The following is a 534191-nucleotide window of genomic DNA, read 5'->3' as shown; positions in this document are numbered from 1 at the left end:
CGCTGGCACTCCTCATCAAACCAACCATTTCGTTGGCGTCGCTGTGCAGTGCCTAACACTTCCTGCGCTGTTGTAGTCACAGCTTCGTGGATATTTTCCCACAATCTGTTGACGTCGCCAGATCCGGTGGCACCTTCTATCCGCTCGTCCAGCTTCTGGTGGTACTGTTCAGCAACTCCTTCAACTGACAAGCATTGGATATTGAAACGCATCGTTTTGTTGTTTCGTGAATTCGTGACGCTTAAAAGTCGCGCTCGAATTTTTGCAACTACAAGGTAGTGATCCGAGTTGATGTTCGGACCTCTGAAGGACCTTACATCTATAACATCCGAGAAATATGTCGTCCGTCGACCAGTAAATGGTCTATCTGTTAGCAAGTGTCTCCACTCGGATATTGCCAGGTGTGTTTGCGGATATTCTTACGTGCGATCTCTCTAGCCATCTCTCTAGCAGCAGCAAAGGTTACAAGTCGCAGACCATTATCGTCCGTACTAATGACAGGGCGAAAGAAACTTTCTTTTCCGATCTGCGCATTTGCATCCTCGATGACAATCTTTACATCGTGTGTTGGGCACTCTCCATATAGGCCTTAACAAGGCTCTCATAGAACTCATCCTTCACGTCATCAGGCTAATCGTTCGTTAGGGCATAGATGCTGATCAGGCTATAGAGTAGAGTGGGGCAAGAGTACGCAATTAGTTTTCAATCGATCATGTGGCCCTTATGAAGCAAGCTTCTGCATATCAAATCAGTGTCGATGATTCATATACTCTTCCTTTATGTTACCCAGTGGAAAAAATATTGAAATTATTGAGATTCGTTTTAGTAGATTATTGCGAGACAAGTGAAAAACGCACTCTTACCCCACCGGTGGGGTAAAATTGCGCATCGGGTGGGGTAAGAGTACGCATTTATCCAATCATGTGCTTTAAGTATATATTAACACAAATAAGAGTTAATAACATTTAATTGATGTTTAATGAGCATATATTAGGGAATGTTTAAAGATTACGTAACTCTTAAACGGGGAGGGGGTCCTAAAAATTTGCAGTTTCATACGAAAAACCATTGTTTTTATATATACAAAAAACTACAGAGGTAAAAATATATATATCAGGTTTCGCGTGGCGTATACAAAGGCATTTTCCTTAAAAAAAAGTCCACCAATCACGTAACGTAAAATTTGGCTATTTCATCACCCCTCCCCCTTATCTTACACTATTTGTATGAATCCTCTAAAAATTATATGGATCTTTGCTCGCTAAGTCCTTTCTAACACCGAATTATTTCAACTTATCCTAAAAACTGGTGATAATTTCGAATTCTGTCCCTTTTTCTTAGTTGTGGATCTTTACGCTTTGGAAGACGTCTTTTTTCGGCCGAAGATACGGGTTTGACATCATAACTTGAAGATTCATATGCGTACTCTTGCCCCACCGGTTCCTGCGTACTTTTACCCCACAGTCCCAAAATTTATTCAGGTAATGGTTTTGACTTCTTGGAAAACCAACCGGATTGGTGCTCTGCACCATAAAGTACTCTATACAATTATCGAAATGGTATAATGTTCACTTGATTGAACGTATAAATGGTAATGAAATACTAGTTGCGGAAATCCAATTATTTTTAGCAAAATGACCAAAAGTTATCTAACTCCAAATCTCTTCTTCTTCTTCTTCTTCTTCTTCTGTTCGCGGCTGACTGTCATATCATGCCGCTGGTTAAAAGGGCTAGTGACTTAGACTATATGCCCTAACTCCAAATCTCCCTCGTTGTTTATTTAAATCGTTTACAATTACACATGATAATAGTTGGCCAGAATACCTGTCAAACTGATGCAGTGCTGCTAGTTTATCTTTTTTTATTACTTAAAAAAATCGAAAACGTACTCTTACCCCACGCGCACTCTTGCCCCACTCTACTCTAGTTGAAGAATTTGCCCTTCATTCTCAACATGCAAATGCGGTCGCTTATCGGCTTCCACCGGATAACACGCTTCATCTGCTTCCCGATCACCATGAAGCCAACTCCTCGTTCTGCTCTGTCACCGCCGTTATAGTAGATGTGGTACTTGAATGAAGTGTTCGCTATGGGATCCACCGCCCGGAATTCACGTTCTCCAGTTCTGGGCCACCGTATTTCCTGGATGGCTGCCACACTCACGCCGACCTTCTGCAGCTCACGAGCCAGGAGCCCAACACGCGCGGGTTCATTCAAAGTTCTCACGTTCCAAGATCCGACTTTCCAATCGTTCTTCATTCGTTGTTCCATTCAAGTTGTTCCATTTTGCATGATTTGTCGAGAAATCATAAAACTTTTTACACGGATTTTCAAATTTTGAACTGAAAACTTTTTACACGGAACGCATGCCCCGTGTAAAAAAAGAATCGGGTGTAGTCGTCAAGCAAATTAAATTTTTACGCCATCATAGTGGAAGTGAGCGAAATATGGTTATCACTCTTAAGGACACTCCTAACGGAATCAAAATTTGAAAGTAATCGCGTTTTCAAGGGCACACCACTCGATACGGAAGCAACGCATAACTGTCATTTTTATAATTTCAGATTGGTTGCGTCGCAGCATACTAAAATTATAAGAATGACAGTACTTCGAAATTTGGATTCCGTGATAAGGACAAACCTGTTTTTTTTCCTGAAAATTATTTCTCGGCGAAGATCTGCGTGAATGAGCATTCTCTTCTCGTGAGAATGAGTGAAAATTACGATCATTGGATTAGCTGAACACCTACTTAATAGCCTATTCAGATTACGATCTTTAACGAGATATTTGACATGATAATGAGAATCTTGATTTCAAAGTTCACTCATCTTATTTTCATTTCATTTCTGATTGTCAATTATCACTTCAAATACCTCGTTAAATGATCGTAATCTGAACAGGCTATAAGAAAGATGCAGAGAACTCTACGATTTATCATAGGTTCCACGGATGTTTTTGGAATTTTTAGTGATACAGGAACAACAGTAGGATCGTTTTGGTAGAAAACGATATAAAAATTATGAAAATTCATGTACAACGAGCCTGGGATTGAACGCTCGACCTCCTGCTTGTAATGAGGTCCATGCTCTCTGAACTTTTAAATATTTTTACTCCAAACTATGCAAATTTTCCGACTTGCTGTGCGTAGGGATTTTTGCTATCCGATTCGATTTGCGATCAATTAAATCTGCTAAACGAAAGTTTGGGCAGAAAAAATGGGTAATTTTTCGTTGGCGCTGGGTGCATTTTGGCTGAACCCCGACCGAATTTAATGTCAATGTAAATGTTATCTCAATTCGTCTATACGGCTTCAAGCTGAATATGTGTGCTATACATATGATCAAGAACTTCTATTCAATGCTTTTACCAGCAAATCTGGCGAATCTATTCAGCTGTTTTTGACGTGCCTGCACAACTATTTTACAGCATGTTACACATTTTTTTCTCAATCTTTACTAAACCATTTAGTAATATGTATAATTCGCTTCAATGGCGCTTATTCAGATTTTTTGAATCTGTTAAATAAGTTTTATACAGCCACTGAATTTAATTTGAATAAATATTATTTGAGAGGAGAGTAAATTTCGGAAGTTTATTCAATGTTTTTTTTTTTGTGAAAACTCAAATATCAATTTTGTTGCTACTTAGATTCGAACTCCTGATCTCCTGATTCAATGGCTGCTGCTCTGTCATCACCGTCACTTTGACATATGTAAATAACAAAGAAAATTATGGATGTGCTTCTTCGCATACCCTATAGGTAGTTTTACTAACGCTATTTTCAGATTCATGCTGTATAAACGTTAGAAAGAGGCCTACATGCTGCTTTCAGCACATAAGTTTAAAAATTATGCTTTCAGCATTATTTCAACCATTATTCAAACATCTATCAGCATGTTCTGTTGGCTAACTTTTATGCATCATCAATCGCTGAAATTGTTTTTAGGCAACATTTTCTCGATCTGTATAGATGCTACTCTGCTGCTAATCGTTTAACAGTAGCCGTCAACAGAAATATCGCTTGTAAATGGCTTGTTTTCTTACGCTATCTGCTAGCATTAATGACAACGCTTTGTCAGTTGCTATAAGAGCATTACAGAAATCAATAGCTCATACATGGCTCCGGCAACAAAAATCAAATGTAAACATTGCGGTTTTGACGTTCCATACTGATAAGCTATTAAAAGAAGCAGTATAAGGTTTACTCAAACGTTGTGTAATCTTCAAAGATACAGAAGTTGCCTAAAGCTTCTGTTCGATCACGAACTGCGCTCACCGACGTAGCTGCTGTTGAAGCACGACAGTGCAGCGTGTGAGCTGCTATTCATGTGTTTTTTGTTGTTCTCTGTTCTCGCGCCAACTGCTCGCGTTATGTGCGTAGCAGTTGGCGCGCTTTAAGTCCAATTAGAATTTAAATTTGAATGTTTGTGCACACGTCCCCAATAATTATAATACATAATAATAATTGTTTTGCCGTACTAAGAGTCGCCTATAAAAGGCGATTCTACACTTCATGTATCGTACAGTATTCGTTATCGTAACCTCCGAGCTGGCACGCTGCCTCTCGGAGGTAATAAATCAACAGTTGAAGTTCAGTCTGCAGTCGTTTTTACTTGATCGCCGCCCGGAATCCCAATAGAAGTGAAACACAACGTAGGGTCGTCCCACCCTGGACGAAACATTGATGTTGAATTGATCCTCAGGTAACATTTTAGCGCTTCGGTGAATTGAATTCTATTCCGAAGTGGTGAACGGCGATGATGATGGAACGGTTCTCGCGCCAATTGCTCGCGTTATCAATATGTTGGGGCAGGTTCGCGATTTCCGGTGAAATTTGAACGGTTGACAAATTGGGCACTGGCTGTAATGTAGCTCCTACGCTCAGCGGGGTGGTGATATTAGCTAATGCACTACTTCACAAAGTTTCCACTATACGCCACTAGGAGAGTTCTTCTTCACGAATCAAACTAGTATCGTCGCTTTACACATAGTTCATTTTTATTACTTAAACTAGAGTAGAAGTATAACTTTTGGGACACTTTCTTTTAGGATAGTTCAATTCGGAATTATTTATTTGCTGATTTTTAGGTCTAAAGAAATCTCCTTCGCTACTACTACCGTTCCATTTAAATTGAATTTCATTAGTGTATAACACTACTTGTTCTGGACCTATACTACGAGTGGACTGTATGCTTGAGTTTTTAAGGTCCAGAGCTACACTTCAAGGTCATCGACCTGACCTGTTCACTTGACATGCACTATCGGATACCGAATAGAAAAGCACTTGTTTAGGTGAGACTAACAAACAGTTTATTCGACCGGGTTTCAAAGAATACTGATTTTTATTTTGATTTGTTCGAGCTACCGACCCTGTATGACCAGCGATCTTCCTACGGTACCTACACATATTGCTCTAGCGTCGAAACGATCATCCACGATGCATTGATTGAGTTTAAAATTAAAGAGAGAGTTAACTGTGATACTGATAAAGGGCAGCGGGGCTAACTTGGTTTGGAGATTACAGATCATACCGCCCCCCTTGAAAGCAGCTGGTTTCAATCAGAACTTATTTCTAATTGCTTAGATTGAATTTAAATTTTCTCGTAGGTAACATGTTTAACTTCACAAGATGCTACTGTTGCACATGAACTTGGTTGCTGTAGTGCTTGCTTCTGAGTTCCGTCGTCGTTCATTGATGAAATGGTCTTGTCTCGTTGCTTTGGGTGATACGCGTACTTCGATAGAATAGTCTTCCTTCTTTGGCGACGTTGCAGTGCTTGTCGCCACCGTGGTGTGATGTTGTCGCAACGGTGATATCCTCACATAGGCAGTTAGGGTGCCTGATGCTCCTTCTTTAACTAGCGCCTGGTGGGTAGAAGTTCGTCGGATGTCTTCAGGATGTGACTTGTCCTCGATCGAAACGATTAGAGCTGGGCCGGGCCCTTTGCCAACCGACTGGGAAACGAGGAGTTTGGAGAACCATGGTTGTCTCCAGGCGATGGGGTGATAGCGGTTGTAGTGCTACCGAATACACAGGAGGGATTAATGATGAGCTTAACTGAGCAATGACCAAGTGGCCAAAGCGGGTGCCGTATGCACCGAGATTAGGAGTAGATGCGTTCTCCTAAGCTGAACTGAAGAGCTTCAGCCTTACCGTTACCAAGACAAGGGACTTGGACAGACACATACAGACGATACTTGACGAGACTTGACCTTTTACCAATTGCAGACTGACGGGTTCATCAAAATCACGAGGTTGGTGATACGTGGATCAAAATGAGTTGCACCTGGAGAGTGCCCTTTAATTGGAATTTTGCGGCAAATTTTCGTTGTCCCCAATAGGTAGAGGACAGACCTTCGTTATGCCTCTGTCGAAGCATCCATTTTGGGTGCGGACTGTAACGACTCGGATGTTGCCGTCGGTCCTGGAAAAACCTTCACCACTCTTCCCAGTGGCCACCTCAGTGGAGGTACGTTTTCTTCTTTGAGAAGAACCATCGTCCCTATAGCGATATTGTTCTTCAATTTCGTCCACTTCACGCGATTCTGTAGATCGGACAGGTACTGCGTCCGGTACTTTTTCCAAAACTGCTGGACGAGGCTTTGTGCTTGATCCCACATTTTCAATTGATTGATCGACACATCGTTGAAATTCTGGTCTGCTACAGCTGTTAACGGACGCTGAACTAAAAATGCCCCGGTGTTAGGGCCTCGTAGTCGGATGGATCACTGCTGATTGCTGTCATTGGTCTTGAGTTCAAAACCGCCTCAATTTGTGCTAAAGCTGTCAGCATTTCGTCGTTCTTTAGCGTTCGGAGCCCAACTGATTTCTTGAGATGGGCTTTAAAAGACTTTACCTGGGCCTCCCACAGCCCGCCAAAGTTGGGCGTACGCGGGGGGATGAATTTAAAAGTAATGCCATCGTTTGCAGCTTCTTTGATTACTGGATCTTGGAATTCTCTTTCGTTAAGCTGCTTGTAGAGCTGCCTCAGCTCCCGGTTTGCACCAACAAATGTTGTGGCATTATCGCACATGATGAGTTGCGGTCTGCCACGTCGCGAAACGAAGCGCCTGAGTGCCGCAATGAATGCTTGTGTTGTTAGATCCGCCACAAGTTCCAGATGTATTGCCTTCACTGATAGGCAGACGAACACTGCGACATAACATTTCACCGGCTTGGCTCTCCGGTTCGGGTAACTAATAAAAAAGGGACCGCAATAGTCCACGCCGACCTTAAGGAATGGAGCTGACGGCGTGACCCGCTCTGCTGGGAGATCTGCCATTAGTTGCTCTAAGACTTTCGGCTTGCTTTTAAAGCATGGAATGCATCCATGGATGACCTTTCTTACCAAACTGCTGGCATTAGTTGGCCAGAATCTTTCACGCAGAATGGAGATGAGTAGCTGTTGTCCAGCATGGTAGAACTTGTGGTGATAGTGCCTTGCCAAAGCTAGCGCCAACGGGTGACGGTGGTCCAGGATAAACGGATGTTTTCTATGTTCGGAAACAGGTGCATTGGCAAGCCGACCGCCCACACACATTACACCAGATAGCAGTACTGGACGGAGTGACTTGATTCTAGACGAGGATTTGACCTCTCCGTTTTTGTTGAGATTGGCAAGTTCTTCAAAAACTGTCTTGCTGCGATTGACGCACTAAGGTCATCATGGCTTCTTCTAGTTCTTCCGGAGACAGCGGACCTGTGTTCCTCGAATTCCGATTTGAAGGTTGAGTGTTGTACCTGAAGCGTAACAAGAGTGCTACCATGCGCAGAAGCTCCTGGTACGACCATCGTAGCCCGAAAACTTCACTCGACGTGGTTCCGTGGGTAGATAGAGCTTGTGTGGACCGTTCTTCAAGTAGTGTCGAATCAACTGACTCCGCAGAAGATTGATTTGATTGAGGCCAGTACCCCTGGTCCTGAGATAACCACTGAGGACCTTCGAACCAGCGCCTCTCGTATTGGAGTTGGGCTGGCGACATCCCACGAGAGATCAAGTCGGCCGGATTTTCAATTCCAGCCACGTGATTCCAAATTCCACCTTGTGTGAGATGCTGTATCTCGGATACACGATTGGCAACAAATATTTGCCAACGAGAAGGAGCTGATCCTAGCCAGTGCTTCACAATTGTGGAATCTGTCCAAAAGAATGCAGCAGGTACAGGTTTCACTTGACTGAATTTTTCGTAGAGGTGACTCAGTAGCAACGCACCTGACAGCTCGAGACGAGGGATAGTCAGTTTCTTCTTTTCTGTTCCGAAGACTCTAAAGGAGCTACCAGGGACTTGGATGTGATTAGCCGCACAGTGACAGTACCGTCTGAAGCAAGGCATCGAAGATAGAGACAGGCTCCGTATGCGACAGACGACGCATCACTGAATCCGTGCAGTTGGACAAGAGCACAATCGTTGCTGAATCCTATCCAACGAGGAACTGTTAGAGTTTCGAGCGCCATGAGGTTCTGCCGGTATTCTTTCCACATTTGTTGCATCGATTCGTCCAAAGTGTCGTCCCAGCCGCATTTCAGCCGCCAAAGCTGCTGGATGAAGAGTTTTGCTTGCACGACGACTGGGCCAACTAATCCCAAAGGGTCAAAAAGGCAAGCTGCATCGGAATGAATGCTTCGCTTGGTGATACTCGCAGCATCCGACTTCCATTGGGGAAAGCTGAATTGAAATTCGTCGGCCGTCACATTCCATTGCAATCCTAAAGTCTTCACCGTCGTACTTGATGATTGGAGGTCTAGCACTGAACGATCGTCCCGCATTTTCTTCGGAATACTGCGGAGCAGCTCCGGAGAGTTTGAGTTCCATTTTCGGAGAATGAACCCTGCCGAATTGGTCACTTCTTCCACTTGCTTCACTAATAGCTTGGCTTCCTTGATGTTATCTGCTCCCGACAACATATCATCAACGTAAAAATCGTGCAGGATGACGTCAGATGCTACTGGATGCGTTGTTGCACAATCTTCACCAAGCTTCTTCAGGCATCTTGTTGCCAAGTATGGCGCGCTGGCGGTCCCGTATGTGACTGTGGTGAGTTCGAAGATTTTGATAGGCTCCTCCTTCGAATCCCTCCACACGATTTTGTGGAGAGGTGGTCTCCCGGCTGAGTAAGTACCATTCGGTACATTTTTGCGACGTCGGCAACTGCTGCAATTCGATGGAGGCGGAATCTGACCAGCATAGCCAGAAGAGGGTCCTGAACAACCGGTCCCACCATTAATGCATCGTTCAGAGATAGCCCTGTCGATGTGCGACATGACGCATCGAAGACTACACGAAGTTTGGTAGTCGTGCTGTCCGGGCGAAGAACTGCGTGGTGTGGCATATAATACACTGGTTTCTCGGAACATTCCTCCGGAACTTGCTTCATGTGCCCCATCAACAAATATTCATGGATGAATTCAGTGTACATTGCCTTAAGCGGTGGGTTGCAATCCAGCCGTCGCTCCAGACTCAAGAACCGTTTGATGGCAATGTTTTTGGAATCTCCCAGTTTCTCCATGATGTGTTCCTTCCTAGGCAATGCTACCACAAATCTACCGTCTTTATTTCTAGACGTCGTTTTGTTGAAGAATTCTTCACACGCTGTTTCCTCAATGGACAATGTGCTGTTGACGTGACATGTCTCTAGTTCCCAGAATCTCGCTAGAAGTTCTTGTAGATCTACCATTGTACTAACGAATGTTGATGTTTCTGGGATATTCTCAGGAATTGGAGATGTACGGCCGGACACGATCCAGCCAAAGACTGTTTCTTGTAGGGTTGGACCATCGTCAGAGAGCTTCATACTTCCCGCAGCAAGAAGGTCCAGATAGAACTCGGCTCCGATAATCATATCGATGGGGCCAGGTTCGCCGAAACTAGGGTCTGCTAGCACAATGTCGGTTGGGATCTTCAATCGGCTCACTTTCACTGGACTAATCGGCAACGCACGGGTGATCTTCGGCAAAACGTAGAACTGCATATCTTCTTCGAACGCTGAGATTGCTGGAACTCTTGGCTGGATTCTTGCTGCCACCAACCTTGTCGATGTGACACTACCGCACCCGATTCCTTGTACCTTCAGGTACACTGGCGTTTCCCGAAGCTTGAGCTTCTTCGAGAAGGTTGACGTAACGTAGCAGAATTCCGAACAGGAGTCCAAGAGTGTACGAGCAAAGGAAATATTGCCGAATCGGTCTTGTACTCGAACTATTGCGGTTGACATTAGCACTTGTCGAGGGAAGATTGCATGGTTTCTGATTGCTTTACAGCTTTTAGTGTAACAGTGGCGTGTGAATTTGTGGTGGAGTGTGGGGAATGTGCTGAGAGCTTGCTTGGATCACGGGATAGGAGTTTGTGGTTTGTGTGGCTGGTTGAATGGGTGTTTGTGTTTGACTTTTGATGTAGCTTGGCTTAAGTGTGGCTGTGACTGTCCTGCTACCCGAGTTTGATCTTGCGTTTGTGGAACGGATGTTTTAGACGCACGGAAACTCGATGGTGCGTTCTCAAAATGCAGCATAGTGTGATGCTTTCTGCTGCACTTTGTACAGGAACCTCTGGAGCATCCTTCAGCATAATGTCCCGCAGACAAGCAATTGCGACACAAGCGCTTCCGATTGGTCTCTTCCACACGCTGAGCGACTGACAGGCCTTTGAATTTGTAACACTTGAACGGAAGATGATACGGTTCCGCACAAAACACACAATTTCTTGCAGACCCCGCGGACGTGTGTACAACTGTGGACCTTTCTCGTCTCTGAGTGGAATCAGTCGATTTACTTGGCGCTATAGACTGCAGCACAAGGCAATGGTCTCTAAGGAACTCAATTAGCTCGTCATACCTAGGCACGTCCTTGGAATTGTGGTGCGATTCCCACAGTCGAAGAGTGGTCACATCCAGACGAGAGCATAGCGAATGCGCGAGAATCGTTGACCAATTCGCTGTGTTTTCTCCGATCTTATTCAACATTTGTAGATTCCTGTCGAATTCATTGATCAGATGATTCAATGCTTCGAAATTTTCTCGCCTTACAGGCTCCACTGCAAAGATAGCGTCCAAATGTGCTTTGATAATGAGCTTCTTATTTTCATATTTTTTCTCTAGAACCTTCCAAGCTGCCTCATAGTTGTCACCGTGCATCACCGAAGACAGATGACCGCAGATAGGTGAATTTATCAATGGCTGTAAGCATCAGGCTGCGAAACGTGTCTCTAAAAGTCACCCACTCCTTTAGCTTACCACTGAAGGAAGGAAGCTTGATGTCCGGCAGCTTGACTCGTGACATCCCATGCCCTGCCGCAATAGAAGTTGTTGTAGCTAATTTTGATTCCACCTTCAGTGCTCTCAGAGATATCAAGTCGGCTTTAGTAGCGAAATACTGCTCTTCCACTTCCCGGATGATTGCTTCATACTGATCTACGCGTATTATTGCCAATTTGTCCAAACGCTTCTTCCGCTCCTCTGTGGTTTCTTTCACATCTTCTTCTGCGTCAGTTTCATCGATTGCCATTTCGATCTTACGACGAACACTATAGAAGCTTTTCATGGCATTCTCCAACGTTTCCAACCTCACGTCGATTTGATTTTCCTGAGTTGACCTCTGGAACTCACTGACAAACTTTGCAATGGCTTTGATGGAATTTTTCAGCTGCCTCTCCTGCTTTCCGAGCTCCCGTAGTCCGATATTGTCAACCATTTCGCACTTCACTTAGCTATAATTCAAAGCTTAAAGCACTGCTCACACCTTATAAAGTTCAATGTTCATTCGTCGCACTTTCACTGACGTTCGTGTGATTTACATTCGCAATTAATTGCAGCAGTGCAATAAACTGAATTTTGAGTTCACTTTTTAATCACTTTTATCACTCACTACTCTGCCAATCAACTGGAACACTGCTAGGTGATTTACTCGACGCGACGTTCCACAGTGACGTGATTCGTATTGACTGACTAACGACCAAAGACAGCCGACAAGGAGGACTAGCAGCGAACAATCGAACCAATAAACCAAAGCCACAGTCAGGGACACAATTGATTGGAACCAGGCCACAATTCCGGAATGAAACTCCCATGCGAGTAGATTTAAGAATTTATTCAAGCCTTTGTTCACCCCACAATTACCCACACATGGAGACGCCACATGCAACCACGCCACCAACAACATGCAATCAACTACTTTCCTGATTCTGTGCTATATGCCTGCATCTGATTAACCGCTGGTACTTTTTTAATCCTCAGCATCACAGTCATCCAACAGCAATATAGCTCCTCAGCTTCAGATCGGCATGACACGCACCATATCAAAAAAACAAAGAGCGGGAATGATGGTTTCAAGCAGCAGCACTCTGAAGCCGGCAGAACAACTGGAATCACGATGTCGCTGCTACCACACAATGGCACCGATATGATCTTCGATGGCGGGAAGATTTTTGTTCGATATTAATCCAAATTGCACACGCGATTGTCACCGGTTAGTCGAACTGTTCACACAACGCTTGTCCGATTATGTGCACCGATTTAAATCCGGCTCGAAGGACCATGTTCTGGACCTATACTACGAGTGGACTGTATGCTTGAGTTTTTAAGGTCCAGAGCTACACTTCAAGGTCATCGACCTGACCTGTTCACTTGACATGCACTATCGGATACCGAATAGAAAAGCACTTGTTTAGGTGAGACTAACAAACAGTTTATTCGACCGGGTTTCAAAGAATACTGATTTTTATTTTGATTTGTTCGAGCTACCGACCCTGTATGACCAGCGATCTTCCTACGGTACCTACACATATTGCTCTAGCGTCGAAACGATCATCCACGATGCATTGATTGAGTTTAAAATTAAAGAGAGAGTTAACTGTGATACTGATAAAGGGGCAGCGGGGCTAACTTGGTTTGGAGATTACAGATCACTACTACTGCCGCATAGCCTATATTTGAAGTACTAGATTAAGGGTGGGTTCGGCGCGAAACTATAAACGTTTTAGACGAGAGAAGTGAGATCAATCATCGCCGCCACCTGAAATTCCTAATTTCAACACTGGCTACTCTGCTGCATGAGCTGTACCTACTTCATTGTTTACAAAAGTTCATCAGAAACGCATGCAGAAAATGATTTACTTGTACATTTTTACAAAATTATTAGCAAATTTTAACAGTTTTCATTAATTTCAGGTACATAATCTTCATAAGGTAGAAGGCAAACCTTGGTAACAGGTCGCTTGATGGTCCCTTTGCTGGTGTTAAGTGTTACAACGCGGATTAGTCCATCTCTGCCTGGATGTGCTTCGGTTATTCTGGCTAGCGGCCATCTTGCAGGTGATAGAGACTCGTCGACCAAAATCACCATTCGTCCTGGTTGAAAAGAAGTATTTGGTGTTGTTCGCCTTCCTTCTTTCTGCATCTCATGCAGATAATCCGTTCGCCAAAGATGCCAAAACTTCTGGACTCGCTCCTGAAGTTTCTGGTAGTGATCCAGTCGGTTGAGTGGTATCTCGGTAACGTCAGCTTCAGGTAGAGCCAACATAGCGGAGCCGATGAGAGAAATGTGCTGGAGTGAGGATTGCCAAATCGTCTGGGATCTCCGTCATCGGTGTGAGAGGCCTCGAATTCATACAGGCCTCAATCTGCGACAGGATAGTAGTCATGTCTTCGAAGGATAATGCGGCGTTGCCAAGTTGTCTGTGCAGGTGCTTCTTCGCCGTTTTCACTGCCGCCTCCCATAGGCCGCCAAAGTGGGGGCCTTCGGAGGAATCATTATGTGCCATTGGATTCCGTCGGTCGCGCAGATGGTGGAAATTTCTCCTGATGCTTTTTCCCGTTGCAATAATTGGTACACGGATACAAATTTCATCCATTTGCTTCAAAATATACATGTTTATTTCCAAAATGGTAATATGTTTGAATCAAACATATTTATTTTTAAAACCATATTGAATTCCTGTTTGCTTTATACATACACTAGTGGACAGCCCTCGCTCGTTCTTGCAAAAATAAACAAAACCTCAAGTTCGGATCGGATCCGATCGGAAGTCAGCAGAGGAGCAGGAGCAAAATAGAAGCATATGTTTTCTTGCTTCCAAATTGAGGATAGGGATGTTTTTAGGTACAGAAAGGTAAGTAAATGAAATATGAACGTTTGGAAATGTAAAATCTGGTAGTCAAATGCTACCAGAATATGAAAATTGGTAGAATTGATAAGAAAATATTATGAGGGGTCGAACCAAAACAATAATATCTATGTTTGCTTCAAACATTTAGCTGGTTAAAACAACTTGAAACGCACATTTGATTCAATAAAAAGTTTTTGTTCGCTTCAAATGCAACAATATGTTTGTTCCAAACAGATTTATTTTTGATGCCAGAACAAACTGAATTTATGTTTGGATTTACCTAGAATATGTTTGTTTTTAACGTAGTTTTTTCTGCGTGTATAGTTCCCGCAATTCATTTCGTGCTCCCTCAAAATTCTTGCCGTTGTCAGAGTATATGTGGGTCGGTCGACCACGGCGAGAAATAAACCTTCGAAGAGCTGCTATGAAAGCAGCGGTGGAGAGGCTACTAACCAGTTCAATATGCACAGCTTTCGTCGTAAAGCACACAAAATGCTTATATATGCCTTTGATACTCGATGCCCGTTTATGTGGTGGTTTCAGGTACACTGGACCAGCGTAATCGACGCCGGTGACGGTGAATGGTCTGCTTGGTGTAATTCTTCGCTGCGGTAGTTGCCCTGTTTGTTGTGCTGCTGGTGTTGGAGATGCTCGCGTGCATCGAAAACAATTGCGCATGATGCTGTTCAATAACCTTCTCCCCTGAATCGGCCAGTATTCTTACCGCATTGCAGCTAATGTTACACGGCCGCCACCATGCAACAGTTTGTTATGGTAGAAGACAGCAACAGAACGTGTGAAAGGATGGGAACTGGGAAGTAGGATTGGATGCTTCGTGTGATAGGGCTGCTCTGAGAGATTTAGTCTTCCCCCGACTCGAATGATTCCGTCTGAATCGAGAAATGGACTCAATAGGCGCAAATTTGATCGTTTCGATACTGGCTTCCCTCTACCCAATTCCCTAATTTCTTCACCGAACGAATCGATTTGGGCCAGCTTTACTAGCTTCATATGAGACAGCGACAATTCCTCCACGTTGAGTACGGTACTTCCTTCTAGTCGATCTGATGATTCTCGTTGACGGCAGACATTGATGAACCGTAGGCAGTAGGCCGTTACACGAAGCAGTCGTTGGTAGGATTTGGTTCGCAAGAAAATTTCATTCACGGTTGGTCGATTTTGAATGGCCGCCACCATGATGCGTCGCTCCAAAACTTCATCGGAATGGTTGCTCACATTGGTTGTTGTTGGCCAGCTTTCCCTATGCAGACTAAGCCAAGATGGACCGTGGTGCCAAAGATCACTGCTCAGAAATTCATCCACTTTCATTCCCCTCGTTATCAGATCAGCTGGATTATGGATTCCTGCGACGTGGTTCCACTGCGATCCGTGGGTGGTGGTTTGAATTTCGGATACTCGGTTGGCAATGAAGGTTTTCCAAACATGCGTAGGAGAACGTAACCACTCGAGGGTAACTGATGAATCGGACCAAAAATAGGATGCAGATATGGCCATATCGAGGGCTTCGAGGATTTTTGCGTGTAATCTGGCGGCGAGTACGGCAGCTGATAATTCCAACCTTGGTATCGATAGACGTTTGAGGGGAGCGACTCTAGATTTTGCAGCTATCAGATGAACACGGATCTGGCCTTTGGAGGAAATTGACCTGGCAAAGGTGCAAGCGCCGTATGCTTGCTCAGACGCATCAGCGAACGTGTGAAGCTCGTAGGTAGAGTTTGGAAGAAAAACGCATCGGTCAACTGCGTAGGAGGATAGCTTTGTCAAATCGGAACAGTAGGATATCCACTTCTCGTTGACAGGATCAGGAACTTCGTCATCCCATCCACATGGTTGCAGCCACAGCTCTTGCAGGAGTATTTTCGCGCGAATGACAACTGGAGCAGTGATTCCAAGAGGGTCGAAATGCTTGGATACACCAGATAGAATCGTCCTTTTTGTTGAAGCACTAGTGGGATCGATGGAAGCAATTTCAAAGCTTAATTTATCTGGTTTGGGCTCCCATCTCACGCCTAGAGTTTTGACTGCCTTTTCTGTTTCGAGATTCAGAAATGCTTTCGTTTCGATTTGTGACGGATCTAGACCTTCAAGTACCCGTGAATCGTTGGATGCCCATTTGCGGAGCTGAAACCCGCCTTTCGCGAGCAGCTGATTCAATTCAGTTCTGGTATGGATTGCTTCGCCGATGGATTGGGCACCTCCTATAAAGTCGTCGACATAAAAGTTTTTCACCAGGGCTGGTCCTCCGAGCGGAAAGTTGTCTCCTTCATCTTTACACAATTGGCTTAGGGTGCGAGTAGCAAGAAAGGACGAAGACGCCAAACCGTACGTTACGGTTAACAATTCGCACGTTTCGATGGGGCCATCGGGTTGAAAACGCCAAAATATTCTTTGCAGAGGGGTGTCTCTTGGGTCGACCAGTACCTGACGGTACATTTTCTCGATGTCAGCGACGAGTGCAATAGGGTACTTGCGAAAACGAAGAATTAAGGTGAGCAATTCGTCTTGCACTACTGGACCAACTTGTAGGGTGTCGTTCAGGGAAAATCCGGTAGTGGAGTGTACCGATCCATTGAATACCACACGGACTTTTGTGGTGATGCTTGACTCCTTCACGACGGGATGGTGCGGAATGTAGGAGACCTGTGGCGGCTCGGGTTCATTCGCAGAAATGATTCGAAGGTGGCCTAACGATAGATACTCGGCGAGAAAATTTTGGTATTCCTGCTTCAAGTTCGGATCGCGCTCCAAGCGTTTCTCCAGGGAATGGTATTGGCGCATGGCAACAGCTTTCGTATCACCCAGCATGTGATCGAAATCGGGATGGCGTGGAAGACGCACCATATATCTTCCTTCAGAATTTCGGGTAACATTCTCTACGAAATGTGTCTCGCATTGCTGTTCTTCGACGGAATAGTTTGGCTTGTTATTGATCTCTTCCATTTTCCAGAAGCGCTCAATTGCATCATGGAGGGGATCTGATACGGACACGTGACAGGCAACGGGTTCAACGACGGGTGAAATTAGGTTTCTACCAACGACAATCCATCCAAAAACACTTTCGACAAGCAAATGCTGCTGATCTTGCTCAATTCTCGTACCAGGGTTGACGAAGGAATAGAAATGTTCCGCACCTAGTAGCAAGTCAATTGCTCCAGATTTATTGAAGCTGGGATCGGCCAAGAATAAATCTTGTGGTATACGCCAATTCTGGGCCGAGAATGTGACGGCGGGGAGGTCAATAGTGACTCTTGGGAGAACCAAAAAATCCAAATCCATTGCAAAATCGTTCTTTCTGGATTTTATGACCGAGTGCACGCTGTGTCTTACATTGGAAGCTGATTCCCCCACACCATGAACAGGAATGTTCACTGCTCGTCGTTTTAGCTTCAGAAGCTGACACAATCTCTCGCTCATTATGTTGGATTGAGAGTCGCTATCTAGCAGGGCGCGTGCAGGGTGAGTGGATCCATTTGAATCGACGACTAGCAGCACGACGGTGGAAAGTAGCACATTTGAGTTTGATAACGGTGATGGGTTGCTACTTTGAGAGCGCATGTGTAGGTAGTCGTTGTGAATGGAGTATTGTTTTGACTCGATGACGGTCTGGCTTGATAAGTAGCTTGATTGGCGGGGCGTTGTGCAGGTGGTTGAAAGGATGATTCATCGAAGCTGTTGACATTGTGCAGCATAGTATGATGTCTTCTTTGGCAGTGTCGACAGGAGTATTTGGACTGACAGTTTCGAGCAAAGTGATCGTGGCGGAAACAATTCGCGCAAAGGCGATTAGTATCGATCAGTTTCATACGGTCTGCAACGTTCATTCTTTCAAATCGAGGGCATTTGACGAGAAAATGATACTGGCTACAGGCATAGCATTTAGGCTGTTGTTCTTCAGCGACAGTGTGGGAGGCAACTCTTGGGAAAAACGGTCTGCGATTGGAGGGGAAATTGCTTACTGGCATTGGCGAATAGTGCGACTGGTGGTTGACGGACATCGACTCAAGAACTCGAATTCTACGTTGTAGAAAATCGACGAGGCGAGCGTAATTTGGTTCATCGACGGTGGTAGCGAAATCTTCCCATGCCTTGAGGGTCCCATCGTCAAGGCGAATGCAAAGCAAGTGTTCGAGCATCGTGCTCCATTGGTCGACGGGCTCTCCAAGTTGACGAAGAATTTTGGTATGGCGTTGGAATTCATCAACCAGACTATGCAATGCTTCTGCAGATTCTCTCATCATGCGGGGGCAATCTAGTAGTGCTTGCAAATGACGTTTTTTGAGCAAGTAGTCGTTTGCGTAGCGCGAAGTCAATGCTTGCCAAGCAACGATCAGTGCTAATTGCAATTGATTCAATTAACTGGGCGGCTTCTCCCTTCAAAGCGGCACGGAGATAATGAAACTTTTGAACTTCGGGAACATCAACATTGGAGTGAATGAGGGCGACAAAGGTATCATGGAAAGCCAGCCATTGATTATAATCGCCATCGAACTCTGGCAACGAAATGGTGGGGAGCTTGATGCCAGCTAGTGCATTTGCAGCGGGGTTAGGGATTGCGCTTGGATTTTGGGTATTATTGGCGGGTAATAGGGATCGTAGAGCAGCCTTTACTTTGAAGAAAATGGATTCGAACTTGGCACGGGTTTGGTTGTTCTGTTCAATACCTTCATCGGTGGTTTCACACTCCTCTAACTGCGTCTGTACTTCCTCCAGTCCCATCCACATGCTATCTAGGTTCTCGATTCGAAGTGGCAGTTGAGCTTGGTCTCGATTGGCTTGGTATTTCGATGCGAACTGCTCAGCTCTTCCTAGCGAGGTCATGAGGGCCGTCCGACGGTTGATTAACTGCTGCTTGCGTTCCTCGTCCATGGCGCGAGATCCGGCGTGGGTTACGGCGTAACAAAATGGCGGTTCTAGACAAAAGAACACAGAAAAGACCCGGTAGAGCCGGACAAACGGAGTAGGGAGGTTGGAATACTACTAACCTTTTCAAGGCTAGGATAATGCCTTGTATTTTATATAATGCACCTCCGGTAACGGGAACGTACGTATTGCTGGCCAACTCAGCAAGATGGATTACTGGATCTTTCGGGTAGGTTTCTCGACAATCGGTAGCACTCTCAATGGCGGGAAACGGACAATAGCACTTCTCTTCGGCAACGGAAATCCTCGATGGATGGACGGAGTCACTTGGAATGAAAATCAGAAACAAATCTCAAAGTACCCGCGGATAATCCTGCGCGCAATGGAATCACACGTACCGTGTGCCTGATTAGAACAGGCCTTGTATTTTTCAAAATCAGGAACAACGGGAACAATTTTGCACTCTGGAATCTTCTTGGGAGGAATGGCGGTTTGTTGCCCGAAAACGATGGCGGAAATTCAATAGCGACGTCTTCTCACTATGGCGCTTGGCTTGATTTGGATCACGAACACGATGACGGAATGGAAACCTTTTCCTGGTCACGGCACCAATATGTTGGGGCAGGTTCGCGATTTCCGGTGAAATTTGAACGGTTGACAAATTGGGCACTGGCTGTAATGTAGCTCCTACGCTCAGCGGGGTGGTGATATTAGCTAATGCACTACTCCACAAAGTTCCCACTATCCGCCACGAGGAGAGTTCTTCTTGATGAATCAAACTGGTATCGCCGCTTAACACATAGTTCATTTTATTACTTAAACTAGAGTAGAAGTATAACTTTTGGGACACTTTCTTTTAGGATAGTTCAATTCGGAATAATTTATTTGCTGATTTTTCGGTCTAAAGAAATCTCCTTCGCTACTACTACCGTTCCATTTAAATTGAATTTCATTAGTGTATAACACTACTACTGCCGCATAGCCTATATTTGAGGTACTAGATTAAGGTGATTATACAATCAAGCCATGTGGTGAATTTTAAATTCACCACACGAGTTTCTACTCCTATTATCAAATACTCAAATCTAGCGTAATAATTGTCGTGCTGCTGAAATTAAAGTCGATTGTTTAGCATGAGTAAGGAAACGATCTACGAATGTTCCATCCCCATGGGCGTTGTGGTTCTCTCAATTTGTGCTCTTGAAAAATCACTAGAAAAAGCACGTGGTTTCCAAGATGGCCGATTTCTGACTTGGTTGTATAACCACCTTAAGGGTGGGTTCGGCGCGAAACTATAAACGTTTTAGACGAGAGAAGTGAGATCAATCAGCTTCGTTAGTTCATTTATAGCGCCATTGCGCTATATTGTTAGTGCTATAACAGCAAAAACGTTTTCATAGTGAATGCTACTCACCGTAATATGGGAAGTGGCTAACAAGCAACTCAATTACATACATGAGCTCTTAACCGATAAGCTTTGATGCTAATTCAGACAGAGCTGTTTTATGACTACATGAACGCTGCACAAACAATACAAGATTAAACATATTCGGCACACTGACTAGCTGATAGATATTTGGGTAATAGTCGAGTTGAAATTTAAGGGATTATTTGCGGAAGCTTTTCTTTTATTCGTCATTGACTGCTTTTATTCAAATATTATACAGCCAAAGGCTAGAAGTTGAAGCTTTTAGCACCAACATTGTTAGTTGGGCATTTAGCATATTTATGGATTTGTGCTGTGAAAAAATGGTAGCATTTGCTCATTATTGGGAGAAGTTGATCTAATTTTGCGTGGCCACTAAAAACATCTTCAGGAGGAACAAAACACAGTAAATAATAGAGTAAATAAGGTTGTCAATTAAAAAATACTGGGGTCCTGTAGTGTAGTTGGCCACACTTTCGCCTTACAAGCGAATGGTCATGGGTTCGAATCCCAGCCCCTCCACCAAAACCTTCGTTAGTCGCCGGATGCGCCACCCTCATTTTGAGCTTATTGACAAGTTCTATCATGTAAAAGTTATACGATCTTTAAGAGGATGCTCCACATATGCATCAACATGAAAACTGCATTAAAATTCAATTCAAACATAAAAATACACTTGAAAATCTAAATTTTCGCTGCATAGACAAAATTATTATAAGATTTGAAGTTTATAAATAAGGTTTTAACACTAAACTGATTAAAATACAGGACAATCCAAAGATATATTAAAATTGAATATTGTGCACACATGTTTGTATTGATGCAAATCTGAATTTATCATAAAACTTTATTTTCCCAAAACCAGTCTATATGGGGCAATATGGGCATACCTGCACAGAGCCAGATATCAGGCCTTAAAATGCGAACATGTTCAAATTTCAGTAGTTAAATACAGTGTTGGTAAAATCACTCATAAATCTCAATCAACGAGCGCTCCCGTGCGAACGAAATTCTCTGCGATTTTAAAGGAATGCATCACACTTGAATTTTTCATGCTAAAACGCATCATTTCACTCATTTGCCAAAAAATCATTTTGGTTTAAAAACGCATTAGAAATCACTTTGGGGGCAATTTATTGCTTATACATAAAAAAGTGTTTAATGTTTTATGCGACAAACGTCAATTCACTGTTTTTAACGAAGGAGAACAAAAGAAAACCTACGATGATTCAAATGGATGATTCAACTCATCCATGAGTTTTTAGGTGCTGAGTTGGGTGCGTTTCAACTCACGCTTGATTTAAATCATCCATGAGTTTTGAGATTTTGAGTTTTTACCAACACTGGTTAAATATAAGAATATTATCATATATGTAAGATTCATTCCGGAAATTACAACAGCGCATTACTGCGACTGAAACAGAAAAAATGACCATTGACCAATTGAAATGTGGCTGTTCAAACGGTAAAGAGTGGCAAATCGTTCCAGTCCGCTGTTGTGCGGTGGCCCATACTGCCCCAAATGGTAGCTCATATTGCCCCGTATAATCGGGAACACACATTAATGTCAATACCTTTTTAAAAAGTGCATTCCATCAATTTCCAAATGCATTTTTCATCATTCATCGACGTAATATGAAAGGTAACACCCCCTAGTATAAGTCAACAGTATTTGAATGGTGATTGTTTTAGCTTTTCAGCGCTTTTAGGAACGGTTTTTTTAGGTGACCCATATTGCCCCGATCACCCCTATACGGTGGCGTATTGGGGAGCGCCCTTGCCGTTATGACTGCTCGATGACGACTGACAAATTGTTCTTCTCGGAGGCATTCCTCCAACGTACCCGGATAAATGGTAACCGAACAATGCGCAACGATCATTGAATTCACGACATGGAAAAATAGACGCAATGGACTCATAGTGAGATGGACCAGCAACGACAACAACAATGAATAATGAAAAATCTAAAAATAGATTCTGTGTGGATTATGGATACCGCAGTAGATCTCGGCACAGTAGCGGTTAAGTAACACAGAGTGCCTACCAATAAAAGAAAGGAATAAAAAATAACTCGCCGCAAAACGATCATTTATCTAGAGGATCTATTATAAAAATACGCTATAAAAATACTACTTTACTGCCCATGATCACATGTATTTTGGTTGATATTGTAAACCGTTTGTCAATCCTCCCCATAAACTCAATCATTTCCAGCTTACCACAGATAAGCACAAATTCACAGGCTTTTTACAAAATGAACAAAAATGCGAATGTTACAAACATGCGATCATGGGCAGTTTAGTTCTTGGTAAAACAGGGGAGAATCAAGTCTCCCAAGGAATCAAGTCTTCCCACCTTCCCCTACTGCATAAGGTTTGAGTTTAAAAAACTCGAAATCGACAAGTCTCTTGCTTACATAACTGTATACCTATTTATAAACTGTGACGTAAAACACCTTCAATTAGCTACTGGTGAAATGCCAACAAGAGCAACGAGTTAAATGGCTGGCGTTGTTTCAGCGTGATCATTTTTCCAAGATCCGTAATTTCATTTCCACCATGAACAAAGCATCTTCCGATGGATACATAAAGCTTTATAAAAAATCTTAGTCAATAGTTTCAAAATAGTTGAAAAAAGTGACTTTTTGAGAGAAAAAATGACTTTAGTGACTTGAGATCGAAAAAAGAGACTTTTTAGTGACTAGCCCGAAAAAAGTGACCAAGTCACACTGACCCGCTACCAGGCCTGGAACAAGGTCATCTCCAGGATTAAAGTCGCCTAACCTTTTAAAAGGCAGTGGCAACTATATTGCCACCAACAAATTATGTGTTTTTCTATTTATTAACACGAGCTCTAATTATTGTTTTCTATGTAGTGGCTTTATTGGCCACCTAGTAATCCCCCAGATGAATTTGAGCCATAAAAAAATGAGATGTCAATTTGAGAACAGTTTTTTTACGAACAAATCGTAAGTTTCGAGTGGAAGAAGGATTTCCATTTATAATTCGTTAAAACGACAAAGATATATATTTTCTCGTTGGTATTAATTATTTTGATTCTCCTGTGTTAGGTTATGGCGTAATTAGCGTGAAAAAAGTTTTGCCTTTCTGTATATTTGGTTTTTAGATGTTTGATGAAATTGTGTTGTGTTGGGAACAAAAGCGCAAAAAAAAAATTCACGTATAATGCGTTTTCCGACTCGGATTCTTCATTAAGAAATGTAACGTGCCTTGATTTGACTGATTTTACGTAAAACCTATAAAGGGTTAAAATGTATTTCAAAAGATCATCAAAATAGTTTCTGCCTGAATCAAAGATGTATTGAAACAACGGATATGGTTTTAGGGCCAATTTCTTCACCTCCGCTTAACTCTTAAGCGATGCTTACCCATACGTTTAAACCTGGTTTAGCGCCTAAGCGGGGGTGAAGAAATCGACCCTTAATCGTACAAAATTAGGTTTAGGCAAATTCAGATATTGTCATAGAGCCAGTGGTCAACAAATCAACATGGAATACGATTCAATCAAAGTTAATTGCCTATTTCCGGGGATTAAACCACCCGACTTGGACGTTAATTTACAATGTTATGGAAACTTATAAGTGAATATGTACAATTATGTGGAAGATATTGATTTGAAAATTTTCAAATCAATATCTTCCACATAACGTACATATATACTTATGAGTTTTCATAACATTGTAAATTAACGTCCAAGTCGGGTGGTTTAATCCCCGGAAATAGGCAATTAACTTTGATTGAACTAAACCTGTGTTGCGTGCTCTTGCCTACGCAATCCGGTCTGGTCTGAGCTTGACGACCGACTGGCAAATAGCTTACACAACCTCACTTGATCAGTACAGTTGCTGATGAAGAATGTGTACAGCCGCCAGACATTCTAAATACTCACGCTCCTCTAATGTGAACGTGTACTATACACATGTGGTAGTGTTGACTTGGGAAATGGATTGCGAGTGATTTGACTATGTGTCCAATTTGGGAATCTCGAGCTCGTTCAGTAGCCGCTAGGTTGCGAAGGCCGACGGAGGTCCTTCGTAGCTTAGTTGGTTAAAGCACCAGTCTAGCGTACTGTAGGGTCATGGGTTCGAGTCCCATCGAAGGGAAAGTGGTTACCTCCAATACATTTTTCAAATCAATATCTTCCACATAATTGTACATATTCACATATGAGTTTCCATAACATTGTAAATGGAATACGACATTTTCAAGCGAAGCATCATTTGAACATAATCTCTAGAAGTGCAAGAAAATGTGTCATCCGTTCTAAATAAATTCAGCACACTTTCGATATAATTAATTGGTCCTTGTTTGTCTTGCCCCGAGGGGGTGACCATATCGCCATATGGTAAATATAAAATGGACAAATCAGCAGAATTCGAAGGAATTTCACTATTTTATAAGGGTTACCGCTTAGCGTGACCATCTTGCCCCACTTACAAATCCCAGAAACTGTTATGTCATCATCACAAAAGAAGCACCAAATCCCTTTCCTTTTCTTGGATTTTATTCCTTTTTTTGTTCACAACTCTTCTTACTCGTAAAAAGTTTGCATTTTGTTGTATTTTTCCTTTGCTTCGTTATCATCAATATTTACCATCATCAATAATGTTCTTCGATTTTTTATGTTTTTTTTTCTGCCATTTTAAGATTTGCAATAGTTCAGAGTGATAATAATAATAATAGTACATTTGTTTTTTTTTCTTGTAATCTTAAAGATTTTAAACTTTTTCTTCTTCATAACTCGCAGTTTTCTCCACATTCGTCTTTTTCTTCGTTTTCGTGGTCTACTCCTTCCATTTTCTCCGTCTTTTTTTTTACTCCTTCCTCCCTTCCGCAGTTTACATTACACAATGGGGCATGGTTGGTTTTGCTAGATTTTTTTTTCGGTTTTCTATTTTCTACTGTTTGTTCTCATTTTTTGTTTTATGTTTTCTTGATGTTCCGGGGGTTAACGATTATTCTGTGTTTTCTTTTTTAACTCTCCTGCCAGCAGCTCTCCATCTCTCGTCGGTCGACAGTTAGCAATAAAAGAACATGGTTGATTCCGTTTTTTTAGTCTTTTGCCTACCTGTTCGCTAATGTGTGTGAGTGTATGGATGTTTGTGAGTGTTTTCGTGTTACTATCTCCTCTCTCGTCGTGCCTCCATTCCTTTGGTACGATTTTTTAAATCGCCAAAAGTGAATTTCGGTTCCTGAGATGTGAGAAGGTTACCTTCTCTTGCTTTCGCTGATTTTGTTTTGGTAAGTACCTTCTAAGAACATGTTTTTTTTTCTCCTGGTTCTATCGTTCGCCATTTCTTCTTCAACTTTGAGCACTTAGGAATATTAGAATTGTACGCTTCGTAGCGCCGCACTGACTGTCCAACTCTGGGTAGATTTCTCGCAATTATACTTACGAACTTTTTTGGTCACACGAAAAATGTGTTTTCTTCAATTTGTAAAAATATCGCTCCTCTCATCTTTAAATTAATCGTTTGTTTTCGTTTTAAAGGTACTCTTTGCATTTTTGTTGTTGCTTTATTCCGCTCTCCTACCGCCATCTAGGGGTCTTAGCTTGAGTTAAAAATTACTGTAAGTAGCGTTATGTTCCGTCTCTTCTTTACCTCCGGTTTGTTAGTGTGTATATAAAAGGTGAACAAAATGCGATAAACAAAGTGACAACGTTATCATAAAACGATAACACGATAATAGTTGCTTCATTGTCAGGCTTCCACGACTTGATTTGCTCGAAGAGTTTCCGGTCCTGTGTCCGGGTTGACCGTTTCGGAGCGTCGAGCGAATTTCGGTGAAACGACCCAACCCGTGCAAGTTTGGAGAAATTCTTCCCGTTTTCCTTTAGTAAATGCGAGGACGGCTAAGGAAACACGGCTTTACACGGCCGAACCGGAACTTTATGAAACTTATAAAGAGTTTTCCCATATTGTAGTTTTTCTCCTTTCAACATGCTTCGTATTCGTATTACTAAAATTTCGCTGCCGAAAAGCAACCTTCCGGGGTCGGGACGACGCGGTTGCTCCAAATCCCTAGTCCTAGAGAGGAAAAATATATATGAACGTTGCCTCCGTTAGTTTTTGTTTGTTAATTAGTTCTCCTGCTTTCCGTACTTTTCGTTCTCTGCTTCAAGATTTGGCTGTTATCACAGTTTAAAAAAGAATAACATAGCTTGAATCGTGTTTTGTGTGTGCCTATTCTCCTGCTCTCCCGTTTTGCGTCTTTGCTCTCGTTCTCCAGTACTGATGCAATTCACTGGTTGTTTGTATTTATTAGGTCCGACTGCTCTCTGCGTCTCATCTCTCCGTTTCTTCTGGATCTGTTAATTATGTTTCCTCCGTTTCTCTATCTCCGCGTTTTAATCTGCTTGTTCGTTTTGTACGATTACATTTTGCTTTTTTAATATATAGACGTTTATCGACACTAAAATCTGGATTTTTATTTTCTTTGCAGTGTTTATTAGATTCATAATTTGTCAATCAATTGTATTTAGTAAATATTTTGCTTGCTTTATACTAATACGACGCAAAGATCTATGAGTTTTGTATTTTTGTAATGTTTCTCGTTCCAATTTGTAAACGTTAATATTTCTTTCCTATGTTAAACTTAACTCTTGTATTAAGTTTTGTGTAATGTGGATGTGTGAGTAATGATTTGGGAGGACTGGTCAGAGAATCAAACAATAGCTTAAGATAAGTTGATTGGTTGATCGGAAATTTTCCAATGGTCATCATTCAGCACATGTCTAGAGATCAATCCTTGAAATTTAATTATTGAGATCTCCTGTGCCCATCGTCACCCTGTAACTATCTTTAAAGTAAAAAAATCGAGAGGTCTGTAATGTTTTTGCTTCATTCGGATGATCGCACCTCTATTTACTTGTAGAATCAGAGTTCAAATGCTATGAGAAAAAATAACTTACTGTTTCTAGGGGATACAAAAAGAGCAAGGAAGGGATTGGAAATTGCAGAATCAAGAGAGAAGCGATTATCAAAACAATAGTTTTGGGAAGTACGAATGACTTTCATTTTAATTTTCTCACAGGATCCATTTGGTTATCTCATGCTTGAACGACTCTGCGTATCATTTTCCAGTGCGATCTTTAATCAGTTTGGAACTATAGCCCGAAATGCGTATAAAACTAATTTACTCTTTAAATAAAGGGATTATTTCGGTATGATGTTTTCGCTTATTTGGCATCATCCACAAACCACGTAACTATTTTTAATTTATCTCTTCCTTTTCTCTTGGTCTTTTATGCCTTATTTGTATAACATTTGGAAAATAAGGACGTGTTTTTTTTTTACTTTTCAGTTACCAGACCAGAGACGTGAGAATAAGCACAAATACCTAGAAAATCAACGTAGCTTGCTTCTCCAGAGTTCTCCAAATCCAGAATCACCATTATGTACCAATGTTACTGTGTAGCATGTATAAAATAAAAGTGGGTGGTAATAGATTGCAGCAATTTTACCACAAACACTTTGAGAGGAATACAGCGGAATTACGCATACTTGTATACATTTGGAGAAGTCAATGATCCTGATCATTCAGCAATTTTTTCCCAGTTTTAAGTGGATCAGGAGGCATTTCTACTCCACGTAATTATTCAAGGAAGTGGGTAGTTTAAGCCACTATCGAGACATCAAATGAATTTAACCACGCTAAAAGACCACAAGATGATTTGAGATTTTATAAAGTTATAATCACGAGATTTGTGGATGGCTAATAATACTCTCGATTTATCGACAAACTACATCGCCAATGACCGTTTTTGCAAAAAGGGATTTCCTTGTTGAATTACAGCTAAACAAATCAAAATCAATTTCCGATTTTTCACAATCGAGACAACACTTCCGTTTACTGTACCATCCTCAACCTTAACTACACAATTACTACTACAATAGTAGGAAAATGATAAATGGAAATGCGAACGAAAAACAAACGTGCGTCGTGTAAACCTTCCAGTGGGGTTTCTGCTCTCTCCAGGCCTCGTTTATTTACTCTCTCCATACGATAAAAAAAAATGAATATATAATTGTAAGGGGGTATAATTTAGGTGGCTTCGTATAGCGTTGAAACAACACGAAAAAAACAAGGTATAGGAAAAACAATCTTCTCCGCCTCCTCTCCTAAGTGAGTGTTTATATTAATGGTTGGTTTCTAGTGTTATGTTTCCATTGTTTAGTTTTGTTTGTCTGTGAAAGATAATTTACTCCTTGCTGTTGCTTCCTTCTTTTTTTTTTCTTTTGATTTCATCAAACTTTTCTTGTATCATTCGTTCAATTATTATTTATAATCATTTTTATCAAAGTGAATATTATAACTTGAATCGTGGTTTGCTTGCGTGAAGGGTGGCAGCAGCAGCGGCGGCGACGACGGCAGCAGTAGTCCCTCCTCCTCCGCCACCCGTTCCGGTAGTTCCAGTGTTGGAACAACCCACGACGGCGGCGGTAGCAGCGGTGTAATGTCCCAGATGGGCCCCAATTGGGGACGAAGCGCTATTGTAGTAAGAGTTTTTGTGACGCTGCTGCTGTTGTTGATGTAGCAGGAAGGCAGCATTCTGTTGCGGGCTCACTTTTAGCGCATTATCGGCGGAATAGGTAGTAAACTGATGATGATGGTGTTGGTGATGGCCGGTTGAATGTTGCTGCTGGGCATGGGATTGATGAAGATGGTTCTGGAACGGAGTCAGGCCACCAAATAGGTGTTGTTGTTGCTGCTGCTTCTGTTGTTCTGCGGCAGAATGCGGGGGCGGCAACGGCGGAGGTAAGCGATAATATCCAGCCATCGCCGCACCGTTGTTGTTATTGTTGTTGGTATGATTATTGTTATTGATGTGGTTCAAACTGCTGCTGTGGTTCAAAACGTTGCTGCTGCCGACAGTATTGTTGTTATTATTGTTGATGTTGCTGCTGCTGCTGCTGACGCACCACGACGACGCATAACCCGACTTCTAATCGCGTCCCTTGTTCTCTGTGCAGTCGCGACTCAAGTGACCAATCTTACCGCAGCTGTAACAGCTCTTGTCCCCGGTGGGACAATTTCGCGAGATGTGACCACTTTTGTTGCAATTGTAGCAGGACACGTTCATGTCCCGGTCGCTTTTCTCCGGACAGTTGCGTGCCAGATGGCCGCTCTGGTTGCAGTTGTAACAGCAAGAGTCATCCGGTGAGAGACTACAGTCGCGGGCGATGTGGCCACTTCCTGGAAATAGGAAAACAATAAAAACAAATTAATAATCAATCAACTTTATTATAATAAATTATTTTATTTTATGAATAAAGCTTAAAACAACTGAAAAAACAATTTGCTTCTTGTATCTGGTCAAAAATTATAATAAGGCATTTTATGAGACAGATCGAAACAGCTGTTTTTCTCGTGTTTATCTACTTTGACAATTAGTGGGAGCCCGTTTGTTTGGTAATTTCGCGCCGAACATTCCGATGGGTCCCATCATCAATTCTGCCTGTTTAACTTTTCGTCTACTAGGGTTTTAGTACATAGTTTTTCATATGATTCTTAAAATGTATCGTTAGATAATTGCATTCTAAGCATGAAATGCTGAAGAAAACACGAATGAAAAGTAAAAAGTTACAAAGATTATTTTGTGTTCGGACCTAACGGAATGTTCACGCAGAATCATACCAAAACAAAACATTAGAAGTAAATAAACGGGCCACCGCGAAACGTCTCATAAAATGCCTTATAATGACGTTACATAAAATAAGGATTTTCGAAGGGCATTTTATAATAATTTTGGGTTATTTGAAGTTCAAGCCAAGTTTACATGATTTACAAGTACTTTTAACTTAATACTACTTGCTATGGCACATTTTTTTGCGAAAATATGCTTTTAAATGCACTATTGACGATCCGGGGCAAAAGAACACCTCTATCAGGGGGAAAAGGGTCACTATTTGAATCGCACTTTGGATTGGAACATAACCTCGAACACAACTGTCAAACTGTTGTTGTTGGAAACAATGGCCATCCGCAGCATGACCGCGGCAATAAAAGCGTGACCGAGTCCGACATGTCTATGAAGCGAGCAGCCACCCAGCACGGTGTTCCTCGTCGAACGCTGAAGAAATATTTGAAGCAGTCGGATAGAAATTTTGACACTTGTGGCTTTGGTTGCTTCGAAACAGTATTTAAACCGCAGCAGGAAGACGAGTTCGTTCAGCACATATGCAACATGGAACTTGTTTCACTGCCAATTCTCGTCTTCAGGAGCATAGAGTGCCAACTGACGGTAAGGAACAAAGTTAAACATCCGTCTAACAAAGAGTTCCAACTGGTCGGTGAAGATTGGTAACACGGTTTCCGACAACGCCACTCTGAACTGTGCTTACTTATTCTTGAGGCAACTTTATTACACCTTCATTTCGAAGTGTCCTTTTTGCCGCTGTGAAGTGGTCTCCTTGCTACGCTCCTTTACATCCAATGAATATATTCGATCATTGGATGTAAAGCCGAATTCGATTCCCGGTGCCGGTCGAGGCAATTTTCGGATTGGAAATTGTCTCGACTTCCTTGGGCATAAAAGTATCATCGTGTAGCCTCATGATATACGAATGCAAAAATGGTAACTAGGCTTAGAAACCTCGCAGTTAATAACTGTGGAAGTGCTTAATGAACACTAAGTTGCGAGGCGGTTCTGTGGGGATGTAATGAAAATAAGACGAAGAAGAAGAATAAACCATCAATCCATAACTGGTTTACCCTTATAGCCGACTTAGGAACACTAAGGTCATAACTGATACATAAGTTTTAGAAGAAGACATCAAATGATGTTTTTCTCGAATAATCAAAATCAATCCATATTGGAATTAGCTAAGAGAAAAAGATATTTTTAATTTTCCAGAATTAAATGGTCAAGGTTCAGCCAAAGCACACCAAGCGCCAACGAAAAATTACCGATTTTTCTGCTCAAACTTTCGTTTATCAGATTTAATTGATCGCAAATCGTATTGGATATCCATCAACCCCGTAACTGAGGATATCCTACTGTAAATCTATGCTTAAATTGATATGAAACAACTTCCGTTTTTCTTGACCAAACAAAAAAACAAACAGTCGAAAAGCCGCTTGGTGTGGTTTGGCTGAACCCCAAATATTAACTGGAAAACATTTCAGTTCCTAATAAGCTTCAGCTATGGGCCCTGTGCAACATGAATGTTGGAAAGGGACGACTTGAAATATCTCCTTTCTGAGCAATGTCCAGCTAGCGCTTTAGCCTCGTACCAAGTTAAATTTCGTACGACTTGTGAGAGTTTGAACGCATCTGAATTCAAAAGATTTTTTGAAACAAAAGAGAAAAATTGGCTGTTTATTGTTTTGTTAAACCTTTCTAATTTTTATTCTAATATTTGGGTGACAATAAGTGCAATATTATTCGCGGCCGCGAATACAACGTGCCCACACATCGATTCTATGACACTGCCCCGCCCCGAATGGCCCGCCCTGCTCCGGCTCATTCATTTATTTAGTCTACATCTAAACAGATAACACTGAATCAACAATTTGACGCCACAATACGCGGTTCGAGGCCGCATCTCTCCATCCTCGCTCGCCCCACGCTCGCCAAGTCGTTCTGCACCTGGTCTGCCCATCTCGCTCGCTGCGATCCACGTTGTCTCGTCCCTGCCGGATCGGAAGCGAACACCATCTTTGCAGGGTTGCTGTCCGGCATTCTTGCAACATGCCCTGCCCATCGTACCCTTCCGGCTTTAGCTACCTTCTGGATACTGGGTTCGCCGTAGAGCTGGGCGAGCTCATGGTTCATTCTTCGCCGCCACACACCGTCTTCTTGTACACCGCCAAAGATGGTCCTAAGCACCCGTCTCTCGAATACTCCGAGTGCTTGCAAGTCCTCCTCGAGCATTGTCCATGTTTCATGTCCGTAGAGGACTACCGGTCTTATTAACGTCTTGTACATGACACATTTGGTGCGGTGGCGAATCTTTTTCGACCGCAGTTTCTTCTGGAGCCCGTAGTAGGCCCGACTTCCACAGATGATGCGCCTTCGTATTTCACGACTAACGTTGTTGTCAGCCGTTAGCAAGGATCCGAGGTAGACGAATTCCTCGACCACCTCGAAGGTATCCCCGTCTATCGTAACACTGCTTCCCAGGCGGGCCCTGTCGCGCTCGGTTCCACCCACAAGCATGTACTTTGTCTTTGACGCATTCACCACCAGTCCAACTTTTGTTGCTTCACGTTTCAGGCGGGTGTACAGTTCTGCCACCTTTGCAAATGTTCGGCCGACAATGTCCATGTCATCCGCGAAGCAAATAAATTGACTGGATCTGTTGAAAATCGTTCCCCGGCTGTTACACCCGGCTCTCCGCATGACACCTTCTAGCGCAATGTTGAACAACAGGCACGAAAGTCCATCACCTTGTCTTAGTCCCCGGCGCGATTCGAACGAACTGGAGTGTTCGCCCGAGATCTTCACACAGTTTTGCACACCATCCACCGTTGCTTTGATCAGTCTGGTAAGCTTTCCAGGGAAGCTGTTCTCGTCCATAATTTTCCATAGCTCTACGCGGTCTATACTGTCGTATGCCGCCTTGAAATCAACGAACAGATGGTGCGTTGGGACCTGGTATTCACGGCATTTTGAAGGATTTGCCGTACAGTAAAGATCTGGTCCGTTGTCGAGCGACCGTCAACGAAGCCGGCTTGATAACTTCCCACGAACTCGTTCACTAATGGTGACAGACGACGGAAGATAATCTGGGATATCACTTTGTAGGCGGCATTAAGGATGGTGATCGCTCGAAAGTTCTCACACTCCAGTTTGTCACCTTTCTTGTAGATGGGGCATATGACCCCTTCCTTCCACTCCTCCGGTAGCTGTTCGTTTTCCCAGATTCTGACTATCAGTTTGTGCAGGCAAGTGGCCAGCTTTTCCGGGCCCATCTTGATGAGCTCAGCTCCGATACCATCCTTACCAGCTGCTTTATTGGTCTTTAGCTGTTGAATGGCATCCTTAACTTCCCTCAAGGTGGGGGCTGGTTGGCTTCCATCGTCCGCTGAACTGACGTAGTCATCTCCTCCGCTGCCTTGACTTTCATTGCCTGTACTCTCAGCGCCATTCAGATGTTCCTCGTAGTGCTGCTTCCACCTTTCGATCACCACACGTTCGTCCGTCAAGATGCTCCCATCCTTATCCCGGCACATTTCGGCTCGCGGCACGAAGCCTTTGCGGGATGCGTTGAGCTTCTGATAGAACTTGCGTGTATCTTGAGAACGGCACAGCTGTTCCATCTCCTCGCACTCCGCTTCTTCCAGGCGGCGTTTCTTCTCCTGAAAAAGGCGGGTCTGCTGTCTCCGCTTCCGTCTATAACGTTCCACGTTCTGCCGGGTACCTTGCTGCAGCGCGACCGCCCGCGCTGCGTCCTTCTCCTCCAGAATCTGTCTGCACTCTTCGTCGAACCAATCGTTCCGTCGACTTCGACCCATATACCCGACGTTGTTCTCCGCTGCGTCGTTAATGGCTGCTTTGACTGTATTCCAGCAGTCCTCAAGAGGGGCCCCATCGAGCTCACCCTCTTCCGGCAACGCTGCCTCGAGATGCTGCGCGTATGCAGTGGCGACATCAGGTTGCTTCAGTCGCTCTAGGTCGTACCGCGGCGGTCGTCGGTACCGAACATTGTTGATGACGGATAGTTTTGGGCGCAGTTTAACCATCACCAGATAGTGGTCAGAGTCGATGTTAGCGCCACGATATGTCCTGACGTCGATAATGTCGGAGAAGTGCCGTCCATCAATCAGAACGTGGTCGATTTGTGATTCTGTCTGCAGTGGTGATCTCCAGGTGTACCGATACGGGAGGCTGTGTTGGAAGTAGGTGCTGCGAATGGCCACGCTGCGCCCCGGCTATGGCCCCGAATAACCCGTTACCCCGAATTATCATTACCCCGAATTTTCCAAAAAAAAATGTACTCACTTTTTATCACCTCATTAGATTGCGTTTCAATAATGAAATTGAAAATAGAAACTAATCAGTCAAAAATAACATATTCAAAATTTTTGAAGTATGAGTCATTTACTGACCCCGGCTTATTCCGAGCTACCGCGCTGTTCAAAAGAAGGAAACATTTACTTTTTCGCCTCATCCCGGCCAAATGCATGCTTTTAAAGAAGTTATTTACTCTTCCTTCTAAGTCCGGGCAAATGCGTGCTTTAAAAGAACGAGGCATTCACATTCTCTCTTTCGCATTATTCCGGGCAAATACGTGTTTTTAAAAAATGAAGCATTCGTTTTAAAGAAGGGAGCATTATTCCGGAGAAGCGAATGCTTTAAAAGAAGGTGTCATTTGCTCTGTTGCATTATTTCGGGCAAATGCGTGCCTTTAGCCTCGTCCAACGATTCACCACTTCCTAAACGACAAAATGCCGAACAACCATAAAAATCTTCGAATTGGACACCTCAACGTTCGTGGACTCGAGTGCCACACAGACGAAATCAAAATTCTACTCAACAAGAACCAGTACCACTTCTTCGCAATGACTGAGACCAAACTAAAAGCATGCAGCCCTATAGGAACTGTTAGAGTCCCATCGTACAACTTCCTATAGCATTGTTTACCTGCAAACAGAGGCAGAGGTAGCAAGTCATGCAGTGGATTAGGACTGTATTATCTCAAAGAACTGAAGGTATCGACAGTAATCCGGTTGGACACCGGACTGAATACCTTGTTGTTAACACAAAATTAACGATATCAGCATCGGCATCGCTACATTTTATAATCCCAGCAGTATCAATCCGAACTTTTCGACAGAATACGAAAAACTACTCTTCGACATCCAAGACCAGCATTTCGATAGGCTATAATCAAGGAATGTAAAATAACAACATTGCCAATGACAACAACATTGTCCTCTCTTGTAAATGTTGGGACAAACTCAACTCGCAATAAGCGTTTGTCCCAAACTGCAACAGAATAGGACAATGATCGCTTGCCGTGCATTTTGAGAAGTAGTCGGTTTTCGATGATGTTTTTGGTTATATATATATCAGTTATCATAGTTTAGACATAAACTTAACCATCTGTTTTCATGATTTATGTTTTACCTCTGAAATATACAAGTTATCGCAGTTTGAAAAGTTCACAACAATTACTTCTCCATGTTTGTTGCAAATAAAATAGAGCGCAACAATGTCTTTATCCTCTGCAGATGAGGACAAAGAGTTATCGCTATTCTCTTTTGTCGCTTGTTTTTTGCATTTTTCAGCGACAATTACATTCCTTGGCTATAATACATCCTCGGAGATTTCAACATCAATGTATCTTCGACACTTCCCTCAAGAAACCATGCATCACTTTTGCGTATTCATCGAACCTTCAAGCTTTCCATCTTGCCAACGTCTACCAGGATAACTGATAGATGCTCCACCACTATCGATCTACTGATCACTGACAATCCGCAGTCAACCGTTGCTGCCAGAACCATTACCAACTCGTTCTCTGATCACGAGACAATTTGTTTGATCTCGAATGTACTATGCAGAAAATCTGAAACACAACGCCTAACTGTAAGGGACTTCAAGGGCATCAACATCACTAGACTGCAAGCAGATTTTCAGGGTAGAAACATGGAAAACATCATAAACATAGATGTCAACATCAAGGCTCAATTAATCACGACTGAATTGAACAACGTGATGGATCTGCATGCACCCGAGAGGATCATCACTGTGAATGATAGACGTATACCGTGGATGACAGAAGAAATAGAACAAGCAATCTCTATCAGAAACCTAGATCATGCACATTTTCTCGTAATCCGAATAGAAGACGCGATGATGCGCATTGGGGAGATTACGTTAGTAAACGGAATAAAGCTACCACTCTCATATCAGAAGCCAATAAACGGTACGACGAACGTTACTTCTCCCCGCATCTTCCAGCTAAGAAACTTTGGAGCAATCTCCGAAGAGAAGGTGTTCGCAACAACAGCAAAAATAATCCACCTTCTGAAACGTCTGATGTGGATCAGCTGAACCACTTCTTTTGCGAAGGACACCACCAACTACCGACAACGTCACACCGATGAACGACCAAGATAATATCCGAAGGACTGTCGAAAGAGATAGAGCTCAACGTTTCAACTTTCGCTACACAAATGCTGATGAAGTCTCCAGGAAAATCGCGATTCAAACGAATGCCACTGGTGTTGACGGTATCCCGATATCCTTCGTAAAACTACTATGTCCTTTCGTCTATCCGGTTCTTGTAAACCTTTTCAACTCTATAATCGATGACAAAAGTTTCCCATCGTTATGGAAAAAAGGAATGGTAACCCCGATTCCCAAAGTTCCGAATCCAGTTCAACCAAAGGATTTTCGCCCTATTACATACAGTTCTCCCTTCCATCTCCAAAATACTCGAAAAAATTCTGCTGGATCAGATTGTTGAACACATTGATGGAACAGGCTCGCGGTTGTTAGCAAAACACCAATCAGGATACCGGAAAGGGTACAGCACAACAACTGCCCTGGCCAAAATCACTCATGATATCTATAACAGCTTCGATGGTGACCAGTGTACTGTTATGGTGCTTATAGACTACTCACTAGCCTTTAATTGTGTTAATCACCGTGAGCTAAGAAAGAAACATGCCGAAGAATTCCATTTTACCCTAGATGCCTGCGAGCTTATTTCGTCGTTTCTAGGACTTCGTAGCCAAATGCTAAAGCTAGGTTATACGATATCCACGGATTATCCTCTCACAGACGGAACACCCCAAGGGTCTTGCCTGAGCGCTCTACTGTTCACTGTGTACGTTAACAGCTTGCCCAATGGACTGCAATGCAATTACCAACTGTATGCCGACGATTTACAAAATTACTTGCCCAAAGCAAGACATCGACAAGCTCATAACAGAAGTGAACAACGATCTCCAGTATATAGAAAGATGGGCAACAGAGAATTCACTTTTCCCAAACCCTAAAAAAACTCAAGCCATCATATTTTGCAAAAACGGAATCACTACACCAAATACCGACATAACGTTTTGCTCTGAATCTATCCTTCCTTTGTCAGGAAGTGAATTTAGAATTTAGGCTTACAAATGGACCGAAACCTGCGATGGTCGACTCAGGTAAACGACGTCACGCGGAAAGTCTTCGGAACCTTGGAAATTGTGGGTTGTGACCTAACAACTTACTACCGAAATAGAATTTGCTGTTTTATGCGCCAAAGTTATACGGAAAGCCTACCAGACTACTTGCTTCAACACCTACAGCGTGGGCAGCGGGAATGTTCTCGAGCTTTTACCATCCCATTACACACCACTTCCCAGAAGAAAAGCATCCTGATTGCTGGTGCTCTCACCTGGAACAGCATTCCTCTACACATCAAACAAAACACAACATTTAAGACTGCTATCAGGAGTATGTCATAGCTATGCACATTTAATGTTATCTTTAGTAATAGAAGAACTTTAATCCCGTACAGTCAAAACAATACAAAGTGTAAAATTTCCTTGACCTGGAATAAGGTGTAACGTACAGGGTATCGTATGATTAATAAATTACAATTACAGTGTGCCAAACGCAACGCAAACGTATCATGTGTGCGGGCCTCTTTATTCTGGCCAAGCACGTGTTCTAAATGGTGTCATTTACTCTCCCACCTTATTCTGGGCAGATGCGTGCTTTAAAAGAAGGAGAAACTTACGCTTTCGCTTTATTCCAGGCAAGCGCGTGCTTTCAAAGAAGGTGTCATTCATTCTCCCTCCTTTTTCCGGGCAGATCCGTGCGCTTTAAAAAAAAGAAGGCACTCCCTCGCATTATTCTGGGCAAGCACGCTTCACAAGAAGGTGACATTTACTCTCCCATCTTATTCCGGGCAAGTGCATAACTTAAAAAAAATCCTCTCTCGCCTTGTTCCGGGTAAGTGCGTGTATTGTATTTAGCACATTAACATTATTTGTTGCTGAAGATATCTATATCTGATCTATAGACAGGACATGTATTAAAGAAAAAGAAATAATTGCTTATACTGAAAGTCACATCACGTTTTCATAAATTTATCGTGAAAGTCGTAAAGCCAGAGATTTGCTTTCATTCTCTCCGCTGGTCTCTATATGAACACCGTCTCTGGCATTCGCTCTTTCGCATTATCCCGAGAGTACCCGGCTCAAATATAAGTATAATTGTTAGCATATGCAAAATTAATAATTAAAATTATTGCGTAATATATTCATATGATTTTCGGGGTAATGGCCTTTCTGGGTATTGGGATATTCGGGGTAGTGACCTTTCGGGGTACTGGCGTTCGGGATAGTAATATTCGGGTTAGTGTCATAGAACCTTACACAATATCATCTATTTATCGACTTCAGGTTGATCAAGGCGACGATGAAACGGGTGATGTGCGTAGTTCGAGTTTCAGGAGCATTCTCGAGTCCCTTCGAAACGCGCAGAGGGTTACGGCAAGGTGATGGTCTTTCGTGTCTGCTATTCAACATGGCTTTGGAGGGAGTAATACGAAGGGCAGGGATTGACACGAAGTTCGTCCAGTTATTTGGTTTAGCCGACGATATTGATATCATGGCACGTAACTTTGAGAGGATGGAGGAAGCCTACATCAGACTGAAAAGCGAAGCTAAACGGATTGGACTATTTATCAACATGTCGAAGACGAAGTGCATGATAGGAAGAGGCTCAAGAGAGGTCAATGTAAGCCACCCATCACGGTGATGACAATTGTTGTCAATATTCGGTCCGAAGTTGCTTCGTGAAAGTGATTATTTTATGCTCTGCTTGGGCTCACTGGTGACCGCCGATAACGATACCAGCAGAGAAATTCGGAGACGCATCATGGCAGAAAATCGTACGTACTGTAGTGCATGGGTTTAAAAATGATTGGCGAATGCAGATCCCGTAACTACCTTGACGTAGATCCCGCTTCACGCATTCGAACAAGCTTCATCCGGATAGCTTAAATATTGCAAACTCCTTCATGTTCCGCTTTTGATGCCAGTAGCTAGCAACTATTTATTGTCAACGCTGTCCCCACTTTTATTTTTCTCATCCATATTTCGTATCAGATTATGGAATCAATCGAATAACGTTGAACAAAATGTAATTCTGTTCAAAATTATGTCGGGGTGTTCTTGATTTAGTGTCTTAAGATGGTTTCGTAGCCGCTGCTGGCATCATTTTACCGGAAACTGTTAGTTGACAAGTGTGTAATATCTTGTCATCAACCTTCGATATTTTTTCCCTAAAATACCTGACCAATGTTTGTATACACTGAAGTTTTTTTTACGCGGTTTTTTTTTGCGCGGTTTTTTTTACGCGGATATTTTTACGCGGTACCGACGTAAAAAAAACCGCGTTATTTAAAAAAAACGACGTAAAAAAAAACCGCGCTATTTTAAAAAAACGACGTAAAAAAAACCTATTGGGGGACTTAGAAAATTTTATATGTTGGTGCCTACTGGGGACTTAGAAGATTTTTTTTATGCCGGTGCCTACTGGGGACTTAGAAAATTTTAAATTGGGACTTATAATGGACGAGGCTTCTTCCTATTTGTTTGCTAGGTGATGTTTGTAGGTCATAGTACGCTAGTATGGATCGTGATATGGTACATGGTTTTTGTGACATGAAACCAAGAATGTGTTCCGATCTATGCTCAAGCTCATCCAAGAATCTCCTGAAATAAGGCCTTGAGATCTATGAAATAAGGCCTTGAGATCTATAAAGATCTGTACTCTTGTTTCAAATATGGTGCTTGCTCTGTGTGACTCATAGAACAGATTGTGTTCAAAGCCTAAGTTATTGGTCATCCAAATAAATCCCGAAGCAAGGCCTTTAGATCTACACGCGTAACCAAAGATCTGTCCGCCTGTTTCAAATATGGTACATGCTCTGTGTGACTCATAGAATAGATTGTGTTCAGAGCATAAGTTCTGGGTCATCCGTAAAAATTCCGAAGTAAGGCCTTTAGATCTATACGCGTAACCAAAGATCTATCAGCCTGTTTCAAATATGGTACATGCTCTGAGTGACTCATAGAAAGAATGTGTTCAAAGCCTAAGTTCTTGGTCATCCAAAAAAAATCGAAACAAGGCCTTTAGATATACACGCGTAACCAAAGATCTGTCCGTCTGTTTCAAATATGGTACATGCTCTACATGACTCATAGAATAGATTGTATTCAAAGCATAAGTTATGGTCATCCAAAAAAAATCCGAAGTAAGGCCTTTGGATCTATACGCGTAACCAAAGATCCGTCCGCCGGTTGCAAATATGGTACATGCTCTGTGTGACTCATAGAACAGATTGTGTTCAAAGCCTAAGTTCATGGTCATCCAAATAAATCCCGAAGCAAGGCCTTTAGATCTACACGCGTAACCAAAGATCTGTCCGCCTGTTTCAAATATGGTACATGCTCTGTGTGACTCATAGAATAGATTGTGTTCAGAGCATAAGTTCTGGGTCATCAAAAAAAAAAATCCAAAGTAAGGCCTTTAGATCTATACGCGTAACCAAATATCTATCAGCCTGTTTCAAATATAGTACATGCTCTGAGTGACTCATAGAAAAGAATGTGTTCAAAGCCTAAGTTCTTGGTCATCCAAAAAAAATCCGAAACAAGGCCTTTAGATCTACACGCGTAACCAAAGATCTATCAGCCTGTTTCAAATATGGTACATGCTCTGAGTGACTCATAGAAAAGAATGTGTTCAAAGCCTAAGTTCTTGGTCATCCAAAAAAAATCCGAAACAAGGCCTTTAGATCTACACGCGTAACCAAAGATCTGTCCGTCTGTTTCAAATATGGTACATGCTCTACGTGACTCATAGAATAGATTGTATTCAAAGCATAAGTTATGGTCATCCAAAAAAATTCCGAAGTAAGGCCTTTGGATCTATACGCGTAACCAAAGATCCGTCCGCCGGTTGCAAATATGGTACATGCTCTGTGTGACTCATAGAACAGATTGTGTTCAAAGCCTAAGTTATTGGTCATCCAAATAAATCCCGAAGCAAGGCCTTTAGATCTACACGCGTAACCAAAGATCTGTCCGCCTGTTTCAAATATGACACATGCTCTGTGTGACTTATAGAATAGATTGTGTTCAGAGCATAAGTTCTTGGTCATCCAAAATTTTCCGAAGTAAGAGAGTTCTGGGTCATCCAAAAAAATTCTGTAGTAAGGCCTTTAGATCTATACGCGTAACCAAAGATCTATCAGCCTGTTTCAAATATGGTACATGCTCTGCGCGACTCATATAATAGATTGAGTTCAAAGCATAAGTTCTTGGTCATCCAAAATTTTCCGAAGTAAGACCTTTGGATCTCTGGATTCTGGAACCCATTTTGATGAGCTCAGCTGCGACACCATCCTTACCAGCTGCTTTATTGGTCTTTAGCTGTCTGATGGCATCCTTAACTTCCCTCAGGGTATGGGCAGAATTTCGGTGTGTAGGCTAAACGGTGATTATGCTTAAGCTGAAAAACCAATCTTTGATCCTCAACCTGCACATTCTCTTGTGAATCGGTCACCACCAGATCGCGCCTTTGAATATCGCCCATCACTATGGGGACAAGAAGGCGAGGTACGCAGCGAGCAAGATAAATCGATCAGTTGAAGATAATTTGACGACCCTCCGTGAACTGTAAGGCTGGCGACGTGCATCTACTGACCGAACTGAATGTAGAAGGATTTTGTGTACATACAATACTTTGTGAACCACAAAAAGACGAGTGGCCTAGTGGCTACCGCTTCTGCCTTATAAGCAGGACGACATGGGTGCATTTCCAGGTTCTTTCGTTTCCGACTGTATTTCTATCTTAGCTGTTTCTGTGTTTCACGTTTTACCAAAACGATTCCTACTGTTTTAATCTTCCACATTAACAATTCCAAAAACCTCAAGTGACACACATGGGAGGTCGTCACTGCATCTTTCTTAAGTAGGTGTTCAACATACCATCCATCCCCTTCCTCAGCATTCGCAAGGACGTGGCCAAGACAGATCTCGACTATTGAAGAGTGCATTGCTTCCATATAAGAGATAGTGATTAGCCCCAAATCAATATATGTGGTAACGGATGAATGTGAAAGTGCTACTCCTATACAATAGTCCAGGCTTGTACCACCTACGAATTTGTCCGAATTGCTCAATACTAATGCTAATGCTAATAATAAAGCTAATACTACACCACTAAGAGCATGTAGCATATATTAAACATGCCGATAGATCTTTGGTTACGCATGTAGATGTTAAGGCCTTACATCGGTACTTTATTGGATGGCCAATAACTTATGCTTTGAACACAGTCTATTCTATGAACCACACAGAGCATGTACCATATTTGATAAAAGCCGATAGATCTTTGGTTACTCGTGTAAATGTAATGGACTTACTTTGGAACTTTTTAGATGACCAAAACTTATGCCCTCCTTAGCCGTGCGGTAAGACGCACACGGCTGGGTTCGATTCAGTGCCGGTCTAGACAATTTTCGGATTGGAAATTGTGTCGACTTCCTTGGGCATAAAAGTATCATCGTGTTAGCCTCATGATATACGAATGAAAAAATGGTAATTTGGCTTAGAAACCTCGCAGTTGATAACTGTGGAAGTGCTTAATGAACACTAAGCTGCGAGGCGGCTCTGTCCCTGTGTGGGGATGTAATGCCAATAAGAAGAAGAAGAAGAACTTATGCTTTGAACACAGTCTATTCTATGAACCACGAAGAGCATGTACCATATTTAAAACAGGCTGATAGATCTTTGGTTACACATGTAGATCTAAAGGCCTTACTTCAAGGATCTCTTGGATGATCAAGAGCTTATGCTTTGATTACAATCTATCCTATGAGTCACATATAGCATGTAGCATATTTGAAATGGGTGGTTAAATCTTTGGTTACACGTGTAGATCTGAAGGCCTTACTTCGGAAGTTTTTTGGATGACCAAGAGCTTATGCTTTGAACACAATCTATTCTATGAGTCACACAGAGCCTGTACCATATTTGAAACAGACGGACAGATCTTTGGTTACGCGTGTAGATCTAAAGGTTTTTTTTGATGACCAAGGACTTAGGCTTTGAACATAATCTATTCTATGAGTCACACAGAGCATGTACCATATTTGAAACAGGCTGATAGATCTTTGGTTACGCGTATAGATCTAAAGGCCTTACTTCGGATTTTTTTTTGATGATCAATAACTTAGGCTTTGAACACAATCTATTCTATGAGTCACGCAGAGCATGTACTATATTTGAAACAGGCGAACAGATCTTTGGTTACGCGAGTAGATCTAAAGGCCTTGCTTCGGGTTTTTTGGATGACCAATAACTTTGGCTTTGCACACAATCTGTTCTATGAGTCACACAGAGCATGTACCATATTTGCAACCGGCGGACGGATCTTTGGTTACGCGTATAGATCCAAAGGCCTTACTTCGGAATTTTTTTGGATGACCATAATTTATGCTTTGAATACAATCTATTCTATGAGTCACGTAGAGCATGTACCATATTTGAAACAGACGGACAGATCTTTGGTTACGCGTGTAGATCTAAAGGCCTTGTTTCGGAATTTTTTTGGATGACCAAGAACTTAGGCTTTGAACACAATCTTTTCTATGAGTCACTCAGAGCATGTACCATATTTGAAACAGGCTGATAGATCTTTGGTTACGCGTATAGATCTAAAGGCCTTACTTCGGATTTTTTTTGTATGACCCAGAACTTATGCTCTGAACACAATCTATTCTATGAGTCACACAGAGCATGTACCATATTTGAAACAGGCGGACAGATCTTTGGTTACGCGTGTAGATCTAAAGGCCTTGCTCCGGGATTCATTTGGATGACCAATAACTTAGGCTTTGAACACAATCTGTTCTATGAGTCACACAGAGCATGTACCATATTTGCAACCGGCGGACGGATCTTTGGTTACGCGTATAGATCCAAAGGCCTTACTTCGGAATTTTTTTTGGATGACCAAGAACTTATGCTTTGAACACAATCTATTCTATGAGTCACGTAGAGCATGCACCATATTTGAAACAGGCGGACAGATCTTTGGTTACGCGTGTAGATCTGAAGGCCTTGTTTCGGAATTTTTTTTGGATGACCATGAACTTAGGCTTTGAACACAATCTTTTCTATGAGTCACTCAGAGCATGTACTATATTTGAAACAGGCTGATAGATCTTTGATTACGCGTATAGGTCTAATGGCCTTACTTCGGATTTTTGTTGGATGACCCAGAACTTATGCTTTGAACACAATCTATTCTATGAGCCACACAGAGCATGTACCATATTTGCAACCGGCGGACGGATCTTTGGTTACGCGTATAGATCCAAAGGCCTTACTTCGGATTTTTTTTTGATGACCATGAACTTATGCTTTGAACACAATCTATTCTATGAGTCACGTAGAGCATGTACCATATTTGAAACAGGCGGACAGATCTTTGGTTACGCGTGTAGATCTAAAGGCCTTGTTTCGGAATTTTTTTGGATGACCAAAAACTTAGGCTTTGAACACAATCTTTTCTATGAGTCACTCAGAGCATGTACCATATTTGAAACAGGCTGATAGATCTTTGGTTACGCGTATAGATCTAAAGGCCTTACTTCGGAATTTTTACGGATGACCCAGAACTTAGGCTTTGAACACAATCTTTTCTATGAGTCACTCAGAGCATGTACCATATTTGAAACAGGCTGATAGATCTTTGGTTACGCGTATAGATCTAAAGGCCTTACTTCGGAATTTTTACGGATGACCCAGAACTTATGCTTTGAACACAATCTATTCTATGAGTCACACAGAGCAAGCACCATATTTGAAACAAGAGGTCAGATCTTTATAGATCTCAAGGCCTTATTTCATAGATCTCAAGGCCTTATTTCAGGAGATTCTTGGATGAGCTTGAGCATAGATCGGAACACATTCTTGGTTTCATATCACAAAACCATGTACCATATCATGATCCATACTAGCGTACTATGACCTACAAACAACACCTAGCAAACAAATAGGATGAAGCCTCGTCCATTATAAGTCCCAATTTAAAATTTTCTAAGTCCCCAGTAGGCACCGGCATAAAAAAAATCTTCTAAGTCAAGGCACCAACATATAAAATTTTCTAAGTCCCCCAATAGGTTTTTTACGTCGTTTTTTAAAAAGCACGGTTTTTTACGTCGTTTTTTTAAATAACGCGGTTTTTTATGCGGTTTTTTACGCGGTACATGGAGCGACGTAAAAAAACCTTAGTGTATTCTTGTTCTACTCATTAGCATTACATCCCCCACTAGGACATTGTCACCTTGTAATATTCAATTCCAGCAGTTCCATATTTATTAACTGCGAGGATTCATTGCCATGTTAACATAGCATTCGTATATCATGACGGTCTAACATGATACTACCAGAGTGTATGTAATTAAGAGTGGCGACATGTGCCGCATTTAACAGGTATCATGCTCGATTGGAACACGATTTTGTATGGGCATGACAGATGAATTTTGTTCCAATTCTGACAGTGTCGCCACTCTTAATTACATACACTCTGGATAATACTAATACTAATACTACACGATAACATGCTCAAGGCAGTCGAGAAAATTTCCTAACCCTGACAAGGAATCGAACCCAGCCACCTTTAGCATGGTCTTGCTTTGTAGCCGCTCATTTTACCGCACGACTGAAGAAGGCTACTTCTGCAATAAATGACATTTATTTTCATATACCTACACCCAATATTTTTTCTACACAGTTGGTATTCTTCAATTTCTCAGTTAACCTGACCTTTCACACAGCCTTTTAAATCCCACCTGAATTTTCTTTGATTTTTTTGTGAATTTTTTCATGGGGTTAACTCATAGTTTCATTAACGCTGAAGGTTTTAATCGACTAAAACCTACCCGTGTAAAAAAAGAATTGGGGTAACGGTACCAATAGTGGAGGTATTAGTAGATCCACAAAAGAAAATATTTTTTAAAAATTGATAATTATGGGAAATTTAACCCTTAAATGCGCAATGTTGTTTTAAAACAACAAACCGAAAATACGTTTAATGTTAATCATTTCCATGGTTATTTACGTTAAAAATATTTCCAACGATTTCTTTAAAAAACCGCCTTGCGCCTTTAAGGGTTAAAGCTTTAATATCTTATTGAATAGAAAACTAATAAATTTGCTAACAAAATGAGGTAGATGTCATTTAACATCAGCAATTACCAAATATTGCTTGCACGACTATGGGTACACTGTTCCTTTAGTAGCGGTAAAATTAATTTTGGTTCCCATAGTGGTGCTATCCATTGGTTTCTTATGAGACTCGCCACTATTGGTACAGTTGCACCACTATAGGTGCAAGGGAGTCAATTTTGTTAAGGAAAATCATTGTTTTCAATAGTTTTTCAAGCGAAATTTTAAGATAAGTTCCATTTAACAGGATATTTAAAGCACGACGCATCAACTGAAACCATCGTAAAGTCTATAAATATGATAAATCTCATTAAACCCCACTACACTCACAAAAAACTCCACATTATATTCATGAGTTCACACATGGATTTTTGCAATGGGGGTAGCGAAATGGATTCCATATTTTCGACATATATATTCCATGCGCCCACATTCATTCCATGTGTGTTTACTCATACTATCCATGTGGGTTATAGAATCCATGTGTGAGTTTGTATGCAATTAAGTATGTGCCGACGCATGATATGCATATTTCAAAATACATGGATTTTTGCCATAAAGTATGTGTCGATTTTCCTGAGTGTACCTCCACTATTGGTGCTACCTCCACTAAGGGTACGGTTACCCTGGGTGTATTCTGTGTTTATTATTATTGCAACTATTCCATTTTTGACTGTAGATGCAGAACATTAAATGTTGTATAAATTTTATCTATTTGGTTTTAAAAGAAAGTAATATGAATACCTCGGTAAATACTATATTTATCACCGCACAAAAAATACATCGAAGTGAATACTTAAATTTTTGTATTTGTTTATTGAATAATACGTTAGCCTGTAGTAAAAATTAAATAGCAAAATAAACATTATTAAACGAATTAAAAAATAACATTAATCGTGCATTTATTTCATGAGTGGGTTGCACTTAAAACTGAAGAGTCGAAAAATCTGGAGTTTTATGTGCAAGAACAATATTGTTTATTTGCGAAGCTTAATTGCAAAATTCTATGTGCAGTGCACAATGCACAATAGTTAGATGGTAAATCAGCTCAGTGCTCTTTTGTTTCCAAATAATATGGATATTATCTGAATTTGTCAGCTGCTGTTTGTATAAGTTCATCAAACTGGCAGCACTATACTGCCGTCATACGCATATCTGTCCCATGTTTGCTGGGATTTCCTATGTACATGGGACAATTATGCGTAGAACGGCAGTATAGAAAAGCGTCGAGACGTCCAAACACAAAAATGAGTGTTGTTTCATCAACGGCCTGCACCATCGTCTAGAGAGGATTGTTTCCTGCCTAGCGTAGTCGCTGCTCTTTCTCTCTTAGCGGCATAACAGATCACAAAGTTGTTTTCTGTTCCCTTCCCATCCAACACATGATTATCCGTCAAGCAAATCAGCGGCACTGGTAATGCGGCGAATATTGATTGGATGTGATAATCCCAAACTCTGCTGGAAGGTGACTTTATGCAAAACAAACTTTATAATCGATTATATTCCCATTGCTAAAATGAGTTCTCGTACGTTTATTCGGCTTGTTGACCAGCAAAATAAACACGCACTTCATCAACGTGTAACGCAAAGTTCTCGGAACCGGCAAACCTAGAGCAATGACTACTTACCGTTACAGCGGTAGCACCGGTCCAGATCCTCCTTGCAGTCACGTGCAAAGTGTCCCATTTGGTTGCATTTGTAGCACTTCTCGCGACGGCCGCCGCCACCACCGCCGAACTGTCTGTCGCGGGGTCCTCCCGGGCGACCACCTCCTCCACCAACATTTTGGCAATCGCGGGCATAGTGGCCCGGCCGGTCACACTTGAAGCACGTATTTCCGGACATTTTGTGAAGGGTTCCTTTTTCTTTTGCTACTGGTGAAATAGAACCTTTCCTGCCACAATCTCGCTCCGCTCTCCTCTACACCACACACTCTCTGCAGGGGGAAATAAAGTGATTATCATTCAGCTGAAATTTTTCCTGCACTAATTTTGCACAATTTTTTTTCTGTCAAATGCGGTCCCGAAGCACGACGCACAAAATCAAAATGTCGATTTTCCACACTGCCCACACGATGTACCGTTTTTCAAATCAATTTTCTCGCGCTAATTCACCAGAAATCACCATGCAAAATAGCGCAAACCGTTGTCCGGATGTTGAACCAACCGATTATAAAATAATTTCTGGTATTTGACACGAATTTTTACCTTTTTACCACCGCAAAAACCGTCCGCGGGCGCACACTCAAGAGAGCACTTCTTTTCTCACTCACGATGTGATCGAGTCTTATTTTTTCTTGCATGGCCGTCTTCAAGCGCGACGTCGGCTTTTCAGTGTGCCCAAGTCTATTTAATGAGGATCATCTATTAAAGTTTACCTTTTCTATTATTTTCATGTTTTTAAATGATAAATAAAATGTGAAAAGTTTTTATTTCAATTTAAAATTTGTTTCAAATCATTTTTACTCGATAATCAGACGGAATAACCGGAATAATCCGATTTAATTTTCCTGGATGGATCGAGGCATCGCTGATTCAGGCATCACTGCGCTCTTCGTAAACGGACGACGTCGGTGTTGAGTTTTCGCAACGTCTGCGTGGCGTCCTTATCGCACTGCTACATTGTTTGATGCATTTCAACTGTTGGCACTTGAGTAAGCAGGAGGGATGCATAATCAAAATAAATTAAGTGCACCGGCGCATAGACCGGCAATGACAAACACCGCTTCCGGTTTGGGTGATGACAGGCTAGTGAATTCATTTTCCGCTGTGTTCCCATGCCGGTCTCTCGCGTCTTTCTGGTCCGCATGCACGATCATAAAAAATAGACTCTATTCGGTTTCAAAATTTGGGGAAATTGTAAACCCATTTGAGTGAATCTGAGTACCTAAATATTCTTTTACTCAAATCTCTGCCAATTTTCACAGAGATTTGCATCAGTAGCAGATTTTAATTTTTAATCTATTATTGTACTTCCAGTTGAAAACCAAAGTGAGCTCTCGCGACACTCAAGTTTTCTCCTGTTTCCTTTTGTCGCAACTACGTCGCGACTAGTGCGCATCATGGCGCACGACGGTGGCATAGATGCGCACTAGTCGCGATGCAGTTGCGACATCAGGAAATAAGGAAAAACTCAATTGTAGCGATAGCTCACTTCGGTTTTCAACTGGAAGCACAATACAACCCAACGAATAATCGATTCAATAATTGACAAGAACCGATAGTAATCGATTATTTACAATCGATTAATTTGGATTTTACTATCCAGTTTTCCGCGAGCGGTAATGGCCGCCAACTTGCCTGCGGGTTAGTCTCTGATTTGACATTTCTGGAGGTCAACTGCACCCACCGCTCCTAGCATTCTGACCAATGTGTCATAAAAGAAGGTGCTGATTAAGTGAATTCAAACCTTTTTATATACCACATTGATTAAAATGCTCGAACGGTGGGTGCACTTGACCTCCACAAATGTCAAATCAGAGACTAACCCGCAGGCAAGCTATCAGCCATTACCGCTCGCGGAAAACTGGATAGGTGGTCATTGTTCGAGTTATCGGATTTGATCTTTGCAGGATGTGGTGGGGTTTGACAGTGGGCTCTCCCTTTTTGTGGCACAGACCTGTTGGTCCATATCAGGGGACTGAAGAGTAGGCTAATACGCCTACCCACCATTCATTCAATATGGCGTACAATGTTTTTGTTTTAATTTCGTTTAATTCATGAAAACAAAACTTCGGAAGTATCGGCAACCTATTTTTGACATAAAGAAGCCATACAAACACAAAAGGCTTGAAGTAACACAACTAATTGCAAGTTTTCGCCAGGAGAAGTTAATTGCCGATAATTAGCATTAACTGCGTACGAACCAATCACCCAAAATGAGCGCTTTATTCGGGTATACTACCCAGAAAATGGGTACCAAAAACAGAAGTACCAAAAACTTTTTTTTTTTTTTTTTTTTTTTTTTTGTTTATTAAGGAGACTTTTCGCCCGAGGCTGGCTCGTCTCCGAAGTACCAAAAACTATGTTGGGTAGAGTGCCATTGTACCGCGGATGACAGGCGTTTCACCCTCCTGGTCCATATATGACAGTGGGCTCTGTTGTACTTCTGTAAAAAGCTTCATAATGCAGAGTACACACCAGTCAAGCAGTTTGACGAACATCGACTTGACAATGATAGTCGAGTCAAGTACGAGACACTGAAGACGACCGATCAATACCGAGGTCGAAATACGTATCTGTCAAGGTACAATCAAGTGGTGGTATTAAATGGGAAGGTACAAACTCGGCTTATGACAAGGTGCTTAAAGGAGTTAATAAAGCACAAAAAAAACTAGCAATGGGTAATGTTTTTAACATAATCGCGAGTCGACGTAGGACTTATATAAACGCAACGTATTTACATTTGACTTCTAACTTTGATTAAAGGTATTGATATTAGTAACGACAACTTCCATGCTGTGTAGAATTATTAGCAATATGTTTATTCAAAGCTTCTGAAAATAAAACTAATTAATAAATACATAATTAGAATTGCTTTGTTTCTAACTATTAAGCCCTTATTTACTTAAGCAAATGTAGGGCATCTATAGATTTCTTAATGATAGTATTTGATGTTTTAAAATTCTATCAATAAAATTTTCAGACTTGGGCAAAATGTGTTATTTTAGGGGAACCCTTCTACCAAACAAAGAAATACAGCACAAAATTTCGTTGCTTCTTTTTGCTGACATGCGTGCTTACTGCTGAAAAAAAAACACAACAATAAGAAATAAGTCAAGGAGCAGTAACCCTACTAAAATAGAGGAGGTACTGTAAATACGTCAACGAAAAATTATTTAATGTTTTAATTCCAAACTTCAAGTCTACGTCAACTTTAGTAATATAATTTCGCAGAAAATCAAAAACAAAGAATAAGATAATGTTTATTCAAATATTCTTCTGGAAATTATTTATTGCGGACTTTTTCAAAACATTTACATGTAATACAGCGAAATTTTCTAACCTAAAATGGATATTACCTTTTTTCTGATTGTGCATCTTCAATTGCTAATGCCTTCGGCGCATAAATGAAAGTAATTATTTTAATCCAATTTTTATTCTCATCATTGTAGTTGATTTTTTTTGCTGGGAAATCAGAACTGTCATAGTACAGTGATCGTTCGCTAATTGGGGCACGACCTCACCCCAACTAGCGAATGCCGTTCGCTAATTGGGGCGGTTTGACAAGCGTCAATGTTGTTTACTTTTTGCATTGAACAAAAGAAAATTTTACGCGCCAGAAAATATCGATCCCGCCAAACACGGAAACAAAACGTCAACGCGTTTTTGACATCACATTCTGACGTTTAGCTGCTTTTTAATTGGGTTTCGCCCCAATTAGCGAACCCCCAACTAAAAAGCGCCCCAACTAGAAAAACCCCAATTAGCGAACGTTCACTGTATAACCATGTTTTAATGTACGTGTCGTTTAGTAACAAGCACAACTTAACATATGGTCCGTCATATGCCATGACTCGTAACCATCCCGGGATCATGTGGATTATTAAACCAATCACTTGTTATGGATGAGTAGACCAAATCCCTCTAATTTTATTCTTCATCCACCACCGCTGCCCTCGCTGCCTCAGCCATCATCGGCCACTAGCCATGAACTCCGAGCGATGCGATGGGCGATTGCATCCATCGCAACCGACACCACTGCATTCGACCATCATCAAGCACAGAATGACAAAAAAATGCGCCCACTTCTTTCATGCATATTCGCAGACCCACCGGCAGTTCTACTGCTGGCGACTGCATGCTGTGTACGTAAACAAACACTGCGAACGAACGAACGAAACGAAGAATGCGCGAGCAAAAAACACGTCAGTACGCGTTGCTGTCACAAATTGAAATGGCTCGCACACGGCAGGCACTGCTTCTTTTATACACGAAGAAAATCTTCCACTAGACCCGAAGGCCCGTGACATACCGCATTCTGATGTCCGTGTTAGGAATGCACGGGAATGATTACATATGAAATTTTTGCTGGCTTTGACAAGAATTGAAATTTTCAATAGTCTATCGTTAAGAATCTTAAGTTTCAATGAAATAGGCAAATTGCTGGAGAGTGTCCGAGTCGATTGATATATAAATATTAAAAATCCATCGAAAGATAAAAGCGCTAGTATTGTTCAAAATCTTCCCTTCCAGCGTAACGCTCTCGATTTCCAAAAATCTAAATGACACCCAGTATAGTAAAGAAAGACGTAAGTCCTACGTCAAAATGGAATTTGTGAACCATGTATTCAAGGAAGGCAATGCAGAGAACCTTTTAATGGTACTAGACAACGTGCGACTCACCCTCTCGAGAGAATACACTCAGATGTCTGTGGTCAAAAGATATTTTAGTTACCAGATAAAGATTGTCGTTTCTGTTCCCTTTGTTCTGCTGTCTGAAACATGTGTGGTGCCCAAGGTGGTACCTAACTGTCAAATCGTATGTATTTTTCCTTCATTGACTTTTAGATCCCCTATCCTCGCCAGCAAAAGATGTTCCAGACAACGACGACAGCGACAATGTTTATCTGGTAACTAAAATATCTTTTTTGTGGTCCCATTGACCCACCGGCGTGGGACGGTTCCCGGTATTTTGTCAGCTTTATCGACGACTACAGTCACTTTGCGCAAATCTATCTATTTTTTTAAAATTACTTTATTAAAGTGATTTTTCTTAAATGCTAGAGTTCATCACTTCTATCTATTGAAGAAGTGATCTATTAAAGAAGAAGTCGGAAGTTTTTGAAAAATTTAAGGAGTACGAAGCTGCAGTGATGGCAATGATCGGCAAGCCCATTTCCCGGATGACCGTACTGCCGTAATTTGGAAAAGTGACGTAACAGCCATTTTACAACATGCATGTTTTCCATTTTTCTGTTAAAGAGCTCGATGAGTAGTACTCGTTAAACACCATTTTTGGAAAATGGCGTTTACGTCACTTTTTCAGATTACGGCAGTGTAGATCAAGGTCAGGAATATTTTTCGTCAAATCAAAAAGACTACGTCAGCCTTGCCTAGTGGTGCCTCTTCAGAACTGTTGGTTGGGTTCGCAGATGCCGACTGGGTATCAGACACTATAGATAGAAAGTCAGTTAGTGGTTACATTAGGTTTTCGGGAACTTGGTTTCGTGGTAAAGCAAAAAGCAAACAACAGTTGCCACTTCCTCAAGCGAAGCTGAATATGTGGCCCTTAGTTCTGCGGCATCTGAAGGGATATGGATCGCTGGAGTTCTTGAAGATTTACAAATAAAACAAACACAAGAAGCCTTCGTCATATATGGAGATAACCAAGGGTGCATAGGAATGTCTCGCAATTTTGAATCAAAGCGTTCAAAACACCATGTTAACACGTTATTAATAAAATCTCCATAAGTTCGTTTGTTACTAAACGTGTTTGTGTCTTCACTCGAAGTATAAGTCCCTCAATAATAATATATTATATTTAATCATATTTATGGTTGAATATATGGAAATGTGCTAAAGAAGACAAAATATATAGTTGGAGCAAACGAAATAACTGATCACATTGAGAGTCACTTTAAGGTCTTACAAATTTCTATGCTGCCAATCGCACAGGACCCCAAACAGACATGATACGACAGCCCTCCGACGAGACAGGAGGTTTAAAACCAACCATTACGAACAACATAGAAGATAATACGACTCGATACAGTCGGCAAAGACCTAGGCGTCGAATAAAGAATCACGATTGGAAGCTTGGATCATGGAACTGCAAGTCGCTAGGTTTCGCAGGTTGCGACAGGTTGATCTACTATGAATTACATCCCCGCAACTTCGACGTTGTAGCGTTGCAGGAAATCTGCTGGACAGGACATAAAAGGTGGAAAAGCGGGCATCGAGCGGCTACCTTCTACGTGCTTCTACTGAGTCTGTAGCATCACCCGGAGACCCGGCGACGACAAAGAAGCGTTCTATGCACAGCTGGAGCAGACATAAAGATGCCCACTGCGAGACGTCAAAATCGGCATCGGCGACATGAACGCTCAGTTAGGAAGGGAGGAAATGTATAGACCGGTCATTGGACCGGATAGTCTGGATATCGTATAGAACGACAACGGCCAACGATGCATAAACTTTAAAGCATCCCGTGGAATGGTAGTCCGAAGCACTCTCTTCCCCCGCAAGAATATCCACAAGGCAACCTAATTAAGAAACGAAAAACCAAATCGACCACGTTCAAATCGACGATAAATTCTTCTCCGGACGTTTGTGATCGTGCGCACTTACCGCAGTGTGAATATTAGTGCTGTCCAATGAGCAGCTCGAAGTAGCTCGAAGTTGTTCCCGTCCTGCTCGTTATTTTTTGTCAACAAATGGGCATGAGCAGAACAGGGAGAAACTTCGAGCTACTTCAAGCTCTCATTGGACAGCACTATTGAATCCGACCACTACCTCGTTGCGGTATAGGTATGCGTGCGCGTGCAACATGCGTCAAAGCCGAACACCGCGGCTTAACATTGGGTGGCTACAAGACGAGAGACTAGCCCAAGACTACGCCCAGCAGCTGGAAGTGGCACTCCTAACGAAAGAGCAGCTGGGGGCAGCTTCTCTCGAAGATGGCTGGAGAGATATTCACCATTGGTATTGCACCGCAATCGCAACCGCAATCCGAGAAATGACTGGTATGACGGCAAATGTGAGCAGTTGATGGAGGAGAAGAATACAGCATGGGCGAGATGCTGCAACATCGCACGAGGGCGAACGAGGCACGATACAAACGGGCGCGGAACAGACAAAACTCGATTTAGGCGCCAGCAGGAAGATCGAAGTGGCAGCAGGGGGAGAAGGCGGAGCACTGAATCCCTACCCCAACATGTACGACATCTGGATTTGGTTCTAAACTGTAAACAACAGTGTTAATTCTCTACCACCTTTTTGTTATGGCGAGGCAATTTTTATGCACACTTTTGTTTTCGATATTTTATCAAAATTAAACACTCAATCATGCAGCAATTTAACGATGTAATATGCTTGAGATACCTGCTTGATTATAGGGACTCGAAAAAGAATTTATTTGCAGTATCTAACCGAATATAAAAATGTTCACATTAACGATTGCGCCCTAACACCGGTTCTAAGCTTCGATGCAGAGTACACGAGCTTTGTTCGCCAGTGACAGGCGTATGAGGCCCTTGAGTGGCAGCAGCACTACGCAGTGCATCTGAATGGCGATGTGGTAGAGAACAAGCAATGGCGGCATGGTGGAGAACTTGAGAGTACAAGCGCGATCTCCAAGAAGTCCAGGAGGAGATTGGCCGGCTGAAAAACAATAAAGCCCCTGGGTTCGACCAACTATCAGGAGAGCTGGTGGTGAGGCACTGGCTAGAGCGTTGCCCTGGGTAATTACCAAGGTTTGGGAGCATGAAGTACTGCCGCAGGAGTGGATGGAAGGTGTCGTGTGTACTATCTACAAAAAGGCGATAAACTGGATTGCAGCAACTACCGCGCAACCACATTGCTGAACGCTGCCTACAAGTTAATCTCCCAAATTTTATGCCGTCGACTACCACCAATTGCAAGAGAATTCGTGGGGCTGTACCAGGCGGGATTGGGCGAACGGTCCATCACAGACCAGGTGTTCACCGTATGCCAGATATTGCAGAAATGCAGCGAATACAACGTGCCCACTAGAGGTGGGCATCCTGCTCGTGAACGGTTCAAAAGAACTAGTTCTTCTACGCGACTGAAAAAGCGGCCGCTCCTTTTTAACGAACGGTAGTTCTTTCGCTCTTTCCACACAAACGCTTGAAACTGCGCCACACTAACGAACGAATGAATGAGCGTGAAGCGGGAGCGCAAAAAGAGCTACTTACCCAGCACAGTCTGACTGAGCCGAGGAAAGGGTTTTTTTAACGAACGAACGAACCAAAACAAAAGAGCGTGGAGCGGGAGTGCGCTTTTTACACAGTGCAGATCTGACTGTACTGTGCTGAAGAATTGGTTCTTTGAATGAACGAACGAACCAACAGAAATAGGTTCACTCAAAAAAAAGAGTGGAGTGCAAGCGTGCAGTCGATGTGTTCCAGAACATCGGCGTGGCCCACGGCGCGTTGGGTGCTTAGCAGTAGCTTGAGCGTATATGTAGTGTAAGCGCGTTTCTGTTTCGTATCGGCAAACAGTTCGAGAGCGGCAACGATGGAAAAGGAAACACATGAACGGGCTGCAAAGTCGAATGGGAAACAGCGAAATGCGCGCAATTCTAGGTCGTCGATTGTAGCAAGCGTGTGCTGTGCGAGTAATGAAAGACTAATGCTATGTTTAGACAAGGCAGTGAAGTGAAGAATAAGTCGCTTGAATTGAACGTCTAAACGCCTTCATTCAACTCACTTAAACGAAAAGAAAGTTGAACAAGTTCAACTTTTGGCAAGTCAATCGAATTCAACTGAATTGTTCAATTGACTTGCCCTGTCAAATCGTAGCATAAATTATTGTGATTTATGACAGCGAATAACAAGAATGAACTTTGTAAGAATAACCTTCTGTCAATGATTATTGCTTGATAAATATGTCCTTCATATTATTTCATCTGTCTAATTTATATATGGATGAAAGTCAATGGAGACATAAGAAGAGGCAGTAAGACAGACAGGCGTTGTTAAAAGGAGTTCTGGTGCACTGCAGCTTATGCGGTAAAATATTATAATTTTATTAGGGTAATTAAAAAACATGCGTTGTTACGATAGAAGCGAAGTCTCAACGGAAATAATCTATCTCTTATTGTATTAATACCATAAAGTAAATAACCACTGAACTGAAAAATCTATTATATTTCGCTTTATTAAAAATACTTTATAAAATGTAGGGAGCGGATGAACCGTTCAGATGAGCTAGTTCTCTTTATTGAGCGGAACGATTCCGGATCGCTCAATAAGGTGAGCCATTTTGCCCATCTCTAGTGCCCACACATCATCTATTCATCGACTGCAAAGCCGCATGTGATACAATCGATCGGGACCAGCTATAGCAGCTAATGCACGAACACGTATTTCCGGATAAACTAATACGGTTGATCAAGGTGACGATGGATCGGGTGATGTGCGTAGTTTGAATTTCAGGGGCATTCACTTCGAAACGCGCAGAGGGTTACGGCACGGTGATAGTCTTTCATGTCTGCTATTCAACATCGCTTTGGAGGGGGTGTAAGTTGACGTGGTCTGATTCGCGACGACAAGGTGGACAATCCCCTGAACACTCAACCGTCGAAGAAAGGGGCAAAAACTGGCAATTTCGGATTGCGATTCGATGCGGAGTACGCGCTAGGTTCGACTTTCGTGGACCAGTGATCTTTTCCAACTAAACTTTAATCCATTCGTATAGGTATCTGATTTCATTGTGATGGTGTGAATTGGGTCTTTAGAGAGAAAAGAGCTACTCAGTTTCTCGTTAGGGTTTACAAAACATGATAAATTCGCAAATTCTTTAGGTACAAAATTCAAATTAATTGATATACGTAATAGTTCAAATTTAGAATAACTTAAGGAATTTTATCAATAATAATAAATTCATCTCCAAACATTCCGGGCCCCGTTGAAACGGTCCGTTTCAACGATTATTTTTCTTGCGATTCAGGTGTTTTGGGTTGTTCATCATCGGCATCTATAGGCAAAGCTCTAACTTCGGTTACTGCTCGTTTGTATACGCCGCGGTGCATACGCACAAGAATCACACGCACCAATCCGTCAGGTCCCACGTACACATGCTCCAACCGTCCGATGTTCCACATGAACGGAGGAAGATCCTCCTGTTTTAGAAGGACCAGAGCTACATTGTTGATGCTTAGTGCAAGATTCTTCCATTTGGACTGCTGGTGCAACTGGCTGATGTAGTCCCTAGACCAACGTTTCTCCACAGAGCGGCGCAGTTCTTGAAATCGAGAGAGACGAGTCACGTGGTCATCTGTAACGTCCGGCTCTGGAATGGAGAACATCGGTTCCCCGACCAGAAAGTGGCCGGGCGTAAGCACTGCGAGGTCATCTGGGTTGTCGGTGAGAGGGGTGAGAGGCCGGAAATTTAGTATGCTCTCAATGTGGGCCGTTGCCGTGGAAAACTCGTCCAATGTATAAGAATTTCGTCGAAAATGAAATTTGAACGACTTAACCCCGGCCTCCCACAAACCACCGAAATGTGGAGAACGAGCAGGGATGAAGTGGAAGGAAATTCCAGATTCGTGGCAATAGCTCCTCCATTCGTCTGATTTGAACTGATCGAGGTACTGGCGACGCAACGACTTCAACTCGCGGTCAGCCCCGACGAAGGCTGTAGCATTGTCGCAATGCAGCTCGATTAACCGACCGCGTCGAGCTACAAACCGTTTGATCGCGTTGATACACGCCGCGGACGTAAGGTTCGGAACGATTTCGAAGTGTACCGCTTTTACCACCAGGCAAACGAAAACCGCGACGTACATTTTTACGTTAGCCCCCCTCCCATACAACGGACGAACGTTAAATGGCCCGCAGTAGTCTAACCCAGCTTTTGAAAATACTCTAGAGGGAACTACTCTTACTGCAGGTAGTGGAGCCATTTGTTGGTGGTACTCAGCGGGACGACAACGGAAGCTAGTAATACACTTCCGAACAATCTTTCGGGCCAACTCACGTCCGCGTACTGGCCAAAATCTCTGACGCATGGTTGCTAGCAGCAATGTAGGTCCCGCATGGGCTGTTCTCACGTGTATTGATCGCGCTATTAGGAATCCTAGCTGATGATTGGCTGGAAGAACCAGCGGGAACCTCGTATCGTATGGACCAACAAAATTTCTCAATCGACCATCCAGGCGCAAAAGATCCGACTGATCAAGGAAAATGTTTAGGTTTTTTAAAGGAGATTTGCTATCAAACTCTACTGGTTGGGAGGGATCAAGTTTATGTCGTTTGATATGCTGAATTTCCCTAGGAAAACAATTCGCCTGTGCTATTCGTACGATCGATTTCAATGCTCCGTCTATTTCTGCAGGGGTGAAGTTTCCGAACACTCGTTGTTCCTTCGGACGTCGGCAGTTGAGGCCAAATCGTATACACATTGCCACTATCTTTAGCAACTTTCCTAGCTCTGAAAATTTCTCGAAAAGGCTTTCGTCGATTTTTGTAGCAGCTACTACGGCGATTATTCGTTTCTCTTGCTTGGTGTCTTGTTCAATCGAAGAATACAGTGGGAATTTCGGCCAAGTGTCACTCGATTGCGTTAAGAAAGGTGGTCCGTGCCACCACAGTGTATCACCAATAATTTGATGTGGGTTTGTCCCACGGGATATACGATCCGCAGGATTAAGCTCGGATGGGACGTAATTCCAGTGTTGGCTTCGACCAAGACGTTGTACCTCGGCCACGCGATTAGAAACAAAAACTTTCCACTCATTTGGCGGTGACTGAATCCAGTGTAAAACAACGGTGCTATCCGACCAAAACACCGCTGTGCCTCGAAAATCGGTAGTGTTCCTCAGGTTATGAACTAACTGGCAACCAAGGACGGCAGCACACAGTTCCATTCTTGGTATTGATAAGCCACGCAAGGGAGCGACTCGTGACTTGGCAATAAGCAACTTGCTTTCCACCTTTCCTTTGTTATCCGGCCCCACGACATAGACACAAGTACCATATCCCTTGGAAGACGCATCGCAGAAACAATGAAGTTGATAATCTTGGTGACAATTCGAGATTACGTGTCTTGGAATTGCAATGACACTCAGTTGAGCCAGTTCGTTTCGGTATACTCGCCACCATTGACTTTCTTCACCAGGTAACTGTTCATCCCAAGTGAACCGTTTTGACCACAATCCCTGCACAAATATACGAGCACTGATGATTACCGGTCCCAGAAGAACAAGAGTGTTGAAGAGCCTTGACTTTCCCAAAAACAACAGATCGTTTGGTGATGATGGATAACTCTCCAAATTCGAGAATCTGGAAACTGGATTCCAAAGAAGCCTTAGAGCTTTCGTTATAGTACCACGCCCTGTTTCTGTTGGGCCGAAGGTACCGCAGAGTTCCTTGGGGATGTGACGCAACACATTTGAATGGTTAGTGCACCACTTGCGAAGAGTGAATCCCCCTTGGGCGAGCAACTCTTGTAGTTGATGGCATGTTTCAGCGACCTGGTCAAGGTTGTCGCCTCCAGCAAGACAATCGTCCACATAGAATTCCTTCATAATCACTGGCGCAGCTAACGGATATTGATATTGATCCTCTGCGAGTTTGTTGAGTACACGAGCGGCTTGAAATGGTGAGCAGGCAAGTCCATACGTCACCGTCTTCAACTGATAATGCTTCAATTGGTGTGACGGGTCAGAACGCCAGACTAAAGAGAGAAGATTTCGATCGTCGGGATGCACCCACACTTGCCGAAACATTTTCTCGGCGTCGGCGCAGTATACATACTTCGGCATCCGGAAATTAACGACCACTACAAGCAAACTAGGTTGAACCGTTGGACCAGTAAAAAGAACTTCGTTTAGCGACAGCTGTCCATGAGATTTGTGGCTAGCGTCGAAGACTACCCTAGTTTTGGTAGTTGTACTCTCAGGCCGACGAACTGCGTGGTGCGGAAGAAAAAACTGCGGGCCCGCGACGCGTGAACACTCTTCCATATGCCCCAGCTTGATATATTCTTCCATGAACTGCGTATACTCCACACGTAGATCGTTGTCCTTGGCGAAACGTCTCTCCATCATTGAGAAACGATTTACAGCCGACCTGTAGGAATCGCCAAGGAGTGGGATTCGAGATTCTCTGAGCGGTAATCGTAACACGTAACGTCCACTGTTGTCACGGGATACTGTGCGAGTAAAATGATCTTCAACATATTGCTCCTCTTGTGTTAAAGCACGTCCAATGTCGAAATCATCGACTTCCCACATTTTCTCCAGCTGAGCATTGAGATCTTGATCTGTAGCCACATGACACACCACAGTTTCCAGCTCCTGTGAGTTGGCCTTTCCAGAGACCACATATCCTAATACCGTTTTTTGTAGAACAGGATACCCTTCACCAAGGGTTAATCTCTGAGATTCGAGAAGAGCGTAGAACATCTCCGCCCCTATAATAAGGTCTACTCCATAAGAAATGTTGAATCTCGGATCCGCTAATGGAAGATTTCGAGGAATGGTCCACCGAGTTATATCGATGTTACGACCAAGTTGGACTAATTGTCAATTTCGGAAGAACCAGGCAGTTTATCTGTTGCTCAAATCCTCCAAATCGTGACGAAAGAGACATATTTACCTTGTAGTGAACGTTTACCGTTGCTTGTCCGATACCGCTGACCGGAAGATTTATTCGGGTTCGCTTCAGGTCTAATTTTTGACACAGTGATTCGGATACAAAATTCGATTGGGAACCGCTGTCCAAAAAGAGCTCGTGCATAGTGAAATACGTTGTTGACATCACGAACTCTAATGATGGCTGTTGATAGAAACACAATGCTCTCGAATGTATTGTTCGCTTGCGTTAGCGAGGCAGCAGGTTGCTGGGGGCAGTATGAGGGTTCAGGATCGATACGATAATTCGAAACAACCGGCGACGGAGGAGGGGGGCTATCGACAACGACGAGAGGCGACGCTACGTTTTGCGAAACTGGCGCAGCAGCCTGGGGTAATGTACGCGTGAGCACCACCGGTGATGCCTTTGCGACCGAATACGAAATCTCCGTTTGAGATGTAGTGGTTGGTGTAGAACAAACAACTGTGCAGGATTGGGAAGTGTTTGATGATTGTTCTTCATTTTGAGTTGCGGCGACTGCTGAAGTCGACGCCGGCATTGGTAGATGTAGCATGCTGTGATGCTTTTTCCCACACATACGACACAGACTACTACGGCAATCCCTAGCCAAGTGCCCACCTCTTAAACAGTTTTTACACAAACGATGCCTATACACATATATGCCGATGTTTATACACAAACGATCGAGTCTATTGTTTGGGCTCAGCTTGCTAAACGCCTCACACTGAATCAAAGGGTGAGCTTGTTTGCAACTCGGACACTTCACTACATTTTCGGAGGCAACGTGAGAAGAGGTGGTTTTGGACTTTGCCGGTTTCGCTTGAGTATAAGCAGGTGAACTAACACACACTGTATTGCACTTTTGTAGAGTCCGCGATCTTTTTCGAATAAACTCCAGTAGTTCAGTATACTGTGGAGTTTCTTCTTCCTTGCACTGGGTTTCCCACTCGAGCAGAGATTTCTCATCAAGTAGGCTGCTCAATCGTTCCACTAGACAAGAGTTCCAGTGGGCATTTTCCTCTTCGAGCTTATCGAGTATTCCAACATGGCGATTAAACTCGTCCGCCAATTCAGACAAGGTAGAAGCTGACCCTTTCCGAACAGCGGGAACACGGAAAAGAGCGGACATGTGCTGTTTCACTAAATAGCTTGTGTTCTCATAGCGATCACAAATGATTTTCCACGCGAGGTGATAATTGTCCGCGGTGATAGCAATTGACGAAATGAGTCGAGACGCGTCACCCTTCAAACTGCTGCGTAGATAATGCAGTTTTGAACTGCAGACAGGTGTTGATTCGTATGAATCACGGATTTAAACAAATCGCGAAACTCGATCCACTGGTCCGGTTGGCCATCAAATTCTGGCATCTTCAGCTCCGGAAGTTTAACGGACATCACTTGATGAACCGGCGGCGCGACTATTTGCGGTACTTGATTCACTGGTATAGGGTCATTTCGAGGTAGTTTACCGTTCAACGAAGCTTTCAACGCGAAATATAGATCATGGAATTCTTGCCGTGACTCCGCGAACTCTTCTTGTTCGTCTTCGATCACTTCGATCTCGTCTTGCACACTTTCGAACGTCTTCCACAGCTCATCGAGACGAGTGATTCTTAATGACACTTGATTTTGTTGAGTTTCAGGATCATATTGTTCATCGAACTGCTGGATTAGCCTGGCTGATCCAAGCACATTGTTTCTTCGTCGCAAAAGCGTTTTGTGATGGAGAGTATTTTTGCGTAACGACGATCTCTTCATTTTGGAATGAAGTGCAATCTCACACCAAACACTTGGACTGTTCCCACCACTTCACTAAATACACTGTACTACCTCGTCGTTTGAGGTTAGTACCTATCACCGTCGGATTGACGGTTACTCGACACAATGGCCACACTAAACTTTCTCCGGCAAAATAGTCACCAGTGCCCACCAGAACGAACGATAACGAGGGTTTTCGCTGAATGTCAGCAACGACAAGCAGGAAATATGATTATTTCGATAAGGTGGCACTGTACGAGACGCTCAACGTGGTGGTTCACACAAGCACTTCTATGGGATTTCCTCCCGGGTTTCGGCACCAATTTGTAAGTTGACGTGGTGTGATTCGCGACGACAAGGTGGACAATCCCCCGAACACTCAACCGTCGAAGAAAGGGGCAAAAACTGGCAATTTCGGATTGCGATTCGATACGGAGTACGCGCTAGGTTCGACTTTCGTGGACCAGTGATCTATTTCAACTAAACTATAATCCATTCGTATAGGTATCTGATTTCATTGTGATGGTGTGAATTGGGTCTTTAGAGAGAAAAGAGCTACTCAGTTTCTCGTTAGGGTTTACAAAACATGATAAATTCGCAAATTCTTTAGGTACAAAATTCAAATTAATTGATATACGTAATAGTTCAAATTTAGAATAACTTAAGGAATTTTATCAATAATAATAAATTCATCTCCAAACAGGGGGTAATACAAAGGTCAGGGATCGACACGAGTGGTGCGATTTTCAATAAGTTTGTTTAGTTATTTGATTTTGCCGACGACATAGATAATAGTAACGTTGAGAAGATGGGGGATGCCTACATCAGATTGAAAAGCGAAGCTAACCGGTTTGGCCTAGTTATTCAACACGTCGAAAACGAAGTACATGATAGGAAGAGGTCCAAGAGCAGACCAAGGTGAATATAAACAGGTGTAGCAGTATGCCAATTTCATGATTCAGTCATCTTGGATTTTTATATGGGGCAGCCACCGAGTTTGTTTATGTTTTGCACTGAAAATGAATTTTTCACCCCCGCGCTAGTCTCTCCCATCTACTGTCGAAGTGAGTGAACCCTGATATAAGAACCCTGGAGCAGACAACGTGAGCCACCATCTATATCAATTGAATAGTGAATTTTGATGTCAAGCTACTCTACAGTGGTGTTCGGAATAATAGCAGCAGCGGATGATTTTGGGTGTGATGCCAATAAAAATTGAGAGAAAGATGCTCTCATATGATGTGTTGTTATATTGGGATTATTTCGGATATCTATGAACAGAGAACATTCATTTCAGACACAGTTTAGTTTTTTACTATTTATATATATTTTTTATTTCCTATAAAAATATTGTTTTTATTCTCACCTAGTAATAAATGTAACAGAAGGAATTTGTCTCGTAAAGTTTAGTTTGTTTGGTTTGTTCAATGATCCTAAATTAAAATATGTTCACTGTTGTTTGCTATATAGTGGTACATATTTGTTTGAGGAAAAGCGAAAAAGTATAATTGTAATGTGGATAAATAATACAACAAAATCCCGAACAATCATTAGGAGATCAACACAGTATACCCGATTCTGCTTTTATGCGGTTTTTTACACGACCGTGTTGAAAAAATTCCATACTTATTTTGAAAAGTTGCTCCTTTTTATGATGCGGTACGAAATCACAAATCTTTTTTTACACGTACTTCCGAATTTTAAACTAATTTTCTCCTACACGAAAGGCATGTTTCGTGTAGAATAAAACAATCATGAGCACACAGTGTTTGTGGGCCAAGAAACATTTTTTTTTCATTTTTGATCGTCTCCTCGATTTGCATATGAAGTCAAATAACGATTATCAAGGGCGTAAATATGGGTTTCTATGAGTCATAATATAAATATATAGATGTTTGCTTTTCCAACGATAACAACGTTTATGCTTAATCCGATTAAATAATTTTTGCTTCCACACGCTGTATAGAATTAGGATATTCTGCATTCGAGCTCCATGATGCGGCTAACAAAGTAGGTTTGCGAGTTTGATTTTCGAAGAGTTTGCCTTCGCGAAGGCTCACGTGGGAGGTACTTCATACAGACACAATTGAGTACGATATAGGAAAATATTGCATGTATGCTTTGCAATTTTACAAATAATATAAAACATTTAACAACAATTGTATGAATGGTTTGGTTGTTTTGTGCTTTAATTGTGTTTTTTTTCTATGGCTTTTTACGAGAAAGAAACGAATTTTGTTTTATTTTCTACGATTATAAATCACACCTAATATGGATGTTCTGGTTTTTGGTTGTTGTCCGTAACGTTTATATGGTTACGGAATGGCGCCTACTTTGTGTGTTCTCAGGAAAGAAAAGTTCGATACGGAAGATTATTTTTGCATATTCAATGGATGTGGATTGTGGATTCAGTTTTACGGCTTTACTATGACGGATCCAGCAATTGATATAAAATGGACATAAAACTTAAATGTTTCGCTTGGTTGATCGCTGCCATTTTGATACGGCTATTTATATAAAAACGCTTAATTACAATCATTGACAACAATAATGGTGGATTGGTAACTCGGTGTTGCTTGCTTTCATTGGCGTTTGCGGTGCCCATTTCAGCCTGAAGAAATGTTTGATAAGATTATGAAGTCTGTTTTTAAAGTTCCAGAACTAACAAAGAAAATAGTATGAGCTTTGGCTTCGATTTTCTTTCCAGTAACAGTCGTTTATTATATCGTAATATATTTTATTCTTGTTTTTGAATGCTTTCTGTGATCTTCTATGACTATTCTTTAAAAGTTGTGATATTGATGTTTATCAAGTACAACAGTTGGTCATTTTATTTATCTGAAGTAAGTTAGAGAGCTTTGAGTATGATAAACGAAGGTATCTGATAAAATAATCCATACTTATAATGTAGTTGAAGATTTTTCAAATCTGTTAAGGCCATTTCGAAGGAGAATCTACTGTAGTTGATGTGCTGTTGATGGATAAAATTGTATAATTGTCTCATAAAACTTCATTCCTCTATATGTTAGAAAACTACAAGCTTGCCCGGAAATTTATATTTCGTAGAAGTAGTTTAAAAGCCGTTTGTATAAAATTATGGGATCCTCTTAAAGATGGTACAAAAGTTAACTTTCATTTCCACGTATTTTTTTATGTATAGCAACATTGAATCCCATTACAGTTTATGACATTAATTTCCAATGTTACAAATTGAACAAACAACACCGAGTTATGTTTAAATTTTTCATATATAAATTTACATTCAACAAAGTATAAAAATTCCATCTTCTCAAGACGTTTGTGATTTTATTACAACAATTATCCACTGTTCTTGCACTGTATCACACTTGTATTTTTTTATATAACTATTATTTTTTAAATGTTTAAGGTAATTTGTATAAATCTTCATATTTTTCCCTATAAGAAGTCTATGAATCCAATTTTTCTTATTTTTAAAGAATCTTCTTCTTGGTGTACGACCACAATAAACCTTTCCTTCAAAAAATATATAGTAATTAACAAATGGAATATGTATAAATGTATATTTAATTTTTTACTATATGTATGGATGTGTATGTTTCATGTGTGTAAATGGGTTTCGAGTGTGAATGAGTGAGTGAGATAAATAATGAAGCGGGTATGCTTTTTGTGTGTTTATGTCAATGCCTATTACAATTATCTTATAATTAAATTTTCCGAAAGAAGTGTTCCACACATTCTCCGCAATTTGGATTAGCTATTTGAGTTTTAGAACATGTCATCTTTTATTGGTTTTAATTTACAATTTTGTTTGATGTGATGCAGATGATGAGTTGAAGTCTAAATTCAATTTGCATTTATACAACAATTCAAATGAGAGGTGAGGGTTTCTATCACTATTGTAGAATCACCGTAACGTATAAAAGGGCGCTGGATTGAAATCCTTTTAGTTTAAGATACATCTTTGAAAAACTTTTCCCTAGATTTCCTCCGTTGGAATCGATCTTTTACTATACACGTGTCCATTTAACAATTTACACTCTAACATACGAACGTCGAACGAAGGAACGATGAGCCGTAGAGTATGAACAGAATAACAAACCGACTAACAGTGAGAAAAACGACTCAAAAAGGATTTTTTTCTTTCAGTTGATTGCTGCCGTAGAAAATCACCAAAAACGTCCAACATTTCCGAACGGGATTCCCTCGGATGAACTCCGTCGGATGAACTTCTGTAGAAACTCCTTAAATAATTCCTCCTGGAAAATCCACCAATCAGATATGTCAATTCAAATGCTGAAAAGATTTTTGACGGGAAAGGTAAATTTGTTTCAGAATTTGGCGGAAATCTCGGTTCCCTGTCAGGATACCAGATTCCGAAAGAATTTCTTGCAGTAATTCTAGGAGATTTATTAAGAATTCCAGGCCAAAAATGTTAATAGGAATATGTAGAGGGGTTGCAGAAGTATTTCCAGGAGATTTTTCAGAAGTAACTCAAAAAGCAGAGATGCATTTGAACATGAGCTACTCGTGTTCTGTTCAAAGTGTTTGAACACGAGCACAGTGTTCATGTTCAAAATTATGAGATTGTTTGATCATAGTACACTGTTCAACGCGAAGCAGTTTTCTCTGTCATCCGGTGCATTTGGGAAGCCAGTTTTCACTGTTATTTGTTAATGAAATCAAAAGTATAATTTAGCTAGTTAAGGTGCGGTGTGATCTGTGATATAAACTTGAATTTATTCGCAGTTGGATAATCATACGGAAATGTCTGGCAACAAAAAAAAATGATGAGATGCGAAGAGTCTTCAACAGTTATAAACGCTCAATTCGAACATCTCCAGGATTCAACCATTAGATGTAAGCACTGTTGAAAACTGCTATCTTGTGCCAAAAAAAGAAAAGTAACATGAAGCGTCACTTGATACCTTAGACCTTATTCCGAAGACGTTAGTTGAAATAGATATAATTTTTTTTTTCGATATCGTATATGTGTCAAGATGGTAACCGCCGGTGGGCTCACTTTCAAAGTTCTTGAAAAACCTGGTATTGAAGATGTCTTTCGCCAAGTAGAGAATGGATTGAAAATTGAGCACATCAATCGGAACAATATTATCAAGAAGCTGGATTGCTTATAAAAGAAGGTAGGTTTTTGTCGCTTAAGGCTGATTCGGCAACTTACAGAGGCAAGAGTGCATTGGGCTTAAACTATCCGGAAAATTTCACACGCCTTTGCATGCTCACTGCAACTCATTTTGATCGGCTGTAGCCATCGTAGATGCTTTTGCGCATAACACGATTCGCTCACCGATTCACTTATAAGGTGGTAGAAATGTGATTTTTCATTTTTTTCATTTGAATTTATAAAGGAGTTCTGTTTGGACAGAAGAGAAATTCCCATAGATAATGTTTAAGGAATGAAAATTTAGCTTTAGATGGCTATTATGACCGGATACTGGCAATAAATACGATGGGAATCAATAATAGAGGGGCAGAGATAGAATGACATTTAACACTTAGAGCCTATTGTACCTTAGAGGTAGGAAGTAGAATAAATAACCAATGATATCAAACGATTCCACGTTTACCAAGAAAAGGCAAAGTAGAGCAATCAGATTCACCGGCAACCAATAAAGGACTTGCAGATTCACCTTCTGTTCATTGTGCGAAGAGATAGAGGTAGATCTAGTGGTGTTGAAACTGAGGAAGTGCTTGATGGGAATGTGTTTGAAGTTGAAGTTGCTGAAGAATTTGTTTACCTTGGAACGCTTGTGATACGTGACACAATGACGTTAGTCGCAAAATGTAAAGACGTGTTGCTGCTGTGAATATGGCCTTCTACGGATTGCGTAGCCAGCTTAGCCCCCGAAACATGCAGATGGAAATCAATTGAATCAAAGTTAATTGCCTATATTCCGAGGATTAAACCACCCGCCTTGGACATTAATTTACAATGTTATGAAAACTCTTATGTGAATATGTACATTATGTGGGAGATATTGATTTGAAAAAATGAAGTGGAGGTAACCACTTTCCCTTCGATGGGACTCGAACCCACGACCTTCAGTACGCTAGACTGGTGCTTTAACCAACTAAGCTACGAATTGGACTACGAAAAATTGGACGCATAGTCGCAATCCATTTGTCAAGCCAACACTTCCACATGTGTATAAATTTGATCTGTTTAAAACTCATATTATATTAGAAGCCCTTTCGCATATTGGGAATCGTAAACACAGCAGACTTCAGTAGGCTGACCACTTAGAGCGAATGTCAGAAGAAAGAGTAACGGAAACAATACAGTCAAACCTTCATGGGTCGATGTTCCATGAGTCGATATTTTCCATTACTTGAAGATTTGCTTAGTACGTTCTGTTTCTCGTATAAACGTACCCCCAAGAGTCGATATTTTCATTACTCGATACGTGAGAGAAAATATGCCAACTAGCAGAAAGGTTAAGTGTTACCGATTTTTAAGGCTACCTTATACCTCGAGAAAATTTTCCGCCATATTTTGGTTCCTGTTCATTTTATGGGGCCGGGATTTCATTAGTGGTGGTGGTTGCGAAATGGTGCTGGATGGTGAAAAATTTGAAGTGGTAAAAGAATGTGTGTATCTTGGAACATTAGTGACGTGCGATAATGATGTTACCCGCGAGGTGGAAAGGCGTATTGTAGATACAAATAGAGCTTATTACGGACTTCGTAACCAGCTCAAGTCTCATAGTCTGCAAACGAAGACAAAACTCACGCTGTATACTACTCTGATTCTTCCGGTGACTTTATACGGCCATGAAACATGGACGTTAAAGGAGGCTGATCGGAGAGCTTTCGGAGTGTTTGAGCGTAAGGTGCTGCGGACAATACTCGGCGGTAAACAGGAGAACGGTATCTGGCGGCGTCGCATGAATCACGAAATGTACCAGGTGTATAAAGGTCTGGAGATTATTAAGCTTATACAACACGGCAGACTACGGTGGGCTGGACACGTTGTTCGTATGCCGGAAGAACATCAACCGAAGATAATATTCTGTAGAGAACCTGGAAGAGGCCGCAGGCTTCGTGGAAGGACGCGTACACGATGGCCTTTTGCAGTTGAAGAGGACCTGAGGGCGCTCAATGTTCAGGGCGACTGGAAGCGATTGGCCCAGGATCGAGTCTAGTTGAGAAGGATCCTCCATTCAGTGTAGGTTCATCGAAGAGCTGTAGCCCATAGAGTATCAAGTATATTTAAAAGAACCATCCGGACATACCAGTTCTGGATGCAATCATATTATTGTTCATATTATAGTATGGGCAGTAGGGGCCCTCCTTAGCCGTGCGGTAAGACGCGAGGCTACAAAGCAAGACCATGCTGAGGGTGGCTGGGTTCGATTCCCGGTGCCGGTCTAGGTAATTTTCGGATTGGAAATTGTCTCGACTTCCCTGGGGATAAAAGTATCATCGTGCTAGCCTCATGATATACGAATGCAAAAATGGTAACCTGGCTTAGAAACCTCGCAGTTAATAACTGTGAAAGTGCTTAATGAACACTAAGCTGCGAGGCGGCTCTGTCCCAGTGTGGGGATGTAATGCCGATAAGAAGAAGAAGAAGAAGAAGAAGACGACGAAGAAGAAGAAGTATGGGCAGTAAACATGAAACCAGATCCAGATACAATCCAGAATTGCTTCTGGAAGGCTGGTTTTATAGTTGAATATGTCACTGATAACGATAATGAGAAAAACGAAACTCTAGATACTTTAACAAATGAATGTCACGATCAGGGTTGTAAATATTCGGCAGCACTGGATGAAGGTGATGTTATTTTATATCATTTTTTTATTTTCTTCCTGCTTTGAAATCAACCTCACATTCCCGGAGAGGCAGAAAAGTAAACAACAGAACTCACATCACCCACAGCGCCGCGAAGATGAAATTTACCACAGCAAAATTTACACATTCACCCAGCAAATTGAAAAAATTCACCACGCGTTTAAATGGGCCACTCACAGTCATACGGTAAGGCGCGAACTGAGCAGCATGTCAGAGCGACTTGTGAGTGGCTGAATGCGAAATTGAATAGTCGGTGTTGGAAATGATTTTTCGGCGGCACCCAGTCGCACTCACCACGGCGGCGATGAAGGCGACAGCAGATTTTACTGAGATCCATGTTTTTCACTGCATTGACTGTGAAATATTTCTACCCTGGTCACGATATGAAAACTACCGTGACGATAAATTTAAGGACGATGGGTTCAATTCTACAGAAAATGGAGGAAACGTCATTTGGCTGAAATCATATCTTCTTTATTGCTTGGAGCAGGGAAAAGCCCCTGGGAGTGGTATTCATTTGAATCACTTCTCCCTAAGGCATAAAACCTCCTCTTCTTTTCAAACCTCTTTACAATTTCGGTGCACTTCCAATGAGAATTCATTCTCTTTAAAGGAAGTGCAAAAGCCATTTCGCCAAATGCCACTAGGCCGAACATTAGGCTGAAACCCATATGGGCGTAAGTCATTCTGCTGGACGGGTCATCCGGCTGAATAGGCCATTTGGTCGAATAGGTCATATGGATTATGGGAAATATGGGTCATATGATAATTCGGCCGAACGACCTGTTCGACCAAATGACCTATTCGGCCAAATAACCTATTCGGCCAAATGACTTTTTCGGCCAAATGGCTATTCGGCCAAATGGTCTATTCGGCTAAATTACCCTTTCGGCTAAATTACTTTCGGCCAAACCACTCGGCAAATTTCAGTGGGCTGGGCACTTAGTGCAAATGTCGGAAGACATTTAATAAAGAGAGAATTCAACAGACAACAATATTCAAAACTTGCCAAATATAAATCAGTGTCAAGCGTGGCATTAGGAATGACTAAGTGAATGAAGAAGCTGCCTGTGTTATTAAATGTTTTCAATAATCATTCGATGTTTGTCACAAATCGGTAAAAAGATGCTTCATGAAATGAATCTTTCAGGTCAATATAATACACATAATTTAATGTGATTGTTATGTTAAGGCGGTGTACAAATCCTTCAGTCCTAAATTATTTTGACAAAAATCTAATAGCTGAGATCTCGTTATCCTTCTACCGCTTATAGTATTATATTATAGAAATTTAGCAGAATTAATTTTTATTGAGATCTCGGAAACCATTATCAAAATCTCGGCCAAGTTCCAATAATTTGGCATTTCTTCCAAACTTGTCTAAAAGCACTACATTAAAAAAAATGTGATCAACGATTAATTATACTTCGTAAATGATCATGCGGTGTTCAAAACCCTAATGAAACTTTCAAACACCAGTGGTATATAGCCCGGACAAAGATTGGCAACCATCGATGGTTTGTGGTTTCCGGAAATTTTCACTTTCCCAGGGCAGCAACCAACCGTAGAAAGTAGGCACCGTTTTCGAGTCGATTCCTTCCCCCCTGTGCGACCTGTCTACTTTCCCTACACAGCTAGTCGACTAATTACAGCGTTTCTTAACTTCTATAATGGAAAACATTTGGTTTTGTTCTTAAGGTTACCCAGGGATTGACTACGAGCCTTCCGCAAATGATCGCCGCCCGTCGAGACCGCAGCCCCCACCGTCGCCGCTTGATCCGGCTCCGGTGCTTTGTTTTTATCTACCTTACTATGCTTCTTATCAACTACTTCTACTACTTTGGCACTATCGTGTTGCGTTTTTAGTTGGTCCTCAGTGTGTCTGGTTATCTTTATCTCTTCAGCATCTAGGTTGATGGGTTCCAGTTTCTGCATGGAGTAGCGAGTGGGCAGGTCAATCACTGTAGGCCGAAGGTCCAGCTGCTCCAGAAGTACTGCCTTACCACTGGAGGAGTCCTCTTCATCGTACACCGGACTTCCCGAATAGCTGGCGGCACGGGATTCTGTTTCAGCCCGTGAGAACAGTAAATCGAATTCCTTTGTGATCTCATTCGTGAAATCCGATATCGTTGGGTCCACCAAGTACGGTTCTTCGTCCAAATCGATTATCGTGTACTCGCTTGTCGTTGGGTTGGTCATCACTGACTGATCCGTTTCTGGCCCCTTCACTACATTTTCTCGAACTTCAGATCGAGTTTGTTCTTCACTTTCCTCCGCCAAGTGAGCTTTCAATATCTCGTCCATGGTCTCATCCGAGAACGATCCTTCCGGGGTAAGGGTAAAGTCTTCGATGTTCCAGTTCTTGATCTGCTTAATCTCTCCAGACCCATCACTAGCTCCATTCGCAAGTGTTTCTTCGAATATCTCACTCTTCAGCGATAAACTCAGACGCGACGTACTACAGCTATCTAAGTTAGCGTTTTTAACTGTATCAAATGCGTAATCTGTTAACGTAGATTTATTCAACGTGCCACTGGAATTGCTCAGAAGCTCCAATGATGCAGTTCGCTCCAGCGCTGTCAGACAATCTGACTTCAAGAAATACGGATCGAGTGACGAGCTCAGACCAATGTTGTCCAAGTCGCCTTTCGAGCTCAAGATGCTCTCTTTCGAGCAAATCTTGTAAATCGTCAGTGTGTCTTGATCTTTACCCGTGTCGATCGGCTCTAAGTCGTCCTCCGATACATCATATTCATCGCCAACATTATCAAACTCATTATTACTATGGTGGAACAAGAAATCATGTATAATCAGCTTCTTTGACTCATTCTCAGGCATCAAGTAGATCTCATCACAGTCTGAATCCATCGATGTGGCCATATCGATTTGCGGTGGTTGTAAGTTCCCATCAGCTATCGCTACCCCCTGTTCGCAGTATTGTTCTTCGTCTTCTTCAACATCCTCCTCATCCTCCTCTTCCTCTTCTTCCACTTCCTCTTCACCTTCTTCTTCCTCCTCTTCCTCTTCCTCCGTTTCTTCTTCACCTTCCATCACTTCCTCCTCGTACTGATACGCTTCCACTATGGTACCGTCTTCCCTTACCAAATTCCCCCGATAGTAAATATTCTCTATGCTAAGGTTTTCTATGTCTTCCTCATAATACTGCTCGTCGTACAAAAACTGATTATAATCCTCCACCTCGAATTCGTCCTTGTGTTCCTCATCCGGGTAGCACGTATCGTCATAGCTGTCTTCATTCTCGTACAGGGTGTCGGTCCTGAACGAGAACTTCGGTTCGCTCTTCTGTCGCAGCAGCTTGAAATTGCGTCGCTTGTACTTCCGTATCGCACCCAGGCTTCGGTTCGGATCGTACTGTCCCGAAGCCGATCCGTTCGGGCCATCTTCGTGATCGCCCCGCACCGCTTCATGCTTGTACAAACCGCTGAAATCTTGCGAACAAAACTTCTCGTACAGCTCCATAGCACTGAGTCGAACACTTCCGGTTGTATTGTAGAACGCCTCCGATAGGGGAGAGGTGCATGTAGTTTCCAAATTCAGGCACGCTGTGCTATTGTTCTTAAGCGATTTCTTCGAACCCTTGGTAGACTTGGTTCGGAAGTAGCTGATCTCGTTGTTGGACTTGGACTTGCTTGGGGAGGTTTTCGCATCGCCATTGCTGGTGGTGTTATTACTGGTGGAAAATGGAAACTTCTTGCCCTTGAGAGTGAACACGTTGCTTTTCTTGGTACCGAAGAGGGAAGACTTGGAAGAAGTGATTGACATCTTGGATTGCGAATGGTAGGACTTGACGGGCGATCGCCCGGCTTGTTCCGCGGTCGCCTTCGTTGGCGATGCTTTATCTTCAAAGAAAATAGTTTCCTTGTAGTTGGGTTTGCTTTTCTTATCGTACAGTGCAGAAGTGCTGAATCGTTTACACTTCAGCAGTTTGTTCATCTTCTTGAATCGGCCTAGATTTTTTTCGAAGATGTGACCAAGGGAACCATCCACCGACGGGTGTTTGCTACCGTCCGACGAGGTTCCTAGCTCTAGCTCCGTCGGCCGGTCTGCACTTCGTTTGGATTTCAGATCCGTTTCGCTTGATTTTCGTGTAACGTTTGTCTCCACGCTTCTTGATCTTTCGGTTTCTTTCCCAGAGTCCCCTTCAGTTTTCGTTACATCTTTTGAGGAGCTCCCGCTTTCGTCCGGTTCTTGCTCTTTCTCTTCGAAGATGTCAAACGTATTCTCGTAGCTCTGATTCTTCCACGTATTGTAGTCTGGTTGCTTTTTCCCCACCTCGTCCAGGGTATCGCTGTCGCTTTTGTATTCTCGCTGAAGGTTATTTTTCAAATGCATTTTATAGTCAGCTTCCATTTGTTCCAGCTCCATCGTATCGGAGAACACTGTGTCGATTTCGTCCGTTGAAATGTTTTTCGAACTTTCGTCGGTCGATTTGTGTGTTTCCGAGGAGGGATTGCTACTTCGATAATCGGCAAACTCACGTCGTTTTTCGACGTGCGTTGGCGTGTATTGCGAGCTCGAAAGGCTCGACTCTTTTTCGTAAATGTTACCCTTGAGGAACTCCGAATCGGTACGAATGATTTTCTTGGACTTGCGCAAAATCGGTTTGCGCAGCGGCGAATGCGACTGGTTGAGCTTCATAGTTCTACTATCTTCTAATGACTTGTTCTTCGGAATTGTATCTATCGTCTTTTGCGCGTTCTCGTTCAACTCGGAATTGCTATTGGATTTGATAATCTTCTCTATGCTAGAATGAACACTCGATTCTTTAGTAATGTAGGAACCCGTACTTAGGCTTCTGCTTTTAGCGACTTTCTGTTGCTGCTGTTGCAGCACTAGCGGATGATTAGGTGGCAGATGATGGTGAGGCGACAGGTGGATGATTTCGGCGTTTTGCTTCAACAGCGTCGGACCGTTACCTGGTCGTGTGACTCCGCTGAACTGTGGTGGTTGTTGCGGTTGAGTGTTAGTTGTATCGATGCCCGGATTGGTCAGGGTAGATCCGAAGATATCCGTTGCTATGCATGGGACCAACCCGGCACAGATACCACCGGCGGCACTACCGATGGCAGTGGTAGTGACCTCGTCAACGGTCTGGGCAAACAGTTGGTTACCGATGATGCGTTCGTTCAGGTTCATCGTTTTCTGGCTGAGCCGCGATATCTCGTTGGTGATGTCGAATGTGCCAACGGTCTTCAGCCGGTCCAGCCGGCCGCGATTACATTTCCGCGGTGGTTCGTTCCCACCCAGGCTGTACAGGCGGCCCTTCTTCTTTCGCTCGCAAATCTTTCCGTTCTTGTCGATAACAAACTTTTTGTCGTCAAACGATTGACAGTGGTCGTAGGACTCTCCTCTCTGTAGTTTTCTGATTGACTTTTCCACGATTACACGACCTGCGTTCGATAGTTCTTTGGAGAGTTCGGAATTCGAGTACTCGGGGGTCAGCGGGATGCTTTTACCCCGGCCGAATTCGATAAACCTGTAATGAGATGGAGAACAATAAATATTAGTAGAGGAAGCATTAAACTGAATGCAAGCGTAAAGCATATTTACACAATATTTATCACAAGCATATCAAACCGTGTATTTATGTTAGGCTGAACTATAAATGATGTAATTTTCAACACTCTATGTAGCTGAAGCATGGCTACTTGGGATAGTGGTTCTACAGAAGTGCCAAATAATTTCCTTGATTCGATTAGAACGTATCGAGTTCTACCGCGGCGAATGACTTTATTAATTGAGGTCAAAACTCGATTTTACTACATACTAATCAAAGCTCACGTTATAATACTTATGAAAACTCATATGTGAATATGTACATTATGTGGAAGACAATGATTTGAAAAATGTATTGGAGGTAGCCACTTTCCCTTCGATGGGACTCGAACCCACGACCCTACGGTACGCTAGACTGGTGCTTTAACAAACTAAGCTACGAAGGACCTCCGACGGCCTTCGCAACCTAGCGGCTACTGAATGAGCTCGAGAGAGAGATAGTCAAGTCACTCGCAATCCATTTCTCAAGCCAACACTTCCACATGTGTATAGTACACGTTCACATTAGAGGAGCGTGAGTATTTAGAATGTCTGGTGGCTACACACATTCTTCATCAGCAACTGTACTGATCAAGTGAGGTTGTGTGAGCTATTTTCCAGTCGGTCGTCAAGCTCAGACCCGACCGCATTGCGTGCTCTGAACCTGAGTTGCGTGCTCTTGCCTACGCAAGATCGCTATCGAGAAGTTGTATCACCGAGTAGTTGTCTGACATATTAGCAACGTTCCCTGCTCACTTATGTCATATGTGTTGTGTTGTACTGTCTCCGGAAGTTTTTTGTAATTTTGTGTTAGTCGACGGAATAACATTTGGGAGAATACCTAGTAGAATCAACAGTGTGATCGCTTGATCAGCGCTACAATACAGCATTTCGCCCTTTCTCTAGATGGGACATACGACTCTTTTCATCCATTCCGCCGGAATCTCCTCCCCTTAACTCTTGGTAATTGCCCGGTGTAGTGCTCTAGCCAGCGCTTCTTCACCGTGTTTATGTAACTGTTCTGGTAGTTGGTCTGCCCCAGCGGTTTTGTCGTTTTTCAGCTGGCAAATCTCCTCCAAGATTTCCTGAAGATCTGGAGCTGGAAAACTTATGTTCGGTGCGCATGCTCCCAGGTTCGTAACCATATCGCCTTCGTCGCCTGCCTTATTGGCGATCAGGTGCGCACCGTGGTACAGCCATCACCTGTTCTGTAGTAGTGTTCATGTTTGTAAGAAGGCTCCGTTTATGTCCCTCACATGACTATTACTGATCCCGTTACGCAGGGGATGTAGACACGTAGTGCGTAATGGTGTTAAACCCCTAATCCTACGGTATCAAGCGTCTCTTGCCAAGGTGATTCATGACCTGAGAGGTGAAAGCAATGGCAATTGCCTCTAAAGACTCTAAATAGAAATATAGTGAAGAGGAGAGGCTGACAATAGCGTGGATTCTTTCGCAAGATGAAGTGCCCTCAACAGGTTGCACCAAGAGTCACCAGGAGTAAGCGACAATGAAATACATAGCAGATCAGAGGATGCCCCCATCGACATTCAGATGGATTGGGCTACTTTGACCAAGATCATCAAGGACCTAATAATGACCAGTCACAAGCTTCACAGACGAGATTATGTCGTTCCTAGATAGCCAATGGATTAGCAGGGACTTTCGTTATGCCCCGTTGGCCCTCTGCGACTTTGTCGTGGAAAGGAAGGCCCTACTGGAGGTGAATAGAAGGCAGAACGAAGCTTAGACATCTTACTGAGGAAAAAGAGAACAATATTTGAATAGTGGCACGAAGCTTTTTTATGTTCGGGTGTGCCATTGCAACCAGTTATTAGATCTACTGTAGACCCATATCCTTAGTGTATAATACCAAGTAACAATTTCCATGCTTGTTGGATTTATTTAATTCTTATAGTGGATTTATGACAGCAATCACCATGGTTTTATTATTGCTCAGTTTTATTGGCACTCTTATTGCTATCAATAAACTTCTCATAAATCTTCTGGAAAGGCTTCATATGCCGATTGATCTTATGAGCAGCTCTACAGTTGTGATGAAGGCCGTAATGAGTCCTATTTTCAAAGCTCGATCAAAGCCACAATTTTTAATCGTAATGTGGTCAAATCAGTGGCGTAGCCAGGGGGGTGGTTTTGGGCATAAAACCCCCCCCAGAGACAAAATTTTCAAAAGAAATTTTTTTTTTCGAAATTTTTTTTTTCGGAAAACCCCCCCCCCGGACCAATTTTCTGGCTACGCCACTGGGTCAAATGAATAATCCTCAAAAAAATATTTGCATTGCCAAGAGTTTATAAAAGTGTTTTTTTTAAACTAAGTATAACGGTGTTTAATAAAAGCAACATTTCCTTGACCTCAAACCGAGTTTGAAATTCGAGTCTTCCAACCATCTGCAGGGTAAAGTTAATTATGTTCTATTTCTGAGACTGCTGTTGGTAACGAGGAATAAATATGAATAATACGATGAATCCTCAATTACAGAGTGCGTGTTTTCTCTTGTTTCGGACAGCATAACGATCGCGCGATTTGCCGAAATATTGTGTTCTGTATTGCGCGGAAGTAATAAAGTAAATCAGTTCAGTGCGTGTTTTCTCGTGTTTCAGATTCTCCAGTAAACAGAGCGATCGGCCGGTCGCCGAAATTTTGTTTTGCTTTGTGCGGGTGAGTTAATCAGAAAGTGAAAACTTTGTTCGCATCTGTGTAGTGCGGTCGATAATTAAAATATTTTTCGTTTTTCGCGTTTTTCGATTGTTTTTGTTTTAAATCAAACTACACGCTGTACACGGCAGACCTTTTACCAAAACCCTGCCACACTCCCTACCCCATATATCCAACATCCCAGTTATTTCTCGTGGAAGTGCAGATGACTCGTCGGCTTCTATCAAAGCGAGTATCACGTCAACAATTTCCTACCTATTCCTTAATTGACCTGCATTCGGATACGGCCGGCGCTGGTATTGCTTATTTTTGGGTCACCAGTTCTTACACTCTTCATCTATTGGATCTCTGTGTAATTACAGCTGACCTAGCAATAACGGAGTAGCAACCGTGGGCGGTCAATAGGGTGGCTCAAATTAGTATGGGAAAAACCCTTTTAAATTTTTTTCGATGCTAAACTCGTTGGAAGTTTATATGCAAAAATGTATGCAGAAACAACCAAATACAATAAATTGCAGCTGGACTACACAACTAACGATGAAGAACTATGATACTCATTCAGATCTTGAAGAATTTAATACAGAATGTTATGCAGAAAACCGCGAGAAGATTATAGTTTGCCTGGCTAAGTTATTAATATTTCTCTGAAGTGGGGTTTAAGCAAATTTCGTTTCTTTTACCTTTTAAAAGAAATAAATTCACCCCTACATCACTCCAGTAAAATGCTAACATTTTTGCATAATAAAATCTAATCTTCTCGCGGCTTTCAGCATAACATTCTGTAATTAATTCTATTAGAACTGAATGAGTATCATGGTTCTTGATCGTAAATTGTGCGTTCCAACTGCAAATCACTGATTTTGGATATTTCTGCATACATTTTTCCATATAAACTTCCAACGAGTTTAGCACCGCCCAAACGTTGACCGATTTGGCTGAAATTTTGGCCAGAGCATCAGGGCATCAAATAGAACCGAATAAAAGGGCGGCCCATCAAAACATTTGAAAAAGTGACTGCGAGACAGTCGGTTTTACCTCGGATTTTCCTGGACAGTCAGGTTTTTGCCGTAGGTTTTTGTTTTTTCAACCGAATAATCGAAGTTACTTTTCAGTGGAGCAGTAAGGTTTTCCGTTAATTACAAAGCAAAGTTACATTTTTGCATTATTTATCGACGTCCATCGGCACGCAAGAGAATGTCTTCCAGGGCTCATGTTTGAGGCCCCTGCGTTGTAATTTTTACGTCAGAGACATTGATGAATGTCTCATTAGAGTGGCCCAAGCTTATATGGAAAAAGTGAAAAGTCTGGAATTTCAAACCTTGCACCCTTAAATGACAGTTTGGGGGTCCCAGAAGCTCCCCTGAAAATTTCAGCTCATTCGATCCAGTGGTTGGCGTGCGCAAATGGCTCAAAGTTTGTATGGGAAAAGTGATCCAAATGTGTGCGGAAACGCAACCGTTTCAGTTTTTGCTTCTAGGTGGCGCTGTAGTCGCCGGATTCCTGTTGTGGACAAAACGTAGAACCTTTTTATATAAGGAAGCGACTGGTGAAGACCGGATGTAAATCCCTTTGAAATTGGCCAAGTTATAAGCATCCAAAGTCGAGGGTGTCGAGCGTGTCCCCAGGGGTGTTTAAAATGAGAGCAACGTACCACCGACCATTGCGGCGGCGATGCAGGCGTATTCTGTGCCGTGCGAAATTAAATGCATGATTATCACGCAATCTCGCGAATTTTTATCCGATTGGTAAATACTTGCCGTGCTCTGTACAGTACTGTAGCTAGAGAGAGGAGGGTGACTTACCACTGAAGCCAACGAGCTGAAGTTTTTTAGGGGAGACAAAATTCATGAAATATTTGTAACGAGTTGTTTTCGGATATCGTGATGCCCGTTGCATCAATTTTAGAACGATATGGTATAATCGTTACAGACAGAGGGACAGAAGGACAGAAAGACAGAGAGACCTGGGATATTATATAAGTTATATATTTTTCAAACACCAATTTTAATGTTTATAGCATAATTAATTAACTGTATAAAACTACAAAGTTATCAACAAACAACACTTATACCTATATCAATTATTTATTTCAACTGCTAGGCCTTCCTTCATAACAGAGCGAGTGCAACCTGGAAAATTTTGCCTATGCTGTTGAACAACTTTGAGAAGATATTGAAGCTGTTCTTCATTTTTTGTCAGTTTTCCACAAATATCTTGAACTAGTTTAACTCCTCTTTCAGCACAGTCATTCACTATCAAAAATGAATTAATTTTATTTCTACTTTCACCAAATTCTTCCAGTCATCCCATATACTAGGATCTTCTTTGAGAAAATTTGCAAATATTCCAGAAATTTAAAAAAAATCATCGTATTTTGAGAAACGAAATCCGAAAGCGTACAAGAAGTCAACTTATCGATCGTAGATACTTTCAATTTTATTTTTCTTACTTCATCAATCATCACCCTTACAAGATTTTAAATTGTGTGCCATTTCTTTTCTCTCATCAGTAGATATTTCTGGGTCGAAAAAGCCAGAGCGACTAGTTCTTCACTCAAGTACCATAGATGATTTGCAAATCTTGAAGCCGCAGCCATATACACATTTCTTGATTGATCAGGAAAGCATTTCGTAAAGTTATCAATTTTTTGCCAGGTTTAGATCATTTCGTGCTGCTGATGAGGGTAAAGGAGCTTCAAACCAAGACAAAATGTAAACTCGTAAAATGAAAGCACACATTACTGGAATTTTCGCCTTTCATCATCGGTCATGTCAAATTGGCCTCTAAACAGCCATATTTTAAGACAATACATTGCTTCCGCCATCCATCTGGCATTGCTATGTGCTCCTGGTGGCGAAAATTTAATTCTTTTCACACCAAGAAATGCTAAAGATAAATTTAGCAACTCTTTATAGTCTTGTCGTTGCTGTTGAATATTGAGTTGGTTTTTCAAAAATTCAATCGATTTTTCTGAATACCCTATATTGAAATTGGTCACCATAAAGGGGAAATAATAAAATGGGTCAAATATTGTTCTATAAGGAACGATCCTACCAAATATAAGGTAATTTTGAGGGATCATATCAATAATGTTGGAACTGGATGGCTGTATATTTTTATTTGAGGCTAACAAAATAAATGGAAGAAGTACTTAATTTATTTCGTGTATTTACATTCACGCTTCGAAAATTGAACTCTAAACTATAGCATAAACCAAACTTGACAAAATTTTGAGTTCTTCAATTTATGTCAATTTTGAGTAAATTTTTTCAGCGTGTTAGCTCGAAGATAAAATGACGCCAGAAAATTGCGAGATTAAACATCGAACAATATCCCGGATGTGTTTTTCTACTAAAAAAAAAAATCCACCCCTTGCCCCTCTTATTCACCCCCTCCCTCTCTAGCTACACTACTGTACAGAGTACGGAAAGTATTTACCAATCGGATAAAAATTCGCGAGATTGCGTGATATTCATGCATTTAATTTCGCGCGGCACAGAATACGCCTGCATCGCCGCCGCAATGGTCGGTGGTACGTTGCTCTCATTTTAAACACCCCTGGGGGACACGCTCGACCAGGGTTGCCAAATGAAAATCTGCGTTTTTTACCAAAAAAATCTTTTCATCTGTATTTCTCATTTAAAAAATCTGTATCGATATCTGTATTGAAATCGAACTGGTAAAATTGAGGGTTGCAAGTGATGAAAATTTAGTTTAGTGGGCGCAAAGTGTTTCAATGTGTGTTTGTTTCATAACAATTGTTTATGAATTTAAAAAAATCTAATTTTCTGTAAATTTTCACATTTATAATAAATAACTTATAAATAAACAATATCAACAGATTGCCGCAAAGCTCGAAAATAAAAGCATTCATCGTTACAATCAACTCAAATTTAAGCAATATGTCACTTATCCTAGTTTTGACAGGGAAAGTGAATTGATCAACTCTGTTGAATTTAATCCGCTCGAACTCGTTCAAGTTTATTTTCATTCGAATCTTGAATGGAGATGTTTAGACATTCAATTCGAACCGCTTGTTCAATTTACTTACCCTGTCTAAACGTAACATGACACATATCTGCTTCCAACTCCATTATTTCCTTTTTCAACTAATTTGTTTTTACGTCTAGCTATCGATCAATAGAAAAAACTATTCAAAATATATCTTATAATTATATTATTATAATGATATTATGATAGAATGGCATTTCAATCAACCCTAAATTTACCATTTGGCGGCGAATGGCAACCACGTAATGAACCATTTTCATTCCAAGGTCATTTCCGCAACAGAAAATTCCATAAATTCGGATAGCAGGTCTATGAAACACCAAAAAGAAATTACAGGCAGTTCACGGTACTGTTCAATAAAATTCAAAATATCTGTACATACAGATCGTGATTCAAAAAATCTGTATATCTGTATATACAGATTCTGTGTTTGAAAACTAGTCAAAAATCTGTATAAATACAGATTAATCTGTATTTTTGGCATCCCTGCGCTCGACTTTGGATGCTTATAACCAGCGATGCCAGATTATTTCAACATCAGTTCCGTAGCTTTGCTCAAAAATTTTGGACGGCCCAATTCCGGTGATCAGTCACAAATCTTCCAGTTCCAGTACAAAAATGAAGTAGGATCTGGCGTTAGTCAAATTTCCTCTCGTTTTCAGATGTCACAATTGCCATGTGCTCCATCATGTGCATTACTCATAACAGTCGCGGCAACCGAAAATGGGAACAAAATCAATCACAATTTGTGAGCAATTGAATGTTATGAACCAAGAACAAAAGTGTGCTCCGACCGACCACCATCTTCTACTTTGATTACTTTGACTTTCGTTGGTTCTTTATATATTTTTTCCCACATAAACCGTGGAAAAATCATTTGTAACTATTACAAATAAAGAAGTCAACAGAGTACCCTAAGTCTCTAAAGTATCAAATGTTGGACTTGAAGTAGTTCTAGGTGACTATATGTTTTGTCTTGGTAGATTTTTGGCTTCGCAGTCTTGAAAGGAATTGAAAACTATGTTTTTAATCATTTCCGACGTTTCGGTCCATTCAAAAGCAGAAAAGCAATGGTAGAAATTAGCAAGTCCAGGCACCGAATTTCGGATATCAGAATTTTATTCAAATTTCCCGATACTAAATTCGTACGGACCAAATTTGAACCATATAGCTCACATGACATAGTACGTTACACAGAAACATATTTGACGAAGAAACTTAAACAAATCGACCCCTTGAAAAATGCCCTGAATGGACCGAAACGTTGGGAAAAGATTAAAAACATAGTTTTCAATTCCCTTCAAGACTGCGTTAGGACATTCTGCTAGGAGAGTTAAGGGCAGTTTTATGCAACGTGGTGCATCACGCCACGCCGCGCTACAAATCATGTGTTGGGCTGAGTAAAATGCGCAAGGTAAGCATAAATAATTTTATAGTAAGTAGTCAATAAGTGAAGTGCGCGGATAAAGTGTTTTAAAATTTAATTTTTTTAAACTGGTTCGTGTCAAAGGAATCCCTAACTCTGCGAAGCCAAAAATCTACCAAAATAAGTTCAATAATACAGTCGAGTAAAAAACAAAAAAAAGTTTTTTGCTAAATATGTAGAAACGCACGTAGAAAATCAGAGCCACAGAATATATTGTAGCTTGAATCACAACATCAACGAATGTACAGCGATGAATACATAAAATTGTATTCACTGGATATACAGTACAGTGGATTTTGCTGGAAAATAAAATGTGCTGGAGTACAAATAAAATGTCTGTCAAAGTTCAGCCGAAATGAATTGCTGAATAAATTACTCAATTTTGGGCATGGCCACGTTAATCTCTATTTAGGTCCCTATCTCTATTTCTGAGTCTTATATAAAGATTCACTTTTACACCGGTGGTATTTAAACGGGAATGGAAAAACATAAAATAAAAGTATCCGCGAGTTCCTAAATTTAGCGTCCTGCAAAACCAGTTTGCCGAGGTTGGGATTTTGCCTGTTTGTGAATCGTCACTTTCGTATTTTTGTCTTAATACACTGAAATATTTACAGCGAATTCCTCAACAAATTCCCATATGAATTGTTACGTAAGTTCTTCTATGAGTTCTCAAGGAGCTATTCTACGAGTTCATCTAAAAATTATTTTATGAGAGATGTGCCCGGAGTTCTTCTAGCAAGAGTTATAGAAACCTTCCAAGAATTTCTCCGGCAGTGTCCGTAGACTTTCAGGATTCTTTTTCAGAAATATTTCCTGGAGTTTCCATATAACCTTCTCTATGATTCGAGTTCTTCCATTAGAATTCTTCGAGGAATTGTTTCGGTTGTTCTTAGAGCAAATTCTCCGGAAATTCCTCCAGTACAAATGTGTGGGAGAATTTCTGGAGGAAGTACATGCATCGAATTTCTGGAGAAATCCCAGGATGGAACTCTTTGCAGTTAAAAAAAATAGGCAGATTTATAGAAAAACCTTTGCACTAGAAGTCCACCATACAACACATTTTGATACTCAGCTTCTGGAATGAGTTATTGACAAAGTACTTAATGATCGAACGCAAATTACTAAATGATCGATAACATCATTGTCTGTCGATATCTAGTGATGTACAGAAAATCAAGCCATTTGGTTGGAACGCGCTCGAGTTATTAACGTTGCGGGCGGGAATAGGGGGTGCTGCCTAAATGATCCCGCTCCCTATACTTATACGTCGGACAAAAAAAATTCACTAGCAATGCACGTTGTGAGCCCAATATATTTATGAAATTGCTAAACTTACGAGTACTCAACTGCCGCTAACCGCAAGTCGAGCACATCTGTATATGGCGTCCATATACAGATGTGTTCGACATGCGGTTAGCGGCAGTCAAGGTCTTCAACAAAAGTCATGAATAACGTGTCGTTGAATTTTTTGTAGGGGTGTGTGAACAAGTCACCAGAAAACCATAACAGACTAAAATGAGATTATGCCCTTATGAATCAACGAATAAAATTAAAATTGAGAAAAAAAATCCGTAGATTTCCACAGAAATTTTCGATTTTCCGTAGATTTTATCTACGGATCCGTAGATCCGTAGAAAGCATTCAATTCCGTAGATCTACGGAAATTTCCGTAGATCTGGCATCGCTGCTTATAACTTGGCCAATTTCAAAGGGATTTACATCTGGTCTTCACCAGTCGCTTCCTTATATAAAAAAGGTTCTACATTTTGTCCACAACAGGAATCCGGCGACTATAGCGCCACCTAGAAGCAAAAAACTGAAACGGTTGCGTTTCCGCACACATTTGGATCACTTTTCCCATACAAACTTTGAGCCATTTGCGCACGCCAACCACTGGACCGAATGAGCTGGAATTTTCAGGGGAGCTTCTGGGACCCCCAAACTGTCATTTAAGGGTGCAAGGTTTGAAATTCAGGATTTCATGCATTTTGGGCCAGTCTAATGTCTCATGCCAAATTGCTCGTTGAGACAGCTTGCAGATGATTGTGTTGTATCCGCTTCGGAGTCAACAGCAGTCGATTTGCAAGGACCCGTGCAAGATACTGTGGACAATTTTTCTACTTGGGCTTTAAAGCTGGGTATCGAATTCTATCCGGAGAAAACTGAGATGGTTGTCTTTTCAAACCGGCAAAGTTCCCGCTCCAACTGATGGGTGAGACAATCACTCATAGCATGTCTTCAAAATACCTCGGGGTCTGGTTCGACTCGAAATGCACCTTTGAGAAGCACATTGTGTATCTGACATAAAAATGCCAGCAACAAATTAACTTCATACGAACAATAATGGGAACATGGTGAGGAGCGCACCCCGAAACCTTATCCCGTTGTACCGAACAACCATTCTGTCGGTTCTCGATACGGTAGTTTCTGTTTTCAGTCCGCGGCAAAAACACACATGTTGAAGTTTCAACGCTGTCTCCGTATCGCGTTAGGTTGTATGGATTGGACTCATACGATGAACCTGGAAGTACTTGCGGGAATACTGTCTCTGACAGATCGTTTCGCGGAATTATCGCTTCGGTTCCTCATACGTTGTGAGGTTCTCAATCCATTGGTCATTGACAACTTCGAAAAGCTGCTCGAACAAAACTCTCAATCTCGATTCATGAGTATTTACCACTGGTGTATTACGCAGGAGGTAGGCCCATCTTTGGTTGACACCAATCGTGCTTTTGATCTGTCCATGAAGCAGGTAGTTCATGGAATACGAGCTTTTCTTCCTGCGGAGGTCATACCTCCATTATTTGCAAGAAAATACAGGTACGGCAGCGAGGAGAGAAGTTTTTTTTACAGACGGGTCCAAAATGGATGACTCTGCTGGTTTCTGTGTTTTTAACGTTTTTCATAACAGCAGGAGTTAGCTGGAATCTGGAAGAGACTAGTTCTGTGTATACCGCTGAGCTAGCAGTTGTACACTATTTACTTAAGCATATTGCATCCCTTCCTCATTACCTCTTCCTTATCTTCAACGTCAGTTCCTGTTCGGGCTGATCGGTCCGGTTAAGCAATCAGCGAATTATCTAACAGGGTACGGAAAGCTTTGAGTGCCTTGGATCCCTTCTCATTGCTCGATTCCGAGAAATGAGAAAGCGGACTCTTTGGTTAAGGTGGACGCTGTGGAAGTTGATATTTAGGGTCGAAAAATCACTTTCGATTATTTTTTCACATTAGTTCGTCAGGATACCTTGAACGACTGGCAACAGAAATGGACAAATGGGGAGTTGGGTAGATGGCTGTATTCAATTCGCCCGCAGGTGTCGAAGCGTCCATGGTTCAAATTGAATATGGGACGAGACTTCATTCGAACCATGTGTCGTCTAATGTTCAATCACTACTCTTTAAATGCACATGTTTTCAGAGTGGGGCTCTGGGAGTGGGAGAAGGTAATTTCTGTGTTTGCGGCGCGGATATTGACCATGCTGTGCGGGCGTGCGAGGACCACCATTGCCCCAGATCTATGCACTTAAGTGAACATCTTCTGGTCCGAGAGAAGCAGCCAAAGCCGATTAGAGAAGTGTTGGCGGGCGAATTTTGGAAAGTTGTTGTTGATACATATTAGGTTATAATTTGGGGCCCTCCTTAGCCGTGCGGTAAGACGCGCGGCTACAAAGCAAGACCATGCTGAGGGTGGCTGGGTTCGATTCCCGGTGCCGGTCTAGGCAATTTTCGGCTTGCAAATTGTCTCGACTTCCCTGGGCATAAAAGTATCATCGTGTTAGCCTCATGATATACGAATGCAAAAATGGTAACTTGGCTTAGAAACCTCGCAGTTAATAACTGTGGAAGTGCTTAATGAACACTAAGCTGCGAGGCGGCTCTGTCCCAGTGTGGGGATGTAATGCCAATTTTCTCCGTTACAGATGTAAAACATCGCCAAGGAGATCAACTATGTAAACATCAGCATTGTAATTAATTGAACACCCTGAATTCCCTTCCTTTCCTATTGTGTTTTTGTCAACCCTAACCTCGATCAAAATTGTGCTGTGCGGTGAAGAACAGTACCCCAGGAGGTATGATGCGACAGTGAGTCTTCATCAGAATCTGGATGCACAGCTTCCGGGCCCGTGACTTTCTCGACGTATTTTGCCGTTTGTCAGTATTTGGAGCCTTCTGCACTTTGTACGTATGTTCCCGGTCCTTGGCTCTCTGAATGAAAGACTTGGAGATAGATTCAACCAACGTTCAATCACTACGTCAGTATAGATGGAAGAGATGAGGCCCACGTGAAACATTTATTTTTTGTGCAAAATGTAAACAAACTCGCTGGCTACCCCTCACAAAAATCCAAGATGGCTGAATCGTTAATTCGACAGATTGGAACACCTGATTGAATTCATCTTGGATTCAACTGTTTGGCCACATCCCTGACCGATTGGGATTCCGTTTAAAAGCTTTCACGACACGTTTGTGATGCTGATCATCAAAAGAACAACCATTCTGTCCGCATTTCTGCTTTCGTTCCAAGCTCAGATTTTCGTAGTTACGTTCAGTCACGCGACCGTTGACTGCATGATTCCTAGTTGTTTTCCGATGTCGTGATAAGAGAGTCAAGGATTTTCCAGGTGCTTGCACAAAACTCATTTGCGACGTTGCTTTTCGAGTAACGCCATTTTCAACGATAAAAATACAGTGTTACAATACACTCTAAACCACTTCTAAAAAAAAATTCTACAGAAAATTTCGTGATGCAATTTGATGTGGGACACTTTTCACAAATATACGCCAGGAGAAGTTGTCAACCCAAAGGAACAGCAGAAATCAGTGCCCCTGTCGAAGAGAGTTGCTGAAGTTCACCGAGAGGAAAGCCTGGTCTGAGTGGCGATTGTGAATCCCAAAAACGGGAAAAGATTTGGCCTTTATTAGTTAATAAAATTTATTCTATTATTATTATTATTATTATTATTTATTCAGACTAAGGCCGAAGTGGCCTGTGCGGTATATAAGAGTCTTTCCATTCGGCTCGGTCCATGGCTACACGTCGCCAACCACGCAGTCTACGGAGGGTCCGCAAGTCATCTTCCACCTGATCGATCCACCTTGCCCGCTGCGCACCTCGCCTTCTTGTGCCCGTCGGATCGTTGTCGAGAATTTATTCTACTATCTTATAATTTGGCCCTGTCAGCAGTGCGAAAACAAAATAAAGGCATATAGGACTTCAATTTTACTATCAATGCTTATCAAAACGTTAAAACACATTTTAGCCTTTCCTAGCTTTATAGCTTTCCGGGTTAGAAATTTGATTTTGTTTTAGATTAGCAATACGAAAGTTGAAATATTTTGGTTTAAAAAACATGTTTTCAAAGGTAGACTAACATTTATTTTTCAAAATTCTAACACACGTATCCAAAGATTTTTATTATATCACTGTTAATGACATTTTAAAAGTATTTTAAAATCTTTTTTCTAGACTTCACCATGTTAAATACAGTTTCACGCACACGTCCGTCTGCATCAGAGTTGGGGAAGGAGGCAATATACCCTAGCTAAGCAAAGGTTGCTTTGATGTTTTAGCTGTAACGATTGTCACGGATATTTTTGCCTAATGCAACAGTTAAACAATATAGCTAGCTGATCCTATCTTAAAATTGTAGAAAATCTGAACCATATTTATTGATAATATTATTTAACATTTCCAAAAGTGGTGATATTTTGATATTTTCACTTATGAGGCAGAACTCCGTTTAGCTAGCAGCTTTTAGGGAACAACCCACCACGCGTCGGCGAATCAGAATTTTTGTCTAAAAAGTGAGTGGAGGCGATTAGGGTAACGGCTGTATTTTGGACCGGGCTCATATTTTGGACCACCTAGCTGAATTTTGCATTTATATCACACAAAACTAAATAAAGCATGCAACATTTCAACTTTATTGCAAAAAGAAACTATCCATAAGGTATCTCCTACATTTGTTTCTTATAAAATATAGCAATTTTGAAAAAATATTGTCACGCATTTAACCATTCCGGCTGGATTAGACCAAAACCAAGACGCCATTGTAAAATTTAAGTCAACTTTCAAAAGCTGTAAGTTTATTTGTACATAGATTTAAAACATGTGAATGATGTTGTTGACTTATTAAAACCTAATTGAAGCAGTTTCATATCTCGAGCAAAACATTGTGAGTTTAAAAACAGTATTCTGAGGCATGTCGAAAATAGGTTCATTTTTCATTGAACCGAACATATTTTCGACATACCTTTATTTTTAGTTCAAGATCTCTTAAACTTTTGTTTTTGTTTTTTCTCTAGTATCAAAACATTCATAAATTAATGTTTATACTGTATTTATAAATTACCGTTCATTGATGTATGCCCTAGGAAAATGTGTATTAAATCAGCATGTAACTATTTTCATTATTTCCTCACGATCGTTTGAAAAGAACGTGCAAGGAGCAAAGAATAACCGGGCAACCCACTATTATCAATAACACAAATGGAACAGATCTGGCAAACTACACAAAAAATATGGCAGGGTAGGAGTAACCAGGTGCATACATCACGGCCATGGACAGAACGTTTGTTTTGCTTCGATGATGCTGCACCGAGTGGTACTGAAATTGATAATAGCTTTAATACCCTTAGCTGGTAGATATTGTTCTAAGCTTTAAAGTGGTTATAAAAATGTATTGCTTAACAAGGACTTTAAGGATAAACGCCGAAAATGTTGGAGATCACTAGCTTGATCTAATAGTAACATAACTTTGCAAGCATACAAAATTGTTCGAGTGGTCCAAAATATGTTCAACAGGTGGTCCAAAATAAAAACAGGTGGTCCAAAATTAAATCTTACATATCTTCAGAATTTATGATTGTTTGGTTCTTTCGGTGGGATTTACAACATTTTTACCTACAAATCCTACTAGCATTCACCACATTCACCACTTACAAAATCCAACTTTTATTGGAAAAGCTATTCGGCCATATCCTAAAAAATCCTGGTCCAAAAGGCCTCCCTTACCCTAATATATTGTAGGTTAGTCTTACTAGGGTGTTTTGCCTCACCAAAAGGTTAGATGTTTCATCAAAATGAGGAAATTTTTGGTTTTTCTCACCTGCCTTTCGATTATTTTGACACTTTTTTCGGCTATCGGAAGATTCCAAATCCTCCCGAAATGTCAACGGGAATCTTCCAGGGATACCAACGGGAACATTGCAGAGATCCTGACGGGAATGTTTCGCGGATTCCAATGAGAATCTTCTAGAGAATTCCGACGTGAATGTTTCAGAAGTTCAAACGGAAAAGTTCCAGATATTCCGTCGGAAATCCTCCAAAAATTCCAACGTGAATGTTTGAGGGATATAGAACCAAATCGTAAAAGGATTCCAAAGCAATCTGTCGAGAGATCCCGAAGCAAATCGTCGGGAGGGACTTTGAATTAATCCTTCAGGGATGTTGTATCAAATCTTTGAAGGATTCCGAAACAAATCATCGAAGGATTTCCAAGCAAATCGTGGAATGATTCAGAAGCAATTCGTCAAGGGATTTCTAAGTAAATCGTCAAGGAAGTCGGAACTAAATCTTTGAGGAATTCCGAAGTAAATCGTCAATAAATTCCGAAGTGAATCGTCGAATGATTCCGAAGCAAATCGTTGAAGTATTCTGAAACAAATGGTCAAGGAATTCCGAAGCAAATCTCTGAACGGTTCCGAAACAAAACAAATTCTGAAGCAAATCAAAGAGATATACAGCAGGAGAAACAAATCCTCTATGGATTATGAAGGGTATTCCCCACAGATTCCCAAGGGTATCCCTCAACAAAACCGAAAGGAATCCAGTGCGAATTCTTTTGGATTCCAGTTGGAATGCTTCGATGATTCTGAAAGGAATTCTTCAGAGATTCCAATGAGTATTCTTCTCGGATTCTGTTGGGAATTCCTCTCGGATGCTGATGGGAATTGTGGAGATTATCATGCTGCTAGGCAAGCGGAAGTCTGCTGGAAAACTGTCACTCCAGTCCGTGATAAATGACGACCATATGTCTTTGACTGCGAAATACCACGATTGCTTTGATTGATATTTTGGTGGCTCTCCGTTGTTGTTCATATCAAGCTCAGTTTGTTGCTTTCAAATCAATTAGATAGGGTTTCTCACCCCATTCCCGGCCGAACATGCGCACCAGTGGTGCGAATTATCAATCTCAGTGACTGAAATTTGTTGAAATTGATACCATATCCTCTTCACACTCACTTCCTAAAAGTGAAAACTGAAAATGGTTAGCAGCAACAATCAAAGAAAGAGTAAACAAAGACCTCACTTCTCATTTCACACGCAGCCCGCAGTGACAGTCCATTCAGTTCACTCGCTGCTGCGTGAATGCGACAACCCTATATAAATGCATGGGTGAATACTATCACTTGAAAGACAGTGACAGGAAATTTGTGCCAATTGATCATCAGCTTCACCCCGCTGTTGGCAAACCGAGTAAGCTAATCTACTCCTGCCAGAGTCTATTATATATAGAGTTACGCAAAGAGTGAAGCCAAATCTACCTATTGAACTGTCAAACCGTCTACCTATTGAGCAAAGTAAACAAATGCTTGTTGGTAAGGCGGAAGTATTGTTATCAGAGGGGTCAACGGATTTTTTATCATATGGAGTTTGGCAAGTATGACAGTACCCTCTTTTTTGGCGCATAAATTTATACTCCAATGTTAAAATGCTCATATACTATTATAAATTGTGGTGGTATTTGTAAAAATTTGTATTGTTTACCGTTTTTACAAGAGAGAGTGGTGTCGAAAGCACATTAAATTAAAGATAGCAACGAACAAAAATACACCAAATCCGTAAATATGTAGTGTTTTCACTTTATTCTTTACGCGAAATATGCAGATAAATAATTATGTTGGTAGAAGAAACTGTGTGCTGAGCAGAAACAGTTGTTTCTTGCATTATCCAAACTTTGTGCGTTTCAGAACATTCTCACTCACTGCAGTGTTTATTTTTCATAGACTACGGCTTGGTGTTAGTGTCGTCGGCATTCGCTCGATTGGTGGCAACAAAATTTGACAGCTTAGCACCCGCCTGATTGTTATCGCCTAATGATTATTATGGCGAATTAAAACGCATGAATTGAAATGTATTAGATTTGTTCTAGAAACAGCTTCAAAAAACTTCAATACACCCCCCAATAAAGTAGCAACAAGAAACTCACGTGTTTGCACTCTGTGGGTGACTTGGCTATCGAATTAAAAAGTTTTAGCAGTGAACACTCCCGTGAAGTCACTTTAAGGGTTGAACAAAAATGAAAGTTGCAAACAGAATAACAAGAAGATCATTCAGAATAAGTGTAAGAAGATCCTCTTTGCGCAACTCTATATAATAGACTCTGACTCCTGCTTTGTCTTACTGACTGAAAGACACCGTCATAGGCGAAGAGGAGCAGAGAAAATACAAAACAAAAGAATCACACTCAGCAGGCATTGTTGATAAATTGCACCACTGATGCGCACGATTGCATTATTTAATTGATATTTATGACTAGGGGCAACTTTTCTGAATTTTGTGGGCCGTGTAATATTGCGACGGGGTTCACCTCTGCTTCAAAAATAGTTATTCTTGCTAAACACCGCTTGAAAAAGCTTTTATTTGATTTAAATTAACATGGTGCAGCACTCATTTCAGTCATAGGCGATTGCTTATCCGGCATACCCCAAATCTCCTCGGCATACGCAATATTTTACTCAATCTCTCAACATCTTACTCTCATTCTCTCTCTCGGGACGGTAGAAAATGCGACGTAAACAAAAATATGCACGTTCCACGACAACAAGATGCCAGATGGTATTATTCATAATCATTTTTATTTGGTTGAGAAGATATATTTACTCATCCAAATTTCTTCCAAACACTTAAAAACAATATCTTTTCCACCTTTTGAAATCGAGAGAATTATAAATAACATGATAGCGTCAACGTATTAGACAGTTTTCCTATTAACGATGAAGGATTATCTTCATACTAAAATAAGACTTACGGCCTTTTGGCATCACTGTACAGCTAGAAGTTCTTGGGCCGAGGTGATTTTTTGTTCGGTTTGAGCAGTGGTCCCCAGCCTGCTTACCATCGAGGGCCACACAGCAATTTTGAACTGTTGAAGCGGGCCGCGGTTTATTTGCAATATTTGTTTATAAATAATATGATAATTATCATTCCGAATTGAATTTTGAAGTATAATACAAAGTAATCAGAGAATCTGTTTAAAACATACTTTTAAGGGCATTACATTCTACAGCGTAGCTGAGTTTTAGTTCATATTATTACACACTTCTGCAATAGCGGACTTGGCGTAAAATTTTAGTTTCGCAACTAAATCTCCTCTGCTTTACCAAATAAACATCTGTCGACCGATTTTAAGAGTTTGAACTGCTTTTATCCTCGATGATTATTGTTCAATGAAAGTTGTTGCAAATAACGACAGCATGTTTGAAACGTGTTTTGAAGCCATGTGAACTTACCAGCAGTACTTATTTTCTGACTTTTGACGTATAATTACGTCTTTCGGTAAGATAGAGTCATTCCAAAGTTTCAAATTTCAAACCGTCACGAAAAGAGGTCAGGAAGTAAAAGCCAATAACCCATCCGTTTTTTAACGGATTCTGGATATTTTGGTATGAATCGAGCAATTAACTCTTTAAGATTTCATACAACTAATGTAAACAATTGATAAAATACATTTAACTATTGAAAATCCAATTTTGACACGTAGTGTAGTAAATTGCCTACATTTCAGCTATATCCATCCGCAATGAACATGCACAAAATAATTGAATTTCGCATCCACTATGGAACTATACGTAATTCTATGTTCAATTTGCGCAACCTTCTACATTTTCGATCTGAGATATTCAAACGGGATTATACCTGCATTGTCCGACGTGTCGACTCGTTTATTTAATCTTATTTCAGGAAAAATACTCATCAGGAAAAAGACTCAGTAACGGGCCGAAACGTCGGACTCTGCAAATGTAAACCCGTTTGAATATCTTAAACTAACAAATTCAGAAAATGAGAACAATTATCCCAGTCGAACTACAATCACTTATCAGCAGTATTGAATAGATAATTGAGTAAATCTGAACTCTGAACTGTTTACCGTGTTTCCATTATTTCTAAGTAATTGAATTTTCTGGAAACCTTTTCTTCATCATCCCAAGTAATCGCAACATGACAAAATCTTGATTTCGTTGAACATTTTTCTTAGTGTGAAGTACGTTAACATGACGCATTTTCAGGAATTATAAATCAAACAATTTTCAATCGAATTTTGCCACAACTTAACTTATTTTGAAAAAGGTAAGAATTAATATTAGGGTGCAATGTATGACAACATTATTTTTACCTAAGAACGTAGTAAATTCAGCTTCGTTAAAGCGCCAAAAATACCATTAAAGTATGTTGCCGTTAGCCTTCATAGCATTTTTTTTCCTGTTCGGGTGTGCCACTGTGACCAATTATTAGATCTATTGTAGCGTTACCCGTATCCTTAGTTTTTAAGTGCATGTCGAATTACTCCAGTGCTATTGAGAAGCAATGCAGTATCGGTTTCGATACAGTTGTTGTTTTGTTTTCTCAAGACCACCATTACAAGGTCCCGCTATTTAGACCCTTCATAGAGAGCAATCCCATTGAAGGCGGGCCCTTATCAATAGAAAATCATTATATTTCTTGAGAAAACAGAACAGTAATACTGTTTTTTGCCATGCATCGGAACCCTAGCCACATCCTTGTCTTGCTTCTAGAATATCACCAGTAAAACTCTTAAAACCATGGATTTAGCTCTGTCTACAAGACCCTTTCAAGCAAGAGAATTTGCTCAGTAATAAGAACTTCCGTGTGTTCCTCTCACTACCATTGTTCATCAGTTCAAGAAGAGTTAGTACGTATTTAAGCCCCTAACTCGATTTTTCCAGCAGTCAGTTCAGCCTAGGACCGGGTACCGAGGTTTTTTAACTAATTGCTTGAAAAGTTGTTTCCGCTGCATACAGTTTAGCCTCAAACAAGAGTAATTCGAGTCTTTCAACTGTCTGCAAGGTAACATTGATTATGTTTTATTTCTGAGACTGCTGTTGGTAGCGGGGACTAAATACGATGAATCCTTAATTACCACAACTTATTGCCCTGGCTGGAAAAATAGATTAAGCTAGGGCTCTGTTTGGTAGATCTTACACCGCAACACACTACGTCAAAGTGATCTACCGTGTTACGGCATAGCATTTATGAAGTGATAAATTTATTTGATCATGCTGATAAAAAGATTCTTGGTTTATATGTTTCTTGAACATCATAATGATATGAACTTGACTTATGCCCAGCCAGAATACAACGAAAAACTGGATTCGATGAAAGCTATTCCTGATGTGATGTTTGTCAATGGGCCACATGTAGTGTATACTCTGAAACCCTTCGCGGGCCGCAGAAAAAGGCTTCGAGGGCCGCATGCGGCCCGCGGGCCGCAGTTTGGGGATCACTGGGTTTGAGGATACATTTTTAAATGTATTCCAATATGTTTATATAAAATCTAGTGATACGAACAATTTCAAAAGATTGAAGTGCGTGAGTTTAGCATTATTGTGTGGTGATAAACAGCCTGAAGCAATGGTTGTATCGAGCACTGTGACGATTTTCAGGTAGGTGTTTATTTGATGATACCGTTTTGTAAAAGTGGAAAGAATCACTCCGGCTCAGTGGTGTTGCAACGAAGAGCAAAAGTTTTAATTCTACATTTTTATTTTCTATAATTGGATCGATTAGGAGTGAAATAAATTGTTGAAAAATATTGAGTATTGTATTGAGTATTGTGAGATAAATAGGAGACTTTTTTAAAATGATCAATCATAAACCTACGGCTACTAAACCGTATAAATCATTAGCTTTCTGTGCAGTGAGCCGGGAATGGGGTCCATAGGCCCAAGTAGTGATTTACCCTACCTATTGCCTCTTCATAATAAACACCAAGTGCAATTTGTATGATACACAGGAAACTTTCTCAGAAATGAGAAACAAACTCGTTTGTCTTCCACTCATTTCATTATAATAGGGTGAATATGGGAGATAACACTTTTGTCTTCGAACTTTTTTCAGTAACTCATTATGCTATAGGTTAAAAATTGATATCACTGCTAACTAACTTTTGAAATCCTAGGGGGCTGAGGCTCCCCCTAGCTCCCCCCCCCTTCCTATTTACGCCAATGCCAAAACGATATACATTAACCTTCCATGATATGTAATCATTATAATTGAATGTATATTAAAACTTTGAGTAATGAAAAGTTTCTAGTAACTGTAGATCTCAAGTCCTGAGCCCAAGGATAATTTGGATGGCCTACGACGTCCAAGGAAGATTAAAAATTTTATATTACGGTAACTTCATGAATACGTTCGAACAAAAATCTTATTTTAAAATAGCACACTTTGCTGCCAATATGCCAAATATTTTCTATTTCCGATCTTCACCATGCTCAGGACGTTCAGGGTCGTCTAAGACCTTAATCGCCCAAGTCTGATGTTCTTCCTTGATAAAGGAGTTAATTTTAAGCATTTTTTCATACGCGATTAGTTCAACTCAAGGAGACTTGACAGACACAAGACAAAACTCGTAGTAGTACACAACCATCATGGGTTGAAGCAGCCGGAGATAATAGTAGGAGACGGCACAACTAATTCCGTTATGTCATTAAAGCATCTGGTTGGGATGATCGACGATAAGCACAATTTCCCGAGGCAGGTCGATTCTGTATGCGAAACGATGTCATTGGCGATAAGATCTTTATCGCGTATGATTTCCAAAGATCGCCTATAATCGCCGGTAGCCTATAATATATGATTCCAGCAATGCCAGGACGTCGAAGTTGTGGGGATGTATGTAATCAATAGCAATAACCTGCGAAGCTTAGCGACTTGCAGTTCTATGTTCCAAGAGGTTTCGAAAACCTAGGTTCCAAGCTTCACTTCCATGTTCCAAGCTTCAAATTGCGATCCTTTTTCCGTCGCCTTTGTTGTTGTTGACTTATCAAGTCGTATAATCTCTTATGTCGTACGTAATAGCTTTGTAATTTTTGGTCTTACAGGTAGCTTAATATGTGGACTGTGCAAACTTCCTGGCTCGAAATACGGTTGCTTTGGTAGGCCTGCTAGTAGATACACTAAGCGTTTAATAGAAGTTTAACGAAGGCCACTGTCAAACCCCATTATATCCAAGGCAAGCACCATTTTGCAGTAGCCAGAGGAGGGGTCGTCAAGTTCTTCGACCCTGCTAACCACAAAATATATAGGGGAACTGTTCCGTTTTCCATCTCACTGAACATATATTCATCTCATCGCAAAACAAAGAAATACAGCACCAATCTCGTCACTTCTTTTTGCTAACACGCGTGCTCACTGCTGAAAAAAATCACAAAAATAAGAAACAAACCAAATTCCTTTTCATTGCTTTGTTTTTGATGGGATGGAAGTAGGAGCTATGGGATGAAGTGCCGAACCGTTCCCCTACAGCACCCAAGATAAGTTGATTACTCTGAAGAAAGTGAGGATGTCTCGTCTTTACCAAATCGTTAAATATACCCTTAAACAAATATTCCATTTCAGTCGATACTTTTCGAACAGGTATTTTGATGTGTGTTAGTAAGGATATTCAATGTTGTGCCTTTAAGATTGGACATGATTGTGTACAGACGCTTCAAATAGCAATAAAAGCACAAACTAAAATCACAAACAGAAAAAAGTAATCTTTAAACTTACCAACAAATTCAAAATATATTAAATTCAAATAACAAAATCAGAAACTCCTGTAGATAAAAAGAATTGTACTAGAGTAGATATGAGCAAATAAAAGAAATAAAACTACCTAAATAAAATTATAAAATTATCAATAATTTTATATGCTTATTAAAACTTACCACAGATCATCGTGTAAATCGCATTCTCACTTCTTTTCCTTCAAGTCTTTATTCAAATAGTGCAGAACGTAGTGTAAAACTAAGTCGTAGCAATATTTATATTCAGTCTGCAATGGTGAAAACAGGAGAAGAAAAACCAAAAAGGAAAGCAATCAATTTCCAACGAACCCATCATAATTCATATCGAGCATGGCGGTGATGATGTTGACAACAGAAACAATGCGATCTATCGCCCTCGGGGACGGGGTAGAAATTGAAACTCACCATATTGTCCACCAGCTGGGGCCGGTGCCTTCGGACCGTTTTGACCGCCTGAAAGACGTCCACCTCGCCGTGCTGAATGACCTGCTCGATGCACGCGTTCGCCGCGCAGTACACTCCGGCTCGGCTGCGGCCATCCCTGTTGGCGAGAATAGAAAAGGAAAAGGGGAGACATGATGAAAACATACTTCTCCTTTGAAAATCATTCATAGTCATATAGGTAATGTGCGATGCATCGAAATTGGAACTGTTATTGCCGGGTGGGGAAGCATTTCGCCAATAATTAAAATCGATTAGGATGAAACATTTTCGGTGAGGAGGGGGGAAGAGGTTATAGCCATTAAAGAAAATGCTTTCAATTGATAACTTCAGTAGCTTTTCATTGAAATGGAAAATCGAATCGCGATGCAGCGGATGGTAGAACAATGAGAGATTGATCCCAATGATCATTGTAGGTAGGTAAGTCAGTTCTCAACTATTAAAAAAGTATTCTATAAAACTCATAAAAAAACGATTGAAAGAGATAAAAGAATGGATAAAAAACCGACCTATTCAAACAAAAAGCGCGCTCTGTTTACCATATCTACGTCAATTATCGTCACTCGGAAACGCGGGAGACAATGTACGCAATGCATTACTGATTCCACACCATTTCCTATAATCTGAGTTGATATGTGAATTGATGCATTGATAACATCCACTTTGAGTTTCAAATGGCTTTTATAATACCTTTTCCGAACTAAATCTATCACATGTTGTACATATGCATAATCAAGTTTCAGACATAGTAATTAATTTCCACTCCGGGTGGCTTAATACCCGGCATATAGGCAATTAACTTTGAATGTACTGATCTCGAGTGGCGATCTCTCTTCGCTTGTGTGGTCGTGTTGGGATCTGACGACCAAACTGGCACATCCTCACACAACCCTACTTCATTGAGCGCCGTTGCTGATGAAGCACGTGTGTAGGAGCCGGACAATATTAAATACTCATCCTACTTGGTTGACATTGTGTACAAAAATACATTTGAGAGAGTTAGTTCTGAAAATGTATTGCGAGAGATCGGCTGGTACCTGGTGCTGGGAATTTGGTTTCATCAGTACCCGCTAAGCTGCGGTGGACGACGGAGGTCCTTCGTAGCTTAGTAGGGAAAGCACCTGTCATGCGAACTGGGGTCGTGGGATCAAACCCCACCGAAGGGGCGGTTACCCTCCAATACCTTTTCCGAACTAAATCTATCACATGTTGTACATATGCATAATCAAGTTTCAGACATAGTAATTAATTTCCACTCCGGGTGGCTTAATACCCGGCATATAGGCAATTAACTTTGAATGTACTGATCTCGAGTGGCGATCTCTCTTCGCTTGTGTGGTCGTGTTGGGATCTGACGACCAAACTGGCACATCCTCACACAACCCTACTTCATTGAGCGCCGTTGCTGATGAAGCACGTGTGTAGGAGCCGGACAATATTAAATACTCATCCTACTTGGTTGACATTGTGTACAAAAATACATTTGAGAGAGTTAGTTCTGAAAATGTATTGCGAGAGATCGGCTGGTACCTGGTGCTGGGAATTTGGTTTCATCAGTACCCGCTAAGCTGCGGTGGACGACGGAGGTCCTTCGTAGCTTAGTAGGGAAAGCACCTGTCATGCGAACTGGGGTCGTGGGATCAAACCCCACCGAAGGGGCGGTTACCCTACACTACCTTTTCCGAACTAAATCTATCACATGTTGTACATATGCATAATCAAGTTTCAGACATAGTAATTAATTTCCACTCCGGGTGGCTTAATACCCGGCATATAGGCAATTAACTTTGAATGTACTGATCTCGAGTGGCGATCTCTCTTCGCTTGTGTGGTCGTGTTGGGATCTGACGACCAAACTGGCACATCCTCACACAACCCTACTTCATTGAGCGCCGTTGCTGATGAAGCACGTGTGTAGGAGCCGGACAATATTAAATACTCATCCTACTTGGTTGACATTGTGTACAAAAATACATTTGAGAGAGTTAGTTCTGAAAATGTATTGCGAGAGATCGGCTGGTACCTGGTGCTGGGAATTTGGTTTCATCAGTACCCGCTAAGCTGCGGTGGACGACGGAGGTCCTTCGTAGCTTAGTAGGGAAAGCACCTGTCATGCGAACTGGGGTCGTGGGATCAAACCCCACCGAAGGGGCGGTTACCCTCCAATACCTTTTCCGAACTAAATCTATCACATGTTGTACATATGCATAATCAAGTTTCAGACATAGTAATTAATTTCCACTCCGGGTGGCTTAATACCCGGCATATAGGCAATTAACTTTGAATGTACTGATCTCGAGTGGCGATCTCTCTTCGCTTGTGTGGTCGTGTTGGGATCTGACGACCAAACTGGCACATCCTCACACAACCCTACTTCATTGAGCGCCGTTGCTGATGAAGCACGTGTGTAGGAGCCGGACAATATTAAATACTCATCCTACTTGGTTGACATTGTGTACAAAAATACATTTGAGAGAGTTAGTTCTGAAAATGTATTGCGAGAGATCGGCTGGTACCTGGTGCTGGGAATTTGGTTTCATCAGTACCCGCTAAGCTGCGGTGGACGACGGAGGTCCTTCGTAGCTTAGTAGGGAAAGCACCTGTCATGCGAACTGGGGTCGTGGGATCAAACCCCACCGAAGGGGCGGTTACCCTCCAATACCTTTTCCGAACTAAATCTATCACATGTTGTACATATGCATAATCAAGTTTCAGACATAGTAATTTTCAAATGGAATCAATCCGGTTGAAGTTTTCAATATCGTGCAACTAGAGTATATGATTGCATAATGGGGAAACATGCAACAGGGATAATTGAGATGCTTCGCAAATAACGGCTTGATGTTTAGCATTGTCTAATTGTTATGAACTAGACTAGAAAGATATGCAAATTTCCAGAATGTGAATTTATAAAAATACATCCTAAGTTGCAGAAACTTTTTCCCAGCCAAAAAAGAGGGCCGTAACGAAAGAATTTCTTGGTTTATCTTTTATTTAATGATAACCGCTTTTTAAAACAAAATCCCATAGAAGCTTCTTCAGCAATTATTATATCCAAGATTCATCTACAACCGATTATTATTCTTAATGATCTTTTATGGTTTCTCAAGATTATGTTTTGGAGATAATCTCTTCATTTGTTCTTTAGGAATTTGTATATGGAATGTACACAAAAAACTGTTTATTGTATTTGGAGTTCCTTAAAAATCCTTAAAAATGTTATTTTTAAATTATGGTTTCTTATAAAAAAACATCGCTGCAGAAACATAATTTTGCTGTCGTCTTCTATCATGTTTCTTAAAAATATTTTTCATGAAATTAATTTAAAATAAATTTTCTTTTTTAATCAATATTACCTTCTATTTTAATCAATACAGCCTCTAGAAACTTATCATAGGTTTTCTTTTCAATTGTTTTTTTTTCATTTTGTCTTGGAAGTTGGACAATGTTGGAATGAGTCTGTAACATTGTTCAAAAGTTTGTTTTTGGAATGTAAGAATAATAAATGCACTAGAAGTGCAAATTTTCAATGAATGGCCATTAAGTTTGTAATGCAAACAGTGGAAGTTTTGCAATTTAGATAAGATCTACAATTATAAGAAATCAAAACATGACATTTTACTTACGGTGATACAACGCACACTGGACCATAGTCCGTTTTCTGTCTCCAACGTTCTACCATATTCATCAACTCCACCAACGAGTTTGTAGATGTAGGCACCTATTAATTGATAATAGATTTTGTTTTCAACAGACTATAACAGAAATCAAGCCGTCTACCTTATGACCCATGGGCCAGCATATCAGCTGAAAGAGCTGCACCGTTCTGGGCGGTGCCTTCACACCGGCCATCAGCTCCGTCAGTGAGATCACCTTCTTGTTGATGCGGAAGATCCACGATTTGATGTTGGCGTAGTGGTTGTGCGAGATGTGGTCGATCGTGAACACCGGGCCGTACTTTTTCGAGTGGCGACCCTCAGGCCAACAGGAAGGATATTGTTGCTGTTTTGCGAAAGGGCAACCATATGTGGTGAGATTTGCTAGTACAAAGGTATTTTATTAAGGTAGGTCATACCGAGTTTTGAGGTGGTTGACAGAGGACGACGATCGCAGAGCACTCGTGATCGTAAACTAAGGACCAGAATTCACCACAGGTTTTCTGTAAGGGCCACTCGGTAACTATATATTCTCTAGGTTTAGTGTAGCCCTGAAATAACAAAATTCCTAATTGTAGTCGTCTCACTCTTCACACCCATATGAGAGCAAGCTTACGTCTACAAATACAGCGTTAATGTAGTCGGTAAATGAGTTTCCCTGAAACGAGGTAAGGTAAGGACGGAAGTTGTCAGCTGTTGAGGAGAAAGAGAAAAACGGAAAAAGGTCGTTAACAACACTTGCATGTAATTTAATTAAAGTTTTTCCTTCCACCACTCCACGAAGCATGAAAGTACTGTGATATTGATTATTTCTAGGTTTTCTTGGAGCAGTGACATTAGATAGTGCCCTAGAGCCCTAGAATGAAACCCGTTTGAGAAAACTGCCAGCACTTTTGACATCGACACAATAATAATTAAATTTGTTCGGCCCTTAGCGCAGACAACGCCGCGACGTTAAAGTAATTTTACACCAGATCCAAAACTTTGCTTGCGTTCACATCCAAATCCCAATACTTACGTGGTACACAAAGCACATCACGGTTCTTCTCTCGGTTGTCACCCCGGTGACCCCCAGCACAATCCCCGATCGTGAACCGAGGCGTTTGTTTGCAAATTTGAGCGTACTCCCTCTGGTAGGAGTTCATTTTCGTAACGTTATCTTTGAGGCTCTTCTCCTTCAGCCGCTGGGACAGCTCCTTCACCGGAAACCACGAGTTGCCACAAATCACAAACTCCTCCAGCGTGTCGTATACAAACTTGTATTGGTCCTATCGCCACATCCGGGAAATAAAACGATTAAAGCAAGCTGTCTTCGACGCTGTAAAGCGCATTTCCAAAAAACTTACCACGTTTTCGATAAGGCCTTTCCGCGACTGTCGCAACTTTTTCAGATAGCCGAACACGTGGAACGAGTCTTCCTCTTCGGCCAGTTCCATGTTTGCGTCTATCGCCAGGTACACCCCGGACCGTCCTCCGCCGTCGCTGTGAATGGGAAGCAAAACAAGCATTTAACACCCGTCGCTCCATGATGCCCACCGACCGGCGACGAACATTGCTGGTTGGAACGAAACTCACTTGCAATGCACCAGCATCGGGCCGACCTGGCTGTTAGCTTTGATGATTGTCCCCACGACGGAGCGGACTCTTCGCCGGAACTCGAGGATAGCATTGGAGAAGGGGCAGGTGTGCGAGTGCCATTCGGTGTAGTGAAACTGCAGCAGGAAGCGCTCTTCCGTTACCACCTGTGCGGGAAGGAACGGAGAACGAACGTAGTTAACGATAGACAGATACGAAAGGCAGAAGAAGGGTTGGGAATCGTTTGAGTAGGTATGGAAGAACACGTGGATACATAGTTATAGTGTTCGGCGAGTTAGCTGTTATTGTTGTAGGTATGCTAGGCCCGTACGAGGAGTTATGGGGGAATGATTATTGGGGAGGAAAATGCGGAATTAAATGGATGAACGTTAGGCGAACTTTGAACTTGTGATAGCGTATTTAGAAGTACATGCAACTATGATGGAACAAACTATAAGTCTTAGAAAGATGAAGAAATGGATTTGCAATGAAAAAGAGAGAAAACCAGACAACTTCATTTCATAACATGGTTATTTGACATTTGCCAGGTTGAGTGATTTAATGGAATATGCCTAACAGAACCTAATGAAGCTGTGTTGAACTTAATCCTAGAATTAAAAAACACATTAATAAAGCTTAAAAAAAAAAAAAAAGAACCTAATGAATGTTCAGTTCAAACTGATTTAATCCAATCGTAAACCACAAAAACCGTCGCTTAAAGCCTAATTTATTTATTGGTTTTGAATTGATCAATCTATCAAAAATACAATCAATCAAATAATCAATCTTCTAATCCGTTAATTGTAATCTACAATTAATTCCAAACGATAGAACTGATGAAAAATAGCTTTTGATTTTATCCTACTGTTTGATTTCTTTATGAAATGCTTCGTCTCAGAAATCAGAAGATAAATTTAATATTGAGATTCAAAAACCCGGAACTTAAGTTTTTAGGACAAAATAGCGAATGTTTATTAAAAGTGAACGTTTCGATTGTTTATTACTTGACTCGACTCGATTCAAGTCTTCTGTATAAATGTTCATGTTCATACTAATGCTTTAAGAAATTGGAACTGTCGGCGTTTGGCCTCGATGTTGTGACCCTTTGATATCTGTTTTTTTTTTGTTTTTGTTACAAACTAGAATATTCCAGGTTATCAATACACTTAATTATTACGATTGTTTCCGTGACTCATTTTTTTTAAACTAGATTTAGAGAAACCCAGCTTCATAATAGATCATTGTCATATGTCGCTTCCGTGAATTTGAAAAAGGCGAGTTGGAACATGATTGTGAAATGTTTTGTGGCCAATTAATCATAATTCATTAATCAATGCACATTGGTCCAGGTCCATATTGGCTTATGGCGGCGAAGCCTCAATAAAGAAATAAAAGAAGTCGACCGAAATCTAACCTGGCAACAGGTTAAAGCGATGGCTGGACAACGCTCAGGATGTTGGCCCTTTGCACCACCGGATGTGTACAGGATCCATAAGTAAGTAAGTAAATTGGTCCAGGTAGGAGTCAACGTGGTAGTAAGTTTTTCAAGCCGAAAATAGCAGAGATAGAAAAAAACTTTGATCTACAAAGTTGTTACTAACGGTAAGTGGCTTATTAAGCCAAGTTTACTTAGGGTGGCCCGCCCCTAAAAAGCAGTTACTTTGCTCTAACTTTTTGGTTCCAAATTTCTCAGCAATGTGATGTTCAGAACACTTTTTGAGCTTTACAGGCCGCATCTTTTCATGGACTTAACGTTGCCATATCTCATGCGGATCAAAAGTTATTTAGGGTTTTCTTCGAAAAAAAAAAAAAACGTTTTCTTCTAACGGATGTGTCTATGAATGGCGCAAACATTTTTTCAATCTGTTTTTTCGACCTTATTCTACTACTTTCAGACTCCATTTCAAGGTGTTTAAATCAAGGGGATAGTTGAAAAGAACTCCATATTAATCCAATGAAAAATTATGTTTTTTTTTCATTTTCAAGCACTAATTTGCTATTTTTATGTGTTTTGCTTCCATAATACTTTAGGCATAACATTATCAGATATTTTAATACAAAACGAAAAATAATTTTGCTATGCCTTTCATATTGTAATAATAAATATGTTATGCCTGGAATATTTTGCATATTAGTTTTTGTTATTTCACATCTTATACATGTCCATAATAGTGTTGAGAATCAATAACAAAATTAGGTATTATTGAGTTTTTTTTTCTTCTGCTCGGGATCCCTGCCACCTTCAGCATGGTCTGGCTACACTGCTGGACAATATAATAAGTGGCCAATCTCCAGGATCCCGAGCAGAAGAAAAAAACTCAATAATACCTAATTCTGTTATTGATTCTCAACACTATTATGGACTTGCATAGGATGTGAAATAACAAAAACTAATATGCAAAATATTCCAGGCATAACATATTTTGTTATTACAATATCAAAGGCATAACAACATTATTTTTCGTTTTGTATTAAAATATCTGATCATGTTATGTTTTGACTCAAATACCGAACATGACTTTTAAGGCCACCTAAAGGTAGCCTCACACCTCGGGAATTTGGTCCGCGGATTTTTTCCCCATGCATTTTTGCATATGCGATGTTTCCGGGATTTGGGCGCGGAAAATAAAAATCCCGCCCCCCTTTAAAATACACGGGGACCAAATTCTGGCGGAAAAATTTCCCGAGGTGTAAGGTAGCCTTTACACCTCGGGAAAATTTCCCTCCGGATTCTGGTCCCCGTGCATTTTAAGTGGGGCCGGGATTTCGAATTTCCGTGCCCAAATCCCGAAAACATCGCATATGCAAAAATGCATGGGGAAAAATCCGCGGAAAAAATAAAACACATAAAATAGCAAAATACTGCTTGAAAATGAAAAAAAAACATATTTTTTTAATGCATTAATATGGGGTTATTTTCAACTATCCCCTTGATTTAAACACACTGAAATGGAGTCTTAAAATAGTAGAATAAGGTCGAGAAAACAGATTGAAAAAATGTTTGCGCCATTAATAGATACAGCCGTTAGAGTAAAATTGGGAAAATTGCTCTAAATCAGTCGATTTAAGAGCTAGAGAAATATTTTTTTGGAAGCAAAATTCTGTTATTCACAAACAGAATAGAAGTGGCGCAAAAAGTACTACACGATAGTTCCTGGTGTCCAGGTAAATTCAAATTTCGCAGCCCCTGCAGAAAATAGAGGGGGCGATTATACATAAAGTTGTGACAAAACGTTCTATGCTAAGACAATGTAACAATAAAACGGGACTTAGTTAACTCCTTGACAAAGGTACAATATATGTAACAGAAACGTCGGATAAAAACGTAAACCCCGTTTTTGAGCATTAGAAGACTGAAAGTCATAACCTCAAATATCACCATCATAGTCGATCTCTCCTAGAACGTTTATCCAGAGTTTTGTAAGTATTTTTTACTTGCAGAGCGTCTAGCGAAAACGATATCTTTTCTGGTTTTTGATTGTAAAAATGGAAAAAAAGATGCCTCCCTCCCCTAGAGTTTTTCATTATGGCCATATGTAAACATAAAACATAGGAAGGTCATTAGGCCGAACGGTCATTATGCCGAATGAGAAGTGAGAAGTCAGTTCTTCCTTTTTCCTCATCCATTCTTCTTTCTTCCTCCTTCGTTTATTTTTTTTTCTTCATCCCGCTTCCTTCTTTCTTCTTGCTTTTTTCCTTATTTCTTCCTTCTCTCTTCTTTCTTTCTTCCTTCTTTCTTTTTTCATTCTTCCTTCTTTTTTCTTCTTTCTTCCTTCTTTCTTTCTTTTTTCATGTTTCTTTCTCCCTTCTTTCTTCCCTCTTTTTTCTTTCTTTCTTCCTTTTTCTTCCTTCTTTCTTTTTTCTTTCTCCCTTCTTTCTTCTTCCTCTTTTCCTTCTTTCTTCCTTCTTTCATGCTTCTTTCATGCTTCTTTCTTCCTTTTTTTCCTTTTTTTTCCTTTCTTCCTCCTTTTTTCCTTTTTTTCCTTCTTTCTTCCTTCTTTCTTCCTTCTTTCTTCCTTCTTTGTTCCTTCTTTCTGTCTTCTTTCTGTCTTCTTTCTTCTTTTTTTCTTCCTTGTTTCTTCCTTCATTTCCTTTCCTTTCCTTCCTTTCCTTCTTCCTTCCTTCTTTGTTCCTTCTTTTTCCTTCATTCATCCCTTTTTTCTTCCTTCTTTGGTCCTTCTTTCTCCCTTCTTTCTTGCTTCCTTTTTTCTCCCTTCTTTCTTCCTTCTTTCTTCTTCCTTCTTTTTTCTTTCTTGTTTACATCTTCCTTCTTTCATGCTTCTTTTTTTCTTTTTTCTTCCTTCTTTCTTTTCTCTTTCTTCTTTCTTTTTTCCTTCTTTCTTCTTTTTTCTTCCTTGTTTCTTGCTTTTTTCCTTCTTTCTTTTTTTCCTTCTTTCTCCCTTCTTTCTTCCTTCTTTCTTCCCTCTTTCTTCTTTCTTTCTTCTTTCTATCTTCTTTCTTTCTTCCTTGTTTCTCGATTTTTCTTTCTTCCTCCTTTCTGCTTTCTTTCATCCTTCCGTTTTATGTTTTTCTCCCTTCTGTCTTTTTTTTCCTTCTTTCTTCCTTTTTGCCTTTCGCGTATACTAAGTATACCATAGTGTTATATACCAATCGACTCAGTTCTACGAATTGAGGTAATGTCTGTATGTGTGTATATGTGTACAAAAAATGCGAGACCACTTTTTTGTACTTAGCCTTATCCGATTTGCTTGCAACAGGTTGCATTTGACGCAAAATGGACGCAAATCCTGCCTAATTTTTCGTTATTGAAAATTGGCCCAATCGGCCATTGCGTTCTGGAGTTATAAGAAAAACATTGATTTTTTCCCCATTTGCATTGCATTGCATTCAAATGAACACAAATAAATTTGAATTGATGAAAATAACTGCATCTATCTCCCTAAAGTGCAATTTTGACCTCTCTTATGTGCTTTTCTTGTTACTTTTTATGTGTTTCACGAGAAAGGCACCATCACCGCTAGGTGGATTATTGTGGGTTTTCTTCCTATTTTCTTTTTTTTTGTTTTTCTTTATTTTTTCTTCCTTCTTTCTTATTTCTTTCTTCTTGCTTTTTGCTTCTTTCTTCCTTTTTTCCCTTCTACCTTCTTCCTTCATTTTATCATCTTTCTTTCTTCCACCTCTTTTTCTTCTTTTCTCATCTTTCTTCCTTCTTTCTTCTCATTACTCACTTCTCACTTCTTACTCCAAACCTTCCACTTCTCACTTCTCACTTGACACTTATAAGTTCTCATCTCTCACTTCTCAATTCTCACTTCTGACTTCTCACTTCTCACCTCTCCCATCTTTTTACTTCTCATTTTTCACTTCTCACTACTCTCTTCTCACTTCTTACTTCTCACCTCTCACTTCTCACCTCTCACTTCTCACTTTTCACTTTTCATTTTTCACTTTTCACTTCTCACTTCTTATTTCTAACTTCTCACTTCTCACTTCTCATTTCTTACTTTTCGCTTCTCATTTCTCACTTCGTACTTCTCACTTCTTTTTACTTTTCATTTTTCACTTCTCACTACTTCCTTCTCACGTCTCACTTGTCGTTTCCCACTTTCTTACCTCGTACTTCTAATTTGGCCTAATGACCGTTCGGCCTAATGACCATTCGTCCTAATGACCTTCGGCCTAACGACCCAGCATCATTTTTGAGTGAAATCATTCTTCGGAAAGTGAGCAAAAAGATGTCATCTCACAAATTGAGGAGAACGTGCCCCCTGAGCTGACGCTCTCATGTTTGAACGCACAAAAAAGCTTACTCAGCTTTTAAGTACTTGGTTTTAACCGATAACTTGCAACAAGTTGCATTTTCTGCGCAAGCGTGGTTCAGAGATAAAAACTTTTGATGCTTCATTCGCACGATGTCGAGGCCGCCCAATCACTGTTCACTTAACGCACATCTCCATTGAATTACCCTGGTTGATGGCAATCTTTGTAGAGCCGGTTACAATGTCATCGATCACGGTATTGCGCGGAATGCCGCCTCCAGAGAGCTACTATTGGAACTATTGTGGTCCAAGATAAACAACCCTACAGAGAAGTAAGAGGTGTTTTGGAAGATCGCGATGTGGTTTATTCGCATGCCTTTTTTTGCTCTTCATATTTTTCTTTTTCAGTCTTATAGTACACGGACCACGAAGCTCTGGCCATCCGAAAGATGCTCTCTGAAGGATGACGTCAAATACCCGGATGAGCAGCTGAAATACCTCCCGTCCATCCTCAAATTACGCAATCTAACCTTGAGTTGCCACGAGTATCTTGGTCTTTATCACCCCCAAATTAAGTGTAAATAATAATAGGGAGATTCATTTAACGGCGTAGGTTGCTGTGTATCTGTTTATGGAAATGTTTCATAGGCGATTTGAAATATGTCCCTAGTGATTGAGTGTGAAACATTTCTATAATCAGATACGCAGCAACCTACGCCGTTAAGTGTATACCCCTAATGTTTTTCTTAAGAAATCTCTATCTAGCATGCAATCAGAAATCAAGAACGGTACTCTTGAATTCAGTCGAAGACAAACATAACAAAAGCATGAGGATTATTATTGCTGATCACGTTTATCCTCGCTGCACGTGTCGCCAACCTCGCAGTCTACGAAGGGTCCGCACACGTCTCACACCTGATCCATCCACCTTGCTTGCTGCTCACCTCGCCATCTTGTGCCTGCCGTTTTCGCGAACCATTTTTACCGGGTTACTGTCCGACTTTCTGGCTACCGCAGTCGTCCAAATTTTACGGTGAGAATAATGAATAGTTCTCCCAACAGCCGATGCAACTCGTGGTTCATTCGCTTCCTCCACAAACCGTCCGCCATGCATCATGCACTTGCATTTGCGATATTGAATAGCAGGCTCGAAATACCATCACTTTGCCGTAAAGCTCTGCGCGTTTCAAAGGGACTCGAGAATGCCTTTAAAATTCGAGAAACGCACATCACCCGATCTATCGTTGCCTTGATCAGTTTATTCGGAAATTCCTGTTCGTGCAATAGCGGGCACGTTGTTTTCGCGGTATTTCTGCAATATCTGCCGTACGACGAACACCTGGTCCGTGGTAGAGCGATCGCCCATAAATCCCGCCTGGTACTGCTTCAAGAACACTCTCTTACAGTTGGTGTTAGTCGGCGGCATACAATTTGAGAGAGTACCTTGTAGGCGGCTTCCAGCAATGTGATTGCGCGGTAGTTGCTACAATTCAGCTTATCGCACTTTGTGTAGATGGGACACACGTCACCTTCTATTCACTCCTGCGACAGAAATTCATCATCCCAAACCTTCAAAGTATAAAAATGTTACAGCATATATGATGTAACAAAAAGGCAAGAAAAGTTGGATGCAAAATTATGGACTGTTGAACACAAAAATTAGCGTTTTAAAATTTCCATGGCATATATTCACAGAATTTTTAACTGTGTTGGCATTTACTCAATGCAGTACTCTAGCCAGTGATTTCTTCTTTTTCTTCAATGGCTCTACATTCCAACTGGAACTTGGCCTGCTTTTTGTATTCTATTAGCATTCCCTCAGTTATTAATTGAAAGCTTTTCTATGCCCGCCATTGCATGAGTATGTATCTTGTGTGGCAAGTACAATGGATACACTATGACCAGGGTGTCGAGAATGTTTTCAACCCGAAAACATCCTAGACCGGACCGAGAATCGAACTTTCCATCTCCGCATTGGGAATCCTACGACTTTGCTCGCAAGGCTACTGGAGACCCCCAGTGACTAACCACCGTGGTTAAACAGCACTCTAGGTAGTTGGTCAACCCCAGGGACTTTTTGTTTTTCAGCCGGCTGATCTCCTCCTGGATTTCCTGGAGATCCGGTGCCGGAAGACGTATGTTCTGCGCGCGTGCTATGGTTAATTATCATACCGAAACCGTTATCTTCCACTTTGCTTTCAGGTGCTCTTCGTAGTGCTGCTACTACTTTTGTATCCCCGAGCAAAGTCTGAAAACATAATGAGAGCATGAGCAAATTGAAATCATAATTTGTTTTCAAATATGAATCATCATGATTGATTACATATTTTGATCTAATTTTGCTGTTGATTTCTAAATTGTATGATCTGACATCAAACTGAGTACTTATTTTGTTATCGAAACCAATATCAAAATAAGTTTTCGATTTGCTCTCATCGATAGCAGGAATAGTTTTCCATTTGATGTCACAGTAAGATTTTTCTGCTGTACATTTTGTTATTTCAACCGTTAAAACGACCAAAAAGATATCAAATTAAGTAATCATATTCGGCGATTTCACAACATCAAAACAAGTTATCGATTTGCTCTCAAGCTTTGCTTGGGTCACCTCACGCTCGTTCATAAGAAGGTTCCCATTTATGTCCTTACACGGTTTACATGAACGGTTTTACTTCTCACAGAACTTTCGAGCGTTACTAGTGCATAGTCTTGGGCTACGCAGCACAACGAAGAGCACCTGAAGGCAATGAGGCAGACAACGGTGGCGGTATGATAATGAACCTGGGGAGCACGCGCGTCTTGTAGCCGCCCAATGTTTAGCAGCGGCGAACGACTTCGACGCGTGTTGTACACCGTCGAGAACTTTGAGTGCAGGCATACTGTTACGAGGTAGTGGATTCAATATTCACACTGCGGTAAGTGCGGACGTTCGTGATGTCGGAGAAGTATTTACCGTCGATTAGAACGTGGTCGATTTGCTTTTCCATTTTTTGATTAGGTGCCTGTATGCGGATACTTGGCGAGCGTGGGGCGCATTCGAGGATGGAGAGATGCGGCCTTGAACCGTGTATTGTGGCGTCAAATTGTTGATTCAGTGTTATCTGTCTAGATGTAAGCTGATGTAAGCGAATACATACAGTTTTTTATAGAAGCCCACTGTCAAACCCCACCACATTCTAGACAGGCATTACAATTCGCAGTTGGCATGGAGATGGATCGTCAAGTCCTTGTAGATTTTCCCTGCTGCCCCCAGAATTTAGACATACGCCGTGCGATTAAAGGGATATGTTTCATACTACTAAACCAGATCGTAAGAAATTCCAAACTTCGCGAATTTCGCATCAAAGCGCTGCCAAAAATTGTGATTCATTTGCAATTTGAACTCATTATTCAATTAATTTAGCTTACATCTAATCAGATAACACTGAATCAACAATTTGACGTCAAAATACCGAGGTCACATCTCTCTATCCTCGAATGCGCCCACGCTAGCCAAGTCTTTCTGCACCCGGTCGCTCGCTGCGCTCCACGCCTTCTTGCGCCTGCCGGATAGGAAGCGAATATCATCTTTACAGGATTGCTGACCATTGTTGCATTGTTGCAACATGCCCTGCCCATCGTAGCTTTCCGGCTTTAGCTACCTTCTGGATGCTGGGTTTGTTGTAGAGCTGGGCGTGGTTCATCCTTCGCCGCCACACATCGTCTTCTTGCACACCGCCAAAGATGGTCATAAGCACCCGTCTCTCGAATACTCCCAGTGCTTGCAATCAATTTCAATTTATGGAGTTGAGTGAACATTCCTTCGATATGTAAAATTGATATATAACAGCCGAATCATGTGTCAATTACCTGCTGACTGGGACGCATCGGAGTACAAAAAGCAAACAGATGAATGTACCCATACCCGAATGTGATTACACTTCCTGAAAAATTGGGTGCAGGAGCTTAACATATAATGAATTATTCACACGACGAATGCTACTGAGAGGGCAGTGTAAACGTTGTAAACTAAGACAAACTTGGGCGGAAATTGTTATAGTTCTGTTGGTAGTTACTAACTTGGTAGTGACGCGAAACTTTCTCCCAACAAGGCTATGAGTAGCAAAATCTTGAACCCAATCTCCCCTGGGGCGAACCAGCCCGGAATTTTGCATAGTGTCAGAAAAGAAAACTTCTACCTTCTTCAAACATTGTCTTACAAACAGACGAACCTAAAGTCCAGCAAGAATACCGAAAGTTCCATATTGTTGAAAATTTTCCGGAATGCACATAAGTAGTTGGATATGTTCATCCCGACAGACAGCCCCCGTCACATTTGCACATATGATCCGGCTCCTTGTCCTCATCTCCCCGGCATTAGCCGAGAATGCCACCTCGTACCTACTTCACTAACAGTTTCTGCGTTGCTTGCTGGTCCGGTACCTGCTGGATGATGATAGTGGGTAGTTGATGTAGGAGGATGTCACTCGCCATATGAATCACACTGGCACACAAATGAAGATATAACACAAATTACGAAGCGTATGGTGAACTGGATGAGAGCACATGGGAAAGGCTTGCAGTTGGAAGGACTACACAATACACATTCTACCGGACGCGGCGGCGCCGTCGAGAGCACTTACGTTGCTTTTGTTCACTTTGAATAACCTAAACGTTCTTATGTGAAAATTAGCTAACTCTTCTTCGGTCTGCACTGTGATGTGGATGTCACCGTAGATTTCCTCCTTTTCCCGGTTGGGTGGCCAGTACTGAACACACATTACCTGTGGGGGGTGGGGGGAAAAGAGAAAGAGAGCATAAGACGATGAGATAAAGAAAGTTTGCGTTGATATCATCGGAAGATGAAGAATATAAAAACAAAGTTTATATTTCGAGAAGTGGAAGTTTCAGAAATTTATTAAACCAATTTTCCCCAGGGTAGTTACGGTGCAATGCAGCAGACAGACTCCTGTTAGAGATGGAAAGTTAAGTTTATGGGGTCATAAAACAACAAAGAACAAGTTCAATGAGAAGTCTAGATTTGAGCTGCAAGGCATTTGTTAAATTGTAGAGGATCTGACAAAATTGCATCCACCAGAGTATTCGCTTGTGCTGTTTCAATAATCTCATGATAAAAAATCCTTCAATTGGCATTATGTCACATTAACTTAACAGAAAATCAATCAATTTTTGGAACTTAGCATTTACTCGCAACAAGTTGCATTCAACGGGGAATGCGGCCCCATTGTATGCTATTGAAAATTAGCACGATCGGACATTGCATCTCGGAATTGTTGAAAAATCATTATGTTTTCCGAAGGAGGGCTATTTTTTTCAATTATGGTGGCAATGCGTATTAATTAATGCCAAAAACATGCAAAATGATAGAAAACATGTCATCTATTCTCCTAAAGTGCTTTTTTGGCCTTTCTAATGTGATTTTTTTAATACATTTTATGATGCACGAGAAAGGCATCATCGTAATTAAAAACCACATTTACTAAAATCGTTCTATTGTATCATGGTTTGAACGTTCGAAAGGAAAATATGCTGGTTGTATCCAGCTCGCGGTATTTCAAGTACGCATTCTCCTCTCCACAGCATTGTTTCAGTTATTCCTTTCATGTCACGCATATAAATCATTATGATTTAATTCATCTTCCTATACTGATCGTTATCGATGAAATATATGTACATGGGGAATCGATTTTTATTGGTTTTGAACCTCATTTGGGATACCAAACAATGGGTAGCGATAAAAATGAATACTGCGGAGCAGAGAACAAGTTAATTTATTCTTTATTTTCGTTACAATTTATGAGCTTTTCCAAGCCTTTAGCCTATTATGCAACAGTCAGTGGTTCACATTTTCGTCATAAATGTGATGACAAGCAAGGTGTATTTTCGACAAGATTCCATTCTCATATTAATCTAATTTGTCACACATTTATCACACTATTAGATTTAATATCGTTATACACAATACAGTTTTTAAATATTTGTATCGGCGTAATAGAGATTATTATTAGGAAATAAGGAAGACTAGACTAGTAAACTACCCAATAGTGGACCCCTTTTAACGTAATTTTCAACATATTAATCTCGCGTGATATCGAATTACAAGTTCTGCATCTCCCCTTCACAATGCATACATAAAAAACTCAAATAAACAGTGCATGTAAATAAATCATTAGAATGTTTGTATCATATAAAAATGTTTGTATTATGCAAATGTTTATATTATGTATTATGCAAAATATGCCTAGACGGTCCACTATTGGTCGGTATATCATACAGTTTCTGTTACAATTAATGTAAAGTCAGTTTATGGTACTTTTCATTATTGACATTTTATGCTTAGTTATGGCATATAAGCAATTTTCTCATCTTTGCTGCCATTTTCACACATTATTCATCCTTCTCGGTAGAGCATCGCAAAGGATTAAACGAGCTTGGTTGTTCTTACTAAGAACAATAGAAAAAAAAACTTTTTTTTCCGCATACACGATCCATCACGGAAAACACTCAACCATTTCAAAGAAGTCAGGAAATCAGTGCACCAGTGTACCAAGAAGGTATTGACGCGTGGGAACGTGGGAGCTGGAACGGAAAATGGGAAATCCACGCCGCTTTTTTCTTCCTGACGCAATCAAACAACAAAAGCTGTCTGGTGAACACAAAAGAAAAACAAAATACCATCGGAAAGTTTTTGTTAAAGCGGCCTTAGATTGTTGGTTGGATGCTGTATTTGGAAAGATTGTCACCGTCATGATGATGCTTTTGTTTCTGGCACCTTCCTATAGGTGTGGCGAGTATAAACATGTCTAGTATCTACCAATGGGGAAAAGTGAGTGGAAATGGTTCAACGGGAAAAGTTGCTCTATAATTAAAATACGTGACGACAATTCCCAATATTTTGATGAATAAAAAATAATTTCGGAACAATTTAGTGAAAATTACGGCAGTGTCTTGAGGTTCAGTTAAGTACAAGGGACTGAAGATTGATTTAAAATTGGGGGAGAAATACACGTGTCTATTCAAATGCAATAAATAAATAATGAAAGTGTACATAAACCAGGAAATCATTTTGATATTCATATTGTAAAAAGTCAATGAAAAAATCAAGTGGTGCTTTTCAACCATTTCCCCATTCTCATTTCGGAAGAATTTAACGTGTGGCAAACATATATTCCAAGAAAACTACCAGAAGCAAAGCTTTTGTTCCCATCGTTTGAAACAAATAAAAAAGTTATGAATTTGTTTGTTAGATACATTTGGGGCATTTAGGATATCGTTTGAGAAGTGGTAACTTTTGGAACACTAAGAAGCGATTAGATTGACAAGCACTTTTAAATCGTGACAATAATTGCCCTTTTGATATCTGAAGCCGTGGCGAAATTGAAATACGGAAAAAGTTTAGGCAGGTGAAATTGAATTCAGAATTACAAATACTTTTCTGAGGATCTATCAATCTAAGGTTACTGTGCTGGTTGCTGGTTCTTCGTCTGTTTGCTCTTTAGTAGTGATGCTGTAATGGCTCTTTCATCATTATCTAAGATCCCACATTTTTGGTTCTATACGCCATTCAATGTCATAAGTTTGGATTTCAATCAATGGTCGATCATGTTCAATCAAAATCCAAAAACAATGAAATAAGGAAACTGAGTAAACAGTTATTGAAGATGAGAGTAGCCATGGAAGATGAAATCTAATGTAGGTAAGATGTAAAAAAGATTCACAGCAGCAATGCTCGCATAACTTCCACGGTTTTCCGTTTCAGATTAACACAGATAACCCTCGAAGAAACGACGACACATTTTTCGCGAAAAAGGCAAATAAACATTATAAGACACCATTTATTTTGGGTTTATCGTTCTATTCCTCCTGATGGTATCTTCAAAATATAAATATCTGATACGACCAATTTACCCAGTCCAATTCTATATTAGGCAGCATCAGGTATGCTCAATGTGATACTGTGTGGGAGTTGAGAGGTTGACAGGGACATTTTTTATTCATGCTACTGATTCCGGTTCCCTTGCTCCTTGTTTGATTTTCTTTTAACTTCATTTTATGGTTCCGGTTCTGGTTGAATTGTTTTTTCTAACAAAATAAAATAATTTTAGGGATGGTGACACAGTTTTTCTTCCGCTCTGATCAGTTACAATCGCGATATGGGCAGGAGAGAGTTCGATGCACCAATGTCCATCAAAATTAACCTGATTAAAAATTACTATGGAAATTGCTGAAGACCTTTAAAATTAAAACAGCATGTTGCCTCTAGAGGATTTTAAGATTACAATCGAAGCTAATCAAAAAACGATCATTTTCTGGGAACACCTCTAGACGAGACTAACGAATTTCATCATCATTTTGTCAGTCCAGTCTTTACAGGGTATTCAATAAGTTCGAATACAAATGTTTGATCATTGTGTTTGTAAGCCCAATGTACATATTCTGTATTAGTATTGGTGTCAGCGTTAGCGGTATATATCTGTATATATATACGCTATCGGATGTGTGTGGTGTTGACATTCTGAAACTTGTTGTTTGTTTATTACGCGTGTTGAAAATGTAATAGGGCATCATAAATAGCCGTTTTTGAATGTCAAAATCATTGCGGCGTACTACAAAACTGAGGTTTTGGGGACGATTGATGCCCCCAGTGGCCCGGTGCTAAGACGGAGATGAGCCCTACGTGTTCCAATAGGACGATAACCCTTTATACACGGAAATTGCGATTTTAGCCTAATATGGGGACAATTTCATCGACTTTTTGGACAAAACTTTGCGACCTCCCAGCTTCCCGGATTTGAACCCTCTTAACTTTTTTGTTTGGTCCTTTATTATGTTAAAGTTGTACGAATACAAGGTCAGTAACTTGGACCAGTTCAAGACGTAATTCTCAAAATCTGGAACGAAATGCCCATGCAAATCGTGCATGCCGGTTGCGATGGGTTTTAGAAACGTTTAAAACTCGTGAAGAAGTATAAAATAGAGGTCATTCCAAAAGAAATGTTACAAACGTTCCTTATAAACAACACTTCCAATGAAATGCAACTGGGAAAAGAAATAATTTAAAAACTAAACTTTTAAACATTTTTTGAAAGTGTATTCGAACTTAGTGAACACCCTGTACACTTGCATGTTGCGAATCCGTTCCGAAGTGCATCTATTTTTCCTTTCCACCTCACTGTTATGGCCCGTTTACATATTTGCTAATTCTAGCGTACAATGCACTATCCGACAATACTGGCGCGATATTGGCACAAAGTAAAAAGGAATTGTCATAGCTAATATACGTTAACATTATGCTAATTTCGTGTTAGCAACTTAGGAAATGCTAATAGAATATTAATTTGAAAAGCAGGCCAAGTTCCAGTTGGAATGTGGAGTCATAGAAGAAGAAGAAGAAAATGAAGAAGAAGAAGAAGTAGAAGAAGAAGAAAGAAGTAGAAGAAAAAATAATAAAAAGAAGAAGAAGAAGACCGCAAATCACGAACGAAATAAGAGATCGAGATAATCGACACAGACCCAGGCGACGATAACGTTTGAGATCTTGGAACATGGAACTGCAAGTCGCTAGATATCCTAGATTTAGAGATGAATTACCACCCCGCCACTTTGAAGTCGTGGCGCTGCCGGAAATTTGCTGAACCGGACAGAAAGTGTGGAAAAGCGGGCATCGCTACCTTCTACCAGAGCTGTGGCACAAAAAAAGAGCTGGGAACCGGCTTCGTAGAGCTGGGCACGCTCAATTGGATGGCAGCCAATTAGAACAAGAATATGCAGCTGAGGAGAAAATGCCATTTCTTCAACTATAGCATCATCAACATGCAGTGCCGACACGAAGGGAAACCCGATGACGAGAAAGTCTTCGGCAACATGAATGCTCAGGTAGGAAGAAAGGAAATGTACCGACCGGTGATCGTACCGGTTAGCCTCCCGCGGAATGGCAGTACGAAGAAAGCACATACACGAGGCCACATGGAGATCATCTAATTAAAAAACGGAAAACCAAATCAAGTACGAGACACTGAAGACTACTTTACTGTTGAGGTCGAAATACGTATATGTCAAAGGTACAATGAAGTAGTGGAATTAAATGAAATAGCACAAACTCGTCTTATGACAAGTAAACAAATCAACCACTGTATGTAACCGCTGTACTCCAACATTTCGCGCTGCGGTACTGGCAGCATATTTTCAAGAAAATAACATCGTTTCTAAATCGGCTGGAAAAGTATTCTCTTATCTCTCAAGTCTCAATATAGAATCCCTACTCTTGTTTATATAGAAGTCTAATTAATTTGAGGAAACAAAATCTCATTGAGTATTATTGCCTTCCCTCATTTTTTCATTCACCGAAATTTTATTTGCGAGTAAAATTGGCGTTTTAAAAAAGAAAAGATAGGGAAACAATTACGGGCTAGCAGCAGAGGGGTGTAAGTGACATTTTGATCAAAATTGACTATAGCAAAAACTGCTTTGGTTTTAGCGCTTTGCGGCAATATGTTGATATAGCTTGTACGTTGTTTATAATAAATGTGAAAAATCATGGAGAATAAGTAGCGTTTTGAACTTCCATACAATTAGTATAAAACGAAAAATTATTAAAAACATTTGCACCCGTTTTTCTCAAAACTAGGATTTTGTTACTTACACTCCTTTGCGATTGACCACCTCAATTCTTAGTATTCTTAGTCGTTCATTAGATTCGGGAGTCGTTGAGAAAATATTCTTTTTCAAACAATAAATAAAAAAAATAAAGCAAATAAAGTAATTGTTCTTCCTAAAGGCTACCTTACACCTCGGGAAAATTTCCCATTTTGAGTGTCCGTGCCCAAATCCCGAAAACATCGCATATGCAAAAATACATGGGGAAAAAATCCGCGGAACAAATTCCCGAGGTGTGAGGCTACCTTTAAGGCCACCTTAAAGACCACCTTACACCTCGGGAATTTGGTCCGCGGATTTTTTCCCCATGCATTTTTGCATATGCGATGATTTCTCGGAAAAAAATTCCGGCGGATTTTGGTCTCCGTGCATTTTAAATGAGACCCGGATTTTGATTTTCCGTGTCCAAATCCCGAAAACATCGCATATGTTAAAATACATGGGTAAAAAATCCGCGGACCAAATTCCCGAGGTGTGAGGCTACCTTTAAGGCTACCTTACACCTCGGGAAAATTTTCCGCCGGAATTTGGTCCCCGTGTATTTTAAAGGGGGCTGGGATTTTTATTTTCCGTGCCCAAATTCCGAAAACATCGCATATGCAAAAATACATGGGGAAAAAATTCGCGGATCAAATTCCCGAGGTGTAAGGTGGCCTTTAGATCAGAGTGTAAAATAATCGAAAATTTCTAGTGAAGTCCATTTTTCTTCATTTGTCAGTTCACTTCCGACACATTCATAGTCGGCTCTGGACAGTCAATATTCAGTTGAATATTAGTCATTGAATATTTATGCACATTTTACAAATTGATAAATTATCTGAAATCTGATCACGTCTCAAATAAGTAAAGTGATTTATCACACAGGACTGAATCTGATTTTCATCTGCGAGGCACTTTCAGCGGTAAACATCAACATAAACAATGCTAATTATGTTTTTTTTCTGCACATAGTAAACACATTCAGTGACAGTCAAATGAATGAGTTCGTGGAGTAGTCGTCTGACTATGTCATTCTATGTTTTGAATATTCATGCGATGTTTGTCAAAATTCGTCAAAATTCCCATGCATTTTTGAAGGGGCAGGATTCAAAGGGTTTGGGTACGGAAAACGAAATTGTCGCCCCTTTGAAAAAACATGGGATTAAATCCCGTGACACGTTTTCCGAACTGTAAACCTGTGGGCACGGAGAATGAAGAAATAATATTTCAAGTATGTAAAACAACTATAAAGAAATATTACCCTAAAACTGTCGGGGAAAGTAGCTCTTTACTACTCTTTACACGGCTTCTTACTTCCTGGGACGGGACTTGCAAAGAGGAAAAATGTAACTACATCTGCAACCAGCAAGCGCTGTCACGAATTGTCAGATGCAACCAGCACCTTTTTGTGTGAAAGTATTGGTATCCCTCGAAAAGTATTCCGAATGATTTTGTTTTACGAGTACTTTTTCACTTTGAAAAGTATTCTAGAATAGCCGGACAGATTATTATTGAACAGTTATAAATACATGTTTTATTTCCGATAGGAAAATCTTTATAAAAATAAGTTTACAAATTCGTAAATTGCAAACACGTTTATTGTGCTCAGAAGATTCTACCCGGGATTTAGGTGAAACACTCAAGGAAACAGTTGAGAATTGATGATCAACTTTGATGAAAAGAAGAACAAGTGTCAAAACAAGGAAAAAGAAAGCCGTCTTTGCAGGTCTCGTCTCAGCTTACTTCTATGTTTTTTTATTCTTTTATTTATTTCGTAGGCACTCTGTGTTACTTAACCGCTACTGTGCCGAGATCTACTGTGGTATTCTGCAGCCAGAATCCACACAGAATCTATTTTTAGATTTTTCCATTATTCATTGTTGTTGTCGTTGCTGGTCCATCTCGTCGTGAGTCCATTGTGTTCGTTTTGTCCATGTCGTGTATCCAATGATCGTTGCATTGTCTGTTACCATTTATTTGGGTAACGTTGCCTCCGGAATGGAATGCCTCCGAGAAGAACAAGTTGTCAGTCGTCATCAGGCAGCCGTGACGGTGAGGCGTGCACCCCGATACGCCACCGCATAGGCTGCGCATCCGGCGACTGACGAGGGTTTTGAAGGAGGGGCTGGGAATCGAACCCATGACCATTCGCTTGAAAGGCAAACGTGTAGCCAACTACGCTACGGGACCCCCAACTCTTACTTCTATACTTTTGAGACGATTTCGAGATGTGGGTTTATTGCTTTTGTAAACAATTCAAGGAATTTTATGATTCGTATTGCATAGTCCCACGCAAAAGTTTAAGATGAAATTTTCAAAAAGTACGGAATTTGGATTTTTTATTCCCATAAAATCTAAAATTTTTAGATGGATGACGGATCAATGGAACCAGCATTTTATCTGGAAAATTATCCAAAGATTTCTAACAGATTTTTTAGCACTAAAGAATTATTAGATTCATAGTTGTTTTAGTCATTTAATTATAGGCTCAAATAACTTTCTCAAAATTTTCTCCAAACATACATCAAGAACTGTTATATCGTTCTAGTTTTTTAACACACTTAAATCGATAATTTTATCTCGGTAATATTTTTTACTGATTTTACCCGGTAAACATGAAATTGAACCGAGAGGTCAGTTAATTTTGAAGAATTTACTGATTTTTGTAATAAATTATACCGATATCTCAGCAATGTAATGTAGTTTACAGGACATCGGTAAAATAGATAACCGGGTTGCTCAGTTCAACAAACTCTGTGTGTAGTTGTCAAAAAAAAAATACCGAGCAATCAGTAAAAAGAATATTCTTTGCTGAGCTTACGGTAATACTTTTGCCGAAGTCAGTTTGGGACTCGCATAACGTATTCGATGTGACGCCATCTTGTGCTGTAAATTTTTTCGAGTTTAAAACAGTTAGTTTGTGCACGTAATTATTGTCGTCTACCGATGACCCATGACGTGTTGGCACGCCATTTTCACTAGCCAATTGCAACTGACTGGCTGACCAAACCAAACATGCCAAAACGTCATGGATCTGCCGTCGACGACAGTAATTTAATGTGGTTTTAATAGAAAAACAAAATGTGCTAGTAGACATTTCGGTAAGTAAAAGCGATTCATCCTGTTGCCAACAAAACATAAGATTTCTTGAATTTTCAGGAAGTTTGCCGCATCTGTTGAGCGTCCGTCTGCGGACCAATACCAGAAGAAGCCAGTATGTTGCCTGGTACAAAGCGGCACTTTCCTAATCATACAGTCAACGGAAGTTATGCAGCTGATCATTTCTGTGATCAATCAAATTACTTGATGCGCTCAATTGCACTCGCCCGGCCAAGCACCGAACGCAATGGAAGGAACAGCTTAACCTGACATGCACTAGGCACTATATGGGATAAATCTATTTTTTAATAGATTCGATTGGTTTTATTCAAAAACGCTGCGGAAATATAAATTTTTGATAATAAACATATTTCGATCGAAAACGTTTGTCTTTTATTTATTTTTCCAATGAAGAAAATTACATTTTTATAATGGTAATATGAATAACCGAGGTCTGTATTTTTTTTACAAATTCTTCAGTATATTCTTACCGACTGCTCGGTAATTTTTACAGATTATGTCAGTAATATTTGACATTTCATCATCGACATTTCATAACCGAGGACTCGGTAAAATGTTGAACTTTTTTACTGAGCGGACTACCGAGAGCTCAGCTGTTGAGAAATCGGTAATTCATGTACCGAGCCCGTTAATTTAAATTAAGTGTGAATGTTCTATGGAACAAAAAAGCAGTTCAATTTATATGGGAGCAATGGAAACTCCTCTCATACATTTCTACGGAACATTCAATTCATCTCAAGTTGTAAAATTAACTAAACATATTTTTTGAATGCTTGTAGCCAGAGTGTAAAATAATCGAAAATTTTTGGTGAAGTCCACCTTTCTTCAATTGTCAGTTCACTTCCAGACACATTCATAGTCGGCTCTGGACAGTCAATATTCAGTTGAATATTAGTCATTGAATATTTATGCACATTTTACAAATTGATAAATTATCTGAAATCTAAACACGTTTCAAATGAGTAAAGTGATTTATCACACAGGACGGAATCCGATTTTCATCCGCGAGGCACTTTCAACGGTAAACATCAACATAAACAATGCTAATAATGTTTTTTTCTGCACATTGTTAGCACACTCAGTGACAGTCGAATGAATGAGTTGGTGGAGTAGTCGTCTGACTATGTCATTCTATGTTTTGAATATTCATGCGATGTTTGTCAAAATTCGGACTGAAGTTGCTTCATGAAGATGAATATTTTAGGCTCTGCTTGTAGCAATTTCCTTCGACATTTATGTACAGTCACTCTCAAAATTGAGCGTACACCATGGATTAGATGAATATATTCGAAAATTCCAAAGGAAATTTAATTGTTGGCTCGGTTGTTTTAATGCATTTCAATATTCATCCCTTCTTTCAATGTATGCGTACATAAAATGGTAGAAATTTTTTATCTAAAGTTCAGTTATTTGAAAATGATCTCAAAATACGCCTATTAGATGTTACAAAATTGAGCGTACAGCGAATTTTTTTTATAAAATTTCTTATTATAAACATGATTAATGTATTTTAATATTGTTTTTTATGATTATATTTATAATAATAAACATCCGCTACTTAAACATTCAATGTTTTGAAATTAAACCATGTTTTGGTCAAAATGGCGAACAAGTGAGAGGTAAGAACATTGCTATTTAACAATTCAATGCTGCTAGGGAAAATAGATGCTTTAAGATATGGATTTCACCGGCATCGTATCTTATATATGATAGATAAGCGAAATCGAGCGAGACATACGATAAATTTGGGAAAATTCAGTCGGTAAATGATGAAAACAGATGTAAACATACAGAGAAAACGACAAATGTTAGGAATGACATAATTCAAATTTAGTATGTCTTTAACTGAAATTTGTTTTAAAGCTTGATTTTTGTCTCAGGTTTTTCATTAAGAGTAATATTATTGAATCCAATCATTAACAGTCAAATTCTAAAAGTACAAGGTACATGTTAAGGTACCGAACATAAAAACAGCTTTTCAACCCCGTAGAACAATTCTGATTGAATATTGAAAAGATAGCTTTAAATCGTAATTTCATAATTAAATTTGGATTAAACTCCACGATCTGTTACCATAAGGGATACAATTGGATGATTTCCATGTGGAGAGAAAAAATAAACTTTTTCAAAAGTTCGACAGCTTATTTAATGATATCTTGGTGAATTTAAATGATTCAACCAAATTTGTTCCTACGGTGACTGAGTCTTCAAATATAAAATGACGTCTTATAATGTATCCGTGTTCTGCTCTTTTATTAATATTATTATTAATGAGTGTTCTGAGCTTATAAGCTACCTATACATTGACTTTTAAATAAAGTTATACTTAATTTGAAATATGCCATTCCCAACATTTGTCGTTTTCGCTGTATGTTTACATCTGTTTTCATCATTTACCGACTGAATTTTCCCAAATTTATCGTATGTCTCGTTCGATTTTAATAATCTATCATATATAAGACACGATGCCGGAGAAATCCATATCTTAAAGCATCTATTTGGCCCAGCAGCATTGAATTGTTAAATAGCATTGTAAATACATCTTACTTGTTCGCCATTTTGATTAAAACATGGTTTTATTTCTAAACATTGAATGTTTAAGTAGCGGATGTTTATTATTATAAATATAATCATGAAAAAACAATATTAAAATACATTAATCGTGTTTATAATAAGAAATTTCATAGAAAAAAAATCGCTGTACGCTCAATTTTGTAACATCTAATAGGCGTATTTTGAGATCATTTTCCAATAAATGAACTTTAGAGAAAAAATTTCAACCATTTTATGTACGCATACATTGAAGGAAGGGATGAATATTGAAATGCATTAAAAACAACCGAGCCAACAATTAAATTTCCTTTGCAATTTTCGAATATATTCATCTAATCCATGGTGTACGCTCAATTTTGAGAGTGACTGTATCAGGTTCACCAGGAATACTCGTGGGGATGGTGTGGAAGCTGTTCGAATCAGCATCTATAAGAATTTATATATGAAAAGCTCCAAGAATTCCATCGAAAAGTTATCAACCACTTCCCAAAACTCAACACGGAATACTTTCCGCCTCTCCAAAGATTTTTGATTTAATAAAACAATGATGAAATGCTTATGTAACAAGTCGTTGAAAACATGCTCTATAGTTTTAGGCAAGCTCAAAACAAAGGAAATGATTATGCAGATACTTACAAAGTAGTTAAATGCAGAGAGAATAGGAAGAGAGGCAAAGAGTGACGAACTTTGTGATCGTCAACACTCTGTTTGTTGTGGTTTCGTCAGAGAGAATATGGCAACTGTTTCTGCGGGTAACACTTCGAATGAAGTTTGTTGAAGTTTGTTCACGCGTTAAAGATTTTGTTTTGTTTTTCGTCATCGTTACTTATCGTAATTGAAAATGAAGTGCATCGCGAGTTTTTGCCAAAATGTATTTGTGGGAGGTCTCAAAAACATCACATTCTTTAGATTTCCGAAAAATAATACAATTAGACAGCGATGGATTCAATTTTGCAAGCTACCGGATAATTATATCGTTACTGACAATAGCAGAATTTGCAGCGTAAGATGGTTTTCAATAACTCCAAAATCATCATACATATTACATTTATTTAAATATTTCCAGCTCCATTTCGTGTGGCGTTGGACAGGCCTATAAACATGAACAAGTCTAATATACTGTTCTTCAGTCACATGACAGATCGTAGCAGCCATCGCATGCAGATGCAAGAGACACATTCGCGGTCAGTCAATTCTTCCTTCATCACGAGATCAGTCGCGAGTGCAAGCAATGTAAACATGATGGGAATTTGAATTGCTTAGCATCAAGCATAAATATTCTCGTAAATAAGAATGCCGTGACCTCATATTAAAATTAAGATTATTGTATTGTATTGTCATCAGATATATTTCACGTGTAACAAAAAAAAATTTCGCTATAACTAGTTTAATAAAAAAGCTGCGACAATACCAGCAAAGATCACTTATTTTTTGTTAATAATATAATCAATATAAAAAGCTCTAAGCCTCTACAAATGCTACAAGTGATGATCACAAAGATTAAGCATCACCTTTTATCAATATTTAAAGTATGTAAATCCTTCCCGAATAAGTCCTTCCATAAAAGAGATTGAAGACGAACAATCAAGATTTATTTCTATTATTTAGAATCGTTACTTTAAATTTTGCTAGCTCTAGATTTATCATCATTCACAAACAGCTTATAAGCTGGCTGCTAAGCAGCATTTAGCAGTGTAAATCAGTTAGATGAGGGAAAAGACTAAAAACACGAAGTCTAATTATCGTATATATGTATTACTTGTGGTAGCAATTGAAAAGGTTTGTAGCCTTATGTTACGATTTCCTGAAATAAATAAATAAATAAATAAATATTCAAACTGATTACTTATCGCATTTTAAGATATCAACGAATGTTGATCCCAATATTGGTTTCAGCAGGAATAAAGCACAAGTAAAATAAATAATAAATGTGAATCATTTGAATCATAAATCATTTGATCAATGTGTATTTTTTTAATGACATCTCCTTTTTTATGGTGGTGTGTACAGCCAGGGTACATCCTTGGACTACATAGAACACCTTTCCAAAACCCTTCACATAAAACTGACATCTTCATTCTCCAAATATTCGATCAGATCTCGATCCGTTGAGAACAATAAGAATGTGTTCATTGGCGGCGCTTCTGGTAATGGTGGGGCAACAGCATTTTTGGTGTACATAATTGATTCATTTATAATTTGAAGCCAGCAGTTCTAAGTATAACGAAATTTTAGTGCATTTTATCGTCTGCAATTAAAAAGGTCACTCGGATTTTTTAAAATATTTTTTCCAAAAAATTACAATTCCTGTGTAATAACGGATAGGCTGTAATTGCGACTTTTTAGGAAGTTTTCTTGCAAGTTATTCCAGAGTAAAAACTGCATTTTACGACTGACCAGAATTCATCGGATGTTATCAAGAATTCCTTATTCAGACCATCCTCGAAATGAGCTGCATACATTTTTGCTCTACATCATACAATCTCTACATAGTGGACCTGCACTACCTGGCGGAGAAAAAAGTTTTACGCGACCTAGAAAATGATTATTTGATTGTTGCCGTAGAGGAAAGAACCGCAACGGTGCGTAAACTTGAGAAAAGGTGCAAACAGATAAGGTGGAGAAGAAGTTTTCCTCACTTAACATAATGAAGAAAGAATGAACTTCTATCGCAGAAGGAGCAGTTTCCGGTCCATGTGTTCCTCACCTGCGTATCCCATGACAATTGTAATCAAAAGGGATTTTTGTTGAGCATTTCAATAAACTTTCAAATCGAATTACTATCATTTTGTTGTAATACGCTGCGTTAGGGTTACAAAGTTTCAAAGAGATTCAATAATAAGTAATGAACAAAAATATATCTATATTGAATATTTATGAGAAATTCTTCATAATGGGATAGTGACTCATTTGAATATTTGTTAGGATGGTGGAAATCATTTGGTAAATCAAGGAAAGGGCTGCACAATTTCAAGTCATTTCCTTCCCAAGATATTGATTATTAGAAAGTTGATTATTATTACTATTGTATTAAAAATATATTAGCCCTTAGCTATAGCATTCTTGTTCAGTTATGTTAATGATGAAATTTCTATGATAATGTAAGTACTTTGACATTATATAATTAAAACCTTCTGTTATCCAATTATACTTCTATCTGGCTGCTGTTCACTCAACTTATCTTGCATGTAAATTTTACCGGATAATTCAGGTAAACAATAAAAATTGCTTATCTGATTCTTTTCACATGTTGTTGGTAGATATTATAGATATGCAGGTAAACCCTACCTGAGGTTCAGGTTGATATTACGTGAATTTTGGGTGAATTTTATAGGAGAACATGTGAGAAAAGTTTAGTGTTTCGTGTCGTTCGTTAAAGGCGACATCGAGCAAATGAGTTTAGTGAAAATAGTATTAACCACGAAGGAAAGCAAACGTAAGTTTTGTTTGTTCTTATAAGAGGAAAATAATAATGGCCTCATTTTACTCACTTTACTTTACTATTCTTACTTACTTACTTTACTTTACTATTCTTCAACAGGAATCATCAATCATGGATTTGATAATATTTTAATAACATGCCGTGTTTATCGAACTGGAAGTTGAGCGGGTGCCATACCGGACCTGGCCATACTCCACTAAAGGGTAATGGACGACTAATATCGCTTTAATTCTACGGGTAGCCGTCTTTGGATGAAGGATTCAGTTTCGTTACAACAATGAGAGACACTTATGGCCGGGGTTCTGCCAAATCGTATCAAGCGTTTTGGTTTAAAATTATTTCCGTTTGCATTTTACGAACAAAATATTACAATTCAGCCAAAAGCCGTTTGGTGCTGTTTGGCTGACCCACCATATATATGTGATATCCACATTTGTCCATGTATGTAGCATCTGATAAAAATACATCATCTGAAGCAAATCTAGAATGACTAATCTTTGTATTTTCAATTTTCAATGAGAAATATCTATATTCTATATAAGGTTTAAAAATAGATTCACCCAAAATCCGATAAAATTCATATGAAAATCGCGTAAATTCTACGTTAAACATGTACGGTAAATGTTACGTGAAAATCAGGTACATTTCACCTGAATCATTTGAATAAAGATTGACATTCTAATTCACGTGAAAAACAGATGGAAAATATCTACGTATCTTTTCAGGTAAATGCTACGTGAATTTTATTTGCAGTGTTGAACTTGCACTGCAGCAATTTTAAATTTTGAACAAAATAGAATTTCTTTTTTCAATAAATTGTATATTATTAGGTACGTTCAAACTTCTGATGTGCAATACTGCGCACAAAAGTTACCACGAAAAGAGAAAAATTTTCATCCTACTAAACCAGGTGCACTCGAGTTATGCAAAACAGTTCCATCATCGGTAAAAAAATAATGGTGTACTTACTTTGGTAAAATCGAAAGTTTTCGTCAGCATCACGATTGCACTGCAGTTCTCCTGCCACACCATCCGCCAAAAGTCTAGCACTGTTTCCTCGGTTGGTCCCTGCGTTACGATGTATGCATTGGGTTTCAGTAAGCTCTGCGGGCGAAATGAGTTTTTTTTTTGAATTTCAATCCGAACTTTATCGCCGATGTAATTTGGGCTTCGGAACCCAGATGATAGTTACTTACATCGACATAGGACGCGTTCACGTAGTCGGTGTCTGGGATGTTTTCGAACTTGCCGAGCACGACCCGGTTGTAGTCGTATGGAATGCATTTGGGGTTTTGGTTCTTGTGGGCATTGGCTTTGCGAGTCGCGTGCCGGCAGGTGTTGGTTTCCACTTTCACAGCCGTCTGGAATTCGAGCTTGTACAGGATGGGGAACTTCCGTCGCTGTTCGCACAGCTTGCCGAAGTGCCGCAGCTCGGTTGGTTTGTCCGGCATCGTCTGCGACAGTGGGTTCTTCTCATCTGCATGGGGGCGGGGTAGTATGAAAGTATTAAATTCGTATTGAAATGGCATGTTAGATGCGCAAGATAAAGTGAAGATGCTTTTCCAATAGATTTCCCTGTCATTACGACCGTTCGTTTTTTTCCCGGACGTTTTCGAGCGTTTCGAACGTGACCGGAGGTTGTTGGGTTAAATTACGTGGACGGAATAAATTTAAGAAAAGCATTAGATAGGAATTTCTTAAATTGAAACTGCATGCAAAGACAAATATCATGTTTTAGAATATTATTTCTCGCGTTCAAAATCAACGCAAAATGATTGTATATAACATTTCACCGTACGTTTAGTGAGGTGAGGTTTTGGCTCATCTGTATCTGCGATCATGACACGAATAACGTGTAGAATCTAATGATTATTCAACCTAACTGAATTCCGCCAAAAGGCGTTCCGCGGAATGTCTTTCATTGAAACGTTACTTTCCGCAAAATGTCTTTCGGTCGTACCGCGAAAAAAGATCCGAATGCCGTTCGATGACTGCAATGCATTTTAGACGTCAAACGGTTGTCAGTTGTGTCAGTTGAAATAAAAGTGCAGCTGTCCTTGACTTTGACATTATTATAAAGTTCAGCGGTCCGATAACTGCAAAACTGTTGCAACTATCGAGTTGCAGTGAAAAGACTTGCAGTAATCGAATGTCTATTGGATGTACACCCATTTGGCCGAATGGGTAATTTTTGTTTTTGTCATTTGTTTTCTTATTAAATGTGTGAAGTGGGAATTGAATTGCGAAGTAAGAAGTTATACGTAAGAAATAAAAATGATAAAGTTAAAAGTGAGGAGTGAGAAATGAAAAGTGGGTATTGGGAGAAAAATCTTCAAAGTGAGTAATGAGAAGCGAGTACTGAGAAAAGACAAGTGAGAAATGAGTAGTTAACAGTAAGAAGTGAGTAGTAAAACATTAATAGTGAGAAGAAAGAAAAGAGAAGTTTGAAGTGATTAGTGAGAATTGAGAAGTGAGTAGTGAAAGGTGAGAAGTGAAAAGTAAGAAATGAGAAGATAAAAATGAGTGGTGAGAAATGAGATGCGATGGGTGAGAAAGATGATAAGTAAGTAGTGAATGTAGTGAGAAATAAGAATTAAATGTACTGAGAAATAAGAAATAAGATGTGAGAAGTAGGTTTTGATGATTGGGAAACGAGACTTGAGAAGTGGGAAGCGAGTAGTGAGAAGTTAGACAGAAAGAAGTATACAGAAGTTAGACAGAAAGAAGTAGAAAGAAGAAAGAAGGAAAAAGAAGTTGAAAGAAGAAAGAAGGAAAAAGAAGTTGAAAGAAAAAAGAATGAAGCAGAAAAAAGAAATAATAAAGACGAAAAAGAAGTAAGATAAAGAAGTAATAAGAAGAAATAAGGCAGAAGAAAGAAGGAAGAAGGAAGCAGGGAGAAGCAAGAAGAAAGAAGGGAGCTTGAGCTTGAGCTTAATTGACTGCTCGTAGTTGCTACTCCATTATGACCAGATCAGCTGTTCTTGCACAGGGAACCAACAGATGTTTGCTTGGGACTAGCTCACATCTTCAATGTATAAGTACTGGTGATCTCATTTTTGTTAGGCCATACTGGCGTCTGCCACGTCAGAATGCAAGTCAATGTAGGGAACGGGGAGGAAATGATGATGCAATCACTCGTCCACTGCAAGCCGAATATACCTTTGCACTGCACACGCTTTATAGTTCGTTTCCAATTCTAGCAGATTACTGTTAGAATATTCAAGTTAAAGGTATAGGAATTGAGATGGAAACGGTATGGAAGTCCATTCCCAGTTCTAGCGATTGCTAGAACATGAGAAATATAGAGAAAGATACAAAGTAGGAGAATGGAACGGACCTGGGATTGAACCCACGACCTCCTGCGTATGAGGCACAAGCAGTAGCCATATGACTACCAAGCCCGCTAGAAGCAAAAAGAAAGAAAGAAGGGAGAAGAAAAACAACACAACTTTAACTTGTTTTCTCTTACATCTCACTTCTCGCTTCTCAGTTCTGACTTTACTTCTAAAAGTTTAATGCGACTTTTCACTTCTCACATCTCATTTGTCACTTCCGACTTCTCACTTCTTATTTCTTATCTAAAGTGAGAAATGTCGCAATCTTTACTATTCACTTCATATTCATTCGGTCAAATATAGACCGTTCCGATAATTATAAATAATATCAAATATCATAATCAAAATTATTCCAATTTTTTCAAGTTATGTATCTACTTTTTTATGTTTAGATAGCCCAATATTCTGTTTTCTTTCATATAGCATCGACTTCTCCAGAATGTTTCAAATATTTGTCATGTTTTATGAGTTTTTCCTTTACAATGTTTCGAAGAATGTTTTTCAGCTACCACTTAAAATTTTTCATCAATTTTTATACTTTATCCATTCTATCTGGTTTTTGTACTCATCTGGTATCAGGTTTTTGTACTCATTTAACAGGTATAATAGACTTTAAAACTTAAATAATTGCAATTGAACTATAATTAGAACAACTCCAAATAAATAGCGACCAGCTCAAAAAAAAAAGTGATTTCGAGCTCTCGTTTTCTTTATTACAACCAGTTTTTTTTTTACTTTTTGGAGCAAGGTGGTCTGTATCCTTTAGTGCCCAGATCAAATCCCAAGATATACCGTACCTCAGCGGTTCTCAACCTGGGGTACATGTACCCCTGGGGGTACTTTCCCTGCCTTTCCCTGGGGGTACCTCGAACAAAAATGCGTAATGGCGAATGTATTACAATTATTTTTTAATATTATTGATAAAGTTTTGACAATAGGGTATTTTTTTTATTTTAAAACTTTGTCTTGTACATAATATGTATGGCGATCAGTACATCAAATTCAATTGTGAATGAAGGGCTGCGGGACAAAAGATCAACAGGATAAAACGTCGAATGAACAAATTTAAAAAATCTTCTACTTGATCGAAACAAAATAATTTATGATATGTGAGGAATATGCTTCTGATCTAGAGTCTAAAGGTTCTGAAGCCACCATTTGAGAGGCATGAAGGCTTTTTTTTTCTCAAAAAAGTCAGTTGCTTTATTGCATGAGGATTGTTAGTCTCCTTCTACGCTTCTCAGCAAGCAGCTTCTTCTTCTTGCAAGCAGCTCGGAAGCCTTCTTTTAAGAGACCTCCTTTCTTGGAGCCTTGGACGCCTCTTTTCAAGTGGCACGGAACCCTTTTGGAAGCTTCCTTTCAAATGGCTTGGAATCCTCCTTTCAAGAGACTCCAAGCCTCCTTTCAAAAGGTTCGAAAGCAACCTTACAAGAGGTTAGGAGAACTTCGTTCAAGAGGCCCCCAAACCTCTTTTCATGAGGTTCGGAAGCCTCCTTCCAAGCGGCTCGGAAACTTCCTTTTATTAAAAGGCCGAAGGCCTCCTTTTTCAAGAGGCCCGGAAGCCCTCAATAGTCATAAAAGTCCTGTAGGAAGCTGTTAGCCTATTTCTACGCTTCTCGGAACCCTCTTTCCAAGCAGCTCCAAAGCCTCCTTTTAAAAGGCCTCCTTTCAAGTGGTTCGGAACCTTCCTTGTAGGAAGCTTGATGTATAAACTAAATTTGTATTGGGAAGTTTCACGGAATAATGAAAATTTGAGCCAACTTCATGAAGAGCCATATATCCTGTTAGTTTTAAGGTCTATTTTTCACATCTGTTATAAGTTACGCTTATTTTCATTCACAGAAAAAATAGGGGGTACCTCAATTAATGCAAAAGCTCCAAGGGGTACCTCTCAAGAAAAAGGTTGAGAACCGCTGCCGTACCTGAAAATCTTCTGATTCTTAGGCCACATTCATTTTAATGATAATTATTCATTTTTCGAAATATTTTTAAGTTTGTTTGGAATTTTCAAGTCTTGAAATTATTTTTCAAACAAATCTCATCATTAATGCGAGAAGACAAACATTTTTATGCGTCTGTATTGTAATTTATATTGATCTAACAGTTATGCGTTCTTTTCTAGATAATTTACCAAAAAGAACGTTTCAAAAATAACCAATACATCAAGTAAAAGAGTAATATGTAATCTATAGGAGGCAACAACATTTTCATGAAATATCAAGCGGCATTCCAATTGCCGACTATTTCTTAGTGTATGAATTTATAATTATCAGAACGGTCTATAGTTTGACACCGTCAGGTCGTATATATGTCACATACGTTCAACCAATGGTTTTGGTAAGTTATTATTTTATTATTTTAATAATAATAATTTTGTATTTAGTGTCAAGACACACACATCTTGACACTAAATACAAAATTATTATTTTACAGAAGCTGAGCCTGAAACCGATATACGTCCTCTATATTTTCGAAATGTGAAAAAAAGTCAATCAGAAAAAGCGACTTTTCCAAAAATGAATTGGAAAAAATCATTGCTTTTAAAATCGATTTTTTGTTTACTGTCACGAAAATAATGTTCAAGAGTGCACGTTCAAGGATCAATATGAAATGTCAATCATGAAACAATTTGTTTTTTTTTTTCAAATATACGTAACATATAAAAAAAGAGATCTTGAACAACCCTTTCAGAGGATATAATTTGACACTGTCAAAATAGTTTTGCAATGCAAACACCATAGTGAGCAACCATGTGTCTCCATGTGCATGTGGTACAAGGATGGCCATCAACACGTCGTAGACGACATATGATAGGAAGGTGCTCTAAAACGGTGTTAGTGAAGTGATGAAGACTTACGCGACTTACTGAGAATAGCCAAAACCAATAGTAGCAGAGAATTTCGGTGAGGTACCGCAGTACGGAATTGTACTTACTTTGGACTCCACGCAGACCACTACAGTATTGAAATGTGGATGTTTTCTTCATCATGAAAACTACTGTGTAGTCTAGTAATTTGTATCATTTGTCAGGGTAAATTATTTTGAAATTGTATGTTCTCGATGACATATACCAGCAACATCCATATCAGACAGATAACGTTAGACTAAACAATAGAATAGGAACAAACACAGTATTTTCTTCCTGATGGAAACGTCAAAAAATATACATCTTGTTTTAATCGTTCAAGCCTATGTAGCCGTTCTTAAAATTGAAATGATTTAAATTAAGGATTCTTTTTCATTGATTTTGTGTAAATTATGATATGAGATTTCGAAGTAGATGGCAAACATTTTGAAGTTAATTTGTGTGTCAGTGAGTCTTTGTTCATTTAGCCACGGGCGTTCAATGAGAAATGCAACTTGAAGTAACTTTGCAGCTTCACGTTGATAGTGAGCTCGAGCTAGTCACTGTAACTTTAATGCAATGTTCGCACTAGGGCCTTGTAACATGTTATTCGACTATCTTGATGAGCTTTCTTTTGCCGATAATTTGAATAACATTTTATTCAGGCTGTAGTGCGTACATAAGATTGTCGTCTCGTTGAACATGAATATTAATTGAAAATGGCGTATATATGCGGTGGAGTTCGGGTAAATGTTCATTATTTAGAAATTCTCGTCCGAGGCCCTAGAATTCTAAATTCAAAAAGTATATGCATAATAAATATTCTACATATGGGAACGTAAATGTGCCATCTGGACGAAGAAACTCAATTGGAAAAGACATTCTTTAACCGCCGTAAACAACACTTACCTCTGGCTGATAATTTAACTTTGTCTGGCATAGTCATGATCGTCCGGTGCGAAAGTTTGATACGAGAAAATAAGAAAACTCCATTAGAAACATTAAATTACTGCGAACATAAAGTGAAAACAACGGTCGCTTATGCAAATCAGTTTCAAGATGAAACTGAAGAAGGTATTGTGCCCTACATATTCGAACGTGGACGGCAGAGTTCACCTCGTTATCGGTCAATTATGTCAACCACCACGCAACATAGGTCGGTCGCCTGAAAACGAGGCAAAAACGGACTTACCTAATGAAATTAAACCGCTATTTAACATGCTTAACTTTATTGTGTTCGGTATAGAAACTAGGCTGGTGGAACTGAGTGTCTTTTTTTTCTTGGGCTTCTCCAGGTCTGCATAGCGGGAGGTTGACCTGAAAGTGAAAACGAGAGAAAGGATTATGGAGTCAATTCGGTGGTGTCTTGGGTTGGAAATTAATTATTTAACGTTTGATAGGCGTGGGTTTCAATTGGATGAGTCACTCAGTTTCCAATATCCCTACTAAGTAAACGAATAAACAAACCGTCGATCGACCGCAGGCATCAAGTTAATCAAACATAAATTTCCATTGATCCAATTCCGATATTTACTCTGGCACCTGCTAGATTAGCAATAAGCCTTGTGTCGGAACAATAGTGCGCCCAATGTGGCAACGACTCTCAACGGGATCGATTTTACGTGTGATAAATAATAAATCAAACCAAAAGAGCAGTTGGTAGCGGACCGGTTTCCCTGTATCGAAGTCTTGCAGCCTCCGTTGCCGTTTGTGTCCATGATATTGGACTTGTGTTTCGTGCATTTGGGAGTCCTACCCGGAGGCCAAGTGTAGTTTGCTTTTGTGATTAGCTTGATGTATATCAACAGTAGGCACAGGTATGACATGGAAAGCAGTTGGCACCAGACTTGATTTACCCTTGCTCTTTGATATAGCGGAAGTTTGTTCTTTATCATATTAAAATTGGCGGAAAATTAGAAGTTTCCTATTAATACATCACTTGTCAAATAAACACAATGTAATCTCAATGTTTCAAAATTGGAGAGAGTTTCATCCTTTTTCAATTTCCGTTTTAATTATTTCATTCGTTAATTGAATTTGAACGTTACAGATTGCCAAAGTTCAAATGAAAGAACAAATTTTAAGCAATTACAATTCAATCAAACCTGGTTGCCACCTATGTGGCTATCAAACACGCGGAGATATTCCGCAAGGATTTGTTGAGCGAGTATGCGCTAGGCATGTGGTTTGTTTGCGATTGAACGATTTATATGACGATGGCTGGAAGGCTTTGATGGGTGAGATAGAGATTGTATTGTTTTTAATATATTGTTTCATTTCAGTAAATGCGCCCTGTAACAATTCCTTTAGGCTAAAGAAAGCAAATAATTAGAAGCACCATTTACACAGTGATTGTATTTCTGTATGTTTGTGTACTTCACAAATAAGTCTCCCATACAACGCCAACCAGATGGTAAAGTTACTGTACATGGTGAGCTTTTTGCTAGTTGTATCAACCCCAACCGCCAACCAACAACGGCGATAGTAGGTGAATGTATGGCTTAATTAAATTTAATAAAACTGTTTACCGAGTGCACCATCGGTACTTCATCACCAGCAAGCAGAGTGGTTATTTGTTTTGCTGGGGATATGACATAATCAATGAGTTATCGGAGTCTTTTTCCGATTGATTTACTCGATTGATAAGGCAATCATTATTTATTATTCAGGTGACCTGCTTTGTAACACTTTTTGTGTTCCATATGTGAACAATACTTAACTGACTGAGTAAAATTGTATTCCCTGCATTTTTTTCAGGAAATTTAACTCACTTGTTTGTTAAAAGTATAACAATTTAAATTTTGAGTGGAATATAGAAGATTTTTCAAATGATTTTTCTTATTATTAGAGTTCAGCATAGCGTATCACTTTTAAAGAAGAGTCTTCTTTTATTCTTATTGGCATCCATCTCCCACTGGGACATTACCGCCTCGCAGCTTAGTATTCTCTAAGCACTTCCACACTCCACAGTTGTTAACTTCAAGGTTTCTAAGCCAGTAAACATGTTTGCATTCGTATATCATGAGGCTGACACGATGATACTTTATGCCCAGGGTAGTCGAGACAATTTCCAAACCGAAAATTACCTAGACCAGCACCGGAAATCGAAAGGAGCCGGAAATCTTGGTTTTAAGCCGCGCATCTTACCATCTATGGTGGGGTGCAGATGACGGACGGTACGTGGAGGAGGTGAATGAACCTCGAGTTGCATGAGCTGCTGGGAGAATCATCCATCGTTCACACTGCGAAACTCGGACGACTGCGATGGGCCGGGCACGTAGCCAGAATGTCGGACAGTAACCCCGTGAAAATGGTTCTCGACAACGATCCGACGGGCACAAGAAGGCGAGGTGCGCAGCGGGCAAGGTGGATATCAGGTGGAAGATGACTTGCGGACCCTCCGTAGACTGCGTGGTTGACGACGTGTAGCCATGGACCGAGCCGAATGGAGAAGTCTGAATAGATGGCCTTAGTCTGAATAGATAAATAAATAAATCTTACCGCTAGGCTAAGAAGGTCCCCTCCTTAGTAGAGTGTCTTCCTCAATAGCCGACAACTTCCAACTACAGTTGTCCTACCGGTTATACCCGGAACACATCGGACACATAAGCACTCGAACCCTGCAACATAGATATCAGCGTTTGACATGCTACCTGATAACAACCAGGATTACAACCAAGCTTTCTGGTTTGAAAAGCTGGAGTTCACCCTGCAGAAGGAAAGCGGGAAATCCGCAGGTCTGGATGATATCGGATACCCGATGCTGAAGCATTTTCCGGTGAGCGGAAGGATGTGGATGTGTGAACACTCATGCAATGCATGTGGGCGCATGGAATACATGTGTAAAAAATATGGAATCCATTTCGCTACCCCCATTGTAAAAATCCATGTGTGAACTCATGAATATAATGCGGAGTTTTTTGTGAGTGTAGGACATTTGGCCGAGAAAGTCGCTCGATAGTTTTAGCCGAAATGTTTTGCTGTTAGGCTGAAATGGTTTTTTTGGCAGAAAGGGCCATTTGGCCAAAAATGTTATAACACTTGCGGCCAAAATATCGGGCGGCCGAATTGGTCAGTTAACCGAAAATGTTGATTAGTCGAATAGGTCATTTCACCGAATTTCCTGTTCGATCAAATGACATTTTCATTCAAACAACCATTTCGGCCAGACGGCTTTTCGGCCAAATGACCTTTTTCAGGCCAATCCATTTCAACCAAACGGAATTCGGCTAGACGACTTTCGGCTAGTGTCATTCTAACATATGGCTTTCCGCCGAATGACTTTTGGCCAAACGAGGAATATCCGAGTTTCTATTGAATATTACAAATAATTTATCATACAAGAAATCTAAAAAATCCGAAAAACTTCGTTTTAAAATACGAATTTCTCATGAACATTTCAGAGAGTTGCCATGAAGACTCCTTAGTGTTTCCGTTGGTATTCCACGGAATTTATCGTGAAAATACCGAAGAATTCTCTTTGGGACCTTCGATCAATTTTCCTTAGAAATTCCAAAGTGTTTCCAAACAATTTCAAAGAATCTTCTTCTTCTTATTGACATTGTATTCCCCACTGGGACATTGCCGCCTCGCTGACTAGTGTTCATTCAGCACTTCTACAGATATTAACCGCAAGGTTTCTAAGCCACTTCAAAGATTTGGAATTGGTATATCATGAGGCTAACTCGATGATACTTTTATGCCCGAGGGAAGTCGAGAAAATTTCCAGCCTAAAAATTGTCTAGACCGACACCGGGAATCGAACCCAGCCACCCTCAGCATGGTCTTGCTTTATAGCCGCGCATCTTACCGCTAGGGTGAGTAGGCCCCCAAAGAATGAAAACTTAAAAAAAGTTTCCGTGGGAAACCCGAAAAAAAAAATAGATGAAAGTCTTCCCTGGGGAAGTTAATAAGATTTTTCAAAATTCAAAATATTCTTCTGGTAATGGAAAAATCATTAGGAAAACGAATACACTGCCGTTGGTTGAAATGAAACTCAGCGTTACGCCGAAATCTCCGCCGCCGACCAAATTCATGAGAAACGCACGTTGTAAAAAATGGATTATTATCGAAGTTTCATGTACCTCTGTTTTTTTTTCACAAAAAGCTAGGCTAGCTAGGCCATTAGAAAAGAAGTACGAGATGTTTCAAAATATTGTATCGATGACTTCTTGTACACCGAGCAGGAACACGAGCAAACGCATATCTATTGATTTACCTTCCGACCGCACAAACTACAACGATACAAAATTGTTCGACGTATGTATGAACCGAGCATGGACAATAGTAACTATACATGCCCGATGGCATATGCAAACTGTGAAGGATCGCGTTTTTGATGACCGAACTGACGTGCAGTATTCTGTACTTACTTGCCCTTACTTGACCGGATTAAAAACCCCCCTGACAATAATAGAACAAAACCTGCCAAAGCCGTCATTCCCCCTAGATATTTTTTTTTCTTCCGCCCGCGACGAATAACACACGCACTGTACTTACTTTCCCAATGGCTACTGCAAGCCATAGAAGGTCGCACTTGTCTCTACCGGATCAAAGCGCAATACAAACGCATTATTCGCCAAATCTTCTTCTTCCTATTCTATATACATAAAAATGAATTTCTGTCTGTCTGAACCTTATAGACTTCGAAACTACTGAACCGATCGGCGTGAAAGTTTGTATGTAGAGGTTTTTGGGGCCGGGGAAGGTTCTTAAAGTGGTTCGAGACCCCTCCCCCTCTGGAAAAAGGGGCTCCCATACAAATGAAACAGAAATTTCTGCATAACTCAAGAACTAATTATAAAATAAATCAATTTTAGGCGAAACAAAGTTCGTCGGTTCTGCTAGTATCAAATAGATATTTTTTTTCTTTCGCTCGCGACGAATAACACACGCACTGTACTTACTTTCCCGATGGCTACTCAACATCACCGGTTACTTGAGTTTGCCGAAAATCTCAACATCTTGCTCGAGGAACAGTTTGGTTTCCGACGTGGTCGATAAATCGTACACCAACTGACCCGAGTTACCAACGTCCTCAGACGGAACAATTTTGTCTCAAAAACATCCGCCATGGCCTTACTCGATGTCGAGAAGGCATTCGACAATGTATGGCATGATGGCCTGGTGTACAAACTACAACGCTACAATCTTCCCAGCTACCTGGTGAAAATCATCAAAAATTACCTGTCGGCAAGGACATTCTGGGTCTCTATCAGCGGAGCGAGTTCCAATGCGTACAAAATCGTCGCAGGCGTCCCCCAGGGCAGTATCATCGGGCCCCTGCTTTTCAATCTGTTCACCTCCGACATGCCAGAACCTCCAGAAGACGGCATTCTGTCTCTGTTCGCAGATGACACCTTCATCGCCTACCAAGGTAAGCGATCAGAGTGCTAGTTGCAAAACGACAACGAGCCCTGGATGCCCTGACAGAATACCTCATCAGCTGGAAGATCTGTACCAACGCAGCGAAGACCCAGGTCAACATTTTCTTCCACTCTAAATTCCCTAAGCATGTTCCGCCTGGGGACTGTAAAATCATCCTCAATGGAATGGGCCAATGAGGCCGACTGCCTTGGCATAAACCTCGACAGCAAGCTTATTTTCAGGCAACAGGTGGACAAGACGGTGACGAAGTGTAACGTCTTGTTGAAACTATTGTACCCCCTTTGATTAACCGCCGGTCGTCATTGTCCCTGAAAAATAAGCTTGCTCAAACTTCACCTCAAACTTCAACAGGTCCAAAACAAATTTCTGAGGATGATTCTCAACACCCCTCCCAGGACAAGAACCTTCGAGGTCCACCGTCTGGCAGGGATAACAACCTTACATGAACGCTTTGGTGAGTGTAAAGAAAAGTTTAGGGTCCGTTGTTTGCACTCGGATCAGGATCAGGCTATTAGGGCGCTAGTTCTAATTTAGGTTTTCAAATTCTCTTATATATATTAGTGTATATAGTAGTTAGGTTATCAAAATTTCAAGTTAACTAATGCCTCCTAAAGGAAAACATGATAAATTAGACAAAAAATAAACAATTTTCTATTACAAATAATTAAAACAAAATCATACATAAAGCTAAGAGGCCAAAAGGCCAAACACCCAAACTGTAAAAAATGTTACAAACTAAAAAAATTAAATAAAATAAATTTTAGTCAAAAGTGTAAAGAAGTGTCAGTCAAGAATTGCGTTCATTTAGTTTGTAATTTTTATACAGTCCACACCAAGGAGAAAATATAGCAGCTCAAGTGAAAACAACCAGCCTTTCAATCCAGGGGGAAGCCAGCAAACAGCCTTTATGAAGGCTTGTGTTAATTAGACCATACATTTTCGTCAAGCTACCGGTGGTTTCCCGGCGTTCCTTCAATCGAAGTTTCTGGCCATCATCCCGGCATCCTTCATCCGGAAGGATTCGCTACCCAATCCAATTCGTGCCCAAACACTGACTGTATCAATTTTCAGTGACAAAAGACTCCGCAACTACTTTGCGATCGTTCCCAAAAGAGCTCGAATTCATCTACAATACCACGGGCATATGCGTAAGCTCTTTCAAGTACATAGTTGCGTGTAGGGACAGAGATAAGCTTAGTATTGTTTGTGCGAAGATAGGGCTTGAAAGGGGATGTGTTTGAAGATGTAGAAAAAAGATTACCTAGTAAAGACTGAAAAGTATGGAGCTTTGAGAAATATTTCAGTTGCGAATAGGAGAACTTCCGGCGTATGTAACAAGTTTTAGGCCTAAGGTAAATCTCATATAATACAGACGGAAACGAATTTCCAGCGGAAGGTATTGCGTACAATAGGTACTCAGGGAGAGAACAGAAAAAACGTGTGACGCATGAATTACAGCAAAATCATATGTTCAAAGAAGAAAATATTAGAATTTCAAAAACAATATTAATGAGAGAACAAAATAGATGGCTGAACTTAAACAACGATTTTTTTTTCCAAAATTATCTATTTCAAGATTAATTTTCTATACAACAATAGGCTTCAAATGTGTATATTTTCAACTTTGAGGGTTAATTACACTTGTCATAAGACGAGTTTGTACAATCCCATTGAAATTCCACCACTTAATTGTATCTTAATCGACTTCGAGTCAAGTACGAGACACTGAAGACGGCCTTACTGTTGAGGTCGAAATACGTATCTGTCGAGATACAATTAAGTGGTGGAATTTCAATGGGATTGTACAAAGTCGTCTTAAGACAAGTGAAGACATTTCACTAAAAAGCTCAAAACAATTTTCTTAATAAGGTTAATTACAATTATTTATGCATTGTTGAGTTAAACATTAACTTTTTGTACGGTATATTGGAGCAGAAAATAATAAAAATCACTTTTATCAAAAAATTCGGTGAAATATTTTGAAACACCCCATACCTTGTTTTCAATGACCTTGCCTATCTTTCTGTGAAAGAAAATCAGAAGTACAAGAAACTTTACACCGTGTGCCGCCATCGACGAGTTTTGGACTGGCGCACATCTCTAACCGAAATGAATCCAGATAAAATATCCTTTATAACTAATACAATACCCTATCTCAAGACAATTGTGGAGATGCAGAAGTATACTTAGTTTCTAGTAGCAACGAGAGTCAAACTAACAATCCTTGCTTTCCTATATGACCATATAGATTTGCCCAGCCCCAGTGGCGTAGCCAGAAAATTGGTCTGGGGGGGGGGGTTTTCTGAACATTTTTTTTTTCGAAAAAAAAAAAATTCTTTCAAAAATTTTGTCTTTGGGGGGGGGGGGGGGGGGTTATACCCAAAACCACCCCCGTGGCTACGTCACTGCCCAGCCCTGTTATTGACTAAAATAAAATGAGCTTCCGAAACGTTTACCTAATCCTATTCATTCGGTTCTCTGTTCAATTTTGCATGTTATTGTCTATCACGGAGTAGCAAATACGAATTGTTCGGTCATAATGCTCATGCTCATGCCAATCAAATGCCATTTTTTGACAACAAATAGAATCTGTGTTAAGGAAATTATTTTGAGCTTTTAGTCGAAGAATCTGTGTCTCATATAAATCAGAAAGTATGAAATTAGCTTCATGTGGCAAACATTTTTTAATTGGTCTCAGCATTTGAAGCAAGCGACTTCATTTCGATTTTTTTTCTCTGCTGCAGATTGCACCTTGCAAACGACTACACAATTAGCATCCATAGTTAATGATTCCAGGTGTTTACGCTTTTCTCATTAGTGCGTCAGGATTGCAGCGAGGACGATGAACGGTACGACATGGTGTTGTTACATTCCGGGTTTGTACCGTTCCGCTGCAATATTGCTACATGATGCAAATGCAAGTCTTATTTAAGCAGCGTATGGTTCTCTTGTTTCCCAACGCATACAACGGTTTTCTGCTACACATGACGGCTGGCCATCTATGTTCTAGTAAGAATTAAGCAAAAACATTTCCGAACCACATCGTCTTTCCGGTGAATTGTCATGTTTGTTAGCCAAGTTGGTTCCATGTTAAAGCGGTGGAAGCAAAATTAGCTTCAATGCAATTTAAGCTTTTCAGCATGCATACATACGACGACGGGAAGAGGCGTCTTTGCTTTCCATTCTGGATTAGAAAGTCTATCGTTTAGCGCTTTTTGGATGAGGATAAAAGTCTCGGAAACAAAATCGTACGTGATTTGGAGCTTAACAACATGTGTGAGAAAATAGAATGCAGAAAATATCCAAATGGACGTCGCGTCCTATGCTTATGCGTTTATAAGTAGTCGATGCTAGTGGTTTTGTGGTAAGACATAGCTAATTTGGAACGATGATTATGGCTGTGAAGTTATGTAAGCGATAGAACCTTTTTTCTTGCATTACTGTATTGGAAAAAATGGAAAAATCATAAGAATACAATAGAGCAAAATATTAGTTAAAAAATCATCCAATGATCGAAAGAAGGCAACAGGTTTTACTTTTGAATACCTTAAAAATGCTAGCTATATTCTAGGGAATGATATTACCAGGGAAAATAATATTTTTCATAATTGTAGTCATAATTGATTTTTCACTCTGGTTTCGCGTACCCTCACAGATTTTCATCCCTGGTTCGACATCAATGAGTAGAAATTCTCATACAATTTGAAACCAGCCAATTAAATTATAATGAAAATTTTGGAAATTACTTGTTTCTTTGTGTGAAAATGTCAATTTGAAAATTTGATCTTCTACACCACAATAACATACGCAAATAAACTCCGAGAACTTCCCACCCACCCATGTAATAGGATTACTTAGGAAGTTCACCATGCTCTGATTACGCTGAAAAATGTCGATGACATCGATAATATCAGCGATGAACATCTAGCCCACGCACAAATTACGAGGCAAAACCATTTCTCCAGTGAGACAAACAATGGAAGACTCCTTGTAGGAACAAGCGCGAACAACCCACAACCCATAATGTGGGTGATACACTTTCCAAGTTGACGCGGTTCCATTGAGCGGCACTGGCACAGTCTATTAACCTACTTCTAAAATTTCAAATTTATTTAAATAAAGTATCATTTCAGTGTTTTTCATCTCTTCCCAGTTTTGCATCACTACTGCCGCTATGGCAATGATGGCTTTCGAAAGAGATCTCCTCATCCCAGTACAGTACTACCCGCCGGTACAGAGTGAACAAGAAAAAGAGCCGTAGTGTCTAGTCAAGGCAGGAGTATCGTCGTACTTGAATGGTAAACTTGGCTTTGAGAAATACTCTCAGCGCACGATGCCAAGTGTTGACTCACTAAATCGGAAAACTAACAAATCAATGCTAAATTAGAGTTGTAGTGTGCCCTAGGAACGGTGCGTTTTTTTCTGCGAATCATGCAAAACGATTAGAGTAGATGGGATCGAAGCTTCTACAATTTATTTTCTCTTTTGACATATGGGATATTTTTAAAATTTTCCAAATGCTACTCTTGTCAAATTTTCTCTAAAAACAGATATCATTATGGTTCACTCTGTGACCCATAATGGTGGGGTGACTCTGCTGGTTATCGGTGCCTTCATAAACAAATTATCCTTGCCGTGAGCCGTTCTATCCGCTGTGTGTATTTGGTTTCGTTCCATTGTGCATTCTGGCGAAGCTTCGTACTGGGAGGCACTTGGACTCGTTAAGGAGCTTACATCACCATCATCGTCGGCACCATCATCATCGTTGTCGTTCTGCCCTTCATCGTCGTCGTCATTGACTGTTACTGCTGCAGCACTTGAAGAAGCGCGCTTTTCCGAGGAAACCAGACATGGATACATATTGCAAGATGAAGAACCTCCATCGCAGCAGCGTACTTCATCATCGAGTGCCCTTTCGTTAATTTTATTCTGCTCTTCAACTATGCTGGGATGGAAGAATGCGACGATGACCGGGTATGATGCGGTCTTTAATCAACACACCATGTTACGTATTGCGGCAACAATGTCATGTTGTATTAATGAATGCGTTTCAAGGCAAGTAGTAGATCAAATGTTTGGTAAAATGGATCTGTATTTTTCTATACTTCCATTCTCTGAAATAAATTATTACAAGTAATATTCCTGTCCTTATATGATACTGTAGTAGTCGAATACACTCGGACCAAATTTGGTAAATCATATCAAAGCCATTCATTCCATTTTAATACCTTGTGGTTCGATGTTGCAATTGGATGGCGCTACCCAAACGAGCTAAGCTCTTTCCGCGAATTTGACACTTGTTCAAAAGATTTTCTTTCATATGCTTGAGATAGACAGGCTGGCTTTCATCACACGAAGCAGAAGAATATATCTACGAACTAGCCTCTTTTTGATGGGTGAGGTCGACCAACAGAAAAGCATGGTTGCCTGATGAGAGCACTATACAATAATAAGCCAATTAAAAATTCGCGGGCAAAAAATATCGTTTCGCTGAATTGTTATTTTTAGCAGGAGGCAACAATTAGAACGTTCCTATCCACTTTGTGTTCGCGTTCGGTGTCTATCTAGGAACGGTCACCCGTTTCCTGTCGTTTCATTTTGTTCGTTGTCGGTTTGCTTCTGACCGTTTGGGGTCAAGAACTAATTATGTGAGTGTTTGTAAAGGAGATAGGATATTCAAGTCTTACCCAAAGCGAAAGATTAACAAAATCGAAGGGTACGCTACTGCTGGAACGAAATGCTCCATTAAATATGTATAATGAAACTGAAGGGTATAACGATTAAGCGGAAGTTTGTTTTATGACTTTGAAGAAAAACATTTTCTTAGTTGCATGATTGATTGTAGTAGTTGTTGCTCGATGATTCTGAAACAACAAAATTGCACTTTGATCAAAACGAGTATGAGTTGAAATGAACATCCTATCCTATTTCGACCTTAACTGGCCGGAATGGCGATTTGCACCAAGTGCCATTAAAAAATTAATTATTATTTTCCAGAGTTTTCATGTAGCAGATCTCTTAGCCCTATAACTGAGAACGCCCTTCAACAAATGTATACATGAGTAGAATAGATATAAATTAATACAATAAATTAGTACAAAATATCACAAGTCAGTCGAAAAGCCGCTTGGTGCTGTTTGGATGAACACCGACCAACTGTAAGGCTGTCTTCAGTGGCTCTCAAAATGAAAAAAAAAAAAATGGAAAAGGAATATTAGTTCGGCACACATTTGCTACAATTAGCCGAGGAATGATCTACTCTATGCACAGGTGCCAGGATAGGAGGTGGATTCACTTTGGTAGGTCGACTGGAATTGAAGTTGCTTATGGATGTGGCTTTCTCAGTCTGAGGATAATTAAAACGGCTAGATTTTAAAACTATTCGATGTTTCGGTCTAATGTATTTCAAATACGTCGGGTAGTTTCAAAATCTAGCCGTTTTGATTATCCTCAGATTAACGTTAACTGTGAAGAAACACGTTTCTTGAGGTCAACGCAACGCGTAAATACGATCTACCGAAAATTGAATCTTATTATATTTTTTTAGTCTATTCTCTACCTCACTTAAGGACAACTTTCCAGAAGAACCCATATTTTCTGAAATCATTAACTATTTCAAAAATAAAAAAAAAAAACTGAAAAGTACTGCAAGTGTGAATCAGCCTGATGTTGGTTCAAAATAGGGCGAATGTTACTTTTTCGATTGTTTGTTTCAAATTTTAAAAATAGTTAGAGGCGTCTAAAACACGAGTTCTTTTAGAAAGCTGAACTTGAATAAATTATAGAATCAATTGAGCAAATTATTTTTTTTGACGCGGAAGGTCGATTCAGTGTTAGGATATCAATGATAAATAGTGTTACATAATAGTATACATAGAATATCGTTGCATCAAGCTTTCAATTACTAATGCCTTTGATAGCACACACGATGATAGATGAGGATGATACGCCTTGCTTTAATGATGAAAGAAAGATGTGACATGCGGAGTAGAAGTATAAAAAAGAAAACAGTGCGGATTTAATGATCAGATATGGCTGATGAAAAAAAATGAGTAAATTAGTCTATTGACGATATTTGAATCAAGATGTTGTGATTCATGTTTTGTAAGAACTCGTGTTGCGTCTGGTAAGGAGGAGTTTGGTTTGATTTGAATACCACAATGTGATCAATTGAATTTCATGATAACCACCTTACGCTAGATGAATTTACGCTGCGTATGTATTTCTCTATTCCTTAAATTCCATGCGATTGCGAGAAAAGAAAGAACACAAAATATCCGCTGAATAGTGTGCATACAGATGTAGAAATCGTACACTGTAATGTTACGGCAAGTTTGGTTTAGACCAACCTCTCGTCAAAAAGGGTTCGAAATATGATCTGTACGAGCGTGGTAATTCAAACCGCAAAATCGAATTTTTATTAAAAGTCCGAAAGTGCAATGTAGGAAAGCAAAACCTATGACGATTGATTTTTGACCCACAAATCGCGTTAATAGGCCTGTGAACCGTAGATCCAACCACATTTCTACATTTCTACTTACTTGATACTTGTTGGGCTACAGCTCTTCGATGAACCTACGCCGAATGGAGTATCCTTCTCCACTGGACTCGATCCTGGGCCAATCGCTTCCAGTCGCCCTGAACGTTGAGCGCCCTCAGGTCCTCCTCGATTGCAGAAGCCATCGTGTACGCGGCCTCTTCCGGGTTCTCTACTAAATATTATCTTCGCTTGACGTTCTTCCGGCATACGAACAACGTGACCAGCCCACCGTAGTCTGCCGTGTTGAATAAGCTTAATTATATCCAGCCCTTTATACACATGGTACAATTCGTGATTCATGCGGCGCCGCCAGATACCGTTCTCCTGTTTACCGCCGAGTATTGTTCGCAGCACCTTACGCTCAAAAACTCCGAAAGCTCTTCGATCAGCCTCCTTTAACGTCCATGTTTCATGGCCGTATAAAGCTACCGGAAGAATCATAGTAGTATAGAGCGCGGGTTTTGTTTTCGTTTGCAGACTACGGGACTTAAGCTGGTTACGAAGTCCATAATAAGCCCTATTTGCAGCTGCAATACGCCTTTTCACCTCGCGGGTAACATCATTATCGCACGTCACTAATGTTCCAAGATACACAAATTCTTCTACCACTTCAAACTTTTCACCATCAAGCACCATTTCGCTACCACCACCACTAATGAACCCACGTTGATTGCCAGCGACCATATACTTCGTTTTGCTGGAATTGATCGTGAGTCCAATCCTCGCTGTCTCCCTCTTAAAAGGCACAAAAGCCTCTTCCACGGCACGGCGATCAATCCCGATAATATCAATATCGTTCGCAAATCCAGGAGCATATGCGATTTTGTGATAATGGTACCGCTTCTTTGCACACCAGCTCTCCTAATCGCTCCCTCGAGCGCTATATTGAACAGTAGATTCGAGTGCATCACCCTGCTTTAATCCATCTAAGGTAACAAATGACGTCGATATTTCATCCGCAACCCTTACACTTGATTTCGATCCGTCCAACGTTATACGAATCAGCCGTAACAGTTTCGCCGGAAAACCATGTTCAAGCATAATTTGCCATAATTCATTCCGTTTCACTGAATCGTACGCCGCCTTGAAATCAATAAACAGATGATGTGTCTGTAAGTTGTATTCCCGGAATTTATCAAGGTTCTGTCTCAGGGTAAACATTTGATCGGTCGTTGATCGGCCCTCACGGAGCCCTGCTTGGTATTCGCCGACGAAGGACTCTTCAAGCGGTCTCAATCTGTTGAACAGAATACGGGACATAATTTTGTACGCCGAATTAAGGAGGGTTATTCCTCGGTAATTGGCGCACTCCAGTCTGTGCCCTTTCTTAAAGAGAGGGCAAATGAGGCCGTCCAACCAGCTAGCAGGCATTTCCTCGTCTTCCCAAATTTTCGACATAATATGGTGCAGAACTTCATAAAGCTGCTCACTGCCATGTTTGAGAAGTTCAGCCGGGAGCTGGTCCTTCCCCGCAGCCTTATTGTTTTTCAGCTCTTTAACAGCTTTTTTAACCTCATCTAGTGTAGGCGACTCCACAGCTTGTCCATCATCGCTAATATTTATTCTGCTCACCGATGCACCGTCACTTCCACTATTCAACAAAGTCTCGAAGTGTTGCTTCCACCTGGCAGCCACTTCGGTTTTATCTGTCAGCAAATTCCCTTGTTGGTCGTTGCACATGACGGGAGATGGCGCTGTTTTTCTCCGCACGCCATTGACAGACTCATAGAACCTCCGCATATCGTTCTGCTCCATTTTTTCCTGCGCCTCGCTAATCACTTGTTCTTCATATTCTTTCTTCTTCCTGCGGTGGGTTCGTTTTTCGGCTGCTCTTGCTTCCTTGTACCGATCTCTATTCGATCGGGTACCCGACACCAACATCCGGCTGACGCATTTTTATCAATCATTTTTATCGAATCAGCTGATTACCGTCTTATTGCAGAGAAGACATTTCCTTCGGTGATTTACATCGATTTGGCTCACACATTTGGTCCTTCGAGCCGGATCTAAATGAGTAAAGTGAGACTCAAATTAAAGATTTTGATCGCAATATAATTGTGCAAGTCTATCCTTTTTTTTAATCTTTCGTTTATTTGGAAGGTTCATTTGCCGTATACGCTACAGAGCGGAAATCATGTTTCTAGTACAATTTTTAACTTGATTCTTGTAAATAATGTTAGTTTTGGGGAACCGAAAAACTCGCGGTTTAGTCGAGGTTAGGGCATACAATAATATAAAGGGAAAGGAAAGGGATTTAAGGTATTTACTAATTACAATACTAATGGTTACATGGTTTAGATGCTTAACGATGTTTCATCTGTAACGGAACAAACAAATATTTTCTTGGGAGACAACAAGAGGAAGAAATACGGGAATAACGACAGACATTGATGAGCAACAAGAAGAAGACATTCGTGATGGGGTACGACAAGGGGACAATGGTTACATCCTAACATCTGCTACTTTCAAGAATTGGTGGACAAGGGACATGTATTCGAGGTCAAGACCCGCCAACACTTCCCTAATAGGTTTTCGTTGTTTTCCTCGGACCCGGAGATGTTCATTTAGCGTAGATCTGGGGCCACGATGCTCATCGCACGCCCACACGACATGGTCAATGTCCTGATAATCTGCGCCGCAAACACAAAAGATTGCCTTCTGAGAGCCCCACTCTGAAAAGATGTGCGTTTAAAGTGTAGTGATTGGACATTAGACGACACATGGTTCGAATGAAGTCTCGTCCCATATTCAATTTTTTGAACCATGGACGCTTCGACACCTGCGGGCGAATTGAATACAGCCATCTACCCAACTCCCCATTTGTCCATTTCTGTTGCCAGCTGTTCAAGGTTTCCTGACGAACTAATGTGAAAAATTCATCGAAGGTGATTTGTCGATCGTAAATATCACCTTCCATAGCGCCCACCTTAGCCAATGAGTCCGCTTTCTCATTTCCCGGAATCGAGCAATGAGAAGGGACCCAAGCCATGGTGATTGTGTAAGACCGTTTTGATAAAGCACTCAAAGCTTTCCGTATCCCGTTCAAAAGATACGCTGAGTGCTTAACCGGTTTCATTGACCGAACAGCCTCCAGTGAACTTAGACTGTCGGAGAAGATGAAAAAGTGGTCAGGAGGTAGGGACGCGATTTGCTCAAGTGAATAGTGTATAGCTGCTAGCTCAGCAGTATACACAGAACAAAGATCTTTGAGCTTAAAGTAGGCGCTATGAAAAACGTTAAAAACACCGAAACCAGTGGAGTCTTCCGTTTATGACCCATCTGTGTAAAAGCTTCTCTCCTGGCTGGCGTGCCCGTATTTGCTTACAAATAATGGAGGTAATACCTCCGCACGAAGAGAATCTGGTATTCCATGAACCTCCTGCTTCATGGATAGATCAAATGATACAGAGGAACTGTAGGAGTCTAAGGAGTTAGCACGATTGGTGTCAACCGAAGATGGGCATACCTCCAGCGTCATATACCAGTGGTAAATACTCATGAAACGAGATTGAGGGTTTTGTTCAAGCAGCTTTTCGAAGTTGTTAATGACCAATGGATTGAGAACCTCACAACGGAGGAGGAACCGGAGCGATAATTCCGCGAAACGATCTGTCAGAGGAAGAACTCCCGCAAGTACTTCCAGACTCATCGTATGAGTCGAATTCATACAACCCAACGCGATACGGAGACAGCGGTACTGAATCCGTTGAAGCTTCAGCATGTGAGTTTTCGCCGCGGAATGAAGGAGAAGCTACCGTATTCGATAACCGACAGAATTGTTGTTCGATACAACGTGATGAGATCTTCGGGATGCACTCCCCACCATGTTCCGGTTATTGATCGCATGAAGTTGATCCGTTTCTGGTATTTTTGTGTCAGATACACAACGTGCTTCCCGAAGGTGCATTTCGAGTCGAACCAAACCCCGAGGTATTTAGAAGACATGCTATGAGTGATTGTCTTACCCATCAGTTGAAGCAGGAACTTAGCCGGCTTATGTTTTTTTGAAAAGACAACCATCTCAGTTTTCTCCGGGGAGATTTCGATACCCAGCTTTAAAGCCCAAGTAGACAAATTGTCCAAAGTATCTTGCAATGGTCCTTGCAGATCAACCGCTGTTGGCCCCGAAACGGATACAACACAATCATCTGCAAGCTGTCTCAGCGAGCAATTTGGCATGAGACATTCATCAATGTCTCTGACGTAAAAATTGTAAAGAAGGGTCTCAAACATGAGCCCTGGGGGAGACCCATGTAGCTAATTCGTGAAGTTGTCAAGTCACCATGAGAAAAACTCATACGCTTCTCTGATAACAAATTGTACACATAGTTGTTTAAAATTGGAGAAAGTCCACAGGCGTGAAGCTTATCGGATAAGACATCAACGCAAACTGAATCAAAAGCCCCCTTAATGTCCAAAAATACTGAGCCCATTTGCTCTTTTTTAGCGAAAGTTAACTGAATTTCTGAAGAAAGCAACGCAAGACAGTCGTTCGTCCCCTTTCCCCTACGAAAACCAAATTGTGTATCTGACAACAAACCATTAGATTCAACCCATTTGTCCAGCCGGAAGAGGATCATCTTCTCCAACACCTTCCGAAGGCATGATAGCATCGCGATTGGGCGATACGAATTATAATCCGACGCGGGTTTTCCGGGCTTCTGTATGGCTATCACCCTCACTTCTCTCCAATCATCCGGAACAATGTTGCATTCCAGTAACCGATTGAATGAATTCAATAAGCGCTTCTTCGCGGCGTCTGGGAGGTTTTGAGCAAATTGAACCTGATTCTATCCATCCCCGGAGGTGAATTGTTGCATGAAAGGAGAGCGAGCGAGAATTCGATCATCAAAAAGGGGTGATCCATATCATCCCTGTCAGCAAAAGTATCACGTGATACTTGCTCCACTGGTACCGAATCCGGACAAACTTTCTTTGCAAAGTCAAGTATCCACCGCGGCGAGCTTTCACGATCTTCGTTAACGGACGACGCGTTTCGCATTCTCCTTCCGACGGTCCAAAGAGATTTCATTGAAGTCTCGCGCGACAAGCCTTCAACGAAAGTGCGCCAATATTCGCGTTTCTTCACCTTGACCAGCTTCTTGAACTGGACTTCGAGCGCGATGTACCGTTTGTGAAGAACGATCGATCCGTGTTTCCGAAATTCCTTAAACGCGTTGGATTTTTCGCGATAGAGCTGTGTGCACGCGATGTCCCACCACGGGCTATGTGGTTTCCTACGAACCGAAGCTCCTGGCACCGGCCGGCGTTGTGCATGGAGAGCGCTGTCAATAACCAACTGAGATAGAAACTGGTACTCTTCCCGCGGTGGAAGTGTTTCTATCGACTGTATGCCATTGATGATGGCCTCTCCATATTTCCCCAATCGATGTGCTTCGTGAGGTCATATGAGAGGTCGATAGAAGCGGATTGATTATGTCCATTGGAAATTAAAACTTCGATCGGCAAATGATCACTACCATGGGGATCTTGGACCACCTTCCAAGTACAGTCCAACGATAATGAGCTATCTCTTGCTGGAGGAGTCACTCGTGTAACTTCTCCTGTATTCAAAATTGATATATTAAAGTCGTCACAGAGGTCGTATATCATTGATGAATGGTTGTCGTCGTACAGTTGCCTGTTCCGTGCGAGTAAAAATCTCCCAAGATCAACCGTAGCTCAGGCATAACCGAGCAGATGTGCGAGAGATCTCTACGAGATAACGCGGCGTTTGAAGGAAGATATATCGAGGTCTTTTCCTCGAATAGTCACCTGACATGCGACAGCTTCGGTGCCTGACATCGGAGCAAAATCGACCCTATAGAAGGAGTGCTGTTTTTGATCCCTAAAAGCATCCTCCATATGGATTTGCCCGATCGCGGCGAATAATGTTAAAATCGGGAAAATGAAGCTTTACATCGGATGTTAGCCATGTTTCACATAAAGCAAAAACATCGCATTGTAATTTGTTAACCAAAATTTGAAAATATCTAATTTTGGAAGAATACTTCGACAGTTCCACTGTAGAATCGAAATCATATGAGCCTTATCGACGAAATTAGTCATCGAAGGATACGAATGACTCGAGGAGGGGCATTTTTGAAGCCAGCTGCTTCAGGAGAGGAGTCAGAATAGGAAGAACAGTTTTGACCATGTTCTTCACGGAGTCGGAAGCATCGAAGAAGTTGAGGATGAGTTCCACGACACCAGAAAGCGTGAACATAGGAGTGTCCGGAGGTTGTTCCGTCCGTTCTCTATGCTCTCTTTCTGGCTGAAAATTCGAAAAACTTGGGATGTCTGGGTTTTTAGATGTTCCCGGAAGCGGAGGAAACTCTCGTTCATCCCGATGTGAAACCACAAAAGTCGAACGTTTCTGAGTATTTCCAGCCGCTTGCGAATTGACCATGGTGGATTGGGGAACACTTTGAGCCTGTTTTCTAGGCTTTTCGAGGGACGCTGGCTCTGTTTACTCTTTTCCTCGTTGAGCCTTTGAAAACAAATAGTCTATCCTTATTGACGAAGAAAGATCGTTTCGTCCTAGATTGTTGCGAACATCTCGAACAAAAAGCTTGAGAATAAGCTAGCTGATTTGAATGTAGTTCGGAAAGGACTGATAGCCCATTGTACTGGCGTAGGGCATTTTGTGAAACATTATAGAAGTGTACAACTTTTTTAGATGCGCGGGAAACAATCATAGTCCTTTTCTGTTACAGCAAAACAAATCATCAGAACCCGTGTCCCTGCGTTTGCAGCTTTTTAAAACGAATTTATCATGGGGTATAGCCTAATCAGTTGTTTCCCATGGAAGCTTGCGAAAAAAGTATCTCACGGTATGCTACATATCGTAAATGAGCATGAGCATGAGCATGATTGACCGCCCACGGTTGCTCCTCCGTTATTGCCAGGTCAGCTGTAATTACACAGAGAACCAACAGATGATGTTTGGGACTAACATCATCCTCAATGTGTAAAAACTGGTGACCCAAAGTCAAGCAATACCAGCGCCGGCCGTGTCCGAATGCAGGTCAATTAGGGAATAGGTAGGAAATTGTTGACGTGATACTCGCTTTGATGGAAGCCGACGAGTCATCTGCACTTCCACGAGAAATCACTGGGATGTTGGATATATGGGGTAGGGAGTGTGGCAGGGTTCGTTTTGGTAAACGGTTTGCCGTGTGTAGCGTGTAGTTTGATGAAGTTACCACAAAAACACAATCGAACGCGCACTAATTAATTGACTTATCGACCGCACTTAGCAGAACAAAATATTTCGATGATCGCGCGATCGCTTTGCGTACTAATAGAAACACGATAGAACACGCACTAATTTTTATTTGTTAATTAATTTAATTACCCGCACAACGCAAAGCCTAATATCTCTATGATCGCGCGATCGTTCTGCTCATTAAAGAAAACACGATCGAACGCGAACTAATATTTCATAAGACGGCAGTACACTTTATGTTCAGAACGATTAGCTTACCGTATATTTGACATATCATGTTCTACTCTGTTTCTCACAAAACAATTTGATATATAGGTTTAATAGAAAAAAATGTTTAAATAATCTTAATAAAGAATGTTAAATACGAGTTGTGATTGGGAACAATAAAAGAGAATGTTTTCCATGCAGTGATACATTTGTTATGGATTACCAAGAGTGTGGATTAACGAGTACATGATAAAAAGAAAACGAATTAACCAAGCGGACAGCACAAAAGAAATCTTAACTTTTTAAAAGGACAATCAACATCCTCCTCACAAATTAATTTGAGTACTGCAAAAAATGCTAAGCGAGTTAAGCGAGAAAAGTACAGTTTACTCGTTACCCGTTAGAGAAACTGTTGAATAGTTGCTGGTTTTATTTTACATAGGGATGAATAGAAATTTCAACGAACTAACTAAGTGGAGGCACCGCAATATCAGAATTCTGAAACACCAACTGGACTGTTTTTGTTTTTTTTTTCAATAGATGTCGATACAAGGATTTATAAATATATCAATATATTGAATGCAATTTATATACTAAGCATTTTTAAATTTTACTGGCGTTTCGCTGAAAAAGTTAACGAAAACGATAGAACAAATCGTAATCAGGAGTTTAAAAAACCTACAAATATTCAACATGACTTCGGTGTTGGGTGACCATATCTCTATACATAGAGAAGGAGGGCGTAATTTCGCCAACGGGGTGGAATGGCCAATGCCTTTTTCAAGATGAAGATGCAATCGCTTGTTGAATTATTAGCTCCACCCAGTTACCTGTTCGTATGATGAAGCAATGTAAGCTGTTTTCCAAATTAATTTCAAGTTTTTATCACAAAAAAAATGTTAAATTAATAATAACGGAATAAATATTAGGAAAATTATATGAATTGGATCATCCTAAATAAGGATCAAGTCTATTTTGTCTTATTTTGCTTATTTTCGAAGTTAAGATAACTTTGTCTATTCCAATGGTTCTACGCCAAAAGTTGAATCGCTATTTGAAGTTTCTGGAACAATATATTCGCGACACGTTATTCTCTCAACAGTAGTGGTGAATAAACCCAAAATGTTATGCGCAACAGAATACTTATTTTTGTTTTAGGAAATAACTTCATTACTGGAGAAAATAAAAAAAATTTTGATTGAAAATTCACACTTGCTCGAATTGTCCCAACTCATATTATCCCCATCAGTTATTCTTAAGCAGGTTGAATTTCTAAAATGATCTCAAATGAACTAAAATTGATTATTTTTCAAAAGCAATAAATTCGATATGAATGGTAATACTCCACACATTGGTTTTAATGAATCAACTATGAAAAATGTGTTCTTGTACCTGTGGCAAGTAATTTCCTTAGAGTGGCCAAATTGCTCCCCTTTCCCCTTACATGTTACGATCAGCACTCATTCATGTTTTGTAGTCGCGTTGACGCGTTAGGTGAAAAAGGAACGGACTTACCGAAGCACATACATGAATACATCATCCCTGTATCGTTGACGAAGCTTCTAATTCTATTCCATTTCCTGCTTCCAAACGCCTACCTTCATATATACACCTTCAGAGAAGGAATTCCCTCTTCAGCAGGTGCAGCAATTTTTTCCTCGTCTAATATATTTTATCCGAACGTTCAGTGGCATCGCGAAGGTTTTTGATTTGTTCGATTTTGAAGTTCTGCGGATCAAAATAGAGATTTCGGATGTTAGCATGTTTTTTCATATGTATGACTTATCCGATCATAAGCGTGAGCTTGGGCTTATGGTTTGGGAATGCCATCTGTATCAGCAGAACATTATCCGAATCAGGTATGCTACATATCGTAAATGTATACATAGATAGTAAGTGAAAGATTTTTTAAGTCTTTTTTGCATTCAAACCCTGCCGTCTGTTAAAGGAGCATATAGGATCTCTTATAAAACGTGCTGCGATTGTCACCATATTTTGCCTCATGATCCCATCCAGTCTAAGGATCTAAGAAGTCTTCTGCTGCTCCTGCTGTGACGCCTAATCCAGCCCTGCTGACCAATCCCATAGCAAGCTGAATCGTGCAATTGCCGCCACGGTTCGTTCCGGAGCTGGAACTTTCTCCACAAAATATATATTTTTCGTCATTAACCACCCTCTGTCCCGCCATTTTGCGACCATCAAAGTCAAGCATTCCTTCTGCAATCTTACGATGGTCAAACTAGGCGATCCACTATTCCATGCTCCAAACAAAATCGACCTAACTTTCCCTGGCTCAAGACTTTATTTACCACATCGAAGCCCGTTTCGGTTGAAACTTATGTCGCTCGACATTCTTAGAATCTGTTGGGCCATTAGCTTATCAGAGATTCAGTTTTGATACCCAGCTTGATGATCGTCTCCAAAAGTTTTGAAGGATCGAGACGATGATGATAATGATGATGATGATGATGATGATACTACCATCTATTGTAGCAAGGCATCCGCCGATAGCACTGGCCATATCTGACAAACGATTTGTTCATGATTATATTATTGTTTGTATTTCATCAAACTCCTTTATGAAGGGCCAATATGGTTGGGGTGGTTCCATAAGCAGAGACGCTTATGCGAATCTACAGGATGAATAGAGAATCTCCTTCCAGGAGAAAGTTAGTACATACAATAATATAACCTAGCCCTCGTTTCTCAGATTGACCCAATAGATGGGAGAAGAGTCCGCCCTTTATCCACGAAATGTTAACAATAGGAAGTTGGCGATTCACTCTTTCTATCCAAATCGCTTCAATCAGGTGCCCTGATGGTTTTTTTATATAATCATATATGTGGTTTCGATGTAAATAAATAATATATGCAATGGAATTCTCTCACCAAAGTTCAATTCAATTGTCCTGGATGTGCGAGATCCTTTCTTCAACACTAGTCTGTTTCGAAATTCATTGTCTTCAGAGTTGAAATAGTCAATCGTCCGTCGAGAAATATTTAGGTTAAAACCAGGGAATATGTTTTGTTTTAATTGAATATTGAACAATAGAATTCACAGTTCCTGAAAAGATGAGAAATGGAGAAAGAAGACAGTATCAAACATACATGAGTGTTTTTGCCTAAAATCAATATGTCAATATTAAGTTTTTGGTGATGAGACCATTTAAAAATATTGTTGATTCGAAGAATGTAAATGATGTAGAGATGTAGTAAAAACAAAACAACTGTATGTAATGTAAGAGGGCGGGGGGACTTCCTCAGCCTTACGGTAAAATGCGCGGCTACAAAGCAAGACCATGCTGATGGTGGCTGGGTTCGATTTCTGGTGCGGTCTGGAAATTTTTGGGTTGAAAATTTTCTCGACTTTCCTGACCATTAATATTATCATATAGGTATTATGATGATATACGAACTGTAACTTCACTTAGGAACATCGCATTTAACACTTGAGTTAACAAATATGGAAGTGCCTAATGAATACTAAGCTGCTACAACAAGTGAAAGAATATGAATAAACATTATAAACGGAATATGGACAAACTCATCCAAATAGCATGAGCATGAGCATGAGCATGATTGACCGCCCACGGTTGCTACTCCGTTATTGCCAGGTCAGCTGTAATTACACAGAGAACCAACAGATGATGTTTGGGACTAACATCATCCTCAATGTGTAAGAACTGGTGACCCAAATATTAAGCAATACCAGCGCCGGCCGTGTCCGAATGCAGGTCAATTAAGGAATGGGTAGGATAATGTTGACGTGATACTCGCTTTGATGGAAGCCGACGAGTCATCTGCACTTCCACGAGAAATCACTGGGATGTTGGATACATGGGGTGGGTATTGTGGCAGGGTTCGTTTTGGTAAACAGTTTGCCGCGTGTAGCGTGTATTTTGATGAAGTTTCAACAAAAACACAATCGAACGCGCACTAATTAAGCAACTTACCAGCCGCACAGAGCAGAACAAAATATTTCGATGATCGCGCGATCGCTCTGCGTACTAATACAAACACGATAGAACACGCACTAAATTTTTATTTGTTGATTAATTTAATTACCCGCACAACGCAGAGCCAAATATCTCAATGATCGCGCGATCGTTCTGCTTATTAGAGGAAACACGATCGGACGCACACTAATATTTCATTTGCTGATTAATCCATTCACCCACACAAAGCAGAAAAAATATCTCGAAGATCGCGTGATCGTTCTGTATTTGTTAATTAATTTATTCATTCGCACAACGCAGAACAAAACATTTTGGTGATCGTTCTGAGCGCTATGTGCACATAAGCCATTTAACGAAAAACTCTCACGCAAACTAAGTGAAAAAATGTGTATATAATGGTTAAAATTTTCGTGTGGATTCATCAATCGGATTATAGAGAAGGAAATGAAACAAGACAGCAAAATCAGATACCAATGATGTTTGAGAACATTGCTTTGAATAACATTATTAATTGTTTAATGTATGTTTGTATTTATACCGAATATTGAGCATTACCACTTGGATTATCAGTTATTTCCCACAAATACACCTTTTATGTAAATAGATAAACATATACTCATAGCATGATAAAGTGAACTAGAACATGAGCAGGAGTTTGGAATTGGGACAGGTTTGTAGTTAGTGGTCGTTAGGTGAACGATCTGCTAAACTTCACATGTGTGAGTAAAACTTTATAAGACTGCTTACTGGTTCATCCATCGCGAGGATATACAATCAATCGCTCTAAGTGAACGATTGTTCAATTAAATTTGAACTAAAACGCAAACCCAATACTTATTTCTTGAACGCGAAGGGCTTGGTGAAAAATGAGGAGTCCTCTGCCATTACGAGTATTCATTGGAAGTTTGGAATTGGGGCGGGTTTTTGTAGGGATTGTTTAAGTGACCGATTTGTTATAGTACATGTGTTGCAGAACTTTGTATGATTGTTCAATTGTTCATCCATCGCGAGGACAAACAATCAATTGCTCAAAGTTAGTGATTGTTCATTTCAATTTCGACTAAACCGGACTCACCACTATTTCTTCGAAACTGTTTAACTGTTCATCAATTGCGTGTTTAAACAATCGACCGGTCTAAATCGACGTTTGTTAATTTAAATTTATCTACCGTCCATGTATCTTCTGCAACGCAAGGATACTTATGCATAAATTAAACATATGTAAATGCAACACAAATTTGAATAAAACAAATATAATAGGAAATGGAAATAGGAAAACATATGAAATAGGAAATGAATTGTGGAGTAGGGGAAAGACGGCTCTGGCAGGTTCTGCTCTATTATTGGCAGGGGGGTTTTTGTCAACCAAATTTTATGAAATTTGGCCACAATATTCCTTGATATGCAAAGAATGTTCAGGCCAAATTTGAACCTAGTCAGTCATAAAAAAACCCCTGCCAACAACAGAACAAAACCCGCCAAAGCCGTCATTCCCCCTATCAAATATTTGAAAAATATTGAAACATGATATCAGCGAAGTTTGAATCATATGTGATGTAAAATATATGAACTCTGTATATTATTCAATAGACAATAATTTATATAAAGCATTATAAAGGTGTATAGTAAATCTACAAAGTGAATAAATTTATCAACATTTGCTTTCCTCTTCCGGAACTCACAAGGTCTTTGGTCACATGTATTTGTTGTGTACAATAAGCATGTTTTCTTTGCTAATGTTATACTACGTCTACAATGGTGCGAGCACTCGGAATTCAAAAAAGTGTACCATGAAATTATTGAATATTTAATTTAAGAGATCAAACATTGGGTTAAGAGTTATGTAAAAAGGTTTGAGCATATTTTAAAATAATAATTAAGTATTACGAAAGTTTCTAAACAGTTTTGTTGTCACCTCAAGAGTATTTGTAAGAAGGATTGTCATGACTCGAAATACACTAGAAAAAGTCGATTTTACCTACAATTGATTCACTAATACGGTAATAAGATTTCCCCATTGTTACATATCTGAATTCTAGCGTCAGAAAGCTAATTACACGGTCGTTGCACGCGAAAAATACATACAACCGGGAGCGGGTCATTTGGCATAAAGTCATTTGGCATAACGCCATTTGGCATAAGGTCATTTGGCATAAAGGCCATTTGGCATAACGGTCATTTGGCATAACGGACATTTGGCATAATTGTAACCAACGTCAAAAGTGAGGGTCTTTTGGCATAACGGACATTTGGCATAATTTTTCTTTGCGTTCGCTAAATGGTGACTAAGTGGTGCGGGAAACACCACGGAATAGTAAATATAACACCCGTCGATAACAATATTAAAAAGACATTGTCGTCTCGTGGAAATAATGCATTTGCAATGCAATGCAAAAGTAGGTGCATGCCCGGATTAGAGCAGTGGTGGATATAATCCCCTCTTTAAAAGAAGGCGTGTTGCCGGATTATGGCAATGAAGGATGTGATCCCTTCTTTTAAGTAGGTCCTTGCCCGGATCATGGCAATGGAGGATATGATCTCTTCTTTAAAAGTAAGCGCTTGCCCGGATTAAGGTCATGGTGGATGAGATCCCTTCTTTAAAGGTAGGCGCTTGCATAGATTATGACAATGTATGATGTGATCCCTTCTTTAAAAGTAGGCGCTTGTCCGGATTATGACAATGGTGGATGCGATGCCTTCTTTAAAGAAGACGTTTGCCGGATTGAGGCAATGGTGGAAGTGATCCCTTCTTTAAAAGTAGGCGCATGCCCGGATTAAAACCATGGTGGATGCGATCCCTTCTTTAAAGGTAGGCGCTTGCATAGATTATGACAATGGATGATGTGATCCCTTATTTAAAAGTAGGCGCTTGTCCGGATTATGACAATGTTGGATGTGATTCCTTCTTTAAAAGAAGGCGTTTGCCCGGATTGTGGCAATGGTGGAAGTGATCCCTTCTTTAAAAGTAGGCGCATGCCCGGATTAAGACCATGGTGGATGCCATGGATTAAGGCCATGGTGGATGCGATCCCTTCTTTAAAAGTAGGCGCTTGCATGGACTATGGCAATGGAGGATGTGATCCCTTCTTTAGAAGTAGGCGCTTGCCCGGATTATGACAATGGTGGATGTGATCCCTTCTTTAAAAGTAGGCACTTGCCCGGATTATGACAATGGTTGATGTGATTCCTTCTTTAAAAGAAGGTGCTTGCCCGGATTGAGGCAATGGTGGATGTGATCCCTTCTTTAAAAATAGGCGCTTGAATGGATTATGGCAATGAAGGATTTGTTTTGTTCTTCAAAAATAGGCGCATGTCCGGATTGAAGCAATGGTGGATGTAATCCCTTCTTTAAAAGTACGTGTGTGGCCTGAATTGTGGCAATGCAATGGTGGATGTGATCCCTTCTTTAAAAAGTAAGCCCTCCCGAATTATGGCAATGGTAGATGTAGATATAAGTAGGCGCTTGTCAGGAATAAATCAATGGTAGATGTGATATCTTCCCCGAAAAGCACAATTCAGATTGATTTGGTTGCAATAACTCATATGTGACTTGATTGGTTTTAGTAACTCGTCTACGACAAGTGTGTGGCTTGAGTTTTTAAAGTTAGGCGCTTACCCGCATTAAGGCAATGGTGGATTTGATCCGGTCTTACGGCGCATGCTCGGATTGAAGCAATGGTGGGTGTAATCTCTACTTTAAAAGTAGGCATGTTGCCGGAATAAGTCATTGATGGATGTGATCCCTCTCTCGGAAGTAATTCTGCCGTTTTGTTATTTTGTTCTCCCGGAAAAGGTCTACCATCAATCTAAATTTATCAGAAAACAGCCTCGACCTACTTTATCTACGCTAAACCTTACATGAAATATCCCTTTCGCTTTCACAGCTCGAAATTATGCCAAATGTCCGTTATGCCAAATGACCCACTCTTTTCTTACAGTTCAAAATTATGCCAAATGTCCGTTATGCCAAATGACCATTATGCCAAATGGCCTTTATGCCAAATGACCTTATGCCAAATGGCGTTATGCCAAATGACTTTATGCCAAATGACCCAGACCCCATACAACCAGTTCTCGAGAAATAAAGACTCCAAACTTAGTTAACGAAAACCTTGATCAGGGAGGCCTCTGGGTGTCTTACCCTCTACGATGGCAATAGAAGGTGTGTATTAGTTGATACAATGGAGAAAGGCTCAATTTCTGCCAGATTACATGATAATTCAAACATTTGCACAGTTTGTGGAAAATTAGATTGGTCTCACCAAATGGAAGATTCCCTTCAAGCGTAATTCCTCCATTACATTTATGAGTCCAGTACTTATATCCACTAGCCACTTCAGAAAAAAGGAGAAAACCTTTTGTGTGTCAATTATAAACTGTACTGGAACAGTCGTTCCTGGCATAGCTGTCCCATGTCACTCCCCCATGGTCAGTCCCACTGAGCTCAAGAAGCAAGGTTAGACCTGCCAGCAACATGTTCTAGCTAAAAAAAACTGTTGAGGAGGAATCCAATTTAAAGACCGCCAGTGCAATGGGACAGGTGTGCGAAAAGCAACATGGGACCACTACGCAGGGGAAGACTTAACAGCAACATAATTTAAAATAGGATAAGATACTTAACGGACTGCATGATACCACTACGGCATAACGCTGTTGCACCTTCGAAAACAGCATCGTTCCTTAAATAATTTTCCATCGCCGTTTCACCGTTACTTCATGATAATTTCACTTCACTTCACATAAAATTTCACAATACAACCTTCATCACTTATGAAATCCGTGGGTAGGAACATGTAAATTCGGAAAACTTTTTCTAAAGGGTGGTTTGAAAATTTGACGCACAAGGATAAAAACACGTCCTACTCAACGCATGGCGCACTTCGATCTCTATGGACAAACTCATCCAAATAATCTAAAAAACGGAAATTGCAGCCGAGTATTATCATGTTGTAAAAAATCGAGAGAAATACATATGGAAATCGAGATATACAAGAACAAACATGAAATGTTAATACTCATAGAGAAAAAAAACCATTTACAGCTCTCCTTTCCAATTCGACAGTTCAACAATTCAATAACCAATGTATGGTGTCAGTAATGGAAACCAGCAATCATTTTCTTGGAAGGTAAAATTTCAATGTACTTATAAAAAGAATTCATTTCTTCATCGTCCAGAACCAAATTGGATTCTGTGACTCTCACCATGTAGCAAGTTATGGGGTAAATGACAATTTTTGGCAATACATATTCAAGAAGAAATAGTGCAAAAGGAACGAACTCACCGAATTCAGTCCAACAACAAAATATTTGTTGAAACAGCCACCAATGACGCCAAAGTGACGCGCCCGTGAAGCAGCAATAAAGCCTTTATCTAAATATTCTCATGGTCTATTCGTCAGTTTTCTCCGTATTATTCAATTGAGATGGCTAGGGCTTCCCACACTATCCATAGTCCACTAATAGTCCATAGTCCAGTTCTGTCGTGCAAGCAAGCAACAATCGCTCTTGTATTTTGTTTAGGTTTTGAAGGATCGAGACGATTCCCAAATAATCCATACAGGCGGAGCCAGCAGAGGTGTGGTAACACTTGTAGCAAGCGTTTTTGCATCAAGAGGTGCCCTGACAATTGTGAAGCATTTTACGCTGCAACCAACACGTTTTAGTACGCCGCCTGGAATGAGATTCCAACTGAGGAGGACTACAGGCGACTTTGACTCATGTGACAGTTTTATTCATCGCACGAACTCCAAGGTTCACAGTTTGTTACACTTTTCGCTTCAAGGAACAGCTACCTTTGCCAGATTCTTGTCAAGCGTAAAATCATGTCCTACTTTGCTCAAATATGTGACCCACTTGGGTTAGTGGGACCCAGGTGGGACCCAACTTGCAAAAGCAGAGCTTTTCATGGATTGTCTGTGCAAAGACTAATTAAAACGTTCTGAATCATGAATCATGTCACATATAACTGCCCGATTTTTTTGCGCTCATGAAGTATAGAATAAAAAAAATAGTTGACCATATCTGGAACCACTTTGTCTTGCGGAAAAAATACTGAGCAACTTATCCTTATTGTTGCTAAAGTGACTTGATGGTTGTTTGGCAAATCATAACATTTGTGCAGCATTCGAAAAGATAATAGGATTGATTCTGAAATTATTCATTCTACATTTCAGGGTTTAAAAATAAGGATGTTATCACATGTTATGTTAAAGAAGACGAGGAGACATTCAGTATTTCAGTGTCCTATAAGAAGATTTAAAAATAACACTTCGGATACAAATCGTCAAAAGTTTCGTCTAGAACTGCCGGCGAAGACTGCGTTGGTTTAATAATAATTATTTCATTTGAACGACGCCATATTCATGATGATACAAAAACGGAAAAGCAACGCGTGTCTTACGTATTTTCCCGACGACTGATTCGATATCTTAACAACTTCGCGACGACTAAAACACACACTGCACAATGCTTGCTCGATAGCTACTCCGATAGCTACTACTACTCCGTTAGCAATGATAGCTCGATAGCTAAAAACAAGCACTGATCTGATTAACTTTATTACCGGCCGCACAATGCAGAACACAATATTTCGGCAGATCGCGTGATCGTTTTGCTGCCCGAAATAGGAGAAAACACGCACCGAACTCGATATGGTCCACTCATGTCTCATGTATCCGATTTAGGATAACATTGCACAGAACTTCGAGAACAATGCACAGTAACTTACTGTACTTTAATTCACTTATCTCGAGAGTATATTAAAAGCTGTTTAACTTTATTTCAAGGTGAAACATTTAATATGTAAACCAATTGCATCTTTTGATCATTAAATTACACAATCCACGCACTTCTACACCAAGGGACCAAAATTTCAAACTAAAAATCAGGACCCAATATCTGTAGGACAGGAAAACATACATATTGAATTACAAGAAAAACATTTCTTCCACTGAAAAATGATTTCGGAACATTGTTTAATCGCCAATCAAAGTAGCAGACTTTTAGTACAGCCGCCTCTCCACATCTCGATATTGAAGGGACCATCGAGATAGGGAGAGATCGAGGAATGGAAGGAAAATTAAATGGATACTAGATCTAAAAAAGCTCGTTGCCATGAAAAACGACAACAAAACAAATGTCATTGCTTGTTGTTGATGTGTTTGTTATTGTCCAGAGATGGTCTAGTAGCCCAAAAATTTGAACACATCGAGATAAGGAGAGCGAATCTAGAACAAAATATGACTAGAACACATCGAGATAGAGAGGTATCGAGATAGGGAGGTTATCGAGATGTAGAAAGCAAAAATGTATATAGATTGAAGGGACCAAGCAAACCATCGAGATAGGGAAAGATATCGAGATATAGAACATCGAGATGTAGAGAGTCGACTGTATAAGAAAAGACTCCCTAATCATTTTTTTTACAAATGTGCTCTATAGCACCTATTTGGGTTAAAATGTATTGATGAATACGTAATTAAATACAGTTTCTAATGATCTTTTTGTGTGCACATTGTATTGCTTCGAAAATTTTAGTTTACATGAAATATTTGTACTTTAAAAACAGAGACATTGAAATCGCGTTACGAAAATAGTCATATAATTGATACTAGACAAAAGGTACAAACATTGGAAAAGTAATATTTCGGATTCTCTTAGTACTCGTCAAGAGCTTTCTTTTCGTGTATTAAGATCCAAAATTGGACCATTTTCCATGAAGTTACACTAGGTACAAAAATATGGTGTCGCGTTACGCGAATTGAATGTGCTTCTGTAATAAGGGATAAAATGCTTTCGGTTTATTGATACAGTATCACAATGGTTTCTTTCAAGTAATTTAGGGCTTGTATATGAATAGCGTAACAAAATTGGGGGTGTAACGGGGTGTGTCATTTGGTAACTCTCCATACTATAAAAAATAGGTTACCATACAAAAATGTTACGGAGTGGTGGTAAATTACAAATATTTGGTGTTTGGTGACCCCTTTGGGGTCGTCCGTTAATAAGTCACGTGAAACTGAGTTTTTTTTTCGAATAAATTGTGAGGCTTTTTTAATCCTCTCTCTTTTCCACGCAATATCACCATATCACTCATATGAGTAAACGTAACTAACAGTTTGCTGACGAACACGGTTTCCTTCTACCATGTCACGAACCGTCAAACTTGTTTGTGAATGCCAAGTATGATTATATTTTTTTCAATGGTTCGTTTATTTGAAAGGCTCATCTGATGTGAAGCGTTACGGAGCCGCAGTTATGTTTTTTAATACAAGTTTTATCTTGATTTTTAAACATATTTTTAGCTTTGAGGAACCGAAAGACTCGTGTTTTCTTTTCTCCATTTAATTTGATGATTTTTAATATTTTAGTTAATTTTCCTTTCGTTCGCTCTCACTAGCTCGGCATTTTTTATTCTTTGACCAAGATCGTCACAGCCGAGTACGTCAGCGCTCAAAGAAGATGCCGTGAACATACGTCAATTTAGTCGATGTTTCATCTTAAGAATTTTAGCAGAGATTTTCACAGTCAATATCGGTGAAATAATTTAAGAGTGTTGGTCACCGGTAGTCAAAAATATAATGAATAGCGTCAGGCAAAAAACATCACCAAACCAATGCAAGAATAAGGACCTATCGGAAAAGGTTAACAGAGAGTTAAAAAATAATATTACCATTTTATGTTAATCGAGATGAACCAGCATTGGGCTGGTTCGTTAATAAAGACATATTATATCAGGCATCCTAATGAACTTTGCTTTGACCTGAATGAATATACAATAATAAGACAATTATTTTACACCAGGATATAAACACTATTTTAAAAATTGAGTATTTATTTTCTGAGTAGTGTTGATGATAGCGTGAAGATTGAGACAAGATAGGTTGAGACATAAGACGTATTCTAATCTTTTCGGAAATAAATAAAAAGTTGAAAACAGACAACGTTCCAGTAGAAACGTAGAATAAAAAACGACAGAAATATTCCTCTTCAACATTGCTGAGCTTCTTGGGCCATCATCACCTTTCAAAATGGTTAACGTAGAAAAAAGGCAATATAGAACTTTTCAATGTAAAAAAAACACATTTCTAGGGGGATCGATCGTCTGACCACGTACTTAAAAACCGATCCGGGTCATACTTGGGTGTGACTAATATAAAAATAGGAAAACCCATTACCATTTAATTTGTTTCTAAAACTGAATATGACGAATGGAATTGGTTCAGTTCTATATTTGTGCCGGTTAGTCCCTCAAACTTTAATAACTGAAACTCAAGATCGTAACCACCAATTCGAACTACATTCAACGATAGATAATGTGATAATAATCTGTGTCGAATATAACATGTCGCATCGAAATCGGCTGAAATTACGTATTCTATCAACGATAAACACGTTTGCGTAACGTGACACCATTTGCAGGAGACTGTTTGTTGATCAGCGTAACGCGGCGGTGTTCATATCAATTCAGTTATTTTCATTATAATTTCCGTTTTTTCCTGCGATTTCAATTCACAGCCTCATTTTTGTTGAAATGCTTAGAATAAATCGAGACTACAAACCTTGTTGCATTTCATTTGCATTTCAAAATGCGAAAAAGTGCAATTCAGCGATGGTGTCGCGTTACGAAATGCAGCGCGCTATATTTATCATATTCACAGCGAAAAATCTCAAAATGAATATACTATCAGAAAGGAAATTTAGTGAGAATAATTTTACACCTGTTTAATCATATGTCTCTGAGGCTAATTTTCGAATGCAGACCTAATTTCTCGCTGAAAGTCGGCTCCTCATGGTGTCGCGTTACGCTGGAATGTGTCAAATGCATTTTTGTTTATTTTTAATTGATGTTCCTAAAGATGCAAATCTCTGTGAGGCTTCTTCAATGGGATGGGACTTTTGCAACATAGCTGCAAATATTAGTTCAAGCTGAGATTACCCCAGGTGTTTGTGTCATTTGTTATCGAGTTTCAGGTAATTTTAAACCAATATAGGATTGAGTAAAGTTACCAGTTATTTCTTGGATCAATCCGGGACACTCTATGCATTATTTATTTTGAAATCTGTATTTATTGAGCAACATTGTTATGAGTAATTATTTTAGTATTAATAATAATTTATTCAAAATTGAATAAAATCGTCTCAAAAGAATTTTGTGTCCTATCAACCTTCAACCATTACTGGGTGTATGATACCATCTACTCGATTTCTTAGAAATGATTACTTTGAATTTTTTAAATAATAAAAAAAACTGTTTTACAATCTTGATCTGGCGGCAGTGCGATTTGGGGCGCCGGTCGTCTGAGCGTATAGTATAGTATGTGTATGTATCAAGTGCTTCAGGCCTTTTCCTAATTTTACAGTTTTAGATCTTTACAGATAAATGGATGCTTCAGATTTTACACATTTTCTGATATCCCGATTTTCAGATCCTGGAAGTGACTCAGAGCCTTTTGACTCAAATCATAGTCATGACCTAAACTTTTCAGAATATTTCGACATATTTTAAATTTCGTACATCAAACTAAGTTTGAATATACCCACATTTTCCAGACCCTTAAGGTTATTCAAATGCTATTAGATTCCTACGATTTTCTATGGAATCCATAGTCTCTCGAATTTTTATTCGAATTAAATACTAAAACAAAATTACGAATGTTTCTATTAAGGTTTATTGAATTTATTAGACTTTAAATCGGGTACTCGATTGATTCAAGTAGGTACTTCAATTCGATACTTACTTGGTATCGGATATCAAAGTATCGATTCCAAAAGTACTTGGTATCGAATCAAAAGTATCGAGTATTTACTCGTATTTACTAGTATCGATTCATCCCTACCTACAATTCAAGAATATATGAAAGAATATGATTGATTGTTTTCAACATATTTCCAAATCCCATGTTAGTTAATATGTAATGAAATGATTACAAGTCTCTTTCGTACCGTTAAACTAATTACTGTTGCTTCAAAAGATCATTTGTGAAATAAAATGCACATTCCTGAGTCAATGAATACTTGTCTTTCTATGACGAAGTGACAATAAGCATGAAAGATATTTGTCTACTGATATTTGGCTCCTTCTGTAATTAGTTTCGTAAACCGCATAAAAAACTAATTTGCCAACCGCAAAGCTCCCGTACGGCATAAGCCGTCATTAAAACTTATCTTTCTCTTCTGTCTAGTTCATCATTATTAGCATCCAACGTTTGAAGTTTTCCTCGCCAACGCTGACATGACACGCCAAGGGGACTTGAACATACAAGAATACGTACGTAAACCGTAGCTACGACCAAACTGGTGAACTAGTAGCAATCTCGAATGAAAAATTTCGACTCTAGTTTTACAACTTTGTGGACACGCTCCAGCTTTATGTTCAAGGCTCATTTACCCTCCATTACCTACATAGGCGTTGAATCCAGGACGAGATGAATCCGTCTCGCCACATCATTATTACATTATTGCCCTGGACGTGTGTGAAAATAAAAGCGGATGAACAGGCGATCAACACTTCACATCACTACTGCTAGCTGGTGGACCACATTTATTATGATGCGGTTTTCTCTTAAGCTCATTATTTCATTATTTTTGCATCCATATCCCTATCCCTCTCGAGCACCAGTCTGGCTTTTATTTATCATCAAGTTGCAGACTAACTGCGGACACTTTATACTGTTTTGATTCCAACTCGGAACATGATTCATATCCCAAAAACTAAACATTTTAACACATTAAATTCACATTTTTTTTCTATGGTTTTCTGCAGATAAATGTAATAACGTTTGAAACAAATTATATCATTATTGTAAGAACTGATCGAATTGGAAAAATAATAGTCGGCTGAAAAAAATACATGCCATGGATTCATTATCTGCAATCTATATTTTACTTGCGTTTCTGTTGTTGCTAGCATAACTGTCCTACAGTTATGCTTGCGGAGGCATTTGTTTATTTTTTGTGGATTTAGTTCTTTCTGCTGGGAAAACGTCATTACTCCAGATATCGTAGTCATAGATTCATGTCGTTGCAAACGAGCACACGATCCTCACGACGTAAAAACATATATTCAAACTTACTTACTGGTGTGAGGATATGACGTAAACAAAATTAAAAATTAAAACGTGCTCACCAGGATCAGTTGCATCGTTGTCACCGTCTCGCCGACTATTCGTCCCACTGCATACAACGTCGGATATGGGGCGGAATATGTAGTGCTAATGTACCTCCACTCAATTGAAGCAATGACACTTCCCTAGTTTTGCCACACTCCCATACTATCGCCGCCACCATGGAACAGCACATCAGCATTGGATTTCATTACCGCCACGCTGGGATTTCCAACGCCACATGCAAACGCAAAGGATTTGGCGCGGAGAAAGAGAGATGCGACGGATACGGATTCATATGTGGTGACGAGACGGCGACGGGATCCAACCAAGAATCTCTCCTGTTCCCGGCTGTGGCCTACACACTTCTTCAGTTAGATATTAGGGAAGCCGTTCCGTAATGGAAGAATCCGGTATCCTACATTAGTTTTCAAGATTGAACGGAAAGTGAAATGTGGCCGGATGCAGTGCCACTGCGGCGGGGAGGAAAAGTTATGGCAATGGAACCTACGGGCCATGTGTTCGTTGCAAACATGTCCCTTGTCGTACGGACAAACAAGCTGGGAGTTTAGGACTTTTTTCTTCACTTTCCCCATTACTTAAGATCAAAGTTCACTGCCGTAATAGCATTTGTTTTAATAGTGTTATAGCTCATTGCACAGGATGCGCCAAATGAGGGAGCTCGATGGGGAGGACAAGCTTCGCATATCATGCCGTTCTTATATACACTTCCTGCCGTGGGCAGAAGGCAGAACTGCTGCTGTGCGTGTAGAGAAGAATAATCACAATGTTTGCACTGGTCTTATGCTTATGCAATGCACACAGCTGTTACATGGAAAGAGATGATTGTGAGATATTCGCAATTACACTTTTTAGAAGTTTTTATTGTTGTTTCTTTCGCAAAGCCGGCAAATAAAGACGGAGTTACATTTGTGGGATCAAATAGACAATATAATTTTCGGTTGAAATTTAATAATAATAGCATGACTACATTTACAAATTCAAAACGTTTGTTGAATGAAGTTCTTTTGACGTTGGACAACGTCTTACTCGAAGGTACTGGTAGGTAGCGGAGTGACTAGCACGCATCAGAGAGAAACGATGCTTCAAATGTATTCGCATGGATAGCTTCGCTTCAGTACCAGTCAAGTAAAATTTTCTCTTAGGAAAGCGCATTATTGAATATAAATAAAGTCTTTTCAGGGCCACTATTTCACACAAGAGAAGGTTGAGCCGAGATGAATTTCTTCAATTTTGCAAATCATGATCCCTTGGCGATGGCAGAAAGTTGCCGTCGGTATCATCCATGCGAATATTTTTTTTGTAATAATAATAATTTATTTTCAATATAATTCAAGAATTCATATAATTCAAGAATAATTTTCAACATAGTCGAGCCACTCCAGCCAGCGATGTGTTTGAGACAGGTGAAGGGACCTTCCAACAACGATTCTCAGGCAAGTACGCGCTCAATTCGTTCAGTCTTTCTCCCGAAAAGATCCCCGATTCCAGCCAACACGCAGCAATGCTTCACCCAGCTGTAAATCACTTCGATCGGACACCAGGACGCACAATTGCCTCTAAGCCTTGTGGAAGGTCCCTATCCGCTCATCACAGTCGAGCCACTCCAGCCAGCGATCATCAGCCGTCCCGGCCCTGTGCTTAAGACAGGTGAAGAGACCTTCAAACAACGTTTCTCAGGCAAGTACGATCTCAATACGACCAGTTCAACTCATGTAAAAAATCCCGCTTCCATCCAAAATGCCGCAACGCTTCATCCAGCTGAAAATTGTTCCAAAGTCATTGCTCGAAATGATGCGCAATTCTTGTGCGTCTACTACCAGAATGTCAGGGGCAGGCTTGTAGAATGTCATCTGCATGTCATTTGACTAATTTGCTCATAACTTTCTTTAGAAGCAAAATTTCTTCCATAATTTTGATTGTACTCATAACGCTTGAGTAGGGTTATATTTTTGTCCAAGGGTACATTGCTCTAAGTATAACATCAAAGGCTGGAGAGTGAAAACTCTCCAAAATGTCACGTGTCATTTGACATAATGTCATTTGAATGACATTTTGCCTCCCACGCCCCAGATTACATATTTACAGCAAAGTCTCGTTAGACAAAGTTGTAGGCCCATTTAACCGCTATAAGTTCGTCATACAACATGAATTGATAGCTACCTTCTGAAACAAGTTCTGGGAAAATCATACAAACGAATGCAAATGACATTTTACAACACTGGTCAGGGGCCTACGCACGAAAACGACGGATTTGAAACTACGATTGTCGGCTTGTGATTACGACATAGTAGTTTTAACCGAAACGTGGCTACGGTCTGATATATGCAATTCAGAACTCTCGTCGGACTACACGATATTTCGTTGTGATCGTAGTGAGTCCACCAGCAACCTTTGTAGAGGTGGGGGTGTGCTAATTGCTGTGAAACATGAACTGAATTGTTTCGAGGTGACCCTCGATGGCTGCATCGAACTCGAGCAAGTCGTATTGTGCGTGAAACTTCCAAATCGATCCGTATATATCTTCGGAATTTACATGGGCTTTCCAGTCAGGGTAGCGGACTGGATTTTATCCTATTTGACTGGCAGAAAAGCTTACGTTGAAACAAACTCTTCCCGATCCGAGGCCTTCAACATACCTTCGGGTGTTCCACAAGGCAGTGTGCTAGGGCCTTTAATTTTCGTTCTCTACATAAACGACCTAAGCCTTCGAATCTCATCTGCAAAGCTACTGTTGCCGACGATCTCAAAATCTTCAGAGTGATCAAATCATTACTAGACTGCGTTGCTCTACAGACGGACATTGATGAACTTCTCCGTTGGTGCGATGAAAATGGGATGTGCGTTAACATCAAGAAGTGCAAGGTGATCACTTTCACAGAAAAAAATAATAAAACTAATCAGCGCGTAAAAAATACAGACGCGGAAAATTACACTATTCTTAGCATACATAAATCTTTTCCATTAATTTCACCCTAAGTGTATGCAATTTGTATAGCATTATGCCACTTAATCGAATAATAGAGTGGCATTATGCAATACAAATTGCATACATCCAAGCAAAAATATCGTTTAAAATTACGCTCTTTTTGGCATTCCCTTTATGTGCATTACTTTCGTGTAAATTTCAACAACTTTTTCTATCTGTGTTCTGCCGATGCCTATCTTGAACTTCCTTCGCCTATACCATCGATGGAATGGAGCTGGACCGTGTCGCTTTAATCCGAGACTTGGGAGTCGTAATGGATTCTAGACTGCGTTTCAATGAGCATATTTGTATAATTATTGCTAAAGCTTGGGCAGTTCTCGGATTCATTCGTCGTAATGCATGGCAGTTTACAGACATATACACAGATAGAAAAAGTTGTTGAAATTTACACGAAAGTAATGCACATAAAGGGAATGCCAAAAAGAGCGTAATTTTAAACGATATTTTTGCTTGGATGTATGCAATTTGTATTGCATAATGCCACTCTTTATTCGATTAAGTGGCATAATGCTATACAAATTGCATACATTTAGGGTGAAATTAATGGAAAGATTTATGTATGCTAAGAATATTTTATTTTTCCGCATCTGTATTTTTTACGCGCTGATAAGCTTTCATTATTTTTTTCTGTGTAGCGGAGCAACTGAAGTAAATCTCAGTATTTGAGGGGAACATTACTAGCACTCACTCCCTACGTGAACAATTTAGGTCACTCGACCATTTTCGGTATTGAGCTTAGGCAACAAATTCCTTGTAACTAGCCGAAGCCGATTGCCTTGTTCTTGGATGATTAGCGGTACACAGAAAAAAAAATGAAAACTAATCAGCGCGTAAAAAATACAGACGCGGAAAATTACACTACACAGTATAAAAATGTTACAGCATATATGATGTAACAAAAAGGCTCCGTTCGATTCGGCTCATTTTTCCATCACTTTTTAAAATTACAGGTTGTCATTAATATGGAGTTTGTATTCAATATTGCGTACAAGAAAAAGTTGGATGTAAAATTAGAGGCTATTGAACACAAAAATATGGGTTCAAATATTTCCATGGCATGTAATTTCCAGAATTTTTAACTGTGTATTCTTAGCATACATAAATCTTTTCCATTAATTTCACCCTAAATGTATGCAATTTGTATAGCATTATGCCACTTAATCGAATAAAGAGTGGCATTATGCTATACAAATTGCATACATTCAAGCAAAAATATCGTTTAAAATTACGCTCTTTTTGGCATTTCCTTTATGTGCATTACTTTCGTGTAAATTTCAACAACTTTTTCTATCTGTGTAGAGCGAGTTTCTCGAGTCCTTCTGTTGCATCAGATGACAAGCAACAGGTATCAAGCAACGGGTTTCGTACAAAAAACTTTTCTTAACATTCATTTTTACTACTAAGGCAAGCCTTTCAAAATGATGTAGCTAGTATGTCTATTACGGCCACCCCCGGGTCCATAATACGCAACGTCTTCACAGTTAAAATTTCTGAAAAATACACGCTATGGAAATATTTGAACCCATATTTTTGTGTTCAATAGCCTCTAATTTTACTTCCAACTTTTTCTTGTAAGCAATATTGAATACAAGCTTCATAGTAACGACGACCAGTAATTTTCAAAAGTGATGGAAAAATGAGTCGAATCCAACGATCCTTTTTGTTGCTGTAACATTTTAATACTGTGTTGTTATTATATACGTATTATATAAGCACTAGGGCTTCCACTCCCGGAAACGATTTCCCGGGACTCCCGATTCCCGGGATTTATGTATCAAGTTCCCGAATTTCCCGGAAAATAAACATACTAAAATATTTTGTAATAATTGACTTATTTTTTAAATTTGATGATAACGGATTTTGGGGTATCAATTACATTTTTTTTACAAGCATCATCTCACTATTTATATCACTTTTCATTTTTTAAAACCTAAGTTATAACTGAAAATGCTACAGAATCATACGGTGCATTCCAACACGTGTTGAAGAGAGGCGAGACAAAAAAACGAGCAATGGGTAATGTTTTCAACATAACCGCGAGTAGACGTAGGACTTGTATAAACGTAACGTATTTACATTTTACTTCTAACTTTTGGATCTATGGAGTTTGATTATAGTATTGATATTGGAAACGACAACTTCCATGCTGTGTCGATTTATTAGCAATTTGTTTATTCAAAACTTCTGGAAATAAAACTAATAATTAAATATATAATTAGAATTGCTTTGTTTCTAACTATTAAGCCCTTATTTACTCAAGCAAATGTAGGGCATTTATAGATTTCTCATTGATGATAGTATTTGAAGTTAAATTTTTTGCGTACATGTAATACAGCGAAATTTTCTAATCTAAAATGGATATTAACACTGCTACTGATTGTGCATCTTTAATTGCTAATGCTATCTGCAAATAAATGAAAGTAATTATTTTAATCAAATTTTTATTTTCATCAGTAGGGGGAATGACGGCTTTTTCAGGTTTTGTTCTATTATTGTCAGGGGGGTTTTTTATGACTGATTATGCTCAAATTTGGCCTAAATATTCTTTGCATATCAAAGAATATTGTGGCCAAATTTCATAAAATTTGGTCGATAAAAACCCCCCTGCCGATAATAGAACAAAACCTGCCAATGCCGTCTTTTCCCCTAGTTGATTTTATGTACATGTCATTTACTGCCCCTATTCGCATAAGCGTCCCATGTCAGTTTTCTTCAACTTGTGAAATATGCCGTTGAATTTTTCAAACTCGTTTTACATGGATAAATTGTTAAAAAAAATATTTTGAGCTTTTTAGTGGAATGTCTTCACTTGTCGTACGATGAGTTTGTACAATCCCATTTAATTCCACCACTTAATTGTACCTTGACAGATACGTATTTCGACCTCAACAGTAAGGTCGTCTTCAGTGTCTCGTACTTGACTCGACGAGTCGAGTCGAGTCAAGTACGAGACACTGAAGACGACCTTACTGTTGAGGTCGAAATACGTATCTGTCAAGTTACAATTAAGTGGTGGAATTAAATGGGATTGTACCAACTCGTCTTACGACAAAATGGATAAATTAAAAAATCTAATAAATCGATAAAACCAGCAATCTTTCTGAAAATTTGGCATAATATTCTTTATCTGTATACATTGTTATGGAACTATTAAATGGACAATAATTACATTCATATTTTGTGTGAAAGTGTATCAAAATCTGGAAGGTGACTGTTATGCGAATAAATAGCAAGATGGGACAACACAAGTTGGTTTTGATTTTCAAATTTCCAGAACAAAACCTATTATTATATCAGCTTTTCTTAAAGATGAGTTCATTTTAAGCTTATTTCTGAAAGAAGATAATAGTCATCAAAAATCGACATGGTACTCTTATGTGAATCGCGACAGTTTAGTACCAAGCACTACTTAACATATGGTCAGTCATGGGCGATTGCATCCATCGCAACCGACACCACTGCATCCGACCATCATCAAGCACAGAATGACAAAAAATGCCTCCACTTCTTTCATGCATATTCGCAGACCCACCGGCAGTTCTACCGCTGGTGACCGCATGCTGTCGCTGTGTAGGTAAACAGCGAACGAACGAACGAAACGAAAAATGCGCGAGCAAAAAGCACGTCAATACGCGCTGCTGTCACAAATTGTAATGACTCGCACATACCGCATACTCGCCCGTTACATACCGCATTCTGATGTCCGTGTTAGGAATGCATGGGATTGGTTACATATGAAATTTTTACTGGCTTTGACAAGAATTGAAATTTTCAATAGCTTATCGTTAATAATCTTAAGTTACAATAAAATAGGTGGAGAGTGACCGAGTCGATTGATATATAAATCTTAAAAATGCATCGAAAGATAATGGCGCTAGTAACGTTCAAAATCTTCCCTTCCAGCGTAACGCTCTCGATTTGCAAAAATCTAAATGACACCCAGTATAGTAATAAAAGACGTAAGTCCTACGTCAAAACAGTTTGTATCTATCGTTCGTTTATTCAGTAGGTTCAAACGTCGGTAAGCGTTGTGAAGTCGAATTAAAAATTTAGTGTCTGTGGTGAAACAGCAGAGCTACCAATGTTCGCAGATATTCAAGCAGTAGCAGTGACCGCTTTAACAGGTTTGTCCTATTATCGTCAAAGGTTTTTTAAGACCTTCAATCCTTTTTAATTCAATTCCCGAACAGAATCATATTCCGAAGACTCGTTTGTAATTTGAGATATTTGTGAAACATTTCATTTCATTTTTATGTGCTGTTCGGCATTTCAAGCAAAGTTTGACTGAAAAAATGTTATAGTCAGAATCATTCAAGTACGACAATCAAGTACTCGCCTGAAAGCTCTTTTTTATTTCGAATGGAAGAGTTTTCATTTATGGACTATGGGATCAAATGTTATGGTCAAAATACGATTTTTATCATAAAAACACTAAAACAAATCACTCAACTTTTCCAGTTCATCTAATGCATGGGAAAGGCACCAACACCACTAGGAGAATCAGTAAGGTTTTAAATTTTTTTTCTTAGCTTTATATTGATTTTTTGTGGAAAGTTTTTAGTTTTATGCGGAAAAAAAATTAATTGCGTTCAAAATTTTGTAATTGTTTATTAGGTAATATTGATTCATTTATGGAAATTTTTATATTTTTCAAATTAAAATTTTGATTTCTCCATGGAAAATTCTTGTTGGAAATTATACTTTTTAAAGTGATAATATATTTTTGTTTCTTGGGAATTTTTTTCAAAGTGTACTAGCAGACCCATCGAACTTCGTCTCGCCCAAAATTAATGAGTAAGCCCAACATTTATTTTGTATTCACTTGTTTTAATGATTGCTCTGCGATTTGATTTCATTTGGCAGGGAAAACGTAAACACTTTTTTTCGCATACCATATTGGATTCCATTAACTTGAATCGTTCTCGAGTTATACAAAAATTAGTGTTTTATTTGTATATGAGCCCCTCCCCCCTTCTACAGGTAAAGGGTCTAAGGGTAAAGGGTCTCGAACCATAATTACAACATTGGTTGTCTTCAAAATCTCCACATGCTTAAAATTCGATTTGATTGTTTAGTTCTCGATTTATGCAGAAACGTGTGTTTCATTTGTATGGGAGCCTCCCTCTTTTAGGGCAGGGAGGGGTCACGAATCATTATAGAAACATTTATTGTCTTAAAAAACCTCTACATGCCAAAATCGGTTCCGTTTGATTGATTAGTTTTCGAGTTATACAGAAATTTATGTTTAACTTGTATGGGAGGCCCCTTTTCTAGAGCGGGAGGGGTCTCAACGCGTCTTAGAAACATGTCTCCACATGTCTCTTTTGGTTTCATTTGCTTGATAAGTTCCTGAATTATGTAGAAGCACAGAGAAACAGACGTCTCACTCAACACATGTTCCATCGTTTTCCTTTTGAACGGTGGATTCAATTTTTTGTATGTGGTCAATCGGCCACTGATGGCGCTTCCATCGATTTTGCTTGTGTTTGACGTTTACGCACTACCGCCATCTGGTTGCCGCTTGTCCAAACAAAGTGAATTTAGAATTGGGCGATAATGATTCCGTGACGATGATTTTGGTTGCATTTTGTTCTAAGTGAGACGTCTGTTTCTCTGTGGTAGAAGTTTATGTTTCATTTGTATGGGAGCCTCTTTTTCCAGAGGGGAGGGGTCTTGAATCATCTTAAGAACCTCCCCCGGCTCAAAAAAGCCCTGTATACAAGATTTCACGCCGATCGGTTCAGTAGTTTCCGAGTCTATAAGGGTCAGATAGACAAAAATTCATTTTTATTTATATAGAAAAAAAAATAAATCAAAGTATAAATAGGTAGAAGATTATATATCTTAATTTCTATTTTTTAGCAGGAGGTTTTATTTTAGTCCTTAAATATTTGCTTTGCTCTACATATATATTTATCAAAGTTTATGTCCGTACTACATTGCATCATTCAAGAATGGATAATCGATTTAAGCTGTTTTATATTTCTCGCTTAACTTTTCAAAAGGACCTAAGTAACATTTTTTTTCATGAATTAATTTGAATAGCGCAATCAACAGAACAACATGAAAGCAATCGATTACAGTATTCAAATTAATTCATGAAAAAATGTTACTTAGGTCCTTTTGAACAGTTAAGCGAGATTTATATCTTTTCTAAGAGAAAATGTTTAACTGGAAAACTTCGATACCCAAAATTGAATTTTGAAGAAGAATCGTTTTATCGCACATTCAGTCCTACTGTGAATGCTAGGGCTTATTTCTGCTATTTTTCAGCTTTGGGCGACAGGAAATTCGGCGTGTCAGCTAGGAGTGTATAAAATAGACCAAAAAAGACATTCGTTTTGTGATTGAATAGTTTTTGTATTTGTGAAACACTGTTGGCAATTCTGCTAAAGATGAATACAACTTGGTAGATTAAACTTACATAAAAGGGATTTTTAGTTCCTCATTATTTGTCATCCGATCAGTCATCAGAATCATCAGTCATCATCAGAACAGTCCAGCTTTAAGTGCAAAATGATGAAGCGTTTATGAATTAGAATTGGAAAATCACTTGGTTAGCGGCAAATCGCAAATTGGAATCTCGGCGACAAATACTAACCTCTTAGAAATTGTTCATTACTGACCCGCTTTCATAAAGCAAATTACCTTGCCTACTCTCTTGATGAAAATTGTAAGGCCCAAGGCACGTACATTAATCATCAAATCCCACAACAATTTGCGTCCCATTGATTACAGCCTAAATTACATTCCCATCGCAGCGGTGGTGGTGGCTCTGCAATTAATTTAGGAAATAACATTCCGCCCTTTCAAATCATGATCCCATTGCGGATGCGGCTCCGTAAATTACGACGTCGGTTACGGTGGTGTCCCTCAAAATGCTAGCTGTCATTTTTTTTGTTCAACACCATCACATTCACCTACCCTCACGTATCTCTATCTAGCTAGAGGTACTTACAGCATCAGCATGGAAAGAGCTAATGGGATGTCGGTCGGTGGTGAAAAACGTCGAGAAAACTAAAAGCGTAGAATCATCTAATTGAATCAAAACAGCTCTTCAGAGGCGGCACACCTGCGACACCCGACTGCTGCTGGTCCTGGGTTTCGCTATGGTTTGTCAACACTCGGCTTGGCGGGTGCTTGGCGACTTAACATTCATTCATGGAGGTGTAAATGTGCTTATTCTAGAGTTTTCCTCTCATTGGTTGGAGTGGGAACTTCATACGTTCAATGGTTCAATGCCGTTTTCCCACACGACACGGTTCACGCATGGTCCTCTTTGGCTCGTACATTTTTCGGTCCTTCAGGGTTCCGATTCTCCTATCCTTATTCTATAATTCAGCCATTTGTCGTGACACCTTTGTCATTTGCATTGCCTAGTGGTTTTCAGCCTCCCTACCCTCAGTGTGTTGCAACTCTACTCGTTCCCTATGAATAATGTCGTTCTGGCGTAAGAGCAATGTTCTGAATTGAATTGCATTCAGCAGCATTTCTGGTCGGATGTCGTGTATACTCGGGTGTATGTACTCGAATCAAGTGGCATGAATGGGGAATGTTGAATCCCTTTTGCATACCCAACTATGAATCGTTGCTCAATTGGTCTCGTTTCTTCGGAAGATGCCAAAATAACCGCATAGTAGACATCGCGCATCGTTCGCATCAATCATCCAAGCAAAAGACGGACCGGACAGTCTCTATTCAAGCTTAACGGGTTTGCGCAGTACGGAGGTCAACTTTAGAATTCAAATTCCAAGACATTACCAGCTTGTCACATGTTTTAATCACCCCGCAACCATATTCATCAGGGATGAGGTGAGCGAGTCTGACGTCGGAAGCGACCGTTCAAGAAGCCGTATTCTGTCTTCTAAGTTCTTGCACAGAGCTTAGAGCTTAGTGTAACACAAACGCCGTAATTATTGTCGGTTTGGTGAGATGCAAATAACTTCGAGTCTGCTTACATGAGAGCACCAGCAAGCAAACGCGGACCTTCTCTCGACCTAGATATCGCTGTCAAGCGAACTTAGCGGAGCCAGCTCTGATATATGTATCTTGCTCCCTAATGTTCATTGCGATGCAGTTCTATGGTTGAGTGGTTACCAGTGTATGAATGGATCCATTAGGATGTGTTGTCTGCGAAAACGGATCGCTGTTGCAATACGAAACCATGTGGGACTGCAATGTTAAGATTCATGCGAAATTGACGAGTGCAATGCAAACATGCAGCTTTCGTAATTTGTGCGTAATTAACCAATGGCAGAACTAATGGTTCGGAATGAATTATGCGTGAATCATCGGTCAGTAAAAATGATTTAAATATAGTGCGGAGCAAAAATTAAAATTTTTCCTGAAAATGAATTTACTGAATCATTGAATTATTTAAACTGATTTCTAACTTAGTAATCAATCAACCAAGGTCATCCGAAAGGCAAACTTTGAAATTATTATTATTATTATCTTTATTAGTAAGGTTTTAGGCCCTGGGCCGGTTCACCTCGCAATTTTGAAATTGAAAAATTATAACATTGCACAGTGTTGCTTTTTGTCGATTTGGTGCGCTTTTTTAATAACACCGTTCCTGCTGATTTTTTCGCTGTTGTATGTTTGCAGAAGAATGACAAACAAAATATAGCTAAAACTCAACAGAAACGATGCTATTCCAAAAGCGCACGCAATCGACAAAACGCCACACTGTGCATTTGGTTGCGTCGCCGCTTTCCATAGCGGCTATATATGTGCACAATGAATCAAAAGAAATAAATTTTGGCTGTTATGCCCTTTTCAAATGCTGGTCTAGATATGTTCAATGAGATGAAAAATGGAACAGTTCCCCTAGTAAAAACAACGGATTATAGATGAAGTGTGGTCTTGGAATCGACGAGTGGTTGAGTGGGTGAGTAAGAGTGAGCGAGTAAAAGTAAGTAAGTGGAAGTTAATGAGTTAGTGAGAGTGGGAAAAAGTGAGTGATTGAGTAATAGAGAATGAATAAATGAGTAAAAGTAAGTGAGTGAGTAAATAAGAGTGAGTAAGTAAGTGTGATTCAGTAAGAGTGAGTGAGTGAGAAAGAGTGAGCGAAGAGTGGGCTGCGAAATGGTGAGTTGTCATCTGGGAAGGAGCGACCTACACAGCTCTGGTCCTCACAAGTTCCAATCTCACGCTTCCACGGGTTTTCCGATGACAATCGACCGCCAGCTAAGGGTTTTGTACTTAGCTGGTAGTGCAGCTTGGGCACTGTTTTCCTTCTGACATCAGCTAGAGTGAGTGGGTGCTACCAAAGGGACCTAACCCCTAATCCCAAGGCGTTAAGCGACCCGTGCCGTGGGGATGCATGGCCAGGGGGGTGAAATAATGAGCTAGGCCTTCAACGGAGCCTGTGGGGTATCTGGGCAACCTCCACAGTAATTGTCCCTTACCGTGTCATGCTGGGCTCTGGCGTGGTGGACCTCTTTTCCCGAGCAACTCGTGGGACCAAAATGGAAAAACAAGTTAATTCTTTAATTAGTGGTGGTAGTGTAGGCGACAGCCCCTTCGCAAGAGGTGGATTGTTCAGGTCTCCGCCTAGGAGACCAGAAGCAATAGTCGGCAGCTCGGTGCGCAGCGCCAGCGTGGGTCACATAACCATCTCCCAGGCTACGCCGGTAGGGGTTATAGACGGCCCATGGCATAAGCATAGCATAGCATAATATCAGTAAGGACCTCAAGAGTAGCTTGCTGAAACTTCGAAAGTCGATGTTGGACGCCAAGCTGGAGAGGGCGGTCGGGACGACCAAGTGTAAACCCTTGAAATCCGTGGAGTCGAGGTCTACCCAGACCGAGGCCCAAGGATTCGCGGACTCGGGCAAGGTCGAATCGACCGAGGGCGTGCCAGCGAAGACGGTGGTACCAAAGTCTACCCAGACTGAGGCTCAAGTATTCGCAGGCACGTCGGGGGTCACTGCTCCAACGGAGCAGACACAAAAACGGGGGAGACAGTCTCCAGGGGGTGAGCTCCCTGGGGGCCGCTCCAAAACGCGGAGGGTTACTACCCCGAAGAAGGGTAGTGGGGCTGGGAAGCTGAACCCCGACCAGGTACCTCCCAAACCGGGGGAGGAAGGACCTGGAAAGGTCCGTCCACCCAGGAAAGACGGTGGTAAGGGGTTACGGCAGGCTGAGAACTCTCAGCCGCCCCAGACCAGGGAAATAGAGGGGGATGACGCCTCCTAAACCATGGTCAAGAACAAGAGTAAACCGAAGACGTCAAGGGCCGAAAAGAAGGTTCAGGCGAACGAGGGTAGCAAGAAGTCGCCAATCGCTCCAGGGGCGATGCCCTAGTCATCAAGACGGACGAGGTACTAAGTACTCGGACGTCTTGAAGGCGATGAGGAGTGACTTCAAGCTCGGTGAACTCGGCGCCGACGTACGTCAAATAAGACGTACCCGGATGGGCGAGATGATCCTCGAGCTGAAGCGGGGCGTCTCGCAAAAGGGTGCCGCCTACAAGAAGTTGATGGAGGAAGTCCTAGGCGAGGCGGTCAAGGTGAGGGCACTCACGACGGAGGTGAATCTAAGGGTTAAAGAAGTCGAAGAGCTCGTCACGGCACTGCGGCGACAGTGTGAAGTGGAGACGCCCACCGTAGCCGTTCGGCTACGGAAAGGTCCGGCTGGACACTTGTAGCATTGGTTCGGCTATCTGCAGCGGATGCCTCCAAGGTAGTCAAGTTAGGGAGCGTCAAGGTGGGATGGTCGGTGTGCCCTGTGGGCATATACGAGCAACCCGAAGTTTGCTTCAAGTACCTGGAACCGGGGCACAAGCAATGGGACTGCAAAGGCCCTGACAGAAGCAAGCTCTGTCGACGCTGCGGATTGGAGGGACATAAGGCACAATGCTGCACAAACCCTCCCAATTGTTTGATTTGTTTCGGCAAAGCTGTGAACAGCAAGCACCCCATGGGGGGTTCGAAGTGCCCGGCGTTTAAGCGTGCTGCAAATTCACATGCTTGCCACATGTGGTCTGGACACTACTCCGGACAACCTAGTTCGGAGGATGTGTAAAGATGAAGTTGGCTGGAACGCCGTTTTATCGGCTATCGTCCAAATCGTATCGGAGGTACACAGGAGGTGGCGCGTGGACTCAAGGATAGCTAGTTCAGGCCCAAACAAGAGGTGGTCCAAGGGTTCGGAGTCGGCTTCATGGGTCATACCGGTGGTCATGCCCTGTGGATCGAACAAGTGGCCGCGCGAAGAACAACATGGTATCGTCGCTTTCGCGGCGTCGGTCAACCGGGCGGGTTCCGAGCCCGAGGACGGAAAGGGGTCCTCGTCAAGGCTGGGGTAGGCGTAGGCACCGCTTCGGCAAGTCCCTTTGTGTGTTGGCGAACAGACCCTATCACAGAGAGGGTGCACGCGGCATCATCATTCTTGATACCAGCCGTGCAGAGGGAAGCAGGTGCGAAGTCTACTCTTCCCACCTTCCGAGGACATAGGGCGTGGTAAGGCCACTTGGAAAGCCGGCAATGCGCTGGCACGATACCATGGTTCTTTTAAAACAGCGAGTCACGATGTTCGAGGCTGCAAGGACACGCAGCTAACCTCGAGGGTGCGTCGTGCACTGGCCCCCTTTTGAAGCATTACTTTCTGGTTGTACCGAAAAAACTATGGACTTGGCGGCAATGGAAACGGTTTAGCGGGTCGGGGATGTAGTCCTGCCTCCCTCGTTTGCTGTCGGAGGTGGTCCCTAACCCCGCACTTCCTGGACAACCCAGGATGTCTGTTGAGCAGATTCCCCCTCCATTGCTTAGGAAGAAAAAAAAAAGAGTGAGCGAGTGTATAAAAGTGAGTGAGTGAGTGACTAAAAGGGAGCGAGTAAGAAAGTGAGTAAGAATGAGTGCATTAGTAAAATTGAGTGAGTAAGTGTGAGTGAATGAGTAAGATAGAATGAGCAAGAGTGAGTGAGCGGGTAAAAGTGAGTGAGTGGTATAAATGAGCGAATGAGCCAGAGTGAGTGAGTGAGTAAGAGCGAGTGAGTGACTAAGAGGAAGTGAGGGAGTAAGAGTGAGAAAGTAAGTTACAGGGAATGCATGAGTAAAAGTGAGTGAGTGAGTATGTAAGAGTGAGTGAGTGACTAGAGTGAGTGAGTGAGCGAGTAAGAGTGAGTGAGTGACTAAGAGTGAGTGAGTGAGCGAGTAAGAGTGAGTGAATACTCATATGTGAATATGTACATTATGTGGAAGATAATGATTTGAAAAATGTATTGGAGGTAACCACTTTCCCTTTGATGGGACTTGAACCCACGACCCTCAGGGTGGCCTAATCCCCGGAATATAGGCAATTTAATTTGATTGAACTGAAGAGAGAGTGGTTGAAAGTAAATGAATCTTTGAAAATGGATAAGTGAGAGAGAGTAATAGTGAGTGAGTAATAATTAGTGATGCAGAGGAAGTGATGGAGTGAGGGTGTGTATGTTAGAGAGCGAGAGGCACTGACGGTAGGGCACCACTTGGCGCAAGAACAATAGCCTATGAGAACAATAGTGTGGTTGCATCGTGTGGCGCCCACCTATGTCTTCGCCAGTATAGAGAGAGAGATCTTGTTTGTCTTCGGAAAGTCGCATTGACTTAAAGAAGGCATCATCTCTGTTCGTCTTATATCGAGCAGACGCGTTAGGCATAATTACTTCTGCGTACCTTATATCTGGCAAACGCGTCCGTTTGAAGAAGGCATCATCTCCTCTATCTGCTTTATACCAGGCAAACGTGTTTATTTAAAGAAGGCAACATCTCCTCTGGCTGCCTTAATCCGGGCAAACGCGTCCATTTAAAGAAGACATCATCTCCTCTCCTCTCACACTCCTTTTCATAGAATTGTACTTTTCCAGGTTATTATGGGGTGGAATGTCAGTTAAGGTCAGTTAATTAGACGAAAAATCAAAACTGTTGGCTAAACAGAAGCTTTAATGCATTTCTCTAAGTAACTCTATTTTTATTTTTTGCAAAGATTGTCATTTTGCGATTCATCGATATCTGTTGGTGTTAAACATAATAATGGAATACTACAGATTCGAAATGTTTTCGGGGTAATTGCCTTTTGGGGTAATGGATTTCGGGGAAATGTCCCATTCGGGGTTGTGAATTTCGGGGTAATGCCATTCGGGGTAGTGGGGTGGAACCACAATACACAACATCTCTCCTTCGATGTAAAACTGACAATAATTATAAAGAATTGAGCATATTCTACTTTAGTTCCGAAATGAGTGATTTTACAATTATTATGCCAAATGACCATTATGCCAAAGGACCATTATGCCAAACGGTCGTTATGCCAAACGGCGTTATGCCAAATGACCTACACTCAAAAATTTAGTATGCGTCCGAACATGTTTCCTTTATTATGCAGAACGATGTCATCGATATATTTTATTTTTTATTTTGCGGGTGAGTAAATAATTCAGCAAATAAAAATTTTGTGCGCCTCAGATCGTTTTTCCTTTAGCACGTTGAACGGTCGCACTATTTTCAAAATATTTTGCTCTACGTTGTTTGGGTGAGTAATTTAATTACCAAGTAAAAATTTAGGGCGCGCACGATCGTTTTGCTTTAGCACGCAGAACAATCGCGCGATCATCGATGTATTTTGTTCTGCATTGTGAGGGTTTTTAAATAATTTAGCAAATATAAATTTAATGCGAGTTAGATCGTTTTTCCTTTAGCACGCAGAACAGTCCGCGATCATCGAAAAGTTTTTTCAAGCAATGGTCGGTAAGTCATTTAATATTCTGTTTTTGTTAAAACTCGATAAAACCACAAACTACACTTGGCGTACCGTTTACCACAATGAACCCTGCTACACTCCCTGCTCCAATTATTATACATCCCAGTGATTTCTCATGGAAGTACAGATGCCTCGTCGGCTACCATCAAAGCGAGTATCTTGTCAACATGGGTTAGGGATAAAAAGTCGAAAGACAAAAAGTCTAAGAGACAAATGGTCGAAAAGGACAAAAGGTCGAAAAGGACAAAAGGTCGAATCATAACATTTATTATGCATTTCAGAAATTCCTTTGGAATGCACCCTGTTGGTTGGTATTGTACAAGAATACATGTGAGAGAGTTAGTTCTAGAAAATAGATTTCGAGAGTTCGGCTACGTGCCTGGTGCAGTGTTGTCCTACATTCAGTGCAAAAAAAATCTGCTCTTTGATTTTACTCCATTCAAACGATTTTATAATCTTAGCTAAGTAAGTGTAACTAATAGAGGGATATTTGAATTTTCTAATTGTCATGTCAAACTATTGAAAAAATGCACACCAGAGCCACAGGAGCGCGCACACTGAAAATACACTGGAGTGTTTTCACTGGAGTGTATTTTCAGCGCGCGCGCTTTTGTTGCACTGACGTGCATTTTTTTGACAGTTTGATATGACATTTAGAAAATTCAAATATCCTTCTATTAGTTGCCTTTACTTAGTTAAGACTATAAAATCGTTTAGATGGAGTAAAATCAAAGAGCATATTTTTTTCGCACTGAGTAGTAGGACAACACTGGCCTGGTGCTGGGAATTTGGTTTCATCAGTACCCGTCAAGCGGCGGAGGACGACGGAGGTTCTTCGTAGCTTAGTAGAGAAAGCACCTGTCTAGTGTACTGGTTTCGTGGGATCAAACCACACCGAAGGAAGTAGTTACCCTCCAATACATTTTTCGAACTAAATCTATCACATGTTGTGCACATGCATAAATCGAGTTTCAGACATAGTAAATACACCCTTTTATCAACTTGTTCTTCGTCAACTTTTTGTCTCTTTGGACCTTTTGTCCCTTTCGACCTTTTGTGCTTTTCTACCTTTTGTTCTTTCGACCTTCTGTCTTTTTCGACTATTTGGCTTTTGACGTTTTGTCCTTTCGACCTTTTGTCATAGATTTCATTTTCCTACCTATTCCTTAATTGACCTGCATTCGGAAACGGCCGGAGCTGGTGTTGCTTAAATTTGGGTAAACAGTTCTTACACATTGAAGCTAATGTTAGTCTCAAACACAATCTATTGGTTCTATGTGTAATAACAGCTGGCCTAGATGTGATCTCAAAGACACTAAATTGATTTCAGTTTGAGTCGTTAATTGATACTCCACTAGAATAAGAATTGGAAATACTGGTTGACCCGACATTTCCAGAAATGTGAATAGATCTAATGTTTAGCAGTGGAAGACTCATTGATGGACTGGGAGCAATTGAACATGTGATGATTGTTATATGTAGATGACTTCTATTCCAGCGATGAACAATTTCAATAAAGATAGCAATATGTACTCATTACAGATTTGCTTCATAAATGAATACCTTTACCGATTTGATCGTCCAACTACAGAGGAAACAGTTCAGCGAATTTCAAATTTGGCATGCAAACTAGTCTAGGGAGTTGGATTTCAAATGCAGCCGCATTGTTGTGTAGCTGCTTGATGAGTCGCTGTTTCTCTTTTTGGAACCAAAATACCAATGCTAGACATTGGGATGGTTTTGAAACCATGAGATAAAAACACAGCGTAAGTGGTCAAAATTGATATTAATTGAAGGATTAGAAGTAAAAGCATGCAGGCGATAAAATTATAGTTTCGAGAAAAGTGCTGCAAAATTTGGTATCTCAGATTTTTGGTAAACCCGTTATGGTACTGCTTTGTCTTTAAAAATGTTTATCACATTTCTGGAATTTGGCAATTGGAGTCACTGCTTAACTGTTTATCAGTTGCTCAAACATTGACTCAATGTTACGCTCAAGTCGGCTAAATGTCTCTCGCACGACGGCAAAAACAGGTTTGATCAATGGGTGTGTCCAATAGCGCACTTCTCCTCCTATGACAACAATTTCAAAGCATAAAAAGATTGGCATGAACAACGATTGGCAAGACTCTTACAACTGGAAATTTTAATGTGCCAGAAGCGAAATTTATTTATATGGAAATTTTGAAATTGCTTCTTTCACCCAGTCTGTCGTCGTCAATCGTTTTCCAGTTGTTCGTGACGTTACCGACAGCTTCGATGACGACGACGAATGGGCGGATGGCAAGGAAATAATATTTTATGCATCCTTGCAGATGGCATGGAATAAGGTAGCGTTAGATATTTCAATCTGGGTGAAGTGCAGAACACTTTTGGAAGCCCCTTTCTTTTGGTACAGTTTCATAACTCATACTATTCAGTTTAAAAACATCTCTCTAGTTTGTCTAGCCTCTCAGGGAAATTAGACCGTGGACGGAAATGCGGAACGTCACTATACCTTCAAATTTCCAAACAATGTGTACTAATATATGAATTTAAGAAGATTGGGAAGTACTGAGTACAATGATCAGAATAAATACTGTTTATTCAAGTTGAAACCACCACTGGTGGATTTAAACTGGGACAAGGTGGAGCATATTACTTAGCCGTTTGAATATTTTACAAAAGGTTTGTCGATTTAAAAAAAATCACAAAAAACCATTATTGTTGTTCTTTATTTATTATTATTTAATCCTCATTTTAAGCAGGACATTGAAGTATTGCAAGTTGCGTATCCGATTTTGTTTTTTAATTTGTTTTTTTTGTTACGTAACGATTCATATACTCGCCCTCCCCTCCTGTGTCACAATAAGTAACGGTTGCTCAAACCCCCCTTCAAGCGTTGCGTAATATGTGCACAAAGCCAAACTAAACCATCTACTTGTTAGTATACGTATAAAAATACGAAGAATGATAATCAAATGTTTTTCAAACATGCATACATTTTGGATACTCTTTGGAGTTTTTTTTTATCAATACTTCAGGCAAACGCATAATCATTGTGTCCCTGATTCCCCTAGATCAATTTTATTATCAAATGTTGCGGTGATGGATTGCAAATTGTGCAGCTCTCTACAATTTGGTTGTAACAGCAAAGTGGTATTTTCTTCGAAAAGTTGGTATGCAACAAGGAGTTAGAAGGGGAGAGATATATGCGATATACGTATTGTAGAACATTGGACAGTTTTCGTCCTACCGCATATTGCAGAGACATGTGGGTCACAATAGAAGTTGAACAGCGAAGTATGTACATTTATGTATGAAACTGTTCTTCAAAAAAACACTCTCGCAGCAGCGTTCTTCAGCAAAGTTTTTCTGCATCATTTGGGTTATACTTTAACGCAATGTGCCACTTGGTTTACTATGAACTGAAACCTCTAGAAGTAAAATTGCAAAAAATATACGTTTTCCATACTCATTTCCATACAAACTTCAAACGCGATGCGTAAAGCGAGGAAGCAAGTAATCGGGCCCAAATTCGGCACAGTTGTTTGGGACCCAAAATGGACCCAGAAATCAATGGAAAAACCATTGATTTGAAAAAATGACCATGACGCCCCACTCTAATATACATTCATCAATATGCCATCATCCCGCTTATTGAGATGCTTCACCATGCGAACATATTCTAGGCGTTCACATCACTTTTTCCACCTGTGGCGGCAGAAGCCCATACCGAATATGTTGTGCACAGAGTCGCCTTCTTTTGCCCGTAGTTCATTGCTTCTGGCCTGGCAGAAAAGCTTCCGGTTGATTTATGGTCAGCCAAGTCAGCGCAGCGAGCGGAACATGTTCATTGTTTGGCCAACGCAACAAGAGAAACAAACAGCACATACTGGTTGTGTCTTAATTCCTCTGTGTGGATTCGAATTTTCCTCAGGCAGTATGATAGCTTGTAGTGTAGCCGGCGTGCTGTTTGGTTAGGAAACTGTTCCGGTCATATTTCACCGTATCGGGAAAAATGGATCATAATAAATTATGAACCCGGTACTGACGGCTACCGATGGGCATTTTCTCTGCGAGGAAATGCTTTATACTTACATTGTCTGCAAATGATTGTTGGAAAGTTGGTGCAATCGATTCCACCATTACTTTGATGGGTGTGTTGCTTACCTGTAAATAGAGCACGAGAATATGGAATGAAGTAAATTAGTAATTGCCACAGAATGGATTGATGTCTTCACAAATCTCCAAGACAATATATTTTTTCATGTTCTTGATTTTGGATTTCTATTTATAAAAATCCAGATCAATCCACCTAGTGTTGGTGGTGCCTTTCTCGCGCATTAAAATAATAAGAAAAACACATAAGAGCGGTCGAAATAGCACTTTTTCCATCAATTCATATGCATTTGCGGTCACTTGAATGCATTGCTGCAAACTTTGAAAAAAAAAAATTTTTTTTTCGTTTTTGAAATTTTTTTTCCCAAGGGGGGACCCTTGGCAGAAAAACAATGTTTTTTCAATAACTTTGGAACGCAACAACGGAACGAGCCAATTTTCAATAGGAAACAACTAGACCGCAATCCGCGTCGACTGCAACTTGTTGCGAGCAAATCGAATTATGCTAAGTACCAAAAAGTGTGTCTCACATTTTTGTACACACACACACACACACACATACATACACACATACAGACATCATCTCAATTCGTCGAACTGAGTCGATTGGTATATAACACTTTGGGTCTCCGAACCTTCTATCAAAAGTTCGGTTTTGGAGTGATCCTATAGCCTTTACGTATACTTTGTATACGAGAAAGGCAAAAACTACCCATATATTTTTTTATTTCTGTACATATGGTACGGTTTCAAAAAATGAAAAGTTGGACCATCCCTTATTATTTTTGCAGTGTGATTTTTTAAAATGAAATATTAAACCATTTGGGTACGAAGGTGAAATGTGAGAACGATAGCGCCCAAGCCACGACGCAAACATTATCTTAGGAGATTTTAAGGCTCAGGTTGTACAGGAGCAGGAGTTCAAGTTCAGCGCTGGTAGGCGATCGAAAACGGCTTTAGACTAATTAATTTCACCGTCTCTAAGAATATGCCCATTAGCAGCACCTACTCCCAGCACAGTCTTCCGTATGGGTACACCTGGAGATTCACTGCAGACAGAATCACAACTCGATCACATTCTGATTGATGGATGGCACTTCTCCGACATTATCGACGTCAGGACCTGGCGTGGTGTGGCGTTAACATCGACTCTTATTTGGTTATGGAAACTACGCCCAAAACTATTCTCAATCAACAATGTTTGTGTGCGTGCCTAAATACCAACGAAAAGGAATCACTCTGGGCCAACACTATTTATGTACGTCTTGTCTGCTTGACGTTTAGAAACTGATTGAGGTAAGGCAACACATAGATTGCTTGGATGATTATGGAGAGTCTCACGGTGAGTGTTCCTTCAAGTTATTTAATCACTCATTCTGAGCTAGTACCACACATCCACCTTCCTCTCGAAAAAAAAAGGTGTACGTCACGGTTACAATATGATATTCATGTAAAATTATTTCCTTTTTTTGTGATTCAAAAAACAATTTAATCAAATAAGCATACGTCTCGCACACCATTCATAGTTGATCTTCGTTGGATTGCTGATTAATGATTTATCAATGTCTCAAGGTATACACACTTTCGTGAATTTACCTGTCCACGGTAACATTCTCGCTAACAAAAGAGAAACCTAACCAACTTTTAGTTTTCTTGGAGAATGCCTACCGCTAAATTTTTTTTTTTTTTTTTTATTTTTTTTTTAAAGAGGCTTGCAGCCCTAGGCTGGCTCACCTCTGGAGTCGCTAAAAATTGCATTAGGCAGATATCTACTTGGTAAAACTGGTATAACGCTCCGTTCTATTTTCTGCAGATTTGAACCACGATTGAATCACGAGATTCAAATATTTTCCAATTGTTTTGGTGTATGAATGCGTCATTTTATCTACGGATCAATCCATTTTGCAATTACGGCGCCTTTCTTGGCGCCAACATGATGATTTCATTTAATTGAAAATTTGAAAAACATGAATAGAACACTGCTGGGGAAACCAGCGAGTTTGTTCTATTTGGCTCCAGATTTAAACTAGAATAGTGGTCGAAAATTTGGAATGAAACTGAATCACTCCTGATTTCACTCTTAGGATGCTATTAGCATTTTCTCAGTTATTAATTGAAAGCTTTCTATGCCCGCCATCGAACAAGTATGTAATCTTGTGTGGCAAGTACAATGGATACACTACACCCAGGGAGTCGAGAATGATTCCCACTCGAAAACATCCTAGACCGAGAATCGAACTCGCCATCTCCGTATTGGCAATCCTACGCCTTTGTTCGCAAGGCTAACTGGAGACCACGTAGGTATTATATCGTAACTAATGAAGTTGATCGGTAAAACAAAAAACTCATAACCAGAGATCGTAATTCTCACTCATTCTCACGAGCAGAGAATGCTCCCTCACCACTGCGATAAATTGATTTGCTCGTTTTCTCACTCCTTTCTTCCTCTCCGTACCATCACCAATTGCAATTAGAGTAGCCTTTATGGAACAATCAACCTAACCCCTACATCACCGTTTTTGTTGATATTTTAGGTTCGAATCTCGTTGCGGTCATTTTTTTTTGTAATTGCCTACCGAAAATTTTCGCGAATAGTGAGTGAGGCGTTAAAGTGGTGAAACGAAAAAAGAAATTCATCAAGTAGGCACGATTCTCGCTTATCTTCTAGGTTCGCTCTAGAGAAAAGAGGGATAGGAGAAAAAAATCATCACAAACTCCGAAAACAGATTCTCCTCCGACCCGAAAATCGATGGATTTCGCCTCATCGAAACGAAAAGTACAAACACTGCTCATAACACAATAATTCACTTACGTTGCATTTACCTTGCCATGGTGTGCTTAGTAATTATTCTAACTTTTCGAAAAAAAAACGACAAGCTTAATCGTGCATTTGTGAATTTCCATCTGTTGGATGCTGAGATCAAATTTATTCAAAGACGGACAACCTATACAGGGCCTCCCGGGTGTTCCAACCCGGGTGTAAGTTCCACCTACGGAGGTATGCGGGCCTCCCTGGTCATTCCAGGGTTGTTAGTCCTTCCCCCCAGTGACCAGGCTACCCGGCACCATAACCCGGGTTGTAAGTCCTCTGCTCCTGAACTATCATAACAAGGTCAGCTGGAGGGGCTTTCCTTACTGACTTCGCTAACATCGTTCCCTCATATTAACACCAACCGACCAACCCCTGCGTAGTAGCAAAACTGGCGCTCTCAGAGTGGGCCTACAATAATTCACCTTTTGTTGGACTGCAATCTGAGGTTCTGATCATTTTTTTTTGCGGGAACCCTCCGCTCCGAACAGTTTTTTTTTCTGAAATCCTTCGCTCTGAAAAATTTACATCTTAGTTTCCATGTCTGGCCGGTGGTTCATTTTCCCCGTGACACAAGCTTCACTCTTTCTTTTTCTCAATCCTTAGCAAACCTTATTTTCGCAGTGTTCTCTTCTTTGCTCTACAATCACATTCTCTCCTTTTTTTGAGTTCTTCCTCTTTTGATATGTATCTGTTGAGACTTTTTCCATATAGGTTCTTTGACGAAAATTTGATCCAACTACACGCCCTAGACTACGTAATGCGGTTTTATAAACACGATTACAATAAAACTACGGAAGTCTGGACATGTGGATTGTGCTGTTTTTTATCTTTATTCATGTGTTTTCTTATTGTCCAATGGACAACTACATCCAAAAGCTCACAATACGGCTATCGCTGACTTTATCTACGAAGAGTGCTGCTGAAGTCCTGCCTTGTTCAAAATTGCCAGGTTAGTATCCCATGTTAGGGACTGCCCCTTATTAGTCCAAATCTTCATGATCCTCATCTCCAGTCATTGACTTTTCTCAGTCTGCAATTCAATTGCCTTACATCTGTATCAAACGCAATTCCTTCATTTTTCTTATGGAACAATAAACAGTCAATGTTTCCACTTTTGCTCATTTTCTCTTTATTGAGGTTTGTGCTTCGGAGTTTCGATATTCAGACAACATGCTAAACAAACAGTATGAAGCCGCTCGGTTTTATTACGCAGTGGATTGTGCACGACAATGACGACTAGTTGTACTGTATACAGTTCTACATTTACGTCCGCTGTTCCTTTTCCTATCAACTATCAACCAGCTATGAAAACGTCTTATCATCCCGCTGCAAGCGTAGTGGTACACAGAAAGAAAATTCGTTATTGAAATTAAAAAAACCATTGGTAAAATTAAAAAGTTGCATTGGTTCTTTTTCGTAGAGAGTCCCGTATGTTCAAAATAAAAGTACACCAACTTTTGTAATAATCATGGCTTAAAAGTTCCACAACGCTCTAAAATTAAAAGTTTGAACATTCAAAACTAAATTGTAGAACTGTCAAATGAAAAAGTTTACAGTATAAAAAATATAGTGAAATATTTTCATTCAGAATCAAAGTTTTCATTTTCTAATTAGAAGAACCCCATACCCCGGCCGTGCTCCAATCATCTTTCCAATTGAAATTAAAATAAACAAATTACAAGGAATGGCTTTCACTTTTTATTTTAAGCTTTTTTCTTCATTTATCTCCCGAAACACGGTGGCCACTTTTAAACGTCAACCCGAGAACAAAGCCTCTGGCCAGAAGGGTGTGCAACATAGTCTTCTGAGGACATTACGCCATGAATTTCCTAAAAATAGAACGAAAATCTTGCATGAATATTGAGTAGCATAAATATTATAAGCCTGGTGCCCCAGCCCCGGTACATCAATCTTTAATTTTGCTCACGACTTTGAAGTACTGGAGCGGGGAACTGTTTTGATCATTGAGCCTTGTGAACTCCAGCATCAACCTTTTCATATTGACCTACCTTCATCTTTATATAAGTGCGCCGTATTTTTGCCGGATCCGGGACCATGGGTGATAAAAACATTTGCTGAAAACAAATAAAAACACATCAGAACTCTCGAACAGGCTATTCTCTAGCACTTTCTCATGAACGGTTTTTGAGACTTACCTACAATCGGGTGGCAAAAGTTTTTTTTAACCAACATCCAGTAGATGGCCGTTTACTTTTTTGGTTCCAGCAGTATCTGAAATAGCTACACAGCAACAGAAATCGACGGATACTTAGTCGAGGCTAAAAAACTTTATCTCGACCAACTGGTTGCCACCTGCAACCTGGCTCAGCTGTAACGACTACACACAAAAAAATAACGTTGTTTTCACTTTCCATCATTCGGTGTCACAGCACTGGCTATGTGTTTACGTAAGGTGATTTAACATTTCTAGAACTTCTGTGACGAAAGCGCGTACTTTTAATTTTACACACAGCCTCGAAACAAAATACTTTTACATAAAATACAAACATTTTACGGAGACGATTTTTACTCTCATTTTAAAGAAAATAAGCCGCTTTTCAGATAGAAAGCGCATTACATTTGATTGCATAGTTTTATTTTTTCTGTGTATTGATAGGCTTCAAGTGTGGTGCTATTAATTCACTGTGAAATTGTATACGTTCACTGTAAGCAATGATATCGACCCAAATTTACCAGCTATAAGTGCGGTCTTAATCAATCGGCTCTTAGCACGGTCTTAATCGACCCTCTCTCAGCTCGGCCGTAATCGATCCGCTATGAGCGCGGTCCTATCGAACCGTTATCAGCCCGGTCCTATCGACTCGCTATCAGCGCGGTCCTATAGACCTGCTATCAGCGCGGTCCTATCGATCCGCTAACAGCGCGATCCTATCGACCCGCTATCAGCGCGGTCCTATCGACCCGCTATCGGCGCGGTCCTATCGACCCGCTATCGGCGCGGTCCTATCGACCCGCTATCGGCGCGGTCCTATCGACCCGCTATCGGCGCGGTCCTATCGACCCGCTATCGGCGCGGTCCTATCGACCCGCTATCGGCGCGGTCCTATCGACCCGCTATCGGCGCGGTCCTATCGACCCGCTATCGGCGCGGTCCTATCGACCCGCTATCGGCGCGGTCCTATCGACCCGCTATCGGCGCGGTCCTATCGACCCGCTATCGGCGCGGTCCTATCGACCCGCTCTCAGCGCGGTCCTATAGACCCGCTCTCAGCGCGGTCCTCATCGTCCCGCAATGTACGCCGTGCTGACGGCCCGCTGATACTGTCGCTCATAAACATTATTTTCAAAATCAAACCAAACTTGTCATATGTCACACTTACAATAACACTTTGGCTCAGAGTGATCCCTTTTCAGTTGTTCATTTTTATTTCTCTAAAGGTTCTAAGTTTGAGTTGCTGTCGTAAAAAAAAATGCAACTCCTGGCAGGATCGCCATTGTGCGTGCCTAAATACCAACGAAAAGGAATCACTCTGGGCCAACACTATTTATGTACGTCTTGTCTGCTTGACGTTTAGAAACTGATTGAGGTAAGGCAACACATAGATTGCTTGGATGATTATGGAGAGTCTCACGGTGAGTGTTCCTTCAAGTTATTTATTCACTCATTCTGAGCTAGTACCACACAGTTTGGTATCGACTACCGACTCGGAACGACCTAGAGTAGGGTGACCATATGAAATTTTTCCAAAGGAGGACAAATCACCCGAATTGAGCGAAAAAGGAGGACATTTGGTTGAAAAAGGAGGACAAAAAATCATCGATCGATTCCTAGCTTCTAATATGATTGAGAATATTATATTTGATAGTTTTTTGCACATTAAAGTGCATTGAAAGAAGTTTTTGTAAATCGAGACAAATACAACATCTTCTTATATTTCATTAAGTAATCTTTTATCTTTATTAACTCCAAAAGTTCCATTTTCCGACTTTCATTATAGTCAACATAAAGCACTTTCTAATTATAAACTACCAGCAACATCTTCTTCAACCAGCTTCAACTAATTCTAAAATCAGTAGCAAACAAATTTTGAATATTATTATGCTGGCATTTTCAGCAATATTCCACAGAATTCTAACAAAAATCATTGTTTTCAATTCTGAATACTTTATTGCAAAAATAGACAACTGACCGAATATTAGGTTCTATAAGGATCGAATACAAGATACTTAGTTGTCCAGCGATTTTTTTTACTTGGATGCCATCGAGAATCAAAATTTAAGGCATATGAATTAGAATGATACTGTTAACTGTATGACCACAAAGTTCTCAATTGAACAGATTTTAAACTGTTTAGATTTAGACTAAAGAAACTCAAAACTGTTCAGATTAGTTTTAGGTATTTTATTCCATTCTAGGCACGGCAAGGCGGCTGCTCTGTGCATCATATATTCAAGAAGCATATCGTCCAACGCGTTTAAAAGGCAATTTGATGGGTTTGAAGAACATTTTGAGAAGTATTTAGGGTAAAACGTCCTATCGTTGTGGTATGCCCTAATGTTGCGGTAGTGTTAAAATAGTCCATTCTGGATATAATACCATTGAAAACAAATGTGGGTACGCTATAACTCTTCGGATTAACAACTAGAACAGCTTTTGTTTGACAAAATTCCGTTCAAAATGATGAAAAATCAACATTTTTCGTTAAAAATTTGAATCCTTTGAGCCTATTATTGCGGTAGTGCTAAGGTCCTATTGTTGCGGTATCGCTCTCCATAAGAATTACATGCAATACCGCAACAATAGGACTGACCTTCAACAAATATCGCAACGATAGGCAACTGCGTCCTATTGTTGCGGTAGTTTGATTTTATTGTGATAAAAACAAAACAACATAAGTTCAGCACAATTGACGTAATATTTACGAAACTATAGTTAACGAGCATCCTATTCAACTACTACAATGTGGAAATCGACCAACAGGTAATTTTTGAAGAATTTTTGTAATGAATTTTGTTTTGACACGGTGCTTAACCCCTCCATAATAGGTCGTTTTACCTTACATTCTGTTTTCCATCTATTTCTCACAATTCCGATGCTTCTGATATTTTTGAACCATGTAACTCACGGATTTCACTTAATAGAAAATATTTCAGAATTAAAATCAGAAAAGTAAACGTGTTCAATATTTTGTTACAGAATTGACTTCTGTTGTATTATTGTTTGTTAAACTAGATTTTTTTTTCTTTTTTAGTTATTCATGCAACTGTTTTTCCAAAAAATCCAAAAAGGAGGACATTTTAGCGCAAAAGGAGGACATCTGGTTTTTAATGAAAAAGGAGGACATGCCCTCCTTCAGGATACCATATGGTCACCCTAACCTAGAGCGAATGAAGCAACCAGATGTCGCCACCGGATACGCGCAGCATCTTGGCGCCGTTGACAGAAGAGGGCAAGTACGATGGGGCCCCACTAGGGAATGGCTGGAGTACAGTTAAAGCAGCCATTAACGACGCAGCGGAGATCAACGTTGGGTATGTGGGACGAAGTCACGTTTGGTTCGACGAAGAAAGTAGACAGACCGGAGAAGAAGGACGAAGCGCGATCGATCCCAGAACGTGCAATAGACGAAGCTTAACGTATCTCGCAAAGACTTCGTGCAGGGATAAGGATGGGAGCATCTTGGAGACCTTAAAGACAAACTTTTCGAAATTCACCGAATTCGGGCACCACTATGAATATTGAAGCAACGAGCAGCTGTCATATTTTTATTCTATGCTTGCTGTGAGGACGGAGAGCCAAATAAAGATGAAAGTCAAATAAAAGATGACAGTTATTCGTTGTTTCTATGTTGAGATTGGTTCCTCTGAAAATGCGATGCAAAATTTATTTGGATTCTGGACAGTTTCACCTTAATGGCGCTAAGAGTACAGACAGTGAAGGTCTAGACTCTAGACAACCGAGGAGACGACTACGTCATTCAGTTCAGCGGAGAATGGAATCCAACCTCGAGAAAAGATTGGCATAAAGTAATTTGGCATAATGCCGTTTGGCATAATGTCGTTTGGCATAATGGTCATTTGGCATAAGGTCATTTGGCATAATTTTCATTTGAGCTGTGTGATTAATAAGTAAGAATTGTCGAGCCATTCAGTTACATAGTTTCCTTCATACGGACGATACGGGATTGTACGGCGTGACAAATTAATGAAATTTTTGTAGGGTTCTAAACCTTGCAGGAAATTGAAACTACGTTACATCTTCAAACTCGGCAAAATTTAGATTTGGGTGATATCAGAATGAAAATACATCCGATCCATGCTACACAGAACCGATTCGAATTACTTGGTGCCCGGAATTCCCGATTTGCTAGACCATATCTCAAAAATGGATAAGCTAATGTTATAGAAACCAAATGATGATTTCTTGTATCCTGAGTTAGTTAGAGTTAGAAAATTCGAGGATTATAATTTTACAACATGTATTAGGACCACCTGATCATTTGGTCTTGGAACGGACATCTCGGAATAAGTTACCGTGGGCTCTATAGTGGCCACAAATTCATTTAGATAAAACTTTGGCAATATGGGTATCAAAATTCTTGGAATGGTTCCGGAAATATATTTTTCATGTAGTTGAGACTAGAGATCGTTATCATCGTTGTGATCGACAAATTTTGAATCGATTACTTTTCAACGATTATTCGATTCAATAATCGACAAGAATCGAGAGTAATCGATTAGTCACTAATCGATTAATCGGGATCTACGACATCTTTAAGATGTCACAAACAAATCGATTACTTCGACTAATCGATTCATCGGTCTGATAATCGATTTATTTTGAATGGATTACTACCCAACCATTATTCGATTCAATAATAGACAAGAATCGAAAGTAATCGTTTAGTTGTGACCGCAAATTTATTTAGAAGAAACCCTGGCAATATGAGTTTAAAAATTCTTGGATTTGTTTCGGAAACATGTTTTTCATATAGTTGAGATCAAAGGATGGATATCATCCTGTATCAGGTTCCCGAAAGGCCTAAAGTGACCACAAACTTGTTTATAAGAAACCCTGGCAATATGGGATTCAAAATTTTTGTATTTTTTTCAGAAGCATGTTTTTTAAGTAGTTGAGACCGTAGGATGGATGACAACCGGAACGGTCATCTTGGAACAGGTTTCCGTGGGTCCTAAAGTGGCCACAAACTCATTTAGAACAGACCCTGGCATAAACATTTTTGGAATTGTTTCGGAAACATGTTTTTCCAAGAAGATGGGACCGATGCTGGGTCATTAGGCCGAATGGCCATTAGGCCGAATGGTCACTAGGTCGAATGACAAGTGAGGAGTGAATCGTGAGAAGTGAAAAGTAAAATGTGGAAAGAGAAAAGTGAAAAGTGAAATGAAAGAAATGAGAAGAGAGAAATGAAAAGTGACACAGTGTCCGATTTTATCACGTCCCGCTTTTGTCACGTTGTTGACCCATTTTGTCACACCAAAAAAATTTGAAACTACAATGATTTTCATGAAATAACTTACAGCGCCTGTGGTTTATTTTAAATCATTTCTGAGTACCTGTCAAGAATTTTTTAAGCTGATTCAAATTTGTGAAATTGATTAAAAAAATCAAAAAAAAAATCCGATTTTGTAACATTCCTTATTTAAATACCCCAAAATTCACCAAGGGGGTAATAAACTCGGGATATTACTGTAGTGAGAAGTGAGAAGAGAGAAGTAGAAGTTTGAAGGGAGAAGAAGGAAGAAGCTGGATGGAAAAGAGAAAAAAGAAAAAATAAAAAGAAATAAGTGAGAAGGAGCAATGCAGCAAATAAGAAAGTGTGCATCTATTGCATCCACAGCTTCTTATTTACCACGTTGTTCAGAATGCTCAGAGCAGTGGGGGCGGTTGACCTACAGGAACGTCAAATTTGAAACTATCCAGAGACGAATTGGCGGCCGTTATCGCTCGCGAAAAACTGGATAAATATCAAACATTTTTGAAATTGTTCCGGAAGCATGCTTATACAAGTTGAAGGGCCTTCAAGAAGGTTTCCCATCGAAACGGTAATTTAATAAAAGTGATTCATTCATTCAATGTCTATGTCTATGTGTTTATGTCTTGTTATCAAATCAAATGTAACTTTTCCTAGTTTTAATTCTCCTTGACCTGAGATAAAGTAATAACTAACAGGCTATCGTAGAAATAAACATAATACATAATAATAATTAAAAATAGTCGGGCAGGTAAATGTTACCTCTCTTACTCGATATCTTCAATATCGAACAAGGACGAGCCCGCATTGAGCTAAAGAACACTAGTGGTTGCAGAACATCGGATCTAGAAAATTTAGGATCCACGAAAATTTGTTTCGTTTTTGTAGGAAAACACGTGATTGCCCTACTACTTGTGGAAACATGTTTCCGAAACAATAGCTTGTTTTTTTTTAAATCTATGTTACCAGGGTCCCAGTTATCCTTGTAGGATTACCAATTCGCAGATGCCAAGTTTGATTCTCGATCTAAGGTGCTTTCGATTGGGAAATGTGGGCATAGTGTATCCTTTGTGCTCACCACACAAGACACATAGTTAAGCAATTGATCGTTCCAGTTATCATACAAAACCATTGGAGAAAAAGAAGATACCCAGGGTTTCTTCTGAATGAGGGGCCCCATTGGGCTCCACGGAAACCTGTTTAAGAATGACCGGTTCGTTGTCCAACCATCGAATGGCCTAATTACACATCAGATCATGCTTCCAAAACAATTTCATGAATTTTGATACTCATATTGCCAGGAGGATGACCTGTCCGTTGTCAAACCATCCTATGGCCTAATAACTCAAAAGGTCTTCTGCTGGACCTTCTGCCATCCTTCAAAAGAAGGGATCATGTTTTCCCTAGCCTTAAACTGAGAAAATGCCTGAATTGAACAAATGATTTTTATCCTCTCTTGCCTTCGAGCATCCTTTGAAAGAATGATTCCCCTTTCTTGAACTGAATAATGCATACATTGAGAATAGGAACCATACATATTCTTTCTTATGTTATGCCGGGCAAATGCATTATTAGAAAAAAAAAAAAGGAATCGTATCTTATTTTGTCACATGCTGGAAAAATACATCCTTTGAAAAAGGAAGCGTTTTTTTAAGACTTATGAACGACAAAGTATGCTTTTAAAAAGATGATCCTGCAGAAATCACACCTTAGGAGCTCCGACACTTTGACTCCGTCCCCAGGAAATTTGGTTGGGTCAGAGTAAAGTCGGACCGTCTGTGGATAAGTTGTACAACTTGCCCACAGACGGTCCGACTTTACTCCAACCGAACCAAATTTCCAGGGAGCGGAGTCAAAGTTGTACAACATATCGGAGTATGTATGGGGCCCCCTACATGCCTGGTGGCATATGCGAACTGTGGATGATCGCGTTTCAAATGACTGTGGAAAATCGCGTGTCAAAATTTCATTGCATTCGATTGTTGGGAATTGTTTTTTGATTTTTTTTCCGAAATTAAAACATGAAAAACACCCCATTTAAAAAAACACTTCGTAATGTTTTCGTGAAAATCTCCGAAAGTGTTGTTCTAATGTGCCAAACTTTTGATAGAAGGCTCGGAGACCCATAGTGTTATATACCAATCTGTCTGTTATATGTGTGTATGCGTACAAAATTTTGGGAACTTTTTGGAGCATTGGACGAATTACTCACAAAAAGTTCCATTCGACGGGAAATCCTGTTATTTGCAATTGAAAATTGGCCAGATTGCACTATGGGATAAGAAGCTATGGACAAAATACATTTAGTATGCGCAAAACATATGAATTTAAAATATAATTTAATTTTAAAAATTCTAATCACGCAGTCGTACATGTGACAATGTGAACTGTGCGGTGTGGGATTCCGGCCTAAGCTTTTAATTATTTAGAGTTTTTCTTCTTCTTCTATGCTGCCGCTAACCGCAAGTCGAGCACATCTGTATATGGGGCTCCATATACAGATGTGCTCGACTTGCGGTTAGCGGCAGTATGGCTCTACATTCCAACTGGAGCTTGGCCTGCTTTTCAACTTAGTATTCTATTAGCATTTCCTCAGTTAGGGTGTCAAGAAAGTTTCCAACCCGAAAACATCCTAGACCGAACTGATAATCGAACTCGCCATCTCCGGATTGGCAATCCTACGCCTTTGCTCGCAACGGAGACCAACCCTTGCAGCACAACTCGGACATATTTGATTGCTGGAACTCAAATGTAACCAAATTTAGTTGCATATAGGCAACAGAAACATCTGTACCACATGGGTGCTGCTCGGGAAAGTTCAGCAAGGCTACTGGAGTTTTTATTCAGTTCAAAAAAGCTCAATTTACATGCCTTTGCATGTGATAAAACAGCTGCAGATATTGAATAACGTGCAAACAGTTTGGTCTTAGTTTTCAATTTCAATATCACAACACAACAAGCAGTTCTAGGAACTTTTTTCAAATGGGCGTAATTGATTCTGACCTTGATTTTTCAAATGACGATTGTGCTCTTAATTCAAACTATTTTAGTCAACTAACGTACTCAACAGAAAGAATAGATTGCGATCTATCAGGTAGTAACGTCAGTTGCACGAAATATGCTGAATAGAGAGAGTAGGAGTCGTTTCAAATTTCAAGGTCAAATACAGTTACGCCTATTTGAAAAAAGTTCCTAGAGTTATATTTTTGAATGCAATTTTCAGATATTGTATATGAGTTTTTAGGCTTCAATATCGAACAAAACAATAACTGTTTATTATATGAAGAAATTATTATTGTTCAAGGTAAGTATGATATACATTCGATTTTCTCGCCTCCGTCTGCTCAGATAACTGTACGAGGAAGCTTTTAAGCATGAACACTGGAAGATGTATCACATCAGCGTGGTCAAATTCACTACTCATATTATACGGTTAATTATGGCTTTGACAGGTTTTGTCTGGTATGGTCTCATTTATCACATATTGTGCTCACATATAGCTTACTGTATATTTTTCCTATATTTACTCTCGTACCCATGTTTAAAGAAATTTGATCTGCAAATAGCACACTGCCCAAAAATAGAACAAAACCTGCCAAAGCCGTCATGTCCCCTACAAATTACATTAATGATACAGTCTGATGGCGATGCGGCGATGGTCAGCGTTTCCAGCCTGGCGCCATTTATGAAGCTCGAAAAATTACTCGGGTGGTGTCATTTAGCGCCCACGCGAACCTGGCGCGCCGGGCGGTGGCGTGGCTACAATGTGACGCCATTTCCAGCACGCTATTCCGGGCTCCCTATCGCATCATTTAAATGGGTCAAGTAGAGTACCTGGCGGCGATTGCCAGGATAGGGGGCGTGGGTGATGTTCCCCAGAATCATGTAAACGAAAATCGATAATATCATTTATTCAAAGTGCCCATCACCCCCGATGATCCTGGACGGTTGGTCTTCCCGGGGCGGTTGAGCGTTCTTCTGTCTGCAAACTATGTGTTGTGTGGTCTTTAATGGATTACACCGGTGCACCGGTGATTTACATTAGTGGTCTTGAGAGCATTGAGGAATTTGCTAATATAATGCCACTTTTTTTTAAATCATTGCTTTGTTCTATATTTAAGGATATTGTTTTAAGATTTTAGCTTTTTATGATATTTGCCATAGTATAATATATATGGTAATTTTTTATCGCGGTGTGAATAGTAAGCTTGAATAGGTTTACGAACATGGATAATTAAAAATTTATGAAACAATTTTAGTAGTCTACAATTCTAAAGCATCTGTGAAATTTTCAAGAAATTATTTGTTAAAATCTGTAAAAACAATTTAGTCTTAGTAACTTAATCTGAGAGATGATTGCATATGAATCGGTGCCAGCGAAAGTGGTATATGTTACATTGAGTAAATTTTACAGGAGACGAATTTTCCCGAAAGCTTTAAAAATAAAAATCAAATCTGCAATTTTCTGCAACTCTTCTGTACCAACGTGTTTTGAATGATGTGGCTAAAGGTAGTGATGAGAAATATGCCAAGTTTCTTGACAAATTTCAAGTTTTTCGGAACAAAATGCACATGTACCACTATTAGGCTCGATGCCCACGTAGCGTCATTTCAACGCAGAGTGCACGTGGCGTCAAAAAGACGCAGGTGTGCACCGGGAAAAGCGGTAACGCAGCGTCACCACGCCGATGCACACCAGCGTTATTTTAACGCTGCGTGCACGTGGCGTTGAAAAGCCGCTACGTGGGCATCGGCCCTAATGGGAACAAAATGCAACAGACACCGAAAATCATTGCCAGTAACAGTGGTATATGTACATTTCTAAAATTACGGTAGTTAACCATTTTGAAATTCGAAATAGGGTTACAATCTGTTACGGAAACATCCATGTTGTCAATTTTTTTTAACAAGCTGATTTTAGTGGGTGAAACTGTACATGTACCAGTTTTCCTGGCAACGAACATGCCATTGTGATATAAATCAGAAATAAAAAAGTGCATATGTCCAGATTCAGTTGACAAAAATCACGTTTTCGTTATTCCCTTACTAGATATTTGCTAACAGCAGCCTTTGGTGTAAAAAACACAAAATCGACACAAATGATTTATGTACCACTTTCACTGGCACCGGTTCATATATTGAAAATTACCCAAAAACCCCAGATTAATCCACCTAGCAGTGATGATGCCTTTCTCGTGCATTATAAAATATATTTAAAAAATCACATTAGAAAGGTCCAAAAACCTCTTGCGCGGAATAAATCACATTTTTTCGATCATTTTGCATGTTTTTGCATTGATTAAAATGCATTGTCACCATTTTTGGAAAAAAAAAATCGGTCTTGAATTTTTTTTCCAAGGGGAGACCCTTGGGAAAAAAAACAATGATTTTTAATTATTCCGAAATGCAATGTCCCATCGAGCTAAATGTCAATAGCAAACAATGGGACCGCATTCTCCGTCGAATGCAACTTGTTGCGAGTAAATCGGATAATGCTAAGTTCCAAAAAGTGTGTCTACAACACACATTACACACATACATACACACATACACACACACATACATACATACACACATACAGACATCACCCCAGTTCGTCGAGCTGAGTTGATCGGTATATAACAGTATGGGTCTCCGGGCCTTCTATTAAAAGTTCTTTTTTGAAGCAATCATATAGCCTTTCGGTACAACTTTGTTGTACGAGAAAACAAAAATAAATTTAAAAAATATTAAAAGTTTCTTTCACCCTTAAACTGCAGGGAAAAATCTTGTTAACTTAAAACAGCCCGTTCTCGGTCAATTTTCAACTAAAATGCAGGCGATCAAGAGGTATAGTAGTTCCAGAAAGTAGACGGGTAAAATGCTTAGGATTACCCTACCTCATTTACAGGGGGAGTTTTGAAGTGTAGCGTAAGTCATTTTTTGAGCAAATGTTCAATATTTTGAAACAGTTGTTTTAGTATAAGTAACTAATGGTCAATGTTTAAGGTTGACAACAAAAGCCAAATAGACATAAATTGGCCTCCGGATGACCATCGAACAGGTTCCGGAAACTCGGAATTTCAAAAGGTACAAAATGGCCAACAAAGAACTACAGAACAGGACAGTCTTCCAACACTAAACAGGTGGTTACCGCATGGCTAGCTTTACCCCACCAAGAAACTAATGCAATGAAACTAATGAATCTAACAATTTCGCATATGCCCGGTTCTTATACAGGTTTTGGTAGGTTCTTATACAGAATTGTTACAAAATCTAACGTTTGCTAGTTAGGTGAACCTATTTGTCAAATGTTATGTTTAAAAATTTGTTTGATTATTTGTCAAATGTTGTTCAAAAGACAGTACAGACAGTTGTTTGTCGCCAAACTCTCATTATTGAATGTTCACACGGTCAAGCAGTTTGGCCAGCATTGACTCCACCTCTCGTTTATTCAAACATACAACAAGTTTTACCAACAGCGGCACGAACAATCAATTTATTCGACCAACAATACCACACACGAAGGACCGAAGCGTCAACTTGAGCACCAACCAGCACCACCAACCAACCAATATATATGGGGGCTTGTGCAACTTCACTACAAATGCTCAAACATGACTCCGCCCCCGACAACTCAAACCAAAATCAAACTGTTTTAATTTTTTCCAGCCGAGCCGCCAACTGTCAAATGGTTGTTCGGACAACATCATACACATTCAAACGAAGCGGCAACCAAAACGTTTTCTTGGGGGGAGTCAATGTTCGTCAAACTGCTTGACTGGTGTGTACGCTGCATAAAAGCCAAAAACAGAATCACGGAATACATCGGTCTTCCGACCCCTTGAACTTCTCAGAATCTTATAAGTAATCTAGAAAACGCCATAATTTCTTGATAGGGTAAAACTGGCCATGTTATGGTCACGGAACAGGTTCCGGAAACCCAGAATTTCCGGTTCAAAAGGCCAACATAAAACAAAACAGATTAGGCTTCAGACACTATGGATCCTATAATGAGAGATATGCGAAAGCGGATAGGGTCGGACAAGACCCCATTGTGCAGCACTTTACACGAGAAGGCCTCGTACTGTGCCTCGATGAGGCCGGTGATTTTCTCAGGAACATCCTTGCGTTTTAGGGCGCCCACATATTCTCGTGATTGAGACGCTCGAAAGCTTTTTCGTAATCGATGAATTCCAAGTAAAGGGGCTCTTAAAACTCGTTGACCTGCTTCAGAATGATGAGGAGCGTGACAATATGGTCCACACAGGATCTTCCAGCACGGAATCCGGCCTGCTGCCGCCGGAGAGTTGCATCGATCTTCTCCTGAATCCACTTTGCATAGAACTTTGAGAACGGTAGACAGAAACATAATGCCTCGCTAGTTATCGCCTACAGTCAGGTCACTCTTTTGGGCACCTTCACTAAGATACCTTGCAGTCTACCGGGAAAGTTGCGGTGTCCCACATATTACGAAATAAACGATGCAGTAGTTGAGCGGTTGTCATGGGGTCAGTTTTGAGCATCTCGGCTGATATGCGATCGACCCCTTGGGCCTTTGGATAGCTGTTTGAATCTCTAGCAGTGATAGAGCTTCGGTATTGACGCGTGTTTATACGACGGATTCTAGGCAGATCATGCCGAGGTGGTGATGGCTTGGCTGGCACTTGAAAAAGTTGTTCGAAGTGCTCGAACCAGCGTTTCAGCTGGTCAGTTGGGTCGGTAATAACTGATCATTCACGTCTTTCACAGACATCGTTGCATTCATCTTCGCCCCGCTTAAGCGTCGTGAGATATCGCAGAGGAGGCGAATGTTCCGGTTGCGGCGGCTCTCTCTCCTTCGTCGGCCAGAGAGTCTGCCCACGCTCGCTTGTCCCGTCGACATGAGCGTTTTACTTCCTTCTCAAGAACCAAGTATCGTTGACGGCCTAAGACTTTGGCTCCTCTGGTTTTTGATCGCTCTATCGCGGCTTTGGCTTCACTTCGCTCCTCTATCTTCCTACAGGTCTCATCGGTGATCCATTGTTTTCTCTGGGTGTGCAGTTTGTTACCGGACGGTAACATTAGTTGATTATTTCGATGTGGAACGGTAGGGTAACTTATATTGTAATAGACAGTTAAACGATCAATTTGAAAACTGAGGGCGGCAAGGGAGTTCTAACGCATCAAACGCATTTATCAGCGTTGGGGCCGGACCTGACCAGATAACGCGCCGAGACGGAGCAAAGCGGAATGGAAAAAAAACGTGCTTGTGGCTTGGAAGATGGGAGATAAGAAGTTGGACACTCGAGTGAATAAGATGTGCGTGGAGCAAGTTTCGTGAAGTGTAAAACCTCCATCTTTCCGTCCGGGTTGTCCGTGCCGCCGGGAAACGTTTCTGTGCCGCTTTCGCCGGTAAACCCGACTGCTATCGCTATATTTCCTGCTACATCACTCAGTGAGCAGTCCATTCTGCCAGTAAAACGGCCTTCCCGAATTAGAATCGTCGTAGGGAACCGCCATCTTGTCCGGGGTACCCACGCCACCAAAAACACGTTCCAGGCCGCCATCGATGGTGAAATCGCCAAATCCTCGACAAATACCGCCACCCCGAGTAGCACGCATGTTACACATAGATCACAGTAACTTATATATGACCAGATTCAGTCACAATTGAGTTGCTGCAACCAGATTTGCATGTCTTGTGCTGCTTGGGACCCTTTCCACCGCGGCGTTAAGTCCAACTGGCGGCTCACCCCTTCAGTGATGCCGCTTTAAGAGGACCGATCAGTGTCGTCGTGAACCACCATCTTCTCGTCCGTGAAGCCAGTAACCCGTTCTGGGCTGTCCACGTCGGCGACTTCGCCGGATCATCGGAAATTATCACCTTCCTTCGTTGCCCGCCCTGTCGGTGGGGCCGTGAAAAGCAAAAGCTTCGACGTCGCGGTGAACAGCCATCTTCTCGTCCGGAGCGTCCGGCCACCAGAAACCCAGTCGTGGTCGCCCCTTCGGCTCAACGAATATCGATATTCATCTCGCCAGAGCATCCGGCTAACCTAAGGGCCAGTATTGTCGGCGGCCGTCCACAAAAAAAACCATCCAGCGCAACGGATCAACTCCAGCAACTATCCGTCCAGGGACCCATCCTACTCCCTGCCGCCCGAAAACCGATAAATAATACAGTAAGTTAATTTTTTTTTTGTTCTAGGACTCCACATCCGAAACTCTCCCCTACTTATATCGCCCTGGGACCCGGGAGTCTTTGGTACCCACCCCGCAAGCGGCCGTTGGCTCAAGAGCAGCTGCTTGGAGCTTAGGCGGGTCCCCTTCTGGGACCAAGCAATTTCTCCCGGGGTCAAATCGTTTCTAGTTCGCCCAGATTATTCTCGCTGGTGGCAATGAAGGCATTCTTGATGATTCCGGAATATCTGCAGCACGCTTCTCCAGTTCTCCAACGAAGGACCGTATCATCGTCGCATCTTCCAGTCAGCGTGTGTTGAACCGTCGTCCAACTCTTTGCTCCTGCCGACGAATCCGCGCAATGCGCAGGCGTATTTTGTCGATGAGGAGGTGATGATCAGACGCGATATCGGCACTACGTTTGTTGCGTACATCAAGATGTGGTCGATTTGATTTTCTGTAAAGCCGTCACGGGAGACCCACGTGACCTTGTAAACCGGTCGATGAGGGAAGAGCGATCCCCCGATCACCATGTTGTTATTACCACAGAATTCTGCGAACAGCTCTCCGTTTTCGCTCATTTCTCCGAGACCATGGCATCCCATAATGCGCTCATGGTTCGAGTTGTCGGATCCGATCTTCGCATTGAAGTCGTCCATACAGATCTTGATATCATCCTTCGTAGATAGCTACGACGGCATTGAGTTGGCTGAAGATCGGCAGCATCGGTTGGCGCATAACATTGGATTATTGTAAGGTTTCGGACCCGTGTCCTAAATCCGGCAACGATTATCCTTTCACTTATAGGTTCCCACTTCATAAGCGCAGAGTGTGCCTGAGCGCTTAGTAGAAAGCCAACTCCGCGATGCCGGGGAGCGTGTTCAAGCCAAAGTATAGCAGAATTTTTCACGACGGCGTTCTGTGTTCTCCAAAGTTTGGCCAACGAACTTCACTCAGTCCCAGGATCTCAAGCTTCATACGGCATGCCTTATTGGCAAGCAATGAAACAACAATTTCATCATAACTCGAGAATTAATCACGCAAATGGAACCAAATGTGGCATTTAGATGTTTTGGAAGGTAAGATATGGTTCTGTGGTGGTTTGAAACCCTTTCCTTATCTGAAAAGGGGGGTTTCCATACAAATGAACCAGAAACCAGAAATGAACCCCATTTGAAATTTCTTTAAAGTGTAATAAAATTAAATGGCGATGCTTGCGTCGTTAGCGATTCCAAAGGCATAAGTGATGGCCGTCGGCGGCGAAGGCTGCGGTAGAAAATTTATTTGCCGCGGTAGATTCTGCAACTATTGCAAGTGAAATTTTCTCTTCAGATTCAGAGAATCGTGTGGTTGCTGTCAGTGGTTGTGTAGGCGCATCAAAACACGTATATCGCTTCCTTTAATGACCCCCATTTTGAGCGGAAGATAGTTGACTGGAGACATTTTTTTTCAAATTGAAAGTGGCGATTATGGCGTCAGTAGCGGTCTCAGCAGCATCAGAGCGCTATCGTCTGTTGCCATTCAGCAGTATGAATAGTAATCTGTTCGCAAATTCAAGCATCAAATTCAAATTCGGCAAATCAAACTCTCTTCTCTGTAAGGCCCTGACAAAGTACTGATTTTTAAATTTGTGCGACTTTGCAATTACTAACAGCATGCGAGCAAAGATTTCACTTGAGTGCTGTTCTTACTGACGACGAGTTTTCTGCAGCAACCACCGCCGACGGCCGTAATTGTTGGATGAATTTTCACTTTCACTTTGTTGAACATTTTCGGTAAAACAATTTCTCTTCTGTGTATAATGGTGGTCCTGATAAAGAACCGACTATTTTTTTTATTGTATCACTCGGCCGCCATTCGAGAATTCGTTGCTACGGACGCTGGCTGGTATACGCTCCGTGAAAGCTAGATTGTAAAGGACACGCTGCTGCCAAGACCGCCATAGACGCCATCGAAGCGAACATTTTTCTTCTGCCACCGAGCCGTTGTTACTGGGACTGCTTCCAAATGGCCCACGCTCCAGCGAAGCGGTCCGCTCGCCGTGAAATCTCGAACCAAAAAAAAAACGTGCGCGCGTGAGACACGGCTATTTTTATTCACAGAGAAAAGCGGAGGACCAAAGGGTGCGTATCCCACATCAATATGATGTCTGTGTTGGTGATGCCTGAACGGGACTAGTTCTACCGGGCATGAAAGAATTTTAGTTTTAAATAGTTTGACGTTGATAATAAATAGATTTAATACAATTAGCAAATTGATGGAAAGTTTGCGAATTTATCAATCAATAAATCTTAAAAACCCATCCAAAGATAAAGGCGCTATTAACGTTATTTAAATCTTACTTGATTTCGTGACGGTCCCCAACTTTGAAATTTTCATTTTGGACCCATTATCTGAGTCTTCTCCTTAGACGTCAAAAAACATTCTAATCCACTTAGTTCAGAAATAGCATTTTTTCAGCCAAGACACAAACCGCCGTGAATATAATTAATGATTTCGCTATAGCTTCCAAATGCAGTGATTGCTCGGTTTATAAACAATGATAACTAACTGTACCAGGAAAGCAAACAAAAAATTAAATGTAACTATTTAACTAAAACGTGCACTTGAGCACCATCCCCATTTTATCCACCCCCTCCCCTAAAAGCACCTTCGGGGTGGGTGGTGCGTGGAATGGAAATGATAGAAAATTAAAATATGCCAGCCGTTTTCCATTTTCAAGATATTATAGCGACAGGTCACGACTATGCCGGTACTCATTTGTTGAATGCTTTATCTGTGAAATGCTTTCTACACGATGCTGACATTGAAACGATTCATTCCGTGCTTTGCTGTGTTGAAGGTTGAAAGTTAATAAAATGTCGGAGAAGAATTCGGATGAACCATCAGAAATCGTTTGAGATCGTCAGTGCAATTTAATAACGATCACTGCGATGCGTCTTGAGCCTTTCCAGATAGCGCACACTAATAGCAACTTATCACATTCCATACCTGCTGTCATCTCGACATAGACAGACGGATGCATAACAGGCTGCAGTTTGCGATGATTGCAGTGAAAAAGCCAGGGAGGAAATTGGTGCTAATGCATCAATAAGCCCGCACTAATAGCAATTCAATCACGGCCGGGGTACATCCTTCAGTATCTACACACCACACGTTGCAGAGCGTCGCAGGTTGAATTCAATGCAAATGCAAAAAGTGCCACTCACTCGCCCGCTGGGAATCAATAGAACACAGTATCCGTGTGCTATCTCGTTTACCCTCCCACAACCATGTCAAACCTCTCAATTTCGATTTCCCGGAACAGTATACACAAAACATCGTCGAGTATCGGCGTATTGTTGAGCACATGGCACACAAAAAGTGGGAAAGGTTCATCGAGGTGGACAATAATGTACTTCGGACGGCGATACGCCAGGTATATATGTAGACGGCTAACTGGCATGGCAGTGGACAGGATCAGTCCACCGGAAAAGCCACCCTTAGAGTACCGGAGGAAAAGTTGTTTAGTACACGAAACGAGCAGCTGTTCTGTACAGTAGATTTCTCAACAATGCGATAAACTATGGTCCACTTGAAGCAACATAGGATAGTAATAACGTTCACTTTATTATCTATGCATTTTCAAGTTTTCAGCAATAACATAAAATAATCATCAGGACGATTGGTGATACTTCGGACTTGTTTACTGTGATACTTCGGAAATGTGAAAAAGGGTTAAGTCTCCTCAGTCTCTCGTACAGGTGGGCAAAGATTGAACATTTTTAATTGCTCACGAACTTTGGTCTATATAATGGTCAACATATACCAGGATAAATCTCAATAGGAACATACGCCACATGGTACACATCTGTGACCGAGTAGGACAATAGTAGAACAAAATCTTATCGAAGCTATGATTTCCCTTTTTCCAGCATAGCAATTCAAGCATTTATTCGGAAACATTAATCTTTAAACGAATAAACCTACTCCGCTTCAGGAAAAACAAATTCTATATATCCTTTCAGGAAGATTCCACCACTCACAGACAGATGATTTATAAATATAAGCTAAATAAACAACAGTCACTTGCGGGTGGGGAGTGGCGCCGCCGGTTTCTTCTTTATTAAGTATATGTTTCACTTTGTGTTTATGAACCCATACATCATGGAAATGGCGTTCGCTCTGTGGCTGTCGTTCATCCGGCGGCAGATCCGTCCGCGCGGCAGCCCGGTCGGCCGGCAACAAACGTTCTTGAATGGAACAGCATTTATTACGCGACGGAGTGGATATGAAAGGTGGCCTCAAAGCAGTGATGAAGCATTCCAAGCACTTTGGCCGGGGAAGGACGATCTCTGTATCTAAAATAGGGTGTGGCGCACGATCGAAGATTAACTGAGTTGAGCACTCGGTGCAAATGAAGATGATAGTTTGTTTCCACGAAACGTGGCTCATTGGTCAATAAAATCCTCATAAATGTAGCCCTGTTCAGAGAAGGATAGGTAACTGGACGAACCTCAGATGTTGTTTGGTTGGAACATAGTGTTAGTGTGATGCATATGATGCAATTGTGGCATGTTTCAGCTTAAGAATGCGTAGTTAGAAAAATGCAACACTCTTCTATGCTTCGTATTTCAAAACAGATGATTTTCTAAAAAAATACATTTTTTTTAGAAATTAGCAATTTTAATTAATCAATTTTATTTTTATTATTTTTTCGTTAATTTTTCAGTATAAATTCTGTTGTTGGAATATTATTGGATTCATTTGATGTACCTTCGTGTTGTACTTCATGATTACAATCAGATTTCATAGGACAGTATGTTTAATCTAAAAGTACAATTCATATCTTTCTTTGTGATTTTACTTCTTCACGAGCTACAACCAGCACTGACGTCAAAGAACGGGCCATCCAGCTCATCGTATTTTTTTTTTCATCCGAAGGAAAAAATGTTCAAACATTTATCCGTCTTAGACCTGTATTGAACCCAGACCCACTGGTGCGAAAAGCAGGCATGCTCACCACTGAATCACTGGCGCCGTGTATTCTGGCAGCAATATTTAGGACAATTATACTCGTTTTTTGGGAAAAAAATAATAATAATAAAAGTATCTTATTATAGTATGGTAATTTATTAAATAAGACTATCAAAAAGAGTGATACCTCAGTGCTTCATATTAAAATAACAAATTTTATGTTGCATTGTTTCCAATCCAATTTTTAAAATTATATTTGTAAGACTGAATATGTATGGTTTTTTTTAACGGGGTTTACACTTCTGTCGTTGAAACAAGCAAAGCATCGCACCGGCAGCACAAACGTGTAATAACTCTCAAAGTTTGCAGTGTTCTCAGCATGCCGATGGTCAGCTCTGCAAAAGGTGCCATACTCATTAATTAAATATGATGTAATAAATTATGCCACTTTTTTCCAGCTCAGCAGAACGGAAGTAGCAATGCAGACAGCCTCTGGGGAATACAGGAAATGTTTGCGGAAAGTTAAATCGACTCCGGCGGCTCTAGTTCGACGGGTGGTTATCGTTAGCGGAGCAGGAGAAGCACTTATCTGTGCCAAGGTTACTCACTCCTGGTAGCGAGCCGGATGCTATTCAGCAGATGGGCTTCAAGAGGGGAAAGGAACTGAATTGCTAGCCATCAGAGTGCACTTAATTAAGATTCATATTTGATACGGCATGGATGAGCTCTTGTACACATGCATCGTACGAGCATTCTATTTTGTGGCTTATGCTGCTTCTCAGTGCTTTCCTGCTTACTGGGTACCGATGCGCATGTATAGTACATGCATGCATGTAGGAATCAATCGGTCACAACTATCTCACAGCACAAGATAAATGCAGCCAATGTCGACGGACAGTATCTGGGATGCATTATCAACTTTATATGCACTAATTTTCCCCGATGCGGTAGAAGTTAGCATTGATGGCTTTGCGTAGCCTTTAGAATGATCAATAATTAAGCTGTCCCAAATGCTGCGTATCCGAGAAGTTGTGAGATTCTATGTTTGAAATAATGTTTTAGGGCATTTCCGTAAAATATCCCTAGGTTTGAATACAAAAATAAGATTGACGATCCTACATACATAACTTTTTTCACCAGGATCTCAGCAAATTGTTAAACTTTTACCAAGATTCGCATAGTCACAGAGCCCCAGCAAACACTACCTGAGTTAACCTCCTCAGGTGTCTAGTTGCAGATTTCCGTTTACCCTTACTCAAGGAAAAAAAGACCACGGATCTCGAACATTGACTCGAATTACTTTCTTGTAATTGGAAAAAATACAGACGACGACTACCTACAGTTTGTGGGAGAGTGTCGGACCCCCATTCAATACGGAGGCAACGCACAGCTGTCATTTTTATTATTTCAGCTTTGCTGCTTGCGTGAAAATAATAATAAAAATGACAGTTGTGCGTTGTTTCTGTATCGACTGGGGTCCTCTCGAAAACGCGAGCAAAATTAGTTTTGGATTCCGGGAGGCTTAATTGTCCTTACCGCAAAACATAATTTCTATAAATAAACCATTTTTGGGGAAGGCAGAGTTCACTGGGTGTTCTCTAAGCACTTCCGCAGTTATTAAACTGCGAGATTTCTAAGCCAAGTAACCATTTTTGCATTCGTATATCATGAGGCTTGTCAGGACCCTAAATGAACCTGGACGAGTGAGCCTTCTGGCTCGTGAACTGCAGAAGGTTGGAGTGAACGTGACTGCTATTCAAGAAGTCCGATGGCCTAGATCCGGAGAACGTGAATTCCGAGCCGTGGACCCCACGACCAACACTACATTCAAGTATAACATCTATCACAGCGGCGGTAAAAAAGCAGAGCATGGAGTTGGTTTCGTAGTGATGGGCAAGCAGATGAAGCGAGTAATGCGGTGGAAACCCATTTGCGAACGAATCTGTGTGTTGAGGATACGGGGCAAATTCTTCAATTACAGCCTAATCAACGTTTATTTTGAACTTTCTCCAGGAATTCTTTCTGAATTTCCTTTAGGAATTCCTTCGGACATTTCTCCGGAAATTCCTTTAGCAACTCTTCCAGAAATCCCTGTAGAACTTCGAAAATTTCTTTTAAAATTCCTTTAACATATCTTAACTTTAATATCCTTAACATATCTTCAGAAATTCATACCTCATACCTCATATACCTTTGGAGATTTCTTCGAAAATTCTTCCAAATTAGAATTCTTATTAGAATTCGTACGTTTTGACAGATATATACCCAACATGTTTGGGAACGAGAAAGGGAACCTCAGCGACAACCGTCCTCAATAGTTTACTACCTCTATTTGTATGACATAACGTTGTCAATAAACAATGGCGTTCCACTAGGTTTCACATCTCTCCTTTTTTTGCACTGTAGCTTCTGAAATGTTTATTGATTTTGGTCAAGCTATATCCCCAGGAGGGGAGTAGGCCTGTCATCCCCCAACAAATCAAGCCTACCTAAGATGTATTATCCGGGCCTCGCCGCTTGGGAAAGACGGGCCACCCCGCTTGGCAAGTGTAACATTTTTCGAACTGGAATCTTGTAGAATATTGGTTAACCTACCCTATTGCTGACTAACGACAAAATTGTGGGATTGTTTATTTACATTTGCTTCATACTACATGCAGAGGAGGCGCGATGCACCTTATATTACCCCCCTTAGTATCCGTATTAGGGGGGGGGGATCCCTCTGGAATTTATTTAGAACTTTCTCCAGGAATTTCCTTTAGGAATTCCTTCGGACATTTCTCCGGAAATTCCTTTAGCAACTCTTCCAGAAATCCCTGTAGAACTTCGAAAATTTCTTTTAAAATTCCTTTCGGGAATATCTTCAGAAATTCATACCTCATACCTCATATACCTTTGGAGATTTCTTCGAAAATTCTTCCAAATTAGAATTCTTATTAGAACTCGTACGTTTTGACAGATATTTACCCAACATGTTTGGGAACGAGAAAGCGAACCTCAGCGACAACCGTCCTCAATAGTTTACTACCTCTATTTGTATGACATAACGATGGCAATAAACAATGGCGTTCCACTAGGGTTCACATCTCTCCTTTTTTTGCACTGTGGCTTCTGAAATGTTTATTGATTTTGGTCAAGCGCTATCCCCAGGAGGGGAGTAGGCCTGTCATCCACCAACAAATCAAGCCTACCTAAGATGTATTATCCGGGCCTCGCCGCTTGGGAAAGACGGACCACCCCGCTTGGCAAGTGTAACATTTTTCGAACTGGAATCTTGTAGAATATTGGTTACCTATATAATCCCTATTGTGGGATTGTTTATTTACATTTGCTTCATACTACATGCAGAGGAGGCGCGATGCACCGCATATTACCCCCCTTAGTATCCAACCTACCCGCCCGCGCACTAGTGATGTCGTATCTATCTGCTTAATTGACAACGGTATATCATACAGGACGAACACATATACAACAAAAAGTAGCCTTTAAATCCCTGAAGAAGGTGAAATATACACCGGAACGTCGGAAAATAGACGCAACAACGTAGCTGCTTTATATGACTGAAAGAGCCGATTATAGTCAAACAAAATTGAGCACAACAGTCGAAAGTATCACATCAACTCTGTAACAAAGAATAAAAAAAATGAATTTCTGAAGGAATATCCGAAAGAATTCTGAAAGTAATTTACGAAGAAATATTTAATTTATTTTCCGAACGAAAAGTTATTGGTATTTTCACAGAAATTCCTATATTTCTCCAGGAATTTCTTCGAAAGTCCGGACAGTAGAAAAACAAACTCAGTTTTGGTTCTAGAATCAAGACTACATGCCAAGTGATCGCGCATGGGTGAAAATGTTCCTACGTTGTGTACTTTTTTGTGATAAAATAAAACGAGCGAGTTTTAACCGTCCTGCCATGGCGGAGATATGGGACAAAACTATTTATTTATTATAGAGTACGGGAGGACTACAAATACATTGATCGTAATACATTTACATTAGGGTGGGTAGAGAATACATTGCTTTGCACAAACACCAAGAAAAACTCCCAAAATACCGAGATTGCAGATATTCGGATATTCTCAAGAATTCTTTGGGAATTTACTGCACGAGTTCCTTCCTTTCTAAAGATTTTTTTCATAAATACCTTAAATTCGATTGTACTATTAGGTCGAGCCGCAGACAATAACAACATACATATATACTTTTAAAAATTTCTCCAAAATTCCTTAGGAAGTTATTTTAAAAATTCCACTGGAATTTTTCCAGGTATTCCATAAGACATTCCATTTCCTCGGAAATTATTCTAGTAATTCCTTCGGAATTCCCAACGCCATTTCCTTCCAAAACTCAAGGACGAATTTTCAGATATCTCCGTACGAATTCTTAGAGCAATTTCCAAAGGACCTCCTAAAGGAATTACCGACATTCTTAAATTTCTTAAAGAATTTCTTTGGACATTCCTTCAAGAATTCCTTCAGGATTTTCTTCAGAGATTCATTCAGAAAATCCTCCAGAAATTACAACAGAGATAAATCCAGATATTTCTCAAGGCTCTAAGATTTTTTTTCAGATATTCCTTTAAAACTACCTCCTGGACTTCCTGGAAATTATTTCAAGAAAAACAAGAAATTTGTTTGGGAATTGCTTATCGAAACAAATTGAAACAATTTTTGTTTTTCGAACAATTCTAGCAATTACAAGGAAGAGTGAAGGAAATGTTTAATTTGGTGGGTCGTGCTCCAGCTCCAGAAGCCAAAAGATCAGTTTTGCATTCGCATATCATGAGGCTAACACAATGATACTCCATGTCCAGGTAAGCTAAAAAAAATACTACGTGACTGGGAATCCAAATCCAACATTAATTATGGTGTTGATTTGTAGCCGCGTTTGTAAGCACTGGACCAATTAGGATATATGTAACATTCAAATCATCAAAAAGATGATGAACCACCCAATGCGACCAGAATGAGATTATAGCACATGAAGTTACATATGACATTAGAAGTTCATCGCCACGCTCATTGATTTGTAGATCTGTAGCCAAGAAGTTTTTGGATGACCTAATATTTAATGCGCCAAAGCGGGTTAAAGTGACAGGGATAAAAGAAAACAAATCTCGCTTAACTTTTCAAAAGGACCTAAGTAACATTTTTTTCATGAATTAATTTGAATAGCGCAATCAACAGAACAACATGAAAGCTTTTGATTGCAGTACTCAAATTAATTCATCAAAAAATTTTACTTAGGTCCTTTTGAAAAGTTAAGCGAGAAATGTGCTAAAGGCATAATAGCTATTTAATTGATGCTTGATAGGTTGTCTTGGTTTGGCAGATGCGAACGCACTGCATAATGTGATTTTTGTGTTGGCCAAACATCGGCGTGAAATACGAAATTCGGCGGCGTGGAGCCAACCGGCGTATGGCGCGCCGCCGACACCTTGACTGGCGTCGGCGTACGTCAATAAGTGTCGGCGGCGGCGGCGTGGCGCGGCGGCGCACAGGTCTACAAGGAAGCAAGAGCAGCCGAAAAACGAACCCACCGCAGGAAGAAAAAAGAGTACGAAGAACAAGTGATTAGTGAGGCGCAGGAAAAAATGGAGCAGAACGATATGCGGAGGTTTTATGAGTCTGTCAATGACGTGCGGAATGGAGGAAGTGACGGTGCATCGGTGAACAGAATAAATATTAGCGACGATGGACAAGGTGTGGAATCACCTAGACTAGATGAGGTTAAAAGCTGTTAAAGAGCTGAAAAACAATAAAGCTGCGGGGAAGGGCCAGCTCCCGGCTGAACTTCTCAAACATGGCAGTGAGCAGCTTTATGAAGTTCTGCACCATATTATGACGAAAATATGGGAAGACGAGGAAATGCCTGCTAGCTGGTTGGACGGCCTCATTTGCCCTCTCTTTAAGAAAGGGCACAGACTGGAGTGCGCCAATTACCGAGGAATAACCCTCCTTAATTCGGCGTACAAAATTATGTCCCGTATTCTGTTCAACAGATTGAGACCGCTTGAAGAGTCCTTCGTCGGCGAATACCAAGCAGGTTTTCGTGAGGGCCGATCAACGACGGATCAAATGTTTACCCTGAGACAAATCCTTGATAAATTCCGGGAGTACAACTTGCAGACACATCATCTGTTTATTGATTTCAAGGCGGCGTACGATTCAGTGAAACGGAATGAATTATGGCAAATTATGCTTGAAGATGGTTTTCCAGCGAAACTGATATGGTTGATTTGTATAACGTTGGACGGATCGAAATCAAGTGTAAGGGTTGCGTATGAAATATCGACGTAATTTTTTACCTTAGATGGATTAAAGCAGGGTGATGCACTCTCGAATCTACTGTTCAATATAGAGCTCGAGGGAGCGATTAGGAGAGCTGGTGTGCAAAGAAGCGGCGCCATTATCACAAAATCGCATATGCTCCTGGGATTTGCGAACGATATCGATATTATCGGGATTGATCGCCGCGCCGTGGAAGAGGCTTTTGTGCCTTTTAAAGAGACAGCGAGGATTGGACTCACGACCAATACCAGCAAAACGAAGTACATGGTCACTGGCAACCAACGTGGGTTCATTAGTGGTGGTGGTAGCGAAATGGTACTGGATGGTGAAAAATTTGAAGTGGTAGAAGAATTTGTGTATCTTGGAACATTAGTGACGTGCGATAATGATGTTACCCGCGAGGTGAAAAGGCGTATTGCAGCTGCAAATAGGGCTTATTACGGACTTCGTAACCAGCTTAAGTCCCGTAGTCTGCAAGGAAAACAAAACTCGCGCTGTATACTACTCTGATTCTTCCGGTGGCTTTATACGGCCATGAAACATGGCCGTTAAAGGAGGCTGATCGGAAAGCTCTCGAAGTGTTTGAGCGTAAGGTGCTGCGGACAATACTCGGCGGTAAACAGGAGAACGGTATCTGACGGCGTCTCATGAATCACGAATTGTACCAGGTGTATAAAGGGCTGGATATTATTAAGCTTATACAACACGGCAGACTACGGTGGGCTGTTCACGTTGTTCGTATGCCGGAAGAACGTCAAGCGAAGATAATATTTAGTAGAGAACCCGGAAGAGGCCGCAGGCTTCGTAAAAGGCCGAGTACATGATGGCTTTTTGCAGTTGAAGAGGACCTGAGGGCGCTCAATGTTCAGGGCGACTGGAAGCGATTGGCCCAGGATCGAGTCCAGTGGAGAAGGATACTCCATTTGGCGTAGGTTCATCGAAGAGCTGTAGCCCATCAAGTATCAAGTAAGTAAGTCAAGAAAATTACCAAACCGAAAATTTCCTAGATCGTACCGGGAATCGAACCCAGCCATCCTCAGCATGGTCTTGTTTTGTAGCGCATCTTGCCGCACGGCTAAGGAGGCCCCCAAACAAACAAATTTTATAAAGGCTCAAGAGAAGTTGGGCGATGAAAAAAGCTTTCTGAGTGATTTACCACCGGCAGTGTGTCGTCTGTCTCTTTCCGTCCTTCGAAAAAATGTGATTGTGGTAGTGTAACACCGAGAAATACCACAAACACTCATTTAAAAAATACGGATTTATGTAGTGGTTTAATGCCAATCTTTGTTCCCCCTTAATTTGTGAAGTTGAATCGAATTGAACTTTAGGTATGGCCTTTTCTATCATTTTGTTGCATAAGGAAGACAACAAGTTGACCAGTCGCACATGTAATTATGGAAAAGTACCAACAACAGGTGTTTGTGTCCCATTCGTTACTTTCCATAAATTGGAAGAATGCGCTTTGAAGCTCCCAAACGCGTAAATTATAGACAACAAATCACCTACTTAAGCTTCTTGCTTTGTTTTCAACCATTCACGTTGTTTGAGGATAATGATTCGTGGTATCACATTCGATTGAAGATTTTGTAACGGAATGACTGAACATATTTCGCAATGCTCATTGATTGGCAAGTTCCCATTCAGAACAGTCTTCTGAAGACAGTTCCTGCTGATCTTTACAATGATTGCTAGTATTCGTTATTTTTGGAATCGGGTTCGAATCAGGAGTTCGTATAAGATCTCAAAATTTTCTACCTTCTGGTCGGATGATGGTCCAGGAGGAAATTGTTTCTGGTTGATGGACGCGATGCTATTTCTTGCTGGTGAGCATAACCATTGTAACATGTTTCGATTAAGTGTTCTATTTCTGACTAAAAATTACAACAGGAGCTCCACGCAACTGGTCATCCAATCGTGGATGCCTATATTTTGTGTATGGTTTGTATGCTTTTCATTTAACTGTGCTGATACTACAAGTATGCAACGATCTAGAGAAGCAATGGGATGACGTATCTGTGAAAGCTTTATCATTACTGAAAATCGTCTCGATCTGCACATCCAGTTTGAAAGTGGTAGCCATAATTGTTCTCAAAAAACCATTATCAACTGTTAAGAACTTTATCATAGAGAACCATGTTAATTCCGGTGATAAAGCTTTTGATCAATCTGAGAAAAGAAATTTCAACCACAACGCAAGAAAAATGATGCGCCTTATGTTTGGATTGGTTTTCATAGAAATGATTTTACTCGCGATTCCCAACCAAACGATGGCACGTGTCTATGGAATACCGCCTCCATTGAACAGGGGAGGAGAACTCATGACGAAGTGTCTGTACCAGTTTTTCGTAGGTACCATAACTTTGAGTATGCTGCCTAGGCTTTTATCACATTTATCTTGTGGTGGAGTTTTGATTATGGGAATGCGGATGAAGTTAAAAATGCTGGCCCATCGGTATCAAGAGATGATGAAAGTGTCCATCGTTGATGTAGACAGCTACTACGAATTCATGAACCGTGAAGTTCGAGAATCCATCAAACAACAATTGGAGTATACAAGGTGATAATGAATATTCATACTGGATATAGGAAAAACATTTGAATTTTATTTGTTTGCTTTCAGGCAGTTCAACGTTTTGGCCGGCTTAGTAGGAAAAATGTTCTTACTTATTCATTATTACTCAATCTTCAGCATTGGAATATTCTTATTCGTAGCTAAAGCGTTTGGCTTCAATGTTTTCGCCTTTTCTTTTGTATTCGCGTCTCTAGCATGGGTATTGGAATACTATATTTGGTGTCACTTGGTGGATTCGCTTCAAGAGCCGGTAGAATGAATTATTACATTACTTATTGAATTGCCTTTATGTAATAATATTGCCTTATTTAAACACAGGCCAACTCCATTGGAGAACTTATCTACGAGATATGTGTCCGCATTCCTCACAGTCACGAGCACCATTCTGAGTACGTACAACTGAGAACAGCTTTCATGATTATTTGGATGAAGAACAATAATGGATATGTTGTTAATTGTTTTGGTTTGCTGAAAATTTCTATGCTTTCGTTTGTCAATATGGTTAATGTAGTGTACACGGTGCTGACTTTTTTGATCAACATATCTTAAGATAAATCAATCCTAAATCAGAAATACCTACAATAAGCCGATTTTTTATTATTTTTGGATGCACCTATCTTAACTATAAAGAAATGAATAATTGCAACCTTTCCTAGTGAAAAATTGAAATTTAGCGAATCGCCTCATGATGATAATAAATAACCCTCGGGAAAATACTTTCTGTAGAATGCTTGTCCATTGTCCGATTTCAAACAAATTTGGTACTCATATTCTCTGTCTTAAGGAGACGATTACAGTGGGAGTAGGAGGGTCATTGTAAAAGGGGGATTAGTGTAGGCTAGGCATAACATTATCATTATCACGGCATATAAAAAACAAGGCAGGTTTATCACGTATGTAAACATGTTAGAATGTAAATATGTGACGTCACTGCTATCTTCGCACAAGCTGGACTGAGACGATGCTCTACGGTCGCAGCATGCTTACTTTTATACTTCAACATGTGGCGATAAAACATGCGTCACATTCGAAGTGTCATTTTTCTAACGAGCCTACCTTGTTTTCTGTATACCGTGATCATTATCATTATCATTGTTACGGTGTAATTCGTATATTGGACTCTAGTGATACTCATGTTTAGGGGCCCTCCTTAGCCGTGCAGTAAGACGCGCGACTACAAAGCAAGACCATGCTGAGGGTGGCTGTGTTCGATTCCCGGTGCCGGTCTAGGCAATTTTCGGATTGGAAATTGTCAAGACGTCCCTGGGCATAAAAGTATCATCGTGCTAGCTTCATGATATACGAATGCAAAAATGGTAACCTGCCTTAGAAACCTCGCAGTTAATAACTGTGGGAGTGCTTAATGAACACTAAGTTGCGAGGCAGCTCTGTCCCAGTGTGGGGATGTAATGCCAATAAGAAGAAGAAGAAGATACTCATGTTTTACTTTTGAGATCCTTATCTCAAAATGCCTGATCTACAGGGACCCTCCTTAGCCGTGCGGTAAGATGCGCGGCTACAAAGCAAGACCATGGTGAGGGTGGCTGGGTTCGATTCCCAGTACCGGTCTAGATAATTTTCGGCTTGGAAATTGTCTCGACTTCCCTGGGCATAAAAGTATGATCGTGGTAGCCTCATGATATACGAATGCAGAAATGGTTACTTGGCTAAGAAACCTCGCGGTTAATAACTGTGGAAGTGCTGAATGAACACTAAGCTGCGAGGCGGCAATGTCCCAGTGGGGATGCTAACAAAGAAGAAGAAGAAGAAGATATACAATGCTATCAGAAATCAAGAAGGGGAGTAGTCCTTGATTTCAGCCTTAGACAAAAATAACAAAAGCATGAGGATTACTACTCCTAGCCACGCCCATCTTTACCGTAACTAGGGAGAGGAAGGAAGTGTTGATGTGGCACTTACTTAACGAGAGGCCACCGACTTAGCGACCACTAACTACTTAACGAAAGGCCACCGACCCTCATAAGTACCACGGAGTTGGGTCAGGACTTGCCTGTAGCTGGTAATGTAACTGTGGTAGATCTTACCACGTAACAAGTAGGCTAGACATAACGAACCTTTAGTTCATAGAAGGTTCTTTGAGATTGGACAATTTTCCGAAAACTATTTCCCCAAATTAAAAAAATCCCCAAAAATAGCTAATCCTCGAGAATAATATGTTCCAAAAAATTAAAATTTCCAAAAAATAAAATATAGCTAACCTTTCCCGTCAAAAATTGTATCTCGTTTTATTGTCTCAGTCGATTCTTTGGCTGATTTAAGGTTAACTTTCTTAAAGAACCCATATTTTTCGAACCCTCTAACTATTTTTAAAATCGAAAACAAAAACCGATAAAGTGCTGCACGTGTGGACCAGCCTGTAAAGTTCACCCGATGTTCGTTTTCGTTCGGGTTCGGGTCAATCTTAAAAACAGCACTTTTTCGATTTTTGTTTTAAATTTTGATAATAATAAATGAAATACGCTGAAATTTCGAATGGTTGATACGTCAACTATGCATGGGCAATGCAGTTGTTTATCGTTGCGATATTTTGTTAAGGTCAGTCCTATTGTTGTGCGCCTGTATTTCTTATATGGAGAGCTATACCACAGCAATAGGACCCTAGCACTACCGCAATAATAGGTTCGAGGGACGCATTTTATATAGAAAAATGTTGTATTTTTTTTTCATTTTGAATGGAATTTCGTCAAAGAAAAGGTGTTGTGTTAATTCGAAGCGTCTTAGCGGAACTACAATTGCTTTCGATGCTATTATATGCAGAAAACACTATTTTACACAACCGCAATATTAGTGCATACCACAACGAAAAAACTGAAAACTAACGGAATATTAACTCCCAATAAAGTTGACAGAAATTTTCATTTTCCATGAAACTTTCCAATTCAAATTAAGTTCATACATCGAGCTTCCTGCAGAACTTTTGAAGGCGGTTTTCGAGCTACTTAAATGGCGGCTTCTGAGCATCTTGAAAAGACGCATCTAAGTCCCTTCAAGGAAGGCTTCCAAGCCTCTTAAAAGGAGGCTTCCGAGCCTCTTGAAAGGAAGCTTCCGAACGTCTCGAAATGAGGCTTCAGAGCCTCTCGAAATGAGGCTTCAGAGCCTCTCGGAATGAGTCTTCAGAGCCTCTTGAAAGAAAGCTTCCGAGCCTCTTGAAAGAAAGCTTCCGAGCCTCTCGAAAGGAGGCTTCCGAGCCTCTCGAAAGGAGGCTTCCGAGCCTCTCGAAAGGAGGATTCCGAGCCTCTCGAAAGAAAGCTTCCGAGCCTCTCGAAAGGAGACTTCCGAGCCTCTCGAAAGGAGGCTTCCAAGCCTCTCGAAAGGAGGCTTCCGAGCCTCTCGAAAGGAGGCTTCCGAGCCTCTTGAAAGGATGCTTCCGCTCCTCTCGAAAGGTTGCTTCCGCTCCTCTCGAAATGAGGCTTCCGAGCCTCTTGAAAGAAGACTTCCGAGCCTCTTGAGAGGCGGCTTCCGAGCCTCTTGAAGGACGCTTCCGAGCCTCTTGAGAGGAGGCTTCCGAGCCTCTTGAAAGGAGGCTTCCGAGCCTCTTGAAAGGAGGCTTCCGAGCCTCTTGAAAGAAGGCTTCCGAGCCTCTGGAGAGGAGGCTTCCGAGCCTCTCGAAAGGAGGCTTCCGAGCCTCTTGAATGAAGACTTCCGAGTCTCTTGAAAGGAAGCTTACGAGTCTCTTGAAAGGATGCTTCCGAGCCTCTTGAAATGAGGCTTCCGAGCCTCTTGAAAGCAGGCTTTCGAGCCTTTTGAAAGGAGGCTTCCGAGCCTCTTGAAAGGAGGCTTCCGAGCCTATTGTAAGGAGGCCTCCGAACATCTTGAACGGAAGCTTCCGTGCATCTTTAAAGGAGGCTTCAGAGCCTTTTGAAAGGAGGCTTCCAAGCCTCTTGCAGGGAGGCTTCCGAGCCTCTTGCAATGAGGCTTCCAAGCCTCTTGAAAGGAAGCTTCCGAGCCTCTTGAAAGGAGGCTTCCAAGGCTCTTGAAGGAGGCTTCCGAGCCTCTTGAAGGAGGCTTCCGAGCCTCTTGAAGGAGGCTTCCGAGCCTCTTGAGAGGCGGTTTCCGAGCCTCTTGAAAGGAAGCTTCCGAGCCTCTTGAGAGGAGGCTTCCGAGCCTCTTGAAAGAAGGCTTCCGAGCCTCTTGAATGAAGACTTCCGAGCCTCTTGAAAGCAGGCTTTCGAGCCTTTTGAAAGGAGGCTTCCGAGCCTCTTGAAGGGAGGCTTCCGAGCCTCTTGTAAGGAGGCTTCCGAACATCTTGAAGGGAAGCTTCCGTGCATCTTTAAAGGAGGCTTCCGAGCCTCTTGAAAGGAGGCTTCCGAGCCTCTTGCAGGGAGGCTTCCGAGCCTCTTGCAGGGAGGCTTCCGAGCCTCTTGAAAGGAGGCTTCCAAGGCTCTTGAAGAAGGCTTCCAGGCCTCTTAAGGAGGCTTCCGAGCCTCTTGAAGGAGGCTTCCAGGCCTCTTGAGAGGCGGTTTCGAGCCTCTTGAAGGAAGCTTCCGAGCCTCTTGAGAGAGGCTTCCAGGCCTCTTGAAAGAAGGCTTCCAGGCCTCTTGAATGAAGACTTCCGAGCCTCTTGAAAGGAAGCTTACCTCTTGAAACGATGCTTCCGAGCCTCTTGAAATGAGGGTTCCGAGCCTCTTGAAATGAGGGTTCCGAGCCTCTTGAAAGTAGGCTTTCAAGCCTTTTGAAAGGAGGCTCCCGAGCCTCTTGAAAGGAGACTTCCGAGCCTCTTGATAGGAGGCTTCCGAGCCTCTTGAAAGGAGGCTTCCAGGCCTCTTGTAGGGAGGCTTCCGAGCCTCTTGTAAGGAGGCTTCCAGGCCTCTTGAAGGGAAGCTTCCGAGCATTTTGAAAGGAGGCTTCCGAGCCTCTTGAAAGGAGGCTTCCGTACTTTCAAGTTGATCAGAAGCCTCCTTTCAAGAGGCTCGGAAGCCTCCTACCAAGAGGCTCGGATTTCTTTTCTTAGGAGGCTTGGACACGTACTTTCAAGAGGTTCGGAAGCTCCTTTCAAGAGGCTTGGAAGCCTCCTTTCAAAAGGCTTCCGAACCTCTTGAAAGTACGCTTTCAAGCCTCCTAAGAAAAGGATTCCGAGCCTCTGGGTAGGAGTCTTCCGAGCCTCTTGAAAGGAGGCTTCTGATCATCTTGAAAGTACGCTTCAAAGCCTCTTAAGAAAACGATTACGTGTCTTTTAAATGGCGGCTTTCAAGCCAATTAAAAGGAGGCTTTGGAGTATCTTGAACGAATGCTTTTGAGCTTTTCGAGCTTCTTGAATGGCAGCTTTCGAGCCACTTAAAATAGGGCTTCGGAGTATCTTCAATGGACGCTTCAAGCCTTTTGAAAAACAAATCTAGCCTCTAAATAGGAGGCTTCCGAACCTCTTGATAGGAGCGTTCCGAGTCTTTAAAAAGAAGGTTTATAAGCCTCTTTGAAAGAAGGCTTCCTACAACTTTAAAAGAGGTTTCTGAGCCTCTTGAAAGGAGGCTTACGATGCAAGCCTTTCGAATGGCGGCTTCCCGATCAAGAATGCATAACAAAATTATAACAAGGGGAGTTATTTATTTCAGAAAAATAATGTAACAAAATGTGTTATAAAATTGGCTGGTTAGTTGTTAAAATAACAAAAATTTTATCAAAATTCCCTCTAGCCGTAACATAATTATATCAGAGGTTGTTACCTTCATTTCAACATTATAACAACCGTTGATATGATTATGAGGTACAAAAATCTACTTTCATGGTAATTGCCTACATCACGTATAAAAATGTGGTACAACGCCGGATTTCCATCCATAATGTGGGCAATTAACTTTGTACTAGCTATTAACATCCAACATTGATTAAAGTTATACTGGAGGTGATTACCTCCGCTTTTTTCCAATATCAAAAAATGTAGGCAATTATTTTGTGTAAATATACATAACTAATGTTATTATAATTTTGATATGAAATAAAACTGGCCGAAGACACATTTTTATCGAATTGTCTAATTATAACACACGTTGTTTTAAATATCAACCATTGATAGAATTGAGTTATAATTTTGTTATGTATTCCTGATCGGGTCTCGAGCCACTTCTGAGTATCTTGAAAAATCGCTTCTGAGCCCGTTTGAAAGTACACCCAGGTTTTTTTTTACACGGTTTGGTTTTAGTCGTTTAAGACCTTCAGTGTCAATGAAATAATGAGTTAACCCCACGAAAAAATTCACAAAAAATCAAAGGAAATTCAGGTGGTATTTAAAAAGCTGTGAAAGTTCGGGTTAACCGGGAAATTAATGAATTCCAACCGTGTAAAAAAAAAAACCTGGGTGTATGGTTCCAAGCCTCTTGAAAGAAGAATTTCGAGCCTCTTTAAGCGAGAGCTTCCGAGTCTCTTGAAAGGATGTTTACGCACCACTTGAAATGAGGCCTCCGAGCCTTTTGAAATGAACCTTCCGAGCCTTAGAAAAGAAGGAAAACAGAAAAAGAGCTTTCCGAGTTTTTTTTTTAAAAGAAGAAAAAAAAAGCAAGAAAGTTTAAAGAAAAAGTTCATCTTGAAATAAAGTTTCCGGGCCTCTTAAAATGGGGCTTCCGAGGCTTTTGGAGGCTTCCTAGGCTATTGAAAAGTAGGTTTTCGAGCCTCTTGTAAGGATTTCTCCGAGCGGCTACTGCTACCGCAAAGCTACTACAGTTGAACTGATAAGCATTAGAAAGATATTTTTTTAGAATTTTAAATTAAACTCTTGGTAAATATTGTATGGTTAAAACTAAAGTCAACTCTTACCATCTTTACGCTTCTTATGTCTCACCCAGGTTCTTTCATGCGTAGGACATGTTTTACTATTCGTACCCCAATTCCGGGGCCACTGAACATAATAGAATTATTTATGAAGTTTAGTGTATTAGAAACTAAGTTCTAGTATTGATAAGAATTGCATGAAGTTCTAGTAGCCTGCGACATTTTATTATGAAAAGATATCAACAGATGTGTTAGTTTCTTTCTATACACATCAGACTTTGTTGTTCAGAGCTTGATGCTTTTTGGAGCGTGGAATAATAGACAACAAATCACGTGCCCAACTATTTGGCCTTCTTTTTAAACTAATTAAGTTTCACGAAAAAAACAATTCTGATGGGATGCACGATATTCAATCGAAATATGTCAACAAGGCTCATTGGTCGGTAAGTTCCCATTCAGCCCAGTCAGTTCTTGCTCATCGTTACAATGATTGCTAATATTCGTTCGCTTTGGTATCGAGTTCAAGCGCTTTGTTCATCTAATTGCGCCAAAATTTCACACTTCTGGTTGGATGATGGTCCAGGAGGCAATTGCTTCCAACTGTTGGATACTATGCTGCTTGTTGCAGGTGAAAGTTTTAATCGTTTTTCATTTAGTTGTTGATTTTTACTCAATTGAATTTGGAACAGGAGTGCCACGTGACTGTTCATCGAATCGCAAATTTCTGTTCTTCAGATATGTTATGTATGCTTTTGTTTCAACGGTGTTGTTCCTACAAATATGGAACGATCTGGACAACAATTGGGATGATGTATCTGCGAAAGCGTTATCCTTCCTGAAAATTGTCGTGGTTTGCTCATCAGGCTTCAAAGTGCTGGCCCTGATCGTACTCAAAGATCCGTTATCAACTATTAGGAACTTCCTGCTTGATAATCGTGTGAATTCCGGCGACAAAGCTTTCGATCAATTTGAACAAATAAATTTCAACCGCAGTGCTAGGAAGATGGTGCGCCTCATGTTCGGATTAGTGTCCGTAGAAACAATCATACTCTCGATCCCCAACGAAACCATGGCACGTGTCTATGCAATACCGCCTCCGATGGACAAGGCAGGGAAATTAATAACGAATTTGCTGTACCAGATTTTCGTAAGTTCTATAGCTTTTAGTTTGTTGCCCGGATTATTCTCTCATTTATCATGTGCTGGAGTTTTGATCATGGGAATGCGGATGAAGTTAAAAATGCTGGAGCATCGGTGTAATCAGTTGGCAAAGATGTCTATCGTTGATGAAGTTAATTACTTCGAAATTATGAGCCGTGAAGTTCGAGAGTTCATTAGGCAACAAATGGAATACACTAGGTGATATCAAGTACGCATCATTGAAGCATCAAATATTAATTATTTTTTCTCATTTTTCTCCTACAGACACTTTAATATGTTGGCCAGCATAGCAGGAAAAATGTTTTTAGTTGTACATTACAACGCAATATTGGGCATTGCATTATACATATTCCTGGCAAATTCACTTGGTTTAAATGTTTTCGCTTGCGCTTTTATATTCATGTCCCTAGCATGGCTGCTAGAATACTACATCTGGTGCCAGTTGGTTGATTCGCTTCAAGAACCGGTAGGTCGTATAATTACTAACTCAATGCATTGTCTTACAATTTTTATCTATATCTAGGCCTATTCAATTGCGGAACTGATGTACGTAATATGTGTCCGTATGCCACATAGCCACGAACACCATTCAGAGTATATTCAACTAAGAACAACTTTCATGATTATTCGGATGAGGAACAGTAAAGGATATATTGTGAACTGCTTTGGGATGGTGAGGATTTGTTTGCTTTCATTTGTCAGTGTTGTAAACATGGTGTTTACAGTGCTGACTTTCTTGATAAACATATCCTAAATATTGAACATAATAAATTTATGGAATGTAAATAGCGATCTTGAGTCAATTTCTCTTGTTGTATTTGAATTAATTAAATGTTTATTTCGAACATTAAACCACGGGAAACAATTCAGAGCTTTCGTGTCAATTACAAGCTCTTCGTTGGAGACCTGAGTGCCAACAATTTAGCCTTCATCATCGTATGGAGTTAGTGGCCACAGCATTGGGCTGTGGTGCGAGAAGAAACCCTCCAAGATTAACTGTAGCTTTTCCGGGCAGCATTCTTCCACGGATTGGCATCAGCTCTACGGCACAACTCCTCGTGGCAGTTGGACTTGATCAATTTGATCTCGCGCTTGAATGCCACCTTATGCTCTTTTCATCTTCTGTTCGCGATCTCGTAACGCGTCTTCTGATGATGCATTTCAACTTGTTTTACACAGCTGTGCGAAAAAAATATGATCCCCAATATAAAATGAGCGAGAACAAAGCGGTTTATTAAACCTCCTTGTTTTTTTTTCTAACTTATATCCAAGTGCGATAGACTTGTTTTCATGGGATCCGAAGAAGTTTTTGCCTCTCTTTTATCGTTGATCGTTATCTATTGAGAGCGATTGCTGCAAACCCTAGATGCGCTACATGCCCTTGCTACAGTTTCCGGTCTTGCTTGGATGATGCTTATAGACATACTTCTGGAGGATGATGTGGAGTGCTTCAACGGCAGGGACTCGATGTAAGTGCGACGTGTCAAGAGAGCAGCTTCGTTGCTCAATTGGCAAAGAGCGTAGGACACTGAAGTCAAAGGCCGTAGGACCCACAGACTGATTCCGAAGGTATCGAATTGGATTAGTAGGAAGCATAGTCAGGTCAACTTCCACCAGTCACAGGTGTTGCCTGAACATGGCTGCTTGAAAAAGTTCCTGCATAGGTTCTGGTTCGCAGATTCTGCGGAGTGCCCGAAATGTGTAGGTGAGGTAGAATCGGTGAGCATGTGATGTTTGCATGCCCGCGATTCGATGTTGAATGCAATGCCGCTTGTCAGCGGAATGGATACAACCCCGGACAACCTCGTTTAGAGGATGTGTCGGGAAGAAATTATATGAAATGCGGTGAACAAAGCGTCTCAACAGATTATGTCGAAACTACAGCGCTGGTGGCGTCTTGTACAAAACCAGCAGCTGCAGTAGAGACTACGTGGGCTATGGGGACCTCCCTATGTAGATATAGAGGTCATTGCGGTGTTTGTTGTCGGGGTGCTCGTCTCCTACACGAGTTTATGATACAGACCGATAGGTTAGTATCATAGCTTGCGATCGACGGGTGGTGAGGTTACCACCCTTAAAGTTGATGTTGCGTTATAACGTCGAGTGCGTTATCATAGGCCTGAGCGTTCTCAATAGTCCTCCCTTGGTGTATTGCTTAATTGCGGGCCGGGGGAAACGGATTGCCGAAAGGGTTTTGGTTTTAGTGGGTCGGGTCCTATCCCCACACAGATTTCCGTTTACCCTCGCTCAAGAAAAAAGAACAGTTTCGTTCCGTTCTCCACATCTTCTCGCGAGATTTCATCCTATGAACTAAACCACGATGACGTCACGCGATATTCAGTAAGAAGAAAACATCTGCTGCGGGTAAAAGATCTGTGCAGGAGTTCATCAAATTCACTCATCCGATGGATTTTGACATTTAAGCGGGGCGTCCACTCGAACAAAAGTTCATTTTGCGTTCATAATGCGATCCGCTCAAACGTCATAATTTCTTGGGGGAGTTCATTTTGCGTTAGTCTATAGGGCACGGCACGAGTGGATCCTTTTCACTTTCGTTCTTTGTGAAAGTTCAAAAGAACAAAACCAGTAAATGTAAATTTTGACATTTAGTGGCCTTGTTGTTTTATAATTTTTATGGAGTAAGAAAGAGATAAAGCTCACGCGTGCAGCACCCTACGTATCAACGGTTGCTGGATCATTATAAACGGTTAAAAAAGGACCTAATATTAGGTTCTTTTCACTCAAATCTAGGGTTTAGTGTGAAAACCCAAAATTAAGTAAATTTTTCTTAAAATTAAGTCAAACTTACTTAATATCAAGTCAAATTATTACCTAACATTTTGACCAAAGTTAGGTAAATTTTACTCAACTTTTGTAAACATGAGATATATGATATATAGGAAATAAAATTTGAAATGCATTTTTAAAATTCAAAACAATATTTAATTAAAGACTATTCGGTATACTGGATTAGACACTAAGAAAAGCTAATTAGTTTTAAATTATAAAGTTTTTTTTAAAGTATTCCCGGATAAAAAATATTATAGAAAAACAATACAATTTATTGCAACATTACTTTTAAAAACAATAAATTGATCATAGATTATATTGAAGATGAAATAATACAAATACATTAGATTGTATTGCTATAAACCGTTCATTAAATTGTAAATTATGTTTTCGCTTTAGAATGTACGGGTTGTTAAGTATCATAACTATTTAAAATCTGAAAAAAAATCACACACTTTTTTTTGTAAAACAATAGAGTGTATCGTATGTAAATATATTGTTGAAATATCCAAAGAAATCCGTTCAAATTACATTAGATTGAATTGTATTTTTATAATAAAACAATACGATATTGGATTTCTTATTTATGACGGCTTCACCATTCAACAATGAAATTTAAAGAAAAATAAGGTAATATTTGACGCAATGGGGTAAGTACTGTTATATTGCTAATATGAAATTTGAACAAAGTTTTCAAAAGTTATCAATGAATATCAACGAATATCTTTCTCTGTCGTTCTTTATAAAAATTGACATTTACTGGCCTTGTTGTTTTGCAATTTCTTTGCAGTGAGAAAGATACAAAGCAGTCCGAGCAGTGCCCTATACGGGAAGCACGAACAATCATCAAATTATTATTATTTTCATTATCGATGATAATCTTTTTTTCTGCAACAAATATGACTTAAAATTGCGTGCTGATGCTTTTACAGTTACATCAAACAACTGAAAATCGAAATTCGCCGCTCCAAAATTACGAGGAGAAAAAGTTAGAATTAGACAAAAGATAGGGAAAATATCATGGTGTGTAGTGTTTCCCGAGTCACCTTGAGTTGAAAGGACATTAGGCCACTTGTTTATTAAGCCGAGTTACAAGTGGAGTGACGAGTGAGAAGTGAGAAATGTGAAGTGAGAAATGAAAAATGAGAAATAAGAAATCAAGAAGTGAGAAGTGCGAGGTTAGAAGTGAAAAGTGCGAAGTTTGAAGTGAGAAGTTCGAATTGAGAAGTGTGAAATGAAAAGTGAGAAGTGAGAAAGGAGAAATGAGAAAAGAAAAGTGAAAAACGAGAAGTCGGAAATGAGAAATGAGATGAACATTGAGATTTACTGAGGTTATCTCCATAATTTATCTCATCATTTATCTCATCATTTAACAGGGCTTGGTAGTCATATGGCTACTGCTGCTGCCTCATACGCAGGAGGTCGTGGGTTCAATTCCAGGTCCGTTCTATTTTCCTACTTTGTATCTTTCTCTATATTTCTCATGTTCTTGCAATCGCTAGAACTGGATATGGACTTCCATAACGTTTCCATTTCTATTCCTATACCTTACACTTGAGTATTCTAGCAGTAATCTGCTAGAATTGGAAATGAACCAAGCTTGTTTCCTACATCTAATTAGAAATTTCCATCAGTTGTTTTCTACTATCTATCACATTGGCAGCTCGATAACCAAGACGGACCTCTGCCTCTCGAATCTAACCCAAAAAATCCAATAAACTCCGTATGAACTCGTGGAAAGTGCACAGGTATATTCGGCTTGTAGTGAGCGAGTGATTGCATTGTCATTTCCTCCCCCTTCCCTACATTGAATTGCATTCTGATATCTATCTACCCAGGTAATCAATAAGCATTAAAGTAAGCACTATAATAGCATTATACTGGCATTGCATATGCTCCATGCTGTATATAAGCATTTCGAAAACCTGGCTGTTCTAAATAAGCATTCTCAAAGCAATCATGAGAGGCATAGTCTTAAAATAGCATTTTGAATGCAGAATGTTGTTTTTCGTTAAGTGCAATGGAACAGTTACATTAGTGCCACTTTAAGGCCTGTAGTGTTCATACGTCAAACGTTTTCCAATATGGAACCATATAGCGGGGACTATTTGTCCAATGAACTTACATTTGAGAACAGAAATCGGTACGTGCAGAATGTTTTTTAACCCTATCACTCTAACCCTATTTAACCCTAACCCTATCACTAATTACATAGTTTAGCTACATTTTATTATTCCATTGCACTTATTTCGATGGGTGCATTAAAGCAGCACTACTGTAGCACTACTGACCGAAACGTTAGGTTTAGAACGGATATCCGTTTATGATCTTTATTCAGACTGAAAGCCAAGAACTGTCTACATAACCTCAATCACAGTCGACTCCTTAAACATATCTATCTATCTATCTTGACTACCTTGAAGGCGTCTGCTGCAGATAGCCGAAACAATGCTACCTGCGTCCCTGCCGGACCTTTCCGTAGCCGAACGGCTGCGGTGGGCGTCTCCACTTCACACTGTCGCCGCAGTGCCGTGACGAGCTCTTCGACTTCGGTGATCTCGTCCAGGTCTTTAACCCTTAGATTCACCTCCGTCGTGAGTGCTCTCACCTTGACCGTCTCGCCTAGGACTTTCTCCGCCAACTTCTTGTAGGCGGCGCCCTTTTGCGAGACGCCCCGATTTAGCTCGAGAATCATCTCGCCCACCCGGGTACGTCTTATTCGACGTACGTCGGCGCCGAGTTCACCGAGCTTGACGTCACTCCTCATCGCCTTCAAGACGTCCGAGTATTTAGCCTCGTCCGTTTTGATGACTAGGGCATCGCCCCTGGAGCGATTGGCGCCTACCCTAGACTTCTTGCTACCCTCATTCGCCTGGGCCTTCTTTTCAGTCTTCGGTTTCCTCTTGTTCTTGACCAGGGTCCAGGAGGCGTCACCCCCCTCTATTTCCCTGGTCTGGTGCGGCTGAGAGCTCTCAGCCTGCCGTAACCCCTTACCACCGTCTTTCCTGGGTGGACGGACCTTTCCAGGTTCTTCCTCCCCCGGTTTTGGAGGTACCTGGCCGGGGTTCAGCTTCCCAGCCCCACTACCCTTGTTCGGGGTAGTAACCCTCCGCGTTTTGGAGCGGCCCCAGGGAGCTCATCCCCTGGAGACTGTCTCTCCCGTTTTTGTGTCTGCTCCGTTGGAGCAGTCACCCCCGACGTGCCCGCGAATACTTGAGCCTTAGTCTGGGTAGACTTTGGCACCACCGTCTTCGCTGGCACGCCCTCGGTCGATTCGACCTTGCCCGAGTCCGCGAATCCTTGGGCCTCAGTCTGGGTAGACCTCGACTCCACGGATTTCACGGGTTTAGACTTGGCCGTCACGACCGCCCTCTCCAGCTTGGCGTCCAACATCGACTTTCGAAGTTTCAGCAAGCTCCTCTTGAGGTCCTTACTGATATTATGCTTCGACGACGCCTTCACAAGCCATGGGCCGTCAATAACCTCTACCGGCGTTTTTTTAGCCGAGATGAAGGTTAAGTGACCCACGCTGGCGCTGCGCACTGAGCTGCCGACTATTACCTCTGGCCTCCTAGGCGGAGACCTGAACAACCCACCTCTTGCGAAGGGGTTGTCGCCTACACTACTACCACTAATTGAAGAGTTGACTTGGTTTTCCATTTTGGTCCCACGAGTTGCTCGGGAAAAGAGGTCCACCACGCCAGAGCCCAGCATGACGAGGTAAGGCACAATTACTGTGGAGGGTGCCCAGGTAGGGGGGGCCTCCTTAGCCGTGCGGTAAGACGCGCGGCTACAAAGCAAGACCATGCTGAGGGTGGCTGGGTTCGATTCCCGGTGCCGGTCTAGGCAATTTTCGGATTGGAAATTGTCTCGACTTCCCTGGGCATAAAAGTATCATCGTGCTAGCCTCATGATATACGAATTCAAAAATGGTAACTTGGCTTAGAAACCTCGCAATTAATTACAGATGAAGTGCTGGATGAACACTAAGCTGCGAGGCGGCTCTGTCCCAGTGGGGGATGTAATGCCAATGAAGAAGAAGTGCCCAGGTACCCCACAGGTTCCGTTAGAGGCCTAGCTCATTATTTCACCCCCCTGGCCATGCATCCCCTCGGCATGGGTCGCTTAAACGCCTTGGGATTAGGGGTTAGGGACGATGGTCCCTTTGGTCGCACCCCCTCACTCTAGCTGATGTCAGAAGGACAACGGTGCCCAGGCTGCACTACCAGCTAAGTACAAAACCCTTAGCTGGCGGTCGATTGTCATCGGAAGACCCGTGGAAGCGTGAGATTGGAACTTGTGAGGACCAGAGCTGTGTAGGTCGCTCCTTCCCAGATGTCAACTCACCATTTTGCAGCCCATCTATCTATCTATCTATCTATCTATCTATCTATCTATCTATCTTTCAAAAATGATAATTTTTGTAGAGTTATAAATGAAACTCTCCATAAGGCAAGTTTTAAACTACAGTCAACTAGGTATGCTCTTATTTTTCACATTTATGCTTCTTGTGTCTCACTCTGGTTCTTTTCTGCGTAGGACATGTTTTGCCCATATTCCCTCAATATCGGTGCCAATGAACATGATAGAATTATTCATGAAGTTTTGTATACTCCTAACTTAGTATTAGTATCTAAGGATTACAATAAAGTTCTAGTAGCCGGCGGTATGTTATTATGAAAAGATACCAACAATGTGTTAGTCTCATTCCATACACTTTAAACTTTGTTTGTCAAAGTTTGATGTTTCATGGAGCGTAAATAATAGACTACAAATCAGACGCCCAACCATTTGGCCTTCTTTTTAAACTACATAGTTAAGTTCCTCGAGGAAAACAATCTTGATAGGATGCATGGCATTCAATCGAAACATCTGTTATGGTATGTCTTCAAGGCTCATTGATTGATTAGTTCCCATTCAGGACGGGCTGGAAGTTAGTTCTTGCTCATCGTTGCAATGATTGCTAATATTCGTTCGTTTTGGTATCAAGTTCAAACACTTTATTCGTCAAAGTCCGCCATATTTTCACACTTCTGGTCGGATGATGGTCCAGGAGGTAATTGTTTTCAATTGGTGGATGCTATGCTGCTTGTTGCAGGTAAAAATCTCAAACGTTTTCCATTAAGTTGTTGATTTTTATTTAATTGAATTTGGAACAGGAGTGCCACGTGTTGACTGTTCATCAAATCGCACATTTCTGTTCTTCAGATATGTTTTGTATACTTTTAATTCACTTGTATTACTGCTACAAGTAAAAAACGATATGGACACCAAATGGGATGATGTATCTGCGCAAGCTTTATCCGTCCTGAAAATTATCGTGGTTTGCTCAGCAGGCTTCAAAGCGCTAGTCCTAATCGCTCTCAAAGATCCATTAACAACTCTTAGAAGCTTCATCCAAGACAATCGTGTGTATTCCGGCGACAAAGCTTTTGATCAGTTTGAACAAATAAATTTCAACCGCAGTGCTAGGAAGATGGTGCGCCTCATGTTTGGATTAGTGATCATAGAAACAATTATACTCTCGATCCCCAACGAGACCATGGCACGTGTCTATGCAATACCGCCTCCGATGGACAAGGCAGGGAAATTAATAACGAATTTTCAGTACCAAATATTCGCGAGTACCGTAGCTTTCAGCGTACTGCCCGGATTATTTTCTCATTTATCGTGTGCTGGAGTTTTGATCATGGGAATGCGAATGAAGCTAAGAATGTTGGAACGTCGGTATTATCAGCTGGCAATGTTGTCCATCGTTGACGTAGACAATTACTATGAAATGATGAGTCGTGAAATGCGAGAAACCATTGAGCAACAAATGGAATACACTAGGTGATATCAAGTGCGCATCATTGAATCCTCAAAAATAAATATTTTTGTTCTCATTTTTCTTCTACAGGCAATTTAATAGTTTGGCCAGCATAGCAGGAAAAATGTTTCTAGTTGTACATTACAACGCAATATTGGGCATTGCATTATATATGTTCGTGGCCACATCACTTGGTTTAAATGTTTTCGCTTTCGCTTTCTTATTTATGTCCCTAGCATGGCTGCTAGAATACTACATCTGGTGTCAGTTGGTTGATTCGCTTCAAGAACCGGTATGTCGAATAATTACTAACTCAATGCATTGTCTTACCATTTTTATCATTATCTAGGCTAACTCCATTGGGGAACTGATTTACGATATATGTGTCCATATTCCACATAGCCACGAACGCCATTCAGAGTATATTCAACTAAGAACAACTTTCATGATTATTTGGATGAAGACCAGGAAAGGATATATTGTGAATTGCTTTGGGATGGTGAAGATTTGTATGCTTTCATTTGTCAATGTTGTAAACATGGTTTTTACTGTACTGACTTTTTTGATCAACATATCCTAAATATTGAATAATAAAATTTGTTGATTCTGAATAGCGAATTTGTAGCATTTTCTCATGCTATTTTACTGCCCATGATCGCATATTTGTAACACTCGCATTTTTGTGCATTTTGTAGAAAGCCTGTGAATCGTTCAGAAAGCTCAATTTACTGCATCTAATCCCACAACAGTAAAACAGGCTTTACTATATTGCTTATCTGTGGTAAGCTAAAAATGATTGAGTTTGTGGGGGTGATTGACAAACGTTTTACAAAATCAACCAAAATTCAAATGTTACAAATATGCGATCATGGGCAGTTTAGTAAATAAGTAACAAAACGAAACAAAATGTTATTGATGTTCGAATGATATTATTCTTATCTTTCTAAAACCATTTTATCTATGAATTGCAGAATTCGCTGTCAATCGATACTAAAAACGTCGATCAACGATAGACATTAATCTCTCTCAATCATAACAAACCAAGTTTTTCGCATCCTGATACGAAAAATGCGAAAAAAAACAGAATCTGCGAAACAGCTCCTTTCATAATCTCTGGTAAAACGCTTCGTTCTCGCTCAATTACCATTGTGCATTATGATTCTTTTCACTATTTTTTTAAAATTAGGATGACCAAAAATTTGCCCTCTATGGTGATCCATTTTCTTCTATTTCCATGCAAAGAATTGAGTCTTCAAAAGTGATAGAGCATAAACATACGAACACAAATAACCACACGGTGTAAAAAAATGGATTATTATCGAAGTTTTATGTACCTCTGATTTTTTTTTCACTGAAAGTTAGGCAAGGTCATTAGAAATAAGGCACGGGGTGTTTTAAAATTAGAGGTGTGCGCCGCCGCGCCACGCCGCCACCGCCGGAAGTTTTTGACACGCCGCCGCCGCCGACAATTTTGTACCGGCGCGCCGCCGTTAAAATTTTATCACGCCGCTGATTTGTTATTTTCCATGCCGATTTAAATTTGTAGAAGTCCGCAGAATTTTCCGAGCAAATTCCGAAGATCTAGTGTACACACTTAATTTTTTTCACCGAGATCTCAGCATTTTTTGTTTATTTTCCCGAGGTGGGCACCGCCGAGTTTCAGCAAACATGATTTTTGCCGAGATCTCAGTAAAAGTGACGTTTCAGTTGCTGAGATATGGTAAATATTTTGCCAAAAATCAGTAATAAACCAAATTTTATGCCGAAGTTCAGTTCTGAAATTTACTGAGCTACAGCGGTGCCCGATTTTGCCGAGCTCGAGAAAGAAAAAGTTAGTGTGTAGTTTTCGTAAAAATTCCTGATTGATATCCTTACAACATATCGTTAAAACTCTAAAGATTTTTTTTTCGAAAATTCTAAAGAATTTCCTGTTGAAATTTCGAAAAGCTCTCCGTAAAAACGAAGAAAAACTTCGAGTGGAAATACCGAAGGATTTTCGGGAAGACTTCCCGTTGAAACCCGAAAAAGTTCTCGTTGAAATATAATTTTTGAACTCCGAAAATCACGAGGCCGAAGGTTGTTTGACCGAGTACGCCATTTGACTGAACAAATCATTTGGTCGAAAAGGACATCCAGCCGGCAGAACAGTTCCTTTGGTTGACAAAGTCGTTAGGCCAAAAATGCCATCGTTGGTAGACTGATCATTTGGCCAAAAAGGATATTCGGACGAAAGTGTCATTCGGTCATTTTATCGACTGGTCATTTTATCGAAAAAGTCGTTTAGTTGAATAGGTCATTTGTTCGAAATGGTTATTCGGCAGAAACGACATATTCGTGCCAGATTGCTCTTTCTGCCTAACGATCATTTCTATCAAACATCTTTTTCGACCAAATGATCTATTCGATCAAACGACATATCCGATCATACGGCCACTTCGGCAAAACGGCATTTACAGACAAAGTGCTAATAACTTTTTCGACCAAATTACCAATTCAGCTACATGTCCCTTTCGGCTGTATTTCGCTTTCGGCTAAATGAAATGTTCGGCCAAACCATTTTCGACCGAACAGCCGTTTCGGACAAACGTTCAATTCGGCCAAGTGGATTTATAAAAATGGCTTTCCTCGGGATGACTTTCGGTAAAATGTGTAGTTTTGTCGAAACTCGTCTGGTCGAAAATGTCATATAGACGAAATGGACATACGGCCATAAATTTTATTCGGTCAAATTTATCCTATGGCCAAAAAATTAACTTGTCTAAATAGGTCATGTAACCGAAAATACCGTTTGCCGAAATGGTCGTTTGGCTGATTTTTTTTAACTTCACTTACGTGAATTGTGAAATGACTTGACCGTTGTGACCGTTGGCTTAAAATTTCATTTGGGCATACGGCCGAAAATGTCGTTCAGCCGAACTGATCCTTTCGTCGAAAAAGTCGTTTGACAGAAAAGCTATATGATCGAAAATGGATCGACATTTTTGATCATACACAATCAGTTTTTATTTCTGGAAAATCTGCACAGCCGTGTGCCCAACAAACAAACAGATATCCCGGCATAAATTACACTTGTTACGTGGCTTTCGGCAAACTATTTACAGATTTTCAAATACCTCAACAAAAAAATGTTTGCTGGGATCGGCTGTGTGGATCTCGGTAAAAGTTTAACAAATTGCTGAGATCTACCGTGACCTTCCGCAAAATGGCATTTTCAACCAGATGACCTATTCGCCGAAACGACCTGTTGGGCAAACGGCTTTTTCTGCCAAATTTCGCTTTCGGTCAAATGAAATTAACGGTTTTCGAATCAATAACCGTTTCGCTCAAATATTAATTTCGGCCAAATGGAATTCGGCTAGATGACTTTCAGCGTAACATGTTTTTCGGCCAAATAGCTTTCCGTCGAATGACTCTCGGTCAAACGACCCTTCCTTTTTTGCATTATTTCTCGTGAAATTCTTATGTACAATACAAGAGTATTTCCGAAGAAATCTTAAGAAACTCCCTTAATTTTCCAAAAAAAATAAATCTATATAGGGGGAATGACGGCTTTGGCAGGTTTTGTTCTATTATTGGCAGGGGGTTTCTTATGACTGATTATGCTCAAATTTGGCCTAAACATTCTTTGCATATCAAAGAATATTGTGGCCAAATTTCATAAAATTTGGTCGACAAAAACCCCCCTGCCAATAATAAAACAAATCCTGTCAAAGCCGTCTATCTCCCTAAAAGAATCCCGTGGAACTTCCAAAGAATTTCTCATGGAAATTCCAAACAATTTTCCTTTACAATCCAAAAAAAATATTAAATCATCTTTTTGAACAGTTTTCCGTGTGGAAATGTCCCGTAAAAATTTCAGGGAGTTTCTCATGAAAAGTCCTAAAAGCTTCCCGCGGATATTTCGAAGAATTTTCTGTGAAAATATTCAACAGAATTTTCGAAGAGCTTTACCACGACATTTCGAATAATTTTCTGTAGAAATTTGGAAGAATTTCCCGTGACAATTCTTCATGATTATTCCGAAGAATTTTCTGCTATTTTTTTGGGAAGTCTGAAGACCCTTCCTTGAAAATTCTACAAAATTTTCTTGTGGATACTTTAAACTAGGTCCCGTAGAAAATAAAAAAAAAAATTCTATATGAATATTTTGGAAAAACATTGGGGACGTACATTAGGGTTCATTCACAAATTACGTAACGCTAATTTTGCGGATTTTGAACTTCCACGCTCCCCTCGTAACAACTTTAATTTTTATGGAAGCTTTAATTTTTTTGTATGAACCGTAACGCTTGGCCTGACTCCACCCTCCCCCTATAGCGTTACGTAATTTGTGAACAGCCCATTAGATTTTTCCGACGCTATTCAAAAGATTCTTGAAAATGTCTCGGAAAAATAAAAATAAAACGAATGCAAAAAAAAACGCCACGCCGATCCACGCCGCCGCCGCCGCCGGCTAAAATGGCTGTCGGCGTGACGCCGAAAACGCCGCCGCCGCCGACCAAAATTATGACAAACGCCGCCGCCGACGATTTTCGGACCGGCGCACACCTCTATTTAAAATATTTCATCGGCAATTTTTTGAAAAAAAGTGATTTTTATTGTTTTCTTCTCTAATATACCATACAAAAAGTCTATTGATAACTCAACAAAGGATCAATCATTGTAATTAATTTTCAAAATTGAAAATGTACACGTTTGTAGACTTTTTTGAGTAGAAAAAAAGAAAAAAGTAGAAAAATCTTGAAATAGATCTAAATATTTGAAAAATATCAATTTCTGTAATTCAAGCTTTCCCAAACTATGTTTTTATTTTTTTGCGTTATTTTCCATTTTTTTTTTTAGCAATTATCATCTTTTTCCAGCCCAAATATGGTTCTCTATTGCATGTTGTATTCGCATTTCTTTCTTCCGACATTCACACTATGAGACCAGCCCATTGTCAGTCTGCCATATTTTAAAGGGTTCATATTTTCCTCTAGATACAGTGCCTCATCATTTGCGGGGTACATACCGAATATTGTTCGCAGCGCATTTTGCTTGAAAACCCCAAAACCTTACTGGCCTGCTTCTTATAATTACCACGCTTCATGTCCGAAATAGGCAATTGGATGGAGTTATACACAGAAAATTCCATTTCCGGTTGCATGTTACGGAAGCTATATTGTTGCTACAAGCACATTTGATTGATTCCATATTTGTGGGGGTCATTCATACTTTTAAAAGCAGTAATTTGGTAAGCTGTAAAAAACCGTTTTTGCACCCAAGTAATAATTATGGTTATATAATGTTTTTGAAGATTTACTCTTCAGGTGTGCTATGAAACCATTATACATAAGTACAACGATGTTACTTACTAGGAATCATTATCCCATTTCATAAGCATTCCAATGTGAACTATTTCTTCAACGCCTCTAATCATCTCCTCTACATCCTCTTATCTCTATTTCTATCCGTAACAATGTACTTCATACTGGTATACCACTATAGTGTAAATTGATATGTCCTTTCTCACCATCTCAATCTTCAGTGAGACGAAAGTCTCCACCACTACTCTACGATTGTTTACTAAGGAGCTTAATTTCATCTGCAAAACCTAGGAGCATATACATAAGCTCTGCCAAGATGAAGTACATAATTACATGCAGAGACAGAGATAAGCTTAGTGTTGTTTGTGCTAAGAAAGTAAAGGGGATATGTTTGAATATGTATAAACAAAATTATCCTTTGAAATTCTGACAAACACTGACAAACACTAACAATGCTGTAAACACTGGCAATGACGTTTCCTATGAAGATTGTCTGCATTAAATAGGGTTACCTCTGGCGTACATAACCAGTTTTAGGTCTAAGTTAGGTCTCGTACAATACAGGTGAAGAAAAAGAACTCAGATGGAAACGAAAATCGCTTTTTATAATTCCTCAATTCTTCGGGTGGACAATTACGGACATGAAACGTTAAAAGCAGCCTAGGATACTTTCAGATAGGGAGACGGCAGGTATTTTCGTCTGTTCGTCATAGTCTCGAAAACCAATAAAAGAGACGCTTTTTTGTAAAACTCATACGTACCAAATCGTAAACTCAGGAGAAACGTTCTGCTATAGTGGAGTTCTAGCAAATGTACGTTGCTTTCGTTGGTTTTAGCCCCTATGACGATGGACGGAAATACCTGCGGTGTCCCTATTTCTAGCGGAAGATGCTGCCTACAATACTCGGTGAGAGGCCAAAAAAAAAGACATGTGGCTCATACGCATGAACTACAAGCAAAATACATCATCAAAGGAGAAAACATTCTGAATCTCATAAAATAAAAATAAGCCTGTCCACGTTAGATTTCAGGCAGTTCGATTATGTTCAATTCCATCAATTTGGAGTGAGCAAAAATATGCTGGAATCAGCACATAGACCGGAGAGATTTAGCTGTCATGTAAATGGATTGTCTCCGTAGTTTGTAAAAATGTTTAAAAATCTCGTTGTGAGATGGGTGTCCGAAATTTAACGTGGACAGGCTTTTCGGAGCACTTCAGTGGACAGGTCGTCTAGTAAAAATGTCAGAAGATAGAAATGCAAAAACAATATTCATCAGAGAACAATGGAGATGCCAGAGATAGAATATTGTTTCAGCAAAGATTTCAAAACTTAAAAAATAACACTAAAAATACTTTAGGAACGCTTGAACTTTAAAAATGTTTTTCAAAATTTTATTTCCGTGTCAAGATAGGTTATCTATATAGATACGCGAAAGGCGGAAATGCTAAAAATGTGTATATAATCGTTTTGAGGGGTAAATTACAATGATTGATCCTTTGTTGGGTTATCAATTGACTTTTTGTACGGTAGGGTATCTGTTCCCATATTAATAACAGCCCGTATATTAATCCCAACCGTCAATGAACCAAATAAAAAATCAATTTAATTACAATTTCACACATCGTACGTACACAATAATGGATGGAACACATTCTTGAATGTTTGGAATATTATTCACGATTTTGTTTGAGTAATGTTGTAATGCACAAGAATCAAATTATTAAAAGATAAAATTATAAAGCACTTTTATTTTCATTTTCCTACCTCTGAACTGTTGGTTTGATGCACTGCTCGATTGCACTCAATTTTAAGCTAACAGAAATGAATCCTTTCAAAATTCACTTCACAACATATAAAGCACATCACATTTTCACTATAAATATAATTATATTTGAAAAACCAACGCGATTTCCTATAGTTTGATATAGGTTTATTTCGAACAACGTCTAAATTATCCTTGTCCGTATTCCAAACTGTTTACATGGCTTGCAGTACTCTCAAGGGCTGCCGACCTAGATTTTTATTTCAAAAATGCTTGAATAAACTTTTACTGTGAAATTCAACTCTTATGTTTGTAAAATAAGGTATATCGAAAAGATAATCTATGACAAACATAAAATTAAACTGATAAGTTGAAAAACAACAACAAAAACTGCAATTTTGTAATTATATTTCATTTCAAATACAAAACATTGAAGAATTCGGCATCACTGCAATCATATCTTTACGTATACACACAAGTAATAGTGTGCGTATTTTGTGTTGGAAACAGTATTATTGCAGTACAGTAGTATTACTTCTACAATGTCATAGTAATTTCATTTCTGAAGTTACCAAATTGTTTTCAATTAAAAATTACGTGAGCCAAGCATAATTATTCTCATGTTTCTTGATTATTGAGTGAGAAATCAATGCATTTCATATGCCCATAGCCTTATTGTTATTGATATAGGAACAGATACCCTATATTAGAGAAGAAAACCATAAAAATCACTTTTTTTTTTAAATCGCCGGTGGAATATTTTAAAACACCCCGTACTTCATTTCTAATGACCTTGCCTAACTTTCTGTGAAAAAAAATCAGAGGTACATGAAACTTCGATAATAATCATTTTTTTTACACCGTGAACCAATTCTTCGTCTATAAACAGTAACAAGTTGTGATAAAATTACAAAAAAAATCGTATTTATTCGCAAACAATTTTTAAGAAGCTTCCAATAAATTTAGAATAGAAATGTGATCAATTGAAATACAAATGAGCACCAGGACATAAACACAAATTGGAGAAAAAAAAGTTTTTTCGTACTAGTTGAGCGACTTTATTCACTTTTGTCATATCAATATTTTCGGGTAGTAAGTCAAAGTTGTGCATTAAAATCTTGTGGAGTTATAGTCTTATGCAAGAAGACTGTAACCATTCCGATATTTTATCCTTTCCAACGCCCAACGGCTTTGGTGACGCGAAGAGTTCACCTGCACCCCACGAACCGTGGTGACACTTTTATCCTCTTAAGTTAATGGCATTTTAATAGCCCAGACTCCGTGGCGGCCATTCTTTTCCTTTTCTTATCCGAACAAAGCATGATACTTCGAAGACATGGTGTTATGTAGCAAAAGATGGATTCTATACGATGCTGAGTCCCCCATCCGGCCCGTTGATCAAAACGAGTAACATGTCGGGGCCGACGGGGCCCCGGTCGGTCGGTTCGTGGCGAAAATCGCCTCTTGGGTGGCTTCATGGTGTTTTTACGACGGAATGATGAACATTGGGGGCACTGGTCACCATGTTGGATGTACGAAGCAGCAAGCTGAACGAGATTTAGAGGCTTCTTGTAGTGATTACTGTTTATGTTTGTGTCTATGACCGTCAATGGGAGTTGCAAGCTGTCGTCACCGCCTACCAAATACCCCATTCAAGGGGTAAGCTGGTGTGGGACTTTATTGGCCAGTCGTAAACCAATTGGGTTGTTTATGGTTGTGTTCGGAGATATCTTTTGAAAAAAGTACAATCGACGGATATTGGAAATTAATGATTTAAGACCACCTCGGATTTTCGAACTCGTTTAACAAACGAAATTATCTTCTTGGGGTTGTTCCTATTTATATGCAGGGCAGTTAAACATAAAATTGTATAATTCTAAAGGCACCGAAAATTATTATTATATAAGATCAAGAAAGTTCTAAGCGAGATCTGTTGATTTCAAGTGCGTCATTGCATAGAGCTATAATGTTTCAATATCCAAATATTTTGAGTGTTCTGCTCTGCAATACTTACTATATTTATCGTGTAGATTTTCAAAGTATCTCAGATTCTTACCTGGAATGAAAAGCGAGAAATAGAAAAAACATCCATGTGAAAACCGGCTTACTATGTTAGACCTAATTAGTTGAATATATAGATAGTGGATTTTTTACTAGCTAGTTGAATACAGTTAGCGTTAAGGACAAAGTATCCCGGAATCCAAAACTAGATACACTCACGTTCTCAAGGGCACACCATTCTAGACTGAATCCAACATTCAATTTTTGGGCACTGCAAATGCTCCGAGAAGGAACCACAACTTACACCCCACGTACCTAGTTGGGTTGGCATTTTTGTTGGGTGTGAAATATTCACATTTTTCCACGTGTGTGGCGGGAATCCATGAGCGAAAAGCTCATTTCCACCACTAGGATTGTAAAACAAACCGAAAAATGGGGGTAACCCACTACCAAAATTGTATTACGCCATCTAGAGTCGACAAGGAAATATGCAAAAAGTTTACAGTAAGTTCTTTTTGACTTGATATTGTAGAATGCTATCTCTATACATAACAGATACATATCAACAAAAAATCGCATCAAGCAGGTTTTCCTATATGTACTATGCGAGGTGGAGAAGGGTGCTAAAAATATGAATATTTAATCTGCTAGAAAGCCATAAATTGCCACTTGTTGCCTATCTGAGATCTGTGCTTTTCAAGGTGGATTTTGGGTGCTCTCCCCCTACGGAATAAATGGTGAATTTTTATGGTGTGCTAAATAGAACAACCCGGTGGCTCACCTGAGGCTTATGGGGTGGGAAGTTTTCTTGTGAATAAACTGGTTAATTACCCATGTTAAATTATTTTGCCACGGTGTTTTAGCTTGCTGGTCGATAAGCTACAAAAGAGTGCTCCTCATCTTAATCCTCATGAAAGCAAAATGACTGTATGGGAAGTTTTGGAAACATATTTGAGATGTTAATGATTTTTTTTTGCTGTATATGCGTAAGATTCAAGACAAAAAATATACTGTTGCATCCATATCCATAATTTCGGCGAAAGGTGACAGGGCGACATGTAAGCGGATTTCTCAAAATGGGTAAAAAACACATGTCGTTGTCATTATTTGGCTCTGAAAATTATGCTACGTTATCTCTACTGGTAAGCAATGTACCTCCCGACATCGCAGTTCAGTATTCGCAGATGCTGGTCGAAAGGTTTCTAAGCCAAATTGCTATTACTGCTCCCGTTAAGACGAAGCCTATATACGCAAATTACTAGAACTGAACCTAGATTAGAACCCATTTGCAACCATCGGGAGGTATGCCGTGCTTCTTACCACCGCACTACGGAAACCCCCTGTCTGCTTTTAAAAAAGAACACTTTCGCACTTTACCAGTTTGCGTGTGCAGTTTAACATATATAATGGTGCCCTACTTTATTGCTGATGGTAATCACATAACAGGCACGCAAATAGGTGATTCGGACCAAAGGGGAAACTTTTTTGCGATTATGGCTACAATTCGGTGCAGCTTTGTGGCATGGCACTGCCGCACGTTTGTCATTACAAACGGGGACCATCCCGGCCGGCGGCGGGTGGAACAGCCATGGTCGACGTTTAATTAAATTACGAGTGATTATTGTTCCGCTGACAAATTTGTAACATGACAGCGGATGGATTTATTATGTGACATTCGGTTTGGGAAATCACGATGCCGTTTTATTGCAGTGGATTGATGTTAGATTTATTCTGCTGGAGCTTCAGTAGATGCAGTAGAGTGCTGTGTAACCTGGTTTCTGCAAATTGGTATGCTTGTTAATTGGGACAAGTGTGTAGCAATTTGATATGATATCCATGAACGACATTTTTGAACTCTAGACAACTCTAGACATTTATGTATGGCCCCAGCGTAAAGTTATATTTGGGAAGGATTTTCAATGTTATGCTAGTGATTTCATCGTTAGCTTTACGAGCAACAATGTCAATCCGGAGATGATGAATACGTTCTTCGGTCCAGTATAAGATGTTTTGACGTAGGACTTACGTCTTTCTTTACTATACTGGGTGTCATTTAGATTTTTGGAAATCGAGAGCGTTACGCTGGAAGGGAAGATTTTGAACGTTACTAGCGCCTTTATCTTTCGATGGATTTTAAAGATTTATATATCAATCGACTCGGACACTCTCCACCATTCTGCCTATTTCATTGAAACTTAAGATTATTAACGATAAGCTATTGAAAATTTCAATTCTTGTCAAAGCCAGTAAAAATTTCATATGTAACCAATCCCGTGCATTCCTAACACGGACATCAGAATGCGGTATGTCACGGGCCTTCGGGTCTATCGGAAGATTTTCTTCGTGTATAAAGAAGCAGTGCCTGCCGTGTGCAAGTGCAAGTCATTACAATTTGTGACAGCAGCGCGTACCGACGTGCTTTTTGCTCGCGCATTTTTCGTTTCGTTCGTTCGTTCGCTGTTTTTACCTACACAGCGACAGCATACAGTCACCAGCGGTAGAACTGCCGGTGGGTCTGCGAATATGCAAGAAAGAAGTGGGCGCATTTTTTTGTCATTCTTGATGATGGTCGGATGCAGTGGTGTCGGTTGCTATGGATGCAATCGCCCATCGCATCGCTCGGAGTTCACGGCTAGAGGCCGATGATGGCTGAGGCAGCGAGGGCAGCGGTGGTGGATGAAGAAAAATAAAATTAGAGAGATTTGGTCTGCTCATCCAGGTGATTGGTTTCATAATCCACATGATCCCGGGATGGGTACGAGTCATGTCATATGCCTGACCATATGTTAAGTTGTGCTTGGTACTAAACGACACTTACTTTAAAACATGATTGTGATTCCCCAGCAAAACAAATAAACTACACTGATGAAAATAAAAATTTGATTAAAATAATTATTTATTTATTTGCAGAAGGCAATCAAAGCAAAGATGCACAATCAGCAATAGTGTTAATATATTTTAGATTAGAAAATTGCGCTGTATTACATGTATTTAAATGTTTTAAAACAGTCCGCAAAAAAAATTTCCATAAGAATATTTAAATACACTTTATCTTATTATTTGTTTTTCATTTTCTGAGAAATTGTATGATTAAACTTGACGTAGACTCGGAGTTTGGAATCAAAACATTAAATAATTTTTCATTGACGTATTAGCAGTACCTCCTCTATTTTAGTAGGGTTACTGCTCCTTTACTTGTTTCTTATTGTTGTAATTTTTCAGCAGTAAGCACGCATGTTAGCAAAAACAGCAACCTAATTGGTGCTGTATTCCGTTGTTTGGAAAACGGCCAGTTCCCTAAAATAGCACATTTTGCCCAAGTCTGAAAATTTTATAAATAGAATTTTTAAACTTCAAATACTATGTATCATCAATAAGAGATCTATAAATGCTCTACATTTTTCTCGAGTAAATAAGGGCTTAATAGTAAGAAACAAAGCAATTCTAATTATGTATTTAATTATTAGTTTTATTTCCAGAAGTTTTGAATAACCAAATTGCTAATTATTCTACACAGCATGGAAGTAGCCGTTTCCAATATCAATACCTATAATCAAACTCCATAGATCCAAAAGTTAGGAGTTCAATGTAGATACGTTACCTTTACACAAGTCCTACGTCTACTCGCGGTTATGTTGAAAACATTACCCATCGCTCGTTTTTTGGGATGGGAAACATTTAATCAAAGTGTATCCATTGTGATTGCCCCTAGCCCAGCAGGGTAAATTGGCACAACTTGCCAATGAGGCACGCCGCATGAATTGTGATTGCCGCACAAGATATAAGTTCATGTTATGGTTTGTATTTGTAATTAACTTGAAATCATTGAATTATTATTACAATTAGAACCCTTTAGAACTCACGTGCGGTTGGTTCTCAATATATTGTATCTCGTTTCCATTAGAGCAAGATCGAAGATACACGCAAAAAAAAGCGTTCTCAAATTAGTGAACCAGCAAAAATACACCGTGATTTAATTCATAGATTCGGGAACACCAGTCACGTTTTCCAGAACGTTCAAGAAAACGTGACTGTATTCCCGAATCCGTAAGTGCTATTCCCGAAAACATACACGTACGTATGAAGTTGAAATTGATACACGCAAAAAAAAAAGCGTTCATGAATTTGTGAACTAACGAGTTCGCGTTAGTTCACAAATTCATGAACGCTTTTTTTTTGCGTGTATCAATTTCAACTGGAGCCTTTTGCGACAACTTCGTCGGGTCTTCAAGGCCACCTCCGCAGCAAGATTGTTCCGGACTTCTTGACATCGCTGGTGTCCAACGGCCGCCGCCCTCGTCGCGGCATTTTCCGAGCCAACTCCGCTGGCCACATTCATAAGCCGCAAGCAACGCTGGGCGGCCGTAATCCATCGGCCAGGCCAATCACCAATCCCAACTGCATTCCCGAGCCGCGAACGCTGAACGCCAAGCACTCCACGGCATTCCCGAGCCGTACCACCTGGCCGCTATCATCGGCCTGCAATCATCAGCCGTTGCCGATTACCGTCCACAGCGACATTCTCGAGCCGCACCCTCTGGTCGCAATCATCGGCCTCCGCAGGCAACGCTTGTTGGCGGCAATCCATCCACCTTGTCGACCGCCAGCGCCCGTCCCGGTCACCCGCATCCCCGACTACCGTGAGCCACACTCGGTGGCCAACCGCAAACCATCAATCATCGGCCAAGCAACGCGAACGCTGAACGCCAAGCACTCCACGGCGGCATTCCCGAGCCGTACCACCTGGCCGCTATCATCGGCCAGCAATCATCAGCCGTTGCTGATTACCGTCCACAGCGACATTCTCGAGCCGCACCCTCTGGTCGCAATCGTCGCAAGCGCAACGCACGTTGGCGGCAATCCATTAGACTCGCCGATCGCCAGCGCCAGTCTCTGACACCAGCATCCACAGCTCTCGTGAGCCGCCTTCGTCGTCCATCCTCGAACCGCATTTCTTGGCCACCTGTCGGCAATAGTCATCGACCGCCGCCATCGCCGTCCGGTACCTATTAACCGCATTCGTCCCCCGAAATTACAGGCCTTGTCTATCCGGATTCTCCGGTCGCATTCGGCAAATAGACACACCGGCCACCCCATCGACCATCTTAAAGTTGGAATAAACCAGGTAATCATTATTAATTTCCGACTAATAGGATTCAAACGCTCCGAAAGCTCCTTTTCGCCAGATCGCCCTGAGACCCGGAGCTAAAAGAGGCCTTCGGTGCCCACCCCCGCTAAGCTGCCGTGGCCAGACCAGCGGCTTGGGGTTTAGAATAGTGCCCTTCTGAGTAGTACCGGGGTTAAAGAATTGAGTCTTATACATTTTTTGGTCCTTCGAGCCGGATCGAAGGCCAAATCGCTGTCGAAAAGGGCCTGTAAAGAACAAAATGCCAAGTTTGCGGCCATTACGACTTGACAAGAAAACGTCGTCACGTTCTGTGGTTGCAACCAAGGCGGGAACATCTCTATAGTGTGTAGAAAAACAAATTAACGATCGCAGTGAAAGTGACATTGCGAAAACTCTCCATAACAACACGGTATTCTGACTAATTAATAAGCTCTCAATTAAGCGATCGAATTGTATGACAGTGGTGGGCGAAGCAAATTCAGTGCTCTGTTGTGTGCAGGAGAGGACATTCTGAGACCATCTGGGTTCCTCTGTGGATATCATGCAGGTGATTGAACCCTCGATAGCGATTATCGAAATCTTTTTCGACGCTGAGAACGTTGCTGGTTTATCGTGGTGCTAATATCACTACTGAATGATCGGATTCGTCGAAATCACGACATAATTAAAGTAAAAACCATCAGTGCCAGAGTATTGACGTCTTTGGAAGAAATTACCTACACCAGTGGTTCTCAATCTTTTTCTTGAGAGGTATCCCTTCGAACCTTTGCATTAATTATGGTACTTCTATTTACTACTATTTTTTTGCTGAAATTGAATTAAGCGAAGCTCATATGAAAAATTAACCTGAAAACTAACGGGATATAATGCTCTACATAAAGTTGGCTGAAATTTTCATTACTCCGCAAGTTTGTAGATATAGCTTCCTATAGAGCTTTCATGACTATTTGAGGCTCCCGAACCTCTTGAAAGGACGCTTACGAGTCTCTTAAAAGGAGGCTTCCGTGCCTCTTGAAAGGAGGCTTCCGGGCTTCTTGAATAGAAGCTTCCGGGCCTCTTGAAATGAGGATTCCGGGCCTCTTGAAATGAGGATTCCGGGCCTCTTGAAAGAAGGCTTTCGGGCCTCTCGAAAGGAGGCTTTCGGGCCTCTCGAAAGGAGGCTTCCGGGCTTCTGTAAAGGTGGCTTCCAGGCCTCTGTAAAGGTGGCTTCCGGGCTTTTTGAAAGGAGGCTTCCGGGCCTCTCGAAAGGGGACTTCCGGAACTCTCGAAAGGAGGCTTCCGGACCTCTCGAAAGGAGACTTACGGGTCTCTTAAAAGGAGGCTTCCGTGCTTCTTGAAAGAAGGCTTCCGGGCCTCTTGAAATGAGGATTCCAGGCCTCTTGAAAGGAGGCTTCCGGGCCTCTTGAAATGAGGATTCCGGACCTCTTGAAAAGAGGCTTCCGGCCCTTTCGATAGGAAGCTTTCGGACCTCTAGAAAGGAGGCTTTCGAGTCTCTCGAAAGGAGGCTTTCGGTTCTCTTGAAAGGAGGCCTCAGGGCCCTTTTAAAGAAGGCTTCCGGGCCTCTTGAAAGGATGCTTCTGGGCCTCTTGAAAGAAGGCTTCCGGGTCTTTTTAAAAAAGGTTTCCGGGCCTCCTGAAAGGAGGCTTCCGGACCTCTCGAATAGGAAGCTTTCAGACCTCTTGAATGGAGGCTTCCGGGCCTCCCGAAAGGAGGCTTCCGGACCTCTCGAAAGGAGGCTTCTGAGCCTCTTGAAAGGAGGCTTTCAGGCCTCTTGAAAGGAGGCATCCGCGCCTTTTGAAAGAAGCCTTTTGCACCTCTCGAAAGGAGGCTTCTGAGCCTCTTGAAAGGAGGCTTTCAGGCCTCTTGAAAGGAGGCTTCTGAGCCTCTTGAAAGAAGGCTTCCGTCCCTCATGAAAAGAGGCTTCCGGGCCTTTTTAAAAGAGGCTTCCAGGCATCTCAAAAGGAGGCTTTTGGGCCTCTCGACAGGAGGCTTTTGGGCTTCTCGAAAGGAGGCTTTCGGGCCTCTTGAAAGGAGGCTTCCGGGTCTCTTGAAAGGTGGCTTCCCAGCCACCACTGGGCTTCTTGAAAGAAGGCTTTCGGGCCTCTCGAAAGGAGGCTTCCGGACCTCTGGGAAGGAGGCTTACGAGTCTCTTAAAAGGAGGCTTCCGTGCCTCTTGAAAGGAGGCTTCCGGGCCTCTTGAAAGGAGGCTTCCGGGCCTCTTGAAAGGAGGCTTCCGGGCCTCTTGAAAGGAGGCTTCCGGGCCTCTTGAAAGGAGGCTTCCGGGCCTCTTGAAAGAAGGCTTCCGGTCCTCTCGCAAGAAGGCTTTCGGGACTCCTGAAAGGAGACTTTCGGGCTTCTCGATATGAGGCTCCCGGGCCTCTTGAAAGGAGCCTTCCGGGACTCTTGAAAGGAGGCTTCCGGGCCTCTTGAGTTTTATTTTGTAAAAATACAATTTTTTGAGCAGTTAGCAGTATTCAATCCCATTCGAAACATTACATTCAGCACATAATTGTGCATTACCGTCGTTTGAATTCAATTCTCTATAAGGCCCTATAATTTTTAGGGTGCAAACCAATCGTAAGCGTAATCTGAAATATTTTTGGAAATTTGTCAAAAGCAGAAGTAATACAACCAGCTGTGATGTCAGAACCAACTTGGAAAAAAGTCCAAAGTACTGGGGATCACTGGCATATAACAAACAGGTTTTTTTTTCTTCTGTTGAACAGTAGACTGATCCGGGTCCGCGACGTTAGGCATAAGTACGTTAGGCATAAGGACGTAAGACATAAGTACGATAGGCATAATGGACGTTAGACATAACGGACGTTAGGCATAATGGACGTTTGGCATAATTCTGCCTTCTTTAAGTCATAGGATGTTCTTTGGGTCATTTTATGCCTAACGTCCATTATGCCTAACGTATATTGTTGCGGAGACGAAAAACGAAACTAGATCCCAATTCTATCAATTTATTCGGTGGAATGGATAAATTATAAAATTCCTGCAATAGATATAAATTTTACTAATTCATCTTATGATTTACTAATTCGTTCTTACTGTTAGTGATCTAGCTGGAATTGACTCTCTCGCAATTTTATTCTGGTCCAGTCTAAATGGATTGGGAACCTCTGCACTTATGTACGTTATCCCTATAGTATAGCATTTATGTTCATAACTCATTCGGCATCTCCTAATGTTAACGGCTCTTACCTTTAATATGATTACTGCCGAATATTTATTACTTGTGGGGCAATCTATAACCTGCAGTTCCCGAGTGTATCTGAATTCCTGTGTCACCTAATTACACTTGAGTCAGTATAGAATTCACACAATGGTCTCTTATATAGACGAGCCTCACCTTTTCTCCGTTAGCAATTCGATATACGGATCGAGTGCTTATCACTCTATGGCTACAAAAGGTGTGATGCACTGTTAGTTTTTAAGCAAATAAATTTAGTAGATTTCACTTTTAAACCTAGAGAATAGTTCGACTATGTCAATTCTACGGTAACAGCTATCGCAACAACGTGGACGCGTCAATGGCTATTCTACTATTCTCCTCATACTCTTTGTGGTGCTGATGTTTACGACAGTTTAGCTTATCTCTACGCTGGGTATAGAGCGCAGTGGTGTACAATCGAGTAGGTTATTTTACGATGTGGCGCCGTCAACATATATTATGCCTAACGTCCGTTATGCCTAACGTCCATTATGCCTAACGTACTTATGCCTAACGTCCATTATGTCTAACGTACTTATGCCTAACGGGGTATACCCGACTGATCCATGCCTGTTTCCAGTGTAATCGGATGTTGAACAAGCAGATGAATTTGATTTTATTTTGCATGGGAAATTTAATTTGAATATGTCGCATGATGCGCGGCTATATAGCAAGACCATGCTGAGGGTGGTTGGGTTCGATTCCCGGTGGCGGTCTAGACAATCTTTGGTTTGGAAATTGTCTCGACTTCCCTGGGCATAAAAGTATCATCGTGTTAGTCTCATGATATAAGAATGCAAAAATTGTTACTTGACTGAGAAACCTCGTGGTTAATAACTGTGGAAGTGCTGAATGAACACTAAAACAGCGAGGCGGCAATGTCCCAGTGGGGGATGTAATGCCAATAAGTAAAAGTACAGGGTGTCTGCAAATTATCCGTACAGATTTTGATAGTTTGCTTCTACAAATCAAAAACAGACAATAATGGACTGAATCGATAGCTATAATATGTGCATAACAACTCAGCAGGCTGTAACAGATGTATATTCTGAGAACACTGAGCGTCATTTCATGTATAAAAAAAATTCTTTGTAAATGCTTTTTTTTCGGTTTTCCGAACAAGAAAGAATTGCCTTCCTACTCACCCGATTTGGATTGCATTTATCATTCGGTATGGTCTATCTTGAAATCAACAGCCATCAAAACACCGAACATATTATCGAGACATTTGAAATCATGTCACAATCGTCAAAAATGTGTGAAAAGTATCTGTATAGAAACGTGCGGCCATCGTGATTTTTTTCCAACACGATCGAAGGCGTACAACTCAGGATACAGGGGTCATTTTAATGTGAACCAATTCAGTTTAGTTTATGTAGTCCTATTATAATAACATGCAATGCATGCTGGTTCTTTAATTTATTCCAAAAAATATTTAAAAACCTGTCTTGTTGTACGGATAATTTGCAGACACCCTGTATGTAGCACATTCCGGCTCTGGATGATTTAGTTGTTCATCATGTTAGATCTCATGGAAGAAAGCGGTTGAAAAGCTTCACTTTTCTGCAACCTAAATACCGAATCAACCGATGTTTTCGTTAATATGTAGAGCAATATGCCATAACGTTAAAATGTATCCCTTTCCCTTATATTCATCGATAGCCATTTCTCATTAGAACATCAAAGGCCAACCTTAGTACGCTTCAATGAGCTCCTATTCATACAGTCTACCTCTCTTGCCGGATTACTTTCGGTATCTATTTCGGTGCCTACCGGACAGGAAACGCCCTCTTCTGAATGAAGGCGGTTTACCATCGACCGTCGAACTCATCACGACCATTCAATTTTCGTAGGACATGTTAGATTTTTTAGCCCATTTTCTCCCTTCAGCCAGTTTAAGCATCGTTAACAGTTCTGCCTCACAAGCAAAATGACCATGTCTGCTAGGATTGCACTCGGTTTGAGCACCGGAGACATCGTCCCTTAATTGAAATTCAGTTGTGAGCTGTTGGAGGACGATAAAAAAAATCTGAGTTATCCACTCTTCAGCAATATTCGACCTTTTTCGAATCTTTGCCTCGATTAGAATAAATGTGACAAGTGGACTTTCATGTGGAGGAAGTAGTATTGGAAAAATGAAAACAGCGGAGTGAAGTTTTTGCTCCCCCATCTGAGGATTCATTGATCCGTTGGTGGTCAATGCCCGGTCAGTCATCGTCAATCAAAGCAAAAAATAAGCTTCTACACAGCCGGTAGTGGTTATTTGAAAGTAAAACACAAACACACGTCGTCTATAGGCAGGCGAGCAACAAAAAACTACAGTGGTGTTAGTGTGGACAACAAAATGATTGAAAACTATATCTGACTATTTTGGGAGACAAAACCCCTTTTTTCCATTTTTCTTTATGTGTTTTAAGATGTTGAAATATTGCAGACTTTGCTGTTTCGTCGTCAGACATTCTTCCCTGTACTATTTGCATACTCAAACTCATGCTTAATGGATAAGTAAACGTTTATCTTAAAAGTTCACTTATCTCTCAGAGAACGAAAAACAAAAGTACTGTCACCGACAGTCTCTGAATCCAGCCTTTATGGCTATAGAAGTAGGTAATGTTCTGCTAAAATGTAAATCGTTCCAGCAGCTTGCTCTGAAAATAGCACATTCAACAATGACGACAGTGCTTTTTCCTTATTTTTCCTTCAAATAGATGGTTGTGCCGCTTTCCCCTGCTAATGACGTGTTTGGTGGATTCGGTGGATGCTGTCTACTACTGTCACATCCGACGACCGGTCGTTGGGATGAATTCGCCCCTCGGCTTCATGGCACTAGCACGTGCACGAGAACGGAACGGTCCAGTAGGCGTGTAGGTGCACGTTGGATGGAGGAAGCATGTTGGTTGTTTTGGATACAGTTGAAAGGTTAAGCCGGAATGTACAAATGTCTTTCGGTGACGAGTAATATATGCTAAAATATCTTCACCAGAACATTTTTTGAGTGAAGATGCTTAATTTGGTTGTATGACATTTGCCAGAAAACCATTTGCCAGAATCAATTTGCCAGAATGTTTTTTGCCAGAAACCAATTTGCCAAAATGGGCCATATGCCGGAAAGCCATGTCCCATGATAAACCATTAGCAAGAATGCAATTTTCCAGAATGTACCATTTCCCAGAAATAGTAAAACTGGACATATCGATTATTATTGATGGCTGAAGAATAGAAAAAGAATTATATAAAGAAGGTAATTTTTCAGCAAAACGTGGATTTGGCATTATTAACTAATGAAGGGATTTTCGGTATAATTAATTTTCATAAAAGGGATAATTATGTTAACATATCAGACAGTTTTCAGAAAGATGGATACTATTTGTCAAACAAATACATTCATATTTGTCTAATACCAAACAAACTGTTCACGAATGGATATCATTTCTTCGCTATATTCCTTCAGACTTCATTTCAAAAATTGAATCGTATCTACAATTAACTTAAACTTAAAGTCATACTAGACAGGCTTCATTGAAAAGTTACATCTACAAGTCTAGGCAAAATGTCTACTTCTAAAGAGTTTCGGGAATTCTTATGGAAGTTTTTTCGAAATTCCTACGTCAGTTCCTTCGGTAGTTCCTTCGGGAATCACTCCGGAAGTTTTTCCAGAAATTCCTTCGGAAGTTCCTCCAGAAGGAATCCCTGGAGGTACTTCCGAAGGAATTCCTGGAGGAACTTCGGAAGGAATTCATGGAGGAACTTCCGAAGGAGTTCCTGGAGGAACTTTCGAAAGTATTCCTGGAGGAACTTCCGAAGGAATTCCTGGAGGAACTTCCGGAGAAATTCTTGGAGGAACTTCCGAAAGAATTCCTGGAGGAATTTCCGAAGGAATTCCTGGAGGATCTTCCGAAGGAATCCTTGGAGGAACTTCCGAAGAAATTTCTAGAGGAACTTCCGGAGGAATTCGTGAAGGAACTTTCGGCGGAATTTCCAGAAGAACTTCAGGAGGAACTTTCTGATGAATTCCTGAAGAAATTTCCGGAGAAATTCTTGAATGAACTTTCGGAGAAATTCCCGAAGGAATTTTCAGAGGAATCCCTGGAGGAACTTGCACAGGAATCGCTATAGTAGCGTTCAGAAGAATTCCTTGATAAATTTTTGGAGGAATTTCTTGACATATAGCTTGTTTGTATTGTCAATTCCAGCTCTCATTGGATTTTTGGAAATATTATAGATCGCACTTTGAGCAGTGTTGTCAAATGCTTTATATAATTTATTATTATTCCAAGTTTCATCTAAATGCATCAAACTTGGTCAAATAGTCTGTTGAACCACTACTGCAATCACCGTAATATGTGTTGCAGCAAATAAATCAGAATATAACTTGCTTAAAAATAACGAAAAGATTATATTTTAGCATAACCCATTATTATTTTTCTAAAGTTTGTCGAAACAATTATTCCGGCAACGCTCACGTGTTCATTCGAAAACATAAACAAAATTCGTTGGCGCCAACCCGATTCACCCGATTCATCAGCCCGCCAACCGGGAGAACAAAGGAATTTGACATCTCGCACTTATGATTATCTCGCACTTCTGAAGAGCGGAGTCCAACGAGGTGGGAAGTGCGCAATAGATCTGTGCAGCGGTTCATCGAATTCACTCACCCGATGGATTTTAACATTTGAGCGGGTTGTCTTATCGAACAATTTGCGAAACATTTTACGTTCATTATGCGACCCGCTCAAACGTCATAATTTCTTGGGGGAATTCATTTAGCGTTAGTCTATATATAAACGTGGAATGTAACCCAGAAGACTCCTAACCAGCAAACCCAACAAGAAAAGGTCAATAAACGTCAAGCGAGATTAGGGTAGAAACTGTTTCTTACCAAAACTGCCACAAATAAGTGTATGCCAATAACACGTACAATTTTATCAAGTTCTTCATGGAAATCTTTTTCATTTGATATAAGAACATTAGATGCATCCCAAAAGATACCTGAAATAGTTGATTTTTTTTATTGTATATATACATAAAATATATATATATTGTATTTATAGATACCATACATATAACCCCATTACACCTTAGAGCACAAGATTTAAATTAAAGATAGATAATACAAGTGGAAAATGAAAGAATTTTACATCTGTCGTTCGGAACCTGTTGATCAAATTAAAAAAAAAACTTTTTCAAAACACCCAATAAAAATATCAAATGAGAAAAAATAGGGTAGAAACGCCGTTTATAGGCCAAAGCTGCTAGAAATGCTGCTGCATGCCGTGAACAAAAAAAAGATTCCTAATTGATAAAACTAACTAATCATGACTAACGCTGTTGTTTTGGTAAAAACTGCCACAAATAGGTGCATCCCAGTATCTTGCTTAATTTTATCAAGTTGTGAAAAACTCTTTAGGCCGTTACAAATATTTAAAATCCATTTTGTCTCCCCCCCCTCGGATTTTTTTTGCCAAAAATTATATTTTGAGGGGGCAACAAAATAAAATTCGGATAATTTTGAGGATTTTCGAAACATTCTTCAACAAATCCGAGGAGTTTTTTGATTTTTTTCATTTTGATATTTATTTTTTATTATCCCCCCCTTTGACCTTTCGGAGACTAGTAGGACAAAAAGTCAATTAAATATTTGTATCGGCCTTATTGTGATATAAAAACATCGGATGTAGTTTATCAGAATTCTGAGATAGATGATTTCTAAGCTTTCAGTGCACAAATACCACACATATATCACTCCATTGTACCTTAAGAAGAGAAGATTTAAATAAAAACTAACACATCTGGAAAATGGGCCTTCCTTAGCCGTGCGGTAAGACGCGCGGCTACAAAGCAAGACCATGCTGAGGGTGGCTGGGTTCGATTCCCGGTGCCGGTCTAGGCAATTTTCGGATTGGAAATTGTCTCGACTTCCCTGGGCATAAAAGTATCATCGTGCTAGCCTCATGATATACGAATGCAAAAATGGTAACCTGCTTAGAAACCTCGCGGTTAATAACTGTGGAAGTGCTTAATGAACACTAAGCAGCGAGGCGGCTCTGTCCCATTGTGGGGATGTAATGCCAAGAAGAAGAAGAAGAAGAAGAAGAAGAAGACATCTGGAAAATAAAGGAGCATTACAGCTTTCGTTTGGAACCTGTTGATCAAAAATCTATGAAGATCTACTTTGTCAAAACACCAAGTAAATAATGTCTATTTAGAGAAAATAGGGTAAAATCACCGTTTTTTGACCAAAACTGCCAGAAATAGATCCGTGCCGTGAACGATAAAGAGTTCATCAGATTGCTTATTGAAAATTCTTTATTTTGTTATGTAAACATGGATTGTGGATTCCTGAGATATTGAATTTAATGTTTTTTTTTCAGGAAAAAACCCGATTATGAATGCTTTAATCCTGGCAAACGTCTATTTCTAAATTTTATTATTATAATCTTTATTAATGAGGTTTTTGGCCCTGGGCCGGTTCACCTCGCTCTATTTTTAAAGAAGGATCACATTCTCCATTCCATAATCTAGACAAGCGCCTACTTTAAAAAAAGGAATTACATCCACCATTACGTTCATCCGGACAAGCGCCCACTTTTAAATAAGGTAGCACATCCATCATTGATTCATGTGTGGCAAACGCCTATTTTTAAAGAAGGATCACATTCACCATTGCGGTCATCCGGACAAGCGTCTACTTTTAAAGAAGGAATCATATCAACCATTGCTTCATTTGTGGCAAACACCTATTTTTAAAGAAGGGATCACATCCACAATTGCCTTAATCCGGGCAAGCGCCTACTTCGAGAGACGGAATAACATCAGCCATTGCTTCATTTGTGACAAACGCCTATTTTTTAAGAAGCGATCATATGCATCGTTGCCTTAATCCAGGCAATCACATTTTATTAAAGAAGGGATCATACCCACCATTGATTTAATCCTGGCAAACGCTTATTTTTAAAGAAGCGATTACATCCACCATTGCCTTGATCCGGACAAGCGCCTGCTTTTAAAGAAGGAGTGATACATTACATTTATCCGGGTAAGCTAGGGGTTCCATTTTTCCAGGGAATCCACTTCCCGGGAAACGGGAAATAAAATGTTGACTTCCCGGGATTTCCCGGGATCCCGGGAAATAAAACAATTATGCGAAACTCAAAATCGTAACGTGAAATAATAACTTAGGATAAAAATATACTCTCGACCTCAAGGAATCGATACTTGCTACATTGTCCGAAATTGATCGAAGAGTTGTTGAAAAATCTGAAAAAATTTCTCTGTTTAGTTCGTTAAGTGTTACCTTTGTCTGCAAAACGTTCACTACATCATGAGCATCAGATGGCAAAGTTTCAGCATCTGCTTTCGTTAGAGAGTAAGATCTGCTGTGTCCAGATGATTTCTTGATTTTTCCTTGATATGGAGGATAAGACGGCTTTGACAGGATTTGTTCTGTTATTGCCGGAAGGTTTCTAACATCAACCATTATGGTACTCGTCCGTATATTTTCTTAATGAAAATAATATTCATGTCAAATTTGATTTATAATAGGAACCTTTATACGAAAACTTGAGCACATTTCGCCTTTGAATTTGAAGTGTGTAAGCATTAATTTTTTTTTCAAAAGCGGTAAAATACTTTCAGACGAGCGTTAATGGTCGTACCTTAAAAATCCTAACTATGAATATTAAATGGTTGTGTCAAACTTTGTTTGAAATTCAGAGCAGCATCAGAGACGCATAAAATTGCATAAATTTGTCGAGTTTTTGTTATTAAACTGTTGCAATGACCTTATAGTAAAGAGCTAAAACATGCTAACTTTTGTACTCATATATCCATATCTCAATAGTTAACTATAATTTAGAAAAAGAAGACGTATATCATAACAAAAACAAGTGGTCGGAACATGAGTCTGTTTGGAACACGGGGTTTGAACCTTAAAGTATTGAAAGTCTTAAAAATAAACCTCTGACAATAAACCTACCAAAGTCGTCACTGCCCTTTGCTTAAATATCTGAGACTTGCAGAAAAATAGAAAAAGGGGAATTTGCTCCTCTCCGGAGGTGCAAATCTTACTGAGCTGTCCCATACATAAATTCAAAAAATCATGAAATTGGCATACTGCAACACTTGTATGTATTCATCTTGGAACCATCTGTTATTTGGTATTTGACACGTCACTTAAGGTGACACGGGAAGCACTAACAATCATCAAATCGTCATCATTTTCATCATTGAATGCTTAACTTTTTTCTACAACAAATATGATTTTGAAAAAGTATCACCGGTGCGTGTTTACTTGCAATCTACATGCTGATGCATTTAAGGTACACCGGGGCAAGTTGAAACGGTTTTTTCAAAGTTGAAATTCGAAGTGCTGTAAAAAATCACCCTTTGATATATTTTGAATCCGTTTGCGATGTTTGCTAGTTCGGGCCAATGATTATACATAAAAAATAAGCAACCTTAACAAACTTTTTCGTAAATATTTTGTTTATTTAAATTATTTTTTTATATGCATCGTTTCAACTTGCCCCGCGTATCGGGGCAAGTTGAAACACTGCGTTATATACAGACATGAGCTAATTTTGCCGTATTAATAACAAAATGTATGTACTCAATGAGACTCAAGAATCACGCGGTTGTAAAGGTGTCTATAATACTGCCAGGATTCACATAAGAGTCCCATGTAAGTTTGAGGCGATTTTGATTTTCTTTCAGAAATTAGCTTAAGATTGTTTAAGAAAAACTGATAGTAGGCTTTGTTCTAAAAATTTGAAAACAAATCCCACTTTTATTGTCTCATCTTGATATTTGCTCACATAAAAATGACAGTCCAGATTTTGATACTCTCTTACACAAAAAATAAACTTAAGTATGGTTCTTTTAATTGTCCCACAGCAATATATACAGAATAAGAATATTATGTCAATTTAAAAAAAATAGCATTTTTTTAAATTTATTAGACTTTTTTTTTCATTTCTCCATGTAAAACAAGTTTGAAAAATTCAACGGCAAATTACTCAAGTCGGAGAAAATGACATGGGTCTCTAATGCGAATAAGGGCAGTGTACAACAAGGTCAAAAGCGTATTTTCGGAGATCAAATTCTGGAGAACGCACTACGCTGAAAATTTATCAAATTGATTTCCCCCTACTGGTGACCACTTGGATTACTATTCAGGATGGCTCATTATTTGGATCACTTATATATTCTGCACCATGATTAATTATATTGTGGCTTCTTATAAATGCACATTAATTAACCAGCCAGCATATCTCTCTTAAACTGTTCGATTGGAGAAATAGGCAGCTGGGAAAGTGGAAGTAGAGTTAACGAAATGTTTACATACTCTATGTTTTATTTTTCTGAGAGTGCTCAGTGCTCAGTAGATTAAGAATCTCAAAACTTCAGTTCAAACATGACCCCTTTTCATTCTAGTGGAGATTGTAGGAGGGTTGCATTCGTGACGGAATGGGCGAAAATTTATTATATTTATTTTCAGAAGTTTGCATGTTTTTATAAATTTATGTTTTTCGAATATTCATTGTCCATGTTGAAGCTTGGAAAAAATATTACTTTTAATTGCGTGTGTGACGTTTTGAATTGTTGTTTCAACTTGCCCCGCACCACGCATTTCTATTTGCCCCGACGAGTTGAACATGCGGAGCAATATCAAACAACCAAAATACAAAAATTCAAACGTATCTTTCGTCGATTTTTCATAATCATTATGCTTATTCAACATTAAATGATTACCTACCTTGAAAATTTGATGAAAATACTCATCAAACATCATTTTGAGACCTGTTTCATTGGCACGTCAAATAGTTGGTTTGGATTTTGCAAAGGGCGAAAAATAAACAATGGCAGGAATTGGCTTTGAAAGCTGCAATCTTCCGGGAATGGCAGTCAGAAGGTGCGTTTAGGGGAGTAGTTTGTTGAAAAAAACTATCAGAGCATTCGGGCATTTCCTATCTAAATTACAGCTTCCGTTTCAACTTACCCCGCATTTCAGCTTGCCCCGGTGTACCTTACAGTTACATCAAACAACTGAAAACCGAAATCACTGCTCCAAAGTTGCGAAGTGATAATGCTAGAAAGAGCTGTTTAGTGCATCCTCGATTCACCAAAAACAAGGCCTCGTGAACGGAAAGAAATTCCATTTTTTTATAAATAATTCCATCGCCACTTCGAATATTTCTTCCAATTATGGTCCGGTTTTGAGATACGACATGGCACATCTCATCTGAGCGGAGATTGAGCGGTGCTTGAAATGCATGACGTTTGGCCACCAGGCGCGAAACTTCAAAGGCTCGAACAGATCCGGTCTAGTATGTAGGAATGTAGTGAAGAAGGGCACGTTGTTAGAGACTGCAGGAAGCCACCGAGATTCCTGTGCTGCAAATCGAACGACGGAAACAGGCATTGGACGAGTAGTTTTGCATGCCCTGCAAGAAATGCGATGACGTGCCGGAATTCAAGAAAAATATCAAGTTAAATTTCAATCATTACAACACCACACAGCAACTGTTGTGGAAGTCAACAACAGAAGCAGTGTTCGACGTGGCAATAATTGCTGAGCTGGATAAGGTTCATTTCAGTAACTGGGAGGAGGATGCTACGGCGATAGCGGCGTAGTGGTTGTTGACTACCAAAAAGCTGCTTATCAGCGCGCGTGAGGCATTTCGTTAGCAACATTCGGACTATCGGTTGCTTGTTTCCCTACGTTGGCGTCTGTGGAGTACATTTCTACATTAGAATAAATTTTTGCAGCCTCTCATTGGCACGTGCTCGTGATTCTGCTATAGATGGAAACTTTCTGCCATTACCAAGCGATTATGATTTGCACTTTGAAGAAAATTTGTTTCGATTTAACCTTCTCTTCTATAAAATTGTGATTCTGGAAAGAACCGAATTGTTTTCAATAAGTCCAGTCACTAACAACATCAACCCCAAATCAGAATCTTGAAATCTCCCTCCGACGTGCGTTTGTGATGCTACTGCCGAAGGCAACTTTCTGCGGTTGCCAAGTGATAATGATTTGCACTTTGAAGACAATTTTCCTCGGCTTCCATAAAATTGTAGTTCTGGAAAGAATCAAATTGTTTTCCATAAAGCGCTTTTCCAGACACTAACAGCAGCAAACCCGAATCAGAATATTGAAATAAAATTTCACATTACTGCTGTCATCCATGCGAATAAATTTTTGCAGCATCTCCCTCCGACGCCTACTTTTGATTCTGATACGGACGGCAACTTTCTGCGGTGGCTAAGCGATTAATTTTCACTTTGAACCAAATTTGTCTAGGCTTAACCTTCCCCTGTGTGTTTTCACTGTCATAAATATACAAGTTCTGAGCTCATTTGTGACATATTTTCATCGATGACTACAAATTGAAGAAAAAGTTATAACAAAACAAATGCGGCGGAAAAATTCGACCAACCAACCCCAAGGCTGGAGTAGGTTGGCCGAGTTTGTTGAAATAAGTTAAACACATCAAATCAATCAGTTGGCAATGTTTGGAAGTGGGAAAAATGTAGTGTTTATAGTTTTGAAATATATAGGTACCTAAAAAATGCTAATTTTTTACTTTTGATACTTACTGATGAATATTGATTTGTGTTACAAATATTACCTTAACATAAATTTACTCACTCGCACCAAAATAGCAAAAAACGTGGTCCTGTGCAAACTGGGAAGCTTACCAGACTGATCAAAGCAACGGTGGATGGTGTGCAAAACTGTGTGAAGATTTCGGGCGAACACTCCAGTTCGTTCGAATCGCGCCGAGGACTAAGACAAGGTGATGGACTTTCGTGCCTGTTGTTCAACATTGCGCTAGAAGGTGTCATGCGGAGAGCCGGGTGTAACAGCCGGGGTACGATTTTCAACAGATCCAGTCAATTTATTTGTTTCACGGATGACATGGACATTGTCGGCCGAACATTTGCAAAGGTGGCAGAACTGTACACTCGCCTGAAACGTGAAGCAACAAAAGTTGGACTGGTGGTGAATGTGTCAAAGACAAAGTACTTGCTTGTGGGCGGAACCGAGCGCGACAGGGCCCGCCTGGGAAGCAGTGTTACGATAGACGGGGATACCTTCGAGGTGGTTGAGGAATTCGTCTACCTCGGATCCTTGCTAACGGCTGATAACAATGTCAGTCGTGAAATACGAAGGCGCATCATCTGTGGAAGTCGGGCCTACTACGGGCTCCAGAAGAAACTGCGGTCGAAAAAGATTCGCCACCGCACCAAATGTGTCATGTACAAGACGCTAATAAGACCGGTTGTCCTCTACGGACATGAAACATGGACAATGCTCGAGGAGGACTTGCAAGCACTCGGAGTATTCGAGAGACGGGTGCTTAGGACCATCTTTGGCGGTGTGCAAGAAGACGGTGTGTGGCGGCGAAGAATGAACCATGAGCTCGCCCAACTCTACGGCGAACCCAGTATCCAGAAGGTAGCTAAAGCCGGATGGGTACGATGGGCAGGACATGTTGCAAGAATGCCGGACAGCAACCCTGCAAAGATGGTGTTCGCTTCCGATCCGGCAGGTACGAGACGGCGTGGAGCGCAGCGAGCGAGATGGGCAGACCAGGTGCAAAACGACTTGGCGAGCGTGGGGCGTATCCGAGGATGAAGAGATGCGGCCTCGAACCGTGTATTGTGGCGTCAAATTGTTGATTCAGTGTTATCTGTTTAGATGTAAACTAAATAAATGAATAAATGAGCAAACGGAAGCACTAAAATACCTGAAATTACATCCGTACATGGGCGATCTAATACCTCACCCAAATCATTATAATCCAAACATAGTAGCTATGCTGCTTGTTGAAACAATGTACATATTACGTAATAGTACATTCCCTTCGAAATTGAGTAAGATCTTGTTTCCCAATGTTGTTTGGGGCCGTACATCAATTACGTAAGCAATTTTTCTGAGTTTTCAAACCCCCTGTAAGATTTTTCCCATACAAATCAATTTTTATTTATATGGAGCGTAAGAAAATGGAATTCCCCCATAAGTGCTTACGTAATTAGTGTACGACCCCTTTTCTATAGTTATGTAGGATAATTATTTTACAATCTTCCATTCTGTTTCTCAACGTCAACCAATTGATGAATTGAGCTGTTCTCAAGGAGACGATAACTTATTTCTTGTATTAAATTGAATAATATTTATTGAGTATTCTAGTACTAGTGTATTTTATTTTATACTCAGATCACGTCATGCTATCCATCTAAACCTTTTTAAACACTTTAACAGTTCTATTTTTACATCTCTAGAGTATCGTCATCATCAAGAAACCATTATATAATATTTCCTTTCCTTCGCGTCTTCTAGTTGCTCAATTTTATGAATGAAGCTCGACTTTCCACGATTTTTTTCTGTAAAAAGGAACCGTCTCGTTTCTACTGACTGTTCATTATTCATGAGCGATTGGCACCGACCGTATCTTCTAGGAATAAATTTAGGTCAACAGATGACTTATAATTGTCATCGATCGAACGATTATTATTTTAAGTAAAACATACTGCCACAAACCGAATACTAATTTAAAAATTTGGATTGGAAAATAGCAACGCATCACAAAGTATTACGATTTTGGCAAGCTGTTGCTTGCCAGTAACGTTCGTTCTCAGAACATATCTACTGTAATGTCTCGAACTGCAAAAACTCGTGCTCGAACTAGGCCAATTTGAAGGCATTGAAGTTTTGACTGTTGAGGTTACATGTTATCAGCATAAAAACAATATTGAAACCCAATTGTTTGGAATACCAAATGTAGTCAGGGTTTGAGTCACAACGGTAGACAATAACAAAAGCCAAACAATTAAACCTTCAGTGCACGTAGCACCTCGGGGAAATTGAAATAGCTCTCGACGGAACGTTAGAGGAAAACATTTATTTTTCCCGGTTCTGTTTTTCGCCTTTTAGTGACTATATTTATATACACATATACAAAAATTGTTCATTGGGCTGGTGGAATCTGGGCGAACGTAGATGTTTTGCCAGAAAAGCTTTAACATTTGATTTGATTTCTACTCGTGTAACACAAAAGCCATAGATGAGTTTGTGTGACTCATGTACAACAAAATTCAGGCATATTGACGATGCTGAAAGCAAACCGTCTGATATGTAATGATTAGTTATTACATATGCATACACTATGAAATTGTTATAATTAATCTTTCAACTCTCGAAATCTCAAATGGCAGGCTTGACTTGATTCCCCTTGACTGTCCATTGAGTATGACATTAGCTTTTTCGAGTCACCATAGGAGCTCTCAGAGTAATTCTCCATCCCTCTGTAACATGTTTTTTAAATAATGAAGTACCAATTTTGCTTCACAGAGCGTGCACAGATCCTACCAGAACCTGTATAAGAACTAGACATATGTTTATTTGCTGGATTCTCATACACAAATTTACAAATTTTTAATCTTACAGATTTTGTTGAGTTAAATATCAAAGGTATTGGAATAAAAACCGAAAATCAACACTTTATTTAAGTAGCTGCAATTTCTTTACTTTTGTGTAAAACAATGTAGTTACATCGTAGAAGTTAGCTGATGTCTTTAGCAGACCATTGGTGCTAATGCCGCTGCGAAATAAATTGACTTAAGAAAAAAATTATGTTTAGGGCTATAGAGCTATACTGCCGTTATACGCATAACTGTCCCATGTGCATAGGAAATCCCAGCAAACATGGGACAAATATGAGTATGACGGCAGTTTAGAAATTAGTATTTGTATGGATTAAACGATAACTTAGTGCGAAGTTTGCTTCACATCCTTCCGGCCTCTGTTGGATTATATGATCCAAATTTTCTGGATAATTCCGCGATTAAACAGAATATTTTAATTCCCTTTACCAACACGATGGCGCTCTAACTGTAATGCCGCGAGCCTCAGCTGCATCCATATGCCATAAGTCCCATATTTACAGGATCGTAAATAAATCCCACCCATCCATCCAGTCGTCGCGTCGCCCGGTTCGTTCGATCGTTCTGTGCCCCGTGGGGATGCATCACATCGCATCGGTGCGCAGCCCATTTCACATCAATGTCGATATAGTTAGATGGAACTGCCACTGACTGCCTGGCAGCTACTCCCGTGGCTGTGTCAAACGCTGATGCTCTGTTTGCTTATATAGCCATGTCGATTGAACCCTCCATGATCGATCAGGAGCAATTAATTTGTAATTAATACGCTCGTTGGATGCCATTTTTCGCCCTATGCTCTCTGGATCGGGTCACAGCTGCAGTCATTATTATGACACTCCCGCCAACTAGGTCTACGGAAGTGTCATAATGCCGGTCCGGAGAGCTTTGCCTCGGATGGGGTCGTTCTGTTTCTGATTTATTAACGTATTCTGGGAATCATGTACTACAATGTCACAATAGAAGCAAAAATAAACCTATGCAGTTGGTCTAACAGCCTCACTTGGCTTCTCATTCACAAATTGCGTTTCAGTATACACCATACTACACATATTAAGTATAGAACACAATGTGCTAGAGACAATTAGAATAGTATTAAGCGACTGGATGTTTTTCTAACGATTATTGCATTTTAGATTTGTGAACTTGCTATACAGGATGTTAAAAAATCTTACACTAAATCATTAGTTACTCAAGAAAGCTTGTTGCTTTGGTCATTTCCGAAATGAATATTATACATATATGTATTATATAATATAACATGTGAATTAGAAACAAACAAATAGTTAAAGATACATAAATCTTCATTATCGATTCACAGTCCCTTTAATAAGAAGTTAATGAGCGTTGCATTACATACTGCATAACATGTATTCACTTTTTTTCTCATGGTAAATTGAAAATAAAATTATTGTCGCCAGAAATTAAATTCATTTTAGATCAGAACATGGTTCCATATAAGACACCTTGGATGAGAATATCGAACCTACTACCTAATGGGGTAATTCTGGTAATTCAGACTCTTTCTGTTTCCATCTTTCTCATCCTTCAACCATCGATGAAATTTGAATGAACTCTTGAATAATGGAAATCTAAATCCTTCCGTTGAATCTCGGCTTGCTAAAACGTTGATCGTGTAACGCTTGACGATGACTAAATCTAACTATATCCCAACCCCCTAGGCACCAAGAATGCGCAATTTCGAAATGCATTATTTAAACCCAGTAAAAAAATAAACACAGTTTAAGAAGACGTTCGGTTTCCTGCAACTAAGGAACCGCGAACGAAACATCCATTCTAGTCTCGAATAGGTGAGAAGTGTGTAAACAAAAATACACAACCGTCGTTCCCGACAAGAAACATTTGCGTGCAAATGGGTTTAAATTTAAATCTGGCGAAACAATTTGCAATTTTGTTGATCATCGAGTTCCTCTTGGTTCGTTTACTCAATTCGTTTCTCACGTCGGTTCTACTTACTTACGATTGAAGCTGAGTGGTGATAGAAGTTGTGTTGTTTTGAAAATTCTTCGTTCATCATCTCTCTGGAAGAGGTTCAACTTTTGTTCCTTTATAACTTTACAACTCCAGTTGAATATATTATGAGGTAGGCTCCGAATATTTGTAAAAGCGTAAACGCAAGATCCACATTTTTGGATTTTTTTTTCTAGAACGTCGGCTTACAACCTTTTTTATGAGTGGTAACCCGTCAAGATGTTGGCATTGCTTGTGTTTCCTTATCAACTGTTGTGCTGCTAATTAGTATCTTTACCAGAATTGTAGCGTGATTGACCCTTTTCGTATTTCTCACATTTTAGTTTCAGTCAATTTCATGGCAAATTTTTTAAATCATTCTTCCCAAAAAACACATTTTAACCCTCCAATTATTTTGAAAATTTAAACCAAAAATCAAAAAAGTGCTACAGTGTGAACGCACACCGAAAAAAATGGCCCAACGTTGGTTCAAAATTGGCAAATGTAAAGACAACATTAAATTGCAGCACTTTTTCAAAATTTCTGTTTTCAATTTTTTTAAAATGTAAGAGGGGTCAAAGTATATGGGTTTATAGGAAGGTTGACCTTAAAAATGACAACGATTCGACCGTAACAAAGCATGGTATACAACATTTTTGTCTCGAAGGGTCAAGTACGCTAAACTCCGTCGTCTAAAATATTGGTTCTTTGGGAAAGTTGATTGGGCGATTGAGTCAATCAACAAATGGACAAGGAAATGTACACTCTCGGCCAAAAGTTTGGGTTCATCCTAGAAAAATATAAGCAAACGTTTTTGATCGTATTTTCGCCGTCTTACATCTGATTTCGGGTTTTGTTAGCTCAATACAAAAAACATAAGTAGATCTTGCATCGTAGGTATTTTAAACTAACAATTTTATTTTTTATGTGCTAAAATATTACATTAAGATACACATTTTTCTTATATTTATGCTGTAAAAATATGTGGATTTTTCTCGAAATTGAGCCCACAAAATTTCGAAATAAAAACTAGAACGGAACCGAATTTTAATCATCTTTAATATGCATTGATGAAACTTTGGCGAAAAAATCTGGTTTTATTTTTAAAATTCAAAATGTTTACTCAAGTGCATGGTATGCATCGGCTAAAAGTTTGGGTTCATCCACTATATGGTAAACCGGCCATAAGTTTGGGTTTACTCTCCGGATATGCGATTTAATTCAATTTTAGCCAAATATTGTCTGAAGTACAGTTCCTGACGGTTTGTTTGGAAACTAACTTTCTTCAAGGTATATCTTGCCTAAATTTGAACTGGAAAAAAGGGTGAACCCAAACTTATGGCCGATGCATACCATGCACTTGAGTAAACATTTTGATTTTTAAAAATAAAACAAGATTTTTTCGCCGAAGGTTTATCAATGCATATCAAAGATGATAAAAATTGAGCTCCGTTCCACTTTTTATTTCGAAATTTTGTGTGCTCAATTTTGAGAAAAATAAACATATTTTTACCACATAAATTTGAGAAAGATGTATACCTTTTTGTAATATTTTAGCACATAAAAAAATAAAAATTATTAGTTTAAAATACCTACGATGCAAGATCTACTTATATTCTTTGAATTGAGCTAACAATACCCGAAATCGGATGCAAGTCGGTAAAAAACTTTTGCCTATATTTTTCGAGGGTGAACCCAAACTTTTGGACGGGAGTGTATCTATTTAATTCACTGCCACTATCTAAAAAAAAATTAAGAGAATTTTGTTTTTTCAATTTTTAAATTTATTCTGGGGCTTCCGATGATGCTTCAATGAATTGTGTATTTCGATAGGGGTCTTGTAATTTAGATCTCGATTTTTGATTTCTTTCTAAATTTGCACTTGCAAATTATTCTTGGTTTTAAAAGCTTGCAGTACGTGTGTCTCGTTGACAGTAGAATGGCAACTTTCTTTTTCAAATTTGATATTTTCACGTTTGTTTTTTTTTATTGAAAATCAAAGATTCGAAGCTCCAGGAGTCAAAAGTAATCCCGCACGATGGCACTTCAATTTTTTTTCAGGAATTCTAACTTTAAAAATTCTGAAGTTCGAGATTCTGAAGAAATTATATAATTGAGGAGGTTTTTTTTTCTAAATATAGAGTAAGTTTTTTTGTTTTTTTGGGCTACGAAATGGTAAGTTGACATCTAGGAAGGAGCGCAATACATAGCCCTGATCCTCACATGTTCCAATTCTCACGCTTCCACCAGTCTGTTGATGACAATAGACCGCCAGGTAAGTTTCGTACTTGATTGGAATCTATGACAAAAGGACGAAAGACAAAAGACCGAAAGGAGAAAAGGTCGAAAAGACAAAAGGTCGAGGAGACAAAAGGTCGAAAAGACAAAACGTTGAAAGGAACAGAAGGTCGAAATCCGTGATGAACTTACTATTAAGATAAAAAATCACGATAATAAAGAAAAAAAAAGAAAGTCGACAGAACAAAAGGTCGAAAGGCACAGAAGGTCGAAAGGAACAAAAAGTCGAAAAGGACAAAAGGTCGAAAAGGAGAAAAGGTCGAAAGGGACAAAGGGTCAAAAAGGACAAAGGTCAATCGGGAACATGTTGATAACAAGTTGGGTGTATTCACAAGTTGGGTGATTTTGTGAAATGCGTTTAGCTTCAAGCAGAAATAACACGATTAAAACGGGTCCGCGCATTGGAAAATACCTCGGCGTGTAATACACGTGCACTATTTTGATAGATCGGAGTAACATTTAGAAAACTGAAACATTCATCTATCAGTTGTACTCATTGAATGAATATTATTCAATTGTTAAAAACTGTCTATGAATTGCAACTCGAGATTGATTCGCTCCGTTCCTGTTTTTTGTCTGTTTCGACCTTTTGTCCATTTCATTTTTTAAATGGGCTTTTAGTGGGCTTCGTGGCCGTGCGGTTAGCGACATTTATCGTCTAAACGCATGTGCTATGGAGTGTGGGTTCGATTCCCGCCTCGGTAGGGAGAAAATTTCCCACTGGTTCACTGGGTGTTATGTGGTCCTGTCTGTTGTCTCATGCTAGGTGTTAAGTGTTCAGTCTGTAAAACCTCTGGTCGACGACGGTGTTCCATTTTGACTAATCTTATTGATCTTTTGTTTCTTTCGACATTTTGTACCTTCGACCTTTTGTCCTTTTCGACCATTTGTCCCTTCGACCTTTTGTCTTTCGACCTTTTATCCTTTCGACCTTTTGTCCCTAACCTAACCCCTGCCTAAGATGTGGTGGGGTTTGACAGTGAGCTCTGTTGAAGTGTTGAACTGTATCCGTAAAAGCAGGCCTTATCAAAGCGTCCGTGTGCCGCTCAAAGCCCACTAGCCTTGTTCTTCAATCAAACCTGCTTTAGCGTCAGTTCCCTGTGTTAGGTGCTGCTTAAAACAGAGTCTGACCCGTAGCGGGTGGCTGAACATCGAACACGAAATGCGGTGTAACATCAGCTATTCCTAACCTTTCCTAACATGACAGCCCAATCACGTGGCTAGGAATCGCAGCCCTGGTAAGGCGGCATACCGAAAACAATCTATACATACCAAACATATAGGATTGAATCGGCAAAGGACACGGCAATGTTTAACGGAAACTGATTGGATACTCGGTACTTGGAACGTTGGGACCCTGTTGGAACCTGCACGAGTTGCCCTCCTTGCTCGACAGCTGCAAAAGCTGAAGGTGGAGGTAGCAGCACTTCAGAAGGTCCGATGGCAAGGAATTGGAGAATAGGAATTCCACGAATATCAGATACCTCATTCAAGTACCACATCTACTACAGAGAAAGGCGAGAAAGCGGAGCATGGAGTTCGATTCATTGTGCTTGATAAGGAGCAGCATCGAACCATTAGATGTAGGCCGATAAAATATCGCATCTGCGTATTGAGAATTAAGGACATGTTCTTCTACCACAACTTGATCAATGCATACGCATCAGCCAACAACAAATCCGATGATGTGAAGGACGAGTTCTATAAAGGTCTAGACAAGCCCTACGGGGAATGCCCAAAATACGACGTGAAATTCATCATTGGTGACGCAAATGCACAGGTCGAAAGTGTTCGTCCAATCATTGGAAAGGAGAGCATCATCGCAACTACCAATGACAACGGCCTGAGGCTACCCAGTCAACACAAGATCGTTTATGATATCACATAAGATGCTAAAGTGGAGGCCAAATAGGTCCTTCCCTATAGAATGTGTACGTATATCACGTCCACTTTAGCATCTTAATTTGCATGATATACGATTTTGTGTTGACTGGGTAGTCATTTTTGCTACAGCCAGAGGAATAGCTATCAGTAGCACATGTTTTTCACGCAAGAATATTCGAAAACACACCTGGAGACATCCAAATGGCGATACGTTTTCTCAAATCAATCATATTTTGGTGGACGGTCTGCATTTCTCAGATATCATAGATGTGAGGATCTTCGAGGCCCTAAAATCGACTCTGACCACTATTTGGTGGTAAATAAAATTGGCGCAAGGCTGTCCAGCATCACCGGTTCTAGGCGTCAGAGAACTATGCGGCTGAAGATACAGCGAGTGTCGGGTGAGTGCGTTGCGGAGCAATTCGCTCATAAGAGGTCGACGAAAGAATTGAAGGACACCCATCTGGAGAAAATGCGTTCATTGGAAACAAGTCCTCAGCCACAAGCCATAGAGGTAGTTTGAACCACACAAAGAAACCAACGCCAGACCGCATGCTAGTGGCGACTACACGCCAAAATAGAGTACGATATATAGAACTGAAACAGAAAAACCTCCACCGGCGTAAGAAACAGGGGTACGACGAAAAAGTACTCTCGGACGCAGAGGGAAGCTTTGCCAGAAACGACACACGGAAGTTCTATAAAACGATCAACAAGATAAGCAAGAAAAGCGCAACGGCGCGGTGCCAGTCATGATCAATCCGGAATTTTGTATATCGGAGCTACTTCTAACGGCATTGCAGTCTTGGATAATCAAAACAAATGTTTTAAATTTTTCCCGTATAAAGGTACATATTCTGTTGGTTTCAAACGGTTTATGCGACAAACGATTTTGTAGAATTCTCCCCTTGAAGAAGACTCGAAATAGAGTCGTTCTTTGGATTTGCGGATGACATCGACATCATTGGTGTAGATCGCAGAGCAGTGGAAGAGGCTTTCGTGATTTTTGAATGGGAGACTGAAAGAATAGGACAGATCATAAATTCTATCGTAGTTTCGTAGTTTTGTAGTTTAAAAAAAAACCTAAGTTCTCATCGTCCTAGGCTGAACTGGTTGCTGGAAAAATCGAAATAAGGATTTAAATAGGTACTAACTCTTCATAAACTGGTGAACAATGATAGTGAGTACATTCTTGTAACTGAACAAATTCTTCAGCTTGAAACTGTCTTGTAGATGGAAAAGGGCCGTTTGGCCGAAAACCAATAGGCTGAATGCCGTTTGGCCGAAGGTCACTAGACCGAATGTAACATTTGGCCGAAGAAACAATTGAGCCGACAGTAATTTAGCCGGTCATACAGCCGAATAGGTCATATCGCCGAATAGATTATTTGGTCGAATAAGTCATTTGGCCGAATAAGTCATTTGGACGAATAGGTCGTTTGGCCGAAAATTTCGTCGTTTCGCCGAAAGGGTCATTTGGCCGAAAATGTAGTTTGGTCGAAAGAGTCGTTTGGGCGAATCCAGTACATATTTTGTGCTCGATAATGGTGGCCAGAAAATATTTACACATTTTAGGCCTCAATATATTGAAATACAGGGTTGTGTGCTATATTAGAATAAGCAGATAAATTGATCAAAACCAAAATAATTCATTTCAATTTTATTCAATTTCACAAGAAAACATATCACTTTTTGAAAGCTCACTGGTCAAGTTCATCTTTTTCGTCCTTGAGTTTAACCACTCGTCGCAGATGATCGAGGAATGCATTGTACTAGGCCAGCAGTTGCTATTAGGCCTCCAACATGCTCCTGACAGTAAAATTCATGGAGTCCGGTGAACTTGGGTTTTCTTCACTTTTTGAGCTGGCGTCTAATCCTGTCGTAAGACCCAATCCCTGGTATCAAAATAACGACGTACCCACGGCTTGACGACGTTTTCTAGAACTAGTTCCCAAAACGTATTTTGTAGTAAATTATTTTTGTAGCAGATCAATTGCCGCACTCTGTACATTGGCACTCACTAAGCTTCTCTCTCTCTTTCTCTCTCTCTCTCTCTCTCTCTCTCTCTCTCTCTCTTCTCTCTTGGGTTTGTTATTTGTAATACAGCGGATATGTGTGAAACAACCAACACTGGCCCTGATGTAATGGCTTAGAAACTCGGATTTCAGAATACAAGTTACTTATCGTCGGCAAAGTAAAATGCAACAATCGTGCTATAGAAGTCTATTTTCTAGAGAGCTACAAATACCAACATCAATGAAACTATTAAGAAATCAAATAAATTAGTGCTTGCGTGCCAAGTTATTTGTCCTCACAGTATTTTTACAATTATACGTAATTAGAAACATCGATAAGACTTCGTTATTCAGATTCTGGTCTGTTTCTTCCAAGTGTAATTTGTATTATGTATTTATTAGGTGGTAGACACTTATTAACTTGCTTACTTTCATTGTTAGCTCCGCTTCCAGCTTCATCTTGCAAAAAAAGAGCTAACCGCGGTGGAGGTTGGTACTCGGGTTCTGATGGCTTTTCCGCAAACGTGACCTTTGAGTGGTCTTGTTGTGTAGGGGTTATCACGCCTATCTAGATAGTAGGAGATTGAGGGTTCGAGTCTTTCCAAGATACGTGGATTTTTTTTCGCAAATTTGATATCAATTTGTCCATTTCCAAACAAGTGCTGTGCAAATGCACATGAAAAATAAAAGTGAGAAATGAGTAGCGAGAATAAGGACTTTCACTTCTAACTTCGAACTTCTTACTCTTAACAGTGAGAAGTATAAAGTGAGACGCTCCACTTCGTACTTCTAACTCCTCATTTTTCCCTTTTTACTTCCTATTACGAAAACGGAAAAAAGTAAAATGAGATGTAAGAAATGAGAATAGAGAAATGAAACGAGAGACGTGTCACTCATCATATCTCATTTTTCACTGTGAAAAATGAATAGTGCGAAATGAGAAGTAAGATGGCTTAAGTACTTTTCACTTTTCACAGTGAGAAGTGAGAAATGAGGAAAGATGAGTGAGAAATGGGGTCTCCAGTAGCATTGCAAGCAAAGGCGTAGGATTGCCAATCCGGAGATGGCGAGTTCGATTCTCGGTCCGGTCTAGGATGGTTTCGGGTGGGAAACATTCTCGACTCCTTGGGCATAGTGTATCCATTGTACTTGTCATACAAGATACATACTCATGCATCTGGCAGGCATAGAAGCTTTCAATTTAACTGTGGAAATGTTGAAAGCATGCCAAGTTCCAGTTGGAATGTAGAGCCATAAAAGAAGAAGTGAGAAATGACACGTCTCACTTCTCACTCTCTATTCTTACTATGAAAAGTGAGAGGAGTAGGAGTAGGAGAAGTGAGACGTCCTACTTTTCACTCATCGTTTCCCATTTCTTACTACGAAAAGTGAGAAATTTGAAATGAGAATTAAGAAATAAGAAGATAGAAATTAGAAGTGAGAGTAGAGAAGTCAGACTTCTCACTTCTCACTCCTCATTTTTCACTGTAAATAGTAAGTAGTGCGAAGTGAGACATCTCACGTCTCCTCAGTTTTCACAGTGAGAAATTCTCTCTTCTCACCCTTTATTTTTCACGCCTTCTTTTTCACTCATCATTTATTTCTTCTCATTTCTCATTTCTGGCGTTGAAAAGTAGGAAATAATGAGTAAGTTTCCACTGTGAAAAGTGAGAAGAACGAAGTTAGAAGAGACACGCCACTCTTCTCATCCATTATTTCTAACTTCATTTCTCACTTACCGCATTGAGAAGCTACGGTACAGTTTAGTAGATTTCAGTCCGTAACACATTACGGTTACCAGCGCCATACCTGCTAATATATTAATTTTTCCCTTCAAATATTTTGATATTATATAGGAAGCCGTCTTGCTCCATATGGGTAGCACTCTCACCCTGTAGCAAAAAAAAGGCTTCAAGAATACTTTTTTTTGGGACCCATTCATAAGTGAAAATTAAAATGTAAATTGGTATTTAAAGCATGTTCAAGTTTTAACAAGGAGTTTTTCTTAAGTGACAGCCACAAAACAAACCGCATAAGGTGGCACACTTGCCTCAAACTCCGCTAACTTACTAACTTACAACGGTTATAAGGACGGCGCCCTCTACGTGAATCTGATATCAATATTATTTACTGTTTTGTTGATTGTATAGGATGATTGTATGAAATACTAAACGTTTTCTATTATGTTATACATACTTGAAATAATTTACTTGTGTGCCATGCTTACCTGTAAAGAGAAAAAAGAAAGTTTTTATGTTAACATTTGGTTGACGATTGTTTGATTGAATGTTGCAAGTCTAGTAGACGAGTTCGTATTATCAATTTCCTCCTTAATTTTATCCCACCAAATACGTGCATATCGTGTTAAAATCAAGTTAAGTTGATCAGTTTGATAGTGCATACTATCTGTTCAATATTCATGTGTATGTGTATACTATAGTCCTGAAGAGCACCAAGTTCATGTTCAAATGTTTTTAAAGCATTTGAACGTATTAACCATATGCTGATAACACATTTTAAAATTTTATTAATAGTGTGAATAGAAAAAATAAATCATAGAAAGCATGATTCACCGTCATAAAATATTCTCTCGATACTATGGTTTTCTCTTCAAATTTTGATCCAAATAGACGCAAATAGATCTACATTTGGGTTGTTCAATAATTACTAAAAGCTTGTATGTGTAATAAAATTACAAAGCTATGTATTTCACTACGAAACCTGTTCAGCCCAATGTTCATGCACTATGTAAAGGAGATTTAAATTAATCCGGAAAAGCTATTAGATTTTTACCGACCATGTTTTTTTCATTTCGATCTCTGTGAAAGACTCGCCCAAAGCTTTAAAATGAGGCAGCATTGTATTGAATTAGGTGATTCCATGCGAGATAATCCAAGGAAAAGCATGTAAATTCGCAAAATAGATGTCGTTTATCTATATCCCGTTTTCCACATAAGCCCTTTCATATGTATGGGATCATTTATAGGGTTCAGCTCTGATTACGGTTCTCATAATGATAAAAATTGTTAAAATAAATTCGATTCGAATTGATTCTTTTACAAGATTTTGTATTACCTCCAAACTTCACGACTCCTTCTACTAAGTATACTAAGTAGGTCAACAATATTTATTGAGTTTGCAATTGATAGTTATATGAACATTTGCTTAATCTAGTAACAGAATAACTCAACCAACTTGCAAATTGAAACGTTACCTTGTTATCAATTTCCAGTGGAAATACCTTTCAGTATAAATATTATAAAATGAGACACGATACAATATACGCCCAGCCAAATATTTTCAAACAAAGTCTCAAGCATTTTTAACTCATTGTCGTGCTTTAATCCAATAAAAATTTAAAAAAATAGTCTTGAATAATATTTTATAGTTACATTCAACGGTATTATGATGGAAGAGAATTTTATTGGCAAGAAAAAAATCAACCGACGAATCTGCAACGTACCCTTTGTGAGCTAAAATTTTCATCGTAAACATACATTCAATCAAAGAAAAAAAAACGAGGAAAAAAATTACAATCGATGCGAAGCCGGGTTGGATTGATTTTGGCATGGAATATTTTTTCCAGCTATTTGTAGTGAGTGTGTGACTCAAATTGGATTCCCTGGGTTTGTGCGTGGGGTCGGAAGGGTACGATGGCAGAAATGCTGCTGTATGTGCGATATGTCAGTGACAGGCAATGTAATTTGCGCACATTGAAATCATAGAGATATAGGCTACAGCACACACAATAATCTATTCGAACCGGATATTTGTCGGGGGTGTAGATTGATAAATGAGAACCAGTCGATACGGCGCCAACAGTCGATAAAAGGCGAAAAAAGCAAGTAGGGTAGCTGTACCAGTCGGGGTCATAACACGAGTTGTCGTACTAGTGCATTATACATCAAATGGCACATCATATCACCACAAAACATTTTCTGATCAGTGAACCATATCCATATGACACGATAACACCTTCGATCTCTTCCTAGACAAACAAAACATAATGGTTAAAAATTATTTTGCTTCATTTTTGTCCTCCTTTGTACCAGCAGTCGCAATAGTAAACAATGGGATTTGCCATGATAGGAACCAAACTTAAGAATGGTGCCACAACATGCGATCCTTTTATGAATTAAGTAAAAGGGAAATCTTTCGTTTGGCATTACAACACCATCCATATGCCTTTTATTTATATTTAAAAAAATAGTTGTTCTTTACTATGGCAAACTATTACTTTCGACTGTAATTTAATGCTTCAGAGAGGACTTTTCAGTCTTGACAAAATCAAAACACTGTTATTGAATCTTAACTATGGCGACGATTGGTACACCTATCCTATATACCGAAAGGATATCGTTTCGCGACAAAAGTGGTATTTGCGTACCGATGTATATATGCCACTTTTTGCTATCTAATACTAATGTATTAATCATTTTTTGAAAGGTAAGTTGTTATTACTTCGTACAAAGATGCCAGAAGAAATTTGCTTTACAATTTTATATTATATTATGTTACTACATCTATACGATTATCTCTCACTCATCATGGGCTGTGTGCTGCGAGGTAATCCTTTTAAATGTGCAAAGAATCCACAATGAGGATGGTCCACGTAGAATGGACGATTTACAATGCGGGTGTGCGACGTGGGTCATCTGACCATTATCAGTCCGTCCGTTGTAGGATAAAGTTTGGTTCGGTTACAAATCTGTCACACTTTTAGGACATTGGATGAATAATGATGATGAGGACTAACGGTGACCGACGAGGATTTTCAACGTGAGGGTTGATAAGCTATAGGGTAACTGTTCTTTGTGTCATCGCACCCATATTCATCCTACCGAAAACGAAAAGGAAGGAAATGTGATTCGTATTTAATCACACGTACGTTGCATATCGTTATATCCACAACTATACTTGATTAAGTTGAAAACCGGAATACGGGACTAGCGAAGTTGGATTTTTCACGCAATCCGTACGTTAAACCTAACTTCGCTAGTGGCGCGCTAGTCTTATTAGGGCCTAATTAGACTAGCGCACTACTAGCGAAGTTAGGTTTAACGTACAGATTGCGAGAAAAATCCAACTTCGCTAGTCCCCCATTTCGGTTTTCAACTTGACTAGCGATAAATTTCAATCAGAGATAGATGTGTGGATCTTTATCGAGATTTGATTCTAAATCCAAGTCAAGCTCCGAATTCAATTTAAATGTAAACGTTCATTCATATCTAAAACCAGACGCAGATCCAAATCCAATCTCAAATTCGTATACAAAGCCATTAAAATATTAACATGCAAACCCAAAACCACCAGATTTAAGCTCAGTTTGAAACCTATGCCCGGATTGCATATAATTTTCTAATCGAAAAGGTCTAAATCATTTTCTTAAAAAGTCTCTAGAAATTTTTTGGCATATACAACTTGATGGAATTTTCGGGATCTCATACAAAACCTTTATATTTGTATAAGCATATTTTAATGATGCGATTTTATTCAAAATCGGTGAAATTCGTACACACAATTAACTTTGGCACTAACTGGTTGGATGTAGCCACCGAACCTGTCACATCCATTAATCCCAAGCTTCAATCCAGTTTATGAATCTAAACCCGAATATGCAGATCTTGAATCAATCCCAAGTGTAAATACAAATCTCGGGTACTTATTCAAGAGTACGTATGTAATTTGGTAAACAAAGATTCAAACGTCTATCTGACAATCTGATTGCACTCCCACGCAAACCAATACCACAGAGAACAGACATGGAAGCTCGAATAAAATTTCTTGCAAAACATGTGTAAACAAACACACCGAACCTCAACGCCATCGACGTCGACATTGCAACTCACAATCTCATTTTGACAACACGATGGCGCTGGTATGCTCTTGCATGCATAACGACACTAGCGCACAGTGGCATTTTTTGATGACGCTAGCGCTGATTATGCACGGGATACCGGCGACATTCCAAAGTAATTTCAAAATGAACAGTAAAAGTTATCACAACATGGCGAGTGGAGCTTCAACGTCTGTTCTCTGTGCCAATACCACCAACAGGTAGATGAAGGCTTCCCCTACTTGTCTGTGGTGATGGTTTGCGTGGGAGGGCCATCAGATTGAACAAATTGACGTTTGAATCTTTATTTACAAAATCACATACGTCCTTTTGAATGAAGTACCCGAGAAATTCATAACTTTGTAGTCGAGTCAAATCTAAGTAATTTGTAAATAATAAGTTGGGCGATTTATATCCAATTGTAGAGGTCATATCAATTTTTCACATCATGCTAACTTGTTCCAAAATTGAGATGGTTAACTTGTTTCTAGTTAGTGAAGTGCACGAAACGATACAGCTCCATCTTATACAGAATGGCGACGTTAGGGTTCGGCACACTATATTATTTTCTTTATCATGCACACTGACACTTGGAGAAGATGAAAAAGCGATACCATAGTGGTGGCAAGACAAGGAACGAAAATTGATGGAAAGTGCCTGTGAAAGTTCATATGCTGGAAATCATAATTTAATTGTGAGTATGGCTTCCGCTTGTCTGGAAATAAAACCATGCTGGTGGGCTTATCGTTGCGGCAGTGAGTAGCCTTACTGGTGAGTGGTGGGATGTCATCATTTTTAGCTTGCAACGAAGATAAAAGCGTTCCGTGAGTGGGCGCTCCGGCCCGGATCTAGCCATGGATGGATGGATGGATCTGGACTTTCCCGGATGCCTCTTCGGTGCAGCCCAGCGCATCGGGGCAACAAAGGAATTTTCAACGATGACGATGAGATTGACACGATAACTGCATTTGGAAAATTGCTGAGAGAATGAAGTTTTTTAAAAGACATTTTCGTATGATTAAAGTCTTTTCGGCTTGATAAAGCTATAAAGAAAAATCGCTGTTTCGTACGGGATGATTTTTATTGATTGGCATCGAGATAGCCGCTCTTGTGTAAGCATTATAACCTTTTTGGGTTATTGCTAATCAAAAATGATGAGCCATATTCTCATGAGTGAGTTTCGGGATAAAAATATACCGTGCAGCCATCGATGCGTGATATTATATCTAATCTACTCGAAAACATCTTCCTTTTCCCGAAGACACTGAGGCGTCCTCTCAAGTCTTATTTCTTGTCATGCCAGAGAGGACGAAACCGGTAGCGATATTGGCAAAATCTAGAGTATCATAATCATAATATGAAAATTAATTGACTTTGTATTTGCCTCGCCCTGACGACTACGACGCGCAGCACCGGATCGAAGGATCGGCTTTTTGAACCGTCAAAGAGTTCAAAGTCATCATCTTGGTGCTCGTCTTCTCGAGCGGATTTTCCACGATGGGCTTCTTGAGAAAACTTCCACCACAACGAACGAACTACAAAGAATGGCAAATAATAAGAATAATCCTTGCTGAATGGCTCGAAAGGGTTGGTTAAGGACATCACAGCTTAAATTGTATAGCAAAAATTGCAACCTAATTTGATGAACCCCGAACACTGGTAATTGGTTTATAAGCTGCCACGGTTTTTATCATCTATTAGTTAAAACAATAGATTGTCACTGAACCTTGAAAAAATGAATTTAAATTCTATATCATTGTTTTCAACTACATCTAAACCAGTGCCGTATTTTAAGTTAGCTATTACAAATGCATAAATATCCAATTACACTACCTTTAAATAAATATGTTCCAATTGGGACGAATTGAGCAGGGGATTATACCTGATCACATTATCAAGTTGTATTCGGTATCGTTTTTATCAATTACGTATATTGATTATCTGCATTGTTGGCTATACACATGTAATATTGCCTAAATCATTACGCAAGGGAATTTATTAAATACTCGGGGCCCAAATTCGTACAGCATCGAAATCTGTCCACTTCGTGAGATTTATTTATTTATTACCAGACTAAGGCCGGTGTGGGCTGTGCAATACATAAAAGTCTTTTCCGGTCAGCTCGGTCCATGTCTGTACGTGGCCAGCTACGTAGTCTGTGGAGGGTCCGCGAATCGTCCTCCATCTGATCGATCCACCTTGCCCGCTGTGCGCCACGCCTTCTTGTTCCCGTCGGACCGTTTTCACCGAATTACTGTCCGACATTCTGGCTACTTGTCCGGCCCTCCGCAGTCTTCTGATTTTCGCTGTGTGATCGATAGATGGTTCTCCCAACAACTGATGCAACTCGTGGTTCATTCGCCTCCTCCACGTACCGTCCGCCATCTGCACTCCACCATAGACGCAGCACTTTCCTTTCGAAAACTCCCAGTGCGCGTTGGTCCTCCACGAGCATCGTCCAGGTCTCGTGTCCGTAGAGGACTACCGGTCTAATAAGGGTTTTGTAGATAGTCAGTCTGGTACGGCGGCGAACTCCTATTCGGAGCGTTTTGCGGAGTCCAAAGTACGTACGATTTCCTGCCATGATGCGTCTCCGAATTTCTCTGCTGGTATCGTTATCAACGGTCACCAGTGAGCACAAGTAATTTTTCAACCACTTCGATTTCGTCACAAACGATACAAACTCGTGGTAGGCGGGTTACATTGTCTTCTCTTGATCCTCTTACTATCATGTACTTCGTTTTCGTGTCTCAGTCTGATGTAGGCTTCCTCCATCCTCTCAAAGGTACGTGCGAAACCAAATAACTGGACGGTCTTCGTGAAAATCGTACCACTCGTGTCGATCCCTGCCCTTCGTATTACCCCTTCCAAAGCGATGTTGACTAGCAGAAAGACCATCACCTTGCCGTACCCTCTGCGCGTTTCGAAGGGACTCGAGAATGTCCCTGAAACTCGAACTATGCACATCACCCGATTCATCATCGCCTTGATCAGCCGTATCAGTTTATCCGGAAATCCGTTTTCGTGCATTAGTTGCCATAGCTGGTCCCGATCAATTGTATCATATACGGCTTTGAAGTCGATAAATAGATGATTTGTGGCGAACACCTGATCTGTGGTAGAGCGTTCACCCATGAATCCCGCCTGGTACTGCCCCACAAACTCTCTTGAAATTGGTGTTAGTCGGCGGCATACAATTTGGGAGAGTACCTTGTAGGCGGCGTTCCGCAATGTGATTGCGCGGTAGTTGCTACAATCCAGCTTATCGCCATTTTTGTAGATGGGAAACATGACACCTTCCATCCACTCCTGCGGCAGAATCTCATCCTCCCAAACCTTGATAATTACCCAGTACAGCGCTCTGGTCAGTGCCTCACCACCGTGTTTAAACAGCTCTCCTGGTAGTTGATCAACCAATCTCTTCCTGGATTTCCTGGAGATCCGGAGCCGGTAAAATTATGTCCTACGCGGGTTCTCCCAGGTTCATCACCATACCACCATCTTCGTCTGCCACATCGCCATTCAGGTCAGTTGGTCAACTCCAGGGGCTTTGTTGTTTTTCAGCCGGTCGATCTTCTCCTGGATTTCATGAAGATTCGGAGCCGGAAGTCCGCCATCGTTGTCTGCCTCATCGCCATTTAGGTGCTCTTCGTAGTGCTGCCGCCACCTTTGGATCACCTCCCGCTCGTTTGTAAGAAGATTCTCATTTATGTCCTTACACATATCGGGGCCTTACGTGAAAGGTTTAACTTCTTATAGGACTTTCGTGCGTTATTAGCGCGGTACAATTGCTCCGTCTCTTCACGGTCTCGATCTTCTTGCTGGCGCTTTTTCCTCCGAAAAATCGAGTTTTGTCTGTTCCGCGCCCGTTTATATCGTACCTCGTTCTCCCTCGTGCGATGTTTCAGCAATCTCGCCCATGCTGCATTCTTCTCCTCAAATAGCTGCTCACATTCGCCGTCATACCAGTCGTTTCTCTGATCCGGGAGTACCGTGCCTAGTGCAGCGGTTGCGGTTGGTGCTTCCAATGGCGGATCGAATATCTCTCCAGCCATCTTCAAGAGACACTACGCCTAGCTGCTCTTCCGTTGGGAGTGCCATGATTTTTTGCCTTTCGCGTATACTAAGTATACGTAAAGGCTATAGGATCACTCCAAAATCGAACTCCAATCGACTCAACTCGACGAATTGAGGTGATGTCTGTATGTGTGTATGTACAAAAAAATGTGAGACACACTTTTTTGTACATAGCTTTATCCGATTTGCTTGCAACAGGTTGCATTCGACGCGGAATCCTTCCTAATTTTTTGCTATTGCCCATATTTTAGTAACTTCGGAACGGCCATTGTGTTCCGGAGTTACCAAAAAACATTGTTTTTTTTCTCCATTTTTCCCAAGGGTCCCCTTGGAAAACAAAATCAAAACCATTTTTTTTTTCTCAAAAGCTGCTGCAATGCATTCTTTCATTTGCAAATTAATATGAATTGATGGAAATAACTGAATCTATCTTCCTAAAGTCCAATTTTGACCTCTCTTATGTGCTTTCTTTGTTACTCTTATGTGCTTTCTTGTTTTATAATACACGCGAAAGGCACCATCACCGCTAGGTGGATTAATTTGGGTTTTTTGTCAAGCCACCACTTTTATATTATGCTCCATACAAGTGGAGTGGCTTTATTACCAACTTAAACGTGCTTTTTCAGTAAACATGCATACAAAAAGATTCAGAAGGGTTATATACAAGATACGACCGCTAGACAGATTATAAGATAATTGATTTGATTACCTATGTCGCTGGTTTGAGGATGAGCTTAGAATTTTGACTTTTTCGCTCCCCTATGCTTGAAAAATAACATTTGCTATTTTAATGAACCTACTAAATTTTTAACTGAATTGGTTATTATTTGACTTAGCAGGAGCAGTTTAATACTACTTGTATGGAAATTATTATGAAATCGCCCCGTATGTAAAAGTTTAACTATTTAAATATGTATAACCAACCCGAGGACTTCATAGAATATTTCCTAATCTGTAAGACAGTTATTGTTGCGAAGCGATCGGAGCACAGTTATAAAGAAAACAAAAAATGCTCATTATTGATATCTATGTTAATCTTTTACGTGTTAAATTGAATTTCCATCGATTCAGTATTTTGTCGAGTTTGTTCTGCACCGATCGCGCAACAGTTACAGTCGATTCTCTACATCTCGATGGTCTATATCTCGATATCTCTCTATGTCGTACGAACTACAACCATTTTTGCTTTCTACATCTCGCTAACCTCCCTATCTCGGTATCTCTATATCTCGATGTGTTCTATCATGTTTTGTTCAGGATTCACTCTCTTCTTTTTCTTTTTCTTCTCATTGGCATTACATCCCCACAGTGGGACAGAGCCGCCTCGCTGCTTAGTGTTCATTCAGCACTTCCACAGTTATTAACTGCGAGGTTTCTAAGCCAAGTTACCATTTTTGCATTCGTATATCATGAGGCTAACACGATGATACTTTTTATGCCCAGGAAGTCGAGACAATTTCCAATCCGAAAATTGCCTAGACCGGCACCAGGAACCCAGCCACCCTCAGCATGGTCTTGCTTTGTAGCCGCGTGTCTTACCGCACGGCTAAGGAGGGCCCCACCCTATCTATGTCGATATATTTAAATTTCTAGGCTACTAACCTTGGGACAATAAGAAACACATCAAAAACAAGAAATGACATTTGGTTTGTTACCGTTTTGCATAGCAACGAGCTTTTTATCATCTACTACCCATTTCAATTTTCCTTCCATTCCTCGATCTCTCCTTATCTCGATGGTCCCTTCAATATCGAGATGTGGAAAGGCGACTGTAATTAACTTTTCGACCGCACACAGCAGAACAAAATAATGCGAGCCTCGAGACTGTTCTGCACATCCATTATTTCGAGCTTTTAGTGAAATGTCTTCACTTGTCATAAGACGAGTTCGTACTACACTGCCCTTCTACGCATAATTGTCCCATGTTCGTTTTTTGAGATCAGAGTTTTCTATTCTCATGCATATTTCCGGAAACATTAAATAATACCAAACTTTGTTAGAAAAATTAGTGAAAACAATATCAAGTGTGTTTGTCCCATTGTTGAATTTCTGTCTGTCTCGCAGGGAATAAATAATTCATCATAAGGAAGAATCTGTTAAAACGAGCGATGCTCATATAAATGGTTTTCACTCTTCATTACTTTCAAACCTGCCACTGTCAGAGGTGAAAATTATCGGTTTTAAGGATCTTCATTCTAATGGGCCAAACACAATTGATACGTTTGCGTGCGTTTTGACAGTTTTCTCATGGGAAAACAGTCAAAACGCACCAAACGTATCAATTGTGTTTGGCCTATAAGTGATAGAACTGTAATCTAACACGTTCAACCACGTGGAGAGTAAATTTTAAAAATAAAGCATGAGGCAAGATATGTCGATCATAGTAGTCACACATGTCTAAAGAGTACCTTCTGGAGAACGTAGTACCTCAGGGTTCCGTCCTGTCTGTGACACTGTTTCTCGTCTGACACTGCATGCCTATTTTTCGTGAGCTGCCTGCAGGTGTTCAAATCCTTCTATACGCGGATGACATCGTCCTTGTGGCACGTGGTGCGAAAGGGGAAAGTTTACACCGCCGACTGCAAACCGCCGTCAAAGCTGTGGACACGTGGGCAAAGAGCGTGGGGTTTTCCATATCTGCGACGAAGTCCCACATTTTATTGCAGCCCGAAAGCGCGTCGACAGCCGGCGCATGAGATCACCATCGATCGAACCCCAGTTCCGAAAACAAACCGCCTGAGGATCCTAGGCGTCACTTTAGACCGAACGCTCACATTCAAACCGCACTGCACAGTCGTAAAAAAATCGTGCGATTCACGCTTGCAGATTCTTCAGATTACTGTCAGACTACTGCAGGTTGGCTCGGCACTGGTCACTGCAAAGCTGATATATGGAATAGAAGTAGTGAGCCGAGGAGATCCTGAGACCGTACAGACCCTCGCTCCTCCATATAACAAAATGGTACGATACGCTTCCGGAGCGTTTATGACCAGCCCTATCATCTCAGTTATGACTCTCCCCTCCGAATTCCTCGCAGTTCAATCTGTAGCACGAACGCCCATCCGGATCCTAGCCAAAAGCCAAAACTACAGCACCCTTCCCCTGATCCGGCGAACATCAGATCGACTTTTGGAACTTACGGGTACAGCACTTCCGGCCGTTGGTCATTTAGTTAAACAAAGCAATCGTGTGTCGCATGCACGAAAACCTTCGATAGTGTGGGACGTTAAGAGAAGTATACGAGCCGTCGACCTGCCGGACAGAGTTCGTCCAATTGTCCAACAGCTGTTATCGACCCGCTTTCATGGATCCGCATTTTACGCTCATGGAATAGTCGGAACATTCAGCCTACCGAAAGAATGCAGCGTTTTCTCGGCGGAGGCGTACGCCATAAAGATGGCAATAGGAATCCGAAACATCAAAACCGAGATGGTGATCCTTACGGACTCGGCAAGCTGCTTACGTTAGAATCAGGAGCGTCGAAACACCCGTGGATCCAGGAAATTGAACGTTCAGTACAAAACAAACCCGTCCGATTTTGCTGGATCCCGGGACACGCTGGTATCAACGGTAATACTATGGCTGACCGACTGGCAAACGAGGCCAGGGGACAACCAATCATCGATATACCCATCCCTGCAGATGATGTGCTTCGGATGGTCAAACAGCAAATACGACACCAATGGGATCATCAGTGGTTCAATTCAAGAGAAGAGAAATTGCGAGAAGTGAAGGGTGACACACACAGATGGATGGACCAGGCCAACGCCGCTGATCAGCGTGTACTAACGCGTCTAAGGATTGGCCACACGAGACTGACTCATACGTTTCTGTTAAAGAAGGATCCTCCACCCACATGCGAATACTGCGGAGTCACAGTTGGCGTACGGCACCTGATCCTTCAGTGCCGACAGTTCGTAGGAGAGAGGGAAGGCAATAGAATCAGTACAACAAGTCTGAGAGACGCATTGAATTACTGCGAGGAAAACACTAAAAGATTGCTAAACTTCTTACACGAAACAAGACTGTACACGAAACTGTAAATGGCGAAAGAAGGAATGAGAGCGCACATCGACACCGGAGAGTCAGGAAAAATAGATCGCACCCAGCATCAAAACCGAGGAAAGCAGTATATCCAACAACGAAGCAGTCAACTAAACTACACAATGTCTTTCCCTAGTGCCGGCCGTTGCCGGTGTATCTGGAAGGAATCGTGTAGTAATTTCGGCAACGGCTGGCACTGTGGGACAAGTCTTGCCCACAGGTCAGTCGCCAGTTTTTCAACCGCAAACATATACTGCCGCGCCTGTTATTTTTCCAGGTTGCCATACCAGACCACATTTCACCCGGAGATGCTGCCCTCCTCCCCAGAGCTCGTCGCAGGAATATCACACAAAGCGCATCCCCAGTGCCGGCTGCTGTCGGTATTGACAGATCTAGTGTGATGGTTTCGACAGCGGCTGGTACTGTGGGGCAAAGCCCCTCATAGGCAAGTATCCATTAATCCTATCCGTATGCAGAAGCTACGCGGTACATTTTACCCCACAGCCAATCCAACTCGTAAAAGCGCCCTCATCCTCGTCCGATCGCCATGGATAGTCGACGACCAATACTTCGACCGCTGTGTCATTCCGGCCTTTCTCGCCGGTTGAAGATGATGAGAAGAATAGTCAGAAGATTCAGAAGGAATAGCAGATAAAAAAGCATATACAGTAATACGACCCAAAATAATTGTAAACCACTGTACACCAAACCCCTTATTCCTGACACGAATGCACTATCCTAGTGTTAAAGTGTCACAAATATTGACAAACAAACAATAGAATAGAGCTCTCCCATTAGTCTAGTGATGTAAACGCCTTAAATCTTCTACCCGTTAGAAGACAGAAATGAAAATTGCAGTTTTATTCTACATGCGATTTTCTCAGTTGCATTTTTTTGAATTTGGTACAAGTATGCGTAGAACGGCAGTACATATTTAAGTACCAACAAGTAGGTACGAGACACTGAAGACGACCTTACTGTTGAGGACGAAATACGTATCTGTTAAAGTTATCAAGTAGTGGAATTAAATGGGATAATCGATCGCGTGATTAACTTTTCGACCGCACACAGCAGAACAAAATAAAGCGAGTTTTGAGACGGTTCTGCGCATCCAAATCATGTTCGATCGCGTGCCAATTTTTATATTACCTATGTGACTGGTTTCGAACAAAATTGACGTTACTCAATCACTTTATTCACTTAAAAGCCCAAATGTATTCCCCAGTGGTGATAATGTTTTTCTCCGAATATTGTTCGACTTAGAGCTGTTAATGCATCGCAAAGTTAATTATACTTAATGAATGGCGATTAAATGCTTCGAAGTGCTATTTTAAGGGGTGCTTCACAAATGGTAAGATAACTTTGTTAACATTTGATAATCAATTTTAACAAAACTGGTAAATTGGTGGTGAGTTTCCGAGTCTATTGATTTATAAATCTTAGAAATTGATTGAAAATAATGGCACTATTAACGTTTAAAATCTTACATGATGTCATGACGGTCCTCAATTTTGAAATATTGTACAATCCCAGCCTTCCCTTTAGATGCAGTTTACGTCAAAATTGGCTTTAGCGTCAATTTAGAGGGAATACAATGAAAATTTGACGAATAATTATGTCCATCAGTGTAGGTTTTAAAGAATTATTTACAAGGGCATTAACCTTTTTAGTAATCAATCACTCGTTGGTGACACGAACATGTCCAGCACCTAGAGCGCCTAGAGCACTTCTTCATAAACACTACTCTTTTGCGTCGACCGGTCATGGCTTTGGTTCTATTGTTCTACAGAATCACCGCACAAAAGTAGAGTGCAAGAACCAACTGCACCAGACAGCGGTCGTAACGAGACTCTTTTATTTTACTGGGTTTGCAGAGAATTGGAATTTGCAATGTTTTTACGTTGATAATCAATAGTTCAAATTTGTGGTGAGTTTCCGATTCGATTGATAATAAAACCTCGAAAATCCATCGAAAGACAAAGGCGCTATTAGCGTTTGAAATCTCGTTTAATTTTGTCACAATCTCTTATTTGGAAATTTTTATTTCACACCCCGTATCCGAGTCTTCCCCTTAGACGTAGTTTACGTCAAAAAATCATTATTTGAAAATTTGGGTCATTTAAGGCTAGGATGCAGAAAATGTTTTCAATCTAATCGCTAGAAATCGAGAATTTGATCCTCAAACATGACCATTTTGTATGAAAATCAGCGAATGCTGACTTTCATACAGGTGTCGAAACGTCGGACAAATATACATTTTGCTTCAATCCTTCAAGAGTGCGTAGCCGTTTTTAAAATCGAAATAAAAATATACAGTCGATTTCTCAATAGTTCATATAGTATTTTTTTGGCACTTTCCGACGAAATTTCGGCGTTATGGTCCTGAAATACTTTTTCTTTAGATACAAACAATATTTTCTCCTGATTATCATCAGTCTGATATATTGGCTACCTTAAAGGATAGGGTTGACACAAATTTTGTGCAGAAGAGTTTGAAAATTTTAGTGAAAAACATTGGAATATTTTGATTATCATTTTTGGGTGGCGCAGACATTCTCAACTTTAGAATAAAATCGTTTTGTTGCAATATTGTTGGTTTTACATGATTTTTTTACTATAGTATGAGTGATTTGTTAGATTATTGATAAACACTTCGAAAATACATGTTTTCGGATGAAATCATCATTAGGTTAAGAGATTTGCTCAGGGGCGCATATTGACCATATCTCCCCTATAATGAATAAAATATTTTGAAACATATAAAATGTAGTAGATTTCAGTGGAAACGTTTTCATAGCGCAAGAGAAAGAAAGAAAGAAAGAATTGGGAATTTTTATTTTATTTTATAAGTCGTTGAAAGTAACTTGCCATGTTGAACTTTCTAGGACAGATCGACTATGATGGTGATATTTGAGGTTATGGCTTTCAGTCTTCTTATGCTCAAAAACAGGTTTTACGTTTTTATCCGACGTTTCGGTTACATATATTGTACCTTTATCAAGGAGTTAACTAAGTCCCGTTTTATTGATACATTGTGACAATGTAACAATAAAACGGGACTTAGTTAACTCCTTGATAAAGGTACAATATATGTAACCGAAACGTCGGATAAAAACGTAAAACCCGTTTTTGAGCATAAGAAGACTGAAAGCCATAACCTCAAATATTTATTTTATTATAATATAATAGCCTTGTTTGTCTGTCCGGTGACTAGCCAACCAGACCCAGTAAGCGGGGAAATTCTCACAAAAAATTAAATATTTTACACTTCAATTCTTTTTTACTATCAGATGCAGAAAAAAAACAAGTGACAACCTTAGACAAACAGACACAGCATTCGATGAAAAAAAAAATCGCAGACAACAGACGTTGAAAATTTAGATTTTTTTAAATGCATGAATTAATAAACCGTTTACATTGAAAGAAAAAAAACAAAAACACTAGCCACGGGCGCTACTGCGTCCACAAATAAACTAGTCAATAATAATATTCAAGAGAGTATCGAATAGAGGCCGGAGAGATCTCATTAAAAATTATCAACATATGCACAAGCCGATTATGGAACTGATCTGAGTAGTACTAGTTGAAATACACATTTCAATGTCTTCTCATTTGGAATATGCAAATACCATCAGGTTTTTTTTTTGATATCATACGTGACGACATTATGCTTAAACGCAACTGGTACGCTTGAAAGCTAAAAAATCACACTACCCTTCGCTTTTCACCCTTCTTCTACCTACTCATCATTCTATAGTCCAAATTTTTCCACTCTTAACCATTATTATGTGTTACACATAGATACCTATGTAGTGTATCAATAAAGCATTGATAGTGCCAAATAGTGAGTGGGGAGAACAACAGCAAACAAATGAGCTCGTGGTTACCTAAGCTATGGATATATGGACAGTATGAACGAGAAGAAAATTTTTATGCCATTTACGAACAGCACATAGCACCATCCACACCACGGTAAACATTGTTCGCGTACCAGCAAAAAACAAACATTATGAATAGGGGTGGTGGAAATTCGCGATTTCGCGGAAGCCGCGAAATCCGCGATATTTGATGTTGGCCGCGAAATTTAAGCATTTTCACGAAAAACCGCGAAATTAACCTTTCCCGTCAATAATTTTATCCCGTTCTATTGCCTCAGTCGATTTCTTGGCCTAGTCAATACCAACTCGACAAAAAACGCATTTTTTGACGTCTCGATTTTTTTTTCAAATTGCAAAGTCCGAAATTGGTCGAATTTTGAGCCAAAATTAAATTGTAGAACAATTTTGTTTTTCTTTCAAATTTTAAAAATAGTTAGAGACGTAAATAATATTGTTTTTTAGGAAAGTTAGAGATTCTCAAAGGGTTACTACCGAATTGCATTCACATGACCTGCAATAGGTACTCACATTATGGGATTGCTTGGCGAAGTTTGGAGAAAAAAGTCTCCCAACGTTGATCATCTCGTGGCATTTTTCAAATCTATTTTTTCTCATTCGGCCTCTTTCCGCTTTCCTCAGCTCTTTAAAATAGCAGTGAAATATTTGTCTTTTCCTGCAAACTCGGTAGATGCTGAACGTAGTGTCTGCCAGTACAATTTAATCAACACTTCCGAGCGGCAAAAGTTGACGAAAAAAAGTTGGCTTTTGACCAGTAATGCAAATATTTTAACTTGTCTTTATTTCAAGGCTCAAGCGCCAGCAGGCATTACGGAGCCGTTATTTTATTGATTTTACAATCATGATTGTCGTCTTAATGTATAATATTAGTCTTGGGGAGCCGAAAGACTCGCGGCTTGGTCGAGGTTAAGGAGTACAAGAAAAAAAAATATGGATGGGATGGGGCCTAGGTGGCGATGTTGTGGTCAATTGCTGATTGACGAGGTGTAGACAGGGATAAACTGTAATGATACAAACAAACGATTTTTCGAGCGAAGCGGGTGGGAACAAGGTGGACATGGCCTTACAAGAGACAGGGGGTTCAGACAAAGACATTGATTTGTTTTAAGAAATTATACACAAGGACCATGTAGTCTAGGTCAAGCTTACCCAACACATCTCTGAGGTCTTCCTTTTCTGGTTTCCCTCAGGCCCGGAGGGATGCACTTGAATCGGACCTGGCAACATCGTATTTAGGACAGCTCAGACAACGTGGTTGATGTCTTGGTAACCTGCACCGCAGTCGCATCGATTGCTGTCGGCGAGGCCTATTCGATAGGAGTGTGCGTTTAAAGAGTAGTGATTGGACATTAGGCGACACATTACCTTGATAAAGTCTCGACTAATTGCCAATCCCTTGAACCAAGGTTTCTTCGATACATGTGGGAGAATAGAATGTAACCATCTACCCAAATCTCCTTCATCCCATTTTCGTTGCCAACTGACCAAAGCGTGATGACGAGCAATTGTGAAAAATTCGTTAAAGGCGATTTTGCGCTCATAAATATCGCCTTCCATAGCGCCCACCTTGGCAAGTGAGTCCGCTTTCTCGTTACCCGGAATCGAGCAATGTGAAGGGACCCATACTAAGGTGATAGTGTAAAAGCGATTCGAGAGAGCACTCAATATGGTTCGTATTTCACTCAGGAAATACGGTGAGTGCTGCACCGGCCTCATTGAACGGATAGCCTCTAAAGAACTGAGACTATCCGTAAAAATGAAATATTTATCAGAGGGAAGAGAGGCGATTCGCTCTAATGCATAGTGTATAGCCGCTAATTCTGCGATATATACGGAACAAGGGTTTTGAAGTTTATGAGCGGCGCTATGAAGATTGTTAAAGACACCGAAACCAGTGGATTCATTTGATTTTGACCCGTCGGTGAAAAACCTTTTATCACAACTAACATGGCCGTACTTGCTTGCAAAAATTGGTGGTATGCACTCCGATCGGTGTGGATCTGATATTCCATGGATCTCTTGTTTCATGGTCAGATCAAAAACTACAGTAGAACTGGAGGAGTCCAGGAAGCAACCACGATTGGGAACATTCAAAGAAGGACCAATCTCCAGGCTCATGTAGGAGTAGTACACTGTCATAAATTTTGATTGGAAGTTTCGTTCGATTAGCTTCTCAAAATTCTCAATAACCAATGGGTTTAAAACCTCACACCGGATGAGGAACCTAAACGACAATTCCACGAAACGATCTGATAAAGGAAGTACTCCCGCAAGTACCTCTAGACTCATTGTATGAGTCGAGTTCATACAACCCAACGCGATACGGAGACAACGATACTGGATACGTTGGAGTTTTAACAGGTGCGTTTGCGCGACGGATTGGAAACAAAAACTACCATATTCGATAACCGACAGAATCGTTGTACGATAAAGCTTTATCAGATCTTCCGGGTGGGCTCCCCACCATGTTCCGGTTACAGTCCGCATGAAGTTGATTCGTTGTTGGCATTTCTGATACAGATGTTTAATGTGCTTTCCCCAGGTGCCTTTCGAGTCGAACCAGACCCCTAAATATTTATGGGAAAATGCCTTGAGCGATTTTCTTACCCTCAAGGTGAAGCTCTAATTTTGCCGGCTTATGCTTCCTAGAAAAGACAATCAGCTCAGTTTTCTCCGGAGAGAATTCGATACCTAGCCGAATAGCCCAAGTAGACAAATTGTCTAAAGTATCTTGCAATGGTCCTTGCAGATCGTCCGCCGCTGTTCCTGTAAAGGAGACGACGGCGTCATCCGCAAGCTGTCTAAGCGTGCAATTTTCCATGAGACATCCATCGATATCTCTGATGTAAAAGTTGTAAAAAAAGGGGGCTTAGGCATGAGCCCTGGGGGAGACCCATGTAACTAATTCTTGAAGTTGTCGAGTTTCCATGAGAAAAGCTCATATGTTTCTCAGACAACAAGTTATACAAATAGTTGTTCAATATTGGTGAAAGTCCACACTCGTGGAGTTTGTCTGAAAGGACGTCAACGCAAACTGAGTCAAAAGCCCCCTTAATGTCCAAGAAAACTGAACCCATTTGCGCTTTTTGAGAATAGGTCAGTTGGATCTCTGTAGTAAGCAGCGCAAGACAGTCGTTCGTTCCCTTGCCTCTGCGGAATCCAAATTGAGTATCTGGTAGAAAGCCGTTCGATTCAACCCATTTGTCGAGCCGATTAAGAATCATCTTCTCAAACAGCTTCCGTATACACGACAACATCGCGATTGGCCGGTACGAATTGTGATCCGACACAGGTTTCTCCGGTTTCTTTATGGCGATCACTCTTACCTGTCTCCATTCATCTGGAACGATGTTGCTTTCCAGGAATAGATTGTATAAGTTCAACAATCGCCTCTTCGCGACGTCTGGGAGGTTTTTAAGCAGGTTGAACTTAATACCATCCATTCCAGGGGCAGAATTGTTACAAGAAAGGAGAGCAAGCGAGAACTCGACCATCAAAAACGGACTATCCATTTCGCTTCGACCGCGTGTTACGTCACGCACGAATCCTTGTATAGGAACGGAATCCGGGCACACCTTTTTGGCGAATGCAATTATCCACCTGGAGGAGCTTTCTCTATCTTCGTTAACCGCCGACGCGTTTCGCATTCTTCTACCGACGGTCCAGAGAGTTGTCATCGACGTTTCTCGCGATAGGCCATCAACGAAATGACGCCAGTACCCTCGTTTCTTAACATTTCAAGGCTTGATTCTTGAATTTTCGTTCAAGAGAGATATACCGATCATAATTATCCCGCGAACCCCGCTTCCGATAATCCTTGAACGCGTCGGATTTTTACCATATACTCTAGTACACTCGGCATCCCACCAGAGAGGAGATGGAGGACGTCGACGCGCTTGCGATCCCGGTATAGGTCTACGCTGCGCATGTAGCGCGCTGTTATGAATCAAACCGGCGATATATCGGTATTCTTCCAACGGAGGAAGTACCTCGACTAATTGTTCACCATCGATGATCGCTTCTGCATATTTTCCCCAGTCAATGTGCTTTGTGAGGTCGTATGCATTGCAAATCTGATGAGTCTGACGCGATCCATTGGTAATTGAGATTTCGATAGGCAAGTGATCACTACCGTGGGGATCCTGAATCACTTTCCACGTACAATCCAATGTTAGTGAAATCGAACAGATTGAGAGGTCAATTCTACTTTCGAGCCCTGAAGATGCTACACGTGTTGCTTCCCCATTATTCAAATATGTCAAATTGAAGTAGTCACACATGTCATAAATCAAAGATGAACGGTTGTCATCGGTAAGTTCCCCCCAGGCTGTACCGTGTGAGTTAAAATCTCCTAGGATCAACCGTGGCTCAGGCATTGCTGAGCAAATAGCCGTAAGGTCTCTGTGTCGAACAGAAGCATTCGGCGGTATGTACACAGAGGCTATGCTTAAGCTTTTACCTCGTATGGTGACATGGCAAGCGACTACTTCAGTGCCTATCATCGGGGGAAGATCAATTCTATAAAAGGAGTGGAGTTTGTTGATCCCCAAGAGCACCTCTCCATATCCATCGCTTCGATCTCGGCGAATAATATTGAAATCGTGGAAAGAAATATTTTTGTTTGAAGTAAGCCATGTTTCACTAAGAGCAAATACATCAAAACGAGAAGTGTGAACTAAATATAAAAAGGCAGCTAGATTTTAAATGATGCTCCTACAGTTCCACTGCAGGACTACGATCTTATCCCCGACCTCGTTGGTTGAATTAGCCATCGAGGGATAAGATCAGATCAAGAACAAACCATTTTGACATTAGTTGCTTCAATAAAGGTTTCACCAGTGAGATTATCATATTGATGATGTTTCTCACTGCGGAGAGATTTCTAAAGTATTGAAGATGAAGTCCACAATCCCAGAGATAGTCATTTTATCTGAGACCTCAACTTGCTTGTGCTGAGGTACTCGCTGACTTTTTGTTGCTGTAAACTTTCTGGGCGAAAAACTGGAACAGCTGGGGTTTAAGATGTTCCTGGAAGTGATGGAAATTCGCCAGCCATAAACTAGAACCCCAATGATGAAATTTTCGGGGTTTTCCACCACTTACTGATTTTCCAGGGAAGATAGGATTCCCTGTTGATTGACTGGGACTTTTAGAGTAGTTTTATGTGTTTGAGGTTTAGTTCTCATTCTCTTCCTCTTTGTACCTGTTTCAATCACATTGTAATCCTCACCGTCCCCAGAGTCAGAACCTTGATCATCGAGGGACAGGGAAGAGTAGAGATTGTCGTTAACAATAGGTTGGGTTGATGGTACAGCTGGCGCGGCGATTTTTTCAGCATTTCTGCATAAGATCGCCGTGATCGCTGTTGAATGGATCGCAGCTGATGTTTTCCCCGCTCTATGAACCGAGGGCAGGTGGACAGATCATGCGGAGCTTCACCGCAGCAGGTACATTTCTGCTCCGTGCTGCAGGGACCCTCTTGATGTTGTTCACCGCACTTACTGCAGCGCGGTTTGTTGCAGCAGTAAGTTTCGGTGTGTCCAATCTGCTGGCATTTGGTGCAGTGCATTACACTCGGTACATAGAGTCGCACAGGTAATCGAAGTTTCCCGATCACGAGATAGTCCGGCAAAGCCGATCCGGAGAAGGTTACTCGATACGAATCTGATGTTTTTTTAGTGCCATCAGATGACACGCGGTTCATTTGTCTTACATCAATCACTTGGACAGCTGGGACGGCCCTATTCTTGAACCCACCAGCGCCAAGAGACTTGATGTCAGCACAGGACAGATACGGCTCGGTAACCACTCCGGCTACTTCGACTTCTCGACTCGGAATGTATACGTGGTATTCCCTCAAAAAGAGCTCGCAGGCAGCAATCTTATTTGCCTGTTCCCGATCACTAACTGTGATCCGCAACTTATTACGGCTCGGTGCATTCACCTCTTCTATGCCCCGAAACGACTTTGCCAGGTCTTTTGCGATTTGCAATTTGTTCAGCGGTTTGCCTTTGGGCCGGAAGAAAACCAGAAAGGGACCTTTCGATCCGCATGGGTATGCTTTCAGGCGGGGGGTAGCAGAAGTAGAGAGAAGGGGTGCTTTCATTTCGTGTCATAGTGGAACTGGTATCCATGAGTTTAGGGAAATCAGTTGTGGGTTTCCCAGTTGAGAGTTTTGGGTCAATATTAGGTTGGATACCGTTTTGCTGCACCACTGAGGATAGCGGAGATGCTGTTTGTTGATCTAGATTGGTCTCCGATGATGTGAAAAGATGTTCGATCAAATTCTCATAGGATGGAGAATCTATGGACTCATTGTCGGAGATCACAAATTGGGTATCTCCCCCGCCTGTGTCATTTTCTTCCATACGGCCGTGTTATGGGTGAAAACAATATTTCACTCAGAAGAATGAATCTTCTATTAAATGTAATGTGAAAGAAGAAAATGATTTGAAAATAATAATAACGAAAAAGAAAAAAAAAAAGGATATAAATGCAAAAGAGTAACAGCGAAAAAGGTAATATGTCGAGAAAAAAAATAACAAAATAAAAAAAAAAAAATAATAATAATAAAAAAAAATAGCGAGAAAAAAAAAAAAGATTTATTGATGGTTTGAGTTTACGATATTAAATTCTAATACTAATAATAATACGAGAAAAAAAAAGAAGAATTTTATCCAAACGAAAAGTGGAAATAATGCAGAAGCGAAAACAACAAAATAAAGTGACTGTACAACTATTGTCGGGTAGCCCCTACGACAGACAGCAGCAGAATAGTTACCAAAAAATGTGCTTGTTTTACCTATTCCTTTGCTACGGCAGGCGGCTATCAACTGCACTGTAGGTACGGCTTCTACTCGGCTTCACCGTTGTAGCGTCAATGCGGTTCGCCTTTGCTCTCTGCTGACTCAATGGGACCGTCGAACAAAGCGTGGCCCACAGCAAGGTTGTTGTTGTTGGTTTGTATTGACGCCGAAATCCAACCACGATGCCAAATCTTGTCCTGGATTTGGAGCAGGATCTATACAGCCGTGTCGAGGACTCGGCCAGGACACAGTGCTTCCCGTTCGGGAGGTATACGCGCGTGAAAAAAACCCGGTGTAAAACCGTATAACAGCGGAAAAAAACACTTGGGAAAATCACTTTGCAGAGCACAGGCAAAACGATCCCGCTGGCTCGAGCGTATGACTGGGAATGGTTAATGCAAATAAATAATAAAAAATAATTTGAAATTAATCAACACAACGATTTAAATAAATATGGAATCTACATTGTCTTTTCTATTTTTTTGTACCGAAATACAATTTACCGCGAAATTGCCGCGAATTTTCAGATTTTCTGAATTGGCTATCCGCGAAATTTTGAAAATTTTGCCGCGAATTTCCACCACCCCTAATTATGAATAAAATAAGCACTGGTTGCACTTGGTTGTGGTTCAACTCAACTCATTTCAATCAAATCATAACTGATATTCACAGCGTTGCCAAAGGCGAATGGCATTGTTGCCAAAATCGAATTTAGCCTAAACTGATGGTAGATGGTATGGTAGATGCGATTAACCGTGAACCAAGGCGTGAGCTACTATGGCCAGTGTTGGTAAAAACTCAAATTCTCAAATCTCATCCACGATTCAAATCAAGCGCGAGGCAAACCTGACCCGACTCATGGATCATAGAATCGTCCATGATTCGACTCGCGATTTGCATCATTGCGTGATTATTGCGTGTTCTGCTTCGTTAAATTAATCGGAATAACTTTCTTTGCTTAAACATAAAATACGTTTCGATTGGGTATTGAAACTTTTTGAAGCGAAACCATTTATCGGCGAATGAGAGAAGCGATGAGATTCTGGGTGAAAAATTCATACGCGATGCTCTCCATGCAGAATCGCAAGCGGGTCAGCTCGTGCATGAGGCCGGTGAGTGAGATTTGAGCATGATTTTAGCAACACTGACTATGGCAGCCTATGACTATGGAGCACCTAAACGACTTTGAATTGGTTAATGACGTTGCACTCCTAGCATAACGGTGCCTTTATATGCATAATAAGCCCAACATCCTATCCGAGCGCTCCTCTGCGGCAGGTCTAGTCATCAACGTCAACAAAACCAAATTGTTGGATGTGATCACGTTGACCTCTTCCAGCTTTACAGTAGATGGGCTACAGTGGAGACTGTTGAAAGGTTCCAATGTCAGACGGCGGTATCAAGATCGACATAGGTACAAGTTTTGAACATATTTGAAAAAACAGGCAGATAAGTGAACGTGCCAAGATTCAAATTTTTAATACTAACGGGAAATCTTTGCTAATCTTTGAGTAAATCTCTAGCGAAACATGGTGTGTATCACTGGGAACCACTCAACTGCAGCTGTTGTTCATCGACATATGCCTGCGGTACATAATTTGTGCAATTTGATCTCAAAAACGAGCTCCATCGTCGTCGTCAAGTTTTAAGACGAAGCGGTTAAATTTGAATAGGTTATACAATTAAATCAATCATTATGGTATTTCGTTGCTTCTAAATGAAATTGAATGAATTGCTATTTGATAATCCACAATCAACCAGTGAGTCTCAAAATTTCTTCAAATTGCAAATTGTGGATAAGTCGTCATAAAGCAAATTGTTATCATTTCATACTTTCTTGGAACTATAATGCAAACCTACAAACACATGTACACAGATATGAATTCTGATTCTAGCTCTAGCTACATGCTACGATAAAGTTTTGTCTTCCCAAACTATAAGCCTTGAGCTATATTAGCACCAGGAAGTTATCCCAACATTATTTAAAGTTGAGGCGAAAAATGACATAGAAAACTTAAAAAAGTGTCCGTAGAATTTCTCAAAGAACACTAAGTTAAAACGCTGGCTCAGTTCCAGCAGATACGTCATAGCACATAAAAGGATATCTCAATAATACTGAACGAATCTTTTTAATATCCACTTAGCGCCTCCATTTCAGCCAATTCATCCATATCAACGACAAAGCTGCATCAAATCCCAATCGAGCAACTATCACGACTGACCTAGTTTCCCTAAACCGTAGAAAGACTTTTTTGGTTGGTGGGTGCATCGTGCATACGTAGTGCTGCAAAACCGCCAACCAAGAAGTTCAACTTTTATCGACTGAACATTCGTCCGTTATCGTTTCAGCTCGTGGTTCAAATTTTCTTCGATATCCACCGGATCTCATGCAATCTGGCATGCACGACAAAACTGCATCACTCGTTTGGCATCTTCTTTCTTTGCGAGCAATAGTCACAAAAGTGGTACTATCTGCATTCTTTCTACGCTTGTAGGAGAAGCAACCGTTTAAAGAAAACGCGAACAAGGATAGTTTCCGGCACAGAGGTTTGTAATGTAGTATTTTAGGAATTGAATCAAAATGTAAGATTTCTTTCCCAGTTCGTGCTATTATTTTTGAATTCGAAGAACTCTTGTGAATCGGCCTGGATCGACACACTACGATTTTTCCTTAATTTTTAGTATTATTTTCGTCCCATCTATAAGCAGTATGAAGTATACAGCCATTTTTCCTATAAACCAGCCAATGAAATAAAATATCATTTGCTAACTTTTGAGCTACTGTGTCCAATCTCTAAAGCAATGCGACCAACTGTCTCGTGGGAGATGTAAAAAGTGTGCCAGTTACATTGGCATTCAGTCCCAGCGACGTTTCCGACAGAAACCAAACTTCCCAACCCTAATCGATGGCCATAAATATCGGATGATTGCGGTTATTGTCTAATATGACTACGGCGAATGCTCTGCTATGACAAGCGTGTAAATTGCATTCTGCCCTCCATCAAAACACGATCGGCACGAATGCCAATCGGATTGGAAAATCTGGTTTTAGATAAAAACAACCCATCCTCTTCATCCGGTCATCCATCATCGAACCGTTCCACATAGTTTCGAATAGGGTTTATTCATGGCCAAATCTAAATTTACTGTCTATTTGATATGAGGTTTGAGCAAGATTATTTGGAAATATTCCCTTAGCAAAGAGAACTTTAAGTGGTGTAGTAAAAACAATTCAAGATTTTTTGTAAATAGAAAAAGCTGTGCAAAATGAGAAATAATTGGACCAATATCAATTTGTGTACACGCGTGGAAACGCTTTTCTTGTATGCAAAACAAATAATAAGTTTTCCTGCATGACATACTCCATCTACAAATCGGTTTCGTTTATCTGCTTTATGACCAGGTTTAGACTTTCAATACTCCTTAGTGCATCCGACCAAAACTGAATTCGTGGGCATTCGCGTTACATGCAAGGAATCCCGTTCGCAACGTGGGCTTTCAACACAATTTCCCGTCTATTGAATCGGATTCTGATAGTTGCACAAATACCATACCGCGAGTGCGTAGGACCGCTTTGTGGGGAGCCATCGTCATTTTAACTCTGGACTAGATCGATACCTTAGCTAGGATTGTCGAAACCACCCACGCATGCTGCTGCTTGCTGCTGACTGATGATGTTCAACACTGCAAAAGCCGGAAGCTCCTTACCAATCCAATTTCATGCTAATTTACGATGCGTAGCTCGCACCATCGACCGTCAGGAATTTCCCAGCGCCTTCCGCACCACCGGCAGCGAGCTTCTGTCAGGGATTTCAGCAATCCATCTATCCGGTTTGCATGCGATTGATCGAGTTATGAATTTGCACTCAAAGGGATAATTTATCATAATAGGATGCTCGGCTTTACTACTTGGAGATTAGCGTCAATTTGTGGTCTAATTTTAAATCGAGTTATGTATAAAACGACTATTAAAGCTTGCCAGTTTCAAGATGTTTAGCTCAGGTACTTGGAGTACTATTATTTTAACAATTAAGGGAATCGCAAATGTCAAACGACATTTGTTTTTTGGGCTAATTGTTTTGATGTGGGACTACGTCTGCGTTTTCTGCACCGGGGTACACTTTGCGATTATAGAATATCGTAAATCGTCACGAAAATATGATCGACTTTGATCGTTTATATCTCAGATAGAGGTGAGCCAGCCTAGGGGTGAAAACCTCTCAAATAAAGACAGTTTCTTGATAGATTTTGGACCATACAATCAAGGTAAGGGCGACGCTTCTTATCCAATATATTAAAATATTGATTTATAATTATTTACTATTGAAGATTTACCATTGTTTAGCAATTTGGTTTCGCTAAATAAACCAATTGCATATTAAGTGCATCGCAAGCATAGACTTCAAATTAATGCAACTTACAGGTTTAGTTCTGATCCTCATTTTGATCAATATTTTGAAGCGAGCTGAAACGACAGGGTAGGGAAAACTTCTGAAAATTTAGTCGTAATGATTCGGTCGGTGGCGGCCCCAGCGGTAAACTACATGTAGGACAGTCCAGTTCAAAATCAAGCTGTTTTCACCGATATAAACAAGAATTCAACGTGTAGATGCAACATTTGCGAAACTAGCTACACTCTTAATGATCTCCTATTTGAAAAACATGGTTTTCCAATACATTTAAAATATGTTTTAAAAATGGACCTGGGGTAAAACACCCTGGTGAACGCATGGTTGTTTGTTTTGTCTTAATGAATTGAACGACAATCTTACGGGTGAGGTGAAAGAATCGCAAATCGTTAAATTTGATTGAAAATGAGAGGAGCTCAATAATAATTAACTTATTTTAAAATTCGTTCATAAATGATACAAAAGATTATGTGAGAGAGGCCATTTTGCCCCGTGGGTCATCGGCAATGGTTACTGCAGCTGCTGGCCAACGGCAAAGATGGCGTCCGGTGTGATATCAATGGCTTTTATCGGGGGTAGACCATGCTTAAATTTCATTTGCATCGGTGGGGTCAACAGAAATAGTTGGTGGGAAACTATCGAGCAACTGACTGCAAAAATCCATTTCTGTCGTTGACACAAGTAAAATTGTTTGTTGTAGAAAATTTATTTGCATCGGTGGTGTTTGCGGCAATAATTTGATGTAAAATTATCGAGCAACCGTCCTCAACGATAGCAGCACTCAATCGATTTTTTTTGGCGAGGTTCAGATTTTCGATTACGGCCTCTTATTGATCGGAAGACGGACCATTAAAAATAAATAGAATTTTCTTAGAACCAATATTTTATACAAGAGAGTTAATTTGAGAGGAATGTTCTGCAAAGTACAAAACAGCTTCGAATAATTCTGCAACTGGGCAGGTTCTGTCTGGGGGATGATTTTCAGTGGTTGACAACTTTTTTTGCAATCAAAATTGATAGTCCTTAATATGACTGTTTGGAATTCGAATGATTATTATCAACCAGCGAGGAACTAATTGTTTCTAGCAGCGACTGGCTTCAAGGCTCCCCCAGAACCAAGTTTTTTATTTTTATTTTTATTTTATTTTTTTTTAACTAATTTTATTTGCTAATTATCTAACACATGCATTCATCTCTTAGACTAGGTGTTCCGTGTTTTCTTAACACTATCATCCTTATTTGCTATGTTACGGTTTTAGTTATTATTAATACATTTCAATTGCCTCTGGCAGTTAGAATTTTTCCTCTGGTTGAATTGAACCATGTAGGAATTACAATGTTTTCAACTTAAACTAAACTTAACCTATTTTGTACTAAGGGTACAGGGAGTTAATCGTTGCAATAGAAGATTGCAAAGATTTTTGTCTTAAATTAGAAATTATTTTGTTGGACATTTGTTGCAATGTCTCAATATTAGAAATTCTATGAAGTTCATTGGTACTATACCACGGAGGCAACTTCAGAATCATTTTCAAAATTTTATTTTGAATCCTCTGGAGTGCCTTCTTTCTGGTATTGCAGCAACTAGCCCATATTGGCACAGCATACAACATGGCAGGTCTAAAAATTTGTTTGTAAATCAAAAGTTTGTTCTTAAGACAAAGTTTTGATTTTCTGTTTATAAGTGGATATAGGCACTTAATATATTTGTTACATTTGGCTTGAAGGCCTTCAATATGATTTTTAAAAGTTAATTTTTGATCTAGCAGAAGTCCTAAATATTTAGCTTCGCTAGACCAATTAATTGGAACCCCATTCATAGTGACAATATGTCTGCTAGAAGGTTTCAAATAAGAAGCTCTCGGCTTATGTGGGAAAATTATAAGCTGAGTTTTGGAAGCATTCAGGAAATTTTCCATTTTGCAAGTAAGTGGAGAAAATATCCAAACTTTTTTGCAATCTACTACAAATGACACTAAGGCTACGCCCTTTGGCTGAGAGACCTGTGTCATCTGCAAACAAAGATTTTTGACACCCTGGTGGTAAATCAGGTAAGTCAGAAGTAAAAATGTTATACAATATGGGCCCCAGTATGCTGCCTTGGGGGGCCCCAGAACCAAGTGATTCCATCGTTCGCACATGTCTAATTGGGCACAGTGAATCTTATTTGTTGCTGGAGTGGATGCGTACTGGGATTTTTTTTTTGGTTCGTTTCTGTTGTTTCTTATATGTATGCCAGAGTAAACACGACGTCCGATGCGACTCACGTGAAGGGATAGCAAATTTCGATTGACTTGTACATACGTAGATATTGAAGATGAAGAGCCTTGTGGTCAAACACTTGACTTGAAAACCCGATCAATAATTCATAAAAACATTATATAAATATGTGTTAAAGATAACAATATCTGCAATATATAAATTATCTGTCTCGGATGAAAAAAAGAAAATTCCATGATCGTCAGAACATGATTATAACACAATGTGATATAATAATTATGAAAACTTGTAACACAACAATTGTGTAGCCTTGTTTGTGTGCTGTCTTTCGAAACGTGCAGCCCCGCTGGATGCCCGGTGAGGAAAGAGGCATAGGGTCGAGGATAGGGGATCTAAATGTCAATTAAGGAAAAATACATACGATTTGACAGTTTGATACCACACATGTTTCGGACAGCAGACCAAAGGGAACAGCAGCGGCAATCTTTATCTAGTAACTAAAATATCTTTTTGACAACCGTATCATTATACGGATAATATATGCATGTGTCATCAATGCACACTGAGAATTGCCCAATGTCTAATATATCTTACCTCCACATCCCCCTCTTACTAAAAAAAAAAAAAATTCAACTTGGGATTTCCATAAACAACTTTTTTTTTCTAATTTTACAATCCGATATCTAATATCCGTACTCAATTTAAATTTTCAAAATCATCCTGATTCAAATTAGAAATAAAAAATTTCAATCCTACATTTCATATGATATTCTATCCCGATCCCGATGGCTTGACGATCCCTCCCCAGGCCATCTGCGAGTTGTGGCGCCTGCCTAGGATGTGGTGGGGTTTGACAGTGGGCCCTGTTAAACCTCTATAAAAAGCTGCATGTATCCGCAAGTAGGCTCCGCCAAAGCGACCGTGTGCCGCTCAAAGCGCACAAGCCCAAGTCCTGGTGTTAGGTGGGACGCTAAACAGCCCTGACACGACGGCCCTCCGACGAGACAGGAGGTTTGCGCAGGCCCAATAAGCCGCCTTTAAAACAACTATTACGAACGACATAGAAGATAATACGACTCGATACAATCGGCAACGACCTTGGCGACGAATAAAGGATCACGATTGGAAGCTTGGAACATGGAACTGCAAGTCGCTAGGCTTTGCAGGTTGCGATAGGATAATCTACGATGAATTACATCCCCGCAACTTCGATGTCGTAGCGCTGCAGGAAATCTGCTGAACAGGACAGAAAGTGTGGAAAAGCGGGCATCGAGCGGCTACCTTCTACCAAAGCTGTGGCACCACCAACGAGCTGGGAACCGGCTTCATAGTGCTGGGAAAGATGCGCCAACGCGTGATTGGGTGGCAGCCAATCAACGCAAGGATGTGCAAGCTGAGGATAAAAGGCCGTTTCTTCAACTATAGCATCATCAACGTGCACTGCCCACACGAAGGGAGATCCGACGACGAGAAAGAAGCGTTCTATGCGCAGCTGGAGCAGAAATACGATGGATGCCCACTGCGGGACGTCAAAATCGTCATCGGTGACATGAACGCTCAGGTAGGAAGGGAGGACCGGTCATCGGACCGGATAGTCTGCATACCGTATCGAACGACAACGGCCAACGATGCATAAACTTTGCAGCCTCCCGCGGAATGGTAGTCCGAAGCACTTTCTTCCCCCGTAAGAATATCCACAAGGCCACATGGAAATCACCTAATCAAGTAACGGAAAACCAAATCGACCACGTTCTAATCGACGGTAAATTCTTCTCCGACATCACGAACGTACGCACTTATCGCAGTGCGAATATTGAATCCGACCACTACCTCGTCGCAGTATGTCTGCGCTCAAAACTCTCGACGGTGATCAACACGCGTCAGGTCGTCCGCCGCAACAACATTGGGCGGCTACAAGACGGTAGACTAGCCCAAGACTACGCGCAGCAGCTGGAAGTGGCACTCCCAACGGAAGAGCAGCTATCATTATTGATTTTATTGGCATTTATCGGTGAGTATAACATCTAAAGCTCAAAGTAAGAGGAGCGCATCAATGAAGAACAGTATGGATAGGTGTCACAAGCGAGCGACAGTATGAAGCGAACAGAAATTGAAATTTTTAGTAGAGGCCAGTTGTGAGAAAAGCATTGTTTAAATCGCTGTTATTCTGCCTAACGTCTACTAAAACAGGAACGCTCGCTTGTGACACTCTATCCATACTGTTCTTCATTGTTGCGCTCCCTCTTACTTTGAGCTTTAGATGTTATACTCACCGATAAATGCCAATAAAATCAATAATTTATTTATTTATTTATTAACAAACTCCATATAGTAACACAAATAATCACCTACTGATTCTCAAAGCTTATGCTACTATGCAACATCTAATACCAATGACTATACACTAAATAAATTATTCAAATTTCTTTTAAAAGTAGAAAAACTTCTTTCACTCCTTTGATTTCGAGGTAGATCATTCCAAATTTGTATGGCTCGTAAACGATAAGATTGTTTTAAACTATTTGAAAGGCATCTAGGAACGATGAGTAATGAACTTCTTGAAGAGCGCGCATGTCTGAAGAAATCTCGAAGGTAGATTGGAGGGTCGTTTATAATTTTGAATGTTTGGATACAGATTCTAAGCTTTAAATGACTTGTAAAATCACATCCAAGTATTGCCTTTTTATAATTAGATATATGGTCGAACTTTTTCAGATTAAATGCATATCTGGTGACTGCATTGAACACCTGGTTAAGTTTTCTTGAATTTTTCTTAGTTACAAGGCCAAACAAAATATCTCCATAATCAAACAATGGAACTAAGAGCGACCTAACCAATTGAACCCGGATATGTTGGGGAGTACAATGTCTCAGTAAGACAAGCGAATGTAAGGCATTATAAATTTTACTGCAAACGGCATTAACCTGGGATGTCCAGTTTAAGTTAGAATCCATCACCTGTCATAAGACGAGTTTAAACAATCCCATTGAATTCCACCACTTAATTGTATCCTGACAGATACGTATTTCGACCTCAACAGTAAGGCCGTCTTCAGTGTCTTGTACTTGACTCGACAAGACACTGAAGACGGCCTTACTGTTGAGGTCGAAATACGTATCTGTCAGGATACAATTAATGGTGGAATTCAATGGGATTGTTTAAACTCGTCTTATGACAGGTGAAAACATTCCACCTAAAAGCTCAAAATAATTTTCTTAATAGAATCCATCATTAACCCAAGATTTCTGACTACATTAGAATATTCAATGATATCGTTACCTACTCTTATTGATGGTACATTAACAAGAACGGCACGTTTAGTGTGAAAAATAATCGTTTGAGTTTTTCCTCCGTTGAGTATCAGTCCGTTATTCTCGCACCATAGCAAGATACTCTGAATGTCAGAATTAATTCGATTTACCATTTCAGATATTGTATCAGGCACTCCTGATATGTATAATTGACAGTCGTCTGCATAAAGATGAAATCTACAATATGACAGATTTAAAGGTAGATCATTGATGTACATCGAGAAAAGTAACGGTCCAAGAATTGAACCTTGTGGCACCCCACTATGGGGGATCCCCATACAAGCGAGCGGTCAAAAATAAAATTGGACTTTTAAAGTGATTTTCCACTTAGTTTTAGCTGTGTATGGTCGAAATAGCATGAATATACAATTTCCAACCCCCCCCCCCTTTGGGGATCGTCTATGAATTACGTAATTATTTTTTCATAGGTTCGATTAACGTGACAAAGCAAACCTATTTGGGAAGTTGAAATTTCGTGCGTTTTCTTAAGGAGAAGGAAGGGGCTGTACAAAAACTAAGTTCAGCAATTTATGGACATTATGGCGGCGATCATGTTAAATGACATTAATTTCATGACATTCCGTGATATTTTTTGTTCTCACTCTCATGCCTCACAATTTGTATTTAGAACAATTTGTTTGACAAAGTACTAGGATCTGAAGGATCATAAAGCATTAAATGTTAATCAAATAATCAGAATTGAAAATAACTTTTGAAAAGGGTATTAGCAAATTAGAAATCGCAATCCCATGACATTTTACGTGTACAAGTTATTCAAAAAATGAGATTAATATATTCTCAAAAAATGTGGACATTCATTGTGGAATGTAAGAATGCTCCATTCTTCCGAAAAGCAAAATTCTTTTAATTTAAATAACAACACTATTTGAATTACTTTTGATTTGTTTTCATGATTTCTACAAGTTATATACAGCATCATTCTTTTTCTGTGTCAAGGTTTAAGTCTTCAATGATATTTTCTTCAATTCCATCAACGATGGAAGATGAGATAAATTCATCTAAAGTATTAGAAGATAAAGAACTTTTGAAAATCTTCAAATATTACAAAATTACGCATGGCATAAGAATAACTAAGTGAAAAATTTTTTTCCAACGTCTCCTCGTTATCCAAATCGAGCTTAAAATGGATCTGATTCATGTAAGGCACGAAGGAAAATGTCAACATTTGCCTCTCTTGATCATTTTCTTGCATTATGAGTTCTAAATTTCTTCAACTGTTTATATTGACTTTCCGCTGGTTGTTCAGCCAGTGAACCTCAAAGTGTAGATGAGTGAATAAATATTTCCTACCATTAGCCAGACATTCATGAACACTAGCAGGAATTTCATACGCTCCGTTCTAACTAAGATATTGTTCGTCTTTACTTTTTGCAATAAACATGTCAGAATTATTGATTCCAGGAGATTTATAAATATTTACATATTATGAAATCTCATATTTAGTTCTCCATCAGTAGCTAATGAATAGCTCAGAAAATTAGGTTTAGAGAATGACTCAAACCACTCAAGCCCCAAACGCATTTCAGCGGAATGGCGACGGAAACAGTAAAATTTGACAGGAAATATATGAGCGAACTGTTAAATCCTTCCGTTACCGTTGTGCTGCATTGCATTAGGGGTTTTATTCATTACTCCTTTGAAAAGTTAATTAAATGAGCTCAAATGGTTATAAATAAAGTCGAAGTTATTACCAATAAATGTATTTTGACCATACCCTTTGAGCGCATAGTTCAGTCTGACCCATTTTCAATAGGAATCGGACACAAATAAGTGTCTAAATGGCGATTGCGTTCTTTTGCGCACATACATACAGACGCGCATGCACACACATACAGACATCACCTCAATTCTTCGCGCTGAGTTAGTTGATATATACCACTAGGGGTCTCCGGGCCTTCTATCAAACATTCGTTTTGGAATGAGCATTAACCTTGGAGTACGAGAGAGGCAAAACACGGTAAAAACAAATGAAAAAAATCAGAGTGACTTAACTCTGTTAATTGCAAATACTGGCAAGAAATTCTTTCAGGACATTTTAGTCGAAGCTTTGTCCTTGATGTGTATCATAAAAGAACCCAGGGATTCCTGAGGAAAAAAGTTCTTCACTATCAAAGTTGAAAATAGCGTCGTTTTTGGAAAAATATTGCTTCCGCATTTTTTTCAATTTTTTTCACAGTGTAACCATTAGTTTTTGCACACCATTTAAAAGCTTATACAATAACCTTTGTAATGATGTATTAACATTGAAGAAAAAACATTTAAAAATATTTCAATAAATAGTTGAAAATAAAATATTTTTTCAGAAAATTTGCTAACTTTTTACCCATTTCTGACTTTGCCACCTTATATCTTTGGAACTAGTGCACCTAGAGACTTCAAATTCAGAATTTCTCTTAATTAGAGTATTGACAATGGAGAGAAAATATTTTAAAATAATTCGGAAGACATGACATTTTCGATTAATGACCGCCCGAAATCCTATAGTGCACCCACGTAGGACAGGAATCAGTTCGGATTGTTGGTTGTTGAAATCAACGTATTGCATTCGGTCGGATAGATACGACTTAATCAATTTTATGGAAAATTGATCTATGTAGAAATTATACTTCAACTTGTTACACAACTGTCTATGATCAATAGAATCAAATGCTTTACTGAAATCCAGAAGAGCCAATAAAGTGACCATTTTGTTGTCTAATGCTTCTCTAATGTCGTTTTCAATTTTAATAAGAGCAGTCACAGTGCTGCACGATTTCCGATATCCAGACTGGAGAGTACATAAAAGTTCGTTGTGTGTCAAATACTCATTTAGTTGCTTAGAGAGTAATGATTCGAATATTTTTGATAGTGCGCAAAGAATACTTATTGGACGATAGTCTTTTTCAGTAACAGGGTGATCAGTCTTTCCTATTGGAATTACTTTTGCGATTTTGCAATCAAGAGGGAAATCTGAGGAAGTAATACAATAATTAAAGATGTTTTCAATGTATTTGAGAGTAACACTTAAGGACATTTTAAAACATTGAGAGGAATTAAATCGTAACCAACAGCATCACACGAAGCCGTCACGAACTCAGAGAGTATTTCAGTATTTGTAACACACCTAAATGAGAGATTCGGATGTGTTCCAACATCATCATTTTGATTGATGCTAAGTGGTGTGTAGTGAGCAACAAAGAATGAGTTGAGGGTATCTGCATTAACATCCCTCCACCCATATTATTATTTGTTTGTTTTAAGCCTAATCGTTTAATGTTTTTCCAAAGTTGCTTAGCAGGAAGGTCAGCGCTTAGTTGGGAGGAGAAATATTCTCGTTTCGTACGTTTGACCTCTCGATTTGTTAAGTTGCGAAGACAGGTGAAATTTCTCCATTTACTCTCACTCTCTCTATCGTGTTTCCAGCATTCATAAGCTTTGGACCGATTTTAATCAATCGATGGATACGAGTGTTGATCCAAGGAGTGCTTGGATCTTTGACCGTTTTTCCTGAGCAGGGCATGCTTATCAAGAATTTCGAAAATAGGTCATTGAAGCATTTTAGTTTCACATTAATCTCTGCATAGTTGAGTACAGCATCAAAATCTACGCAGCGCAAATCTGCCAAGAAAGAGGATTGATCTATTTTGTGATAATCACGTGTCCAGTAAACATCAGCACAAGTTTTAGGAAGCTTAAATTTGTAATCAATGCAAATGAAATCGTGATCACTGATTCCACCCATAGACGATTGATAAACGTTGTTTAAGTTCTGAGTGCAATTACCTGTAAATATATCAATGGTTGATGCAGAACCGGGCCTGTGGCAAGTTGGATGAGTGGAATTAGCTTTAATGATAATGCACTTAAATAGTCGATCAGTTTCAATGTATTGTTAGAATTTTCCATCTTCAAATTTATGTTAAAATCGCCTGTCATCAGAATGTTAGGTTCTGTAGCTGCAATTTCAGAAACAATGCTAAAAATTGCATCGAGTTTCGTTAATGCAACGTCTGGGGTTTATACACGACTCCACAGACTAAATTAGCCTGTTTTAATTTGATAAACAAATAGTCAATTTCGCTTTCTTTTTCAGATTTTGTGATTACAGAGTATTTGATGTTTTTCCTCAAATAAAAGGCGATCCTGATTGAGTCATGTACGGTGATCAAAAAACTTTCCCAGGAAGAGCAGCTAGGCGCAGCATCTCTTGAAGATGGCTGGAGAGATATTCGATCCGCCATTGGAAGCACCGCAACCGCTGCACTAGGCACGGTGGCTCCGGATCGGAGAAACGACTGGTATGACGGCGAATGTGAGCAGTTAGTTGAGGAGAAGAATGCAGCATGGGCGAGATTGCTGCAACACCGCACGAGGGCGAACGAGGCACGATACAAACGGGCGCGGAACAGACAAAACTCGATTTTTCGGAGGAAAAGCGCCAGCAAGAAGATCGAGACCGTGAAGAGACGGAGGAACTGTACCGCGCTAATAACGCACGAAAGTTCTATGAGAAGTTGAACCGTTTACGTATGGGCCACGTGCCACAGCCCGATATGTGTGCCCGTGTGTGGACATAAACGGGAACCTTCTTACAAACGAGCGTGAGGTGATCCAAAGGTGGCGGCAGCACTACGAAGAGCACCTGAATGGCGATATGGCAGACAACGGTGGCGGTATGGTAATGAACCTAGGAGCACGCGCGCAGGACATGCGATATCCGGCGTCGAATCTCCAGGAAATCCAGGAGGAGATCGGCCGGCTGAAAAACAACAAAGTCCCTGGAGTTGACCAAGTTCCAGAAGAGCTGTTTAAACACGGTGGTGAGGCACTAACTAGAGCGCAACTTTGGCTGATTACCAAGGTTTGGGAGGTTCTGCCGCAGGAGTGGATGGAAGGTGTCGTGTGTCCCATCTACAAAAGAGCGATAAGCTGTAGCAACTACCGCACAATCACATTGCTGAACGCCGCCTACAAGGTACTCTCCCAAATTTTATGCCGCCGACTAACAGCAATTGCAAGAGAGTTCGTGTGGCAGTACCATGCGGGATTTATGGGTGAACGCTCTACCACAGACCAGGTGTTCGCCATACGTCAGGTATTGCAGAAATGCCGCGAATACAACGTGCCCACACATCATCTATTCATCGACTTCAAACCCGCATATGACACATTCGATCGGGACCAGCTATGGCAGCTAATGCACAAAACGGATTTCCGGATAAACTTATACGGTTGATGAAGGCGACGATGAATCGGGTGATGTGCGTAGTTCGAGTTTCAGGGGCATTCTCGAATCCCTTCGAAACCCGTAGAGGGTTACGGCAAGGTGATGGTCTTTCGTGTCTGCTATTCAACATCGCTTTGGAGGGAGTAATACGAAGGGCAGGGATTGACACGAGTGGTACGATTTTCACGAAGTCCATCCAGTTATTTGGTTTCGCCGACGACATTGATATCATGGCACGTAACTTTGAGAGGATGGAGGAAGCCTACATCAGACTGAAAAGCGAAGCTAAACGGATTGGACTAGTCATCAACACGTCGAAGACGAATTACATGATAGGAAGAGGCTCAAGAGAGGTCAATATGAGCCACCCACCACGAGTTTCTATCGGTGGTGACGAAATCGAGGTGGTTGAAGAATTCGTGCACTTGGGCTCACTGGTGACCGCCGATAACGATACCAGCAGAGAAATTCGGAGACGCATAGTGGCTGGAAATCGTACGTACTTTGGACTCCGCAAGACGCTTCGATCGAATAGAGTTCGCCGCCGTACCAAACTGACTATCTACAAAACGCTTATAAGACCGGTAGTTCTCTACGGACACGAGACCTGGACGATGCTCGTGGAGGACCAACGCGCACTGGGAGTTTTCGAAAGGAAAGTGTTGCGTACCATCTATGGTGGGTTGCAGATGGCGGACGGTACGTGGAGGAGGCGAATGAACCACGAGTTGCATCAGCTGTTGGGAGAACCATCCATCGTTCACACCGCGAAAATCGGAAGACTGCGGTGGGCCGGGCACGTAGCCAGAATGTCGGACAGTAATCCGGTGAAAATGGTTCTCGACAACGATCCGACGGGAACAAGAAGGCGAGGTGCACAGCGGGCAAGGTGGATCGATCAGGTGGAGGACGACTTGCGGACCCTCCGCAGACTGCGTGGTTGGCGAAGTGCAGCCATGAACCGAGCTGAATGGAGAAGTTTTTTATGTGCAGCACAAGCCACTCCGGCCTTAGTCTGATGATAAATAAATAATTCTATCCCGATACACAAATTCTGGTTTGTGTCAATACACAATCCCAATTTTATGAACAAAGATTTAATCCCAATCCAACGTTGGACCGTTTTCATAATGTAATAACAAAACCAAACATTCAAATAAAATATTCAATTATATTCTTTTCCAATCTCTTCATCTTTAATAGCTCTGCATTGCAACTCGTTCTTGGTCTACTATTTACGTTAGTGTTCTATCGCATTTCTACAGTTGTTAATTGAAAGTTTCATTACGCCTGCCATTCTATGATTAGATTATGTATCTTGTATGGCAAGCACAATGGATACACTATGCCCAGGAAGTCGATGTTTCCAATCCTATACTGTATATATAAACGATGTCGCCATTTTAGATTGGAAATCGGAAATTTCGACTATATCATATTCATCATTCTGCTGATCCGACCACATTAACGTTGCTTTGACGCAGACAATCTGCTCCTCTTCCTCAGAATCTTCAGCATCAAACGCTGCAATAGTCCGGTACTCTTCCAAAGCACCTTTAACAACACAGGTAGAAAACCGACGAGAAAACAAATCATTTATTCCGAAAACAAATCAACGAAAACGATGAGAACAAAAATTTTTTCGGAATCTTCGACATTACAAGTCGAAACTGATGAGAAAATGAATCACAAGTCCGGCGCTTCTACAGAGTGCCTTCGGCATTTTTACTCATATAAGTCAAAACCGATGAGAAAACAAATTATTTATTTCGGCGATCTCCCAGAGCGCACGATGGGGTAACTAGAACAAATGGTTGGCCAAAACCCATTCTCGTTTTTCGAACTTTTGCATGGTATTACATTTTTAGAATATTCTTTAATATTATCTTCATTATGTGTCATTGAAATTTTTACGTTTGTTCCTTATTAGTATTAATGATAACCTATCAAAAATCATGTTCATTTGATGGTTTTAGCGTGCCGTTAGACAAAGATCAGTTACCACTGCTGACAAATCTAAACAACACATTTAATGTTAGGTTTATAGTACACAAAACATCATTTATGGACTGCCCTAGGACCTCCATGAGTTGAAATGAATTATATTTAAGATTAAAATATGTTTTCATAGACATAAATAAAATGGAGTTTTTGACATTTTTTAACAAACTTCATTATTAAAAAACTAGAAGTACTCCCTCGTATTCCGCTACGAGATTGTATACACATGAAAATATAGGCTTTCATCTTTCTATTGCAAGTTAAAGATCATCCGCACTCGCCCGCAAACGAATTTGCGAGTAACTTCAAAATAGGTTGTTTTCATACTTTCCGCCATTGTTTTCAACAGTATATGAGCAGAAAATATCCACAGATAACTTTTCTGGCATTCGAGGCATTTGACACATAGACATGATTTAATATAATAGTAACATACTCTTTTTATTGTTATTCGTTCGTTCATTTCGTCGGCTCAAATGCTGTCGGGCATTACGGAGCCGAAAAACTTTTCAATACAATTTTGTTACCTAACGCTCAGATATTAATATTAGTTTTGGGGATCTGTTGCTCATTTAAATCTCTTCATAACTTTACTTAACTTTTCCGAAGGACCTTAGTAACATTTTTTTCATGAATTAATTTGAATAGCGCAATTAACAGAACAACATGAAAGCTTTTGATTGCAGTACTCAAATTAATTCATGAAAAAAATGTTACTTAGGTCCTGAAAAGTTAAGCGAGATTTCCTCTCCAAAAATAATCGATCCCATGTTTTTGTAAACAATATGATTTAAGCAAAGAGTTTATTAACGACCCAACAATAGCCAAACTTTTTTTTGATCAATTTCGAAGTTTCCGATGCAACTGATATTATGCGTGAGCGTTGATTGTACGCTTTGGGAAGCTTTCGCTGCTAGAAATATCATAAACTTGCGAAACAGGAGTTGAAAATCTAATGTTTTGTTTTGAATCGATTATTGTTTACCTTTATGTAATAGGACCTTATCAAATGCTACGCGAGATTTTCAATTTTACCGTTTCTCACGTGAATTAAAGACAAAAGCGAGTAAACAAATGAACTGCCATGGAGCTGTCGCTTCTGTATCAGTTTATAATAACTTTATTTAATTTTTGAACATAACAAGAAAGATAATTTATCACTGGTAGGTGAATTTGCCCCTGTAAAAACGTTCGAAAATCGATTGTAACTATGTTTTTCGCATCATATATGCAAAACCTACAAGAAAACGCCGAAATATAATTTTGGCCAGGATTTTGGTCTAGTTACCCCTTAGTGGAGCGTCTTAAACGTCACTAGCCAAAATAAGTGGACCTAGAGCGACTGAAGCAACCTCGCCATTGCATACGCGCAGCATCTCGAGGCAGCGTTTCCGGGAGAGGGTGAGCTCGATGGGGCCCCTCTTGAGGACTGCTTGAATACAGTCAAAGCAGCCATTAACGACGCAGCGGAGAACAACGTCGGGTGTGTGGGACGAAGTCGACGGAACGATTGGTTCGACGAAGAGTGCAGACAGATTCTGGAGGAGAAGGACGCAGCGCGGGCGGTCGCGCTGCAGCAAGGTACCCGGCAGAACGTGGAACGTTATAGACGGAAGCGGAGACAGCAGACCCGCCTTTTTCAGGAGAAGAAATGCTGCCTGAAGAAGCGGAGTGCGAGGAGATGGAACAGCTGTGCCGTTCTCAAAAAACACGCAAGTTCTATCAGAAGCTCAACGCATCCCACAAAGGGATCGTGCCGCGAGCCGATATGTGCTGGAATAAGGATGGGAGCATCTTGACGGACGAACGTGTGGTGATCGAAAGGTGGAAGCAGGAACATTTGAATGGCGCTGAGAGTACACTCAGTGAGAGTCAAGGCAGCGGAGGAGATGACTACGTCAGTTCAGCGGACGATGGAAGCCAATCAGCCCCAACCTTGAGGGAAGTTAATGATGCAATCCATCAGCTAAAGACCAGTAAAGCAGCTGGTAAGGATGGTATCGGAGCTGAGCTCATCAAGATGGGCCCGGAAAAACTAGCCACGTGCCTGCACAAACTGATAGTCAGAATCTGGGAAACTGAACAGCTACCGGAGAAGTGGAAGGAAGGGGTTATATGCCCCAGGATGGAGTGTGAGAACTTTCGAGCGATCACCATCTTTAATGCCGCCTACAAAGTGATATCCTAGATCATCTTCCGTCGTCTGTCACCATTAGTGAACGAGTTCGTGGGAAGTTATCAAGCCGGCTTCGTCGACGGCCGCTCGACAACGGACCAGATCTTTACTGTACGGCAAATCCTTCAAAAATGCCGTGAATACCAGGTCCCAACGCACCATCTGTTCGTTGATTTTAAGGCGGCATACGACAGTATAGATCGCGTAGAGCTATGGAAAATTATGGACGAGAACAGCTTCCCTGGGAAGCTTACCAGACTGATCAAAGCAACGGTGGATGGTGTGCAAAACTGTGTGAAGATTTCGGGCGAACACTCCAGTTCGTTCGAATCGCGCCACATCGTGAAGTAAAAAAAGTTGGACTGGTAGTGAATGCTTTGAAGACAAAATACATGCTTGTGGGCGGAACCGAGCCTGACAGGGCCAGTCTGGGAAGCAGTGTTACGATAGACGGGGATACCTTCGAGGTGGTCGAGGAATTCGTCTACCTTGGATCCTTGGATCCTTGGATCGGAATGAAAAATCTTATCAAACTCGAACCCGACCCGTACCCGACAATTTTTGCAGTCTTAAACCCGAGCTGGACCCGAACTAATTGTTTGGCGAAAAACCCAAACTAGATATATTTCTCTTTACACTCAAAAGGATAAAGGCTATACAATACAATTACCAGAAGCAATTAAAAAAATATTCAATACTTTATTTCTTAAACTCCTACCCGACCCAGACCCGACATTTTATCATCTCACATACCCGTACCCGACCCGAACCCGTCATTGTTCTAATTTTTTAAACCCGAACCCGAGCCGAACCCGACCATTTCTTATCCTTGCTAACGGCTGATAACAATGTTAGTCGTGAAATACGAAGGCGCATCATCTGTGGAGGTCGGGCCTACTACGGACTAACTGTAACTGCGGTCAAAAAAGATTCGCCACCGCACCAAATGCATTATGTACAAGACGTTAATAAGACCGGTAGTCTTCTACGGACATGAAACATGGACAATGCTCCAGGAAAACTTGCAAGCACTCGGAGTATTCGAGAGACGGATGCTTAGGACCATCTTTGGTGGTGTGCAAGAAGACGGTGTGTGGTGGCGAAGAATGAACCACGAGCTCTCCCAGCTCTACGGCGAACCCAGTATCCAGAAGGTAGCTTAAGCCGGAAGGGTACGATGGGCAGGACATGTTGCAAGAACGCCGACAGGTACGAGACGGCGTAGAGCACAGTGAGCTAGGTGGGCAGACCAGGTGCAAAACGACTTGGCGAGCGTGGGGCGCATTCGAGGATGGGCCTCGAACCGTGTATTGGGGCGTCAAATTGTTGATTCAGTGTTCTCTGTTTAGATAAATAAAAAATAATCACAAGTGGGAACCGATGAGAAAATAAATCAATTATTATGGTACGCTCTTCCATAGCGTTTTAAGTCGAACCGATGAGAAAACAAGTTAATTATTATGGTGCTCTTCTTTTAACGTTTTAAGTCGAAACCGTTGAGAAATAACAAATTTTCAATCCGGCGTTCTTCGACATCACAAGCCGAAACCGATAAGCAAATCATTCAATCTGGCGCTTTTCTAGAGTACCTTCGACATCACAAGTCGAAACCGAAGAGAATGTCCTATTCACACCCACAGGATACTTACAACGCAATAATTTCAGGAACAACCTGGCATGATGACCAAATGTTTGGCCTAATTCCGCCGAAGGTTCGGTTGCTTGTGTGCTGTCTTACGAAACGTGCAACAAGAGGCAAAGTCATGGCCTGCTATTCACTAATCAATGATGACAACCGAATCGTTATACGGATAATATTTGCATTTGTCATCAATGCACACTGGAAGTAGATTGCCCAATTTTTAATATATCTCACCCTCACACCAATGATAACTTTGTTCTTTTCAATAACATAATTTGTATAAAAATAGTTATTTCCAACACTTTTCATGTCACATCAAAAATAGTCACATCAAGTTATATTTTTGTTCAATTTAGTAACATTTTTGTTTTCGTTACAATTAGTTTTGTTACAATTTTTGCTATTTTAAGTACTAATGATACATGTTTTATAACACCCTTTGTTATAAAAAATTGCTGTAAAAGAAAAATCAGTTCTGATTTAAAGCTGTTACCATTTACTGGTAGGGAAACTAATTTAAAAGAAAAAAAAGAAGATGAAAAAAAATTAAGTCATAAAAATACTAAATACTCATTTTGGCATTGTACAAAAACAATACGTATGGGAGAGTTAGTTTTGAAACTAGTTCAGCTATTTGCCTGGCATTGGAAATTTGGTCACATTGATACCCGCTGAGCTGCGGAGGACGTCAGAGGTCCTTCGTAGCTTTGTAAGGAAAGCAGCTGTCTAACACCGAAGGAAGTGGCTACCCTCCAATAGATTTTCCTGACTAAATCTTTCACATATTCTGCAATTGCCCAAATCGAGATTACAAACAGAGGATGGTTATTTTTCTGATGTGCTTCTGCTCTTAAGAGCTTGTTGGTGTTTGTTGGGATTGATCACCTCCTTGCAGGGCATGTTTTGATTTCGACGAACGTTTTCGATCCTAATTAGGTGGAAACCAGCTGTTAACTGGCATTTGCTAGCGGTTTCATGTGTGACCTTCTTAAATAATTTTAAGCCTCATTTTGCAAAAGAATCCAGCTTATAGTGTTCTTCCCTTGTTCGATTTATTTTCTTTGATTCCACTACTGGCCTTGTTGTTTTCTTTAAGAACAAGCCTCCTTTATTCCAGCTTTGCTGCGTGTTGACAGTTGTGCGTGGCTTCCGTTTTGAATGAGGTGCTCTTGAAAACGAGAGCGCATTTAGTTTTGGCTTCCGGGAGGCTTGTCCTTAATGAAGAACGATAGGAAACGATAATCGTTCATGCAGTGTACTATTAGGGATAAGGGTCATTTCCTGGAAGCGCTGGCTGTTCGTGGTGTCAACGAACCCTAGAAACATCGCTTAGGATCGACGATGGTAGAGCTCTACAATATGGTGGCATGAGAGCCCATTCGCAAATCACGAATCTTCTATACAAACTAAAGAAACCGTACAAAAAACGATACAAAGATGTTGGTGAGGATTGCAAATGTAATGTGACCAGCAAGCGTTCTGCGAAACACGGGACGCCTATCTGAATTGCGTCACTGGCTTGGTAGTGGATCCTCCAAAAGTGCATTTCGCATAGATTTTGACCCAAAAAAAAATTTGGAAAAATATTAGTAAGGCTGTATGAATTGTAATAAATTTGTTAAACGAAGTTGAAAAATGTAGCGTCCCGCGAAACGCGTGACGTCTGGTCACATTATGCAAATGGTCAGTTTCAGTGATACGATATTTGCGAATGAATGTTTTCTGTAAGTCAGTCAAATATAGTATGACATAAATAAATACTAACTTGTGTTTAGTAGCCTTAAACAACACGTGAAACCTCAACGTTTATTCATCTTTTTGATCACTTGCCCTTCTTCACTCTGTAAAATTGTTTTGATCATAACTATTCCCAAAAAAACTTACACTTCTTCTACATTTTGAATACCTTGCAGACCGAAGGCTCCCCCAGAACTAAGCGATTTCATCTTTGCGACGGCGACAACTGGCCGTTGCGATTCTAATGTTGGTTCGCTGCAGGCAATGTTCTCTTTACGCTTTCATACCAACGGCGACCGGAGCACAGTCGCCAAGCGATAGAATCGCGTCACGTGTTCTTGGGGAAGCCTTAATGCCGTTTGAAGTCTTCTAACTGCTTTGAAAATTTCCAACATCCTGCCATCTTGACTTCATGTGCGGTTTGGAGATGCCTAATTATTTCACTCGTTTTAGTACGCCAGTAAAAAAGAACGGTGCGAAAGTGTGGCATAATTTTCCAACCATTATGTCCACACCACACTCGTTCGCCTATTTAGCTCCCCATAAAGCTGAGAACTTCATTATTTTACCACTGAACCGAAATTCTCCACAATTGAAGTCTGCTGCGACCCTTCTTCCTTCATGTTCGAAGTCGAGATGCTTCAGACTCTGGCACCTTGGGAAAATGCGTTGTTACACTTTGGAATTCTGCTGATAAGCTTTGTCATCAGACCGCCCCTTCTTCCAACAAATTGACGGGGCCGTTTGGAAGAGTTTAAACGGCGATCGGTACAGAATGAAGCTGTTCTGCTGTCAGCGGGGCCACATAGCCAGTCATGCACATCATATTGCCATCACTAGACGAGAATCGTTACGGCATGAAGGCATCGGCACTGGATCCCATAGCTGGTGATAATGTGTTTTTTATGAGAGTCGGGGATGTTGTTTTCCGACCGTGCCTTAGGCTGTTTTTCCGTTCATTCTTTAGCTATACAAACGCGCTGGTGTATGGACGGCGTTGCTGACCGTGACACTATGGGATCTAAGTGTTCAATAAATAATATTCTAGTTTGTTGTTATAATGTACATTACAGTTTACGTTATTGCATCACAAAATAAAAGCAGCTTCTTCGAGATATACGATTGTGACAAGATCTTTGTAATATCAAACGGCCAAGAATACAGAACTATCATGAAAAGAATTTTGCCCACCTGCTGTCAGAAAAGATCTCCATAATGTGGAGCGACCCGGCACAGATTGCAACAGAGCATCATCATCGTGAACGGCGAGCTGAATACGCCAAGGCCTTGCCGCCATGGCATTGGGGTGTGGTGGGTTCTCTTCTAAGCCTTTAGGCCTGCGAATACGCGATGGCGGTGATGGGGGAAACGGCTCCCATTCAGCTGTTGAATGTTTTTATTTCCCTATTATTTCCAATTTGTCCCACAGTTGTTTATGTCTGCATGGTTGTCCCCCACTTCAGTCCGCATCAAAAGCGCGAGAATGGTCGCCGTGGGAAAATAAAAAATAAGGCATTTCAATGCAGTGAATAGCATGCTCCCCCGTGGAAATATTTTGTTGTTTGTAGAATTTTTAAAGCTGGTGGTTGTCAGATGGAATTATGAACGGGCATGCGAGAACTCAAGAAACATCCCAAGGATGCTCGAGGGATAGGTTCGGGTAGTTAGGATAGACGGTAACTGCTTGGACAAGGTTGGAAAAAAATGAGGAGTTTTTCAAATTCGCTTGATAAGTATGGGGTAAAATGGTGGTTGAATTGATAAATTGCCTTTGTGTAGCAGGTACAGTTGATACAGCAGCTAGGCTCTATATTTTTTGCAGAGACTTTGATAAATTACTCTGTGTTATGCAGATGAGCTCTGGTGATGTACGGTTGTTATGTTATATGTCTAGATATGTCTGTGGAAAAATTAATGTTCCATCAATGTTAACAAAGTGTTTTGCACAATTATGTTTTGTGCTTGTAGCTTCCTTAATCATGAAAAAATATATAAGAAATATCATCTAGGATATTTTTGGTTATTATTTTGTATCAAAAAGAATTTCCCGTGGAAAGTCAGGAGAATTTCTGGTAAGGTTTTTTTTTGTTCAGGATGAACCACTGCGTCCATTTATTGAGCTTTTATAGTATACTCGTTTCTTTTATTTAGTGCATGTCTTTCTACTCCATTATCAAATATAGTATATTAACAATATAGTCCACTTCGTAAATCCCCATATATTAGGCAAGAGACAGCACATTAACACCATCTTGCGTCACAAAAGGCAACTACCGCCTAAAAACTATAGCCAAGGGGTGCGTTAAGGTGGTTATACAACAAAGCCACATATCGGCCATCTTGGAAACCACGTGCTTTTCTAGTGATTTTTCAAGAGCACGAATTGAGAGAACCACAACGCACATGGGGATGAAACATCCGTAGATCGTTTGTTTACTCATGCTAAACAATCGACTTTAATTTCAGCATTGTACGAAAATTATTACGCTAGATTTGAACTTTTGATAATTGGAGTACAAAACCGTGTGGTGAATTTGAAATTCACCACATGGATTGATTGTATAATCACCTTAATTGCGAAAATTACACTAATTTTATAATTTTTGAAAATTTGAATTACATTTTTTTAAATTTTATTTTTAAACTCAGATATCAAAATGGGGTCATGGGATGATTTCTAGCATATCATTTTGAAATGTTATATTGCATATTGAATTATACGTTTAAGCACCCCTCGGAATGTCTCTGAACTACATTGCTTGCCTTTTGTGACACCGCGGCGCTACTGCATTGTCTCTTCAAATCAGCCAGAGTGGACTATATTGGTAATAGAGTATATTTGCCATTATTATCGAAAAGAAATAAAGCATTTGTTTAGTATTCAGGTATTTCTCAAACATGATGTTAAGCTGCGTTAGATTAAGGTTCTGCTATTTATTACCTTCTATTACCTTCGAGAAATGGTGTACACCGACTCTCAAAGACGCGCTACTTTATCATTTTCAGCTTCAGAAAACTGAGATAATCTTGATTGTAACCATGCATTGGTACTGAAGTACATATTTTTTAATTTCTATTATGAGGTTCGAATTCGTTTTTGAACAGATATCTTATTTCATTGCGTTTGGCATTTTGGAATTCCACCTTTAAACATATCTGTCAGAATGTTCAGCAGATCCACCAGATTCGTATCCGCTTCTTTCCCAATTGATGAGCGCTCTGGAGGTTGGAGACTCATGTTGTCAGCTCGAAACCAGCCTAAGGATGATTGAGTTTTATAATTTTTATCATTCACTCCATCGTTCCATACTCTTCCGACCGTCACTCATAAGTGTTACTAAAAATAGTAAGAACTAGAGTACAGTGTGGGAGATCTTACTCCGTAAGACATTATGAAGAGGTGTCTACCCAGTGTTACGAAAAAAAGGATTAGGAAAATGGTGGTTTAAGAAAATTTCCGTGAAACCCAAGAAAAAATGTCCCATAAAAAATCAGAAGATATTCTTGTAGACATTCAGGGTGGACTTCCCGTAGAAATACAGGAGAATTTCGCATGAAAATAGCTGTTTAATTTCAGGACGGAGTTGACAATCGCCAGCGGTATACTATAGACGTTTGTTCCTTTGTTCTTCGCAAATTCTTATTGCTAATATCATAATGGTAGCCGAACGTAAGAACATTCTTGTCGTGAACCCTCCAGTTTTTCCCGTGCGTCTGGAGGCGCAAAGGTTCAAAAGTTTTTATGCGATAACGTGATAAACTAGTTTGGGAGATTTATCGTCAAATAAAATTTTGCATCAACATTTCCTTCCCTATCTAAACTTACGGTAAAGATGGATGTGACACGGAGTAGAAATCCTAATGCTCTTGTTATTATCTTAGAAAAATGGAATCATGGAAATCATGGATCTTGATTTCTATTAGCAATCTGGATAAGTCTGGAAATCTTTCGGATATCCAGTCTGATGGTAATAGAACGAATTTTCAAATTTTGTCCAACGTTCCGCCATCGGGTTCAATGTTCTTTTCAGGGAGTACGTAGTACTGCCTATCCTCCAAAAGTGATACTGTAAGGCAGCGGTTCTCAACCTTGTTCTTGAAAGGTACCCCTTCGAACTTTTGCATTAATTGAAGTACACCGACTAGAAGAGCATAACAGAAACTGAACACAGTTTTAACATAACTTATTTTGATACAATTTTGTTCTTAGTAGGAATTATCTTTCAAATGTTCTAACAGGATTTTATCATAATATGATTAAAAAAATGCTGAGCACCGAATTGCCCAATAGTAGGCAATAAAAATAGATATAGCAAAGTCTCCAAGCCATAGATGTGATGTCTAATATAACGCCAATATAATTTGAAAAGGTTGCCTAATTTGGAATGTTGTTATGTTCTTGAAAAATATTCTTGTTCAGATTCTGATTGTTGATCATAACCTGGAGACCTATCACGACCAGTAAAAAATTTCAACTGCACAGTAAACTACATGTTTTGTATCTGATTATGTTATAAATTTCTAACAAAATATGTTATTTTTATGATAAAATTGTAACAAAATTTGAAAGGTTTTTCTTTCAAGATGTGTAATTTTTGACATAAATTTAGATATTTAAGCCACATCCTGCAGCATGTTTATAACAAATTTTGTTATTTAGTATAATGTAATAACATATGTTGATATAATTTTGATATGACCTTTTAGTCGGGGACCCTCTCGAAAGTAGGCTTCCAAAAGCCTCTTGAAGGAATAATTCCGTCTCTTGAGCCTCTTGAATGGCGGCTTTCGAGTCACTTGAAAGGAGGATTCCTTTGAATCTTGAAAGGACGCTCCTGAGCTTCTTGAAAGAAGAATTCCGAGCTTTTTGAAGGGAAGCTTCCGAACTAGTTGAATGTAGGTTTTCGAGCTTCTTGAAAGTAGGCTTCCGAGCCTCTTAAAAGAAGGCTTCCTCTTGAACTTCTTGAAAGAAGGCTTCCGTGCCTCTTAAAACAAGGCTTCCGGGCCTATTGAAAGGATGCATCCAAGCCTTTTGAAAGGAGGCTTCCAAGCTTCTTAACAGAAAGCTTCCATAGCTCTTGAAAGGAGGCTTCCATGCCTCTTGAAAGAAGGCTTCCATGCCTCTTGAAAGGAGACTTCCATGCCTCTTGGAAGGAGGCTTCCGACGCTCTTGAAAAGATGCGTCCAAGCCTCTTGAAAGGAAACTTCCATGCCTCTTGGAAGGATGCTTCCATGCCTCTTGAAAGGAGGCTTCCATGTCTCTAGAAAGGAGGCTTCCATGCCTCTTGAAAGGAGGCTTCCATGCCTCTTGAAAGGAGGCTTCCATGCCTCTTGAAAGGAGGCTTCCATGCCTCTTGAAAGGAGATTTTCATGCCTCTTGAAAGAAAACGTCCGTGCCTCTAGAAAGGAGGCTTCCATGCCCCTTGAAAGGAGGCTTCCAAGCCTCTTGAAAGGAGACTTCCGAGCCTCTTGAAAGGAGACTTCCATGCCTCTTGAAAAGAGACTTCCATGCCTCTTGAAAGGAGGCCTCCATGCCACTTGAAAGGAGGCTTCCATACCTCTTGAATAATAACCGTTACGGCTAAACGTTTATTTCGTCTAAATGAAATTCGGTTCAACGTATTTTTCGAACAAGTGGCATTTGACCAAATGGTCTGCCCAATAATTCTCGGTCAAATGACCCTTCTCCTTGTTGCAGGGATCGTAATTCTCACTCATTCTCGCGAGCAGAGAAGTCTTACTCACGCAGATTTTCGCTGATAAATCGATTTGCGGGAAAGAAAAAAAAGGTTTGATGAGAGATAACCATTTATATTTAACTTCTCATGCTGCAAAAGTAGTTTTGCTCGTTTTCTCACTTCTTTCATCCTTTTTGCACTTACACTAATTACAAAAAGAATAGCCTTCATAGAACAAACAACCTAGCTTATATATGCAGCCGATGTGGTGGTATGGTTAGAGTAACCGCATCTCACCACCATTTTTGACGATGGTCTAGATTCCAATTTTGTTCCAGTCATAAAATTTTTATAATTGGTTCCCAAAAATGCTCGCGAAAAGTAAGTGAGTCATAAAAATAATGAAACGAAAAAAAAAAAATTATCAAGTAGGTAGGCAGGATTTTCGTTTATCTGAGTGACGGACGAGAAAAATGTTGCTACCGTACCCGTTCTACCAGAGAGCGGTACAGTGTAGCAAGGGCAGAAGAGGAACGAATCCACCGCAGAAAAAAGGCAACTCGAAGAGAGTGTTATAGCTGAAGCCTAAGGAGCAGGATTAAAATACGGCAGAATTCAGTGGGCTGGTCACTTAGTGCGAATGTCGGAAGAATGAGTAGCGAAAACAATATTCAATATTCGTGGAAGGCCACAAACACGCTGGCTGCACGCGGTGGAATCGTACCTGGGGACCCTAAACGCTCGGGGAAACTGGTGGAACATCGCTCCAGACCGACGATTTTGGAGCTCTACAATACGCCAGGCATCGGTGTATCGACGCTGTAGCCAACCAGGTTCCCAGGTATGTACTTGGTCGCTGATCCTCTGCCTGTCTCATCATAACTTAGCTTATTTTGTAAACAATTAGTTTTTTTTTATGAATTTCGTTGAATGCAATCTTTTTCTTACAAAAATAATTCCCTTATTCTCAACCTTTTTATGTTGAGGTACCCCTTCGAACTTTTGCATTTATTGAGATACTCTCTATTATAAATAAAAATAAGCGTAGCTCTCAAGATACAAACAAACATACAGGAAAACTAATGTCGAATTCGTTTTTAAAAAGTTCCAACCTAGGTTGGAACCAGTTCCAACCTAAGTGCTGTCAAAGTGTTTTTTTATTCGCTCAGGTTGGAACTAGGTTCGCACTAGTTCCAACCCCAAAGCTGTCGGGTTCGCACTGTGTTGCTTCACGGTTTCGCACCGGGTTCACCAATACAACTGTACTTCAACTGTCAAAACCACGTGAGTGGGTGGGAATGGGCGGAATAAACAAGCAGAAGGGAAAAGCGAAACCGTCTGTTATTCAAATAAAAAGCGCATTGAATTTTTTTTCCGGGAATTTTGTTATATTTGTTATTGTAGTTTTAAATGAAATTAATCCGGTATTGTTGTCGACATTTGAAGAGAGACCAGAGTGCCGGTATTGTTGTCTAGATTCATTTTTAAAAATAATTGTTAGCGAAGTTATTCATAAGTTTATTCAGGGTTTTCTTCACAGATTGCGTCCTAAATTAGGTCGATGTATGGAATTGGTTTGGTAATTCCCCTTGAAATCCGTTTACAAAATCCGCTAAAAATTGTCAGAAAAATATATCTGAGGAATACCGAATCGAATTCTTCCTTGAATAATATGCAGAATTTCTTTTGAAATTCTTCCAAATCTTTCGAGCGTTTCAGAATTTAATTCCAGTAATTCTTTCTTGTATTCTTGTACGCATTCATTGGCGATATCTTTCAGGTATTCCTCCATATATTTTTTTCAAGAGATCCCTTCGAGATGAATTCCTTTGGAAATCTTCTAGGAATATCTTTGAAAACTGTTCCAGGATTTTCTCTGAAAGTTGCTCCAGGAATTAATTTGGAGGAATTCCTCTGAAAGTTCTTTGAGGAATTCCCCCGGAAGTTCCTTGAAGAATTCCTCCGGAAATTCCTTGAGGAGTTCCTCCGGAAGTTCCTTGAGGAATTCTTCCGGAAGTTCCTTGAGGAATTCTTCCGGAAGTTCCTTGAGGAATGGAAGTGGAGAAGTGGAGACGCTCTTCCGGAAGTTTTTGGAGGAGTTCTACCGGAAGTTCTTCCAAGAAATCCTCCGCAAAATCCTTCAGGAATTCCCCCAAAAGTCCTTCACGAGTTTCATCGGAAGCTAAAACAGAAATTCTTACGGAAGCTCCTTCAGGAAGCAGGAAGTTTTTCGAAGAAATTCCTGGATGAATTAATAAAGAAATCCCTTATTAAATTTTTTGAGGAATTCCTGAAGGAACTTCCGGAGGAGTTCATGCTGGAGCTTCCGGAGGAACTTAATGAGGAATTCCTGGAGAAACTTCCGGAGGAATTCCTGAAGGAACTTCCGGAGGAAATACTGAAGAAACCTTCGGATGAACCTTTCAAGGAACTTTCTGAGGAATCTTTCATGGAACTTCTGGAAAAAATCCTCAAGGAATATGTAGAGATGAAACATGCAGGGGAATTCCTGAAGGAATTTCCGGAGCAAAACGTTATTATGTTTTCCATGTTGGACTATTGAAAGATAAGAAATTTCAGAAGGAACTCCTAGCATTAAGGTAGCCTCACACATCAGGATCCCGGCCCCATTGAAAATGCATGGGGCCCAAAATCCGGCGGGAAATATTCCCGAGGTGTGAGGCTACCTTTATCAAAAAATGTGGCGAGAAAAAAAATTAGCGTATCCTGGAGAATTTTTATTACATGCTTCTGAGTGTCTTCCAAAAAAAATTTTTGCAGAGGTAGTGATTCGAATTTCAATATGATTTATCAGATAAATTCTTGTAGAATAGAAAATTTCCTTTATAAATCAGCTCACGCACTTAAACATTTTTATTTATCATGATCTGATCAGTCAAGGCCAACGCACTGCTGTTTTTGTGCTGGATCATATGTTTCGAATCAAAACAAACACGATGCTACGCACACCAACATATCCAATGACAGATGGAACTGAAAATGTTTTTTTATTCAGGGTTCGGGTTGGCACTAACCCAGGTTTAAAAACGAATTCGACATAACTAAATATATGGCTCATCAAAAAGTTGTCTGAAACGTTCGTTATTCCGTGAAACTTTCCAATTAAAATAACGTGTATATATAAAGCTTCTGCAAGACTTTTGGAGCCTTTTTAGCCTCTTAAAAGGAAGCTTTTGAGCATGTTGGAAGGATACTTCTCAGGCTCTTGTAAATATAATTCTGAGACTCTTGAAAGAAAGCTTCCGAGCTTCCTGGAAAGAGGCTTCCAAGGTTTTCAAGAGGAGACTTCGGAGCTTTCTGAAACAAGGTATCCGAGCCTTTTAAAAGAAGGTTTCCGATCCTCTGGAAAGGTGCGTTTCGAGCATCTTGAAAGGAAGCTTTTGAGCCTCTTAAAAAGAGGCTTCCAAACCTCTTAAAAGGAGGCATCCAAACCTCTTAAAACGATCCATTTTGAAAGGACGATTCCAAGCTTCTTGAAAGAAGAATTCCGAAACTCTTGAAGGGCAGCTTCCGAGCCTCTCAAAGAATTCCGAACATCTTGAAGAGCAGCTTCCGAGCCTCTTAGGGTCACTCCTGACGGAATCCAAGTTTCAAAGTGCTCGCGTTTTCGGTAGCACACCACTCGATACGGAAGCAACGCACAACTGTCATTTTGTTGATTTAGTTTTGCTGCGTCGCAGCATGCGTAAAAAAATAAAAATGACAGTTGTGCGTTGCTTCCGTATCGAGTGGTGTGCCCCCGAAAACGCGAGCACTTTGAAATTTGGATTCCGTCAGGAGTGACCTTAAAGAGAGTTTTTCGAGCCTCTTGAAAGCAGGCTACTGAGTTTCTTGAAAGCGGGCTTCAGAGCTCAATAGCATCAAATGTTGAATCAATCAAAAGATCAAACAATTATATCAATATTTTGCACTAAAATATCATGAGAAGATCAAGTTATGCTATTTGTAGTAAGTGATCAATATCATGTGCCATTAGTTTGTTCTTATCCATAGTATATCTTGATATTTAAATGATATTTCGGTGCGAATTTTTGATATTGTTGCCTGTTCTTCTATCTTCTATATCAATCAAGTCCATATTATGTTTTGTTATTCTGTTCATGGCTTCTGCCCGGGGAGCCTCTTGAAAGGAGGATTCCGAGCCTCTTGAAAGAAGGATTCCTAGTCTCTTGAAAGGAGGATTCCGAGCCTTTTGAAAGAAGGCTTCCGAGCCTCTTGAAATGAGGCTGTTGATCCTCTTGCAAGGAGGCTGTCGATCCTCTTAAAAGTAGGCTTTCCAGCCTCTTGAAAGGGGGCTGCCGAGCTTCTAGAAACGAGACTGTCAAGCCTTAATACAGGTTTCAAAACCTCTTAAAAGGAGGCTTCTCGAAAGGAGGCTTCCAAGCCTCTTGAAAAAATAATTCCGATCCTCTTGAAGGGCGGATTCCGAGCCTCTTAAAGAGGCTTTTGAAAGAAGGCTTTCGAGCCTCTTGAAAGGTGGCTTCCGAGCTTTTTGAAAGGAGGCTTCCGAGTCTCTTGAAAGCAGGCTTCAGGGTATCTTGAAATGAGGCTGCTGAGCCTCTTGAAAGGAGGCAGTCGATCCTATTGAAAGGTGGCTTCCGAGCCTCTTGAAGGGAGGCTTCCGAACCTCTCAAGCCTCTTGGAAGGAGACTGCCAACCCTTTTGAAATGACGCTTCTGAGCCTCTTGAAATGAGGCTTACGAGTCTCTTGAAATGAGGCTTACGAGTCTCTTGAAAGGAGGCTTCTGAGCCTTCTGAAAGAAGGCTTCCGAGCATTTTGAAAGGAGGCTTCCGAGCGTCTTGAAAGGAAGCCTTTCTATGAATGTTTACAAAATAAGCCTGCCTTCCTTTTTTGTTTACAAAATAAGTTACGCTCAAATCGCAAATCAGTCGCGACATACAGGCATCACTCCAATTCCTAAAACTTAAATATTTTGTTCTTTAGATTTCCTATTCTTTGTGGATCGAAAGGGAAAAATACCATATTATGAAACCTTTTGATACCTTTTTATAGGTAGAAATAATGTAAATGTATTGAGTTGATCTACTGGAACAGTAACCCTTTTATAAGAGATACCTACTTCCATCGTATTCTCCTTAGCGAGCACTGAAGAGGACTCTTCTTTCGCTAACATAATGCGGATGAATCAATACTTCCGCGGTTTGATCATTCTTGTTCTTCCACCCACCCATTTACTGTCCTCCGCACTAATCTGGGCGATGACGAAATAACGCTAACCAAAGAAACAAAACATATTGGAAGGCTTCAACGCTCGCCCCGCTGTAGTTTTCAGCTATTGGGAGAAGCAAATTTTACTGCTCAACGTTGTCTCATTTGGTTTGCCTGAAAGCAATCTTCATCTGTCGGGAAACCATAGCACGGTGTGATTGGCGTAGTACAATATTTTGTAGGTATTTGAAGAAATTTCATAAATTAACAGAACCAATGCGCAGTGCACCATTTTTTTCATTTATTTAATTTATTTTATCTTTAAGAACAATTATGTGGTACTTATCCATACCCTACCGACACTAAGTTTCTTCAAAAGGGTTGAGAAATCTTCATTATGGTTTCTAATAAGAATATAAATTATTTATCCTAATAGTATTTACTACCGTGCAATGTAGCTATTAATGTTGTTTTTTACTTAGACTCTTAACTAATTGCAAAATATCGGAGACATCAATTTCACGTTGAACATAGGCGTAGAAATAAAAGGCACGCATAATCCTAAAGATACGTTATTCGAGTAAAAGTGTAGAAGTTCCTTAGCTATGGGAATCCATTTTCTCCAAAATATTCCAAAAGTTCATGTGTTTATTTATTTTTCTAATATTTTCAGCAAACACACTGCGTGCAGCTCGACTTAGGGGTAATAAAAAATGAAGGCTTGAGCTTTGACCGTCGACGGATTCGAAATAATAAGAATAATGTGAAGAACAAATGACAATATTTGCAAGCTTTTACTTTTACCCATGTCGGTGGGGTGGCAGAAAACTCAACCAAGCGAGATATATTTCCACCCCGTCTATATGGCATAAGGAGACAGCAGCCAGCCAGCCAGTCAGCCATTGTAACGTTCAATGAGAAGGAAGCCATTCGACGAAAGGAGCCTCACGTCCTTGGAATAATGAGACGATGGAAGAACAACAACAGCATTCAGCGAACATCAACAGCGGCAGGCAACGCCCTGAACCGATATGGGAAATGCCGGGGGAAGAGGTTTCCGGTCAGCAGAGGAAGCTCTAGAAATAAGAAGTGTTTTCTAGTAGTGTTGCGCGCGTGTGAAAAGGGTCTGCTGTGCGATGCACGAGGCAGACAGGATTATGCCTCTTTAGCTGTTTGTGCTGTTCGCAAGCTTTGCTTTATTAGCGAAGATGAATGAATGTGTTTTCTTGGATTACGACAGCAAAGCGAGCTGCTATTGGTGTGATTCAATGGACGACGATGGCAAAAACGGAACAATGTCGCATCTCATTTATATAACCGTTGTTCTTTATTTGAACTTTTTCTTTTATCAAATCGCCCTTTGTTTTTAAAACTTGGCATTTCAATACATTAGAAATGACACATTGGAGTGTAATTCAGAAATTTGATCCTTATGCATATTATTACAATATATGCAATCACATTATGAACTTTTTGTTTTCTGACATCAATTTTGAACGAATTTTTACCGTCATTCTTGTGCTAAAATGTGCCCTGACTGACGATGTCTCACAGGCTGGTCCAAACACAAACTTGTGACTTGGATCAATCGTAATCAAAATCAAATGCTATTCTGTGTGCAAAATTGTGTTCCTAATATCAATCACTGCATATTTCAACCCTTTATCTACAAAGCTTATTTTGTACATTCGACACAAAAAAATGAGGCACATCATCTATTTGATTTTCATGATACAGTAGATAGAATTCTTACTAATGAGAAACTCAGAAATATGAATTCGCTTGTTCCATCATTTTTCTCTACCAACAGTAAATTACTTCAGATTGCTTTCAAGACCTTGTTTCCACAGTAGCGTGGAGACACATCATGTTAATTAAACAACAAAGGTTCAACATCAGACACTGGATAATTAAACGTACCGATCTTATATCAGTAAGCTAATGGAAGTGGTGTTAGCCACAAGCACAAAAGCATATTGTCCCGCAGTCATTTCCATTTTCTTAACAATAAAAGCCAACTGATGCCTCATCTGTGAGGATTAGCTTCTGACCCCCAATCCCAGCACGCCACTAGAAGACACGGTGCTCACGCAATCTAATTATTATCAGCTAACTAACTTGTTTTCTCTCAACCATCCCATGGTGCAGGTCCACGTTTTTCCGGCCCCTTGACATCAGAACATCATCGAATGATGTACAGTAAAAAAAAATCCTTCTTCACTCAGCATCACTAGTTTGTCGCAATCGTACCAAAGTGCTGTCAAGAGTCAAGACATGAACGGATCTGAAGGGGAACATATGCTATATTGTGGGGACTTTTGCGTTCCATAAATTGGATACACTAAAAGCGTCAGCACGGTTGCAACTCATGACAAGCAATGGTGTTGCCTTGCAAAAGGAAAGATTTTGAGCAGAGGTTTCTAAACGACTTATTGGACCCGAGAAGACGGAATTTCTTATTTAGCCTTAATTGTGTTATTGATAGCTAGGGTTGTTATGGATATTATAAGATAAAGTGAGACAGTATCAGAAATTTAGTCCTATGCCATACAGCTTCCGACATACACATCTTTTGTACATTATTTGTTAACAACTTCGCTATTTATTAACTAATAATTATTTTGGTGGAAATGGTTGATATTCCTATACTTCAACATCTCCTCGACTGTTGTTATTGAAATACGTATTTGTAATATTACTAGCAAGTAGTCGCCTTTCGTGAAAAAGAGCTTAGTTGTCTAATAGACAACAGAAACGCAAAAACATTCATAAATTGAGGAACACTATTTCTAATATGTGGCAGTATCAACCGGAGATTGCAGTTCTGATGACCAACCAAAGAACACACACATACACAAGTGGAAGCAAAAAGGGGGTTGTTTCTGATTCCAGTGGCCACTGGCCGCATACAATTTCCATGCTATTTCCTCCTGGTGTGTGGTTTTCATTGAGGATATAAGCTTGTTGTGGCAGAGCATACATACATGTTTGTTAACTAAATTCTACCTCATCCATTTCAGAAAGAATTCTTCTGTTGTTTCGATGCCATGTGTACAGATTCAAATTCCATATTGCCAAAAGATGCCGATCCATACCCATTACACTTGATTGAGAATGATTTTCTAAGGAACCTTACGCTTCTGGCAGGGAAGATTTTGTTAATCAAACATTTTAAGGGTCGGCCAAAATGAATTGATGTGCAAAAAAGGTTTTAGTCTGATCTGAATTTGGTTAGCATTAGAAATCCATCGTGTAAATAATAGAACTAAATATTCAAAACTCGTTATTCCCCCTATATCATTAAAACCTAATGAAATTTGAATCTTGAGTAATATGTGGTAATATCTTTCGCTTATTTTTTTAGTGACAACAATACAGTGGTGTTATTTGGTTATTAAAGGTACGGTTCAATTCCTGGTGTGGCCGAGAGGAATTTTCAGTTTCAGGTTTGAAACTTTCTTGGCTTTTTTGGGTAACAATATCATTGTGCTATTCCATACACAAATTCATGCAGTGGTTTGCATCGAAAGCTCTCATTTATTAATTATGGCAGTTCTAGATTGAGAGTCGAATATGAACTAACCGGCATGAGCATTGGTCTTGCAGAAGAAAACGACTACCTCTGATGGCATGTCTTATTGCTTGCCACATTTCTAAATCATACCAACGAAAGCATTTTCATTCCCTTCGGTACGCTTTCATCTTTGATAATGTAATTTACGCAAGTAATGGAATTTGTGCCAATCTAATTCCATTCCCGCAGTGCGTCCATTCTCTTCTACCCACAAAATTCAAACCCAATTTTTGCGGAAAATAAAACTAGGCCATGCTTCTGAACTGACCCGATCTTATAATCAATAGTGTACAGCACTTTCCTCGAGCGATGTACAACTGACTGGGTGTAATAATATTATCGCTTGCCTCCTGTCCGTCCTATCCTCATATAACTTAATCATCTAACGACCATCATCGTTTGTAACCATGTATGCTTTCCTTGTATTGAAAAAATCTAACAACCTCGTTTCCGTCCATATCAGTATACTTTTTTTTATCAACATGGTATATATCCTTATTAATTTAAACATTAAAGTGAAAAATTCAATTTGATTCATTCCTTGAATTGAAAACCGAAATTTCTTTAAGAGTTTTTCCAAAACTTCCTACAGGGATGTCTCATAGAGATAATTCCATTCAATGTTTGTGATGAATTCTTCGAGGAGTGTATTTGATGCATGTTATTATCCAGGAGGTGGGCCCTCCTTAGCCGTGCAGTTAGACGCGCGGCTACAAAGCAAGACCCCATGCTGAGGGTGGCTGGGTTCGATTCCCGGTGCCGGTCTAGGCAATTTTCGGATTGGAAATTGTCTCGACTTCCCTGGGCATAAAAGTATCATCGTGCTAGCCTCATGATATACGAATGCAAAAATGGTAACCTGGCTAAGAAACCACGCAGTTAAAAACTCTGGAAGTGCTTAATGAACACTAAGCTGCGAGGCGGCTCTGTCCCAGTGTGGGGATGTAATGCCAAGAAGAAGAAGAAGAAGTATTATCCAGGAGAGATGAAATTTGCCCCACTTAAAGTGAATATACATAATCGATCATCTTGAAAGCCTCGTGCTTTCGTTTTTGTCACGAATGGAGAGAATAGAATTGATAGAATATGCTAAGTTCACTCAATTTTTTTTTACACGGGTCAAGTATATGTTCCTGTATTTTGCGAGCAACCGTTGCACGATTATAAAATCCGTTTTATTTAAGATCGTCAATACAATTTAATCAGTTTTTGATTTTGGCCAATAATTTAAACTTATAAAATAAAGTTTGTGGTGGTTTAATAATGGTTTAAATTTAAATTTCAAAAATCCAAATTTTTTTTATTATTTTATTGAAAAATTGTCCGTGTACATGGAAGTGTAGTAGAGTAGAGTAATATATTTGTAGTTGAGTATTTTCCCACAAATAAGCCAACATAATAGAAGGTTATTGTGGTGAATGATACACTCTCAAACATTTATCTGATTTCTTGCATGGAAAATTAAAGTTAAATTCTATTTTTTTGAATCTCAACATTGAATGGGAATTTTCATACTTTTAATATGTTACTACGTTATATTTAATACGTTAAATTTATGAAATTTAATTAATATTTTGATATTGCCAATAAACCACGTAAATCGCATAGTCCTTGTCTTGTCTTGTCTTAGCACATGCACAGCCAGTATTGAAAAGCATCCTGGAAATGTCGGTTGTATTTCCGAGCATTTTCTTGTCTGCATTAATATTTGCAGCATATCATAAATGTGACACAAATATTAAAACGGCCAGGCCCACCGTGCAGGCTTGAAAATGGGAGATAATTCATAACTTCTCGGCAATCAGATTATTCATCAATAAATAACATGATCAACAAAGAGTTTTGAATTCACGAAAGGAAGAAACGGGGACAGCCGTACCAACCGTTCCACATTCAGGGAAAGATATGATTGATGAATCGTTGGGAGTGACATAGCTAAGAGGAATTGGGTCCTCGGCGACGTCTTGGGATGGGATACAGTTTTTAGTCTAGTGCCCTGGCTTAAGGACCGTTCACAAATTACGTAACGCTTAAGAAGGAGGGAAGGGGTTAAACTAAGCGTTACGGTTTATATAAATTAATCAAATTATCCGTATAAAAAGTGTTACGATGGGGAGGGAAGAAGTCTAAATTTACCCAAATTTGCGCTACGTAATTTGTAACCTTTACACCTTATATAAGCCTAGGTTCAAGCGCCATTACTCGCCCTCTGAAACGAGAAGAAAGCGTAAAATGCATAAAATAAACCCCCAAGACGTTGAAAATATGCCACATTTCTATAATTTCATAAATTATATGCTATTGTGATTAACATATTCTCATAGATAAAATAAAACATTCAGAAGTTCCACAAAAACGCAGAACTTATGATGTTATCATATTTTTGTATGATGCTACAAATGATAATGATATTGTACAAGCTTCGTTTTGATATCCTCGTATTACCTATTAGGGGTTAGGGACAAAAGGTCGAAAGACAAAAGGTCGAAAGGACAAAAGGTCGAAAGACAAAACGTCGAAAGACAAAAGGTCGAAGGGACAAATGGTCGAAAAGGACAAAAGGTCGAAAGGGACAAAAGGTCGAAAGGACAAAACGTCGAATGGGACAAAAGGTCGAAAGGGACAAAATGTCGAATGGGACAAAAGGCCGAAAGAAATAAAAGATCAATAAGATCAAAAGGCACAAAAGGTCGAAATAGACAAGAAACTGAAACGGGGAGATTCAATCCCGCATCAGAGTTGCCTTACACAATTTGCAAAACTCTGCTTTTTTTTAACAATTTTTAATAATTAAATAAAACTCATTCAATGAGTACAGATGGATGTTTGAGTTTTCAAAATGTAACTTCGTTCTCTCACAATGGCGCACGCCGCACACTAAATACACCGGCATGTATTAAGGCTTCCCCAAACACACGCGACGAGACAATCTTGACGCGATTCTATTGCCTGGCGACTGCGATTCTGTCGCCGTTGGTATGGAAGCGTAAATGGTGTATTGCGAGCATCCACCCAACGATAGAATCGTGGCATCAAGCTATCGCTGTCCCGGCAATAAAATTGCTTAGGCCTGGGGAGCTTTTACACACTGGTGTATTTTTAATGCGCGTGCACTATTTAGACAGATTGAAGTGACATTTAGAAAATCTAGATCTCCATCTATTATTTGCACTCATTCAATGAATCTATGACAAAAGGTCGAAAGACAAAAGGTCGAAAGGACAAAAGGTCGAAAGACAAAAGGTCGAAAGGACAAATGGTCGAAAGGACAAATGGTCGAAAGGACAAAAGGTCGAAAAGACAAAACGTCGAAAGGGACAAAAGGTCGAAAAGGACAAAAGGTCGAAATGGACAAAAGGTCGAAAAGGACAAAAGGTCGAAAATGACTAAGGTCCAAAAAGGACAAAATGTCGAAAGGGACAAAGGTAGATCAAGAACAAGCTGATAACAAGTTGGGTGTATTCCGAAAGAATTTATGAAATGCATTTAACTTCAAGTAGAAAAAACACACTTATCACATCAATCAAAGTTGAAGAATGAGCAATTTTCAAAGAAGGAGTAATTACTATGAAACAATATTATGAATATCTAGATAGTTCTGTTAGAGATAAAAAGATTGTTGATTTAGGAAATGAATAAAACTTGTATTGCGCGAGACAGAGTTGTCCTATACAATTGGCAAAAAAGTTGCTCTTTTATTTTAAACTATTTTTAGCAATTAAATGAAATTCATTCTGTTCAGAATAGAACCAGTTTTTTAAGCAGTACTTTTTTTTGGTAGCAGCTAAAACTAAATTAATATTTTTATTATTGAATCTATCAGGTTTCGTATTTTAAATTTACTTACAACGATTGGTTCGACACTCCCTTTACACATAATAGCGAGCGATACCTTCTTCTAGCAATATTTCTTGAACCTTTCCTGCTTATATTATTCCGTTCCTGTGTACATTTCTTCAATTAATTATTTGCACTTGATTCGCCATCACATTTACTTACGACTAAACCAAGAGTAATTATGTTTCTTCTCTGTCAGGTCTCAATCTTCACGGGCAGTACCACTAGCAATTTTGGTCCGCAATACTTCCTTCTTCTATTAATTATTATTAATATTCAGTTCACTGAAAAAGTTAAAGTTCAAGCTTCAAATAGCGGGTTGTTTACCTTTACACTTCAACATTCTATTTTCATACTCTTATTTCTCTTTTCCAAGCGCCCGCATTGAACGATACAAGACGGCAAAAACAAATAGGTACGCCACCAGTATCTCCGCCGGACGCGGTAGTGTTGGTCGGCACACTAGGCCAATTGCGGTGTTAACACATTCAATGAGTGCAAATAATAGATGAAAATCTAGGTTTTCTGAATGTTGCTTCAATCTGTCAAAACAGTGTACTCCGTAGCCACCCAGGCACACGCACTGAAAATACACCGACGTGTAAAATACGCCGGTGTATTTGATGTGCGGCGTGCACCATTTTGACAGATCAAAGTGACATTTAGAAAACTCAACATCCATCTATTAGTTGTACTCACTGAATTAATTTTATTTATTTGTTAAAAATTGTGAAAAATAAAAGAGCAGAGTTTTTGCTAACTGTGTAAGACAACTCTGGTGCTAGATTGACTCTCTCCGTTTCAGTTCCTTGTCCATTTCGACCTTTTGATCTTATTGATCTTTAGTTTCTTTAGACCTTTTGTCCCGTTCGGTATTCTGTCCGTTTCGACCTGTTGTCTCGTTCGACGTTTTGTCCTTTCGACCTTTTGTCCCTTTCGACCTTTTGTCCTTTTCGACCATTTGTCCCTTCGACCTTTTGTCTTTCGACGTTTTGTCTTTCGACCTTTTGTCCTTTCGACCTTCTGTCTTTCGACCTTTTGTCCCTAACCCATTCTGTATCGTGCAATACAAGTTTTATTCATTTCTTAAATTAGCTATCTTTTTTATCTCTAACAGAACTATCTAGATATTCATAATATTGGTTTATAGTAATTACTCCTTCTTTGAAAATTGCTAATTCTTCAGGTGTGATTGATGAGATAAGTGTGTTATTTCTGCTTGAAAATAAATGCATTTAACAAATTCCTATAGAATACACCCAACTTGTTCTTTATCGACCTTTTGTCCCTTTAGACATTTTGTTCTTTTCGACCTTTTGTCCCTTTCGACCTTTTGTCCTTTTCGACCTTTTGTCCCTTTCGACCTTTTGTCCTTTCGACGTTTTGTCTTTTCGACCTTTTGTCCTTTCGACCTTTTGTCCTTTCGACCTTTTGTCTTTCGACCTTTTGTCATAGATTCACCTATTAGACCCGTGCTATAATAAAATAATAAGTTCCTGAAACTAACAACACAATGCTTGCGTTTAAAAGTTCAATATTGAGAAACATGTCTTGAAACATGAAATATATCATCGGGAATAAGTGCAACGCAGGCAAAGTTATTTTTATGCACTCCAACTTCCAATTTTTAACAATAATAATTGCCTGTAAAACCACACTTCTTATACGAAGCTTCATATAAAAAGTAACTACTTCCACCCTAAACGGTTACAAGCAATCAAAATGCACATAAACAACTCTCACTGACTGAAAAGTCAGGTCATTCCAAGCTAGGAGGCAAAGTTCCAACTCAACCCACTCACTAGGAATCGAGACTTGATCACCATATATGTTTTTTTTACATTCTTCTTGATTTCCAGTATCGGCGATTGAATTGTCTAGCTACTGTCTCTCCCAGCGACATCGCAAAGTTCTTTATACTGTGGCTCGCGTGAGCAACGTGGTGCCCGAAACGTTCTCATACCACCTATATTCAGTAAGGTACACTGGGGGAAGTGGAAAAGGAAAAATCGATAGTGCATGTTTGAATTAGTGTAAAACCAGTTTAAATTATCTAAATGTGTTCAATCAAAATGGGCTATCAAAAACAGCCAATTTTGCACCAGCTGTGCGGTAATTAATACCATTTTGGTCGCTTGAAATTTATTGAAATAGATTTTAAAATTAGGAGTTGTTTTTCCACTTACTCTAGTGGGATGGGGTAAGTGGAAAACCCATGTTACCTCGACCTTCAATAGTGATGAGTAGTTACATATAACTAAAATCAATACGATAATTGCTCTGAGTATCTTTTGTGGAATAATTTCCTTACATTAACGGAATAGATCCACAAGGAATTCTCGTAATAGCTAGGGGAGGGCTGGTTTTGCCTTCTCGAAAACTAAGTGTACGTAAAATCTATATGCTCGCCCCAAAGATGAACTTTTTATAGGAAAAATGGAACTAATCAACTTAGTTTAACGAATTGAGATGATGTCTGTATGTGCGTATTTGTATGTATGTGTGTGCGCAAAGCACGTACAAAATTAACAGCTATTCTTAAGCACTTGTCCTTAACCAATTTGTTCGCAAAAAAATTGCATTCTACGGCGAAACTTGTTATGAATAAAAAATAATGTGAATATATTTACCTATCAATGCTATTTTTAAGTTTCTTATAATTTTTTTTCATATGTAAAACATGTGAAAGGCATTAATACCGATAGGTGGATAATCAGGCATTTTCTACTTTATATTAGTCCAATCACCACTGGAATCACAATGATAACAAAGAAGGAACATATTAAGGTTCATAGCAATCGAAATAAACCCTGGAGGGAAGAAAAAATTGGCTAATTAGAACATTATCCACTTTCCCCGCAGTGTTTGTTATCTGGGGTAAGTGTAAAATCTTTGAATTATTTCCTCTCTTGGTACAAACCTCTACCAATTGAATGGGATTAGTTTAATTGTATTATTATGGTTACCTGTGATATAAATTCACTTGAAAAAGGGACAATTGGTGCAAATAAGAATTCATTTTATGAATGCAAAAATCAACTTTTCACGAAACCTAAAATTACTGTTCATGCGTTAACCGTGTTAGTGCATGTATTATACAAATTTCAACATAGTATTAGTGTGAGCATCAAAGTATATTCTTGCATAATGTTATGATGTGGTAAAAACTGTAAAGTATGTACAATTTAATTTTTTTCGAGTCGGTTTTTACACTTACCCCTTTTTCTACTTCCAGTGTACCTTATATCTGATATTGTAGAACTCGTCTTTACGAAATATCAAAATTTCTTTTAAAATGTGTGTACAGAATAAAAGGTGAAATGTCCAAACACATAAATTCTATAATCAGTCCGTGATTGTGGAAGGGTATTATTCAATGCATAGGTTGTTTATAAAATCGAATAGTACACTAAGCGCTTGTTACTTTGATTTTTGTTTGAAATGTATGAAAATCAAAATTAACTCTCAACCACGCCACTTCGTGATCATCCCCGACTGAAAATAAACCGTAACGTCATCGCCGACAATTTTCTTATCGGCGCTCAGCTCTTGTGTAGAGATCTTAAATGTGATGATTTTATTGGAAGGCAATCTAATCCGTGTATTACTTACCACAAAAGTTCAACAAAAGAACGTAGTGGTTTCTTGCCACAACAAAAAAAAACGTGCATTTGAAGTTACTGCATAAATTAAGTATTTTAACAAATAATAATCATGTGATTCGAAAATGCCTTTGTTACTAAATAAATGTGTATGACCCATGTTTTTGGTCGACTGTAAATCAGTTTAACGTAGAGATTAACATTTTTAACCATATACCGTATACGTAGGTATATGATTCAGGACCCGTACTGAGTTTAAGGGGGATCTCAGCATCAAAAATAAACACCATGGATGCCACAAAGTGTTCGCGGCCTCTCGTCGGACACATTAGTTCATCACTTACCTGGCTCTTCAGCCTGTCGATTCCTTACCAAGTTCATCGGCCATCTAGTCACAGACTTCGCTGACGAATCCGCCACGTCCTTCGACCCTCTAGTACTTTATTCGGGCTCACCTATTCCATCTATCGTTTAATTCAGCATACCATTGATCGAATCCGACCCGCCAAAATCATCTATTGACCAGTCCTGTACTCCTGCGAATGATGCTAGCAATTCTCATGCACGGTCCTCCTCTAGCATTTATCTGGATGGAAGGCCCTTCGGCTCAAATTATAAATTTTTGAAAATATTTTTGGCTCAAAAAAATCAGGTGTCAAAAAAAACCCGTCTAGTCGTGAGCCTTAACTACTACCACGTCAATCTCATAGTCCACGTAACAAAACTGGTTAGAGCCTAAAACCGATGAGAAAAACTATCATAAAAAATTGCGTAAGCATTTATTTTTCAAGGAAAACGCTTAACTTTTAAAAATCTTGTGACAAAAATTTGTAAGACCCCGAAATCAGCGTAAAAAATCGTTTTCCAGTGTAAATGCTTAGATTTTAAAATCCGCGCCCCCCTCCCTCCTCTGTCACGCTTTTTGATATACCTAGTACATGTACTGTCACAAAATCTTAGACCCCCTCCCTCCTTAAGCGTGTGACATCATTTTTAAACGACCCCTAATATGAATTACCTAACTTTCCATTACTATCCAGCAAAATAGGAAAATCAAGAAACTGTTGTTTTCATCTACAGATTCGCATAACCATCGGTAGTGATACTTCGAGTTTATACTGAAATGCAAAACTTGTGATTCCTCTCGCAAAGATTTAAATAAGTTCCACCAAGAATCGCATTTTTTACAAAACCAATTAACGTTTATCACTCGTAAGCATCAATAAAATTGATAATCTAAGCCGTCAACAAAACTGAAACTTAAGTTACCACCGCTCCGTCGATACCAAAAGTTTCGGTAACAACCGCGGGAGCAAAACTCTACCAGATAGCCAATTAATTAATTAATATTAATTAATATATAAATAATATATTAATATAATAATTCAATTAATCCGAAGAATCATTCAAAGAGTTGGAAACGAGCAAGTCTGTATATACATTTAAAAGTATCATTCTGCTTTAAGCGCGCGAGACTCAAACTTTTGTAGACTTCACAAGAAAAAGTTTAAATTACAATTACTTCAAAAAAATATAAAATCCATGGAGGCGAACAAAATAGTTTATCAGTGCTTCAAAAAATAAAAAATACGATTGTTCAAACAAAAAATCCATAATGTCAAACTTTGAAAAATGAACCGAAGGGCCATTGGGAATTTGGGGTGGTTGGGTGTTGTTTAGAAAACGAACAAATTCAATGTAACTTCTAAATCCCTTGACCGATTGTAGGAATAAATAATGATAAATTATAAATAATAAATGATCGAGCAATAAAATCGAGTCATTGAACAGTCTGTAACGTTTTACGTTTATTTCGATTAAAATTTAGATAAAAATATTCGATTAGAACCGATAAAACAAAAATAAATTTTGAATTTTGTTTTAATTTATGATCGTGTGTCGTGTTTCGTTTGCTGTTCGTTCCTGTATCAATTTCAAGTTTATAGTATTTGTTATAAAACCCAACTCATTATGGCACGCATGTGAGCTGCAAATAGGCGGCAAACAGGCGCCATGTCTCTGATCGCCATGGCAATCGGTTGGCGCAATTTTGATTTGAATATGCTTTACAATCAAATTGAATGATTTGAATAGTTGAATAGTAAAATGATTTCAAAAGACTCAAAATTTCTTGGTGCAAGTACGACTCAGACTCGCGCATTTCGTCTACGAATCGGCTGGAGAGCAGAAGTGCGCGAATACTTACGTTCAGTTCTTGAAAGTTTAAGATTTTGCTTGAGTAGTTTTAGTTTAATTTGAAGCTTAGTGGACCGAGGTCCAATCGATTGCGGTTTCTGCTCAGATAATTTTATTAAAGTGAATTGGATTTTGCTGGATTTTCTGTCGCTAATCGGCGGCATTCATCATCTCATCGAGATTCCGTTCGTGGTATTCCACCACGACTTCGTCCGTTGACCGTCCGAGGACCGTCCGACCCGTGTGCCAAGCGAAGGCCCGCCTCAAGTAGGTAGCTAAACGGAGGTGAGTGAGGTCGCTAAGTCAATCGTAGCGAATTTTCCACGTCGGTCGTTAATTGCCGACGGAAAGGTCCTTTACGTTACATTTTCGGACCAGTGTTTTAGAGAGTGTAGGTTCGTCTTTCTGCGTGTCGTCAATTGCACGCCACGAACCTCGATCCTAACCAAAGGATAGAGGACGCACCACTCCCGCTCGGTGAACCGGAAAGGTACGCGAAGCCGGGTCGCTTGGGTACGTGTGCCTCTATTCTCTCTGGACTCTCTGGAATTAACAACTTTATTTCAAGGACTTGTCTTGTCTTGTCTTGTCTTAGCACATGCACAGCCAGTATTGAAAAGCATCCTGGAAATGTCGGTTGTGTTCCCGAGCATTTTCTTGTCTGCATTAATATTTGCAGCATATCATAAATATGACACAAGTATTAAAACGGCCAGGCCCACCGTGCAGGCTTGAATTTGGGAGACAATCCATAACTCCCCGGTAATCAGATTATTTAGAAATAAATAACATGATCAACGAAGAGTTTTGAATCTACGAAAGGAAGAAACGGGGACAGCCGTACCAACCGTTTCACATTCAGGGGAAAATATGATTGACGAAATCGTTGGGAGTGACTTTGCTAAGAAGATTAATGTACACTCCTTGGGTCCTCGACGTCTTGGGATGGGACACAGTTTTTAGTCTAGTGCCCTGGCTTATACATTGATGGGCAAAAGTATTCGCATAAATTAAGATAGATTACTATGAAAACATGACGAATACTTATGTACATCAGTGTACATATAGGCCTAGGCTTAAGCGCCATTACTCGCTCTCTGGAATGAGAAAAAGAAACAAAAGCGATGAAAATCAAGCGAAAACTCATTGACGATAAAATTATACCATATTTTTACTTACACTCCATATTGTCCGTCCTTGGAATCGTTTTTTTAACTACTCCCGTCGAAACACAATTTATTGAAATTGCTTACCACAAAATTTCGCGAAAAACGAGTGAGGAGTAAAAATTAAAAAACGAAAAAATATCATCAAGAAAGCCGATTTTCGTTCATTCTAGGTTCCGTTCTCCCAGGTTCATTATAAAGAAAAGAGAAGTTAGTCAAAGATGTTTTTCTCCACAAATAGAAATCATAATATTTATATTTATCAGAAAACAATGCAAACAAATCCTATCCTTAGTATGCGTTTGGAATAGAAAGATGATTTTCCTTTGCCTCATTATTTTCTAAAACAGATTAATTTTATGGTAAAATTCAAACATATATTTTTAGTGGGAATAAAGCTGAAAGATACAATGGTATTGATCAAACGACTATTAAGCGTAGCATAGTTAGTCATAACAACATATACATTGAAAATCATTAGGTGATTATATATGTAGTTATGAATCATTGTAAAATAAATAAATATTATTATATAACATCAAGACACTTTACGTCACACGGCACAGTTCACAGTCTTAATACTCTATTACTCAATATTAATGGAAGCATCGAAGTGGAAGAAAAGAAGGAAGTATATAAAATAAACTGACCAAAGCAGAAAATATCTTCATAGAGTACGAAAGATGAAAAAATATGACTAAAATATGATTTTTTAGTAAACAGCGCACTGCTGAAACGTCATTGTTGTCATTCGATGCACCTCCCCATAAAGGAATATAATGAAGATGATGAATTATTTGAGTTCGTTGAACATAAAGAATGTAATAAATGAATATGAGTATCCCGAAAATAAACTAATAAATAAAACAAGTGGAATTATAAGAATAATGATTAGTATTCCAGAATAAAGTTCAAAATCTTGGCACAATTTTAGAACTAATGATAGTGATTTTTTTAAATTCAGGCCTCTCAAAATTATTCTTAAAAATCAATCCAACGCTTCCTTGACCCGATAATAAGTGTAAACTAACTGGTTTTCGTTCCCAATAAAAATTACAATAACTAAAATGCATTACTGAAAATTCTCTTAATCGAAATTAGACATCGACATTTTTTATCCGCAGTGATCCCGGGACGCGTTTCTAAGGCAAACAAGTAACCCCAACGTCAAGCACCATTGATGTCATACGCCATATCTGCCATTTCATGAGGTATACTTTGTCATTGATCGATAAGGGCTTGCATCACAGTTTCTTGGCTAAGTCGTTGTTGACCTCGTGTGCACTTACCTTCTCTCGTCGGAACTAATCTGTTAAGACTTACCTATCTCTGCGACCTGTCAAACCATGACGTAGTTTATTGGTTTATCAGCATGTCCATCGGGTACCTCGCTTACCGAATCATTCCATGTGCCGTCTTCGCCGGTCGAATTGAACTCGCCAACATGATCAACCGTATTGTCCAGTAAAATTCAAATCTGGCGCCAAATATATCTGCCGTTTTCAGCATACACTGGTCTTGATGGACTTGAATTAGCATCACAAAAAAAAAACTCGAAAAACTTTTTTTTTACGGCAGAAAAAAATGCTGTCAAAAAACACCTCCGTTCTTGAGCCTTGACTACTACGATCAATGTTTGTAATATTTCTTTTCTGGATTTATACTTGCATTTTCGTCCAAAACTGACATATGCTGCTCTTGTATCTAACAACTTTATTTCAAGGACTGATAATCAAAACTTCTAACTATTTAAAAAACAAAAACACAAGATGTAAAACGTGCTACAGTGTGAACTGGCCTGAAGAATTGGTCTTGTGTTGATTCAAAATCGAGCAACTATAAATGGGATAAATGCTCCCATATTAATAACAGCCCTCATGTATACTCATCAAAACCGCCGATAAACCAAATTGAAAATCGAATTAATTACAATGTATCGCAACGAATGTATACAACAAAGAATGGAACACAAGATTAAAATTTATAACAACAAAAATAATAAAAAAAACAAATATTTTTAATTTCCTACCTCTGAACTGGATTTGATGCACTGGTTGATTAATAGGTACTAGCAGATTGTCCGTATTACAAACTGTTCACATGGCTTCTATTTCAAAAATACTTGAACGTATTTTCATTGTGAAATAAAACTTTAATGTATGTATTAAAATTATATAAGGTACACTAGGGGAAGTGGAAAAGGGGTAAGAAAAATTTCAGTTGTACAGACTTTACAGTTTTTACCACACCATAACATTGTGCAAAAATATAGCTTAATGTACACACTAATACTATGTTAAAATCTGTGTTATATTTACACTAACACAATTCACGCTGGAGCTGTCATTTTAGGTTTCACGAGAAGCTAATTGTTGCATTCATAAAATCAATTCTTACTTGCATAAATTGTTCCTTTTTCCGGTGATTTTGCACCACAGGTGACCATATTAATACAATTAAACTAATCACATTCAATTTGTAGTGGTTGGTACCATGAAAGCAACAAGTTTAAGGATTTTACACTTACCCCTGGTATCGAACACTGCGGGGGAAGTGGATAATGTTCTGATCACGCATGTTTTTCCTTCCCTTCATGGTTTATTTCGATAGCTATGAATCTTAATATGTTCCTTCTTTGTTATCATTGTGATTTCAGTGGTGATTGGACTAATATACATAAGAAAACGCCTGATTAATCCACCTATCGGTATTGATACCTTTCACATGTTTTACATATGAAAAAAAATTATGAGAAAGATAAAAATAGCACTGATAGGTAAATATATTCCATAATACATATTCATGTATATTCATAACAAGTTTCACCGTTGAATGCAATTCATTGCAAACAAATCGGGTAGGAATTGAAGTGCATGAAAATAGGTGATAATTTTATACGTGTATTGCGCACACACATACAAACAAACACACACACACACCGACATCTTCTCAATTCGTTAAACTGAGTCAATAAGTTTATAACACTGTAAGTCTCATTCTCCCTCAAAAAAGTTCATCTTTGGGGCGAAAATACAGATTTCACGTACACATAGTGTTCGAGAAGGCACAGCCAGTCCTCTCCTAGTTATTACAAGTTGTCTTTGGGACCTATTCCCTAAATCCAATGAAATTATTCAACAGAAGATACTCAGAGCAATTACAGTCTTGATTTTAATCATATATCACTACTCATCACAATTGAAGGTCAAGATAACTTGGGTTTTCCACTTACCGCATTCCGCTAGTGTAAGTGGAAAAATAACTCCTTAATTTTCAATATATTTTTATAAATTTAGAGCGACTAAAATGGTATGAATTACCGCACAGTTGATGCAAACGGACTGTTTTTGAGAGCCCATAACGATTTGATGCAATTAGATCATTTAAATTGCTTTTACAATAATTTGAACATGGACTATCCATTTTTCCTTTTCCACTTCCCCCAGTGTACCTTAAATTAGTCGTATAGACTTTTTTTTTGTTCATGGTGGTTACAATGGCAGCTGTTCCTTGCTATTAATCTACACTGCACCCGCCCATAATGACTTCTATGAGCCTCTATTTATTTCATCATCACACAGACGTTGCATCAAAAACTTTAATATTGTAACTATGTTTCTAATAATATTCTTATATTATATATTCGTTTATATAAAAAGAGGATTTTTCTTTTACTAATTACTAAGTTACTAATTCGACCAATTGACACGTTCGGTGAAACGATCTGACGATTAGATCACCTAAACTGCTCGACCAAACAACAATTAGATTTCGGCCTAATGCCCATTTATAAGTAATCAGAAAATCTGAAAACATTTTTTGTACATGCTGCAAACATATTTCGCTATAAAAAGTACAATAAAGTGGTGAAATTAAACGGGATAGTATAAACTCGTCTTATGACAAGTTATTCTCGCTGTTGCCTGTTGCTTGTTTATGCGCCTAAAAGCGGTTAGCAAATAGTATTGTAACGCGATTCACCTTAACCTAAGTATTGAAGTAATAATTACAAAATGCTTCTTTTTTTTCTTACGAGACGAACAAGCCGTGGGCTGAAAGTCTCTTTAATAAAGATATAAAAAAAAAGTTTTTTTTTCCTTTTCGAGCAGTAAGTTTTTGCTTGTTTGTTGTCAGAACACAAGAACAATTAAGTTGTTGCGCTATAAAAAAAACTATTTTTAATTGACTGTTATGCAACGTACACACCAGTCAAGCAGTTTGACGAACATTGACTCCGCCCCCCCAGAAAACGCTTCGATTGCTGCTTTGTTTGAACGTGAAGCTGTTCGAACAACCATTTGACAGTTGGCGGTTCGGTTGGAAAAAAATAAAACGGTTTGATGTTGGTTTTGAGTTGTCGGGGGTGGAGTGTAATGAAGTTGCATAAGCCCTCATATTTTTTGATGGTTGGTGCTCAAGTTGGCACTTCGGTCGTTCGTGTGTGATGTTGTTGGTCGAATAAATTGATTGTTTGTGCCGCTGTTGGTAAAACTTGATGGATGTTTGAATAAACGAGTCACACGTTCCATTAGTAATTGCCAAACAAACTTCGGCACACTCGAAATCGTAAATTAGAATTCTATTTCAGTTCTTGTTTCCATTGAAATGTTAGTTAAATTTCAACATTCCATTAACTTCCAAACATATCCGCAGATCTGGGCTTCATATCAGAGTTGGGAAAACTCATAACTTCATAAACAAACAAAGCGTGTAAATCGATTTTTTTGAAAATGAGTGAAACGGTACAATTTTGCACAATAAACTCAAGCGCGATGTTCTTCAAAATCTCAGACGAGTTTTCCCACTCGTAAGTAGGGGGAAAGACGGCTTTGGCAGGTTTTGTTCTATTATTGGCAGGGGGTTTTTGTCGACCAAATATTATAAAATTTGGTCACAATATTCCTTGATATGCAAAGAATGTTTAGGCCAAATCTAGGCCTAGTCAGTCATAAATAACCCCCCTGCCAATAATAGAACAAAACCTGCCAAAGCCGCCATTCTCCCTACTCGATGCTTGGAAATTCAAAATTATTTCTTGAACATGTGTAATGGTAGGTAAGGTAATACTAAAGCTTATTTCTGAAAGAAAATTGAAAACGTCAAAAACCAGTATGAGACTTTTGTACGAATTTGTGCAGTATTTCAAGATGCAAAATTGGACTACGAACTTATTAAAAAAAATCCCAATCAATTGTAGTAAATCCCAACGAATGTAGCCCTATCTTTCGATAAATTTGTTTGTATTCATTCATTACCATTACTTATGCATAATGACAAATTTGTAGGAAGAAGTTCCGCGCTCCGACTTTAAGTTGATCAGCAGAGTGAAGTTGATCAATTCTTGGTCATATCTTTGACTTTTGTTTGAGTTTTTAAAACAGTACTGCTTTATCATGATTCTGTTACTATGTTTTTCAACACTATGCGCTCCATTCAAAACGACTCAACACAAATAGTTTATCTCCGTTGGACAGTATCCACATTTATATTCCGTTTTGTTTTAAATCGTCTCCACGTTTTCGGCTCAATTTCCCAGCACATTCATCACTAATGCACCAACCAACCCATGCTTGAATTCGAAGAACGGTACACAGTCTCTCGACAATATTCTGTACTTCCACTGCGCTGTATCATTTCCAACTGAATTGCAGCACGCCATCCGTCGTTTTGGAGCCACCTCCGCACCACGCACCATCCCGTTTTCAATTTCCGGTGTAGTTCCACAGAACCGGCACCAACGGTCAGGAAGTTCTTTTCGAAGTTTCTTTTTACCGTTCTCGCATTCTTTTTCTTTTTGCTTAACCTACGCGCACGCCTCACCTCATATCCTGTTCCGAAGCACAAGCTTGTATCGCACGGCACTCATTGGTGTAGTTGGGAAAAAGGCACATGCTGTAGCAAAGCAATTATAATATTTATAGTTCACTCTTACAGATAATAAAGGAACTCAATTCATATGTTACATTCTACTTGCTAGGTAAATATTCCCATATTCAGAAAAAAATATGTGTCCTACAATCATTTTTAACACAAAATTGCCAACTTTTATGATCTAAATCTTTTTGCGGCTTGAAAATTTGACCTCAGTGACCTCAGGGATATATCTGTATCAAATGTATGAATTTAAATTCAAGTTTTATATTACTTAAATATTTAAACTTTTAGGCCGAAGATGACTACGGCAAACTTTTTTTGCAAAAGTACATAACTTTACTGAACATATTTTTTGTATACAACCCTAAAAGTGAAGATATTTAGTACTCAATTTTTAGTATAGTAAAAATGAAAATATATCTGAACTCCGGTCAAATCTTCAGCAAAATGAAAATCACGAACAGGCGAGATCTAGTTATCTAAAGTTGATCGTTATGTCTGAAAAATAGCTGCTCGGTACATTTTTCTGTCTATGGTTCACTAATGTCAAAGAACTAAACCACTGGTTCTAAGTTATTGTATTTCCTTCTTGTAGCCCATCGCAGAAACTAAACCCAGTTACGCCCATGATCGCTACCACCGCATCGGTAGTATTGAGTTATTTTTCCCGCGGTGCTTCCGAAGCGGGAAAACGTGGCATTATTTTCCGTTATCTTCGACCCGGGAGTTCTCCTGTAAGGAATGTGAAAACTATGGAAACAACCACCAAACCAGGCACAACGAATGTATGGTCGTTGATGGCAGTGTAGAACCAAGGACCCCTCCCTGGAAGGTAGGATTAATTTCGATGATGAAAGGCCACGAAACTTTTCTTAGTGGCGAAAAGTTGCACTGAAAAGCTATACTTTCACTACACAACTTTTTTGAATTCACGGAGAATTCTAAAAATAATTTTGATCTGTGATTCAGCTGGAACTTAAAGTGTTGGAGATAGAGGTTTTTGAAAATTCATTATGAGGAAAAAAAAACACAATAATGGTTCATGGGTGGACGGTTGATTTGCACGAAATAGGATGAAAACTTAAACTAATTACACCTAATGTAACGATACGAATGGCCCTCGAGGAATCATGAATGCCGATAAACGTAGTAGAATGCAACTTTCTGTATTATTCATATAAGAACATATTGAATAAGAGAAAATTAAAGTTCATCCATGGAAAATTTGAAATCGAACTGATAAATGTTCGCAAAGCAGTAGTACAAGTAGATCATATTATTAATCCTGCAGCCAACTTAGTACACATTTTATACATTTAAAGAAATACTGGAACTTGTGCAGATATTTGCTTTTTTTTTATTGAAAAGTGCCAGTTATGTTTATGGACTCCATACCGTTAAATCCATAACTTCACAAATTTTAAAGAACTGCTGGTGCTAGAATTAAGACTCTGCCAGACCGAAGCGATTTCATTGTCACGACAGCGACAACTACATACCAAGAACGACAGAATCGCAGTCGACAAGCGGTAGAATAGAAAGCAATTCCCGCATCGCGTGTGTTTAAGGACATAGTTGGAAGAGTACCACGATGGCAGTCAATATGGCACCGAACCTTCCACGGGTCAGCCCCACACCTCCCGCACTCCTCTCTCACCAACATTCGAATGCATCGAACAAAAGCATAATGTTCAAATTACTAACCTGTTCACAGTATATTTATTCACTTCTCGTGATAATGAACATGTTTCTTCAAAGAGTCCTATGAATTTCGGCTCGAACTTTATCGTAAATCAGCAGTTTCGTGCCAATTTAATAGCCGTTCGCGATTCGGTGGTCTTATCACTGCACTTCACTTCTTCTCAAAGGGCATAGAAAAATAAAGTTTTTACTCACTTCTCCGCACATGAGTAACCCGAAATGTTGATAGAATGCAAATTAAACATCACTTTTTGAAATTAGTCACTCGTTTGAACCGAAAACTTAATATAAACTGCTATTTTTCCCGAAAAAACGATTAAAAACTGACCGCGGAGCGAATGTAAACACCGGCAGCAGCAAACTAATAGATAGGGTGGTTCAAAAAATGATTTTGCTCCGCCGCGCTCAGTCGATTATGATTCATAATTTGGGTGTCATCCGATGCCGGGTTGGTTTGAATAGAGGCTTACCGTGCACAGGTCGTTTCTGATTTGTATGAAAGGTGATATGGCGAGGTTGAATTTTATATTATTTTGATTGTGGCACTCCGTCATTGGGCTCTGGCGACCATATGACTGGATGAAATAATTAAGAGCTTTAATTCCATAGACAATGGACATTGAATGGTCGTTTCAATGGTTGGGAGTCGATTTTAATCGAGGTTGCGAATCTTTAGCATGGCTGATTTCTTGCGTTACATTATCAATGGATTTCCTGCGGTGCGGTTTTCGTTCAGTGAAGTCTCCGGAATGTTGCTTTAAGCTATGTGGGTTCTCTTTTCGCCAGCGTTTGGAGGGAAGGCGCTGTAGCCAGTGTAATGAAAGGTTTAGTTTCTCATACTAGTTTTCATACAAACTTGAACCGGCTAGTGTTCAACCAGTTTTTGTTCAAATCGGTTTCTGGAAGACACTCGGAGCATGGGACGGAATCGAGTGAGCGTAGTGGAGCTGGGTCGTTTTTTGAACCACCCTACTAATATCCTTTGTTTTTTTATAAATACGACACCAATACTACTACAGTATATGACAGTTTTTATTGTACCAATACTTTCAAAGCTTTGTTTTAGTACTCAACCCACCTTCACCTTAAGGGAACCTTTACTGTGCCTTGCGGAAAAGAATTCATCTTGGGGCCATTTGGATTTCGTTTGACGGCTCATGCCGAGGTGTTGATGGTTGGTTGGACAACAACAAACAAAACTTGAAGAAGTAGTTTGAAGTGATCGAGCGAACGTTTCAACTAATCAGTTGGGTCAGTGATTGACTGACATGTCGTGCTCTTCATGGACATCCACGGATTCACCCTTGCTTGACTCAGGCGTCAGAGCTAGATTTTAGAAGGTTTCATACAGAGCAGTCGACGGCCATCATAATGCTTTTATTGAAACTAGCAAGAATAGCCTGGGTGAGCTGGGCACTCAGCGAAAAGGGTCATGACATTAATGTCATTTGACACTAATTCGGCTAATAATAAAAAATATTCTGTTATAAGTACTACAATAGATAAATTACATATTCAAAACAGGGCTGCAGATAATTGATTACGCGTGTAGATCTGAAGACTTTCACTTCCCTGAATAAGCGATAACATCTTTCATACACACACACACATATATTCATTTGTATGTATGCACCACAATGGGCTACGAAATGGTGAGGCGACCGAAAACTGGGAAGAAGCGTCAAACATAGCTCTGGTCATAACTCATAAGCTCCAATACTCACGCTTCCACAAGTCTTTCGATGACAACTGACCGTCAGCTAAGGGTTACGTACTTAGCTGGTAGTGTAGCCTGGGCACGGTTGTGTTGTGTTCGGAAATCAGCTAGAGTGAGAGGATGCGACCTGAGGGCTTGCCTAGTATGTGGTGGGGTTTGACAGGGGGCTCTGTTGAGCTTCTATAAAGAGCTACAAGTATCTCCAAGCAAGCTTTATCAAAGCGCACTAGCCTAGTCCTGGTGTTGGGTGGAAATTTAAACAAATTTGACCCGACTGATCGAGCGTCTGTTCACCAAGGAGGTGCGTCTGTTCAGAATCCTGTTCGGAATCCTGGGACTGCGTGAAGTCCGTTGGCCAAACTACCATCGGGACAGGTATTGTTATATTTCGGCTCCCTGGCACAGATGAGTTAGTTTCCTGCTTAGCGCTTATGCACAAGCGGCGCTCATCCAGTGGGAACCAATTAATGAGAGAATAATCATTGCCAGATTCAGAACATGGGTAAGGAACCTTACGATAATCCAATGTTATGCCCCGACCGATGTTGCCGAGTTACAGGACAAGGAGAATTTCTACAGTGAACTAAATGCCGTCGTGGACCGTCAAGATCTACATGGGTGACTTCAATGCGAAGGTCGGCTCCGACAACACGGAATATGAGCGTGTCATGGGACGTCATGGTCTTGGAGAAATGAGTGAAAACGATTATCTGTTGACAGAATTCTGTGGCAATAACGACATGATGATTAGAAGATCGCTCTTTCCCCATCGACCAGTGCACAAAGTCACGTGGATCTCTCGTGATGAGCAAACTGAAAATCAAATTGACCAAATCTGCATCAGTCGAAAATGGAGGTGGAACCTTCTTGATGTCCGGAAAGAACGTAGTACTGACATCGCGTCTGACCATCACCTTCTAATTATCGAGATCCGATTACGCATTGCTCGGATTTAGCGGCGGGAGGATAGACTCGGACGGTGATTTAACATACGCCGACTAGAAGATCCAGCTATGAAGAGATCGTTCATTGAAGAACTTGGAACTCGAGCAGCGGATGTTCCGGAACACGGCAGCGGTGAAGAGCAGTGTATGGCCATTGTTTGTGCAAGTGTAGTGTCCATATCTGTAGATCTAAACTATATGAACATGTATGCGTATATCATCCGTACTACAATAAACTGCTCAGTTATATCACTGACCACTGCCATGGCAGGATGGCTGTAAATCGGCGTGCTTTTATTCAAACCACAAAAATCACAACGTAGAATCAAGGGTCCACCCGTGCGCGATCAGCCATCAAGAATATTTTTTATCGAAACAAGCGAGCTGTGCACACAGCGAAAGGAGTGGATTACGGATGCAACCTGGCGGAAAATCGAGGAACGTTGAGAAGTAAAGGCCGCGATAGAGCGGGCAAAAACCAGAGCAGCCAAGAACGAGTCCCGTTAACGGTAATCGGCTCTAGAGAAGGCAAGGCTGAATCCGAGGGTGCCGGGGAAAGACGCGACAGGTCAGTTACTCACCGACCCAACTGATCAGCTGAAACGTTGGTTCGAGCACTTCAAACAACTTCTTCAAGTTACAATACCCGACCAACAATCAACATCTCGATGAGCCAAGAGTACGGTGCATTACCCGCGTCAACTCCGAAACTCCATCATTGCAGGAGATTGAAGTAGCCATCCGAAGCATGAACTCCAACAAAGCTCCCGGGTTGATCGCATTTCAGCATAGATGCTCAAAACTGACCCCGTACTACCTGTGCAAATGTTATGCATAATCTATTCTGCAATATCTGGGAAACCGCAACTTTTCCGGCTGACTGAATGCAGGGCGTCTTAGTGAAGGTCCCAAAAAAGGGGATCTGGCTGTGCGCGACAATTGGCGAGGTATCATGTAACTTTGCATCATTCTAAAAATTCTGTGCAAAGTTATCCTAAATCGGATACAGGAGAAAACAGATCCGACGGCAGCAGGCAGGATTCCGCCCACGAAGATCATGTGTAGACCATAATATCACGAATTCAACGAATTCCAAGAGTCCCTCTACCCGGTATTCATTGATTACGAAAAAGAATTCGATCGTCTCAATAACGAAAATCGTCGGACTCATCGAAGCGCAGTACGAAGCTTTTACGTGCAGAGTCCTGCATAACGGAGCTTTGTCTGACCCTATCCGGGTAGTCACTGGAGTGAGGCAAGGATGTATCCTATCTCCGCTACTGTCCTCATCGTAATCGACGAGATCATGGTGAGTGCGATTGACCGTGTATTAAACCGTGGGCTGCTCTGGAGCATCTAAACGACTTCGATTTGCCGGATGATATTGCTCTACCAGCACAACGGCGCTCTGATATGCAGAGTAAGCTGAACGACCTGGCCGAACGCTCCTCAACGGCGTGTCTCATCATTAACGTCAACAAGACCAAATCGTTGGATGTAAACACAAACAACCCCTCCAACTTAAAGCAGTGAAAAATGTCGAAAACTTCCAATATCTTGGCAGCCAGATAGCGTCGGACGGTGGAACCAAGATCGACCTAGGAGCACGTATCAAGAAGGCTACGGCTGATTTTGCGAGTTGACGAAATGTATGGAGATCCAATCAGATTAGTCAACGCACCAAATTTCGAATATTCAACTAAAGAATAAAATATATGTTGTTATACGCCAGTGAGACGTGGTGTGTATCAGCAGAGATTAGGCAGAAATTGCAAGTATTTATCAATTTCTCTAATCGTTTTATAACTCGGGCCTGGTGGCCTCACAATTGGATCTCGAATGCTGAGCACCATCGACTATGCCATCAAAAACCGATATCGACAGAAATTCGAGAGCGTAAATGGAGGTGAGTTGGCCACACATTACGAAAGAGCGGAAACGAAATCTGCAAGCAAGCGCTGGACTGGAATCCAGAAGGAAAATCGCAGTAGAGGCAGACTCAGGGTTCATGGAAGGAAACAGATTCTCGTGAGACAGATTAAAAAAAAACATAAGGGTGTAAAATACATGTTACATATAACATAGTTAGAGTCAGTATTAGTAGCCACCAAGTAGCACAAGCAGTGCTGTAAAATGTCATTTCACTTATTTGTTCAAAACTTTTTGCAGGAACCAAATTTACTTCATAATTTTCGATGCACTCATTACGTTTGTGTAGCCCTATATTTTTGTCCAAAGGTATATAGCTCTAAATATATCAGCTGAGGCTAGAGAATGACGTCACGTGTTATTTGACATAATGTCATTTGAATGACATTTTGCTTCCCATGCCTCAGATTACATATTTACAGCAATGTTATGTTAGACAAAGTTGTAGGCACATTTAAGCGCTATAGGTTAGTCATATCTCATGAGTTGAAATCTAGCTTCAAAAAAAGTTCATGGCAAATTAAACAAATTAATGCAAATGACATTTTACAACACTGAGCACAAGCTACGAATGGAATTAGCTCACTATCCTACTATGTCTGAAACTCGATTTATGCATATGCACTAGAGTGGGGCGTAGTTGTATGGAAAAACACAAACTTCATCCTATCAAGTGAGTTCAAGGTTTTTCTGAATCGATTTGTGACCCCAATCAACTGTACAAAATATGGGCTCGATTGGTTGCATCCTCGCCTTCCGCATCGCGTTTTAAATGTATATGGAGACTGGTATGAGAAAACGTCCTTTTTATTTACAATTTTATGAAAACTCATATGTGAATATGTACGTTATGTGGAAGATATTGATTTGGAAAATATGTGACTCGAACCCATGACCCTACAGTACGCTAGACTGGTGCTTTGAGTTGCGTGCTCTTGCCTACGCAATGCGGTCGGGTCTGAGCTTGATGACCGACTGGCAAATAGCTTACACAACCTCAAGGTCAAATTACGTACATGTAAAGTAACAATCAAGTGGTGGAATTAAATGGGGTAGAACTAACTCGTCTTATGACAAGGGTAGACAATCCACCTAAGGACAAGTATCTTGGAATCCAAAACAAAATTTACTCGCGTTTTCAAAGGCCAACCACTCAATATGAAAGCATCGCACAACTGTCATTTTCATTGTTCCACGCATGCTGCGACGCAGCAAAGCTGAAATAATAAAAACAAAAGTTGTACGCTGACTCCGTATTTAGTAGTGTGCCTTTGAAAACGTGACTGAATTTAGTTTTGGATTCTGTGATGCTTGTCTTTTAAGCTATAAATAATATTCTAATAAATACTTTTGTCGTCAATGGAGTTTTGCGGATAAACCAAGCTTAGCATTTTATCTTAACGTTTAAACGTATGTATAAGCACCGCTTAAGATTTAAGCGAAGGTGAAGAAATTGGCCCTTAGGAGTACAGATTTCAGCTTTTCACTGTGAAATTATGTATTTTGAATCACGTTCATTTGTGTAACGAAGATCAATTTCTACATGACGTACGTACACAGGAGATGATAACCACTTTATCACAAAGGTACCTCCATAATTTACTACCTGTCATTTACCCATTCACACTCGGTTCACTTTCCGGAATAAACCGGTGTAATTTTGATATGTAAATGTTACGCCAATCTCGCATCATGTCGCATAATTCAGCTTCTTGGTACCGACATGTCTTCATCACCTGGCTCGACGCGACGACGACGACGTGCCAAGGCACAAAGTCAATCTGACGCACGTGACTGACAACCGCGATGCAGACGCCAATATACGAAATACATCCTTGAAAACCCGTCGAATTACTTCAGCCTCATCTCCAACATCCGGGCGGAATGTTGAGTGCTGAATTTACAAGCAGGTAATTTACTCCTAGAGCTGGCACGTCAATCCGGCCAACCGAGACCTGGTTAGGCATCATCGTTCTGATGCGTCGCGGTGATTCACGGAGATTGATGTCTGTGTATGATGTGGTGTGGTAGGTGAATGCTTTGCTCAATTATGTAAGTATAACTTTCAGTAACTTTCACGAATGCATACTAAAAAGCTGTAATACAAATTCTTAGAAACTGATGAAAGTGCAATTGACTTTTCCGAATACCAATTTTGTTGATTCATTAATTCTTCACAAAACACCTATAAAACATTTTATTGGCTCTGACCAAAGAAAATAAGACGAAACGAATCCATTCCCATTTCACAATGTCTTCGCTTAACAGCAGGCACGTGTTCATCACTTACTCCATGAAATCTGCCCACCATCCCTCCATTCCCCAACAAAACAATGATGTGTAATGAATAATGATTGATTGTAATTGGATGCCCATCATCGTTTATTGTTTCGGTTCGATTTTTGTTCATCCGAAGCGTGGATGTTATTTTTGGATCAACGCCGCCGTCGTCAAACCGGGTGTCCCTCATTTGGGTGTAATGAAATTCGAACCCGAATGGCAGCAAGCGATGAAAATATCCTGCGTTTCAGCACCGCCTACCGTTAGGAGATTGTTACGAAACTCTGTCAATCAGAGTTCGCTTACGATTTCCGGCAGCATGTAATGGGGAAGCCCAATCACCCATTAATGAGGCCCATCGTTGAGTTACGGATGTGAATGAGATTCCCGGTGCTGTTGAGTATGAGAGGGGGACGAAATTGGATAAAGTAATGTAAGTAGGTACCCGAATAGGCTCTATTCAGCTACCTACTCTATTTCGTTATTGCTATCTTCTGTTATGATAGAATATGGCTCATCCATGCCTCATTACTTAGTAATAAGGCTAATGTATTTTGATTTTCCTTATTTCATATCTGCTACGGAATCGATTTCAAATTATCTCATATGACATATCCTTATCAAGAATGACGAGAAACCGTATCTATGTGTATTAATGGTATTCATATACTGGAAATTGGTATGTAAAATATATTAATTCGAAAATCTATATTTTGTATTGACACTAGGAAAGGAGGTTTCATTTGATGAAGACATATATTGCAATGGTTACTTACAAATGTATAGTTGTTCTCCAAAAGTATATAACGCTTACCTGAAAAAGAAAAAAAATGTTAGATATAATTAGATGGACTTCCGAAACAATTTCTATAATATCTGTAAAATGCCAATCATCCTTATACTGATGATAAATGCTATCCATTTCAGGAGGAACATTGAACCATTTCCGAGCACGCATCTAAAAATAACGCTCACCACTAGCAAAGGAAACAAAACAGAGGTTGAGATGATTATGTCACAGCGATACGCACCAAGCTTTTCAATAGACCGGCAGCTGTTGCGCCTCAAAGAAAGACAAAGCCGCTATCTACAACAACATGATAACCGGCAATGAGTGATGAATTAAGCTATTTTCGTAAACTGAAGAGCCGAAAACGCACGCTCGAATGTATGCCGCCGTTTATTGGCCAAGCGGAAAACTCGAATTTTATGGTTTGTCTTTCCTATGTCCCTCACCGCCATCACCCAAACATAAACGTCTCTGCCTGGAGTATGCTCCATTCATGCTACGCACGTGGCACTCAAACAGGACGATTAGCAAGTCCTTCCACAAAACACCGCTGAAGTGCTTTTGGAGAGTTGTTTGGCAGCACAGTCCTCCATCACCAAGTCAGAGAATAATGTGAGCGTTTCACTTTCACTGAAGGTCCCCGTCTGAAGCCACCACATTCGCAGAGCTATTTCTGGGGTTGGTTATTTTTAGAAGAAAGCGACCCTTCTTTTCGCCCCTCCAAACCTGAACCAACAAACGACATCATGGATGAGGTGATTCTCCTGCATCCAACCTGCTGCTCGATAATACATATATTTTTTGCGTCATCAGACTTTCGCTATAGTTGGGTATAGCTTTGTAAATGAAAAATTGGACATCCTAATTGTGTACGCATCGATATTTCGCAGCGAGTTGTAAGAGCTTAGTCGGGGCTGAATAACTGAACTACAGTGAACTCTCCCTTACTCGATATTGAAGGGACCATCGAGTTAGGGAGGTATCGAGATAAGGAACACATTTATGTTTGGCCGAATAGTTTAAATTTGTTTCCTTATAAAGTGAAGTGAGAAGTGACATGTTCAGAGTGAATAGTGAACAGCGAGAACTGAGAAATGAGAAATGAGATGTTCGAAATGAGTACAGAGTAGTGAGAAGTGAGTACTGAGAAACGGAAGTGAGTATTAAGTAGTGTAATGTATGCAGTAACATGTGAGTAGGGGGAAATGGAACATGAGAAGTGAGGAATGAGAAGTGAGATGTGATAGTTGCAAAGCGAGGATGTTATGATATGAGTAGTTAGATAAACAGAAGCAAGGGGTGAGCTATGAGAGATGATAATTGGGTAGTGAGAAGTGAGATGTTGAGTAATGATAAGTGAGTGGAGGGTTATAAGACATAAAGAAGAAGGAAGACACAAGATGATAAAAAAGAAAGAAACAGAAACAAATCGTTTCTCATTGCTCATTCCTAGGCTCTCAGTTTTCACTTCTTACTGGTCTCTTCTTACAACTCCCTTCTCACACCTCATTTCCCACTACTTACTTCTTACTTCTCTCCTCCCACTCCCCTCAATTCTCATTTCGCACTTTTCACAATTTTTCTCAATTCGCCCATCTCACTTTTCACTACTTTTTCGCACGACAAAGGTCGCACTGCTAACTTCACACTTCTCACTTCCCACTACTCATTTCTCACTACTCACTTCTTATCTCAATTTTCTCGCTGCTCACTTTTAACTTCTCACTTCTCACTTCCACATCTCACTTCTCACTTCATACTTCTCATTTTTCACTTTTCACGTCTCACTTATACTTTCTTATATCTCACTTATGACTTCTCATTACAGGCATACCTCGATAGTACGTACGCTTGATAGTACGTAACCTCGATAGTGCGTACCCTCGATAGTACGTACCCTCGATTGTACGTACATTTTACCTCGATAGCACGAACAAAAATCCGACAATAATTTCCCCGGAAATTACTTGAAAAACTACTTCAGAAATCTCTTTTAAAGTTCCTCCGAAAAGTTCTTCAAGAATTATCCGGGAATTCGTTTCGGAATTGCCACAAATTCTCAAATTATTCTGCAGAAAATTCCTTCAAGTTCTTTTTTCAGGAAGAATAGGAGTATCCGAAAGGATTTCCTGAAGAATTTTCTAAAGTAATTTTTGAAAAAAATCCACGATGGATTTCTTGGTTTGAGTTTGAGTTTCGAAAAATCTTGATGGATTTACCTATGGATTTCCTGGAGATATTCTCGGAAAAAAATCCTAGAAGAATATCTGAAACAAATCTAGGAGAAATTTGAAGAAGTTTTTGAATGAATTTCCTAAAGATTTTTCAGAGGACAATATTTATGAATATCAAAACAAATTTCAAATAAAGTTTTGAAATAATTTAAAATTAAAATACGAAACAAATTCTAGTAGAATTTTAGAGGGTGTTCTTGGAGTAATTCCTTAGTTTCCTGAAGAACAAACCCACATTTTCAGAAAAAAAGTATCTTTATGTTTGACCGAGAATGTGTTGAATAGTGGCCATGTTGCCAAAAATTATCCCACGTCGCACTTTTTGGCCAGAGATCCACGCTAGTTGCAGTTTGTGAGTAGATCAACATCCAATGATTTAGATTTAAATACTTTATCGACAGACACCAGTGGTACCTCAATTCATCAAGCTGATACCGATCAAGTATATAAAAGTCGGCCTCCTATCAAAAAATCGTTTTTGCAGTTTATAGCCTTTTCGTTACATATTGTTGTACGAGAAAGGCATAAACGATTCTACAGACGAGAAAATTAAAATCGCTTTGGTAAGGAAGCGTCAATGGAGCCAATAGAATCGCAACGACAGTGACAGTTCAGGACAACCTTAAAGCTTTTCATTTACATAAAATCTATAGGTGGAATCCATACGTCACGTAAAAATGTTGTGATCCACTCCCAATCGTCACTTTTTGTAGTAACATGCATAATTATGGATGAAATGTAACATATCTTTGAAACGTCACGAATATCACGTTATTTATGGATGTTCCGAAGCATTAACATACAGTATTTCATAAAAATAATAGCCTCACATTTACAAGGACGATAATTTTGCGCAATGCTATATGTAGGCACCATTTCAAGAAAAATCTGAGTCATGCTGGTCCGTTGTGTACTATATCAAATATAAATTTGCTTAGAATACAGAGCCTTCAATCGAAATTTTGGCTTCCGAGCGGTTTTATAACCATTACACCACTCCCAAGTAATTAGAAAGCCGAAAACAATTTTTTTTTGTTCGGTATTGTTTTTGCTTCGATAGTACGTACGCTTCGATAGTACGTACACTAAAATTACGGAGGTGTACGTACTATCGAGGTACTCTCTTCTTAATTTTACTTCTAACATTCTACTTTCACTTCTTGCTTTTCACTACTCATTTCGCTTTTCTCACTCCTCAATTTTCCTTCTCACGTCTCACTTCTCATTTTTCACATCTTCAAATTTCTTCAAATATCTCACTGCTCACTTTTAACTTTTCACTTTTCACTTCTCACTATTCATTTGTCACGACAGCTTTTCTTGTGAACAATTTCTACAAAATTGTTCGTTACTAATTCTTCATTTTATATCTATTTAAAGCATGAAATAAGATGCACAGGAAATACAAGGCTTGCCTTTCGTTGCACCGTTTGCATGAATATTTCTTTATTAAGTATCCGCAATCTTTAATGGATTTAAATTAAGCAAAGATTTCCAAAAGGGATTTCCCAAAAAAAAAAAATCCAAATCATATTTCCAAACTATTTTCCAAAGGAATTCCTATAAAATCAAAAGAATTCTCAGAAGAATTTTCCGCTTTCCAGAAGAATTTCTTAAGAAATTTCTGAAAGAGTTGCTGAAAAAACTAAGGAATATCCCAAGTAATTTCCTGCAGAAAGTTCTGAAAGATTTGCTAAAGAAAAAGTAGAATTTCCGAAGGAATTTTTAGAAAATCCAGTTTTTGTTTTTATTTTTATTAACGTCTTTTTTAATTTAGAAATTAAGTTCAACGCTAACAGGACTTTCTGAAGGTATCTGTGAAAGTATCTCCAAAGGAATTTCCGGTGGAATTCCTGAAGGAATTCTTAAATTAATCCCTAAAAAAATTAATAAAAATTAAACTTCTAAAGCAACTTTCTGAGAAATTCCTACGCGAACCTTCAAAACCTTAATAATTTTACGAAGGAATTTATGAAGGAATTTTAGAACGAATCCTCAAAGGAATTTTCGAAGGAATATTCGAAAGAATTACCAAAATATTTTCCGTAGATATTTCTAAAGGAGTTTCGGAAGGTATTTCTGGAGAATGTTTAAAAGGAATTCAAAATGAATGATTTGAAATATTTCCGAAAGAATTCCAGGAGGAAGTTTTGAATTCCTAAGTAACTCCTGAGATAGATTCTGAAGTAATTCTTATAATTTATTCAAAATTTCCGAAGAAACATTGAGGACGAATTTAAAAATTATTTTTAGATTTATTTCCGAAGTTGTTTCTAGAGTATTTTTCAAAGAAATCCCTGGAGAAATTTCTGAAGGAAATCTTGAAGCAATGCCCAAAGAAATTCTTAGAGAAATCTAGTTCAATTTAAAAATCCTTCAGGAACTTGTAATTATCGGGTAAGTATGCCCGCCCAGCGCTATGCTGAGACTCCCTGAACCAATGGCCTCAGGTTCGGAATGCTCACCTTAAGCAACTCGCGGACAGGGAGCTCTTGCAATCAAATGCAGGGAAAACCACAGAACTTCCCTTCGCGACACTTTATTCACTTCTATCTTTACTTCTATCTTCACCAGGCTTGTAAAATGTCATCTGCATGTCATTTGACTCATTTGTTCATAACTTTCTTCGGAAGCCAAATTTACTTCAAAATTTTAGATGCACGCATAACGCTTGAGTAGAGCTATATTTTTGTCCAAAGGTACATTACTCTAAATATAACATCTGAGGCTAGAGAGTGAAATCTCTCCAAAATGTCACGTGTCATTTGACATAATGTCATTTGAATGACATTTTGCCTCCCACGCCCCAGATTACATATTTACAGCAATTTCTTGTTAGACAAAGTTGTAGCCACATTTAAGCGCTATAAGTTCGCCATACTTGATAGTTGATAGCTAACTACTGAAAAAAGTTCTGGGAAAATTATACAAACGAATGCAAATGACATTTTACAACACTGATCTTCACTCTCTTTAGTTAGTTAACCTGTAAGAGGGGCTCTAAACCCCCTTCCTGGCAGCACTGTACCACTTGATTTCTTTCCTTCCTTCCTTCTGTTGTCGACGACCCGGCAGCAAGCAACTCTGTTCGCTGCGGGCTTACCGATGGTATCGCCGGGGTGGCTTGGGGATCTTCCTCGCTCCTTGTTTTGTTGCAACTCGACCAATAAGAAGGTCGATCGACTATCGCATCGGCGGATACAATGCTGGATTAGGCCGACTACGGAACCACGGAATGACGGCGGTTCTTGATGGGGTTTTCAACCCAAAATTAATGAGGACAGCAACGTCTTCTCTTGTTCCACACACTTTCTTCTCAACTCTTCATTTTCTAACTTTGGTAACTTTGAAACATCCGTTTGATTTGGATTTTTGCAGGAATTTCCGGAGGTCTTAGGATTTTTAAGGAAATTAAAAAAGAATTCGATGTGTTTATCTTAAATCATTCGATTAATACTATTCATAACTCATGTTCAATTTGATTTCCGTGGATATAATTAAAACCTAGAAATCCAAAAATCGTTAGCTCGGTTGATGAAATTTTAAAACCCTTTGTAGGACTAATTACACATATATCGGAATAAGCTACTCAGTTGGTTTGTGAGTTAGGAGATGACGAGTAAACAAACCAATACCTTCATGAGCTTCTGAGTAATAACACTTTGAAAGTGGATAACTTATTTTCGATACAGCCCTTAGAAGATGTCAAAAGAATGATTTAAAATAATAGTTTGATAATTTCACGAAATTGTGAGTAGGCTATGAATAAAATGATTCAAATGCTTCTCAAGATTTGCTGCGAGAAAGCATACATTGAATCATATTTCGATCGTAACACATGGTACGTTTCCTCCAAAGTAGTCTAGAAAAATCTAAAAATGGACCAATCAATAAGCAAAAACCGCCGCTATGAAATGAACAGATCGCGCCACCGTAGACATGTTCTGTCAAACACACACGAATAGAAATATGCGTATACAGTACCGCCATTGTTTTGATGCGGTGAGTGCAAAATGAGTTACCTTGATTGATCCATTGACACGTGTCATAACTCATAAGTCGAGTTTAAAACTATTCCACAAGGATGTTAACGATCATTCAGTAATTTGCGTTCGATCATTTAGTGGTTTGTCAATAACACATTCCAGAAGCTGAATTTCAAAATGTGTTGTATGGTGGACTTCTAGTGTGAAGGTTTTTTTACAACTCTGCCTAATGGTTCGTTGTTTGAATTTCACAAGTAACGGAGTTATAGCTATAGTTTCAGTAACTTAGACTAAATGATAACAAAATTCCAATCATTTAGTTTGAGTTACTGCAACTAGCGCTCTAACTCCGTTATTAGTTGAATTCTAATAACGAACCATTAGGCAAAGTTGTAGAAAAACCTTCGCACTAGAAGTCCACCATACAACCTATTTTGAAATTCAGCATCTGGAATGAGTTATTGACAAACTACTAAATGATCGAACGCAAATTACTGAATGATCGTTAACATCCTTGCTATTCCATTTAATTCCACCGCAATGTAATGGAATTAAATGGAATAGTGCTGAACTCGTCCCATAACAGGTGAAAATATTCCACTGAAAGAGTTTAATAATTTTCCCAAAAAAGAATGGATCTCAATAGTGAATCAAAGTTGTATTTGAATGCCCATTTTCCAACCAACGTGGACTATATTTGGAAGCTCATTGTGTATATTTAAAGCATGTGGAATATTTGTTTAAAAAAAATTTGTTGGAGGAAACATGGGACTAAAACTTATGACCCCATTGCAAAGACGGGTGTAAAAATATATACTCAACAATATTTTATAAAAATTAATTGTAATCTTTCTTAGATTCATCATTCTATAATTATACCCATAACACCCTGAAAATGACATCCCACAAAGCTTCAAAATCGCCATGAAAATCAACGTAGTTGTATCCAGCCAGAAAACATTTTAGAATTTTCACACAAAAAAAAACTATTGAAAGCCTATAGGATATAGGTGCATTCGCATGCCATAAACTTCTTGGTGTTCAAATAATAATCTCCGCTAGTCTACTAGGTGTCTAATGTAATATACAATCAGTTGGCTATTGCTCAATGTTGCGATGGTTAGGTCATTCGAAAATAATCATATTTTAGTTTTACTTGCTAAAATTCTGTGCAATGCTGCCGAAAATGTCAGCATATTGATATATCAAACATTTATGTACCATTATTCAGATATGTTGAAGCTTGTTTAATAAGATCTCACTATAAAGATGGTGAGTTCGTTCTTTCTTTTGTTATTTTTATAAATTTGTATGTCGTATTTGACTCGACGTCCCGAAAAATCAGTCAATTTAATATCAAATTCGGGAAATTTTGGGTTTGGTATTTTTGTTTTAAATGTCCTCCTTTTTCAACCAAATGTCCTCCTTTTTGACACGATTTGAAGGAATTGTCCTCCTTTGGAAAAATTTCATATGGTCACTATCTACCACAAGCTTTTCATACGCAACCGATAATAGGATTTGAGCTTTTTTTTCCGTAGATTGAATTATCGTCAAGCGAAAGAATTTCATTAATAATGCGCGTTTGCGGTTGTAAGGGAAAGTTATCAGGTAATTCCATGTTCAACTTTCTTACTATTATCCGATGATGATGAAGAAAGCCCAAATAATAATTTAAGCAGGGTGTAGTTGGTCAAAAATGCTTCCTACATACTTTTGAACACTCTTGGCTTTATAAAAGGTGACGCTTATAATTTGTTTAGATTACGAGATGTTACACTGACATCAAGAGCCTCCTTATTATAACTTTATTCTGATAAAGATTGTAGTCGGAATAGGCTTTCAAAATAGTTTTAGCTACATTCTCAATATTTCTAATATACCGTAATTTTTTCATATTTTGGAACATGTGTAATTTGAATAGTTAACTATTTCTGGTTTTAATTCTTTAAAACATGGACGCATTCAGGCGTGATTATTTGTTTACAATTTAACTTAAAAAAAAAATATATTTTCAATTCTTTGCAATGAAACTGCCATAGCATCATTCCATGAACGAATATGTACAAGATACAGTGATGATTTTTAGCATGTTAAAATTTTATCAGCCCCTGATTTCGTCTACATCCGGTTTTGATATGGTTTCTCCACGATCCAATTTTGCTTGACCTTTCTAAAAAAAAATTTCTCGACACATTTTACAATGAGCGAGAAAAGCATCATCACCGCTAGGTGGATTGATCTGGGTTTTTCAAGAATTGATTCGGAAATTCTTTTTAATAGCTATCCAACTTAAAATTATTTTTTAAAGTGTACGTTATAACGGGGAAAAATGTACGCTATATCGAGTGACGTTATATCGAGGGTACGTTATATCGGGGGTACGTTATATTAATTCCAATTTAGTTGTTGGAATTCCAATTCCATATTAGTTGTTGCAATTTGAGCAATTTTTTTTTCAATTTCACTTAAATTTAACAATTTGCGAATTATTCACCTCACCCGTAAAACTTTCGTTCAATCCATTAAGACAAAACAAACAAACATGCATTCACCACTATTTTACACCACCATTTGGGCGTTTTGTTCCAAACCCATTTCTAATAGTAGTTTGTGCAACTAGTTGCAAAAAGATGATTTTTTCAGCACGAGTTGTACGTTTATCCACCGAGGCTTGCCGAGATTGATAGATACTATAGTGCTGAAAAAATCGAGTTTTGCAACGAGTTGCACACGCTATTTTTTGCAATGACGAAAAATGAGCTTCAGTATGGTAAAAATGTACCAAATTTTACAGTTTTATTTACTCCACATGATCATTCTTGCGAATAAATCATGTTGCTGCAGAGAACTATCGGATTCTATGTTATCGTACCACACTGCATAGCTCTTCAAACCACGAAGCGATAGATGAACTACCATTTGGAAAATTATGATTTCATGTCCATCAAAATATTTAATTTATGACGCGACGCAGAGAATACACTATTTGAACACTTACCCAAGCAAATTCAGCAAAATGAAGTCATGTAACTACTGTTCTCATGTTGGTTTTTCATTATAGCACCCAAATGAGTGCTATAATGGATATTATGCAACCCATTTGAGTTGCATAATGGTCATTAAAGCACCCATTTGGTTGGTATGGAAAAGTAGGCCATTTTAGCATTCAAAGACGAACTGTAAACCAGGTATTATGATCAGGAATTGCAAAAAATTATTTTAAATGCGTTATAAAAGTCATAAAAACCTTGTTGTTATGAATATGAGATTATAGTGAAATTTAGCTAATTTTGTAAATTTTACAGCTTCCATACTCTTGTTTATATTGGTGAAAACATCGAAAAAGCTTAAGGGGTGCATTTTGGACTGTTCTCCCCTACATAAGTCTTCTTTTTCTTCTTCTTCTTCTATGGGTCTACATTCCAACTGGAATGTAGCCTGCTTTTCCACTTAGTATTCTATTAGCATTCTCAGTACCGTCTACGGGGGTGTCATTGGGCCAAAATGTGGTATGCTCCAAGTAAATGTTACAAACATCTAGTAGTTAATATTGGAATTAAGTTGAAATTAGTTAGGTACAAGCTTAATTAGTTAGGTACAAGTAGTTATGTAATAGATTTGAGGGGCATTACTGACACTATTTTAAAACGGGTTCATTCAATCAACAGTTTTACATTCAAATTGCAAGCATTATGGTACGAGCACAATTAATCCTTGGAATTTGTTTTGTGATTTCCTAGACTTGAATTTTAATATAATTTTGAACCGTTTGAAGTTTTCATCAAAACTCGTAACAGTTTCTGAGATATTATGAGTGGAAACATTTATCGTTTTTGGCCCAATCTTACCCCCTAGGCCCAATGTTACCCCGAACGACGGTATAGCGGTGCCAGATCTACGAAAATTTCCGTAGATTTACGGAATTGAATGCTACGAAATAAAAACATTTTGCCGCAAATCTACGGATTTTGTTTTCAATAGCACACTTTTAGTTTCAAATTGGTGTGATTTCAAATTTAGTTCAACTTGAGTAAACAATATGTAAGTTCAAGTGATGAACTTTGTAAAAACTTATAAATCACTCTGATAAAGTATTAAAACTATATATATGTAAGTTCCTGATAACAAAAACCACAAAATCTTAAAGTGGATCCGTAGAAAAAATGACATATTCAATGAAAAACGTAAAAATAATATTTCAACCATTTTTGGAAAACCAACTTTTTAAAAAAAAATATAACTTTTTTGTCCAACTTTTCTCCATCATGACCCATATTGCAAAATAATACATATATTTTCTGCAACATATCAAAAAATAAAAAATACTGTAGAATTTGTTTTTGAGAAAATCGATTTTTAAGTTTTATTTTCAATGTTTGAATGTTTTTTTTTCACATAGCCCCATTGATTACCTAAAACTTTGCCAAAGACACCAGAATGATCGGACAAGCCGTTTTCAAGTTATATTTTTTTGAAAGTGTTGTGTTTTTGCTTAGGGCCTTGTCAAAAGTTACACCAGAGTTAAAATGGCAAACCAGTGATGCAGATGATGTTTTTTGGACATAAAAGATGAATATTCAAAATTTCAGGGTAATAAAAAAATACAAAATTGAAATCTAAAAAAAAAATCGTGATTCCACAGAGAATTGCTCAGATCAGAAGTGGATTTTAAAAAGCGAGTGGCGGGCAATTTTTGCTACGGTTTGAATCGAACGAAGTTCTTCTGGCAAGCTTCCATTTGAAGAAAAGGGGAAGCGTATCAGCGTTAAAGGGAGATCAATTTCATCCCTTCCTCCCCTTTCCATTATGAAAACAATCTTGAATTTTTGTTCTAGTGTGATCATTAACCGAGATTACCATTGCCTAATGTCCAGTAAAGAATCACATTTAAAATAATTCTTTTGCATGATCCAAAAGCAAATCATCAGTTAAGTTGAACATCCTATTCAAAATCTTGAAGAACACTTTTGCTCTTGTGTTCTAATCCTGGAGCTAAGTTTGAACAGGCGTGTGTGCAATCTTTGTGGGATTTAGGATTCCCCCTCAACCAGTTGGAAGTAACCAACATTTGGTCCTTCGAACCGCAGAGTTTCCCAATAATCCGGCTCGAAGGACCATTATACTACCAATTACCGGATGCCCTTCAACATAGAGAGAGATAGTTAGGGTCCCAGAGGTGAACCAGCCAAGGGCTGAAAGCCTCTTTAATAAAGAAGAAAAAAAGAGATAGTTAGAACGCGCTGCCATAACCATAATTAATTTCAAGGCCTAAGCAAATCCAGTTGTGTGGATTCTTGACTACATGATTCATAACACAGCTCAAACATTTATTAAACATTTTATCTTTGCGTCATGCATGTATTTACAAGATCATGAACATGTAACATTGAACAAATTCGTCTTAGCTATACTTCAACTTTCTTTCATGATAATCCAGAGTTAACTAATTTAAACTGGCGGAGTTCAACTGGGGCACGATGGTGCACGCGATTTAATATTTTCCCTAAAATTTGTTTGTTTACGCCAAAATTGTTCTTAAAAATGTTTTTTCGACAATTTTTAAAAATCTTTAGAAAATTTCCGAAATGATTCTTGGTGGAACTTTCGAAGGAATTCCTGGAGGAGAAAAAAAATCTGTGGAAATCTAGGCTTTTTTAAAGGGAAATTCCAGTTGACATTCCAAAGTAAATTTCTTCGAAAATTCTTCAAGTGATTCATCTGGAAGTTCCTTAAGGAATTATTTAGAAATTCCTTCGGAAATTCCTTTAGCAATTCTCTCAGAAATTCCTTTAGGAATACTTTTTGAAAATCCACTCAGGTTCTCCTTCGGAAAATCCATCAATAATTCATTTGTAAATTCCTCCAAAAAATACTTTCGTCAGCTCCTCCAGGAGTTCCAGATTTTTTTTTTCAAAGAATCCACTAGTAATTCCATTGGATATTCTTCCAAAGATATCTTTAGAAAATCCTTCGGTAAAGCCCTTGTAAATTTCTCCAAAAGTTTCTTCGAAAGTTTCTACATTTGAAAATTCTTATTTGGACTTTCGAATGTCGAAAATTCTTTTACAAAATATTTCAGAAATTCCTTTTGTATTTCGTTCGGATACTCTTAGTGCTTCGACTTAGAATTTTATGGATGAAATTCCAAATTAACTACTGGATAAATTTCTGAGGAAATCGATTTTTTTTGTGTAGTGATTTCCCTAAAAATTAATGAAATAATTTCTGGATTACACTGTCCCCACAATCATGGGTCACACACTAATATGAGTCATTTCCATTTAACTAACATGCAAATTGGAGTGACTAATTATTGTTACAAAGTGACACATATATGTAGGGTCAGTGTAATTCATGTAGAAATTTTGGAAAACATTACTAAGGGTATTTTTGGAGCAATTCCCTTAATAATGCTAAAAAAGAATTTCTAAACAAATTTCCGGAAGAATTCATTATCGAACTTTATAAGGTTGTCCTATAGAAAACTCCGAATGAATTTGTAGGTAGTTAGTGATAATCGAGAGAAATTTCTTTAAGAGTTTCCGATGAAGTTTCTGAATTCATTTGCGAAGGATTTTTCAAAGGTAGTCCTGTTGGAATAGTTTTTGATGGAAGATTAATGAAGAAATTCCAAAAAAAAGAAGGCATGCCTGAAGAATTTTTTGGATGATTTACCGAATTGATTTCTGGACGTTTTTTTTCCCCATAGAATTGTATAAGATAAATATTACTAACTAATTACGTCAATTACGTCAAAATAGCTGGTGATGGTGAACCAACATTACCACAACTATGGCATCGCCAGCGCTACAGCTCAATAATTTGAAATATTCTGAATATTAAATTGATTCTATGTTGTCATTTTCAACAGAGTTCAAAAATAAAATGGTAGTGCTACGGTACACTTTTCAAATGTTTACGGAGCATTTTATATATTTCAAGGTAATTTGTTCAATAATTTGAGGAAAAATGATCAGATTTTTTAAGGAGCATTTTTCAATTGTTTAAGGATAATCATGATTGTTTCATGATGCATTTACCATTTTCCCAATTTCTATGCATTGAGAAAAGTTAGAGGTCCGTCGTGTAATGTTCTGTATATTGTGGAGGAGCGCGAAATAGGGCCAGCCAAAATTTTTGAGCGAACGGAATTGATGTTGAACCAATCTGGCTTCGCTGGTTATTAACCCTCTACCGCCCAAGACCGCTTTTAGACGGGGTAGGTACTTTGATTATTTTTTGTAATTTTCAATTTTTCAGCCCGAGCAGCAGGTTGCAGCAACCTGAATATACTGAATATGAATGACTTACTGGTCACACATAAGTTGCTGTAATCTATGTGTAACATGTGTGCTGCTTGGGATATTTTGAAAAGTTTTAACGTCGATCGATAATGTAAACTTCAATGCATATTTAACTGTGGTTCACAGTTAATTTTTGAAATTCTACAAATTAATAAAAAAATGAAAATTGAGTATTTTTTTGTTCCTTCGTGTTTTTCCTTGTATACCTTTGAATAGTGAAATACTATAGCCTTCTGAATGATACACTCTAAAATATTTATCCAACTATTTACACGGAAAATAAAAAAAACTCTGAAAATTTAAAAATTGCAATGGATATGCTGAAAATTTAAAAAAAAGAATACCCAAGTAGCACACGCAACATCTTCCAAAAAGCACCTTGTTTCTATTCAGTTTCATTAAAGGCATTGGAAAAACATCAAAGCACGTAAAAGTTGCATCAAGATGTCAAAAACGTTCGAGTTGTGATCAATGTTTTATTAACATTGCAATGCAGCACGTGTTTGACATTTGGAAACAAACAACCAAAGAATTCTCCACTTTGTGTAGCAAACACGAAACGAAATCATCAAGTTGCATATTTTTTACCATGTAACTTCAATGCGTCTTTCAAAATTTAATTGTTTGTTTAAATTAAGTTGAAGATAAGTTGAGTGTGTCTTCATGTTTAAGTACAAAAGTCCATAATCGTATGGTTTTTATGGTGAGTCAACATGCAGTCCCTTCGAAGTTTTGAATGGTGCTGTGGTAGAGTGAAGGGCTATCAATCACAAGATCCATAAACCGAATCCAGTTTCATATTTTTATTTTATTTTTTCCGTTGTAGTATTTGACAATTTTACTGCAATCGAAGGATGTTTCCGTAGGCTCCACCTCTTGCGCTTTTTGGATTGCAAGAGAGTTATATTTGATGGTGTAGTATTCAGAGCAAGCGGCTAATGATTTTAGTTTGTATAAGTGATTCTAGACTATGAATTGATTCTGCTATTGCGGATTGTACATTAAACATAAGCAATCAAATATACCAATCGTGAAATCACATATTTCGCGTGCCCCAATTTGTACAATGTGGCAAGTTTTACTTTAGACTTGATTCGAATTCTCAATTTTGCATATGCGCTAATACTGATCTCTATCGTGAAAGAATCTGTACATGATTGAGTATTTGAGAGTATGGAGAGCAACATATTGAATTTTCTGACGAACTTTGCTTTATTTAAGCGTGTGCCAATGAATCGGTAGCTTGTGAGGGGCTGGGAGAGGTTGCGCGGCGGGATATGGCAATGCTAGCGCAGTGTGAGATGGTGTTGGTAGCGCCATCGGGTTGAGCAGCAACGACGAAGATTCCACCGGCAGTTTGCTGTCGAATTTTAAAACGAACAGTCGCACCGCTCTTCAACGGCGGATTCCATTCAGCCGTTTTCGGCTGGAATACGACAGATGGCACATACGCAAAGATTGTTTCTTTCCGAATAGTTGCAATACAGTGAAATGTTTAGTAGTGAAACAAGTTGTGCTGCTTGAATCTATAGATTCAAGAAATTATTTTATTGGATGAAAAACTAGAAAAACAAAATTCCGAAAAATCAAAATGTGAAATTGATGATATCGCGATATCAAAATTTGTATCAATGATCATATATTCATCTCATCGCAAAACAGAGAAATACAGCTTCAATCTCGAAAAGTTTCTGCGCGAGCATTTGGCAACACTACAACCCTATCATCGTAGTGGCGACCATCGGACTTTCGCCAGGAGCAAGTTGGCTGAACACAAAGGGCTGAAAGTATTAGAAGGCTGTTGTAGGATTGAGATGAATTAGATTGATTTTAAATAAAGGTCTAATATTTGAATTTATTGGCAGTACTTTAAATTACTCGTAACCTACTAATTATTTATAAAAGTGTATTATTAATAACAACCCTATTTACGAGACAAATGTCAAAACGAGATTCATAAGCGTTTGAAAGAGAAAGAAAAAGCGAGAGACTACACGGAAGAAATAAACTACCCAATAGTGAGTTTAATTCACCCAACCTCGAACATCCGTACGGGAAGCCAAAATTGAGTAAGTAGGGTCGAAGTAGTTTGCCTTTACTCCCATGTTAAAAAGTACCCAACGGAAAATTTATTGACCCAAATTTAAGTTTAATTCACTCAATTTCGACCTCAGGTAATAAAACTCAAAATTGGCTTCCCGTATTGAACTGGCGTCGTTGGATTGTTTGGCTCTTTTGTTTTGACAACAAAAGAAAGAGTGGATGAAAGCGAAGAGAAAAATAACTCAAAAGTAAGTTTAAAGTACTCAATTTTGGGTACTTTTTTCTTCCGTGTATGAACAGGTAGTCTGCATGTATCAGGTGACAGAAGCTTCAGTTTTAAGACGGATGTAGTAGAGAGTGGAAGTGAAAAAGTGAATTCTCGCTTAACTTTTCAGAAGGACCTAAGTAACATTTTTTCATAAAATAATTCGAATAGTTCAATCAACAGAACAACATGAAAGCTATTGATTGCAGTATTTAAATTAATTCATGAAAAAATGTTACTTTGGTCCTTTTGAAAAGTTAAGCTAGAAATGTTGAATAAAATGTTGAAGTGTTGAAAGAAAAAATGAAAATGTGTTTTAATTTGAAAGACTCCGACAGCTGTAAACTTGCTGAAGGAAGGCTGAATGTATCGATAAGCTGATATTGGTTGGAAGAAATGAATCACCAATAGTACAATGGAGTATAAGTTGAGTAGTTGAGAGGTCTAGGTCTAGGTCTAGGTCTAGAGGTGATTCAATTTATCTGTAGTCATTCTTCAAATATAATTTTCAATTCCTGAACATCTTCTAATGTCTAGTCTCCCATAAAATTCGCCGAGCCGATTCGATTGGTTTATGACACTCCAAGCCTTCTATAAAAAGTTTTTTTTGTATCGACCGTATAGGTACTTTCAAATGATTCAAGGAGCAGTCACCCTATTTCAAACCTGCAAGTAAATTATCAAGAATATTGAATATTGATAGACTGATTTAGAGCGTAACATGCATTGCATTGTATCTGTATCAAAGCTGACACATTCCGTGTGTGAAGAGGCAATAGATAGTGATGATCAGGAACTAATATAACCGGGACGTGACACTTGGATTTTTTTCGTGTTGCGCTTCAAGTCTCCATCGGTGTGTAGAGTTCTAGGTATACAAATGAAAAGACCCTATATAGCGCTGTCAATTATTAATTTTTCCGTTTGATTTTCTCACCGTGCACTCTCCGTTGACAGCATTGATGTTTTTGTTTTGGACCGGTTTTTCTTCTCCAGTTGCTAAATGCTAATTTCGTGCACAAATCGTGAGTATCTACTGTTGCAATTGCGACAAATTCAATATTTTGGGTCTAATTGCTTTTTTGTGGTCAGGACGCTCATCTAATAACTCGATTCTTACCTCACGCTTCCAAAGTTCTACGGATTTGTACTGGAACTTTGTGCTAGAACCATAAATCGGATGTGGAATGCCAAGGCGTCAACAGAGCTGCGTTTAGGCATTGAACTTACTTAGGATAACGACTTGTTATACCGGTACACTTCTCAAGCCTAAAAGGCACAGACACTTTGGTTGGATGATAACTAGGAGGACATATCCACATTACGGCTGCACAGCGTGCTAAGGAAAATTATCACCGCTTCATGACCTCTCTGTTAAGTAAGCATAGATCAAAAACATTGTTTCACATATATGTAGTTTAGTGATCGTCAATTACCGTAATCCAGTGCATTCTCTCTACAGCTCTACAGATTCGCGTCGATATTAACTAAACCGATCCCGTTCACTGACCGCATGCTTGCGCTTCTTCGGAACAAACTTTTGTTGGAATTCAATAGCAAAACAATGTCCCCGTTTTTACTAAGATTTGCGATGGGAAGAGCAACAGAACACATCAGTAACCTCCAGGTGATGCAAATACTGTAGTTTGTATATGCTGATCTTTGGAACAATCCGCTTCCAGAACTGCATCTCGCCTAAATTATTGTTTGTGAAAATTGCAATTGCAATTGGACAAACAAATGCAATCGCCAGGCAGTAGGTTGAAGTTTCGCTATTCCAGTCAAGCACAAAACGTAATACCTAAATAAAGCCTTGAATGAACCATCAGATTCAACGTAGGCGCTATGAAAGGAGGAATGATGTCCCGTCTACGTCTGTCTGCGAGACTTACTTAAGGAAGTTTATAAGTGATCCTCCCCTAGGTTATCAGACATGCCCAGCTACAAATAAAAATCCCGCTCGTAGCGAAGCGCCGGGTTTGGAAAACCAACGTTAAGTATCGGCAATGAGTTTTGGGAACAGCGAGTCACCAACGATAAATAGGAGCTTGATGACATATGTAAAGTCAGCCGAAGCTAAGTGGGCTCACCAGTAGGCAAAGATTTGAGAACGCGCGTGAACTTCACCTTAGTTTGATTTGATGTGCGGTACCGCTGAGAAAAAAAAACTCGCCGAAGAATTCCATATCAAAATCAAATTTGTTTCGAGAGTATCACACTCCAGGAAAAGGATTTACTTACATATGAGTATAGGTCTCACGATGAAAACACATTACGATTAACGTTTACAATACCCTTCTTCTTCTTTTTTTTCTATGGCTCTACATTCCAACTGGAACTTGGCCTCAATTTAGTATTCTATTAGCATTTCCTTACTTTATTGAAAGTTTTTGTGGTTTTTCTATGCCCCCCATTGTATGAATATATGTATCTTGTGTCGCAAGTACAAGAGATTCACTATGCTCAGAGAGTCGAGAATGTTTTCCACCCGAAACGTCCTACACCGGACCGAGAAAGAAGAAGGAACAAAGAAAATGAAAAAAAGAAGAGAAGGAAGAAGGAAGAGTGAAGAAAATAGAAGAGAGAAGAAAAGAAAAAGGAAGAAGAAGAAAGGAACAGGCGAAGGAAGAACTACTAATTTCTCACTTGTTGATTCATTCTTCTCATTCGGCCTATTGGCCTGACATCGTTGTATTTGTACGCTAAACAAAAGCACTATTGTTTAGGACCTAAACAAACCTAAACTTTAGGTAAATATACTAACTATGAATCTAGGGTGAGTGCTAGTAATGGACCCCTTAAGGACGGAAATTTACTTCAATCGTTACTTGTCATCTGGTGCTACAGAATGGCAATATGTCATGAGTCTGACTCTCTATAGAGTCAGACTCATGACATATTGCCATTCTGTAGCACCAGATGACAAGTAACAGTTATCAGCAATGCGTTTGAAGAAGAATTTGCTTGAGGAATTGTACACTCAGAAAAAACTGCATATTGCTTATAAATGTCTTGCACTTGAAATTGGATCAGTTGGTTTTGCTTTTACATAATATGTGCGGTGCTTATAAAACCTTGTCGATTCAGTCATCATGAATTTTATGTGCAAACGTATTACCTCCTATGATGAATGCACATACAAATCAATGAGATTGAATCAATTCAATTTTATTAGTTTTGCTAATATATTCTAAACGCATTGCTGAGGCAGAACAAAACAAACATGAATAATAATGTCGTTTTTGTTTTTTGTTGTTGCGGAGTCATTTTATTATCTCAACCTAATTTTTAAAATGCACAGTAGAAAGAAAATGTAAAAGTAATTAAATATTCAAGATACAGGAATTCTTATAGCACTTCAGTATGTGCAAAAACGATCCGAATCATTCTTGTTTCATCGAACAGATCCGGATCGAAACTTCGGATGTGCTCCCAAAGAAATCTTACGTAAGCCGTTGTTCGATTGTAGCTTATTTCCAATCACTCTCGGTCGGTTCCATCAGATCCTTGTTCAAAGATTCGAACTCGAAGACCACAGGAAAAGGGGCTGATAACCAATTCGATGAAGCACATGCTGGATTCTTCAAGATGAGGTCAAATCCGTAGAGGAAATAGAATGTTGTTGCCGACGTATCTAGAAAAAATACGTATTCATGATTCCGCCGCATATACTAAGCAGGATTAACACATTCTGATATCTAAGCTACTTGAATTTACCCTTGAATTCGATTCTCCAAACTAAATTTTGCTCTCGAATTATATATGATCTACCATGAACTTCTGTCGGCAAAGTATCTTTTTCAATCCCTTTCCCTTTTTCCCTTGTCTTTTGTTGTTCAGTGTCTTATGCCATTAGCTTGTTATTACATTTTATGTGCAATAGCTTATAGAACTCGTTTTGAAACCATTGCACATAAAATGTATTACAAAAGATCATGTGTTTAAATAGTTTCGTACTTAACTTGCATTAAACGCATTTGAAATAAGAACTCTGCCCTCTTGATGGCTTCTATGTGAGCTTTGCACATAAATTTTATCACGCGAATAATTTGAGGAGGAGCATTTGAGGAATGAAGTCCATGAGATTTGCTGGAAGTAACTTTAGGAGGAAACTAAAGGAACAACAGGAAGAGTTCCTGGAAGAATCCATGAGGAAACAAAGTAAAAATTCGTCAACAGTTTTGCAAGGCATGTCACACGAAATTTCGTCAAAATTTCCCACTCTCGAAATTTTGCCAGGAGAACCTCATGTAGTCTGACCAGGTATCTCTCCTGTTAGTTCGAACAATAATTCCCTATACAATTCCAGCAGGAATTTATGCTAGAGTTCACAATGAAAAAAGTTCTTGAATGTGCTTGAATGAACTTTGAAAGATTTTTTTACGCTTACAGGAATGTGCATATATCAAAACTCCAGGGTGAAAGACTCAATGAATTAACGTAAGAACCAGACAGAAATCCAGTGATTTTAAAGAAAATTTGAGAATCAAGCCAAAGTCCCATATTATCAGACAAATATTTGACAATATTGCTCGTAACTCGGCTCGTATCCGAGCAGTAGAAATTGGCTGAATAATACCTAATTCTGTTATTGATATCATACTCTGTTATGAACTAGTCCTGCATAAGAGGTAAAATACCAAATGAATAATACCAAAAACTAATATGTACAATACTTGAGCAATAACACTCAGTTATTAAATTGAATTTCAATACCAAATGCATGTGACCAAATATAATTATTCGTTTGGTATTAAAATACATAAGCATGTTATGCCTAAAGTATTCTCCATATAAGTTTTTGGTATTATTTTTAGATATTTTACCTCTTATGCAAGGCTAGTTCATACCAATTTATGTATATTGTCGGCGTATCACCAAGTTAGAATTCAGAAGTCGGAACTTCCGAACCGAATTCTTCCGAAGTTTTATTTGTCAAACTAATTGATGCGTTGTTTAGAGCATCTTTAGGCGAATCCAGCGCACTACTTCCGATGTTGGGAAAATTGCCTGTAATTGCCTGAGAAAAATCCAACTTCGGTATAAAAAGCGGTATGAATTTATTCCGGATAGACAATATTGAGGTCGTCGCTCCTACTCCGGTAGTATAACGGTATGCATATTCACCAAAGACTACCATATACAGTTCATTTAAAAAAAACGGAAGAACACATAAAACGTTTTTTCGGGTTAGTACAAGCTCTCCTTGACGAGAATATTCTATAGCTAATCTCAGAACATCCCTTCCAGGAATTCCTGGAGAAATTACTCATAGTCATCTAGTATTGTTCCTGAGAATCCTTTGATATTTTATTTGACAGTATTTAAAAAATTGTCTATGTCCACCACAGATATAAGAAATCCTAGACGATTTTATAATAAACTACAGTGGACTCTGAACTTCCCATCACTCATCTTCTCCGTCGTCTTCATCCTCATCGGTGCGTTCGTGGAAGCTTTTATCGACTTCCCCATTCTCCTCGTTCCAGTCTGATTCGTCTTCTTCGAAATTCTAATTAAACATCTACATTGAGGTCCTCCTCATCATGCCGCGTCGTTTTCTCGGTCGGACGCATCCAAATACTTCAGGGAGGAGATTAGCTAGAAGACTTTTGGATTTTTTTGTTTTGTAGGAGTCATCGTAACCTCATTGTTGAACAGCCTCAGTACTTCGAAGTTTTCCAGCCCCTTCAGCTGTTGCAGCTCATTTAAGTCCTTCGCCAATTTGCCGGACAGGTTCAGCTGTGTATCAGCCAGCTGCTAACGGTGAGGTATCTCAGGGAATTTTAAATGTGGCGTGAGATATTGCAGCTTGAGAGGGCCGGAAGCTTGGAGAAGCTCTTCTGTGACACTAGCCCGACGTTGATGGAACTAAGCGCTTCGAACCTATCGGTAAGATACTGTGGCAGCGGCAGTTGTCCTGGGTGATCTTGTCATCTGGCAGTTTTCGTTTTACCAGCGCTATTCTCTTCTCCATTTTTTGTGTGACGTTTTCGGACATGTCCACAGACGGCTACAGCGACTAAAAACTTAATAATCCGGAATAGTATCACGACAATGAAAAATAAATCAACAGATTATACGGCGCAAAGGTTGCTTCCGGGCGGAACAACACACAAATATTTTTGTTTTGTCTCAGAAAAAACATAAATAAAATATACAGGGGTTTGAGGTTAGGAATCTGTCAAAAAAGTCTACACTTTCCGAAACACTTCAAAATAAATTTAACCATAATGTGAGTAAACTACACTAGTGCCTCTGGTGGTGCTGGTCTCGTGAGCTCTTCTGGGTTGCATGAATTTTTAATCGGTTCTTCAGGACAATCACGTCCCGGTTATTAGTTCCTGGTAATGATGTCGACCACCTGTTCAATAGAAACAAAACGGTTCGTTGTCGTGAGTGTTCCAAAATTGAAAGCTATCCAGTGACTCGCCGGTGGGTCGACGCCTGAGACGAGACCTGCAAAGAGGAAAAATGTAACTTCAGCTGCTGCCAGCCAACTGCTGTCACGAACTGTCAGGTGCAACCAGCAGCTTTTGAGTGAAAGTATTGGTATCCCAAATAAAATATTCCACATCATTTTGTTTTACCAAGACTTTTTACTTTAACGAGTATTCCAAACCTTCCGTTTAGCTTGTTAATAATCAGTAATAAACCTGTGTTTTGTTCCCGAAATCCTTATGAAAATGAATTAACTATTTCGTGAATTGGATACACTTTTATTGTGCTCAGAAGGGTCCACCTGGGGCTTAGGTGAAACAGTCAAGTAAACAGTTGAAACTCGATGGTCAACTGTGATGAAAAGAAGAACAAGTGTCAAAACAAGAGAAAAGAAGCAGCTTCTTTGCAGGTCTCGTCTCAGGTCGACGCCATATGGAGCAGTGGAGCACCCCGTTTGCTTCCCAAATCGCAAAGACTTACAATAAGATTTATCCTACGGTGTTGGCGATAAGAATGATGTTTCAGGCGCAAAGTAGAAAGCGAACAACATTTGACAATGGAAGAGCGAATAAAATCCATTCAGATGATTCCGTTTCAATATTCATACAATAATGGAAGCATTTGCATGATAATTTCACGATGGTGTTGTAGATGGTTGTGAAAAGACTAGAGACATAGCGCAATTAAACAGAACTTAAGGTAATATTTTCGAGCAGGTATCGAAAAGATGAGCTGTAGAGGGTTGTACTCTAAATATGCTATTGCTTTTTCGGTTCAATCGGATCAACCTTCATGCGAACGGAAATAAGTCTTGCTATCTGCTATAATTTACATGAACCCGAAAAAGCTTTAACGTAAAGAGTGTATACGAAACTGACGTGAAGAGTAGTTATGAATCCTACCACACTTTATCAAAAATAGACGAGGAAGATCTAATTGGTATTAACTTATTCATAGAAATTCATCGTGAGCTCATCATGCAAGATTATCGATTCAATCATCCATCCCGTCGGTAAGAGCTCCGATTTTGCTGCAAGGATTATCCTTTCCGTTCAGTTGAATCCATCATTTGCCTCGGATTGGCGCCACCACACCCCCGTAACCGAATACCAACCCGTTTCCTTTTTAATTTCTACCCACATCACGCAAGCATTAATGTACTCCAACTCGACTTCACCGTTCTCCCTTCCGAAACGTCTTCGGTTTCAAGAAATTAAATCCTGTCTGAAATTGTTTTTCCATGTTTCCCTCCTGGGTGAAACCCCTTCCAAAGCCATTTACGTGCAATCTCTAGCACACACTAACGATTCGCTCGATAAGTGGTTTGTTTTATCCAAGTGTTTGATTTCACCATTTTCATCTCCATCACGCGAACGAACGAATTGCTTGTCACCGCAACAACCTCTATCCGTTGCGTTTTAACATCGTGATTCAGTTCAGTTTGCAAGCTTCCATGGGCTATTTTAGGAACAGTTTCATTTCTTTCGAACATGCACCCCACATTTCTCTACAAAGCGTTTGAATGAAATATTTTTGCTGAAATTCTTTTTGAAACCGGATGTGCGTAGATAAAAATATGATTAAAGATTCAAGATATTCTTGGAAAACTTAAACCCTGAAGCAATAACAAGATTATTATAATTATCATTTTGGAAAATAAAATAAAAACGCTTCAGGGAAAATAAGAAATTGTCTATAGAAAAAATGAGAAGTTGCCATTGAAGAAATCAAGAGTGCAAGCAATTATTAAATATAGAAGTTTCATAAATAGTTGTATTGAAAGCATTTAACGAAATTTTTAGTATGTTACCATACCTTTTGTTGTTAGTTTTGATTTACTGATGGACACAATCATTCTTCATCTCATTACAACCATTTAGGAATAGAAGAATGACTCATTAATCTTAAAACATAGAAATACGATCAATCACGTTCCGGCACACCATCAGGTACGGTTACCACCATGCACGGTCTCGACCAAGAAAAACTATCTTCAGTATAGGGAAAGAGTGCTAGTAGTGGACCCCGTGGGTATAATGGACTCCCTGAACAAAATCCCAAATTACACGCTAAAATCAACAATTTTATGCAAGCTTCCGTCAGGTGAAGTTGCTTCATGTAACAGGACAGCAGTTCCATACATTTGTTATTATTGGGAAACAGAAATTTAGTTATATTAACTAATTTGTAAATGTAAATATGCTAAAGGGTTCATTACTAGCACACAAGGGGGGGTTCATTAATGGCAAAAGGAACATGTGATGTGGGAATGGAACATGTAAATTAGATGGGGGGCATAATACGTGTATAAACAAACTCGACGTTGCGTATTATGGACCTGGGGGTGGCCATAATAGGCATGCTAGCTACATAATTTTAAAATGCCTTTTTCATTGGTAAAAATGAATGTTTTGCCTAGTTTTATGTACGAAACACGATGCTGGAACCTGTTGCTTGTCATCTGGTACAGCAGAACTAAAATTTGTAAATTTTAGACGTTAAGAGGTCTATTACTAGCACTCATTACTCACTCAAACGTTCAACCGCACACTTGTTCACCGAACGTTAAAAAAAGAACCAAAAACTCGTATTCGATTGCGCGAACTATCTGCTTACTGAGCAGGAATACGACAAAACAGCAACTAAAAAAAATGAGCACTTTGAACAGCAAAAATTACAATTATAAATGAAAAAAAAAATCCATAAAGAAATCAATATGTTCCACACAATTTCCATAAAGAAAATAAAATTAGCAATTCAAAATTACAAAAATTTTCACACAATGTTTTTTTTTTTCACGAAAAATTAAACATTTTCCACGAAGAGATCAATAAAGAGCAATAAAAAAATGAATATTTTCATAAAGAAATTTATAAAAGCAATAAAACTGAGCATTTTTCCATAGACGACACCTTCTATGCGTTTAAAGTTCCTCCAGGAATTCCTCCGGAAGTTCCTCCAGGAATTCCTCCGGAAGTTCCTCCAGGATTCCTCCGGAAGTTCCTCCAGGATTCCTCCGGAAGTTCCTCCAGGATTCCTCCGGAAGTTCCTCCAGGATTCCTCCGGAAGTTCCTCCAGGAATTCCTCCGGAAGTTCCTCCAGGAATTCCTCCGGAAGTTCCTCCAGGAATTCCTCCGGAAGTTCCTCCAGGAATTCCTCCGGAAGTTCCTTCAGGAATTCCTCCGGAAGTTCCTTCAGGAATTCCTCCGGAAGTTCCTTCAGGAAATCCTCCAGAAGTTCCTTCAGGAATTCCTCCGGAAGTTCCTCCAGGAATTCCTCCGGAATGTCCTCCAGGAATTCCTCCGGAAGTTCCTCCAGGAATTCCTCCGGAAGTTCCTCCAGGAATTCCTCCGGAAGTTCCTCCAGGAATTCCTCCGGAAGTTCCTCCAGGAATTCCTCCGGAAGTTCCTCCAGGAATTCCTCCGGAAGTTCCTCCAGGAATTCCTCCGGAAGTTCCTCCAGGAATTCCTCCGGAAGTTCCTCCAGGAATTCCTCCGGAAGTTCCTCCAGGAATTCCTCCGGAAGTTCCTCCAGGAATTCCTCCGGAAGTTCATCCAGGAATTCCTCCGGAAGTTCATCCAGGAATTCCTCCGGAAGTTCATCCAGGAATTCCTCCGGAAGTTCATCCAGGAATTCCTCCGGAAGTTCCTCCAGGAATTCCTCCGGAAGTTCCTCCAGGAATTCCTCCGGAAGTTCCTCCAGGAATTCCTCCGGAAGTTCCTCCAGGAATTCCTCCGGAAGTTCCTCCAGGAATTCCTCCGGAAGTTCCTCCAGGAATTCCTCCGGAAGTTCCTCCAGGAATTCCTCCGGAAGTTCCTTCAGGAATTCCCTCGGAAGTTCGTCCAGGAATTCCCCCGGAAATTCCTCCAGGAATTCCTCTGGAAATTCCTCCAGGAATTCCTCCGGAATATCCTCCAGGAATTCCTCCGGAAGTTCCTTCAGAAATTCCTCCGGAAGTTCCTCCAGAACTTCTGCCGAAAGTTTCTCCAGGAATTCCTCTGGAAATTCATCCAGAAATTCCTCCAGAAGTTCCTCACGGAATTCCTACGGATATTCCTTCAGGAATTCGTATGCCGGAAGAGTGTCAAGCGAAGAAAATATTTAGTAGAGAACTCAGAAGAGGCCGCAGGCTTCGTGGAAGGCCCCGTACACGATGGCTTTTTGCAGTTGAAGACGACCGAAGGGCGCTCAATGTTCAGGGCGACTGGAAGCGATTGGCCCTGGATCGAGTCAAGTGGAGAAGGATACTCCATTCGGCGTAGGTTCATCGAAGAGCTGTAGCCCATCAAGTAAATAAAACGACTGATTCCGATGATTTTTTTAAAAATAATTTGCAGATATTTCTGTGAAAATATTGCCGATGAAAATGTTGAAGAGCTGATAAAAATAAAAATAAAAAAATAATTTTAGTTAAAAACTAAGCTAAAAAATCGGTAAACGTAAGCAACTTCGAAAATGAATGAATTTCGAAAATAATGAATTTCGAAATCCCGCAGGAAATCCCTTCAGGAATTCCTTCGGAAGCTCCTCCAGGAATTCTTCAGCAGTTCTTTCAGGAATTGCTCCAGAAGTTTCTTCAATAATTCCTCTGGAGGTTCCTCCAGGCATCCTCCGGGAAGCTTTCTTTATGAATTCCTCTGAAAGTTTCTCCAAGAGTTATATATAATTTTTTACAATAATTTCTTTAAAAGTTCCTCCAGGAACTCCTCTGAAAGTTTCTCCAATAATTATTTGGAAGTTCCTCCACGATTTATTTGGGAAGCTTCTCCAGGAATTCTTCGGAAGGTTTCTCCAAGAATTCTTCCCGGAACTCCTAACAAATTCCATTCCAATTCTTCCAGCAATTTTTCAGGAAGCATCTTCAAGAATTCCTTCGGAAGTTCCTCTAGGAGTTCCTCCGGAAGTTTCTTCAGTAATTCCTCCAGAAATTCCTCCTCTGAAGTATTCGACATTTCTTTCAGGAATTTTTCCGAAGGTTAAACAAAAAAATAATTGTGATGTTCCCCCAAGCATTCTTTGGGCAGCTTCTCCAGCAATTCCTACAAAAGTTTCATTAACATTCTTCAGTTCTTCTCGAAGTCCCTCGGTTAATTCCGGTAATTTCGAACAGACAATGTCATTGATTGCGGGATTTCGAAATTCATTATTTTCGAAATTCATTCATTTTCGAAGCTGCTTACGTTTACCGATTTTTCAGCTTAGTTTTAACTGAAATAGGTGATCAGCTCTTCAACATTTTCATCGGAAATATTTTCACAGAAATATCTGCAAATTATTAAAAAAAAATCATTGAAATCGGTCGTTTTATTTACAGTTTTAAAATATCAAAAATAGCTAAATATTAACAAATCATCGTTAAATTTTCAGATCACTGATCTTTGCAATAAAATGGACGACAGAATTTCGAGTCTTTTTTTAAGTGTGTATACTTCAAATTCTCCTGACAATTCTCACAGAAGCTTTTACATAAATTCCTTCCAACTTGTTTTCCCTGGAAACTCATCCAAATTTTGCCCCTGGAAACTCTTCCTTAAATTCTCCTGCGTTCTATTCTTCGAGCTCCATCAGGAGTTTCCGTGGAAATTGGAGCTATTTCTACTTATATACTTCCCAAGACAAATCCCTCTATAGATTTCCCAAGAAATTTCTCTGAAAATTGTTTCGTAATTTCATTACTTAATGTATACTCCAATAAAATCCTACAGGAACTGCTCCGATATACCTATTCCTCCAGCTGGAACTCACGACGGATTTTTTCTGGGATTATTCAAAAGAGTTCTTAAAAGATTTCTTGGAACAAATCCTAAATTAGGGCTGCCCAACGTATGGCCCGCGGGCCGGATGCGGCCCGTGGCTCCATTTTTTGTGGCCCGTTGCGTGTGAGAAAAAATACTTCATAACCACCCCGAAAGCTTTTCTATCTGGCATGAGAAGCTCCTTCTCATTATTTATTAATAAATACTGTAAGTTAGGCCGATACAAATAATTAAAAACAATTATGTCTTCCCCGCCCCTCGGTTTTTTGCCCAAAAATTATATTTTGAGGAGCAACAAAAATAAAACAAATTATTTTGAGGATTTTCAAAACATTCTTTAACAAATCCGAGGAGTTTTTTACTTTTTTTTTATATTTATTTTTTATTATCCCCTCCTCCCACTTTTGGCTTTTTGGAGACCAGTACTGCCGTGAATCGCATATTTGTCCCATATGAATAGGAAATTCAGCAAAGATGGGACTGATATGCGATTCACGGCAGAGTAGGACATGATTTGAATTAAATATTTGTAACGGCCTTATTACTGATTAAAAGATAAAATCTGTGCAAGAACGGAGTCGAACAATGCAGCACAGGCTAGTTTTGCTGTTAATACAATTTTGGCATTATGGATGAAACCTTTCCAGGACGGAGAGCTTGTTAGGAAATCGGCTGTCGGCTTCAGTAGCATTAGTTTGTCGTAAAGCACGATGAAGAGTTACAGCTCTCACAGAAGATTTGAAAAGTGCGTTGCGTGAAAAAGCCACCTACTGCTGATTGTACCTGCTCGCAATCGATGAAAATACTTCATGTAAAAAACAAGGTACATATAGCTGTCTTAAAAAGGGGAATTTCTGATCATCTTCAAATTTATCACAAAGGAAATAGCAGTCTTGATCATAATGAAGGAAACGACTACCGGTATCGACCTGGGGAGAGCTGTTAAGACCTGTATGAAGGAGCTTGAATTCATCTTTGAAAACTGAAGGCCTAACAACTGATGAAGCTCCGGCAATGGTAGGAAAGAGCACTGGCGTTGTGACACTTGGAAATTAAAGCAATTTGTTAATTGTTTTTTTATCAATTGTTAATCAAATTTTTGCATTTTTCATCAAAAAGGATCTATGTACAAAAATGATAAATAATCGTGATGTAGCGTCGCTCGTTATTAAAAAAATCAACTCTACCTACGCGAAGAAACTCAGCAACCACTAATTCAGAATTATGTGGACGGAAATGAAAGCAGAATACGGCGATTCGTTGTGTTAGTTAGTTGGTTAAACCATGATACCTTGCTAAAGAGCGAAGAAAATCTATTTATTTTATTTTCTCTCTCCAGAAGTACATATATGTGAACAGCTCTTATCAAGAATAAAATCAGTAAAAAGTAGTTGCTGATCTTCATTATCTGCGGCGAAATTCGATCATCGATTGTGAAATCAATATGCGTCGAGTATTGGAATGAAGTCAACAGTTCCATGTCCTGTTACTTAAAAAGAAAAAGAAAATAAGCACACACAAAAAAGATTGCTTAAACGTTTAGTTTTTCCTATAAAAATGAACCATTCTGTAAAACTTAATCCCATTCTGAAAAAATGTATTTTACTTTGGTTATTTTGAAAATGTTTAAAAAATATGTTCCGAATATTTCCTGGCCAGCCAGCAAGTGGCCAATTTGAAAATTGGCTCGTGGCTTAATAAGGTTGGCCTGGCCTGTCCTAAATGATTATTTAACAAGTTCCTGAAGAAATTCAGGAAGGAGCTTCTGATTAAAACCCCTATAGACATTATGGAATAAATTCCTGGGGGAATTTTCGATGTAATTTCTGAAATATTTCCTGGAGAGATTCTCGAAAAAAAACTGGAAGAATTGTTGAAGAAATTTCAGGAGAAATTCCAAAAAGATTTCCTGGTTTGAATCACTGTAAACATTTTTAGATAAATTCTTGAAATAATTTCGGGTGGATTTCCCGATGAGCATCCAGAAGATATAATTAAAGGAATTACTAAAATAGTTAAATAATCATGAAGTTAAAAACTTCAACTTCAACTTCAAAGGAAATTTAGAAGAAATAAAAAAAAAAACTATTTTTGAGCTTCCGAATTAAAAAAAAATAATAATAATACCTGTCATAAGACGAGTTTATACAATGCCATTGAATTCCACCAGTTAATTGTTTCTTGACAGATACGTATTTCGACCTCAACAGTAAGGCCGTCTTTAGTGTCTCATACTTGACTCGACTTACGAGACACTGAAGACGGCCTTACTGTTGAGGTCGAAATACGTATCTGTCAAGATACAATTAATTGGCGGAATTCAATGGATTGTATAAACTCGTCTTATGACAGGTGAAAACATTCCACTAAAAAGCTCAAAATAATTTTCTTATCAAATAATAATAAATAATTTAAGACCGAAACACTGAAGAAATTCTAATAGGAGTTTCTTAAACTTTTCTAGGATTTATTCATTTATTTAGACTAAGGCCTAAGTGGCCTGTGCGGTATATAAGAATCTTCTCCATTCGGCTCGGTCCATGGCTACACGTTGCCAACCACGCAGTCTACGAAGGGTCCGCAAGTCATCTTCAATCTGATCGATCCACCCTTGCTCGCTGCGTACCTCGCCTTCTTGAGCCCGTCGGGTTACTGTCCGAGTTTTCTAGAAGCAATTCTTAAAATTCCTGAAAAACAATTGATTTCTTAGGCTGCGAAAATTAAAAATCAACCGGCGATAAAAACCGCAGGTGCTTTCAATAAGCCAGGTAAGACATCTGTCAAGAACAAGTTTTTTAAAAGTAATCTAGTTGTGCGAGCAGCGTTATTTGGAATTAATTCAACTGTTACTTTTAATTTGTATATAATTCGGGTAATGTGACGCAGTCTTAAAGATAATATTTTTGTGTTTGCCGGGCATACTTATATAACTTATAAACATATCAAAATCAGCTCAAGGCTAGTTACAGTTATGAACAACCACCCAATTATTTCGGCATATTTGGAAGTAGATAAATGTAAAATGAACTTGACTGCAAATATGTATTTCCGATAAGATAAGATAGGATAAGATTTTATAATTGCAATGCTTAGTGCTAATTTATTTATGTTTTGTGGAAAATTCTCGATTGTTTATGAAAATTATTGCTTATATCCTGATTTCCTTATTGGCAATTTCCTATTTTTTTAATGGAAATTTTCCATATTCTAGAATGAAAACAGCATGAAAAGGACGAAAGGCCTTGGGTTATGTAGACTAGAACTAAAAACTTATAGAAATATTTACTTTAATCGCAATTGTACGAAAAAGCTTTATAACTGTAACTAAAATTGATTTCATCATGACACGAAAGCATTTCTTTGGTGTAATGTGTCAGTAAAAAACAAACAAATAAACATTGAAATACGATAAAAATGAAATGGGGTAAACTTCTTAGAAAATGACAATTTTTCCTCCAACAAAGTTAATAATAAATCTTCTATCTTTCAAATCATATGCAGTGCCATCACTGAGAAGGAGCACGACTGTAATAAAAATAAATCAACAAAAATTCCGAAGTGGAAAACATGCTCAATTTTCAGCCACCGCGAACTATAGAATCGCCGTGAAACTCAATTTCAGAAAGCTTTAAATGTTTTAACCTTCTGAAATTGAGCACAATGCCATTTCCCAATCAATCATTCGATGATATACGGCACTGTAAACCCTCATATGTGGAAAATGTGCAATAACTCATCGATCCTTTATCACAATATTTTGCACAACAGAGCCTCCACAAATCCCAGCAGGATCACCCTAGTAGACCGTACACACGTTCGATGAGGATGAATTTTCGCTGCCCGCGCTCATCTGGGGAATTCGGTAGTTTGCTCCGTTAGAGCTATGATTTATGTGACATCACTGGTAAACCGATAGCAAGTGAATCGGGATTCCATTGAGCGCTGCTAGGCATTTTTCTAGCACTCGTGAGTAGCGATATGCTGCCTATGTCACTTTGCGAAGATCGTAGAAACTTGGTTAGTGGATATAATTTACGAGAGTCATCCGATTTGTATAACGAGGTGGACAATACCACGAATGGGGAAACTTATCCGATATTTCACTGTTTTATTATCATTTAATATTTGTATCTACAGCCATTGGTCAAAAATCGTCAAGAGCTAGGTGAATGTCAATATGTATTATCCTTGAGACCATTGATTAATCGCGTCTGCAGCATTATGCTGTAAGAAAAAGAGCAATTTCATGTCGTTTGTAGTGTAGATGGGTGTATAAGTTGACGTTTCTTCTTCTTCTTATTGGCATTACATCCCTAAACTGGGACAGAGCCGCCTCGCAGCTAAGTGTTCATTAAACACTTCCACAGCTATTAACTGCGAGGTTTCTTAGCCAAGTTACCATTTTGCATTCGTATATCATGAGGCTATCACGATGGTACCTAATGCCCAGGGAAGTCGAGACAATTTCCAATCCGAAAATTGCCTAGACCGGCACCGGGCATCGAACCCAGCCACCCTCAGCATGGTCTTGCTTTGTAGCCGCGCGTCTTACCGCACGGCTAAGGAGGGCCCCTTGACGTTTAGCTAGATGATAAGTTAATGTCTACCTACCTGTAAGAAACAATATTCGAAAAAGATTTGTAGTTGGTTATGTTTCTCATATAAACGGAATGGCACTCAACTAGATAAACGTAATCGAGCTTCGCACACATCCCTTAAGTTTCCCGATATTGCGCTCGTATCGTTTCAGAAGGAGTTGGGATCACAAGATATGCACCGCATCACACATAATCATCATCGCACTGCGAGTTCCTTGTCTCTATGGGTTGTGAAATCTTGGTGCTATCAAATTTCTGCTCACGTAGAACATTTCCACTCGTTTACCTCGGCGGTGACTTGACGCGGGCGTGATTGAAATAACTAAAGTATATGACAATTCAGCGGGTGGTAGATACGGTAGAAAGTTGTTTGCTTCAAATGTTTGTGTAATTCATTTTATTAATTTTAGAGATTTACATTTGTTTTGTTGATTTACATTCCGTTGACATGTGCTAAATATATATATAATATATATATATATACCAAAAATAAAAAAAAACTATTTGAGGGCTTCTAAAGACTTGTTCACAAAATTTTACGTTTTAGTTGGTTCTTGAATATTTATAATAAATCATTTATTGCATTGCAAACACTCAATGCAACATTTTTCATTTCATCTTATTTCCAACATTGAGGTAGTGATGATTAATTAACTCAGAAGATTATCTGAGGCAATCCAGTGTCCTCGAAGTAAACACATTCCAACTCTTTGTGGGTCATGACCATTCCGTTTCTCCTACTCTGTGATTCACGGTTCTCTGAAAACATGCTCTACTGAAAGTGAAGCTCCCGTCATCGTCGTCGTCGTCACCGTTGTTGTTGGCTAGAATAGGAACATTCGTTTGATTTAACGACAAGCAACTGTCGGTATGCTTATTTACGACTGGCCTCTGGGTAATTCGTCGTTGGTCTGCGAAGCAGTTCTGCAACAACGAGCGCAAAGGGAGGACCCAAGCTGGCCATGGTCCAAAAGTCCCAGATCGGTTGCAGTTTGCCGTGTCACGCGCCCGGACCCAGTCTCGTTAGGATTGGGTGGGGGTCTAACCAGAAGAGTGTGTCAGTTCGCCAAAACAGTTCTCAGTTCTTGCGGCAGCCAACCATCTCTAGAACAGACGACGAAAAAAGTTTTCCCCAATAAAATCGGGTCAAAGTTTTCTCCTGAGTCGTAAAAAGAGATTTTCGACTCGGTGTGCGAATTTTAACATGGCCTCGCCGCAGTCAGTGAGCGAACTCCAGTCAGCATTCCAGCAGTAGACTACCGAAAGTTTAGTAGCACTACTATGTTGTTGAAGTTGGAGATATCGAGCTTTTTTGTCGCTTGACGCTTCTGCTTTTGGGGTCTAATAAATCATGTCCCAGCGACGAGTAACTGTAGCCATGCCGAGGTACACTAGAACAAGAGTTTAACGACTTCCGGGATGCCAGACGGAAGGAAATCGAGTCAAGTACGTGGCACTGAAGACGAAATTTCTGTTGAGTTCGAAATGCATATCTGTGAAAGTTACAAAGTGGTGAAATCAAATCGAATATCACTAATTCGTCTAGCGGTTAGTGAATGCATGGCAATCGATTGGTGATGCAATGCCGTTGCAGACATCCTTTAATGTTTCTTTATTCACTCTTTTTGTTGTTCAAGAAATTCAATTCTAGCTCATATATTGCAATTCCAATATATCTATCGAGGTAGACAGGCATCGTTATGTCTTATGATGCCTGTCAAACATAACAAGAATGTTATTATGCACAACAACTGGGCCAAACTTTTTGGCATCCTTGATCAGCATCCCGTTTCATGCTGAGTAGCAATGCCACCAATTCAAGGCCTGTTTTTTAGTACTGGCCAAGAGAAGGAAAAAAATATTGTCCCCATCTAAAAGCTTCCACGTGCGCTGGGCTTACCCTTAATCGTAAAACTTTTAATGTGATTAGATATTGTCGTTGGTTGGGATGCGTGGTACTGACTGCTGCTGTCGAACGAATGGCACCGGAAAGCGGTGACATAAATTTTGGTAAAATTTGGAACGGGAACCGTGTCGCCAAGGTACGCGTTTCATAACATCGCAATTTGAAATTGTTTTCTCTGTTTGGAATTAGCTATAATTGAAATTTTAGGATTCTTTTCCGTAATATCAAACCGAGTAGGGGTTTTCAGGGTATTTGGTAAAGTTGAAAATGGGATATCATCCACGACATTTACTTGCTGTAGGAATTGTCATGTTGGCGACTTGTTTGAATAATTTGAAGTTGAATATAAAAGGCATATCAGTTTATTCAAAAATGAATAACCATGTTTAAGCATTTACTTAAATTAAGTAGAATTTAAGAATTCTAACACAAGATTTGAATTGTACCTACACTAGAGTATCGGATAAAATATATTATCTTTGGGCAAACATTGCAAAGAGGAAAAAGTAACGGCATATACATGCTTCGTAAAATTTGAGGTACTAAGTCGCTCATTTCAAAAGAGCGACACTAAGACTTTTTAAAGGGCGCAAATTTAAAATTTATAAATTACAGGGAACATTGTAGCGAGCAATAAGGTATTGAAGGGGCGTCAACAATATCATACACTTGCTAACAATAGCTTCAAATATTCATCTTCATGAAGCAACTTCGGTCCGAATTTTGACAAACATCGCATGAATATTCAAAACATAGAATGACATAGTCAGACGACTACTCCACGAACTCATTCATTCGACTGTCACTGAATGTGTTTACTATGTGCAGAAAAAAACATAATTAGCATTGTTTATGTTGATGTTTACCACTGAAAGTGCCTCGAGGATGGAAATCGGATTCAGTCCTGTGTGATAAATCACTTTACTCATTTGAAACGTGTTCAGATTTCAGATAATTTATCAATTTGTAAAATGTGCATAAATATTCAATGACTAATATTCAACTGAATATTGACTGTCCAGAGCCGACTATGAATGTGTCGGAAGTGAACTGACAAATGAAGAAAAATGATCTTCACTAAAAAATTTCGATTATTTTACACTCTGGGCTTTGCACCAGGTTCGAGCGTATGGGTAAGCACCGCAGAGTTGAAGAAATGGGCCCTTAGTGTAAGCATATTGTTACTAACACCGCAGAGTTGAAGAAATTGGCCCTTAGTGTAAGCATATTGTTACTAACAATATGTTAGTAACAATATGCTTACACTAAGGGCCCATTTCTTCAACTCTGCGGTGCTTACCCATACGCTCGAACCTGGTGCAAAGCCTAAGCGAAGGTGAAGAAATTTACCCTAAATCAGTTTATGACACTTATTTGAACTCCGTGTTATGTATTTTTAGGGAATAATGGATCGATCAGGTGGAAGATGACTTGCGGACCCTCCGTAGACTGCGTGGTTGGCGACGTGTAGCCATGGACCGAGCCGAATGGAGAAGACTCTTATATACCGCACAGGCCACTTCGGCCTTAGTCTGAATAAATGAAATGAATGTGATTAAATGGATGGTAAAAGATGAACAAAATAATTTTCTACCGCATGCATAATGTTTGGGCATTCCCAGTCATTAAAAGTAGCAAAACCGTCGTGTACGACCATCATTAGGTAACAGTTTAGCAAAACCAAAGACAGAATCTTGTGAGAAAATTTAAGACTGCTGCTAACGTTATCCATGTGGATGCATTTTTGCTACTGACGTCAAATGACGTCAAGCCGCTTGATGAGTTATGGCTGAAACGCTGCAAACATCATCCACGCGAATACATTTTTGTAGTGTCAATCTTATCTCCTATAAAATGATGGATCTGAAAAGTACTGATTTGTTTTTAGTAATTCGTCTTTCCAATCACTAACAGCAACTCAACTGAAATCAAAAATCAAAATGTAGAGCGACGAGCGTTTGCAATTTTGCAACCGATGGCATCTTTCTTCCCTTACCAAGTGATTATGAAAACCTTTCCTCGTGTAAAATTATGGTCTCGATGAAACCTGTTAAGCACAAATCTTACTTTCTTACAAACATAAGAGAGCATATGCGTAATTTGGTCAAAAGATCATTCAAGATGGTCTTTGTATGGGTCCCATCCCATTGCCTAATCTATGGCAATGAGAAGGCGGACACGTTAGCAAAGGTGGGCGCACAGGAAGGTGAAGTTTATGATAGACAAATCTCGAATAACAAGTTTTTCCCATTAGTCCGTCAGAGTACTCTTCAAAATTGGCAAATCAATTGGTCACACAATGAACTTGGACGGTGGCTATTTTCCATAGTTCCTAAAGTTTCTGTGCGAGCGTGGTTCAGAGGAGCGGACTTAAACCGAGGATTCATTCGCACGATGTCGAGGCTTATGTAGAATCACTATTCCTAAGCGCACATCTCTATAGAATAAGTCTCGTCGATAGCAATCTATGTAGGTGTGGAGCCGGTTACGATGACATCGACCTCGTAGTTTGGTATTGGAAGGAACATAACGCATCAAGAGAGCAACTATGGGGGAGGTTCCTTCATCAGTGCTGCCACATGGAAAAGTTTAGAGAAAAAGTTGAATCATGGAAATTTGACATGGCATGATATAGAAAATGAGAATTAAAATGTCTCTAGCACGTTATAGAAATTTTTTCGTCAAACATTTTTTAGTTTGTGGGGTTAGAAATTCAACAATCTTAAGCAATAACTGCTTATTCGAAAAACAAAAATATAAAAATCGAGATATCATGTATATTTTGTTTGCTTTTTAAATTCTAATCCCGTAAAAAACGTCCGTTTTATAACAAAAATATACTTCATTTCCTATACCACACCGTGTGAAATTTCAATGATTCCACTTTTTCTCTCGATGACAGCTGGTGGTCTTCTCCTCCCCTATTGGATATCCGTGTGGCCCGGAGTAAACAACCCTGCAGGGAAGTAAGAGGTGTTTTGGGGGATCGCGATGTGGTTTATATGCAGGCCATCTAGGCCTTTCTTTGCTTGTTCGACATAAAAGTCTTATACCCCTATTTTTTTCTTTCTCAGTTTTGTCTCATTGTTCCGTGTACCACAAAGTTATGGCCATCCGGAAGATGCTCCCTGGTGAACTGAATCATACGAACCATAATTCGAGCACGATGCTACACCACACCAGTCATGACGTCAATAACCCGGATGTGCAGCTGAAAAAACCTAAACCTAAATCCCTACCCCGTCCTGAATAAAGTAATCTCTAACCTTGAGTCACCACGAGCATTTTGTCCCTTCGTCCCTTCCCATCTAACTGTTGATGATAAGATGATATGCATTGTATTGATATCATACTTGAGAATTGCGGCTCAGCAAAGTGTCACACACGATTGAGGCTTCCAAATAAATGAAATGCTACACGGTTTAAAAAAATGTTGTCTTCCTTTTACTTCCACTAATTCGTTTTTTTGGTATCTACACAGATACGTATTTCATCCACTACTTGTGGACATCTTCAGTGTGTTGTTTATCGATTGAAGATGTCCACAAGTGGTGGATGACAGGTAGACAACAGTTTTTTAACCGTGTAACGTTTTTCCCTAGAACGCTCGCAAATAATTATTAATGAAATGAAATGGTAAAAAAATGGTCCTGAAAAAGACCGATTTACTTTCAAGAACGCGTCTTTCAAATCACTAACATCAACCATTTGATCAGTTTGAGTCTGGATGAAAACGATACTTGATAAAGGCAACGGATATGGAACATTTTCGAGGGTCGAGGGTCAAACCAAGATAGTCGGCCTCTTTGGTTCATTACAGTGTCGTGCAATTGAAGATGATTTTACAATCCTCAGACGGAACATGTTTGGAGGATTTTGAATGGAGGAAAATGTTGACCTGGGTCTTCGCCGTGTTGATACAATTTTTCTAGCTGATCAAGGCATCCAGGCCTTGTTGGAGTTTTTTCACTAGCATATTGATCACTCTACCTTGGTGTCATGTGTCATGTGTAAACAGAATGCCGCCTTCTGGAAGATTTTTTTTAGCAATGGTAAACGGAAATCTGCAAACAGACACCTGAGGAGGTTAACTTTCGCCAGTCCGTATCCCTCGGGCCGCAAGTAAGCAATCCATCAGGGGAGGACTATTGAGAACGCTCACGCCTATGTTATCGCACTCGACGTTATAATACACCATCGACTTCCCTAGCAGCACACATATTCCACATAGGTTACTGCGACTCATATGTGACCGGATTCAGTCAAAATCAAGTTGCTGCAACCATTTTCGTCTGACTTGTGCTGCTCGGGTTCAAAAGTGGTAACCTCACCATCCGTCCCTAGTAGCACAATTCTGGCTGATTTCGTTGCTGCAACTCTATATGACTCAATTTGGTTGCATATGAGTCACTGAAACTTTTCTATGACAAGTGTGTTACTCGGGGTCGATCGCAAGCTATGATAGTAACCTATCCGTCTGTATCATAAACTCGCGACAACATACACCACGTGGGAACTACAATGACCTCTATATCTACATACGGAGGTCCCTGCGGCTCACCCGCGACGTTTGTGCTGTCGGGGTGAGCATGGTATTCACTGCATCACAGTAGTCTCTACTGCAGTTGCTGGTTTTGTTCAAGACGCCACCAGCGCTGCAGTTTCGACATAATCTGTTGAGACGCTGTGTTCACCGCATTCCATATAACCTTTTCCCGGCACATCCTCTCAACGAGGTTGTCCGGGTTGCATCCATTCCGCTGACAAGTCGCATTACATTGCGTTCAACATCGAATCGCGGACATGCAAACATAACATGCTTTGCCGATTCTACCTCACCTACACATTCCGGGAACTTCGCAAAATCTGCGAACCAGGAACTTTTTTAAGCAGCTATGTTCAGACAACAGTTGTCCTGATCATGCTTCCTACTAATCCAATTCGACATCTCCGGAATCAGTTTATGGGTCCAACGAGCTTTGACTGCAATGTCCCATGCTCTTCGACATTTGAGCAACGAAGCGACTCTCTTGACAGTCCCTGTCGTTGAAGCACTCCACATCTTTTTCTAGAAGTATATCTATCGGCAATCCCAGCAATGACGCATACCGCCTCATAAGATATGGTTCGGTATGCGCTTGCAATCCGCAGACACATCAGCCATTGTACCCTGATTAATTTCTTAATATTGCACCCAGCCTCTAGATTTTATCACCAATGAAGCCCTTTGGCATACATAACGTTTTCGTGGCTCGTAAAAATGAGGTTATCATCAATCAGCACACCCAGATGCTTTAAAGACCTCACGGGAGTTAACTGTTCAGGTCCTCGCTTGCTGCGACCCATGGTGGTTACGCACCACAACAACCTCATTCTTGTGAATCTGCCAACGCCAACCTCCTTGAGTTGAGCCATTCTTCGACTCTGCTAATCGCGTATGAAGCTTTCAATTCGACTTCGTCAAGAGTGTCGCCTGTGAGTGTGACCTCTACATTACATCATCCGCAAAGCCTTCTATTTTTACACCGGCCGGGAGATTTAAGCGTAATACTCCGTCATACATGATATTCCACAGAACCGCAGAACCGGTCCGAGGATCGACCCCTGTGGAACATCTGCTGACACTTCAATCGACTGCTGACCAGCGTCGGTGTCGACTAACAATATCCTTTTCTGAAAATAGCTTTTCAGAATCCTGCACAGATAATACGGGACTCTCAAGCGATGCATGGAATCAGCTATAGCTGACCAGCTAGCGTTAATACAATCTTTACATTTAGTGTAAACAATGTACAGTACCTAATACCTCTCCTATTTAAACCACGCGCTATCTTAGCCGTTTCCGTTACCGACCGAATTGCTTCGCTGGTAGAACGGCCTTTGCGGAACTCATACTGGTTGCTTGATAAGCCACCAGCACACTCCGTATAGCCCATCAATCTATTCGGGATCACCCTTACCAGAACTTACCAGTTGTGTCGAGTAGGCAAATTGGTCTGTATGCCGAAGGCTCTCCCGGGGATTTCCCAGGTTTAGGCAATAGCACCAACTCTGCCGTTTCCAACGATCTGGGGAGTTTCCTTCGTCCAGGCAACGTTGGAGGCAGCTCCTGAACATATCTGGAGCGGCATGAATCTGGAGCGTGCTTAATGACCAGATTAGGAATACAATCCGGACCCGATGCCTTATTCAGCTTAAGTTTTATGCTCATCGTTATACACTAGCGGTACCACGGTCACTGAGTCGTACGGTGTAGCGGGCCAGTTCGATGAGTCATGCTTCGGAAACAAACCTTCAACGATCATGGCTAACATCTCCGGGGATTTATCAGGAGGTGTGCTGTTGGTCCTAGCCATCACTGTTCTGTATGCATCCCCCCTGGAGTATTATTGGCCATCCTACACAGCGCTTCAAAGCAGGCTCTCTTACTACATATGATTTCGTTGTTCAGAGCTCTCCTCGCTGTTCGAAGTTTGAAGTACACCTTCTTCTTCTTTTTCTTCTTCTTATTGGCATTACATCCCCACACTGGGACAGAGCCGCCTCGCAGCTTAGTGTTCATTAAGCACTTCCACAGTTATTAACTGCGAGGTTTCTAAGCCAGGTTACCATTTTTGCATTCGTATATCATGAGGCTAACACGATGATACTTCAATGCCCAGGGAAGTCGAGACAATTTCCAATCCGAAAATTGCCTAGACCGGCACCGGGAATCGAACCCAGCCACCCTCAGCATGGTCTTGCTTTGTAGCCGCGCGTCTTACCGCACGGCTAAGGAGGGCCCCATATACTCATGAAGTACACCTGCTAAGACCAGTTAGTCTCACTACAAGTTTATCTAATACCATAAAATACTGCTCTATGCTCCATCTCCATCAGGTAAACTTCGTTTACCTTTGCTATAACAAAACCCTCATCATCAGGATATGACACTATCTCCTGGATGGGGTTCCTCCCGCAAGTCCAAATGGTCACTATTCCGGACTTATCCGCAACACAACTGCTATGTTTAGCAGGGATGCGGTACGGGTCGGACAGCAAGGCAGCATCAGTCTTATTCTCTTGCACCGACTGTTGTAGCAGCGCTCGCAGTCGTTGAGATTCAGCTGCCGGACAGGCCGGACAGGCCTGCCCACCGGATGGGTGTTTGTTGTCTGTGCCAGGACCACAGATCAAACACCTCGGTGCGGCCTAGCAGGTGTGAGCATTGTGACCTTCAGCTCCACACCTCCGGCAAAGCCGGCTACGGTCAGGACCTTTGCAGTCATATGACTTATGTCCGTAATTGAAGCACTTGAAGCAGGCCTGAGGTTGTTGGTTTGCCCTCACCAAGCATACCAACTAACCCACCTTCAGCTTGGCCTTATCCAGTACCTTCTTGACGTCAGCCACAGGCGTTCCAGCATAACCTTTCCGCAACCGAATCGCGGTATCATAGATTTCAACGCCACACTGATCTCTCAGTGCAGCTACCAGCTCACCGGCTTCGGTAATTTCGTCCAGGCTTCAGCATTGGATTATCTCTACTGGGCATAGGGCTCTCACCTGAACCGCATCACCCAGCACCTCTTCTGTCAGCTTTTTATACGCGGCATCCCGCTTCAGGACGAGGATCATCTCGCTCTTCTTCGTTCTACGGATGCAGTTGACATCATCCCCTAGGCCAATGGCACCTTTTTCGCCGGTTTGGGGTTCACAACCTCCCTTCAGGAAAGACCTTCCTCCCGGCGAATTTCGGTAGTCCTTGTATAAGGAGGAACTGGTTTCCTTCGTTCATTAGGGTCGGCAACCTGTTCAACCTTCTCCTGACGGATTTCAGTAGTCTTCCTCTTCTGCAATACCGCCTTGGTGCAAGCTCCCTTCAGGTCGGTTACCATACTGACCTTACTAAGCTTTGGAGTTGCTCCAGTGACAGCCATGCGTCTGCGGAGTTCTGTAGTCTGGCTTTCTGTCAGCTGTTTCTCTTCAGTAAGGACTCGAATCTTCGAATCGGCTTCCTTTATACTCCTTCGCCTCCTTACTTGCCTGCAGCAAGGACTTCCACTCCTGCTTTGCCTTTACAACCATGTTGCAGAGGGTCAGCACGGACTTCTTAAGGTCCTTGCTGTACTTCCCGCCGTTGTCCAGAAAGGACATGATTACGTCCGTTACGTTACGTTCATTCATTTATTTAGTTAACATCTAAACAGATAACACTGAATCAATTTGACGCCACAATGCACGGTTCGAGGCTGCATCTCTCCATCCTCGGATACGCCCCACGCTCGCCAAGTCATTTTGCACCTGGTCTGCCCATCTCGCTCGCTGCGCTCCACGCCGTCTCGTAGCTGCCGGATCAGAAGCGAACACCATCTTTGCAGGGTTGCTGTCCGGCATTCTTGCAACATGTCCTGCGCATCGTACCCTTCCGGCTTTAGCTACCTTCTGGATACTGGGTTCGCCGTAGAGTTGGGCGAGCTCATGGTTCATTCTTCGCCGCCACACACCGTCTTCTTGCACACCGCCAAAGATGGTCCTAAGCACCCGTCTCTCGAATACTCCGAGTGCTTGCAAGTCCTCCTCGAGCATTGTCCATGTTTCATGTCCGTAGAGGACAACCGGTCTTATGAGCGTCTTGTACATGACACATTTGGTGCGGTGGCGAATCTTTTTCGACCGCAGTTTCTTCTGGAGCCCGTAGTAGGCCCGACTTCCACAGATGATGCGCCTTCGTATTTCACGACTAACGTTGTTGTCAGCCGTTAGCAAGGATCCGAAGTAGACGAATTCCTCGACTACCTCGAAGGTATTCCCGTCTATCGTAACACTGCTTCCCAGGCGGGCCCTGTCGCGCTCGGTTCCACCCACAAGCATGCTACGTTACGTTACTGCTATTTATTTCACCCCTAAGACCATGCATCCCCTTGGCACGGGTCGCTTCATACTGTAGGATTAGGGTTTAGGGGACGTCATATTATTAGCTGCACTGAAGTGCTCCTAATAATATGACCATATTTACACCACTACACACTGCTCAAAAGTATCTATAACCCCAGTGTAGCGGGGACGCCTTCTGGAAGCTCTGGCATGTTGGAGGTGAACATGTTAAACAGCAGGGGCCCGAGGATACTGTCTTGGGGGAGGCAAGCGACGATGTCGTTGGATGCGCATTGGAACTTGCTCCACTGATTAAGACCCGGAATGAAAAAATCTTTGAGATGTCAAAATCGGGTCAAAAACGTGATAAAATCGGGTCGAAAACGTAATAAAATGTATGGGTACACACAATCGGGTCAACACTGTATCTATCTATCAATAGAAATTATTAAAAACAAGGGATCGTTGAAGAAAGTCCATGTAGCTGTTTCTGGAAGTTCTCAGAGTGTCGAGAAGAATGTTCATATGTTTCATTGACAGTATTTGCTGTCAATGAAACATATGAACATTCTTCTCGACACTCTGAGAACTTCCAGAAACAGCTACATGGACTTTCTTCAACGATCCCTTGTTTTTAATAATTTTTTAGTACCTTTATTATGCAATTTAGCGTAAAGGTGCTTTACAGAGCACAGAGTAAGCTTAACCTTATGCACTTCTTTCGATGCATTCAGCTTACCAACTAATCCCCCTAAAAGTGGGATGATAAATGTATGATTTCCACATTACAATATACAAGGTTTGTGTCTTCACAAAAGTTGTAGAAAAAGCTCTCCAGAAAAACATGATCGAGGACGCCAAGTTCGTAATTTCATTACTTTTAGTGATTTATTTCTTTTCATGCCAACAAGCTATAAATATGTTCATCATATGAACAAACGAGCATATGGAGACGCATGGTGCTTTGATTCTTCAACTCCTAACTAAACGTTTTGTGCGAAATTTAAATTTTTTTAATATTTTACATCTTTCCAGAAATCAAGATGTCTATTTCTTGATCTTTGAACCAGAATAAGGCACATTCCCCGATCTAAGCCAGAACATTTCTTGAAGAGCTACTGGTTTTCTATCCCTGAAGGCATAAATCTGAAACTAGCTGGCGTTGAAGAAAGGTCCTTTCTCATCCAGGACATGGAATTGAAACTTGGTGAGAGAATTCCATTATATATATTTACCAAATTACATTGAAACTATATGATTATATACCATAAACAAAACCATCAGGGCACCCGATTGAAGCGATTTGGATAGGAAAAGTAGAATCGCCAACTTCCTATTGTTAACATCTCGTGGATAAAGGGCGGGCTCTTCTCCCCATCTATTGGGTCAATCTGGGAAACGAGGGCTAGATTATCATATTGTATGTACGAACTTTCTTCTGGAAGGAGATTCTTTATTCATCCCGTGGATTCGCATAAGCGTCTTTGCTTATGGAACCACCACACCCATTTTTGGCCCTTCATACAGGAGTTTGATGAAATACAAACAGTAGTATAATCATGATCAAATCGTTTCTCAGATATGGCCAGTGCTATCGGCAGGTGCCTTGCTACAATAGATGGTAGTATCATCATCATCATCATCATGAATTAAAGTCAATTACTTGTACTTTGTAATGCGTATGAGATCGCCTGCCACAATTTGCTCGTTGTCAGTAGGAGTATTCTTCATTCTCGTTGGTGAAAATGCGGCTCCGCACGTTGCGGGCCGATTTTCAAAATGTTGCCGTTGAGGTTTCTCGTGATAATCCCTCAACAAAACGTTACGCTACGTTTTTAGCCTTGAGAAGATTTTTGAGCTTCCCTTCAAACTTCAAGTCAAAACAAGATTTGCGGACCCTCCCCAGAGTGCGTGATTGACGACGGGCAGCAATAAACTGAACTAAATGGAGACGACTTTTATGTGCTGAAGAAGCCACTTCGTCTGAATATGTCTTACCTTTGTTCCAATGAATAAATAAATATCATACAATCTAGCTATCAATAAATTGTGTTAGCAATGAAATTTTCGCCTTCTGTACATCTTCGTACAAATAAGGCAAAATCTGCCCAAAGAACACCCAAATTTCATACAAAAGAGCTGAAAAATTTATTCCTAGGTTTATTTTGGCATGGGAATTGTCAATCCTGATTGATTGGTAGATATGCAAACACGTTTTGAATTTTGGGCTGATCTTTACTGCCGTAGTCTAGCAAAGTGACGTATACGCCATTCTACTTATATTACACAAAATATTTTATGATTTTTAATGTATTACCATACACAATGCACCTATTTGGAACATGCAAATGAACGCCACGTTTATGATTTTGGTTTTACAAGTTGCCTCAAAGTAACCTTTGAATGACGAATAATTATCATTGCTCATCCCGGCTTGAAATATTTGATAGAACAAGTTGAATATTATGTGCACACATATGGACTATTCTACCGATTATAAAGTTTAATGCGTATTGCCAAAACGCATGAAAAAGAGCCACATAAATAAGGCTTTTGCTCTGCAGTACTCAATTGATATATTTTTCATAATATTTATACAGTTGTACAATGCACGACGTTCGCATACATTTATTGAAAGTACCGGCCATTAATTTCTTTCAAAAACAATAATCAAACCCAGCTGTTATCCTACAAGATTAAACCTAATGCCACTAGCAGTCTGGTGTGCTTTGGTTGTTTCGGTACACAAAATGACAAAACGCCAACAAGCAAACAAGACTAAGTAAATATGTTAGTCAGAGTTGTGTTTGCTGGTGTGCGTGTGTATCAGACCGATGCTGCTGAAACTCCTAGCGCTTACCTAAAGCCGTATCGGTTATCCGATTCAACTATCCCCTCATCCTATATAGCTAAACCATCAGGAGAGATCACAGCCCACATCCCAAACATACAACATGAGTAGTGTGTAGGAAAGTATGACACTAGATGCGAGACTGGACCTCCCACCTAACTGGTCCGGTTCGAACGACACGGAATATAAATAAGGATAATGATAGAACCTGAAGCGATTGCATGCATATGCAGGGTGGTTCAAAAAGCTGACTATACTCAACACCGCCACCCCAATTATGGCTCATGCACAGAGGGTCCTTCTAAATTTTGGCTCAGTTTGAATGGAAACTGACGGTTAAGAATGTTGTAATCTATTCCTGCTTTCAACAGACAACATCCTTGCTATATTCAATAAATACTGAAGCTTGGAATACTCCATATAATGAAAGCACTCAAGCCTCATCTGAAGCTTATTTTCTACATTTTGTCTGTCCTTTATGGAATTTCCATTTTTACATAACAAACCACATCCAAGCTTAAAAATATTAATGCGAAATCATATTAATCTAAAAGTGATCAACATCAAGCAAAATCAATGTCTTAGAACCACCCTAATACGCATTAAGTTATATATTCATTATCCAACTAGCTAGAACCTATCATCCGGTGAACCTTTAACATATTAACCTGACCGGTAAGGGCATGAGAAGGAACCTGCTGTCGGCCACCACCCATCCGACAACATCCCAAGTGTGCTTTGCACTAACAATTTAATTGTTGGTGTTTCTCAATGTGTATAATGCGGAGCATGCAGTGCTAGTTTATGTATCCTGTAGCATTTTTTTCCGAGCTTGATAACATTGAAGCCCTAAAGCAGATGGTAAGGATATCACGAATGTTACCCAGATAAAGGCATAAGTACGTTAGGAATAAATATGTTAGGCTTAATGGATGATAGGTGCCGCCGCCGCATGAAATTTCCTCACGCCGCCGAATATTTTTCATTACGCTGATGGCTATTGAAGGACTATTAAACCAATAGTTTACTGGGTTTGGTACATTTTGTTAATAGAGCATTTTTACTGGTAAGTTAATACTATCGGAAATACATATTTGCAGTCAAGTTCATATTACATTTGAGGCATTCCACGGGGGCATGTCAGTCGATCCTGAGCGACCATTTCGAAAATATTTGAAACTCTGCACAGTTTTCAATTTCATCTAAATCGTCATTTTTCGATATCAAATCTTCATATTGAGTCACGACTAACTTTTCAAAAGGGTGTATGTGAAAATGGTTCAAAAATATTTAAAAAGCTGCACAGCAAAAACGGAATGTTCGATTGTTATGATTTTTTCAGCAAAGTTAGACAACTAAATGGTGATTCTTAAGAAAATGTGCACAGTAAAAAAAAATTTTTTTGCCTTTAAAAATATCATTTTTGTCACAAAAACTCAAATATCTCAAAACCCTATCTTTTTCGAACGTAATTTTTTTAGGGAAAACGGTCCATTATATTAGCTATCTACCATAAAAATTTGGTGATGGTAAACTAATAATAAAAAGTTATGGCATTTCAAACATTTCACAATTTTCACATTTAGTAAAAAAAATTTTTTCTGTGTAAGTTATTTCGAGAATTGCAGTTTGATGCAGATTTTATTGTTAAGGGACGTGATTTAAACAAGTTGTTTTCATGATATTTTGATTTAATTATTCATAACATCTATAAGAAACTTAGACACGATCCAGTGTTGTGATCAAAAGTATTGATAGTGTCATAATTTTCATTGCACGTGACTGGCGAAAAATTCTTTTAATAGTGTTGAAACCTGTTGATAATAACGTTGATAGAAACATATCAGAAATGTTATTTTTAAGACAAAATCAAAGATTTATATACACGTGTACGTCTATAGTTTACCTGCAAAAAATATACCTCTTAGAGAATAGACTTTATGATCGGGAGGAAACGGGTATCTTCAACAACAACAAATGCATGATAGGTACATACCATGACAATGTTTCACGAAAAAGCAAAAAATTACTACTACTAAGGTTGTTAAAGATCTTATAGTAATTTTTTCTTCAGTCAAGCAAATGACACCAAACTAGTCAGTAAAAACTTAAAAGTGATTTTGTTTATTGAAATATTACGAACAACATGAGTAGCCGCTTTCTCAACTGTTGTAGGCCGTTTGATGGAAAAAGTGTTCAAAAGAGTTACGAAATCTCACCGAAAGCACCATAGATAAACTGAAAGCGACTGGTTATGCTCCAATGTCCACATTGAATACAAATTTACGCATTTGCACGTCCTGCCGTCTAAACGTTGACAAAAGAGCAATCTGTATATCATCGGTTGAGCAGAGCGCAGGAAGTTCGAAAACGACAGCAACTGAGGAATTGCCAGATGTATCGACAACAACTGAGGAATTACCAGAAGTATTATGCTGAGAGCCTTGCCACCGTACCATCAGCGAAATCTGTTTCAATAAATCAATCGGAAGATGAGTGTATCCAAAAGGTCAACATCGAACGCTTTAACGAGGGCATAGCTGGATAAAAGTGACCTGATTAAATGGAGTAAGATGGACTACGTTTATTACCCGGAGAAAAATACCGTGAAATAAACGAAGCTGTACGAAGAAACCTCTTCAAATTAGGACCTGATGATGTGGAAAATACAGACCACGATGAGGTAATTATAAATATGAAGGAAAGGTTCTCGAATGCAGCCACGACAAGGAAAGAAAAATTATTGATTTTGTCGATGCTGCCAAGTTCGTGGTCTATTCAGGATGCCATTGATGAGTTCAAAACCAATAGAAATACAGTAAAAGAGGCAAAACAATTGAAGAATAACTGTCTTTCAACCAAAAATACTAGGTCTAGTACTGCATTAACAGATGAGACAAAAGAAATAGTAGTTCAATATTTTGAAGATGATGAAGTAAGTCGTGCTATGCCTGGTCAAAAGATTATGTATCAGTAAAAAGATGGAGAGCGTCAAGCAATCGAAAAACGATTAATGATGACGAATTTGAAAGAAGCGTACACACGCTTCAAGGAAATTCACGATAATATTAAAATAGGTTTTTCCTCATTTGCAAGCCTTCGGCCAAGGCAATGTAAGCTTCTTTCCAATTCAGGAACACATAATGTGTGTGTGCACAACCCATGAGAATATTAATCTTATTTTACATAGTTTGAAAAGAATCAATTTAACAAAGGATATTAAAATGTTAACTGGTAGTCTTTTGTGTGAAAATACAACATCAAATTGCTATCTACGATCTTGTTCGGATTGTCCAGATTCTTCATCATTGGAAAATACTTTATTCGCTGAGTTTGAAGAAAAATATATTGATCAGTTATCATTTGAGCAATGGGTGACCACGGATAAGTGTGACATAGAAACTATTGTAAAACCTGTAGATGAGTTTGTGTCATATTTTGCTTGAAATTAGAAAGTTTAATCCTCACGATTTCATTAAAACAGAACAATCCAGCTTTTTAAAAATACGAAAAATACATTACAAAATGGTGAATTTTTAGTCATTTGTGATTTTTCTGAAAATTACAGCTTTGTATTGCAAGATGAAGTGCAGTCCCATCACTGGAACGTACAACAAGCTACAATTCATCCATTCGTTATTTATTTTAATGGAAGTACGCAAATTGAACACTTAAGTTTTATTATAATTTCCGAAGATTTAAGACACGATTCAGTATCCGTAAACTTGTTCATTGAAAAATGATTAACTTTTTTACGCGTTGATAAGCATAAACAAGTCAAAAGATATATTTCATGTCTGATGGAGCAGCGTCGCAGTACAAAAATCGTAAGAATTTTTCGAGCCTATGTCAATTTAAATCAATGTACGGAATTGATGCAGAATGGCATTTTTTGCTACATCACATGGCAAAGGTCCTTGTGATGCTATTGAGGAACAATAAAGCGCATGGCCACAAGAGCAAGTTTAGCCAAAGAACGTGAGCATCCAATTAAAACTGCGAAAGAACTTTTGATTGGGCAAATCGTAGAAAAGAAAAAGATTTAACCAAATTATCATTTTGTTTTACTACTACTGAAGAGTACGAAATAAAGGCTTCAGAGCTCAGCGAGCAATTTAATAACGCGAAAATGATCCAAGGAACCCAAAAATTTCACTGTTTCATTCCATAGTCGGAAAATAAAATTAAAGCAAAACTATACTCAAACTGTGCTGATAATAATTAAATAAGTATTAATAAACTGTTTTCATGATATCATAACCCATACCAAAATTCAAACCCAAAACTCTTAGAGTTTCTATAACAACATTGTGTAACTGCCACATTTAATTTAATACTTAGGATAATATTAATTCATTTTTATTTATTTATACATATAATATTTATACATATAATATACATAATATCGATGAATACATAAATATGGAATATCATACAAACAACTTGTTTAACTCACGCAAGGCCCTTAACAATAAAATCAGCATCAAACTGCGATTCTTGAAAAAAAATACACGGAAATTTTTTCTGTTTACTATATGTGAAAATTGTGAAATGTTTGAAATGTCATAACTTTTTGTTTATTAGTTTACCATCACCAAATTTAGATAGATAGCTAATATAATGGACCGTTTTCCTAAAAAATTACGTTCGAAAAAGATAGGGTTTTGAGATATTTGAGTTTTTGTGACAAAAATGATATTTTTAAAGGCAAAAAATTTTTTTTTTACTGTGCACATTTTCTTAAGAATCACCATTTAGTTTTCTAACTTTGCTGAAAAAATCATAACAATCGAACATTCCGTTTTTGCTGTGCAGCTTTTTAAATATTTTTGAACCATTTTCACATACACCCTTTTGAAAAGTTAGTCGTGACTCAATATGAAGATTTGATATCGAAAAATGACGATTTAGATGAAATTGAAAAACTGTGCAAAGTTTCAACTTAATAGAAAATCATGAATTAAAAATTTTCTTAAATTTTGATGCTGTTGCTTGGAATCGCTCATTTGTCTACTTCCAAGTACCTATGTAGAAATATTTGGACGGCTAAGCAAGCATTTAGCTGATTTTTATATAAAACTATGCTCGGTAAACATAAAAAAAATCTTTAAGCATTCGTCTCATTTCCCGGAATGAACATAAATTAAGGAAATGAGATACTGCCTAAGTAATCAATTGTTTTACAGGAATTTCAGGAATTGCTCCTAGAAAATGTCAAGAATCTCCTATCAAAATTGATTTTTTTTAAATTCAATTGTTAATTCGGAAACTCAAATGATTTTTTTTTTTCAATTTCTTACACTGCCAGAAATATCTATATAAGATATATGCGTCGCCGTTATAAATGTTTGCAATAGCTCCACCCTAATATAATATATATAGAACCACACATAAATTAAATAATTGCTAATTCGAGAGCACACATAAAGTTTATTTGGATATATATTTTATTAGTAGTTCTCGCGGAGAATGGTTATGTGTGCGCTGATATACATCATAAGTAAAATCTATGGACTTTTGCCAATAAATATGTGTGGATTTTCAGTAGTGTATAAATACTGTTTGAAATTACATCAACTTCTTAAATTTCTATTGAAATTTTTTCAGAAGTTAATTTAGTTGATTATTTGAGAACATCTTCTGAAAGAGCATCAGGAAATCCTCCTGAAATTATTTCAAGAATTCATATAAAAATGTCTACAGTGCTTCAAACCAGTAATTCATTTTCGAATTTCTCCTAAAAAAAATTTCATCAACTCTCCCACAATTTTTTTTCGAGAATTCTTCCTGGGAAATAAATCAAAAATTTCATCGAAAATTTCCCAATTCTATAATTTCTATAGAAGTTTTAATCAAAGATTCCTTCGCGAGTTCTTCAGGAATTTCTTAAAGAAATCCCTCAAGACTTGTTTCAATAAATCTCTTGAGAAGTCCTTTGAATAATCCCACAAAAATTCCATCTGGAAGAGTATACTATAACAGTTTTTTTCTGAGAAATGAAGGGATTTGATGAAGTATTCTTGAAATAATTTCCGGGAAAACTTTTGGCAGAGCTCGAAGAAGAGAAGGCAAGAGAATTTCCGGGAGAATGTCAAGTATACACACTTAAAAGAAGACTCGAAATTATCTGCTCGAAATTACCTGAATTATCTGAGGGACTTCCGGAAGAACTCCCTGAGGAACTTCCGAATGAATTCATGAAGAAACTTCCGAAGAAATTATTTTCCGAATTTTTCTGAACAATTTTGATGGATCTCTTGTAGGATTTCCGCGAAGAAATCTTGAAGGAACTTTCCGATGAATTCTTGGAGAAGCTTCCTAAAGAATTCTAGGAGGAACTTCCTTACTAATTTCTGGTGGAACATTAGGAAGAATCGCAGGAAGAACTTACGAAGAAATTCTTGTACTTCTAAAAATCATGGAAGAACTTCCGGAGGACTTTATTGAGGGGCAATTCTTGAATGAACTTCAAGAGAAATTCCTGGAGGAACTTCAGAATTTTTTTTAAGAAAACTTCCTGAGAAATTGCTGGAGGAATTTAGTTGGGATTTTACAGGAATTTCGGGAAGAAGTCTTGGCGAAACTTCCCGAGGAATTCCTGGAGAAGCTTACAGAAGAATTCCTGGAGGAAGTTCGGAAGCTCGCCGACCAAAACCGCCGCTAAAAATGATCTATTACGCCACCGCAGCTCGAAACAATCGTCCTCCTCCTCAAGGAGTATGCAAATGGAAATAATTCCGGCGATAACGCACACACGCACACACTAATCGGTGTACCCTGTTCATAAGAATCATTTATGTACAGAGTAAACTAATATTCTATTAAAATAGCTCCAGGAGGACCTCGTAACACCGTTACAGACACACCACAGAATTCGTTCGACATCTACGACACTCCAAACTCTCCTTGAGATCAGATCTTAATATTCAAATCGAACAACATGAAGATCTTCGATGTGCCCACTAGTTTTATGAGGTGGAATAGCTCCGCGATACCTCGTAACACCATTACAGGCACACCAGATTTCGTTCAACATCTACGGCACTCCAAACAATCCTTGAGTACAGGTCTTAATATTCAAATCGATCAACATGAAGATCTTCGATGTCCCCACTAGTTTTATGAGTTGGAATAGCTCTAGGATACCTCCGAACACCATTTCAGACACACAACAGAATTTGTTCGACATCTACGCCACTCCAAACTCTCCTTGAGTACAGATCCTAATATTAAGATCGATCGATATGAAGATCTTCAATGTGCACTAGTTTTATGAGTTGGAATAGCTCCAGGATACCTCGTAACACCATTACAGACACACCACAGAATGCGTTCGACACCTACGACACTCCAAACTATCCTTGAGTACAGATCCTAATATTCAAATCGATCAACATGCAGATCTTCGATCTCCCGCTAGTTCTATGAGTTGGAATATCTCCAGGATACCTCCGAATGTTATGACCTCCGAATTTAATGATGTCTCATGGGGTTTTTACAACCAACACATACGCTGAGTTGCCTTTGAATCACTCTGGTGGTCTTGTAGACCCCTCAAGATCTGAAATCAAGAATGATTTGGAGTGCCGTAGATACTCTGGGAACATTGTATTTGGTATATACTGGTGTAATGATGTTCCATGGGCTTCTCCAAATAACACACAAGCTCAGCAAGCAATGAATCACTCTGATCATCTTGAAGACCTCCAGTATCTGAACTCAAGAATGATTTGGATTACCTCAGGAATTCTGGGAATGCTGTGATTTGCCTATTCTGGTGTAATGTTGTCCCAAGGGGTTGCTCCAAATCACGTTCAACCTCAGGACTCTATAAATCACTCTGTTTGTGTTGTCGATCTTCAAGATCTGAGCTCAAGATTTGGAGTACCGTACATATTTTGGGAATGTGGATGTTTTATATATTGACATAATCACGTCCCATGGGGTTTTTACAACTAACACACAAGCTCTAGAACCTATCAATCACATTGTTGGTCTTGTAGGCCTCCAAGTTCTGAACTCAAGAATTATTTGGAGTACCGTAGATATTCATTCTACATCACATGGCAAAGGTCCTTGTGATGCTATTGGAGGAACAATAAAGCGCATGGCCACAAGAGCAAGTTTAGCCAAAGAACGTGAGCATCCAATTAAAACTGCGAAAGAACTTTTTGATTGGGCAAATCGTAGAAAAGAAAAGATTTAACCAAATTATCATTTTGTTTTACTACTACTGAAGAGTACGAAATAAAGGCTTCAGAGCTCAGCGAGCAATTTAATAACGCGAAAATGATCCAAGGAACCCAAAATTTCACTGTTTCATTCCATAGTCGGAAAATAAAATTAAAGCAAAACTATACTCAAACTGTGCTGATAATAATTCAAAAGTGTTCGGTATTTTAAAAATTTGAATAAAATAAATAAAAATAAGTATTAATAAACTGTTTTCATGATATCATAACCCATACCAAAATTCAAACCCAAAACTCTTAGAGTTTCTATAACAACATTGTGTAACTGCCACATTTAATTTAATACTTAGGATAATATTAATTCATTTTATTTATTTATACATATAATATTTATACATATAATATACATAATATCGATGAATACATAAATATGGAATATCATACAAACAACTTGTTTAACTCACGCAAGGCCCTTAACAATAAAAATCAGCATCAAACTGCGATTCTTGAAAAAAATACACGGAAATTTTTTTCTGTTTACTATATGTGAAAAATTGTGAAATGTTTGAAATGTCATAACTTTTTGTTTATTAGTTTACCATCACCAAATTTAGATAGATAGCTAATATAATGGACCGTTTTCCCTAAAAAATTACGTTCGAAAAGATAGGGTTTTGAGATATTTGAGTTTTGTGACAAAAATGATATTTTAAAGGCAAAAATTTTTTTTTACTGTGCACATTTTCTTAAGAATCACCATTTAGTTGTCTAACTTTGCTGAAAAAATCATAACAATCGAACATTCCGTTTTTGCTGTGCAGCTTTTTAAATATTTTTGAACCATTTTCACATACACCCTTTTGAAAAGTTAGTCGTGACTCAATATGAAGATTTGATATCGAAAATGACGATTTAGATGAAATTGAAAAACTGTGCAAAGTTTCAACTTAATAGAAAATCATGAATTAAAAATTTTCTTAAATTTTGATGCTGTTGCTTGAATCGCTCATTTGTCTACTTCCAAGTACCTATGTAGAAATATTTGGACGGCTAAGCAAGCATTTAGCTGATTTTATATATAAACTATGCTCGGTAAACATAAAAAAAATCTTTAAGGATTCGTCTCATTTCCCGGAATGAACATAAATTAAGGAAATGAGATACTGCCTAAGTAATCAATTGTTTTACAGGAATTTCAGGAATTGCTCCTAGAAAATGTCAAGAATCTCCTATCAAAATTGATTTTTAAATTCAATTGTTAATTCGAAACTCAAATGATTTTTTTTTCAATTTCTTACACTGCCAGAAATATCTATATAAGATATATGTGTCGCCGTTATAAATGTTTGCAATAATTCCACCCTAATATAATATATATATAGAACCGCACATAAATTAAATAATTGCTAATTCGAGAACACACATAAAGTTTATTTGGATATATATTTTATTAGTAGTTCTCGTGGAGAATGGTTATGTGTGCGCTGATATACATCATAAGTAAAATCTATGGATTTTTGCCAATAAATATGTGTGGATTTTTAGTAGTGTATAAATACTGTTTGAAAATACATCAACTTCTTAAATTTCTATTGAAATCTTTTCAGAAGTTAATTTAGTTGATTATTTGAGAACATCTTCTGAAAGAGCATCAGGAAATCCTCCTGAAATTATTTCAAGAATTCATATAAAAATGTTTACAGTGATTCAAACCAGTAATTCTTTTTCGAATTTCTCCTAAAAAAATTTTTCAACGACTATCCTACAATTTTTTTTTCGAGAATTCTTCCTGAGAAATAAATCAAAAATTTCATCGAAAATTTCCCCATTCTATAATTTCTATAGAAGTTTTAACCAAAAATTCCTTCGCGAGTTCTTCAGGAATTTCTTAAAGAAATCCCTCAAGACCTGATCTCTTAAGAACTCCTTTGAATAATCCCACAAAAATTCCATCTGGAAGAGTATACTAGAGCAGTTTTTTTGAGAAATGAAGGGACTTGAAGAAGTATTCTTGAAATAATTTCCGCGGAAACTTTTGGCAGAGCTCGAAGAAGAGAAGGCAAGAGACTTGCCGGAAAAATGTCAAGTATATACACTTCAACAGAGACTCGAAATTATCTGCTCGAAATTACTTGCATTATCCGAAGGACTTCAGGAATAACTCTCTGAGGAACTTCCAAAGAAATTCATGAAGAAACTTCCGAAGAAATTATTTTCCGAATTTTTCTGAACAATTTTGATTTGTAGGATTGTAGGATTTCCATGAAGAAATCTTGAAGGAACTTTCCGATGAATTCTTGGAGAAGCTTCCTAAAGAATTCTAGGAGGAACTTCCTTACTAATTTCTGGTGGAACATTAGGAAGAATCGCAGGAAGAACTTACGAAGAAATTCTTGTACTTCTAAAATCATAGAAGAACTTCCGGAGGACTTTATTGAGGGACAATTCTTGAAAGAACTTCAAGAGAAATTCCTGGATGAACTTCAGAATTTTTTTAAGAAAACTTCCTGAGAAATTGCTGGAGGAATTTAGTTGGGATTTTACAGGAATTTCGAAGAAGTCTTGGAGAAACTTCCTGAGGAATTCCTGGAGAAGCTTACAGAAGAATTCCTGGAGGAAGTTCGGAAGCTCGCCGACCAAAACCGCCGCTAAAAATGATCTATTACGCCACCGCAGCTCGAAACAATCGTCCTCCTCCTCAAGGAGTATGCAAATTGAAATAATTCCGGCGATAACGCACACACGCACACACTAATCGGTGTACCCTGTTCATAAGAATCATTTATGTACAGAGTAAACTAATATTCTATTAAAATAGCTCCAGGAGGACCTCGTAACACCGTTACAGACACACCACAGAATTCGTTCGACATCTACGACACTCCAAACTCTCCTTGAGATCAGATCTTAATATTCAAATCGAACAACATGAAGATCTTCGATGTGCCCACTAGTTTTATGAGGTGGAATAGCTCCGCGATACCTCGTAACACCATTACAGGCACACCAGATTTCGTTCAACATCTACGGCACTCCAAACAATCCTTGAGTACAGGTCTTAATATTCAAATCGATCAACATGAAGATCTTCGATGTCCCCACTAGTTTTATGAGTTGGAATAGCTCTAGGATACCTCCGAACACCATTTCAGACACACAACAGAATTTGTTCGACATCTACGCCACTCCAAACTCTCCTTGAGTACAGATCCTAATATTAAGATCGATCGATATGAAGATCTTCAATGTGCACTAGTTTTATGAGTTGGAATAGCTCCAGGATACCTCGTAACACCATTACAGACACACCACAGAATGCGTTCGACACCTACGACACTCCAAACTATCCTTGAGTACAGATCCTAATATTCAAATCGATCAACATGCAGATCTTCGATCTCCCCACTAGTTTTATGAGTTGGAATATCTCCAGGATACCTCCGAATGTTATGACCTCCGAATTTAATGATGTCTCATGGGGTTTTTACAACCAACACATACGCTGAGTTGCCTTTGAATCACTCTGGTGGTCTTGTAGACCCCCAAGATCTGAAATCAAGAATGATTTAGAGTGCCGTAGATACTCTGGGAATATTGTATTTTGTATATACTGGTGTAATGATGTTCCATGGGGCTTCTCCAAATAACACACAAGCTCAGAAATCAATGAATCACTCTGTTGGTCTTGAAGACCTCCAGTATCTGAACTCAAGAATGATTTGGATTACCTCAGGAACTCTGGGAATGCTGTGATTTGCATATTCTGGTGTAATGATGTCCCAAGGGGTTGCTCCAACTAACATACAAGCTCTGGAACCTATCAATCACTTTTTTGGTCTTGTAGAACTTCAAGATCCGAACTCAAGAATTGTTTGGAGTACCGTAGATATTCTGGGAATGTGGATGTTTTTATATTGACATAATCACGTCCCATGGAGTTTTTACAACTAACACACAAGCTCTAGAACCTATCAATCACATTGTTGGTCTTGTAGGCCTCCAAGATCTGAACTCAAGAATTATTTGGAGTACCGTAGATATTCTGGGAATCTTGTATTTTGTATATGTTCCATGGGGCTCCTCCAACTGTTACACAAGCTCGGGAACTTATGAATTGCTCTGTTGATCTTGTAGACCTCCAAGATCTGAGCTTAAGAATAGTTTGGAGTACCGTTTATGTTTTGGTAACACTGCGATTTGATAAAAAAAATAGTTTAATTATGTCTCAAGTAGCAATGCCAACTTCAAATTAGGATTGAGGCCCCGTAAAACGCTTTGTTGTTTATGTAGATCATCAAGATCTGAACTCAAGGAAGGTTTGGAAGTCCTAGAAGATCTAAAAAATAATACTTTATACTTAATACTTTACTTAATACTAAATACTTTACCCCATATTTATACTTTTTCATGGTTTGCATACGTTTTTGAAGCAGAGTGTCCATAATTTATGTTGGAATGCGACGAAAAAAAATCCGTATTGAATCGATTAAATCGTGACGAACGTAAAAATACGGTGAGAAATGTAAACAAAATATGAAAACTGTATACTCAGATGTTGAGGAAGCCTCCTCATTGTCACAACATGGATGATGAGACTTACGTCACGGCGGGCTCCCGGCAGCTGCAAGGGCTACTGATCTTCACCGCCCAGTACAAGTTTGATGTTCCAGAGGAAGTAAGGAAGCAAAACCTTCCAAAGTTTGCCACGAAATACAAGATTGGCAAGCGATCTGTGGCAAACGAAGTACGCCTTTCGTAACCACCAGAGCTGTAAACATCAAGAAGTGTCTACAGAAGCGTTTGCTTCCTCTGTTGAAGCAACTCAAGGGCCCTATTATTTACTGGCCGAATCTAACTTCGTGTCACTACTCAAATGTTGGTACGTGGTACGTGGAGTGGTACGAAGCCAACGGTGTTATTTTCGAAAAGACCTTTGAAGTTTTTGACAGGTACTCAAAAATAATTTATAATGAACCACAGACGGTGAAAGCTATTTTATGAAAATCATTGTTGGTTGCGGTATCATTTACGAAAATAAAAAGAACGATTATAACTTTCAAAATTCGGGACGTGGGGTAGACAAAATCGCGGGGTGACAAACTCGGGTCAATACTGTATTGTGAACCATTTTAAATACGGCAAATTTTAGTGGGCTATTCACTCGATGCGAATGTCTGAAGATAGAACAGCGAAATAAATAATCAACAGAGAACCGGGTAGAAGCTGGTGACACCGAATATGATAATTAATATCGACGGGTATGATAATATCCCGGAGTTCCACCTGAATGTGTGCACAGATACTCGAAATTTCTATATGAACGTACGTATTTTGCACGGACTTATGGCCTGGTTTTAGGACGCCATTCCTGAAATATTCAGACAGCAACATTTTGGACATGACACACATAAGTACAATAAAATACAATCTCTAAATCCCTGACGAAGGTGTAACACTCACCGAAACGTCGGGTGAGACGACGCAAAACTCGTTTTTGGTTGTTATAAAGACTGAAAGAGCCGAAAAACTCCGCCGTCAAGAAATGCGCAAGAAACAACATTTATGAATTTCAAAGACTTTTGCGATTTCAAACGAACATGCAAAAAATCTTATGGAAAATATGCAGAAGGGTTTGTTTACTATAAGAAATTATTGAATGTTTCAAATTGAAATTCAAGAAAGTGGGTCGTTTCCGACTGGTTGGCTATTGAACAAGCTTGTTGAGGAGAACACTAAAATTCGTTTTCATTTTAAAATTCAATTAATGAAATCTTGAGGGGCTTAAGAAGGGGACGTCAATAATGGATGTATGATGACATTCGAAAGTTGATTCATGAATTACAAATGAAGATGATTATTATTTCTGAAACATGGTACTATGCCATATGACTGTAAGTTTTCCATTAGTGAAATTTAAAAAACGTCGTAGATTAAAATGGTGAATTTAAGTAACTGTTTGGCAATCACTTTACTCAAAATGCTCATGCTGCTGTTGTATCATCCTAACTGGGGGGTGGAAAGTAACAGTCATGATGAGTTTATGCTACACGACGATGAATGAGTGCGTGTGGTTCCACCGTGCGTCGTCGGTGGGAAATGTGTCCATCAATTTACATGCGCTCTTCCGAACTGCTGAGCTGTTTCATTAAATAAACATCTCTCCGTCCAATTCCTTGAACTGGGTCGGTGCCAAGCCAAGCACAAAAGGTGCCGATTAACGATCTGTTTGCGGTGGATGGACAGAGGCCACAGACAGAAATCCCTGTAATCGATAAACAACATAAATTGAATACCTTACCTTGATCTTTGTCTCCTCTGGGTGGATGCCGTTGAGCGGGACATGTTGCGTTGCTGCTTCAGCTGATTCTCTTTCTTGTTTGCTGATGACCTACTCTTCTGCTGCCTCCCGAACGACACACCCTGTGTGGCTATGTATCAATGTCACGATGAAGTGAACTCGTCTGGATGAAGTATGTGAGCTATGTTGTGCTATAGCATGGGATGATTCTAAGTGAGGACAACTAGATGAAGATGTCGGAAAATGGATAGTGGTTGATGAACTTTCTTTGTCCTTATTCGAATCGAGCTCGATCTAACAAGCCAGAGTATCGGTTCGGTTCAACTTCCACCCTACATCGAGTTTCCTTTCTTAGGGACGTAAGCTTAATTTGCTCGCTTGATATTATTTATTCAAGCAACAGAACCCAGCCCAACTGTACGGCACTGGTCTGTTGTAAACTGATTGAATCGCTTCTACTGTCGCGGCTGGCACTGCTGCTAATATTGGTCGCTTCGAGTTCTTCGAGCGACATTCCACTTGCCCGGGAGCGCCCCAGAGGATGGTTCACTTTAGTAAATTGTTTTCCGACGACAACGACGACGACTATTTTTACACGGTTTCTGTACTATTTATTTATCACGGGTTGTGGTCTACAGATCCCGCAGAGAAATCCACGTCCGGCGGTGCGCGATGCCTCACGATGGCTGCCGGTCATATCTGCCAAAGAGAAATTACATTCGTGGCCTCAGTGTTTCAGTGTGCAAGATTGTATCAATTGAAAAAAAAATGTAGCTAGCTAGAAGAAGGAAAAAACAACGCTCGTTCCCCGGGAAAGTGACATCGAAGAGGATATCCTGCGGTGTGGTACCTTATGGGAAGCTCTCTCAACCGTTTCTTTGGCTTCGGAGGCGGTCGATGCGGTTCACCAAACGTCCTGCTCCCGATTGGATACCCTAAAGCGAGATGCATAATTCAATTTGAAACGGGATATTCTATGTTAGTCATTGTTCCATTCGGATTTCTAACAAAATTCGTTCGGACCGGTGAATCCAAATGTGAAGTTAAAGAAAATAAAAGCGAGGTAAATGTTCTTTTCTGCTGAATTCGATAGCAAAAGTGAGTATACGTTTGTAATGCACTATCGGCAGTAAAGTTTGGCGTAGTGCAAGTCAACAAGTATTAATCTAGTTGTACTTAACTTCTACAAATGGAGTTAAATGGGAATTGGATACTCGCCATTCTAGTAAAATGTAAATTCTTCAGATTTTGTTTATACAATATTTCGTGAGAAATACAAAAAAGTAGTAGCGCTCGATGCCTATGGTTTTATGATGGATATATGCATGGGCGTAGCTATAGATAGGGCGTCGCCCCTAAATTGTGTAAAGATTGAACGGGAACTGAAATGAATTCCCTCAACATGTGCACTTTACGATCCAATCATATACAGAAATAGGTGGTTGAAATTAAAAAAATTCCCAACAGTGACGGGAAATGTCATATCGATGTCATGGGACTAACTTGCTAATAACTTTTCTCACAAGTCATTTACAATTATGTTTTCCATATAAACATGTAGCCCTCAAAGGACCCGAAAACTTGTTCTAATAGGTAATTTCTATAAATATGATATTGGCGGCGTGAGAGCCGAATTAGTGTCAGATGACATTAATGTCATGACATTCCGTGACATTTTTTTAATCTCGCTCTCATGGCTCACACTTTGTATTAAGAACAATGATCTGTTCGACAAAGTTCTAGGACCCTTTAAGTACTACATGTTAATCAAAAAGTCCGAACTGTAAATGACTTTTGGAAAAAGTTGATACGAAATTAGTAATAGCAATGCCATGACATTTTTTTGACATTTCCCATCACTGATTCCCAAAACTTATTAGGGCATCCAGAATCCATAATATATGAAAGTTCAAAACAACTCGAAACATTTCGGGCTCAAAAATTCTCCTTGAAATCCTTCTAGAAGCTCCCCTGGGAACTTCTAAATTCCTCCGGAAAGTTATCCACAAATTCCTCTGAAAATCGTTCGAAAATCCTTCTCATGTAATTGTAATCCCAGCCCCCCCCCCCCACTAATTTTTTTTAGGAAATTCACGAGGAAATTCCTTGAAGATATCTTTTCTTCTCTCCAAGATTTACTTCTAGATATTTCTTCGGCTATTCTCTCTTCAGGAAGAATCCGGCATTTCCTTCCAGCCACCAGCCAATAGCTCCCGCAACAATACATACGGAATTTCTTCCCAAAATTCTACCAGCAGTTTCTTTAAAAATTTCTGACTGAAATCCTCCGATTTCACTTGTATATCTATAAGAAATTCCTTCGGAAATTTTTCTAGGAACTTCTCCGGGCATTCCTCTGGGAACTCTTCCTTCAATTCCTACCGGATTACTTCCAGGAAATTTTCCGGGAATACCTCCAAACATTCAATAGCGAAATCATCTAGCATTCCAATCTGGAATTCTTTTGGTAATTACTTCAGAATATCCTTCAAGAAATCCTCTAGAAATATCTTCATGAATTTCTCCTCGTCCAAGTATTTCCCCAGAAATTCTTACAGGTATTTTTTCGGGAGTTTCTTCAGGTACTTCTCCAGGAATTCTTTCAGGAATTTCTCCGGGAGATTTTCCACGGAAGTGTACTAGAATTCCTTCCGGACTTCACTCGGAATTTACTCGGATATCTGCCAAGAGTTCTTCCAGAAATTTCTTCGGAACAATCCGCAGAGATTTTCTTCAGCAATTAATCTGGGAATACTTTCAGGATTTAATCTGGGAATTTCTGCATTAATTCCTCCTGGTATCAGATATTTTTTCGGAAATTCCTTTAGGAACTTCTCTAAGAATTATTTCAGGACTTCCTTGTGGGAATTCCTCCGCAAGTGCTTATGGGAGTTCCTCCGGGAGTTCTTCCAGGAGTTCCTCCTGGAATTCTTACGGAAGTTCCTTTGGGAGTTCATCCTAAAATTCTTACGAGAGTTCCTCCAGGATTTCCTACGGAAATTCTTCCTGTAGATCTTCAATAAATTCCTCCAAAGTTCCACTGGCAGTGCCTCTGAGAATTCCTCTGATAATTTCTCCGGAAATTTCTATAGATAATCCCCTGCGAGTTCCTCCGAAATTACTCTGGGAGTTCCTTTCAGAGTAACACCCGGAGAAACTGCAGGTGAAAACTCCCGGAGGGATTCTCGTAGAAACTGCTGGTGGATCTCTTGAGGAATTCCTGAAGGAACTGCCAGAGGAGCTCCTGTAAGATCTCCTGTAAGAACTCCCTGAGGAATTTCAGGAGGAACTCCTAGAAGAATTCCTAGAGGACCTCCCGGGTGAGCTCCCAGAGAAACTATCGTAAGAACTTCGGGAGGAATTTCCAGCTTAATTTCTAAAGAAAGCCTAAATGATTTCCTGAAAAAGCCTGAATAATTTCCTGAATAGCTACTGGTGGAACTCCCTGAAGGAATTTCCGGAGAAACTCCCGGATGAATACCCGGAGGAACTCTCGAAGGAATTTTCTGGAAGAATTTCAAAGAAACTCCCGGGAGAATTTTCAAAGGAACCCCGGGGAAACTCCCGGGAAAAGAAACAAGATAATTCATCTTATAGACAAATATCGTCTAGCTGAAACCTTTGTTGGGGTTTGTGGCTGGACCATCATCATCATCATCAGAGGACCTCCCGGAGAATTCCCTGAGGAGCTCGCAGAGAAATTCTTCTGGTGGAAAATCTATATAAATTTCTGAAGAAGCCTAAATAAATTGCAATTCCTGCCGAAATTTCGGGAAGAATTTCCAGAGGAACTGCCGATAGAACTACCGGAATAATTTTCGAAGGAAATCCTAGAGAAATTCTTGGTGGAAATACCGGAGGAACTCCTGGAAGAATTCCAGGAGTAATTTTCGGAAAAACTCGAAATCTTGAAGTTTCCACCGGAATTCTTTCAGGATTTCATTGCGAATTAATCTAGGAATTCCTCCGAAAATTCCACTGTTGATTTCATTTTCGGTATAATTTCTGTATAAATTTCCGGTGGAATTCCTGGAGAAATTCTTTGAAATTTTCACAAGAAATTATTCGAAACAATTCACGAAAAAATTTATGGAAATTACACAAGAAATTGAAGATTTTTCGTGAATTTCTTAGGAATCTTTTCTGCGGAATTTCAACGCACTATTCTTATTCTTAACAGTTATGGGAAACAGCCCGAAATTATTTAACTTCTTCCAGGGAATTCTGCAGAACTTATAAAAAGTTCGTGAAGATTTTCTTGGAGTAAATAATGGTGGAATTTTCGGATCAATTCTCGGCAATTTATGTTGGAATTCCTGAAGACACTGCCGAAGAAGTTGCTGGAGGCATTCCTTAAGAATCCCTGATAGAATTTCGGATAGAATGCCAGGAGCAATTGTCGAAGGAATTCCTGGATAAAGCTTGCATATTGATTTTTCTGCCTATTTTATAATAAATATTATTTCAGAGAGGATTTGTTTAGAAATTCAGATGTATGGTTCTAGTTTTCTTAAACTTATGGAAGAATGCAGGATTTTATAATAATTGTTATAGCCGATTTTATATTCTATCTGAATAATATATATAATATTAATTAATATTATATTAATATTATATTAATATTTTTCTCACTTTATTTAAAAATATCTGATGAGCAATAAATCACGCATTTTAAATCCATTATTGTTTTAATCATTATTGTTTGATTTGGTTTGGATTACTACGATTTGGAAGACCAAAAAGTTGGGGGGGCAACCTTCTCGAAATCCTGGCTACGCCCATGGATATATGTAATGCCAACGATGTATACGTAAAACACACTTGAGTTTCTGGATAAAACCGTTACAAACTTAACTAATAGATTCACATCTGTTCCAATTCATGCATGAACTTATGATTCACAGTGTATCGGTCAAACATCAATTTGGCACCATTTCAAAGTGTAGTATTAAAAGTAATAAAGCCGCACCTGAATGTTTGTAAATTAATTTTGATAGCATTGGAAGAATCCGGACACCATCATATATATAATTATAAATGTATCATACATTATTTATTGCTATGTGGAATTGAAAAATGCACTTGTCGGTACCTGTTGATGGAATTCACACTGCGGCTTAATATTTTTTATGAATCCTATCCAGCTAAGATGAGGTTGCGACACCTTCCACCTTCGCACCCTCGCTTAGTTATTGCAGTTTCACTAACATTGTTCCTCTCGTACTTGCTAATAAATTTTGACAAGTATACATCAACACAAATTAAACATTTGTTTGAGAATTCATTACACAATTCCGAGATAAAAACAAAAAAAAAGTTCTTGACCAAATTGGCTTCGAATTTACGATTTCATCGATACAGATCAATAGTTTTAGACAAAACCCAAAACTCTGAGTAAAAAATTGCAAGCAGCACTCCATAAATGATGTTCAACGTGCGTGTACGTGTAAATATCTAGTACTTCATACAAAAAAAAATCATTCTCCGAACAAAACATTATTTATTATTACTCGTATTTTTGCCAGAACTCATACCATGGTATGAACTACACCTATCATGGTTTTGAACTAAATTCGTAACATGGTTTGAACTACTGGCAGCATCAGCAGCTCCTAAATAGAATACTAATTTCATGCATGAAATGCTGTGGAAACATATAGGCACGCAAGTTTGATTATCTAATTATCATCTCGCATTAGATTAGTAGCTCGAAAATTGTGAAAATCGTTATTGTATTTCGAAAAATTTGGTTTCAGGTGGTTCGAAACGAAATTCCGCGGAATTTCGCGGAATTTGAGCATGGATCTCCGCGGAATTTCGAAACAAATTTAAACTTAAACCATACTTTATATTATCAAAAATTTTGGCTGCGCCGCTGAACATAATCGTAAAGTTGTTTTCAAAACTTTAGGTTATACAATATTCCTATTAACGCTTACTACATAACCTCATTCTTAGTCGACAAATTCGTATGTAGTTTTCTTCTATATGAATGTGGAAACGATCATGTGGATGCTGGTCATGGGACGGCAGTTAGTCCGGGAGAACGCGAAGTGAAAAAAATCTACCTCGCGTAGCAGAAATTTGTTAAACCAGTGTGCAATCGATCATGTTGATGCTGATCACGCCAACTAGTGTGGAGAACGTTAAGTGATAAAACTAATGTCTGTATCGAAGAGCACAAAATTATGTAGTGCGGGATCGATCGTGTTGTAGAAGATTATTAAACGAAACACATTGATCGTGCGTTGGATTGATTTGAAACACAGTTTTCGTCTTCTTGCTTTCAAAATAACTTCGTAATATATATTTTGTCGCTTACCAAGGGGCTTCACACGAATAACCTTCTCAACTAACCAACGATTCCTTTCCCCAAGCGCTCACGGAGATGCAGAGCATTCCTTGGTCTCTTATAACAATGAGTGTTAAACTAATTTTCCTCTCCTAATCCTAAATTGACTATAAGTACGTGACCAGCATCATTATTGATCATGAATTGGAATAATATTATACAATAAGAATAACGTTTTTGTATCCCAAGAATATTATTTAATTGGTGAGCTGTGCATATTTGCTGTTTCTCGGCCAATCATGATTAGCAACTATGATGTGTACAACTCTTCTTTGACTATTTGCGCAATATGTAAGCAGAGCCGTAGCGTGAACTGCTAGCGCCCTTGGCGAAACTATGATTTGGTGCCCCTCTTTTTATTATAAAAATCGGAAAATTTAACAACAATTTGACAATTTGAAATCTTCTCTTCTCTTCATTGGCATTACATCCCCCACTGGGACATTGCCGCCTCGCAGCTTAGTGTTCACTAAGCACTTCCACAGTTATTAACTGCGAGGTTTCTAAGCCAAGTTACCATTTTTGCATTCGTATATCATGAGGCTAACACGATGATACTTTTATGCCCAGGGAAGTCGAGACAATTTCCAATCCGAAAATTGCCTAGACCGGCACAAGGAATCGAACCCAGCCACCCTCAGCATAGTCTTGCTTTGTAGCCGCGCGTCTTACCGCACGGCTAAGGAGGGCCCCAATGTGAAATGCATCAACAGTAAAATTAGAAGGTTTAGTGGTTTAAAGATGCTTTAAACATCATTCAATACTATGAAGAGAACAAAAACTTTTGTTCCTGAAGTTCATTTGAATTGCACAATGTCGATACTTTTTTTGATTAGTTATTTATGTTATTTAAGTTATTTATGCGACCTTCCAGAGCCGTACTGTAAGTTCATTAAAAATGTTAAGGTTTTTTTTCAGTGCCTACGCACTGCTGGGTCTAGTTGGGTCAATAAAATCCAGCTCTGAAATGCGTCGGTCGATTATCGGAATCGTTATCGAACCTATTCGCGTCAAGGAAAATCCAATTCTGGAGTGGGTCTGACGGTGTTTTGAAACCACTTCTGGACCTAACAGAGTTAATAAAATTTCACTCTGGGGTTGGTTGAAGATGGTTGAAGGCCAGAGTTTCTACCGGATCTAGTCGAATCAGGGAAAACAATTTTTTGAGTGGGTTTGTTGGTGGCCGGGAGTTGTCATTGAACGTATTTGGATCAAGTAAAATGTAGCTTTGGACCACTGAACCCAGTTAGGACAAATTAAATCAAAAATAACTGTATGGTGTGCAGATTGGTTGGTGGTCGAAATCGCCAACGGATCTGTTTGGATCAAGCAAAACCGTACTCAGGACTGTGTCTGTCGATAGTTAGAAGTCACTTCCTGTACATATTTGTGTTGATAAAATTCAACTATGCAGTGGTCAATGGCCGGAATTGCCGTCCACCTCAGGACCAATATACATTTGATTATATTAAGAAGAAATGAAAAAAAAACAAAAAACGGGAAATTTACCTGAACTATAAATTACACAAAAATCCATACCACTACTTCCGGATATAAGAACAAAAGGCACTTCTAGATTTTGTCAATCGGTTTATTATGAATGTAACCTTTTAAAGATGTCCACTTAAAAAAGCTGAATAAATTCAAACCAATGAATTTGAGTGTGAATTGTCCTTTTTTGCCTTTCTCGTATACTAAGTATACGGTAAAGGCTATATGATCGCTCCAAAAACAAACTTTTTATAGAAGGCCCGGAGACCCATAGTGTTATATACCAATCGACTCAGTTCGACGAATCGAGGTGATGTCTGTGTGTGTGTGTGTGTGTGTGTGTGTGTGTGTGTGTGTGTGTGTGTGTGTGTGTGTGTGTGTGTGTGTGTGTGTGTGTGTGTGTGTGTGTGTGTGTGTATGTGTGTGTGCAAAACTACTAAAAAAATGTCACCATTTTTCGGGCACTTACCTCAACTGATTTACTCGCAACAAGTTGCATTCGACGCAGAATCCTGTCCCATTGTTTCCTATTTGAAATTGGCCAGATCGGACTATGGGATCGAAAGTTATGGCCAAAATACAAATTCATACGAAAAATCGCGTAAAAATGTCACCATTTTTCGGGCACTTATCCTCGCCCGATGTGCTTGCAACAAGTTGCATTCGACGCAGAATTCTGTCCCATTATTTCCTATTTGAAATTGGCCAGATCGGACTATGGAATCAGAAGTTATGGCCAAAATACAAATTCATACGAAAAATCGCGTAAAAATGTCACTCATTTTCGGGCACTTACCTCAACCGATTTGCTCGCAACAAGTTACATTCGATGCAGAATTCTATCCCATTATTTCCTATTGAAGATTGGTCAGATCGGACTATGGAATCGGAAGTTATGGCCAAAATACAAAATCATACGAAAAATCGCGTAAAAAATGTCACTCATTTTTCGGGCACTTACCATCAACCGATTTGCTCGCAACAAGTTGCATTCGACGCAGAATCCTGTCCCATTGTTTCCTATTTGAAATTGGCCAGATCGAACTATGGGATCGAGAGTTATGACCAAAACACAAAATCATACGAAAAAATCGTGTAAAAATGTCACTCATTTTTCGGGCACTTATGCTCAACTGATTTGCTCGCAAACAAGTTGCATTCGACGCAGAATCCTGTCCCATTGTTTCCTATTTGAATTTGGCCAGATCGGACTATGGGATCGAAAGTTATGGCCAAAATACAAATTCATACAAAAAAATCGCGTAAAAATGTCACTCATTTTCGGGCACATATCCTTAACCGATTTCCTCACAACAAGTTGCATTCGACGCAGAATGTCTCATATTTTCTTATTGAAAATTGGCCAGATCGGACTATGGGCTTAGATGTTACCCAAGTAACACCGAAAACATCATTTTTAACTAAGATCTAATAATGATGTTGAATAAAGGTCGGGAAAATGAAATTCAAAACATGTTATGTTCAAGGAAAGGTATGATAAGGTTTTGCAAAACATACAGCAATTTGATCAGAGAAGAAGTTTCATACTACATTCTCACAACTTGCTGATAACATGTCAATTTTTGACATTTGTTTGGTTTTTTGAGATGTTTCGTTTTACATTCTCACAACATAAAACAGAAGATTTTACGAACAATGTCATAACATGTTCATTTTTAGAAATTTGTTTTGTCAGAATATATACCGCCATGATAGAAGTTTAACGTAATTTCAACATCTTGTAAGATCAATGTTATGAACGTTCTTCATCGACCCTGTTGTTTATCGACAACTTGCCATATTGTTTTTCTTTTGCAGATTCGAGAATTTGTATACAAATCAATTTCAAAATTATGCTTTGGCATAGTTCTATTTTTCTCCAATCAATAGCGCATGAATTTAGGAGAAGTAAAATGAAAAGTTAGCCAATGAAACATGAGCCGCATATAATGTTTCGACCGAGACTTCGAAACAAATTTGATTTATTTATTCTATTTGTATATGTTCATTAATATTATTAAAATGGTGTTCATCATTTCATGCATGCTTGTTTTCATTCGTTTTTTGCATAAAATTTATTTCTTTGAACGTGTTGGTAAGCATTTTGTTTTGGTATTCAATTTGACAGAACCATGTTGAAAGTCGGTTACTGAAAACATCCTTAGTACTTAAGTTTAGTCTTGTGAATGTGCAATCAAAAATAAGGTTGCAACTGAAAGATGTTGAAAATATCGATAATTTTTGCGCTGTTTGGGTCGTGTGAAAGTAATCAAAGCAGTTTTTGATACCAAAACGTAACATACTATATGTTCGAAAGATGTATTTTTTACACTCATACAACAAACCGTGTTACTTGGGTATGGTCAAATTACTATTTATTGCGAAAAAGAGTTCGAAAAAGTCTAGCTCACTTTTTTAGCACTTAGACTTCATCTATTGACGCTCGCAACAGATTGCATTCGACGCAGAATCTTGTCCCATTGTTTTCTATTGAAAATTGGCTAGATCGGACTATGGGATCGGAAATTATGGCTGAAACACAATTTTTGCCTTTTTCTACGAAAAGGCTGTATGTTCGCTCCAAAACCAAACTTTTACAGAAGGCCTGGAGACTCATAGTGTTATATACGTATAAGCTCGATGAACTGCGATGATGTCTCTGTGTGTGTGTGTGTGCGCGCACCAAAAGTGCGAAAAGTTTAGCTCACTTTTTGGAACTTATCCTCAACTGATTTAATTCCAACTATAGATAGTAGAATAGATAGATGAGCGAAAGCATGGCTGAGTCGATTTTTCTGCCCGTGCACACGCACATATGACGTCACAGCCCTTAACGTTTCCATTGAAATCGTGACGTCATGCTCGTTTGGAGACACGTTTGACAGTTCGTTTGGAGACAGAGGATTTATCTTCACTCATCTATATATTCCACTATCTATAATTCCAACAAGTTTCATTCGACGCGGAATCCTGTCGTATTGTTTTCTATTGAAAATTTGGACCATGGGCACAGAAATTATGGCCAAAATATACTATGTGTTATAAAAGCGAGTAAAAAGTCTAGCTGACTTTTAATGGACTTACCCTCAACTGATTTACTCACAAATAAAATTGCATTAGATGCGGAATCCTGTTCTATTTAGAAAGTTGGCCAGATTGGACTATTACCTTTGAAATTATGGCCAAAATACTTTTTGCCTTTCTTGTGCAACAAAGTTGTACCGAAAGGCTATAATTTCTTTCCGAAAACGAACTATCGGATGCTTCCACACTGATACACTTCCTTCCTCTTCATACGGGAGTTTGGTAGAAAGACGGTCATGAGATTTATATCATAACAAATATTGCCCTCCGCTCGCTTGATGGGAATGACATTTTCGTTTTCTTTTGTGTAGTCGGAGCTTCAGTTCAATTTACATCCAAAAGTGATATCCTTAAAATATATGACTGGGTAAAATAAAACAGGGTATGTACGTCAAAAAGATTGGAAAAGGAAACAAAATGTCGAAATTTATTAGCATATTGTAGATCAAGCTGAAAACCGAACTGAGGTTTCGCGACAATCGCATTTTTCTCGCATTTCCGGATGTTGCAACTGCATCGCGAGTAGTGCGCAACTGTGCCATAGTCGGGCACCACTCGCGATGCAGTCGCGACATCCGGGAATGGGACAAAATATGATTTTCGGTTTTCAACTGGATCTACAATATCTTTGCCATAAATAATCTGATTTTCATAGAACGGACAAAGAAATTTGTCTTTTTTACTCCTAGCTACTAGCTCATCTATTTTCAAGCACACACATTTTACGAAGGTCGAGAAAGGCACCATCACCGCTAGGTGGATTAATCTGGGTTTTAGTTAATTAAGTTATTTATTTATCTCATATATTATGCATTGTATAGTGTGCTACAGGGTTACCCAATAATCGGATAATTAATAATACAATAAAGTTTTAAAGCTTAGCAAAGCTGCTAGTTTTGGATAATCCTTTTGAATTGCGAAAGCTCCATAAAAATGTCCACTTCGTTGTAGCCCTCGTTGTAAGTCTGGCATAAACGAGAAAGAGGTGCAGCTTTTCCCAGGGTTGTCCTTGATCTAGGGATGTACGTAGACCATGCGTGGGAAACCAAAACTGGAGGTCACTAGTAATGCTGCAGTGAATATATCCATGTACAAGTCGATGAAGCGTAGACACATCAAGGACGCGCCGAGTTAATGATGTGAGCTGCATGCGACTTATTTTTCTCTGATATGGTTCATAAGGGTAATAGAATTTTCTATCCAAAAACGCTTAAATGTATGCTGCACTGCTTCAATAAGTTCTACATTTCGCGAATAGTCACTGCTATCAAACATTATGGCTCCGGAAATCCCTCGGTGGCTCTAATATGTAATAGCTAAAATTTTAAATAATCCGATTCACACAATGTTGATAATCAAAATCCATGAAATTTCCATTATATTTTTGTTTTTTTCTTTTTTCTACTGACCTCTTGTAACCGGTTTCAGAAGTCCTTGAGAAATCGGATTAGCAGTCAAAACTAAACCAAATCCATATAACATGTTGATATGTGGAAAAAAGGCAATATTTTTGGCTTGCTCTAGATTATTCCACATATCTCTCACTTATCATAAGACATATCTCTACCATTGTACCAACCCTTAACTAAATAAATTTGTCTATTGCTTATAGCGTAATCCTTCATTTCGGCGTCCCCTAAAGACTGGCGCCAACCTGGCCAACCGCACGCTACGGCGCTGTATGTAAGGAACATTGCAGATTTGTGGACATTTCTAGATCTTCGCATGGAATTTGCAAAAATAAAATCCAGAACTGGTTGAAAGATCATGAAAATTGCTGGAAGTTCTTTACTTAAGATTGCTTTCAGCTTATACTGACCATAACAGCTATTCTCATATGTCAAGGACACACAGACAATAGCTCAGTTTGTCGAGCTGATTGTATATAAGACTATGCTGCCGTGAATCGCATATTTGTCCCATATGAATAGGAAACCCAGGAAAGATGGGACAGATATGCGATTCACTGCTGTATGGGTCTGTTAAATTCAATCGGAAATACATATCTTCGTACATTTTAGAAAGGTGCACAGGATTCTTCTAGTGAGCAAATGTATGCTATATATGTAGACGAATGTCCCGTAACGCTGGGATATGACGTCCTAACCCCGAATCCCAAGGTGTTAGGCGACCCGTGCCGAGGGGATGAATGGCCTGGGGGGTGAAACAATTAGCCAGGCAGTTAACGGAGCCTGTAATGCTGGGTAGACACCTTTTTTCGTGGTGCATTACGGAGAAAAAGCTACCACACTGTGCTCTAGTTCTTACTATTCTTGTTAATACTTATGAGTGATGGTCGGAAGAGTATGGAACGACTATAATCTGCTTTTAGATGATCCACCTTTTGCCACTTTTGGATGGAGTCAATGGAGTAAATTATAAAAACGTAACTCAATCTTAGCCTGGTTTTAAAGCCGATGACATGAATCTCAAAGCTCCAGAACGCTGATTAATTAGGAAAGAAGCGGATACGAATTTGGTGGATCTGCTGAACCCTCTGACTGATTAGAGCTCTGTGTAAATGTGAGATTCAGAAATGTCACACGCAATGAAATCAGATCTCTGTACAAAAACGAATCCGGAACTCATAAGAAGACGCAGAAATATGTTTGAACTGCAGTACCGATGCATGGTCAAAATCAGTATTATCCCACTTATTGTTGAGCCGAAACTGATTGAGGGGCGCACCTTTGAGAGTTGGTAAAAGCCGTTTCTGGAAGAGTATAAATAGCGGTACCTTAATCTAAAGAGGCCTTACATTAAGCTTGAGAAAATATCTGAATAAAAAACGACTACTTCATTTCTTCTCAATAAAAATGGAGCAGAAAGACATGCACTAAACAAATGACACTGGTATACTACAAAAGTTCAATGAAATGGACGCAGTGGTTCAACCCGAACAAAAAAAAAATGTAGACGAAGAAAAAGAAGGAATACATTTTGGTTCTATTCGCGTATACGCCTGGCAGAAAAAAAAATAAATCTAAGTATTCATTTTCTAATTTTGACTAAGTCAGTACTTAGTCCACGCTGACAAGACAATATGAAGTATGCTTTAGCATAATTACATAATTCTTAAGTGAACTAAGGTTTTAAACGAAATTTGAATCCGTAGGTATATGAAAAATCCCACAATTTCTTTATTTTCATATACTTACTGATATAAAATTGATCAGATTCGGGAGCACACGCTCCACGATGAATTTCTTTGAAAGCGGCACAAATGCTGGGGTATTGTCTTATCGCCAATGGTATATGCGGCGAGAATGTGGCGATTTGTCACAGATTGCCTTTTCTGTTATTGTAAATCTTTTGGTGGCAAAACAGTTATTCGACTTCGAAAACGTGAAATCAGAATTACGTACATAATGTAAAAACAATTTAATAAAAATTCCGCGGAAAAAAAATTAAAATTTCGTTTCGTTTCGAAAAATTTCGAATTAAATGAACCTTGATTTCGTATCGTTTCGAAGTATCGAAAGAAATCTTTATTTCGTTTCGATTCGATCCGAATAAACATAGACATTTTAAATTTCGTTTCGTTTCGTTAGGAAAAAGTGTGTTATCGCATTCCCTGATTTAAAATTGCAACTTTGTTCATATTCGAAATGTAAACAAAATACTCAAGCTAGGTGCATGCGGCGCTCCTATCGAACACCAGTAAAACATGACTGCATTTACAAGCACAAACCAGGGTACATTTAAGTTCAAACCATGATCAGTTTTCACCCCCATTATTGCATTTTGCTAGATTATGATACAATATTTGTATTAAAAGCTTACAATTCGGTTTACATTTTAGTATTCAACACTTCAAAGTTTTTCATTGAGGAAACTGTCAAAATGTACGAAAACGTATCTATTGTGCGGGGTTCTTTGCAGCCTTCTATATATGCAAAGATTGTGTACAAAATTGATATTAGAATCGTTTTTTTGTGGTGTGGGAGTCCATACTAGCTTATGACGCAAACAGTGCTTTTCTCCTTTTTTCTTGCTGCTCTCACATTTTGTCATGACTTGGCTCGTGTCATTGAGTAACACGTTCGTAAACGTGACAGACGAGGGAATAAATCAAATATCGGATGCTCTAAAACATCACTACGTGAGGGTCAATCACGAATTCAAGCGTATTCCGCCAGAACATTGAAAATTATTTAATAAAAGCCAAATTTTACCCGGAAGATTTTTGGAATCGCCTTAATTAGCCGGACAAGGGATTCATCGATTCTTAGTCCTTTCCTTAGAATGGTGCTACGAAATTACTTTCTGTGTCTCCGTCTCCACGTCTGAAGAGATTGTTTTTGGAAAAGATTGTAGTTGAGCAGACAAATTACAATAAATTTTCGTCATTTATTCCCATATTTATTTGGTGGGCTGTGTTCTTAACCGTTACTGTGCCGTGATCAACTATTCTACTGTACAGAATCCACACAGAATCTGTTTTTAACTCTCCATAATTCACTATTTTTGTCGCTGCCAGCCCATCTCATCGTGTTCATATGGTGAATTTAATAATCATAGCTTTGTTCGGTTGCCATCTATCGAAGTACCTACTTTGGATCGGAATGCCTCCGAGAATAATAGTTTTGTCAATCGTCATCAGACAGCCTCAAAACAACATCGTATAGAATGTTTTGTTTTCTTTTTCTTGTTTCGCCTCCTCTTCCTTTTTCAATCAAATGTCCTCCTTTCCAACAACAGTTCGGATGAATTGTCCTCCTTAGGAAAAATTTCATATGGTCACCTTAATCATATTACATACATACAATACATACATTAGGGTGGTTCAAAAAATCGATTTTGCTCCACAGTGCTCATCTGATTCTTTACCATGTTCTGAGTGTCCTGTGAAAATTTGAGCTCATTTGAATTTGAACTGATTTAGCACAAGCCGTTTCAAGTTTGCATGCAAATTAGTATGGAGAAATTTATTTTTCATTATACTGTTAATGACGTTTCCCCATTAAGCGCTTGTTAAAAGAAAACCTACATAGCTAAAAGGGATACTCAACAACTTTCACCCAACGAAAATCGCATGTTGATTAATCGTCCCAATAATTAGTTATCGATTTTAAGACAGGTTGCGAATCTTTTAGTCATGATCGTTAAACTTCTTTGAGGGCATCACTGAAATGTGCAGTGCAAATATAGTAGCCTGAATATGTGTGTGCTATCCTTCGCGCCACGAGCAGCAATGTTGCCTGTTGATGAGTTATGCAATTAGCCCCATAAAACCACGGTATAGATTAAATTAGATTACTAATTATTGGAACGATTAATTGAGACGCGGTTTTCATTGAGTGAAAGCTGTTGAGTATTCCTTTTAGCTATGTAGGTTTTCTTTAACATGCGCTTGATGGGGAAGCGTCATTAACAGTATAATGAAAAATAAATCTCTCCATACTAATTTGTATGCAAACTTGAAACGGCTTGTGCAAATCAGTTCAAATCCAAATGAGCTCAAATTTTCACAGGACACTTAGAACATGGTAAAGAATCAGATGCGCACTGTGGAGTTAAATCGATTTTTGAACCACCCTAACATACATACATACACATTTAGGTGGCTCAAAAAACTACTTGTTCAATTACTATGTCTGAAACTCGATTAGGCATGTGTACAACATGTGATAGATTTAGTTCGGAAAAGATATTGGAGGGTAACCGCCCCTTCTGTGGGCTTTGTTCTTGTTCAAGTTTTCTGATGGGCTGCCCTCTTATTCCGTTCTATTTGATGCCCTGATCTGCCCATGATCGCATATTTGTAACATTTGCATTTCCGGCAATTTTGAGTTAAGCTTATGGATTGTCCCCAAATTGTTAGTTGTTTAAGTGACTAAGTGAAATCAAAAAGTTTGTTCTAGAAAACCTTGAAAAACCATCAATTTGTTTTGTAACATTGAGCGAAGTGACCGCATATCGGTAACACTGGGAAATTCTATCGCCGGTATGCCGTATTCCTTGAACAAAAAAAAATCGCAATTAATTTGTACTCAAATAATAAGTAATGTAAATGATGCTATGGGAAATTTCAACTGAAAAAAGTGTTTCTCTAATTTTTGATGATTTTTAGAACTTTAATTAGATTTCCATACTGATGCATATCACAAACTTAAACGTTCAATTTCTCCCATGCCTACTTTTGTCGATTGTTACAAATATGCGATCATGGGCAGCTGATGCCCTGGACAAAATTTCGGTCAATGTTTGGTCGATGATAAACTCGTTGGATGTTTATATGGAAAAATGTATGGAAAAACAGTGAGTTGCAGTAAGATCATACTAATTTGGGCATCCATACTAATTTGAGCCACCCTAAATTACACATACCCACATATATGGAAATTACGCAAATTGAGTTAGTGAGGTTAATAAGAATATGACCTAAGCTCTTCATGGGTCACGTACCATTAATTTGGTTATGGAGTTGAACGATACGATTTGGTAAGAAACAAAAGTATGAATTCAGCAAGCTACAAAAAGCTGAGAAGAGAGAGTGCGTATGTCTAAGTATCGCGACACAGCAATCAAGTGATACAATGGGATGAGATTTAGAATAGCAAATTTAAGTGTTTTGTATAATATGGTAACCAAGGAGACCAACTAGATCCACAATGTCTTCAAACCCATTCAAGTTCCATAAGACAAGCAATGTTTATATGACCCATAGGGATCATAAAGGCCGAGTGAACTTTCGGTTGGGCGTGTGGATATTTTCGTGTTGCGTTTGTGTGTTTTATGTAGACGCATTGTACTTCAGAGCATATGTAAACATAACCTAGACTGCAGACGCGAGCGACCGCCTGCCTGGTTGAAGGACGTTAGAGTAGGGATTGTTAGCATCTGCATCAGCTTCGGTGTAATACCTAAATCCATGTTGGCCTGCCTCAACATGGTTGCAGGAAAAAAAAAGAATATAAAGAAACAGAAAATAGCAGTGCATCGGTGATGTTTGTCTCAAGGGTAACGTATTTATTTTCTGCGCCTTCTACCAGGTAGGGGTTTTCGAGTACCCATCATGTCCGATATAAAAATTAGGCATTTTCGACGGTTTTGTACATAAAGACGGATTTGAAGGATAGTCCCTTTTTGATCATTGCAGTAGCTTGGTTTACTCGAGTACGAGAATAAATGGAAATGAAGAGGGTTTGTCAATGACTCTTCAAGCTATCTGTAAAAGCACAAATCAACTGAGGTTTTCTTGTCCCAAAATAACCCAGTGGCGGAATGAGTATTTTGCAAAAATCTTTATTTCAAGCCCTCTCCGGTAAAAGAGTGAATGTAGATTTCTAATGGAGCTTGATTTGTGTAATTTGTTTCGGGCACTGCAATGTATTCTTAAATACATAAAGGCATTGCAAAAAGTTGTATTGGAAAGGTTAGCAAATCATTCAATCGTTCACTTTATAAAAGTAAAGGTCACATGCTAAACTTTCAAAGTATTCTTAGAAGCTTGTCATGGCGTTGTAAACAAATTCCTTTGAGACCCCTTTCTAATTATTACTATAAGCTAACGATACGGATAATCTTTTTCTTCTTCAATGGTCTGTTTTTCAACTTAGTATTCTATTAGCAGTAACTGCAGTTATTAATTGAACGCTTTTCTATGCGCGCCATTGCAAGAGAATGCATCTTGTGTGGCAAATACAATGGATACACTATGCCCAGGTTGTCGAGAATGTTTCCAACCCGAGAACATCCTTGACCGAACCGAGAATCTAACTCGCCATCTCCGGATTGGCAATCCTACGCTTTTGCTCGCAAGTCTACTGGAGACATAAATAAACTATGGATGATACTGGTGTACTAAAAATTCAACTTCCCAAATTTCAGGAATGCAAAAACAATAATTGAGACGAAAATGCTCCACGCTACATCGTTTTTTTCCAAGTGTATCTAAACCCAATGCAAAAAATTCATCAATGAAGCTAATATTTACGCTATCACCCTTTTGCTCTGTACACACAACTAGATGCCAGATTACCGAATCGTCGTTTTTTTTCTCCTGTGGATGTAGGATGCTGCGTGTGCCAGTTTTTGCTGCTGGCGTCGAGACGTCGCTGATTTTCCACTCTCTTTCTCCTTTTCACTTACTTTGCCAATTTCAATCACCGACTATGAAGCTGGCTGCAGCTTCAGCCGTTAGCCAGCGGCTGCCCACCTACTCCGCCGTGCCTTCCCACGCTACCATCTTTGCGGGTGATAGGCGTCGTTCGTCCATTCGTCTTTAGTTTTCCTTGTTTATAGCATTTTATGGGATATGCGTGGGTAGCAGATAGAAGTGGCCGACCAAAAGCAGATTGTTTTACCCGTGGGGAGTAGCAGGGGAGAAGATCTATTTGGGCGGCAGCGCCTCTATACGCAACGTTTATTACTCGACGGCAGTCCAAACGAATTACTTGGTTTTTAGTACATGGTTTAGTATCTGAAGGTTACTGGCGATGTACGAAGAATCGAGTTATTTAGTTGGAATGTGCTTAAGGAAAAGCCGAAGGCAGGGATAGGGGGTACTGTCCAAGAAGAGCTCCTTTCTACACTACAGTCGTTGAAGCCAATGTATAGGCGAAAACAAAGCTAAAATTTTTACTCTGTTGCTGAGTGTTATGACGCAAAACATCGCGAGATAGATTATGCATCGAGCAGTCATTGACGGCAGAATCTAATTACGTGTGGATCCAACAAGGAGATTGAAATTTCTGTTTTCTCATGTGGTTTGCGTATAAGGGTGCCAATGAATTCTAAAACCAATCGATGTATACATTAGTACAATAATTTCTTAAGATTCGATTGAATGAAATAAAAACATCACGCTAGAAGTGCGCTCTACATTACATTTAGAAACTCAGTCTCTGAATTGAGTTATTGATAAACTACTACATGAGCTACATGATACCGTCTTGGACCAGAGGTCGCACAGTCTAGATTATTCAACAACTAGCATTAGACAAGGGACAGAATATTTAAATCCAGTGGAGAATGTTTACGCTTTACGAAAAGTTTCCGTTTTACTAAGGTGGGAATTGAACCCACATTTCACAGCACGCAAATACGCTTAGATTACTGATGTCGCCAACCGCACGGGCAAGTCTAGTTCTAGTCGATATGTCTATTACTGATCGATTAGTAAAGAGATCTTGCAAATCGATTTCCTCATTCTTGCGTTATATGATTACAAAGGAATTCTTTACCCATTTTAAGTTTCTCATAATTTCAATGATTATGTATCAGGTATCAGAACGTCTGCTCAGGAGGCGATTTCCCAAATGAAGCTGAAAAGGAGAATGGAACATGTTTCTGGGGAAGGAGCCCTAGAAGAGGGCTTTCGAGTACGCCAAAGGCCAAAAAACAACGCGTAAGGCAAATTCATACAGGTTAGGAAATTTCTGTGTGAAATCAAATTTTTATAAATAAAAGAACGGGGGATAATATACAAACAATACATACACACTTATCTCATTTCACAGTATTCGGTAAATTTTACCGAAATCTCAACAGCAGAACTGTTCGGTAATTATTTTACAGATTTTTTTTAAATTTTTTCCATTGTTCAACTGTCAAAATCACCGAAAATCAGTAAAATTATTTACCAAACAGGATTTCGGTAAAATTTTACCGAATTCGGTGATTTATTTTAAGTGTGTAGTGTAAAACACAATTTCTTTAACATTTAAGTTATCATTTAAAAGAAGATCTTGCTTATGTAAGGTCGATACTGGAATATTGCAGCATTGTATGGTCTCCATTTTCAATAGCACACGAAGAAAGATTAGAATCAGTATAAAACAATTCCTATTAGTTGCTCTTCGTAAATTAGGTTGGACAACATTCCCACTTCCATCATATGAGGCACACTGCAAGCTTATAAACATTCAATCTTTGAAAGAGCGTCGTGAAACTGCAATGGTTTCATTTAATAACGATATAGTTTCGCAGCGTATTGATTCAACAAACATTTTATCGAAATTCAATTTCTACATACTATCTCGACAACTTCGTCATCGACATACATTTTCAATTAATCACTGACGTACAAATTATGCAAAATTCGGACCTCTCTATCAGATGATGGCCATCTATAATCAAAACTGCGAAACTATTGACTTTACAATGTCTCGGCAGAACCTAGAAAAATATGTTGTCACAATTCGAAACCTACACATCTGAAATTACATTAAATCGCAAAATTAAACACTACTTACCCAAACTATTTTTATTTTTATACACTATAATACCGTATTTATAGCATTAAGAAAATAAATAAAACGGGTATAATGTATATGTACTAGTCTACGTCGGTTGACGAAATAAATAAATAAATATCAATCCATAAAAAAAAAAAAAAGAAAGGAGGCTTCCGAGCCTCTTGAAAGGAGGTTTCCGAGCCTTTTGAAAGGAGGCTTCCGAGCCTCTTAAAAGGAGGCGTCCGAGCCTATTGAAAGGAGGCGTCCGAGCCTCTTGAAAGGAGACTTCCGAGCCTCTTGAAAGGAGGCTTCCTGAGCCTCTTGAAAGGAGGCTTCGAGCCTCTTGAAAGGAGGCTTCTGAGCCTCTTGAAAGGAGGCTCTGAGCCTCTTGAAAGGAGGCTTCCGGCCTCTTGAAAGGAGGCTTCCTGGCCTCTTGAAAGGAGGCTTCTGGGCCTCTTGAAAGGAGGCTTCCTGGCCTCTTGAAAGGAGGCTTCCGGGCCTCTTGAAAGGAGGCTTCCGGGCCTCTTGAAAGGAGGCTTCTGGGCCTCTTGAAAGGAGGCTCTGGCCTCTTGAAAGGAGGCTTCCTGGCCTCTTGAAAGGAGGCTTCTGGCCTCTTGAAAGGAGGCCTGGGCCTCTTGAAAGGAGGCTTCTGGGCCTCTTGAAAGGAGGCCTGGGCCTCTTGAAAGGAGGCTTCCGGGCCTCTTGAAAGGAGGCTTCTGGCCTCTTGAAAGGAGGCTTCCTGGGCCTCTTGAAAGGAGGCTTCCGGGCCTCTTGAAACGAGGCTTCCGGGCCCATTGAAAGGAGGCTTCCTGGCCTCTTGAAAGGAGGCTTCCTGGGCCCTCTTGAAAGGAGGCTTCTGGGCCTCTTGAAAGGAGGCTTCCGGCCTCTTGAAAGGAGGCTTCTGGCCTCTTGAAAGGGGAGGCTTCCGGCCTCTGAAAGGGGAGGCTTCCTGGCCTCTTGAAAGGAGGCTTCCTGGCCTCTTGAAAGGAGGCTCTGGCCTCTTGAAAGGAGGCTTCCGGGCCTCTTGAAAGGAGGCTTCTGGCCTCTTGAAAGGAGGCTTCCTGGCCTCTTGAAAGGAGGCTTCCTGGCCTCTTGAAAGGAGGCTTCTGGCCTCTTGAAAGGAGGCTTCTGGCCTCTTGAAAGGAGGCTTCGGGCCTCTTGAAAGGAGGCTTCTGGGCCTCTTGAAAGGAGGCTTTGAGCCTCTTGAAAGGAGACTTCCGAGCCTCTTGAAAGGAGGCTCTGAGCTCTTGAAAAGAGGCTTGAGCCTCTTGAAAGGAGGCTTCTGAGCCTCTTGAAAGGAGGCTTCCGAGCCTCTTGAAAGGAGGCTCTGAGCCTCTTGAAAGGAGGCCTGAGCCTCTTGAAAGGAGGCTTCTGAGCCTCTTGAAAGGAGGCTCTGAGCCTCTTGAAAGGAGGCCTGAGCCTCTTGAAAGGAGGCTTCTGAGCTCTTGAAAGGAGGCTCCTGAGCCTCTTGGAAAGGAGGCTTCTGAGCCTCTTGAAAGGAGGCCTGAGCCTCTTGAAAGGAGGCTCTGAGCCTCTTGAAAGGAGGCTTCCGAGCCTCTTGAAAGGAGGCTTCCTGAGCCTCTTGAAAGGAGGCTTCCTGAGCCTCTTGAAAGGAGGCTTCCTGAGCCTCTTGAAAGGAGGCTTCCGAGCCTCTTGGAAGGAGACTCTGAGCCTCTTGAAAGGAGGCCTGAGCCTCTTGAAAGGAGGCTTCAGAGCCTCTTGGAAGGAGGCTTCCGAGCCTCTTGAAAGCGAGGCTTCCGAGCCTCTTGAAAGGCGAGGCTTCCGAGCCTCTTGAAAGGCGAGGCTTCCGAGCCTCTTGAAAGGCGAGGCTTCCGAGCCTCTTGAAAGGCGAGGCTTCCGAGCCTCTTGAAAGGCGAGGCTTCCGAGCCTCTTGAAAGGAGGCTTTCGGGTATCTTAAAAGGAGGCTTCCGGGTATCTTGGGCCTCTTGAAAGGAGGTTTTTGGGCAGCCTTCATGCCTCTCAAACGGAGGCTTCCGAACCATTGGGCTCTAGATTTCAGTTCAGCCCTCATACACTGTGCCTCAATTGGCTTCGATTTACTGATATTATGTTTTCTGGGATAATTCTTATTTTATAATTGTAATTTTTACTTTCAGAAGTCTTTTAGTCTACTATTAACATCACGATGATCTTTATCTCGATATCTCTCCCTATAGGGCACTGCACGAACTGCTTTGTCTCTTTTTCGCTGCAAAGAATTTAGAAAACAAAAATGCCAGTAAATGTCAAACATTATGAAGAAAGAGATTTTTTCGTGCAGTGCCATATGTCGATGGTTTTCTCGGTCCCTTCAATCTAATACATTTGGGCTTTCTACATATCGATAACCTCCCTATTTCGATATCGCTTCTCAATGTGTTTTTGTCATTTTTGGTTCAAGATTCTCTCTCCATATGTCGATATATTTCTAGGCTTCTAGACCATTTTTTAATAATAACCTATAATAACAAACACATCAACAACAACCGATGACATTTGTTTAGTTGTCATTTTTCAAAGCAACGAGCTTTTTCGATCTAGTACACATTTCAATTTTCCTTCCTTGATCTCTTCTTATCTCGAATGTCTCTTCAGTATCGAGATTTGTAGAGACGACTGTATTTTTGTTTTTTTTTTATTAATAATTATTTATGGAAGTTTTGCATTATTTATGAAAGCATCTCCGAAGAGGAGCAAACCACCATTTCACTGTCAGTATAAATAGGACCATAGTTCTCACCGGGGTTGGTTACCCGATCTTCCCTATGGTTGCTCGTATCCCGGCGATAGGATTTGCTGGACAAGGGGCTAAGGGCCGTAAAATGGGGTAAATTATATTACTTCAGGTACGCAAAGTGTCAACGGTACGCATTACCTTGCAATCCTATTGAAAATATGCCAGATCGTACTATGGGCTAGGAAGTTAAGGCCAAAATACAAATTTTTACGTAAAAATACACAAAAAAATATCACTAATTGATTGCCTCGCAGTTGTATTCAACGCATTCAACGCATTCGACGTGGAGTCCTGTCTCATTGAATGAGAGAGGCATCATCATTGGAGAAATGTCAGTGATGGCACGACGCCAAAAACTGTCATTGGTGACGGGGCACAAGATCAATCCAGAAGAAATATATATTTCAAAAATGTACTTAAAACTATCTCGTTTCAGTGCCAGACTCAGTTGATTTGATAGACTAACTGGTCTTAACTCCAGAACAATTTGGAGAACTTGGAATCCATTATACGTTCGATCTCTGTATTTTGCCTTAGGAGGGACAACCCAAGTAACATTTCAAACTTTATTACACTCTATTAGTAGTTTTGGAGAGCAAATTTTCAAGACTAGCAATAAAACTAAGAACGATATGACAACCTCTTGATGACCGCTAACAGTGTAACTTATGACCAAGTGGCCCACTCTTAAGAACATCTTCAAAGCAAGTTCCAGGCTGATGATAAAACTCACATAAAACCGCTGTCAAAAAAGGGAGCTTTTCCTTCGCGGACCCAGATTTGTTATTGTTTTGGTAAAAAAGGGAATCAAAAGAACGAAAAACAAAACAACAAATATGGACACGAATGTAAAATGTAAATTAATAAGAAAATTGGATGCCCCAGAATTCGATCGCATGTATGTTTTTTTGTGCGCGTTCGAATTTCTGGTGAAATCAGGTAAGAAAAATGGTTTAATAGAACGCGCCGCTTAAAGATGCTTAATTACGGCAATCAAATTGGGGAGGAAATAGAATCGTAATGTTTTTTTTTCACAAGTTAGATACCATTTCACATAAAAAACATGATTATATTGATCCAATATACAGTCAAACCTCCATGAGTCGATATTGAAGGGACCATCGACTCATAGAAATATCGAGATGTAGAATAGAAAATCCTTGGAAAGCTCTTTGGAGGGACCATCATAGTAACCCAGAAAATATTTTTTAGTATGGAATAATTTGCTTCCATGAGTCGATATCGAGTCATAGAACATCGACTCATGGAGGTTTAACTGTAATAGCAACACATTGTGGAATTCAGTGGTATTTATGTCTAATAGTAGATTTTGTTAATAGTTTTCAGCAGATTTTTTTTATTACCGCCATGGCTGCTTTTGCACAACGGGCAGTTTCATATGATTTAACGGCCAAAATTATGTAGCGATGTAATATAAACTTCCGTAGTATCGCGATAATAGATTAATCTGAAATTGATCCGAGCGGTTAGGTCTACATAATGTTGATGTTTTTTTAGTATTATATATGTATATATATATATATATGGATTGCTTGATATCAGTAAATTTCTATTTTCTTAATGGAGAGAGGATAATGCCTCAGTTTCAGGGTGTATTGTCAGTAGTAATTCAAAATCTGCAGAAAATAGAATGATCGGTAATTAAGATTTGAAACTTAATTATAAAAATGTTATAAAAATAATCTGCAACGGCCTGCCGAGAAAATTCATGTTTCAGATTCATATTCAAAATGAATGCCCCCGAACTATTTGAATCTGTGCTGATTGACTTCTATATCAGTTAAATAATGAAGCATCTCAAATGCAAAATTTCACCATATTTTATCAACCACACCATACATAGATGCTTGATGAAAATATTGTTTATATTACTTACTTCCTAATGCTCATTGGATTATTAGCATTGAGCAATTCGCACAAATTCGTAGGTAGTACAAGTCTAGACTGTTGTATGAGAGTAGCATTACTTTCATCCGTTACCACAGATATTGATTTGACTATCTCTTAGATAGAAGCAATACACTTTCCAACAGTCAAGATCTGTCCTGGCCACGTCCTTGCGAATGCTGAGGAAGGGAAAGGATGGTTAGTTAAACACCTACTTAAGAAAGGTGCAGATAACTCTACGACCTCTCATATGTGCCACGGGAGGTTTTGGAATAGTTAGTATTGAATGGTATAACAGTAAAGAGAGTGAAACACAGCAAGAACTAAGATAGAAATACAAAGTATGAAAGGGACGAGCCTGGAATTGAACCCACGACCTCTGGCTTGTAAGGCAGGAGCGGTAGCTACTAGACCACCGAGGTCGTCCTTTTCTAATGATCATTGAATTATATGAATTAAATCAACAATTTCATTGAGAAACTTTTCACAAGGAAAATATCTCGTGAAAAATAAAATTGTGATTTTATAAGTAGCAGTTGGGCATCTAATAGTGATTTATTTCATTATTTTCTGCGTTACTGATTTCTTGAAATTCTGAAAATCTCATGTCAGGTGCTTGCTTACTAGAAAATGTATGATCAGTTTAGTTTGGATAAGCAAAATTTGATCTGGAATTGAACTTTACAAATTTATATCTAAGAACACATTAAGGACATTCTTCACGGAATCCAAAATTAAATGCACTCGTGTTTTCAAGGGCATCCCACTCAACACAGAAGCAACGCACAACTGTCATTGTTATTATTCCACGCATGCTGCGATGTAGCAAAGCCGAAATAAAAAGATGACAGTTGTGCGTTGCTTTAAATTTGGATTCCATGAGAATTGTCCTTGAAAAATCTCTCATGATATTTAATTTCATTTTATTTGCGAAACATTCAGTGGAATAACTGAATGAAACAAATATTTTTAGCCATCTGATAGTCCATAGTTCATGGACTCCACTATAAACATAATATTCTTGGACAATGCCATTATAAGTCTGTTGAAAACCATGAAGTTTTACAAGGTCATGACCAAGAGATATAGCTTTATAATTGTTTTTAATGTTGGTTTTATCAGACGCCCTAAGATAATGTCACTTATAAGCCTATAAAGCATTTGACGTTTGTGGATTTATTAGACTATTTATTACGGTTTTGAAGATAGCAATAAGTGCATCATTAAAGTTTATCTTGCGGAATTGAATAAAACTCTGATAAATCCGTTATAAAACTTAAATAAATCTATTCAGTCTTGAAATTGTTACTTGGGAATGCTTGCATCGAATGCCATTGAATAGTGCTTTATGAATCCCAAGTGCTTGGATAGTAGACCTCTTCATGTTTTCAAAAGTATCAAAATTCAACCTGGTTAGCCAAGAATCACAATTCTATGCTAAATAAGTCTCCTGTCAAATTTCAGCTAATTCGGATAAAATTTCGAGGTGGCTCAAGTCGATTTAGTGTTTTGGGCTACTTTTCAATTTTGTAAAAATCTAACAAGAGATATAAACGTCGAAAACTATCGCGACAATCTTTATACGGAAGCTTCTGGTGTGCTCTACAAATCTTGTGAACATTGCGATTCGTCCCGTTCACGTTTTTCCATGTTAAAGTGATTTTCAAGCTTTTAAGTGTATAGAAATACTATTTCCCCCAAAAGTCGTTGTTCTACAAAATTCTTGAGTTAATGACAAATGATTGTTAATTTATTATATTATAGTTCCTCTTTTTTCCCTTTAAATTTGAGTGATATAATTGTCCATGTGCGATTTACTGTTAAATTCTTAAAAATCAAAAGCTGAACATTTCTAATAAATTTGCACGCTGAGATTTCTTCAAACAAGGTGTTCAAACAAAGAAGCTTCGATTTCACTTGTTACTACAATGCACTCAATGTTAAAAGCATGCAGACATATGATAAATTTAACAAAATTTGGAAGTCTTTTTGTTGTAAGAATCAAATATCATATGATTTAATTTATGTTTTGTTCGAACAACTTGCTTGAAGAAATCCTAACGTGCAAATTTATTACAAATGTTCAGCTTCTGATTTTTAAGAATTTAACGGTAAATCGCACATGGCCAATTATATTACTCCAATTTTTAGGGAAAAAAGAGAAATAATAATATAATAAATTAACAATAATTTGTCATAAACTCAAGAATTTTGTAGAACAACGACTTTTGGGGGAAATAGTATTTTTATGCACTTAAAAGCTTGAAAATCACTTTAACATGGACAAAACGTGAACGGAACGAATCGCAATGTTCACAAGACTTGTAGAGCCCACCAAAAGCTTCCGTATAGAGGTTGTTGCGATAGTTTTCGACGTTTATATCTCTTGATAAATTTTTCTAAAATTTAAAATAGCCCAAAAACACTAAATCGACTTGAGCCACCTTGAAATTTTATCCGAATTAGCTGAAAATTTGACAGGAGACTTATTTTAGCATAAGAATTGTGATGCTGGGCTGACCGATTGAATTTTTGATACTTTTTGAAAACATGAAGAGGTCTATTGGATAGTTTCAAAACTATTCTCATTGCTTTTCTTTTGCTCTGTCATACATCTTAAGTAGCATCGAGACCGATTTGACAATTGAAATAAATGTATACACAATTATACATAATGTTCTAAAATATTCAAATCTAAAGCAATGTAAATTTTTAAACCAGGAAAACGCTTCGCGCAATGATTGATATTGTTTCTCCTTCATTCATATGATCATTCTATTCTGAGGAGTTGCTTTCTTCAATCGTTGAATGCCAGTTAAATCTGAATTAAATTGAAATCTTTTTATAGCCGAATGCTGCTTTGCCTTGACTAGCAAGTACTTACCTTTCAAAAAGAACGGATGAGCCAACTGACGTTACCCGTCAGTGGGAGAGGAAACATAAAAATTCGTTTAATGTCGCCATATCCACCCGGCAATCGTTTCATCGGAAGAAATGTGTAGGTAGATTGCTGATTGTTTGACATAACGATGAAATATGAATTTTATTATCAATTACAAGGTTGGCTTATCTCGCTATATTCGAGAACACGTGTATAGAAAACGATTAAATGTTGAACAAATAAATAATCAAATACTCAAATCGATTTGATTTCTCTCAAATTCAAAATTTGCTGGGTTTATCAACACAAATTTAAAATTGACCAAATCAAACTATTTGCAATATTACTTAATTTGTATAACCGTCTTTAGTGAGTTTCACAATTTTTCTCCAAATCTCTGAGTGTTAAAAATATATTACTTTCCAATTTCTTTTCCGCGTATAATCTTCAATTTCATTTCTCAGACATTAGCCTTTTCAGTTGTAGGTATATAACTTAGTGCGCAAAGTTGCTCAAACGATGCGTATTATTTACATAAGCATAAAATTCAATTTGTTTCTGAACCAAGTTTCGCTATGTCCCCTGAACCGTCTTCTCATCAATGAATGCCATCATCGCATCCTTTCCACGACAAACGAACGAAAGAAATTGCTCCACTGCGATCCCTTCCGCGGCACGTTCCTTTTTGCTCTCCAGCAACAAACGTTACCATGCTGCCTCTAAACACACAGCCACCACTCACGGCGATGAGCTCACACAACAACGCCTGGCCTACCATCCATCCATTACCACCCATCGGCATCCCGGCTTCGTCGTGTAGAGTAAAATATTGGACGATGAAACAACAATTTCCCTACCACCAACCAACACCCCCTTTGGTATCTGCTGCGGGTGTGAATCAAAGCGGAGATTGTGATGACGACGGTGGACCCCCTCGAGGCCACGAGAGAATGGTTCGAACCGAATGAGAAAAACCATGCCCATCTGACGACGGTGCACGGTGTCGAAATTTTGAACAGTATCAAATTTGGTTTTCTTTTTCTATGATATTGTTTTAAATATAAATTCATGCAAAACCTACTCTTCATCAATAGGAAACTATTATGCCAAATAATAGCGGCTCCTAAATATGTGAGAGAAAGTTCATCTGAATTCGCCCAAAAATATGATTTTGACACCGTGTGGCAAGGACAAACGACAACGATGGTGGTGATGATGTGGATGCACTGTGCCTGTCTATAGTTGATATAGGCAATAGATGAACACCTATTTACAAACCAAAATGGGAAACGGTACGAAACGGAAACTTTTTTTCTACGACATCGAGACGAAATTCGAGATCTTCAGCATCACTTTGTCGACTACTACTACCTACTGGCTACCAAATCACCATTCGTTTTGTTCGGGTGCTATTTTTTTACCACGAGCAACCAAGTTGGTTTATTGCATGCTGTTCGTATGCCGAGATTTGGTGCAGTTGTGCCAGCTACCAACTTTTGCCATGGTGCACTGCTTCCTTTCGTATTTCACATTTTGTGACTTTGAATAAAATTTCACTAGTCATCCACCGACCGGCCATGAGGTAGTGGCACAGCAACACAAACTGACATACCGAGCTCGTGTTCATCAGCATACATGCTACTTAGCCGAGCACTTGTGTAAGCACTTCTTCGATTCGTTCCATACCTTACTTTCCCATACAAGCTACAAGTGGATTGCTTATTCTTGTTTCGAGTTCTCGACATCGTCAGCAAATTATTCGCTTGTTAGTGCTGTGAGGAATGCTAAGTATAGAGCAATGATCATGAATGGTGTTTTGGTTCTGTGGTTTTTTGGATAATTTCACATTTTTTACATCTGGTTAAAGAATTTTATTCGTTAAATCTGAACACCATTAAATATAATCAAGGGGCTGATATAAATCTACCGAAATCAATTAGTGCGTATTCTTAATATATACATAATACATATTTTATGACATAAAATGTGGTTCAAATCGTTAATCACATTTTATACAGTCTCTCATTTAAGATTCAAGGATCAACGGACTTGCTAACGAAGTTCTTTTTAATTGCAAATACCTACTTACGGACTCTTCAATGGTGCCAATTCCCAATATGCCTGCTTTGAAATGATTGTTTACCTGCAAGAATGCCTGCAAACATAACTCTACGCAAATAAGCACGATATGGGAACGCATGGTTAATGTTAAATGCTAAAACTAACCGTCTCAAGCACAATTAAGGTTAGCATTAGCATTGTTACGGTGTAACTCGTAGATTGGACACTAGTGATACTCATGTTTTACTTTTGAGATCCTTATCTAGAATGCTATCAGAAATCAAGAAGGGGAGTGGTCCTTGATTTAAGTTTTAAACAAAAATAACAAAAGCATGAGGATTACTACTCGTGGCCTCGCCCATCTTCACCGTAACTAAGGAGAGGAAGGAAGTGTTGATGTGGTACTTATTTAACGAGAGGCCACCGATTTAGCGACACCCTCATAAGTACCACGGAGTTGGATAATGAGGAAGGTATTCGTTGGGTCAGGATTTGCCTGCAGCTGGCAATGTAACAGTGGTAAATCTAACCCCGTAACACACCACTTAAAAGTGTCTACCCAGCGTTACGGGTTCGTCTCAAGCACTTTGAAGTTTCTCCCAAATACACGCGACGAGACAATCGGGACGCGATTCTATCGCTTGGCGACTATGATTCTGTCGCCGTTGATGGTATGGAAGCGTGAATAGAACATTTCCTGCAGCGACTCAACGGATCTATGACAAAAGGTCGAAAGACAAAAGGTCGAGAAGGCAAAAGGTGGAAAAAACAAAACGTCGAAAGGGACAGAAGGTCGAAAGGACAAAACGTCGAAAGGCACAGAAGGTCGAAAAGGACATAAGGTCGAAAGGGACAAAAGGTCAAAAGAGACAAAAGGTCTATCAAAAACAAGTTGATAACAAGTTGGGAGTATTCCAAAAAAAAAAATGAAATGCATTTAACTTCAAGCAGAAATAACACACTCATCTAATCAATTAAAGTTGAAAAATGAGCAATTTTCAAACAAGGAGTAATTACTATAAGACAATATTATGAATATTTAGATAGTTCTGAAAGAGATAAAAAAGATTGTTAATAAGAATACGCAGGCGCATGCCTTGAAAATACACCGGCGTATAATACACGCAGAGGTGTATTTGATCGAAGTGACATTTAGAAAACTCAAACGTCCATCTATTAGTGGTACTTATTGAATGAATTTTATTTAATTGTTAAAAATTGTAAAAACAAAAGTGCAGATTTTTTGCTAACTGTGTAGGGCAACTCTTGGACGAGATTGATTCTCTCCGTTTCAGTTTCTTGGCAATTTCAAACTTATGGCCCTTTCGATCTTTTGTCCATTGTTGTCTGTTCGGCGTTTTGTCCATTCGATTTTTGGTCCTGTTCGACGTTTTGTCCTTTCGACCTTTTGTCCCGTTCGACGTTTTGTCTTTCGACTTTTTGTCCCTTTCGACCTTTTGTCCTTTTCGACCATTTGTCCCTTCGAACTTTTGTCTTTCGACGTTTTGTCTTTCGACCTTTTGTCCTCTCGATTTTTTTCGACCTTTTGTTTTTCGACCTTTTGTCCCTAACTCGACTAAACGATAGAATCGCGGCGACTGCTGTCGTCGTCGCGGCGATGAAATCGTTTTGGTCTAGGGGAGCCTTTGAAAGGGCTAGTAGGGTTAAGGCAGGTCCCGCATAATCCTGAACTATATCTTGATCGTAGCTCATATTGTTCTTGATGATAGATAACGTTGTCATTACTATTCTGGTTGTTATATGTAGAAACAATAAGCATGCATCACCATAAATGGTTTCAACAACATGATATATTGTGTTCGACAAATGTACTATCTGGGTAATAGGCGGTTAAGTATAATTACCATTCAAAAATGGCTATTTTCCAGTACATATTTTTCGGTATACAGCATATGTTGTGGTGCTGATACAATCCTCATTCTCAGATAAATACAATTAGGGATATAATAATGATACAATATGACCATACAGGCAAAAAGCCATACCCAGGTCCGTACCATATTCTTTGATGTTGTTATTTTCATATTTTTTGCAATAGTGGTGAAGAAATTAAATGAAAATAATAACACAAATCTAAACATGATTTCATAACATATTTTTATTGATTAAATTTGTTCGGATGGAATTGGTAAACATTATAATTCATCAGTCCGTGTCAAACAGCAATATTGTAGATTTTCAGAGCCGACTGCGGTAGATGCTCTTGAGAATGTAGTGTTTTCCTGCAACAAAAATATGGCGTTAATTCAGCTGTAAAGATTCATTTTATTAAAAACAAAATAGAAACGAGTCAGCTGCGGGCTGATAGTCTTTTCAAAGAAGACAAAAAATAATGAAGAAAAAATATACATACCTCATTATCAGAGGTCGGATGGAAATACGGTCACTTTTGTGGTCAATCTGATGAAAAAAAAAAACTTCGTCCGTGGAGGATCTAGAAATAATAGATTCATTCTTTTATATTCAGTTAGGATTTGTTATGCTCACTATATTATATTTACTTACTGTTTCTGGAACATAAGAAACAGAACTGGATATAGAAAACTTAAATCGAGTTGAGCAAGCTGGCCGGGATTTCTTTCTAACTGATGTCTTGGCTACTGTTCGGAAGTGATTTTACGCAGATGACACCGAGGATGACACATACTTATTGCCAAAGTTTAATGCATATCGTAGTTTAATCTTCCGATGTTACAATTTGGTGATGTATGTGTGACATCGCGAGGATTTTTGTTTGCTATAGATGATATAACATACTGTATCACGCAGTACCATACCAGAAATAATGATGTTATGTTGTAGTGAGGCTTACTTCTTTATTTCGTTCTAATTTAGAAAACAAGAAATTGTACTGAACCATTAAGTTGTATGTTAACCGGCTGTAGTACCGATTGTTTATATTCGGGTATAGTATGTGTTCGAAAAATATATAAAGTCAAAGTATAAATGGACAATGGTACGAATTGTAACAACATCACTTATTTCATATGAATAATATCCACCAATCTGCGAATGGTGTTCATTTATGCGGGGTATTTTCGTCATTCCCGTCATAGTTTCGAAAACCAATAAAAGAGTTACGTTTTGCTATAGTTCATCCGCACCGAAGTGTAAGCTCAGGATAAACGTTCAGCTACAGTGATGTTCTAGCAAATAGACGTTAATTTCGTTGGTTTTAACCCCAATAATGACGGGAATTCTGAGTTTCAATTTCACTAGACTTGTGCTGTTTGGATGGCTTGCATGTGTTGACTTCTAGTTGTCGCGACCGGGTTTTATCGACCCGATTATCCTTTCTCCGACAGCGATGCCTCGACTCACGGATTGGTCCCGGACCTTAAGAATCTCTGCTCTGGCTACAGACAAGCGGTTACCTTTGTCCGCTGGTAGTCAGAACATCGAGCCATCACTGGTCTTGCCCTGGACCCTTGGTGAATCGTCTCGCATCCTTCCTAAAATAGCAAAATCTTGGTAAAAGCACTCAGAAAAATATACACCCTGAGAAGCACACATATTGCACATCAATCACAGTAACTTATATATGACCAGATTTGTTCAACTTTATGATGCTTAGGACAACATGACACAGTAACGCTGATTCATCAGTTGTTCGAAACGACATTTTTCATCTTGTATATTTTTGCCTTTCGTATATACTAAGTATACGTAAAGGCTATAGGAACACTCCAAAACCGAACTTTTGATAGAAGGCTCGGATACTGATAGTGTTATATACCAATCGACTCAGCTCGACGAGTTGAGGTCTGTATGTGTGTATGTATGTGTGAGATGTGAGATGTGAGACACACTTTTTTGTACTTTTTTGTACCTGGCAACTCCTTTCCCTACCTCCTCGTGGCGCTGGCCGGGATACGAGCAACTTTAGGGAAGATACGGGTAACCAACCCCGGTGGGAACTATGGTCGTATGCTGACAGGGAAGGGGGGATTTGCTCCTCTCCGGAGGTGCAAATCTGATCGAGCGTCTGTTCTCCATGTTAGGAGCGGCTTACAACAGCGTCTGTTCCCCATGTTAGGGGCGGCTGATCATCGTCCGAGTGCCAGCGAGGGACTCTAAACTAACCTGTGCACACCACATTGCATCGTGTAAGCATCGAGAAGGCAGCCCCTTCAACGCGATGTAGCTAGCGCAACCCTGGTAAGGTAGCCTACCGAAGATTCTACAGTTACCAAGAAAGGCAAAAGTAGAGCAAACGGATTGATTCAACGGCAACAGACCCGGTAACGAATAAAGGACAACGATTGGAAAGTCGTATTTTGGAACGTGAGAACTTTAAATGAACTCGCACGTGTTGGGCTCCTGGCTCGTGAGCTGCAGAAGATCGGCGTGAGTGTGGCAGAAATCCAGGAAATACGGTGGCCCAGAACTGGAGAACGTGAATTCCGGGCGGTGGATCCCATAGCGAACACTTCATTCAAGTACCACATCTACTATAACGGCGGTGACAGATCAGAACGAGGAGTTGGCTTCATGGTGATCGGGAAGCAGATGAAGCGTGTTATCCAGTGGAAGCCGATAAGCGACCGCAGAACAGAACGATACGTTTCAATATCCAACGCTTGTCAGTTGAAGGAGTTGCTGAACAGTACCACCAGGAGCTGGACGAGCGGATAGGAGATGCCACCGGATCTGACGACATCAACAGATTGTGGTAAAATATCCACGAAGCTGTGACTACAACAGCGCAGAAAGTGTTAGGCACTGCACAGCGATGCCAACGAAATGGTTGGTTTGAGGAGGAGTGCCAGCGAGTGACAGACGAGAAAAATTTTGCTAGGAGTCGAATGTAAGTGGCTCGTACCCGTTCCGAGCGGTACAGTGTAGCAAGGGCAGAAGAGAAACGAATCCACCGCAGAAAAAAAAGCAACACGAAGAGAGTGTAATAGCTGAAGCGCAGGAGAACATGGATAGAAACGAGGAAACGAGGTTTTACGCAAATGTCAATGGCGTGCGGCATAAGGCTGCGTCAGTGCCCGCCATGTGCAATGACCGAGAGGGGAATTTGCTGACAGACAAGACTATGGTGGCAGCCAGGTGGAAGGAGCACTTCGAAGATTTGTTGAATGGTGAAAATGAAGGTGTATTACGGAGCAGAATGGACATAGTCGGCGACGGTCAAGCTGTGGACCACCAACGCTGGACGAGGTTAAGAAGGCTCTAAACGAGCTGAAAAAATAGTAAAGCTGCTGGGAAGGACGAGATCCAGGTCGAGCTTCTCAAACACGGAAGTGAGCAGCTGCATCAATCAATCCACCACATTATCCAGAAAATATGGGAGGATGAAGAACTGCCTGCAGAGTTGGATGGCCTCATATGCCCAATCTATAAGAAAGGGCACAGACTAGAGTGTGCCAATTACAGAGGGATCACGCTTCTAAATTCGGCGTACAAAATCCTGTCGCGTATCCTGTTTAACAGATGGAGACCGCTTGAGGAGTCCTTCGTCGGCGAATACCAGGCAGGTTTTCGTGAGGGCCGATCAACGACGGATCAGCTGTTTAGCCTGCGGATGATCCTTGAAATATTCCAGGAGTACAACTTGCAGACTCACCACTGCACACCACTGTTCATTGATTTCAAAGCAGCGTACGATTCAGTAAAAAGAAATGAGCTGTGGCAGATAAGGTCCGAACATGGTTTTCCGGCGAAACTGATTAGACTGATGCATAGACGTGCAACGCTGGATGGCTCGAAATCGAGTATTTGGATTGCAGACGAAGTGTCAACTTCGTTTGTGACCATAGACGGATTGAAGCAGGGTGATGCACTTTCGAATTTATTGTTCATCATTGCCCTCAAAGCCGCTATTAGGTGATCTGGCGTGCAGAGGATCATCACACGGTCGCATATGCTGGGCTTTGCGGAGACATCGACCTTATAATAACCGAGCCTAATGCTCCTTGTTCTGAAACAAGTGTTGCATTCGTGCTGGGAGAGCATTATGGTTGCCGTGGGGGCAACCATACGAAAACTCCATGAGTCGGGATTTTTATTCGCTTCAATTTAATTCTTCTGTCTTCGCTGTTGCGGGGCATAGAACAAATCGGCATGATTACCCGGTGTCGGTGTAGTGTTTCTACCGAGGCACATTAATTGCTGCGGTGGTGGTCACAGTGGTCGGCAACAGCATATGAAAAGTGCAATTCTTTTCGTTTGCTGATACAATGGAAAAATTATTATTTATATTGATTTGTAGAGAATTTTGCGGGCTTCAGGGAGCTCGGTTAGTTCAGTAAGAAAGAGTTCAGTTTTGGAGTGGAGCCAGTGTGGTTCACCAGTCAGTTGTTAGATTAAGTTAGAGCAGTAAATGAGTGCGTTCAGTTAGCCAGTACGGTTAAGTTAAACCAAACAAACTAAAACTAATTTATTACACAAAAAGTATAATGTACTATGGAAACAAATTAATAAAGAGTGTATAACCGGACAATAACGAGTTTCTTTAGGTTAGAAAAGGAGAGAAATTCAGCCGAGAGGACGAGTGTACGCTACACAATGAAGAAATATTGTGAATCGTATAAAATACGGCAGACTTCAGTGGGCTGGTCATTTAGTGCGAATGTCAGAAGAAAGAATAGCGAAAACAATACTCAACAGAGAACCAGATAGGGACCGGGGACTTCAGGGAAGGCTGGCTGCACGCCAGGCATAGGTGTATCGACGGTGTAGCCAACCAGGAATCCAGGTAGTATAATCATGTCCATGGATAGAGAAAATTTATACCAAATTTGGTTGAAATCAATCAACGGTTAAGATCTACAATACATCTACTATATCCTAATATATTTACCAAATTTAGTTTTAATCGCTGCTGGGGTTAAGAAGTTGAACTGATTTTTTCATTTTGTAAACAATGCGTGTACAAAATGCGGTTTTAATCGATGGAAGGATTCAGATGTTACACTGAATTGTTCATTTTCTAAACAATATCCCTCCCCCTCATACTCACCGTTTTTTTTCAAAGAATCGATGGAAAGTATCGATACATTGCCTAACGCTAACTTCAACGCAATATTTATATTCCAAACGAAGCACCACTCATCTTCAAAAAATTCGTCTACAGTAAATTTGGCAAAAAAAAATCCTAAAAACAATAATTTCGATGCATAATTGTTTATCAGTTTCAAGAAAATAATTTATTCGCAAGCAATAGAGATAATTGAAATGAATGACATGTTTTCTTAGTATTGGTGGCTCTGCGCTCTTTGCACTAGAGACTAAATGGTAAATTCAATGTACATGCATGAAACCTTTCCAAAAAAAATCCCACGAAGTAACATAAATTTTACATGAGTTACGTGATCGTTTAGACTGTCTACGTGAGAGCGTAATTTTCGGAACATAGTCAGAACATGTATAGCACGCAAAGTAAAGCACTGAAGTAAGTACATTCACAAACGATGCATGAGCGATATGCTTTTTATCGTGGTTTGAAGGTTTGTTATGTACAACATAGAAAAAGCGTAATAATTTCCAATAGATGGTGGGAGCAGGACGTGTGAAATACAGTAACGGTTTTTTTTCACGTTGTTTACACTCGTTCACAATCGTTTTGAACTTTGATGCTCAGTCCCACGTGCTGAATGTGGTCAATAAATATATCAGATGTTAATAAAAGAAAAATAATAAATAAAAATTTTGTTATCAATAAACCATTTATTCCCCCAATGAAAATATTTTATAATCAACATTTTAATGGAATGGGTAAAACAAATAACATAAATTTGAATCCAATCGACATCGAACAATGGATATCCAAATCTAATAGAACATAAAAGTTCAAAATTTTTATTTTGCTTTGTAAACTAGTGCACGTGATTCTCGCCGCCAAGCCAAGTTTTCTGTTCGAATACGGATGTGATTATTTTCCCATTTGAGAACGGTGATTATATGATAAACATAAGAGAAACGAGGAGCAGTAGCTAGCCAGGAGGGATGAACGATAAACGATTACAATAAAAAGTTATATGATTTGTCATACATTTTGATAGGCTGCCTTCCTCACTTGGCGCTGTGGTGGTCCTGTCTGGATGAACTTCTCTTCCTCGTCTGCCGCTGCAACTCGAACTTTCTTCCTTCGCCTTCCTACTAATCGGCTACAACGATCTGCGGTGACCGGACGAAAACAAACTTTTCTTCAAGCTCGACCGACACCGTGCACTTATCTGAGAAAGAGGACCACTTTTACACTTTTAAGCTCATGCATTATTGCCTTCAGGCGAACTTTGCCTACGCTTGTGGATGGCGCGGAGATTTTTTCTTCGACCAAGACCCAACACGAATTCACTTTTTTTCTCTCCCTTCAAGCCCGAGTGACACCGGAAGGCGCAAAATTTTGCAACGTTTTATAAATATTTGATTATCTTCTTTTTTTTCCTTTACACAATATAGAGACGGCACAGGGTTTCTTCCTTCGGTTTGAATTTTTCTTTATTGATGATATTTTCCGCTTTTCACACTGAACTTCGTCGGACGAAGAAGCCGATGATCAACCTTTGTTCACTTGTGCTTTCGTATTTTTATTAGGGTTGAAACGCGTAACTTTTTAATTTGAAAAATGGATTTCTTTTTCACCGAACTTGACTCAGTTGGTGAAGGAGGACTTTGTCCTGTTACACAAACTCCTATTATTTCTACTTGTTTTCTAGAACATCATCCTGGAAAAGATACAAAATAAATAAAGTTTAGTCAGAATCTGTGGGAAAAGAAAGCTGTTTTATGAAATTATCATGGAAATAATTATCTGCAGTTATAAAAATGCAAAAAGTTATTTGCAAATCCAAGACATAATGAAGAAAACATTTTTTTTTGTTTTACACAAGTTCAAAAGAAGAGCCATAAAATCATCAGATTACTTAGAACTAAATGAAACGTGTCGTAGGGACGCATGGTTGATGAGATTCAACGTTCCTTCAATTCAGCCGTGTTCTTTCCGTAAGTCGATACCTTTCTTGCTCGATAATCTCTAAGAGACATTTCTTTTTATTTCCGTTTAGTGATTAATCTAGGTACCAGATCCACTTAAGATTTAAGTGGAGGTGAAACAATTTTCAAAGGCTAATCAATACGGACGCAACGCAAAACTGTTATTTCTATTATTCCACCTATGCGCGAAATAATAAAAATGACAGTTGTGCGTTGGTTTTCGATTCCGGAAGGCTTATCCTTAAGTCGGAATAATCATCCCATGAGGAAATGCATTGGATGTTGCCAAAAATCAACAACATCGTTAATTCGATGTTGCCAAAAATGGTTCACATTGAAATGTCATTTTCATGCAACCATTTCTCAAACTATTGAAAAAAAACTCAAACTCGATTTGCCGAACATAAACTCCATTTCGCACGAAACCTTTGATGGATTAAATGAAAGATTGTGAACAATTATTGTTGTTTTTGACTACGTAGCGTAATAACCAAAAGTAAGAAAGCCGTTTGGTGGCATAGTTTCGGTTAGATCTTCAATATATGAATATTTGAATCAATCAAACCACAGCATAATAGGCTAAGGTTTGAGCCATATACCCTACACCGAGAGTGTTGTTCTGAAGCTATTTGAACATTTCTTTTTTAATGTCAACGATCATTCAGTAATTTGCTTTCGATCATTTAGTAGTTTGTTAATAACACATTCCAGAAGGTGAATTTCAAAATATGTTGTACACAGATAAAAATATGTTGCGATTTTAAATGTATTTTCATGCACATATTTGGAGCATGCAAATAAACGCAATATTCAATTCATCTTACTGTTCTGTTAAATCAAAATAAACTTAAACGGTGCTTGCTAGTAAAATACAGTCAAATTTAATTGAATATTGAATGTTAATTCGCTCAATGGGTTCAGCTGCAATTTTACACGTAATTGAATATTCAAAACTATTTGCTGTGTATGGTGGACTTTTAGTGCGAAGGATTTTCTACAACTCTGCCTAATGGTTCGATGTTTGAATTCCACTAGTAACGGAGTTATAGCTATAGTATCAGTAACTTAAACTAAATGATAACAAAATTCCAATCATTTAGTTTGAGTTACTGCAACTAGCGCTCTATCAACAACGATCCGACGGGCACAAGAAGGCGAGGTGCGCGGGTATACCCCGTTAGGCATAAAGACGTTAGGCATAAGTACGTTAGGCATAACGAACACTAGGCATAATGTACGTTAGGCATAAAATGTAAAATGTAAGCATAAAATGACCCAAAGAACAGCCTATGACATAAAAAAGGAAGAATTATGCCAAACTTCCATTATGCCTAACGTACATTATGCCTAACGTCCGTTATGCCTAACGTCCATTATGCCTAACGTAATTATGCCTATCGTCCTTATCACTGGCGGAGCCAGCTATTGTTTTTTGGTGGGGCACCACTAAGCGCAAGAACAATAGCCTTTGAGAACAATGGTGTGATTGCATCGCGTGGTGCCCCACCTCTGTCTTCGCCAGTGGTCCTTATGCCTAACGTACTTATGCCTAAAGTCGCGGACCCGAGGTGCGCAGCGAGCAAGGTGGATCGATCAGGTTGAGGACGATTTGCGGACCCTCCGTAGACTTACGTGGTTGGCGACGTGCAGCCATGGACCGAGCCTAATGGACAAGACTTTTATGTACTGCATAGGCCACTTCGGTCTTAGTCTGAGCAAATAATAAATAAATTTTAAAGCTGCATGTATCTGCAAGCAGGCCCTACAAAAGCGATCGCGTGCCACTCAAAGCGCACTAGCTCAGTTCTAATGTGGGCAGGACTCTAAAAAGACCTGACGCGCTCAAGTAACACGCGAGTTGTATTGGAAGCTCAACGCGTCCCACAATGCTTCGTGCCGTGCGCCGAGATGCGCAGGAATAAGGATAAGAGCATCATGATAGACGAACGTGTGGTGATCGAAAGATGGAAGTAACATTTCCAGGAGCACCTTTATGACGCTGAGAGTACAGGCAATGAAGATCAAGCCAGTGGAGGAGAAAAAGCCCCCATCCTGAGGGAAGTTAAGGATGCCATCCAACATATCGAGAACAATAAGGCAGCTGGTAAGGTTGCTATCAGAGCTGAACTCATTGAGATGGGCACGAAAAGGCTGTCCACTTTCTGCAAAGACTGAATCTGGGAACCAGAACAGCTACCGGAGGAGTGAAATAAAGGTATCACATGCCCCATCTACAATAAAGGTGGCAAGCTGGAGTGTGAGCGATTACCACCATAAATGCCGCCTTTATCGATTTTAAGACGGCTTACGGCAGTTTAGACCGCTTAGATCTATGGAAGATCATGGGCGAGAACAGCTCTCCGAATAAGCTGAAAAGACTGATAAAAGCAACGATGGATGGTGTGCAAAACTGTGTGAAGATGACGGAGGAACACTCCAGTTCCACCGAGAGCTTCGACAAGGTGATGGACGTTAGTGCCTGTTGATTAATAGGTGTTATACGTATAGCCGGGGTACGATTTTCCACAGATCCAGCCAATTTGTTTGTTTCACGGATTAAATGGCCATTGTCAGCACCAAAAGTAAAGCACCAAAAGTTGCTAGTTGGCGGACCCAAGCGAAACAGGTCCCGCCTGGAAAGCAGTGATATACGGAGATACCTTCGAGGTGGTCGACAAATTCGTTTGACTTGGATAAAAACTAACGGCTTCTAATAATGTTAATCGTGAGATACGGTTAACGGCAGTAAATGTATCATGTACAGAACGCTCATAATACCGGAAGTCCTTAACCTTCTGTCTGTGCTCAAAAAAACTTACGTTGTCTGTGCTCTGGGGTCAAATTGACCCCAAATTGAAATTGTTATAACTTTTTTATTGTTTGGCTGATTTTTTTATTTTTGAGGCTGTTTCGAAAGATAATTTAATCATCTTTCAGGTCGTAACCAAAGATTGACTATTGCTGAGCGGGTACATCGCGGGGAGGGGTTTTAGTAAGCAAGGGTATAAAAACAGTGATTCTTCATGATTATTTTACTTATGTCCGAAAATCCTACCCATTTTAAACTGCACCTTTTTCAAAAAGGTTATGCAGGAAGCCGTGTGCTTTGACATGAGGCGTTGATAAGTTTAGAACTTGGCCGCCAGGTGGTGGAATATTTGAATTCATTATTTAAGACTACTCAAGATATTCCGATATACAGAATACTTCTCTTATCGCACAAATTTAACATTTGTTAAAACGGCATCTTAATCAAAGGTCATCTAGTGGAAGTTGTGACGGAAGTAATAATTGGGATTTTACAAATAGGCGGCAAATTGGCTGATCTTTGGTTACGCATGTAGACCCAAAGGCCTTAATTCCAGGTTTTTCTTGGATGACTTACTTAAAACATATTCTGTGAACGCATTCTATTATTTGCAGCATCGCTGGATCAGGTTGAATACAAAGAAAAATTTTGATGAACTCTACCACAACATTCATGTTTGCCAAAAATGCTACAAACTAAAATACATCAGATATCACATGGAACAATATACTCAAATATAACAGCTCACTAGAGCCGCATCTTGGAAGAAGTGCTCATTATATTGAGCACCGCTTTGTAGTCATGGACATCCTGAGCAATGTTGCCGAATACAACTTGGGTGTAGGTATGAGGGATCTCAAGCTAAAGCAATATGTCAAATATGCAAGAAGTACACTAGCGCCGCCTTTTTTGTAAATTTCCTAATTATTTATTCCGTCATATGACAGTCCATTCCCACCCAGACCAACTTTGTTAAAGACGAAATCTTTACAAATTTCATATTTGTGCGATAAGAATATTTACAATGAGGAAAACTCCATATATTGGAATTACTTGAGTAGTCTAAAATAATGAATTCAAATATACCGCCACCTGGCGACCAAGCTCTAAACTAATCTATGCCTCATGTCAAAGCACACGCCTTCCTGCATAACCTTTTTGAAAAGGTGCAGTTCAAAATGGGTAGGATTTTCAGATATAAGTTAAATAAGCATGAAAAATCACTGTTTTTGTACCCTTTTTACGAAAACCCCTCCCCGTGATGTACCCGCCCGCCTATAGCCAATCCTTGGTAACGACCTGAAAGATGATTGAATTATATTTCGAAACAGCTCCAAAAATCCAAAATTGCCCAAACATTAAAAAAGTTATAACAATTTTAATTTGGGGTCAATTTGACCCCAGAGTACAGACAACGTAAGTTTTTTTAAAAAAGTACACTGTAGCGCATATTTTTAAGATTTTTCAAGTGAAATTGCACCTGGGAGACAGATCTCGGCGAGTTTCACTAAACTACCTAAAATTAGGAGAATCCGTTGAAAACGAAAAAATGGCAGCCACTCAAAGTGGCCTGGGGTCATATTGACCCCAGAGCACAGACAAAAGGTTAACGGACATGATACATGGCTCGTTGAGGACTTGCAAACACTCGGGGTATTGTAGTGACGAAGGATGAGCCACGAGCTCGCTCAACTCAACGGCGAACACTGTATTCAGAAAGTAAAAGGCTGAAAAGGTATGTTGAGCAGGGCATTTTGCCTAAATACCGTAAAGCAAACGTGCAAAGACGATGAACAATATTCAGGTGGACGACGACCAGCGAGAAAGGTGAACGATCCAGGTAAGGAAGAACAGTGCAAAAGCACTCATGAGGCGAAACCCTTTCGAATACTTACCATCCGATTCAATATTAGATGTTCATTATCGAGCAACAATGGGAAGATTGAGAAAAATCCTTTATTGTCACTACCATTTAACGATTTGATTCTACTCGCTTAATCAATTTAAGAAAAATAAACAGCTATGCGTTCATCTTTTGTTTTTCAAGCAATACAGTTATTTTGCACCATCATATGGGCGTTTAGCCCAGGCCCATTTCAAAAACATATTTTAAATACGTTAAAGAGTAACAAATAAAATATAGCTAGTTTTATACATTTTGTATCTGAACGTTGAAATAGTTCGGTATTCTGGTTTATATTAGTTAAAACATTGAAAAACCTTAAGGGGTGCAGAGTGAGCTGTTCTTCTGATCAAATTTTTGAGTCTGTGTTATCTGAATGTTTCTCGAATAAATATTGAAAAAATTAGTATGGCACATTACTACTCCTACCACCTAAATAGACTAACGCAAAATGAACTCCCCCAAGAAATTATGACGTTTGAGCGGGTCGCATAATGAACGCAAAATGAACTTTTGTTCGAGACGCTCAAATGTCAAAATCCATCGGGTGAGTGAATTCGATGAACCCTGCATAAGCCTATGGGAATATGAATTCCTCAATTATCGTCTATTTCTATTCTTAGTTTTTAAGTTTTATTTTCTTCGTCTTAGAAACAATACCTGCTACAGAACCACTTATTTAGTGAAATAAATTAATTTGAAAATGAATGACAAACATTTTTATTTTATAGCAGACATAAAAACATAAAAGAACACTTTCGTGCGGTATGCGTAATCGCGCTTCTTCTTTTCCACCGTTGACTTTTCTTCGCGAAATATATTTTTGTGCCGAGAAAAACACCTCCATAGCGAAGTCAGTCCGACGACGCTCAACAGCTCAGCGGTTTTCACTTTCGATTTTCCGGCATCATGTGTCATTTAAACGAATTCACTCAACCACCAAAAAGCAGTGTTGGGAAATGAGTGAGCATGGTTCGTTCCATCCTCACTCACTCACTCATATGAGTTGAACCAGTTCTACTCACGCGTGAGTACTCACAGGTATGGTGAGTACTCACGCGTGAGGAAACTCACGCCTGAGTGAGTAAAACTACTCATTCGATTTTTTTGGTGAGTAAGTGAGGAAATAGGTGTATTAAAACATATATGTACTGTAAGGTTAGCAATAATTGAAAATGCGAATTTCCTAAGTCAATTGAAGATCATGAAATATACGTGTACATGTTTGTGTTGAGGTGCGTGTTTGTATGTTGGTGCGTGTTTGTGTTTTGGGTACGTGTTTCTATTTAGGCGCGTGTTTGTATTTAGGTGCGTGTTTGTGTTTAGTTGCGTGTTAGTATTTAGGTGCGTGTTTGTATTTAGGCACGTGTTTGTACTTAGGCACGTGTTTATATTTAGGTGCGTGTTTGTGCTTAGGTGAGTGTTTGTGTTTAGGTGCGTGTTTGTATTTAGGTACGTGTTTGTATTTAGGCGCGTGTTTGTATTTAGGCCCCTTTTTTATTTAGGCGCGTGTTGTGTTTAGGTGCGTGTTTGTGTTTAAGTGCGTGTTTGTATTTTGGTGCGTGTTTGTGTTTAGGTGCGTGCTTAAGTTTAGTTGCGTGTTTGTGTTTCTATTTAGTTGCGTGTTTGTATTTAGGTGCGTGTTTGTATTTAGGCACGTATTTGTACTTAAGCACGTGTTTATATTTAGGTGCGTGTTTGTGTTTAGTTGCGTGTTTATGTTTTGGGTGCGTGTTTGTGCTTAGGTGAGTGTTTGTGTTTAGGTGCGTGTTTGTATTTAGGTACGTGTTTGTATATAGGCGCGTGTTTGTATTTAGGCCCCTTTTTTTTATTTAGGCGCGTGTTGTGTTTAGGTGCGTGTTTGTGTTTAAGTGCGTGTTTGTATTTTGGTGCGTGTTTGTGTTTAGGTGCGTGCTTAAGTTTAGTTGCGTGTTTGTGTTTCTATTTAGATGCGTGTTTGGGTTTGTATGCGTGTTCTTGTTTTGGGTGCGTGTTTGTATTTAGGTGTTTGTTTGTGTTTAGTTGCGTGTTTTTATTTAGATGCGTGTTTGTGTTTAGTTGCGTGTTTGTATTTAAATGCGTGTTTGTATTTAGGCACGTGTTTGTATTCAGGCGCGTGTTTGTATTTAGGTGCGTGTTTGTGTTTAGTTGCGTGTTTGTATTTTGGTGTGTGTTTGTGTTTGGGGTGCGTACCCGATCAGGAATGCATAACAAAATTATAACTCAATTCTACCAATTGTTGTTATTTAAAACAACGTGTGTTATAATTAGATAATTCAATAAAATGAGTCTTCGGCTAGTTTTATTTTATATGAAAATTATAACAACATTAGTTATGAATACTTTCACAAAATAATTGCCTAAATTTTGTGTACCCAATGGAAAAAAATCGGAGGTAGTCACCTTCAGTATCGGAAAAATCGGAGGTAATCACCTTCAGTATAGCTTGAGCCCGCACGATATTAATACATAGCTGGAACAAAGTCAATTTCCCATATTATGGATGGAAATCCGTCGTGGTAGCGTACCCGATTTCTATCCGTGATGAAGGCGATTACCTTGAAAGTAGATTTTTGTACAGAATAATTATATCAACGTTTGTTATAATGTTGATATAAAGGTATCAACCTCTGTTTTAATTGTGTTACGGCTAGGTATTTTTGATATATTTTTTGTAATTTTAACAACTAACCAGCAATATGTATAACACATTTTGTTACAACCCAAATTACATTTTAAGTTTTATAACGCTCTTGAAGACCATAATTTACTCTATAAGAGCGTTATAAAACCAGCATAAGACATAAATGTTACCAGGGAATATTTTTCTGAAATAAATAACCCCTCTTGTTATAATTTTGTTATGCATTATTGATCGGGTAGACTACGAATATAAAAATAACTAGAAAGGACATGCGTTATAGTCAAAGCTTTCAATATTTTTTAAATTTTTCAATAAATTTCCGTACCACCAGACGTGGTTCGATCATTAAGCTCAAGCACAGACAAACAGACATAACACTCGACAAATTTCCATAGTTCACTGATTTACTGGTCAATTCAAATAATCATTCGTTGGCCAATCGATCACTCGTGGCGTGTGCATCGAATTTACTCTACTTTGACGTTTGCTCACTACCGCCACATAGCTCGTGATTAGCCCAGCTAGCTGAAGTCAACAGATGTCGTTAGTGTTTGAACGACGAAGTTTTACTCATTTTTCAGCCGAGTATTAAAATATGATTGTATAGCCAATTGTTTTTACTCTAAAATGTAGTATATCAAGTATTTTATAGAATAAATATTCATTATAATGAGTCAAATTCGAACTAAATGATCGTATCATACCGTAAGCATATTATTATTTTATACCTGTTCGTGCAGTGCAGCATGAGAACTAAGGATGCCGGCTTTTACTGTTTAGCACTTTTACAAACAAGACCAAAATCATTTTCGAAGCTGGCTAAATTTAACAGTAATGTGTTAATTCTAAAAATATGAGATCTGCATATTTTCTAGTTTTGTTTCTATTATTCAATGTATTTTCGTATAAAGATATGTATATGTATTTCGACTCTTAATTGATCATTTCTACAGTGTTTTTCGAATAGTAGAAAATCGTTAATTTATTATTTTTACGGTACAGGGGTTTAAAAATATGGCTAAAAGTAAATATAATAAATAAAGATAATACTTCAAACCACCTTATTTAATGAATAAAATTGTTGTAAACAGCAAATAACTACCTTTATTTGGTAATCGTTTTATTCTTAATACCATGCTCCTATATCAATAACATTCGCAATTAAATTCATGGAATTGCAACAATTCATGGAATGAATTCATGGAGCGGTAACCCTGTATAATATTTTTTATGTATTCATTCAGGATTGTTACGGGGACCTTGAAATATTTTCCACGCCGGCCAAAACCAGATCCGCGTCATTTACGCAGCCTGAACTTAAATCCGCAAGACCCAGAACTAAATTAGTGTCAAATACACGTGAGATGTAATTTTTTATCACTAACATTGTGAATATTTTCACTAGAAGTGCGTTATATTTTTAATGCAATCAGATATGTATAGTAGATTAACAATATAGTTCACTTCATGAATCTCACCACATTAGGTAACGGACAGCATCTGGCGTCTCAAAAGGCCCAAAATCGATAGTCAAGAGGTGCTATAATTGAAAAATTACACAAGTTTAACAGTTGTTAACAAGGATGTTAACGATCATTCAGTAATTTGCGTTCGATCATTTAGTAGTTTGTCAATAACACATTCCAGAAGCTGAATTTCAAAATATGTTGTATGGTGGACTTCTAGTGCGAAGGTTTTTCTACAACTTTGCCCAATGGTTCGTTATTAGAATTCAACTAATAACGGAGTTAGAGCGTTAGTTGCAGTAACTCAAACTAAATGATTGGAATTTTGTTATCATTTAGTCTAAGTTAATGAAACTATAGCTATAACTCCGTTACTAGTGGAATTCAAACAACGAACCATTAGGCAGAGTAGTATAAAAACCTTCGCACTAGAAGTCCACCATACAACATATTTTGAAATTCAGCTTCTGGAATGTGTTATTGACAAACTACTAAATGATCGAACGCAAATTACTGAATGATCGTTAACATCCTTGGTTGTTAACAATTTGAATTACATTTTTCAAAACTTTATTTCAAAACTCAGAAATCAATACACGATTTCTAGCATATTAGGATTACCACTCTTTGAATTCGTTCCTTGTACCGAAATTAATAATCTAGCGAAATAATGTTCGTACAATGCTGAAATTAAAGTCGATTGTTAAGCATAAGTAAGCAAATGTTCTACGGATGTGTCATCCTCATGGGCGTTGTGGTTCTTTCAATTCGTGCTCCTGAAAAATCACTACAAAAAGCACGTGGTTTCCAAGATGGCCGATTTGTGGCTTTGTTGTATAACCACCTTAAAACGACACAAATTATCCCAAAATTGTTCGATTTGCAAATGTTATTGATATAAGAGCATGTTATTAATAATGGAACAACTACCCTATTTCGACACGGTCTATTGCATATTACATCATACGCTGAGACACCCCTCGGAATCTCTCCTTACTACGTTGCTTACATTTTGTGACACCGTAGCGCCATAATGGATTATATTGGTAATTTAGTTTTTTAATTTCTAATTTGCCGCTCTATGCACACTTGTACCAAAATGAAGTGGAATGAATCTGAACAAATCGCCATTAGTATGACAACCCTTCGCTTTGAAGATATGGTGACTGTTTTCCATGTTCTTTATATTATTGTTATTAAATTTTTTAGTTAAAATTTAATGCCTAAGCCAACTTGCATTCTTAAACAATATAATAAACATTCAAGCGCGCGTGCATAAACACATACGCGCACAAACAAACACACACGCCGCACACACACACGCGTGCACACACAAACATACCCAAACACACGCACACATCAACACACATACACGCACACACACACGCGCGCACACTCAAACACACGCAAACTCAAACCTACGCACACACGAACACACAAGCACACGCGCGCACGCACATCCACAAAAACACACACGCTCTATTCGTCAATTGGTATTAACCACAACGCGTCTCGGGGCCTTCTATTAAAAAATCGTCTTTAAAGTGAATATATTCCCTGTACAAAAAAGGCAAACATGTATAAACATTGATTTCAAACGTAAATTATATCTCAACATTAACTTCAACACATTTATTCTCAATTACTTTTGATCCATAATTTTATTTATTTAATTTTCGCCCGAAACTAAAACCGCGCCATACTCCCGAAATTTATTATTATGCAATTAATTACCATGTTGATAGTAATTCCCAATATATTAGCAATTTCTTATTCGTATAATTTGACAAATTCTTTAGTTTTTTTTCCTAAATTCATGCCACAAATCTTTACGTACTTCTTGACAACTACCAGAATTGGCCAAAACTTGACATCTACATTGTATGGGAGTAACAAAAACTAATCTTATTGGATTACTCATATGAGCAAAAATTCCTCACTCGTGAGTGAGCAAAACCACGTTTGCTCACTTGTGAGTACTCACAGGTCGTGAGTAACTCACGCGTGAGTACTCACGGAAAAAATGAGAAATGAGTGAGGAATTTTTACTCATATGAGTGAGTTTCTCAACACTGCCAAAAAGGCACCAAACAAATCACACATGTGTGATCAATATTATTACCTTCGTTCACTTCGTAGACACGCTAACCTTGCTCTCCCATGTCATCTGACTGACTAGACGCTCTTTCTCTTCGGGTGGCTTCCTATGCACACAATCAATGTGTTTAGTTCATGACATTTGAATTTGATTCATTGATTTGGGATAGTTAGTGGAAGCGTGACGACTGCTTACTCACAGGAGTATACGCCGTACCAATCAATGTTGTTTTAGATGGAAAAATCGTTGTTTCCAAGAAAAGAATATGGGTTTAGCTTATTTGCAATCGTTTTCCAAAGCTCTCATTGATGAATAAAATTATCCGCAATACAATTAACATGAGCAAGAGTTATGTAAAATGACGCAGGGGCAAAATGGCCTGGATCATGAAATCACTCATATAACTTTTGTAAGACATTACAATATTACAAATTACAATTCATTATTTGCAATCCTTCCATTTGTAAATCTTAGGGTAAAGTGCCCAATAATGGACCCCAACCAATAGTGGACCCTCCGCCTCCAGCCATTTTTGCATTATTACAGCACAATGTAAACATTTTTCTATGAAATCCCATCGGGAGAACCTACCTTACAGTCCTATGATTTGATAACATGCATTGGAAATGCTATGGAAAGTAAAAATAGATAATTTTTTCTACAACTCTATAAAAAATAAACACGTTAATGTAAATAGGAATATTTGGGGGGTTCATGATAGGAACATGAAAATCAATTGAAGTTTCGACTAAAGGAAAGCAATGTCCTATTATGGACCCCACGGGGGTCTACTATAGGGCGAATTCAGTCAGACTTGTTGACTTGCAGAACTTGTTATTAGATAGCAAGCAGAATTAATATGTTGTGCATTTCTACTCCTCATAACAGGAAGAGCAAAATTCCACTACTATGGGGTCCACTATTGGGCATTTTACCCTAAATTCAAAGATTTGCCAATTATTCACCTCACCCGTAACATTGAAACTTATTTTAAATGCTTTAGAAAATCATAAAAACCTTGTTGTTTTGAATAGGAAATCATTGTAAAAATGTAGCTAATTTTGTAAATTTTGTGTTCATGTTTTATCGTGTTTTTCTGGGTTTTTATTGATTTTTAAGGTGAAAATCAATATAGGTACCAATAATGAAGGTATGTGAAAACGTTTCCAAGCATAATTCGATCTGAATTTTTTTTTTCAGGTGATCCATAATGATGATATTAAGCTTTTTTACAATAAAATGTTTTACAAAATTAAACTTTTGATTATGTTCCAAACCCGATCAAGCAACAAAATTGTCAGCGTTAGTAAGTTTGGAGTTTCCTTAATAAGATCCACAAAAAAACATTTCAAAAAACATTTTTTATGATTTTGAACGACAAAGCTCACAATGGTTCGTTTTCAAAGAAGAGCTGGACTTTGATGAAAATCATATGCATTTTTCGGATGTAAAAGGTTGTTAAGAAATAAAGTGGTTGAAGTGCAACGTATTTATCTGATCTGCTCCATTGATTGTAATATCAATACATTATCCAGGGACTTTAGCATTATCCGATGACAAATTTATATAGTCTAAGTGAACAAACGAGCGGGCAGCGGGCAGCAGGGACTATGTCCAAGGGCTTGACGATCCCTCCCAGGCCATCTGCGAGTTGTGGGGCTTGCCTAGGATGTGGTGGGGTTTGACAGTGGGCCCTGTTAAACCTCTATAAAAAGCTGCATGTATCCGCAAGTAGGCCCCACCAAAGCGACCGTGTGCCGCTCAAAGCGCACAAGCCCAAGTCCTGGTGTTAGGTGGGACGCTAAACAGCCCTGACACGACGGCCCTCCGACGAGACAGGAGGTTTGCGCTGGCCCAATAAGCCGCCTAGAAAACCAATCATTACGAACAATATAAGAGATAATGCGACTCGATATAATCGGCAAAGACCTAGGCGACGAATACAGGATCACGATTGGAAGCTTGGAACATGGAATTGCAAGTCGCTAGGTTTCGCAGGTTGCGACAGGATGATCTACGATGAATTACATCCCCGCAACTTCGACGTCGTGGCGCTGCAGGAGATTTGCTGGACAGGACAGAAAGTGTGGAAAAGCGGGCATCGAGCGGCTACCTTCTACCAAAGCTGTGGCACCACCAACGAGCTGGGAACCGGCTTCATAGTGCTGGGTAAGATGCGCCAACGCGTGATTGGGTGGCAGCCAATCAACGCAAGGATGTGCAAGCTGAGGATTAAAGGCCGTTTCTTCAACTATAGCATCATCAACGTGCACTGCCCACACGAAGGGAGACCCGACGACGAGAAAGAAGCGTTCTACGCACAGCTGGAGCAGACATACGATGGATGCCCACTGCGGGACGTCAAAATCGTCATCGGTGACATGAACGCACAGGTAGGAAGGGAGGAAATGTATAGACCGGTCATCGGACCGGATGGTCTGCACACCGTATCGAATGACAACGGCCAACGATGCATAAACTTCGCAGCCTCCCGCGGAATGGTAGTCCGAAGCACCTTCTTTCCCCGCAAAAATATCCACAAGGCCACATGGAGATCACCTAACCAATAAACGGAAAACCAAATCGACCACGTTCTAATCGACGGTAAATTCTTCTCCGACATTACGAACGTCCGCACTTACCGCAGTGCGAATATTGAATCCGACGACTACCTCGTTGCAGTATGCCTGTGCTCAAAACTCTCGGCGGTGTACAACACGCGTCGTAGTCGAACGCCGCGGCTTAACATTGGGTTGGTACAAGATGGTAGACTAGTCCAAGACTACGCGCAGCAACTGGAGGTGGCACTTCCATCAGAAGAGCAGCTAGGCGCAGCGTCTCTTGAAGATGGCTGGAGAGATATTCGATCCGCCTTTGGAAGCACCGCAACCGCTGCACTTGGCACGGTGCCCCCGGATCAGAGAAACGACTGGTATGACGGCGAATGTGAGCAGTTAGTGGAAGAGAAGAATGCAGCATGGGCGAGTTTGCTGCAACACCGCACGAGGGCGAACGAGGCACGATATAAACAGGCGCGGAACAGACAAAACTCGATTTTCCGGAGGAAAAAGCGCCAGCAGGAAGATCGAGACCGTGAAGAAACGGAGCAACTGTACCGCGCTAATAACACACGAAAGCTCTATGAGAAGTTAAACCGTTCACGTAAGGGCCACGTGCCACAGCCTGATATGTGTAAGGACATAAACGGGAACCTTCTTACGAACGAGCGTGAGGTGATCCAAAGGTGGCGGCAGCACTACGAAGAACACCTGAATGGCGATGTGGCAGACGAAGATGGCGGTATGGTGATGGACCTGGGAGAACGCGCGCAGGACATAATTCTACCGGCTCCGGATCTCCAGGAAATCCAGGAGGAGATTGGCCGGCTGAAGAACAACAAAGCCCCTGGGGTTGACCAACTACCAGGAGAGCTATTTAAACACGGTCGCAGGAGTGGATGGAAGGTGTCGTGTGTCCCATCTACAAAAAGGGCGATAAGCTGGATTGTAGCAACTACCGCGCAATCACATTGCTGAACGCCGCCTACAAGGTACTCTCCCAAATTTTATGCCGTCGACTAGCACCAACTGCAAGGGAGTTCGTGGGGCAGTACCAGGCGGGTTTTATGGGCGAACGCTCCACCACGGACCAGGTGTTCGCCATTCGCCAAGTACTGCAGAAATGCCGCGAATACAACGTGCCCACACATCATCTATTCATCGACTTCAAAGCCGCATATGATACAATCGATCGGGACCAGCTATGGCAGCTAATGCACGAACACGGTTTTCCGGATAAACTGACACGGTTGATCAAAGCGACGATGGATCGGGTGATGTGCGTAGTTCGAGTTTCAGGGCATTCTCGAGTCCTTCGAAACCCGCAGAGGGTTACGGCAAGGTGATGGTCTTTCGTGTCTGCTATTCAACATCGCTTTGGAAGGGGTAATACGAAGAGCAGGGATTAACACGAGTGGTACAATTTTCAATAAGTCCGTCCAGCTATTTAGTTTCGCCGACGACATAGATATTATGGCACGTAACTTTGAGAAGATGGAGGAAGCCTACATCAGACTGAAGAGGGAAGCTAAGCGGATCGGACTAGTCATCAACACGTCGAAGACGAAGTACATGATAGGAAGAGGTTCAAGAGAAGACAATGTGAGCCACCCACCACGAGTTTGCATCGGTGGTGACGAAATCGAGGTGGTAGAAGAATTTGTGTACTTGGGCTCACTGGTGACTGCCGAAAATGACACCAGCAGAGAAATTCGGAGACGCATAGTGGCTGGAAATCGTACGTACTTTGGACTCCGCAAGACGCTCCGATCGAATAGAGTTCGCCGCCGTACCAAACTGACAATCTACAAAACGCTAATTAGACCGGTAGTCCTCTACGGACACGAGACCTGGACGATGCTCGTGGAGGACCAACGCGCACTTGGAGTTTTCGAAAGGAAAGTGCTGCGTACCATCTATGGTGGGGTGCAGATGGCGGACGGTACGTGGAGGAGGCGAATGAACCACGAGTTGCATCAGCTGTTGGGAGAACCATCCATCGTTCACACCGCGAAAATCGGAAGACTGCGGTGGGCCGGGCACGTAGCCAGAATGTCGGACAGTAATCCGGTGAAAATGGTTCTCGACAACGATCCGACGGGAACAAGAAGGCGAGGTGCACAGCGGGCAAGGTGGATCGATCAGGTAGAAGATGACTTGCGGACCCTCCGTAGACTGCGTGGTTGGCGACGTGTAGCCATGGACCGAGCCGAATGGAGAAGACTCTTATATACCGCACAGGCCACTTCGGCCTTAGTCTGATTAAATAATAATAATAAGTGAACAAACGAAGCACATCGTTTCGAAAAACTTAGTAAGTGATAATTAAAGAATGAAAATTAACAAAAAAAATATTACTCATTGGCAGAGTCAGAGGAGAACATCACTCGTCGCAGGCACGCTGTAGCTCCCAAAAGCAACGTTCTTAGGCCAAGTGGAGCTCCACCTAATAACAATAATTGACGCCGCCAGTAGTCATACTTCACTACTAGCTCAAAACAAAGAGCACAAAAACAAAACAAAAATTGAATGCATCTAAAGCTATGTCCATTTAGAATCCGGAATAATAAAATCATCTGTATCTCGGTAACGGATTGACGTACAAATAAGGTTAATACATCAAAACAAAGGTAATTTACTGTACTTTAAGGAAAAAATATGATACAAATCATTTCTTTTTGTTTCTAGTGAAAATTCGCACCTTCTTCTTTATTCCTCTCATCAAAAGTTGCACACCTCCGAAGTCAACTTCCTTGGCACATTTGTTCCACATTTTGGTCATCTGAGTCGCGTCCCGAGCTGTTTTTCCACTTTTCTTAAGCTTCCGCTTCATTACTACCCAAAATGTCTCGATGGGCCGGAGCTGTGGGCAGTTGCTTGGATTTATTTGTGGGCAGTTGCGTGGATATATTTTATCGATGAAATCTTCGTTATTATCGCGGTACCACTGGATGACTTCCCGGCTGTAGTGGCAACTCGCCAAATCTGGCCAAAACTTCACGGGACCTTTATGGGCTTTTTGGAAGGTAGACCGCGGTTTTTGAGACATTCCTCCTTGTACAGCTTCGAGTCCATCGTCTTATTCGTCACAAACACTTAGGTCTTTGCTCCACAGCTGCATATTCCTTGCCAAAACCAGCTGTGTTTTTTGCAAGTTTGTCCAAAAAGCAAACTTAAACTTCGCAGGAACTACTCCTCGTGCCGTCGCCACGTAGAATTTTTGGCTAGGAAGCTGTCTGAAATCCATTTTGACGTAGGTTCCATCATCGATGAGCAGAATTATCAACGTGGGTGTGCAGATTTTTTTCTCTACTATCGGCTTCCATCTGGAATAATTTTTGACTCGCTGCACGAAACATCATGAAATTTATACCACAGCAAGTGGGCGCCTAGGTAGACAAACCGCTGTAAAAGAATTCTTGCAGCGGTCACTTTCCGTGCCGCTGCAATACAATAAATCATTCCGGATTCTAAATGGACATGACTTTACAGCCGACAAAGTTATTGACATATGAATAAATCACAAACAACTAGTTTTTCATAATTTTTACTACGACAGTTTTTAACGACTTCTTGCTTCTATATGTTTAATTGAAACATCTTTCAATTTGACATAACATAGCAATACACTCACACTAAAAAACTAACCTCTCGCAAGAGCAAACTAGTTTTGCGAATTTGAAAGAATTCATCACGGTTGAGTTTTTTATGCTGAATCACATCGCTTCACTCATTTGCTAAAAAATATTTTACTCCTAAAAGCGTTTATAAATTTGACGACAAATTATTGTTTACACATGCAAGAGTATCCATTGTTTTATACGACGAACTTCAATTCACTGTTCCAAACGAAGGAGTACAAAAGAAAACCTACGATGATTCAAATAGATTATTCAACACAGCCATGAGTTTTTGAATGTTTACTTGGGTGCGTTTGATTCTTTGTATTATTCATGAGTTTTGAGAGATTTTGATTTTTTCCTCAACACTGCAGTGCACTGTTCTAATAAAAAGCCATTGATGTCATAGCTTTCCAAAGTTGGGGGGTCGCGACCCCCTTCCATAAGATTTACACAGGCTGGGGGGTCGCGACCCATTACTTTGGGAAACTATGGTATATGTAATGCACCAAGGTTTCATGGAGACGCATGGTGTTCATATATAGCGACCTGCTGACTTCAGGTGAAGGTTGGTTGAGTGCAATAGAAACATTGATTCACTGCAGTAGTATTGGTGTCGTATTTATTACAACATAGCTTATTAGTAGGGTGGTTCAAAAAATCGACCATGCGCCACCACGCCCACTCGACTCCATCCCATATGCTCCGAGTATCCTCCGAAAACCTGAGCCAATTTGGGAAAAAACTGACTGAGGACAAGCCGTTTCGAGTTTGTACGCAGCATGGGGAAACTAAGTTTTTCATCACACTGACCTACAGTGGGGAGGTGCACTAGGCGCCGGCTAAAAGCAACACTCCAGAACCTTCACTCAACGAAAACCACATCTTAATTTATCGTTCTAACAGTAATCGATTCCAATTTATGTAGTAGTTTTCGCGTAACTACTAAACATGCAACAATGCTGCTCCTGGTGTGAAAGATAACACAGACATATTCAGGATACTATGTTTTATTGCACCTTTCAGTGATGCCCTCTGAGAAGTTTAATCATTATTGGAACGTCCGATCTCTGTTGAGTGAAAGCTTTTGAATATTACCCCCAGTAATATAGGATCTCCCTATACCAGCGCCACAAGTTCAACCTCCCCACCCCATACCTACCCTCATACAAACGTGAAACGTCCAATCCAAACCAGCCAAACAATCGGAGGACTCCCAGAATATGGAACAGCGAAGCATAATTTATTTTATGAACCGGCCTAATTACCCGGTCAGAAGCCTTGAACAGAATAACAAAACATGATATGAATTTGATAGATATAAGAGATGAAAGAACAGGCACCAATATCAAAAATTTGCATCAAAATATAATTTCAATATCAAGATATTTACAATCAAAGTTAATTGCCTGTATTCCGGGTATTAGCCACCTGGAGTGGAAATTAATTACTATATCTGAAACTGGATTTGTGAACATGTGAAAGAATTATTTCGAGAAATGTAGTGAAGGGTAACCACCTCCTTCGGTGGGGCTATATATTTCACGTACCGATCATCCATTCAAGTAAGCTTTTTGAGATAGGCTATCAAGATATTTTGTTTTTCGTCTGATAAAGTTAGAATGCTTCAGCGTCATGCTTCTTTCTCAACAAGATTTGATTATTTCGTGCAAAAAAAACACTGCGCACCTTCCCTCCTCTTTCCATGCCGGGTGCGTCCCCATACTGCTCGTTCATCATCATCGTCTTAGCAGTTTCTTAGCAACTCCACTCTTGAATGGGAGAAGCATTCCTTTCGTGACGGTTTTAACGCACTCTTCGAAACGCCAGCATTTTCTCTCAGCTCTTTCCGATCAGCTATCATCAGCAGCTACTACGACGTCGAAAACCGAGTGTAAAAGTGAGTGCTCACCGTTTCCACGACTGATACATCCACTGCCTGGCAAACGGGTACGGGGAAAACCATTGAAAACACATCGAAATCGACTGACGACCACCGCTCTAGAGGTGGATCCGTGAAAAACAGACGAAAATATATTTATAGAATAAATATTTCTTCTTCACATTTTGTACTGAGCCACGGACTGACTAACTGTTCGCTGAAAGATGACGACTAGGATGGTGCCTCTGCTGATACTAAAGCTGTTGGGAATGCGTGCAAACGTGTGTCGGTCATTCCATGTCAAAACGCCAACGGAGTTGATTACATTGTTGTTTTATATTTTACAACAATTCAAACTCATTCAGTGATAAAGATATGACGGATACGACATTAGGCCATTATACTATACTATAAAGAAAATCCAGATTTTGTACGAGTCAACGCTCTCCGATAAACAATCCATAGGATGAAAGCGTTATTTTTAACGAAGGTAAATGAAATCTGCAACCAGACACGTGGGGAGGCGTACTCAGGTAGTGTGGGGATGGGATCTCCACTCCCGACCCACTAAAACCAACTCCTTCGTCTCAAGTCATTCCCCGGCCCGCAATTAAGCAATATTGTGGAGGATAACTACTGGACATTGCGCCCCCACATGACGTAAACAAGTGCACGTGCGCCTCATCTCTCCATGTACTCCCCATGCACACCATGTGCACAAATACACACTACTGACACCACATGTACCCCAAAACTCAGCCACCTGAGCCCGGGGGGGGGGGGTCTCCTATTTCTGAGGTGCCCTTTTTTGAGTTTCGGATCTTTTCCCAGTTTCCGCTCTAGGTGCATAAGTCTTTTAGCTGCCATCGGGTAACTGTTGGGAAAGCTTACTTGATCATTTCCGGTTTCGAGGTGGTTTCCGAACCTTTTCGTTGTGCGTTGCAGGATTTCGAGCGCCCTTTTATTCTCCATTCTCCTTTCACTGCAACTTCGGATTCTTCCGTTGCATAATGCGTTCTTATCAGATCATTGGTAACACAATCATGAAACCCTAGAACGTTCCTTTGGACAGACATGACTTCGCTTCTTGGGCCGCAAAACCGTCCATCCCAATTTGCACCGCACAGCAATTGGTTCACCGACGCCTCCTAATTTCTACTGGTGAAAATGTGTGTAGCTTGGGCAGTCCTATTAGCATTCCGGGTTGAGCAGTGATTGCATCGGGAGACGCAAACTTTCTACTGCATACACAACCAACCGCTCCTCATCTCCAAAATGCCGATTCCAAGTCGCTAACCCGTTTCGCTGCTTTTTCCTCATGAGAAATCGTTATCGACGAACCGACGAAATCGTTATAAACGAATCTTAAACTTGCAGGCAGCGTTTCCATGTGAACGAGCAAACAAATGTTACATTTCTTCCACCTAGTCACTGGTTTTTCCGGTTAGGTTACTAGAATCACTATAAGTAGCAAGATGAATACACCACTAGGTGTTCCAATCTGCCAAATTCACGATTCAGCCATCTTGGATTTTAGTATGGCAGAGTCAGCGAGTTTGTTTTCGTTTTGCACTGAAAATTAATCCACCTGCACCGGTTTCACCTCCACCGTCTTCTTTTCCATAAACTTGGCAGATTTTATTATCTTGATTATCTTAATTGATTATATTTATCTTGATTAAGTAGTAGCATCGTTATTCATCAGTACGCCTTTCTGCCCCGGTTTATCTTTCCAACTGCTTTGGTTACCCCGGGCTGACGCAGACAGCTCATGGTGTTTGCATATCCTGATATAACACTCGTTTGATTTAGTAATCATTTGCTTCCCAAGCTTCATCGACTTCCCCAAAAGGAACCAATGGAGCTAGCTTGTCTGGCCTAAGTGGCTTGAACTTCCGAATTCGCACCAAATGGCTAAAGAATAAGCTCAGGACGACGGTATAGTTGCTGGAGTTTGTTCATTACTTTCGGCACAGATTTGGGAAGTATCAAATTGTTCCCGAACGCAGTCGAGAGCCGGTCCTCTTAAACTTTCGTGAAGTCTCACAAGTTGTTCTACATCGTTGAAGCCGCATGCTTCGTTCGATGCTACGTATGACCCGTAGAAAAGTGTCCAATCCTATGGTTTACTACTCCGTGCCGCCAGCTGATTTCTAATGGGAATAGGGTGGTTGGTATTGGCCATTTTTGACAAATACCGGTTTTCGGTATTTGGTGGAGTCAATACCGGTAATACCGGTAAAATAAATGTTAAAAAAACTTTTATTTTGACTTTTGTGTGAAAAATAATATTTTTTGACAATCTTTAAATATCAAAGTCATTGCTTTTTGGGCTTGAAAAAAGAAAATTCAAGAAGACATAACATACTGTGTGATTCATTTCCCAACCCGCATTAGACGAGTTGTCAAGCACCCTTAAGGACAAGCCTCCCGGAATCCAAAACTAAATACACTCGCGTTTTCAAGAGAACCCCATTCAAGACGGAAGCCACACAAAACTGTCAAGCAAAGCTGTAATAATAAATTTGAATGGTTTGTCCTTGAAAATGGGGTACCCTTGAAAATGCAAGTGCATTTAGTTATGGATTCTGGAAGGCTTGTCCTTAACCATAGCAGAATAATTCTTCACGGATTGCTTGCCAGAATCCTAGCGTCAACGTAGCAGCCACCGGCAACGCAAGTGTTTTGCTCTGCTGCAGTCTTATCACGAGTTGTTCTTAAACCGACAAACCAGAAAAATCAATCATAGAGATATCTTTTTCATAGCGATCGTCAGGTATGGTGGTTGTCTCAGTTCAACGTGGCATCAGGAATAATTTAGTTTCAAGTTTCAAGATCTTGTCTGCTTGCTCTGGATGTCTTGAAGAAAATGCCCAAATTGTTTCTGATCAATTGCTTTACGGCAGCATTATTCGAAAAAGCAAAAATATCGACGTATTCTCATCGTCTCCCTTGGATTAGTTCTTTGTGAACATAGAATCAGTTTACGGCCATTTCTGTGGCTTGGTTTGAAAGTTGCTCCAACATAAATTGGAGCGCCACGTCGGCTTCACGGCAGAGCAGTTTCACAGCAGCTGAACAAGTTCGAGGGCTTGAATTGCTTCAGCTATCTCGTCATCGTCAACATCGTCATCAGTGAAGTTGAATTTGGATTGAAGTTCCAAATCGTTCAGAGTTTTCAACGAACCTCTCAACACATAGAACTGCTTGAGCATGGATAACATGCTATTCTAGCATGTCCTGTTTTGGTATCAGCGAATTCAGATGGCACATATTTTTGCAGCAAATCATTTTCACAAGTGTTCTGCGTTAGACAACTGCTACAACACCTACTTTTTGACGTAGGATATGTCCTTCGGGAAAACATAGGGGGGTCATTCCGCAGAATCAAATTTGAGACTGTCACGAAAAGTGGCCAGGAAGTATGAACTAATAACTCAGCCATCTTCCAACCGATTTTTTCACAATTTCGACTATTCTCGACAATGTAAACAATGTTCGTTGAAGAAAAAAGTCATTGACAATTTGACAGATGCCTAAGAGAATGAACAGTACGATGATGACCAAATTTTGCTGTAGCGTGGACGTCTTCAATGATGCTTACTTGAACAAAGCTTCATTCATGCGCGCATTCAATTGTTGTAAGTGTTTGTTGCAGTTTTTAACTGATGCATTTTGGGTTCTGACTATTCAAGATTTTTTATATTGACAAATTTTAAATACCGGAAATACCGGTATTTTTCGTCACTAATACCGGTATTTTCGGTACTCAAAATTGGCCGGTAATACCGGTATTACCGGTTTCGGTACTACCGGTTAGATCACCCTAAGTGGGAACTACATGGTGTTGCCCCAGCCCGTATGAAACGGTATGATTACCGGGTGTTCCACTTGCTACAAACTCTCCGATGTCACCATCGTATTTTCCGTCACTTCTGTAGTCTTCCTCTTGGTCATCATCATCACTTGAACTTGAATGGACTGATATTTGCGCTTTTCCTCTGGCATACGTGTTGACACCATCTTCTGTCAGAATAATTTGTCGTGTGCTGGCTAAAGCTTTCTGGCGGGAATTTTCTTCATGGCGAAAGGAGCGAGTTGATATACCTCTTCTGATTTCCTATGTTTCTTCATATTGAGCATCTCCTGATCTAGTCCATCCATGCACTTTTGGTATGAAAATCGCATCGTCTTCATCGGAGCAATCTTTCTTTTTCAATCTCTTCCATTTGCTTCTCATATTCCTCTTCCATGATCTTTATCTTTTTTTTTCAGGATTACCTGCACTTCATTTGATTTCTTGGCGGCTCGGGCAGGATTCTTCTTACCACCGGACTTGGGGTTTTAGCCACTTCTTCAAAAACGGACTCCGGATAAAACCAACGCTTCTCCCTTTTAACGGTTTCCGTGGCTCCGACATATCGATAGTGAACCCATTGGTTATACGCATCGCAACCGACCATAGGTTCGTTTGTTATTGATGTCTGGTTGCAGGCCGAACAAGGAGTCATTGCGAGGTTCAGCTCTTCATGATCCTCGGAGAGATTTGAAGTTATATCTGACTGACTCATACTTTTTGAATTTTGTTCGGAATTAAAAAACAAATTTGTAGCAAACCTGTTTGTTTTTGGTTACCTCAACTAAAATGGTTTGCATTCCATTATTATTAGATACAATTTGCAGTTCATGTGGTACTTACAAAGTGGTTTCTTTTTTATTCCTCGTGCACACCCTTTCAATCCCGATTCGCTTTTCCACATAATACGTAGTACTAAATTTCTCTGCTAGATTTAGTCAATTAACTGTATCTCTCTACTTTCGTTTTACTCAATATATTCCGGTTCTAAATTATTTTAATTTTTTAAATATAGATTTCCAAACAATCCGCTGATTTAGAATAATCTCATTTCAGTGCGATCAATCTGTTTAAACGTTTAAATTAACTAATTCAATAATTTCCTTTTAATTTCAAGTTAAGACAAGAATGATTGATCTTAACTTCAATAAATCTATGCTGCGTTGGTGGTGTCTTGAGTAACAAAATCGAATAAGCTTACCAGCTTCAACACGAGCTGGAAACAGCTTTCATAGTGATGGGCGATATGCAGTGACGCGTGATCGGGTTATCACCGATCAGTAAGAGAATTTACAAGTTGATGATCAAATTCCGAGTCTTTCACGTTAGCATAATCAACGTCCATAGCCAACACTTCGGAAGCATTGATGATTATTCTACGCGCAGCTCGAACGTGAGTACAACAGTAGCCACGACGTTAAAACCTCCCAGTACAATTAAACGCTAGGTTGGCCAGAAAGAGTTTGGGCCAACGATTGGAAAATTCAGCGCCTCGGTTTATTTGAGACTGCTTGGGACTAAGCATATGCGGTATTTCGAAAAATTTCGTTCCAGGTTCTTCGAAACGAAATTCCGCGGAATTCCGCGGAATTTGAGCATGGCGAAATCTGAATTCTTAATTTCGTTTCGTTTCGTAAAATTACAAAAATTTCGCTAGAAAAAACTAGCTTATAACGAAATTTAAGGGAATTCCGCGGAATTTCGAAACAAATTGAGACCTAAACCATACTGTCTCGTGTGGTCGTGTATTATCAAAAAATTGTGGCTGCGCCGCTGAACAAAATCATAAAGCTGTTTTCAAAACCTAATGTTATACAATTTTTGCCTTTCTCGTACAACAAAGTTGTACCAGAAGGCTATAATTTCACTCCAAAAGTCAAATTTTGATAGAAGGCTCGGAGACCCATAGTGTTATATACCAATCGACTCAGCTCGAAAAACTGAGCACATGTCTGACTGTGTGTGTGTGTGTGTGTGTGTGTGTGTGTGTGTGTGTGTGTGTAGCCCCGGGATTTTTTTTTATTGTTAAACACGTTTCATATAGAAGGACTTGACCGATTCGAGTGCAACTAGTTTCATTCGACGGAGAAACTTTCCTAGTTGGACACTATTGTTTTTGTTTGCTAATAACTCATTCGATTTGAATAATATTTCTATTTTTCTTTCAACAAATACGCTGTTTACATGCACACTTTAAGTCATTAATCAATTTAGCCATGACGCAATCCATTACTCTCATAATAATTGCTTAAAAATTACTCAATTATTGAGTAATTTATAAGCAGCGTGATAGAGTTGCATTAAATATTTTAACCGCCAAGATGTAGGCAATTAGCACAGCATTTACAACATTAATTCGAATCCAACATATCGAATCGAGAAAGGCATAATCACCACTTGGGGATAAATTTGGGTTTTTCTATAAACGCCTACTAATCAATCCCATTTAGAACCGACAAATACGTATTTCGTTTTTTTTGCCTTTCTCGTACAACAAAGTTGTACCAGAAGGCTATAATTTCACTCCAAAAGCTAAATTTTGATAGAAGGCTCGGAGACCCATAGTGTTATATACCAATCGACTCAGCTCGAAAAACTGAGCACATGTCTGACTGTGTGTGTGTGTGTGTGTGTGTGTGTAGCCCCGGGAAATTTTTTATTGTTAAACACGTTTTATATAGAAGGACTTGACCGATTCGAGTGCAACTAGTTTCATTCGACGGAGAAACTTTCCTAGTTGGACACTATTGTTTTTGTTTGCTAATATCTCATGCGGTTTGAATAATATTTCTATTTTTCTTTTATCAAATACGCTGTGTACATGCACATTTTAAATCATTAATCAATTTAGCCGTGACGCAATCCATTACTCTCATAGTTGAGTTATTTTTAAGCAGCGTGATATAATCGCATCAAAGCTATTAACCGCCTAAATGTAGGCAATTTACGTTGCATTTACCATACTAATTCGAATTCAACACACTGAATCGAGAAAGGCATAATCACCACTGGGGGATAAATTTGGGTTTTTTCTATAAAACGTCTTCGGTGTTTTGTTAGAAATGTCCACCAGAAAACGAAAAATATCTATCCCATTTTTTTCGAAAAGTGGTCCGGCCTAATATTTAAGATGCAGGCTCAGAGTGTAAATGTAATCAGATATGAATCAGATCAGTACAACTTTGTCAAAGAGGCAAAGTCGTGGCGCGGATTCCTGAGGCCCTTGTAAAGTATTTTTAGAGCGTCTCTTTTTTATTAAAGGCCAACTTCTTCACCTCTTATGTCTCAAACCAGCATTCCTCTTATAATCTTATAATAATGAGTATCAAACTAATTTTCCTCTCCTAATCCTAAATTGACTGTAAGGACGTGACCGGCTCATACTGTCCATAGCAGCTGTTTCTTGCACTCAATTGATGTCGGTTGAGGATGAAAATTTGACAAAGATTTTTGCATGCCTCATATGCACAAACACATATACAAGGGCAAACAGACAATAGCTTAGGTAGGTTCGTCGAGTTGATTGTATATAAGACTATGGGTCTTCGAGTCTTTTTTTTTAAAGGTTGAATTTGGAAGGAAATTATATCCTTTTGTTACAAGTTTTTGTATGGGAAAGGAAAAATATTTCGTCATACCTGGCAAACTGCGGTAGTACAAACTTTGCGATCACATTTCTGAAACAAAATCTGAAAGACTAATTGTTGTACATTCTAGAAAAGTGCAGAGGATTCGTCTAGCGATCAAATGTTATTTGTTATTAGTTATTAGCAGTTATTTGACTTTGAGAAAATTAATTCAGAATTGCGTACATAATGTACATAACGTAAAAAATATTCCGCGGAAAAAAAATATCGTTTCGTTTCGAAAAATTTCGAATTAAATGGACATTGATTTCGTATCGTTTCGAAGTCTCGAAAGTTAATATATATATTTCGTTTCGTTTCGAATCAACACAAACATTTTAAATTTGGTTTCGTTTCGTTTCGTTAGTAAAAAGTGTCTTATCGCATACCCTTACTTGGGACTATCTTCGGCGGTTTGCAAGAGGACGGTGTGTGACGGCGAAAGATGAATCACGAGCTCGCCTAATTCTACGGCGATCCTAGTATTCAGGAGGTAGCTAAAGCTGGAATGGTATAATGGGCAGGGCATGTTGCAAGAATGCTGGACAGCAACCAGGCAAAAATCGTGTTCACATTCGACCCGGTAGGTACAAGAAGGCGGGCAGTGCAGTGAGCTAGATGGACAACCATGTTCGAAACGATTTAGCGAGCATGGAGCGCAACCGAGAATGGAGAGATGTGGCTTCAAACCGTGTATTATGGTGATTAATTATTTTAGAGCGTCTTAGGGGAAATGCTACAAGGTTAAAAGACTATTATTCTTCCATTTACCTCCACTATTCACTTTTTACGTATCAACAAACAGATACGTATTTCGTTTCCTACTTGGAAACTTCTTCAGTGTTTGTTATCGACTGTCGATAACAAACACTGAAGAAGTTTCCAAGTAGGAAACGAAATACGTATCTGTTTGTTGATACATAAAAAGTGAATAGTGGAAGTAAATGGAAGAATAATAGTCTTTTAACCTCGTGTATTATGGGGTCAAATTGTTGATTCAGTGTTATCTGTTTAGATGTAAGCTAAATAAGTTAAAAATGGAAGTCGCATAAATTAATTAATTTTCTTAAAAAAGTGAATGTGTTAAAATGGTAAATAGAATGAATTTTATTAAGATCGTTTAAGACCATCTGCAAATCACTTTTCAAGCCGATGCAGACATGAGATCTTTCTTCCGTTAAGCGGTAAGATGCGCAACTACAAAACAAGACCACGCTGAAGGTGGCTGGGTTTGATTTCCGGTTAGATCGAGAATTTTATTTTCCACTTCCTTTTTTTTACGCACGCATTTCCACACATTACGCTTAGAGAATATGATTCCTTTTTTTAATCTTTCGTTTATTTGGAAGGCTCACAGATGCTTCCTTTTCTATTAACCATTATCCAGCTTTCCATGCTAGCTATAATGGCGGCTGCTATATACAATTCTGACAGTAACTGCTTCCGACGCTGATCTGTTATTGGCGCCTTATGGATGCTGAAGTAGTTTCTTAGCAACCATTTTGTTGTTTATTTACTTGCATATAGAAGAAAAAACATCTATGAAAAAGTTCACCAGAGTTTAAGCATAACCATTTTTTCCGTTTTCAGGGCATATTGAATCCTTATCAGGCCAATGGTCAAGGATTACGGACGTCTGCCCCATAATTGGTACCAGGCCAATTAGTGATTTTTATTATCGTTGAGGTTCATCGGACATGGAGACACTTGGCTCTCGCGTTCATCTCTGGTCAAACAGTCGATAAAAGTGACGTCTTTGAAACCGATGGTGATTGCTCCAGAAACCAATGGTTCTCTGTTGCTTAATATCGCGGCCAATTGGTATGTTGTGGCTTTATCACAGTCGTGATTACATCAAACTAAAAAAAAACTTAATTTTTTATACTATAATTAATTCTATACTTCAGATTGAATTTCCAAACATCTAATCTGTTTCCGAAGTAGGTATACCTAGACTCTTAACCAACAGACTTCAATAAAATTTAATGATCTGACAAAGTTGAATCGAAGTACTTCGAGGTGCAATATTTCAAAATTTGTTAATGCCATAAGGAAGCACCTGAAAAATGTGTATGGAAAACGTTTCGTGACAAGTTTTCAAACCATAGAACAGAAGTTTTCAATGGAGCTATTCATTTTAAACTTAATAAGCTTAATAAGTCTATTTTGCTTTTTTATCACGTAGATGGGATAATGAATAGATTTCAACAAACAAGCCTGAAACCCAAATAGTAGTGAAATAGATTTTTTCCATTTCAAAATCTTTACATTTTTGTGCTTATTCTACATCTCGCACGAGGTGAGGTGAGGCGTCTCGAATGAAGCGGAAATTATTTTTGCCTCCCATTTGAATTAAACGGTCGCCTCACGTGAGATGAGTCGAAATCGACAATTCTCGAGCCATAGAAGTAGACTTGAATATCTCACATGAGAAGTTATAATAGTATTTGAACGATGCTTTTTTTATAAATGATCGCAGCTTAACTTATTCCTGGTACTGATTCTCACTTCATTCAACTTATCTTCATGCATATTATATCGATATTCATCAGAGATGATAATCGGTAATTGCTTTCAGAGGTGATAGTGGGTAATTGCTTTCACTGACAATCTGGAGATCAAATAAAACAAATCTCCTGTATTTCAATTTAATGTACTTGGATACATGAGGCCGAGCATATGGTGCGAGCATTGGTTCTGTATTTGTTAAACACACTTTTAATGATTTGTATTTTGAAACTGTTAATATAATTGTTTAACGGTAGCTAAAATATGAACACAATTGTTTTTAACAAATTAAACTGTAAATAATTAATTCCAATATTGGATTTTGCCGAGATATTTCCTTGAGGATCATATTTTCCACAGTCCTCATTCAACTGAGTTATTTTTTACACGATATAATCAGGGTATGAGGTTTTTGAAAATAGTCCTCCACCGAAAAAAAGGAAGCCAACAACGATACGACGATGTTTCGGAAGTCTTGGTCATCTCTGAAAATTGGGGTGAGAATGCAGAGCTAATTGGACATGAGAAGCTTATTTACCGAAGCTATCCGTATCCACATTACTCGTCGGCTGCCACTACTTCTTATAGATGATGGAAAATGTCCTAAAATGAAGAAATAGTTGAATGAAATCAAACTAATTTTTTTTAAAGGTTCTTTCCTGAGAGTTTTTCTTGGTTTTGCAGTAAACAAACTAAACCAATTGGTTGCTCGGATACCATGATATCGTCGAATAGCGTCGAAAGCAACTTGGCGTCGGAAGCAGTTACTGTCAAATTATTTTATGGTAGCCGCCATTATGGCGAGCGTGGAAAGCTGGATACTACAGATTATGAAAGGAATCATGGCGCCGGGCAAAACGCTTATACAGCCAAAAATAGGCTTCTTCAGCTTACAAACTAGCTTGGTGCGAGCAAATACAAAACATGAGAAAAGCTTTAATTCATTTTTATAATGCCAATTAACTTTATGATGAACTTATCTGTACTTTATATTGGACATATTGTATAAATGTGTTTATGTGCGTGTGTGCCCAAGTAACATTTTAAGTTTTATAACGCTCTTGAAGACCATAATTCACTCTTCACGAGTGTTATAAATCCATCATAAAACCAAAATGTCACTGGGGTGTAAACAATAATAAAAATGTTAGCCAATTTTCCATGTAGTCTCCAAGAGGTGGATCGATTTCCTTTGGTTCTGATAATAAAGTAGGTCCAGACGATGTCCGTATATTCTGTATTTCATGCCATGTAACGATCCTAGTTATATAGCAAATTAGATCAAAATCCAAAATCCAAAGCATAGTGTATCCATTGTACTTGCCACAGAAGATGGCGGGCATAGAAAAGCTTTCAATTATTAACTGAGGGAATGCTAACAGTATACTAAGTTGAAAAACAGGCCAAGTTCCCTTGGAATGTAAAGCCATAGAAGAAGAAGAAGATTCAATATCCAGTTCTCAGATATGACAATCATGTGATATATAACAAGGCATCCTACTGATAACTATTGAAGCTTTTAAATCACTACTAGAGATGGTCGGGTTTCGGGTTTTCAAACCCGAAACCCGACCCGAACCCGAACCCGACGGGTTCGGGTCGGGTTCGGGCTTGGAAAATTAGAACAATGTCGGGTTCGGGTCGGGTACGGGTTTGTGAAATGATAAAATGTCGGGTCTGGGTCGGGTACGAGTTTGAGAAATAAAGTATTGAAATTTTTTTTTTCGTTTCTGATTAATTCAAGGCTTGTTCGTTGTTTGGGCCTATACCCTTTTGGGTGTAAAGAGAAATATAAAATATCTAGTTTGAGTTTTCCGCCAAAAAATTAATTCGGGTCCAGCTCGGGTTTAAGACTACAAAAATTGTCGGGTACGGGTCGGGTTCGGGTTTGATAAGATTTTTCATTCCGGGTTTGAAATGAATTTCTAAATCGGGTTCGGGTTTACAAAATGTGAAACCCGACCATCTCTAATCACTACAAAGTCATTATAAGAGTAAAGGCTCTCACAGGCCTAAGCGATTTCACCGCCGCAGCGGCGACAACTACCCGAGTAGACGAAAACAGCTCAATAATATCAAATGCTGATTAGATGGCAAAATGAGATATGGATATGATTGATATAAGGACAAAAGATAAGACGACAATATCAATATTCTGCACTAAAATATCATAACAAGAACCACTTAGAATATTATTCCATTGGATTTACCATGCGTCTCCATCATAGTGATACCACCCAAGTAACATTTTAGGTTTTATAACGCTCGTGCAGGGAAATTTTGCTGCTGTGATTGCTTTTCCGTCCTTAGAAATTGTTACAACACCCGTGTTCTTTCCGTTAATTGCCGGTTTTCTATTAGTTGTTAGGTTACTTAAGTTTATGAACGAGATTCCATGCTCCTTCATACAGGTTTTAACAACTACCCTCAGGTCTTTTCCGGTAGTCGTTCCCATCATTGGGATAAAAGCTGCCGATTCTTCCGTAATTTGTAATGGGCATCATTCCTTTTTAAGAACAGTTACCTGTAACATGTTTTCACATCAGTAATTCATTTTCATCGATTGCGAGATACTAGAATCTGAAGCAAGCGGCTTTTATACGTAACGTAGTTTTCAAATCTGCTGTGAGCATTTTTACTCTTCATAGTGTTCCACGACAAACTATTGCTACTGTAGGAGGCCTTTTCTTTAACGATGCCAACAACAGCAAATATGCATTCCTAAATCAGTTTTACTCCCTGGAAAGATTTCATCCGTATCTCACTAGCAGCAAAATTAATCCGTACCTACTGCACTTTCCGACTTCGTGTTTTCTCGATTGAAAAGAAATGGTTGCTTCGATACTGTTTCACCAATAATTTTAAATAATAATGTAAATTTAAATTAAATGACCACCTTACCCGAAGGTAAGTGTTTCAAAGGTTTTTTTCTTCCTGATCCAGTGTGAATATCATATTTCGTAGAATTCTTGGTCTCGTAATGACGTTTCAGATGATATTCCTTCAACACAACAACACTTTCCCAGCAAATTTAGGAAACCGGCATTTCTTCGGCCAACATGATTTTTTTTTCTTACCGATCGTCACTGTTTCACATCGACTTTTGTTTCTAGAGGTCACGTTACCTATGCAGCTGTAAGAAATTATGTCATTTTTCGTTTCTATACTGACCTACAGTATTTAACAACGTCAACGACTAATAAAAAGGAGCTTATCGAGTCAGATTAGAAGGCATACGGGCCAGTTATGAAGCATTTATTCTCACATGTCGCGGGCCACAAAGATGGAGCCAAGGGCCGCATCCGCATCCGCTGACCGTACGTTGGGTAGCCATGCATTAGAAAGTCCTTCTAAATTTGGTTTTAATTTGACTTTGAACACAACATTGGAAGATTGTATAGGATTACTAGGGAAATAATCACAAGCTAATTTTCAATAGAAAATAAATGGAACAGAAATCCCCGTTCAATGCAACTTATTGCGAGTCAATCGGATAAGGACAAGTATGAAAAACTTAACAGAGATCAAAATAATTAACTGAGTTGATTGAAACATGATAATATGGATTTTTATGCACTTTATGCACTCCACGATCTTAGCGAAGCATGATTTGTTCTTCAACTAAGTATTCTTGACAGCATTTCCACGGTAAACTTGAGAACCCAACGCTCTTCTGAGTATGGTCTGATTCGGAGATTATAAAACCTTCTCTATAAATGTTCATGAAATAGTTCAACAACCTAATTGATGGTAATTTTGTAAATATAGGACTCTACATAAATTGCATTTGAAATTCACTGTTGCATTGCTAAATAACGGGGTTTCTGTTAAACAAGAAGTCATAAATAATGCCTTTCAACTTCCATGACATCAATGGCACTTAATCTTTTGAAGGTTTGACATGGAATTCCCAACGCTAACGCAATCATCAAGAACGAACGATATTCCTGGGAAACCACAAATTCTTCTCACGTTGTTGAGAGAAAAAATATTTCTGCAAGTTAGCTGTGCGAAACAAAAAAAAACTTCATAAATACCGTAAAAACGCAAATTTGCCATATTTGAACGGCAATGAATCTTCTCGCACTATTTACTGCACACACTACTGCATTGTGGGGCTTTGCTTGTCAGGAAACTCACACACTTCCCCGATGATGAACCACGAAGGCATCCTTTTATGCAACAACGAAAAACCAAACCATCGAACCGACACAATGCAGGTGGGTGGTTTATCAGCGAAGCTAAATTTGCAATCACTTTTTCACCTTTTTCTTGTAAAATTATCCTTATCGTGCTCTGCTACTGCTGCTGTTGCTGCTCGTTTTTCCTCCAGCCGGTAACAGTCGCGGGGGGTGGGGCCAACCACACTAATTTCGAAATAATCAACCGGATGTACCTGCGGATGTACGCACTTCACGGAAAAGGCTTCAACACACACCTCCCACACAATTCGAGCTTGCTTTCGCGAACACGAAGGCCACGCAGGTTTCCAACAGGCTACAAATGGTCACTTTTTCGTCCCCTAGATCTTAGTGGCTGTCTGCGAAAAGCTGCGAAATAAGTGACAACGGCAACGACGACGGCGACGACGACAGCAGCGGTGGCGACGGCGGCGAGACGACACGGTGCACCACCCCCTTCTCGCTGCTGGGCAGGGATTCGAAGGCAAAAGCAAGGGCGGTTAGCTTCCACGAGTCGAGCTTATTTTCCACGGCAACTCTGCGTCCAACGCGTACCAGTACTCACGATCTACTGAACCAGTTAAAATGAAAGTCGGTCCTCGGTGGTCTCCCCACATTCGGCGATGATCGCCACAGTCATATGCCAAATGGACCAAACAACGGCACGGATGATGGTGATGACGATGATGGTTGGTTACACGAACAGAGGAGTGGCTGCACCAATACAAACGGGCACGGGAAAACAGATGCAGAGGAAAAACACAGCTGACTGAGCGATCGGCGAGAGTCGGAGAGTTTTGATGCGTGTGGGGTGGAACATCAGCCGGGAAACTTTAGCGTTTAGCAGAGATGAGAGATCAAGAGAAAATCTAAAATTGGAGCCAATGCTAAGGATAATGGGATGGATTTCTGATGAGAATTGTTTATCATTCATGTTTACGTGTGGAATATTTTTCTATTAGGATACACTGGGAGAAATATCAACAGTCCACAGGATAACAGCTTTTAGCTGGTTAAACTGTTTTTTTTAAATCACTTGTCATAAGATGAGTATGTTTTATCACATTTGATTCCACAACTTAATTGGCCGTCTTCAGTGATTCGTACCTGACTATCGCGAATTAGTTGGAATATGATATGGAAATGCTAATATCATCTTCCAAACTTAGACGTACATGTTCATGATAGAATTAGAGTCGAAAGTATAGAATTAATAGTTCCGTTAGGATACGGCAGGCATGAAGAATGTTTTTATACCTTCATACGTCGAGTTTGAAAGCGAAGAACAATATTTGTGATGGCACATATTGCCCTCCTTCTGCTTTCAAATCGACTTCTAGGTATAAAAACATTCTTCATGCCTGCCGTATCCTAACGGAACTATCAATTCTATACTTTCGCCTCTAATTCTATCATGAACATGTACGCCTAAGTTTGGAAGATGATATTAGCATTTCCATATCATTGTAAATCGTTTAACTTCACGTAGAAGTAATACACTCAAATCATTAATTAGTATACATTTTATATTATTTTTCCTACACGGAATGAGCCAGCCTAGGGTTGAACATCGTGTCTCGCGCTTAGGATCATAGCGGGGCGTAACTGTATTGATCGATTTCTCTTCATCGACTTTTTCTTTCGTTAATAACTCAACTGAATTAATAGTTACAGCCATGACAGTTGCTTGTGGTACATGCTGCAACTATACTTTATCGGCCCGGGCCATAAAATCGAAAGTTGACTTTGGCAATTCGTTGCATTGTTGAGAAGCAACCAAGGATGTTATCGATCATTTAGTAATTTGCGTTCGATCATTTAGTAGTTTGACAACAACTCATTCCAGAAGCTGAATATCAAAATTTGTTGTATGATGGACTTCTAGCCTAATGGTTCGTTGTTAGAATTCAACTATAACGGAGTCACACTAGTGCTAGTTGCAGTAACTTAAACTAAATGATTGGAATTTTGTTATCATTTAGTCTAAGTTACTGAAACTATAGCTATTACTCCGTTACTAGTGGAATTCAAACAACGAACCATTAGGCAGAGTTGTAGAAAAACCTTCGCACTAGAAGTCCACCATACAAAACATTTTGAAATTCGGCTTTTGGAAGCCAAACATTTTGAAATTCAGCTTAAATAGCCTGGTGTTGGAAGTTCGATCTCATCAGTAGCAGTGTTGGTAGAATCATGCTCAAATCTCACTCACCGAAGCCTACTGCGCGAGCTGACTCGCTTGCGATTCTGCATGGAGAGCATCGCGCATGAGTTTCTCACGCAGAATCGCATCGTTTCGCTCATTCGCCGAAATATGATTTCGCTCCAAAAAGTGTCAAAACCCAATCGAAGCAGAATTTCATGTTTACGTATGGATTTATTATCCATTGTTTTAAGCAAAGAAAGTTATTCCGATCAATATAACGAAAAAGAACACACATTAATCACGCAATGATGCAAATCGCGAGTCGAGTCATGGACGATTCTCTGGGCCACGAGTCGGGTGAGGTTTGCCTCGCGCTTGATTTGAATCGTGGATAAGATTTGAGAATTTGAGTTTTTACCAACACTGATCAGTAGCCTTCTGAGCTGCGGAGGTCGATGGAGGTCCTTCGAAGCTTAGTAGGGAAAGCATCTATCTAGCATATTGGTTTCGTGGGATCAAACCCTACCGAAGGAAGTGATTACCCTCCAATTCTTTTTTCGAGCTAAATCTTTCACATTTTGTGCAATTGCACAAATCGAGTTTCAGACATAGTAAATAATTTCCACTCCGGGTGACTCCGGAATGAAGGAAATTAACTTTGATTGTACTAACACAAATTTTCCTTCCAAAGACATCGTTGAAGGTAGTATGGGTTCCCTGCATTTACACTAGTAGTTCTTGAACTAACATCCCTTCTCTTGCTTCCGTTATTGTAAGGGCATGATCAGGTATACAACTGCTACTGTATAGGAGAAGGTAGTAATCCCAAGTACCAATTTGCGGCAATATACAGTAGATTGTTCAGTTAAGCATTGTTTAGCCATCCACGATTTGTACAATCACCTATGCTATGCTATGCCGTGGTAAGAAGTAAGTTTGGTCATAACAGAAAATAGGAAGTAGACTAAAACAATAATGGAATATCGACGGTCTTGGTAAACTTATTGGATCTTGTATATTCGTGTAATTTATTCCATGAATATGGAACCACTTTTGGGAGGTTATGGAAATAAGGAAAAGTTTTGTTACTGATTGCGTGTTTTGGCAAGTGAGGAATTTGATTATAAGTTTCTGTGTCAAGCTGAGTAAATGTTTAAAATATGACGGTAAAGATTATTTTTTTTACTTATGGATCCTGTACACCTCCGGTGGTGCAAAGGGCCGACTTGAACGATCTCCATCCTGAGCGATGCCCAGGTATAGCATTAACCTGTTGCCAGGTTAGATTTCGGTCCACTTCTTTTATTTCTTTATTGAGGCTTCGCCACCATGAGCCTCTGGGTCTGCCTCTGCTGCGATGTCCCGCTGGGTTCCAGTCTAATGCTTGTTTACAGATTTCGTTTCCGCCCCTACGTAGAGTGTGGCCGACCCACCTCCACTTCAGATCCCGAATTTCTGTTGCTAACGACCTCTGGTGACAACGTTACTGTTAATGAACACCTGCAGCCGTTGAGTGTTCTCCACTGATACACACCATGTTTCGCTAGCGTATAACAGCACAGATTTCACGTTTGAGTTGAAAATTCGTATTTTGGTGCGTTCACTTATCTGCCTGTTTTTTCAGATATTTCTTAAACTCGCAAAGGCAGCCCTTGCTTTCTTGATCCGTGCGCCTATGTCGATCTTGGTACCGCCGTCTGACGCCATTTGGCTACCAAGATATTGGAAGCTTTCAACATTCTCCACTGGTTGCCCGGCTACTGTGAAACTGGAAGAAGTCACCGTGTTTACATCCAACGATTTGGTTTTGTTGACGTTGATGACTAAACCTGCCGAAGAGGAGCGCTCGGCAAGGTCGTTGAGCTTACTCTGCATATCAGAGCGCCGTTGCGCGAGGAGTGCAACGTCATCAGCCAATTCGAAGTCGTTTGAGTGCTCCATGATTATAGGCTGTCATAACAGCCCACGGTTTGGTTCAAGGTCAATCGCATCTACCAGAATCCCGTCGATTACGATAAGAATAGTAACGATAATAGAATACATCCTTGCCTCACACCAGCTACGACCCGGATAGGGTCGGAAAGGACCCCATTGTGCAGCACTCTACACGAAAAGGCCTCGTACTGTACTTCGATGAGGCCGATGATTTTCTCAGGAACCCCCTTGCGTCTCAGGGCGCCCCACATATTCTCGTGATTGAGACGGTCGAACGCTTTTTAGTAGTCAATGAATACCAAGTAAAGGGACTCTTGGAATTCGTTGACCTGGTCCAGAATGATACGGAGCGTGACAATGAGTCGCATCGATCTTCTCCTGAATTCGGGCTAGGATAATTTTGCATAGAGCTTTGAGAACGGTACACAGCAACATAATACCTCGCCAGTTATTGCATACAGTCAAGTCACCCTTTTTGGGTACCTTCACTAAGATACCTTGCATCCAGTCGACCGGGAAAGTTGCGGTGTCCCAGATATTACGAAATAAACGATGCAGCAGTTGAGCGGATGTCATGGGGTCAGCTTTGAGCATCTCGGCTGATATGCGATCGACCCCTGGGGCTTTATTCGATTTCATGCTTTGGATGGCTGTTTGAATCTCTAGCAGTAATGGAGCTGCGAACAGCTCTCCGTTTGCGCTCATTTCTTCGAGACCATGGCGTCCCATAATGCGCTCATGGTTCGAGTTGTCGGATCCGATCTTCGCATTGAAGTCGCTCACACAGATCTTGATATCACCCTTCGGAATTCTATCTACGACGTCATTGAGTTGACTGTAGAAGTTCTCTTTGTCTTGCAGATCGGCAGCATCGGTTGGCGTATAACATTGGATTAGAGTAAGGTTTCGGACCCGTGTTCTAAATCTGGCAACGATTATCCTTTCACTTATAGGTTCCCACTTCATAAGCGCAGAGTGTGCCTGAGCGCTTAGTAGGAAACCAACTCCGCGATGCGTGCTTACCTCGTAAACCAGAGTATAGCAGAAATTGTCCCGACGGCGTTCTGTGTTCTCCAAAGTTTGGCCAACGGACTTCACTCAGTCCCAGGATCTCAAGCTTCATGCGGCGGGCCTCATTGGCAAGTTGTGCCAATTTACCCTGCTGGGCTAGGGTTAAAACGTTCCATGTTCCTATCCGTGTCCGTTGTTTCGCACTAAGAGTCGTCGCCGTATTATCAGTCCGAATTCAAATTGATGTTTCGTAGGTAGGTTTCGTGGCCCAAGGTTCCCTATCCACCGGGATGGGGCTGCCATCTTAGGTATAGCTTCCGGGGAATAGCATTTCATATTCAGCCGCTGGATGCCAGAACAGTCGCTGTTGGAGCCGTACCTCCTTGGTGAACAGACGCTCGATCAGTCGGGTCACATTTGTTTAAAGTCACACACAACACCACACATGCAGCTTTTTCTAGAAGTTCAACAGAGCCCACTGTCGAACCCCACCACATCCTAGGCACACCCCACAGGACGCATCCTCTCACTCTAGCTGATGTCACAAGGACAACAGGGTCCATCCAGGCAACACTACCAGCTAAGTACGCAACCATTAAGAAGCGGTCTATTGCCATCAGCAGACCCATAGAGGTGTGAGAATTGGAACTTGTGAGGACCAGAGCTATGTTAGGCGCCCCTTCCCGGATGTCAACTCACCATTTCGTAGCCCAAGATTGTTTTATTATAAGTGAATCGTTGAAACGAGGTTTTTTGGAAGAACTGTGCTACAACAGAATTGTAGTTGTAGTTTCTGCCAACTCTGAATATAGGTTTGCCGTAGAGTTGGGCGGGATCGTGGTACATTATCCGCCAAAAATGGTCTAAAGCATGCGTGTCATGCAGAAATCGCTCTTTATAGCAATCAGGGTTCACTCTGCTTTCACTCTGCTTTCAAGTCGCTGGGATGGAGGAGAGAAAGTATCAAAGCCTTCCATGCAGTGTATCACTTAATTTTCTTAATGTCTGAAAAGATTTTTCTAAGAGCATGTGGTAACAACACTCATTGTTAGGTTACCAAGTGATTTGCCTCAGTTGTCTCCCATAGATGAGCGATGAAGATCTTTAAAGATTGAATCACGGAACAACAAATTTCATCGATCTAGAAAGCATCCGACGCAGTAGAGCATCAAGTTGGCATGAATTTAGCCGATTTTTACTCATGATCTAATTTTTTTTCAATGCCTAACCTGGAGAGTGATAGCCATTTCTCGTTCAGTTCGATTGCTGCCAATCATTGGTTTGCTCTTTTTCTTTCGTATTCGAGTATTTTCGTGGCATTATAAATGCAAATGGTAGTAGCTTATGTGGAACAAATAACTTAACGCTTTCATACTGATAGCGTGGTGGTGTGGTTAGAGTAAGCGCATCCCCACACTTATTATTGTTACTATTCTGGGTTCGAATCCCATACAATTTTGCCATACAATTTTGTAATTGTTCTGCGATAGTTCTCGCGAAAAGTGAGTGAGAGGTAAAAGTGATGAAACGAAAAAAGATTGTCATGTAATATGCAAGATTTTCGTTTATCTTCCAAGACTAATTCTAGAGGAAAGATTGATGGGTGAAAGATGATCCTCAACATAAACAACGAAAAAATATTTTCCATTGGCTCGAAAAATGCTTGCTTTGGTCTATTTGAAACGAAAAGTTTGAAACGAAAAGTAATAAACAACGTTAAAAGACAGGCAAAACAATCTTCGAATCATAACAAGCCATGAAAAAAAATTATCAAACTTGTAAACAAGTGCGAAAAAATGTTGTATAGTCCCTTCTGATAGTATTTGCGTGTTTCTTGTGAAAGGCATAGCTGTTTGATTTCCTCGTGGGGGCGTTTTTGTTTCTGAAAGAGGCGGGTCTGCAGTTTTCGTTTTCATCTATAGCGTTCTACCAACAATCGCAATATGAAACTGGATATTTCATTGTAGATCCAGTTGCGCACGTTATCAACCAATCTGTATCCACAAATGTCATGGCATTGCGCAATTTATTACCGACACTCTGTACAATTATAATAACTGATAGATTATTGATCAACAATTCGAAAATATATTTTTAGGAGAAATCACCGTTAAAGCAAGAGGTTTGCCTAGGGGGCGCATATTGTCCAAATTTTCCCTACATCAGTTCGTGCGATGTTTGCGAGTTCTCTTGCAGTGAATCGACGTCAACCCTGAGAGATTTCATTTCTGACTAGTCGAGTATTATCCAAAATTTGATTTCTGTGAATGAACTCAGATAAAGCCTAAAAAAGGAAAAGAATAAGTAAATACAAAATAAATGAATGGAATGATTCTTCAAATCTAAGAACATCATTGATTACAACCAGAAAATAAGAAATGAACCAATACGATGATTCCTATGACTATTCCTATGACGAGGGGCTTACTTAGTTTTACAGGGTTCCACTTCGAACCGAAATCTTACTCACTCACTCTTACGTCCTGAGCCCGCTGGGGGTATACAGGGCCAACGTACGAGATTTTCATCTTCGGCGGCTGCGCGCTTTAGCCTTAACCTGGGCCCAGCTCAGCTTCCTGTAAATTTTCTTTATTCCTTTGTTCAGGCCACGTTGCCGCGAGTCACATGGGTCTGCCTCTGCTGCGATGTCGTGCCGGATTCCAGTCCAGTACTTGCTCGCTCTTTCGTAATGTGTGGCCGTCCCACCTCCATTTATGCTTTCGAATGTTTGTTCATATCGGTTTTTGATAGCATCAAAAGTATCCCTGTCTATCGTAACACTGATTTCATCTGTCTAAAACGAGTTTAGTACTTTCTATTTAATTCCACTACGTTTTGTTATCGTTCCAGATACGTCTCCAGTGTCTCGTACTCGACTCGACTTAAGTCAGTCAACCTGCGACTGACTTAAGTCGAGCCAAATTGTAAGATCTCATACAATATTTGCATAAGAATCTAGCATTTCGGTAGGTTCCTATACAGAATTGTTAGGAAATCTAACATTCACCGGTTGGGAACAAGATGAAGATTTTTTAGTCTTAATTGTGATATTTTTGCAGTCCAGTTCTTCACTGTATTTAAAGTTGACCCTTTGCACTATCTTGGCATAAAAGTACCATTGTGTTAGCCTCATGGTTAATGAATGCAAAAATGGAAATTTGGCTTAGAAACCTCGCAGTTAACAACTGTAGAAGCGCTGAATGAACGCTAATGTGCAGGGCGGCTATGTTCATCTGGAGGATGCAATGCCAATAAGAATATAAGAACTTACTTCTTGAATTTCATTCTCCATCCTAGGTATGTTACGGAATTAGGAGAGCTTGAAAAGTATTTCAAATAATAGCGTTTTAAAGCCTTGGCAAGAGGCCATTGTTACAGTTTTGGAATGTGCTTTTGATGTTACTGAGAGAAAGGTGTCGTACCATGCGTCTCCATCACGTATTTTGCCGCCTAATCTTTTTCCAAAAATATGTGTTCTAGAGAAACACACCCAATTAGATAATTACTGATTTAACTGTAATACAAATTCTACGTTTGTTGGAGAAATTGAATATTTTGTCTTATTTTTTGTATCAATAAATCAAAAGTTTATGTACTACTGAGTATAAAACATTTGTTCTGTATTTTTTTCAAACTTATGTGAAACTAAAATGTTTTTTTTTATAAATGGCTTTAGCCTTCAAAGGTTCTCTAATCTCTCAAGACTTGGGAAAGTCAAAATGATTTCCTTTAATTATATAAAAGCAAAATTATTTAGATATTCCTTTTAACGAGAAAGAGAAAATCAGAACAGGACTTCTTGATAAAATCAGCTCTTGACATCAGTGTGATGCTCTCAAAACGATCTGCACTAATTAAATGCTGTTAGATTCCATTGACTACAAAAACATCTGAATCAAAACAAAACATCCTTCATAAAAAGGATTCCTGCCACTTATTTTCTTCGTCATTTATGTAATACAACATTGTTACGTGAGCATAATTGATGCCACAGAACGCTGATCTTCGTAAGAGTCTAGAAGTCACATCTCTCACTGCTCAATAATAATACTCCTTATCCCTATACCAAACCCAAACCAAGGTATGAGCACCCGATGTCACATATGCTGCACAAAAGCATACATTTCCTCCTCTGAGTGCTGATTTATTATTAACCACCTGTTTCAGCACGCTAACACCGTCCAAAGTTTTTCCACATGTTCTGAGAGCTCCGCTTGTAGCACGTTGTCACTCATGCTCTCGCTGTTTACGGAAGGATAATTATGGTCGTTTACTCTCGCTCGCTCCGTCCGACTAGCGCAAAAAAAAAGGTTCCTAAAATATTCCAAATGAATAAAGGAGCGTCGCCGGGTTGACATTAGATTGTCGCTCAATTTCCTGCCGACGCTACGCGTGCTACCCGATCATCGTCATCATCCGTACCATCATCAATGCCTGTCAGTGCCAACACCCACCGCCCACCACCTGCTGCTTCAGTCGATGTTATTGCTGAGAGCAAGAGAGAATTCAATCCAAATTGAAGTTACGATAATCAATGTGGTAGTGTCGGTGATGGTTATTGTCAACGAGAGAGATGAAAGCATCATCCACATTATGCTTCAGATGCGAATTTGTAAAGCTATGGGATGAGAGTTCACCTTATATTAACACGGTGTTCACTTTTTCTAAAAAAGTTTATTATAACAAATAGTGCAAATCGTATCGTAGAAACACACATGAATACTTTTTTTCAACTAGCAATAATCGCATCTCGGTTGACTCTAATTGCTTACGGCTTACGATATCTCGCGCTTAGCACTGCAAAAACTAAACTTTTTCTTTGATGTGATGTAAATAAAATACAAGGATAAATTTCTCATACATTGAATTACAATCCGAATAACTCTTAGAAATAAATTAAGAGTTCCCAAGGATCTTCAAAATTTATCAGAATTTTAAAATCTGTGTTAATTAGAGACATCATTTGGAGCCTCAAACAGCTGTGCAGAATTTTGGTCCGATTGGTTGCTTCCTCGTTTTCCGCATCGCGTTGGAAGTTTGTATGGAAATAAGTAATGGGAAAACGTATATTTATGCATTTTTACTTCTAGAGGTTTCAGTTCATCGCAAACCGAGTGGCACATGGAGTTAAAGTATAACCCGAAGGATGCCGAAAAACTTTTTCTGAAGAAGGTACGTTGCTGGAATGTCTACAAAAAGTGATGCTAATTGGAGTTTCTCAGAATCATTTCTCAACGTAAAACTCCGGACAAGAAGGAAGAAGGGTTTTGCCCACAAACCAGTAGTTCTAACAGAAACATTGATTTCTTTCGTATGATTCAAACAATCAATCTTTGTAGCGTTATAAAAAAAGTAGATTACCTGCAACGTCCTTCTGTGTTTCGGCATCTTTCAGACTATATATACTCAATTAAGTTGAAAACCGGAATGTGGGACTATCGAAGTTGGATTTGTTTCGCAATCTGTACGTTAAACCCAACTTCGCTAGTTGCGCGTTAGTCTAATTAGGGCCTAATTTCAACTTGACTATAGCGATACTAACGTAATGAGTCACGTGATTGACGATAAATTGAAGCCGCTTGGAGCAGAAATGCAAAAACGTACATTTTTCCACATTAATTTCGATATAAATTTCAAACGCGATGCGGGGATGCAACCATTCGAACCCATCTTTTGCAAAGTTAATTGGGGTCTCAAAACTATCCAGAAAAACCTTTATTTCACTTGATTTGATGAAGTTTGCTTTTTTTTATTTAACTGCGCCCTACACTAATTTTCATATTTCAGCGTTCATTAGAATTTGAATATTGACCATTAGAACCAAATCGACGGTAAATTCTTCTCCAACATTACGAACGTTCGCACTTACCGCAGTGCGAATATTTTATCTTACCACTACCTCGTTGCAGTATGTCTGCGCTCAAAACTCTCAACGGTGTATAACACGTGTCGGAGTCGTCCACCGCGGCTAAACATAGGGCGGCAACAAGATGGTAGACTAGCCGAATACTACGCGCAGCAGCTGGAAGTGGCACTCCCAACGGAAGATCAGCTAGCCGCAGCCTCTCTTGAAGATGGCTGGAGAGATATTCGATCCGCCATTGGTAGCACCGCAACCGCTGCATTAGGCACAGAGAAACGACCAATATGACGACGAATGTGAGCAATTAGTTGAGGAGAAGAATGCAGAGATTCTATGAGAAGTTAAACCGTTCACGTATGGGTCACGTGCCACAGCCCGATATGTGTAAGGACATAAACGGGAACCTTCTTACGTGACGTGATCCAAAGGTGGCGGCAGCACTACGAAGAGCACCTGAATGACAATGTGACAGCCAACGGTAGCGGTATGGTGATGAACCTAAAAGTACGCGCGCAGGACATACGACTTCCGGCTCTGAATCTCCAGGAAATACAGAAGGAGATCGGCCAGCTGAAAAACAACAAAGCCCCTGGGGGTGACCAACTACCAGGAGAGCTGTTTAAACACGGTGGTGAGGCACTGGCTAGTGCACTGCACTGGGTAATTACCATGGTGTCGTGTGTCCTATCTACAAAAAGGGCGATAAGCTGGATTGTAGCAACTACCGCGCAATCACATTGCTGAACGCCAGCTACAAGGTACTCTCCCAAATATTATGCCGCCGACTAACACCAATTGCAAGAGCGTTCGTTAGGCAGTACCAGGCGGGATTTATGGGTGAACGCTCTACCACAGATCAGGTGTTCGCCATACGTCAGGTATTGCAGAAATGCCGCGAATACAACGTGCTCACACATCATCTATTTATCGACCTCAGGGCCGCATATGATACAATCGATCGGGACCAGCTATGGCAGCTAATGCACGAAAACGGATTTCCGGATAAACTGATACGGTTGATCAAGGCGACGATGGATCGGATGATGTGCGTAGTTCGAGTTTCAGGGGCATTCTCGAGTCCCTTCGAAACGCGTTAAGGGTTACAGCAAGGTGATGGTCTTTCGTGTCTGCTGTTCAACATTGCTTTGGAGGGAGTAATGCGAAGGGCAGGGATTGACACGAGTGGTACGATTTTCATGAAGTCCGTCCAGTTATTTGGTTTCGCCGACGACATTGAGATTCTGCCGCAGGAGTGGATGGATGGTGTCGTGTGTCCCATCTACAAAAAGGGCGATAAGCTGGACTGTAGCAACTACCGCGCAATCGCATTGCTGAAAGCCACATACAAGGTACTCTCTTAAATATTATGGCACGTAACTTTGAGAGTATGGAGGAAGCCTACATCAGACTGAAAGGCGAAGCTGAACGGATTGGACTAGTCGTTAACACGTCGAAGACGAAGTACAAGAGAAGGAGGCTCAAGAGAGGACAACTTAAGCCACCACGAGTTTGTATTGGTGGTGACGAAATCGAGGTGGTTGAAGAATTCATGTACTTGGGCTCATTGGTGACCTCCGATAATGATACCAGCAGGGAAATTCGGAGACGCATCATGGCAGGAAATCTTACGTACTGCAAAACGCTCCGATAGAATATAGTTCGCCGCCGTACCAAACTGACTATCTACAAAACGCTTATTAGACCGGTAGTTCTCTACGGACACGAGACCTGGACGATGCTCGTGGAGGACCAACGCTCACTGGGATTTTTCGAAAGGAATGTGCTGCGTACCATCTATGGTGGGGTGCAGATGGCGGACGGTACGTGGAGGAGGCGAATGAACCACGAGTTGCATCAGCTGTTGGGAGAACCATCCATCGTTCACACCGCGAAAATTGGAAGACTGCGGTGGGCCGGGCACGTAGCCAGAATGTCGGACAGAAATCCGGTGAAAATATTTCTCGACAACGATCTGACGGGAACAAGAAGGCGAGGTGCATAGCGGGCAAGGTGGATCGATCAAGTGGAGGACGATTTGCGGACTCTTGCGTGGTTGACGACGTGCAGCCAAGGACCGTGTTGAATGGAGAAGACTTTTGTGTACTGCACAGGCCACTCCGGCCTTAGTCTGGTAATAAACAAATAAATAAATGAATAAGAATTTGAATATTCAGCTTTATCAGAATAGACCATATATATAAAAAACCCAAATTTATCCACCAGTGGTGATTATGCCTTTCTCGATTCAGTGTGTTGAATTCGAATTGGTATGGTAAATGCAACTTAAATTGCCTACATTTTGGCGGTTAAAAGCTTTGATGCGATTATATTTATCACGCTACTTAAGAATTACTCAACTATCAGAGTAATGGATTGCGTTACGGCTAAATTCTCGCTTAACTTTTCAAAAGGTCCTAAGTAAAATTTTTTTCATGAATTAATTTGAATACAGCAATCAAAAGCTTTCATGTTGTTCTGTTGATTGCGCTATTCAAATTAATTCATGAAAAAACCTTTTGAAAAGTTATGCGAGAATTGATTAATGACTTAAAGTGTGCATGTAAACAGCGTATTTGTTAGAAGAAAAATAGAAATATTATTCAAACCGAATGAGCTATTAACAAACAAAAACAATAGTGTCCAACTAGGAAAGTTTCTCCGTCGAATGAAACTAGTTGCACTCGAATCGGTCAAGTCCTTCTATATGAAACGTGTTTAACATTAAAAAATTCCCGGGGCTACACACATCCACACACACAGACGGACATTTACTCAGTTTTTCGAGCTGAGTCGATTGGTATATAACACTATGGGTCTCCGAGCCTTCTATCAAAATTTGGCTTTTGGAGTGAAATTATAGCCTTCTGGTACAACTTTGTTGTACGAGAAAGGCAAAAACTAATAGAGTCATTCCGAATTGGAAAACACTTCGGCATCCTAAAATTCTCTTCAATTCACACCATCATTGAAAATCAATTGATTTCTTCGCTAATTTTATAACACGCCGCAATGAATGGGAACTGTAAAGCGATTTAGCGATTGAGTGCTGAATCTACAGACACCGTGGAATACAACTTAATGCGCCACCATGGCAAATTGCGATTATAAGTCTGGATACATATTCGGAAAGCCTGATGGCAGAAAACACATAGGGTAAATCCGCGTGAGATGCCACACCTTTTAAAATATTGATATTTTTTCATAATGATTGTTATTGAATTGAAACTCTTCTAATTGTTTTTGATAGTTTAGGGATCCTAGAACATTGTATAGAAGTCATTTTCAAATTTAAAATCGGGCTGTGTTATTTACCTACATTTAAAAAAAGTCAAATCCCGAAAACTCGGAAGCAGACCTGTGGTAGTGGGGGGTCGCAGTTAGTCGACGACTAACAAGCTGTTCCGGGATGATTTTTATGTTCAAGATACTACATTTTTACAGAAATTCTTTTCTAGTTATTTCCCTTGAAGAAGACGAAAAAAGTAAATTCTTTTGCAAATTGATTTGAAAATTCCATTATGAAAACTTACGGAAAATGTGTTTTTCTTACAAAAAATGATTCAGGAATTCCTTCAGATTGTTTTTGAGGAATTCATTCAGCGATTGTTCAAGAAATTAAAAAAAAAGTCCTCCAGTTATTCCTCGAGCAGTTCCTTAAAAATCTAGGAAGAAGTTCTAAGAACTTATTTAAAATTTCTCTTGAGAATTTCTACAGAACTTCGTCAAGGAATTTTATCAGGCTTCCTCCATGACCTCCAAATTCTTTCGGGCATTTTTTCTCATTCGGATTGCTTTGGGAATTCTATTTAGGAAATTCTTTGGATTTTGCGTTGGAAGCTCCTCTGGAAATTCCATTGGTATTTCCATTGGAGAGTATGTTGTTCTGTAATGAATTCTCCGAAAAAAAAAACCTTTAGGGGTGATTCAACTATGATGTCCACTACTTTTTGGAATTTCTATACCCCCTCCCTTTGGGGGCAGCAGGGACCATGTCCAAGGGCTTGACGACCCTCCCCAGCTGTCTGCGAGTCAGGGAGAACTGCCTAGGGCGTGGTGGGATTCAGCAGTGGGCTCTGCTAAAATCCCTCCCAAAAACCACAAGTGCCCGTAAGCGGACTCTATCAAAGCGACTGTGTGCCGCTTCAAAAGCACAAGCCCAGGGAGGGAGTGCCAACTGGCATGTGGAGTGTCCCTACTTCGGTAGGGTAGTGCGTGAGCTGCTTTGGCAGGGAGTGAGTGATCTGTTTGTGCTGAGGCGGGGGGGTCGTAGCGAGTGGCCGCCGCTCTGGCAGCCTCGAAGCGCAGCAGAAGTCTGAGTATGGACTGCACATGCTAAGGTAAGAGTGTCGTAGCGTTGCTACCGCTATCGACACCTCGAGGCATGGCAGTGGAGTGTTAGAATAAGTTGTGGAGTGTACCTACTTCGGTAGGGTAGCGCGTGAGCTGCTTCGGCAGGGAGTGAGTGATCTGGTTGTGCTGGGGGAGGAGTGTCGTAGCGTGTCTCCGCCGCTATGGTCGCCTCAAAGCGCAGCAGAAGTCTGAGTATGGACTGCACATGCTGAGGCAGGAGTCGAGGTATCCCATCGACACCTCGAGGCATTGCAGTGGAGTGTTAGAGTGAGCACCCGAAAAAGGGTCACATGGAGCGAATGGTCTTTGGAGAAGCTGCTTCGGCGGCAGGGTAGCAGTAGGTTGTACCCACACACACACACCTACAGTTGTGCACATGTGGTGCATGGGGAGTGTCCCTGCTTCGGCAGGGTAGCGTATGGTCTGCTTCGGCAGTGGTGTGATTGATCTGCTCGTGCTGAGGCAGAGTGTCGTAGCGCAATATCTGTAGGCCCAGGCAGTTACCGCTATTGACACCTCGAGGCATGGCAGCGGAGCGTCCGGGAGAGCATCCAAGTAAGACTCAAATGGAGTGAATGGGGTGCGAGTCAGTCTCGCGTGGGACGAGTGCCTGTGTGAGCGATAATGAGTGAGTACGCTTAGTACTGCCGTCCCCCCAGAAGTAGTACTGCGAGGTAGTTCCTGGGGGAAACGATGGTGGAGCCCAAGGGAGTTTAGTCGGTATTACCGGTATGGTCGAGTCCGACACTCCAGTACACTTCCGTGTGGTAGTTTGGCAACTACAATGCACGTGTACTGGGTTAGTGTGTAAATGCATTCTCCCTTGTAAAAAAAAAAAAAAAAAAAAAAAAATACCCCCCTCCCCCCCCCCAAAAGTAAAACTGCGAGGAAGTTCCTGGGGGAAACAATGGAGGAGCCCAAGGGAGTTTAGTCGGTATTACCGGAATGGTCGAGTCCGACACTCCAGTACACTTCCGTGTGGTAGTTTGGCAACTACAATGCGCGTGTGCTGGGTTAGTGTGTAAATGCATTCTCCTTTGTAAAAAAAAAAAAAAAAAATACCCCCCTCCCCGCTCTGTCATGTGTTTTTGTATACCTAGCATATATAATGTCACAAAATCGTATACCCCCCCCCCTAAAACCTGTGACATCATTATTGAACGACCTCTTTAAAAAACCAAAATTACTTCTGCATGAATTCCGGAAATAATTTCTTAGGAAATGTTGTATAGTTTACTAAAGTAATTTTCGAAAGATTTTCTGATGAGACAAGAATTTTTCAAGGAATTTTATATTCGATGAAGTTAACCTTGCGAGTTAAGGCGTAGCACAGTGGGAAAAATGGGACCCAATATTGCACCTATTTAAGGGCCGCTACAGTAGAGCCCTGCAATATACCTTTTTTTACATTTCATTTATTTGGTAGGCTCAGTCGTGTGTGACACTTTGCGGAGCCGCAATTCTTAAGTATGATATCTTAATAATTTGTATTATCTTATCATTAACAGTTAGTAGGGAAGGGAAGGGGCCCTCCTTAGCCGTGCGGTAAGACGCGCGGCTACAAAGCAAAACCATGCTGAGGGTGGCTGGGTTCGATTCCCGGTGCCGGTCTAGGCAGCTTTCGGATTGGAAACTGTCTCGACTTTCCTGGGCATAAAAGTATCATCGTGCTAGCCTCATGATATACGAATGCAAAAATGGTAGCCTGGCTTAAAAACCACACAGCTAATAACTGTGGAAGTGCTTAATGAACACTAAGCTACCAGGCGGCTCTGTCCCAGTGTGGGGATGTAATGCCAATAAGAAGAAGAAGAAGAAGGGAAGGGACATAGACATAGATTTGCCCTATGGTAATGCAGAAACCAAATATTTTCAGCATTTTTATATCAATGTGAATTAAAATAAATATAACTCAAACATAAACATTACCATCCTGTAAAAATATTAGTAAATTGGATAAAAAACCTCTAAACAAATAACAGTGGACCATTTTGCCCCGATTACCCCATGTGTTGGAGGGAAAAACTCTATGTGAAACCGATATACACTGAAAAAAACTTTGTAGTAGAAATTACAATTTTATGGTAAAATTAAGAACAGTACCGACGTTTTTCAACTGAAGGGACAAATCGCTTAATTTTACCATAAATGTAGTAAATCTGATTGATATTATTTTCAATTTCACCACAAAAATTGTTGTTTAGCATAGACTCAAACAAAATAGTTGATTTTACTACACAACTTTACTATATTTTCAGTAAGAATAACCATGTAAGTGGTTGAATATAATATGTTTATAGTAAGATAGACCATATTTTAGTTATTTTAAGACGATTGGCACTTCGGTTGAAAAACGTCGGTACTGTTCTCAATTTTACCCCTTAAATGGTAGTTTCTACTATAAAATTTTTCTCAGTGTACGATCTCTAAAATTTTAGAAATATTCTACACGGTTAGAAAAAAGTACCTAATATTAGGTACTTTTCACTCAAATCGGGGGTTTATTGTGGGAACCCAAAATTAGGTAATTTTTTCTTAAAGTTGAGTAAGGCCGATACAAATATTTAAAAACAATTATGTCTCTCCCCCCTCGGTTTTTTTTGCCCAAAAATTATATTTCGAGGGAGCAAAAAAAATCGGACTATTTTGAGGATTTTCAAAACATTCTTTAACAAATCCGAGGAGTTTTATTGATTTTTTCCATTTTAATATTATTTTTTTATACCCCCCCCCCCACTTGTCCTTTCAGAGACCAGTAGGACATAATTTAAATTAAATATTTGTAACGGCCTAAAATTTACGTAATATTATGTAAAATATACTTAATATTAAATAGAAACTAACCGAAAGTTTGGTAAATTTTACTTAACTTTTGTAAACATGAGATTACCTAACGTTGGGTTCCCACACTTTAATGCCCTTGTTGAGTAGTTTTGCTCTTCATTTTATGACAACAAAGGGAAGAGGGAGGGAGATGCAAGAGAAAAAAAGTACCTAATATTAGGTACTTTTTTCTAACCGTGTACAGAATCGTTTCTTCCTGGAAGTATACTCAGAAATAGAATAATCCCAAGAAAGGTTTCAAATTAAGCTTTTGTATCATTTTTTAATGTTATACTGCTTCAGTTTGAAATGTATACTATCTATGGGATTATAATTTAACCTAAGTCAGAATAACTCAAACATTTTTTTCATTAGCATTCTGTCTTGAGATAAAGTTGATTTTTGCTTCACCACGTGGGGTTCTTGTAAACTATGTGACGTGCCGCGATTTTCAATAGTCTTATTATTTAAATAAAATCCCATCGCAAATATAACTAACATAATATATTTATTCCAACAAAGGTAAGGACCTGGGAAGCCTAATGTAAAATATGAGGGTATTTAATTTCGATTGTTTTTTTTATGTAGACCTGACGCTGATATCCCATAACATGCACGCCTGGACACAATCTGAGAGACACAATCAAGTGTATCGGAGGTGATTCCACGGTTGCGTTCAAACCACGGAAGGGAATTAGGGACGTTCGTCAGTTACCCGCCCCGTCGACTCCAATCGTATGACTTAAGCTATACTCTGTGTCATCATCCTGGGCAGTGTTCCATAACCAGAGAAAATGTCTGGGGGCAGTCCCAAGGCAGTCAGTTTATATACGGTACGATAATTCTATCGCTTTTTTAGATGAAACTATAATCAATTTATTTCATTTTTTCTTTCAGATGAACTGGCAAAAGTATCCTCAAAATGTTCGATATTTAACGATTCTTCTGACTGTTCATCGCTGCCACCGAAAAGCACATCTTTGGCAACGCTCTCGGCGGAAAGTTTGGAAGCTACCATTTTAATTTTATTATTGTTAAATATGATTTGGAATAAATTATTTTTATGTAGTTTAAAAAGAATCAGGTTTGTTTATTTATATTTTTTGACAGGCTGAATAGAAGATAAACAAAGCAATGAATCATTTCTTGCAAAGTATTCTATTTGCATATATTTCAAAGTTATACTAAATACAGTATAAACCAAAGTTATACATTGGCCGTATTGTTGCGAGTTAAACAAGTATGGGGTCAACCAGGCGAATAGTCATTTAGTATGACTTTTAATCTATTTAGTATAGATTTATTTCAGAGTGTAGTTATATTCGCATTATTTAAGCTATCAGTACACTGTTTGACATAATGACAAATATTTGTCAAGTCAGCCTGATATCCATGTCGATTTCTAATCGGTTTGATAGATGTCCGGATAAACTTGACAAATATTTGTCATTATGACAAACAGTGGACTGCGGGCTTTAGTTTTTCAATTAGGGTGACTAAATTTAAAATAGGGTGGTCAAGAAAATCGACACTTTTTAAAAATCCCCATCTTTAAAAAAAATCACAACTTTGAACTACTTAACCAATTAATTATGGAGTGAAAGCAAAAGAATGGTACTTTCAATAAAGTACGAAACCCAAAAATCTATATCAATTATTAGGGAAAAAATCACAAAACAATTGGTTTTCGTTGATTTCTACTGCAATGATCTGCAGCAACTTACTTACTTACTTATGGATCCTGTACACCTCCGGTGGTGCAAAGGGCCGACTTGAAAGATCTCCATCCTGAGCGATGCCCGGCTATCGCTTTAACCTGTTGCCAGGTTAGATTTCGGTCGACTTCTTTTATTTCTTTATTGAGGCTTCGCCGCCATGAGCCTCTGGGTCTGCCTCTGCTGCGATGTCCCGCTGGGTTCCAGTCTAATGCTTGCTTACAGATTTCGTTTCCGCCCCTACGTAGAGTGTGGCCGACCCAGCCCCACTTCCGATCCCGAATTTCTGTTGTTATCGGCCTCTGGTGACAACGACGATGGAGCTCGTTGTTTGAGATCCAGTTGTGAGGCCACCAGGCCCGAATTATATACCGTAGGCATCTGTTAATGAACACCTGCAGCCGTTGAGTGTTCTCCACTGATACACACCATGTTTCGCTAGCGTATAACAGCACAGATTTCACGTTAGAGTTGAAAATTCGTATTTTGGTGCGTTCACTTATCTGCCTGTTTTTCCAGATATTTCTTAAACTCGCAAAGGCAGCCCTTGCTTTCTTGATCCGTGCGCCTATGTTCATCTTGGTACCGCCGTCTGACGCCATTTGGCTACCAAGATATTGGAAGCTTTCAACATTCTCCACTGGTTGCCCGGCTACTGTGAAACTGGAAGGAGTCACCGTGTTTACATCCAACGATTTGGTTTTGTTGACGTTGATGACTAAACCTGCCGAGGAGGAGCGATCGGCAAGGTCGTTGAGCTTACTCTGCATATCAGAGCGCCGTTGCGCGAGGAGTGCAACGTCATCCGCCAATTCGAAGTCGTTTAGGTGCTCCATGGTTATAGGCTGCCATAACAGCCCGCGGTTTGGTTCACGGTCAATCGCATCTACCAGAATCTCATCGATTACGATGAGGAACAGTAACGGTGATAGAATACATCCTTGCCTCACACCAGCTACGACCCGGATAGGGTCGGACAGGACCCCATTGTGCAGCACTCTACACGAAAAGGCCTCGTACTGTGCTTCGATGAGGCCGATGATTTTCTCAGGACCCCCTTGCGTCTCAGGGCGCCCCACATATTCTCGTGATTGAGACGGTCGAAAGCTTTTTCGTAGTCAATGAATACCAAGTAAAGGGACTCTTGGAATTCGTTGACCTGCTCCAAAATGATGCGCAGCGTGACAATATGGTCCACACAGGATCTTCCGGCACGGAATCCGGCTTGCTGCCGCCGGAGAGTCGCATCGATCTTCTCCTGAATCCGGGCTAGGATAATTTTGCACAGAACTTTGAGAACGGTACACAGCAACATAATGCCTCGCCAGTTATCGCATACAGTCAGGTCACCCTTTTTGGGCACCTTCACTAAGATACCTTGCATCCAGTCGACCGGGAAAGTTGCGGTGTCCCAGATTTTACGAAATAAACGATGCAGTAGTTGAGCGGATGTCATGGGGTCAGCTTTGAGCATCTCGGCTGATATGCGGTCGACCCCTGGGGCTTTATTCGATTTCATGCTTTGGATGGCTGTTTGAATCTCTAGCAGTGATGGAGCTTCGGTATTGACGCGTGTTATACGTCGGATCCTAGGCAGGTCATGCCGAGGTGGTGATGGCCTGGCTGGCAAAGTTGTTCGAACCACTCGAACCAGCGTTTCAGCTGGTCAGTTGGGTCGGTCAATAACTGATCATTCGCGTCTTTCACAGGCATCGTTGCATTCATCTTCGCCCCGCTTGAGCGGCGGCTCTCTCCTTCGTCGGCCAGAGAGTCTGCCAACGCTCGCTTGTCCCGTCGACATGAGCGTTTTACTTCCTTCTCAAGAGCCGTGTATCGTTGACGGGCTAAGACTTTGGCTCCTCTGGTTTTCGATCGCTCTATCGCGGCTTTGGCTTCTCTTCGCTCCTCTATCTTCCTCCAGGTCTCATCGGTGATCCATTGTTTTCTCTGGGTGCGTAGTTCGCCCAGATTGTTCTCGCTGGTGGCGATGAAGGCATTCTTGATGGCGGTCCATTGGTCTTCCACGCTGCCACCTTCCGGAATATCTGCAGCACGCGTCTCCAGTTCTTCAACGAAGGACCGTTTCACCGTGGCATCTTCCAGTCGGCGTGTGTTGAATCGTCGTCCAACTCTTTCCTCCTGCCGACGAATCCGCGCAATGCGCAGGCGTATTTCGCCGACGAGGAGGTGATGATCAGACGCGATATCGGCACTACGTTTATTCCGTACATCAAGAAGGCTCCGTTTCCATTTTCGGCTGATGCAGATGTGGTCGATTTGATTTTCTGTAAAGCCGTCACGGGAGACCCACGTGACCTTGTGAACCGGTCGATGAGGGAAGAGAGATCACCCGATCACCATGTCGTTATTACCAGAAAATTCTGCGAACATCTCTCCGTTTTCGCTCATACCTCCGAGACCATGGCGTACCATAATGCGCTCATGGTTCGAGTTGTCGGATCGGATCTTCGCATTGAAGTCGCCCAAACAGATCTTGATATCACCCTTCGGAATTCTATCTACGACCGCATTGAGTTGACTGTGGAGTTCTCTTTGTCTTGCAGATCGGCAGCATCGGTTGGCGCATAACATTGGATTATAGTAAGGTTTTGGACCCGTGTCCTAAATCTGACAACGATTATCTTTTTACTTATAGGTTCCCACTTCATAGGCGCTGATTGTGCCTGGGCGCTTAGTAGGAAGCCAACTCCGCGATGCCGGGGAGCGTGTTTACCTCGTAAACCAGAGTATAGCAGAACTTGTCCCGATGGCGTTCTGTGTTCTCCAAAGTTTGGCCAACGGACTTCACTCAGTCCCAGGATCTCAAGCTTCATGCGGCGTGCCTCATTGGCAAGTTGTGCCAATTTACCCTGCTGGGCTAGGGTTAAAACGTTCCATGTTCCTATTCGTGTCCGTTGTTTCGCGCTAAGAGTCGTCGCCGTAAAATCAGTCCGTATTCTTTCATTATCGGATTCTCGAACAAATTGATGTTTCGGGAACAGTAGGTTGTTGGCCCAAGGTTCCCTATCCACCGGGATGGGGCTGCCATCTTAGGTATAGCTTCCGGGAATAGCATTTCATACTCAGCCGCTGGATGCCAGAACAGACGCTGTTGGAGCCGCACCTCCTTGGTGGACAGACGCTCGATCAGTCGGGTCAAATTTGTTTAAAGTCCCACCCAACACCGGGACTAGGCTAGTGCGCTTTGAGCGGCACACGGTCGCTTTGATAGGGCCTGCTTGGGGACACATGCAGCTTTTTATAGAAGTTCAACAGAGCCCACTGTCGAACCCCACCACATCCTAGGCAGACCCCACAGTACGCACCCTCTCACTCTAGCTGATGTCAGAAGGACAACAGTGCCCAGGCTGCACTACCAGCTAAGTACGCAACCCTTAGCTGGCGGTCAATTGTCATCGGAAGACCCGTGGAAGCGTGAGTATTGGAACTGCAGCAACTCCTTGTATATTATTAGTTTTGTATATGAAACCACCTTATCTCAACTTTGGCCATTCTAATAGAAAATAGGAAATGGTCAAATGTTTTTCGAAAATAATCGATTATACCAAAAATTTCTGATCATACAGTGGGTTGGCATTGAATTGCCGTGGTTTTATTTAATAGAAATTAATATTATTGAAATAAATTCAGGTGTACTGCGTTTTGGTAAAATAATTAGGATAGTGTACTACAGTGGCGTAGCCACGGGGGTGGTTTTGGGCATAAAACCTCCCCCCAGAGACAACATTTTTAGAAGAATTTTTTTTTTCGAAAAATAAATTGTTCAAAAAATTCCCCCCAGACCAATTTTTTGGATACGCCACTGGTGTACTATGATGTAAAATCCATATTAAAGTAAAATTCCTCTTTTCCATTATTCAAATAGAGTAGACAACCAAATATATAAAGAATGTAAAGCATAAAAATAGATTTGTAAGCATTTTAGAGTTCGTGTTCATTTATAGATCCCAATTTGTCCGACATAATATGCATGGTAGGTTAAAAATAGAAATATGATGCTCTCGATGATGCCGAGTATAAAACAGTTTTAGAATAAAATGGATTCCAATTATTCAAAATTAATTATTTATTTTATTAGAGGTTTCGCTATGGAAGTTCGAAGGAGGCCATGATCGTGAAAAGTGGTGTTTTCATTTTTGTGACAAGATTTTTCTTTTGTGGTTTCGGCTGGTGATTTGGCTTGTACTCCCAGATGTTGATTAGGTGGATGCATATTTGATAATAGTATTTCTTTAAAACAATAAAATTGCTAATGTGAATCTCCTTTACTGCCCATGATCGCATATTTGTAACATTTGCATTTTGGTTGATTTTGTAAATCGTTTGTCAATCCTCCCCACAAAATCAATCATTTCCAGCGATTGTGCCACGTTTGGCCTAATGGTCGTTTGGCATAATAGGTACATATAGGCGTAAACGATTGAAATATATTGTTATATGAAATTATTTTTGTAGGTGCAAAATAAAGCCATGTGCATGTGATCAAAAAGCGAAATACAAACTAACGTTAAAATATTACAAATCACTTTTATAATATAGTAAAACCAGGAATTTATAAAAAGGAAGGTATAAAAAACAATGAATCAGATATGTTTTGGCATTGTCGACATATGAAAACAGTAAAACTTGAAAGAACTGATCATGCTTCAAAGAAGGCATCAACATTTTTGGAAAATGCAACCAACCAAAGCAACATGCAGTAAAACTCGAAAGAACATATCGTATGTGACTGACGATGACTATCGGATAATGTTGTTATACACCAATAATAGTAATGTGGATTTCCAAATGTAGCATTAAATAAAATATTAACATTTTCACATATTTTACTATAAAGAATAATTTACGTTTTTCAAATAATGCCAAACGACCATTAGGCCAAACGACTTAAGGCCAAATGAACGGCCTTATACCAAACGTCATTAGGCCAAATGGCCTACAACCATTTCCAGCTTACCACATATAAACGAGATAGTAAAGCTTTTTTACTGTTGTGGGATTAGATTCAGTTATAATATGTAGTCATAATAGATAGCGATACATTTACATGATAATAGCAACAAAAATGTACTGTACGAATCACTCAAGTATTCAGCTTTTTGTAACATGTCTTCAACGTCAGCAGGACCAGGGGGTTTAGTGTCAATGGGAACAGCCCCTATCATGAAACGTGTTGTGTATAGGCAAAGATAACGCAGATGATGTCTAAAATGTATGATTCGGACGACCTTACAGGTAGATATCGTGTGCCGTGCAACATAAAAGCCACCAAATACCGATATCAATAGATGTTCGAAAACGTAGATGGAAGTAGGTCGGCCACATATTGCAAGGGAGCTTAGGCAGAATTTGTAAGCAAGAGTCCCCATTCGTGATCAGATAGGATAGAGAATATATATGTATTTCCAACTAAGTTAAAAACAATGATGCATAAATGTTCAAAATTAAAAAAAAAAGAAAAATCCTTTAACAACTTTTTTTTTTCGCCTCCTCAATATATTTAGGAAATTGAAGGGGTGACATAAAATAAATTTAATATTTTTACCGGCCTAATTACCGTGAAGTAGCCTAATTTCGCGCACTTAAGATCTGACAAAGTTAAAACGTTCATTAAAAAACATGTAGTGGCCATTTGGAAACATTTGCTACTGCATCACATAGTAGAAGGATTCTAGGTTCTCAAAAAAATGTTACTTGGAGTATGAATCCGAGACCGTTGTATGCTCCTTATTTCGCGCAAGAAAATAGGATAGTTCCTAATTTCGCGCAAAAGTGTTCCTAACTTCGCTCTTGTTTGGAATTGAATATCGTTATTGGTTTGATGAAATATAATCAATTAACCAATAGAAGCATGCATCCATTGTTCAAAATATGCAGATAATGGTATCAGACAGTCGTCAGTGACCCATTCTTTAATCGAAATGGTATGTGCCTATATTTCGACCCTGGAGCTTTGCTTAGATTTTACTTCATGCATTTTAGTTGACACAAGTCATAACTCCTAAAATATCGTTTGCTTCTGAAATATGTACCATATTTTAAGAAAAAAGGCATTGTGTAAGCAATGTTCAGCTGGTGTATGAAAAAAGTTTAAATTTTCGAGACGTCATGAAAGAAAGTCTTAAATTCCGCTATCTCTTACATAGGACATCTTCAAATATGTGTTTTATTCAAGACATTTTCAATATTATATACATTATCGAAAAAGCTGCTGTAGTTTTATCTTAAGTTTAGCATCATTTTACACATCGCACATTTTAGCATCATTTCACACATCAGATTAGATAGCTATTGCAGGCACTGATCTATAAGATTTTTCAAGTCAACATGTCGGTGGTTATCCGCCTGAAAATTAGATAAAAAGGTATGGGAATGAACTTTTCGGGTTCTATTCAGTGTGAAACTGTCCTGTGTATTATATTGCTTTTGTTTGATTAGAATGTTGCAAATGAAACTACGCAACAACAATAAACGAAATTAGGCACCATAATTACTCTCATATACCTAATTTCGTTCGGAAAGGGGAAGTGTAGATAAACACAAAATACATAAAATTTTACACTTTTCAATAGTAATGACGAATAAACATATCTAACAGAGCATAATGGATACAAATATTTCAAAAAATAGCCAGTTTTGTACAAAAAAATCATTTGCTTACTTGGGTCATGTTCTACGTCGCTGTGCTAAGCACAAGCAAATATGGCGGTAGATGAGAGGATCAAATTGAAATAATTTTATTTGGTGTACTAAACCAAGTTTGTTTTTCAATTTTTTTCGTGAAAAACATTCAACAACAATGATATTTTGTAATCCTCCAGATTTTTCAATTTTGACTGGTACCTAAAAATTTAAAACAATAAATGATTTTATAATGCGCGAAATTAGGGCACATCACGGTAGAAGGACGAAAATTTGTTTCAATCAATTTGTACAATTGATTCAAAAGTATAACATTGCTAATGTCGCTTCAAATCGCGTGATCAACATCTAATTTGCCGCGGCATGGCAGCCAAAGTACCGGTACTTAAATGACAAACTAATGTGGATGACAAAACAAAACATTCTCTTCAACATGATACACAAATAATGGTCATATTTAACCATATTGAAGTCAGTATAGGGAAACATGTTTAATGCTAGCAGCCTCATCGCATTCTAGTACTTATGCTTCTACAATTGTGTTGTCCTATCTTGATATTTATTCGCATAACAGCCACATCAGATTTTGATACCCTTTTACCAAAATTATAATCTATTTAATAGTACCAAAGCAATGTATAGGTACAAAAAAATTATATGTTAAATTTTCAGAAAGATTTCAGAATTGATTAATTTTATTTGAATTTTTTGTATTGCTCCTTGTGAAACAAATTTAGAAAAAAACAACAGCATATTACTCAATTTGGAGAAAACTGACATGGGACGATTATGCAAATAGGAGCATTATAGAAGTGTGTCAAGTTTGGACCCGCGTTGAATAAGAATATGCTCCTACAGCAAATACATATGGTCGGGGTTCTGCCAAATCACACCAAGCGCCAACGAAAAATTTCCAATTTTTTCGACAAAGTTTTCGTTTAACAGATTCAAATTAATCACAAATCGCATCGGACATCGTTCAACACTATAAATGAGGATATCCCA

The 534191-nt window shown here is 39.8% G+C and overlaps 7 protein-coding genes and 3 long non-coding RNA genes across 16 annotated transcripts; 4 read left to right on the top strand and 6 right to left on the bottom strand.

Annotated features, from left to right (window-relative positions):
- Window positions 1-6686: 6686 nt before the first annotated feature.
- Window positions 6687-7541, bottom strand: LOC134210108 (uncharacterized). Its single transcript, XM_062686127.1, has one exon. It carries the CDS (start codon window positions 7539-7541, stop codon window positions 6687-6689), a length of 855 nt encoding a protein of 284 aa, XP_062542111.1.
- An 85-nt stretch (window positions 7542-7626) lies between these two features.
- Window positions 7627-10213, bottom strand: LOC134210107 (uncharacterized). The gene is made up of 3 exons (XM_062686126.1): window positions 9372-10213; window positions 8318-9315; window positions 7627-8252 (listed from the first exon to the last, which is right to left on the bottom strand). Exons 1-3 carry the CDS (start codon window positions 10211-10213, stop codon window positions 7627-7629), a joined length of 2466 nt encoding a protein of 821 aa, XP_062542110.1.
- A 4604-nt stretch (window positions 10214-14817) lies between these two features.
- LOC134210106 (uncharacterized) lies at window positions 14818-17532 on the bottom strand. The gene has a single exon (XM_062686125.1). The coding sequence runs from the start codon at window positions 17530-17532 to the stop codon at window positions 14818-14820; it is 2715 nt and encodes a 904-aa protein (XP_062542109.1).
- A 10834-nt stretch (window positions 17533-28366) lies between these two features.
- On the bottom strand, window positions 28367-48980 carry LOC134213064 (CCHC-type zinc finger nucleic acid binding protein). Of its 2 annotated transcripts, none has more exons than XM_062691597.1 (3): window positions 48828-48980; window positions 48249-48556; window positions 28367-29622 (listed from the first exon to the last, which is right to left on the bottom strand). In XM_062691597.1, the coding sequence occupies exons 2-3, from the start codon at window positions 48463-48465 to the stop codon at window positions 29372-29374; spliced, it is 468 nt and encodes a 155-aa protein (XP_062547581.1). In that variant the 5' UTR covers window positions 48466-48556; window positions 48828-48980; the 3' UTR covers window positions 28367-29371. The 2 variants fall into 2 exon arrangements, with proteins under 2 accessions (XP_062547581.1, XP_062547582.1); XM_062691598.1 differs by lacking the exon at window positions 48828-48980 and adding an exon at window positions 48701-48812.
- Window positions 48981-70998: 22018 nt separating this feature from the next.
- LOC134213062 (receptor-type tyrosine-protein phosphatase kappa) lies at window positions 70999-507240 on the bottom strand. Of its 6 annotated transcripts, XR_009979395.1 has the most exons (20): window positions 506765-507240; window positions 472586-473261; window positions 373124-373161; window positions 195512-195583; window positions 138449-138573; window positions 138166-138189; window positions 132273-132553; window positions 132046-132180; window positions 115949-116089; window positions 105607-105773; window positions 105378-105513; window positions 105050-105299; window positions 104648-104724; window positions 104451-104582; window positions 104156-104377; window positions 104002-104096; window positions 100340-100475; window positions 100076-100182; window positions 99918-99964; window positions 76609-76944 (listed from the first exon to the last, which is right to left on the bottom strand). XR_009979395.1 is itself a non-coding variant. In XM_062691596.1 (18 exons), exons 3-17 carry the CDS (start codon window positions 433912-433914, stop codon window positions 100102-100104), a joined length of 2046 nt encoding a protein of 681 aa, XP_062547580.1. In that variant the 5' UTR covers window positions 433915-434569; window positions 472586-473261; window positions 506765-507240; the 3' UTR covers window positions 76609-76944; window positions 100076-100101. The 6 variants fall into 6 exon arrangements, 2 of the variants coding, with proteins under 2 accessions (XP_062547579.1, XP_062547580.1); XR_009979392.1 differs by lacking the exons at window positions 195512-195583; window positions 373124-373161 and adding an exon at window positions 433871-434569 and having other exon boundaries at window positions 99918-99985; XR_009979393.1 differs by lacking the exons at window positions 76609-76944; window positions 195512-195583; window positions 373124-373161 and adding exons at window positions 90167-90295; window positions 433871-434569 and having other exon boundaries at window positions 99918-99985.
- On the bottom strand, window positions 200039-200656 carry LOC134217224 (uncharacterized). The gene is made up of 3 exons (XR_009980953.1): window positions 200501-200656; window positions 200354-200419; window positions 200039-200173 (listed from the first exon to the last, which is right to left on the bottom strand). It is a non-coding gene; the product is annotated as an uncharacterized LOC134217224 (long non-coding RNA).
- On the top strand, window positions 236226-237398 carry LOC134216467 (uncharacterized). Its single transcript, XM_062695341.1, has 3 exons — window positions 236226-236842; window positions 236909-237110; window positions 237168-237398. The coding sequence occupies exons 1-3, from the start codon at window positions 236226-236228 to the stop codon at window positions 237396-237398; spliced, it is 1050 nt and encodes a 349-aa protein (XP_062551325.1).
- Window positions 245160-245885, top strand: LOC134217223 (uncharacterized). The gene is made up of 3 exons (XM_062695996.1): window positions 245160-245266; window positions 245334-245535; window positions 245593-245885. The coding sequence occupies exons 1-3, from the start codon at window positions 245178-245180 to the stop codon at window positions 245821-245823; spliced, it is 522 nt and encodes a 173-aa protein (XP_062551980.1). The 5' UTR covers window positions 245160-245177; the 3' UTR covers window positions 245824-245885.
- LOC134213063 (uncharacterized) lies at window positions 372554-374013 on the top strand. Its single transcript, XR_009979396.1, has 3 exons — window positions 372554-372780; window positions 372973-373026; window positions 373275-374013. It is a non-coding gene; the product is annotated as an uncharacterized LOC134213063 (long non-coding RNA).
- On the top strand, window positions 389927-391079 carry LOC134217221 (uncharacterized). Its single transcript, XR_009980952.1, has 3 exons — window positions 389927-389997; window positions 390065-390350; window positions 390443-391079. It is a non-coding gene; the product is annotated as an uncharacterized LOC134217221 (long non-coding RNA).
- Window positions 507241-534191: the final 26951 nt, after the last annotated feature.

Source organism: Armigeres subalbatus, chromosome 2, assembly GCF_024139115.2.
Source record: "Armigeres subalbatus isolate Guangzhou_Male chromosome 2, GZ_Asu_2, whole genome shotgun sequence".
NCBI lineage: Eukaryota > Metazoa > Arthropoda > Insecta > Diptera > Culicidae > Armigeres > Armigeres subalbatus.
The sequence above is the reverse complement of the archived record's forward strand: the minus strand, read 5'-3'. Positions and strand labels throughout refer to the sequence as shown.

Excerpts from the sequence above, each read along its gene's own strand:
- LOC134210108 (XM_062686127.1), bottom strand. The coding sequence starts at position 7,541 with ATGTGTGTGGGCGGTCGGCTTGCCAATGCACCTGTTTCCGAACATAGA.
- LOC134210107 (XM_062686126.1), bottom strand. The coding sequence starts at position 10,213 with ATGTCAACCGCAATAGTTCGAGTACAAGACCGATTCGGCAATATTTCC. Across the intron at positions 9,316-9,371 it reads TTGTTGATGGGGCACATGAA|TTCTTCGCCCGGACAGCACG; the intron begins GCAAGTTCCGGA and ends CACACCACGCAG. Across the intron at positions 8,253-8,317 it reads TCGATGCCTTGCTTCAGACG|AAAAGAAGAAACTGACTATC; the intron begins GTACTGTCACTG and ends TCTTCGGAACAG.
- LOC134210106 (XM_062686125.1), bottom strand. The coding sequence starts at position 17,532 with ATGAGCGAGAGATTGTGTCAGCTTCTGAAGCTAAAACGACGAGCAGTG.
- LOC134213064 (XM_062691597.1), bottom strand. The coding sequence starts at position 48,465 with ATGTCCGGAAATACGTGCTTCAAGTGTGACCGGCCGGGCCACTATGCC. Across the intron at positions 29,623-48,248 it reads CCGGTGCTACCGCTGTAACG|GAAGTGGCCACATCGCCCGC; the intron begins GTAAGTAGTCAT and ends TCCTATTTCCAG.
- LOC134213062 (XM_062691595.1), bottom strand. The coding sequence starts at position 76,604 with ATGAACCTGAACGAACGCATCATCGGTAACCAACTGTTTGCCCAGACC.
- LOC134216467 (XM_062695341.1), top strand. The coding sequence starts at position 236,226 with ATGTATGCTTTTGTTTCAACGGTGTTGTTCCTACAAATATGGAACGAT. Across the intron at positions 236,843-236,908 it reads CAACAAATGGAATACACTAG|ACACTTTAATATGTTGGCCA; the intron begins GTGATATCAAGT and ends TTTCTCCTACAG. Across the intron at positions 237,111-237,167 it reads TTGATTCGCTTCAAGAACCG|GCCTATTCAATTGCGGAACT; the intron begins GTAGGTCGTATA and ends ATCTATATCTAG.
- LOC134217223 (XM_062695996.1), top strand. The coding sequence starts at position 245,178 with ATGTTGTCCATCGTTGACGTAGACAATTACTATGAAATGATGAGTCGT. Across the intron at positions 245,267-245,333 it reads CAACAAATGGAATACACTAG|GCAATTTAATAGTTTGGCCA; the intron begins GTGATATCAAGT and ends TTTCTTCTACAG. Across the intron at positions 245,536-245,592 it reads TTGATTCGCTTCAAGAACCG|GCTAACTCCATTGGGGAACT; the intron begins GTATGTCGAATA and ends ATCATTATCTAG.